This window comes from Canis lupus, chromosome 14, assembly GCF_003254725.2.
Source record: "Canis lupus dingo isolate Sandy chromosome 14, ASM325472v2, whole genome shotgun sequence".
NCBI lineage: Eukaryota > Metazoa > Chordata > Mammalia > Carnivora > Canidae > Canis > Canis lupus.
In genome coordinates this window covers 35,828,129-36,404,844 of record NC_064256.1, presented here as the reverse complement: position 1 = coordinate 36,404,844, position 576,716 = coordinate 35,828,129, and the positions used below count along the sequence as shown (strand labels likewise).

The following is a 576,716-nucleotide window of genomic DNA, read 5'->3' as shown; positions in this document are numbered from 1 at the left end:
ACCTCATTAATACATTTTTTTAAAAGATTTATTTATTTATTTATGATAGACATAGAGAGAGAGAGAGAGAGAGAGAGAGAGAGAGAGAGAGAGGCAGAGACAAAGGAGGAGGGAGAAGCAGGCTCCATGCCAGGACCCTGACGTGTGACCTGATCCCGGGACTCCAGGATCGCGCCCTGGGCCAAAGGCAGGTGCCAAACCGCTGAGCCACCCAGGGATCCCCTCATTAATACATTGATACTATCCAATTTAATTTTTCTCACACACAACCTGTTAGGTAGTGTTGTAGTCCACTCAGGCTGCCATAACAACACCACAGACTGGGTGGTTTAAACAACAAAAATTTATTTTCTCACAGTTCTGGAGGCTCAACATCCCAGATCAAGGTATCATCAGCAGGCAGGGCTTCTCTTCCTGACTTACCAAAAGCCTCCTTCTCCCTGTGTCCTCACAGGGCCTTTCCTTGATGCTTGCATGTGGAGAGAGAGCTCTTGGATCTTTTCTCTTAGAAGGACATCAGCCCTATCAGACAAGGACCCCATACTTACGACCTCATTTAACTTTAATTACCTCCTTAGAGGCCTTATCTCCAAACCCCTTCACTAGGGTTGAGGCTTCAACATCTGAATTTTGGAGGGATATGGTTCAGTCCATAGTGGTAGTTACTCTTACCATTTTACCAATGTGGAAATGGATAGTCAAAGGAATGGTCCAGTTTTTCCAGGGAGCCTGGCTGTGCTGTCAGATATTTTTTGACGACCCGTATTTCCATATGTTTCTCCTTCCTTGGAACCAAAAAAAAAGCTCAACCATCTAATACTTTCTAGAGGTTTTTTTTGTTTGTTTTGCCCCAAAGAAAAGAGTCAGCAGCATCTTTTCTTTGGATAGTGCTGGTGAAAACCTGACAGTTTCCCCCTCTTATTTTCTGACCTTTATGCCTTCACCTCTCTTCTGTTATTTTATAATTAGCTGAGGCCACAAGGGTTATAATGTGATTGATTCGTTCCACTTTCCTCTACATCACAGAACAGGAACCATGACATAGCCAGGCTTTGAAACAAAGCTGGGAATAGAAGGTTGTTGAGCATACGACAAACTCTAGGTGGCATTATCTTTTTCCCTCTCCCCAGAAATCATGTTATTCTTACTCTGAGGGCTGTGATATCATTATAATCCAATATTCTTTACAGTTTCTGCCTACCCATGCCTTCCACTCCCCATGTCATCTATTCTCTCTGTTTTACCAGCTTCAGTCAAATTGTTATTTCTTTCTGTCTTGAGTTCAAATCTTACTTAGAGGATCTGATCTGGTTCAGCTAGTCAGCACCCCTTTAGGTTATTCATCATCCCTTTAGGTTTTGGTCTAATCATATGTGTTCCTCCAGTACAATGGAAAGACTTCTTTCATCTGTCACAGCTTGAGGAAAATATTCTTTGCAAATATGCAGTGGCTTTTCTTCTAGTATTGTGTTTATGCCTCTTCTATAAAGCAATCTAGTGTTGTGGCTAACATTCGACCTCCAGATTAAGAGCATCTGGGTTTAGACTCTACTTCTGCTTACTGGCTATCTGAAATTGGGGAAAGTTTTAAAAGATTTTATTTATTTAACAGAGAGAGACAGTGAGCACAAACAGGGGGACCAGCAGGGAGAGGGAGAAGCAGGCTCCCCACTGATCAAGGAGCCCTAGGTGGGTCTCAATCCCAGGACTCTGGGGCCATGACCTCAGCTGAAGGCAGATGCTTAACCAACCAAGCCACCCAGGCACTCCTAAACTTGGGAAGATTTACTTCCCTCTGCCTCAATTTCCTCGTTTATAAAATGAGAATGAAAATACAGACCCTGCTTCACAAAGCTGTGAGGATTCAATGAGTTAAAGCATGTGTGCATTTAGCGCAGTGTATGCATATAGTAAGTTCCTAGTAAGTATTAATTATCTTTTTTTTTTTTTAATGCAGGCACACACCCAGCATGGAGCCCAACGTGGGGCTTGAACTCATGACCCTGAGATTGAAACCTGAGCTGAGATCAAGATTCAGATGCTTAACCAACTGAGCCACCCAGGTGCCCAATTTATCATTTCTAATTGATTGTCTAAGTATTCATGCTCACTAGGAAGGAGAATGCCAGTTCTTTTGCTAAAGATATCCTTAATTGTAAATTTACAAATAAGCATTTAGGTACACGCTCTGTGGTTTGGTTTTTATTATTTATTTATTTATTTATTTATTTATTTATTTATTTATTCGAGAGAGAGAGAGAGAGAGAGAGGCAGAGACACAGGCAGAGGGAGAAGCAGGCTGCATACAGGAAGCCTGATGTGGGACTCAATCCTGGGACTCTGGGATCACACCCTGAGCCAAAGGTAGACACTCAAACGCTGAGCCACCCAGGCATCCCAAGCTCTGTGGTTGATTAAGCAGCATGATTAAGGCTGTTAGTTCCTGATGAAATTCATACACCAATTCTACGAGTGTTTATAAATACAGTCATTGGGGATATAAGATTAACGAGATAGAGTTTCTGCCTGTAATCTACTTGGGGAGATAGGCATTTAAATAATAAATCAACTCAAAAGTGGCAGCACAGAGAAAACAGAGTGCTCAACTTGCCCTAGACAGGAGCAGGAGCAAGTCAAAGGAGATTACATCTTGGAGGAGATACTTAACTGGCTCTTACAAAAGAAGAGGGTGTGGGAAAACATGTCTGGCAGGGGTAACAGCGGAGATGAGAAATAATATGAGGCTTTCAAAGACTATGTAGGTTGTGCAATGGATCTTTAATCTTTTATCCTAAAGGCAATCGGGGGGTCCTTGGAGGGTTTTATTTTGTTTTAAAATCCACCTCTATCGTTTTTTCTTTTGATAAGAGTTGTATGCACACATTATGAAAAACAACACATACAGAGATATATACATGGAAACTGAAGATTTCCAATAATTCCTTCCCCTGTCCCCTGAAACAATAATTACTACTACAAAGAGTTTGAAGTATATTTCTCTATTTTTCTCTCTATGCACATAGTAACAAATATATGACGATTATTATCATAGGAGAGAAATCTCTTGTGTGTGTTTTTAAATACACCTTTTAATGATTTAGTACTGAAATAGGATATTGAATTTGGAGGGAAAACTAGAGAGGCCAAAGCTGCAGATAAGGAGTCAGTCTTTACTTCAATAGATAAAATTGAATTTCTGGACCTGTAAACTCATCAAGGTCAGCTAGGTTCCATCCTCTCTATGAAGTTTTTTCTGATCCTCTCAGTTCACAATGCTAGCTCTCCCTTCCTAAAATTCATCTGCCTTCCCATCATATGTTGTGTATCATTTTATTATAAAACTTAGCACATTCACTTTGCATTGCAATCATCTATTTACTCCGGTCTTTTCCACCCAAACATTAAATTCTTAAGGGCAATGCCTGCCTTTCTTTTTCTTTCTTTTTCTTTCTTTCTTTCTTTCTTTTTCTTTCTTTCTTTCTTTCTTTCTTTCTTTCTTTCTTTCTTTCTTCTTTCTTTCTTCTTTTCTTTCTTTCTTTCTTTCTTTCTTTCTTTCTTTCTTTCTTTCTTTCTTTCTTTCTTTCTTCTTTCTTTCTTTTTTTCTTTTAAGGGCAATGCCTTTAAACAAAAATCTTCTATCTCTAGTTCCTAGCATACAGTAAGGCTCAATGAATGTTTGATGAAGGCAAATGACTTTGGTTTTGTTTAGCCTAACTGAAAGAAATGTATCCTTACTATGTATCAGGCATTTGGATAAAAAGATGACAGTTTCCTTATCTGTAAGATGGGGACTAATATATATATATAATATATATATATATATATATATTACATATATTTCTCTTTACAGTAATTAGTGAAGCAAGTTTAATGCAATGCAATCTTAAATTCTTTCAAGGATTAAAATGAACTGTTGTGTTTGAAACACTTAACACAGTGACAGGCGTAGAATTCACAGGTTATTATCATGAAGATGAGCCAAGTACAGGAATAGCCATAAAGCCACGTGAAATTTTCAGTGCCACTGGGCACTGAAATGTCATAATGGATCTTGGGGATAATCCAGGAAAGCCTTCAGGGACAAGGCCTTAGAAATCTCCTACACCCTTAGAGATCAAGAAGTCCTAGGATAGGGTCAAAAGCTCAAATAACAACAGTGGTCAGGCAGTTACTGAATCACAAGCTGAGAACTCTGGCTACACATGAGAATCACTTGGGAAACTTCAACGGCAACCCAATGGCCAGGTCCTATCCCTCAGTAACAGACTTCCTAGGGGTACATCCTCATCAGGCCCCCCGCACAGAGCCTGCCCCTCTCTGTGTGTGTCTCTCATGAATAAATAAATGAAATCTTTAAAAAAGTTTGGCAAGTAATATATGATGTTAAATAAGAAAAACAACCAAACACTGGAGGAGTCCAAGAAAACATGGATCATAACCTCCCTTGCAGCTCAGCCTTCACTTGAAGAAACCGATACTGAGAGAGGTTAAGTAGCTTGTCCAAGATTACACAGCAAGTCAGACTAAGAGCCGGAAACAAAACAAAACAAAACAAAACAAACCAACAAAACCCACACTCCTTTTGAATTTAATGTTCCTCCTGCATCAAGCGAGGAACACCTGGAGGTGCACCTTAAAAAAAATAGGTAATACTGTGGGAAGAGAAAGGGCATTCCAGGCTGAAGGAGGCTCAAGAGCACTGCCTCCAGTATCCCACAATCAGCCAAAACAGGCGATTCCTAAAACGTAAGGAAAGTAAAATTCAGACTTTCAGCAGACGCGGGACGGAGGGTGGGTTGGGATGAGCCACGCATGCGCCGTCCGCAGGTGGCGCCTGAGGCGGGTCAGGTCGGGCAGTGAATTACGACCTTTGCCGGCGACGCTCACGACTCCTGCCGTAAATGCCGTGTTTGGCGCGTGCGCATCTCTTTCCTTGTTCGGCGTTCCCTACGCTGCCGCTGGGGTAGAGAGTTGTCGCTGCGCCGCCCTTGCCGTCGCCATGGTGAAGCTGAGCAAAGAGGCCAAGCAAAGGCTGCAGCAGCTCTTTAAGGGCGGCCAGTTTGCCATCCGCTGGGGCTTTATTCCTCTCGTGATTTACCTGGGTCAGTAGGAGAACCTGGGAGAAGCCGGGAGGAAAGGGCGTGTGGAGGCCTCGCCTTCATGTTTTGGCTTCCAGGGCGGGAGAGGGAGGCCGGACCACGCGGCGCACGGCCTTGGATGCTTGTCTAGTCAGGGGGGTCGCTCTAACCGGAGTTCGAGCCCCTGTTCTGTTCTTTACTGTTTCTTAACGGTCTTTGACAAGTCACGTAATCCTTCCCATTCCGTTTTTCCACGTGTAAAACGGAGGTGATCTCTACCTGTGAGGATAGGTGGGAGACGTAGACGACCTCGATGTGTTTGAAAGCGGCTCATTCCCTCGGTTACTGGGGGTGGGGGGTGGGCGTCGGGCCGTTTGTCCTCCCCTCTTCAGGTGGTCGGTCCTAAGTGGAAAGAGGCCTGTAGACCTCGGGGGTGTGCTGCTGCCTTGGAGCCTGAGTGCGACGGTCTGTGTTGGATTTCTCTCTGCCAGCTGAGAAGCTGTACGGCGAACAGTTTGGATGATTTTTGTCATAGATCCCATTTTATAGGTGAGAAAATCGAGTCAGAGAAATTTCGTTGCTTGCTGAAGGCCACAGAGCTGTTCACCGGGGAGCTATGAACTCAAGTAACGGGGCACCAGGGCCCATACCCTTTTTTTTTTTTTTTCTTTAAGATTTTATTTATTTATTCATGAGAGACACAAAGAGAGAGGCAGAGACACAGGCAGAGGGAGAAGCAGACTGCGGGGAGCCCGACGTGGGACTCGATCCCGATCCCGGGTCTCCAGGGTCACGCCCTGGGTCGAAGGTGGCGCCAAAGCCAGGGACGAGCCACCCAGGGCACCCCGACCATACTCTTAACCACTATGCTGTACCGCAAAGATTTGTTAAGTGCCAGGCAAATATTTTCTTTTTTTTTAAAATTTTTTTGAAAAGTTTTTTATTTTATTTTTTTATTTTTTAGTTGTTTATTAAGAGAAACTATTCCATAACCCAGTGTTCGTGTTTCTTAGCTCAGGGACCCCGGACAGTCAGTGACAAGCTTCAATGAAACGCAATCCAAAGACATTCTTTATATTCCAAATTCACTTTGCACTCTGAAAGATATCGGCCTTCTTCATCTCCTCAGAATCTTTCATGGAATCATAATTTCTGTAGAAATCTGCATATGCCTTCTTTCTTGGTTCGGCCACAGCAAACTTCTAGAAAGCTGCAACCCCCAGGGATACAGCGAAGGCTCCAACGATATGAAATCGCAGACGCTTGGCCAAAAGGCCTCGCATCTGAGGTTAAGGCACTTGAAGTCATGGTAGTTACTCTCCTTAACACCTACCTCAAACCTAACGGTCTTCCTAACAGAAATGGACGGCCCAGGCAAATATTTTCACCTATAGGGCTGCACATTGGGATTTTATCCTATTTCTAGCCATGGGCAATTTTTAATTTCTTGAACCATCAAAGTGTAGGAGACACAATGTTATGTTAGTTTCAGGTGTACAACAGTAGTGGTAAGGAAAAAGCCCCAGCTGTCAGTTGGCACAAAGTTTGAAATTTTGTTAAGACTCAATTTCACACTCTTTAAAAGAGTCCTTCCTATTTGTCTTAGGTGTCCTGCGTTGTTCCAGGTAAAGCACAGTCGCTCTTAATCTTGATGGAGCCTTTGATTATGCCGGATGTTTTCCAGGTGGCTGTGGCTCAGTTTCCCCATGAAATTCGCAAACCATCGGATTATCTGGGGACTTCTATGAGGACTTAAAAAAGATCCTTTTTTTCCCATCCATTTCAACCCCTCTCCCCCTTTTAAAGCATTAACCTCCAAGATCTTAGCGACTTTGTATAAGTGTCCAGGATTGGACCAGGTAATTATGATAGCCTGCTCTTCTTGCAGGCTGTGTTCCCCCATCTCCTCCCCCACCCCTCAAGTGTTTACTTGATGGTAGAAGGGCCAGCTTCATTGTCAAGCACTAGGACCAGCTCTCCTTTTAGCTAAGAAAGATATGGGCACTCTGATTCTTCCCTTTCTTTGTTCCTCCTCCTCTTCCTTTGTTTGTGTGTGTGGCTCCTTTTATAGCCTGCTCTTGCCTTCTTGGTTCCCCTGGTTTCTTTGCTGCTCTATAAGTCTTGACCTATACCTTTCCATCTTTCTCCCTTTTTTTGTGATTGCTTTTCTACGCCAGAAAACTAGCTGATTGCTACATTCTGTGTATCAAGGGTTTTGGTCTGAAGAGAATGTTTGTTTGTTTGTTTGTTTGGTTTTCCTACCCTAGAGTTTATTTTTCTTTTTGTGCACACTGGCTGTATTCTCGTTCTTAGGACTGCCATTACCGTGATTTTCAACCTAGCTTCCACTCCAGTTGACCGTAATGTTAGAACTGTCTTTTCAGTACTTTTTCCTTGTTAATCATTGTCTTTTTCTTCTCACATCCTAGAAATTTAATTTAATTTCTAACCTAGTTCCCAGGTAGTTTCTTTTTCTTCTCCATCTACACTCTCACAAAAACTTAAAAACTGCAGATTGAATTTCTTGTGTGATTTATATATAACTTTTAGGGCTTCAGGGAGTACACGCGCATAAAGTGCTGTAAAGTAGAACAGACAGTGACATGATAAAGAATCTGTTGGAAACTGACCAACACAAAGATTTTAGTGAATCACCTGCTGGAAGATAATTTTTCATGGTGTCTTGAATTTCTACAAATCTTGTAGAAAAGAGGCAGAGGTTCTTACCACCCTTTGTTCCATATTCTTAAGGATGTTTGTGGAGTGAACAGCCTTGGAAAATAGTATCTCAAAAAAAAAAAAAAAGGAAAATAGTATCTCCTTTAGAGCAATGGGGAGACAGTGGTCACTGCCCATTACAACAGACTGGTTCCTTAAACTCAAGTTTTATCGAAAAATGATGACATTTTAACTATAGTTACTGCTGGGAGTAATAAACTCTCCCTTGTTTCTGACTCAGGATTTTGTGTCTTCTACCAGCATCTGTGAAACTGGCAGGCTAATTTGTTGTCTTGAAAATGGGGTAAAAATTCATACCCCCACAGTTCTTGATGCACTCTAATTTTGATCAGTCAGCAAATTAGCATATGTTATCCAGTTAATTAGTAAATATATTTTAAATGGCAAAAGGTTTATATGATCATACTTGTAATAAATGTGTTGGCTTAATTAGGTTTTTAAACAATAATTTGGTTTTTTTTCCCACTCTTTTTTTCTTCCAACGTTTGTTGCTTTATAAAAAGGGGTTTGTGGGGTATAAAATAAGGTATCCTCAATTGTTTATTAAAAGTGTAGTTTTAAAAAAGTCTTTTTTGCTCTTTGTAGTTTTTATATCCAGTATAGTTTGGTAGCTGTGTCATCTTTTTTCTGGGTAATGACTAAGAATGAAAGTGTATGCTCTGGGCTATGGTGCTAATATATACACAATTATATAAGAATAAGGTTATTCGTCCTCCCTACTGATTAGTCCTGGACATAATCTCATACTCTAGTTAAAATTCAAGACTAGGGATGTCTGGGTGGCTCAGCGGCTGAGTATCTGCCTTCGGCCCAGGGTGTGATCCTGGGGTCCTGGGATCGAGTCCCACGTCGGGCTCCCTGCAGAGCCTGCTTCTCCCTCTGCCTGTGTCTATGGCTTTCTCTGTGTGCTGCTCATGAATAAATAAATAAAATCTTAAAAAAAAAACAAAACAAGACTGTTCTGTAGCACACAGGTAAATTTAGATTTAGTAGATCATTCTAGCTACTGTAGGTTGAAGAGAAACGATTATAAATGTTATGTCTGCTAGGGTTTTTAAGTTATAATTTATTCTGTTTCTCTCTCCTTCCCCCTCTACCCCAGGATTCAAGAGAGGTGCAGACCCTGGAATGCCCGAACCGACTGTTTTGAGGTACTGCTCTTACAAAGAAATATTTCAGGGCAAATATTCATTTATTAGTACTTAGTAAATTAGTTCAATTATTAGATCACTGGGAAGCAAGAATCATAGTTGTAGGCATTGTAATGGGGCTGTACTAGTCAGTATAGTTTTGGGCTGTTGGGAAACTGCAGCAGTTTGCAGAACAGTTTAGCTTTTGTTATTAGGTTAATTGCTTTCTATCTCCTTCCTACTTTGTACTTACTCTACCACATTGTAACTGTAATGAAACATATTTACAAGAAAAAACTAATCATCCTACCATTTTGAGAGGTGAATGAACTCTTTAATTATCCATAGTTCTGTTTTCTCATTCAGGTAAGTACAGTCTTTTAGATCATTCTAACAAGAATATGTAGGATTTTGTTTTCTTCACCTAAAACTACAGTTGGTATCCCATGTTTTTAACTTTTGTTGATCACTTAGGTTTTTCAGTTTTTCAGTTTACATAACAGTACAATGGATATTTAGATAGATTTTATAGGTTTTGATTTATTTCCTTATAAATTCTCATGGGTATAGTAAGTCAAAGTATATAAACATTTATGACTCTGAAAATGCATTGTCAGATTTCTTTCTCAGAAACAGTCTTGACAGTGTTGGATAAGCACTTGTGAAAATTTTACACACACACCATACATATTCATGTACTCACAAGTGTATGTATATATGTATACTTGTGAAAGCTGTATGTGTATGTGTCTATATGTACATACATATATATAATCAGAAACAGGCAGGTTTGCTTTGTAGGAAAGACTGATATTTATGTCACGTTGGTGACCAGGACCTGTACAGGTGCTATGTGATTTCATCTTGACCCTCTGTCTTACAGATCTTTCTTTTGGATTGCCCTAATAGACTTTGCATTGGCTCTTCTAGGTTTTCTGTTTCTTCAGATTCCTACTCTAAGCCACTTTTTTTTTCTAGAATGGGCAGAAAGTAATAGTAATACTTATAACAGGTACTTTTCATAGTTAACTGTTTTAGGTGCTTTATATACAGTATCTCTAGTTGTCACTTCAGTACTTCAGAGCAGGTCACCTAATTGATAGGTGGTGAAGTATATCTGTCTCCAAAGTCTACACTCTTTCCACTGGGTCCTGTGGGCTTTCCCAGATAATCTTACCTCTTTTCTTATCGTGGTGGCATCTGATAGGAATTTTCCTTCACCCGCTCTGTCTAACTGACCTCTCCTTTATCAGAGGAAGGGGTTTTTCTTATAAGTTTCTAGTGTATGTGCCCTCGACTTGTCCATTTCTAAGATTTTGTTTTTAAGTAATATCTACACCCAATGTGGGGCTTGAACTTAAAACCCTGAGATTAAGAATCACATGCTGTAATGACTGAGCCAGCCAGGAGCCCCTCAATTTGTTCATTTCTGTAGTTACTCTCTTTTTCCCTGATAACATTCTTTAGTAATTTGCTGCTGCTTTTCTTCACTTTCCTCTCCCTTTAACCATTTGTGGTGTGGCTTCTTAAAACTGCTTTCAGAGATCTCCACTATGTTTCTTTTTCTTAGCCTCTCCCTTTTGAACTGTAAAATGGGGACTTGAGGTAATGTATCTGCTATTTACTAGCCAGATGACCTGAGAGCAGTTCTTTTCATAGGGATTTCTTACCTTAGGAAACATCAGAGAAGGGACTACCTGGTCAAGTAATGTGAACATTTTCCAGGTACTGGAAATTATCATCTAATACCTTTTCCCAAGAGGCCATTAGCCTTTCTGGAGTGAAGTTTCCTTTTTTGTAAGTTGGGTATAATATTCACTTCATAAAGTATTCATGAGGATTGAATAAAAATATTGTATATAAAGTGTTATGAGTATTTGGCAAGTGAACAATTAACTGCTAATTTTTAATCTTTTCTGTGTCATCTTCTTTACCTCACTTCTTTCTTCTGTGAGAACTTGTTCCAGCTACCATATACTGCATGCTGCCGCAGAATAAACCACGTATTTTCATGCCTTTATCCCAATGCTTGTGCTCCCTTAACCTGGAATGCTCTTTCTCTTGTTTCCATAGGTTGGTGAAAACCTATGTCTAGAAAAGCCCAATCTCAAATGTCATCACTTCCTTAAATCTTTTCCCCCTTCTAGCTGAAAACTCTCTGAATACTTGTTTGTGTGCATCATTCTCTGCCTTACTTATGCTTGTTGTTGATTTACATTACATTTTGTCCTGTAAGCACCTAAAGTAGCTGCCAACAAGAAAGAGTTGGATTAACTTAATTAATTGCCTCTGACCTCTTGGTGTTTTTTTGGACAGGAATTAATATCACATTGCATCTTTTGGTAGGACTTTTAGATAGGATCTGCAAGATGGGAAATAGCATTTTTGTGCCCCAGGTGGCTGAGGATCCAGAGGTAGGACTAGAATGTGACTTTTTATTGTACCTTTTTTTGGCTTCAGTTATCCCACGAAGAGTTGACCCTTCAAAGTTGCATTCTGGATGGAGAAGCCACCCCCTGCGTTTTCATTTCTTCACCATACACCTTATTAGTAGTGCTCTGTCCTCTCTGGTGTGCTTTTTCATTCTTTTCCGTCATTAGGGGCATCTTCTAGTTTTCTTCCAGTGGTATTTGAGATTTAGGGGAGAATTGATAGAGTGCCTGGAAAGGGTTGTTCAGTTTTAGAATTTCATATACCATGCTGCTTGTGTTGTGGAAACTGACTAGAGAGGCCTTCCTGGCTTACCTGTACTGGACCCTGAAAGGGACAAAACTGCTAGGACATATCTGCTAGGATTACTATTAATATAAATGTTTTATTAATATAGAATTTATTATTCATTAATGTCAAGTTTGTTGTTTGTGCATAAATTTATTTGTATAATACTTATCTAAATATTAGCTCATGATTTACTTGTCTGCTTCCCTTGCTAAATTGTTGGGTTCCTAGGAGTTAGAACCACATTGGTCTTAGTGTCTGTCCTCTTTCACCCAGATGGCACCTTCTATGTGGTCAGCAAATGTTGGTTGAAATGACTCCATACACAAAATGCAATACTTTAACAAACATGGAGGAGTAATTAGTAAAACATTATTTAGACAAAATACATGAACACTGAGGTTAACTAAGAGAATCATTGTTCCCATTGTCTATGTAAGGCCAAGGAAGATCTGTTTTCTTTATTTTGAATGCTCATTACCACTGAGAAGGAGACTTTCATAGATGAAAAGTTCATTTTTATATCAACCATATGCACAAATATTTGAGGTTTAATGGAAGATTTTAATATACTTTTGAGAATTAGAAATAGATGAGTGTTTGGCTTTTTCCTAGGCAAAGGGAAATACTTAAAAAAAAAACTTCATAGAATATTCAAGTTATTTTGTAATGCAGTTTTATTTTACATGTCATATTACTAGCAACCACATTTTTAATCAGCAAGACTTAGAAATAAAACACCTCTAGTCTTCCTCCAGAGTCGTGTTAGTTAGGATATGGTTTAGGAATTTGGCCAGAATGTTTGAAGTAAGATTTATTTGAGGCTGAAATTAAGGCTAGTAATTGCTCCTGGGATGTTTGTTGTAATGGTTAAGAGCACCTGGGTCAGGGGTGCCTGGGTGCCTCAGTCGGTTAAGCATCCCACTCTTGATCTAATCTCAGGACCCTGATCTCAGGGTCATGAGTTCAAGCCCCTTATTGGGCTCCATGCTGGGTGTGGACCCTACTTAAAAAAAAAAAAAGCACCTGGGTTACATCCCACTCTGCCACTTAAGATAGGTAACCATCTCAAAGCCATGGTTTCCCTGTAGTTAAAATAAAGGTTAGAAGAGTTGGGAACTTCCTATACAGTACTGACCCATAGAAGCATTCAGTAAATGTTATTTTCAGCTTTACTGATGTGGTATTTAATAATGATGGAGTTTTATATTGTGGATTCATCAGTCCTTCATGTTAATGAAAATCATTAATCATTTATCTTTTGACAGACCTCAACTTACATTTTCCTTTGTGTTTATAATAGGTAATCACACTCAAAAGTAACAAACCTGTATTTAAGTATATATCTTTATTTGCTCAATGAGATCAATCCTTGCCTAGTATCTCTGAATTTGATAGATGAGTAAACACAAATGTAAATGTATATAATCTTCTAATTCTTAAACCGTTTAAGCTTTTACTTTGGGGTTTAATTTATTTCTCCTCTTCACAAACATTTTAGCTTACTTTGGGGATAAAGGTCACCTGGATTTGGAAGCAATCAATGGACAGGAACAACATGGAAGGTGTGCGCTCTGGCTGGGATAAGAGATGGGACACCGTTCAGACATTCACCGGTTGAATGGCACAGGGCTCTTCTCAGATGAATCTGTGGCAAGAGTGGAACTTCTACTGACTTATTTATCATAGACTGTATCAAAATAAATGTTTTTAACAATGTTATGTCTTGAGTCCTTTTTGAATGAAACATAATGGACTATTAGGTAAAAATTTAGCCTTTTGTCTTTTTCAAAACAGTGAATTTATATATATGCCTAGATGCTACCCTAAAAAATAGAACTTTCAAGTTAATTCCTGGCCATTCACTTAACATGTAGATTCCATTTTCCTTTTGCATTGAATTAATAACCTCTGGGATTTTCTAAGGTAGTAAGAATATAGACGGTTCTCAGTTTGGTGAGCTGGCCCTTACTTCCTGCATGTCCCTGGAGTAAAGTTGTTAACTGAAAGAAATGGATTCTCTGGCTCTGTTGGTAGAGATGGGAATGGCTTTGGGGAGTTGTGGGTCTGATTTATTTGTCAGTTAAATACGTCTAAGATTTCCCTCACTGCTGTTTGGAAATTAGACCTGTCTGGGCAAGAGCCATGGATAGTTACATAGAATAGTAGCACTTTCTACTAAAGCAGTTAATGGGAATTAGTTTTCAGTACTGGTTTCCTGGACCATTAACTGTATTTGAAGCCTATTTTTATTTAGCTTTTTCCGTAAATCTAACAAAATAGCTCTATTTATTTAGTTTTGAGAATTGTAATTCATGTAGGAAAGTAGGCCTGAAACCAGATATGATAGGATTTGGGAGGAGCCTGTTGACTTGAATGTTTTAAACAGGCGGTATTTAATTAGAGAATGATCATGAATGTAATCTCAGGTGACAGGGCTATCATTCCCAAAAATTCTTCCTTATTTCTGATGTAAAACCCTTCAGCTATTTAAGCCTATTTCCTCAAGTTTTGTTAACTTTACCATGGAGACGTAGGAGACTATTGAGGCTTATTGCATAAGGAGATTTTAAAGTGGAATTCCAGAGAGCTAACTGCAGGAAAGTCATTTTTGGCAAGCACTTGATGTAATTGCTTCAACATCTCTATGAATCTAGGCACTTAATGATTTTCCTAAAAACTCTTAGCAGTTTTTAAATTCCATAAACTAGCTTAAGAATGTGCCCCCTCACCCTACCCCCCACCCCCCATGGCTAAATTTTAGTGTTGTTTGTGAACTTCTTAGAATTGTGGTGCACATTAACTTCTCTTTTTTGCTCAGGATTTTCAGAAATTGAGATTGAGAAATAAAAACTGTCAGATACCCATTTTGATAAAATACTACCATGGATAGCAAACAACTGGTTTTGTGTTCATTGAGAGTTCATTTGGAGCTGTCTAAAAACCCAGGAGATTTTACAGTGAGAAATCCAGAGTTGGGTAGGAAGAGACCAGTTCCTTGATCTCCCATCTGAGGAAGCTAAGGGACAAGAGTTTAAGCACTTGTTCAAAGCGTAGGTAAGAGCTAAGACTAGTACACACTTGCATGTGTGTATCTTAAAGTTTGTGAGATGTTTACAATTAAGCTATGTTTTATTGAATTTTCGTTTTTAAAGCAGTGCAGTCCTACTCAAGAAGCATTGTTTTCTTCTGTGCTAGACACTGGAGAGTCCTTATAATTAAGATTATTCCTGATCTTGATTTGCTCAGGCAAAAGTACTGACCTGATAGGATCTGGTTTAAGGTCTGGTTCTGCCACTCAGTTTCTAGCCTTTGGTGAATTCACTTAATCTTGAGGCTTCAGTTTCTTCTACAAAATAGGAATAAGACTTGCCCCAAGGTGTTCTTTTCTAAATTGCTTCTCATAGCTGTTGCCAGACTAGCATCACCTAGAAACTTGTTGTATGTTTTCATGTCTGGAAACGGGTGAGGCCTAGTGGTTTCTATGATTTAATTACTTCAACTGTTACTTTGAATTAACTTAGTATTTCCAGATGGTCCTGGAGTTGCATGCAGTGTAAGAAATGTTACAGAAAGATCTGTGTACCTTTACCTAGTTTCCCTCAATGATGACTTGTAAAATTATCAGTGCAGTATCAGGGTATTGATTATTGGTGAGTCAATTTTTCCATCACTCTGTGGATGCCTCATGTTGCCCTTTGGTAGCCAACCCTCCTCACCCACACCCCACCCCCATCCCTAGCCCCTGGCAACTAGTACTCTGTTGTCCATTTCTTTAACTTTGTCATTGCAAGAAAGTTATATGCATGGAATTAATAAATAACCTTTTGAGATTGGCTTTTTTCACTTCGCCTATTTATTTGTAGAGTCACTTAGGTTGTGTGTGTCACCTTATTCCTTTTTATTGCTGAGTAGTATTCCATGGATGTACATGGAGGACATCTGTGTTCGCAGTTTTTAGCTTTTAGGAATAAAGCTGCTACAGTTGTGTACGCCTTTTTGTGTGTTCAGTATGTTTTAGCAAGTCTTCTGGAAGACTGACACAATTCAGGTTTGAGAGCTGATGCCCTAGACTCAAAGAAGCCTTCCTCCTTCTCCTATACATTTAAAGTCTTTTCTACATAATATCCACAGTGACCTTCTCATTTTAATTAAACACTTTATTTTTTTATACTTTATGTAAGCTCCACGCCCAGCATGGAGCCCAACACAGGGCTTGAACTCACAACCCTGAGATCAAGACCCAAGCTGATATCAAGAGTCGGACACTTTAATGACTGAGCTACCCAGATGCCCTAGCGTGATCCTTTTAAAATCACACCCCATCAGAACTTTCCAGTGGCTTCCTATCACTGGGAATAAATTCTGAATTTTTACTTCCTGTGACCTATAAGACTGTAATCTGGTCTCACACATCTTTGATCTCTTCATTGCCTAGGATTCTTCCCTCCATGTTCACTTCCACTCTTGCTGTTTTGATCTCTTCTCGTTCCTCAGTAAGGCCAGACGTGTACTTAACTTTAGTGTCTGAGTTGCTCTTCTCTCTGCTGGAACTCTTCTCCCAGATGTCCGCATGCCTGGCTTCCTCTCTTTAATCTCTGCCCAGATGTAACTTTGACAGAGAGGGCTTCTTTCAGAAGAGAGTTTGTAAAATAGCAAACTCTACACTTGTCTGTTTCCCCATCACTTCCTTATTTTCATCTCACTTTTTTTGGAGAACTTTTAACCCATCTGTGTGCATGTAAATAATCTTGGCTCTCACTCCTAGAATGTAAACTTCATAAATGCAGAACTGTATTTGTAGCTTTAGAGGCTAGCACAGGTCCTAGTAATGGTATATACTCAAAAGAATAATGAAAGAATTGTAGGATTGTATGTATTAAGTTAAAATGCTTTGAGAACTGGAAACTTACATAATATGGATCGTTGTAAAGGACTAGTCAGTATTTTTCTGTTACCCAGAATTAGTAACATAGTGCTGGCCAAGGACTTGACATCAAAAGATGTTGGAAGGAGGTTAACATGGGAAAGGGAGTGTTGGCTATGACTTGGCACTTATTCAGTCGCCACAATAATCCTGTCAAGTAGGGCATTCTTTCTGTTTTGCAGATGAAACAGGCTTGGGTCATTTCCCCTAAATCACATTAGAACCTAGAGTTGCTAACTAAAAACTTATGATCCTAGTACTGATAACATGGCACATTTAAAAATAATTTTTGCAACTGATGAGATGATACAATAGACAATTACAACATCTACAAAATGTTAACATTTCAAGTTCCACAGAGGGCCCATACACTTTACCCAATATCCCGCGGGTACACAACAGCACATGGAGTAGTCACATTCACATTCTAAATTTAACTTATTTGAAATTACTATGTATACTACAATAAACCTTAAACATTGTATTATCTTTCCTTGAATGACTCCATTTCTATTGAGGTATGTTTTACATACAATTAAAAAGATCTTAAATGTATATTTTTGATAAGTGGTGTCAATTATATACCCTGTAACTACCACACCAAGATGGGGACCAGGATCTCCTTGGACCTGGGATCCTTAGTATATCACATGTGGTAGGTGCTCAACAAAGGTTTTTGAGTAAAATGTATTAAGGTTTTTTGAGATTGACAGATGAATTGTAATAGAGAAGTTTGAATTGATGTTTTCTTCTTCCTGTAAGAAGCAAATATATTAAAAGGTAAAATCAGAGTTTTACTCAAAACTAGAATGATAAAAAAGAAAGGTATTGTAGCATTTTCTTTCCTATTGTGTCAAGGATAGTCCAGAAGAGGGAAGTAAGGAAAAGATTATGGAAACAGGAAAAGACATTTTTCTCCTGAAGAAAACTGAGACTTGTGCTACTAACAGGATATAAGCCATGAAATGTCAGCAGCTCCCCCGGGTTCCCTAAGGCATATTGAGGGTGAGACCAGAGACTAGAAGGAAGCTCCCAGGAAGCAATACTAGAGGCTCCAGAAGGAGTGTCCTAGAAAGCAGAATTGAAGGCCCCCAGAAACTTCCAGGAAAAGAAGTTTCTATTTCTGCCTCATGGAATTTCATATTGCTGCAGACCAGTGACCACAGCAGATTTTCCTTTCTCCCTTTTTCTGAATCATAATTTTAATTTGGTTATGTTTCTCCTATGCCATCTTTTTGTATATTAGTAAATTGGAGCAAGTTAACTTGACTTAAAGTTTTCTTAGATTGCTGGACCATGAGGCAGCCCAGGTGGCTCAGTGGTTTAGCGCTGCCTTCAGCCCAGGGCCTGATCCTGGAGACCTGGGATCGAGTCCCATGTCGGGCTTCCTGCATGGAGCCTGCTTCTCCCTCTGCCAGTGTCTCTGCCTCTCTTTCTCTGTGTCTCTAATGAATAAATAAATAAAATCTTAAAAAAAAAAAAAAAAAAACCAGATTGCTGCACCATGGAGAGCCATTTGGAGCAGATGGGAAGTACACGTTTCCTAGACTTTCTGAACTTTGACCTGGATGCAATGTCTAGATGAGACTTGGGAATTATTTCCTTGGGAGAGGATTTACTGTGAGTTATATATGAGCATTAGTACATATAAATATTTGGTCAGCAAAGAAATAGACACTTCAGAGAATGTTAATTTATCAAAAATTTATTTTCTGTTTCAAATTGTCAGATTTAGCTGCTCATTGCAAACAAGATAAAAGTGTCTCAAACTTCTTTGCAGTTAGTTGTGACTCCTTAACTAATAGTTTGATCAGTGAGATGTAAGCAGAAGTGTTGTGTGGTACTTCTGAGAAGTCTCCTTAGGGAAGTATGTTTCCTGGAATGGATATGAAATGACAGGCTTACAGTTAGTTACTCTGGGCCATGAAGATAAAGGCCAGGCCCTAAGGAATGGCAGTGTGTACCATTAGGAGTCTAGGTCTCTGAAGACTTTAATGAAAAACCCCTGTTTTTCCACACTTTCACTGACTCATGTGTCATCAGATTTCCTGGTCTTTCTAAGCAGATGAAATATGATGTTTTGTAGTTTTAAATATCATTTTTCTTATGAATGGGATAGAACATATTTTCATATATTTAAGGACCATTTGTGTTTCCTTTAGTCCATTTTCCTGATGGAGTATTGATCTTTTCCATATTGATTTATAGGCACTTTATATTTTAGGGAATTTATTTGTATCTGTGATATGAGTTGTAGATATTCCCCAGTTTGTCATTTGAATTTGCTTGTGATCATTCTTGTCAAACAGAAGCTTTTGAATTTTACAAATCAGATTATTGACTTTTTAAAATGCCTTAAAAATTTTATACCATACTTATAATAGTCTTTTTCTATCTTGAGATTAGAAAAAAACGTTTTCCCAAACTTTGCTATATTTGGTTTACATTTCTATATTTTTTCCATTTTTAATTAATAACTAAGACGGTTTCTCATTTTACTTCACCATAATGAAGTTATGATCTTTACTACCTTGAATTCTGGTTCCAGGGAGGAGATAAGATCAAATAGATTATCTAACATAGATAGGATCAACTAGACAAAGTACGGGCACAGTGAAGTAAGAAGTTTTAGTATAAATTTCAAAAGAATCTGATTAGTTTCTTGTGGGCATCATACTGTCTTTTTCCTTTGGGCCTCAACAAATGCCCATTCATTAATTCTTTCACTATTTCTTATCTCTATCCCAACCCTACCCATTTGCTTAGATTTCTCACTGTAAGGGCCAGGACCTAGTCAATTTCTTTACTGCTATATATATCCCTAACACCTAACATTATGCATGGCATAACCTAACATTAATGAGGTCTTAATCTTTGGTAGGCAAAGAAGTAGATGTGGTATGGAATAAAGCCTACTGAAATCCATTTTTGTGTAGTCTCTGAAATCTTTGCTTAGCTCAGTTCTCTGGTGTTCCAGCAACTGTTCTGTGTTGGGTCTCTGGGAGTCTGACTCTGTGCTCATACAGCTTGGGACCAAGGATTGGAGAAGAGTTTCTGTAAAGATTCATCACTGAATACATTTTTTCGGTGGAGTATATCCAAGACCCACGTGCAGTGCTAATGTGAGGAGAAGTATATGTAGGGGTCTGTAGTTAGAGACATGTGGGTGAGTTAGATGGAAGCAGAAAATGGGGAATGGCAGAAGAAAGAGTCTGGATGTTTTCTGATAGGTGATGGAGAGCTATTATCTGTTACAAACTTAAAAAGACAAGTGTTTTGTTAGAAATAGAGTAAAACTGTTCATGAAATGCATAGTATTTGTCTTTCTCTGACTGACTTATTTTGCTTAGCATTATACTCAGTGGCTCTATTCATGTTGTTGCAAATGGCAAGATTTCATTCTTTTTTATGGCTGAATAATAGTCCATTTACATGTACCATATCTTCTTTATCCATTCTGCTATCCATGGGTATTTGGTCTGCTTGCATAGTTTGGGTATTGTAAATAATGCTGCAATAAATATAGGGGTACATATATCCCTTTGCATTTATGTTTTTGTATTTTTTTAATAACTACCCAATATTGGAACTACTAGATTGTAGGGTAGTTCTGTTTTTAATTTTTTAAGGAACCTCCATACTGTTTTCCATGGTGGCTGTACCAGTTTGCCTTCCCACCAGCAGTGTAAAAAGGTTCCCTTCTTATGGAAGGGAAGGATATGGAAGGTTCTCCATATCCTTGCTAATGTTTGTCTTTTGTATTTTTTATTTTAGTCATTCTGACTGGTGTTATCTCATTGTAGTTTTCATTCGCATTTCCCTGATGATGGATGATGTTGAGCCTCTTTTCATGTGTCTGTTTTCCATCTCTATGTCTTCTTTGGATAAATATCTGTTCATGTCTTTGCCCATTTTTTAATTGGATTATTTGTTCTTTGGGTGTTGAGTTGTATCAGTTCTTTATAGATTTTGGCTACTAACCTTTTATCAGATATGTCATTTGCAAATATCTTCTCCCATTCCATAGGTTGCCTTGTCGTTTTGTTGATAGTTTCCTTTGCTGTGCAGAACCAAGGCTAATTTTTTTAAAACAATTTTATTTATTTTATTTGAGAGGGAGAGAGCAGATTGAGAGAGAACATGAATGTGAGGAGGGTTGGGGCAGAGGGAGAAGGAGAAGTAAACTCCCCACTGAGCAGGGAGCCTGACACAGGGCTCAATTCTAGGACCCCAAGTTCATGACCTGAAGGCAGATGCTTAACCAACTAGCCACTCAAGTCCCCCCCAAGACTAATTCTTAATTATTATGTTAGATATTTCTTAGTAGGTGAGTATTATTTTAAATCCCATTCCTAACCCTACTTTTTGTTTTAATAGTAGAGTAACTGATTTGGGAGAAGGGATAAGAAAAAGAAAGGTAAATAAAAGAGTATTTCCCAATAATGGATTTAAGATGACTTTTTTTTTCTATTACTCTTTTCTCTGTTTCAGTGTGGTATGTTTTATTGACCTGTTTTCAAATCCATTAATTGTGTTTTCTGTTGTGCTGCTAACCCATCTGATAAATTCTTAACTTCTGATACTTTATTTTGCAATTACTGGATGTCTACTTGGTTTCTTTAAAAAATATTCTAGGGATGCCAGGGTGGCTCAGTCAGTTCAGCATCCGATTCTTGTTTTGGCTCAGGTAGTGATCTCAGAATCTTGAGATTGAGCCCTGGGTAGGGTCTGTGTTGGGTGTGGAGCCTGCTTAAGATTCTCTCTCTCCCTCTCCTTCTGTTTCTCCTCCCCTAAGCCCCTACTAATGGGTACACTCTTTCTAATTCTCTGTTGATGTACTCCGTCTTGTCATCCTCATTGTCAGTCTTTACTTCAATTTGAACATATTCATTATAGTTATTTTGAAGTCTTCTCTGCTAACAACAATGTCCGGATCATCTCTGTACCTTTTTCTAGCTCTTTGCTATTAGTAAGTTCACCTTGACAATTCTCACCTGGTAAATTTTTTTTCATGGTAGTTATTATGGATGTTACTTTGTAGAAGTTCAGATTATGTTCACTTCCTCTAAAAAGTGTTGAATTTTGTTCTAGTGGCCAGTAAAATTAGTGGCAGTTCACTTAAATTTTGATGAAGATTGGATTTAGACTGTTAAGGGGGGTTATTTCAGTTTTGGCCTTATTCCTAGGGTATAGCCATTCCTCCTAGAGCATGATCTATATTTCTAGGGCATGACCTTTCTTTGTAACTTATCTGAAAGTCTAGAAACCAATATCACTCTACTCTGGTTGGATTTGAACTCTGTCATCTTCCCAGAACCGTGCAGGCTCTGAAATTTCTGCTCAGTTCTTCCGGCTCTCAGCAGTTATTCTGTGCTAGGCCTCTGGAGTCTCACCCTGTGGTCGCACAGCTTGGGACCAAGGACATGAGATTTCTGTAATATTTTAGGAATTCCTCCTCTGGAATTTTCTCCTGTGTATTTCACTCATCTCCATCACCTGACCTCCAAATCCCAGCCACTGTGGCAGTCTCAAACTCCAGTCTCTGTTTCCTTGCCTGATGAGAATGTAACTTTATTCTTGTATTCAACTTCCCAGGCAGGATGAATGTAAAGTTCACATCATTTCATTCTTTCATCCTCTGTTTTGGTTGCTGTCCAATCCTGAAGATAGTTATTTTATATATTGTGTCTATTTTATGTCAGGAAGGGTAAGTCTAATACCAGCCATTCTGTCAAGTCTGGAACCAAAAGTCTAAGACAAATTAATTTTTCAATTGATATAGTTGTTAGTGAGAGGTGGAATTGGTGCATATGCTTGGCTTAATCTTATTTTTCTTTTGATTTTTTTTTTTTTGTTATACTTCCTTTCTAAAAAGAGGCTCTAATTAACAGTGTTGATGTGGGTGGGTAGCTGGATTATTAGAATTTTAAAATGCATTGAAGAGAACTCCCACAAGTTATTTTCCTTGAAAAGGTTTCCATAGAACTGTTAATTTCTTTTTCTTACAGAGCAAGACTCCTCTCTGAAAGACTAGCTGTAGGAAATCAGCATATATCAGTCCTTTTTAAAAATCTCAGCTGGAAGAAAGCATATTACTGTGGTTTTGCTTTCTGATTAGGTGAGAGAATGCCTAGGGTATGCATATCTAAGAATGATGGCAAATGAAATAGGTCTGATCTCAAAACGACTTTTTGAACTATAACAAATCAGGACACATGGCGGGGGGGAAGCTAAATGTCTTTTTAATATTCTGTTCTCTGAGACTGAAGTTCTGAATGTTTAAGAATGTTAATTCTAGCAATTGACATCTCTACAAATGACTTGTGTAAATCACAGAGCTTACAGTTTCCAGAGTACAGGTTAAGATTGTTTTATTGGCTGTCAGGCTACTATTGCATATTGGAGAATGTCAAATGTGTTGTTTTCTACAGAAGTGGAGGATTCTCCTAAAAGATTATTGCATAAAAGAGCTTTGACTATACACTAGTTCAGTATCATCTGTGGCAGCTTCTGAAATGGCTTCCAATGATCCCGGCCTCATGGTATTCATACCTATATTAGTTTGCTTAAGGCTGCCATAACAAAATACCAGACTGGGTGACTCAAACACAAAAATGTATTTTCTCACAGTTCTGGAAGCTAACAGTCCAAGATCAAGGTCTTGACAGGCTTTGTTTCTCCTATGGTCTTTCTTGCCTTGTAGATGGCTGTCTTCTCAGTGTTTTCATAATCACTATCCTCAGCTCACATGTCCCCAGTGTTTTTTCCTCTTCTTATAAGAATACTAGTCCTATTGGATTAGGGCCCTGCCCATATCTCTTAACCTTAATACCTCTCTAAAGGTTCGGTCTCTTAATACAGTCACATTCTAATGAGAATTAGGACCAAATTTTAGGATGACTCAGTTCAGTTCCTGACAATACCCTTGTATAATTCCTTCTCCTTGAGTGTGGGATGGACCTTGTGACTTGCTTTTAATAAATCAAATATGGCAAAAGTGATGATATGTCATTTTTCCTATTAGGCTTCAAAAGACTATTGCTTCTGTCTTGCTCAATCTCTCTGGCTTTGCTTGCTTGCTTGTTCTGATGGAAGCAAGCTATCAAATTGAGATTTGCCTTGTGGAGAGGCCCAGTTGGCAAGGAACAGAAGATATCTGCTGGATGGCTAGCATCCAGCAAGGAATTGTGGCCCCCTTTCCAATAATCCAGTAGGAACTGTATTCTGCCAATAGCCACATGAGTGAACTTGGAAGCAGATTCTTTCCCATTTGAGCCTTGAGAGGACTAGTTTTGGGTAACACCTTGACTGCAATTTGGTGAGAGACTGAGCCAGAGGACCCAGCTAAACTGCACTGGATTTCTGACTCATAGTAACTGTGAGCTGATAAATGTTGTTTTAAGCCACTAGTTTTGTTATAATCATAATATAAAATAATGTATAATATATTTTGCTATACTCTATAAACTCTATACAATGAGAGCACCTAATATACTCTTATGTTGAGAATAAGTTCCACTTATGGACTATCCATGTGTACTACAATGCTGTTTCTTTCCATTATTATCTTCTTTAATTCTCATTACAACCTGTTTCATCCTCAGTTTACAGAACAGAAAATGGGTTAGATAAATGCCTTGGGTCATATTCCTAAAAGGTGATAAATGGGGATCTGAACCCATAGGCCTACTCTAGACCTGGCACCAACACAGGCTTCATAATTTGTGTAGCCCTGTGAAAAGCAAAAATGTGGGGCTCCTGTTTAAAAATTGTTAGGAATTTTAAGATGTTAGCTGTAGAGCATGAAACCAAGTTCAGGGCTTTTTTGAGTATAGGGTTCTGGGTGGCTACCCAGGATGTTTGCCATTAAGCCTGCCCTGGCTTACACTCTTAACCTAGTATGACAATATTGCTTCCCACCACTAAGTAGGAAAATATTCTAGATAAGCACTCTGAAGCCAGTGAGACAAAATGACATAGAATCAGATATCCACATTCTCAGACTGTAGTTCCCTTCTCTATATCACATTGTCTTCTTAGAGCAGTAATCTTGTGTTCTACTCAACACCTTGCCTGGGCTTTGAAGCTTCTGTGAAGTTTTCTTCCCACTGATGGACTCTTCATCAAGGATGAGAGGAACACTGATGCTGTTCCTGCTTGACTGACCATATTCTAGTATATATTCTACTGGGGGCATATTGCCTGAATGGGAAGGGAGCACACAGAACCAAGGAGTTCTGTGCCCAATTCCAATACTATATGGTGAGTTTCTTCCTATTTAGGCAATTGTTTCCTCTGTGGCTTCTTGTGTAGTAAAGGGTTAACTCATCAGTCCTGGGTTGTCCAAACCTCATACATGCCAAAGGTCTTTAGGACTGATCCTTGACTATCACAGGAGAGTTAATCTCTAAGCCCTTGGGATATCCTACCTGATAAGAGTGTATTTGTATACTTGGGGTCTTGGGCCAGGCCAGAAAATTTATACTAACAATGTGATTTAGGCTCTGTTTTTTTTTTTTTTAATTTATTTAATTAATTAATTTATTTTTTACCTGGGACCCTGGTCTACGCTGTATCAGCTTGACCTCTGGAGGGAACTGAAAACTGAGTAGCTAAGGTCAGTCATGTGAGTGCTTCATAAAAATTCTAGATACTAACCCTTGGGTGAGCTTCCCTGGTAGGCAATACTTCACACATGTCACACATCATTTCTGAGAGAATCAAGAAGTGTCCCACTCCACTGGGAGTAAACATCTGGAAGTTTGTATTGGTTTCTCTTGGACTCTGTCCTGTGTGACTTTTTCCTTTGCTGATTTTAATCCCTATACTTTCACTGTAATAAACCATAACCATTAATATAACAACTTTTCTGGGTCATGTAAATCCCTCTGTTGAGTTTGGGTGTCCCCATTATATTTTATTATTATATTATTTGCTTATATGATATTCTTTTCCTCTGACTTCTTTCAAGATTTTCTCTTTGTCTTTGATTTTCTGCAGTCTGAATATGATATGCTTACCTGTAGGGTTTTTGCATTTACCCTGTGGTTCTCTGAGCTTCCTGGATCTGGAGTTTGGTGCCTGTCTTTCAGTTTGAAAAATCTCTCAGCCATTATTAATTCAGATATTTCTTCCACACTCTTTCTTCTCCTGGTATTCCCATTATATGTATGTTATGCCTTTTTTAATAGTCCCACAGTTCTTAGGTAATCTGTTCCTTCCTTTCTTTTTTTCTCATTGATTTTCAGTATGAGGGGTTTCTATTGACACATCTTCAAGCTCAATAATTCCTTCTTCATTCTTCATTTCACTGATGCGGCCATCAAAGGCACTCTTCATTTCTGTTACAGTGTTTTTGATTTACAGCTTCTGTCCTAGAGTTTCCATCTCTTTACTAACATTACCCATTTGTTCTTGCGCTTTGTCTATTTTTTCCATTAATGCCCTTAGCATATTAATCATAGTTACTTAAAATTTCCTATTTGATAATTCTAAAGTTATCTATAATCTCTGTCATATCTGAGTCTGATCCTGATGTTTGTTTTGTCTTTTAAGACTGTGTGTTTTACCCTTTAGTATGTCTTATAATTATTTGTTGATAATTGGGCATGACATATCAGATAAAAAGAACTGAAGTTATTAGGATATTAGTTTGTTTTATCTAGCTAGGAGTTAGGCTGTATTTGCCTTTTTTTTTAAGAGTGGGAAAGTTGGGGGGGGTACTTAGGGGCAGTGGGAGAGAGAGAAACTTAAGCAGGCTTCAAGCCCAGTAGGGCTCCATCTCACAATCCTGAGATCATGACCTGAGCCAAAATCAATTGGACACTTAACTGACTGAGCCACCCAGATGTCCTTGTGTTTACTATTTTTAACCTTAGCTTATGGTTATGTTTTTAAGCAATATTGATTCTGAGTGGACTCTTACAATTTTCAAGAATGGGAAAATATTTGTTATAATGATAAGCAAAATAAAATAGCAGGATTATGTGTATATCTATCTATCCATACACACACACACACACACACACACACACACAATCTAATCTTAATGTGCTGCTTTAAAAAGCACAGGAAACCATATGGTGTGGATATTATCAGCCATATTTTGGAGATGAGGAAACTGAAAGCCCAGGGAAACTCCGAATAACTTTCTTAATATCAGATAATTAGAAAGTAACAGAATAGACATTTAGATGCCAGTCTGTCTAACAAGTGGTTCATGCCTTTTTTCACTGTGGGATACTCCCTTTCCGTAATATGGCATTGAAGTTAATGAAATATGATTGGCCAGTATGGCTTTAAAAAAGAATTCTTTTACAATTTGAGGCATAAATGGTGTCAGATCAGCCTGGGACTTTGGATAAGTTGCAGCAGGACCTGGGTGTCCAGCAGGGGGAGTGGGAGAGCAACATCTGCCTGGCGAAAAGGTCTGCGCTATAGACACTATAAGGTCACGGTGTTGTTGCTTTGGTGGTTTTAGTGTTCTACTTGGCTCCTAGCTTGGAATTCATGATCAGTGCTTTGCCTTTGTTTCCTTTTTGTTGAGAGAATTGTCTCTGTCACTATTGTTGCCTTGTCTAAGAAGGGAGTGAGAATCGATATCAGAAAAACTGTGTCTTTGGACCCCATGATATGCTTGGTGGGGCATATATAGAAGCTTAATGAAAAGCCAAATGGATTAAGAATCCATCTGACAAAACTTGATAGGACTAGAGTATATGTTATCTTAAGTCATTTCTAGAACAAGGCCAATAATAAATAAATAAAAACAGAAAATAGGAGATAATATAAAATAGTCATGTCCTGGAATGTTATATGTAGGAAGACTGGGCCCCTCTTAGGCAGAGGCAGAGTGTAGGAAGTAAATGGTAGAAATAGGCCAGAGGATCCACACTGAAGGGTTAAGAGACAGGTTGATGAAGCCAAGAGGATCCAAGAGGGTAACAATGGGCTGCATGACCAAGCAGCTGGACTGCATGTCGTGGGAGCTGGACTGCATGTCGTGGGAGCTGGACTGCATGTCGTGGGAGCAAAATATAGATCAGGTTTGGTCTACAGAGATGATGTTGGAACAGAGATAGCAGTGATGCAGTTGCAGTTGAAAGCAAAGAGTAGCTGGATAAGGATGCAGAGGTGAACCAAGCTCAGAAATGTGGTTATAGTTGGCTATGAGATAGGAAATGTGAAGTCTGGAGAGATGAACTGAGGTCTGGTCTTAAACTTGCCAGGGTAAGGATGGAATATTTATGGAATATTATGGGATATTTATGGAATTCCCAGTGCCTGGATACAGGGAGCAGTCATATACATTATCTCAATAGGAACTATTTGGGGATAGGAGCCATTCTTTTTTTTTTTTTTTTTTTTTAAGATTTTATTTATCCATTCATGAGAGACACAGAGAGGCAGAGACATAGGCAGAAGGAGAAGCAGGCTCCTCACAGGGAGCCTGATGTGGGACTAGATCCCAGGACCCTGGGATCATGCCCTGAGCCCAAGGCAGATTCTCAACCACTAAGCCACCCAGGCATCTTAGGAAGCCAATCTTTATACAATGCACATTGCTAAATATCCTTAGAAGGCTGTCATATGAAACAAAGGCATCCAAAACAGCTGGTGACCACCATGAATTGTTTCTCAGGAAGATTTTGTTTGTTTGTTTTGTTTTGTTTTGTTCTCCAGTCTTTGGCACACATACATTCTTCTTTTGATTTGTGTCAGGCTGAGGAGAAATGATTAGATTTCTGTTATATTCTTAGTTGGGATTCAGGCATAGATTAGAGCCTTTCTGATGACCTGGGGAATGGTTCCAGCTAATTAGTGGAAAGGAAGCAACCATTTCAACTTATGAGTTCTACGGGATTTAAGGTGGAGGGAGGGTGAGGCATAATGCCAAGAATTCGTCTCCAAATGGCTAGTGAAACCATTAAGTACTTTCAGCGTGGGACGTTAAATTCAGAACTTACATAAGCCAAGATTCATCATTATTGGCTCATCAAAATTATAGTTTAAAAATTCAAAGTATTGAAAACATTTTTTTATTAAAGCAAAGCTGAAAAAATACATCTAAATGTTTTTGTGTTACAAAATTCATGGTATGTTTTTTAAAATATTATGTTTCTAATTTTTAAAAGTGGTAGATGCTTATTGAAGGAAAAAAACTCCTGGGAAACATAAAAGTGAGAAAAAAAAAGATAAAGAAAATATCACCTGTAATCTACTTAGAGATGATCACTTTTTAAATAATTAATTAATTAATTTTTAACTAACATATAATGTATTACTAGTTTCAGAGGTAGAGGTCAGTAATTCATCAGTTGCATAGAATACTTGGTGCTCATTATATCACGTTCCCTACTTAACGTCCATCACCTTGTTACCCCATCTTCCCACCCTACTCCCCTCTAACAACCCTCAGTTTGTTTCCTGTGATTAAGAATCTCTCATGGTTTGTCTCCCTATCTGATTTTGTCTTATTTTATTTTTCCCTCTCTTCTCCTATGATCCTCTGTTTGGTTTCTTAAATTCCACGTATGAGTGAAATCATATAATACTTGTCTTTCTCTGATTGACTTACTTTACTTAGCATAATACCCTCTAGTTCCAACCATGTTGTTGCAAATGGCAAGGCTTCATTCTTTTCGAGGGTTGAGTAGTATTCCAGTGTGAGTGTGTGTGTGTGTGTGTGTGTGTGTGTGTGTGTGTATGGGGTGTATACCACAACTTCTTTATCCATTCATCTGTTGATGGACATCTGAGCTCTTTCTAGCCATAGTTTGTCTATTGTGGACATTGCTGCTATAGACATTGGAGTGCAGGTGTCCCTTTGGATCATTGCATTTGTATCTTTGGGGTAAATACTTACTGCAATTGTTAGGTCATAGGGTAGCTCTATTTCAACTTTTTGAGGAACCTCCATACTGTTTTCCAGAGTGGCTACACCAGTTTGTATTCCCATGGCAGTCTAAGATGATTCCTTTTTCTCCCCTCCTCACCGACATGTCATTTCCTCAGTTGTTAATTTTAGCCATTCTGACAGGTGTGAGGTGGTATCTCGTTATGGTTTTGATTTGTGTTTCCCTGATGCTGAATGATGTCAAGCATTTTTTTCACTGTGTCTTTTGGCCATTTGTATGTCTTCTTTGGAGAAATGTCTGTTCGTGTCTTCTGCCCATTTTTTAAAAAAGATTTTATTTATTAGAGAGAGAGAGAGAGAGAGAATGAGAGAGGGGACACGCCAGGGGAGTGGGAGAGGGAGAAGCAGGCTCCCCACTAAGCAGGGAGCACAATGCAGGGCTCGATCCCAGAACCCTGGAATCATGACCTAAGCTGAAGGCAGATGCTTAACTGACTGAGCCACCTAGGTGCCCCCTTCTGCTCATTTCTTGATTGGATTATTTGTTCATTGGGTGTTAAATTTGATAAGTTCTTTATAGATTTTGGATACTAGTCCTTTATCTGATATGTTACTTGCAAATATCTTCTCCCATTCTGTTGGTTGTCTTTTGGTTTTGTAGACTGTTTTCTTTCCTTTGCAGAAGTTTTTTTATCTTGATGAAATCCCTGTAGTTCATTTTTGCCTTTGTTTCCCTTGCCTTCAGAGACATGTCTAGCAAGAAATTACTACCACTGTGGTCCAAGAGGTTGCCGCCTGTGTTCTCCTCTAGGATTTTGATGGATTCCTGTCTCACATTTAGGTTTTTCATCCATTTTGAGTTTATTTTTATGTATGGTATAAAGAAATAGTCTGGTTTCATTCTTCTCCATGTGGCTGTCCAATTTTCCCAACACCATTTGTTGAAGAGATTGTCTTTTTTCCATTGGATATTCTTTCCTGCTTTGTTGAAGATTAGTTGGCCATAGAGTTGAGGGTCCATTTCTGGGTTCTCTATTCTGTTTTATTGATCCATGTGTCTGTTTTTGTGTCAGTACCATACTGTCTTGATTACAGCTTTGTAACAGAGCTTGAAGTCTAGGATTGTGATGTCTCCAGCTTTGATTTTCTTTTTCAACATTCCTCTATTTGGGTTATTTTCTGCTTCCATACACATTTTAGAATTATTTGTTTCAGCTCTGTGAAAAAAGTTGATGGTATTTTGTTAGGGATTGCATTGAATGTGTAGATTGTTCCAGATGTGGAACAATATTCTTTCTCTTTTTAACAATATTTGTTCTCCTAATCCATGAGCATGGAATGTTTTTCCATTTGTTTATTCCTCAATTTCTTTCATGAGTGTTCTACAGTTTTTTGAGTACAGATCCTTTGCCTCTTTGGTTAGGTTTATTCCTAGATATCTTATGATTTTTGGTGCAATTGTAAATGGGATCAACTCCTTAATTTCTCTTTCTTCTGTCTCATTGTGAGTGCATAGAAATACAACTGATTTCTGTGCATTGATTTTATATCCTGCCACTTTGATGAATTCCTGTATGAGGTCTAGCAATTTTGCGTTGGAGTCTTTTGGGGTTTCCACATAAAATATCATGAGAGATGACCACTTTTAACATTTTAGTGGACTCTTTTTGGGCTTTAATATAATGCATGTACTGTATAACTTACATATTTGAATTTGTACTTCATAATCATAATTCACATTCTGGTCTTTGTTTTTGTTTTTTTCTCTCCCACAATGCTGTATGATGAGGATTTTCAAATATCATTAAGATTTATAAACATTTTTATTGTTGCATAATCACTGTATGAATATAACATTATTTAATTGTTTATTTATAAATTTTTCATCTTGAAGTAATTTGTCTTACCAAAAGTTGCAAAAATTGTACAGAGGTTTTCATTATACTTTTCACCTGGCTTTTGCAAGTGTTAACATCTTACATAATCGTATACAATGGTCCAAATTAGACAATTAACATGATACAATATTATTAACTAATCTTCAGACCTTATTCAGTTTCACCAAGTATTCTTTTTTTTTTTTTAATTGGAGTTCAATTTGCCAACATATAGCAAAACACCCAGTGCTCATCCTGCCAAGTGCCCCCCTCAGTGCCTGTCACCCAGTCAACCCAACCCCCTGCCCACCTCCCTTTCCACTACCCCTTGTTCGTTTCCCAGAGTTAGGTGTCTCTCATGTTTGTCACCCTCACTGATATTTTCACTCATTTTCTCTCCTTTCTCCTTTATTCCCTTTCACTATTTTTTATATTCCCCAAATGAAGGAGACCATATAATGTTTGTCCTTCTCTGACTGACTTATTTCACTTAGCATAATACCCTCCAGTTCCACTCACATTGAAGCAAATGGTGGGTATTTGTTGTTTCTAATGCCTGAGTAATATTCCATTGTATACATAGACCACATCTTCTTTATCCATTCATCCTTCGATGGACACCGAGACTCCTTCCACAGTTTGGCTATTGTGGACATTGCTGCTATAAACATTGGGGTGCAGGTGTCCTGCCATTTCACTTCATCTCTATCTTTGGGGTAAATCCCCAGCAGTGTGATTGCTGGGTTGTAGGGCAGTTCTATTTTTAACTCTTTGGGGAACCTCCACACAGTTTTCCAGAGTGGCTGCACCAGTTCACATTCCCACCAACAGTGCAAGAGGGCTCCCCTTTCTCCACATCCTCTCCAACATTTGTTGTTTCCTGTCTTGCTACTTTTCACCATTCTCACTGGTGTGAGGTGGTATCTCATTGTGGTTTTGATTTGTATTTCCCTGATGGCCAGTGATGCGGAGCATTTTCTCATGTGCTTGTTGACCATGTCTATGTCTTCCTCTGTGAAATTTCTGTTCATGTCTTTTGCCCATTTCATGATTGGATTGTTTGTTTCTTTGCTGTTGAGTTTAATAGCTTCTTTCTAGATCTTGGATACTAGCCCTTTATCTGATAGGTCATTTACAAATATATTCTCTCATTCTGTAGGCTTTTAGTTTTGTTGACTGTTTCTTTTGCTGTACAGAAGCTTTTTATCTTGATGAAGTCCCAATAATTCATTTTTGCTTTTGTTTCCCTTGCCTTTATGGATGTATCCTGCAAGAAGTTGCTGTGGCCAAGTTCAAAAGGGTGTTGTCTGTGTTCTTCTCTAGGATTCTGATGGATTCTTGTCTCACATTTAGATCTTTCATCCACTTTGAGTTTATCTTTGTGTATGGTGTAAGAGAATGGTCTAGTTTCATTCTTCTGCATGTGACTGTCCAATTTTCCCAGCACCATTTATTGAAGGGACTGTCTTTTTTCCAGTGGATAGTTTTTCCTGCTTTGTTGAATATTAGTTGACCATAGAGTTGAGAGTCCACTTCTGGATTCTCTATTCTGTTCCATTGATCGATGTGTCTGTTTTTGTGCCAGTACCACACTGTCTGATAACCACAGCTTTGTAGTACAACCTGAAATCTGGCATTATGATGCCCCCAGCTCTGGTTTTCTTTTTTAATATTCCCCTGGCTATTCGTTTTTTTTTCTGATTCCACACAAATCTTAAGATGATTTGTTCCAACTCTCTGAGGAAAGTCCATAGTATTTTGATAGGGATTGCATTAAATGTGTAAATTGCCCTGGGTAACATTGACATTTTCACAATATTAATTCTTTCAATCCATGAGCATGGAATATTTTTCCATCTCTTTGTGTCTTCCTCAATTTCTTTCAGAAGTGTTCTGTAGTTTTTAGGGTACGGATCCATTACCTCTTTGGTTAGGTTTATTCCTAGGTATCTTATGATTTTGGGTGCAATTGTAAATGGGATTGACTCCTTAATTTCTCTTTCTTCAGTCTCGTTGTTAGTGTATAGAAATGCCACTGATTTCTGGGCATTGATTTTGTATCCTGCCACACTGCCAAATTGCTGGATGAGTTCTAGCAATCTTGGGATGGAGTCTTTTGGGTTTTCTTTTTTTTTTTTTTTTTAATTTTTTATTTATTTATGATAGTCACAGAGAGAGAGAGAGAGAGAGAGAGAGAGAGAGGCAGAGACACAGGCAGAGGGAGAAGCAGGCTCCATGCACCGGGAGCCCGACGTGGGATTCGATCCCGGGTCTCCAGGATCGCGCCCTGGGCCAAAGGCAGGCGCCAAACCGCTGCGCCACCCAGGGATCCCTCTTTTGGGTTTTCTAAGTACAGTATCATGTCATCTGTGAAGAGGGTTTGACTTCTTTTTTTGCCAGTTTGAATGCCTTTTATTTCTTTCTGTTGTCTGATTGCTGAGGCTAGGACTTCTAGTACTATGTCGAATAACAGTGGTGAGAATGGACATCCCTGTCGTGTTCCTGATCTTAGGGGAAAGGCTCCCAGTGTTTCCCCATTGAGAATGATATTTGCTGTGGGCTTTTCGTAGATGGCTTTTAAGATGCTGAGGAATGTTCCCTCTATCCCTACACTCTGAAGAGTTTTGATGAGGAATGGATGCTGTATTTTGTCAAATGCTTTCTCTGCATCTATTGAGAGGATCATATGGTTCTTGTTTTTTCTCTTGTTGATATGATCTATCACATTGATTGCTTTACGAGTGTTGGACCAGCCTTGCATCCCGGGGATAAATCCCACTTGGCATGAATAATCTTCTTAATGTATTGTTGGATCCTATTGGCTAGTATCTTTTGAGAATTTTTGCATCTGTTCATCAGGGATATTGGTCTATAATTCTCCTTTTGGGGGGGTCTTTAATTGGTCTTTCTGGAATTAAGGTGATGCTGGCCTCACAGGACAAGTTTAGAATATTCCATCTCTTTCTATCTTTCCAAACAGCTTTAGTAGAATAAGTATTGTTTCTTCTTTAAATGTTTGATAGAATTCCCCTGGGAAGCCATCTGGCCCTGGACTTTTGTGTCTTGGGAGGTATTTGATGACTGCTTCTATTTCCTCCTTGGTTATTGGCCTGTTTAGGTATTCTATTTCTGCCTGTTCCAGTTTTGGTAGTTTGTGGTTTTTCAGAAATGTGTCCATTTCTTCTAGATTGCCTAGTTTATTGGCATATAGCTGCTCATAAGTTTTTAAAATCGCTTGTATTTCCTTGGCATTGGTGGTGATCTCTTCTTTTTCATTTGTGATTTTATTAATTAGAGTCTTTTCTCTTTTGTTTTTATTAAGGCTGGCTAATGGTTTATCTATCTTATTAATTCTTTCAAAGAACCAACTCCTGGTTTTGTTGATCTGTTCCACAGTTCTTCTGGTCTCTGTTTCATTGAGTTCTGTCTGCTCGAATTTTTATTAACTCCCTTCTTCTGCTGGGTGTAGGATCTATTTGCTGTTCTTTCTCCAGATCCTTTAGGTGTCAGGTTAGCTTTTGTATTTGAGTTCTTTCCAGTTTTTGGATGGATGCTAGTATTGTGATGTATTTCCCCCTCAGGACTACTTTTGTTGTATCCCAGAGATTTTGAACAGTTGTATCTTCATTCTCATTAGTTTCCATGAGTCTCTTTAATTCTTCTCTAATTTCCTGGTTGACCCTTTCATCCTTTAGCAGGATGGTCTTTGACCTCCATGTGTTTGAATTCCTTCCAAACTTCTTCTTGTGGTTTAGTTCTAGTTTCAAAGCATTATGGTCTGAAAATATGCAGGGGACAGTCCCAGTCTTTTGGTATCAGTTAAGACCTGATTTGTGACCCAGTATGTGGTCTATTCTGGAGAAAGTTCCATGTGCACTTGAGAAGAATGTGTATTCAATTGCGTTTGGATGTAAAGTTCTGTAAATATCTGTGAAATCCATCTGGTCCAGTGTATCATTTAAAGCTCTTGTTTCTTTGGAGATGTTGTGCTTAGAATATCTATCAATTGCAGAAAGCACCGTGTTCAAGTCTCCCAGTGTAAGTGTATTATCTAAGTATGTCTTAACTTTGGTTATTAATTGATATACTTGGCATCTCCCACATTAGAGGCATAAATATTCATGATTGTTAGGTCCTCTTATTGGATAGATCCTTTAAGTATGATATAGTGTCCCTCTTCATCTCTTACTACAGTCTTTGGAATAAACTTTAATTGTTCTGATAGGAGGATGGCTACCCCTGCTTTCTTTTGAGGACCATTTGAATGGTAAATGGTTCTCCAACCTTTTATTTTCAGGCTATAGGTATCCTTAGGTCTAAAATGAGTCTCTTGTAGACAGCAAATAGATGGGTCTTGTTTTTTATCCAGTCTGAAACCCTGCGCCTTTTGATGGGGTCATTAAGCCCATTCACGTTCAGAGTTACTATTGAAAGATATGAATTTAGTGTCATCATAATACCTTTTCAGTCCCTGTTTTTGTGGATTGTTTCCTTGGACTTCCTCTTTCTTTTACAGAGTCCCCCTTAATATTTCTTGCAGAGCTGATTTGGTGGTCACATATCCTTTCAATTTTTGCCTATCTTGGAAGCTCTTTATCTCTCCTTCTATTCTGAATGAGAGCCTTGCTGGATAAAGTATTCTTGGCTGCATGTTCTTCTCATTTAGGACCCTGAATATATCCTGCCAGCCCTTTCTGGCCTGCCAGGTCTCTGTGGAGAGGTCTGCTGTTAACCTAATACTTCTCCCCATAAAGCTTAGGGATTTCTTGTCTCTTGCTGCTTTAAGGATCTTTTCTTTATCTTTGGAATTTGCAAGTTTCACTATTAAATGTTAGGGTATTGAATGGTTTTTATTGATTTTAGATGGGTATCTCTCTATTTCCTGGATCTGAATGTCTGTTTCCCTCCCCAAATTAGGGAAGTTCTCTATGATTTGTTCAAATACACATTCTGGTCCTCTGTCCCTTTCGGCGCCCTCTGGAACCTCAATTAAACCTAGATTTTTCCGTCTGAGGCTGTCATTTATTTCCCTTAACCTTTCCTCATGATCTCTTAATTGTTTTTCTCTTTTTTCCTCAGCTTCCTTCCTTCCTATCAACTTGTCTTCTATGTCACTCACCGTTCTTCTACCTCATTGTTAGGACCTCCAGTTTGGATTGCATCTCATTTAACTGATTTTTAATTTCAGCCTGATTAGATCTAAATTCTGCAGTCATAAAGTCTCTTGATTCCTTTATGCTTTATTCCAGAACCACCAGTAGCTTTATAATTGTGCTTCTGAATTGGCTTTCTGACATCGAATTGTAATCCAAATTCTGTAGCTCTGTGGCCGAGAGTACTGTTTCTGATTCATTCTTTTGTGGTGAGTTCTTCCTTCTAGTTATTTTGCTCAGTGCAGAGTGGCTAAAAACAAGTTGTACTGGATAAAGGAAGGAAAAAGAAAAAAAAAAAAGGTGGGGGGGACAAACAAAAAACAAGGAGGGGTATCCTCTGATTCTATGTACTGTAAGTCCCTCGACTTCCCCTGGAACTTAACAGCGCTGCTTGGTCAAGAACTTGCTCTCTTCACTTGTCCTTCCAGCTGGTCTTCTGGTGGGGGAGGGGCCTGCTGTGCTGATTCTCAGGTGTGTGCACCTGGTGGAGGAGCTGCTCCGCCCCCTGCCAGGTGCACGGCTCAGTGGGAACTGTTTATCCTGTGAAGCCCCTGCTCCCTGGGGGCCCCGCTCAGTCCCAGGCACAAGGTGACACCAGGGGGACAACATCAGTGGCGGCGGCCAGCTCTCCAGCCCTGGGGTCAGCTCCAGCAGCAACTAGTCTCCCAGTCCACAGGGGCCTGGATGCTCTGGGGGTGGGGTCGCTGATCTGCACAGCTCGGCGGGGGGCCCCCAGAGGCAGGAGTGTCCTTGCTGTCCTGTGTCCTCCCGGCCTCCGCCTGTCCCGGAGGGAGCGCCGGATCCTGGGCTGTGTCCCCCGGTGCCCTGAGCTGCTGGGGCCTGAGCTGCTGGAATCACGCTCCTGGGACGGTGCAGCCCCCTCTGTGTGGAGCCGCCGCCTGAGATGCTCCTGGGGTCCCGCGAGGTGCGTGCTGCAGCCCTTTAGGGAGCTGGGCCCGCGGGGTGTGTCACGCTCTCCCCCGGGGGGCACTTCCTCTGTAGTGACGCGGGAACCTGGGGTCTCCCCTGCCCCTCCTGGAGTCCTGTTCCCACTCCCTGCGAGCGCCTTTCGTCTGGGAAGATTGGTGAAGTTCCCGCTTCAGATTATGCAATTGGGCAAAAATACTGTAGAGTGATACTGTGTTCATTAAGGTGAGATACCACGTGTTCATTAAGGTGAGATACCATAAGTTACGACGTTACTCATCTATAGTTGAACACTTAGGTAGTTTCTGATTTTTTTTTTTTTAAAGAGCGATCTATCTATCTATCTATCTATCTATCTATCTATCTATCTATCATCTATCTATCTAAGAGAGAACAGGAGCACAAGCCAGGGGTGGGGAAGACAGAGGGAAAAGCAGACTCCTCCCTAGCAGAGAGCCCTGGACTAGGGGCTCGATCCCAAGACCCTGGGATCATGACCTAGGCAGAAGTCAGACGCTTAGCGACTAAGCCACCCAGGCACTCTGAGGTAGTTTCTGATTTTTAAATATAATTCTGCATCTCTCTGTATCTAATATTTTATAAGGAGCAATTCTTAAACATTGGATGATGAGTCAAAAAGTATCAACATTTTTAAGAATTTTGACCCCATAATTATGAATTGTTTTCCAGAAAGTTTTTATCCATTTATTCTCATGTTAGTAACAACAGAATCCTTTCCTCTGTCCTTACCATGGCTGAATGCTATTAACTACAAAATGAAACAAAAAACTCTGTTAATTTGATTACTATTGAAGCTGGTCAACTTTACATATATATCCTATTTTTCATTCTAATTTCATTACATATCCATCTAATTGGTTTCAAGCCCTTTTGCACAGTGCTAAATGCTTTACATATTTCATATTATCCTCTTAGTCACTTCCTGAGGATGATATTATTATTATTCACATTTTACATATTAAGAAACTAGGGCTCAGAATATTTAAATAATGTGTCCAAGTTCTGGCAGCTATTAACTGGCAGAGACATAATTAGAACTCTGACTCTATGACTTAAAAAGTACGTGCAGATAACTCTAATGCTACTCTCTCTCTCCTTTTTTTTTTTTTTTTTTGGATTGCAAAGTACTTTCATAAGTGATGACAGCTTTTATATTTAATACTTCCCACATCTTGCAAAATACTAACAGAAAAATCTGTGGTGAGTGGTTTATTTTTTAATATGTGTAAAAAACTTTAAAACCGACAACACAGGAGAGCTTATTCTTTTCATTTAAAATCTATAATTTGTGGACTTCTAAAAATTGATAGTCCTTTTAAATGATGGCAATAAAATTGCTGCTTTAAAAAATTGTTGCTTTTTTTTTTTTAAGATTCTTTTAAAAATAAAAAACTCTTCTTGCCTCCTTCAGTTTTAAGAATGATATTCTTATGGAAACAAAATAAATGGCTTGTTTTTGTTATTCAAAAGCATAAAAGACAATAGAAACTCTAGACATTGGTTTGCCTCTTCCAGTTTTAAAATACTCATTGGTGAATTACCTACCCTTTGAGTGAGATTGGATTTCTATCTCCATGAGGAACTGGAAGCTGAGAAAGATTGGGTTATATTGTTAGTTAAACAGCTAGTTTGCAACATATTTGGTGCTAAAATACAGGATATGCAAATTCCAGTTTTTTCCACTAGATAAAACTAGTTTAAAGGTGAGCTGTGAAATACTACAATTCTGAACATTCCTCAAATTTGAATATTTTGATATTGTACAAGTATATCGTTAAAAGAACATGCCAAAAATGAAACTTATTTTTCTTCCTAAATCCTATTTCTTCAAAATGTCCATAAATGTCTCTACCACTTTTCCATTTGCTTAAGCCAGAAACACAGATCATTTTAGCTCTTTTCCTCTTTCACCTATTCCTCATACTCTGTGGTTTTACCTTCTAAGAACTTTCTACTCTATTACCTACCTTAGTTTATACCACTATATTATAGTCTCTTTCCTGAATTTTAGAAGTTACCCAATGCGATCTCCCTCTCCAATCTGGTTTCCAATCTAGTCCCATTTTTCCTCATGCAGCATCCAGAAAGACTTGGTGCTAGGCCAGTAGCATGTGCCACTATATTGGGGTTTGGGTAGAGTACATCTCAGTTGGCCACCCAAGGTGATGTTAATAAGGGTGATTGTCTTCTCTCCATAAGATTCGATTCTGTTTTTTAAAAAATATTTTATTTATTTATTCATGAGAGACAGAGAGAGAGAAAGAGTCAGAGACCTAGGCAGAGGGAGAAGCAGGCTCTCTGCAAGGAGCCCAATTTGGGACTTGATCCCAGGACCCTGGGATCATGACCTGAGCCGAAGGCAGACGCTCAACCACTGAGCCACCAGGCATCCCAAGATTCAGTTTTCTTTCTTTTCTTTTCTTTTCTTCTTTTCTTTCTTTTCTTTTTTTCTTTTCTTTTCTTTCTTTTCTTTCTTTTCTTTTCTTTTCTTTTCTTTTCTTTTCTTTCTTTCTTTCTTTCTTTCTTTCTTTCTTTTCTTTTCTTTTCTTTTTTCTTTTCTTTTCTTTTCTTCCTTTCTTCCTTCCTTTCTTTTCTTTCTTCTCCCTCTCCCCTCTCCCCCCTCCCTCCCTCCTTCTTTTTTTTGAGACAGAAAGAGGGAGACAGAGCTATTGGGCAAGGAGGGACAGAGGGAGAGAGAGAACCTAAGCAGGTTTCATGCCCAGTGAGGACCCCCAAGTGGGGACTGATTTCCCTACCCTGAGGTCATGACCTGAGCCAAAATGAAGAGTCCAATGTTCAACCCAACTGAATTACCCAGGCCCCCAGATTATTTTCAATTATAACAAACTTCATCATGTCTTTTCATATCAAGGACACAGTAAGGGAGTTATAAATGGATGAATGGATGTGCAAGAAGGCTACAGTCTGACCATCTTAAGCAGACTTAACCAGGACCTAATGAGACAATTATTTAGAATTTTTGCCAGTTTAAAGTTCTGGTCTTCCTGGAAGCTGAATCTAACAGAAGGGAAACTGCTAATTGTGATTAATGCTCTACTTAGGGTTTTGTATGAGAGAATGTGTTGGTGTATGCATGTGTGTGTTGTCTTAAATAACACATGGTCTGGTATCTAAATCCTGTTGATTTTATGCTTTGTTGTCATGTAGAAATTCTTTAATCTGTATGGGATAAAGTTAAACAAATAGTTGAATTCTTTGAAGATTTGAGGATTTATTTCTTTTTAGCTCAAAAACTGTGTATTAGACATTTTGAATCTAAAATGTGTTAATTACCCTGTCCCTGCCCTAATCAATATAACCAGTATAATTTATTGGTGTCTTGGTTACTCAGCATTTTATTTATATTTTTATTATTTTTAAAAGATTTTATTTATTAATTTGAGAGAGAAAGAGAGCACATGCAAAGTGGGGTGAGGGGCAGCAGGGGAGAGGGAAAGAAGCAGACTCCTTGCTCAAGACTCTGAGATCATGATTTGAGCTGAAATCAAGAAGAGTCAGATGCTTAACTGACTGAGCCACCCAGGCACCCTTCCTTTGCCCATTTTTAAATTGGATTATGCATTTTTTGTTGTCATTGAGTTGTAGGAGTTTGTTTTACTGTATCCTATTTTAAAATAACTCTATTTCATGTAAAAAGAAAAGAATGAGAACTTTAGGGTTATGATAGCAGCCTTAATACATTTATCACATTGATTTATTTTTTTCTCCCCCTAAAACCTCATTAGATCTAACATAAAGGTATTTAAACATAGTCATAAACCCACAAGGGCAAGAAGAACAGGGAGAGGGAAAGCAACAATCATATTTCAGAAACTAGAAAGCAGGTAGATGAGTGGGTAACTGAATGAATAACTCATGACAGTGGAACTTTGAGCTGGTAGTGGGGAAAATTGATAAGATCCCGGTCAGCCCAGGTGGCTTCATGGTTTAGCGCCACCTTCGGCCCAGGGCATGATCCTGGAGACCTGGGATGGAGTCCCACCTTGGGCTTCCTGCATGGAGCCTGCTTCTCCCTCTGCCTGTGTCTCTACCTCTCTCTTTCTCTCTCTCCTCTCTCTCTCTCTCTCTCTCTGTTTCTCATGTGTAAATAAATAAAATCTTAAAAAAAAAATCCCTGAGGTACACAGGTGTTAACTGGCAGCACCGAGAAGCCTCTCGCTCTAGGAGTTGTGGAGGAGTGGGTAAGAGCTATTTGAAAAGCTGCATTCTCTCTTCCACTCCATGCTGCTTGGCATCGGCCCACCCCACCCTAGCAGGAGCTTAGAGGTTAAGGGATCTGCAGAAAGATCATTTTAAATAACGAATTCACATCAATGACAATGTGTGGCTGAGCCTGACTAATGAGCCAATGTGGTGTGTTTCTTAAGAGTGATTCCATCAAAGTCTGGTGCTTCCTGTTTACCTTAGCAAGACCTTTCTAGTCTTTACAAACTGACATACAGAAAAAAGACAAATATGCCTCAGGTAAGGGGAATCCTTTTGTCAACCCACACATGCTCCTGTATATGTGGAATATCTCTGGGAGACTGTATAAGAAGTTGGCATTCGGTGGATGCCTCTGGGTGGGGGGAATTCATGACTTCGGGCCTAATGTGAGTGAGACTTTTCACTTTTCACCCTTTTGTGTCTTGAATTTTGTACCATGTGCTTGTGTTACTTTTCAAAAAAAAAAAGAATAAAATAAAATACTTGCCTCTAGCCCTAAAATAATGCATACAAAAGAAATCAGATAATTTAAAATTGTCATTTGTTATGTGGCCCAAGGTAAACTTTCAATAAATATTTGTCGAGTAAGTGAATACAACAGAGAAAATATATTCCTCACTCCCATTCCTCAGAGGTAACCATGGTAATGAGTTGTTGTACGGCCTTTTAAACTCTTTTTTTCTCTACATATCCGAGCATACACATTTTAAACAAAAATGGCATCATGCAATACATATTATTCTGGAATTTCATTTTTTCTCTTACTCTTATTTGATACATTTGGCCAGGTGAGAATACATAGAGCTATCCTACTCTATATGATGATACAAGATTTCATTGAATAGCTGCCCTGTAGTCTATTTAGTATTCCCCTAATTGGTAGATATTTGTGCTATGGTAAAGAATGTTGTAGTGAGTGACTTTCTCTAAATATATCTCTTTGAAAACGTATGCAAATATTACTGGAGAATTTTATGGCAATAGATTCATCAATAACTAATATCCCGGTGTTAAATGTAGATAGCTGTTGCTAAATTGCTCTTTTAAAAGGTTATATAATTTTTTTTTTTTTTTGCTAAAAAAGGTATGTGAACTTTTTCATTTATAATTTCTTTCTTTTTTGGGGGGTGGGTGAGGAGAGTGGTGGGGGGTGGAGGGGCAGTGGGAGAGGAGAGAGAGACTCTTAAGCAGGCTCTGTGCTGGGCATGGGGCTCAGTCTCAGGACCCTGAGATCATGACATGAGCTAAAATCAAGAGTTGGACACTTAACTGACTGAATCACCCAGGTGTACCCCCCCTCCTTTTTTGGTTTATAATTTCTTAAGAGTTTCTTTCTTTCTTTTTCTTTTTTTTAGGAATGAATGTTAAATTTTATCAAAAGTCCTTCTTGGAATCTATGATATTTCTTTAACCTATTAATGCAAAGTGTTTAATTGATAGGCTTAATATTTCATCTTTCCATTCCTGGAATAAGTGCTACTTATTTATAATGCATTATTACATTTGATAATCAGCTAAATATATTTTGTTAAGGTTTAATCTTTATTCTTAAGTGAAAATGCATTTTTCTCTTTTATTCTTTGTCAAGCTTTGTTATTAAGATTATACTAGCCTCCATATTTTTGTTTTTTGAAACAAGTTAAATAACTTAGGAACTATGTTCTTTCAGTTTAAATAAAAGAACTTTCCTTTAAGACTATCTAGACTTGATGTTTTTCAAGACACATGTCTTTAACATTACCTCTTAAAACTATTAAGTGGTTATTGAGCTGTTCTCCTTCTTTTTTCAAGTTATTTTGGTCATGTGTGATTTCCTGAAATAGAATCCATTTAATCAATAAAAACATCATTGGCCTGAAGTTGTAGATGCCATGTTTTCTTACAAGTTTTTTTTTTTTCATATTTTTTTATTTATTTGAGAGTGAGAGAGCATGAGTAGGGGTGGGGGAGAGGGAGAAGCAGACTCCTCAATGAGCAGGGAGCCCTCACTCAGGGCTCATTCCCAGGGCCCTGAAATCATGACCAGAGCTGAAGGCCTTTTCTTAACTGACTGAGCCACCTGAGCGCCGCTGCACTCCCCCCCCCCTTTTTTTTTTACAATTTTTAAATCCTTGAAACTAGGTTGATGTTTACATTCTCAGCACTGTGTACATGCATGTGTATGTGTGTGTGCCTGTTTTCTCTTTCTTATTCTATCTTGCCAGAGATTTATTTACTCATTTATGTCTTTACAGAACTCTCTTCTAGTACTATTAATGCTAGAATTGTAGGGTTTTCTTTACCTTTTTGATTAATTTATGATTTCAGAAAAAAAGTTCCTATATAAAAAAATTTATTTTTTCTAACTTCTTAGTTGAATGTTTTTTAATATTTCTTTGAAATAAAGATTTTCAGGTTAAGAATGTTTTTATTAGAATGCTCCTAAACGAAATACAAATCAAAACCACAATGAGATACCACCTTATACCAGTGAGAATGGTGAAAATTAACAAAACAGGAAACAACAAATGTTGGAGAGAATGTGGAGAAAGTAGAACTTTCTTGCACTGTTGGTGAGAATGTGAACTGGTGTAGCCACTCTGGAAAACTGTGTGGAGGTTCCTCAAAGAGTTAAAAATAGAACTGCCCTACAACCCAGCAATTGCACTGCTGGGGATTTACCCCAAAGATACAGATGCAGTGAAATGGCAGGATACCTGCACCCCAATGTTTATAGCAGCAATGTCCACAATAGCCAAACTGTGGAAGGAGACTCGGTGTCCATCGAAGGATGAATGGATAAAGAAGATGTGGTCTATGTATACAATGGAATATTACTCAGGTACTAGAAACGACAAATACCCATCATTTGCTTCGACGTGGCTGGACCTGGAGGGTATTATGCTGAGTGAAGTAAGTCAACTGGAGAAGGACAAACGTTATATGGTCTCATTCATTTGGGGAATATAAAAATAGTGAAAGGGAATGAAGGGGAAAGGAGAGAAAATGACTGGGAAATATCAGAGAGGGAGACAGAACTTGAGAGACTCCTAATCTGGGAAATGAACAAGGGGTGGTGGAAAGGGAGGTGGGTGGGGAGTGGGGGTGACTGGGTGACGGGCACTGAGGGTGGCACTTGACGGGATGAGCACTGGGTGATATGCTATATGTTGGCAAATTGAACTCCAATAAAAAAAATTAAAACAACAAAAAAGAATGCTCCTAAACCTCTCCATTGCTAAGTACAGTATCATTTCTCAGACAGGTTCCTGCTAGACCTCCAAGCAGCTCCTGGCTCAGCTGATCAGTCCTTCCCTTTAGAAACATGTTCTTCTCTTGGCTTCTATGCATCACTGTGTTTTCATCCTGCAACACTGGCTGCTCCATCTCAGTCTCTGCTGGTTCCTTCTTTTCTCCTTAGTGATACTTAGTGTTGGAGAGCCCTGAAGTCCAGCTCTTTGTTTTCTTTCTCTATTGGTGATCTGTTCCATCCTCATGGCTTTGCTCACCATCTGTAGGACTTAAAACGCTCATATGTATGTATTCTGGTTTTCTTTCTTTTTTTTTTAAGATTATTTATTTATTTATTCATAGACACACACACACACACACACACACACACAGAGAGAGAGAGAGAGAGGCAGAGACACAGGCAGAGGGAGAAGCAGGCATCATACAGAGAGCCTGACTTGGGACTCAATCCAGTGTCTCCAGGATCATGCCCTGGGCTGCAGGCGGCGCTAAAACGCTGTGCCACAGGGGCTGCCCGTATTCTGGTTTTCTATATTGAAATACAGAGTACATACCACTTAGCTCTATGGTATCCCCAGAGGGGTATCTAATGGGCATTTCAGATTTATCATGTTCAACACCAGACTCCTGATCTTTCCCTGAAAATTATTTCTCCTGTAGGTTTCCCATCTCATTCAGTGGCAACCTCATCCTTCCAACTGCACATATATATTTAATTTCTGTGTTTGTAACTTTCTGAGCCAGTTATAATATAGTTTTGGAGCATGAATGGTACTAGGAATGTAGGTTATCTTAGACTACTGACTTGTGCTCCAGTTCCTAGCTGGGGCAGCAGGAATAAAGCAAGGCTTCCAGATATCATGTTTCAAGTGCCCTTGCTGAGGTTGGGGCACTGCACTTAATACGTCTGTCTCTCTCTTTGTATATATAAAATATCATATTTATATTTCTGTAAAATAACATGAAAACTGTAGGGAATTTTATTTTTGAGATGGATCTGTGAAGTGAAAGCTGTGTCTCTCCCTGAAATAAATACCATGTTAAGTCTTCACACCTGGCTAGTTCAGTGTGATCTCTGGATGTGCTGGATGACAGAGCCCTCCACCAGCCCCTAGAGGGTAATTCTGAGTGTGCCAATCCTGTTTAACTGCTTAACGGCCACATGGGCCATGGGGAGTTGGAAAAGTTGACAAAAGCCTCCATGGGTGTAAATTTTTGTATCTTTTATAACAATGTAGGCTTTTGAGAACAATAACATTATTCTAATTTCTAACATCAAGAATGAAGATTTTTAACTTTAAAAAAAACAAGAAAAGGATTTAGATGGGGTTTTCAGGTGATAGAGTGGCATTTTCTCTGAAGGCAGCTATAATTCTTCCTCAGTCATGGGAGTAGTTAATCCTCTGGCAGGAAAAGAGGTGACCTTGGAACAAGGAGAAAGTCAGAGAATTCTAGCGCTGAGGCTTACTAGCCGTGGGGCCTAGGCTTGAGGTCCAGCTTCACCATTGATAAGCTGTGTGGCCTTGGGCAAGTTACTGACCTTGAAGTTTCAGTTTCTCTCACCATGAGTGGTAATATTTACCTCATAGAGTGCTGAAAAGACTAAAGTAAGCATGAGAAATGCTTAGCATGGTGCTGGATTTTAGAATGAGCCCTCAGGAAGCATATCTGTTATCATTAATCATTAATGGAGTGTATATTGTCTTCAGCTTCCTCTTCTGGGTTCCCATTTTGAGAGGTGTAACAGGAGAGTGAGCTGCAACTGTGGTTTATGTGTGTGAAATACTTTTTTTCCATTTATGTTTGATCTGTAACCTGATCTACATTTGAAGTGCCCTCAAATTCCAGTAGGGAGAAAGGTGTTTGCGTGCGTGGGGTGTATGGTATGTGTTGCGGGGGTGATGGGGTGAGGTTTAATACACATTAACCCCTGAATCCGTGTAGACTGGGGGCTTCAGGGTTTGGAGAGAATGTTTCTTAGAGTAAGGCATCCAAAGTGCTGAAATTTTGAATTACTAAGGACTACTCTATCAAGTATTGAATTGCTGCTTCTTATTTAGATATTTGTGAGTTATATGAATATATATGAATATATGAATATATGAATATATATGAATATATCAATAGACTATAACATCCAAAAAACAGATTATTCAACTAGCTAATTATGAACACTACTGTATCTTACTTAACCCATTAATAAAACCCCATAGTAACTTAATAATTTAACCCATTACTTAACCCCATAATAAAAAAAATATTAACAATGAAGATAAAATTGACAAAACAAGCAAATTGGATTGAATTGTTCACCAACTTTCAGGGAATATTTTCATGTTATAAATAATGATACTGTTTGGATGCCATTTCCAGGGTGCCTCTGAGTGATTCAGGTGGTCAGACTCTAGTGAGGTCGTCCAAGCTGAGTTATCAGTCCATTACCCAGGAGGCCTACTGTGCAGGCTGACTTGCTTTCTCTTTAGGGGAAAATGAGTTCATTACAAAGAGAACAGTATGTATCATACAGCTTCCAGGAATCTCAAGTGTTTGGTTTACAATATTTAAAAAAAAATAAATGAACACAAGTATTCAGAAGCCACACATTGGGGGTCTTCTCCTGAAAATAGTTACAAGGCTACATAAGTTAAGATTCTTTGGGTTGCAAAAAATGGAAAATAGACTCTGGCTAGCTTAAGCAAGAAGGAAATACACTGGATAGACACAAAATTCTCTTACTCATCTAAGGAGTCACTGACTGGGCAAACCTTGGGGAGAACAGGGACTGAGGGTTCAGTAGCAGGAGTTTGTAGAATCTTGCTATCTATGTGTTCTGCTTCAGTAAACCACAGTCTGAGTTTATTTCTGGAGAATTGCATAGACCTGGATTGAGCCATTGTTTGAGTTTATCCTTGGACCAAGCAACTATGACCAGTGGTGGCATCTTCAAATCCAGACAATGTAGCTGAGCACCCAATTTACACAACCCTGGCAGCCCCTGGAGAAGTGAGGCAGGCAGACCCCACAGGGTACCTCCACAGGGTATTTCACCTTTGAACTACTTTCTTTTTCCTCCTACCTTTAAAGACATTGGTGATTTTTTTGTTCCACTCTTTGCTTGGGAAAGTTACATGAGTCCATGCCCCTATTCCTGGACACTTGGCCAATGATTTTCAAGAAGTTCTATCAGAGTCAGCAATTCTACTTACTCAATTGAGTAAGAGCAGTGTTTGGATAGTTCCTTTTGTGACATTTGTTCTTCATGAATTTTTTGCTTACACTTCTTTTTTCCTATATTGATGTTTGCAGTTTTTATGTATATAGTTCTATGTTGATCAATATCTGACTTTTACACATCTTTGAATGGGCTGGCCACCAGATGAAGAGAGTGGATGGGGTAGTGAACTATGGTAGTCTGTACCCCAACTTGGGTTTATTGTCTCAAATATCCTCTCATCAAATTTGTTACTGTCTTCATCTTAAAGGAACATGTTCCCTCAGTTGTCATTTCTCCCCCTAGCCTTTTTATTGAGCCAGACTGTTCAATAGGAAGGTACTATTTCCTCTTTCTAAAAAGTTATGGACTATATAATTCATACAGAAGAATAAATAAGATATATGATTATTAGTCTGTAAAGGCTAACAAGAAAAGGAACATTTACATATAAATAGAACATTCCAATGTCTTAGAAATCTTCTGTGTGCCCTGCCCTGATCACACTATTCTTCCCCTGATGGTAACCATTTGCTGACTTTTGTGTTCATTACTTCCTCACTTGAAAACATTTTTAAAATCACCTATGTATGTATGTATGTATGTATGCCTAAGAATATGTAAAAACATGATTTGTCAATACAAACCTAGCTGAATAGGAAAAGAATTATAATGCTATCATTTGAAAAAGTCTCCTGGGAGAAAATATACTGAACAGAGTTTTTTGGACATAGTTTATAAAAGACTCTTCTGAGGAAGTCTTTGGGCAAAGGCTCAAGGGAACCCTAGGAAAGTCAAAACATCTGGCAGGCCAGGAGTATGGGCCAGGGGTGTCCAGAGGCAAAATGGGTAGAGAAAGTGGGATTCTTTTGTTTGTTGTTTCCCAGATCACCGTGATCAACCCTAAGGTTGATAAAAAGGTAGGTGAAAGCATATGGTATGCTTTCTCAAAGTATGGTTCCTTGGCCAGCAGCATCAGTATTGCCTGAGAACCTGTTAGAAATTCCTAGATCCTAGCACAGACCTACAGAATAGACATCTCTGGGGTTGGAGCCCAACAGTCCGTGTTTTAACAATCCCACCAGTGATTTGATACATGCTAAAGACTGAGATGCACTAGGTAAAAGCATATACTCTGCAAATATCCTCAGTTGATCCAGGGTGTAGGGTATGGAAAGGAAAGAAGGAACTCAGTTAATTAGCATATGGTCAAGATAGGCTGGGTATAGAAAACAATATAAGCCAGGATCACTAGGTATTCTATCCTGGATTAAAAAGATAATACATGGCAGCTGGTATTTGTGGGGATGACAGCCCTCAACTTGGCTTCTTTTGGTGACACTGTTTCAATCTGGACTGCTATCGTCTTCTCTGCTTCACTGATGATATTGAGTTTTTTTTCCCCATAATTTTTTCATTTTTGTTGTTTTCAGGAAAATTTGTGAAAGGGCAGTGGAGTAGTGATACTTGAGAGCATTTTACCCACAGTAGAACTTCTTTCAAAATTAGAGTCAGTCCTTGCAAAACCTGCTACTGTGTTACCAACTAAGTTTATGGGATATTCTAAATCCTGTGTTGTCTTGTCAGCAATCTTCACAGCATCTTCTCTAGGTATAGATTCCATGTCAAGAAACCACTTTATCGGACAGCCCTGGTGGCTCAGCAGTTTAGCACCGCCTTCAGTCCAGGGTGTGATTCTGGAGACCTGGGATCGAGTCTCACGTGTGCTCCCTGCATGGAGCCTGCTTCTCCCTCTGCCTGTCTCTGCCTCTATCTCTCTCTCTGTGTCTCTCGTGAATAAATAAATAAAGTATTGGAAAAAAAAAGAAAGAAACCACTTTCTCTGCTCATCCATAAAAAGCAACTCCACAGCCATTTAAAGATTTTATTTATTTACTTTAGAAAGAGGGAGAGAGAAAGAGCATGGGGTAGAGGAGCAGAGGGAGAGAGGGAGAGAGACAATCTCAAGCAGACCCCCTGCTGAGCACAGAGCCCTACTGGGGCCAGATTTCGTGACTGTGACATCATGACCTGAGTCCAAATCAAGAGTCAGATGTTCAACTGACTGAGCCACCAGGGTGGCCCATGAGCAGTCATATTTTGAAAGGAGTGTTTTTCTCTAAGCAGTAGGTCTCAACAGTGGCTTAAAATATTCAGTAAGCTGTGTTGTAGATAGATGTGCTGTCAGCCAGGCTTTGTTATACCATTCTTAGAGCTCAGGGAGAGTATTTAGCATAATTCTTAAGGGCCCTGTGATTTTTAGAATAGCATTTGCTTCACCTTAAAAGTCACCAGCTGCATTGGCCCCCTAATAAGAGGGTCAGCCTGTCCTTTGAAGCTTTGAGGCCAGGCATTGATTTCTCCTTTCCAGCTACAAAAGTCCTAAATGGCATCTTCTCCCAATATAAGGCTATTTCATCTATGTTGAAAATCTTTTGGGGGACCTGGGTGGCTTAGTTTGGTAAGCTAAGCCTTTGGTTCAGGTCATGATCTTGGAGTCCTGGCATCCAGCCCTGCATTGGACTCCCTGCTCAGCGGGGAGTCTGCTTCTCCCTCTCCCTCTGCCTCTCTCCCTGCTTGTAAGCTTTCTCTTTCTCTGTCAAATAAATAAATAAAATCTTAAAAGAAAAGAAAAGAAAATCTGTTGTTTAGGGTAACCACCTTCACTGATTAACTTAGCTAGATCTCTGGATAACTTGCAGCTTCCACATTAGCACTGGCTGCTTCACCTTTCACTTTTATATTATGGTGATGACCTGTGTCGTTAAACCTCATGAACCAACCTCCACTAGCTTCAAACTTTTCTTCTGCAGCTTCCTCACCTCACTCAGCCTTCACAGAATTGAAGAGAGTTAAAGTTTTGCTCTGGATTAGGCTTTGGTTTAGAGAATGTTGTGCCTGGTATGATCTGCCATGTAGACCATTAAAACTTCCTCCATACTAGCAACAAGGCTGTTTCACTTTCTTATCATTTGTATGTTCACTGGAGTAGCACTTTTAATTTCCTTCAAGAACTTTTCCTTGCATTTACAACTTAGCTAACAGTTTGACACAAGAAGCTTAGGTTTAGCTTATCTTGGCTTTTGACCTGTCTTCCTCACTAAGCATAATCATTTCTAGCTTTTGATTTAACTGGAGAGACATGGAGCATTTCCTTTCACTTGAACACTTAAGAGGCCATTATAGGGTTATTAATTGGCCTAATTTCAATATTGTATCTCTGGGAATAGGAGGCTAGAGAAGAGAGAGAGACAGAGGAATGGCTGGTTGGTGGAGCTGTTAGAACATACAACATTTGTTGATAGGATGCAGAGACACAAAGTGAGCAAATGCTGTTGAAAAAATAGTGCCCATAGACTTGCTCAGTGCAAGGTTGTTATGAATCTTCAAGTAGTAAACAATTCAGTGTCTGGGAAGTACAATAAAATGAGGTATGTCTGTAGTTCCTTTTCTTGGTCTGTAGCATTTTACAGAGAAATGTAAAAATTCCTGTAACCACTTTATCTGCAGTAGTTCAACCACTACCTAATTAAATTTAATCTATGCCTTTAAGCATAGAACGAATCATGTATTGGGCCTTTGACAGTTATTACTGCTTTTTTGACTCTTACTATAAAACCCTTGATTTTCACTTTTCTTTGGGGTTCTTTTTCAAAGGATGGAGATTTCTAAAACCTGAATTGTTGCCATGCCAGAACTACCTCTTATTCTTTATGGCAATTTGTAGTTAATTATTATTGCAATGGAATAAAGCTTCATTAACAATTGAAATGTTAAAAAAAAAACAATTGAAATGTTTGTGGATATTCTAAACAAGTTTCATTAATTTATTTATTCAAATGTACTTAGTCTACCAACCCTACTAGAAAACTAAACTCTCTTATTTGAATATTTCTGGTAATTTTGCCAACATTTCTCTATTATTTTATTATTCCATAATAGGCATGAATCTTAGGCTCTCAACATAGATAGGTAAGCCCTGTCTTTTTTTTTTTTTAATTGAACTTAAGTTCTATGTCAAACCCTCATTTTATAGAAGTTTACTTCACCCTAATCAAGGTTTCTTTAGTCAATTCAGGCTCTTGCTTCCCCTACTGCTCATATACCTTCGGGATTGAAAGTCAGTCACAGGAGTGCCAAGACTTCCTAGTGGGTAAGATGGGGGTGGGGATAAGCCATCTGCCTTCCAAGTGGTTGTCCCCTGTACCCAAGGCCTTGAATATAAATTGGTCTTCATTGATCAGACAACTTTACCCTTGTTTCTGCTCTGTCCTATCCCAAGACCTCTCCAAGCTATTGTTACTTGTGACCTTCAGACACATACAAAACATTTGGATGCCCTTCTCAGAGGTATTTATTAACAAGTAACTCTCTTGTTTTTCCACCTTATGACTCCCTATCTTCCACAGCTAAGATACAGAGAGTCTGTATCTACTCTAGGATAGGAAAAACTGGATTTTATATCATGCATTTTCTCCAATCCATTTGGTAATGCATACTTTTTGCCACATACTCAAAAGATCAGGCTATTACAGCTGAAAAAAAAAAAAAACCCTACTTTTACATACATCTTCTCTTCTCTTTGGAAGTAGTAGAGGCCTTAATCTCCAGTTTGAGTGGGAGAAATGTCATGGGACAAAAGGGAATTACTAGAAATGAAAAGAATACAGTTTAATATGTGAAATATTATCCACAATAATTATATTGGAACTTATAATATATGATCAATACCTATTGTGCACTATAGATTTTTAATTTTAGTTTGGTATTGTTTTTACTTTATTGATATTATTTCTATGTGTTCCTGTGAAGAAAGGGAAGGCTTTCTTCATCAGTGAGAGATGGCTTACTGGCATGGATGCTGCATGATGAAGATGTGGCCTTGGAAATTTGATTCTGGGTTAAGAACTGGGAGTACCTGATATAAGTACATATGTTCTGCTTCCAGGAAGATGGAAAAGACATACTTCCCCTGTTCCTTCCACTAAGTATAACTAAAACCCTGGATATTATGTATAAAATATAAGAAGAGTCTGTAGAGAGAAGTGGCAGATCTGCGAGGGACCTTAGGACCTGAGAAATGATATGATGGTGAATTCCTTGGGTTTTCTTTCTGTCTCATATTTTTCAGACTCAATACTAAAGTAAACAGCAACTTAGAAAATGCCAATGGATGCAAATTAAAAAAAAAATGTCTTGAGAAAAGTTTAATCTTTCTAGCCAAAGGACTAGGGAAGGGGCAGTCTCATAATGCAGAAAACTTTTTGATAATGGCCACGGGACTCTACTCAAATACCACAGAAATATCTATGGTCCCACTATACCTTCTCTAGCTGAGAGCAAGTGAGGAGCATGAGACTGTAATGAGGCACTACAACACCCCCACAGGGATGGTATCGTCCTGTATAGAAGGCTATATAGGGATTTGGGACTAACATCCCTGCTGGCAGTAATGAATCCCTCATCTTCCTCCCCTTTCAGCCCTTGTGGTGTCAGTGGACCACATGCAGAGCCTGGACTTCTTCTCCCACCAGATGGTAAGGAAGTGGCTCTTCTCCGCCCCACTAGCATGATATAAGAAGGGGCTAATGGAGAGTCAGAACTTTTGTCAACCCTCCGTTGGTAATGAGGCCACCTCCTCCTCTCACCATGTTAGTGGTATCAAAATGAGCAGCAGTAATAAGGCACTCCTTTTCAGCCAGCATGGCATCAGTGAAGGCATAGAGGGAAGGCTGAACTCCCATCCCTGCCAGTAGTAACAAAGGGCACTTTCCACCCTTGGTGTCAGTCAAGGATAAATAAAGGACTTAGGCTTTTTTTCCCACCTGAAAACTAGAGACAAAGAAAGACTCATGAAAGCAGCCAGAAAGAAATGACACATTACCATTGCCTATAGGGGGGGAAAACCCTCAATTTAAATGACAAGCAGATTTTTCATCAGAAACATAAAACACTGGAAGGGAGTGGCAGACATTTTTCAAGTGCTGAAAGAAAAGAACTGTCAACCCAGAATTCTATATTCAGTGAAAATATCCTTCAGGAATGAAGAGGAAATGAAGATATTCTCAGATGATAGCTAAGAAAATTTGTTGCCAGTATACGTAAAGCCTAAAAGAATGGCTAACCAAAAAACAAAACAGAATGGTGAAAGAATCTTAGAACATCAAAAGAAAAGAAAGAAATAGTTGAATACAATAGATTTTCCTTCTAGAGTTTTAAAAATTATGTTGGATTATTGAAGCAAAAATGATAACTGTCTAATGTAGTTCTCAATGTATGGAGAGAAAATAATGAAGGCAATTATAAAATGAGGGATCATATAAAGAGAAATAAAGTTTCTGTCTTTGACTCAAATTGGTAAAATGTTAACCAGTGGTTTCTGATCAGTTACTTAAAAATAATGTAATGAATGCCTAGAGGAAATGCTAAAAGAGCTCAACAAAGATATACACTCAAAAACACTACAGGTAAATCAAATGGAATTCTAAAAATGTTCAAGTAACTACTGGAAGACAAGAAAAAGAAAATAGAGAGCAAACACAAACTAAAAAAATAAAATGGCAGATTTGAGGCTTAATGTATCAACAATTACATTAAATATAAATGATTTAAACATACCACTTAAAGACAGAGATTCACGCTGTGTTTTTTAAAATTTGACCCAAACAAGAAACTCATTTCAAGTAGTTCAAATGATGTATGTAGGTTAAAAGTAAAAGGATGGAAAAATATATACCATGCATATCTTAAACAAAAGAGAGCAGAAGTAGGTGTATTAATATCAGATAAAGTAGACTTAGAGCAAAGAAAATTACCAAAGCAGAATTATTACATAATAATAAAAGGCCAAGCTACCAGGAAAACCTAGTAATCCCAACTGTGTGTTCACTGTATCACAGAACTGCAAAATATATGAAGCAAAAACTAAGAAAACTAAAAGGAAAAATAGACAAATTCACAATTCTAGTTGGCAACATCAGTACTCCTTTCAACAGTCAATAGAACAACTAGAGAGAAAGTCAAAGATAGAAGAATTCAACTAACAGGTGCTAACTGACATATAAAACACTTCACCTAGCAGCAACAGAATATATATTCTTTTCAAGAAGCCATGGAACATACCAAGATAGACCATATCCTGGACCATAAAACAAACCTCAACAGATTTTAAAGAATAGAAATAATATAAAGTATGTTCTCTGAGCACAATGTAATCAAATTAGAAATGGGTATCAGAAAGATGATTTAAAAATTATCTGAATAATCCATGAGTCAAAGAAGTCTCAAGAGAAATAAAAAAAATACACTGAACTGAGTGAAAATGGAAATACAGTATATGAAACTTTGTGAAACAAACTATAGCAGCACTGACAAGGAAATGTATAGCACCAAATGCTTAAATTAGAAGGAACTACATGGATTGTTTGTGTAAAATCTTCCTGAATGATAATACAAAAGGGCAATGAAAGAGCAAGAATTGAGCTTTTGGGATTTAGACTCTGCCCATACGGACAATGTTACCAACTGGCATGTTCCCTGATTAAAGACCTGGGTACTAAGGGAAGCTGTGCTACTTAGATATTCTGAATCTGCTCCTGTCCTACAGTTACTTTGCTTCATGCATGTTTTTCATCTGTGGTTAAGAATAAATCATGAGCTATGTTAGAGTACAGGGTAAGCTGCACTAACAAGGATATCCTCAAATATAGTTGCTTAAATAAGATAGAAGTATGTTTCCTTATCATCTAACAGTCCAGTAATTGGTGGTCTAGGGTGGTGAGCTTATTCAACTCCATGAGGTCATTTAGTGATCATGGTTCCATTCATCTCTTTGCTGCACTAATTTCTAAGGCAGGGTTGTCCAGTAGAAATGTCTGCAATGATGGAAATGTATTTGCATTGCCCAATATGATAACCACTAGCATGTGTGAAATTGGAGGACTTAATTTTAAATTTTACATAATTTTAGTGAATTGAAAATTAAAATTAAATGCACACTGGTGGTTACTGTCTATCTACCACATTGGACAATGAATGTATGAGTATTACTCTGTTCGGCGTGATTGAAGCTGATTCACAACATTTGTTTCTAATCCTCAGAAAGGTGAAACATTAGAAATGAAGGGCAAGTAATATCTTTTTTGGCAAGTGAGAGTAAAATTACAACATCAATTCTACTCACGTTTCATTGATGAAAACTTAGCCACTCTGTTGGGGGTTCCCAGCACCACCCTCAGCTTCAGTGATTTACTAGGGAGGGCTCACAGGACTCAGTGTAAATGAGTCACTGGACTCATACACATGGCTATGATTTATTACAGCAAAAGGATGAGGTGCAAACTCAGCAAAAGGAAGAGACACATGGGTTGAATTCTGGAGGAAATCAGGCACAAACTTACAAGAATCTTCTTCCAGGAGAGTCACACAGGATGCACTTAATTCCTCCAGCAACAAGTTGTGATAACACCTGTCTACCAGGGAAATTCACTAGCAACTCCATGCCCATAGTTTTTAGTGGAACATCCTCTGCTTTGCACATATTAAAATTTCATATTCTGAGAAGGAAAGCAGATGATTAATATGAATGGTTTGTACAGTTTAGGCACTCTTACCATTGGGGAAAGTTTTAGATTGATGTAGGTAAGTATTTGCCAGTCAAGTTGCCAGATGCCAGCTAAGGGCTAAGCTTACAAGCAGACTTTTCGAATGAGCTATGTGCTTTTTCCAGCATAGTCATACCTACCTGCAAAGGAGAATGGGAAATGAGCCTCTAGATGGGGATCCACAGGTCCAATTCAAACTCTATTACTCTGAAGAAGTAGAGAACAGATTTGAAAGGATAACAGGAAGTGTGCTATGGAATTTACACACTTTGTGATTTTACACAAGTTGCTTAGACTTCCTGCTCCTTTGGTTAATAAATGTGTCTGAAGTAATACGTACATTGAACCAAGTGTGGCAAATGGTAAGTACTCAATGATGCTTATATTGCTATTATCATTAATAATATAGTCTATTCTTAGAGCATGTGAGTTGGTTTATTCTTTTTGTTTTAAGATTTTATTTATTTATTTGAGAGAGGGAGAGTAAGTGAGAAAGAGAGAGAGAGCACAAGTCAGGAAAGAGGCAGAGGGAGATGGATAAGCAGACTCCCTGCTGAGCAGGGAGCCAGATGCAGGCTCCGTCCCAGGACCCTGGGATTATGACCTGAGCTGAAGGCAGACACTTAACCGTCTGAGCCACCCAGGCATTCCTGGTTTGTCCTGCTTGCCTGGCCCCTCTCAGCTCTTGCCTCTGTGAACCTTTCCTTGCTCAGCAGATTCTTCTCATGGAGGAAGAAGTATATGGTAGCCAGAGTGAGGAAAGCTTTATTAGAAGACAGAATCTTCATACTGCTGGGGCTGAAAAGGGGGAATCTTTACTAAATTCCCAGCACAACCTTGAGATGGGATAGAGGGCCTCTGGTGCAATTACTCAGATTTCCTCTCTTACCATGAAGAATACTGCTGGTGGGAAAGGAAATGGTTGTAGATATATACATACTGACTATTCATTGCCTGTTCTAGAAGTTCTTAGACTATTTCTTCCAAATTCTTGCATTTTTTTCTTGAAGGTGAAGGTATATAAGGACACCGTACTTATAATTTCTCCACTCATTGACCAACAGTTCATGTCCCCCCAAATTGAGATGTCTTAGAGTTTGATCACCTGTGTATGGTTTCTTCATTTAACAAATGGTTATTGGGGCCTCCTATGTTCAAGTTCTGAGCCATGGGCTCAGGATGCAAAGATAAATACAATAGTCTGCCTTCTTGAAGAAAGAAGCCTGGCTGGAAAGAAAAACCCATCGGTTTTAAGACGTTTTTAAATCTAGCAGAGAAAATGTCATGTCCTGATGTTTGATGGTACATGACTTATACTGGCAAGACCTTTATAGCCTCCTCTAACAAGACCTAGACTACACAATGTGGTAGGTGCTTTGATAGGCAGAGAGGTGTAATGTTTAAGGAACCCAGAGGGGGGAGATAGAACTTTTAGTTAATGTTTGGAAGTGCACATTGCTAGGTCTTACATAAGTGGTTGTCATTTCAAAGGCTTTTGATTGCATCTTTACATGCATTCCCTATGTTAACATGTCTTGGGATTTTCTACATCTTTGAAAATGTTCCCTGGGAAGCCGTGGGACCCTAAAGGTTAAGAGTAGGACGCCCGGAGGCAATTAGACCTGGATTTAAAATCTGGGCCTGTGCCTTACCTTCTAGCTGGGTGACTTTGGGAAGTCCCTTCTCCTATGTCCATAAAAGTGTGTACAGGGGCTGGGATTGAGCATCATAGATGTAGCATATACAGCACGTGCCCGCCATGCAGGAGGTGCTCCTTTCTACCTTTCTCCAGGTGACTGTAGCTCTTTCTGGCTGGTAGTGGTGCCCGTGACAGAAATTTGTTCACATTAAGCTTCACAGGACACATAGAGGCTTAGCTGCTGATTTTTTTTTAAAAAGGTGTTTATTGGTATAAAAACAATTTAAACATTATATAAACACAGTATAAATATTTCTTTTAAAAATATGCATAAGTTAGCCATGTATTTGAGGTAAACCTACACATTCCAAGAAATGACCTGGCTCCGAAACATCGAGGATATTCAAGCCGCATAGCATTTTACGTTAACTTTTTCAAAATGAATACATAAAATATTTCAAGTGGCACTTCATAAAAAATATAAATATCTATTACTTATATAAATTAACTCCATATCACATATTTAAATATCAATAAATTAAAAATAATTAAAATAGTGTCCTAACGCTCATACTTTTAGTTCCTCACAGAGAACAACATAAGTTTTGTGCCCACTGCACAGGTTTCTGACTGGAGAAAGGAATGCCCATGAACTACAGCAATCTTAGATGCCCAGGCTACATTATCCGAACAGCCCTCAGACTGAACTGCAGGAAATCCTCCAGACTCCGCAGGATGAGGTGAATTGTTGTGTGCTTCAGCCACTCATCCTGCGACTGCAAGATAGCCTGCAGGCTGGCGTCTGTGGTTGGGTCAGGAGTGGTCACTTCATCCTGATTCTTTACCTGAAAAGAAAAGGAAGCAAAAAGAACTATTTAAATATTGAGCAAATTCTTTGCAGTGGAGGGGTGCTCAGGGCTGAGGGAAGACATTCAAATTTGGGATGAAGGAGACTACTTGGGCTGTCTGCCCTGATTCACCCAGGTAGGGTGAGGTACCTCTCCTCAGAGCCCACCCTATGTGCAGCCTTTTCATGGCAACTGAATTCTAATCACCCCTTCACTGCTCTATCTCTGTTAGACCATGAGCATCTTGAGGGCAGCCACGGTATCTTGTCTTCCCTTATGCTAAATAGTGTGGCACATAGCCCATCCAGTTGGATCTGAGGATCTAATGGTGTAAGAAGGACCAGGAAATACCGTTCCACAGACCCACTGACATGAGTCTAGATAGTTGCGGGAGGCCTTGCACCTCCAAAGTGTGCTTCTCATGCACTGCAGCATTGGCATTACCTGGAGCTTGTGAGAGATGCAAATCTCAGGTCTCATTCCAGACCTGCTAGATCAGACTCTAACACTGTGACAAGATCCCCAGGGGTTTGGTATGCATTTTAAAGTGGGAGAAGCAGTGTTTTAAGGGAAACAGCTAGAAAAGGTAGTGAGTGGAAGTATCAATATCCAAGTGCCTGCTTCTCCATCTAGGGCCCTTCTCGTTGTGTTATGTTTGACACATCCACCCACTGTACCCTCAAGCCTCCATTCTGTGGCATTTGAATGGCTAGCTGGCAGTGCTCAAAGCTTTTGGTACCTGCTGTTCTAGCTTTTCACCATTTCTCAGTATTGACTCTTCTGGCAAAAAGTAAGGGGAAAGAGTCGAAGCTACCACAATGACAAGAATATCAGTTGCTAATAATTAAAATAAGTTTTCTTCCCTCTGTTCTTTGTTATGGATCACTGAGCAGGATCGGATGTGCTTCCTTCTGCCTCTATAGATTTTTTTCCTATTTCTTAAGCTGCTCTAGTAGAGGTTGTTGTTAAAATCATTTAATATAGTTTTAAGCATGATTATTGATGTTCTTTTGCAGAAGAGAGCCAAAAGGAAAAAAAAAAAGATTTTATCAGGAAATATTTCTTAGATCCTTTCCTCCTTTCCTCTACGTGTGGCCATCTCTTTTGAATTGGCTTTGCATCTCCAAGTTGTCTAGGCTCTGGTCTTTGAGCCTGTCTTCCTCACATCAAGGGAGGGCACAAGGAAATGCTTACCTTGCTCTTTAGCATCTGGACCAGGATCTTGGTACTCATGTGCACAGACTTGACATTTTCCTTATCACCCTCATAGTTGTTCTGGAGGATATTCAGGTGTAGCTGAAACTCCACAAGACCGGTAGTGATTCTTGTCAAGCAGGTCTCCTAAGAGGAAAGATAGGGAAATCGATTATTGCTAGGAAGACAGAATCCATTTTAAAAGTTAAAATTGCTATAATTCAGCAACTTCTCCCTCTGCCCCTCCAGAGAAGTTCAAATACTTCTGAGCATCATATTTGAGATGTCAGACAGCATCAGCTGCCCCATTTTAACTATCTGGACAGAGATATCATTTAATCAGTTTTACCCAAAGCCTGATAGATGCTGGAAGGGGAAGTCCTTCTCTGATTCTCTCCTTAATACTCTTCCTTCTGGCTATACTCTTGCCCTTGTCAATATTGGGCTGAAACCTCCTTTTGTGGACTAATCTGAAGTCAGTTCAGGATATCTCACTGTCTGAAGGGAGAAGGGTGAAGAGAATGACCTCTCCAGGGAGGGCAGACCTGGATCCCGCTAAGGGCAGCCTTAGGAAGAGAATTCATTGTTCAGGATGAATTAGTTGAACCTGCTAGGGTTTCTAACGTTTGACAGGTGTGAAAATCCCAACACAGAGGGGCTATCCTCTAACCATGCCATTCCAAAATCAGTTGCCTTTAGAGAGATTTAAGTTGGCCTCCTCATGAAATGTACATTTATCCCCTTCTTTGTTGTCTGCCTTGGTCTATATGCATACAGATACTGCAGGTAAAAGGGAGAACTTTTGACTAAGGAATAGCTAAAAGTAAGTGTTATGTGTTCATACCTGATTGAACCCAGATTGGAAGCATCCATCTTTTCCCTCCAGTTTGGGAAGATGTAGGTTATTTTCTGCCAGTGCCTCTTTGCTGTCTTCACACTTGTTAAACTTGTCACACATCTGGGAAGGAATACCAGCAGTTATCACATAAGTGCCCCTAAAACAAACACCACTAGGGGGCCAAGTCATGTTTTACCAGGACTCAAGGTTCTCTAAGAAAATGAAGTCACGGCACATTAACACCTAGCCAAGCATGGTCTAGTGAAGATGGGCACACTTGGGTTCAATTCTGGGCTCATCAAGACTTCACACTTGTTACTTCTCCTCAGTCTTGGTGTCCCTACCTCTTCAAATATCTCTTCAATGAAACTCCTTCCTTGTAAGTTTTTTTGTGAAGATGAGACATAATATTTACATAAAGTATGTGGCACATAGTAGGTACTTGATAAATGACAGCATTTTGGATGATAACTAGGTGAATATAATTTGAACTATATCATGTTCCAGCTAGAAGGACCTATGAGATCATCTAGCCCAATTCCACAGTTTTACAGAGGGGAGCCCAGAGATGGTAGGGAACTTGCCAAAGATCACAAAGCTGGTTCAGGGTTCTCAGAACTCTCTCCTATGTTCTCTCCTTTCCACCAAACAGAGCCAAACTACCTTAAAACTACCTTTAAAACTTTGGAGCTGCTTTAACCTACCCATGACTTTGCCACTTCGGTAGGCTATCATATACGCATCTGGGATGACTCTGGGGAGTCCCTAACCACTGAACCTCCATAACCTAAAAGTCCTGTGAATGTCCTGAGAAGCTCACCATTTATTTCAGGTGGCACTTTGCTAACCCTTCCAAAGTCCAAAAGACACAAAGAAGATTGATAGACCTTATTTTTTGGCTAGGGAAAAGGAAGTCCCGAGAGTCAGTGCCGCCCAGCTCATGCCAAGTATGGAGCTGGGAATGGGCCAGGGGGCATGGATTTCAGCCCCACTGTGTATTTTCCAGGAGGGAAAGGAGCTCCCTGAGACCAGCAGCAGAAAAGAAGTACAATAGACAGTCTGGCCCTGTCTGTTCAGATTTCTGTGGCCTGAAATCTGAACTGCCCCGGAATCTAGCAAAGACCTCCCAGTGCAGAAGCCCTGGTCCACATCCAGGGGCCAGGAGATGAATGCCCACACAGGCCCTTTATCACCCTCATTTGAGCCTACCCACCTCCTTTCTCAGTGCAGAGATTTTGCCGAGGATGTACTTAATCAGTTCTTCCACTTTGTTTGCAGAGGTGAGTGGTAGACTATTTGAAGTGGCATCATCCTTGGAATCTCCTGCCAGGGGTCCCGGGGTAGGGAAAGCAGTAGCCATCACCAGGAGCAGCCCCAGGGAGAAGGCGCCTGTGCCGGAGGCAAGGGAGAGCAGCCAGTGAGCCGACTGAACAGCTGGGGGAGCTGTGCTCCTGGCTGCTGGCCGCCGGCCAGCCCTCCCAGCGGACACACACCCCTCCCTCAGCCAGGCCCGGCTGCCAAGCATGCTAGGGCTAGGGATTTCCTTCACTTACTTGTGGAGAGGGAGTTCATAGCTGGGGTCCTGGAGGGCAGATGGAGCTCTCTTTCGTTCCTGGTGGGCTCGAGGGCAGAATGAGCCTCAGACATCTCCAGTCTCATATTTATTGGGGGTTGAGACTCTAATATTGAGACTCTCGGGAAAAACCCACTTTGATAAATCTTTGTTGGGGGTGGGGCCAGGGCGGGTGGGGCTGATTGGAAACCTTATTAAGATTGTGCAATGTGACGTCCTTTAGCATCACAGGAATCACAACCGGGGGGGAAGAAGTGCCGCTTAGGTCATTACGAAGGCTAGTGCTAAGAAGCAGGATCACTCTCTTCCTTTACTTTCTTTTCTGCTTTTTAATTTTTTTCATTTATTTATTAGTGACTCAGCATTTTGGCACGTCTTAAGAAGGAAAGGAAAGCTGAAGTCATGCACGAAGTTTGGTGGCGGGGGTTGGGGCAGGGTGAGAAGCTAAGGCTATGATTAAAAAAATACTTTAATTACCAGATTAGCGGGCTAGGATTTAGCATTCCAGTTAATTCATATTTGTGAAAACCTAAGACGTTTAGACCTGAGCTTCCTCAGACCACAACACAGCCCACTAGCCTGGGGTTACAAGTAAGATGCCACTAGGAGCCATCTGCGGGACTTCCCTTCCCTGGCTGTCTCTGCTACCAGCTGTTGTTGCAGGACTACCTGACTGCCCCCAGATCTCGTGCAGTTGTCTCCAGGCATTTCCAGGCACAGTGTGCAGTGCATGTATGTACATGACCCCTTTGTGCCACCATGAGGCATCTGCCACTCTCTTGCTCACCTCTTCCAGCCCAATCCATCCAGGTCAGCGTCAGCCCTGCTCTCTGCGCAGGGGCCCTGGTGAAGACTTGGATCTCTGTGTCATGTGCTGCTGATGCTGTCCCACTGCTGGCAAGAGGGTGATCTTGCTTCTGAGGGGGGAACCTTGAGAAGCCCAGGTGAGTATTGTCTCTGCTGGAGCCCTCAAGTTAGCGATACCCATTTGGTTCGGGGCAGAAATGGAGAGAATATTACTCACCTCTTTGATGGGATGTCAAAGGAGGACCTTGTGACATTTTCCAGAGCTTGTGTTCATAGCTCCCTCCTGCTGTACGGCTTGTTTTGAGTCCAGAGGTGCCTGAGAAGGAATCTCCAAACACAGACAAGGCTCTGAGGCTCTGAATCACGCTTGCCCTAGGTTTTCTTATTCGGTTGAGCCTGTACTACCTTCTAATGACGTCTCTTGCTGGAGAGTCCTTGGTCTCATGCAAATGGGCTCTAGAACCAAGCTGACCTACCAGTCTCTCAGACATCCAGGAAGCTCAGAAGATTGGCTCCAGACTGAAACTAGGGCCTCTGTACAGCATTAAAAAAAAAAAAAAAAAGAACAAAACAAAAAGAAAGAAATACAAAACACAGTGTTATCACAATCAGGTTCTTTGCTTTGCAAGGAAGATCTCATCAGGATTGCTAATACAAGGACCTCTGCTAGGGTATTTAAAATATGAATTGATTTATTCCAGTTTTGTTTTGTGAACAACACTAGGACCCACCTGCTGGGGAAAGTGAGGTCATCCATTCTTTTACTGACTTTCTTTCTAAACAGAGGCAGGTCCTGTGGCCATAGTGGGGTTTTTTCTTTGAAAATGAAAATGGGAGAGAATGATTGAATGTTTTCGCTTTTACTATTCTCTGGTCTTGAGCAACTCAGACACTGCCAGCCGAGTCCTCTCTCCTGCGCTGAATGAAGCCACCTCTCCCAGCTCCACTGTGATGCTTGCAAAAAGCCTCTGTAGTGTGGGATTGCTTTTTCTCATATATATCTATGTTTTAGAAAATATGACTTGGGGGCAGCCCTGGTGGCTTAGTGGTTTAGCTCTGGGTGTGATCCTGGAGACCTAGGATCAAGTCCTGCGTCAGGCTCCCTCCACGGAACCAGCTTCTCCCTCTGCCTGTGTCGGTGCCTCAACAACAACATACAGATTTTTCTTTTCAATTAAAAGTTTTTCAAGTAGGAAGTATACGTACATGATAAGATGTTCAAACAGGACATGAGGGCATAAAGAAAAAGTAAATCTTCCTTTCCAGCTCCTCTCCTTAAGGTAGCCCCTGACCCACAGTATTTTCAACGAAATTCTGTTACCCTGATCTGGGTGAGGTTTTCTTGGCTACCTAGGTACCTCTGCATACATGACTGGTTTATATACTGTACACACATGTATACAAATTTGTACACAAATATACACATGCTATAATTCCCCATTGTGTGGATGCCACGTAGGCAGTTCTCTACATTGTAGAGCACAGACTTTTGAGTCGTACAACATGGGTTTAACACCCAGCACTGCTGCCCCTTGCTGTATGACCTTGGCTAAGTTACCAAAGGATACGTGCCCTTATTTGCTCATCTAACAAAACTGGGATAATAAGCAATTCTTCTCAGATCGCTGTTGTGAAGACTGAATGAGATGAAGTATGAAAACTCCCTGGCATGTGGTCATGCCTCAGGAAACACTTGCTCTTTGCAGCATCCTGCGGCTGGGGGTCTGTGTCGGAGAGCTCCTTGAGCTCAGCTCCGCTGGTCCACGTGCGGGCCTGCCCGCTGGGAATGAGTGCAGCCACCGTGCCAGAGATCAGCTGGTCTCCCAGTTATTTTTCCTCTGAAGAAATGAAATTCTGTGTTTTGTTGAAAATGCCTTACAGCAAAAGTGGAAAATGAAGGGAAAATGGATTCTCCTCTTCTTTGAGAACATAAAGATCCTCAGATCTGGGCTCTAAATTTGGATATTGAGCCCAGTTTGTTTTTCCCCTACACCATTTCCAAGGCTTTCTGCCAAGTGTTTTTATGACACAAGCACTCAGCCTTCCCTGTCCGTGGTCATCATCATTATTCAAAGTCTCAAAAGTGGCCCACCAGGGTGAGGGGGTCTGACTTTATCAGATCCTATGCTTCTGGCAGCCAGGAAAGAGCAAGTTATGTGGAGATGAGAATGCAGAGTTTGGGGAGGTTAGAAGATATCTTGCATATCACTAGCCCTCTAGGATCTATATTAGCATCAATGCTTTGAGCTGGCATTTACTTATGGGAGAAATGGGCTCTTTTGCTCCCAAGCGTTAATGCAACATCTGCAACTCCACCATGATAGCTTCCTTTCTTTGGATCTCAATGAATAATCCAGCTGGAGAACTCATGCATCATATTTTAATACATACAAATGACCAGGAAAGGCCATGTTGTCAGCATTTATTAATTAATAACCTCAATTGCTGGATTGCACCATAGCTGTTTTGAAGTGACTGGCAGCTGAGACCAAGAGAGGCAGGACAAATGTGAACATATGGGCAGGAAGAAGAGAAACCAAGTAGCTTTGGTTTATTCAGGCTGGCTGGTCCTAGCTGTGCCCCTCAGAATACTGCCCATGATTGCTCTCCCACATGTGGTGGGGTCCCATTTAGAGAGTTCATCAGTGCATTCAAGGTGAAGGAGAAAAAGTAACTTCCATTTGGCCTTAGGCTCTCAGGAAAAGACGTGTTCTCCACATCTCACAGGTTCAAATGTGGTGTTGTACTGTCTTTATTCCAGGGATTGGGAGTAGGTGGGTCTGTGATCTAGTGAGAAGGAGGATTCCAAGAACAAAAGAGAAGTCACTGGGTACTAGGGAACTTGCACTGCTGTCAGAATGTAGTTTCACTTGACACTAAGTCATAAGAAGTTTACGGACTGAAACAGTGGATTATTTAACAGCTTCTTCCGGGATGGAGTCCTGCTGAGCTGACAGCCGGCCTGTAAGGCTCTGGGAAATGTCTGCTTTGGGAAAAGCAGTGGTATTACGTGGAGAGAGACTATGAGGGCCATGTGGTGTGTCTACTTGGAAAGAGCTGACTGATCTTGGAGGACAGCCAGGCCTAGAGACCAGAGCTCTGGACAGTTCCTAGCCTGGCCCTATCCCAGTCCTGGCCAGCACAGTCTCAACTCTGATGCCCGATTATCATTCCTGGTGACTTCTTCTTCTGGCCTGAGCTTTCCTGAGGGCAAAGGTGTGCTGGGGTTGTGCCAAGCTCTCCCCATCCCTCGACAGGGGCACATCAGCCTGTTCAGTGCCGGATCCCACCTGTACGTGGAGGTCAATGAGGAGGCCCTTGCAGCTTTGCTGTCGGTGCTTTGCCTTGTTACTTTCCCCGACTGATGTGGAAAATCCCAGGCATTTTAGGAGGGAAGTGACCTCTCTTGGGGCAACAATGTAGACTCCCCTTGCCCTGGGGACCGCCCCCCTTCTAATGTCCCCTTTCCTCTGGTCTCCAAGCCTCGAAGAGAGTCCTTGGATCTCCAGATGTTAATAAGCCTTCTGCTCTGAAGCCAATTTGATGATGAGAACTTGCTTTGCTGGTCCTGAAGGAGGCGCTGCCCCCCAGGGCTGGGGAGGTCAGTCAGGCTCAGTTTCAGTGCTTCATCTCTTCTCCATCTGCGGGGTAGGCCTTCTGTGTCAGTGGCTGCTGGTTCTGCTTTACAATTAGGAAACTTCAACTCGTCAGCAAGGAGCGCCGAGTTAAATTATTCTCCCGAGTCATTTGAACCATCTTTGGTTTCTTCAAAGGTCTCAGTTCTCTTGAGTTCAGTGTCATGGGCAGAAACTAAGCATGCAAAAGCATTGGCTAGTTCCTTCCACTCTTTCCCTCAAAATTAGGTACTAAGAACCCATCTGAAAGCATCACATGTAATGGTAAGACCAGGGGATTCTCCTGGGCTGGCTATGATGCACTTCATCCCCTTTCCCTGCCCTTTTGTCTATTTATTTGCTAAAGAGAGAGCGTCTTTGTCTTTTCAAACTAAGGCTCATGTATGTTCTACTTAACAAGCTGAATCTATGAAGGTAGGGAAGGTCTCTCTAGTCTTCATGGTGGAATAATGTCCTTGATACACCTTGGACATGTGGAACACTCTGTAATTTTGAGTTATTGGGGTTCATTATTCCTGAAGAAGGGCCCACCTGGATTAATTAAAAATATTACAGAAGAATTCAGATCCAGGTAAGCAGGTAAAAGAATCAGAAGTGATTTCTATTGAGCTGTTGAGTTCTACATAACTATGTATGGGTGTAGTTGTATGCAGGGCAGAGCAGAATCCTTGACCTGAAGACCATAGCTATGGTTCTAGGGGGTGCTGCCCTCACTGTGTAGGGGTGGCCTTAGAGCCCAGGGTTCCCAGGAAGCCAGGCTGGTGGTCCACTGTCACTTTGCTCTGCTGGACCTGTAGCTCCTCCTGTACCTCAGGGTTTCCACAGTGGTCTGGGTCTGAGCAGCAGTAGTGTGTCCCCCTAGGGCTCTGTGGGATGATGGCCCTATATCCCCCATCCTGGAGGCCATGTTGCTTTTGCTGTAGGTGAAAGGTAGTGGCAGGAGGGAAGGCACAACCTGCTGTACTAGTCAGCTTGGCAAGTGAACAGGTTGCACAGAAATGGTTTCCTCCACTCTCAGATTTGACATTGTTTTCTGGTCAGAATTTTCTTGGGAGCTGATGAGCTTGTGAAAGGAAAGACTGCGTTCTGATAGGGGCCTCAGTACCTACGAAATTGCTGCTAACTGCCTCAGATTTTCTTGGTCTTCAGGACAATCAGCAAAGAGGCTGTAATATATGTTCCTTTCCCTGGGGTAAGTTTGTTGACTGAGGCCTCAGTAAAGCTATTGAAGATAGCAGGTGTGTAATACAGTCTGGGGCAAGTCAGGTATGAGAAGAAATTTGGGTTCTGGGCTTTTTCTATCTGATATTGTATGGCCACTCTGTTGACCAGGTTTATGAAAGTCTCTTTGGCCTTCCTGACTTGTCTTAGACTGCAGGATTCAGAAGAAGGTTCAGGCTTTTTGCTGCCAGCAAAAAACTTTTGGTTGAAGGTAAGATTTCCATGAATGAGGCTTGTCATTTCATTGCATTGCTGAATCTTTGGTTTCTTACATTTCTTCAGCGTTAATGCTGGCAGATATGAGCATTGAGATGGGAGGATTTGGGGCAAAGCACTCTCCGATCTCAGGGATCCATTAGAGAGATGCTCTTTACATTTCCTCTTAGCTCCAGTATTCAATAATTCTATGGGTCTTCATTAGCCATGCCTAATAATCCAGAGCCTACTTTTCATGAACTATAAGAGCAGGAGACTCTACATTGGGAAAATAGTTCTTGAAAATCCAAAAGTCTAATGCTGTCTTCCAGTTTGAACCCAAGTGTGACTGGTTGCAGTGCTGCCTATTTTGACATGCCCAGGTTCATGGTGGTCATGGGCAGAATAAAATGTTTTGGAAGATGCAGAGACATTTCAATGCAAGGAGGTAGCAGATTTATTAGTCATCATACAAGCAGGAACAGATCAATATTCAAACTTGTTTTTAACTTCAAAAAGAATTACACAAGTAGTACATATTCAATGTAGAAAATGAAGAAAATGGAGAAAGGCAAAAAGGAAAAAATTGCAAAATAATTTTTTAAATTTTTAAAAAAGATTTTACTTGTTTACTCATGAGAGACACACAGAGAGGGAGAAAGAAAGAGAAGCAGGCTCCATGCAAGCAGCCCGATGCAGGACTCAATCCCGGGACTCCAGGATCATACCCTGGGCAGAAGACAGATGCTCAACGACTGAGCTACCCAGGCATCCCTGCAAATTAATCTTATCACTGAGTGGTTATCCTTGTTATTGTTAAGTTGTAATCATCCTTGTTATATTTCTTTGTATGCAATCATACATGAATGTATGGGAAATAGAAAAATACCACATGTAGTGTGTTTTCTGCTTTTTCTTTCAATACTGCTTTCTATGTATAAACATTCTGGGTAATTCTCTGAGTAGAAGTGATGTAAATAATAGCTGCTGAGCAACCATCTCAGCATAAGACCAGGATGGAGCCCAGGCAGAGATGTGATGGGGTTGACTCTGTTAATTTCTTCCTAACTCTGCATTCAGTGATTCCCATTGGTGGCTTCATATTTGACAAGGTAGCAGTGTTTACACTGTGAAATTGGCAAATGCTACAAACCAGCTTCCCCAGAAAGCAAGTTCCATCATACCAGTGGGCCCAAGGGAATAAAGGGATATTTTGGAGGCAAAAATCAATGCACTTAGGGATTGGTAATTATTATAGGGTACTATTTAGGGAATGTAGGAAAAGCATGTGTCAAAGGCATTATTTGATCTTACACTTCAAAGGCAGTTGGCCATGAAGTTTTTCTCTTTTTTAAGGAAAGAAAGTGTTATGGTCAAAGCATGCTACCAGCTGAGTTTGGGGTGTGAAGGGGTGGCGCAGATTGGGATGTGCACAGGTCAGCATTTCTGTTCTACAGAATTAGATGCCCTTAAGTTTCCCCAGATATGGGCTCATGCCATAGTAGATCAAGGAAGAGGCTAGGCTCAGCTCTTGAACCATGGCCAAGTGAAGGATGGGAGACTCGTCTCAGTGAGAGAATCAGACACAGCAAGGCAGCATCCCATGGACTTATAATTTCTGCTTTGTCACTGTCCCATTCTAACCAGACTGATGAGTCAGGAGTCCAGCTTTGGGGTCTTTAGTGGACAGGATGAGGAGAGCCCTGAAATATTCTTAAGGTCCCCAAAGGATTGCTTTGGGTCTTAAGTTTAGCTCTTAACTGTACCCAAATCACAAGGAATCACTTATCCTGCTGTTTTTCTTGGCACTGTGTCTTAGTGTACTGCGTCCTCCTTTTGATTCATCTCCGTTACAGTTCTGTTGCATATTTCTAGGACATTGCATTAGGAAAACAAACAGTGCCATTAAATCCAACCTCTGCCTCCTTTTGAGGGCATCCACATGATGACAGGAACCTGGTCGATCACCGTCTGCGTCAGAACCAAACTTCAGAATATTGAGTAAAATGTAAAACTCCCTGTTAGAAACTTGGTTCCATTTGCATGGCACAGCTCCCAGGCAGACCACATGAGACTCTATGCTATTTTTTTTTTTCCTCTCCAAAGGATGTAAGTTTTCTCATAACAGTTTCAACCAGGATAGAATGACATCTTACAGATGCCATGACATCTCTCAGTTCTGAACTTCCATCAAGCCTCAGACTGTGCCTCCATCTTCCCAGAAGCCTTCGCTGACCCATTTCCAGGAATAGTGAAGGTTCTCCTCTGGGCTCTCCTGCTGCGTCATGTACTGTACTGATCAGTTTCCAGGCAGTGTCATGATGGCACAGGCTCTGGAGCCGGACTGCCTGGGTTCAAATCCCTGTTCTGTAATATCAAGCTGTGGTCAGCTGTGAAGTTACTGAATGTTCCAGCTTCATTTTTCTCCAGTGTAAAATAAGGGGTAGCAATTATACCTTACATCATACAGTTGTTAGAACCTCTGTAAAAATGCCTAGCACCCTGCCTGCCACATAGGAGGAGCCTAATAAACATTAATATTGCTCTCTCTGCAATTGACTGAAAGCCTGAGGGCTCCATCTTCTAATCTCAATGAGTAACAAACACAGTTTTGAGCACTTGCTAAATGCTTGGGGCTGATGAATGAATGAAAGGTGGAATATCCTTTCAATTGATCTGTCAAAAATAATCATCAAGAATTTAGAAATAGAAAATAGTCTAATACAAATAATTTTCTTTGCATGGGCATTTTTTATAGGTCATATAAAATGTTAAGCTTGCTTGATTTTCAAATTACAAAGATTGCAATGCTTTATTTAATAATTTAAAAATTATGTACATATGCATATTTATTCCATATTGCAGGCAGTACAGTTTACTAAAAGAAGCATGGATTTCAGAGGCAGATTTGATTTAAATGCCAGCCACATCATTTACTGCTCGTATGGCTTTAGGCAAGGTTTCAATCCCCTGTGCCTGAGTTTCCTCATTTGCAAACTGTGGCAAAGAAAACTTTCCTTCTGGGGGTGGTTGTGAAAATTGAATGAAATCACGCCCATAAAGCACAGTTATTGGCTTAGACAAAATTGTCAGCAGATGCTAATTTTTTTAAAGTTGCTTTATTACAGGTGGGGCCAGGGACTGAGGGGAAGAGAAGGGAAATAGAAGAGGGTCAGGATAGACAAAGCATGAAGGAGAAAGCTAAAAAAATAAAAACTAAAAACAGCCCCCCAAAATAAGGACAAATAAAATGGCCTGTAAGTTCATTTTGTTTAAAATACCGTACTTTTTAGTTTTTGCATAGATGACACATACCCACGGCACAAAATTCACAAGGTGCTAAATTTTTCACTCAGTGAAAAATTAATCACTTCTACCCCTTCCTGAGCCAACCAGTTGATCTCTTTAGGAGAAAGTACTTCTACTGGTTTTTCCCTTGTGATTCCTTCCAGAAATACTCCATACATTTATAAGCAAGATATCCCTATTTCCTATGATTTAGCTCTATGCTTCTCCATAAGTGGTGGTGCACCAATGACACAGTTCTGCAGCTTGCTTCCTCCACTGAATGTGCTTTAGTGATCATTTCTTTTTGGGAGATGCAGCACTGCCTCCTTCCTTTCAGCCCTTGTATTCCATTTATTAACCAATCCCCCACTGATGGAATTTTAGGTTGTTTCCAATCTTTTGTTATTACAGATAAAACTACAATGAATAATTTTGTCTGTGATTTCACACATGTGAGTGTATCAGTGGGATAGTTTCCTAGAAATGGAGCTGCTTACTCAAAGTATACTGGCAACTTTGATAGACAGGTTGAGGTTGTACCAAGTTAACACTCCTGGTGAGGAGTGAGAACACTTGTTCTCATACCCTTGTCAGCACATAATAGTTTCAGTCTTGATCTTTGCCAGACCAACAAGAGAAAACCGTATTTCTGTGTCATTTTAATTTGCATCTCTCTTAATACTAGTAAGATAGAGTATCTGGCCAGATATTTGAGAACAATTTTTATTTCACTTTCCATAAACTGTGTCATATCCTTTGAGTTTTTGTAGGTTATTGATTTTTTAAAAATATTTTATTTATTTATTTATTTGAAAGAGAGAGAGAATACAAGCAGGCCGGGGAGAAGCAGAGAGAGAAGGTGAAACTGAGCAGGGAGCTGGACATGGGGCTCCATCCCAGGAACCCATGATCATGACCAAAGCAGATGGCACTTAACTGAACCACCCAGGCATCCCATATTGATCCTTTTCATATTGACTTAAAAGAGCCCTTGATATGCTCCAAAGGGTAAACTTTTGTTTTTCATGTGTATTTTTAGTTTATCATTCATGTTTCTATTAGTTTATAGTGGCTGTTTTTTTTTTTTTTTTTCCATAGAGAAAGTTTAGATTTTGATGAAGTAGACTTTGTATCCTTTCTTTTATGGCTTCTGGATTTTGTGACACACTTGAAAAGTCTTAGTCTACTCTGAAATAACAATATTCTCCTAAGTTTTCCTTGAGTATCTTTAAATAATAGAATTTCAAAGTATTGAGCAAATAAGACTATGCTTGTCATACAAGATGAACTAGTCCTGTCCACATCCTGATATAAATGTGCATACACAGGAAAAATGCAGGTTTGTTGGAAGGCAGAATAATCTTTTTGTACTGTTTTGCAGGTTTTCTTCATTGGTCCTGTGTTACTTTGATCCTCAGAAAGGTATTGATTAAATTAAAATATACTTCTACCTCCTTTAAACTTTTTAAAAGATATCCCTTGTTTCCTGGATCTTTTGGAATGCTAGTAATGCTGCCTATTTTGCTTTGGAAGCAGTCTGTTTGGCTTCCACCCTGAACAGCTTTGGCCTGGTCTTAGTGACTTCTTTGTTGCTAAAATAGGGAGCATTTTAGTGCTAACCTTACTTTTCCACTCTCAGAGCCGGAAGCTCCTGACCACGCCTTCCTACTTGGCCTCCCTGCTGGTCCTTTCTCTTTCTTTCTTGCTTCTCAGTCGGCTGTCCTAGCTGATCTCTCAGATCTGTAACATTTGGAAGGCTCCCTATGCACCAGGTGCTCTGAATACTTTGCATAGATCATCTCACTTAGTCCTCACCACAGTTTTCTAAGGGAGCTGTGATTATCAGCTGTAGTTTTCAGATGAGAAAATGGAGAATTAGAAAAGTTGAGTAACAAGCCCAAGAGTGCCCAACTAGGGTAGAGCCAAGGGACTCAGTGTTCTTAACCACCTCTCTAAACTGCCTATCTTATGAGCATGCTAAACAGTTCCAAGGACTACTTCTGTGCTTTCCTTGGCCAGCTCAGCCTTCTATGGCTTTACTTACCCTTTCTCTTCTATACATATAACTCCCAAGTGTATGTACTTGGCTCAGATCCACCTTGCATTCTAGACTAACAGTCTAGATATTTTCCGTGTTTGGTGGACGTTTCCACTTGGATCTACCATAGACACTTTAGATTGAGCATGCCAGTATCTCCTAAGATTGTGTGTCTAGATAGGGGTTATTATTTTCACAGCTCCCAGTGGAAAAGGCTGGTGAATTAAAACCTGGGAGATCTAAACGTAATTATCCTATATCTGAGGTTAACATTCTGCACCTGCTAGGACTGCGGCCCCAGCCCTCAAAGAACTTTCAATGATTCAGCGTGATTGGCATGTCCTTGGTCTTTTAATGCCAATAAACCCAGTTGGAAGATTGGTTCCTTTTCCCCCACAGCCCAAAGTAATTTGCTTATCCTGATGGGAAGGCCCATTCATTTCCTAAAAATGAGCAGGGCTTCCTCTCATGGAATAATTAGCATTGAAGGCCCGGATCTGTTCAAATCCTCTGAGAGTCTAGGTCCAATTCATTGGAATTAGTAATCATAGTGAACTTGGAGATAGGACATTTAAGTTAAAAACATTCCAGTGGGAGGAAGAAACTTCAACCAGAAAAAGGATCTTCTACAGTTGATGATATCACCATAGGAAGGGTATTACTAATTCCAGTTCTCCAGGATGTTTTCTTTTTTCTTTTTAAAAAGAATTTATTCATTTATTTGAGAGTGAGAGTGAGAGAGAGAGAGAGAGAGAAAGAGCAGAAGAGGGGGGAAAGGCAGAAGGAGAGGGAAAGCAGACTACTCGTTAAGCTGAGAGCCCCATGTGGGGCTCCATCTCAGGACTCGGGGATCACGACGTGAGCAGAAGGCAGATGCTTAACCGACTGAGCCATCCAGGTGCCCTGGATGTTTTCTTTTTCATTTCTCTATTAATTTAAACAAATTATAAAAGTAACATATACTCGGGTGCCTGGGTGGCTCAGTCGGTTGAGCATCTGCCTTCAGCCCAGGTCATGACCCCAGGGTCCTGGGATCGAGATACACAGATCAGGCTCTCTGTTCCACGGGGATGCTGCTTCTCCCTCTGCCTCTCTGTCTCTCATGATAAATAAATAAAATCTTTTTTAAAAAAGTAGCACATAGTAATTGTAACTATAGCAAGACTGCCAGCCCCTTGAGATGGCCACCATTAACAGCTGTATCACCTTACAAACCCTGCCACAGGGTCACATGAATGGATACAAACAGGCACCATAATTACACCTACAGGGTTGTGTTATTTATTTTTCAGGTAATGAAATCATATAATGCATATTACTCTGCAACTTGTTTTTCTCACTTAACTCTAAAATCATGAATACCTATCCAGGTCAGTTAACATAGCTTTTTATGATTTTTAATAATACATAATATAGCATGTTCCATGATTCATTTGGCCAATTTCCTTTCGATGAACACCCAGGTTATTTTCAGTTTACCATCTCTACAGCCAAGGTTACAGGAGAGAGAATCCTTGTATATAAATTCTTACATAATGAAGCATTTATCACTAAAGAGCTCTCAAAGTAAGATTTCCAAGCTACAGAGTTGGCTAGTTTCTAGAACAGCATTAATATACGCGCAGGGAAGGGAAAAGGGAAGTGATGTACTTCTGTCTGCCAGGTACTACAGAAGGTACTTTCCATAAGTTGTTTAATCTCATCTTGGTCTCCTGCCTCTGGTTGTGCCCCAGCCTCTCCTGTACATGACCCAGATGGGCATGTCACCCCTGTGCTTGGAAACCCTGTGTGGGTCCCACCTCTTGTAGGGGAAAGGCCAAGCTACTAAGATGGCCTTCGAAGCTCTCCACAGTTGGATCTCATTTGCCTCCTCCTCCTGTCTCTCTAATGCTCCCTCACTCACTCCACATTCTTAGCACACCCCAACTACTTGCTGTCCCACCTTACCGGGTCACTGCAACCCTCTCTGCCTTTGCTCTGCCTTCCTCTCTGTTCTGATGGTCCTTTCTCCCCTCATCTCCTGGCTCCTCTCTCCCTCACCAATTAGCACTCAGTCCCTGGCTCCTTCAGAATGGCTTTTGCAGGCTGGTTTTTTGAGTTAATAAGGCTGGACCCTGTGGTAGTGAATTATCACCCCCAGAACTCAGTGGCTTAACACACACGTATTGTTTGGCCAGTCAAAGTCTGTTTCAGGTGTGGATCATCATTCTCTCCAGCAGATCCCCTCAGTGACCTGCATGAAGGAGCTGATGGAGGCTTCGCCATCCTGTGACACTTGGCACTCCTGGTCCAGTTGGCAGGTGTAGAAAATACAGACAGTGGCATGCTGGCACTTAAATGTACTGTTACCTCCCATTCTTCTCCCACTGACCAGCCCTATTACACTGCCCTGCTTAACTACAAGGGGGGCAGGAGTGTAGTCCTCTCATGAGGCTGGAAGGAAAGGATAATAGGACACACATTAGCGATAGAAGCTTCTACTACAGGTGAAATGCTGCCACTCTTTATGTGTCTGTCTATTAAAGTTATTATGTGGCATTAGAATGATAATTTATGTAATGCCTTCTCTACTAGAGTAGGCACTTCTGGAGAGTAGAGAACTCTACCTTGTTCATCTTTATATCTCTGGCATCTGGCTGGCACTAGTCCAGCACATAGGAAATGCCTGAGAAACATGTGTTGACCAAATCAGTTCATACAAGTCAATAATCTACATATTATATAGATGAGACACTAAAGTTTAGAGAGGTCAGTTAACTCACCCATGGTTGCACAGCTGAGAGCTAGCAAAGCTGGATTTAAACCCAAGTCTGTCCGATTGCAAAACTCATCTTTCTAAGAAGTTAAGATTCCTAGGTCTGGTTTGGGGCAATGAACAGTTCACTCACTGGGGGTGAATTCAGTTTTAGAGACCCAAAAACCCTAACAGTCTCTTGAGTGTACCAAGTCTAAGATGCATCTACCAAGGGAATTCCTCTTTGTTGTTCTGGGAACCAAAAAGCAGCCCTTTATGACCCAAGATCTCCCAGGTATGTACTTAAAACAAGGTAAGAGAAACCATCCTCCAGCCAAACTGAAGGACATGTAAGCTCTGATATCCCTCTGTCCCCACTTAATATATTTGAATTTAAATAAAACCCCATTTCATTTAATGTGTGTGGGTGCTGAGTGTTGTAGAATTGGGGTTTGAAATTGAGTTTGAGCCCCAGCTCTGCCAAATCCTCACCCCACTGTTGGACCTCTGACCTCTGACCTCCCTTTCCTTATTTCACAAAGTAACACTGACTATAAGAATACTCACCTCATGTTTTCCTCCATTGACTCAAAGTTCCAATAGAACCTCAGGTAAGTATCCTACTGTATCATGGCTCTCTGGAGAAACAGAAACAACAGGAGATTATATATATGTATATATACACAATAGGAATATATATTTTATATATGTACAGTAGGAATATATATATAGGCTCACATGACTGTGGATGCTGAGAAGTCCCAAGATGTGTAGTTGGCAAGCTAGAGACCCAGGAGAGCCAGTGATACAGTTCCGGAATCTGAAGGCCTGTGAACCAGATTGACATAAATCTTGATCTGAGGGTAGGAGAAGACCTGTGTTCCAGCTTAAGCATTAAGGCAGAGAGAGGGCGAATGCTAGTTTGCTCAGCCTTTTTGTTACATTCAGGCCCTCAATGGATTGGATGAGGCTTATCCACACTGGAGAGGATGACCTGCTTTATTCAGTCTACTTATTCAAAGACTAATTTAGGGGGGATCCCTGGGTGGCACAGCGGTTTAGCGCCTGCCTTTGGCCCAGGGCGTGGTCCTGGAGACCCGGGATCGAATCCCACGTCGGGCTCCCAGTTCATGGAGCCTGCTTCTCCCTCTCCCTGTGTCTCTGCCTCTCTCTCTCTCTCTGTGTGACTATCATAAATAAATAAAAATTAAAAAAAAAAGACTAATTTAATCCAGAGACACCATCACAGACACATCCAGAACAACATTTAACCAAATATCTGGGCACCCCATGGCCCAGGCAAGTCAACACAAAATTAACCACCACACCTAACCTTCCTTATGTCCCATAATTTGCATTATTTGTTAATCTATAGGACTCATGCTTGCATTATTTCTCTATTGCTATTTTGTGTTTTAAAAACATTTAAAGACAGTACTGGAAGTAGAGCAATTTTACCTTCTAAAAATATTTTTAAGTGAAAATTTTTTACTAAGAGTCTTAGGAGAATTCAGTTCAAATTAAACCCCACGAATTTCCAGTTTTCCCTTACCTTGATTAATTTGCCTTTTTCTAAAAAAAATTACAACAAAGTATATTTCAGTGTTTAGAACAGTTTTTGGTTCATAGTAAAATTGAGTGGAAGGGACAAAGATTTCCCATTTAACCCCTACTCATAACCTTCGCTTTTAGCAATATCCTACCAGAGTGGTACATTTGTTACAACCAGTGGACCCACACTGATACATTAGTATCCCAAATCAATAGTTTACATTAGGGTTCACTCTTGTACTTTACATCATTTTGGACAAATGTATGATGACATGTACTCACCATTAGACTATATAGAGAAGTTTTACTGCCCCAAAAGTCCTCTGCACTCTGCCGATTTATCCTTTCCTTTCCCTATTCCCTGGCAACTGCTGATCCTTTTACAGTTTCTACAGTTTTGTCTTTTCCAGATATCATTATTATTAGATAGTATTAACCTTTATAAATTGGCTTCTTTCATAGTAATATGCTATAATGTTTCCTCTATATCTTTGAATGGATTGATGGCTCAGTCCTCATTTATTTTTACTGTAGCACATAACACTAGTTGAGATATATTACTTATCTATTTGAATGCGTGTTCATTGTTCATCTCTCCCACCAGTATGGACGTTTCTGGAAAGCATGGGCATTGTTTAATTTATCACTGTATCCTAGTCCTTATGAAAGTATATAGTATATAATAAGCTCTCAAAAATAGTTATTGAATGAATGAATGACCACGTGAATCTTTTGTGACTGTAAGCTCCTCATTTGGGGGAATTATTTTGGATATAGATGATATAAGAGTTAATCTGATACTGCTATTTCAATCAGATTTAAATGTGATGTAGTCTTACAGTCCCTTTTGGTTTAGATATGACACTAGAGAGCTCATCAGTGACCAATAAAATAGGAGAAATAATTTGTTTCCAGCAAAGTACTAATTCTTTTTAATGCAGAAATAGAGTATAAATGAAAGTGGATTATTTAATTTTCTATCATGAGAAGTGCTTCTGGTGATAACTATTTTAAAAGTTTTTAAATTTTCTATTATAAAAGTAGTAAATTTTCCCTCTCTGCATACTCATTGACCCCTATCCCACTCCCCAGAGAACTCCCCAAGAGTTCTGGAAGTTTTGTGCAATATATAAAATTTTTGTGTGAGTAGTCACAGATAAACTTAGTCCCTGCACTTGGATTTACAAAAGGCAGCACCTCTGTGTTGCTCTGACAGGTTACCTTTTTCCTTCATAAGTCCTTCCTCAATGGGCAGAAGGGAAGCCTAATTCTGTCAAGTAATGGGAGCTCAGTTTCTTCTGCTTTCAACAGTCTCCTGTTGTTTTGATATGGCTGCTTTCAAGGAAACACTTGGCCCTTTGGCACTCCACTCCCCGCCTTCTGTCCAAGATGACACCTTGGGGAATTTATCTGGGAACTTACTGGTCCTGTGGTGGGAGTGTGGGTCATATTTTGTCCACATGGTCAGGCTGCTAGTATCTGCTCCTGAAGCCACACTTAGCTGCTGGGAGGCTCCCTCAGCTGATCCCCCTGCTGGCAGCCTGTCTAGGATTTCATTGGGACTGGCCTGAGGGGTCTTAGCATGGCAGTCCCGCACTTTCACCCTTCCCAACTTACCACTTCCATGAAGACCTCCTTTATAAGCTGACCAGCCAACACTACCAGGTACCTTCTATGCCCCTTTCCAGAGTACAGCGGAACTCTCACAACACGTGGAGCTAAAAGAGCCCTGGGCCACTAGATTCAGGCCCTTTTTCTGCCTAAACATCTCTTGAAGGATTTTTATCTCTGATACAATGTATGGAGAACTGTATAAGGCAGTATCTTCCCACCTATCAAGTAGAAAAGGAACAAGAGACCCTTTCAACTTTTCCTTCAACCTAACACTTATTGTCTGGGATTTTGGCTTAGGAGGGAGGATTTTCATAACATACATCTGACCCTCTGCCTCTCCTCTCTTTCCTTTCCAGAGCCCACTAAGCTGAAGGTTGGGCTTTTATTTTCTGTCTCCTTCCTGTTGCTAGGGACTTCTCCTCTGGCATATTCTTCTGCATGTCAACTCTAGTGCTATGCCTTAGACTAAACACTAGGTGAGAATTCAGGGAGATAAATAAGCTTGCTGATAAGGGAACATACATACATTGGGAAATTCTTTAAAAAATGGTACCCATAACATGTGCATATCTTAGTTTAACTAGTCAAAGCAAGGTGATACTACATATAATCCTCTGTTTCTTCTTTTTCAATTTAGTATTTCTTGGAGATATTTCCATATTCACACACAAACACATATCTATCTTATTCTTTTTAAAGAGCTGCCTAACAGGGGCGCCTAGGTGGCTCAGTTAACTAAGTGTCTGCCTTCGGCTCAGGTCATGATCCTGGGGTCCTGGGATGGAGCCCACATCAGGCTCCCTGCTTAGTGGGAAGTCTGCTTCTCCTTCTTTCCCCTCTTTCCCCTGCTTGTGCTCTCTCTTGCTATCTCTGTGTCTCTCTCTCAAATAAATAAAATCTTTTAAAAAAAAAAAAAAGAGCTACATAATAGTCTTCAAAAACTAACATAGTTTACTTAGCCAGTATCCTCCTGAAAGATGTTTAGGTTGTTTCCAGTAATTTTCTATACAGATAGTGCTGTAATGATCATTACTATACATAGTTTTGGTTTTCTTGCATATTTGTGTAAATATATCTTTTGGCTCTATCTCTAGCAGTGGAATTGCAGAACCGACTGGTCTGTGAATTTAGGATTATCTAAAAAAGTTCTAGCACTTTCAGTCTCATCTACTGATAAGAAGGTCATAGTTTTTCCTTAAGATAATGGCTCTTCTAACTATGTTATAAAATGGTTATAAGTGATTAAGAGAGCATGAGAATACATTTGGAAGGAAGAGAGGAAGAAACAGGAAGGAAAGAGATGAGTCATTTGGCAAGTGCCAGTGTATTTGGAACCAAGTGTAAGGTTCATGGATGGAATCATACAGACTTGGGTGAGAATTCCAGCTCTGCCATTTATTAACTCTGTGACCTCAGTTTCCCCATTTATATGGGTTGTTGTGAAGATCAAATCAGATAATAGATAATACATGTGCAGTATTTAGTATTTGATAAATGCTTACTCTCCGAACCACTATTATGTGCCTGGTACTATGTTAGATGTTTAAAATGTGCCAGACAATGAAGGGAATGCAAAAGGAAACAGTAGACTTTATTCCAGATTAGTTGGAAAAATGCACCAAGCCTGTCAGAAACCATTGGGAAAAAATGAAGACCTTCAAAAGCTCTAAGTGCTCTAAAAATTCAGATCTACTTTGGAGATTATTTATATGGATAATTAAAAAAAAAAAAAAACCTGTCCCAGTGAAATAATTTCTTCTTGGGAGTTTGATGCTTTTAAAGAGCCCCCTTTAATTTCACATGACTTTCTTGAAAGCATCTCATAAATCATATGACGGGCTGATATGTCAACCTCATTTTTTAAAAGTTCAGTTACACATTTGTCATGGTTTCTATAGAGTCAACATCCTGAAGTTTTTTTAAAAAATATTACTGGTATCTGGGTTGAAAAGTAGCTTCAGACTAGAGTTGAGGTAGATTTGGTTCTTCCAGTTGGTTGCAAAGGGAAATTTTAGGCTTCTTTTAAGGATTATTTTGTAAAATGTCAGAGCCTTGTGTGTGTCTCTGGTTAAGGGTGCGGTGGTGCCTGCTTGGGGTCAATAGAGGAAATGATGAAATAATGAAACTTAACTGTGGCTCTGCTTAACTAGAGGCTGGAAGGACAGTTACAGCCAAATCTGGCCATATTACATCATGACATTCACTGGCGATACTGCAGATATGGTGTTTGGGACCTTCTTTGATCTCTCCTCGATTACTCATCTCACAGTTTTAGGGTGAGTCAGACCTGGAGTTGGGCCCTTCTTCTGGCTCTTACTACCTGTATGACCTGAGGGAACTCTTTTCAGTTTATGTTTTTTCATAGTCCAATGGAGACAAATGTCCATAAATGTGCATTTCAATAAGAGTTCAGGAGATTCTGATATAGGAGGAGGTGGTAAGGACCTTTCAGAGAACTAAAGTCTGGAGGTGTGGGGTGACTTACTACCTAAGACCATGAAACTAATCAGTGGCAAAGTCCAAAACTGATCTAGAATTTCCTGCTTCTGGATTCAAGCATTTTGCCTATAAAGGCAACAGCCTACAAGGGTTTGAAGGGATAAGAATCCTCTAGCATGATCTCCAAACATAAAGCAGTTCCAGACAGAAAGACCCTAGACAAACCCACCCATTCAGTTCCAAGGTGTACCACCTTATTTGCCTCTCCTTCCTCCCACATTTCCCAGTACTACTCTCCTCTTCTTCAAGCTCCAGGGAAAAACCTAGAAGTCATTGCAAGTACCTTCCACTCTCTCATCCCATATGGAATCTTCTGGAAGTCCTATCAATTTTCCCTTATAAATCATGTTCAAATTTATCTACCTCTGTCTGTCTTCAAGGCTACCACCCTAGTCCAACTTTCCAACATCTCTCACCTGGACTGTAACTTTCTGTCTGGTCTCAGATTGAACTTTCCACAATGTGATTCTGCTCTCTCTCTCTCTCTCTCATCTAGTTTAAAAACCTTTAATGATACCCTATGGCTATTAGGTTGGAGATACAACATGATGTACCCTCCAGTGCTCTGCATGGTCTGGCTCTTTAGTCTTATCTCGTACCATTCTTCTCCTCTTTGTGCTCCTTCTTCCAGTTCTCTGAATGTGTCAGCTCCTCCTCACCATAGGGCCTTTGCACAAGTTGCTCTTTGGCCTGAAACACTCCTTTTCTCCCTTCTTCCTTTACCTAGTCAACTCCTACTCATCCTTTAGATCTTAGTTGAAGGCTTCATGTTCCTATGAAAACCTTTCCTGACTGATTCCAGTTTGTCAAGTTCCTATTACAGGCAGCCCCTAGAACCATTTTCCCCCCTCTATGTATGTTTATCACAGTCTGTAATTCTTACACTCATTTATATAAATAATTCATTAATTTCAGTCTTTCCCTCCCTATCGTATGTTCCATGAGAATAGATAAAAAGACTAATTTTGCTTGCTGTTGTTCCCCTAGGAACAACAGCTAGGTGCCTGGCACATAAACCATTAAACACATATATCCTTAATAAATATTTGTTTAACGAATGAATGAAACTTAGGTTCAATTCTTCCTTAAATCTCCCCTTGATCTACCTCATCTAGCTCCAATCACCCAAGGCTATCTTTTATATACTTACATTTAGCTGGGCACGTGTATATATGTGTTTGTCTTTTATATTCTCTTTATTGTAGGTAACTTCTATATGCCATTTCAGCTATCTTTATCGATACTTTCTAAGCAGAGTGTCTCAGATAGGAAATAGCATGGGCCTCGTGACTATAGGGAAGGGAAGTATTTAGTAAATTACCCTTCCTCTCTCTCTTTTACTGAACTGCTGGGGAAATCCCTTTGACCATTAAAGCAAGAGACAGAGACAGGCTGGAGGCCACAGACTATCATGGTTTTCATCAAGGCCTGAACAGTAGATAACTCAAGAAAAGAAGATGGAAATCTATAGCTATTGCTCGTCCATTGAATTCCTTTACCTGTGGGAATAATAGTAAAAGGTTGTCCTCTGAGACTTTTTGGTCTCAGGGATTTCATACTATTATAAATCATTATTGCTAATTGCTTTCAACTATAACTTATACCTGGACAGGACTTAAATTGGTAGATGTTGGGGTTCCATGGTATAGGGCACCTCACCAAGTGTGTGTTCAACAGGCCAAACAAACTACTGGCCTGAGGCAGAGATGGGGTGGGGAGGCTCTGAGATCTTCCCTGGGGCATCTGGGAGTGTCCCCGAGAACCAGAAAGTTGGCATTGTGAAACTAGGGACTATCCGAGACCAGGCATGCAGTGCCTTTACACTTAGCAATGCCAGCAAGTCTATTATTGCTGTAGTGAACAAATAGGCACATTTTTGCTTTAGTGGGGGGAGGAAATAACATGCACAGCTCTCCTTTTCTCCAAGGCATACGTACATTGGAATTTGTCTGCTTGTTTATTGAGACACTCCAATGATTAAAAAACAAGATCTTTCTTTTAAAAGGTAATCCTAAGTAGAAGAATATATAACATGCTTCAAGTATTGGCTAAGAGGAAGCTTTTCGGAGTGTCTTTTGTTGTGTAACCACTGAATTCTTGCCTTAATTATGAGAAGTAGTTGAGAGACTGGTCCCCGTTGTAACTTATACTACATTTTTACTCTTCCTTTGTAAGTCTTAGCACCATGTGTTATTATTTGTGTCTTTTTTCTTTTTTTAACAAAATTGTGCCATTCTTACTAGATCTTGGGAGCAGGAATCTCTATTTTAATGACTTCTGTGTATATCTCTTTCTGGTACAGGATAGGTATGTAATAGCCATTCACAAGGATCAATTCACTTCATCCCCCCAGGAGCCTCGAAGGCAGCTATTTATATCATCTTCATTTCGTCAGAGAGGAAGAAGCTATGGCTCAAAGAGGTGAAGTAATTTGCTAGTTGAGAGTGGAAACTATAATAGAACCAAATCAGTATGGATGAGTTAATCATTATGATTTTCTACCACCAATAAATGTTTTTTGTTGTTTTTGTTTTGTTTTCTTAAAGAATGAAGGCTCCATGGGAACAGACTTAGAGCAGCTTTGCATGTGTGATATATGAATCAAACAGATGTGTTAAGGATACAGTTAGCTGGGAACTACTGTTTGTGCTCAAGCTAGGGGAAGGAGTGAGGAGGGAAGGGGAACAGATGGGGAACATGTTAAGTGGAGTAGGCAAGTCTAGCCAGAAGTACTCCAGGACCTAAGGTTGTCTGGCCTGGTCTGTCTCCTAACACTATTCTCTTTCTGGATCAGAAGTCAAGATCTGGGTTGTTTCTCTACTTGGAAGCAGAATGACCTAAGTGAGGGATGTATTTTCTAAGATTCCTGAGGCCAAACCTAGAGCTTGGTGCTTTCTAGCTTCAGGATTGATTCTAACCCTTTCTGATACCATTGACAAGCTAGAGCAGGTAATGGGTTCAAGGAGGCTCATGGTGGCCTATGACATACTCTCTTTGGTTAAGATAATTTATTTCATAGAGCTAGGTCTTTAAAATATAATTTATATAAGTTCTTTACAAATTATACTCATGTTTTTAAAAAGGAAATTGACCAGTGTAGAGGGGCACAAAGTGAAAAGTGAGAGTACCCTTATCCAGAAGTCTTTTTTTTTAATATGGATTTTATTATTATTATTTTTTATTTATGATAGTCACACACAGAGAGAGAGAGAGAGGCAGAGACACAGGCAGAGAGAGAAGCAGGCTCCATGCACCGGGAGCCCGACGTGGGATTCGATCCCGGGTCTCCAGGATCGCGCCCTGGGCCAAAGGCAGGCACCAAACCGCTGTGCCACCCAGGGATCCCCCCAGAAGTCTTTTATACATCTATCAGTCTACATATAGTCTGATCTTTTTATCTCTCTCATATAAGTGGGAATATATATATATATATATATATATATATATATATATATATATTGCTTCAAATTTCTTCTTTTTAAAAATAGATTTATTTTGGCAATTTCTGGGTATTAACCTAATATGGTAGATTGACAACATATTTTCTCTGCCTTCCAAAACCACTAAAACTACAGAAAGAGATTTCTTTTAAGGTGAAAACTTATAAACATGGTACAAATAAAAGGAGTCAGAAGTCATTAACATTTTGGAAGCAAAAAGGCAGTTGGAAGAGTGGCAACTGATAAAGACCCAGGAAGGCTGAACCCTATACTGACGATGGAGAAAACTGAGAGCCACCTGTTCTATCTCAGGATGCCCAAAGGCTCAGCAGCTTACAGCTGGAACATGAGTTTTGGGGTTGTAAGGAGAGTGTAGTTAGGGATGTGGGGATCAGGTTGTCTGGGGCTTGGAATGCAAGGCATGGGTGAAGGCATAGACTATACTGGAAAAGGAAGGATTATATACAGATATAATGCACATACTGAAGATTTTTTTCCCATTTGCCTCCCTGAGGTCAGCAGTCAGGACTTTATCTCCTAGGTAGGGGCTGGAAGAGTATACCATAGGGAACTTGACTTGTGGAAGCAGAAAGACACAAAGATATGGACACCGTATCAGCTAGATCACTCTACAGTGAAGCTAGAAGTCAATAAGCCCCATCCTCAAGCTTAAAGCTTCCCTTCAGCCATTTTTTCACCTTCATTTGAACATGAGTAGACAATCAGCTGTGTAAGGACAGCATCTAACATGAGAAAGTCCAAAATAAACAGAAAAGCAACAGAAGAAACAAATTGTATAGTTGGAAGAAAATCTGACATTAATGTCCTCAGGGAAAATATTTCATTGAAGAAGAATGAGGTGCTATAAAAAGTAATGTTTGGAAACAGAAATAATCCTCCGATGTTAGAAACATATCAGAAGTGAAAAAGCCAAAAGGAGGGTTAAATGAAAAGTTGAGGAAATCCCTAGAAAGTAGAGCAAAAAGGAGAAAGAGTTGAAATGGGACAAAGAAAAGAAAATTAGAGGATGAGTCCAGGAAACCCAACAACCCAACAGTACAAGTTTCAGAAGGAACAGAAGGAAAAAGAACACAGAGAACATGGAAGGGAGAACATTTTTCAGAACTGCAAAGACATGAATTTTGAGATTTAAGAGGCCCAATGATTGCCTTTTTATAATGAATGAAAGATGCGTCCACCATATTCATGAAATTTCATTACCTTAAGGATAAGGAAGTTTTTACAAGATCCCACAGATAAAAACAGGTCACATACAAGTGATCAGCAATTAAAACAGCTCTGAACTTCTCAACAGCAGCACTGGAAGCTAGAAGACTGGGCAATACAAAAATATGAAGGGTGTTTATTTATTTCCAACCGAGATGTCTATAGCAAGCCAAGCCTTGAGTCAAGTGAGAAGGTGAAAAAAAAAAAAAAAAAAAAGATACTTTCGGACAGGCAAATCTAAAAATCTTACAAAAAGTCCCCCTTTCCAGGAAGTTCCTAGAGGATACACCCCATATAGATGAGTGAAGAAGCCAAGAAAGAGGAAGGCATGGAATACACTGCAGAGAAGGGAAGGGAATCTCCTAGAGAGTGGTGGAGGGAGATCCCAGGACAACAATTGCACATCAAATGTAGAGGGCAAGCAGTACTTATTGGAACAGTATGATTCAGGAAGAGGATTGAAAGCTGTCATCACTAAGTCTTATGCTATTGTATCAGTCTTTTTTTTTTTTTTAAAGAAAATTATTATTATTATGATAAAAACACGTAACATAAAGTTGACCGTCTTGACCATTTTAAGTGTACCATTTAGTAGTGTTAGTATTTCATGCTGTCGTGAAATAGATCTCTAGAACTTTTCCATCTTACAAAACTGAGAGTGAAATTCTATAGCCATTAAATAACAACTACCCTTTCCCTCATTCCTCCACTATTCTACTTTCTGTTCCTATGAATTCAACTACTTTAGACACCTCACATAATTGGAATCATACAGTATTTGTTTTGTGATTGGCTTAGGTCATTTAGCATAATGTCCTCAAAGTTCATCCATGTTGAAGCATGTAACAGGATTTCCTTCCTTTTTAAGGCCAATAATATTCCATTTAATGTATGTACCACATCTGGTTTATTTATTTACCTGTTGATGGATGTTTGGGTTGCTTCCACTTCTTGGCTGTTATGAATAGTGTTGCTATAAGGACAAGTATACAAATAATCTCTTTGAGACTCTGCTTTCAATTCTTTTTGATATATACTCAGAAGTGGGCGTCCTGGATCATAAGGTATTTTTAATTTTTTGAGGAACCATTATACTATTTTCATAGCAGTTGCACCACTTAACAATCACATCAACAGTGCACAAGAGTTCTAATTTCTCCACATCTTTGCTAACACTTGTTATTTTCTGTGTGTGTGTGGTTTTCTATAGTACCCATCCTAATGAATGGGAGATAATATTTTATTGTAGTTTTGATTTGCATTATCTCTGACAATTAGTGACATCAAACTTCTTTTCATATGCTTGTTGGCCATTTGTAGATCATCTTTGGAAAGTGTCTATTTGTGTCCTTTGCCCATGTGTACAGTGTATGTTTATAGGGGTTCAACCACTATTTTGCACGTGGATATGAAGTTTTCCCAGCACCATTTGTGGAAGAAGCTGTCCCTTCTTCATTGAGTGGTCTTGACACTCTTGTTGAAGAATGTTTGACTATAATGAGAATTTACTTCTGGGCTGTCCATTATATTCCATTGATCTGTATGTCTGTCTTTATGCCAACATCATATTTTTTTGGTTACAGTAGCTTTATGATATATTTTGAACCCAGGAAGTGTGAGTCCTCCAAATTTTTATTCAGAATTGTTTTGACTCTTTGGGGTCTTCTGAGATTCCATATGATTTTACAATGAATTTTTTTATTTCTGCAAAAAATACTGTTGGGATTTGATAGGGATTGCATTGAATCTGTAGATTTCTTTGGGTAGTTTGAACATAGTATTAATCTTTTTAACTGTATAAAGCTACTAGAATGTGAATTTGATCAAAATGAGTATATAAAGAAGGAAAGAGGATGGGAGACTGGTGGGAATAGACACAGTCCATGATGAGATTGACCAGTGGAACACTTTACTGAAAGGCCATTGGACAGTGTGGAAGAGTTAGTATAATATATATAAGGATATTCAAGCTAATAAAAATAAGGTGATTATTGGGATCCCTGGGTGGCGCAGCGGTTTGGCGCCTGCCTTTGGCCCAGGGCGCGATCCTGGAGACCCGGGATCGAATCCCACGTCGGGCTCCCGGTGCATGGAGCCTGCTTCTCCCTCTGCCTGTGTCTCTGCCTCTCTCTCTCTTACTGTGTGCCTATCATAAATAAAATAAAATAAAATAAAATAAAATAAAATAAAATAAAATAAAATAAAATAAAATAAAATAAAATAAAATAAAATAAAATAAAAAAGGTGATTATTAAATTAAAGGAAAACAGAAGAACAAGAAAGGAAACACTATCATAGCACCTTATAGTGCTTGGCTGTCATTAACATTTGCCTGGGTATATAATGTAAATATTGAAGAGTTAGCCAAAAAGTATAATGTATACAAAGTTGTGAGAGAGAAAGCTGTGTTAGTAGAGCAAGACCATTGTTTGCCCATAATAGAAAGTCAGTAATGAATCAAAAGACAGCAGTATTCTATTTTTTAATTAATTTTTTTTATTGAGGCATAGTTGACATACAATTCTATATTAGTTTCAGGTGTACAACAGTTCTATACATTACACTATGTTCACCATGCATGGTAAGTGTAGTTACTGTCATCATACAATGTTATTACAATATTATTTGACTGTATTTCCCATGCTGTGCTTTGCATCCCTATGAGTTACTTATTTTATAACTAGAAGTTTGTACTTCTTAATTCCCTTCACCTATTTCACCCACCCTTCACTCCCCTCAGACAACCACCAGTTTGTTTTCTGTATTTATGATTGTCCTGCTGTTTTTTGTTTGTTCATTTGTTTTTGTTTGTTTTTTTTTAGATTCTACATATAAGTGAATCTTATGGTATTTGTCTGTCTCTGTCTGACTTATTTCACCTATCATAATACCTTCTAGGTCCATCCATGTTGTTACAAAGGGCAAGATTTCATTTCTTTTATGGCTGAGCAATATTCCATTATATATATATATTATATATATATATATGGAATATATATATATCATATATATATATATCACATCTCCTTTATCCATTCATTCATCTATTGATGGACACTTAGGTTGTTTCTGTATATTGGTTATTATAAATGATGCTGCAATAAACATAGGAGTGCATATATCTTTTTGAATTAGTGTTTTAATTTTCTTTTGGTAAATACCCAGTAGTGGGATTATTGGATTGTATGGTATTTTTATTTTATGTTTTTTTTTTTTGAGGAAACTCCATAGTGTTTCCCACAGTGGTTGCACAGTACTTACATTTCCCCCAACAGTGCATGAGGATTCCCTTTTCTCCACATCCTTGTCAACACTTATTTCTTGTCTTTTTGATATCAACCAATCTGATAGGTGTAAGGTGATATTTCATTGTGTTGATTTGCATTTCCCTGGTGTTAAGTGATGTTGAGCATCTTTTCATGTGCCCACTGGCCATCTGTATGTCTTTGGAAAAATGTCTATTCAGGTCCTCTGCTCATTTTTAATCAGATTATTGTTATTATTTGGGCATTGAGTTGTATAAGTTCTCTATATATTTTGGATATTAACCTCTTATCAGATATATCATTTGTAAATATCTTCTCCCACTCAGTAGGGTACAAAAGCCTTTTATTTTGGTGTAATCTAATAGTTTATTTTTGCTTTTGTTTTCTTTGCTTGAGGAGACATATCTTGAAAAATGTTGCTAAGGTTTCAGACCTCATATTTAGGTCTTCAGTCCATTTTGAGTTTATTTTTGTACAGGTATAAGAGAGTGGTCCAGTTTCACTCTTTTGCATATATCAAGATAGCAGTAGTCTTTCTTTAGTGCCATGCTACCCAACATGATAGTCACTAGCTATTTAGCACTGAAAATGTAACTGGTCCAAAATGTGATATGCTGTTAGTGTGAGCTATATACTGAATTTGGAGACTTAAAGAGAATGTAAAATATCTCATTAAGAATTTTATATGACTTATAAGAATGATTACTTTCTTGGTGGATTCTGGGAACTGTTGTAAATGGGAAGGATGTGTGTCCTCCTAAAAGAGGACCAATCCAGAGGTGTCTAATGAGGGAACAGGTGAGAATGTTTGGGTTGGTGACATTTTATAATTGGCAAAAACTATCATTTAAATACATAGAACCTCATCTGTCCTGGAAATACAAACAACCAAATCAACCCTGTTAAAATAGCAGCTAATTAATAGGGTAATAAAAGATTGTCTTAGGGGGAAAGTAATTCTGTGGCAAGAAAAATAGTGATTTTTAGTTTTTCAGATCTGTGTCACCTCCTTCCTGACCATTTTAACTTCATTCTAAGTTTTCATAATTTTTCTTTAGCCCTAACCTTATAAAAGTACTGTCTCATCCAGTCTGAATATTTACACACCTACACACTCTTGGTTTTATATTAAAAAAACAAAAACAACTATGAAATGGCTTACCTCCTCCACATTATTCTTTCCCTTGACTCCCTAGCAGCCAGCCTTCCAGAGCAGCAACAGCTACTGTGAAGAAAGGGTTTGAACACTTGACAATATATATGGTCTATTGAGTTAAAGTAAAGGACAGATGTAGGTTGTTAGTAGTCTCATTATTCTGTCAGAGGAAAGAGTTGTTTCTGATATAGCAGCAGCTGGAGATAACTTATCTAGATAACTTCTCTTTCTCTTAATTTAATAGTAAATATATGCATGAAAATAAACAAGAAAAATGTGTCAGAGGGGGGCAGAAGTATGTGATGGAGGTGCATAAGATGCAGGTCAACATAGAGAAGTAATAGCTTAGAATCTACAAATAAGCATCTCTTCATTGTTTATAGAAACACAGGACCAGAAAGTCCCATATAATGTCCGAGAGTATATGTCTTTATCCCTAGAGAGATTTCTTGTCAGCCACCCCTGACAGTGGGTTTGCATCTTTCTGCTCTTTAAACACCTCTGGAGGAGGGAGGACTCCATGACTATCCTCAGAAAACTATGCAGCAAATCCTTCTGTAAGTCAGAAGGGTCTTGCTTAACTTAGTTGAACTCATTTTCTCTTCTATCCTTTATGGAAAGAGACTGGACCACTATTTATAACCTGATAATCTTCCATGATCTTCTCGTAACATTTCTACTCTGGTTTCTTCAAATTAAAAGAATTCTTCTCAGTTATACATTTCTCCCCCTCTACATCCTGAATAATTTCAAAGCTATTCTCTGACTTGTCTTTTCATAATGACACTGAAATAATTCTCCCTTAGAGTTGAAACTTGCAACTGAGCATTTAACTATTTTAATGTAACTGGTGGTAGAAATTGAAAGTGTCTGGTTTTGTCATTACTGAAAGACCTAGCCATTTTTCTTTCATGCTTCCAACCTCCAACCTCCAACTGCAGCTCCAGCTACCAGTAACAATAGTTTCCAGGGCTTACAATATAAATACAACAAAACATAAAGGTGCTGGCGGTACCAGAAGCTTTTTTCTTATGGAACACTCCATAGAATAATCCATTGTTACAATAGCATTCTGTGAAGGTCTGCCAATGTAGGCACCAAAGTTTTGATGTGAAATCTGGGAGGGCTCATCCGGACACAAGGAGGAACCTCCCTCTCTAACTTCTGAAGACAAATAAGAAAAGTCACTTGAGAATGAAGAAGGATATACTGTGGAATTTGAGCTTGATGTAAATTCACTATGCAATTAACTCCAGCATAATTATGTTCAATATATTATCATTGATTTGTAGTGAGGTACTGATACTAACTTCTAGTTCCTCCTGCCTAAGATGTTGGTGAATCATGTCTTTATTCAAGAATGGTTATGAGAATTGCCTTCCTTCCACTCTGGCTTAGATCCCTCACTGTGTTTCTGTGATAATCTAGTCAGAGTGGGGGCGGTTACATTCTTGAATGAAAACTCTTATTCTCATCCTTTGTTTTTGTGCTCTTTCAAAGTTTTTTTCTAGAGTTTTTGCCAATTGCATGGCTAGGGAGGCTTAGCCTCCCATCCAAGAGTATGTGGTAAGCCTGTTCCTTGTCACGTATTACTAAGAAATAGCATGTCTTTCTTTATATAGAATCTTGTTCTGCTCTATTCTCTTTTCCTCTGGTATTCAGACACTGTTTTGTCCATTCTCCTTGGCTGGAAAAATTACTTCCTGCTTTTTCCCCTTAAGAAAAAGTGTTTTCACCCCCATTTTCAGAACGTGCTCAATAGAGAAAATTTGGAAAACACCAAAAAGCACGAGGGAAAAATTATTCCCAATTCTACTACCCAGAAGTCATCACAATCAATATTTGAATCTGCATATATACATATATATACATATATATGTATACACACACGCATTTTGATTCATGTTACAAAAGAACTGTCATACTATGCTTCCTGTGTTATAACATTTTGAAATTTTGCAATATGTTATATTCATTTTCCCATAGTATTTGTACCAAAAATGTATTTTATATCATTTTAAATAGATTTTATTAGTTCAGTTTTATGAAGATAGATGAATAATTTTCATTTTTCTATTTATACAGGGAACATGGTTACAGAGACATCTTTGCATTCATTTGACATTTTCTTCAGAAAAAAATCCTAGAAGTAAAATTCTAGAGTCAAAAAAAAAAAAATTCTAGAGTCAAAGGGCATATACATTTTAAGTATTTTGATAAATGGTGCCTGTTGCCCTTCATAAATGTGATATCAGTTTGCTCATACCAGCAGTATATGGAAATAGCCATTTCTCAAGACTGTGGTTAACAGTGGGCACTTATCTTTTTAATCTTTTTCATTTTGATAGGTATAACATGGTATCTTAGTGTTGTATATGGCATTTCTTTGATTATGAGTCTAAATATATTTACATGTGTTTCATAATCACATACTTTTTTGCGTGTGATTTGTTTCTTTAGGTCATTGGTCCTTTGTTTTGGTCATCTTTTTCTTATTTCTTTATGTTCATACATAAGGTCCACTAACTCATTGACAGAATAGTGGAGTGGTTATTAGTATGGAGCCCAACTGCCTGGGCCCAAATTCTACTCTATCTCTCACTGGCTGAGTAATCCTGGATAAATTACTTAGCCTCTCTGTGCCTCAGTTTTTTCATCTATAGGATAAAAAGTCATGCCTACCTCAGAGTATTGTTACGAGAAATAAATAAGTTAGTTAGTGCAAAGCATTTAAGCAATGTTGGGCACATAGTAATTGCTAAATAAGTATAAGTTATTATAAATACTTAAGATACTCTCTACATAGTAAAGATATGGATCCTTTATTATATAAATTGCAAATACTTTCCCCTACTTTCTCAATTTTGTATATTGCTTTTTACCTACAAACAAATTTATTATTTTTTATAGCTTATACCATGGTGTAATGCATTTAATTTTTTTTCTTATTCCAGGGTTATATAAATCTGGAAGTCACCATATTTTCATCTATGTTTTTGTTTGCTTTCTCATCTGTTCATTTCACTTAAAATTTTTATTTTTTTATTTTTTTATTTTTTATTTATTTATTTATTTATTTATTTATTTATTTATTTATTTATTTTTAATGATAGTCACAGAGAGAGAGAGAGAGAGAGAGAGGCAGAGACAGGCAGAGGGAGAAGCAGGCTCCATGCACCGGGAGCCCGACATGGGATTTGATACCAGGTCTCCAGGATCGCACCCTGGGTCAAAGCCAGGCACCAAACCGCTGCGCCACCCAGGGATCCCGTCACTTAAAATTTTTAATTACTTAGCCTATATGGAATTAAGTTTAGTAAACAGAATGAGGTAAGATGCTAATATTATTGCTTTTTAAAATCTCAGTACTGTTTATTGACTAATCTCCCATCTTTATTGTATGGTGAATAATTATATATACTTCTCAGTTTCTGGACTTCCTATTCCATTTCGTGGAGCTCACTGTCTCTACTATCACCAGTGCCACATTACTCAGACTATTATAGCTTTAAAATATATCTTACTTTCTGGCAGTGAAGGGGTACCTCCTTTGCTATCGCTCCTTTTATTTTCTTAGCTATCACATTTCATTAACTTTGGAATATTTTTTTTATTTCAAAAAACTTTTTTAATTAAAATTTAAATTAAATATATAAGTATTGTGGAATGATTTGACATCTTTACAATGCTGGCTTTTCTCATTTAGTAAGCTAGTTTATGTCTCTTCTTCAAATATTTTACATTTCAATAAAATTCTGTTTTGTTTTTTCCACCAAGGCTGATTTTCTCAAAAAATTCATGGTAAAAATACATTAAATTTTTTTTTTAATGTATAGGTCCTATGTATTTCATTTATATTACTTCCTATGTATTTTGATTTTTGTTCTGCTTTGGGAGTAGAAAATGTTTCCATCATATTTGCTATTCCAAATTCCAAAATTTGCTATTATTGGGGTGCCTAGGTGGCTCAGTGGGTTAGGTAGCTGCCTTTGGCTCAGGTCATGATCTCAGGGTCCTGGGATTTCACCTCACATTGGGCTCCTTGCTCAGTGGGGAGTCTGCTTCTCCCTCTGCTCCTCCCCCTAGCTTGTGCTCTCTCTCTCAAATAAATAAAATATTTTTTAAAAATTGCTCTTATTAAAGTTTACATCATACATGGGAGAATGTTTTCTCTTTTTGTATATTTTGTAACCAATTGTCTTACCAAACTGGCCTATTTATACTAGTAGATGTTACCTGATATGATTTTTACTAGTAATCATGTTATTCAAATAGTATTGTAGCATCTTTTGTGAGATTTATACTTATTTTTTCCTTGTCTCATTACTACTCAAATTCCTAAAATGTTAAAAACTTACAGTGGTTCTGCATATTCTTTGTCTGCCTTTAGTTTTTAGTAGGAATATTGGCTGCTTGTTGGAGGTAGCTATAAGATGTCTGGTGTCATAACTAAGAACAGATTTTTCACTGAGCAAAGTCATGAAGGCCTTGTCACATCCATGATAAAATCATTTCATGTCCCTTGTGGTTGCAATTGCACAAGGGTGGAACCATTTACCATCTCGTGTTCAGCATGACTTAATCTGCATGTATTATATGATTTGATTTTCCTAACAATTGTATGAAGTAGATATTGTTATCCCTATTTTTAGTTGAGGAAGCTAAAATTCAGGAGAATATATGAATTGCCTAATCCTCAATCACAGAGCCACCATATAACAACAGACATTTGAGCTGATCCTACTTGTTTTTTTCCTGGCATTTTATAAAGTAATGGGAATAGTGGGAGTTACAAATTTCACTACTCTGGGAAATCCAAAAGGAACGTAAAGAAATATATACAGTCTTAACTCAGTAGTTCTCAATTTTGGATGTGCGTACAAATCATCTGAGGAGCGTTTACAGTACAGATTCTGGGTCCTATTTTCAGAAATTTCAATGAGAGCAGCTGGGCTGGGCTGGGGACCAGAGATCTGTAGTTTTGAAAGAGAAAGTCCACAACCTTCCTCCCCCTCTTTAAGAAACATTTTAACTGTATACCTGGGGCTATTATGTCAATCAATCACATTGTATAACTATTTGGGATACAGAAATTCTGCCCAGAGCTAATATAACAAGGCACTCCCTGCTAGCTATTCTAAGGTTGTATTCTTACACAGAACAGTTCTCTTAGATCAATCATCAAGCCTATTGTTTGTTTAAGTCAAGGAAGAAGAAACTCGTGTTCTGAGTTGTGTGAGAAGTAAATATTTTATAGAATAAAAATTTTCTGATAGCATCTATCACGTTGAGAATGATATTGATTGATTGATTTTAGAGGGAGCTCAAGCAGGGAGTGGTAGAGGGAGAGGAAGAAAGAGAATCCCAAGCAGACTCTACGCTCAGCAGAGCCGGAGCTGGAGCCCACCTCAGGACCCTGAGATCATGACCTGAGCCAAAATCAGGAGTCCCTTGCTTAACTGACTGAGCCACCCAGGTGCCCCTTGTTGAGAACGATTTTTTAAAAGTCTTTTGTGAGGACCCTCATTTTACCCAAAAGTAATTAGGGAGTTTCTCCAATTTATTTGTTCTTTGTCTATTGCTACTTCAACCAAGTTCACATATGGAATTCCCTCTTTTACACATGGTTTAAGCCTATAAATTTGGGAGCCTTTAAAAGAAATTAAGTCATTTTATTTTATTTTTTAAATTAAGTCATTTTAATTATGGGATTATATTATCAAGATTGGTCACTATGTGTTCAGTTTAATTGGGAAGAAATGCTTTGCATTAATATCTAGGACACATTTTCTCTAGTAGTATGAAAAAACACAGACATGTGAAAGATACTAACAATTTGATCTTAATTACTTAATCTTGTGCATTTTGGAAAATAGATCTTACATAAATGTTACGTCAAGCTTATCTTCCCTGTACATGTCCCATATTTTCAAACATTAAATTAAAGCTCTCACCATTTCTAAGGTTGTAAGTGAGAACGATTTTATTTTAGTTTTTAGAAAGCAGCCCAAGGAGATGCCACAGCAAAAGTTTTTCACCTGGTGGGGCTTCATGAAAGAGTATTTTCATGGACTTCAAAGGATATCTAATTAAAAAAATAAATCCCCAAATACAATGTACCTTATGTACAGGAGTTGGAAAGCAGAATGTACCTGCTAGAAAAGGAGGGCGTGAAAAAAAAAAAAACAGCACAGTTCTCAGCTGTCCAGGACTAGACCGACTGTGACTGAGCTCTTTGCAAGACCTCAGATACTAATGAATGGATCCAGATACCTTAACACGCTAGGTGCCTAGATGGGGCAATTCCAGGTTCCCAACTAACTCTGGGGTCTTGGAGCCTTGAAGTCTAAAATTAACCCTTGGAGATGACTTCCTGCTTAGATAGTCCTCTTTTCACAATGGCCTGGTGAGATGATTTAATCAGTCTCTAATTCTTTGATTTATCAGAATGATTTCTGTCCTGATGAGACCACCAGAAAGAAAGGCAGGGAAAGATGAAGAGCCAAAGTGGAGACAGAGCCTGGGAAAAGTTTAAGACCATGCTGGAGCCTGGCTAAGTTTCTGCCAGCCAGCGTCTTGGGAACTGCTGCCACCTTTGCTTGCTTTCCTTGAGAGGTGATCTGAAGTCCTAGAAGAAATCCTTACAAGTCAATTTTTTAAAAATGTTTTATTTTCTATTTTTTTAAGATTTTATTTATTTATTCATAAGAGACAGAGAGAGGCAGAAACACAGGCAGGGGGAGAAGCAGGCTCCCTGCAGGAAGCCCTGTGCAGGACTCCATCCCAGGACCCTGGGATCACAACCTGAGCCAAAGGCAGATGCTCAACCACAGCTTCCTTCTTGGATATGGACAGACTCTGATTCCCATCTGGGCTTACTTGAAAACCTTAAGTAATTTCTTTGCAGAGGAGTGAGTGCAATGATCATTGCTGCTGCTGCATTTTGGATCACAGTCTGATGTAGTAACTCAGGGACACTCCAGCTCGGGTAACAGCACAGGTATATAAAGGGATTACCAATCAGCTCCCTCCCTCCTTTCAACCCTGCCTATTGGGGAATGGCCCATTTTAGTACTTCCCTTTTAGGAAAGGTCTAGCAAGTGGTTTCCTCCTGATATTTGACTCTTGGTCTATTCATTAATTAGCTAGTTGCCTACACATCAAATAAATGCAAGTGTTTTTAAGTTTTAAGACATTTTAAAATTTTAAAATATTGGTTTCCAATAACCTTTCAGTGTCATAACTGCAGTTTACAGCCTTTAAAAATTTGAACCCTGCTTATCCCATTGTAGTAGTTTATTGCACTTTAAAAAATTACAACTAGAGGTTTTCTTTAGAATTTAGATCCTTCCTTTGTTCCCTCCTTTCTTTCCTTTCTCCTTTTCTCTCATTGAACACTCACTGCCCCCCAGGCATTGTGATGAGTTGGGGTGCTTTGCTAGGGTTACACAGCACAGAGACCTGTTGAAGCAAAGAGAAGGTGACTTAACATCAGTTCCTCTCTCCCTTCAGGAATATAATACTAACCTTTAACTTCATTTTTACTTAAAAACCTCATTTTTCAAAGAGTTTCTTACCCTAAACCTTTACTTTTTTTTTTTTTTCCATTTTACTGTCATAATAAAAAACCATTCATGAATCACCTGAGTGATTTGCTGTTATCTCAAGCTGTCATCTACTCATCTCCTTGGCTACTTCCCCAAATGCCTTGAGATCTTTGCCCCTGGAATTTCCACTCCAGCCATCTTCTTCGGTAAGCGTTAGTGACCACGTAGCTGATCCTTGTAAAGTGCCTTCTCCTAGAGATCTCCTCAGTTCCTATGATCTTCACCTCTTTTCCATCATAGTTTTTCCCAACACAGCCCCATGTTAGATTTTGCCATGCAGGGGGGCCGCTTCACCCATGAAGTCTCAGAGGCCAGCAGCCCAACTTGATCATGGCTCCTGACCTCCTACTTTGTCATTCTCTTTTTATTACACAGCTCTTGGATCTCACCAGCTCCTTCAGTTCCTTCCACTTCAAGTGGATCAGCCTTCTTTTAAATTCACTTTCTTTCCTGGGTAACATAGACCTTATCGTGCATCCATTTGTTGTGTATGTGTGTGTGTGTGTAGGAATGTATGTTATATCTATTTCGTTTTGGATTGTCTATTTTTACTGATATGGAATTTGCATGCAGTAAAATGCAAAAATCTTAGATGCACACCCCAAGGAATTTTTATATACGTATTACCTATGTAACCACTACTCAGATCAAGATATAGAACATTTCCATTACCCCATAGAATTCTGTCCAACTCCCTTCCAGTTAATAACCACCCTGTACATGTAACCACTATCATGACTTCTAATCAGCAAAGATCAGTTTTTCCTATTCTTGAGCTTTCTGTAGACAGAAAAGACTCTGCTTCATAGAAATCAAGATTTAAATAGTTACTGGCCATCACATGGTAGGAGTTGGAATTTTAAATGTGTTCCACAAACTTCATACACACACACACACACATACACACACATACGTACAGAGCTCTTACGGTTAAAAAAAAGAGTTTTTTTTTATGGAGAAAATAATTTTTCTCATGTTTTTGAAATTTTTGTTCATTCCTCGAGTTGCCTGTCCCTGGAGACCCTACTCTATCACTCTGGATACCTTGTGTCATTTAGCTCATTATCTTAATGCTCAGGGCTCATCCCCATATACAACTCCAGGAAAGGGAAAGAGTCCTTCTGTGTCTTTCTTCCTCTAACTCCACATTTATTCACAGAGGAATGCAGCTGGACCCAAGTAAAGATATCTTTGGTTGGGAACAAAAGATGCTTTTTGGGAGCCATGCTCCTATGCAAACAGGGCCACCTAGCTATAGGGCAAGCATGTTGTACCTTGATTTGAGCAGGAGAGAAAACAATTTGTTGTAATTTTGACTATGCATATCCCTTTAAGCCTTCTAATATAATATTTTACAAGTTATTATTGTTTCAATTTGTTCAGGACCTGTGTTGTAGGAAAAAGAAGATATAGTGTCAAGATCCAAAGGAGTCAACCACAATTATCATTTGTCTCAATTTCTGTGTGATTTCCAGAAGACTTTTCGTGTGTTACCAGAAATCCACCTTGGATCCTCTTTTCTCCTCCTTCCACATCTTCTCCTTGGGGAATTTGATCATTATCTGCTATGGCCTCAGTTACCATCTCTATGGGTGTGAATGTCACAAATGTTCATCTCAACCCAATCTTGGACCAAACCATTGACCCTCATCTATCCTTTCTGGATATCTCTATGTGCATGTCCCACAGGCATCTCCAAGCCAATAGGTCCTGAACTAGACTCAGATCCTCTTCTTTTCCAAATCTGCTCACCTTCCTGCAGTCTATGTATTGATGAGATGAGTTTCCCCATACTCTCTCATGAGTTATACTTAATCAAATTCTCCTTCATCTGTCCTTTTCTCTCTACTTGCAGCATCACTATCGTACTTCAAGGCCCACCATCTCCTGCTGGATCTTTCCTTAAAGCCTCCCTGTTCTTTTCCCTTCACCTGTTCTTCTCCTACTGCCGGGGGATCTTTCTGACACAATACCTGACCATATCACTCTCTGATTCAAAATGCTTCAGTGACTTCCCATTTCAACCTCTTAATTTGGCATGCATGCACACCTTTTGTAATCTGGCTCTTGCCTACTTGTTCAGACTTATCATCTTGCCACTCTCCTTCAAACTTTGACTATTCTCTGAATATACTATATGCTATACCTTTGTGCTGCTCTTGGTTCACAACCCTCTCAAGAGCTTCCATAGTGTAGTTTGAAACTGACCCTTGTACTCATACTCACAGCTTAGAGAGAGATTGAACAGGCAGGTGACTCCAGGTTACTTGCATAAGAGATTTGTCTTGGGTGACAGCAAGATGAATGGATCCCCACACTCACCTGCCAAATCTTTAAAGTTTAGAAAGAGGCCTTAACGGGGTTTAGTCATATATGCTGTGCAGGTGTTCTTAACATCCATTACTATCTCAGTAGCAGGTCCTTAGAGCAGCCTCTGGGAACCAGGAAAGGCAAGCAGAACCCACATTCTCAGGACAGGGGAAAAGATGAGGAGCTTCTGAATGCCACAAGTCCAACTCACCTGTCATTTGGTGGTCATGAGTCTTCTTGATGATGTTCCTTAACATTTGCTGTTCACTTTCCCTAAAATGCCCTCTTTCTACTGTCCATCTGGGAAGAGTAGGGCAACCTCAATTCTCCTTTTTGTGAAGTCTTCCCTAATTCCCTATTTCTTAAGCATAGGTCTTTAGTCCTACAGACACAAGGAAATGAATTCTACAAACAATTTGAGTGGGCTTTGAAAGCAGCTGCAAGGGGCAAGTATCTTTCTGTATTTATTGTCTACATTCTCTATCTCCTTCTCACCTATAGGTTCCTAGAGAGTAGAGAGTCTTTTTTTTTTTAAATAATTTTATTTACTTATTCATGAGCAACAGAGAGAGAGAGAGAGAGAGAGAGAGAGACAGGCAGAGGGAGAAGCAGGCTCCATGTAGGGAGCCCAATGTGGGACTCAATCCCGGGACCATGGGATCATGCCCTGAGGCAAAGGCAGATGCTCAACTGCTGAGTCAGCTAGGTGTCCTGAGAGTAGAGAGTCTTATTCAGATTTGCACAGAGATGATACTGTCACTTGTTGAATGAGTGAGTGAGTGAGTGAATGAATGAATGAGGAATATAGCATGGTGTTAGATACTGCAAATAAGTTGGACACCATTTCTACCCTATTCAGACTTATCTGTAGAAAGAATGAGGAAGACTGGAGAGGTAAAAGAACCAATAAACAGCTATTCTTTGGAAAATACTTATCTTGGGTTTTTGAACAAGTGAAGGGCCTCTTAGGTAAGTGCATAATGGGAGAGACTCCAGGAAATTACCTTCTCTTTCCGATTAATCGGTGGAGCCTTGACAACTGGGAAGGCTGGGGCTTCAGGACATGGGGCTGGGGTGGTAGTGAAGGAGCCTGTCAGAGGGTGGGGATGGATTTTCCAAGCACTGGGTGTGTTTTTGGAAAAGGCCCCTATGTATGAGTAGAATGTTGCTAGGAAGGCACTGAGAGCAGTTTTGCCTGAGTAGTGGCAGGGGCAATGGCACAAGAGTGAGATGAACAATGAGATGGTGAGATAATTCAGGCTACACTGACCAAGATGCTGGGTCCTAATTGCTTAGGTCTCTTTCCTTTCAAGTGTGCTCACATAGCCTACCCCTGGAGATCACATCTAATTTGAGTAGTGTCACAACTAACTGAGTAGTGTCCATTCCTTAGTGTTACTGAGGACAGAAATGAAGTCAGGAAAAGCTTACTCAGCCTATTTACCACCCACATATGTACACATAGACACAAGAATGAGTACTCTTTCACATTGAAACTCACAGCATTTCAACTGAGAAAGAATGTGAGATCATAATATTTGAGACAATTTTAGGAGAGGCCATTTGATGTCATCTCTAAGATTTTCATTATTCTCTTCTGGAGTAGAGGCAGGTTAATGTGTAATGTGCCACATGTTTGTACCTATGTGTGTTCAGTTTGTGTAAGCACAAAGTTTGCAAACTTTCTGATGGCATTATTAGCTTTCTATGATAGAAGTAATTGAGCATCAGAAAAGTTAAGTGACTTGCCTTTGGTCACAGAGTAACTGTGGACAAGTTATAAACTTTCTGAGCCTGAGTTTTCTCAATTGTATAATGGGGGTGATAATACTATACTGGATATTGTAGTTATTGCTCCAAATTCTATTCTGTCCTCCTCCATTGTGTAGCAAGCAGCTACCTTTTTAAAAAGAGGGAGTAGTGGTGCCTGGGTGGCTCAGTCGAATAAGCAAGCATCAGACTCTTGATCTCAGTTCAGGTCTTGATCTCCGTGTCATGAATTCAAGCTCTGTGTTGGGTTCCAAGCTGGGTGTGAAGCCTACTTAAAAAAAAAAAAAAAAAAAGAAAGAAAGAAAGAAAGAAAGAAAGAAAGAAAGAAAGAAAGAAAGAAAGAAAAGAAAAGAAAGAAAAGAAAAAAGAAAAGAAAGAAAAGAAAAGAAAAAGAAAAAGGAAGAGAGAGCAGTAGTTGTTAACTTTGGGTAGTTATTCCCGAGATGTATCTGAAAATATGTGGGGGGTATTCTTGATTATCACGTGGTTAGAAGGGGACACTACTGACATTTAGTGGGATAGATCTACTCCTGGCCCTAGACAAGATTCTGATGGGTTTGAGTTAATCACGATAAAGCTTCTCCTTTGCCACAGTGAGGGATGGATATACCCTTAGAGATTGCCTCCCAAGATAAAAAACTGTGAAGGAGCAGTAGGAACAGATTTAAAGAAACATTAATAAGTGGTATCATTGGTGATGGAAGTTTGGCCCCTAATCATACCCACCTTGTACTGTTTCCTACTCTTTCTTGTAGGTTCATCTAATTCACTCCAAAGTCACCTCTTTCAATACTCTTTTATTTCCCATAGTATCAAAGCAAGTGCTTTATATATAAAGTATTCTCAGTAAATTATTGCTGAGTTCAATTACATAGATTTGGGGATTAAGATCTAGCCAAGAAATATGGATTTAGGAGTAAGTTTCTAGTTTTTACAAGCACTGCTAGACTGAGATCAGGGACAGTTGGACTGGATCAGTAATTTCTTAGGTGTTGAGGGTTAAAAGAGTCCTTAAATATCATGAGATTCCCGACATTCTCACCTATGCAGCAGTTCTGGGTAGCCTTATCCACCCTCCCCCAAACATTAATGGTTTATTTAAAAAGTCTCTGTATATGTATGAGTGTATATATTTGTATGTTTCAAAATTTTTAAACAAAAGATATCATATTGTCCCTTGCTCGGCAACTTGCTTTTTCACTTTACCATATTTTTTAATATATTTCTATATCATCAAACGTAATAATAATGAAAAAATAATTGCTAATATTTATTCAATGCTAAAAATAAATCAGAAATTGCCTAATTGCTTTATATATTATAACTCATTTAATACTCACGACAGTTTTTTGAGATAGATACTGCTACTACCCTCTATAGCAGACTGACCTCAGAGTGCCCCCTATCCCCATGATCTCTGCCTCTTGGTGTTCACATCCCTTGTATAATTGCTTCCCCTTGAGTGTGAATGAGACCTGTGATTTGCTTCTAATAGAATATGGCAAAGATGATGACTGTCACTCTCATGATTATATAGCATTTTATAAGGCTCCATTTTGGTAGCAGACTAGCTTTGGACACTCTGCTGGCTTATTGGAGTAAGTGACTATGTTGTATGGAACTGAAGCCACCTTCTAGAAGCTAAGCAAAACTTCTAGGATCTAAGGGTGGCCCTTCAGCTAACAGCCAGTAAGAATCAGGGGTTCTCAGTCTTACAGACATAAGGAAATGAATTCTGCAAACAACCTGAGTGAACTTGAAAGCAGTTAAGCTTGCAGATGATAATACAGCCCAGCTCAATTGCAATTGTATGAACCCAGCCAATACCTGGAATGCAATTATATGGGATCCCACTTAAGTCATGCCTTAACTGCATGGAAGTTGTGAAATAATAAATGCTTTTTAAAATTTCTAAGTTTGCTGTAATTTGTTTGTAGAGCCTAGAAAACCTGTCCAACCCTATTTTACAGATGAGGTAACAGAGGCACAGAGGAGCTAAATAACTTGCCTAAGGTCATGCAGTGGCAAAGCTGGTATATGAATCCTGGCTTCAGAGCTCACGCTCTTAGTTACTCTACTTGTCTGCTTCCACAGCATAATTGAGAGCAGTGGCAGAGATATGATCTCAAAACACCCTAGGCTCTAAGAATTCTACTAGCCAGGATCCAACTTCCAAACAGAATAGAAAAGTATACTCTGGCACATCTTATTAATCCAAGAAGAAATACCTGATGTTTCTGATGTTGAAGGCTCCCAACCAAACAATCTAGCTAGGTTCCACTGTAATGAAACCAAAATTGGCCAAACTCCATTCAAAGGCCAGAGCTTCCAGCCAGTTTTTAAAAGTCCCTATTTAATATAAGCAGATAACCAAGGAATACCAGACCCCTAAGAATAACCTCAAATGAAAGAGACTTAATGAAATAAACACCTGGAAAAGCCAACTCAGAGAGGGAAAAAAAGGAGATTAATGCAAAGAGAAGAAAACTTCAACGAAAAAAAACTATTATTATCTTTAGAGTTATAAAAAAATATTTTAACTATAAGATAAAAATAGAATGCTAGAAAAAGCAATTAATAGAACAAAAATGCTCTCAGAAATAACAAAATGACATCAAAAGTGGATATTTCAACTAAAGGGTTGGAAGATGATGCTGAGGAAATATACCAGAAATTAGAAAGAAACAAGATAGAAACAAGGGCAATAAATTAAAGATAAAATAATAAGAGGATTAGTTCAGGAAGTGCAGTTTCTGAATAGAAGTGTCCAAAAGAGGGAACAGAACAAACCAAGGGGAGGAAGTCATCAACCAAGTAATTCAAGTACATTTCCCAGAACTGGAAGACATGAGCTTCCTGTCTGAAATTGCCTATTGAGTGTCCAGCACAATGCAAGAAAATAGACCTACACCCAAAGCACAGTATTGTGAAATTTCAGGACACTCAAGGCAACAATCTTAAAAACCTCATGTGAGACAAAACTGGCCACATACAAAGAACAGCTATTGGAATGACTCTAAACTTTTCGATAGCAATACTAGAAGCTGGAATGCAATTTAGAATCAAGTATGAGGTAGAATAAAGGTACATTTAGTCTTGAAAGCATTAGAATTGTTTTACCTCCCACATAACCTTTCTTAAGAAGCTACTGTGGGATGAGCACCACTAAAACAATGGAGAAAACCAAATAAAAGTGAGACAAGTGATACAGGAAACAGGAGAAAGGCGAGGGGACTTTCCAGATAATGGTAAAGGAAGTTCTCAGATGTCATTGAGAGTAGCCAGTCCACATTAGAATCAGCCAGGAGGCTCTGAGACAGGCTTCTTTAAAGAGGTAATATGGCTAGAAAACTGACGTGTATGGATGTTTCAAGAAAAAATTCAGACATTGAGCAGAAAATGGAGGATGTGAATTGCCAAGTACATAAAAAAATAAATAAATAAATAAGCAAAGGCAAAAAGAGAGACTTTTTTATTCATTCCAGAGGAATCGCAAAGATGTTTAGGAAAGGAAAAAAAAGTCATGGTTTGCATCATGATTCAATTCTGAATAGTGTTTAGTTATAATAATGTAAACACTAAATATTGATCTATCAAAAATAATTACATAAAATATGTTTGAACAGTAAAGAGATGGAAAGGGTATATTGTGGGTGAGGAGTGAAAAAGAACAAAATTATAACATTGTGGGAAGTTAATGGGGAATGCCTAATCCTGAAAAATCAAGAGGTAGCAATATAAGGAGATTATTTAGAGATACAGTGGTAAAATTTTCTAAAAGAATTACCTATGGAAGAAAATTAAAAGTAGATGCCTCTAGAGATGAACTTTAAATTTTCATAACAAATCTTGTAGAATCAACTCCTTAAATTATGTGCATGTGTAACTTTTATTTTTTTTTAAGAGTGTGCTTCCCCTGCTGTGTTCTTTATCTCTGAAATGTTTGAGGAGGGTAATGTAAAGGTGATTCAAACATCCTGAAGTTGATTAGATGAAATGTCTTTAGATTTTCTACTAAGGCCGGAGTTTGATGAGCTAATAATTTTCAGTAATGGAACCATCTAGTTTCCAAAGCAGTTGACTTCCCTTTGAACAGTGAATAAGTTCTTCCTGAAACCGAAATATAACTTTAGATAATCTCTACCATTGTTTCTAGTTTTACTTCTTGGGACACAAAGAACAAGTCCATTGCCTCTTCTTTATCAGCCCCCTTGAAACACAATTAGACATTAGACACGATTATCATCATTGACAAACTATTCCCACACCTACTTACATGGCTTTTGGTCTCCTCACATTCTGTTCAACCTCCTGTGATTACATTCCACTATAAAGAGAGTGTGTGTTTGTGTTTGTGTGTGTGTGTTCAAAACAGAACACACTGTGTTCTGTTCAACTGTGGCCTGACCATAGGATACGCCTCCTTGGCTGTGAAGCTTAGTGAAGAGTGGACTCCAGAGCCAGCCAGACCGGGTGTAGATCCAGCTTTGACACTTCCTGGCTGTGTAACTTAGAATGAACTGTATGACCTCCTCTGTCCTTCAGTTTCCTTGTCTCTAAAATGAGAATAATGTCAACATCTTTCTCATGAGATTGTGAAAAATTTTTAATGTGATATATGCCCAAGACTTAGAACAAAGACTGACACATAGTGGGTGTTCAATGAGTGTTATCTATTAACTTTTCCCCTATCATTCCATTGATGTAGCCTAAAATACTTATCCATAGAACAATCAATCAAACAAGTATTTATTTATTGAGTTCCTACTCTGTGCTAGATGTTGGGAATGAGAACAGTAAGACCCGCCCCTGATCTGGAGGAGTCAATAGGCCATCACCATGTTGATTCATTGAATTAAAAACTAAAGTCCTTTATACTTGTTTTATTTTTTCATTTTGAAAAAAAAGAACACATTTTTACTTTTAAAAAATTAACTACTTTATCAAAAGTAAACATGTACATCATTTAGAAATTAAATAGTATTAAAAAGTTTTAAACAGGGGCACCTGGGTGGCTCAGTGGTTGAGCGACTGCCTTTGGCTCAGGTCGTAATCTTGCAGTCCTGGGATCGAGTCCCCTGGGGAGTCGGCTTCTTCCTCTGTAGAGACAGAGGCAGAGGGAGAAGCAGGCTCCATTCAGGGAGCCCGATGTGGGACTCGATCCTGGAACTTGATCCTGGGACTGCGGGATCACACCCTGAGCCGAAGGCAAACCACTCAGCCACCCAGGTGTCCCAAGTCAATAAAATCTTTTTTTTTTAAGTGTATAACAAAACACAGTAGTTTCTAGCATTGTTCCTTATATTCTTTCAGTGCCCCTTCCCAGGAGCAATCACTTTTGATTCTTTTGGCCATTTCTTCTGGAGTACATTATCTTGGCACTTCCAAATAATATGCCTAGATTATACTGCTTTGAATTGTGACTTTTACACATTTTCTACCACCTATTATGATAGATAAGCATCCAACTCTTTTACACCAACTTCCCCTCTGTTTCTGTGTTGCATACTCCTAGGATAATACACTTTTTGATTAAATCAACTTCTATACTTACATAACTTGTCTATGCAAATACAATTCACAGTTGAGCATTGTGGACTGTGGTTGTTTCTTTTTGCTTTTCCTGAAATTAATGGTTGCCTCCCCCACTCAGCCATTTCTTAATTTTCTTTTTATCAGCCTTCTAGTAGACACAAGATCAATCAACATTAGGTAATCTACCAGTCTCCCTCTTTCTCTTAAATAGAGAGACTCCCCAGGCAGCCCCGGTGGCCCAGCAGTTTAGTGTCGCCTTCAGCCCGGGGTGTGATTCTGGAGACCTGGGATTGAGTCCCGTATCAGGCTCCCTGCATGGAGCCTGCTTCTCCCTCTGCCTCTCTCTTTCCCTGTCTGTCATGAATAAATAAATAAAATCTTAAAAAAAAAAAAAAAAAAGAACCTCCCCACCCCGACCCCAACCCTATTCTGTCTGGATTGAGTGTTCTTCATGCTGTTGCCATGCTGTCATTTTAGGACATTCATTTTACTATCAACCTTGGAATTCCTTGTTTTTCTTTGGAGTTGGGTTCCTTATCTCTTCCGCTTTCTTGGTTTACTCTCTTGTTTTGCTGGAAAACGTTCTCTAGTAGTCAAGACAAAAAGGATCTTCCCTTTGTCTCCAGTGTTCTGAAACACAATAAATGTTCCTGGGCATGGGCCTGTTTTCACCTATTATGCGGAGCCTTCAGTGGCCCTTTTAGGAAATCCGGAAACTCCCGTCTTTCACTTCTGAGAAATTTGCTTGAATTATTTTATTGATGATTTCCTCCCCTTGGTTTTCTGTTCCCTCTTTCTGAAACTCTTTTTAATTAGGTATTGGAAATCCTGCAGTTGATCCTCTAATGTCTTTATTTTTTCTTTTTGTTGTTCCCTCTGTGTTTTACTCTCCTTTATAGGAGAATACCTCCACTTTATTTTCTGACCCTTCTTTTCAATTTCTCATTATTACCATAATATTTATTAATTTCTAATACTTCTCTTTTTTGTAACCTGGATGTTCCTTTTCATAGTTTCCCATTATTGTTTGAAGGGTATGACATTGTGTCTTATTTTACTGAGAGACCTTTAATGACATCTTTTTTTTTAATTTGAAAGAGACAGAACACGCTTGTGGCAGAGGGGGCAAGGCAGAGGGAGAGAGAGTGGAGGAGTGAGAGAGAGAATCTCAAGCAGACTCCCCACCGACCAAAGAGCCCAATGTGGGCTTGATCACATAACTGGGAGATCATGACCTGAGCTGAAACCAAGAGTGGGACACCCAACTGACTGAACCACCCAGGTGTCCCTTAATGACATATTTTAATTTGTTTTAATCCCTATATATTTTATTTCCTCCAAGGTATTTTTATCTATTTGTCCTATTATCTAGTTTTAATGTTTTCAGCCTTCCTTAGATATCTGGTAATCCTTGGATATCTTCTCAGGATTAGAGTGGTTATTACTCTACATTGACAGACTATTCCTATTCCCACACCTACTTGCATGGCTTTTGGTCTCCTCACATCCTGTTCAACCTGTGATTATATTCCACTATAAAGAGAATGTAATTCCGCTAATTGGAATCTCTGAACTTGTAGATGGGGCTTTGTTGACTTTGAGTTTCACTGTAGCATGATCTGGAAGCTGATTATTGTAGGAAACCTGATTTAGGTTTTTTTCTGGTCATTTTTTGGGACTGATCACATTTTCCAGAAAGGAATTTATTTTTATCTACTGTCAAGTTCACAAGGTTTTGCTGTTGGTGTTTTGGCAGCCAGTTGGGGAAATAGAGCTGGGAGTCTCAGCATTTTATGGTCACAATTTGCCCTAGTTGGTGGTTCTGTTCCCAAAACCAAAGACTGAGCCAGTTGACTTCCAATCCAGAAATAATTTCTTCAAAGAATAAACCTACTATTCTCTAATGGTGTGGGGAAGAGCAGAGTGTAGACTCAGCGGTACTGCAGGAAGACAATAGAAGGCTCTAACTATTTCTCAAACAGCCTTTGTTCAGCTTTTTTTTGGTTTGCTTTGCCTTAATCCTCAGGTTCTGAAGTCCCTGAGTCTTTTGAGGACTGTACTATAAATTTTGATGGTTTTCCACTTTTGCTATTGTTGGCTTAATGTTCTATGGTGTGTTAAGTCACTTCAATCCTGACTACAAATGAACTGCATTATTTGTGAGGGTTACATTTCTTTCTTCCTTCCTCTTTCTGTTTTCCCTCCTTCCCTCCCTCTCTTTCTCTGTTTTCACTATTCTCTTTTTCTGAATATTGCCCTTTCTGGATTAATCTTATATTAAAACAAAAACAAAAACAACCAAACAAAACCATTTTTCTCTTCTCCATTTCTTTCTCTTTCTCCTATTCTCCAGAAGACTTGCTCAGCTTTATTACTCAGCTTGTTATTTATTATTATTATTAGGAGCAGCTTTATTATTTAATCCATTGAGCTTTTCATCTTTACTGTCATATTTAGAATTCCCAAGAGCTCTCTTTAAAAAAAAAAAATGGTGTCTTGTTGCATGAATGAATGTATCTTCTTTTAGCTCTCTGAGGAGCTAAAAATTTTCTGAGGAAAATTACTATTGGCTTAAATTTTTTTCTTCGAAGTCTTTTTTTTTTTTTTTAATTTCTCCCAATTCTTTGTGTTTGGTCTATTTTTTTCAAGGGTTTGGCTTTTTTCAAATGCCTTGGTTACTTATTTGTAAGGGAGAGATACAGATTGGAAGTTTAATGTACTTGGGGCTTATTAGCTGGTGGGCTTTTCTGAAGAGAGATCTGGGAGGGCTCTGATAGAAGATCTTATACATCAGTATATGCAGCAGGTGGGGGCAGGTTTCTCCTGGAATATTCAGTTTCCGCAGAGAGGAATTGTCCAATCTCTTGACTGGAGGACATAAACCTGCCTTGCAAGTATTCTGATAGCTCAGTCTCACAAAGGTCAGCAAAAGGGGCGATGTCAGTGGGTGTGTGCATGTGCACCTGTATGTGTCTCATTATCCATTGTGAGCCTTTTAGTTAATCTCTCTGTTTTCTGTTGGTATTTCACTCTGCCCACACCTGTGGCTGAAGTCCTATGCAGATTCCCTTGGCTGCTTAGGTTTTTTTCTCCTTAACAACTTTTTTGTAATGCCATTTTAATGGATTTGGGGTGAATAAACATAAATCTTTAATTCTTTAAATGGACTAGAAGTTCTGCTGGTACATTTATTCTTATCTCCTCTGGCCAAGTCCTATCTTCTCCCTGAGCTTATATTATTGTTTACATGGAATCTTACTCTCCTAAATCTTGTATAATCTGAAAGAGCATATGGAGATTTTGACTCTGTCCTTTAATACAAGTGGGAATACTTAGGTATGGAGCTTCCATAGGATTCGGGAATATGGGTCAATATACCAGCTTCTACAGGATAGTTATTGTGAGAAGAAGGAGATGGACCTATTGAATAAACGTGTATGCTGTGTGTGTGCAGGCACCATGGATTAGGTGGGACCTGAACTAGTGTGCATGCTGAACTCACACAGCACATGTTCACCTTCAGACTGGGGTCCCTGGTACTGCTCGTGCACCTCTGGGAAGCTGCACTGATGCCTTTGTTTCATGCTTCACGCTGCTTTTGCTCTTGCAGATTACTAGTTGCCCCTTTGTCCTAGAGCAGGAATTCTTAAGAAAGTCTGGTGATGCAGTTTCCTTCTTAAAAGCTTATTGATGTTCTAATAAGAGGTCACAACCTAATTAAGACAGAGTGGACAAAGTATTTATGATAAGTTAAACTGACAAAAGCCATTGCTATTATGTTGGAATGGGAATAGAATTTTGTTTAAAAAAAAAAAAGCGTAAAAACAGACAAACAAAAAGCTAAAAAAACAAATGGTTTCCAAGCTCTATTTGAACATTTTAAAATTTAAGAAATGACTACATTGAAAGTCTTTCATACCAAGTTATCAAGCAAGAGATACCCATAAAACAGTCCTTTGTTTAGCCTACCTTAGATTTACACCATGATTTTTAAAGTAAAAGTAATAAAACTACTTTTAAAAATTGTCCTATAAATCACATGAAAGCATAAAGGAGGTTTTTCACTAATTTAGAAGACTGGCTATCATCCTGTTAGTTCAAAATGGTCCATACCATCCAGCAGATTCTAAGGTTTTCTTTTGAGTACCAGTGGACTCTTTAATGGAGCATGAGGAATTTGTTTTCTGCTCTCATCCAGAGCCCAGGAAGCTTGGTTGAGGTCAGGGCAAGGCTGGGGTATTGTGGGGTGGGGCAAGAATAGCACTCTGGTCAGAGTTGTCATGGAGTCCTCAGCTCTCTGCACCACCTCCTTCATGTGGTGCCTCTCAGGACAGGAGGGAATGCCAATTCGTCCTGGCCTTGGATGTATTAAAAACATCTGGTGAGAGAACAGTTTTCACTAGGAGTAGAACACTTGTGACCTGAAGTTGTGTAGGTGGGATGTGGAGTTTTTATAACAGTTCCTAGGAAGCCAGTGTAGTTTCACCCCCATGATTATCTGCAAGCATTCTATGCATTGTTATTAATTTTGTAAATGTTCAATGGATTTTTTTTTGTGTGTGGCAAGGACAGTTACAGAATTCATTTTCAGTGTTTTACTTATCTATGTTGTGGTGTAGACTTAAGGCAGTTGTAAAATCTTCAATTGTTGTATTGTAAAATTCAACTACCGTGACATCATCATTCGCTAAGATGTTTTTTAGATAGAGGAATAAAATTTACTGCCAATAATAGTATTGCAATTTTACATGTCCTGGGAACCTTTACCTTTTAAGTAAGAGATAAGAATAACATCAGAATGCCTGTTAATATGTAATTTCCCTCTTAGAAGAAATGAACCTTTAATTTTAGGCCTGGTGAGACAGAGTTCCTTTATGGAAGCATTGATGGGATGTAAAATGCAAAAAAATTAAGCCCTACATCTACACCACTGAACAAAATGAGCTAGGATTTAGGGCCAAGAATACTTGTAAGGCAGGAAGCTCTGCTTTCAGTTTCTCACTTGTGGATGTCTTTGGTTGGACTGAAGAGCAGAAAGTAAAAGCATCAAAAGTCCTAAGCATATGAAATGCTGTTATTATTTATTTTTCTTTCCACTTATCATGGAAAATCTCAAATATACACAAAAGTAGAGAGACTGGTGTAATGAACCATCACTGCAAAAATTTATTTTCCACATAATGCCATCAATCTGATATGGGAAGACACAAAGGTGGCAGACCTGAGAAGTACATATACACACAGTGGAACTTAAAAAATGGCAAGATCGTAGTTACCTGTCTGCCCAACTTATGCCTCCAGTGAAAACCAGTAGAATGTAAATGTTTTTAACAACAAAACACTTTCTGAACTTCTAACAAGTGCCATTTTTTGTTTTTTGTAGAACTCACACTCATTGATAGAGCTCAGGACAGGCTCCTGGGAAGACACATATCTGGACATGTGACCTCACCATCCACTGTCCTAAGCCAGGTGTAAATGGAGACAATAGTAGTAGACCCAGCAGGGGGGGCAAGATGCTGAAAGAGCACCATCACAAGTTCACAGTGGCCCTGGAAAAGCTGTCAGATGAGGGTCATGCTTGATTCATGGGTCTTAAAAATGCCAGTGACCTGCAGTACCCCAGAGCAGGTAGGGGTGCAACTGGAAACTGCACCCCGCCTCCAAAATTCCCACTCACCTTTCAGTCTCCTAATTATGGCTGCTGCAGGTGAGTGCTCCAGGGAGCAAAGCAAAGGCTGCACATTCCTTTTTCAGAGGAATGCCACTGTTTAATTTACCGCATGGAAAGCCCTAAAACCCCCCAGGGCCTTCCAAAAATAGATGGGATTAGTCAGTAGTGACATTTAGAGGGTTTTTTTTTCCACCCCTCCCTCCCCCCTTCTCAGGAATGACAAAAGTTTTTTTTTTTTTTTTCTTTCTGCTTAGTAAACTTATCTCCCTTGAGGATTTTCACCTTAAGAAAGAAAGACACGGTTAAATTCTATACTGGATTTACTGGATTTTATTGCAAAACTTAAAAAAAATCGAAATTGCTATAGCCAATTTGAGGAGGTGTTTCAATTATGTTAATAATGGAAAGGGCTGAAATGTAAACTATCTTTTGGAAAAACTTGGGGTGGATTAGTTGAAGAGGTGAGAGGAGCAAATCCTCTGATGTAGCAAGTCTGAAATTTCCAAATATTCCATTTGGATACTGAGTGCTTTCCACACAATAGGAACTGAGGAAATGTTTAGATAGATATTGCAAAAATTTTTTTTTAAGATTTTTATTTATTTATTCATGAGAGACAGAGAGAGCAGAGACACAGGCAGAGAGAGAAGCAGGCTCCCCACAGGGAGCCCCAATACGGGACTCGGATCCTGGATCCCGGGATCACACCCTGAGCCAAAGACAGACACTCAACCGCTGAGCCACCCAGGCGTCCCAATATTGCAAAATTCTTATCTAACCATAGTGGTAGGTGTTGGGACTCACACCTGCTTTACAGACTAATGAAATGTAACCATGTGTCTGGCAACAAAGAGGTGCTAACTGAAAAATAAACCCAAAAAGAGGTAGAGTGCCAGTAACCAAGGGTAAGGCCGACTGCCCATTCATTGGTCACTTATTCATTCACCCATTCCTTCGTTCATCCATTCATTTCTTTCTTCTTTCCAGCTTTAGGGTCTTTTGTCTTATGAATGCTCCTGGTAGAGTAACCTCCTTTTCCTTCAGGTCTTAGCCAGATTTCACTTCCTCAGGGAGCCTGCCTTGTCCCCTCACCTCCACCTAATAGGTGGATCATGTTCTTAACTGAACTACTCTCTCTGGTATATAATAGATATTCAGTAAACATTTGTTGAATAAATGAACAAGTTAATCCACTCATCCATGCATTCTTTCCTTTGTCTCTTTACTAAGCAAGAATTTTGTGAGTAACAGCTTTGTGAGAACCCTGGCCAGGTGGACCAGGATGGGAGAGCAACATTTCACACCTGAGAACAAAAACAAGCCATGATCCACTTTCTTTAAAACCAGAGAGCTGAGAGTGAGATGGATTTCAGCCCGGTCTAGGGGTGGAGGTTCATGGAATTAACCAGAAGTGTCAGAGAGATAGGAAACAGTGGTAATGAAGATTACACTTGTGCCATACTCATTTTGACTCTTAGAATCTGAAATATCCTTTTCCTAGTAAGGAAGCTATGGCCTAGAGAGATTAACCAATTTACCTTGAAGTCACGGAACTGGCGAACTAGGTTCTCTGAGATCTCTTGAACTGATTAAGTCATTATGGATTGAACTATAGGAATCTGCAGTATGTTTTGGTGCCTTGGATTTGAAGGGAGACAAATATTTCCAGAGAAGTGAAAGGATCCAGTGTGGATATAATAATAATAAGCATATTCCTCTGGGATCCAGAGGAAATATCTAGATGAGAAAAGGAAATGTTTGGAGTTTCAGGACTTTTCTACCCTGAGGTGGTGTTGGCAGAGGGGGGCACCAGCAACCCCACCAGGAGAGCATTCTGGGAGGGGCTAACCCTTCAGCCATTGATTCAATCATCAGAGTTTTACCAAAAAATAAACTTTTCTCATGGCCTGCTGAAGCTTTTGGGTGGTTCCAATTCCTGCACACTTGTTCTGTTGAACTCAGCTATTCCATTTAATAGGTCATCCACTGTGTATTTTTGAAATAACTGCACCTCATTTGCAGAGTTTTGGAGGGTACAAAGCCTCTTCACATACAGTAGCTTGCATGGCCCTCTGTGAAGAAATTAAGACTAGAGACCTCATGGTTTGCCCAAAAGTCACAATGTGGAGGAATAAAGGCTTGAACCCAGGTCGTTGACTGAGGTCCTATACTCTGGAGTATGGGAGGCTATTGGAGGTAGAGGATGATAGATATGATGCACATGATAGGAAGTATTTCTCCCACTAGCTGGAAACAGCAAAGTATGACAAGGGCTTAGAAAGCACTCAGATCTTTTTTTTTTTTTTTTTTAAGATTTATTTATTTATTTGAGAGAGAGAAAGAGTGAATGGAGGGAGGGGCAGAGGAAAGGGAGAGAAGCAGACTCTCTGCTGAGCAGGGAGCCCAACATGGGGCTTGATCTCAGGACTCTGTGATTACAACCTGAGCAGAAATCAAGAGACACCCAACCAACTGAGCCACCCAGGTGCCCTGAAGATTTAATTTTTAATACTTCTCAAAGGTGTGCTTTACTCACCTGGAGCTTTTCTTCTTAGCACCATGTGCTATAGCAGGTGACAGAGGTAAGCAGCAACTTTTAAGGATAATGATTGTTAGCAACAGATTATACAGCATTCACTGTAGCAAACACCAAGTTATTCATATACATTAGTTCATTTAATCTCAAAATAAATCTGTGAAATAGATGTTATAATTGTCCCCATTTTCCAGATGTGGAAACTGAGGCATACAGAGAGAAATTTAATTAAAGCCTCACAGCAAGTATATGGTCTGAGATCTGTCTTCCTAATCACATTTTTTTTTTAACCTATTGACTTTTTACCTACAAGATTAGTGAGCTGTTTGCATACATAGGAAAGGCCTCAATATTGCATTCTCAAAATATTCTTAAAACTCTGGATTTAAAAAAAATTAGTTTTCTTTCTAAAGTAATTTTCTAGAAAATTACACTTCTTGAATAGGTGATTCATATGCACAGTACAACCACGCAAGGGTATGTAAAAAATGTTAGTCTCCGGGCAGCCCGGGTGGCTCAGCGGTTTAGTGCCGCCTTCAGCCCAGGGCGTGATCCTGGAGTCCCGGGATTGAGTCCCATGTCAGGCTCCCTGCATGGAGCCTGCTTCTTCCTCTGCCTGTGTCTCTGCCTCTCTGTGTCTCTCATGAATAAATAAATAAAATCTTGAAAAAAAATGTTAGTTTCCTTCCACCCTGCCTCCCAGCCCCTCTGATCCTCTCTCCAGAGGCATCTGCTGTTAACAGTTTCTGGTACTGAAAATCATATTTAGAGATTTACTTTCTCATTTGTACTTGAAGGAGAAAGAAATGTTGTAGAAGAGACCCCAGCTCTGGCCTCAGCTGGATCCTCTGTCAGGATTTGAGGCACGGGATCCCTGGGTGGCGCAGCGGTTTGTGCCTGCCTTTGACCCGGGGCATGATCCTGGAAACCCAGGATCGAATCCCACGTCAGGCTCCCGGTGCATGGAGCCTGGAAACGCAGGATCGAATCCCACATCGGGCTCCCGGTGCATGGAGCCTGCTTCTCCCTCTGCCTATGTCTCTGCCTCTCTCTCTCTCTCTCTGTGTGTGACTATCATAAATAAATAAAAAAAAAAAAGAAAAAGAAAGGATTTGAGGCACATGTGGGCTGTCTGGCAAGCTGGTAGGGCAGCCAGCCAGAAGTCAGAGGGCGGGTGGAGTAAAAACTATGCGGGAGAGATGAGTGCCTAAGGGAGAGGGAGCTTGGCCCCACATCAAAGCTTCTAGGCTTTGTGAGGGGAAAGGGAGATTCTGAAGAAGAAGTGGTAATTTCCTCTAATCCCATGGCAGACCCCCATGGAGTCATTTCTGAGTCTTTTGATTTGGAGAGAACCCAGTCAGCTGAGATAAAGCCTTCAAGGGCTGTCTCTTTTAATGTTCTGGAAGACATTGAGCCCTGCTTGAAGACCCCTTCATCACAGCAGGCCACGATAAAGGGAGAGCTTCCTTCCTCAGCTCACCCCAGGTCACTGGACGGTGTTGGCACCTCTGAGGTTCCTGGGAGTGGTGATGAAGGGCCACTGAGGCAGTAGAGCCTTAAGAGAGGTAGCCACACGGTGGGAGTTAGAGGTAGTGCTTCACAGACCAACCTCTCCAAGGGACTCCAGAACAAGAGAGAAGCAAAATGGCAGGCTTGACTCACGCCTGACAAAATGGTAGCTGCATGTAAAAAACACATGGGGGATAAAAAGTGTTTGCTGATTCTCTGCACAGCACATTCTCTTGTTGTCTTGATTCTTTGTTCTGGTTGCTCTCTTTGCCTGGATTGGCCTTTTTTCTTCCCTTTGCCTGTCCAGTTCCTGCTTATCCTTTAAGACATAGTCAAGCAGCTTCTTCCCCTCACATCCCGCGCCCCCCTGCCCCCCAACACGCACTGCCCCAGCACTTGGCCCTGTATATTTGTCACCACCTGACTTGCATTACAATTATCTGCTAATGGGTCAATCTAAGACCATGCACTCTGTTTAGGGGTAGCTTTCAACAGTTTGGTAGTTTCAGTGCATGGCTTTCAAGAAATATATAGAGGAAGTATAGAGTTCCTGCAGGATGTTCTGTACTATAACTAAGGCACCGTGCATCTTTGCAAAAGATCCCTCAGTAATAGTTCAGGCCATCTAATGATCTACTTTTCGTTAGCTTGACAGACTAGAAAATCTGCCTTTTGGTAGACAGTGGAGCTAAAACTCTAGGTGATTTTTCCAGACTACACTGGAAAATGAGCTTCATTAACACGTCAGCATAACCATTTAATTATCTTAGATATCCATCAAAGTACTGGCTGTATGGATCATTGAAGAAAAAAAAAAGAGAAATCTCATCTTGTTTCTGTGAGGGAAATATTCTATGGGAGCGTGTCAAGGTAGCCTGAAGAAAGACTCCATATTATTGTTATGTTTTTCCCCCTCACTCTCTTTTTCTTTTTCTCTGATGTCTTTCTCCGTTCCAGACATGGTGCTTTAAATAAATGGACTTGGGAGCAAGATTGGTATATAAAACACAAGTCAATGTTGGGGAGAGGGGTGAGATAAGTAAATGCGTAATTGTTTCTAACTGACAAAGGGAAAATAGACCACAACTGGTACACTTTTGGCATATAACCTTTTCTGTCTCTTCAGAAGATTGTCAAGGAAATAGAAAAAAAATGTCTGAAATCTCTGAATAGATTCCGCTTTGATGGTTTCAACCAAATGAACTAAATTTGTGCTTGGAGATTGCAAGACCACGTGTAAGCTGAAGGTTTTACACTGTGTAAAGATGGTAATTTCCCCTTTGGAAGTCAAGGAGACAGGAATGGGAGGGGTGGGTGGGGGGAATCAACGTGTAGGTCAAAAATTTGAATTTTAAGCACAATCTTCTTAGTCATCACTTTCATTTCTATCTTCTAGGGAAATCTGACACAGCTAGAAAGCAATGGAAAGCACTAGGGTTGCATCAGATATTGAAGAGGAACCGATCATTCTATGGAGATAACAATTATATCTTTGTAAAGAGGATTTTAAAAATCTGGTTATTTAAAGGTAGCAATCTTTTTGGGGAAGCTAACGAGGGTTCCAGAGGCCAATTTACCCTTGTTAGCAATGTTGGCCCCATGTTAGAATGAGGAACGGATGTGTCTTGATGCTGTTTCCTCTTCCATTCAGTGTAGATTTTCAAGAGTGGGCTGCAAATAAATTTTCATCCCTTTTCAGGATGTTTCCCTGTAGAGAGCATCCTAAATTCATTCTGTGGAAAATGTCTATAATAGATTTAATATGATTATGATTTTGCCTTAATTCTGTTAATTAAGTGGTTTCCTTTTATTCTTTCTTAACTCTGCATCTAATATTAGCTTACAGTGTTACTGGCACTGTATGTGACCCAGGGGAGAGGAAGTAAAAGATGTGACCTCAGAGGGCCCATGGGAGAGAAACAATACAATAAAGATCATTAACACTTGTACAACACTTGAAAATGTAAAATCACTTCCCATTACTTTACCTCATTAATTCTCTCCATAAACACATTCTCCTATGTGTAAAACACATAGGTTTTACAGTCTCCATTTTACAAATGGGGACAGTGAGTCTTGAAGTACGAGGGACTTCCCTAGGATCACATTCCAGTAAAAAAGTCTTAGAAATAGTATTCTGACTCTAAAACTCTATCAGATTCCATTGAAAATTGGCAGTTATAGTCCAATATCTGTATAAGTGCATGTTGATAAGACTTTGTGGATGATTGTGGCAGCATGGGGTTCTCCAGGGATGCTATCTTGGGAAAGGGTACAATGAACATGGATGATTGAAGGAATCAAAGGAGGCCCAGATGTGAGGAGAAAGATGGAAAATGACATGGGAGTAGAACAAGCACAGGGATGAGCTGAACATATGGATCAGGGGAAGGAGCCAGACCTTCCCAGGCAGAAGAACTGGGGTTGCAAATAATGAGACCAGTCTAGGAGATACCAGAGATGTTAATATAAGGGCTGGGGGGGGGGGGGGGGTGGGAAACATAACACCTGGAATTTCTTTGTGTTGCCCCAAGGAATCCACAACAGAAGTTGCTGTAAGCACTCCTAAGAACATGTTCTGCACTGGTGCCTCAATGGGTAGAAAAGGGGGTTGCCAAGTGAGTTATATATAGAAGTTGTGCAAGGGAAGTTCTTATGCAAAATGACTAAACATGCTTCATTGCCCTACCTGGTTACTTATAAATGTTGTGTACGTGCAGAAGTTGATGAGAGTCTGGACATTGTCTAAGAGATTTCTCAGAGAGCAAAATGAGAATGAAGTTGTTCTAAAGGCAGAGGGCTTCTACGTTGCCTACAGCTGTTGACAATCTGTTTCTCTGCCACAGCAGAAGCAGTTTTAGCCACATTCCCATGAAGCATTTCCTATATCTAGCATTGACACTTTACAACCTGGGAGAGCCTGGGGGACAGAGCCTTACTCAAAGGAGGAACTGACAGCTTGGGGGTGAGGAGGAAAGAGAGACCTGATGCAGATTTGAATGATCTCTAAAGTTACATAACTTTTCTAGCCACAGATCACTTACTAAACCACTGAATTCATAAGACAAAGACTATTGTGCATTAGAGTCACCCCCATTACCTTGAGATTTGGGACTCATGGGGCTGGGGGTGGCATTTGGTCAGGTAGGGAAGATAGCATCCCAAGCATAAGAGAGAGCTCCAGACTCTTGGGAGTCAGTGCCTGACTGGCTACACCCAGATCTTTTTCCAGGGAGATATTTGCCTAATGATAGCATAAGGTTTAGACTTTGCTTATCCATTTTGATTAAGAGTATAGGCTCGAGAACTGGGGAATGTATAAGTTTACACTCAAGATCTTAGGGTTTGAGTTTCCTCAGAAAGAATGATAAGAGTAAAACCTGTCAAGCTGTGTTGCAATTTGTGTTCCTTGTGACACAGAATGTCAGAGTTGGTGAGCAGAAAGGGGATTGGGGAGTCCTCTTGGGATCAATACTTTGGGGAAGTGAACATGGCGTTTCTGATGAACTGTGTGTGATGCAGTTGTAAGAAAAACTTCACTAATACCAAGTGGCTATGCAGCTGCAGTAGTCCTTCAGAGTTATCCTAAACCAAGACAAAGGGGGTCAGTCTGACATTCTCACAGTGTCCAGTCACTAGATGTGATCTCGGACAAAGAACCTCTTTAGCAGAGGGCAATGCCTCAAGAGGGATTCAGCTGATAGCTGTTAACTGTTGACACTCTAGTAGATTGAGTGCTAAGCCCTGAAGGAGGCCATAAATCTGAGCTCAAATTTTCAATATCAACCTGTGTCCTTTATCCTACAGTGCTGAAATTGTTTAGGAATTCCCCTTTTCCAAGTGTGCAACTTCCTGAATAAATGGCCATAGATTCCTTTAGGGAGGGATTGAAGTGATCATTACTATAAATACCATGCTGTGATAGGGTCCTCCTTCCTGGGGACTTTGCCTCTCTTTCAGTCAATAGGTTCCAAGTCAAACACTGGCTCAGATCCAGAAATTGAGCTAGGAACATGTCTTTTCATTGGATTGCCCCTAGTCTCTTGTTCACCATCCTTGATTTCTTTTGTTTGTATAGATTGAACATTACCCTATTAGTTTGCCCGAAATTCTGTATCCTATTAACCATCTACATGAATTATGGCAATTGTGACCAACGTGCTTCTGGTAGTTAAGGGTGGCTACCTGGCTTCTTTTCTGGCTGACATTATCATTGCTACCAATAAGTCTGATTATGTAATAGCATCTACTACCATCAGCCTGGCCCTGCAGAAAATGTTCACTATAGAGACTTCTCAGTGATGTTGGTGCCCCTCTAATAGAGCATCCCCTGTCACTGTCACTTTGGTAAACAAGAGTATCTTCTAGGGCTCCCATGAAACAAAGTTTTCTGGTGCATTTTCTCACCTTATTTAGTGTATCCATTTTAGCATGTCTACTTCTCTGAGTCCTTCCATCCTTTCTTCTACTATTTACCATGGCAGTTCTGGCATTTCTACTTCACACTTTTGCCAAATATCCAAGATCCATCTTAGATATGTCTTAGCACTGTTTCCTGAGGTATTAAATCTTCTGTCACAAAAATAGTATCATAGTTCCTGCTGGCACGCACTGGCTAGATCCTATAGTTTATTTGGGAGATATATGTGAATATATATATATATTTTTCTTAAAAGACTCAGAACTTCCTCAATTGAGTTATGTTGTCATTTAACCCTTGTTATTGGTCTGATGACCAAGAGGGGAGGTGGGAACAGATCCTGAGGTTGTATATTAGTTACCTATGCTGTATAACATATTACCTCAAAATCTAGCAGTTGAAAACAATAAAATTTATTATCTCACAATTTCTGTGGATCAAGAATTTGAGTGTGGCTTAGCTCTGTGTTTCTGGCTCAATGTCTCTCATGAGATTTCAGTTAAGATATTCCCCGGGGCTATAATCATTTCAAGGCTTGTCTGGGACATCTGCTTACAAGGCGGCTCGTAATATGGCTGCTGGCAGATCTTAGCAGCTTGCTGGTATTGGTTTCAATTCCTTGCCTTGTGGATCTTTCCATAATGCTGCTTGAGTATCCTTACAACATAGCACCTGGCTTCCCCTAGAGTGGATGACCACCCCACCCCTGCCGCCCCCCCACCATAAAAACAAGAAGGAAGCCACATGTCTTTTATGAGCTAGCCTTAGTAGTTATAGTTGGGTGCTTCTTCAATATCCTGTTGGTTAAAAAAGCCAGTTCCATTCAGAGCAAATGGAGCCTATAGAAGAGTGGCTATAGCAGGAAACAGGGACCACTAGGGCCATCTTTGGAGGTGTCTACCACAGAGTGGTGTTTGGTGTTTCTCAAGAAGATCCTCTCTCTGCATTGTCTTCAGGCAAAGGTTGAGTGCTAGCCTTTGGCAGAAGGAATGAACCAACTCTGCAGACCCAAAGTATCTAGGGAAATCTGGGGATTTGAGATTTTTGAGTCCATCAACTGAGATGTTCCCATCCCAAGTTTCAGGGGCTCACCCTTTCCTAATCAAGGATCAGATTCTGATGTGGAATACTTTCTAAGTTGACAATTCAATCTCCTCTGGGGTTCTGCTATTCTTGTAATTAAGTCCTGAGCCTGATACTCAGCTTTTTCTGCCCTATAGACATGAGAATTTCTATGGACTATAGGACATGAGAATTTCTTTCTGTTTCCAAGGAAGCCTTCTGATATTAACATTTAGCTTTAATTAGTAATTAATCACACCCAGTCTTTCATTGTTTTTCTCCAGTGCATCTCTTCTGTCAGCAATAGCCATCCAATTCCATAGTCCTTAAATTATTATCTACCCCATCTCCCAAATGGTTGACACGTTACACTTGCCAGTGCATTCCCTTCCACTGTTTCCCACTCTACTTCACCCTAGAGAAAGTTTTTAAAATTTCACTACTAATGTATATCAGGCTCTAAAGGTGCTTCATCTTATCACTTTGGACAAAATCCTCATTGTAGCCTATTTTAATGTCTGCTTTTCCAGACATCTCCTGCACCAGCTGTTGCCATAGAAGTTCACTAAGAAACAGGTTCTCAGATAAAGACTTGCATGCAAAAAGGTAATTAGGAAGTGCTAGGAAATAAGATGAGACAAGGAAAAGCTGAACTGCAATGCAGTTACAAAGCAGGCCTTAGTTGATCCCATGGACTGTTCTGGATGTGGGAGGACCCTTGCAGAGTTTACCTGAGTTGATGCAAAAGCGCTAGGGCTTCATACCTCTGCATTTAACAGGTGTTGAGTAGGGGCTGCTCCAAGGAAGGGGTGAGAATTCAGACAAAGCAGCTGTCTTCAGCTGAGGGTAATTCCCTTGGAAAGACATCAGTTTAGAACTCTGAGCCACCCATAATCCCAACAACTGGGAAAATGGGTGCCTTCATTTCAAACAGAGTGGTAGGTCTGGGTGGCACAACACTGTATCAGTCTTGAAGTTAGGGTGAGGCACTTAAGGACCCTAGGGCAAAAATTTAAGGAGGCACTCACTCTCAAATGACAACCTGCATGTGCCCCACCCTGAGAGCGCATGTCTCCTTAAATTCTCTGCCTTGCTTGCCTTACCCTAGTTGTGTCCCAGCACAACATTCCCAGTTGTGTGTGATACACTTAACCCAGAGCCTGGCATATAGTGAGTGCTCAGAAATTGTTATTAAGTTGTCATTATTGCTCTTATTATTATCTCACAGTTCAGCTCAACTGCGTTGTCCATGTAGCTTGAACAGTACAGGTGACCGAGTGAAAGCAACTTTCTAATCCTGGTTCTACTTTGTTTGATAAGACAGGCATATTTTCTTTTCTTATTTTATTTTATTTTTCATGAGAGACACAGAGAGAAGCAGAGACATAAGCAGAGGGAGAAGCAGGCTCTCTGCAGGGACCCTGATTCAGGACTCGATCCCAGGACCCCGAGATCACACTGTGAGCCAAAGGCAGACATTCAACCACTGAGTCACCCAGGCATCCCAAGACAGGCATATTTTTAAACTGGAAATGCTTTCCTAAAAATTGGAACTATAGTAGACACTATTGGTTGTATACCCATAGCTCTTGCTGATAGAACTCCAAAATTTTGGGTATCAGGTAATCAGATGTGTCAGGGGAAACTAAAGCCCCTTCTCAGTCCTGGGAGTGAATTTTAATTGGCCTAAGCCAATCATGGTGGTCCTATTCCTCTTGTCTGTGATAGACTTAAGCTTGGGTGAATGATACAATTCTGGCCAATGAGATAAGGGGAGGTCTGCTGTAGGCTCCTTGGAAATATTTTCCTCTTTGATAAAAAGAAACTCTCCTGAGGAACCATCCTGGAGATGTTGCCAATACTTGACTCCTAGGGTGCAACTCTCTTACGCTCATGAGGGAAGCAGTCATCTTGGAATCATGAGGGTAGACAGCTAACAGGTTGTATTAGTTAGGGTTTTCTAGAGAAACTGATGAATAGGATATACATATAGGAAGAGATTTGTTAAAAGGAATTGGCTCATGCAATTATGGAGGCTGAGAAGTCACATAATCTGCTCTCTGTAAACTGGAGACCCAGGGAAGCCAGTAGTATAATTGAGTGTAAATGCAAAGACCATAGAACCAGGGTAACCAATGATATAGATTCCAGTTCAAGTTTCAAGGTCTGAAAACAAGGAATGCTAAGAGCTAGAAAATGCCCCTGCTCACACAATCAGGAATAAATGGTCAAATTCTTCCTCTGCCTCTTTGTTTTATTCTGGCTCTCATTGTATTGGTTGACACCCATCCACAGTAGTGAGGGCAAACTGCCTTCTGGAGTCTACTGAATCAAATGCTAATTTTATCTGAAATACCTTAACAGACATACCCAGAAATGATGGTTAGCCAAATATCTGGGCACCCTGTGAGCCAATCAAGTTGGCACATAAATTAACCAACACAAGTCCTCCCACTTTATCAAGTTGGCACCCACATGCATCTCCTTAAATCATACTTAATATCCAAATAAAGACAATAACAAGGTCATAATTCTATGTAACATGATATAACTACTGTGCATACAACTGAAAACGCACTAACCTCTTCCTCAGAAGTGGAGGTAAAGTCCTTGAATGGTATTTACTCTTTTTGATATCCTGCAACTTAACTATTATGATGTAAAATTAGCAATATTTAAATACTGTTATAAAGCCAATATATCTTAATTTACATAAGAGAGTAAGAAAGGAATGAAAACAAAAATACATACACACACAAAAATGTATTCACGGCATAATGGAGGAAATACTCATGACAGTTACAGTCCTTGTTTTTGTAACTACTCATATAGTCATAGCTGGTATTTATAAATACCTTCTTCCTCTACCCATTCTGCATTCCCTTCACCTTCAGTAAGCACCTCGGCGGATCATGGTTCTTTACCTAGTGAGGTGACCCAAACCTTTATTCCTGGACCATTGGTAGTTGTGGCTGGATTGGGTAGTTGTAGTTTTTCATTGACCTTAATCACAGGACAAGGTAATACTAAGAGATACCCTAAGGGGTTTGCTGCATTCCAGATATACTCTTCCTTATTTCCATAGTGGAGTAGCAGTCCAGTTTCTCCAGCCAATACAGTACTCCCTTATCTGCTTATTGATTTCAAGGCATGGGGAGTCCAAATGGGCTGGATGGCACCTCCAGTTCAATGAAATCATTGCTATATCTCTTACTGGAAATATCCCACTCTGTGAAACTAAAATATCTAGGCTGGTATAGGGATGTGGGAACAGAAAGCACAAATTTTGGTAGTGGGTCACGAGGGGTAATAGTAAGCAGTGCTCTTCTCATTTCCACAACTTGATTCCTGGGCCCATGAACCTTGGCTATGTGAGAAATAGCACCATATATTGACTGAGAGCATCTATAGCCTTCTGGGGAACTTTGCCTCAGCCCTGCAAGGTATTGCCACCAAGCTGGCACTGTAACTGAGTCTTCAAAAGGCAATTCTAATGTTCTATGAAGCCAACTGCTTTAGGGTGATGAGGAACATGGCAAGATCAGTGAATTCCATGAGCATGGACCCATTGCCAAATTCCTTTTATTGTGAAATGTTTTCCTTGATTAGAAACAATGCTATGTAGAATACCATGATGATTGATAAAGCATTCTGGATATCTGTGGATGGTAGTTTGGGGGAGAAGCATTGCATGCAGGGAAGGCAAATCTGTATCCAGCGTGTCTGTTCCACTAAGAACAAAACATTGTCCCTTCCATGATATAACCTACCTGTCACAGAACAGCTGGCTGACTCAGAAATGCTGAGTCCACGTTGCTGAGCCCATGAATAACCTCCATCCCTGCCACTATGACACATTGTGCAATGACAGTGGTGCCTGGGGAAAGAGATTTACTGGTATTCACAGAGTAGTTCATTCTGTCCATTCGATTATTAAAATCTTCCTCTGCTAAGGTTACCCTTTGGTAAGTATTTACATGGGGCACAAATATCTTCCTCTACTCCTTCAGAAAAGTCTATCCACATACTTCTCTTCCACGTTTCTTTATTATCAATGATCCAGTCTTGTTCCTTCTAAGTCCCTGGCCATCCAGCCAAACCATGGGCTATGAACCATGAATCACTATATACTTACATATCTGGTTATTTTTCCTTCCAAGCAAAGTGAACCAGGTGCACTATCCAAAGTTCTGCCCCCTGGGAAGATTTCCCTTCACCACTGACCTTCAGGGATATCCCAGAAAGAAGCTGTAATGCTGCAATTGTCTACTTCCTAGTGGTGCCAATATATCATATAGAACCGTCTCTGTGCCAGGCCTGAATTTCATATCCTCTGTCAGCTGATCATAGGGAATTTCCCATGAGGCCATGCAGATTGGGAGAGAAGGTAAGGTGGCAGGAATGGGGACAGTGGGCATTTGGGCCACTTCTTCATGTAACTTACTTGTACCTTCAGGGCCTGCTCAGGTCTGATCACATATACACGACTTCTATTTGATAATGGCACACCCAACTTTGTGACTTGCTCAGTCAGATAGCACCCAGTTCATGATGGGAAGTTCAAGTTGCATAGTAACTTGGTAACTTAAGCATTCAATGTCTGTTTAGGCCCAGTAGCTGGTCAAGAGCTGTTTCTAAGAAGGAAAGAAGTTGTCTGTGGAGGGCTGTGGGATTTTGCTCCAAAGTCCTAAGAATCAGCACTGCAATTTATGGAGGCCTGCCAGCAGCTCAAAACAGCATGCTGACCTGCCATGGACATTCCAAGCACCATTGGAACTGCCCAATCATATGGCCCAAGTGGCAGAGCAGCCTGCATAGCAGCCTGGACCTGTTGCAGGGCCTTTTCTTGTTTTGGGACCCACTCAAAACTAGAAGCTTTTTAGACCACTCAGTAAGTTGATCATAGTAACACATCCACATGAGGAAAGTGTTGCCTCCAAAACCCAAAGAAGCCCACTAGGCATTATGCCTCTTTCTTAGTTGTAGGAGGAGCCAGATGTAACAACTTACCCTGCACATTAGAAGAGATATTTCAACATGTCCCATACCACTGGATCCTTGCAAATTTCACTGAGGTAGAAGGCCTCTGAATATTAGATTTATTTCCTACCTTCTGGTATGCAAATATGTTATCAGTAGGTATAGAGTAGTTGCTAGTTCCTGCTCACTAGGTCCAGTCAGCACAATGTCATCAATATAAGGGAGCAGTGTGATATCTTATAGAAGAGAAAGGTGATCAGGACCCCTGTGAACTAAATTATGACATAGGGCTAGATATACCTCTGAGGTAGGACAGTGAAGTTATAATCCTGGCTTTTCCAGCTGAGAACAAACTGATTCTGGTGAGCATTATAGACAGGGATAGAGAAAAAGGCATTTGCCAGATCAATAGCTAGCTGCAGGCCAAATATTAAGTTTGTTCAAGCAATGAAACCACAACTGGTACAACAACTATAATTCAACTCACCACCTGGTTAAGTTTACATTAATCCACTGTCATTCTCACTGTCTCCTGTACAGGCCAAATAGGAGAGTTGAATTGAGATGTGGTGGGAAAACCCTTGTTTTCTCTCACTCCACAGGTCAGGAAACCAATGTGGGGATTTTGCCAGCTGCTGAGTGTATCTATTTCAATTATGGAATCTGGAACTGGAGAAAAAAAATCACAGAGCAGGTTCAGGGACCCACTGGACCCACTGTGAGAGGACCTGTGCTAAAACTCCATTGATCACCTGACCTCAATAAGCCCCTACTCTGACTGGTGGCCACAGTGACATTTGGGTCTCCTGGAATTAGTGTCGATTTGGAGAACGTTCCTGAAAGGTCTGATGATTTTCTTTTTCTCCAATGCATATATACCTGGAAAAAGATTGTAGGTCCCTCTGGGAAAGGCTAGGAGGAAAATTAGCAGTGTCAACTTTTGGTAGTATGCCATGGTCCTTCCTCAAGGGAAATGAAGCCTTTCCTTCACTTGAGGGGTTCTAGGCCTATAAACCAATCTGGGAATTGACTGAGAGACTATGATGTTCTGTTTTCATGATTCAGGTTGGACTTTCATTCACTTGACTTAGAATTTTTCTGCTTATACCTATCAAGAATTTAGTAAACTTCTTATCTATTTTACTTTTAGGAACACCAAGATCAAGTAGTCAATGCCATAGATTCATGTGAGTCACACTATTCCAATTTCTGATTTGAATCTGCTGTCCATTATGGTTATCATGTGCATCTTGCCTTTGGCTGTTGAGTGCTGCTACTTAGATCCTGCCACTTCAGCATTCAGTTACTCCCACTGAATTTCAGTTTCCCAATCGAGTGGCTGCAGTTTCCACCATAAGGTCTGGCCTACAGAGAAGAGTAATCATGGAGCCTGCTGAGACTCCCCTCACAAACTTATTTCCCACAGTCTTGTTAAAAGGTATATCTCGGGACCCTCCCAATGTGAGTAAGTAGGTCCTAAATGACAAATCCATTATAATGTTGCAATTCCTCTGCCTTTAAATCTCTTCTTCTATGTTAAATGAAGCAGGTCAGGCAATTCTAATTCCCTCACCATGAACCACTTTTTAAAAAATATTTTATTTATGTATTTGACAGAAAGAGATAGAGCGAGCACAAGCAGGGGAGTGGCAAGTGGAGGGAAAGGGAGAAGCAGCCTCCCCGCTGAGCAGAGTCTGACATAAGGCTCAATCCCAGGACCCTAGGATCATGATCTGAGCCAAAGACAGACACTTAACTGACTGAGCCATCCAGGCGCCCTGAGCCACTTTTTCATCTATGTTCCAGCCAACCAAACTTTTTTTTTTTTTTTTTTTTAAGATTTTATTTCTGTTCATGAGAGGCACAGAGAGAGAGACAGGCAGACACATAGGCAGAGGGAGAAGCAGGCTCCCCGCAGGAACCCAATATGGAACTCAATCCCAGGACCCTGGGATCACACCCTGAGCCGAAGGCAGATGCTCAAACACTGAACCCCTCTGGGTACCCCCCAAGCAAACTTTTAAAGCCCTTTCTAATTCCCCAAGTTGCACCATTAAATGTAGAATCTCTGCTTAGTGAGCTCATATCCATAAATTTGGTCCAATCTAACTTTATGGTCCTTCTACCATTATTCCATGTCCTTAGTGCTCATTCCTACTAAATGTTCCCCTCATTTCTATCTGTATAAATTGGAAAACTCAACTCTTGTAAAACAGTATACTTCCTTACTTTCCCATAAGGAAGAAGCAAAGAAGAGTGGTGGAGAGGGTTACTGAGGAGAATCAGCATTGCCTGGCATGGCAACTGCCTCAGGGGGTCCATTACAGGTTCCTTGGGCAATGCAGAGTTAAACCCTCCTAAGTGGAAAGGTCTATAGCACAAAGGGTGGGGAGGTCTTTTCCACTGACAAAAAGTGACCAGGGCAACCCCCGTGGCTCAGCAGTTTAGCGCTGCCTTCAGCCCAGGGCGTGATTGTGGAGTCCTGGGATTGAGTACCACGTCAGGCTCCCTGCATGGAGTCCACTTCTCCCTCTGCCTGTGTCTCTGTCTCTCTCCCTCTATCTCTGTGTCTCTCATAAGAAAGAGAAAAAAAGAGAAAAAAGAAAGAAAGAAAGAAAGAAAGAAAGAAAGAAAGAAAGAAAGAAAGAAAGAAAGAAAGAAAAGAGCAATCAGAATTAGGGTCCCAATATCCCTGGCTTCATCAGGATCTTCTTGCATGTTCCCATCCCCATTTACAGGATCCCATTCTTTGCCAGGCAATGCCCTCACTTCAGTTGTAGACTCCCTGAGAGTCTGAGGGTTGAACTTGTGTTATAATTTTATTTTATTTTACACAATCTCAGCCCTGCCGCTACAGGAAATGGTTCCCTTCGTGGCACACACAGAAGCTCTTAGATCATTTATGTGGTGCTTGAGCTGGGAATTCAAATCTCTGAGCTCATATTTAAGGATTAATTTATTACCTATAATCAGCATATAATTTACATCAATTAGCAGGTTTATTGTATCGTGTCTTTATCAAAATATCAAAACTGGTTCAGAGTATGACCCAGATTCACTTCAGGCCTTATCTGCCTGGAACCACAAGGAAACTTGCATTTTAACATTCAGTCTTTGAATAATCTCATTTTATTCATCCTTTAGAAAGTAAACCACAGAAAGGAACTGGAATGAGGAAATAGAAAGCTGACCAGAGGCTAGACAGCTTCTTGTTCCTGACACTGGTCTGGATGTACCTGCACCAGAGGACAGGTACCTATACTACAAGTACTGTAGCTCCCGGGCGGGGGGTGGGGGGGTGGGGGGGGGTGGGTAGTGTCAGAGTAAGTTTCAGAAAAAGGCACCGAAGTGATAGGAAATGACCAGATACAGATTAGTGAGCTGACTTGAGAGATGAAGGAAAAAGTTTGCAAGAACTCCAACAGTTTAGCCTTGAGTCACTCTTCACCCTGAATATCTATTAAATGTTGCCGCTCGGCCTATGGATGGCTCTGGATAGTGAGGTTCCATCCAGCTCAGGCAGCCATTCCTGGACTTGGTGCTGCTGTTGGCTGACACTTGTATTTGTCACCATGTCTCTCTGTCTCACAGGTGAACATCTTCTGAGGTATCTGTTCAGCTCACAAGCCAGTATAAATTCTCTGTCATAGGAATGGATCCCTCTCCCCATGTGGTCTGCAGGCAGTCAGGGATTACTGACAGATCCTGGGGGTGGCTGACTGTGTAGGGGTGGGCTTAAGATCCAAATCAGAGCAGTCATTTCCTCTGCTGGGAATTTGTAGTCATGACCATGAGACCATGAGAGATGGGCATTCCCTGTAATTCTATCTTTGATGTATAAACTTGGAAGCTATGAGGTGGCCATCTTCTACCTCCCATGAACACGGATAAGCACAAATGGCCAGTGTGTAGAGAGAAAAAGACAATTTTCTCCTCGCTTCCAGTTTGGGCTTTTCCCTTGAACATCTGTTACACATTTTATCTTTGTCCCTCACTTGGCTACTGTCACATCCGGGCTTGCATTGACATTAGTCTTCTGTACATGTATTGCTTTTCTTCCCAAGTGTATTTATTCTGAAGGCTTTCATTTCCACGAGTTAGCACTTGATTTTATTTACAATCAGCAATTAGAATCACCTAGATTGGTACAAATGCCATTATTTGAGCACACAAAAGTAGTGCTAGAACAGAGAACAGAGGAGCTGTGATGCCTGGAATTTGATAGATACTCTCATTTTACCAAAGGGGCCCATGGTTCCCACATTCACAGGTTTTGCTCTTCATTGTGTATGCATTTATCCTCTCCACCTTTGTTCTGTTAGTCTTTGTGTATGCCCTTGCTCTTGCACTTCCTCTGGAAGCTCTGTTGCCAAGAAACAAGGAAAGGCCAAAACTCTTGATGTGAAACTCAGTGTTAATAAAAAAAGAGAGAAGGAAAGTTAGCAGACATCAGCTGTGCTTTGGGCCTGCTTCCTTCTGTACTAGAAATGATTTTTTTAACAGCAACAAGAAGATCAAGTAAATTGGGAAGGTGCGATGATGATGAGGGTAGTAAGGTTATTCTGTGCCAGGAGTTTTACAATCGCCAGAATGGAACTGATGCTCAGTCCTTGACCTCAACACAGAGTCAGTCCTATGTCCTAGTGGTTTTAAGTCAAGCAAAGGCATTGAATAGCAATGAAGAGTGATTTGGGAACATTGGAATTTGACACATGCACTTAATACCAGGATGGTGAGTGTTTAGATTTTCATTTTTTAAGTTATTTATATAATATTTAAATCTAGAATTATCTGATATGGAAAAGAGGCTATCAGATCCATCTGGATCATTGGTATCCAACTAAATACCTCAATTTGCCATTATTTCTAAAATTCTTAAGATAATTTTAAAAAATATTTTTATTTATTTATAGAGAGAGAGAGAGAGAGTGAGGCGCAGGCAGAGAGAGAAGCAGGCTCCATGCAGGGAGCCCGATGCGGGACTTGATCCCACGTCTCCAGGATCACACCTCCGGCTGCAGGCGGCGCTGAACCGCTGCGCCACTGGGGCTGCCCTCTTAAGATAATTAAAACAAATTCTATTTGTGTTTTTTTTTTTTCTAGTAATATTACCTTCTCACTGTCTATTACCCTGCTTTATACAGTGTGTGTTAAATAAGTACTTACAACTCTGTGCGAATGAATATCTAAATGCTAATTTAGAAAGGTACCTTCTTCAATTTAAATGTGCCTTAGAATCACCTAGTGATCAGGCTAAAAATGCAAATTCTGATTCCTTTAGTAGGTCTGGGTGGGGCCTACACTACTGGCCCACGGACTACATTTTGAATAGCAAGGATTTATAAGACTGGAAAGCAGGAACTTCATCTAGATCAACACCTTTTGATGTTTTTCCTCTTGTGCCCAAATCAGTGGTAAGGCCAGTTAAGCAGTGAATGCAGGTGGAGGTCCGGACACGAGTCCTACTGTTGATCCTATCACTAATTATGACTTTGGGCAGATCACTCACCCTCTTGGACTTCAATATTCAGTCTTAAAAAATAAGGGAATAGGGCTGAATTATGCTTCAAACTGTCCTGAGGAATTTTATAGCTCTACAGAAATGCCTCAGGGATTCCCCAAAAAAGTGTGAGGCTAGAGTGAAGGAGAAGAGGAGCAGCAAAAGACAATGGAGAGAGTGCCATTATTTAGAAAGATAGGAGAACAGCTGGGAATGTGTCCTGTCACTAAGAAGGTGGCTTTAAGAAAGATGCAGTGGTGGATGATGTCAAATGTTTTTGTCTAATTATCATTCAACACAGTATTGAATGCTGACATGGTTCCCACTTCTGGAATTTTAAGGCATTCATTGTTGTAAAGAAGCCTAAAAATTAATTCTGGACTTGACATCTTACTGGCGGTATCTTAAGATTATCCCTCGTGGCAAAGGGAAAGCGGGGAGGGGAGGGAAATACCAACTGAACAAGTCAGCAGCTGCCAAAGCTATCCTGCTGTCCCTGGGAACTGATCTATTCTCCCTCCTTACCTCTGGTTTCCCACTGGATCTTTTTTTCCAATGGCTCCTTGGGAACAGGGAGATGACTGATTCATTCAACCGCCATTCTTGGGCAGAGATCCAAGGGATGTTGATCACCCAGGTCAGACCTGGGTGAGGCATACATGCTGAGATTGCTTTTATGTCTTCTATTTCCAGGAAAGAGAGAATGGGAGAGAGAAAGGAAAATTTTCCAGTGACACATTTTTATAGCTCAAAGCCATTTTTCCCCTCATCCATGACTGATTAGAATCACCTATAGTGTTTTAACAACATACCTACCTACGTCTGATTTAATTGGTTTGAGGAGGGACTCAGGCAGCATGTCTGTTTTTAAAGTTCCCCTGATGATTCTAATATACAACCAGGGATGAGAACTGGTTTAGCCCCAGGCTCAGCATTTCTCCTCTTTCAGTGTGTCTGGGCAACTTGCCCTGTATCTAGAACTTCCAGGTAAGCCTATGATTGATGTGGATTCTTTAAAGGCCATCTTGATCTGAACAGAACAGATAATTTTTTGTTCGAAAATAACATGATCCCAGGCTCTTGCAAGGTTTCAGCCTCTGTAGGCTCAGGTGAGCAAATGGCTCTTTTGGGGGGACTTCCAAGATAGAGCAATGGTTTTTTAGGGAGTAGGGGCTTCAAGTTGGTGTTCCAGCTGTGCCTCCCCTAACTTCAGTATACATGGGATGTTTTAGCTAAGCAAAAGCTCCCTGGGTGTCAGGGATTGCATCTGTCCCAATATGCCACACAGTGGGCAAATGTGTTGGAATATTCCTGCAATAAATTTTTGCTTAGGAGTGGAATTCAGAGCCAGATCTCACAGATCCTGAGATTAGGTTCCACAATGGAGGCTCAAGTATTGTATATGATGTATGACCTCATTCAACTGCAGTGTTCTTTTTTTCTACTACTTTATCTCTCCTCATGGTTTTAAAGTGAATTAGAATATACCACCCTAAAATATGCCAATCTGGCGTGAAAATTATTTTGGGCTAAAGACATTTGAGATTCAACAGGTGTAGAAAGAAACCTTTTTGGAGCTTCTTTTATCTGATTAAAAGCAGAAACTCCTGAGAAATAAGGACTGCCATCAATTCCCTCTCCTGGGGAAGTTTTATAGTTTTATAGATGAAAAGTCAGCACCAAGATGGACCTGCACAAAAAAACCTTCCTGGGATAACCTTTATCTTCCATTCTTCTTCTTTTTATATTTACTTTTCCATAGTTTGCAATCCCCAGAAGCCCTCAAAACCTTTTCCTTTGTCTTGTTACATTTCTACGATTCATCATTCTTTGTTTTAATTGATGTATAAGCTCTCAGGCCTATCCTCTTCTTTGGTTCGTAATATCTTTTCTAAAAAGGCCCTCTTAATACATAAAAATTAACATCAGATGAAATTCACATGTCTTTTCTCCTGTTAATCTGTCTTTTGTCAGTCTAATTCTCAGGACTCCAGTCAATGAACCTAAGATGGTAGAGGAAAAAGATTTTTTCTTCCTTTACAGTTTCAACTGTGACTGCCAATAGCTCTCCAATCTATAGGTCTCTCCCAGTTTTTGACTCATGACCTGTTAGAAAGCTACACCTGGATATTTCATGGACTTCCTTAAAACTTAACATTTATAAGACCAAACTCATTGCCTATTTCTCAAAGCATTCTTCTTTTCTCATCATTCCTATCTCAGCTGTCAATAGCAGTTCTATGAACCCCATCAATAGGGCTTAACTTATCAGAGTCACCTACTATGTGCCATCTGTTGTTCCAGCCACCGTACATACAGTGAATAAGCCAGAGTAGAGCCTGCTTTTATGGAGCTTGCAGTTTTGTGGGGAGAGAGTGAAGAGATAGTGAAGAGGTAATTCTACTTTCAGCAACAAGTAGACTATGAAGAAAGTAAAGGAATGGGAGAGAGCTTGATGGGGAGGCCACTTTAGGAAGTATGGTCCCAGAGAGCCTCTCAAAGGGACTACTTGAATGATAAGAGCCATGGAAAGCAGAGGGGAGGTAATCATTTACGATACGGGGAACTGTGAGATGCCTGTGTCTGCCTTTGGCTCAGGGTGTGGTCCCAGGGTCCTGGGATTGAGTCCCCATGGGGCTCCCCTCAGGGAAACTGCTTCTCCCTCTGCCCAAGCCTCTGCCTCTCTCTGTGTCCCTCATGAATAAATAAATAAAATCTTTGAAAAAAAAAAAAAAGTAAAGGGAACTGCAACTGTCTGGCCCCTGAGACTGTTTGAAAAAGTCTGAGAGACCACTGTCTGGAGTCAAGGAAAGATGAAGGGAGTCGTATCATGGTGGACTTGTAGGACATGGTGGACATGCTGGATTGTGTTTTATTTAGTCCAACTCTTTTATCCACACCTTCCTTTTCATTCTCCTCCCCACACTCTTTGTCAAGATCATGTTACACTTCATGTGGACTATTTACCTTCCCAGGTTTTCTAACTCTTCCTCCTCCTCAGGCTCCTTAGCTACTCTTTTCTTTCTCGTCTTCACCCTTTAACTCTCAGCAGACTCCAGGCTTCTCAAATATCTTTTTCCGGGGCACCACCTTAGGCCAGCATACCCCAGATTTTGTTTTGGCCCTGAGAAGAAGTGTGTCTGGTTAATCATGTTCCTCAGATCTTGGCATATTATTGTATTAAGAACTGGCAAGTCCCTTATTTGGTTTGTTTTTTTTTTTAAATAAATTTATTTTTTATTGGTGTTCAATTTGCCAACATATAGAATAACACCCAGTGCTCATCCCCTCAAGTGCCCCTCTCAGTGCCCATCACCCAGTCACCCTCACCCCACCCCACCCCCCTTCCACCACCCCTAGTTCGTTTCCCAGAGTTAGGAGTCTCTCATGTTCTGTCTCCCTTTGTGATATTTCCCACTCATATTTTCTCCTTTCCCCTTTATTCCCTTGCACTATTTTTTATATTCCCCAAATGAATGAGACCATATAATGTTTGTCCTTCTCTGATTGGCAAGTCCCTTATTTGATAAAAAGATTGATTTCCTTTGTACCCTGCTCTCCTTCCTGTCCCCCACCCCCATTTTAATTGTATTTTTAAAAATATGGAGGTATTCTTGTGAAATGGGCATTTTTGTGTGCATTTCACTTAAAATTTATAAATGATATTATGTTCTAAGTCTCATTCTTTTTCTTGATTTTGCATTAAGCATTTTGTTTTTAAGATCAAGCTGTAGAGCTATGTATTTCTAATCTGTTGCTCCTAAGAAATGACAGTATTTCATGGTACACACATTATTCAAAGTGGGCTGGGCTATGCTGAAGTGACAACCCCCAAATCACAGTGACTTAACACATAAAAGTGAATTTCTTGCCTCATGTTGGGCTCCCTGCTCAGTGGGGAGTCTGCTGCTCCCTCTGCTGTTTGCCTTTTCTCGTGTTTTCTTTCTCTTAAATAAATAAAGGTTTTTTTGTTTTTTTTTGTTTTTTTTTTTAAGTATATTTCTCAGTATCCTGTAGGTTTGGCAGCTCTTCCACGTTGTGATTTGGGGATCTTCACCACTTGTATTTCATAGCTATGGCACTAAGAGCATCCCTTCCAGGGTTGCCGAGGCAGGGAAGGAGAGAGCATGGAAAATGCATACTTGCCTCAGATTAGAAGAAATACATGTCACTGCCACTCACAACACATTAACCAAAACTGTTATATGACTGTTACCAACTGTGTTGGGGCTGGGAAATGTAGGGCGCACATGGGTAGTCAGCTGTAAATGTCTCTGATGCAATGAGCATGACCATTTTATCTCCATATTGTCCTAGGGCTGGGCATCCATCTCCCAACCAGCACAAACAATGCTGCAGTGTATATCTTTGGTTTATACTTACATAACCTAGGGGAGAATGTCTCTGGGATATTGTAGTCAGTTGAAAGATGGCCCCCCAAGAGACACATCTGCATCTTAGCCCTCAGGACCTGTGAATATGAACTTATTTGGAAAAATGGTCTTTGCAGATATAATTATTAAAGAGCTCAAGATGAGATCATTCTGGATTATACAGGTGAGCATGCCCCAAATCCAATGAAAAGTGTCCTTTTAAGAGATAGAAGAGAAGAAGACCCAGACAAAGAGGAGAAGGCCACGTAAAGACTGAAGCAGTTCTTGGAGTGATGCAGCCACAGCCAAATACCTGGAGCCATCAAAGCCTGGAAGAGACAAGGAAGGATTCTCACCTTAGGCCCTTCAGAGGAGGAACACAACCTTGATTTCAAACCTCTGGCCTTAAGAACTATGAGAGAATAAGTTTCATTGCACTAAGTCACTAATTTTGTGTTACTTGTTAAGACAGCCCTGGGAGACTAATACAGATTTTGCTACCCGGAAGTAGGATGATGCTCTACCAAATACCTAAAACAGAGGGAATGGCTGTGGAACTGGGTAATGGTTAGAGGCTAAATGAACTGTGAAGTTCATTATAACCAAAGTGTAGATTCTGGTGAGAAACTCACCAGGACATGAGTGGCACGGTGCAGAAAGCATCTGTGGTCTTCGTGGATACATATATTGCCATGTATAGAAAACTGTTAGGAAAATGGACATTAAAGGTGCTTCTGGCAAGACCTCAAAAGGAAATGAGGGACATTTATCAGAAAAGGGAGCAAAGGTTATCCTTGCTATCTAGTGGTAGAAAACTTGGTCAAATTGTGTTTTCTTTGTTGTGTGGAAAGCAGAATTTGTGAACTATGAGTTTGGATATTTAACTGAGGAGGTTTCTAAGCAAAGAGCTGAAGATGCAGCCTGGCTTCTCCTTGCTACTTATGGTAAAATGTGAGAGGAAAGATCAACTGAGGATGGAACCATTGAATGAAAAGAAACCGGCACTTTGACTGGGGAGACTCTCAGTTTACCAGGACTACAAAGGACGCTAAACTTAGAAAATTTACTTTGGCAAGTGTGCTCTAGAGAGAAGGGTGAGATGTGGCTGGACAACCTTTTGCTGTAGAAATTAGCCATGTGACTCATGGATCCACTTGACTATCACCACAGAAGCTGGGGATAAAGATAGTGTTGTGCTGGAAAGATCTATCTTTCTTGACAGACAAGAATCCTCTTGTCTGATAGTAAGGACCCATATGACACGTAGAGGAGACTCACAAGGGTTCTTATGAGTTTATATCAGAAAAACACTACCAGCTTGAACTGAAAGAATAGAGATGGGATGAAATGAAGGAAGGCTATCAGACTTCCAAAATTCGACAGGACAGACAGAGAATTGGCTGATAGAATTACCTTACTACAAATACTTGCAACCTTTTAAAGAAAAAGGAAGAATGACTGTGGTGCCACTGTAGGCCCAGAGGACAGGGCCACCAGGGGCTTAGAGGGTGGGATCACTGCAAGCCCAGAGACAGAGCTCCCATGGGCCAAGAGGATGTATTGAATCATGGAGGATTATTCTCAGGCTTGAAAGGGAAAATGAAATTTGCCCTGTTAGATTTTTACTTTTTGGGGACCAAGTGTCCCTTTATTCCTTTTATTTTTTTTTCCTTTTGAAGTGGGAATGTCTATCCTATAACTGTTCAACATTGTATGTTAGAAGCAAATAACCTGTTTTCTAGTTTCACAGATCCACAGATGGAAAAGAATTTTGCCCCCAAATGGGCCATACTTCCAGTTTTACCCATACCTGATTTAGAAGATGAGATTTAGAACTTTTTCAGTTGATGATACTTAGATGAGATTTTTGAACTTAGAGTTGATGCTGGCATGGGTTAAAATTTGGGGAGATGTTGGGGTTGGGAGGTTGAATATATTTTGCATATGGGAAGGACAAACACTTGGGGGAACCACAGACTAAACTGTACTGGGTTTAATAATCCCCCCAAAATCATATCTATCTAGAACCTGAAATGTGATGTATTTGGAAATAGACTCCTTGCATATGTAATCAAATTAAGACAAGGTCATACTGGAGTAGGGTGAGCGTTAAGTCCAATGACTGGTATCCTTTTTTTTTTTTTTAAGATTTTATTTATTTATTCATGAGAAACACAGAAGAAGGGAGAGAGAGAGAGAGAGAGAGAGAGAGAGGCAGAGACACAGGCAGAGGGAGAAGCAGGCTCCATGCAGGGATCCTGACATGGGACTTGATCCCCGGGACTCCATCCCTGGGACTCCATCCCAGGTCTCTAGGATCATGCCCTGGGCTGAAGGCAGCGCTAAACTGCTGAGCCACCCGGGCTGCCCCAATGACTGGTATCCTTAGAAGAGATAGAAGAAGAAAAGACATAAAAAAAGAAGAGAAACCCATAGGAAGATAGAAGCAGAGATTAGAATTGTGCAGCCAAGGAACACTTGGAGCTACCAGACTCTGAAACAGACAAGGAAAGGTTCTCCCCTGCAGACTCTAAAAGGAGTGAGGCCCTACTGATATCTTGATTTCAAACTCCTGAACTCTACAACTGTAAGAGAATAAATTTTTGTTGTTTTAAGGCACCGAGTTTAGGGTACTTTGCTAAGGCAGCTAATACAGATGTTGACCCAGAAGTATGAATGTACTTTGATCATCTGCCAGATTGTTCTCGATACTACTTGTACCTGTTTACACTCCCACCAACAGTAAATAGAAGTTCCTACAACTCTGCCAACATTTGGCATCATCTAGCTTTTTTATTTTAACTAGCCATATAGGTGCAAAGCAGTATCTCATCATTCCTTCATTTTCCATTTCCCTGATTATCCCTTATTTTGAGTATCTCATGGTATGCTTATTAGCTTTTGGGGTTTGGTCTTTTGGAAATTGCCTGTTTATAGCTTTTGTTGATTTTGCTATTGGGATTGCTTACTGACCTCCAGAAATTTCATATGTATTCTACTTAACAATCCCTCATGGATTTTAGACATCGCAAATATCTTTATCTACTTTTTTAGCTGTCCTTTAACTTTATCCATAGAATCCCTCCTTGAACAGAAGTTTTAAATTTGTTGCATTCTCTCTTTGTTTGCCTTTATCCATGCCAAACAAAACTGACTCCTTTTACTGGTTTTGTAAACTAAATGACATGATAACATCTTTTTGATGACTTGTTCTCTGTTCACTTGCTCTTCAGCTGTTGTATATTATTTTTTTCTAAATCCAGTCAACTGTGCAATCATGTGTTTAGCAAAAATCAGGGCCGGAAATGGCAGGCTTTATTTTATAAGAGAAAAACTGCAACTAATCAGGAACATTTGGGACATCAGCACATTTCCTTATAGTCAAGCTATTCACATGTGGATGTGATGAATGGTTGGGCCAGAAGTTACACATCCCTCTCACCTCATGGCTCTCTTAGGGGACCTGCTGAGATGTATGAGGGCAAGTGACAAACAGCTCTTTAGCCAGTAGGATGAGAGCAGGTGGGTCTAATCTCATGGGGGTATTTTGAGGGGTGCGTGTTTACTGAATCATACAATGTGAGAGCTGGAAAGGACTTCTGCGATCATCCAGTTCTATACCCTCACTTCACAGGTGCAGGAACTAAGACCTAGGGAAATAAAGGGGCTTGTCCAAGTCATTGGGTTGTCAGTGAATTGCTGAGACTAGAACACAGATCTCTTGATTTCCATTTTGTATATTTCACTTTTTTTTTTAAACCTTACTTTCTGTTTAATTCGTTTTGCCAAACAAACACAGTGAAAACTTTAGTCTGACTAATTGTACAGAAAATAGAATTTTTAACCAGTAGCAAACATAACAGGATAAACCTAAGTCTCTGGCAAGCTGGATCTTAATCAGCAGGTCACCTAGATCCCCTTGTAGATGGCCTCCTGGGGAAGGAGGTCCTCGTAGGCAGAAGCACAGATCTGCCAGTCCCCATCAGAATCACAGGCTGCACCTGGGAAGGAAAAGCATGAAAAGGAGGAGAACTGATGTTACTTGTATCTCTTATCACTACACACAGAAGAGTTGTCTCAATGCTTGGGCTTTCCCCAAGAGGATGTCAGAAATCTTTTTTTTTTTTCCTGAGTGCTCTGGATCAGAGCTTGGACTTAATCCAGGAAATCAGATCCCCAGATACCTCCAGAATTTGGACCATTCAATCTGTAAGCCCACCTCTTGCCATCCTAGGGTAGTCTCTGTCTCATTCCTCCAATGTTCCATGCTCTACTCAGCTTTGACCCTTTGCTCATGCTGCAGTCATGCACAGGCATACCTAGCATTCCTTTCCCTATTCTTCCCGCCCATCTCACTTTTCAAGTCTCTTCATCTAGGCTCAGTCCTACTTCCTCCCTACCACTACTAACCAACATTAATATCTCACTTCTTTAGGTTGATATATCATATGTGATCTGCACAAGTACAATGACATGCTGCTTTTTTTTTCAGCAATGTTCCTGTGTACAACTCCCTGAGCAAGTCATTCAATGTCTCTGTACCTTATTTAGTTTACTTACACACGCAAAAAGAAGAGTTGATCAAGATCATTTCTGAAGACACTTCTATATCTAACATTCTATGTCGCCTTACAATTTTAAACTACCAAAGCCAAAGGACTCTGCCTTATATTTCTCTTCTGATTTCCTTAGTCTAGTGCTTCTCAACTGGGGACAGTTTTTCCCCAGGAGACATTTAACATTTGAGGCTAATATTTGGAGCAGAAGGTCCTGCTAGCATCTCATGTATAGAGGCCAGGGATGCTGCTAAACATTCTACAATGCACAGGACAGTATCTTCCTACCCACAAATGGATTACCCAGCTCAACATTTCATGAAAGGTTGAAAAACGTTACCTTATTAGTCTCAAACCCAACATCATAGACACACTTTTACCTTTCAGTCAAAGACAAATGCCCTCATAAAAGGGATCCTATTGGATATGGAGCTGTCATGGAGATAAGGGTGTGGGAAGAAAAAGAAGTGAACACCTATGCAAAACTAATGCTAAGTCAGAGGAGAGAATCTAATTTCCCTTAGTCAAGAGGAATAGGAGAGAGTACAGTGAAGAAGGAAATGCTAGATGGATGAAAACTGCAAGCTGAGAAATTATTTATTTGTAGGAGGTGTTGATTTAAATAGCTCATTTTCTAGGTATCTCTGGGGGACTAGTGGTGAATAGTAATGATAATATTGGAACACATAAAGGAAACTTCTGGGAACTATAATTTATGTTGTCAAGAAGATATGTGTTTATAGCATCCTCATTCTTACCTTCCCTTGAAATAAAGTCTGGATGATTAAAGGAGCTTTAATTTATAGAGGAGGCAAGAAGTTGGTCTCAGGGACTCTGAACTGTGATGTCCAAACAAATCACAGCCTCTCTTTCCAGACCCTTACTCAGGGTTTTCTGGGATTAGGGATGATGGATGTCTATTGCTTTTGGTGAGTCCTCCCAGCCTTTGCCTTGGCTGTGTTCCCCAAATTCTCCCTCATTATGCCATGTTTGGCTTTCCTTTTAGGTTGCAACGTACAAGAAAGCCAAATAGTTATTTCTTTATCACCCATGCCCACCCCCAACCCCACTCTCCATTATTAAATAAATATAATAAGAAACATCCTAGATATATAAAATAGAAAGCTCTCCAGGAAGTTGGGATGGGAGGGGAGGGAGGAATCCTTGACCCAAAAACTCTCTTGAGAGGGACACCATTATTTTTAATCTCGTATCTCAAACACTTGGCAGGAGATTGCGTTATTAGTTCTCCTGGCTACCAGAGGTATCTGGCAAGGTTTCTGTTTAGATTTCGCCTGGAGAAGAAATGCCTAAGTTAAACATTAAAATTCATGAGAATATTTCAGTTCCTTATAAACTCTTCTGATCACAGTCACTTTAAGTGAGGTGTCATTTGTGGCTCCTCACTGAGGAAAAGCTCTCCTGAGGGGACTTCCAGCAGTTCATTTCGGGAGATTGCTGAGTCTATGCTCAACAACCTTGCATTGTAAAACAGGCTGAAAGATGTATGTTAGCAACACTTATGAAATATTTTTTTGTGGTTTAGGTTCCTCCTTGTGGCATAGGATTATAAATTGGATCCATGGAAAAATGGGTGCTTCTCACCTAGTCATGCCTGAGTTTTGTCCCCTCCCCCCCCCCCCCCCCCCGCCCAGGTTTTCCAATAAAAGAAAAATCAAATAAGGGAATTGAAGCATCTCTTTCTCTTTTTAAAACTTTCCTGTAAAGGTCTTTGGGGAAATATGCTGGGGCAAAGGCTGTCATGGTAACCAGTGCTAAGCTCTATATATAATAGAGGTTTGATAAATGTGTATTACTGCTGTGTTGATAAGTTTTTTTAAGTTTTGTTTTGTTTTGGCAGATGAATGTATGACTTCTCCTTATAAAATGATCTGGGAAACACACAGTTATGAAAAGATAAAGGCTATAAGTGTGACTGCACATTTTTGTGGCTCAATCATCATTTCTATCAGTCTGGAATTTTGGATTTTGCATCCATTCTTCAAAGTTGCCTCTTTCACTTTTCCTCTTGCTTTTCCTGTACACCAAATAGCAACCGAGAGTAAAAAACTTGAATTACCCCCATAAGTCCCTCTGAGATCAACACCTGCATTGGTGGGTCCCCGTTTGGGATCTTTTCCCTCTTTCCCCTTTTGTGATTATTTTTTAAATGTAATGCCAAAGAGTCTGTGCAGCTCTTTGTTTGGTTTCTGGTTTTGCTTTCATAGATCTTTCATGCTTACTTGGTTTCAGACTGGTTTTACAAGAAGCTACCAATAAAGCTCAGAATGGGAAGAGATGAGTAAATTCTTACTCTGAAGGCAGGGTTTGTGGAAAGAAACAAAGGGAGATCCCCTTTACACTTTATGAGAATGCATAATTTAGCAAGGCTCTACTTAAAAGTGCTCCTGGTCTGTATAGAAAGGCATGGCTCAGCTACTAGCTACCTTCTTGTAATAATTAGGAAATTGTTTTTGCTCATCAGTTGATTTTTGAGCATCTCACTGTGATTCTGTTCTTTCTGTAAATATGGAGGATAACACCTTTTGCCAATAACCTGAAGAAACATGTGGTAGGGAGTTTCTAACATGGGCCCCAAGACTCTGCACCTCTCCCTTCCATGCAGATGTCCTGTGTAATAAATATGTAGAACTATGGGGAGCCTGGGTGGCTCAGTTGTTTTAAGCATCTGACTCTTGATTTCAGCTGGGGTTGTGATCTCAGGGTCATGAGATTGAGCCCTGTGTCAGGCTCTATACTCAGTGGGGATTCTGCTGGGATTCTCTCTCTCCCTCTCCCTCTGCTCTCCCCCCTCTCAAATAAGTAAATAAATCTTTAAAATAAATAAGTTAATATGTAGGACTATGACTGAAGGATTTTACTCCTGTGTTAGGGTATGTTATAGGTCACAGCCGACTTTAAGGGAAATAATTTGGTCGGCCTAACCTAAATACATGAACTTTTTCTTCTTTTAAGATTTTATCTATTTATTGGGAAGAGAGAGAGAGAGAGGGAGAGAGAGAGCATGAGCAGGGGGAGGGACAGTGGGAGAGGGAAAAGCAGACTCCCCACAGAACCTGATGTGGGGCTCTGTCTCAGGACAGTAGGATCATGAACTGAGCCAAAGGCAGACACTTAACCAACTCAGCCACCCAGGCACTTACATGAACATTTTAATAGCAGAGAGACTTTTTGTTTGTTTGCTTGTTTCTCCCCAATCAGTTGCAGAAGACAGAGGAGAGATTTGAAGCAGGAGACAGATTTGATGCATTTTGACCAACCCGAGAATGGAGGGGGCCACAGTGTAAAGTATGTAGGTGACCTCTAAGAGCTGAATATGGTTCCCAGCTGACAGACCTCAGCCTACAACCAGGAAATGAATTCTGCCAAAGAGCAGAGAGTTTAGAAAAGGCCACAAAGCTCTGGAGGAGAGTGCATTGTCACCTGACACCTTGGTTTCAGTCAGGTGAGACCTGGAATAGAGAATCTAGCCACACTGTGTCCAGACTGCTGACCTGTGGAAATTGTAAGATAATAAATTTGCGTTGTTTCATGCCACTAGGTCTAGAGCTTAAGCCTTCCATTTGACACAGCAATGAAAAACTAATATGAAGGAGGAGAAAGCCTTTGAGACACGAAAGCAAAGTAAAACCAACATTCATATCTTTGGTTTTAGAACAGTTATTGTGATGGTTAAGGATATGTTTCAAATTGACTAGACTTCATGTTACCATGAAGCTATGTTGTGGATGGAATTAACATTTATGATGAGTTGACTTTAGGTAAGGGAGATTACCCTCCAAAATATGAGTGGCCTCACCCAATCATTTGAAGGCCTTAAGAGCAAAAACTGAGGTTTCCCCGAGAAGGAGGAATTCTGCAAGTGTACAACATTGAAATCCTGCCGAAGTTATGGATTTCATTCAGACTTCCAGCCCCTACAATTCCACAAGCCAGTTCCTGAAAACAAATCTCTTTATATGTATCCATTGGTTCTGTTTCTCTGGAGAACCTTAACTGATGCAGTCATTAAACTAAGTCATTAGGTGCATGCAGATGGATGAGATGTGCTGGGTGTTAACATGAAGACAGTGGGGTGCCAAAAATTGTAACTGGCCAACAGCACTGACCTAGTACTGTCAGATCTTTTGATGTTTTTCAAAAGAAGCCAGAAATCCAGAATTTTACTCAAAGTTGCCTGAATTCTGAATGTAGGTTACTAGTTCAAAAACATATTTTTAAAACACATGAGTATACTGCAAGGAAATCATCAAACATATCCTTAATATGGGTTGTCCTATAAGACACATTATCCTGGTTCCTTCAATAAGTCAAAGTCATTTTAAAAAGAAAAGAAAAGAGAAGAGAAGAAAAGACCAGCCTGGGGGACTGTTGTAGATGAGAAAGATTAGAAGACACTTGGCAAACGTGTTGACCAAATGCAATAAGTGTCTTTGGAGCCTGTCTTGAAGAAAATCACCCATAATAAGCATCTTGGGGACAGTTGTGGAAATTTGAGTATGGACTGATGACATTAAGAGTTTCTAGTTAACTTATTTGGGTGTGATAATGGTATTGTGAATATATAGGGAAGTTCTAAATTTTTTTAGAGATACATACTGAGATATTTACACAGGAATATCTGTAATTTACTTAAAATTCCCTTCTCTCTATCTGCACACACACACACACACACACACACTGATTTTAATCTAGTTCCTGGATACATGTGTGCTTAAAGCTACTGAGTAGAATAGATCACACGTAATATGTGGATGCCACTGGGGTCCCAATTTGCAGTTGTGGCCTATACAGTTGGATCAAAGAACTGCAAGTCATTTGCAGATTAACTAGTCTTCTTTAACAGTGCTTCTATGATGGTGGTATGGCCAGCCTATCATTGTATATTTATATATGCCTCTCCCTCTAGACATGAGTTCTTCTTCGGCTGCAAGGGGACTTATTGACCTATGTGTTCCTGATGTCCATGCATAAGTGAGAATTTCTGCTGAATGGATAAGGTCCAGGATATATACAACATTAATTATAGGAAGAAGATAATGATAATAGCCAACATTAATTGAGCCCTTAAAATGTTCTAGGCTAAGAACCTCACAACAAGCACATGAATTAGATTGAATTAGATTCTAATAGTAGTAGCAGTTGGTCCTCTTTTACTAGTGAAGAAGGTGACACCCTCTGATGATTGGAAATTTGCTCCAGGCCGCACAGCAAGAAGTTGAGGCTAAGCAGCCTGGCCCCAGGGCTCTCCTTGAAAACAATTCCCTTTCATTCTTCTGAAGTCTCCACAGCTGTCTAACATATAAAAGTTCACTAAAATCAATCTTGGAGCATTCTGTGTGACAAACAAGGGAATTTCAGAAAGAACCAGCCATGGGAGATAGGAGGCTGCACTGTGAAACCTCATGCACCTGAGCAGAGAAGCAGCTTCTGCAGATTCCACAGAGCCAGCACTGGGATGCCAGGAGCAGCCGGAGCTAAGAGGGCCCTTGATGCCTGTGCTCTAGGATAGCCTGACCAGGACACAGGTGAGTGAGCCACCTCCCTTCCCAGGGCCCCAGGCAGTGGCCATCCTGCTTTCTTCTAATAGCCCAATGGCCTGCCTGGGCCCAGGGGTAGGGGGTGGGGAGGGTGGGGGAATGCAATGTAGGGGTAAGGGGGTGGGGATGGGGGTATTGGCCCCACTGAGTGTTAACTTCCGGAAAGAATAGTTCTGCTGTCTGCCAGGCCACCTGGGATCCCAGGGAACCTTAGCAGGTCATCTCACGAGGAAATGGGAGCAAGATTAATTGTGATGGTTTCATGACCACCCCCAAAAAAATCACCCCCAGGCTCATTTTAAAATTATGCCGTACATATTTCTAGAGACATTGTAAATAGAGCAGATTTGTTTAAATTTTTTGCTGTTGACTGGTCAGGAAAGAGAAAAAAAAATGTAAAACCAGGGGATCCCTGGGTGGCTCAGCGATTTAATGCCTGCCTCTGGCCCAGGGCATGATCCGGGAGTCCTGGGATGGAGTCCCACATCGGGCTCCCTGCATGGAACCTGCTTCTCTCTCTGCTTTTCTCCCTCTGCTTCTCCCTCTGCTTCTGTCTCTCTCATGAATAAATAAAATCTTAAAAAAAAAAAAAAAAAAGTAAAACCAAGTGTCAAGGATTGGAGTTTCCACCAAACTGTCTGCTGGATATGGTGTCCTTCACATTGAAACCTTCATTGCTGGAGGAGCTGACGCTGGGTCTCTGATGCTAAAAATATGGTCCCTTGTGCCTGCTAGTTCTTCTCCCATCTCCTCAAGCCTGGTGCATTCACCTGTCCAGAATACTGTTAGCAAAGCTCCTTACACAGAGACAGGAGATATGTATGATGATCTCGTTTATAAATGAATGAAAATTTTTGCATTTTACATGTGGTTTGGGCTAGACTAATAGTGTCCTACTGCTGCTGTTATAAATGATCCCAAATTTAGCAACTAAAAACAGCATACATTCATTATCTTATAGTTCTGGAAGTCAGAAGTCCAAAATTGGCTTTGCTAAGCTAAAATCAAGGTTTGGCAGGGCTTATTTCCTTTGGAGGTTCAAGGATTGGGGAGAATCCATTTCCTGACCTTTTCCAGTTTCTGCCTGCATTCCTTGGCTCTGCAGCCCTTTCCTCCATCTTCAAAGGCATTAGAGTAGTATCTTCAAATCTCTGGCTCTAACTCTCTGCTTCCCTCTTCATATTTTCTGCTCTCAGAACAGAGAGTCCTGCCTGTCTCTTATGAGGACCTTGCAATTATGTTGGGCCCACCCAGTTAATCCAGAATCATCTCAACATCTCAAAATCCTCAACTGAATCACACTTGTGAGGTTCCTTTTGCCATGGAAACTAACATTCACAAGTTCTAGGGAGTAGGACATGGACATCTTTAGGGGGCAATTATTCTGTCTAACATAATTATTATTTGGAATAGACAATAAGGTATTGTCTACCCTTCAGAGAAAAAGGTGTTTATTCTTTTGCTTGGAATCTAGGTCAAGTCCAGTTGACTTTTCGTTACAGCCTAAACAGTTCTTTTTATTCAGCACCACATGCTCCCTAGTTGTGGTTAACTAGTTGCCTGTTAACTATAAACATTTTTTTGTTTTTGCTTGTCTTACCAGAACTGCTCTTTCCAATTTCTAAGCCCTAACTTATTCCTCCCCCACTCCCATTATAAGCTGTCTTCCGGTATTTTTCTTTTCTTTTCTTTCTTTCTTTCTTTCTTTCTTTCTTTCTTTCTTTCTTTCTTTCTTTCTTTCTTTCCTTCCTTCCTTCCTTCCTTCTTCTTTCTTTCTTTCTTTCTTTCTTTCTTTCTTTCTTTCTTTCTTTCTTTCTTTCTTTCTTTCTTTCTTTCCTTCTTTCTTTCTTTCTTTCTTTCTTTCTTTTTTTTTTTTTTGCAAATTTTGGGGACAAAACTCATTAAGAATTTAACTACTTAGATGAAATAGGAGTGGCCATTTTAAAAGTATATAATCATGACTAAAAGAACCATGCCTAATAAAACCTGTCTGTGCATATTCACCATTATTTTTGAAAGTAGCCATTTTTTTTTCTTCTGTGTTTAAAGGAGCACAAGGGCTTTAATTTTTCAACGCAAGGAAAAACAAAATAATCTCCCTATGAAGGTAAAAGCTGCCTTGATGTTTTGACATTTTCAAACAGATTAGAATTTTGGAACTGTCAGTCTAAGGTCAAAGATCATCTGGAGACCAATTCCAAACAAGTTCAGTGATACATACATTTTTTAAACCTCATAAATACTTAGGATTTGTATGGTAAATATAAAATATGAATACCTGTTTTCATAAGTAAAAGGGACTATTTTGTATGAGATAGATTTCCTTTTACAGAATGTCTTATCTATTTTAAGATGCGAAATGTAAGGTCTTCCATTTACAGTAAGCAGTGGAGTCCATATGAACATACAAGCTGGCTATTTGTATATTGGGGGAGAGAAGGGAAATTCCTATGAGAGTTGCTTTTTCCAAATTGAGTATTGACATAAAATTATCTTCAGTTTGTAAATTACCATTGACTATGTTTTTAGTTCAAATATTTCTTTTTTCTTGTCACAAATAGCTTTAGTGTTTTCCTTGGAATTTGAATTAGTCCAAGCTGTTCGCAAACATTTTGGTATGTGTAAATCCAAGAGAGTTATAGTAAGATAGAGTATTTTGGGACATGTGGACAAAATATTTCTGTGATTTTTCAGCTAATTTAGAAGAGCACCTGAAATCTGCAGGAATGGAAATGTATCCATTTTTAAAAACCGATGTAATTCTTTTTTTTTTTTTTTTAAACCGATGTAATTCTTATCTGTGCCTTCCTTTGTATTTTCTCCATCCACCCACACTCCATAAACCCTCAACCAAACACAGGCAGGAATAGAATGCTACTCTCTTTCTTCCAGAGCAGATTGCCAAAGATCACATCATTGATTTGGAATTCAGAATGCGAAGAGCTACTCCTTAATAAAATTAGGATAAGACCTTAGTTAGCACATACTTGAAAAAGTATTGTAGGTCTCTGAAGAGAGGCTATATTTCCCATTAGGTTGTTTTGCTAACTAATTATTATTTGGATTCAAGGAAGATATGACAAAAATAGGAGGGAGTGTAGCCTCTCAGTCCCTTCAGTGCCCTGGATCCAGAGCAATGGTAAAAAATAAAAGACAATTTGACAAATTCCCAATACTATTTTTCACTTATTCACCCAGTCATTTAGATTGAAGAAGGGATAGTTAAGAGAGCTTTTCAAATATTTGGAAAGAAAAAAGATTGATCCCTACATTCACCCTAGATGAATGAATAATTTACAAAAAGTCAACAACAACAACTCCCAAGGATGAGTATTGGTGAAATAGGAAAGGCCTTTCTAAACATAACATAAAACCAGCAAGTTCTACAAGAAAAGAGCTACAGATTTGACTACATGAAAATTTAAAATATCTACATGGCTAAACAGGTCCTTGAAACGTTAAAGGACAAATTTCAAAATGTGCAACATATATAGCAGATGAAAGAGTTTATATTTCTAATATATAAAAAACAAGGGAATAAACAAATAGAAAAGAAATACTAATAAGCAATAAACTGCTAATATAATGTAAATTAAAACACAAATCTTATCTGCACAGATATAGGTATACAAACACACATACTTGATTTTGAAAATAAGATTTTTTTAAAATAAATAGCCAGCTTTTTAAAAAATATTTTATTTATTCATGAGAGACACAGAGGGAGAAGCAGGCTCCATGCAGGGAGCCTGATGTGGGACTCGATCCTGGACCTCCAGGATCACGCCCAGGGCCAAAGACAGGCGCTCAACTGTTGAGCCACCCAGGCATCCCAGCAAATCAGATTTGACAAAATTATAAACAATCCAATAATGTCAAATGTCTGATGTTTGTGAAAGTGGGAGAAAGTGAGAATGGTGATTCTCATAACCTTTTTGGAAGAAATTTGATAATGTCTCTTGAAGATAATAATATGCTTTCACTTCAGTGTTACCTGGTGGTCTCAGTCAGTGGAGCCTGTGACTCTTGATCTTGGGGTTTCAAGCCTCCCATTGGGTGTAGAGATTGCTTTAAAAAATTTTTTTTGAATCTAAAAAAAAAAATAAAAGAAGAATATTGTGCTTTCCTTCTATGGAGCAGTTCTTCTCTTAATAGATGAGAGCTTGACAGGGATGTTACAGAGGAATTCTGGCACCAGGCAGGGAGCTCAACCCCTTCATGTTTTTTGTCCCTGCAGTGCTGAGAACCTGTTTAGGACAGAAAGTAACTCGTACTTTTCTAGATGCAGAGCAGATCCCTCCTCTTTTCTAGTTGATTTGAGTCTCCATAACTGGAATGGGTTTTTAATGATGAGACCATCAGGACTGACTCTGCTCAGAGACCATCTTGTTCTGTCCTCACTTGTGAGGATCCCATGTCGACATGGGGTAGGATGAAAGTTGGCATAGGAAGACATGTCCCTGGTATGCTAAAGATGAGACAGCAAGAAAGTAATATTTTCATATCTGAGTAGTTTAATTAATGTTGAGATGCCACTGGGTAACTTTGTAAGTAATAGAACATAGGGAACACTAAATGCAGGACAACTTGGGGGAGAATGTACCTATTTTCTGGGTACTTTTACTCTTAAATAAATAAGACTATTTACCTTAGTGTTTTATTTTGCTCTCTTATGGATCAGAAATTCTAAAATTCTATGTTTGTCATAGAGATAGTAGCTAACCCTACAGTGGTAATCATATTGCAATATATAAATGTATCACATATCACATCAACACACTGTATGCCTTTAACATACACAATGCTAAGGATGCCTGGGTGGCTCAGCAGTTGAGCATCTGCCTTTGTTTGGCTCAGGGTGTGATCCCGGAGTCCCTGGATTGAGTCCCTTGATTGAGTCCCACATCGGTCTCCCAGAGAGGAGCCTGCTTCTCCCTCTGCTTATGTCTCTGCCTCTCTCTCTCTTTCTCTCTCTCTGTCGCTCATGAATAAATAAAATCTCTTAACAACCCCCCCCCCCAAAAAAAACCATACACAATGTTTATAGGCCAATTACATCTCAATTTTTAAAATCTACAATGAAAATTTTTTTAAAAATCTATGTTTACTTGGGATAATTTGTTTCATGTTATATCCAAGAGAAGACAACACTGTAGCTAAGAATTTTCAGAAGACTAAATGCTGTAACTCTCCCTTCTCTTTTCTTTCCTCTTTTCTTTCTTTCTCCCTTCTTCCCACTTTCTCTTTTACCAGACCAAGAACACTTAGAAAACACCTAACTGTGGTGGTTTACCATTATTACATCAGAAGTCCCCTTCCTAAGATTTATATTCCTTTATATTCCTGAGTATTAACCTAAGGGAGATGCAAGCAACTACTATCCGCCACTCATGTACACACAGATACAAGGCATTACTGAACCACCAGGAGTCCTGAGTCAGGTCTTTGGGCTGATCCCAGCAGGTCAAACTTTACATGAAAGGAGAGGGAGGGTGGTACATTCACATCGCATTACTAAACACCTACGTAGGGTCTGGAATCCTGTGAGAGCAAAGGAGCTTGGAAGCATTTCTATAGCATATTTGAATGTTTAAAAAATAGAATAAGGCAAAACAGGATTTCAAAATGAGAGAAAATAGCTTTAGATGGCTTATCTCCTCCATTTGAATTAAATTGACTATAACTAATTAACTTTTTACCTCAGTTCAAATACTACTCATTCCTTCTTGTTTGACCTTGTTTTTGCTCACCCTTTCCCCTCCTCCTCCCCAGTCAGTGTTGCTTCTGGATTTTCTCTATGAGGTCACATCATCACATTGAATTAAAATAAAAATCACACTACTGTTGTAGCACTCTATCTTCTACCCCCAGAGTCATTATAATTCTGTTTGTACTAGTGATTACTCCTGTGCTTTTGTAGCTTCTTTCAAAAGCCTCTACTAACCCCTGAGGCACCTTTCTGTGGATTAAATAAAACAAGTGCCCCTGAAGGATAATGCAGCCCAGAGCTGGTGGCCATGGTGGGTTCTGTTTCACTCACCTTTTGCCCCCTCAGTCAGGTGCCCATGTGCAGTGAGCAGCCTTGACACAGCTCACCTCCCTACTTCTCCTGCTCTAAAGTAGGAGAAAAAGGAATAGTTAGGGAGAAACATGTATGTGGTGCTGGAAGAAATAATTTTGAAATATTACAGAAATGTCACAACAGCTGCCCTCTTTATGCACTCACTCTTCTTTTTATGTGTTTCCTATAGACTATTAAAATGGGACTCTTGCTCTTAGAGTTTTTGCAGAGGCCCCAAGTCTGGGAACCAAATATTCTAGCATCCCAAAGAAAGGTATTAGACCACCTATGAAAGGATATGCTTAGAGATTGTGACTTCTGTTCTATTGGCTTTAGTCCACCAATTACCTCTAAGTGAGAATAAAAATGATAGATTTTAGGATTCAGGGTATCTTTGGAGAGAGTTGTCAGTGGGAGGTGGGGGTGAGGAAGGGAGCATTTCTGCCATTTCAAAGCACCTAAGGGGATCTATAAGAAAGAATCACAGAGAAGTTGTCATGTCTCTTATTTATTGCTCTACAGCCATGGAGTAGAGAGTTTTGTTGCTTATGAGCTGTACTTCTAGAGTTTGGCAAGACAAGGGTGTTTCCCCTTGGTCAGATGAGAACCCCATGGAAGGGATCAAAATGGGTCATTCTGTAATGGAATTGGCATTTAAATTCTGTACCCTGAAAAGGGCATTGATACCAAATTACAACTCACTGACCAGTTAAGGCCTTTGTTCCTCTTTTTTTTTTTTTAAGATTTTATTTATTTATTCATGAGAGACACACAGAGAGAGGTACAGACACAGGCAGAGGGAGAAACAGGCCCCGTGCAAGGAGCTCGATGCGAGACTCCATCCCAGACCCCGGGATCACACCCTGAGCTGAAGGCAGATGCTTAACCACTGAGCCACCCAGTTGTTCCTCTTAACTTTTTTCTTATCAGGCTCCAAACCTGCAAGAGCCAAAACTTGGCAGGTCAGACTGGCAGATGAGGAGAGCAAGCAAGAAGGAAGAAGCATTTTCTTCTCTATCACTTTAATTTCCTGGTGTTGGATAGGCCGGAGCTGGGGAATGGGAGAAACTTTATGTTATGTCAATTTGGGAGTATTGATTATATACTGGGTGCTAAACACATGGATGGATTTTTGAGAGTAACTGGTAAAGCTGTGAGATGTTCCAGAAGTTTTATCCAGGAGCAGGAAGTACAAGTTGAGAGATCTACCTAGTGTCATGGGATGGTGGTGGGAGAGAATAATGTTGCTTTGTGTTTCCACCTTTTCAAATTTCAGTTTATTTACTGAGCCAGTCCTGTATTAATACAAAGGGTTTTACTTGCAAAGAAGAATATATGTGTTCTCACCTTCTCAAGGATGTCAGCTCCACATTTGTCTCCTCCTTTTGTGCATTATTGACTTTTCCCTCTCTACTGAATCTTTCATATCAGCACATAAAAATAACTTTAAAAAATAACCCATCTTTTTTTAAAAAATGATCCCATAAACCCTTTAGTGACTATTCTATTCCCTATTTCCTGTCACTGAAAACTTCTTATTAAGAGTTAGATGACTTTGTGGTCTTTGCTTCTTCATCTCTTATTCTCTCCCTAGCCTATTCCAACAGGCTTCAACCTCCACCATACTCCCTTCCCCTATGGTCTCTTATCAGCATCAACAGGCCTATATCTGCATCTTATTTGGTTTCTCAACTGCACTTGATGTGGTTGACCAGTTCCTCCTTTCTGAGACATGTTCTTCTCCAGGCTTCTGGGTCATACATTTATCTGCACTTTTCCTACTCTACTGGCCATTCATCTTATCAGGCAGCTCTTCCCCCTCCACCAGTCCTTAACCTTGGCCTCTTTTCTCTGCCCCAATTCTCTTCTTAAACCATTATATCCAGTCCTGGAGGCTTTATTGGATAGTGCAAAAATAATACATTTCCATTCTTGCAGAAAGCTTTACTGGCCAGTGCTGGTCTAAAATAAGAAAAAAAAAAGTTCTCATTATTAAGTAAAGCTGACTTTAATTTGAAAGAAGAAGAAGAAGAAGAAGAAGAAGAAGAAGAAGAAGAAGAAGAAGAAGAAGAAGAAGAAGAAGAAGAGGAGGAGGAGGAGGAAGGAGAAATAATAAGAGCATGCCAGCATGTGCTGGAAAACATTTTTTTGGTTCTAAGTGAAAGAAAACCCAACCCAAATCATCGTAAGAGGAAAGTATTAAGAGTTCCTCATAAGAGGAATCAATAAAGGAAAGTATTGGGTGATACATACTGAAGACTTGAAAGGTCGGGGGAGCTTCAGGTGTAGCCTAATTGAGGGCTTAGCCAACATCTTTTGGATCCCTCTGTCTGCTTCCATCCTCTGAGTTGGCTCCATGTTTAGCTCTGCCTAACATTAAGCACACATTGTCATAAAACCCAGTCTGGTAAATTTGTTTCCTTCATAGCCCACTCCTCACCCTTCCCTACCCTCAATCCTGAAATTGAGTCAGTCTCTCTCTTTCTGCCCCTCATCCCTATATCTTTCAGTAGGTATAGGAAGGACTACAGGCATACCTTGTCTTATCGAGCTTCACTTTGTTGTGCTTTGCAGACATTGCAAGTTTGTGGGAACTGCATCAGGCAAGTCTGTAAGCTGCCATTTTTCCAACTCATTTCCAATTTCTTTCTTTCTTTCTTTCTTTCTTTCTTTCTTTCTTTTTTTTTTTTTTTTAGATTTTATTTATCTATTCATGAGAGACAGAGAGAGAGGCAGAGACACAGGCCGAGGGAGAAGTAGGCTCCATGCAGGAAACCTGATGTGGGACTCAATCCCTGGACTCCAGGATCACACCCTGGGCCAAAGGCAGGTACTAAGCCGCTGAGGCACCCAGGGATCCCCATTTGCTCATTTCATGTCTGTGTCACCTTGTCATAATTCTCACAATGTTTTAAATTTTTTCATCAGTGTATTTGTTATGGTGGTCTGTGATCAGTGATTATGATTAGGTCAAAGCTAAGATGATGGCTAACTTTTTTTGTAAGAAATATTTTTTAAATAAACTATATAGACTATTTTTCTAGGCATAATGCTGTTGCACATTTAATAGACTACAATATAGTATAAACAAAACTTTTATAAGATTGGGAAACCAAAAAAAAACAAAAAAACAAACAAAAAAGAAAAAAAAAAAGATTGGGAAACCAAAAAATTCACTTGACTCACTTTATTGTAGTGATCTGTAATTGAACCCTCAATATCTCCAGGGCATGCCTGTATTCAATCTCTTAGATACAGAATAATTCAGTATATAGAAGGTTTTCATTTATACTTTTAATTTCTTCTAGTGTCCCTTTAGTTAATTAAAAAAAGATTTTGGGGTTCCTGGGTGGCATAGTCGGTTAAGCATCTGACTCTTGGTTTCAGCTCAGGTCTGATCTCAGGGTTATAAGATCAAGCCCTGAATTGGGCTCTGCAGTCAGCACAGAGTCTGCTTGAGTTGCTCTCTCCCTCCGCCCCTTCCCTCACCTTGACCTCTCTCTCTCAAAAAAAAAAAATTTTTTTTAATAAAAAGATTTTATCTATTTCATATAAATTTTTAAAATAAAGTAACATAAGGTTGTTCATTATATTGTTATCTATTAAATGTCTATAATGATGACCCTTTTGTTTCTGATCTTGGTCATTTATGTTTTCCCAATCCTTTTTTCTTGATCAGTTTTGCCAAGGGTTTATCAATTGTATTAATATTTTCGAAGAACTTTTAGCTTTGTTTATTTTCTCTATTCTATATTTCTTATCTATCTCATTGATTTTTGCTCACTAATATTTCCTGTTTTCTATTTTTTTTGGATTTCATTTGTCTGAAAAGGGAATTAGATTCATTGTTTTTCAATATTTCTTGACCACCATTCCCCCTCCACCTGCAATATGCACAATGCATTTGGAACTGTAGTTTTCCTTTTGGCATCACTGTTTAATATGTCACTTTTATTATAATTTTGTTCATAATATTGCCTAATTTTACTTTTTTTGATCCTTAAATTATTTAGAAGTGTATTACATACTTTTCAGATATTTGGGGATTTTTCAAATTACCCACTGTTATCTATATATATCTTAATTTCATTGTAGTCAGAGAACATATTCTATATGATTTGAGTTCTTTGAAAAAAATGCGAGACATTCCTTAAGGCCAGCATGGAGTGTGTTTTGTTAATGTCTACTGTTAACATACTGATATTGACTCTCTTCTTGTTAGTGTCTATACCATATATCTTTTACCATCCTTTTACTCTTACCCTTCCTGTATTTCTGTATTTAAAGTGATTCTATTGTCAACAGCATATAATTGGGATTTGTGTTTTTATTTATTCAATCTAAGAATCTTCTTTAAAATTTGGATGTTTGGCTCATTGATATTAAATGGAATAACTGATATAGTTAGGTTTAAGACCACCATCTTATTTATTTTTTATTTGTTCATATGTTCTTTATTCATTTATTCCTCCCTTTGGATTAATCAGGTATATTTTTTTAATCAGGCATATTTTTCAGTTTAATTTTTCTACTCCATTATTAGATGGTTATAAATTATTGTATTCTTATTTTAGGATTTCTCTAGAGATTTAATACAGTCCATCCTAACCTCTGTGCTATTATTATATATTTTGCTTGTATATATGTATTATAAATTCCACTAGACATTATTACTATTATATGAAATAATAGTATTTTATGTGTACCCACATATTTATAATTTCTGCTGCTCTTCATTCCTTCTTTCAGTTCCATGCCTTTTTTTTTTAAGATTTTATTTATTTATTCATGATAGACACACAGAGAAAGAGAGAGGCAGAGACACAGGCAGAGGGAGAAGCAGGCTCCATTCAGGGAGCCCAACATGGGAATCGATCCTGGATCTCCAGGATCACACCACGGGCCAAAGATAGGTGCTAAATAGCTGAGCCACCCAGGCTGCCCAGTTCCATGCTTTCATATGATTATTTCTTGCCATTATTTTGGTAGTGTAAGTGTGCTGGTGAAAATTTCTCTCATATTTATTTTTCTGAAAATTTCTTTATTTTGCCTTCACTTTTGAATAATTATTTATTTTTAAAAAGATTTTATTTATTTATTCATGAGAGACACAAAGAGAGGGGCAGAGACATAGGCAGAGGGAGAAGCAGGCTCTATGCTCTATGCAGAGAGCCTGATTTGGGACTTAATCCTGGACCCCGGGATCACACCCTGAGTCAAAGGCAGACACTCAACCACTGAGCCACCCTGGCATCCCCTTGAATGACATTTTAAATAAGTATAGAGTTCTAGATTGACAGTATTTTATTTTAGTACTTTGAACATGTTATTCCATTATCTCCTGACTTCTATAACAAATGTTGAAAAATCAATCTTTAGTTTTATTGTTGCTTCTTTGAAGTTAATGGTTTTTCTCTGGCTGCTTTTAAATTTTTCTCTCAATACTTGATTATTAGAAGTTCGACAAAAATATGTCTAAGTATGTCTTTCTTCTTATTTATCCTGTTTTAAATTTGCTGAACTTCTTGAATCTGTGGGATAAAATCAACTTTTGAAAAATTTTGGCCATTATTTCTTCAAATGTTGTTTCTGCCCTAATTAATTTCTCCTCTTTGCTAGTCCAATGAAATATAGAGGACCTTTTAACTTTGTTCCATATGTCCTCAATCAGTTTTTTTTTAAAGATTTTATTTATTTATTCATGAGAGACACAGATAGAAAGAGAGGCAGAGACACAGATAGAGGAGAAGCAGGCTCCATGCAGGAAGCCTGACACAGGACTTGATCCCAGGTCTCCAGGATCACACCCTGGGCTGAAGGCAGGCGCCAAACTGCTGAGCCACCCAGGGATCCCCCTCAGTTTTGTTTTTATAGATTCTATCTGTGCTTGAATTTGTAGATTTTTTTATTGTCTTAAGAATCTGGTAATCTTGTCTTCTTCTCTGCTGTTCAGTCTGCTGTCAAACGCGGCCAGTGTGTTATATTTTTTAGTTGAAGAATGCCCATTTGATCCTTTTACATAGATTTCAATTCTTTGTTGATATTTCTTAACTTTTCATTCATTTTCCCATATTTTCCTTCTGTTTCCTGTAACACATTAATCAGTTAAAGTCCTTGTCTGCTAGCTTCAATATGTAGGTCTACTTCTATTATTTATCTTTTCTCTTGATTATTATTTCTTGCTTCTCTGAATGCCTAGTAATTTGTTATTGTTTGTTAAGAATTATTGTTTGTTATTTAAGAACACTGCAGAGGTTCTGTATGATGTTTTACTCTAAAGAGGGTTTCCACTTTCCCCATTAGGTGGATAAATGGGGGGTTTATCTTTAGATGGATAGAGTTTAAGTTGCAGTTTTAGTGAGACTTAGTCCACTTATGTTTTTTCCCTATTCCTCAAACCTAGCTCTTCTGGGCTTGTTTTGTTTTTAAAATTTTTATTTATCTATTCATGAGAGATGCAGAGAAAGAGAGGCAGAGACATAGGCAAAAGGAGAAGCAGGCTCCCTGTTAAGGAGCCTGATGTGGGATTGGATCCTGGACCCCGGGACCATGCCCTGAGCTGAAGGCAGATGCTCTACCACTGAACCACCCAGGTGTCCCTCTTCTGGGCTTTTGATTAAAGCCTGCAGGATGTCTGTCTTCTCAGTCCTGAAAGACTGGGCAATTTAGTACTATACTTTGAAAGTTTTGAATTTAGCTCTTTATCCTCCCATTCCTTGCCCCTTCACAACTTCAAAATCTGAAAGATGCCCTAAGAGGTGACTGGCTATACACTTAAATGACAAGACCTCTTTATCTAGTTACATTTTTTCTCCTTAGCACCATAAAACTAGAGGACATTGTGTCATGCCTTTTGGAAGCCTTCAGCCAAACTTCCCAGCTTCCTTTGCATAGTTCTTGAACTCAGAAGATGTCCCATGGGGAAAACCAGCTGTGTGTTTAATAGTTCTCAAGTTTAGTTTCTCTCACCAAACCCCATGTGACTACCAAAAACCTCTCTGGTTTCTCTTTCTTCAAGAAATTCTTCTTTACAAGCCAAATCTAATTCTCAGTCCATGCCCACAATTGTCAAATATCCCCAAAGAAGAAAACAACTGGTAATTTATGTAGCCCTCATTGCTTCCTCATTTTCTGAGACCCTTAAAAACATAACTTATGTAGTCTGTCTGACTTTTTCTAGTTGTTGCAATGGGAATTCTAATCTGCTGTGACCTACCACATTTTACTCAGGAACAGGAGTCCCCCAATCCTTATGCTTTGTGGTAAAGACTCACCAATATGGTTATGACTTCAAGAATTCAAAAGGGCCATAGCCTTCCTCTAGTATTTGGATTCCAGGATATAAAAGGTTATATTGGTGGTCCAGATTTGGGTTTTCAATTGCAGAGGCCTTGAGCAATTAAGTAGCGTGGCCTTGAGAGATATTGCTAAATTTGATGTAGGGAGGAAAGTTGTCAGAATGAATGGTGGCTTTTGAATGGACTATGTAAGCTTGTAACAATAACCATAGATAGCTATCAATAATCAAAACTGATGCTGTTGGATTCTGAATATAAAATGGTATGAATAGGGGTGCCTGGGTGGGTCAGTCAGTTAAGTGTCTGCCTCCAGCTCAAGTCATGATGCCAGGGTTCTGGGATCCAGCCCTATGTCGGCTCCCTGCTCAGTGGGGAGCTTGCTTCTCCATCTCCCTTTGTTGCTTCCTCTGCTTGTGCTCCCTTGCTCTCTCTCTCTCTCTGCCAAATAAATAAACAAATAATCTTTTTTAAAAAAAGAAATGATATGAATACCTTTATAATTTTTTGCTTATATTATCTTTTTCATATACATATTCACAAATACACACATACATATGTATATATGTAAGTGTATATTATATTTTTTTACTCTAGTCTCATTTTTTAGTCATTATTAATATATGGGGATTTATTATTTTTTATTAAATTATGCTTTGAAATGATATTATTCCTTTTCAAGAGCAACATTGACATTTTAAACTAGGTCCACATCTTTTATAACATGACTTAACTAGTTTTTAGTTCCTTTTTGGCTTCATAATTTAGTAGTTGCAGGATGCCTTTAAGTTATTTCTTCTAGAAGATACATCGGTATTTTGTAAGTGCTTTTGTGCTTCTGTCTCTTATTGTCTTCATGAATGAAAAAATAACCTTGAAATCTTCAAGCTCCAAATTTTTGCTCTCAGACCTCTAGAGCAGTCATTTTCAACGTTGGCTGCATATTCTCATCTCCCAAGAGCTTTGAAAAATGCTGATGGCTGGGTCCAATCACCAGAAATTCTGATGAAATTGGTCTTAGATGTGGCCTGGATATCATGATTAAAAACAAAACAAAACAACAATAAAAAATATGTTCGGGCCCCACTGTAGGTCAATTAAATCTGAATTTCTGAGATGAAACTTGGGAGTCAGCACACTTTTTCTCCTTTGTGTGAGAAATTCTCGTTTGCCAACAACACTGTTTCCAACAATGTTGGTTTAGTTTTTTATTGCCATCAGTGTGAATTAGAATTTTCCTTTATATTCTTAGAGTTTTTGCAATCCTTTCTTACTTGTCATCACCCTTTCAGTCTGATTCTGGTCTCTTTATGCCAACTGACTTCTTACAGCTCTCCCCTCTTTTGCTATGGAAGTGACTCATTTTACATCTTACAAAATAGTTTTCTGAAATTTTCTTTTATATTTTGCAGGAGATCATTTGTGAAAGCTTGTTTTTCTTTTATATGTCCAGAATGATATTCCCTTTCCCTTTTTCCCATAGTATTGTTTTGGTCAGAACTCTATTTTTATTGTTGTTGTGATTTTGGTTGTGCATGCTTTCTTTCTTTTTTTTTTTTTTTTTTTCCTTATCTCAAATAAGGAAAAACTAATCTTTCTGGCCTTACTCTCAGGCAATGTGGGTGATAGGTTTTTCATAAATCCCTTTTTGTAGTAGTTATAAGCATTCTCACATCCAAGTCTAATTCCAGAGTCTAAGAGCCTTTCTCTTTACATTGTTTTGTTGTATGAGGAAACATCTTTTGCCTCTATTTACCTGGTTCTCTCATACTCCAATTGGGCACATTGTACTTTTAAAAAAAATTTTATTCCAGTATAGTTAACATACAGTTATATTAGTTTCAGGTGTACAATATAGTGATTCAGTACTTCCATACAACACTCAGTGCTTATTGTGACCAAGTGCGCTCCTTAATCCCCATTGCCTGTTTCTCCCATCCCCCCACCTACTTCTTATCTGGTGACCATAGTTTGTTCTCTATAGTTGAGAGTCTTTCTTGGTTTGTCTTTCTCTCTCTTTTTTCTTTTGTTCATTTGTTTTGTTTCTTAAATTCCACATGAGTGAGATCATATGGTATTTGTCTTTCTCTGACTGACTGTATGCAAAAATAAACTCAAAATGGATTAAAGACCTAAATGTGACACCTGAAACCATAAAAATACTAGGAAAGAGCACAGGCAATAATGTCTGTGACATTGGCTATGGCAATATTTTTCTAGGTTATGTCTCCTGAGGCAAGGGAAATAAAGGCAAAACTAAACTACTAGGACTCCAAAATAAAAAAAAAACTTCTACACAGTAAAGGAGACAATCAACAAAACTAAAAGGAAACCTACAAAATGGGAAAAGATTTTGAAATGACATATTTGATAAAGAGTTAGTACCCAAAATATATAATGAATTTATACTCCTCAATACCCAAAACACAAATAATTCAATTAAAAAATAAGCATAAGACATGAGCACAATATACTTTTAAAAACTGTCCAGCATCACTCTTATACACTTTTTCTCCACCTTGCACCCATAGTGCTTTTCTTGTGGGGACCTCTTTTCTCAGGACACTATGCACTAACACCAGATACCTCCTGCTTAACTTTGGTTCAGTTGTCTTCTGGGGTTTTTTATGTCTGCCAAATGATGACATGGGCTGGAAACAATAGTCACCCCCAATAGCAAAACTAGTGGGCCAGGCAATGGCTGATGTGCTTCCTGTGGGTGCATGGCTGGCTCTCCATGTACCCACAAGGAGTGTCAGGGACCTATCAGAAGGAATAGATTTGTGCAGTGCCTCCCTGTCCTAATTCAGAGAGCTAAGTTGGGGTAGAAACTGGGTAGGCCATTCTCAATCTATCTGTGTCTGGATTATAACTAATGTATCCACTAAACTCCATGGGTGATTCTAGTGTATATAAGGTAGACAACCTTTATTTTCATCAGCAGTTGGAAGAAGCTGAAGGGACTAGTAGGGTACCATTTGAAACTTGGAAATCAGGCTGAACTTGAGCAGAGCAACCTGTGGAGGTGAGATTCGATGGGGACCAAGACAATAGGTGAATAGGATTTGTAGTTGTACGTGTAATGGTGGCACTGAGAGGGGAAAGAGGGGCAGATCAGAGAAACATACCAGAAGCAACATGGGTAGCTCTTGGATCCCAAGTAGATGTAGCAGGAAGAAGGGGAAAGAGTTGGTGACAGTGCTAAAGACTCCACCTTCCTGAATGTGTTTGTCAGCCAAAATAAAGAAATATCCATGTGGTCTTCTTAGAAATAGCATATTGAGGTTCAAAGACAACAGTGATTATTAATTAGCTTTATCCATTTGCTAACAAATATTTACTAAAAACCTACTACATGCCAGGCTGTGCTAGATCCTGAGGATTCAATATTAGTGAAAAAGAGCCCAGCCCTTGCCTTCACAGAGCCTTTCATCTAGATGCTTTAGGGACAGACAGCATCAACCAGGTAAATCATACCAGTGAATGTATATTATAACCTGAGGGCAATGCTCTGAGGAAAGGAAGCCTTTGCTCTGACAACTTGGTAATAAGGGAAGCTGAGGAAGGAAGAGATGGAGATCCAAAGCATAGTATTCCAGGCAGGAGTGCTCAAGAAGCCTCAAGAAGAGCCCAGGCAGGTGAGCAGCACCCTGTAGGAAAGAGGTCGCCGTCTGTCATTCTGTCTGCACTGCCTGACTCTGCATTGCTGACTTCTGTCCATGTATCAGCATGCTAAGAGGCTGCTCATCTCTTTGGCCCAAGTAAGCAAGCAGTTGTTTTAGGCACTTCCCATGAAATTCTATAGTATATGATGATTAATAAAACGATAAAACCCCTTTCTTTGCATAAAGCTGCTGTGAATATGTTGCAATCAGGATTGGAAGCTTCAAAGTTTTCCAATAAATCTACATTATAAATGTGGCCAAAATTACCTCTTTCTATAAATCCTAGTTTTTTTTAGTGAAGAAATTGCTGGAGCAGAGATCATCTCTGTCAAAAAATGAGCAAACAAAAAAAAAAAAAAATGAGCAAACAAGGGATTCCTGGGTGGCGCAGCGGTTTAGTGCCTGCCTTCAGCCCAGGGCGCAATCCTGGAGACCCGGGATCGAATCCCACGTCGGGCTCCCGGGGCATGGAGCCTGCTTCTCCCTCTGCCTGTGTCTCTGCCTCTCTCTCTCTCTCTCTCTCTGTGTGACTATCATAAATAAATAAAAATAAGAAAAAATGTCAATCATTAAAAAAAAAAAAGAGCAAACCAGCACTCAGGTGCCTGCATGGTACTTCCTAGGATTTATGAAGCCCTCTCTGTTATTTCACCTTTAAATAAATGTACTTGGGTCTGTGCTCTGAAAGGTGATTCCTCCTCACTTGTGTCTTTCTTTTTTTTCTTTCTTTATTTTCCTATTTCCTTACAAGTTGTATGATAAACTAGGTTAAGCCAAAGTGGGGAAAAATTATAAAAACCCACCAGAAAAAGATAAATCCCAACCCCTCAGGAAATACTTCTGATATCTCCCAGTTGGGAGACAAGTATGGCTAATGGCTATCAGAATAACTGTGGGCTGAATTTTCCTTCCATTTTTAAATTGATTTTTTTCCTACTGTTTGATTAATTGACCAATTTAGCCTGACTTATATCTTAAGTTTGGGCCTTTATGTGACTTTAGCCCTAGCAGAACTTCACTTTTCAATCTACGTCCTTGCTAGATAGCCCCAAATGCCAGTACTCCTCTCTTATTCTAATCTTATCTCCTGCCCTCATCCCACTCATGTCTCTTTCTCTACTCTCTCTCTCTCTCTGTTCTCTCTCTTTCTGTCTCTCTTGTCTCTCGCTCTCGCTCTTCATACTTTCCACATTCTGGCTTTTACTCTTATGTTGCTCTTGTGCTCACTCTCTTTCTTACTCACATTTTCTCTCTATTTCTCTTTCATGCTCACTGTCTCTTTCCTCTCTTTCTCCCCCTTATATTCTCTCCTGCAATTTGTAAAAAATGACCTTCCCATATTTGTAGTTTCACCTACCACTTACACCAGAGGTACCTTCTCTATATTTGTAGTTATGGGGCTCTTTGAGTTGCTAATAACAAAAATCAGCTTTTACTGGATGCAAAAAAGAAGGGGAAATTTCTTGGAAGGTTAGAGACACTCATAGAATCAGGAGTTGAACAGTCATGAACAGAAAAGACTCTAGAGTCCACTGCTAATATGTGAACTTAAAACCAATCTCCTTGCTATTCTATTCCTCATTTCAAATTCCTAGAAGAGAGAATATGACCAACTCAGATCGAACAGCGGATCAGTAAAATCTGGACAGAGGTACGCAGGCAAGACTTTACTTTGGATCTGCCTATGTCTATTGGGTTGTTCCCAGTGTTCACAAACTAGACAGCAACCCATGTTGTTATACACTGAAATCTAAATCCAGTTCTAGTTTTCTGCCTTTTGGGTGATAGACTCACCTGGATGAACCATAGTAGTGACTGAAATTCTCATTTTATCTCTAATACCCACTGTTATTCAATGGGATTCACTCTCACCAAGACAAGTCTTTTGCCTGGTCCTCCAGCTTGGGTATTATCACCAATCCCTGGTGATTTTCCCTTCACACAGCACATCCAGTAACAATAATACATTCTATCTGTGTGAAAGGAAAAAGAGAACCCAACTAGTAAAAAAATCTCAGGACAGAATTACAAATAATTCACAAATATTTTTCAACTGGAATTGGGCTTTGATCACAGTAAAGAGAACAGTCTATTAAAAAAAGAATTGTCTATTATTCATTTATTTATCCATTTAAAATGCTTTCTGAATACTGATTCTATGCTGATCTATGCTGATTTTTCCTAGGGACCATGAGCACAGTGGTAAGCAACATTAGCCAAACCCCTAATCTTAGCTCCTCTGGTCTAGTAAGGATGGTCAGAAGCTAAAGAGCCTTGCAGAGCTGTCTAATTTACAACCATTTAAGTGCTCCAAAGGAGAGGAATGAGGGTCTATGAGCACAGTAACTGGGAGGCCTGGGGAGTCTTTTCCTGAGGAACTGATGCTTGCACTGAGATCAGGAGGCTGGGAGTGGGGGTGTCAGGAATGAGAAATCGAGAACAGCCTTTGGGGCAGAGAGAGCAGGGAGTACGTGGGCTCTAGCGCATTTGAGGAACTGGGAATCTGGTGTGTCATGGGAGAGCAGAGATGAATGGAAGAGCAGAGTATGAGGTAGATAGGACAGCAGGCAGGGCCAGCCCTTGTGAGCAGGTTACAACCTTCGGCTGAGGGACCATCAAGAGATTTTCAAGTAGTAATGCAACAGAATCAAATTCAAGTTTCAAAAGGATTATCCTAGCTGCTGTGTGGAGAATGAGTTAGAAGGGACTGAGAGAGGATATGGGCAATGTGAGAGGCACATTGAGTAAAACCTGGAACCAACTCTTATGAAACATTCGCATATCCATAGAATTGGCAGAAAGCCAAAATCCTCTGATAATTTTCTGCCTATTTTCATTTTGAGCCTACCAGTCATCATAGTTCAGAGGTTATATGAATAAAGTAGTAATAACGTCAAGACAGAAATGTTAAATGACTAGGTTTTGCCCCAGATGATGAAATAATAATCGAATCAAGGATAAGTCCTAGGTTTCTGTCTTGAAAAATTAGGTAAATGTTTGGTGTCACTGCCTACACTATCTCTTTTTGAAAGAAGGTTAGCCAGTGAGAATCGGCCATCTTGGTTATGCTTTTCCTTCAGTTGATCAAGATCCTAACTAGCATACATATTTAATCAATTGTTTTTTGCCCCCCACCCTTGGAGATAATATATCTTTTTTTTATGCTTGTAATTTTTCTAAATGCCTGAAAATGTATTTGGAGGATTAAAGGAAATATTATATTTAGGTACTGAAGTCATTATGAAAGATATCCTTCCAAACCCTCTGATAGTTTATGACACATTCTAACTCAAGTTTATTAAAAACATATTGAGGCATTTTAAAAATAGCATTTTAAACATTGGCTGTTGTTTATGATGATAGAAGAGATGGCAGAAATCTGAGTATCCATTGCTGAAGACAGGGAAGGCAAAATGTGGTGGACGCAGAGAATCAGAAGAAAGAAATTGGATGACCACACAGCAAGAGCTGTTTCAGTGCACAACTATTTTAATGGGGAGCATGGGGTTGAGCTACAGAATTTCACCCTCATAGAAAAATTTAATTTCCCTACAAGATTTTAATAATTTCTTCCTTTTTTCCCCCTCTTTCCTTCCATTCACTCAGTCAGTGCTTTTTGAGGCTCAGCACTGTCTAGGTACTGAGGTAATTGTGAAGATAGCATGGACATTTCTTTCCTAGTGTAGTGGGGAGACAGACTTGAACAAAGAATCATATAAATAAATACATGAGTACAAGTTGGAATGTATTACTTGGAGAAAAAAAACAAGTTACTACATTTCAAAGAGGTAGACCTCTAGATGGATAGAGGATTTCTATCTGGAGGATAGGTGTCTTGGACAAAGTGACCTTTGAGTTGAGATGTAAAGAATGGCATTTCCTCCAAGAGAGGCTGGGAGGAGAGCATTTCGGTCCTCAGGAATAGTCTAGACAACACACCCAAAGAGAAAAAGGGCCTGGTATCCATGAGAAAATGAAAAGAGGGCCATCCCTGGGTGGCTCAGCAATTTAGCGCCTGCCTTGGGCCCAGGGCGTTATCCTGGAGTCCCTGGATCGAATCCCACATTGGGCTCCCTGCGTGGAGCCTGCTTCTCTCTCTCTCTCATTAATAAATAAACAAAATCTTAAAAAAAATAAAATAAATAAATAAACAAAATCTTAAAAAAAAGAGAGAAAGAAAATGAAAAGAGGTTGATATGAGTGCATACTGGGGGGAAGAGGACTGGGGTACAAGATGGGGCTGGAGAAACATGAGGAGGCCAGGCCGTTACAGGGCCTCTAAATCTTGTTACTAATCTTAGAGGTTTACCCACAGACAAGCAGCATCTGTTGAAGCATTTTGAGCTGAGGTGTAAAATGATTTGGCTGACATTGTATAACTTGTCTTTGCTATAAGGAGAAAGGATTGGAATAGAACAAGAATGAATGCGGTAGTTTAGGTGAGAGGTGGCTTGCACAAGGGAGTGGTAGTGGAGATGGAGAGATGTGGGATTTGAGGGATATCCTAACAGGATAATTAGAACTCAGTGTTACATTAGATATAATGATGTCAGAAGGTAAAGTCAAGGCTTTTTTTTTTTTTTTTTTAAGCAGGAAAAACTATTTCACAGTAGTTTGAAGACAGGGCATCAAACAGTATTCTTTTGGGACCTTTCCAATAGAGTGGATTCCAACTCCTCATTAAGGAGAAGTGATATGTTCTTTCTATAACATCGCAGAACACTATACCACTTTGGCATGGTAAGGGCTACAGCACCCTAGCTGTGGCATGAGCAGCAGTGCCCAGGAGATGCCTGGGGGAAGATGGCAGAGCAATGGGAAAGGCCAAAAGAAGTGTCCTTGTTCACTGAGTCTGCATGAGGCACTCTGGGAATTTCTGGAAACACTGGTAGACTAGAACTTGAAAGGGAGGCTGAGATCCATATAAGCACGTGGGACAGAATCAGCAGCACCTGGTTTATTATTGTTAGGGTGACCTCATTATATGAGTAAATTGTATAGGGGCTCAGAAGATTAGCTAGGGATATCGGGGAAGGCTATATAGACCAGGTCAGACTTGAGCTGACTTTGTGGTTTGGGATGTGTAAAAATGGAGGAACTGGGCAGGGCATCAAGGGGTGGATCTTCAGCCAGAAGAAACAGCTGGAGGCAAGGCCCCAGGCCATGACATTTTGACAGAAGCTGTGTATGCCTGAAAGAAGACAGGAAGAGGTAGGGTGTGGAAGATGGGCAGTTACTGAGAGAACTCCCAGTTGCTTGGAGACCTATCCAACCACCTCTGCTAAAAGGAAAGACACCCAACTCTTAATCAGGTCAGCTAATGTTCAGAAAAGATGTTTAATTCAACCCAAGGCAGATTTTGCCCCATTTTAGATTGTTCTGAAAGAGACAGTTGGTTCTCTAGCTCTCTCCCTAACCCCCGAGGGCAGCAACACCCACCTTTGGTTGTTGCAAGCCATCCCAGCTGGGTCTCAGCTGTGCTGCCTGGGCACCACAGGACGTGTCACATGCAGCTGTGGAAGCAGCTGGTCCATTTGTGTGATGCTCCCGGCCTCATAGGTACATCAGACAGGCCTTCTCTAGCACTCCTAAGCAAACAGATTCCAAGTCCAGCTTTAGAGAAATGGCCAGAAATGATAGCAAAAATCATCTGCAGGGAAAAAAAAATTCAGTGCTTCCTTCATATTGTTGAGCCAAGAAAAAGGAGAAAAAGTCCCTTACAGTAAAATGAATGGGGGAGAAAAGAATTTTCCGCTTGTGCTTCGTTTTGTCTACGGATCATACTTTGACCATTTCATAATTGTTCTTTGGTATGTTTTGTGGGAGACATTGAGGCATTTGGAAAACTCACTTAAAACCCTGACATTTGTTTGATACGAAACTTACCCTTTTGTTTCCCCTGGAATAAATCTAACAACTCTGGACTGTTGACAAACATTCCCTTCTGGTGTCCCCACTCCCCTTGAAGCCAAAATGAGGTAACGGAAATTTTCTACTCAAATATGTAATCACCCCCAATTTGCATATTGTTTGTATAATTAGGGATATAGGGATTTTTCTCCTCCTTCTGTGGGAGAAACCCAACCACAGGACCTTCTTGGATATCATCTTGTATCTGATTTCCTGCCTTAGACATACAGTGCTAAGAGAATTTTCCCAGACCTATAATAACCTGACCCCTATCTTCCAGCATTTCTGTACTAACCAAACAAAATTACTCAAGTCTTCATCCTGCATAAAAGCAGGAAATCCATTCTCTTCCAGATTATCTACTCTCTGGGACTCCGGAGAATGATTTCTTATCACCTAGTAACAGTTTCTGAAGCCTTTTGCTTCTCTCTCCTGGCTTTGCTCCAAATGTTCAGTTCCTCCTTTGCTAACACAATCTAAATTGCAGTGGTCAATTGGTTTCCTAAAGATGAAGATGGCAAATGGATTACGAAACACAAAGGAAAGCAGAAAGCTCTCAGGCCACATGGTCCTCTTCGCTGATTCTATTTCACAGGGAGCCCTATTCCTCCTTTCCTCCCCGGGTTCTGGCTGGTTGCTAGAATCCAAATCCCCAGCTCCCAGACTCTGCAGGGGAAAACGAAAATCTAATTAAGGCAAACTTTTGAAAACAAACACTTCTCTTCCCCTAGAAACCTCACTCACAACTCTGTTAAGGAAGACTCCCTTTTTCTTTATAAAGATGAAGTTCACCTCCTTTTCTAACCACTTTCCCCACTTCAAATTAGTCTTGGCCTTATCTTAGACAACCAAAAATTCCTTCAAAGCCTTCCTGAAAAAAGAGGTATTTCCCTTTAAAGATGAACCAACCACTCCCACTTTGCAACAGCCAGTCTGTAGGCAGATTTTTGTTCCTGAAACAAAACCAATTCTAAAACATTTATTTCTCTGCTGCTTCCAACATCCTTATTTATATTCCCTGGAACAGGAAAAGGACAAGAATTGCTATCTCTGGAACTTAGAGAATCTGTAAAGGAGAAAAGAGCTTAAGAAATTTATTATAAATAGTATTCAGACCTGCATTCAAACCCAAGTCTGATAACTATTTCCTCTGTGTCCTTTGGCAAGTTACTAATTTTTGTAAAACAAGAATAAACATACTTACAACACAGGTTGTTATGAAAATTGGGAAAACTTATGTAAAGGACTTGTTATCTAGCCGAGAGCTCAATACATATTTCTTCTCAAACCATTTGTCAGACTAGTAAACTCTTGAGTGTTAGCAATATAAACCAGGGCCTTAAATACTTTGGAATTAACCAACTGAATAAGAAAATGATCCAGTAGGCAGTTTAGAAGCCAACCCCATGGATTTTCTCACCTTTTCTCTATCTTTTTGTTCCTTTTTGCATCTGTCCTAACCTGCCTTGGTTCTTTCTACTAACACCTTCCCTACCTTTCTCCTCAATATCATTTACACTTGCTGTATAGTGGGAAAATGTCCACTGGACAGAGCCAAAATACAGTTAGTCCTGATTATAACTATTGAATAACATTTTATGTTCCCTCTTTTTTCTTAATCCAAGTAAAAATTTTAAAGTTGTCTTTCAAAGAAACAAAGAGAATAAATAAACTGGCTTTAAGTATACTGATCTCAGTTGATGTGGGGAGGTGGGGCTGGAGGGCTATTGGTTCTCTCTAGCAAAGAGTTTCTTTACTCTTAAACCACTTTGCTTCCTATTTTGTTTTATTATTATTATTATTCAATAGTCGCACATCTACAGACTTTGTGAAACAAACAAACCGGAAGATAACAATCACTCTAATTATCCCTCCAGGTGCTGCAAACCTGGGAGTCATCCCCGATGTCTCTCCTTCCTTCTTACCCCACAGCACGCTGTCAGTAAGTCCTTTAGGCTCTACTTCTAAAATAGATTCTGTATCCGTCTACTTTCCTCTGCCTCTTGGATTTTTCAAAAAGCCTCTTAAGGATTGCTCTGCTCCTACCTCTCAACCTCCCACAAAGTCTCCACGACAGCTAGAATAGGGTTGCTAGAACTAGCAAATAAAAACACAGGACTGGAGCACCTGGGTGGCTCAGTGGGTTAGGCAACTGCCTTAGCTCAGGTCATAATCTCAGAGTCTTGGGATCGAGGCTCACATCAGGCTCTCTGCTCAGGGGGCTTCTCCTCCCTCTGCCTGCCACTCTGCCTACTTGTGCACGTGCACTCTCTCTCTGTCAAATAAATTTTTAAAATATTTTTTAAGAATAAATAAAAAATACTGGACACCCAGTTAAGTTTGAATTCCAGATCAACAATGAGTAATTTTTCAGTTATATAAAATATTAAAAATTACTTTTCATACTAAAAAATTATTCACTGTTTACCTGAAATTCAAATAGAACTGGGTATTCTGTATTTTTTCTGGCAACCCTAAACTAGAATCAGCTCTTTAAAAAAAAATGTAGATCAAATCATACCAATCTACCAATGACTTTCCGTTGCTTTCTAAATAAAGGCCAAGCTCCCTGCCATGGCCTGCCAAGACTTTCACCATCTGACATTGGTTATCTCTTCAGCCTTGGCCATATCATTCTGACTCTGCTTGTCTTCATAGCCTCTTTCTGTTTCTAGACCCAGTCAGGTTCATTGGATGTGCCATTCCCTTGGCCTGGAATTCTCTTTCTCAGATCTTTACCTGGCTGGCTCCCTCCTGCCCATCAGACCTCAATTCATTTGTCTCCTCCTTAATGGGTAGCCTCTCTTTACCCAATCTAAAGCAGCTCCCTCACTGATCTCTGTTTTATCACTTGGTTTTATTTTCTTCATAACATGTATCTCACTGTGGGAACCTCTTGCCTACATTATCTATTTCCTTCACTGAACTGTATGAAATCAGGGAACTTTCCTAACCTTTTTTCCTGTTATATTCCCAGCATTTAGCATGGTACACAGTAGGTCCTCAATAAATACCTAATGAATGAATGGCTCTTTCTCTTTGTAACACTACTCTGTCAATCCATGTCACTGGTTCACTTGGCTTCTCTATCAGAACAGGCACCCACAGAGGTCCAGAGACGATGAGATAAATTGAGTTACTGTTTATTTAATTGTATTTTTTACTTTGTTGATCTAACTGTCTGCACTGACAGGCTGAGAATAAAATTTCCATGACCCATTGTTAAGTAAAAAAAGCAAGTTACAAAATGGTATATGTAGTGTGACCGTTGTAGTAGTCATAACACATATTTGTTGAACGAGTCACATTTTTCTAAAAACATGCCTATATAAAAATGTCTGAAAAATAGCCTGAGAAAAATATACAAATGGGGATGAGATTATGAGTAATACTTTTTTTTTTCTTTGTACTTTCATTAAATTTTTATACCAGGAGAGTATCATCATAATCATAAAACTTTTTATAATCAGAAAGCCCGATAAAACCATTTCCACTTTTAAAAGAAGAGACAGGACTTACAAGAAAAATTGATATTTGAAACTTTCTTTGATACAAAGATACAAATAAAAGATACAAACTGATGACTGACAGAGAAGCAAATGGTTATGAAGATATGTCCATTTTTAGAGAAATACAAATTAAAATTATTCTGAGATAGTGCTTTCATCCATCTGTTTGACAAAAATTTCAAAAACTCATTAATACACTCTGTTGACAAGGCTACCAGGAAATAGCAACTTACGCATTCATAGTGGAAGTATGAAGTGATAACCTACATGAAGGTCAGTTTGGTAATGCTTATCGAAATTTTTACTCCATAAACAGGAGGTTGGAAAGCTGGGCTGCTGTCTGTTTTTGGATAGCCCACAAGATAAAAATGATTTTTACATTTTTAAATGATGAAACAAAAATCAATATAAGAATAATATTTCATAACACATAAACGTGATGTGAAATTCAAATTTCAGTGTCCCTAAATAAAGTTTTATTGGAACACAGCTATTCTCCTTTATTTATATACTGTTTGTGGCTGCTTTCACACTACAAATGCAGAATTGAGATTGAGTTAGAGACCATATGGCCTGCAAGACCTAAAATATTTACTATCTGTTCTTTCTAGAAAACATTTGCCAATGTATTGCCAGCAGAAAGCCTATGACCAGTAATGACACTTTGAGCAATTCATTTTATGTACTTGGACATGTGCAAAATGAAATAATCAGCACTGTTTATAAAGCATGTCATTGGAAATGACCAAAATGACCCTTGTAGGATATTTAAGAACTTATAGTATATCCACACCAAGGCATGGCAGTGGCTATAAAAAAAAAGTAAAATATTTTTTTAAAAAAATTTAGAAAAAGGATACAGATTTTAGATGCTGATGTGGAAATATATACAAGACATACTGTTAAGTAAAATAACTACATATTGTGGGACCCTTCCATGTTGAACAACTCTGGAGCACACTGAATTCTATGTCAGCAGCACCTCCTAGAGTTGTGCAAGAGTAGGTGCCCCGATAATACACCATGAATGTGTTCATAGAAGGGGAAATGTGTACTCGTGTATGCTTACATATGTATACACAACTTTATTCTGCGAATGCTGCATTAGAAAATAGTAATAATGGTTAGCTGCTGGAGAGTTTGGGCTGGAGGGAGGTTTTTGATTGTATCCCTTTTAATACTCTTCTTGGGTATTAAACCATTGAATGTGCAGCCTATTCAAAAATTAAATAATTTTTTAAGAGATGAAAAACTATCTAGAAAAAAAACATCCTGGTAGATGCCTCAGTCTTTCTTGAGTTCATTGACCTCCTGGCCTATAGCAGGCAGTTGGAGTCAGCCCAGTGCTGTGCTGTGCTTGCTCCTTCCTCTCCCCAGCTGGCATTCGGAATCTCTGCTCTCACCTCACTGACTCCTATTGTTCTCCTCAAAACTGCACGCATGCCTCCTCAACCACCTTGTCCTTCCCACCACCTCCCATGTGCTTTATGCTCTGTGAAACTCCTGCTTTGCAGAGACAAGCGCACCTGAATTCTAACCAACAGCTCGTCCCTTCCCACCTTTTCACCCTCTTTCAGTCCACAGGTTACCCTGGCTCTCAGTGTCCTGGATCACCCCCGCTGTCCTTTCCTGGGCAGTTCTTACCTCCTCCCAGACCCGTTCTTGGAGGGCAGGACTTCCTCACTCCCCAGGGCCATTTCTAGGCCATCAAATCACAGCTGTCTTCCTTGTTATTTCATCTCTTAAACTCCAAATCATCTGTCCACACTGCACTCTTCCAATCAATGATATTGTGGCCTCCTGTCTGCTTGCAGGCACCGCCACACGTCCTCAGTGTTCTTCTTTCTCTTCGTGCAGGCCACCCCATCATCATCCATCACTACATCCATCATGTCCTTTTCCTCCATGAGGCCACAGGCCTCCACCTTCACTTCACCTAACAGAGAAGCAGCACCCTCACATCCTGGGCCTCCTCCTTCTAAATCCCCTCGAAGGATCTCTCATTTCTGAAAAGCTCACACCTCAGACTTGTCTCTCTCTGCTCACAGCTCTCAACTGTCTGCTCTTCCCCTCACTCAAGTCCACACTTCCCACACTGATCACCACAGAGAACTTGCTCAATGCCTCAGTCCCCTCTGATTAGCCTCTCATTGAGGCTGCCACACCCGGGCTGTTGTTGCCTTCTATGGTGGAAGCTACAGACCAGGCCTATTCTGGAATACTGCTGTCTGATTTCAACCTGCCATATGCTGTGTAGCTTACCAATCTTCTTTCTTTTCTTTTAAGCCCCAAAGCATCACCCAAATGGTGATGTCATCCCTCTGATCTCTTGTAATCCTTGTGTAGTGGTTCCCAAACCTTGCATTTAGTCCTAATACTCAGGTTGCACCCCATACCAACTAAATTAGAATTTGGGGCTTGGGAATCAGACACTGGTACTTTTTTGAAGATCTCAGGTGATTTCAATGTTCAGCAAAGTTTGAAACTACTGCCATAGCATTTCTGGTTTATGCTCATGCTTCAGGAGACCCTCGATGTTAAGCATGAAGATCACCTACATCAACAAAGCTTAAATGCCAGCGCTGAGACTAAGACCATCTCTGTCAACATGATCATTAATCTCTCCAAGGATTTCTTGTCTAGGAAGTAAAAGCTGTAAAACAATAAATAACCCTGTTGCTTTTATCTGGGCAAAGAGTTTGCTCATCTGGGTGAACAGCTCTCTTCTCAGGAAAATAGATTATTTACTTTGGCCAACAGTTCACTTGTCAAACAACTGTTTGCTTATCCAAGACTTGACCTTCACCTTGCTGGGTTCACCAGTATTAACTATCATGTCATGGATTTCTCTCTCTCCCAGTCAGATCTCCCTTTAAAAGACCTATGTTGAATCACTTGAACCCAGACCCGCAAACCCTTCCTTGCTTGATTAACAGGTTTTTCTGTCGTCTTTTGGAGGAGTTGGCTCTTGATAATGTAACTTCACTGGCCCTTTATCTGCACCCTCATTTTACAGCTGTAGGCTAGAAGAAAGAGGTTTCTGACTTCCATCATATGAAGCCCATTCTTTCCTGTAAGTACTGATTCTTCCAGTCATTTTCTCCTTTGGAAACTTCCCTCTGTCTAGGGAAGCCACTTCTATATATTCCTTTACCCACACACTCACAGTATTTTACTTCCAACATCAGATGTGTGGGTTTTCCACACATCAAGCAATTCTCTGCCACACCAGCTGGGTACCCTACATTTCAATTCTGACACCATCTACCCAGAGTTAGCCTCAGATCCCACAAATTAAGGGCTCAATCCTACAAGACTGTTCTCATTTCCGATGCCAGTCACAGGTCTGAAGTTGTCACCTGTACCTCTGTAAATGGGATTCCCACAATCCCCTACGTGGGCTCACTAATTTGCTAGATGGATAACAGAATTCAAAGAGACACTTATATTTACTGGTTTATTGTAAAGGATATAGATGAAAATCCAGATGAAGAGACATAAAGAACAAGATATGTGGGAAAGCTTCCATGCCCTCTGCAAGCTCCTCACTCTCCCAGCACCTACATGTGTTCACCATGCTAGAAGCTAGAAGTTTCCAAATCCAGTACTTTTGGGATATTTATGGAGGATTCATGACATAGTATGATTGATCATTAACTCAGTCTCCAGTCCCTCTCCCTATCTTGAAGGATGGGAAATGAGGTGGAAAGTTGGAAGCTTCTAACATGACTTTGTCATTCTGGTGACCAGCACTTATCCTGAAGCTATTCAGAGGCCCATCCAGAGCTGCCTCATTATAACAAAAGATATTCCAAGGGATTGGGGAAATTCCAAGGAATTTAGGAGCTCTGTGTCAGAAACCAGGTAAAGATCAAATGTTAGAACAAAAGATGCTTCTCATGTTCTTATCACTTAGGAAATGACAAGTATTTTAGGAGCTTTGTGCCAGGAATTAGAGGTAGTTATGTATATCTGTTGTTTCCCACCCTTCCTTCTGACTCTTTCCCTCCCAATACCAGGCAAGCTGAGATTTGCCTAAATTGACAAGATCTTCATTTGACCCTGATACCTCTTCTCACTACAGGTTAACAATTTTCTCTTGTCCAAATCCTCGAATGTGTGAACTGTCACCTTAATGTCATTTTCCTGGGCAGCTACATCTTCCCTCTCTTGCTCCTTTTGACTCACCACACAGTTGAACATTTCCTCCTACATTTTACTAATGACCTCCTTATTGCCACATCTATTTGTCTTTCATCAGAGTTCTTTTTGATGACTCCACTAGATATGACACTATTACCTCACCTCTCTCTCTCTATTCTATGACATGTCACTTTCCCAGTGTCACTCCCTCATTCTCCTCTTACATTCACTCTCTCCCTCTTTTCTAGTTCCTCTTTCTTGCCCCACTTATCAACTATGAATATCCTCCAACTCCCCAGTCTATTCACACACCCTCCCTGAAAGCTTTCACTCTCATGGCTTCAACTCCCACCTCTGAGAACAACTCCTACTTCAGTATTTCAAGCATAGGATAGAGGAGGTGCTTCATGGGCAAACAGCCGTGAATTAATCAAATAGCTGATGAGGATGAGCACATTATTTCCAGAGAGTTTCACAGAAGCAGTGGGAATTGTTAGTAGACTCTCTATCTGGATGTGTGCAGGGATATGCTCAACAGTGGATCTGTAACCCGTGGTGAAGAATCCCAGTGTCTCTGTTGCATCTTGAAGACCCCAGGGCTCCATTCCCATGACTATAAATCCATCCCAGCAGCACTACCTACAGGACATCAGCCTAAGGTCTTTGGCTAACCCTGAGCATGACTGGAATAAAAGTTTACAAAAGGAAAATTAGAAATGCCCTCTTGAGAGTAAGATCGGAGTGGCAAGCCTTTGCTCTCACTCTGCCTAAGGTACAGTGAGAAACACAGGTGATCTTTCTGCTGTAGTGGGGACACCATGACTACCTTGCCTTGATGTAGTCATATAATAGGAGCTGAGAAATTCCTCAGAGGGTATGTTCATGAGCTATAGTTGAAATAGCCCTGGAGACATTTAGAACTGCCCTTGGGCAAGCTGTATTTATGTTTTAGCCACCCAACCAGCAATTATTATTTAAAAAATATATATTTAAAACAACATTCACCCCGTACTCAGTGCTGGTGATACAAACATTAGTAAAACTTGTCTCCTGCCTCCAAAGAGCTTATATTTGGTCCCCACACAACCACATTTTCAATCAAGTGTAATAGGATTTGACAGGTTTTAAAAGAGATAGTAACAAAGAGCTCTCATATTTGTAGTAATGCTTCACAAACTGTTTTCACATCCTTACTTCATTTAATACTTATAGCAGCACAATAACATAGCGTTGGTTTCATTTTACAGAAGAGAATGTCAAGGCATAAAGAGGCCATATGCGAAATAATGTATGTACCATATGGCTGAGAGCTGGGGCAGGAACCAGGTGGCCTAGTCAAATTCCCTGCCTTCCTACCTCAGTTTCCTCATTGAAAAGGGAAAGTGGTAGGCTGCAGTCTTTCTTCCACAGGCTCTTCAATTATGAGATTCTCTGACTCTAGAACAAGGTCCTTCCCTCAAGGAGCTCCCAGTCCAGGAAGGACAATTAGGCCAAAACACGAACAATATTGTTCCCCTGCCTACTTCATAGGGCTGCTGTGAAGGTCACAATACATTATGCACTAACCAATCCAGTGAAAGCACTTTGTGATTCAAAAATCGAGGTGCAAATATTTTAGCACTTCATATGTGCCACTTTGGAGCAAGTCTTCTTCCGGGCTCTCAAATGTTTTCCAAGCATTTGCCTCCCTGAGGAGATTGCAGGGGCAGGGAGTGGGTTTCGCCCACCATCACTGAGAACAGTGAGCTCAAGACTGTGGAAGAAACAACGAATCAGATGAAGCGGCCTGGTCTGAGGGAGAGAAGTGGCTGGATCCACACACCAAATGCTTTTCCCCTCCACACAGATTCTTGCGTGTCTCAAAGTACCTCGTTTAGTGTGCTGCTGGAAGGTCACAGTGGAAGTTCAATGCTGACAAAATGGGGCGGTGGGGGCAGATTTTGGGTGAGGGAGAGAAGGACGAGAAGTCAGAAGGAGGAAGAAGAAAGGAAAAGAGAAGGAGGAGAGTAGAGCATTACAGTTTGTAAAATGCTCCTGTCTCCATAGATGTCAGTGCCAGGACTTCATTTATCTTGGCATCCTCACATGTTTTCAGTGTTTTAAATGAGTGAGCTAGTAACTCCTGGTCTGCCGGACGAGAAGACGCATGGGAGAGCTCGTGACGACATTGTGTTCCAGGAAATCATGCTGCCAGACAGTCGCAGCAGCAGCAACAGCTTCCCGCCGAAATTCCTGGGCAAGGCCGGCGTTGTCCTTTGTGTTGTTTTAGGCTCTCTGGCCCAGAAAACCCTGGATGGAAACGCTCTGGCCCGCCCCCCACCCCCCAGCCAGCTCCCAGTGCTGTGCTGTGGTCAGTGAAGCACATGCAGTTCATGCCTCTTAAGAAATGTGGGACAGGAGGCTGCGTGGAGTGCCGCCAACGTGACAGTGGAGGTGCGTCAGCGGGCTCCGTGACAGGTGGCAGAGGCCAGGGGACTGGGGAATCACTTACAGTCATGGAGGTTTCTTAGCCTTTGTCCACTGATGGGAATGAGGTAGCAGGCAGCCAAGTCACATAATGGGAGCTGGAGAAAAGATGTTCAGGCAATTTGCACAAGCATTTCCTTCTTTAACTCACCACACAGTGAGTTAAAGTCAATATCCCTGAGGGCATTTATCAGCTGCCTTATTAGGGGTTTTTTGTTTTGTTTTGTTTTCGTATTGCTTTTTAAACTCAGATCTCTTAAAGATACCTCTCTTGGTTTTATACGCACTTGCTCAGGCTTGTCTTAGTCTTGTAACACTCAAGCTCTGCCTTTCAACTGTTAGGACGGAGCCAGCTTTGAACCTGGGAACAAGAGCAGCAGCACACGGTCAATGAATGAGACAGTGAGCTTGCTTGGTGCACGAGGGTCAGCCACAAGGAGTGCCATCGTGGGAGAGAAGTTTGAGGGGTAGGATGCACAGACTTCTAGCTGCCAGCCCCAGGGCAAACAGCTAATGGTAGCGTTTAGAACCCCAACTATTGGGAAAACTGCAAATTCGGGTTGCCCTATCTTACATGAAATATGGTGTCTACGTTGATTGTAAATTCTCCCCACATGGAGCGAGGCAATGGGGTGCTAGTAAACAGGCTCTTGGGAACTAAAAGATAAGGGGGAGGGCTGATCTGTAATGTTAATTTTCTTGGTGTAAATATTCCAACTCTGGCAATACTCCAACTACTCTGGTAGTTTTCAGCTACCAGTGGTTGACCTGCTTGCAGAATTCCTGAATATTTAACGCTCAGATCCCTGGAGTTGCTACCAGAAGCTCCAGCCCACCATTGGCTAAGAAACAAATCTCTATTTTCCACTTCCAGACCAGCGCTGAATCCATGTACCACATTCCACTCCCACCCCCGCCCCCCCGCCCCCCCCCCGCCACTCCCAGATAAGACTGTCTTCAGCTTTGCCATTTATTAGATGCATGCTCCTTGGCAAGTATTTTACTTTCCCCAAACCACAGTTGTCTCTTTTGACAGTAAGAGTTCAGATGATGTAGTAGATGCCCTTTACAGTTTCTGCCAAGCCACTTCTCTGAGAACCACACCTTTCTCACCTTATTAGATTAAGAGACTCTGCACCTGTGACCTGGGCTGATTTAATCAGGGCTGGCCTCTAATCCTATCCTAGGGGAGTCAATTCATCAGTTGGCCAGTGGCCCATCAGATCTCTCCCTCAACTATTTGAACAGAGCAACTTTGAGCTTAGACTGGAGAACGTAGAGACAGAGACAGAGGAGATCTCGTCCCTCCTGCTGTGCTCCTCAATCCACCTGCTCTGCCACCTGATTGTTCCATTTATGAGTCTATCCCAGCTGCTCCAATATACTCTCTTCTGTACTCAGGCCAGTTCAAGTAGGATTTTGTAAATTAACAACCACTAGAGCTTTAAATAAGCCATAAACGACACGGCTTTTCTGGGCTACACCAAGCAGTTCTCAGGGTGTGAACCCCCAACCAGCAGCATCAACTTCACCTGGCGACTTGTCAGGAATGCGCCGCCTCAGGCCCCACAAGCTCTATGAGTGGGGCCCAGCAATCTGCATTTTTATAGGCCTTCCAGGTGATTTTGGTGGGTGCTCAAGTTTGAGAACTGCTGCATTACTATTCTAACAGGGGTATGCTTTATTTAAGAAAAGCATTTTCAGGGGCACCTGGGTGACTCGGTTGAGCATCCAACTCTTGGTTTTGGCTCAAGTCATGGTCTGAGGGTCTTGGGATCGAGCCCTGCATCAGGCTCCCATTCTGGCCAGGCTGGGCATGGAGTTTGCTTATGACTCTCTCTCCCTCTCTCCCCTCACCCCCCTCCCTGCTTTTGCTCACTGAAAAAAAAAAAAAAATTAAAATTAAAGGCATTTTCAGAAGTACTGATGAGGTTTTCTTTTCTGATTAATTTACTAGATTTAAGGCCAAAGATCATTTTTATTGGGAAAAATGATTTTGTTTATTTTATAAATAACATTTATTACTTTTACAACTCAAAAGAAATGACAACAAATTTTCTTTTTTAAAAAAGCTTTCATGTCAGTGGACTAAGAGCGGCATTTCAAAGATGAGCCTAAAAGAACACAGGAAGGTAAGTGTGGAGAATGAAAATGCAGCCCATAAAGAACAGAAGTAGAAAATAAGCACCAGGTAATTTCAAAATGGTGAAGGCTGGAAGCAAACACAGAGCAGATAACCCAGATGCTGTGTGGTTTTGCATTGGAGAGGGTTTCACAAAATGTACCAGTAAACACTGAAATGACTAATAACCCTGGCATAGGAAACAGTGTACTATTGGTCGATTTACATATGTATAGTAAGAAATGGAACAGGAAACTTGGACGTAATGTCATCCTGACATGTCTACAGTTTGGTTAGGTTTGGAGAGAGAGGGTCAGATGGTAATTTTCAGTACAACATAATCTTAAAGAGGCAGTTTGAACGGAGGGGGCTTGTTTGCAGGTTGGTTGTTTGAAACTAACTCGCTTTCCGGTGGAAAATCATATTGGTGGAGAGAAGATTGCAGGCTGGACAATGGAATCCTTCAGGTAAGGAAACAACAGGGCAGGCAATGGTGTAGGTCACTCCTATCCTAGAAATGACCTGCATTTTAACAGTTCTCTCACCGGCCTCTAGAGGGCAACCCCAAGGCTGAGGTTACAGGGGAGGGGGGACGACCTAGAGGGAGGGGAATCAGGCAAGGGTGGGAATCAGTTCTCTGGTGGAAGGAATGGGAGCACCCTTTGCAGCAGTGTCAACAGTAGCGGGAGGCTCTGCAGTTGGGTGTCCAAATGCGGGCATTATTAGCAAGCAGGATAACAGATGTCGAGAACTGCCCCTGTTTGTTCTTGAGTCCTATACCCGTTGTGGTGTCAGACTCTAAAGCAGGGCTGAAGGGCCCAGTGGCTGTGCTGGCGGGCTCTGCAGAAGATGGGTCCTGGTTCGAATCCATGTTCTACCAGTTAGCTACCTGCTATGCAATCTTGGGCTAGTCAAAACATGCTGTACCTTGATGTCCTCATCTGGAGAATCCTGGTGATGATACTAAAAGTGCTCCCCCCACAAAGTGGTTGTGTGAATTCGATGAAATAATGCCTGTGAAGCACTTGGCACATTGGATGTTTCTGTTAGATGCTGTCATCTGCAGTTAGTTCCTGAGATACCTTAGTTAAATTACTCATATTCTTTTTGTTTTGTTTTGTTTTAAAGATTTTCATTTATTTATTCATGAGAGACACACAGAGAGAGGCAGAGACAGGCAGAGGGAGAAGCAGGCTCCATGCAGGGGGCCCGATGTGGGACTCGATCCCGGGTCTCCAGGATCACGCCCTGAGCCAAAGGCAGACGCTCAACCACTGAGCCACCCAGGCATCCCCATTCATATTCTTTTTGAAAGAGAAAAATGACCTACTAGAGTTTAGAGAGGTTGTTTAGCTAAAACATGTAAGAAGTATAAAGGGGACTTGAATGATTGTGGGAAATGGCATCTACTTTGTTATGTGAGCTGGTGACCCACATCTCTGAAACTTCACAAAAGATCCCGCCAATTGAAAATCCTATTAGCAGTGTATTCCACAGGAATTTAGGAATTCTCGAGAAAATAAATATGGGAAAAGTTTCCATAATAATTCATGATGCATTAAGGATGTTTATTATTATAGTGGTCTTTTTTTTTTTTCTTCAATATGACTGTTCTTTGAAGGTGCTGGGATTTAAAAACAAAAACAAAACAAAGGAAAAAAAAAAAAAAAGCCCTGCCTAACAGTGCAGGGAAACTGCCTGGATATATTTAGCCATGCTTCTTGCTCTTCTGACAGTCCCAACTGCTGAAAATATTCACAACTGTGGTTTTTGCTTTTGCTGTTTTGCTGGGTAAATACAGATAATACACTGCCCTTCTGGGCTTTAGAAATGCTTTGAAAGTCCTGGAGAGTTACGGCTATTTGGCTCTGCCACAGGGTTTACCAGGGCCCTTGTTGTGGGCAAAGCAATCTTGCTTATGTGGCACTCGGTGAGTGTGCCAGCTACAGCCAATGTCATCTAGAGGACACTACTGAGACAGGACTTCCCAAGGCATGCATGTGGCCTTGGAACCACACAAGGATTTGGAACACATCTTTGAGTGGTGCTTCTGAGTTTGAGCCAGGAAATAGAGCCAAGGTTCTATTGGTGGTTCTCCTGTTTGCTGCAAAGGATTCTATCCCAATAATACACCCTTAAAGTCCAGGTATTTACATAGTAAAGAAACAAACTGCAAAAAAAAAAAAAAAAAAAAAAAAAAAAAAACCATGAATCTTTGCACTAGATGGAGTTTGAAATCTCTCTTGCTATTATTTCTCTGGGTCTGTCCTGGTTAGCTGTATGGCAGCAGGCACTGCATGGGTCCTCCCATGAGTGTAGGATGATTCAGAATAGAGTGAGCCCAAGGCAGAGTCAGGGAGCCAGGAGTTCTGGGTCTGGTTGGCTCACTTGCTAATGTAGTCATGTGGCCACTGCCAGTCAAGGACTATCTCCAGTTAGATCCCAATCTAAGTGATTTTCTGAAGGAGTCTGTGCCTTGAACTCTCCCCGTGGATGCCTTACTTAGAAAACAATAATCCTTTTTCTGCCAACTCTCAAGCAGACCCTGAGAAGATGGTACCTGAAAACTTGCTTGGGTTATAAACCCTTTTAAGAGTACTCATATTTTAATAAGAAATTAGAGACCTAAACATATCATTAGTCAAAGAAATAAATCTTTTATACTAAAATGTTGGGTTCAGTGGCAACCGATGTGGGAAATACTTTTGAATACACAAACCTGCCTGGTAGTCTTAAATGACTTCCATTATGACTGAATTTTTTCTTTTGTAAAATAAGATAGCAACACTTGACTTTACTGACTCAGAAGGCCATGTAATGACAAAAGGAGATAACAGGCATGAACTTTTAAAGGGATTAACACCGGGCATTTTATCTTAATTTTTAATAGGCAGCAATGTATTATTAAGGAAAAAGCGTAAGTTTAAGGTCAAGCAGATATGAGTTCTGTGTGCTCTATATTAGTTGTATGCCAAATTACTGAACCTCTGTGAGCTTCTGATTTTTTAATTGTTAAATAAGGGTAATAACCTCAACTCCCAAGTTTATTGTGAGAAAAAGACAGTTGTGTCCTCTCCATGGTGCTAGGCACCAGATTTGCACCAACAAATGCTGGTTGTTATCATTCCCCCAGATTACCATACAAATGTGAGGTTTTAGTATCTCCAAAGGGCAGTTACACCAGGAAATCTGGTCCAGTCTCAAGTTGATGGAAGGCTGAAGGAACTCTGAGGATCCAGGAGACCTCTGGGATATTAACTGGGAGAGCTGGGAGCTCCATTGCACACTCAGCGGCTGGAGTTATGGGCAGTTTCCTTGACATCTTTTGCCATTACTCCCCAGCTGCCTTATCTCTCAGCCATCCTTCAAAATGCCAGCTCTGGGTAGATGGAGCCCAATTTGTCTTCTTCCCTGCTGTAGCACCAGTACTTTTTACAGAGCCTGGGACAGAGTAGGGGATCTACTGACCTTAATTAAATAGATGAATGACTAGGGTCAGCCATCTAAATTTTTAATGGGCTCCTGAATAAAGTCTAGTCTGAGCCTGAGCTCCAAGAAGTTAAGATTGGGAGAAGGATTTGTGGTCACATACTGTAATACCCAGACAGTACTGAGGCCAAAAATTAATAAAGTAGAATATATGGGGATGACGTGTCCTCTCCACCCCATTTCAGCCTGGAAAAGTCATGTGTCTTGACGTTCAGAGCTGAAAGACATATGGAAAACATTAGCTTAAATGTCAGGAAGGCAGATGTGTGTCAGTACTTATTGACAATCTGGGAAACAGGTCTAGGGACCATTCATTCATCTACCAAATCATTTGTTAAGGGCCTACTATGTGCCTAGCATTATTCTAGGCATTGGTGATATATCAGTAAATAAAACAAACAATATCCTTGTCCTCATGGAGTTCCACTGAAGTGGAGCAATATAGACAGGAAACAAAGAGATCCATAGCAAAAGGTGGTGATAGAAATATGATAAAGAAGACTAAAGCAGCGTATGGGGATGTAGAAGCCAAAGTTGCTATTTTAGCTTCCTGGAGCAGAAGCAATATGCACAGAGAAGTGAATCAAAGGATCATAGTAATATCTCAAGAAAGAGCATTCTAGGGTAAGGGAAGAGTGTGTGTAAAGGACTTGAACTATAGATGTGATTGGCATATTCAAGAAAGAGCAAGAGGGCGTGTCTATCTGAAGAATGTGCAAAGGGGAGGGCAGGAAGAAATGAGGTCGGCAAGGAAATGGAAGCCAGATGCTAGAGTACTTTCTAGGTCAAGCCCAGGACTTTGGGTTTATTCTACATGTGATGAGAGGATTTTGGCAGAGAAGTGATTGCCATTTTTAAAGGAAGGCTCTGACTGCCTATCATGTGGAGAAGAAACACTGGTGGCAAAGGTAGAAGCAGGGAGTCCAGCTGAGCAGCTACTGCAGGAGCCTTGGTAAGAGGTCATGGTAGCTTTGGATAAAAATAGGAAGGAAAGAAGAAATAAGAAGTGAAGAAACTTGGGATACAATTTAGAGACTGAACCAACAGGATTTGCCAATGGATAGGAGGTAGTATTTGAGAAAAAGAAGCTCAAGGATGACTTCGAGATTTTTTTTAATCTAATTAAATGGAAGTTGTTCCTATGATAGACCCACAAGAGCAGAGTGGTTTTGTGAAGGGCAATGAAAGATCTGGTTTGAGATACTACTGTATTGACCTATTGCTGCATAACAAACCACCCTAAGACTTAGTGACTTAAAACTAATGTTTCCATAGGTTGCCTGGGCTAAGCTGGGAAACTCTTGGTTGTTTTTCTCTGGAAATTGTAGGGAGACATCTAGGGCTCACACCTATGGCTGGAAGTTGATACTGACCATTGGCTGGCAGCTCAGCTGGCACTGTCAATGGCAGTGCCAACACATGTGGCTTAGTCTTCTTATAGTAGCCTTCTCACAGCTGGGTTCCAAGAGGGCATATCTAAAACAGCTGCAGTCCAAAGAGCAAGGTAGAAGTTCCAAGTTCCATTCATATGACCTAGCTTTATAAGCACCCAAATGTTACTTCTGCTGTATTTTACTGGTTAACCAAACCACTAAGGCCAGTGTGTATTCAAGGAAAGGGGAATAGAACTTCACTTCTTGATTTGAAGAGCAGCTTGCATGTACAGAGCGGGGACGGGGCTGTTGGCAGAACTTGGACATCTTTGGACATCATCTATCACTGACACTCCATTTGAGATGAGTGTTGGTATTCAAGTCTCAGGAAGAGATTTTGAGTCACCAGAAATTGGGCAGGAAATTTCCCTTCAGAGATTTTATTTGGATTGTTAGTTAGACTTGACATTGTTAAATTAGAAAGAAATTGCCCTCCTGCTTTTTCTTTTAAAAAGTGACCTAGTTGGAACTATGTTATTCTATTATATATGCCTGTGGTAGCTAATAAATGAACTGCATTCTTTTTTTAATCATTATTAATAATTACTAAACACAATGCCTAATACTCTAGACACTTGTGTTAATCACCATTATTATTAGCTAATACATTTTTCAAACTTCCTTAGTCACATTCTTTCTAAACTGCATAGATGTCCCATGCTGTGTCTCAGTGGAAAGCATTAATCTAACTATACTCACATATTGTTCCTGAGATTATAAAACATCTCAGACCCATTCTTCCTTCTGACCCCATTATTAATGTATGTACCATTTCTCAGCCTGGATCTTTCTGACATATTTTCTGAGCCTGCAAAATCTATAGGATGAAACTTTTGGGGGTTTTCATATTTGTGATAATCTTAAAGTAATCTGAGCACATTTTAGAACTCCCAGACTACCTCCTTTTATTGAAGTACTCCATGCAATTTCATAGGAACATTTACATTGAACATATGGTCATATTAGTATGATGGAAAGCCAAATTCCAACAGAACATACATGCTAAGATTTTTGCAGTCATTCCATAGAGAAAGGTAGTGGGAGAAGGGAATGATTAATATCATTGCCATATGAAACTATAAAGACCCCAAAGCTGGTCTTAGTACATATTCACAAAATCATTGGCTATATTGTGAAAACTTTTCTTTGTATATACAAATTAACAATGGCTAGGTTGTAAATGCAGTAGTGAAAAACAAAGATTTTTTTTGTTGTTAAACAGTATATTTTAATTTCTTTTTTTTTTAAAGATTTTATTTATTTATTCACGAGAGACACAGAGAGAGAGAGGCAGAGACATAGGCAGAGAGAGAAGCAGGCTTCATGCAGGGAGCTTGATGTAGGATTGGATCCCTGGACTCCAGGATCACACCCTGGGCCAAAGACAGACGCTCAACCACTGAGCCACCCAGGTGTCCCATATTTTAATTTCAATATTATATTTTGAAATGTGCTAATTGGCCTTTATCATAATGAATCCTTTGGATGAATAATGGATCCGTTCAAATATGGAAGCTTATTTTTAAAAATGATGATCAAAGAAGATGATAACAATAATGACCCAGCTTTGCAACAAGTGAAATGAAACACATCAGTGCATAGTCCGCTGGTAAACCAAACATGGGCAATTTAGTGGCAGCAAATAACTAAATTAATATCAATAATTTACATTTTGTTGGTTTGGTAAGTTAGTTTGCCTTTAATTTATAAACTTGACTTAGTTTTAGATTTACATAAGATTTATGAACACAAGGCATTTATACTTCATTCATCTTAAAGGAACATAATTAAAATGATTTAAGTCAATGCTGATGATTTATATTTTTTTTCCTTTAAAAGAAAATCATTACTCATGCTTGAGAAATACTGATTTCATAATAAGCTTCTATAAGTCCAAGAAGAGTCTCATCATCTGTAGGAAAAAGGGAAGGAAACAAAACACTATAGGACTCTTTTTTTTTCCCCCCTCAGAGATATTTTTAGGCTTATAAAGTTCTGGTTCCATGTGGGGCTTTTTGTTTTTGTTTTTGCTGTTTGTTTTTAAACTATTTTCTGTTTATTTTACCTGCATGGAACAGAGGAGACATTTTGACATAGATCTCTAGGCCTGTTCTATGGTTTTCTAGAGAAATTTGCTCCTGTGCTTTGATTATATTGATGGACTTTCAGTTTCAAAAACATGCCAGGCTCTTTGTAACCTTAGCACCTTTGTACTTGCTGTGCCTTCTGTTGTGCCTAGAGCACTTTCCCTTGGCTTTCTGCATGACTTGTCCTTTTAAATCTGTAGGTCTTTGCTTAAATATTCCTTCCTCAGGATGCTCTTCCATGATCACCTCTGTTTAAAGGGGGCTCCTCTTATTTTCTCTCATTACCTTCTTCATTTCCCTCATAGGACTTAGAAGATCTCTCATGATTTCAAATGTTTGTTTTACTTGTCCATTGCCTGCCTCCCCCATTGGACTGTGAGAGGGAATACTACAAGTCTGTCTTTTTGACTACTGTAGCATCTAGTGCACTGTATGGCGTACATAGGGACTGAATAAGCATTGACCAAATTTGGAAGTATGGTAATCACTGCTTTAATGACTTAGGGTGTTCCTAGAAATCCTCTCATCTAGGAATCCATTGTGAAAGTACTGAGGATGTATATAAATGGTGAAAAACATTCAGTGAGTGAATTAAAGAATCCAGTAGAAGGTCTAGCTAGGTGTATTGGTTGAACTGAGTGGTGCAAAGCAACTAAAAGTGGGGATCAGTTTCCCAGTAGAGGCAGCTTTGCTAATTGAGCTACAAGTACCTAGCTGTTCTCCTGATTCTCATGATTTGCCTGCCCGTGTGGTTTGATGAGGAGGTGAGAGGGAAATAATGATCTTTTAAGTCCCTGTTCTATCAGATCATGCAGAGTGAGTGCCTTAGTCAGGGTAAGGACTATGCAAGTTGATACTCAATTGATGGAGTCAGTGATCAAAATATTGACTAGCTAAACCTTGGGTTTTATCCATTTGTCTTAGAACTCTGCTAAGTTAGATAATTACCATTTTTCATTATCTTGAATATGTCCATCTCCCCCACCTATTAATATCTATGGAATCAAGATGCATCTTAACAGTTTCTGCCATGTCCTGGTTTACTTGGTGGCCTTTTTATTTTTTAAACAATATATAGAACAATGTACACCTTACAATTAATGGCACTTTGGAGTCAATAAAATAAGTAACACTCTCTATTTTTTTTGAGGTAATTGGCTAATATTAATTGGCTAAATGAAGGAACTTACAAGCATTTTGCCAGGAATAAGTCTCTGTAGAAGCATTTCAGCAAAAAGTGGCTATTAACAATTTCTGTGCCACTGAGATACTTTCTGGCCAAGGAATGGGGTCTCTTTTTCCTCTACCTGAATCTAGGTTGACCCTGTGATTTACTGTGATCAACAGAATATGAGGGGAGTGATACTGTGTGACTTACGGGTTAAAGGACTTCTAGTTCCTTTGCAGAGCCAACTGTCTTGGTGTACATAACATTAGTAATGTCCTAACCATGTGAGTAAAGCCATCTTGGATCATCTAGTGGCACAAGATATGCCTCAGACAATACCATGAACCATCCACACCGAGCCTGGTCTGAATTCCTAATTCACAGAATCATGAACAAGAAAATGGTTTTTGTTTGAGTCCTCTAAACTTAAGGGTGCTTTGTTACATGGTAATAGATAACTGGGACAACAACAGAGTTAGGATTTAAGTCCTATAAACTATTTTTTCAATTTCCCCCAATTTGGAATAAATTCTTCTCCTCGAATGAAGAAATGTCCTTAATGGTATGAGCCTTAGAAAAATTGTCCAATTTTTTTCCCAGATCAGATTTCTCAGCACTAATAAAACAATCCATGAAGTACTATGAGAAGCCACAGTTCAGAAACAAATTGTACTGGAATCACCATGTCCTCAAATCACCTTTCTATTCACAATTGTTCCTATTCAATGTGATGTGCTTCACTGAGTATCTGGGGTTCCTAAAAGATGTCTTCCTGCATAGCCTAATGTAAAACTCCATAATCACCAGGGAATCACCTCTAAAAATGTCTAATGCTTCTAAACAAAAAAAAAAAAAAAAAAAAAAAAAAGATTGCTTAGCCATGGTAAATTCCATAAGAGAACAAACTTTGAATGACAACTGCTATTTAAGACCGTCATTAGTCAGAAGGAATGATCTGGATCTGATAAACCTCAGAGCTCCTGGGGTACAAGGCATGTCTTCCAAAGCAATAGTCAGGGGGAATAATAGGGACACATCTCCTGAGGATTGCCACTCAGAACAACCAACCCTGCTGACCAAGCAGGATATCCTCAGTGTGTGCGGCAGTTTCTCAATAGGAAGTGTGAACATTAGGAACATTGCAAAAGGGAGGGCAAAGATTCTGAAAGATTAATATCCGGTGAGGTGTGAAAGGAAAACTAAAGCTACTCACTTTTGCAGTAACAGCCTCAGAATGGAAAGCTATTTTGGTAGCCAAGTGTGGAAAGTTAACATTAACCAAATAAAACCATGGGATCATAAAGCCAGGAATGCGCATGAATTCGTGAGTCTGGTTTTCCTAAGCTTATTTGCTCTTTCAGAAGAAATTTTCCTCTATTACTCCATGAAATATGAGTGTGTGTATGTGTTTATACTTTAAAATAAACCACATTATCTCTTAAGGTCCTATTATTCCTATTCCATAACTTAATCCATGTATGTAATCCAATAATTATAACTGTTTTAACATTTCTTTAAAAGTAAAAATAGTAGGGCACCTGGGTGGTTTAGTCGATTAAGTGTCTGCCTTTGGCTCAGGTCATGGTCCCAGGGTTCTGGGATCAAGCCCCACATTGGGTCCCTGCTCCATGGAGAGCCTGCTGCTCCCTCTGCCGCTCCCCCTGCTTGTGCTCTTTCTCTCACTCAAATAAATAAATAAATCTTTTTTTGTTTGTTTGTTTAAAGTAAACACTGCCTAACCTTCTTCATGGGACACTAACTTTGAGAATGAGTATCTCCTGCAGCCTCTGACTGGCACATAAGGCCTTCACCGGTGTCTAGTTGGGGTTAGAAAAATTTTCATGAGTTCCAAATCGATCTGTCATCCCAGAAAACCCAGACAGCAGTTCTACTCCATATGGAATCTCTCTGGACATCGATCTACTGATGGATGCAGTCAAGACAAGGATCAATACCACCCCTATTATGATTTAGTGGAGACTCACACTCAGTCTTGGGTTGCTACATAACATCCAGGAGAGATGTTCACTGAGAGAGAAAATTATGGGATGGAAGCATTACGAGGAAAAAGCAAAACACAAAGGAAAGGAGAGTGTGGTCTTGGAAAGGTTCAGCCCGGACGATGCTACCACAAACTCAATGATTTGCGATGAGACAGAAAGAAAGGAATCCTCTTCCTAGCAAGTGCAAAAGCATACTGTCAGTTTGTGGTTGTTGGAAAAACACACTGATTGACCCTCAGCTGGCAACACCCCAGCAAAGCCTCCAGCTTTTTCTCTGGACCCCACTAGCAGACCTGAGGTAACAATGTCACATATTCTAGGCCATGCGTTAAAATTATCCTCATACGAAGCTGGAAGACCACTATTGGTTTTTCTGCAACTAAATCTAGAAAAAATATCACCTTATGCTTTTTTCTAACAAAAGGAGTGGGGGAAATCCTACAAAATCCGAGACCCAAAGTTGAGTTCCCTGGGGCATGCTTCTTTCTTGACAAGAATCAGTTAAAGTGGCTTTTGGGGGTAGGCGTGTGAGATGTCCTTATAAACTCTCCCCAGTCCTCAACATTTCCCCTCACAGAACCTCAGTGTTTTGATTTCTCTTTGTGACAGTCTATTGCAGGATCACCAGTTAAGCCTACTTCTAAAGCTGCACATGGCCTTGGCAAAGAGGTAGGTCAGGAAGAACACTGATTTCACCCCAGGGCTAAGCACAGAGAACACGGACAAGGCCAGGCTTTGAAGTGTGTATATGGATTTGAACTCGAAGCTCGAAGGTTGAATGTACACAATACAGATTGCATTGAAACTCCCAGGTGAGGCACCAGAGTTTAGCTGTTGAGGCTAAGGAGAAGGGCAGCCGTAGTGGGGGAATGACTATTGGGGAAATTATGGACCCGAAAGATGAATGGATAAAGAAGATGTGGCGTGTATATGTATACAATGGAATATGACTCAGCCATCAGAAACAACAAATACTCACCATTTGCTTCCACATGGATGGAACTGGAGGGTATTATGCTGAGTGAAGTAAGTCAATCGGAGAAGGACAATCATCATGTGGTTTCACTCATACGGGGAATATAAAAAATAGTGAAAGGGATTATAGAGGAAAGGAGAGAGAATGAGTGGGAAAAATCAGAGAGGGTGACAAAACATGAGAGACTCCTAACTCTGGGAAATGAACAAGGGGTAGCGGAAGGGGAAGTGGGTGAGGGGATGGGGTGACTGGATGATGGGCACTGAGGGGGGCACTTGACGAGATGAGCACTGGGTAGGGTTTTTTGTATATTTTTTTTTATTGGAGTTCAATTTGCCAACGTATAGTATAACACCCAGTGCTCATCCCATCAAGTGCCCCCTTCAGTTCTTTTGATATAGGTTCTAATGCCTGTAGGTGAGAGGGTAGTGGAAAGCTGCTCTCCAGGAACCCTGTTGCTCACAGTTAACTACATAGCCCCTCAGGGCACCTCCACTCCTCTGAGTTAGCTTCTACCTCCCTTTGTGAGTCTAGCTGAAAGCCGGAATGCTTGTGTCTCAGAGTTCAGTACAGTGCATTTCCATGGCACCTCCTCACCCACAGTGGAGCTCGCCTCTACCTCCCGTAGGTGAGAGGCTAGTTGCCTGCTGTGTTCAAGGAATGCTTTTTTCTGGAGGTCTAATTGAGATGTAATAAGATAATATAACTACTAACCTAGTCTAGTGTGGTTTTCAAAGTGTGACCAGAAGTCCTCTGGGGAGTCCTGAGTTCTTTTCAGAAAACCCACAAAATCCTGCCTTTCCCAACTACATATCTGTATCAGGCTGGGTTTCATCCTATACTTCAGCTGAAACAGCACAACTAACAGATTGAATGCAGAAATAGATATGAGATTCTAGCTTTCTTCTCTGAGGCCAGATATTCAAAAATTTCAAAAAATATAACACAATGACAATCTTCTCACTACATTTTTTGAGGAAAGAAAATATAATTAATTTTCATGAAAAATAAGTTCTTTATGTTAATATGAAATGGGTAGTTATTATATTAAATGAATGAACATACATTACAAAGAATTTTTTTTAACTTCTAGCATAGCCAATATTAGTAGATATAAGTTTTATAAGCAGAAGCTCTTTAAGGTCCTCAGCGATTTTTAAAAATTATTTATTTATTTATGTTTGGTCCACCATAATTTTTAAGAGTGGAAAAGAGTCCTGATACTAAGACAGTTGAGAATTGCTGCACAAATCCTGGCTCATTTTCCTCAAGCTAATTCTCAGCTGGTTGCCACCTTCACTCCCTTCTCACTTTCCCTCCAAGAGCCATATGCTCATATGCAAGGGTAATATAAAAATACTTAGCAACTGGTATGACATGGAAACCCACCAATCAAAATGTTTGCACAACCAGTAAGCAAAGATTCTGTTTTAGAGCAATAGGATTAGTCCCACTGTCTTTGAGCTCCTCTGCCCTTCCACTCATAAATCCCATCTGCCTGTGGGAAGGGGAGGATTTCCTCTCCCACCAGAAGACTGTCCTGCTCATAGGTAAATCCTCAGGCTTCGCGGCACAGCACCTGGTACATTGTCAGCGTTCTCCAAAAACTCTACCTAAGCCCACACTTACCTGTCTTGAGTGCAAACTCTTCTGCTTCACCCAGCAGTGTCCCTCCAATTAGTCTGGAAGAACACGACATAGGGTTTCCCTGCAAGACACGAAGGGAAAAGGTCACCAAGTACTTTTATCACCATCCTGATTTGTCACTGGGAGATGGAACATCAGGTGGTCTAATATTGTGCAATGTATTGAACACCTGGAAAAGATTTGTTTAGGCTTAAGGAATGGGTGAAATGCCTCAGAGACCTTAGTCTACCCAAACCATTTAAGCCACTCTAGTTCAAACCTCATTAACACATTGCATAGAGGGCAGCAGAGTGAGCTTCTCACCAGAAATGCATGGAATGTATTTAGATGTCTTTTTTTTGGTGGGATGAGATTACGAGAATTGGGAAAACCAAATGCAGGGGATTTCCAAAGGTCTGAGGCCAAACTGATGACTGCCAACTCTGCACACTTAGATGGGGTTCTCCTAGAACATGTACTTCCTCATGCACTTGTCCTTTCCCTCTGGCTTGCTGTTGTGGATTGAACTGGGTCCCCTCAAATTCATATGTTGAAGTCTTAATCCCCAGGACCTCAGAATGGGACCCAGTTTGGAGATAGGGTCTGTACAGAGGTAATCAAGTTCAAGTGAGGTCATTACAGTGGGTGCTAACCCCATATGACTGGTATCCTTATAAAAAGGGGAAGTTTAGGGGACAGCCTGGGTGGCTCAGTGGTTGTGCGTCTGCCTTTGGCTCAGGGCATGATCTTGGGGTTCTGGGATCAAGTGCCGCATCAAGCTCCTCAAGGGAGTCAGCTTCTCCCTCTTCCTATGTCTCTGCATCTCTCTCTGCATCTCTCATGAATAAATAAATAGGAATCTTTAAAAAAATAAAATAAATAAAAAGGGGAAGTTTGGACACAGATATATACAGAGGGAAGACAATGTGAAGACACAGGAAGAACCACCTGTGAATGTAAAGACAGACATCTCTAAGGCAAGGAGAGGGGCCTAGAACACATCCCTCCCTCAGAGCCCTCAGAAGCAACCAATCTCGATCCTGGACTTCTCACATCCAGAATTGTGAGATGAAAAATTTCTGCTGCTCACATCTGTAGCTTACAGCAGCCATAGCAAACTTGTCTTTGGGTTTCTAAATCACAGCCCCATTCTTTCTGAGGAGAGAGAACTTTCTCTCAGGGGAAGAATTCCAAGGAGGTCTTTATTTGAATAAAGTGAGATATAGAAAAATAATGAGCAGTTTCCTCATTCGACAACTCCCTCAGCCCTGCATAGCTTATGAGATTGACCTCTTCCTCTACCTCCAGGGTTTCAATAATTAGTAAGTGGAAGTATTTGGCCCCCTGAGTGGGGGGAACCAGAGTGTGGCCTAGCATACATGGAAGTTAGGCCCTTACAGCCTCAACACAGTTCTCATTTGGGGCTGTCCTTCTCAGGAACTTCTCCTTCTGCTCATCAGCCCTGCTTGAATCTGACCCCAAAATATCCTGGTCCCATGCATCTTGTACATCAATGCCATATCTAATCGGCAACCACGTAAAGCTCAGGGCTTTGGTGTTGCTACTGACCTTGGTGTGCCCCAGTCCAAACTCATCCTCTTCAGCTGTTCTCATACCCTCTTCTGCTCCCCACTTCCCCAGTGTCTTCATTCTTCTTAATCACATACTGACTAGAGAGTCATCTTTGCCCACTCTCTGTGTCCCTTCTGCTACATCTACTCAGTTGCCAAATCTTGTGCATTGCTCCTTCCAATTTCCTCTCACTCTGCCTTTCCTAATATATCCATTACCAGCACACTTGGTCAGGCCACTTGTACCACATGGGTGGAACTGGAATACTGTTTGACATTGTCCACTGTCTGGACACCAAGGATATTTTGACTTGGGAGCACTTGGTAATGGATAGGGTAAAGGATATGGGGAAGTCTACAGAGAGATGAAGTGAGAGTCGAGTATGGGTTGTGGATTAGGGACCAAATAGGACTAATCTGGGGGAGAAGAGGTGAAGGATGGGGTGAGGGCATCAAGTGCACAGATCTCATGATAATAAAAAAGAAGATGAAAGTTTAATGTTTTGTTCTTAAGGGATTAAAAATTGGTATGAGTGTTAAAATGTCAACAACTACCACAGAATGTCAACATCAGAATGTCATGGATTATTGCAGATGCCTCCATCTGGTTGCTTGAATTTCTTTCCTCTAATGTTGTACATACTACTGCCATATTTAATGTGTAATTTTGGTTCAATATATCATTTCCTGTTTTCATATAGTCCACAAACATTTACTGAGTATACTTCTCAGTGTTGAGATTTGTTAGGAACAAGACAGACTGAGTCCTTGTTATTTTCCTACCACCCTCTCCAACAACTCCTGCTCAAAATAATATTTTTAAGCGGATTCTTGAAGAGTTAGTCACCAACTATATGTGTATACATGCACACATACAAACATACACATGAACATATGTATGGCAAATATATCACTGAAGCTCCAGATACAGGCTCTTAATTCATTTATTATAATCAAAATGAAGATACTAAAGTGTAAAGATACTCAGTGAGGAACACTAAGCAATTCATAGTATTTTCCTTTGAAGACTTTTCCGTTCATAGGATGAAATGGGGAAAATATGGGGAATTTTTTAAGTTGTAGAAATTATCTCCTCTGTCATTCTGTGCTTTTGTTTTCATCATTTTCCTCCTTCCAATTTTAAACTTGAGAACTTTTAATCCTGCTTTTCAAAGTTCAGGTGAGGAGAACAAACTTTAGTGCTCAGTTTGGTATTCTTCTGACTCCCTGAAGTTGTAATATAAATAAATTTCAGTTTTTGAAAGACAAAGAAGCAAGCTGTTGCCTCCATCCTTCTCCCAGTTCCCCTGTTCAGATAGTCAAAGCACCAACGGTGCAGGCACTTCCCCCTCTCCTCTCATCTAAGTGCAAGAAAACATTCTTTCAAATGATAACCATCATAAGTTTTTGGAGAAGTCAATCAGTTCAAAATATATGACATTAAAAAGAAAGAGTGATCACACAGACCTCACAATGTGCTCAGAGTTGATAAGTTATAATAAACTGTGGATACTTTCTGGATTTTTTTTTTTTTTTTTTTTTTTTTTACTTTCTGGATTTAAATCAACTAAAGCCAAAGTTCAGTCTGTACTGGGCAAGCATGATGATGAGTGCCATCTGTGATTAAGAGCTTGAATCATCGTCTGCCAAGCCTCCTTTCACCCATCCGCTTGCTTGCGCAGATTTTGCGAAGGTCCAGGGGAGGAAGTGAGAACAGGAAACTAGTAGGAAATGTCCAGTTTTTGTTCTCAAGTCTCTTGAAAGGATGAGACTTGCCTGGACTTGTTTGAAGAATTTTGGAGAAATACCTTGCACATGACAGATGAAGTTCTGGTTATAGATGTGGGAACTTATCCAGGTTGTTCCTGGGGTCATGGGCAGAAGGAGACAAGAAAGAGATGTCTTTGGTGAAGATGTCTATTTGCACAACATGAAAAGACATGGGGATAGAAAGATGGGTCCCTGGAGACTCAGCTCTTGTCCTGTAAAGCCAGATGCCTGCCTCCCCTTAGTACCCAGGGGTGCACACAGCAGCCATTCTGGCCACGTGGTTTTAAAGTCAACCTTTGTCAAATGAGGCAATCCAGGTGCCGTGCCCTAAACTGTGCATTTTGCAGGCGTTGTCTGGCATGGTCCTCTTAGCATCCAGTGACTCTTCAGCCCTAGTTGGTAGAGGAGAGCAATCTGAGACCCACAAAAGTTTTAAAAATTTGCCCAGTCACATACCTTGTCTCTTCATCTTCCAGACCTTAAGCACCACCCCAACTTCCTCCATGCTCTCACTAGTTCTGTTTATTTTATGCCTTTCCAAAACTGTCTGTGCTATGCAAAATATGTGCAGAAAGCTTCCTATACGTCATTCATTCAAAATTCAACAAGCCTTTCCTGAGTATTATTAGGTGCCAGGTTTATGTTAAATGGAGATGAAAATATATTGCCTCTGCACTGAAATAGCTTATCACATTCATTTGCTAATTCATTCATTCATTCACTCATATCCAGTAGACTTTTGCTAAGCACTTCTCAGGCACTGTACTAGTGGCTGGAAATAAAAAACTAAAAAGATACTGTGTTTGATGTTCATGGTGGTAATAATAAGACTGATACTAATGGTTGATGTTTACTGAGCACTTACTGTGTGCCCCGCACTGTTCTGAGCTCTTTGCCTCTGTTTACACAAACAATCCTCACCGCAAATCTATGAGGTGGGTACTAGTATTATCATCATCTTCATTTCACAGGTGAGAAAATTGAAACACAGATGAAGAAACTTAATCTCACTGGAGCCAAGATTTGGACACAGTTTAAATACTGTACATACTTGTGGGAAGAAAATACAACAAAAAATGTCAGTAATACAGTGAAATTCCTGGGAATTAGGGTCAGCCTCTGGTCAGTGAGGCCAAGGGGGAATCAGGGACCAAATGTACCTGTCCCTGGGTTCAGGATAGGTGCCTGGTCCTCAAAGCGGACATGTGGCTCCTGGCAAAGCTAGGAGATTTATCAGATTGTGGTGAGCTGGGGTATTTAAGAGGCAGAAATAAAATTATTACACTATCTTTCAGTTTCATTTCAGATATCTGGGGCTGTTTCTGCAATGAATAAAATTGGGGTTACATGGAAGAATGACTTTGGCTGTGTTTGGAGGGTCAGCTCATCCTAGTAAAAATCCGAGATGGTAATTTCCCTTAGTAAGATTCAAATGTAAGGTTTGTGTGTGTGTAGTGTTCATTCAATCTATAGATATTTATTAAGCACCTACCGTGTGCCTAGAAACTGTTCTAGGCCTTCGTTTAATGAACAAAACAGAAAAAAATACCCCCACTCTCCTGGAGCTTACATCCTGGTGGGTGTGATAGGCAACAAATAGTCTAAGATAACTATGAGAAAGTATTGCCAGTAAGGGATTGAGAGGAGGCATGGAGACCTGGAGCTTGGATTTTTTTTTTTTAAGATTTTATTTATTTATTCATGAGAGACACAGAGAGAGAGAGAGAGAGAGGCAGAGACACAGGCAGAGGGAGAAGCAGGCTCCCTGTGGGGAGCCCAATGTGGGACTTGATCCCAGGACCACAGGATCACGCCCTGAGCGGAAGGCAGACCCTCAACCGTTGAGCCACCCAGGCACCCCTGGAGCTTGGATTTTAGTAGAATGGCCAAGTGGACCTCACTGAGCATATGATCCTTAAACAAAGTCCTAAAGGAGGTAGAAATAGCCAGAGCCAACATCCTGAGTTAGGATATGCTCCCTGTGTTTTGATGCTGGCCGGGAGGCCAGTGAGGCTGGAGAGGAGTAGGTGAGGTCAGAGAGGAAAAGCCTGACAGAGCCTTACTGACAATTGTGATGACTTTGGCTTTTCCTTTGAACAAAATGGGTAGGTATGTGTGGGGCAGGGAATGAGGGGGTGTAATAAAGGAACTAAGAAAGAATTTGATTTTGGCTATGTTTTGAAGCCAACAGATAGATGGCAGGTTGGGTATCAGAGAAGGAGAGGTGTCCAAGACCATGGTCCTTGACTGGAGCACCTGGAAGGATAGAGATGCTACTCCTATGATGGGAAGGCTTCCTGTGGAATTGTTTGGGGGAGAGACCAGGCACTCTTTCTAGACCTACTAAGTGAAGGGAGGCCATTAGACAACAAGGTGGGGAAGGTTGGCTGTTGCTCAGAAGAGAGGTCTGGACGAGGGCTACATGTTAGGCATTTGGGGACTATGGAAGCCTCGAGACCAGAGGAAGACACCAAGGGAGTAAGAAAGAAGAGGAGCACTGAGAACTGAGCTCTGGCCTTCAGTGTGAAGAGGTGGGGGAGAGGCTGCCAAGGAGATGGAGGGAGCAGCCCCTGTGGTGGGAGGCAGTGTAGGGGCCTGGAGGCGAGCAGAGCATGTGTGTCCAGGACGCGTGGTGTGTCTGCTTGTCCACAGGGATAAGCACACCCCAGGTGAAAGTCACGTCTGTGTGCCTTACCCAGGGTCTAGGAGTCAGGAGTTAGTCAGAGAGAGCAGTTCGAAGGGAGAAAAACAGCTTCTCTCATTCTACTAGGAGGAGAAAAAAGACAGTTTTAGTAATTTGCATAATAGGCCCTGTGAGAAGGACCAGTCCGTGGGCTCAGTGATGAATGAAGGTGATGTTAGCAACATCAATTAGTCATTAAGCCACTTCTTCATTTGATGTGTACATGTGGTTTCTAACTAGGCTGGAATTTGCTTAACAAAATAATCATGGTCTCCATTTTCCCCAAATTTTTGAATTGAAAGATCATTTTTGAAATGTTAGGTCATGTTATAATCTACTCCTAGAGGTGTCTTATGTTCATTTTCTTAATTTTATAGGAATATATATATATATATATATATATATATATCTCCTCGATAACAAATTTGAAATTAAAAACCAAAGTCCTCCTTGTATTCACCAATATCTTCACCTTCTTCTGCATCCAAAATGCATTTTCCAGCCATCTGCGGTCCTCAGTGCCTCCAAGCTGTTCCCACAGTATTCATGACTTAAAATGGTTCATTCTTTAAACTGTTTAAACAGTCTTTCATACATCCTGTCCACACTCTCTGGTTTGGACTGCATCCTGGAGGAGCTGGTTTTGGCTGCATGCACAACATGCACTGAAGGCAAAGGGAGACCAAAGTCTGAGTTCTGGGGAAACTTTGGCAGGGGACACGAAACCACCTGAAGCCTTAATTCCTCAGCATCCTACATGGTCAGAGAATGGTGCAGAGCCTGGTGTCACACCCAAGGTCATGTCCTAGGGTAGAGGTGGGATTTGGAGGCTGTGCCTGTGGGTGGGAAAGGGGCTGATACCAGCTCAGCACATTCACTCACTTCACATTTATTTACTGACTGACTCCCATGTCTCATGCACTTTATTTCTTGATGAATTAACAATATATTTATTTTACTATGTTAGAGAAACCAGACATAATCTAAGAATGAGAGGTCTGGAGAGAACAGGTGGTTTAAGATTACAGGGTGGTGCAATAGCACCAGCTGTTGAGTCAGGCCAGCTTGGGTTCAAATTCTGACCCTGGCCAGTGTTACGTTGAGGCATTTCTTGCTCTCCTTGGGTCTCGGCAGTCTCCTCCAAAGGAGCCATTAGGATATGTTTCTTGAGCTGCCCTGAAGATCACTGATATGGTCTCATTCATTTGGGGAATATAAAAAATAGTGAAAGGGAATAAAGGGGAAAGGAGAAAAAATGAGTGGGAAATATCAGAAAGGGAGACAGAACATGAGAGACTCCTAACTGTAGGAAACGAACTAGGGGTGGTAGAAAGGGAGGTGGGCGGGGGTGGGGTGACTGGGTGACGGGCATTGAGGCCCGGGGCACTTGATGGGATGAGCACTGGGTGTTATTCTATATGTCGGCAAATTGAACACCAATAAAAATAAATTTATTAAAAGAAAAAAAGTCACTGATAATATGCGGACAAGACACGATGCAGTGATTCTCACCTAGCAGATACCCAATCTATTGTAATGTTTATCTTTCTCATTTGCTGTAGCAAGGGTGGGGGAAGTAAGTAGTCTAAATGAGTCTTCCAGTGCTGAAGTTAAGAAACTGAAGAGTTATTGCTCTAGAAGAGAGGTGGCCAAAAGTGTACGTTGAGGCTATCGTCCATCACGTTTTGCCTTGGGCAGATATTCATAAGCAATCACTGCCTCCTTCCACTCAACCCAGGGGATAGACTCAGAGTTATGGTTCTGGGTAGACACCAATTAACCGGTGTTTGTGTGTGAGATAATAACCTCTTTACTACAGCATCGAGAGTGGAAAGCCAAGGGAGGCATTTCTGAGAGCTCGCGTGTTGACACCTTCTTGAATGAGGTAGAGGGATCTCAGAGACAGCCTCCCACAGCAAAACTCAGGAAGAGTCTCTCAACCTCACAGGCAACTTATAGCCTTAGAAGAGTGCGCTCACCTGGGAACACATTGGGATGGAAGGTCAAATGTCTCTTGATTCTCTCCTCTGTGATTATAAATAGTCCTTCTCTGCTCTCCATGCCTCAGGAAGGGGTCAATGCTGCAGCTGGGGGCTGCCCAGCTTGCTGAAACTGTCTGGTTTTGAAGGCATGTTCAGTTTTTCTTGTGGTCTAGGACTTCCTGGGATGGTTCATATGGAGGAGGCAGGTGCCACCTTCCTGCCCTCCATCACCTGGAGTCCACAGGCTGGGGAGACAGGAAGGGAGCTGGGTCCTGGGCTTCCTCCTCCAACCGCAGCCCCATGGTCCATTAGCACCAGCAGTGAGGAAATGGGAAGTGCATTTTCTCCCCCTTCTGAAGGTGAAGCCAACAGTTTTAATGCTCACTTGAGATCCCCCTAGGCTAAAAAAGTCTTAGCGTCAGTGATACCCACCCCGACACACAGAGGACTTAAAGTAGATCATTGATGATAAATAGGACCTGACAGGGGAACCAGAGAGAGGTGAGAGTTAGGGGATTCTTGGTTTCAGATTCCTAATCTGGTCTGATCTGGGCTATTTCTGCTGCCTGGTCCACAAACCCAGGATGCAGCCCAAACTGGTAGTGCCCACTGGGGACAGCTGCTGTGGTGCATATTTGCCGATGACTCGGCCCATCTTAGGTTCTTTGAAAATGATATTTCCTGATACTTGCAATGCTTCCCTGCAATGCTTCTCCTTTTAAGACCCAGGAAAGAAAACCAGTGAGAGAAGCCTGCTGCTTCTGACCCTGGGCAGACCTTTCCACAGTCCAATGTCACTGTTAGTCAGCAAGCATCCTCAATATTAAAGCATTATGCATTTTATGAGACAGACTTAGGAAAGCAGCAAACCCAGGAATGAGGTCCTAGCACGTAAGTACCAACAAACCAGTTTCTCTTAATCAAAACCAGCCTCTGAAGCCATATGGCGAGAAGGCAAAGAAAGTAGAACCCTCAAAAACCATGTGGGGCGCTCCCTGCCATCCAACCTGATTCAATAAAACCAAGGAGATAAAACATTAATGAGTCAATTAAGCAAGAAAGAGATTAGATAAAATTGTCGTGGATTCGTTGGCTAATCACGGAAAATAAGTAATTTCCATGAGAAGAGCAAGCATGTTACAGACACAGATAAGATAATAATGATGGGATGATACCACAGAAGCTCTCCGGTTGTTTTTTCCTAGCATTCTGGATGTCTTACTTACACGTACCTAAAAATAATCCCCTGCTCTGTACCAAGAACCATGTGCAGCTTTTTCCATACAGTGGCTCATTTACTCCCAATAAGAATCATACACACGATGTATTATTTCCCCTCATCTTTTAACTGGCAGCACAGGGTCAGAAAAGTTTAGTAACTGTGGCAGGACGCACAGTAGGGAACGGAGCTCAACTGTGAAACCAGATTGTCCTGAATCCAAACTCTAGGCCCTTAACTGGCTCACCGCACAGCTTTCCAATGTCAGCAGATGCAGTAGGGAGCAATTTGCATCTACGGCTTGTGGTGCCCTTGGGCTTCCCTTTCCAGGCCTCCTCTTTCTCTAGATGGGCGCTTCCCTGGCGGAGGGGGTGCGTCCTCACAATCACCTGGACCGCTCCTCAAAGCCCAGATTGCTGGGTCCCAGCTGCAGAGTTCCATACTCCTAAGGTCTGGGGTGAAAACTTGAGAATTTGCTCTTCTAACAAGTTCTCAGATGAGATGATGAGGTCAGATGCCTCTGACCTTGACCAAGGAGACAGCTTAGGATAAACCTGCCTTCCCTTCTTGGAGCACAGAACTAGTACTGCAGAGAGGCTCTCTGAACAGATCTTTCTTTTTCTACTAAGTAAAGAATAAACAAACAAACACGGTTTTGTTTGCTGATCAGCAGTCAAGTTTTTGTCGGGGCTAAGGACAGTTGTTCAGCTCTTGGAAAGGTTAAGTCGGGTCCCAATGGGTTGGCGCACACACCAGCAACCACTGGTAGTAACCACGCTGTCTTCCTGCGTTAAACTCCCCTCCAAGTTCTGGCAGGTGGACAACACCCGGTCTGTTTCCGACTCAACCTATTTGGAGGGTGACTGTTGCCTGTGTTTTCACAGGCAGCTGGGGCTTAAGTTGGAAACCCATTCACGGATGAGCTGCTGTAGCGCTGCCTGCAGGCGGAGGGGTGTTTCCAGGCCAGACTGCCAGGGCGGGAGGCCCACGTCCAGAAATGCGGTTCCAGGGCCAGGTGGTCAAAACTCCTTCCCCTGAGCCCGCCAGGCTCTGCTTCTCTGCTTCCACTCCCACTCCCTCATTCTTTTCAGTTATTTACATCCTCCAACTAGCCCATCCAGGAGAAACAGATTGTGATCCACCTATGTAATTTAATTTTTCTAGTAGTCACATTAAACATATTTTATTTCCTTTTTTTTTTCCCCAAGTCTTTGAAATCTGATGTTCTTTAACACTGACAGCACATCTCGATTCAGATGGACCATATTTCGCATGGCTCCACAGCCACATGTGGTTGGTGGCTTCGGTATGGACCAGTGTGGCTCTTCTGCGTTTGGAGCGGTTGTCATGTCTGAACCCAGAAAGAACCATTTTGCAAAAGGCGGAAAAAATCCAAATATTCACACCTAAGCATTGGTTTATGTTTACTAAATGTAAAGATGCAAATGGCCAAAACTTGGCTGTGCCTCGGAATCCACTGGGATGCCGCTGAAAAATATGACAGCCGGTGCCTCCCCCCAGATCTGCTTAATTAGAATGGGGGAGGGGTGTGTGTGGAGGAAGAGGGATCTGTATTCTTCACGAACTCCTTGGGTAATTTTGCAGCATCTAGCCCAGGACTTTCCACGGAGGGACATTTCCAAATCATCAGACAGAGAACTATGAAACCCCATCCAGGGGCATCAGGCCAGAGGCCACATAGCATCCCACCGCTTGTTCTCTCAAACGGTGTATTTTACTCGTACCTGAAGCCTGATTTGCATGGATTCTTAACAGATAGCTATTAACAGATATTCTTAACAGATAGCTATTTCGATCATTTGTCAGGATTAGGTTATCGTCCAATTGGTAGACAAAGGCTGTTCTTGTAGCTTTCTTACCTTGCTTTTGGGATGCCTTTTTTTTTTCATATACGGGCACGTGGGGATTTGTAGGCGTGTGCTGCCACCTAGTGACGAAAGGTGCTATTGCGGCGAGTTGGAATAAATGCGGGCCTGCCCTCTGCTGGTGAGACCTCGTCGCTGACGCACAGGGTTCTGCGGGGGCGGGGGCTCGCGAGCCGGGCCACCGCGGGCCCTTGCAGTGGTTCTCAGATGTCATTCCTAGATCAACAGCGACAGCGTTCCCTAGGTACTTGTTACAAATGCAAATTTGGGGGCCCTAGTCCAGATCTGCTGAACTAGACACTCTGAGGGTGGGGACAGTAATCTGCTGGTTAACAAGCCCCCCAGCTGATTCTAATGCATGCCCAAGTGTGAGGCCCAGGGTTGCATCTAAAATGATTGTTCTTGATCTTCTACAGCAGGAACAGTTGCCCCAGGGAAAAAGACACAAGTGCACATGCGTGCGGACTTTTGCGACCACTTTAGGAGAGTTCACAGGCCCCATGAAGGGAGGTAATGGCTTAGAGATCCATCCTTCTCAGATAGGTACCAAGCAAGACATACTCTGGCTTTGTGATTGGGAAAAGGAGCTTTTGCTCAAGTCAAATCATGTTTTGTTTTGTTGTGACATTTTTAATTTTTCAAAAATAAAAATTATTTCAATATTATAATAAGCATAAAGTTTATATCAGTTCTGTATAAATCATACAAATTAAATTACAGATAATTCAGTAACAGAAAGCCTGAAATTCTCACGAGAACAATTAGGCATTCAATAGCGCTAAGATGTTAATACTTTGTGTTAAAATAGTTATTTGCCTTGCTTTCACAGAAATAGTATCTTCTGGCAGTTTCAGTGTTTACTTGCTCCAACGTCTCATTTTCTCTAGAGATAATTGCTGTGTTTGACAATCTTCCTCTAATATTATGATCCTCAGACATAACATAAACTTAGGTTGCTCTTTTAAAATAAAAATTGAATTTTGAGGGGTGCCTGGGTGGCTCAGTTGGTTAAGCGTCTCTTGATTTTGGCTCAGGTCATGATCTCAGGGTTGTGGGATTGAGCCTACATCAGGTACAGTGCTGGGCATAGAGCCTGCTTGAGATTCTCTCTCTCTCCCTCTTCCTCTGCCCCTTCCCAACCTGAACCTCTGGGGAAAAAAATGAATTTTGAGAAGCTAGATCCCTACTGACTATATTCTTCACTGGCCAAGTTAACTATATCCTGAAAGTTACAGAAGTATTTGGAAATTCCTGGTGAATTATTGCTGTAAATATACTCTAATGCCAGAAGAGACATATACTAGAATTTTTTTTAAAGAAAGATTTTATTCATTTATTCATGGGAGACACAGAGACAGAGGCAGAGACATAGGTACAGGAAGAAGCAGGCTCCCCGCAGGAGGCAGACACTCAACCACTGAGCCACCCAGGTGCCCCCACATACTAGAATTTAAGGCAATTTAAAGTTTTTAGCTCCTCATACATGGGGTGACCCATCAGTATCGCATCTCTTACTGTTTATAAGTTAATTTCATTAGCAAGTTTGACATTCCAAAGCAATGGTAACATAATTAAGATGGCTTATCTCTATCTTAATCTTTCCAATTATGTATCATCCAGAAAACTGTGATATTCTTTCAGCATTATAGATCTTTCTTTCTTTCTTTTTTAAAAGATGTATTTATTTATTTTAGAGGAGGGGAGGGGCAAAGGGAGAGAGAGAGAGTCTTAAGTAGACTCCACGCTGGGCAGGGAACCTAACATGAAGCTTGATCTCATGACCTTGAGATCACTACCTGAGCTGAAACCAAGGCACTTAACAGACTGTGCCACCCAGGAGCCCCTTCAAACATTTCTTTTAATAATAAAATTACTGTATCTAATGTAGAAAAAAGAAATTGACTTTAAAATCTAGTGGGGGTCATGGAAGGCCTGATCATGAGACTTTCAAAGAGCTTCCTCCTATTTATTTGTCTATTTATTTATTAATGGTGGAGAAGTTGGTGTGAAATAAATAGATCCTGCAATTTATTTAGCATCAGTAACAGTTGATTGACAGTTGGTTGTCTTCAAAGAGTTTTTTCATTTCTTAGGTGCTGTCAAGATCATTATGCACTTGCATTTGGCTCCTTCGTCATTTTGCTTGTGTCATTAATTTTACGTCATCTGTCATCTAAAATGATTACCAAGTAATAAAATTTAAAGTTGATATTTTTCAGAAGTGTACCTTTCGCTTGCTTTCTCAGGTTTTTATCAATAAAATCATCAATAATTTTTAAGTGAGTATTGCATACTTCTCTTTTAACTCGATTTTTCCATTTTGCCTTTGAAACTGGCCTCAAATTTAAGTTGTTTAAATATGTTTTTTTTTTTTTAGTGCAACTCTTTCTTTCATGTAGCTGTAGAGATCTCAGGCAATATTTTAAAGACTCATGTGTCAAAAGAGATTTTTGCTGTATTATTCACTAGTGAACACAGAGTTGGAAATACAGAATGTTCTAGGAGTATTTTAGAGGGTTTTCTGTTGCAATGTATTATATTTGCAGCATTATACATTCCTAGATTTTCAACATTTGAAAGGTTAATATGCAAATAGGGAAATAGTTGCATTTAAGAAATGAGGAGCCTAATGACAATTAACTATTCTACAAAGTTTGTATCGGGACTTGTATCAATTATAACTGAATATCTTTAAAATATTTCTTCTCTTATTCAAAATGATTTAATTCATCACATCTGTTATTTTTTTTCCTTCTTCAGTTCTGTTTTGTCCCCTAAATAAACTAAAGTATTATTTGGAGTTGATGTTTATATTCTGCACAAATGTGCGACCATAATATTATCAATATTTGCATTGTTTCTGCCAAATGAAGACAATGCACATCATCATAGTCATAGGTATTGTGGATGATTCCCTGATTGTTAGATATTGCTTCACATGGAATTATGCCTATTATGTGCTCTCCAGAGGCTCACTGATATATTTTCTTATTTTTATGTGTTATCGTTCTACAGCATTGACAGTTATGTATTTTCCTCTTTTTTTTTTTAAGATTTTATTTATTTGACAGAGAGTGAGAGAGCACAAGCAAGGGGAGCAGCAGAGGGAGAGGGAGAAGCTCCCAAGCAGGGAGCCTGATGCAGAACTTGATCCCAGGACCCTGGGATCATAACCTGAGCCAAAGGCAAGACACTTAACCACTTGAGTGACCCAGGCACCCCGACAGTTATGTATTTTCAAGTAAGTTTTCTTTTTTTTAATTTTTTAAAATATTTTATTTATTTATTCATTGAGACACAGCTAGAGAGAGAGGCAGAGACACAGGCAGAGGGAGAAACAGGCTCCATGCAGGGAAGCCCCACATGGGACTCGATCCCAGGTCTCCAGGATCACACCCTGGGTTGAAGGCAGTGCTAAACCACTGAGCCATCGGGGCTGCCCTCAAGTAGGTTTTCACCTTTAATATGTTGTCCCACCACCAGTGTGCATCTGCTTCTCATTGTGCTGCCTTCTGACAGGCTCTTGTGCAGCCGCCAGCTTCAGCTTTCCCATTCACCCACAAAGAGTTTATAATAAGGACAAAGCAGACTCTTTCAAAATAGAATAAAGTGACAAGAGTCTAGCAGTTTTTTTCATCTGGAAAAATTTCAGGGTAAAAATTTTCTCAAAACTTCCTATCTCTATTGTCCTTGGAAAGTGGAAATTACTTTTCAGAGGTGACTAATTTTCAACAATAGTGTCCTTTGGCATAATACTCAAATTACATGGTCATGTACCTGGATTAAAGAAAGTATATTCAGGAAAATGGTTTCACAGGGGTGATGGGTCTTCCTGCCTTTCTTATTTTTCTTCAGTGTGATTGACACAGAGGTAGAGGGTGCCCAACTGTGACTTATGCCTGCCACACTCCACGAAATCAAGAGCCTCTGGAGTTCCTTTTCTTGCCCGCTGGCATTTCTTGTATTTTCTTCAAAAATATATTCAAGCATCCGAATAATTTTCCTTCTCTTTCTTTCTTATTTCCATTTCCTGTTTTCAAATCCTAATTCTGCAAACTTAAAAAGTAAAAACACCTAGGGAACAATAACGTACAGGGTCACTTAGTGTCTTATCTTGGCATTAATATATCTATATACTAATACAAGTTAATATTTGTATTGATGAAATTTCTGTAACAAAAATTGCTGTGGCATAACTAGTGGATCATTACATAATAATCTCTAGAAAATATCTTTGGAACACAGTGAATTATTCATGGAGGACTATTATTATCCTGTGATTTATCCCACAATGAAAGTGCCATACATTTTAGCTGAAAGCTCATTAATACCACTTAAGAGGAGTAACAAATGTCAGGTGACATAAGTGGTAAGATGGAGAGTAAATTCAGCAGGGCTCTACTATTAAAGAGCTTTCAAAAAAAATTAGCACTCCACAAGCATTATTATCCATTAGTTCCTTGTTTGGAAGCACAAGTAAAATAAAGCACAATCAAAAATAATATGATGTTAAAGCTACAAAGTCCTTCAGTGCTGAAACTAGTCATGTGTACATTGAAGCAGAACAATACGAAGCAATTGTGACAGAACAAGACACAGGTTAGGCCCCAGCTCCAGAGCAAACCATCTTGAGCATTGCCTGGGTTCTCAGGAGTGCCTTGGCTTTCATGGTCAGGGTGTTCGAGGGGACCTTCCGGCATGGTTCACAAAGCTTGCCAGAATTGTTCACTTGCCTCCCCAGCCTTGAGGTCTATGGCTTCTGGGGTAGAGGAGGAGCCCGAGATGTAGATGGGACAGGATACTGATTTCACTGTTTCCTGACTTTTGTCAAAATTTGGAGCTGTCCAAGGCTCCTTTGCTGGGGACTGATGGACACAGACTCCCAGAGGGCGGGGCTGACAAAGCCCTTGACTTACACCTGAATGAGGAAACCAGACCCTGATTAGAGGGAAGTATGTTCTGAGGACTTCTTGGAGCTTCTCAGAACTAATTTGAGGTTCTGATTAACATTGTTAGGGAACTTTTTTTTTTTTTTTTAATCAAAAGGAGGGATCCCTGGGTGGCTCAGCGGTTTAGCGCCACCTTCAGCCCAGGGCGTGGTTCTGGGGTCCCTGGATCGAGTCCCACATTGGTCTCCCTGCATGGAGCCTGCTTCTCCCTCTGCCTGTGTCTCTGCCTCTCATGAATAAATAAACAAAATCTTTTTTTTTATGTTAAATGTGTGATTTTTTTTATTTATTTTTTATTGGTGTTCAATTTACTAACATACAGAATAACCCCCAGTGCCCGTCACCCATTCACTCCCACCCCCCGCCCTCCTCCCCTTCCAACACCCCTAGTTCGTTTCCCAGAGTTAGCAGTCTTTACGTTCTGTCTCCCTTTCTGATATTTCCCACACATTTCTTCTCCCTTCCCTTATATTCCCTTTCACTATTATTTATATTCCCCAAATGAATGAGAACATATAATGTTTGTCCTTCTCCGACTGACTTACTTCACTCAGCATAATACCCTCCAGAACAAAATCTTTAAAATAAAAAATAAATCAATAAAAAGGAAAAGAATGCTTCTGAAAATATTTTTTATTTTTCTCTTCCTGAGCAAACAAAGTCCACATCCAGCTTCTCCTGACCTCCTGGAATCCAGTTCACCACATTCTGCTGTTCGGTCTCTGGTTTCCTAGAGGTCATGACACAGTGCAAACAGTACCACTGTCCAGAGACTGGAAGCTTCTTTCCTTTGCCCCCACCTGCCTTCAGGTGAAACTCATCCCCCATTCAGATCTTTGGCCCTTTGCCTTGGCCATAGGGCGACTGTCTAATATTCTGTTCATAGAAAATAACCAAGAGCAGGGAGTTTCCCTACTAAGTCTGATTGAGTGCGCCTACCTGAAATCTTGAAATAACTGGATAATGCAAATTTATATTTATATTTATTACTGTGACCAAAGAACTTGATCGCTCTTCCTTTTGTATTGCCTGTAGCCCTCAGTGTGAGAGAAGGGGGATGGAGGGGTGGAAGTGGACACACATTCATGTATGGATGTGTCTGCATCTTGAGCAAGGAAACCGTGTGAGGGTTGTGGAAACTATCATCTAAAATGTGGGATGGGGGATCCCTGGGTGGCGCAGCGGTTTGGCGCCTGCCTTTGGCCCAGGGCGCGATCCTGGAGACCCAGGATCGAATCCCACATCGGGCTCCCGGTGCATGGAGCCTGCTTCTCCCTCTGCCTGTGTCTCTGCCTCTCTCTCTCTCTCTCTCTGTGTGACTATCATAAATAATAAATAAAAAATTAAAAAATAAAATAAAATAAAATGTGGGATGGGAGGTTGTTTATGGATCAATTTGCCATGAGCGCTTCTTGTATAGAATCAAGGTCTTACAGGTATAATTTCCTACCTTCCCTCATCCCAGAAAGCTCAGAATCACTGCTGTTGTAGCTGCAAAACAGAATGGTGTAGGAGACAAGGGTGGCGGCGGGGAAGAGGGGCCTGCCCTCCCAACATCCTCTTGTGCAACTGTGATTTTCCCACCATCAAATGAGGTCTTAGCAACATGTTCAAGTTGCTCTTCTGCAGACATTGGAAGAATGGGAGGATCACTTAAATATATGTTAGGCTAAGCTATGCTGTAGTAACCAAAAAAATCCTCAGATCTCAGCTACTTAACATGGAAAAGATATATTTCTTATTAACCTAAAAATCAAATGGATTCAGACAGCCCCTCTTCTATGTCGTAAGTTCATTTTCTGGGGCACCAGAATGTCCTATCAAGTCACCATGACGGGGTATTTAAAGAGATAGAGGATCCCCTGGACTATCTCTAAGGGTCTGGTCTGGAACTTCTCTGCGTTATCTTCTGTAATGTAATCACCTGGCCCAATCTAACTGCAGGAGAGACTGGGAGACACAGAGGAGCAGGTCACAGAAGCTCTACTTATACAATATTATGCATTTGGGATGATATAAGTCATTTCTGAGATTTACCAATTCCAAGTAAGACACTTCCATATAGGTCTCTGCAAGGCCAAGGCCACCGTCAGCTGACAACCTTCCTTTGACCCTAAAAGTATGCAGTACGTTCAGAAGCTTTTGGAGGTATTGCTGGTGTTCATCCCCCAGTTCCCTGCACGAAGACACCCCATCTAATCTGTGTATTGGAACTTTGTTTTACAACAGCTGCTGAGGCTCAGAAGCCTTGAGAGGCCTGAAACAAAGGTTACAAGCCACAGAATCTTGCCTTCTTGGGCTTGCAGACTCCTCAGCAGCCTTTCATGCTCCCTAAACCATGTGGTAGGAGCATCTTGCAATTGTTGTGTCCCTGGGTACCCAGGACCTAATGGGGTAAAGTAAAACCTGATGGCCAGACAGAACCCCAAGAATGGCTAGTTTAAAAGACCGACAATGCCAAGTGTTAACAAGGATGTGGAGAAACTAGAACCCACGTTCATTACTGGTGGGGACCTAAAACGGTGCAGTCTCTTTTAGAAAAACAGCCTGGCAGGGGCGCCTGGGTGGTTCACCCTATTGAGCAACCCACTCTTGATTCTGGCTCAGGTCATGATCTCAGGGTGGTGGGACTGGGTCTCTCTCTCTCTCTTTAGCCTCTACCCCTGCTTTCCTCTGCATGCACACAAGCTCTCTCTCTCTCAATCAATAAATAAAATCTTTAAAAACAGTCTGGCAGTACTCATAAAGCTAACCAGGCCTTTACCATTTGTCCCAGCAATTCCAGTACTGAGGTACTTACCAAAGAGAAATGCAAACCTATGTTTGTAAAAAAGTGTACAATATTGTTCATAGCAGTTTTATTGATGTAACCTCAAAACTGGAAACAGCCCCCCACACATCCACCAAGTGGTGGGGGGATCAACAAACGCTGGGGTCCCCACACCACGGACAACTACCCAGTCACAGAAAGGAGCAAGGTATGAAAACACAACGACTTGGCCTAATTTTGAAACTTAAAGAGTCTGGTTCCATGGTTGCATTTATAGGGCATTCTGGAAAAGGGAAGATTAGTAACCACCGCTGAAGGGGGGGCGCGGGGGGCTGGGTACTGGTGGTGGGCAGGGGTAGGGGGTGAAGGGCAGAGCCACACCAGGGAAGTCTTAGTACATTGCAACTGTTCTATGTCCTGCCTGGAAGGCAACTTTAACGACTCTGTGTAATTGCCAAATACATCGCCCTGCACACTTAAAACTGATGAATTTTATTCCCTGCAATTAACACCGTGAAACAACAGCAAAAAAACAAAAAAAACAAAAAACGGGGGGGTGGGGTGGAGGATAGGGTGACAGCCGGCAAAAATACCGACCAAAATCAAACTAACTAAACCAAGAGTCCTGACAGCCCAGGTGGCTCAGCAGCTTAGTGCCTGCCTCCCTTTGGCCTAGGGCATAATCCTGGGGACCTGGGATCAAGTCCCATGTCAGGCTCCCTGCATGGAGCCTACTTCTTCCTCCATCTGTGTGTCCCTCATAAATAAAATCTTTTTTAAAATGTAGAATATATCTCTAGGATATACTGTGTGGAAAAAGCAAGATGCCAAATATTAGGTATGTCCTGCTACTTTTTGTGTAAGAAAAGGGGAAATAAGAAAATGTAGTCACATTTGCTTGTATTTGCATAAAGAAACACCGGAAAGGGGATCCCTGGGTGGCGCAGCGGTTTAGCGCGCCTGCCTTTGGCCCAGGGCGCGATCCTGGAGACCCGGGATCGAATCCCACGTCGGGCTCCCGGTACATGGAGCCTGCTTCTCCCTCTGCCTGTGTCTCTGCCTCTCTCTCTCTCTCTCTCTCTGTGACTATCATAAAATAAAAAAAATTCAAAAAAAAATGTTAAAAAAAAAAAAAAGAAAAAAAGAAACACCGGAAAGATACGTTAGAAGCTAATAAAATGGGATGCGGGGAACGCCTGGGTGGCTCAGCAGTTGAGCATCTGCCTTCACGCTCAGGGCCTGACCCTGGAGACCCGGGATCGAGTCCCACGTCGGGCTCCCCGCATGGAGCCTGCTTCTCCCTCTGCCCGTGTCTCTGCCTCTCTGTGTCTCTCATGAAGTAATAATAATAATAATAATAATAATAATAATAATAATAATAATAATAAACCAGGAGTCCCCCGGGGCGTGACGTCCTCCCGCCGAGGGCCGGACCGGTCCGGCGGCGGCCTCTGCGCAGCGCCCCGGGCCCGCCTTCGCGGAAGCGGCGGAGCAGCGGCGCCCCCTTCTGGCCGAAGCCGCTGCTTGCATTTGCGCAGAGCGCTCGGCGGTGTCCTGGCACCGCCGCGGGGGGCCCCGCCGCACCCAGCTGCGCAAGTCAAGCCGAGGCGGGGGTGGAGACTGGGCGCTCCTGCCGGATTATTTTCGGGGCGGCGGTGTTTTGGGGGGAGTTGAGGCCTCCCACTTAGGTGCCTTGCTGGGTGCTGCACCTACGCTCATGCCAGGTGCCGCCGCCCGTGGAGCAGGTGCAGGCGCATCTCCGCCGCGCTCATCCTCGTGCCCGCCCGCCCGGAGGGTCAGGCCAGGGACCTCCCGGCCCGCGGTCGCGGCACATCCTTCCTTCCCCGCGCCGACCGGGGCGGTTTCTTTCACGTCGCTTGCTCGGGAAAGGGACCGCAGGTGTTCGCTCCCGCTCCCTCCCAGGCAGGCGCAGATTCCCGGGCCACGAGGCGGGCGACTCGGCTCCGTGGTCCCCGCCCCCTTTGGCCTGCTCCAGGGTATGTGGTCGGCATTTTTGCCGGCTGTCACCCTATCCTCCACCCCCACCCCCACCCCCCCTTTTTTTTTTTTTGCTGTTGTTTCACGGTGTTACTTGCAGGGAATAAAATTCATCAGTTTTAAGTGTGCAGGGCGATGTATTTGGCAATTACAGAGTCGCTAAAGCAGCCTCCCAGGCGGGACGTAGAGCAGTTGCGATGTACCAAGACTTCCCTGGTGCGGCTCTGCCCCTCACCCCCACCCCCTTCACCCCCTCCCCTGCCCTCCCTCCAGGATGAGCAGTGAGCCCGCTTCTGGCCCTGCCTGTTTTCCTGCGCCTTCGCCCCATGTCCCACCGGGGCCCCATCTGGGGAAACCTGGCCCGTGGAGCTGGTTTGCGCTCGGGATGCCCCGCTTGGCCCCAGTCGCACAAGGGGATGCATTGCATAGAGACTTGCAGCCGTCTCTTGCTGATTTTGGTTTCTAAGGGTACGTTGGCATGCCTGGTGGCCCAGCTGGTTAAAGGAGGGCTCTTGGTGTCCGCTCACGGGTCCTGAGATGGAGCCTCACAACCTGTCTTAGCGGTCCCTGCTCAGCGGGGAGCCTGCTGGAAGCTTCTCTCCCTCTGCCCCCACCCTATTCAAGACCAACGGAATCAGAAACACCTGGCTCCGGCTTGTTGGCAGGTATTTGAACAAGCCCTCTTTTCTCGGCCTTGAGAACCACATCGGGGAGGGGGTGGTGTGGAGCACTTGCTCTGTTCCCTATTTATTGTTTGGCCTGCCATTATTTAGCTAATTGAAAAAGATTACATATTTTGAGTTGTGTTTTAAATAATAGATCTGATATTAACACCGCTTAAAGATTATTTTACTTCCATAAACCAGGGAAAGGAGAAAGCCAAAATAAAGATACATTCTTAACTCCAAAAGAAACTTCACAGTTTTCATACGGGTTTGTTTATTATCACAAGACCCATGAGGTCATAGCTAGTGGTTCAGTGTCCCAGGTTGATAAGCAGTTAAATCTGTTATGCAAACACGGTTTTTGAGAAAACAAACACAATCCTCTAAAATAAGCATTCGTGGTCAGTTTCCAATAACAAATACACGGTATTAAAGTTACAGGTCAGCAGTCCTGATAGGTAACTGTGAAAACAAACTCTATTGGGGAAGATTGTCGCTCTTTTTCATAAGCGGACAGAAACTCCTCTTCAAATGCAGGAGATACAGGATGAGTATAGACTTATTTGAATGTTATAGTTATTAGTGTTACAGTTATTAGTTGGTAAATATTCTCTAACTTTTCCTTCTTACATTTTTTTTAAAGATTTTATTTATTCATTCATGAGAGACACAGAGAGAGAGAGAGAGGCAGAGACACAGGCAGAGGGAGAAGCAGGCCCCATGCAGGGAGCCCGACATGGGACTCGATCCCGGGACTCCAGGATCGAGCCCTGGGCCAAAGGCAGGTGCTAAACTGCTGAGCCACCCGGGCTGCCAGTCCTTCTTACATTTTTAAGTGACAGATCACAGCTAACCAGGTGCCTCACTTATCGAAAGCACTGTATCAACCATATCGTCATTTAAAGTTTTCATCATGCCGTTGAAACTTGTGGGCCATAGTTTGAAACTATAATTTTAACCAAGATTGAGTCAAAGTATTTGGACTTCCAATTTTCTGCTTCACTCGAACTAATGGGCACTTGAATGGCTTCCAGTTGTTAGCCTAACCAGTCCTTGCTCCAGTGACAGCTCCCTACATGTGCGCAATTATCGGAAAGGACAGATTTTTCGATGTGGAACTGTGGAAAGATTATGTGTGTTTTACATTTGATAGAGTACTGTCAATTTGTAATTTAAAGAGACTTGCAATTTCCATGATATATTAAAATGTCCATTTTCTACATCCTTGCTACCATCTTGTATTTAAAAAACGTTTTTAAACTTTAAAATATTCTGCCAGTGTGCAAGGCAAGGAAGAGTGGTTTCTCATTGTCTTAATTCTATTCATATAATTATGACCCATTTGGATTTCTTCTTCCATTTAAGCTTCTTTCCTAATTTTCTATTGGATTGTAGGTTTTCCTTACTAATCAGCAAGTGTTCTTTTTGTATTATGCAAAAGAAGCCTTTGTTATGTGTGTTGCAAGTATCTTTTTTTAAAAAAAATCACCGTTTCACTTAATTCTTTCATACAGAAAGTTTTAACCTTTATATAATGAAATTGATTGGTTTTTGTCTTTATGGATTCTGGGTTTTAGGTCTTCTTTGGAAAATTTTTCTTTCCGGAGATCCGGAATGAAAAAATGCATATTAAAAGTTACCTAATTGGTGAAAACAGTGATTTTCCATGAGCCCTCTGGAATTTGCACCCACCAAGCAGGATGAGGACGCAGTAGAAATCACCACACCTGCATCTGTCAGGCCATTGATCTCAGTGCTAATCTTGGCAGTTCCCTGGGACACAGAGGGGTCAGTTCCAGGGGACTCCATTTGGCCCTTCCAGCTACCATGGCCTTTACTCCACAGGTCAGGGAGCTCATGTGAATGTTCTCCGAGTTGCCAAGGTTATGTATTCCTTGTTTGCACCCTGGGATGGAGGAGCCAACTTCAGAGGGTGTCCATGTTGGACATACTGTGAGAGGGACTTGCTCCAGGACAGTCCGTCATGTGACCTCCATGAGCTTCTGAGTGGTCCATGGTGATATTTCAGGGATTCATGTGTGTTCAGAGCCAGTATCTCATAACTCCTGAGAGGTCTGTATATTTTCTTCTCCAGTCCCAGTTACCAAGATAAATGACCACAATTTGCTCTGGGAAGGCTTTGGAAGAAAATTCTAACTACGCTGCATTATACTGAATGCTTGGACATTCATTCTGGGGCTCTGGGTCTGAACAGAGAAAGAGGTCCTGTATTCCCCTAGGATCACTTGACTTAGTAAATCCACATTTGTCCTGATATACGTCAAGCAGCATCTTAGTAGGCTGTCTATTGATTTAATTCCTAAGGACACCATGATCAATTAGTCATTGCCACAAATCCCTGCTGGGCTGTTCTTGTGTCAGTTAGGCCCACCTTGTCTAGTGGCTCAGCGTTCCCATCTGGGCTCCTGCCTGCAAATAACAGCCACCACAGAGCTACTCGAAGACTTGTGCAGCTGTCCCATCCCCAAAACACTTGTCAGTGTGCGTGGAGAGTGCTCCAGGGCCTGTCAGTGGGATAGGACTGGGGCGAATGGGTGCCAAGCAGGGTGAACATAGAGGAGTCATTCTGATCTATCTTTCTGAGCCTTTGCAGGAAAGTTCTGGTGATTCGTCTGACTAGGCTACTATAGAAGGCAGAGTAGTTGCCTTAAGTGCTAATCAGCTGACCTTAAGGAGAAGAGCCTGGGTCATCCAGGTGGTCCCCATACAATCACCAGAGTTGTTAAATGGAGGAAAGGGAAGCAGAAAAGCCAGTGTGAGCAGGCTGGTGGCAGGAGGAGGGTTCGTTGGCTGTTGCTGGCTTTGAACACAGAGGAAAGAGTCTCGAGCCAAGAACTGTCAGACATCTGGAAGCGGTGAGAAAATAGATTCTCCCCTAGAGCCCCCAGAAAGGAACTCAGTGCTGTCAACACCTTGATTTTTAGTCTAGTGAGGCCTGTTTTGGACTTCTGACCTCCCAAACTTCGAGGTAATTCCTTACATTTATTTATGTTGTTTGAAGCCACTAAGTGTATGATAACCTGTCATAGCAGCAACAGGAATTGACAAGAGCTACCACTGAATCCAAGCTTCAACTTGACATCACTCCTGGGTTCTAGAGCCTACGTGAACCCAAATCAGAGATGACTAAACTCATGAAAATAAGTTTTGGCGGGCAGCCTGGGTGGCTCAGCGGTTTAGCGCCGTCTTCAGCCCAAGGTATAATCCTGGAGGCCTGGGATCGAGTCCTGCATCAGGCTCCCTGCATGGAATCTGCTCCTGCCTCTGGCTGTGTCTCTGCCTCTCTGTGCATCTCTCTGTGTCTCTCATGGATAAATAAATAAAATCTTTAAAAAAAAATAAATTTTGGCTTATCAAGCTTAGAGTCAGTGGTGTGCTGGTAAAGGTTTACTGCTCAGCAATCTGGGCCAGAGGGAAAGCCTGGCTTCTCTTGTTGGCTCATCTCTGAGTTGTAAATATTCTCACCATTGCTCTCTTCAAGCTGTAAACATCTCTGTACTGAAGGCAGATCTGGGGGGAGATGCAGGGTGGGCCACCATGATGTAGTATTCCCCCTATGGAGAGGTGGTAAAGGCAAATAACCTCAAAGCATCAATAACAGTAAAACGTAGGGGAGAGAAATAGGAGCCATGGATTTTGAGAATTAGCTTTATTTTTTAATACACCTCATTGTAAGTTTGCACAATTTCACTTTTAATAAGGTCTATGTTTAACAAGTACCTCAAGCCCTAAAAAATCTCCATTTGGCTCCCACCAGCCCAGTCTAGTGAACTCTCCCCCACACCCACACCGCCAGCGACTCCTCTGCGGCCTGTCAGCCCTAGGACACACTCTTGTGTAAGCAGCCCGGACTCCTGCCACGCCAATTGCTCAGGTCAGAGTAGGCCTCGTGTTTACTTGGGCTATGCCGGGACCTAATTCTTCGTATGGGCCTGGAGGCATCTCCTGGGAGTCCCTGAAAGGCTTTAGACAGGTGTAGGTAGTTTCCAGGTTGGGTGAGGGACAGCCTCTGAGGACAAAGCAGATTTAAGGGGAACTGGGAGGCTTCAGAATTCTTTGCTTCATGTGTGTCTGCCCAGATATCCCCATCTCAGAGCCCCAATCCTTTTCCACCAGAGACTTCTTTTCAGGCAGTGGTTTCTCAGACCGTAGCCTGCCTCCAAATAAATCACTGGGAGGACTTGATAAAACACGGGTGCTAGGCCCCATCTCGAGTGTCTGATTCACTAGGCCTTTGGTGAAGCCTCAGAACTGGCATTTCTGAGGAGTATCCAGCTGACACTGTCGCTGCTGGTATGAGAACTACATTTTGAAACCATCTTAGTTTGAAAGACCTGTGGGTTTGAATATTTGTGGTTGCAGTTTTGCAAACCTGACAACCGTGTGTTGAGCTTGGATTCCAGCCACATCTGCCTGGGATTACAGGCAATGCAGGATTCCTTCAAAGCTGCCTGAGAGGCTGCTGACTTCCCTGTTGTATTCTCAGTTGGATATTCATGGCCTTCAATTTCTCTTATCCCTCTGCACTCACTCTAGTTCCATCAGAAAGTCAGTGGGCCCTACAATCTCTATAATTACTATTTCAGTTAACAAACCACCCCAAGTGAGAAGGACTTAAGGAAACCATAATTTTATTTGCTCACAATTCTGTGAGGCAGCTGGTACGTACCTCTTCTCTGGTCTGAGCAGTGCGACTGGTGGCAGATTGTCTAGAATGGAGTGTCTGATGCCTCAGCTAGGATGCTGGAGATGGCTGGGGCCTCTCTTCACATTGTCTCACCCTCAGGAAACCAGCCCAGGTGCCTTTGCATGGTGGTCCAAAGGCTGCCAAGGAGCGCAGACAAGGGCAAGCCACTAATGCACGATCACTTCCACTTCTGCTCGTGTCACATTTGTTAATATCCCAACAGCCAGAGGAAAAGATGGCTAAGGTCAGAATCGGGGTGGAGAAATAAACCCTACCTTTTCATAGGAACTACAGATGTGTCTATTTTTTTTTTTCAGTTTTATTGACACGTACCTGACATATCCGTTTAAGGTGTACAAGGTGATGACTGGATATTGTAAAATTTACTTTCTAAGTGTATAATTACTGAATCAGAGTCTTGGCATGCCAGGATGGCACACTCAAACAGGATCCTTTGAGGAGCCTTTGCTAAAGGGATTATTTGCCAAGGTATGTGCGGAGTGAAAGCAAGTTGGTCATGGTTAGTACAATGTCCCGGAGTTATCCCCGATGGAACTCTGTTGCTTCCTAAGCCTGAAAAGATAAGGAGAGCACAGAATTTCTAGAATCCTGAGAGAGTGACTGTACAGGGATGCTTTTCTGATGGTAGCTGAAACCTTCTATAGAGGATTGGGTCAACTCCTGATAACCCAAGCAGGAAGGCACCTGGAGATGAAAGCCTTGATGTCTTTGTTTTCATGCCCTCCTATCATCTCCTGGTGTCTCCCCTTGGCCAATCTTGACTGATAGCAAATTTCCCTACAGGTCAAGCTCCCTTAGGGAGGTTAGAACAAGGCAGTTGTAGGGCCCCATAAAGAGCCGCCTCCTGCTCAGGGTTGGCCAGTCTGTTCATTTCTGGATCACATGAAGGAACAGTAAAACTCTCATGACAACTATAGTTGTCACCTTTTCCAATTTATAGGCCATGTTCACATGCACGAACTTATCAAAGGTGCATATGAGCTCTGAGGTGGTTAGTGACAACAGGGTTCCATTTTTCAGACAAGGCAATGGGGTGAGTACCTGGGCCTCTTTGAGCTTTAGAGTCCTACAGCTGGTAAGTGGGATTAGAGCCCACTTGAGTTCTTTTATTGTATCACAAATGCTTCTATCTAGTTGAGGCTACCATGTAAGCAAACTCTCAAATTCTAGTGCCTATATCTGTTTCCTAGGGCCGTCACAAAAAGTCCTCCAAACTGGGGAATTTCAGAGTTCTGCTGTTGAGAATCCTAAGATCAAGGATGGCAGCAGGGTTGGTTGGTTCTCAGAGGAATCTGTTCCCTGCCTCCCTCTTGGTTTGTGTGATGGTTTGTTGGCCATTTGGCATTTCTTGGCTTGTAAATGTGTCCCTCTGATCTGTCTTCATCTCCACGTGATGGTCTTTCTGCGTGCATCTTCCTGTGCAAATTTCCCCTTCTTACAAGGACACCAGTCCTATTGGATTAGGGCCCATACAATGACCTCAGAAACCTGACCATCTCCAAAGACCTAGTAAGGTCCCCCTCACAGGTGCTGAAGGGTAAGGTTCTGGTTTCTCTTTACCTGGTTTGAATCTGTTCTGAAAGGCAGGTGTCGCTGTTGCCCGCTCTGTGACTGTTCTCAACAAAAGCCGTGGGTAGAAGAAAACCCAGCAATATAGTCACTGAATGAGAAACTGTATCCGAGGTAACAGGGATCCCAGTCTTTGCAACTGCTAGACATTTTCTCATTCCCTTAACTCCACAATCCATTTGGGGGTTTGTCTGTGGCAAAATGTGAAAACATCCTGGCTTTTCTCTTGGACTGTGCTGCTCGGCTTCGGCCTTTGCTCATGCTAGCTGGGGGGGTGGGGTGGGGGAAGGGGGGGGAGGGGGGGACAACAGGCTTAAGACTATGTGTTTGGGAAATTAGAGCCAAGGCCAAGGCAATTCGGATCTTCCTGGGTCTCTGTCACTGTATCTGCCCCGGTGGGCAGCAGCCAGCAGTGGTTTCCTCTCAGGGGCTGTTGGGATTATCATCATCATCTGTCGTGATGCTCCTATGAAGCATGGTGGGGCCTACCATGAACCCTACTTCCCATCTTCTCCTTTTGTTACATCTAAGGGGTTTATTTAAAATGCTCCACTGGGGCCCAGTCAGTTAAGCATCTGACTCTTGATTTCGGCTCAGGTCATGATCTCAGGGCTGTGAAATCAAGTCCCGCATTGGCCTCTGTGCTGGGCGTGGAGCCTGCTTGAGATTCTCTCTACCTCTGCCCCTCTACCCCCATGCCCCTCTTTAAAAAAATTCTCCACTGGGTTTCCATTTCAAGATTAAATTTAATATTTCGCAAGAAGGGTTTAGTGCCATCTGTAGGGGTGAGGAGAGGAGTGGGGTGGGATCCTCTTGTTCAAACACTCGGATTCCCACTGTCTGTGGCACGGAGTCCACTCAGTGACCAGCCGGGTCATTTGGGGCCCCTCTCCTTTGCTCCCACTCTTAAGGATAACAGATGGCAGGGAGGTGCATTTATAAAGGTCGAGGCTCAAATAATAAAGCTCTTCCTTTATTTTCTCCCCCCTCAAACACAAACACAGAAAATGCATGGCTCCACAGGAAGCTTGGGAAGGAATCCTGCTCTGTGGGAAGGCTAGGTGGGGCAGGAGAAGAAGAGGAAACACATCTGCTTGGGTGAGCTGCGGGGGCTGGAGGTCACCTGGGGGGAGGCGGGCAGGAGCTCCTGGGAGGGGGGAGTCGAGGAAGGAGGCCAGGAGAGAGAGGAAGCGGAGGTCGGGGCGGTGTGCGGCCACCTGTTTCAGATGTGGCCAGAGGGTTATGCAGCAGGCTGTCTCTGTGGCGGCCTGTGGGAGTGGAGGAGGCTCTTTTCCTGGATTTCCAATCTCAAGGATGGGTTGGGTTGACTGTAGGCGTAGATAACCCTTCCTGGGGGTGGCGGGTGGGTCTAATCCCAATTACTTGCATAGATCCAGGTATGGCTATAATCTACTCAGTTGTATGTTTCTTTGCCTGCCTTCCCTTTCCTGCTTGGTTAGGCAATATGGTGAGTGTGTAACAAAATGTGTTTTAAGTTTTATCCCTTTTGTAAGGGTTTCCTGACACACAGTGCCGTGACAGAAAGAAATCTCTTATCAAACTCTTAGTCCTGATTTGTAGTTAGGGCTAGACCTGCAACCACAGGGACATTTTAGGAGGCTCTCTGATCAATCAGATGAAAATTCCTCAGAGCAGGAGCTGTTTTCTCATTTTTGTATCTGCATGACTGGAAAAAAAAATGAGCACCTGATAAATGGTGCTTTCTTGTTACCAGTGAAGATCCCCTCCCTTCCTGCTGTCTAGTTGGAGAGACCAACCAGTAATAATGATGACTCTTAACAGTTGTAGTAACAGCCTTTATCATAACTCAGCCCTTAGGAAGGGGAGCACGGCGTCAGGGACATCTTCCTGGGTTGGCGCCAAGTTAGCAGGAGTCCGAGGCTGTGAGAGTGTCTTAGTCCTGAGCAGCCCAGAGAGGAAGGACCAGAAAGACAAATAGTGTGGCTAGGCATCCAGGGTGGGACTGCCAGGAAGGGACTGCATGGCAGAGGGTGAGAGCAGGTGGGCACATGTATTAGCAGGATCACTCCTTGCCAGAGGGGCGGGTGGACCTGCATGGAGATGAGGATTACTTGAGGCAGGGGGACCAGTGTAGGAGAAGTAGTAGATGATAGAGGGGGACTGGTCAGGACCTGAACCATGGTAGTGCTTTGGGATGAGAGAGGTCAACTGGTGAGGAGGTAGGGAAGGCCAGGTACTGCAGATGACTCTAAGCTACCATTGGCTGTAGTGCATCCAAACCATGGCTACATACTGGCAACACCTGGGAGTTTCAAAAAGTGATGGTGTCTGGGACCCTTCCACCCCCAGGGATTTTTTTTTTTTAAGATTTTATTTATTCATGAGAGAGAGAGGCAGAGGGAGAAGCAGGCTCCATGCAGGGAGCCCGATGTGGGACTCAATCCCAGGACTCCAGGATCACATCCTGAGCTGAAGGCACCCAGGCATCCTCACCCCCAAGGATTCTGATCTAATCGGTCTAGGATGTGGACTGAGCACTGGGATTATCACACCTCCCTAGGAGATTCTAATGTGTAGCCCAGTTCAAGAACCATTGAGCATGGCAGCTTATATATGGCAGACAGTAAATGAATAGCTATGTACATGCATTATCTCATTCAGGTCTTTCAACTAGTAGTTCTCAAAGTAGGGTCCCTGAACCAGCAGCATCAACGTCCTTTGAGAACTGGTTAGACCTGTAATTCTCTGGTTCTTATTGAATCAAACTCTGGGAGTGGGGCCTAGCAATCTATTTTAACAAGGGGACTGCGGGGGGGTGGGAGTGTGTGTGTGTGTGGGGGGGGAATCATCCCTAGTTGAGAACCAATGACTTAACTCGAATGAATCTCTACTGATGAAATTCCAGCTATCCATTAAATTACTTTAAGAAATATATTGGGGGCCGGGAGACCTTCTCATTGCTTCCCAAATAATACCCACAGGCCACTTTTTCATGTTTCCTATTCTTTTAATTGGGGGAAAAGTGAGCATTTTCTCAAATGCCCCTTATCTTTCCATAGAATAAAAATCTGTCAAACACAGCAAAACAGCACACTGGTCATTACTTGCTTCTAAGATGACTTGTCTCCCAAGTGTCAGAATGAGCCGGATTCATTTTGTCCTTCTACCCGAGTGTGAGGCATGGACTTTTTTCTCTTTCTCAACAGCCTTTTCTTTACAGAAGGCACAAGAGCAAGTACTCCAATTCCTGAGCCTGCGGGCCCCTCTGACAGACTTTCCGTTTTACTACGAGCTCCCCCATGTGGTGACTTCTGAGAAAACCTGGACTCGGCTCTCCTGAATCCTTTCTGGGTGTGGAAGGTAGTGAGGAATGGTGCGCGGGATCTACTGGAGAACAGGCCCAACCATATCAAAGTCCTACTGTTCCTGATTCCAGTTAGCCCTTTAACTGCCTTTAATTTCTTATCCAGAAAAAACTAGTAATGGGGGAATGACTGGAACCTGATGCAGGCTCTCTGGTGTAAATACTGAATACACACCCTCCCCTGCCCTGCCCCACTCCTCCCCGCAGGTAGCTGTCTTTTGCGCCCCTGTCCTCTTCCCCTTGAACTGTGGGCATTGCTCAGGTTGGTACTTATTCTACAGAACTCCTCGTGTTGGGCACTGGCAAACAGTTGGGGTTCTGTATTACAGGACTTCTCAGGGCCTTTACAGTACAAATGGACATTGTGAAGTTTCAAAGAAATAGCTACCACGTGCAGAATAGCCTAACTCTTACACATACAACCTCACTTACAAGGGAGGTGTTCTGTGGATCACATTCTAGGAAGACTGATCTAGTTGCAGCTGGCAAAGAGCTGGCGGTAGTTAGCAGTTATCAGTGAAGAATGCTCGGAATCTGAAGTTTAGGAATATAGTTCGTATGGTCTCCTTGCTGACTAAATGGGCAAAATCTTCCCCTTCTTCCTACTAGGCTGAATTTGGAAGTCTTTGGTCCTGAATACTTCTTTTTCATCTCTGGTTTTCTGCTGGGCTTTAAATGGACAAATGCATATAAAACAGGGATCTGGGCAGCCCCAGTGGCCCAGCAGTTAGTTTAGCGCCTTCCTTCAGCCCAGGGTGTGATCCTGGAGTCCTGGGATCGAGTCTGACGTCGGGCTCCCTGCGTGGAGCCTGCTTCTCCCTCTGCCTCTCTATCTCTCTGTGCCTCTCATGAGTAAATAAATAAAATCTTAAAAAAAAAAAAACACACAAACAGGGATCTGTTTAGCTGCTATGTACGTACAACTCATGCCCTATCCATAAGCCATCATGTCATTTTGTATTCTGAAAGTGACAGCGGCCCAGCCAGCTTCCAGCAGAGACTGCCAAGTCCTTATTGCCTGGAAGGCGGGAACCCGGGGAGGAAGCTTTTCTCTCACCCCATTTCCCATTCTAGTGAAACAATAACTCCGTTCTAGAAGCACCAGAGAAAGAAAATGCTCAGCCCAGCTCTTGGAAATGTCCGGAGTTAGCCTGATAATATGCTGATGGTGCAGATCTGGAGTTGGTGAATAAAGCACGCTCCTGTTCTATTTTTTGAAAGCCCTACATATGGATCTATCCCCAATGAAATGAGGATAAAAGATCCAGGGACGCTCCCCCAGCGTAAAACCATTAATAAGATGGTGACTTCTCAAGGGCTTGAGGATTGCCAAGGAATGTACATGTTAGGGGGAGGGTATGTGGGTACTATTTACCCCACCTTGATTGAGTGCTGGCTGTCGGCAATTCCCAGCCACTCTCGGTCTCTAGAAAATTAACCCTTGGCTGAAAGGGATCCACCTCCCACCTTGGCCATGAACACCTCCCCATCCACATGCCCAGGGGCAGCCCAAGCCATTGACTCAGTAGCAGAAGCGTACAGAATGCTAGCCCCGTTATCCCAAGGTAGGACTCCTAGTGTGTACACTGTGGGTTCCTCATGGGCTCAGGCAAAAGCCAGGACCCAGCCCAGGCTACCTGCTGGTTACTTAGCTCCTTTCCCTGCCTGTCCTGTGTCCATTGCATTCAGCGTCGCCAGATCTAGTAATGAACAACACCCAGTTCAATTTAAACTTCAGATCATAACTTTTTAGTGTAAGCAGGTCCCACAAAAATCTTTGAGTCATACTTGCATTAAAGTTATTTGTTGGTCATCTGGAATTAAGATTGAACTAGGCATCCTATTTGTGCCCCTTCTCTTGAGAGCATGCCCAGTAAGTCATTGGAATAAGAGTTCCTGTCTCAAGCTCTGTTTTGAGGGAGCCTCCTAAGAATGTGGGGAGGGGGTGGAAGACAGGAATAGACCCAGTCAGAGCCACTCAGGATCCTTTATTCAAAATTACCTGCTTAGTGGCCTGTAAGCAGCTTCCCTTTCAAGCATAATTCTAGGAATCTGAGGACCAGACCCGGACACAGTTCTGCGTGGCCCCTTGAGGAGCAGTCAGTTGGCAGAAAGTACACTGGTGGCCTCCCAGGTCTCCCCAGAACAGGATTTGGCTTTCCTAGGCCAGACCTAGTGAGGCATGAAATCTTGGTGGGAACAGATATGGACAACAGACCTTATTCTGCTTATATGATGCTTCCCTTGCAGCCCTCACAGATTACCGGGTCTGCGTGGCTATCGTTAACCTCATTGACTTGAGTCCTAACAGCAATGACCGAGCTTCAGGACCTCCTCTTTGAACAGAGCAAACAAACCTCTGCTTTCTCAGGGCCGTGGTCACCTGAAGAGCTCGTAGCTCTGAGTGCACATGCGCAGTCAAGCTACACCTGTGGGCTGGGTCTGGCCTTGTAGCCCGCTCGTGCTGGAGTCTCGTGGATCCGACTGAATAATTCATTGCAGCGCACTATATCTAGCGCAGCGTCGTGCTTCCAAGCCCTGATGTGTAAATACATCTGGGGATCATGTTGAAATGCAGGTTCTGACTGTGTCTGTGGTCGAGCCTGAAGTTGTGCCTTTCTCCTAGCTCCCAGGTGATGCCAGCCACCAATATCTTTCTCCTTTTATAGATGAACAGCCAAGCAGCCCAGATAAGCACACAGGTGCTAACTACAGAGCTGGGATTGGAACCCAGTGATCTGGCTCCAGAGCCCATGTGCTTTACCCTGAAAGTCAGGCAAATGGGGAAGCTGATTAAAAGTCCAGTGGGCTGGATGGGTATACGGATGAAGTGACAGGGTGCTGGGCCAGGAGACTCCCAGACACTTGTACAAGTGCCCAGATCCCCTTGGTTCACATTCTGCTACTTCCTCTCACTGCATGAGCTAGGGTGGCCCTGAACTCATTTAAGGCACTGGGAGAGGGGGCTGGTGGTGACCCCTGACAGCGCTATTGGAGGGGTCCCTGGCATAACGCATGTTCAGGGCTTAGCACTGAGCCTGGCCTGAGTAAACATCTGATACCTGGTAACTGTTATTATTAATGTAACATCAGACCATTGTCCTTGTGCCAGCAAGGTCATGTGCCGTGAAGGACTTGCTGTGGTCACACGGGCCGAGCTGGAATCCAGCCAGGCAGTGGCCTGGAATGCCGTCCTTCTCTTTCAGGGTCTGCCCTTACTTGTCTTGCAGCAGCTTCTGTTTCGTTAGCATGGAACTTAAATGATTATGTTCGGGTCCTGCTGCTTCTAGAAGCTGTAGGTGTCCTACAGCGGCACCTATTAAAATCCCATAAAGGCTTCTAATGGGAGCGACTTTATTCTCGGACACTCAAAGGTAGCGGCATCACTCTCTGTGCCACCTGAAGACATGCCGTCCCCAGGTAGATGAAGGGGAACATCAAACCACTGTGGGAATAGTCGGGTGTAGACAGCGTACCCAGACAGTTCAGCCCTGGGGCCTTTCTTGCCTCTGTAGAGTTGATAGCTTAATGCCTCTCTTACCTGCATCATCGTGGCAACCCCTCCCAACGACTGTCACTGGGCTTTTATAGTGGAGTCTCCCTGGGGCGAGCTGTAAATTGCCATAACTGCAACCCATCCTGGCAGCAGGGTATTACCTGTATTCACTCTGAGCACAGGTCCCCGTGTTCTTGTCACCTTTGCGGAATAACTGGGTCTCGGTACACAGAAGACACTGCCACTCACAGACACTGACCAGACTATTAGAGTATCGCTGGTCCCTGGGAAGCAAATGCAACTCCCCAAAGCAAGAAAAGTGCTGTGTGTTTGGGAAGCCTTAGCTTTCTATTTTTAGCTGTGAATGTTGTATAAAACTATGACTTTAGAATATGACTCCTCAGGATTTGGAACAGGGTAAGGTTTATTTTCATTTTTTTTAAGTATAAAATAAGTTACTACTCCTAACAACCAAGCAAGTGGTTGTTTAAAACACTTTTCTAGATACGCAATCAGTAGTCCTCTGTGGAATAGCATCATATGGTAGAACTTGCTGCTGTGATGGAAATGTTGTGTATCTGCTCTGTGCAACAGCGTGGACAGTAGTCCAGTGTGGCTCCTGAGCACTTGAAATATGGCTTGTATGACTGGGGATAGAATTTTGTTGTATTTTAAAGATTTTATGTGCTAAGAATAAGCAGGGAGAGGGACAGAAGGAGGAGGGGAGGGAGGGACACCTGGGTGGCTCCGTGGTTGAGTGTCTGCCTTCGGCTCAGGGCGTGATCCCAGGGTCCTGGGATCCAATTTCACATGAGGCTCCCTGCAGGGAGCCTGCTTCTCCCTCTGCCTGTGTCTCTGCCTCTCTCCATCTCTGTCTCCCATGAATAAATAAATAAAAATCTTAAAAAGAAAGAGAGAAGGAGAAGCAGGCTTTCCACTGAGCAGGGAGTCAAACCTGGGGCACAATCCTGGGATCCTGGGATTGTGACCTGAGCCAAAGGCAGGTGCTTACCCAGCTGAGTTAACTCAGGTGCCCCTCAAAATAAATTTCAATAGCCACACATGGCTAGTGGCTACTGTCCTATATAGCAGAACTCTAGAGAGAAAAAGAACTTTATGCATCAATCCACGAGAAGAACTTTATGCATCAATCCACGAGAAGCTTACTATTATCATATGGGATATCAGGAGAGTTTGAGGACAGCTGTTAAATAAAAAATATTGGCCAGCTACTACGTGGCCTCGCCTACTTGCCCCTCCCTCCATGGGAGGTTACTCTCCCAGGATGATAATGAATATGAACAAAATGATAATTTAATGAACAAAATGTCTTTTCCTTGCCCTGCAGAATTAGTTGTTATAGTCCGGAGGCTCTAAATGAACAAGGCTGCAAATTGTAAAATCTCGTGCACTGTAATGTGACTCTGTTAAGGGAAGGCAGGGAGAGTTCTCGGTGTGGGTGACTGAACCACCTCCAACCAGCATAGGTGTCCTGTTTGGCCCTCTTTTTGTTTCCTCCATCTACCTTCTCCCCATTCCCCACCCCAGTCTATGATTTAGTTGGACCCAAGGAAACTCTGGGAATTGCTCATTTTCTGGTAGCAATGATGATAATACTGTAGTATGGATGACTCTTAGTCCCCTTGGGTGTGATCTTTAAACAAAATTGCCAAGCTGGACAGGAGTTGAATCCCCAGTATTTTGGCACAAAGACTGAGAGGCAGCCTCATGGGAGCCACACTCGGTCCTCTGAGTTCTGCTGTTCCTGGGCAGTAGCCAGGGAGCTGGGCAGGAATCTGGTAGCTGCACAGTGGTCTCCACTCCACCATGGTTTCCTCTTTTCTACCCAGGGTGGCCCAACAGTGCAGGTTTACTGGACCCGCAGAGTGAAAGTAAAGTGGCCTTTGTACCCCCAAGGCAAAGGAACATAATGGCCTGACCTCCCTCTTATAATGTAGGAGAGAAAGAAATTCATAGAGCAAAACCCCAACTAGCCACATTTTAAGGGCTCAATGGCCCTCCCTGGCTAGTGCTAGTGTATCAGACAGCAAAGCTATGGAGCATCTCCATCCTCAAGTGAGCTCTACCAAGACCAAGCTCTGTGGTCCGATTTTACACACACCCACTCAAGTTTTCAGCCTACCAATGAGTTAGGTAGTAGTGGTATTCTCATTTCAGACAGGAGGAACAAAGACCCAGAGAGGCTAGGTTGAACTAGATACCCGATGGCCCAGTCGAAGTTTCCAATCCAGGTGTCTCAGACTTTTGATCACGTTACCTCAGAGCTTAAGAGGCAACTTGCCTCTGCAACAGTGTGTGGCCATCTGAAGACCATGTTACAGAGAAACGCTGAGAATACCCTGTGAGAACTTTGCGATTACAACAGAGAGAGTATTTAGTGACTGGGGGGTGGGGGATGGAGAGGTAGGCCACATGCAAGAGCAGGCTGTTTTGCCTTGTGAGCCATGAGTCTCAGCACCAGGAGATATGAGAAATCTCTGTCCTCATTGCCTCAAAGAACCAAAGATAAAGCCTGGACTTCTCAGACAATGGTGTGATTGTCCAGCTGTCTGCTTTTAAGACCAGCTTCTGTTATCCAGCAAATGGATGCCTACTTGTGACCAGATTCAGGTCTCACCAGTCTGGTAGGCTCACAGGGGCCCCATCTGGGCCTGAGCCTCAGTGTCCTTCCTCCGGTGCCCATTCCAGGGCTTCCCAGCAGCCTCGGCTCTATGGGTTCGCTCACTGAAATGAAAGTTCTGGGCAGCGCAAGGCCCAAGTAGAGGGGGAAGGACACCTCTGTACATCTTCCCCATATTTTTAGATATTAAGAGGGTCTGGAGAGTCAGTCTGCTTCTCCCGGTATCTGTGGCTCCTTCATGGAAATCACAGGCCTAAATAGGAAGAAGTCCGCTACAAGAAAGCAGAAAAGAACAAAGACTAAGAAGGGGAGGCTAAAGATTTTTTCTTTGATTAGTTTTCCCGCACTTAGGCTTTGAAGGCCACATGTTGGATTATACTGGAAGCATTTAAAAACATTTAATTCTTGTTAATACGCCACAAAGCTATATAAACAAAAGCTTGTCCTAGATGTAGGGTTTTCAAAGGGCAAATGCAAGTGAGGATCTATTTTGTTAAAAAGCCAAAAATTCATGACTTTAATGAATGAAATTCTTAATAAATATTTGCAGTAGTACTCTTCAATTTACAAAGTCCTGTTCTATGCATTGTTTCATTATTGGTCCTGGTAGATGGGTGGGATGATTATTCTTACCACACAGGCTAAGCAGACTTATGAGGTCATGGGATTTGGAATCAAACAGATCCAGGTGTGGGTTCCATCTGTTCTATAATCTATGTGACCTTGGACAAGACCATTTAACCTAAGTTTCCTCAGGAGTTAGATGACATCTATTTGTCAAGGACGATTGCCACCAGTATATCCAACTACAATCCAAGAGCACCTAGAGAGAGAAAGTGGGGGGGAACTAGTGGAAGCAACCAGGGATCAGTCACAAAAATTGAGGTCAAGTTCAGGACTGGAAAGATGGATCAAAGAGGAAATCTAATCCTGCAGTCTGTGTCAAATACAAAAGCAAGTGGCTGAATATGGCACCCTGAGGTGACCCCCAATGAGTCATACCCTTGTATTCCCCCCTCCTCTTGAGTGCAGGTGGAACTGCAGTCACTATAGCAGTCAACTGCTATAGTGACTGGGTAACTCGGCAAATGGGAGAAGGAAACTCTAGCTGTGAAGAAGCATATCATCATGTTGTAAGATGACCACACGGCAGGGAATTGTGGGTGAGCTCTAGACCCGAGAGCGGCCCCTAGCAAAATGCCGGAGCCCGAGTCTTATCACCTAGGAGGAGGTGCTGACAACTTGAATAAGCTCAGAAGCAGATTGTTTTCTAGTCAAGTCTCCAGATGAAAACCCAGCCTGATTGACTGCTTGGTTACAGCCCCAGAGACTCCGAGCAGAAGACCCAGCCAGGCTGTGCCCAGACTCCTGATCACGGAAAACTGTGATGATAGATGGGTGTTGCTTAAGCCACTAAGTTGGTGATAATTTATTAGGTAGCAACAGAGAACTAATACACTGAGACCTGGGAAAGATTCCCATCAGCTGGGAAAGGGAGAACAAAAAGATTCAGCAACACAAGACCCTGTGTGGAAAGTGGCCCAGAGCCTGACCTGACCACGCACAAATGCACACAGTGGGGCACAGGCTGCCTTTGCAAGAGAGTGACTAGAGCCTCCATCCTTCGCTCCAGGCAGACATGACTCTTTACACAATGCTGTTTAAAAGGCAGTTGCTGCTGGCCACACAGTCCTGACCAACACCTCCCTACTGGGTGACAGCGATGGCTGGTGGCCCATTAGGAACAACAGCATGAAGGCCAGGAGAGGGAGCCACTTCTTACGACAGTGGGGGGAATGAAATGAGTTAATGTGTATACATCCCTGCTTTCAAGCCTGGAGGGGCTCAGGTCTACATTCCTCTTCCCCAATGAGAGATGAGGATACTAAGAGGCTTGCTGGGTAATCAAGATACGAGGAAGGACCCCTGGGTGGTTCAGTTGTGGAGCATCTGCCTTCAGGTCAGGGTTTGATCCTGGGGTTCTGGGATCGAGTCCCGCATCAGGCCCCCCACAAGGAGCCTTCTTCTCCCTCTGCCTATGTTTCTCTCTCTCTCTCTCTCTCTCTCTCTCTCTCATGAATAAATAAATAAAATCTTAAAAAGATACCAGGAGTTGATCTTACTTCCAAATATGACAGTTAATGTGACTAGTTGTTTAGCAATCAGGAGAGATTTCTAACTTTATTCAGATCCCATAAGATCTCTTATCTCCTAGGGCTGAAGTCCATACAACCACCTGTCTGGGACTTGGGCTCTCCACAGAGGCTGCAAGTGACCAAAGCTCTACTGTCTAACTCCATCATCTTGTTTGAGCTCGTGGCTACATAACTTTGAACCTGCTCCAGCATCTCACCCAGCCAGGCCCATGAGCAGCTGTAGCCTGTACGTGAGAGAGTGCCAGCTTATCTTTGATAAGTATCAGAGCAGTGTAATATCAGTCGCATGACCATCTTCTTTCAAGAGCTGTCAGTGGAGCATGCTTATTCTCCATGGTGGCCCTCGCTGGCCACGCAGGAAGCTGGCTCTTAACTGCTTTCCCATAGAAATTTACATGGTTAGAATTGGAGCCTTTAGACTCGAAATGAAGCTGTGATCCTCAGCCTTAGGCACACATTAGAATGCCAGGGCCATGCCTCAGAACCTCTGGGGATGGGAACCAGGCAGCCAAGGGTACAGTCAAGGGTGAGAGCCACTGAATTGAAGGGTCTTTTTAAAAATGTTGAGCATGCAGGCCTGTAATTGGCCGATCCTTGGACATAATATATATTTAAATATAGAAATATATCTGGGTATGCATATGCAGGTATACCCACATACTCTTTGAGGGGAGAGAGACAAGTAGATAGATGTAGAGCTCCCCTTAAAGTAACAGGCAATGAATTTACCATCCCGTAATTGTTCATATTACCCTTTTGAGCTTTAATAATAAAACATTCATTGGTGTTTTTAATAGGTTACGTACTTACCTCCTGCCTTTGGTGTTGACTCTTGACATACAGCCATAGGTCTGGGTACTTCCTAGTAGATCCTAGGCAGGTCTTTAGCAGTGGAGTAGAACACTACTTTCTCATTGGTCTTGATGAGCCACCACCGCCACCGCAGCTTCAGACTTGCACTCATGGCCAGGCCTAGGCCTCTGGAACACCTAGCTGGCACCCAGGACTAGGCTGCCCCAGAGTCTGCAGGGCATCTATCCTGGGGATGTGCAGGTTAATGCTGAGGGTCCCAGCCCTCATTTGGCACCACAACCATCTGTAGAGTAAAACCGTCATCTTAAACCTGAAGAATCCAGTCCCTCCTTCACCTCAAACCTACTGAGTCATTATCCCTTGGGATTTGGAGACCAGTAAGTTGAATGAACACCAGACTTTGGAAAAACTCAGAAACCTATCTTCTATACATACATTGTAGAATTACATTGCTATAGTGCTATCCCTGGGCTCAAGACACAGATTCCTAAATTAATAAATTAATTAATTAATTAAAATAAAAAAGACACAGATTCCATGCTGTCTCATTCTCCTTTGCTGGTTTCTTATAAGAAGGTTGAACGGTGGAAATGGCATTGGAAATTATGATATTTAACAAAACTCCTGTGTACTTTTTCACAGTGTCTTGACTGTTTCTTTTTGGTTGGCATCTCATTCATCTTAAACTGCCTTCTACACCTAGACTGAGACGAAATGCAACAATATGAAGCATATACTGAGAGACCAACAAGGAGCTGAAAGATAAAACAGTTGATGAACTGGAAATAGGAAATAAAGAAAGCTCCTACCCTTGCCCCTCCAAGGATTATTCTCAGCTATAGTTTCTCCTTGCAGACTTTCTAGAAAACTCCCAATGTGCCCAGTGAATATGCCAGCTTAATAACTTGCTCTGATCAAGTTGTGGCAATCGCAACTACCATGAACGTATGTGTATCCTCCTGAGGCCTTAAGAAGCTGGCCTAATGCCTAGAGAAAGGAACAATCGTGCTAGTTCTCCTATTCTGGAAGCTCTGAGAATCTCTGAGCCTTGTAAATAGGTCCAGTGTGTCTTGAACCTATTAAAGGTATTCCCACCCAAATGCTGTCTCCCTGACACACAGCCATATGTATGGGTGGCTTTTAGTGGTAGTTTTTAATTTTTGCTTTTTGGTAGGTAGCCCATTTTTCCATTAGGCAGAAACATCTCCTTTTAAAGTAATTATTATGGGCCACCTGGGTGCCTCAGTTGGTTAAGTGTCTGCCTTCTGCTCGGGTCATCACCTCAGGGTTCTGGGATGGGGCCCCATGTCAGGCTCCCAGCTCAGTGGGGAGTCTGCTTCTCCCTCTCCCACTGCCTGCCCCTCCTCCAGCTTGTGTCAAATAAATAAAATCTTGAAAGTAATTATTGCTAATGATTCATATAACCAATAGGTAAACATTTTATGTTAATAAAAATAGGCCTTTACCTTGTGAGCTAATTGAAAATCAGAGACAAGTCTGTTTCTCATACAGTATCGAAGACTCTAAGGGTGTCTGGGTGGTGCAGTCACTTGTGCATCCAATAATTAGTTTCGGCTCAGGTTGTGATCTCAGAGTTGTCAGATGGAGCCCCACGTCAGGCTCTGCACTTAGCACAGAGTCTGATATTCTCTCTCTCCCTCTGCCCCTCTTGCTCATGCTCATTCTCTCTAAAATAAATAAATAAAAATCTTTTACAAAATATATGAACACTTTAATGAGGTAAAAATATCTGCTTTTAGGTTAAAAAAAAATGTAACTCTGCCTGTGGAAAGATGGAAGATGTAGACAGCCCTATGAAATGTCACAGTTTGGCAGCATCTTCAGATGGCAGCAGATGGTTTTTACTTTGTTTCCCACTAATAGTTTATTTATACATTCAGAGACAGGAGTGCTTTTCCTCAAAAAATGAGGCAATGGGATACTTAAGACTAGACCTTGCAACTCTTGCTTTGGGTGAGATTCTTCTGTATTGCTTTTCTAGAAGAGTCTGCAGATATTGGAACAGAATGTAGCACTCGCAGGAACCCATTTTCCCAGAACCACACTTAGAAAGCTTAAGTACAGCAGAGGCTGGGAAGGGTCACAGGCCCCCAGTCGGGCCTTGTCACTCAGCAGTCCTTGCGCTGTGTGGGAGCAGGAGAGCGCCAGCTGCATTCAGTAGGAAATCCTGATTTAGAAGTTTGAAAAAGGAAAGAGGGGAGAAAAATAGACTCTTTAGGATTCCTGACCCGATTTAAAGATGAAAAGAGGACCAGGAAAATAATTTAGTAGTCCAAAATCTGGTAGCCTGGCCCTATTCTTGAAGCCCAAACTGGCTTTTTAATTTTTTACATTTTTAAATTTATTTTTGTTTTTATTTTTTCTTTTTGCTATGTAAAGGGATAATGTGAAATAAACTAGAGTTTTACCTTTGGGGGTGTAATATTTTCATTTTTTAAGATAATTTTAGACTTAGAAGAGTTGTAAAAATAGTTGAGAGTTGTTCTGTGTACTTTATTCATTCCTCCCTGCGTTAACATCTTACATAACCATAGAATATTTGTGTAAACTAGGAACTCAACCTTGGTACAATAGATGAAGCTACAGACTAATTGTATTTCACTACTTCTTCCATTACTATTTTTTTTTGTTTTCTGTTCCAGGATCCCACATTTCTTTTAGTTGCTAACACCTCAGTCTTCCCCCATCTGTGATAGTTCCTCAGTCTTGTCTTTAATGATCTTGATGCTTTGGAAGAGCGCTGGTCAGTTATCTTAGAGAATGTTCCTCCATTTGGGTTTATCTGATGTTTCTTCATGATGAGATTAAGATGATGTAGGTTGGGAAAGGATGCAACAGAAGGTTCCCCTTCTCTGTACATCGGATCAAGATTAGATAATTTTCCTACGTGTCAGTGGTGATGTTAACCTTGGTCGCTTGGCTGAGGTGGTATTTCTCCCTAAACTCATGATTTTCCTCTTGTGATTATTTAACATCGGAAGAGAGAGACTTTGAATCTATGCAAGTATCTGCTGTTGGAACTCTTGCGCTATGACATTAGATCCTTTCTTACATCTCGCTTTCGGTAATGATTACTATGATGGTCTAATGGTGACTTCCTACTTCCCTCATTCCTTCTATGTGTATTAATTGGGATTCTGTGAAGAAGACATGTCAATTTATTTATTTATTTATTTATTTATTATTATTTATTTATTTATTTATTTATTTATTTATTTCGGTGTGGATTCATAGATACTTATTCTTTGGGTTCTCATCTAATCCCTTCATTTATTTTGTTGCTCAAATGGTTCCAACTTTGGCCTCTAGAAGCTTCTTCTGGTGGCTCCTGTACTCCTTTGATATGCTCCAATCTTTTTGTTTTTAACTCTTCCTTTCTTTCTGGCACCACAAGAGACTCCAGGTTCATCTCATATTATTTTCTGCCCCAATCTTAGAATCAACCAGTCCTCCAAGGATTTTCATTTCATTTTCATTTGAAGAATGGTGTTAGAAACCAAGATCTGGGCAGTAGACGCATTCATTTGTTCCTAGGGTACTGCTGTTTCTAGCCTGTCTGGGTAGATAGAAGTAGGTAATACACATATGTATACTACCTCATGCATATACACGCCCCTGCTGTATTTCTGTGTTTATTTATCTGTGTGTGTTATCTTTCAAAGGTCCAATCAATATTGATAACTCTGACTCCAATCCAGTACCTGAGGGTTTATTCTAGCCTTCTTTCTTTCCTTATTTGTAACTCCTTTTTCCAATAGTGAGAGATTGGCTATAATTACTTGTAATATATTTGCTTGTTTGTTCCTCTCTAGTATACAAATAGTTTCAGAATTTCTAATCCTTGCCCCTGTGACAGATTTACCAACTAGAGTACAGTGTGTATGTGTACAGTTATTTTTTACTTTAGCTTCGCAGGATCCAATCAAAGCTTTTCCAAAGGCCTTTGGTGGGTGATGTTGTACGTAGAGTCATATGATAGTGTGTGTTAACTTTTAAGAAGCTGCCAAATGAGTTTCCAAAGTATCTGTACCTTTTGCATTTCCACCTGTAGTATGACAGTTCCAAGCATTCTGTATCTTTACCAGCACTTGATATTGTAGATTTTTTAGGCAAACTACTAAGCCCATTTTTCTGTTTCCTCATTTGTAAAATGGAGGTAATAATAGTACGTCTCCCATTCTGTTGTATGAGAGTTAAATGAATCAATTATGTATAAAGCACTCAGGGTTGTCAGGTAAAATACAGGACTTCCAGTTAAAGTTGAATTTCAGATGAATATTTTTATTTAAGGTTATGTGAGATAGAGAATGAAAGAGAAAGCCTGAGCGGGGGAGGGGCAGAGGAAGAGGGAGAAACAGGCTCCTTGTTCAGGAGGGAGCCCCACAAAGGGCTGGATCCCAGGACCCTGGGATCATGACCTAAGCTGAAGGCAGACACTTAACAGACTGAGCCACCCAGGTGCCCCTGAATATTTTTTTTTAGTATAAATCATTCCACGTAATATTTGAGGTATGCTAAAAACCGGTTTATCCAAAATTTGGATCTAGCAAGTAAATACAAAATGCCCAGTTAAATTTGAATTTCAGGTAAATAAGTATTTTTTTAGTATAAATATGTCCCCATAATTACATGGGACATATTTATACTAAAAAACCCCTGATGTTCTAGGGACTCCATTTAGAAGCTACCTAATTGTCAGGCCTCAGTTGTAGGTTCAAAAGGTTCAGAGCTCTTCACCAAAGAAATTTTCAGATATCCTTGAGGAGGATGTAGAAGACACTCAGATGGTTCTTGGGTGAGCTTGGACTACATATATTTCCAGGTAGGGTATTTGTTTCAAGTAAAATTTATATTTGAAGTTAAATACATACAAAAATGTGAACAAAGCACAAGTGCATGGTTGGATCCATTTCTACCCAGTAAGCACACCCAAGGACTCAGCATTAGATCAAGAAACAGCACATTACTAATTCATTATCCTGACTTGTAATACAGTAGACTAGACTGGGGCTGGCTGGCTTTTAAGCAGATTTAAGATACTGATATTTCCCCCCAACAGATTACTAGGGAATTTCCTGAGAAATTTCCTCTCAAAGTGACTTCCTAGGGGCTTTCTACTTAAAAGTAGGTCATTATCCTTTTGAATTAAATTGGCAAAGGGAGACGAGTCTGAGCCAAAGAAAGGGATCTTATAAACAAGGGGTCTTCTGGAATGCTGGCAGGTGCTTAATTGATTGGAAGAACCTATAATTATATTTGCTCTTAAGTCTTTTTCAAAGACTGAGTAATAACAGCAAATACTCCCATGGCATTAGCCATATGTCAGATGTTTGAAGCCCTTTACATTCATTAACTCACAAAATCCTTACAACAGCAGAGTGAGACAGGTACAGTTATCATCCCCATTTTTCAGATGAGGAAATCAAGGCACAGAGATGTAAAGTAACCCTCTCAAGATCTCACAGCCAGCAAAGGAGCAGGCCTGGGGTCTGAACCCAAGCAGTTTGGCTACAGATGCCATGCTTTTAACAACCACACCATACAGCCACACAGATTTGGTGGGATTCCCAGGCACAGCTCTATTCTCCGAGTTGGAAATGTAGTTCTCAGTATTTTCATTTCCTGTGATCCATTTTATATTATTTTTAATAATTAGTTGAATGAATGAGTTTTGCCTTTTCTTGTATCGTTGGCCTCACTTTGGCATCTTGACAGATGTAAGTGTCTGAGGTGCCAAGTGAGTCAGTATAACAGACTCTAAGTAAATCCAAGAACAGCAGTCCACACAGCATCAGGGGACAAAGAGAGAGAGAGGTATTGGGTAATGATCTGAGCCCGAGGTCTCCAAACTTACTGGAGAGGGGATTGTAGCTAATGGAGCACTGATTTCTCATTGCAGGTGATAAATCTTCCTAATGGCATTTCAAATACATTGTTCGAAATTTAAATATTTTAATATTAATTTATTCTAATGCCACCTCAAGTGGATAATGAACAACACTATCAGCTAAATTAAAAAGAGAAAAGAAAAATCAAAGACAAAACCTTGAGAATTCTCCACTCTGGAAGAATCCAAAGGGGAGTAAAGAACATTTCATCAAAACTCATTTCTTAAAAAAAAAAGCACCTCATTTCTTTTCCAGTTGGGTAATAATGACACTCCAAATCATAGTAAGTATAAATGATTGTTAAATTTTTAGCATTTTGGGAAAGGCAAAGCATAACTCCTATTTCTCTAGGAGTTTGAGTTTTAGCCATCAGCAAAGCAAGTAATGATAACTATTGCCAGGCATTTGCTGTGCTACTGGTACTTTCTATGTGCTTCATGCAGATTATCTCATTTAATGCTTCTAACAATCACATGAGCAGGTGCGCTTCATCCTCATTTCATAGATGAGAAAAACGAAGGTTTCAAGACTTCATGCACAACTTAACAAAAACCAAGACCAAGGCATGCCTGATTCTGGAAGTAGGAGCTCTTAACCATGGTCTCTCATGACAGGAGTTTGTTTGCGTCATCAGGAAAATTTAAGCAACTCTAGATTTTTCCCTTCAAAGAGAGACCAGGAAATGTGGAACATATGGTGTAACCCTGTGGTCTGGAATTGTGGGAAATGCAAGTGTCCCACAACAGTGACCTGGGAATGAGTTGGGGAAGGTCCATCACACGCTGGAGCAGAACTCCAGAAAGAGTGAGTACACTTAGTGGCTGAAGGAATAAATGACAGAGCACATTTAAATCATAGCAGAAACTGAGTTGGTTCTCTTTAGAACTGCAACTTAGCCAAATTCCCCAAGTTGATACCCGGAATGAGTGGTAAACAATTTCTCAGGGCCTACGGATGACATAAGAAATTCAGCAAAGCTACCGACTCAGCATTGTGAGCTAAATAGCCAAAAGAATGACCAAATTTTTCAGTTCCCCCTAGAATGTGTAACCTCCTATGTCAGCTCTCAGCTCCAAATACACCCTTCACGATCCTCTGTGATAAACAATGGGATTCCGTTAAGTATTTCTTCTTTAAAGTGCATAATAAAATAAATAAAATTTTATTTGCATTATATACGTGTATATAAATATTCTCACACACATATATACAATTAAAAAAATTTTAAGTGAACTTAGAATATTAAGCTTTTTCAGTAGAGGGCACTGGAGGGACCTCTCCCCCCCCCCCCCCCCCCCCAGGGAGCCATAGAGAGTCTCCTCATGTCTTAGCCTTTTTTCATAGTTGATACTTCTTTATATCAAACCCCCTCATTCAACCCACTGTCCAAAATCTATCTTCTGGTAGGATTAAAGCTGCCACATCTTCCACAGACCACCTTTCTGAAGCCAATTATGCTGTCGTGGCAGGAAATCTGAGTGCCAAAAATAATTTTTTTTTCAAAAACTGTATTTTTAAAAATTATTTTTAATTGAATTGATAGACAACATTACATTCATTTCAGGTATACAATACAGTGACTGAACAACTCCACGTATTAAGCTCACCACAGGTGCAGCTACCATCTGTCACCATATAATGCTTAAAAATTTGTTTTTTAAATTTACTTTGCTTTTTTATTTTTTTTGCTTTGAGGGTGGCTTTAGAAGCCAAGTTTCTCCTATCTAATCACTTCAGGTTGTATAAGATAATTCTCATCAAGAACATAAATAGGAGATTTCTAACATACTAGAATATAACATCCTAGCTTAAAACTTCTTTGCCTACCCATCCCCTACTGGAGAAAGTGGGAACTCCTTAGGATGACTTACAATGTCCTCCATAATCTAGCCCTGGCCTTCCTCTCTGCTTTATCTCCTGCTATTACAGCTGTGCACTTCACAGTCTAGAAAAATGAAAGTCCTGTAGTCCCCGCCCCCATGCCTTTTCTGACTTCTAAACCTTCACCTATGGTGTGTACTTGGCCTGTAATACCATTCTCTCCCTCATGACTACGTCCCCCCAAGGAGTGTGCTGGGAAATGTTTAACAACCATCTTTCCAAGAGGAAAAAAGCTTGGTTTACAGGGTTTGCTGATTTCTGAGGTGGGAATACTCATGCCACTGCTGATTCCATGTTACCAATCTGGTCACTAAATGCAGAATTGGGGAGAAATGTAGGCAACTGGCTTTGCAAGCCAAAGTGAGTGGCTTGAGGCCACTCGTGACTCCACCTATCTGCTCAGATAGCATCTCTTCCAGGATGTCTTCCCTGATCACAACCTCCTACCTGCTTTCATGAAATCCTGTGCATTTCTCTTATCATTCCAGTTTAGTAAACTGACTTAGACTTTTCTGTTTCTACATCGATTTCTTCCTCAGACTCAATGCCATGAAGACTGGAATCAGATATTTTTCCTCTGGATTTTTGGTACCCCTAGCACAATGCCTGGCACATAGTTATCATCTGATACATGTTTATTGAGCAAGTAGGTATAGCTCCCCCTTTCCAAAACAATGCAATTTTTCTCCCCCTGCGACGAGACTATACTGTCTAGTATTCTTAGTAATCAGCCTTATTCAAACAACCTATTGGAACAGCTTATCTGGACTTGTTAGACATAAGCCACGAAGGTTAGGCCGTGTGAGAGTTGGTCAGGGTGGCAAATGGCTGGAGAGCTGGTTTCTCCAGCTGGCTCTTTGTGGCAAAGAAACCCTCAGATTTCCGTATGGGGTAACACCAATAATTACAATGCTTTCTAAGCTCATGCACTTTCTTTTTCTAATACCATGTCATTATGTAGGCAAGCAGGGACCTTGCAGTTGACTTTGTACTTTCTTTCTAAACCACAGATTTACAAGGGTTTATAACTTTCCCATCGGTTTGCTAGTTCTCTCTACTTGACCTGAGCCCTGCCAGCTACTGCCGGTTGTACTCACGTGGAAAACATGAGTTACCAATGCAAGTTGGCGTTAGCAGGATAGATGTGAGGAAAACTCAAGTCCAAAACTAGCTAGTAGTTCCTTTGCATCTTGCCAATAATACATATGATAGAGCTGTAGGCTTCCAGGGTTGAGACTGACTCACCAGTGAGGCCACCTACCCCAGGAGTGAGTTCCCTGGTCTGCAGTTATGTCTGCTCTCCTTACTTTGCTGTCCAAGACTCCCCATGCTCTGGTCTCAACCTTTAATCACAAAAATAACCTTACCCCAGTGTGGGTACCCTCAGGGTACGAAAAGAATACAATTGGCTCATTGTAGCAATTGGAGAGAAGTGGGATACAATCAGCTAATTGGCTTTTCAGTTCCGTGGTCACCTTTTCTGCTTCCTAATTCACCTCCTGTGAATTTCTACCCCAAGTTCAAAGTCAGAACTCCCTTTCATTGCTCTTCTCTCCGCAGTGAAAGAAAGTGAAGTCCTCATTACAGAAGGCCTAAGTCTACCCCTCAGATCTAAGTTAAAACTGCTTACCTGGCTTACCCAGATCTCTAATTGCTGGATCCTTTGGATCTTCTAAGGGGTATATATGAATCAGCCTTTTCTTAACACAGAACTCAGGGTCAAAGTTGGAGAAAAGCCCTCCAGCCTAACCTTCACCAAGCATCAGTATCACCTGGGATGCTTTAAAAAAAAAAAAAAAAAAACCCTCTTGACTGGTTCCCCTCATTAAGAGTCACCCGGACTGCTGGGAAGCTGGGTGCTCGCAGTGGCGCTGCTTAGGTCTCCCAAGCAGTGGGTGGGTATTGATTGGCAAGCCCTGCTAAGGGGTTCCCGATTGGCCCCTTCCCTTCACTCTGTTGTCTCTTCCAGCCATGCCTCCCTCTGGCATTATATCGTCAACATCCCTTCTGATCCCTTCTTGGTCTAAACTAGACCATAGCCCCTCTCTTATCAGTCTCCATCTCAGAAGGATTGTTCCTTAGCTTCCAAATTCCCATTTTTTATGCCTCAGGGACTCAGACCTTTCTTCCAGGCTCCTGTCTTTCTCTTATTAGCCACCATCAGCCCCAATATCAGTTTGCATCTCATCCCACATCTGGAATAGATTCTTGCTCTGATTCAGTCAAAATACACAAGGAACAATCCTTGAGTGCATAGGGCACACCAGTTCCTGGGCTAGCCCTCGGCTCATACAGATGAATGTTTGGTTCCTGTTTTCAAGGAACTTAACATCGAGAAGGAAAACAGAGAGCCAGGCACATAATCATAAGGTACTGTGACAGGGAAGGGTGGGTGCCACCGGAGGGCATAGAAGTGGCACTGTTGTTTTTTTTAAGATGTCTTCCTTGTAAATTGGGGAAGATCATCTGATTTGATCTCATAGAAGCTTTCCATAACAAATTCAAACCCTGAACCATTCCGTCAGCTTCAGAAATTTGTGACTTCAGTTTGAACTGGCAGAAGGCAAGGAGAATAGTCACTGTAAATGGATGAGGATGATTTTAAGATATTTTTCTTCCTAGGCAAGTGCAGAGACCAACTCCAGAAGATTCATTTACTTCATTCCAACTATATAATCATGTCACCATGGCTCACTCTATAGCCATTGGTATTTATCCTAAAAGAGACAGCATGTAGGAAGATACAGTATTCTGATTAATTTTTCTATGGATATTTTTTAAAAAGTAATGTAACCAACCCACAGACTAGGAGAAGATACTTAAAATATACATCTCTGATAAAGAACCCATATCTAGCATATAAAAAATGCCCCTGCAATTCAGTAGGAAAAAGACAATAAAAAATGAGCAACTGACTTGAATGGGCTTTTCAAAACAGGGATTTTTTTTTTTTAAGATTTATTTATTTATTTGAGAGAGAGTGAGTACACATGTGTGTGAATGGAGGGGGGGCAAATGGAAAGAGAGAATGTCAAGCAGACTTCCCACTGAGCGTGGAGCCTGACACAGGGCTTGATCTCATCACTCTGAGACTGTGACCCAATCCAAAATCAAAAGTTGAACACTCAACCAACGGAGCCACCCAGGTGCCCCCAGAGCCCAATTTTTGATAGCTTCCTCAACATGAGACATTCTTTCCTTTTTTGACATTTGCACTTGCCCTGCTCTCACTTCTGAAATGCTGTCAGAAGCCTGCCCACATTCCTCCAGCACTCACTGTGTCATGCATACCAATCCGGTTTCCAGCTACCGGCCCCTACTTCTCTCTGCCCATAGAAGACTGGGTGTGCAGAGAATGAAGGCATTCCCATCCCCTGGAGCCTGCCCTCAGCTGCTGACTAACAGCTGGTGTATAAATATCCCAGCTCCCTTGCACCTTAGGTAGAATGGCTCTGAAGGGTGTATTTTACATTGTCTTCTAGAGCCCAGCAGGGTTGGACTCTTGCCTCCCATAGTGGTAACATGGTAACTGGCTTCCTTCTCATCTGTGTCTTACTTCCCCACTGATAAAACAGGGATTTCTAAATGTCCAGTAAGCACATGAAAAGGACTCATGAAGAATATGCTGAGTAAAATCATAATGAAATACTACTTCATACTCACCATAATGTCTAAAATTAGACAGACAGTACAGTGCTGGCAAGTATATGAAGCAGCTGAAAGTCTTATACCTTGCTGGTGAGATGATAAACTGGTGCAGCCCTTCGGAAAATTGTTGAATAAAATCCACTTCAGCTAGATCTGCAGCAGCCCTGTGAGCCAGCGGTTCCCCTCCTTGGTATATAACTTGTGCCAGGGATGGTTGTATTGTCTCTCAGCAACAAGTTGACCCTTTTTGACTGCTCTGTGAAAATAGACCTGGGCCCTTTACCTATTTTTTCCTTTGCCAGCTGGTACTGAAGCCCACTGGAACCAAGAAGCAAAACTGTCATTTGTCACCAACAGCCTTCACTAACCAAGCTTCAGTCTGAATGTCTGTTATACCTCAATTTTTAAAAGCTAATAAAACTAAAAAGGGAAGATAAATATAAGGTCATTTAAAAAGGGCTCTGGGCATAGAGCTGGGTGGACGAGATCTCCCCAAGTTAATTGGCTTGGCCCCATCCATCTCAACGACGCTCAGCGACATGAGCATGGTATTTTCCAATCATCCCCTGAGGCTGCTGACTAGTGTCCAGAACTCTGCAGTGTTCAGAGAGTGAGGCTGGGGGCGGGGGTGGGATGAGAAACCAAGTGATTCTGTTATATACATGCCAGTTAGCAGTGAAAAATGGGAACACCTGCGCCTCCTGGTCCCAACCAGAGCACTCTCTGCCCATCATGTGGCCTTTCGGGGGTTTCTTTCTAAAGGTGCTTGAGATGAGTAATGTGCCTTACAGAATATGGCAGAGTAAAGCCAATAGAATAATTTTGAAATAAAATTCTGTCACAGTTGGTTGGCATGGACACGAAAAAATTTTCTTGCAATGTCTCCTTGACTGCAGTGATAAAGACTGTAGGGGAGTTGGTGAAAGGGAGAACTTGGTGCCAATTTGGTGGCTGTACGAAATCATCTCACTTCAAAACACGGAGCAGAAATGGAGAAATCAAAATAGATGATCCCCACCTCCCCTCCTTTCCATTCTACTTGGGCAAGAATCACAGGAGGAAAAGCTGGGTGGTAAAAGTGGTCTCCAAGGACTGGTGTCAGTGTGAGCAACAGCCACAGACAGATACATACTTCACCCCAGACAGTACAGTATACATTCTTCACCCCGTGAGAATCCTGGCTGTGCTTCCTGAACGTGCGAGAAAACCAGCTTGCTTTGCATGCACACAGGGGCAAAGCCAAGATTTTGTGAGCTTAGAGTGAGATTCTCCACCCTGGACGTCACCACTGGGGAGGTACTGTGCATGCAGTTACTCTCCATTAAAAGCTGCAGAAGTGACTGAGACCCAAAGAGTTAGCTCAGGATCCGGTGTAGGTCTACTCATCTTCTGATGTGGGGAGAGGGGAGATTAGAAGTCATTTCTCCTGGGATCCCTGGGTGGCTCAGCAGTTTAGCACCTGCCTTTGGCCCAGGGCGTGATGCTGGAGTCCCAGGATCGAGTCCCACATCAGGCTCCCTGCATGGCGCCTGCTTCTCTCTCTCTCTCTCTCTCTCTCTGTGTCTATCATGAATAAATAAATAAAATCTTTTTTTAAAGTCATTTCTCCTTTCCCTGGATTCATGCAATCATTTAACTGCAATTTTCCCTCCATGCTTGCTCCAGATGCTGATGTATTGCCTTTCAGCTCTAAACCCACCTTCTTTTTTTTGTCCTGCCTTGTCCTCCTGGAGCTGGACTCTGTGCCCTGCATTTATCTTTGGCCGGCTCCATAGTACACTCTACCAACACAGGGCGCTGTGAGGTGGGAGCCGAGAACACTTGTTCCCTGCTCCGTTTCTGGAGGAGTTGCTAGCAAATCAGGGTGCAGAAGGTCCCAGCAATTCTTACTACAGCAGTGGCAGTTCTCAGGGTCCTGGGTGGAGCGCCTCCAACACCGCTTCTTTGCTGCTGCAGCAAGCACTACCCCTCACCCCCCACCCCAGGGTCTGCATCTCCACCTTGCAGGATCTTCTTCTGAATTTCTAAGTTCTCTTTTGCTTTGCCCTCAGCCTGAGGGATAGTAGCTTCATCTATTCTAAGTGTCTACATCTATTACACCTTCCAGTCCTCTTTTGCCCCTTTTGGTGGTTAATCATCTTTTGCCGAGTTCTCAGTTCTATAGGCTAGACGTCCCCCGTTCAGATTACTGATGAGGGCTGTCTCTGGACTGTCCCTGACAGATCCACCACTTGACCCACCTGACTTGTGCCGTGGTTGTCTGTACGTGTCCCTCCTGGGGCCTCTGTGTCTTTGGCTCCTGGGAAGCAGCCTTCCAGCTGAGGTATGTTAGGTTGGATATAGAGCAGGGTATTAATTTCCAGATCCTAGACTTCCATATGTACTCTTTCCCAATAAGATTGGCCTGAGAACCTGCCTCCAGGGGAGATCCCACGGAAAAGGTGCTTCTTTCCCAGCTCACCATTTATGTTCAAAAAGAAAACTATACCTTCCACTTCTGATTTTACAGTGAATTGTCTAAAGCTGTAATATATTCGTTGTTTTAATTTTGTTCTCATAATTTTAGCAATAATTCAATCCAAGAGAAAATTTTAACATGTTAAGGGCCTAAGATTACAGGAAATGAAAAGATCATGTTGATTTATATTATTGTTACATAGGATATGTTAGGGTGATTAGTAAGAGATTTTCAAGCATGAAATACATTATAATCAGGTAAAATTGGGGAAATGGAACGGACTATGAATTCAAAGATGAGAAAGAACACTAAATATTCTTACTTTCAAAAGATCAAGTATTTTAAAATTTTGGATGATCACAAATATAAAATTGCTGAGGTATCTGTAGTCCTTTGGATACCTAAAATAGGCAATAACACTTGTTTTAAGAACAAATGTTTCCTTGCTTAGGTTCAGTTTCTCAGCTTCTTCTCCTGGGGAAATGTATATACAGAAAATGACAACAACACATCATGCTCTTGATACTGGGGCCCTGATCAGAAGCCAAGTCAGTCCGAGTCTTCTTTCTGTCTTTATTTGAGAATAATCTATAGCTAAATGAATGGCTTATAATAATGTATTTTCTCAAGCTTTATGTCTTGTCTTTCTTTTGTCATCTGTAAAATGGATTTAGAAATTCTGAGTCAGTGACAGCTGGAATATTCATTTTGGCTCTTTAGGGGGAAACAACCATGGAGTCATAGAACAACACTACCCTGGAGACAGGAGACCGGGTTGATGGATTCATTTGGCTGGTAACTGGTTGCATGATGTTTATCAAATGCTTTTGTATCTCTGCAACTTCAATTTCCTGGTCTGTAAAGAGCAGATGGTGGTAACGGTGAGCCTTAACTGAGATTGTGTGTGTAAATGTACTTTGCACTTGGCAGCCCCTCAGTAAATGTTCGTTGAAGCTAGAACTGAAGTACTAGATGGCAGCGAACTTTGGCTACACCCACTTTTCACTGCCCTAAAGGCCTCCTGGTACCCTACCATAAACTAAGCTAGTTGGCCATGTAGGGCTGCACACTGTCCCAGGTCTTGGTCACATAAGGGACATCCTAATGTAAGTGTGAGGAACATTTGATTGTTGTATGGGGACGTGCTCCTACTTCACTCCCACAAATGCAGTCAGCATAAACTTCATGCTCCAAACAACAACAACAACACGCTTTCTTGGAAGAGACATTGCAGCCACTTCATCTTTAGAAGAATTGACTGAAGAAGTCATTGTCAAGTATTTATTTAGGGCCAGTCAAACCATTATGTATTACAGAAAATACACAACACAGGCAGCATAGCTTCCTGCCAGAGTGGTTACGAATCTGCTCTCCTGTGAGTGTTCAACACTAGCTGATGTTCAAACCAACAGAATTACACAACAGAACACACACACACACACACACACACACACACAAAGTGATTTCTTTATACCAGTCAATTGCAGATCTCTGTAGCTATCCTGGTGATAGTTCATGTGGCATCTTCCAAGCAGTGGAGATCAACCTGAGAAGATGAAGTGCTTGTGCAAAGAATGTAATAATAAAATTGGAAGGTTTTGCCCATTACTTATCTATCTCTGAATAAAGGAAAGAGACTGGCTGCAGTTGAATCTGGTTAAGCAGTAGTAGAGCTGCCTCTATGCTCACACCAGCCGTCTTTAAAATCAGGATTCCTCACTGAGCTCTTCATATGTTTCTGCTAGTAAGAGGGATGATTTTACAATGAGGTTTTTGATGCTCTCTGGGAAATATACCCTCAAGCCGTGTTTCTATAAAGATTAAGCATCTCATTCCAGACCCCAATTCAATGAAGGGAAATAACAATTGCAGAGAGGCACAGAGGAAAATCAGGTGCCTACAACGTGCTAGATGCTGGCGAAACGGTTTCCCAGCTGGTGTCTCCTCACTCTTCACAATGCCAGTGTGGGGAAGGTTGAGTCCCTTCTATGCCACAGGTAAAAACACCCACAGCCAGGGAGGTTAAATTTGAGACCAAGACTTGAGTCCTTGTCTGAAACAAAGTCCACATTCTTCCCCCTTCACATGATTGATTCTAACCCTGACTCAAGGAAGTAGATGCTCAGAAAATGAGGGCTGTGAAAGTGATATAAACGTTTATACCCCATAGACCCAGAGCATGGTTCTCAGTCCGGGCTGCGTGGAATCCCCACTGTGCCAGGGTTCACACTCTCCTACCTTGTAAGAAATCTGTTAGTGTGGGATTTCTCCACCTTCACATCACCTGGGGATCTGTTCAAACCCATGACTGGGCCTTGTGCCCGGAGTCTCTGATTTCTTAAGTCTGGAATTGGCCTGAAAACATGCATTTCTAGCAAATTATCCTGGTGCTGCTGTTGCTTATGTTTGGGATGTGACTCTGTGAACTACCGTCTTTGGGCATTGTTTCTCAAAATCAGAATGACTTATGGACTCTAATGAAGATTTTGGGGCCCAGATATAGAGGATTTAGTTTCACGTGATCAGCGCCAGGGTCTGTCTTTTGAACAAGGATTCCAGGTGATTCTTCAGCTCACTGAAGCGTGAGAACTGTCATCCAGTGAGTTTCTGAACACTTTCTCATCTCTCATACAGCCTCTTTTAAATTGTCTCATTTTGAATGACGATTGCACAGAATTCCATTTACAACTGACCATTACCTGTTGTGGTGACTTGCTTCACAACCTAAGATTTATTTATTTGAGGAGAGGGTAGAGAATGAGTATGCCTGTGTGAGGGAGGGGGGCCGGTAGGAGCAGAGGGAGAGGGAGAGAGAATCTCAAGCAGACTCTGCGGAGCAAGGAGCCTGACTCAGAGCTCCATCTCACAACCCTGAGATCATGACCTGAGCCGAAATCAAGAGTCAGATGCTCAACCAACTGAGCCACCCAGGGGCCTCGCTTCTGGCTATTTAAAATGCCCATAAATAAAACCAAAACATGGGAATATTCACTGTTTTTTAAATTTGTGAAGTTTCTATTTCATGGGCAGGGGGACAAGAGGCCTGACTGATTTGCAGTGGTTTTGAGCTTCCTCACACAAGTGAAATCAGGAGCAGAAAAGCATTCTGTGAAGAGACGCCTTCCCTTTCTTCCTGTCCCCTCCCTCCTCACTTTACCCTCAGCTATTCAGTTCCATCAACCCTGGTGGAAATGAAGCTCAGATCCTCCAGTTTAAAGGGGGTTGGCTGCTTGGAGCCTGGTGTTCAGCAGGGAAGCTGGGTTACCACCCGGCTTCCTCACAACTGGAAAATGCACTCGGAAAGTGCCACTGGGAGGCTGAGGGCAGCGAGGAAGCCCGGCCCAGTGGCGGATGTGCCCTGAGGAGATGCAGGTGCTTCCCCCAGGCCCTGCCCCTCAGCTGCAGGCTCCGGAGGGAAGCCAGCCGCCAAGAAGAATATTTATAGCCACCTTTGCTGGCTGGTTCCTGCCAGGCTCTCGCACGACCACCTGAGGATCCCAGTGCCGCTGGCTGAGGTGACCAGGGAAGGCTTGGAAGCCTGAGGTGGGGATGGCCCATCTGTCCTCCCTTAAGAGTTGCAGACATTAGCCCCCCTTTCTCTGAAGTTACAAATACAATGGAATTTAAAGTGAGGGCGAAATGAAGGTCATGGGAAAAGATTTCCCATTGTTCTTCCCCAGCTCCACAGTAAGCTGTTCCCCCAAGGGAACCGCACCATAGGGAGGTCTGTGAGGGCCTCTGCACAACTGGTGTGCAATCGCTCTTGCTTGTGACAAGAGCAGGAGGGTCCAGGAAGCTCGCTCAGCCCCCACACCTGACGCCAACCCTGCTCAGAGGCCCTCGAACTAAAAACCAGATTTACTTTCCAGATTCTGAAGGCAAACCTGTCAGCAGAAACAATGGCCTCTTCTTCTTCTTCTTCTTTTTTTTTTTTTTAACGTTCTCTCAGTTAGGCCTTTGAGTTACCAAAGACTGGTAAAATATAGGCCCCAGGGCAGCTACCTCACCCTGAGTGGACAGCCCAGAATTCACTCAGGTAATAGAAAATGCACACTTTGTGGGGGGGAGTGTCCAGGTGTCAGTTTAGGGGGAAGATCCATGGTGTCCCCAACTCACGCTGAACAGTATCAGGGTGCCCATGAAATACCACGTTTTACAGGAGTACACGCTGTGCAGTGCACAGCTTGTCAGCGAAGTTTCTAGGTGAAATCGGTTAGATCTCCAGGGGAAAACCAACAAAACAGCAACTGTTCAGAGAGGGTTTCACTTCCTAACTGGCAGTGAGCCTGAGATCAAAACCTGTTCGTCAGAGCGGCAGGTGGACTCCTTGTCAGAGGCACAATCCGTCCTCTTGTTCTAGGGGGGACCCCTGATTCTCCCAGGGCTGCTGCTGGTGGCCAAAGCAGAGACCCCTTGGTGGCTGACTCTGGGCCTGACAGGCCATCCTCCCCACGAGCTTGACCAGCGTGTCTACAATGGGAGTGGCCCCTGTGATCTTTGTGGTGGGTGTTCATTTCAGAGAACCCTTCCTCAAAGTGGAAGGGACTTTATAGTTTAGTTTTTCTTTTTTATGAGGAAATAGATGAGAGTGGAATGACACACAGTCAGAGGCCATTGAGGTCAGTGTGGAGGCAGGAGCCGGGCCTATGAGAATACTAATAACTAGTGGTGGCCGTGCACTTTCAAGTGGCCTTGCAGAGTGCTAAGGCTTTCTAGACATGATCTCATGTAAGCCTCATAATAACCTAATGAGGAGATGGAGCTACTCTCTCTCCTTTGTAACAGAGGAAACTGAGTCCTGGAGAAGCGAAAGGACTTGATCCTTGTCATAGGTCAAGGACGGCAAAGTAGGGATTCGAACCACTACTTCCCCTAGAGCCCCCGCCCTACCCCTAGGAAAAATTCTGTTCCATAAGGCAGAAGCCACTGGCTCTGTGGCTGTTCTCCAAGAGCTCCTCAGGCTGCAGAGCCCTCTGGCTTCCCTGCATCACACAGGTGTGGGGAGACTGGGCAAGTAGGACCCAGGTAGCATCCCCCTGAGAATCAGCTTACAGAGATAGCTTCGTGGGCTGGCCCAGGGCCCTGTGAGACCTCCTTCATCCCTGCAGGCTTCCACATGACCCTCCAACTTCCACCCGATGCCAGCTCCTGGTCAGCAGCTTCTCTGGCCTGGAGCTTGTTCAGCTGGGGTGAATTTGGGGGTACTTTCTATAAATCAAATTCATGGTGGCTCTAGTCAAATGCGAGTGTTTTGTCGGACTCTTGGTTGGTTGGAGGGTGAGGTGGGTGAGGGACACAGAGCCAAAAGCAAAAAAGGCAGCTGGCAATGCCAACCCCTAAGACCACCATGGGAGGTGGCAATGCTATGCCACTGTGTTGCCACGGGTGTGCTGTTGCCCTCCTCCAGTGGTTGCTGGTATTGGTAACATGACGTGTACAGCATTGGGCACAGTGGCAGCAGAAGTCATGTTGCGTGGAACTGAAGATCTTTGCAGTCTAGAGGGATGATCCTTTTGTATGGCTTTTTGTCAGGTGGAAGATACTGCTTTAGGCTCAGCCACACCCAGAGAGAGCTTTCCCTCCGTGCACCCCTCATGGCGTTCCATTTTCCAAGTTTGCCTAAACAAGATGGTCCCTTAGGTCTTCCTTGTTTGTGCAGTTTCCCTGGATCTAGCACAGTTCCTGACATATGGTGGGCACTTAACTAAAACGTGTCAGAGCAGTTGATCAAGTGAATAATGAATCGAACAAGTGAATACATGGACTGTTAATGTTGGGTACTCGGTTCCTGAAGAAAACCAGAGAACCCAACAATAGAATTTTCTCCGGGTCTTAGAAAAGGAGTGTCACTGGCAGAGATCTGGGGAGTGTGTTCGGGTCCCGCAAGAGGCAGACACTGGAATAGAACTGAGTTTATTGGGTTTATTGGGTTATTTTGGTTTATTGGGGAAACACCTGGGGAAAATGGAAGAGGTAGGATAGGGTGAGGAAGGCCCCTCTACAGATCTCCCATTGCTAAAAGAATGGGAGGCAGAAGCAGGATTCCTGAGTGCACTGGCTTCCGCTGGGGAGCCCCGAAGTTGTAGGCAGCCTGTCAGCTAACCTCAAACTTGTTCCTTTTTTGTTTTGTTTTGTTTTGTTTTGTTTTAAAGATTTTATTTATTTATTCATGAGAGACACAGAAAGAGAGGCAGGAGAGAAGCAGGCTCCATGCAGGGAGCTTGATACGGGACTCGATCCCAGGATGCCGGGAGCATGACTTGGGCCAAAGACAGACATTCAACCACTGAGCCACCCAGGTGCCTTTAATTCTTGAAGCAAAATCTAAGTGCTGCCTCCCCATGGCTAAGAGGGACTTGGAGTGTCAGGATTATCTGGGTGTTGACAGTGGTTCTTACTTTTCCTTCTCCAAGCAATGTCTCCCCATTCTGTGTTTCTTCCACCCGAGGGTAGCAGTGTCTCCATCACCTCTACACCTTCTTTCTTTCCAACAAGACCTCTAAGAGGCAAGGTGACCTGGGGCACCCTGGTCCTTTCTCAGCCTTCCACATTCTCTCTCTCTCCAACCAACTCCCCAATGTCTCAAACTCAACCAGCCCAAACTGCATCAGCATATATTCCTTTCTGTGAAAGTTTTCTTTCCTGAGGTTCCCACCCTCTCAAAGGCACATCCATCTAGCTTTCCTCTCGCCCTCATTTTTGTTCCTGTCCTGATGTCTCAGACAGTCTACCATCCACCATTTCCGATCCCAGACACTTGAAAATGAGCTCTTCAAGACTCCACTCCTGCCATGCAGGCTCCAGCTGCAGGCCAGGCCGCCTCCGGTGGGGCTGGTTCCAAAATCCAGGGCCTGACAGGACAGGGTGCACAACATCCTTGTTATAGCCCCAGGGAATGTCTGTTTATCAGAGTCTGAGCAAACAACCCAGACCAAGAGGGCTCGTTATCAGCAGGAGGGAAAGCATGTTTGTTTTTTTGACTCCTTGCATCCTGGCAGTTGGTGTGCTGAGTAAACAATCCTGTTTACTGACAGTAATTCCTTTTTCCTTGAAAACTGCTGGTTATAACTCCAAGCTTTTCAGTCGTGTTGTGAATATGGAGTTGTGTGTTAGACACTTCCTCCCCTGGTGATGTTTTTGACCATCAAGGTTACAATGATTGCCATTGCTTTGTTCCTGTTCATTTGTTCATTCCATTCATTCATTCATTCATTCATTCATTCATTCATTCATTCGGTTTTTATTTATTTCATAGACATTTGCTGAGAGAAAGACACATGAGGTTATCATTAGTGACATGGGCTCTGCAGCCAGACTCCCTGGGCTCAGATCCCAGCTCAGTCACGGTCTAAGAGGTGGGACCAAAGAAGAATTACTTAACATCTCTCCACCTCAGCTTTCTGTAAATAGAGATAATTAGGATGCCCATCTCAGGGGCTAATGAGGATTAAATTAGTTCAACAGTGCCTGGCACATGGTAAAGTAACTGAAGGGTAACCAAGTCAGTGATATCAAATCCTTGCTGTTCACATCAAATCAAGGCAGTTCCAGTGGATGGGAAGGAATGACATGTAGCCATGAAGGCTGGAGCTATGGCTGGGGCAGACTTAGGACTCAGCCAACCTGGTGCACCTACATCATGGGGGGAATTAGAACAATGGAAGTCACATAGCTGTTGAAATTATTTATTGACCAACAAATTAGTTTTAGCCTAGCAGTAGAACTATAAAGAATTTTCTTTAAAAATGAATATAAAAATGAAATTCTTTTTAAAAAATAAAAAATAAAACTATTCATATACAGAAATTTTATTTATTTATTTATTTATTTATATTATAGATTTTATTTATTTGTTTGTTTATTTTGTATAATTTTTTATTGGAGTTCAATTTGCCAACATATAACACCCAGTGCTTATCCCGTCAAGTGCCCCCCTCAGTGCCTGTCACCGTCACAAAAGCAAGATTTTAATAAACTATACTGATTAAGAAAATATAAGCAAAATGCAATAATACTGTACATACATAAATATGCATTTATGTACATATTTATGTACAGTAGTACATAAATACATATTCACATAGTTTAATCAATTCTTCAGTTGTATCTGTCTCTTACAGTGAGTTTCTGGCATTTTTGAAGAATGTATTCATGCCAATGTCTTTTTCATTTTCATTTTTAAAATCAAGTTGCCATGTCATTTACAGTTGCATTTTATGATTAATAATTTGAAATTGACCCTTCTCTGTGGACCAAAATATTTTTAATTGAGCGAATACTCTCTAAAGGTGCTGAATTATTCAGTAAGCTCAGAGCAAGTGTAGATAAATAGAAGATAGTCTTCATTCTAATGTTTCAAATCAGAATGTGTTAATATTTCAGCCCGAATAACTTTACAATGTAAGTCTTTTGCTGCCATTCAGAGCATCTTTATTCAACACATATTTTTAAAAGGCATCAATTGCCAAATAATTTCTATTTATGGTTCTTTCGAATGTTTCATTAAAGTTATATGTAAAATTGCAGGCCTTTTCAATTCTATTTTAGTACAGAATATAAATTGATCCTAATTAAAAATGGGAGTTTCATCAAAAGATTTTTCTCACAAATCAAGATAGTTTATGCCTCTGAGCTCCTAAGGTTTAATTTCTTCATTTCCTCCCATTCTTGGGTAGAGACAATTTCAATCTGTCCCTTATAAGCTTGTTTTAGATAATTACAATTCATAAGAAGTTTTACAACCTGAATTTTTTTGTGCTCCATCTATTGAATAATTTATTAAAGTATTCCAATTGATTTTCATCACAATGCAACCAACATTTAAAGAGTTATTTCAAAAGAATTTGATAGTATTCCAGGGTGATTTACAAAATAATTATTATTCAAAGACTCAAACATTTCTAAACCCAGGTTGCTGATGAGCAACAGAGAAAGGAAGAAAATGTGTTTATTGCCAAGCTGAAGTTTTGTCGTTGTTGATGCATGGGGTTGGTTTGAGAGGGGTGATCCGAAACTTAATACAAGCTCTATCACAAGAACTTTGTACTTTAGTTGCTTTGTTCCTATATAGAAACATTAGTAATTTTTGGACAATGACAGTTTGTTTCCTTTGGTGGAATATCAGCTTGTTTGGATACGATCATGAATTATGTGTTCCACAACAATTTCCAAGTACACCCTGCTCTGTAGCTTTCTTAATTTGGTGAGAACGTTATTTTTCCATGGACCTAAGCTCCCAACAAAATTTGTATTCCTATTATTGCTGTAGAAACACATATTATCTTCAACATTGAACTTTTGAGATGAATTTTTAGCAGTATCCCCAATGACGTCAGATGTTTTACCTGAGAACGAACTTCTAACATTTTACCTTGATTTCACAAATTGTGTGGGGAAGAAAAATCACACCATCATTAGAATTAATCGATTATCTGAGGACTCTAATATAAAAAAGTCTTCATGCAAATGTTTGGCAGCTCTGCTTTTGCTCATATTACCAACACACGTATAGCTATTAGTTTACTTTTTGTAATGTTAGAGACTTGGAATAAACATGGGCAAAATTAATTGAGAAGAATAGTCATTTGATCTGAATGAAAAGCCATGCTTCACAGAGTAGTATATCAATACCCCTCTGACAGCAGCATATGTGAAATGGTCATGCAGGCTCCATGCAGGGAGCCCGACGTGGGACTCGATCCCGGTCTCCAGAATCAGGCCTGGGGCTGAAGGTGGCACTAAACCACTGAGCCACCCGGGCTGCCCAGGGCACAGCCTTTTTAAAAAAAATTCTAACTTTTGAAACAGAGGCTAGAACTTTTTCCACTAGATGTGTGTCTGGTTTTAATGTGGTCAGTGATGACACTAGAACCCAACAGTGGATAGTAAATGTTATCGAAGATGTTATGCACATTACATATCCATCAACTTTCTTAATACATTGAAATTCAGTCATTTTTCATTTACCATGAACATTCTTTGTTCAGTAGCTGCTGAAAACATTTCTTGCCAAACCAAAAAAAATATTAATAAAAGAGTAAAACAAATGTAATTATATGCCATATTATTAATGAAAAACCTCTACAGCAAAAGCATTCAGATTACTCATTATATACTTTATTGCAAGAGTTCTGAGTCTCTAATTCCTGCATATTTTACACCGGCACCTCGTGTATAATTTCCCTCATTTTCCAGACTATGCTGACTGGAGCTTGGTGGCTTAGTGTATCTTTCAGGCCCCTACACTGGCCAACACACACCTGGCTGGCACACCAAATGGTGGGCACATACAGTGGTGCTGAATATATCTCACCCACCTTCCAAGACCAGGGGTTACATAAATATATTTCATTTTATCAGCAGCAAGTGCACTGCATATTGTTCTTGAAAGGGAGATGTTAGTTTTTACCTGTTCTGGTTTTCATCTAGAAAAGCTCTGGAAAAGAGACAGGTTATTGCTTGTTGTCTTCAGATCTAAGCACCCTTTAAAGTCAGGGCTCTGTTTACTGCTCTGTTTTACATATTTGCAGATAAGACCATGGTACAAAGTGGACCTCTACCAAACTCACCCCAACATATGTTGGTTTTTTTTTTTTTTTAAGATTTTATTTATTTATTTGAGAGAAAGAGAGAAGGAGCAGAGGGAGAGGGAGAGAGAGAAGCAGACTTCCCCCGAGCAGGGAGCCCTACATGACACTTGATCCTGGGAGTCGGGGATCATGACCTGAGCCAAAGGCAGACACTTAACTAACTGAGCCACCTAGGCACCCCCACCCCCAACATATATTAATGCAATCATCACTGACAGTATTTTACAGAAAATAAACTTGTGGGACAAGTGCTAGAAACTGCATGAGATGCCAAGCATAAACTGGGATTGTTCTGGGTGAAGCAGGATGGATGTATTATCTCACTGGCTGAGTAAGGTAAGCAGGGAAAGGCACCCCACAGTGAGGGGAGGTCAGGGGATCTTTCTTGGGGTAGGGAGTATCAATCTTAAAGGGTAAAGTAAAAAAAATAGCTCTGGGGGTACCTGGGGGGCTCAGTAGGTTAAGCATTAGACTCTTGATTTTGGCTCAGGTCATGATCTCAGGGTGGTGGGCTCAAGCCCCAACCCAGGGCTCTGCACTCAGCAGGGAGTCAACATGTCCCTCTCCCTCTGCTCTTCCCCCTGCTCTCTTTCTCTCTCTCTCTCTCTCTCTCTCTCGAATAAAATATTTTTAAAAATTAGTTCTGTATAAATAAGTCTTATTTAATCATTACAAAAACCCTATGAATGGATAATGTTCTCTGATTTCACATATGAAGAAAGCAAAGCTTAGAAAAGTTAAGGAATTTGCTGGAAGTCCCCCACCTAGGACTTGACAAGGCTGGGATGTAAGCTGAGGTCTATGACTCCAGCCCTGGTTCCGCCTGAACCATCCTCAGCACAAGAGATGACATGTTTGCTGCAAAACTGCTGGTCACGTTGGCAAAAACCAAGCTGGAGTGTGGGTCTGATGAAGGCTGCTGCTGGAGGCGGGTGGAGGCCAGGCTAACTTGAACTAGTCCTGAGCCTTGCCGAGAGCTGGGGTTAAAACTCTACTCACTGAAGACCTCCTGGTGGCCTCAGCCTTCACTTGTCCCACCTCCCTTCTCCTCCAGCCCTGGTGCTTTAGCTAGGCTAAGTTAAAGACAATTCAGGGCTTTACCGAATACTGTCTTGTATAGTTTTCTCATTCTTCTGCGTGTGTCCATCTGGTGGTCTCAAGCAAAAAACCTCAGCTTCTTGAAGACAGAGATTGATGTTACTGTAGATTTCTTAATAACCACCCCCAAGTGCCGAGCACATGGGAAGCATTGAGAAAAACATTTGTTAAAAAAAAAAAAAAAAAAAAAAAAAAAAACATTTGTTGATGGAAGGAGGGTTGCCAATAGAAGGGTTTTGTATTATATTTAATCCATTTCCTTAATATCTCAAATTTTAAAAAATTTTACTTGACTTTGACTCATCTTTAACTTTGATTTTTGACATTCACCAGTTTTGTGTTGTCCCCGCAAACTCGTTCTGGTTTGTTCATGCCTGCCACTTCCATTTTAGCCACTTCCATTTTAGCCACTTAGCACTGCACTATGGTTTCACTTCCTACCCTTTTTCCTGCCCTACAGCTGAGTAACAGGCTCATTTTCTTCCAGACTTCCAAGGCTGAGTGAGTCCAGGTGGGCAGGCAGTTGACTCATTAATGCTTCATTGGCCATTCTCACTGGTGTGGTACTTGATTTTAATCTCAATCGATTAACCTTCACGGGTTCTGGTAAATCTGACCAGATCCACGGAAGCTGTGTTATGTAACGTTGTGACCACAGCCCCAGGTGGCTGTTTAAATTTAAATTAATTAAATTTCAAAATGTAGTTCCTCAGTCATATTTCAAGTACCCAGTAGCCATGTGTGGCTAGTGGCTGCGCCACTGGACAGCACAGGTTTAGAACGTTTCTATCATTGCAGAAGGTTCTATTGGAACAAGGCAGTTGGTTTGGGGTGAGACTATTGAATACACTAACAGATTCTGGGACCAAACTAAGCAATATAAAACCAAGTTTTGATAAATGAGTCTCCTGGCTTACTTATTATTTACTATAATATTAGTTGAATTTCTAGGGATAAAATTACTTTGTAGCACTTCTATAACCATTTAAGTATCTGTGACTTCTAACAAATCTGTGAGCTCTTTCAGAATAGGGAAAGTGTTTTATCTTCCTGTCTTCCAGGCTTGAATTTGTGTCTGCCAAAGAAAGGGCTCAAAAAATGATGTGAAGATGAATCAATAAATGCTTGGAAGCATCACTTAATTTTCTCTATTGCTAACAATAGCTATGAGGCTCACAAATGATATTCTGAAATGTACCATTTTTAACCTCGTCTTACTATTTTTGATGCTGTATATTCTGATAATATGAAAGAAGAAATTCAAGGCTGACAAAATTCATTTGAATAAAAAAAAAAAACAAGAAATGTATATGGTTGGGGACACAGAAGGAAAAACTCACCAGGGGACCCTCATGGGTTCAGTGGAGTCCTTACACTGGGGGTGATGTGACCATCATTTGTCGTTCTTGTGGAGTTGGCGGGAGCTGGCATGAGGCATCATGACTTTTGATGGCCACAGGTGCCCTGTCTCTCAATCAAGGAAGGCAGTGCAGACTGTGGAAAGTCAGCTTCCTGTCCCTTTTCTTTCCCTGGAGGGGCCCTCTGCCAGAGCCCTGTGATGCTTATCTGGGCTCTGCAGATCTTTGGAATGAGGTCATCCAGGAAGTTGAATCCCTTTGATACAATTATCTCTGCATCCTTGGCCCTTTGTTCTCATGGAGAATGGCCGGTTACCCCCATGCTTCTTACGTGGTTGGAACAGCTGTGGGGAGGCGGGGTGCCAGGTGCACACCCCTGTGTGGATGCACATGTCCTTCCCGGCTGTCAGGACGGGGTCCAATGGAGGTAGGTGGGCTCCCCCAATAAAGCACAATCATGAGATTACAAAGGAGTGAGAGGGTAAAAGAGAACCTTATCTGTGATGGAGAACTTCACACATACCTACACGCGCGCACACACACGTATACACACACATATATTCATCATGACAAAGCCCAACAGTTTTCCTCCTCAATTCATCTCAGTTGACAACCAGTTAGACCAGTTTCAAGAGCTCATTCTTTGCTGAAGGGGTAGGGGTGGGGAACTTTCTAGAATAGGATTTCTCTGCAGTCCTGAGCCCATCTCTTCACATCATTTAGTATACTCTGCCCTATTGTATGTGCCACTACACGTCGCAAAATATTGCAATATTTTCTACCCAGTGGGGATAGCAGGCCTCAACCCCATAACTCATATCCCCTTTCCGATACAAAGCCGTCCTCCCCAAAACTGATTTAACCTGACCCCCTCAGTGCTGCTGTGAGCACAAGACCCCTCTGCAGGGTCATGGAGAGCCCACATGTGGAGGTGGCAGAGGGCTGGCAATAATGAGGGGACACTCGCCACAATGGCTGAGATCTGGTCAAATAACCAGGAGGCTTGTGATGTGTGCATTTCTTGTGGGATAACTCACTCATGTCACCCTGTTCCATTCTGAGAGTCCTTGTTCTCTCTCTCTCTCTCTCTCTCTCTCTCTCTCCTGTTTTCCTGTCTTCTGTTTTCCAGTTGATGATTGAAATGTGCTGTGAGCATCAGGCACCATTTTTGGCAGAAAGACCAGGTCTGAACATCTTACCATTGTTCTGCCTGAGGTTGAGCTCATGAAGCAACTGGAAATCCTTTGCTCACAGGGAATGACAAGGGCATTTCTCTAAAAAGAGACAGGACTCCAATTGTGTGTGTATCTGTTTTAAAATATTCTTGGTATTTTATGTAATCCATAGCAGAGTAACAAGTTAGAATAGTAAACAATCTGTTAGATACCAATGAAGGGAAGTTTTCTAGTTTTCCATTACTAGGAGGTGGGGGAGGTGGGAGGAGGGCAGGAGTAGGGGGTAACAGAGAGCATTTGCTGTTGCCCATTCTCCCTTCCTCTTGGTAATGTTTTCTCAGTCTTCACTTAGATATTGTACTAGTCAAGGTCTGGGAAGGAAACAGAAGGCACAACCCCAAGGTCTAATGCAAGGGCTAGTTACAGAGATGTAAGTGGGATGGGGTCCAGCAGAGGACAGGGGAATGGCAACAGCAGAGAGCCAGAGAGCCATTCCACCCCACGGCCTGATGGAATGAAGGAGGGAATAGGGGACGGGAGCCTGGCTAGCACTGCAGCTGGAAGAGTTGGGGGCCACCCAAAAGGAGTTGTCCCTGTAGAGAAACATCTCTGCTGGAGAGGCAGCAAGGCAAGGAGCATCTGGAAAATAGTTACCCGACCCTGTTCTCTTCCCACCTGCCGATCTTCTGTTGGTGTTTCCAGGATCAAATGCAACTAGAAACTAGAGAGCAAGACAGCTGGTGGGATGCATTCTGACAAGTGCGCCCCTGAGGGTGCAGAGAAGAGCAGAGAATGGATCTGGGGGCGAGGATGAAAAGGCAGAGAAATCGTGCCTCTTCTGCCCACCCTCGTGCTCTGGGAGACGAGACCATTCCAAAAACATAGCCTTAGACCCTCATTAGCTAATCCCCAGCCAGTAAATTCCATCTCCCTAGCCTAAGTGCTTAATTCGGGACACACAACCCAATTCAGGCATATGAGCCAAAAGAAAGATTTTTCTAGAGACTTTTGGAAAAGAAGAGTTCTCAGATAGCTGACGGGAGAGAGATTTCCCCCCCCTTCCTGCTAGACATAAATGAAACATGTAGCCCTTGAAGCTGCTTGCAGCCATTTTGCAATGCAGGGAGTCAGCTTTGGGATGAAGCTGCTACCATAGAAGAGAAGAGAAAAAGAAACCGTATCTTTGGTGCCACCATTGGGCCATTGACATCCATCCTGTTGCTGTGGTGGGTAATTATTGAGCCAATCCCATCTTTACTATTTATGTCAGTTTAAGTTGGAGTTTCTGTTACTTGCGACCAAAAACGTCTTACAAAAGCGAGCAGGATTGTGCCTAGAACCAGAAAACACTTTCCTATTCAGTGCCTCCCAGAAGATGGAGCCCCACAGGGCAAGGCAAGCTTTGTCTGATGGGGAGAACTGTACTGTAAGTGAGAGGGAAACGAAGAACAGGGCCAGGTCCAAAATGCCTCAGAAGAGCCAGAAGCTGAATCATGGAGTCAAGGGGCCTATGTCCAGTATAGACAAGATTGGGGGAAAATGCAGGTGAAGAGCAAACAGGGAAGACCGAGTCATGGTGGTGAGCGTGTCTGTCTGACAGGCTTCAAAGGCCTGGGGCGGGTTGGATGGACAGTTTTGAATGAGTAATGAAGTATTACCAGGAAGGATGAGCCAAATGTCTCAAACTGCAACTGCATTCATTAATTTGTCAATGTTTCCAAATACACATATATTTTTTTTAAAAAAAAGCAAGAATGAAAGAAACCAAAACGTTTCCTACAATCACATTCTTTAAGCAGGAGGACACAGCTCTCTCGAAGCTCCTTGAGAATATGTGGCTGTTGAGGAAAACCATGGTGCTGTGCTCTCAGCGGTCTCCTGTCATAACTCTTAGGACAGTAAGCCTTTGGGCTTCGCCTGTGGTTTCACTCAAAACCAAGCGAGCCATGGGGTGGAGGGAGAAGGACAAAGTTGCCCCCTGGCTGGCACTCACTTTGCTGTAAGCAACAATACAAAATATTCTCTGACAACGTCTCCCTTGGTTAGAGATTTTAATAATTCCCGTCCTTGATCATAATTAAACATGTGCTCTCCAGGCAGTGCTGGTGGCAAATAAGAAGATAATGGTAATGGTACTAGTTACATTTATTGAGCATTTAATATATGCCTGGCTCTAAGCCAAGAACTTGATGCGCGCTAATTAATTTCATCTTCACCACCTTCTATGAGAAAATTACTATTATTTTTCCCAATGGGCATATGAGGGAAATAAGTCACGTGGGTTGAATTTTAAGTGATAGAAAAGGTTTTAGTCATTTGGCTCACTCTTTAACAAACTTCAAAATAGCACATATACACAGAAGAATGTAAATATACATATATACATATTATAAAGAATAATGTAACAAACACCCATATGTCCACAACCACGTAGAGACGTCCTGCTGTGGAAGGCGCTGTGTATCTGTTCTGTAAGCGAGCCCCTCACATCCTCTGTCCTTGAGATAAACCCTTGGCTGAATTTTGTGTTTAGTGCTCTTTCGGTTTTCTGTAGGTTTTACTACCTATAGATCTGCCCAACCTACATCAGGCCTTCTAAGCCCATCAGACATACTTATTATGATCTTGAACAATTTGTGGTTTAGATTTATGAGTTTTGGGACTTTGTAGAAATTGTATTATTCTGTATGTATTCTTCAAAAATATGCAGCATGTTGCGAGATGTAGCCATGCTGATACAGGTAGCTCTATTGATTCATTTTTCACTGAAATGTGGTATTTCTTTTTATGAATACACCACATTTACTTTTGTTCTTGTGACTGTTGGACATTTTGGGTAGAGGGTTCTTACTGCTCAGATGTTGTCATTAGGAACACTCCCATACTTGTCTCTTGGTGCCCACAGACAAGAGTTTCTCCAGGGTCTGAACCCCTAAAAGTGGAGCATCTACTTTGTAGGGTCTATGCAGCCCTGAGTGCCCTGGGTATTGACTAGTTATTTACCAAAGTGACTGTGTCAGTTAACACTCCCACAAGCAGTGTGTGAAGGTTTCGTGGACAGCACAGTCTTGCTTGTCTCTGGTACTCCACCTCTAATTAAGTTCTTCACAGTTTTTGTTGTTGAAGAAACCAGGTCATTTATTCCATGTACTTTCCTACAGTCTAGATTTTGCAATTACATTCCAATATGTCAATCAACATATTCCACTGAACCCTCTGTTTTCTGTAAATTGGTGGTAAGATCTAGAGAATTGATTGCATTTAGCTTTAATTTCCTGACAAGAATACTTCAGTTAATGTGGTGTAATTCCATCCATCAGGAGGCATATAATATCTAGTTAACTGTTTTTTATGATGTTAGCCACTGTCATTAATGATATTGTCTAGATTTATTATTTAATTATGGCATTAAAATATTAAAACTCTATCACCCCTACTTCATTTATTAGCTGGGATACTTCTATAAGGAAATCCTTTGGGGCACCTGAATGGCTCAGTTGGTTAAGCTGCTTGCCTTTGGCTCAGGTCGTGATCTCAGGGTCCTGGGATCAAACCCCATATTAGGCTCCCAGCTCAGCGGGGTGGGGGGGTGGTGTCTGCTTCTCCCTCTGCTTCTCTTCCTTGATCATGTTCTCTCTCTCTCCCTCTCTCTCTCTGTTGCTTCCTCTCAAATGAATAAATAAAATCTTTAAGAAACAAAAAAAGAAATTCCTCTTGGAGTACCTGGGTGGCTCAGTTGGTTAAGCATCTGACTCTTGATTTCAGCTCAGGTCATGATCTCATGGGTCCTGGAATTGAGCCCTGTGTCAGGCTCTGGGCTCAGAGTGGAGTCTGCTTAAAAATGCTCTCCTTTTGCACCTCCACTCCTCTCAAAGGTAAATAAATAAGTCTTTAAAAAAGAAAGGAAAAAAAAGAGGGGCACCTGAGTGGTTCAGTTGCTTACAAGTCCAATTCTTTATTTCAGCTCAAGTCATGATCTCATGGTTATAAGGTTAAGCCCAGAGTCGGGCTCTGCACTCAATATGGAGTCTGCTAAGAATCTCTGTCCCCCTGCCTCTGCCTCTGCGTGTGTACTCTTTCTCAAAATAAATAAGTAAAATCTAAAAAGCAATCTTAATCCTTTTCCTCATCAACCATTTAGTATCCTAAGATACAGTTTGTAAATAGATTCAGCTGACCTCATGCTTTCCCCTTATTTACTAGTTTTCAAAATAACAAATTGGTTTCCAACATCTAGATATGACCAGTGAATTTTAAAAATTATTATCTACCACATTTGAAATATATTTAGTATTTCAGTCCATTGCAGTTATGAAACTTATTGACATTCAACTGTCCCATCTCTGGCCAGCGGAAGCCTCTCTTTATTGGTCTGTGTGTCTTTTTGACTCCTCTATAACACTCTTCAGCAGCCTCCTAATTTTCTGGTATGACAGGAAGTGTCAGACTCAATTCATACATTTTATGTCACGGACCTGGAATCAGCCATCTCTCTGGAATCCTGCAAAAAGGTATTAAAAGTGACAATCTAGGTGCTGGGAGTTTGCTACGGGTTGTTACTTATTGTTAAAGATTATTTCTTTTTGGGGGGTTGATTATTGCTTACCCTTGGTATCATCAGATTAAAAGAATTTTTTTGTCAGATTGGGATGTTTAAAGTGATATTTCTAAAAAATAAAATAAAATAAAGTGATATTTCTCCAATTTACTAATGAGTTTGAACGTCTCCCACATGTTTATGGGCTCACCATCCCACTCTCCATTTGTAATTCCTTTGTGGTGAAAGGTCTACTCATAATCTTTAATTTGAGGTCAAAGTAAAAGGTTTTCTAGTATGAAACTAACCTTGATCGCGGGTATTTTACTTTTCACACACTGGCAGATTTGGTTTGCTGATATGTGATTTGGAATTATTGCATTTATGCACAGATGAGATTGTTGTGTAATTTTTCTTGTACGACTCTCAATTTGATACATTAGCTTCATGACATTAATTGGGATGTTCCTTCTTGCCTCCTCCCTCATCTTCCTCCCCCTCATCTTTTTCTCCTTCTTCCTGTCCATTTCCCTTTCTTCTCTTAAGAAGTTGTAAGACAATAATGGAAATGTCTGGTGCTTGAATGTTGGTTAGAATTTACTAATGTTTTCTTTGTGGGAAGACAAAACCCACAACCACTGATTAAATTTCTGTCAAGCTTATAAGAACAGCCAGGTTTCCTGTTCTTAAATCAGAGTTGGAAGGTTAGGCTTTTTTTGGGAAACTTGTCTATTTTGTCAAAACTTACTGGTGTAACAACTGTATCTACAGTAATAGGTCTCATATGATGGCAAGCAGAGTATGTCCACACCTGGCCTGGTGATCCCTACCAGTCCTCTGCCCTTCTCCATCTCAAGAAAGCCAACCCTCCTCTTCCAGTGAATCAGGCCATGAGCCTTAGAGTCATGTTTGATCCTCTCTCTCTTGCAAGCCACTTCCAGTCAATCAGGACATTCTGGTGGCCATTTTTGCCATCTCCATTACACCAAGTATCTTAGTCTGCTCATATGGCCATAGCAAACTTCCATAGACCAGATGGCTTATAAAGAATGGAAATTTCTCAACAGTTCTGGAGACCGGAAGTCCAAAATCAAGGCCCCAGCATGGTTACTTTCTGTGAACCAGCCCTCCTCCTGGTTCATGGCTAGTATCTTCTGGCTGTGTGTTCATATAGGAAAAGGGGCTAGGGAACTCTGTGGGGTTTCTTTTATTAGAATACTGATTCCATTCATGAGGGCTATGCCCTCATGACCTAAGTACCTCCCAAATGCCCCACCTTCTAATACCACCATCTTTAGGGGTTAGGATTTTAACGTGCATTTGGGGCGATACAAACATTCAGTCCATAGCACCAAGTTGTTTAGGCCATCATCACTTCTTGAGTGGCCTATTATATTAAGTGGTTCTCTGGCTGCCCTATGGTCTGTTCCCCACACAACACTCCAAGTCAGCCTTCTGAATGTTTACTCAACCTTCAATGTCTTTTTAGCTCTTTAGAACCAATTCCAAGTCACCATATGGCCCACAAGATGCTCTGTGGTCTGGCCCCCCTGCTGTCTCTTGGACTTTCTCTTCTGTAGTCTTCTTTTCCTTAGATAGACCTGGTTTAGGGGCTCTTACATTTTTGGTTCCCTCTTCTTGGAAAGCACTTCCCTTTAATCACTGCATGGATCATTCCCTCACTTCTTTCAAGTCTTGCTTAGACATTACATCATCAGAGTCCTTCCTTCACCAAACTATAGAAAATTCTACTCCTATCCAGTTACTTATTATTATCCTCACCCTTGTTTATTTTTATTCTTAGCATTCATCATCACCTGATTTATATATTTTTTTACTGTCTGTCTTCCCTGGTTAGAATATAGTCTCCTTCAAGGCAAGGCTGACCTGTTTTGTCCATTGTTGTATTTTCGATGTCTAGTTCATAGCCCAGCACATAGTAGGCGTTCAATAAATCTTTGATGGATGAAAGGATGTGTAAAGCTACAAATTGGCCTGAAGTTAAAAATTCTCAGGGGAAACGATTTTCCCCTTCACCTGGAGCCACAGCTCTGCCTTCTTGTGACAGTTTTGTTCTGGCTTTCACTGTCATTCCCCATTTTCCTGAAGGTGGAGGGTAGCCCTTCTGCTAGGGTAGCCACTTAATTCATGGAGTTAGGATGGCAGAAGAGAGCATCTGCCTTTTTACCTGATACCTTTTAAGGGCTCCCAGGCCTCGTTTCTGTCTTGCTGAGCAGTGAATATCAGCTAATATCCCCTGGCAACTTTGATTTTACCACTTTTTAAAAATTCCGATTTCTTGCTCTCACTTTATTTTTTTGGTCTTCTGAGGATTCCCCTTACTTTCTTGGGCACTTAGCTATGCATTTCAACTAAATATTTCTTTATTTTATTTTGCATTGTAGGGAAGGATTTCAGAGGATCTGGTTTACCATATTCTTGAATATGACACTTTCTAAGCTTTCCATTCTTCACGCAGTACACACAGCTGCCCAGCAGAGTGGCTTACCCAAGGTCTTGCTATAAATGAAAACCCTGAGACCAGACCTGGGGCTCCTTACCTCCCAGGCGGTACTTTCCTCCCACGTGGGACTGGTGCTGTGCCTTCTTTTCTTTGCAGGGCTTAACAGAACAGATATTTCTAGCCTGAGTATCCTTACATAGGGAGGACAAACAAGACGGAGGACAATAATAACACAACAGTCTCCAAGGAACCTGTCGTAGCCACTGGGGACTGTAAAAGTCATTTGTAAATATGAAATGGGAAGTAGCTCTGGGAGTTATGGCTGATTTCAGCCAGTAGCTCTTGTTAGAAGTTGCTCCTTTTGCTTTTTCTTTAGAAGTCAGGTATGAAGGACTTGCTTCACTCAGGATTTTTGCTCTGGCATAAGGCTGGAGGCCATTTCCCTTTCAGCTGCTGTAGCTCATGAAGGCTGTGCCTCGGGAAGGTGCCAATCAAAATGGGAACAGTGGTACCCTGATGAATTGGATAGCAGAGTTTTAAAAAATGATTATTGGCTCTGGTGAGATAGTGTGGCTGGAAATAGCTGCAAGTTGGACTGCTCAGAATACTGCACAAATCAGTTAAAAAGTGAGAAGTTCAGTCAATCCATCAGTTTTCCTTCATGCAATGCCAAGTGCATTAAAAAAAAAACCAAAACACCTTATTCGTCTCATTGAATTCACTGACTTTGGGCCCAAACGGACTTAATTGCATGGTTCCTTTTGACATATTGTAGACAGTGATTGCTCTGTTGGGCCATCACCAAATGCAACCAATAATGTCATGAGTGTTAGTGGACAGCCCCAGCTGGTAGATGGCTTGCTAACTTTTTCCTTGCGAAACCACCTCATGCTGCCAACCTAGTAGTTAGTGGGTTTAAAAAGCATGTGAATAATAGGCAGTACAGCACTCTGTCCAGTGAATTAAATCTTAATGGATGACACTAAATCATTGGGTCAGTTAATCCAGTAGGTTTTGATAGACAAGGTTATGATGACCTTTAAACCACAGGCAATGAATTATTCTAAGTTACCTGCTTTTGGTCTTTTGCTTTGAGGATTTCCTTTTAATAAACACCATTAAATTATGTTTTCTAAAACTAGAAAAGTATTGGTGTGATACATACCTGAAAAATCCCACTTACCCAGAGGTGGTAACAGTTAGCACTTTAGTGTATTTCCTTCCAGCCTTTTTTCCATACATTTTTTTACCAATTGAGATGATACTGTATCCTGATACGATTTTTTCCCATTAACAATTTGTATACTGATGGCTTTTTTTTTCCCATGGAACATGATGACTCAAATACGTTCCCATGTTATCAATTCTTCAAAAACATTTTTAATGGTAACATAGTATTTCATATAAACGTAGAATAGTTTACTTAAATATTCTCCTATTTTAGGTTGGGTTTTGTTATATTATAAATAGTACTTAATTGGACATCTTTGTACGTGAATTTTTTTCTGTATCTTACCTTAGTTTCTTAAGCTAGACCCTAAAAATTATAGTAGAATTATTTAGTCAAAAGTTATAGATTTTTTTTCAGGCTTCTGAGACAAGCAACCAAATTGTTTTCCTGAAAATATATCCTTATTTATATTTACTCCAACAGAGCACACAAGAATTTATTGTACCCTACCTAGGCCAGTATGGAATATTTTATCTAAAACAATTTGCTACTTTAATTGGTGAAAATTATAGCTTTTTAAAATTTACATTCTTCTGATTATTCTTAGGGTTGAATTAGTTTATTAGTCATTTTTCAAGAGGGGTGAATTAGTCTGTTGGTACCCTTTACCCACTTATAATTGGGATCTCATTACTTTTTTCTCATAGATTTGTATGTAATCTTTCTATACTAATCACATCAAGTTTTGGTCATATATGGTAAATATTATCAGTTTTTTCTTTGTATTTTATTTCTCTTTTGTGTTTTGATGTGTAAAATCTCTGTATATTTTTGTAATCATATCTATCATTCCTCTATTATTTCTACATTAAATTTAAGCTTGGGAACCAAAAATAGATAGAAGACAAAGTCGTTTAATTACAGTTTTATTTTTAACAGTGTTATTGTGGTGTGATTGACAACCCATAAATTCATTTAAACGGTACACAATTCAATGACTTTTTAGTAAATGTACAGAGTGATGCAAACCTCACTACAGTCTAGATTTAGAACATTTTCTTTTTTAAAAATATTTTATTAATTCATTCATGAGACACAGAGAGAGAGAGAGAGAGAGACAGGCAGGCAGAGGGAGAAGCAGGCTCCATGCAGGGAGCCCAATGCGGGACTATCCCGGGACTCCAGGACCTTGCCTCGGGGCCGGGGCCGAAGGCAGGCACTAAACCCCTGAGCCACCCAAGGATCCCTAGATTTAGGGGTCATCAGCATTTTTCATCAGCATAAAAGACATTTCCTGTTCCCATGCAATCATTCCTCATTCCTACTCCTACTCCTAGGCAAACACTAATGTACTTTCCGCCACTATGAATATCCCTATTTCAGATGTTTGATATAAATGAAATCATAAAACATATGATCTTTTGTAACTGGTTCTTTTACTTAGTGTCACGTTTTCAAAGTTTAGCATACCATAGCATATATCAGTACTTTATTCTTTTTATGGCCAAATAAAAGCCCATTGATGGATACACCACATTTTGCTTAACCATTCATCCACTGATCTTTTGCTTTGAGGGCATCAGGATTGTTCTATCTTTTGACTATTATGAATAAAGCTACTATGAACATTCACATACAGGTTTTTGTGTAGATATATATTTTTATTTCTCTTGAGTAGATACCGAGGGGTGGAGTGGCTTGAGTGTATGGTAAATTTATGCTTAACTTTTTTTAAAGACTTATTTATTTGAGAGAGATTGAGAGTGAGAATGGGGGAGGAGCAAAGGGAAGGAGAGAGACAGAGAGAGAGAGAGAGAGAGAGAGAGAGAGAGAAAATATCTCAAGCAGACTCCCTGCTGAGAGCAGAGCCTGACAGGGGGCTCAATCCTACAACCCTGAGATCATGACCTGAGCCTAAATCAAGACATTTAACTGACTGAGCCACCCAGGTGCCCCAAATTTATACTTAACTCCTCCACTTGTCTCTATTTTATTCTGCTCTATAATGTAAGGATTTAAAATAATTTTGCCTTATCCCAGTTGTTTGTCATATCTTACTACATTAAATCCATATTTAAATAAAGAATTTTTATGATCTTTTTCTCTCAAGATCTCCTTTTCACATCCTTCAACATCTTTTTCCTTCTCATTCAAACAAATAAGTACTTCCCTGAAACTTGGCCCTATGAAATCTTAGGAGAAACGGATGTGATTAATTTAAGTGGTCAATTTAAATGGCTTTAAATCTTTTTGAAAGTAGTAAGACTAAAAACCCTTTAAAAAAAAATCCTACCACTGAGTATGTTTAACCTCAAATGAGAATATTTATCCTCAAAGTATTTAGCTTGAATATTTTAATGAAGTTATCCCTCAAGTCGTTTTGGGGACTGTTCTTTTGAAATTCCCCTACAGAGCCTGGGGCATGTTTTTTGGCTCTCCCTTAGTGGTTACAACATCTGTGGCAGGTGAAGTTTATTTTTAGAGAATAAAGTCCAGGACCTGGGTGGCTTGGTTGGTTAAGCATCTGCCTTCAGCTCAAGTCATGATCCCAGGTCCCAGGATTGAGCCCCACATTGGGCTCCTCACTCAGCAAGGAGTCTGCTTTTGCCTTTGCCCCCTTCCCCTGCTCGTGCTCTCTCTCTTTCACCCTCTATCTCATAGATAGATGATAGATAGATAGATAGATAGATAGATAGATAGAACCAGAAATGTGGACTGCATAGTAACACACACACACACGTGCGCGCGTGCACGTACCTGTAAGGTTACATTTTCTGTGTATTTCCTAGATTAAATCAGAAAACAATTCTAAAAATAGGGCTATCAATATTTTAAGTGATTATTAGTTAACAAGAAAATAACCTTTTCTAGTGACATCTTTAAAGATAAAAATATTCCAATAGATGTTTAAGTTCTAGTGTATTTGTTTAAACATTTATCCTACTACTTGATAGTGACATTTCATTTCAAAGTTAACTTTGATAATTCCAAGTTCAAAGTTTTGTTCATCCTAAAAATGTTCCCATAGGAGGTTCTAATTACAAAATCAGGTGTATAGGGAAGAAGGGATCCATATTTTGGTTTTCGGCTCCCTATGGAGCACATAATGAGCTTCTGGTCTCAGTGGCACTGTATGTTGAGCTTCATGAATATCATGCTCATATATGCTTGTTACGGGCTTCTTCAAAACGTCAAGGATTCATGATTCCTACAAAATGCTTGGAAAAATGTTTTTTCTTTTGGTTTACTGGACTTCCCCTTACTATATCTATATTTAAGATGTTGGACAGACAACATCAAAAGTTTTCCTGAAGGTCAAAAAGGAAATTTTCAGAATCGAGTTGGAACATAGATGGAACTGCCTGGCTGTGTGAAGGTGATGGAGGGAAACCCCAAAGAGTCTAAGTTTGCTGCCTTGTAGACAATATATAGGAGCAGCCTGGATTCTGAGCTCTTTGACAAGCTGTGTGTCTTTTGACATCTCCCTGGCCTTCAGTTTCCTCACCTGTAAAATGGGCACAAAATGAAAATTATTTGTCTCACAAGGTGTGGCAAAATTAAAACGTAATGATACTCAGAATGTATATGTTGCACACATCAAGCATTCAGGTAATATAACTTTTATTGCTGTCATCGTATCAGTCATTGTCATCTTTGTACCCACATCAGCACCCGCCATTGGGCCTGTTTTATAAGAGTACAGTGAATGGTACCTCCTATTACCATCATCCTTGTATCTTGTCATCACCTAGCACAGAGCCTAGCAGACAGCCAGTGTCCAATGAATGAATATTAAATGAAAGAAAATCCACTTTATCTTGCCAGGCAAAATTCATATTGTAAATTCAGAAAATGGTGTTTAATGTCATTTTTTTATGAATCAAAATCTTTCTATTCTTCTATTATGCGCTCTGAGACAGAGACAGTAGAGTGTGATTGTTATAAGTACAGATGCTTGAGCTGGACCACCTGGGTTCAAATCCCGGTTGTGTGACCTGGGAAAGTTATCCACCCTCTCTGTGCCTCCATTGTTCATCTGTAAAATAATAGTGCCTTCCTCACGGGGTTTAGAGACTTTATACATGTAAGTGATTAGAACGATGGTTGGCAAATAGTACAGGCCATATGAGTATGTGCTGGACAAGGGAAGGATTTTAGAAAGGGATGAGGTAGAGTGTGTCCTCAGAGAAGCTCTCCAGTCTTCAAGGATCCGGGGCAGCCCGAGTGGCTTAGCAGTTTAGTGCTGCCTTCGGCCTGGGGTGTGATTCTGGAGACCCAGGATCAAGTCCCACGTCAGGCTCCCTGCATGGAGCCTGCCTCTCCCTCTGCCTGTGTCTCTGCTTCTCTCTCTCTCTCTCTGTCTGTCTGTCTCTCATGAAAAAATAAATAAAATCTTAAAAAAAAAAAAAAAAAAAAAAAGGATCCCTGCATGCCCATGTAGTGTGCAAGAGCATGAAGGAAAAGCCAATTGTATGTGAAGGATTGAGCACAGAAACATGCACACAGTAAACAGCCAGTTCTCCAGGAGAAAAAAAGGCCCTAATTTTCCAGTTTCTGTGGTGTAAATATTCCTACCATGGCCAGTTTCATGCCACCATTGTGATCTTTCTAAATGTGGCACTTGGAAAAGATGCACATAGTTGGTTCTTGAAGGCTGATATGAGCAGGCTCTAGGACGCTACTGGGGAGAAATACTTTAAGACTTCAGAGGAGAACACCACGTATTGGCAATATGGCCTAAGTGCTTTACATTCCAATGGTTGGAGAGCTCTAACCTAGTTCTGGGGACAAGGTGGTAGGCCAGAGGGAAGGCCACTTTCTTTACACAGCCTACTGATTAAAAAAAAAAAAGCAATCCCCTTATTACCTGATCCCTAAATTCTTCCAGTAATTCAGTTTCTTTGACCATTCAGTCCTTGACTTGGAGATTGCCAGTGGGCAGGACAATTACAAAGACGATTCAGGTTTGTTGAGTTTCAGTGAGATGGGAAAGAAACCAGACCCACATTGTCTCCTAATGTAGTCTTCTTCAGGCATCTCGGGGAGAAGGAACCACACCAGAATCCTAGGCCCACACTCTCTGGGTGATTTTCAAAAAGCACTGAAACTCACTATTTCTCCTATTTTCCATATTACAATGGGTAAAATAATATGGTGGTAGTCACCATTTCTATTCAACAGTTTCTTGTTGCCTGCCTTCTAGGTGCCTGATAGGATTGACCAGGTGAATAGATCCTGTAAGTAAATTGTGAGAGGAGATGAGAGTGTCACTTTCAAGTACAATATTGAATTGCTAGAGTAGAACACCCCTGAATGCTCTCTTCCTCTGCCACAATGAGCAGCCATGTTCCTTGATGGCCACTCTGTCAGTGTAGATCCTACAGAGACAACAGCTGACTCATGAGAGAGCAAGCAAGAAAAACATATTTGTAGTGTTAATCTACTGAGATTATGAAAGTTCATTATGGAGCCCGGCCTATCCTATCCTGACACAAGGATCGGAGGTGAGAATCAGATGCAATTATAAACATTGGATGGAAATGTTCTGATAACATTAAAGCACTTTATCCATGAAAGGAATTAGCATCTCTAAATTAGCAAGTGGGTAGAACAATTTGACAAAACTCATTCTCGGAAAATTACCGCCAATTATTTCTTTGAAATCATACTTGAACTCTGAAGAACTATATCAGGTCTTTATAATAGGTCAAATTTGCTGTTAGCTTTCCTAGCCGTAGGCTGGAGAAGAGTCAGCTTTAAGCCTTTGGGGTTAGAGTTTCCAGAAGTGTTAATGAGGAGAGAAAAGATGTTTTATAGTTGTTTAGGAACAGAAAGAGTGGGGCACCTGGTAGCTCAGTCAATCTCAGGTCATGATTCTGGGGTCCTGGGATTGAGCCCCATGTCAGGCTCCCTGCTCAGTGGGGAGTCTGCTTCTCCCTCTCCCTTTGCTCTTCCACCCTGTTCATGTTCTCTCTCTCTCTCTCTCAAGTAAATGAATAAAATATTTTTTTTTTTTAAAGATTAGGAACAGTGACTGTAGAACGATAGCACCTCCTTCAGTAAAGAGTAATAATAGGAATGGCCATTTCTTGAGGGCTTGTATGCCAAAACAATATATAATAATGTCCAAGTCCTGTACCAGCTTGCCCCCTTTCCAGAGAGTAAAAGCTTTTTAAAGATCATATAGAAAGAAAGCATTGGAGCTGGAATTCAAAGAAGGTCTAGCTTAGAGTCTGCTTTAGTTAGATTTTTCCAGGACGAGACTCTGAGACAAAAATTTAAGTGCAAATAGTGTATTGGGCCATGGAAAATAATCCAGGGGAAGAAAGGCAGCCCCAAAAGGATGCATTACTATATCAGCTAGTACAATGGCAATTATGGTTCAATCTCCAAAAGAAAAAGCACAAAACCCATGACCCCAAAGTTAGCCCACTCAAGAGGTGAGGGAGCTGGGGTATTTACACACCAACACCCAAGAGTCATTGGTTGAGTGCCTGGGCTGGGGAACAGACAACCTCAGGTGCAGAGATGCAGACCCTGACAATTGGAAGTCATCTGGACTGCATGATTGTCCAAGGGTTGTGGGTTGAGAAAGGACAGCATTTGCTCTAGGCTATAAAGCCTGAGATCTTCCCACCACTCTACACTGCTCAGCTACCTTGGTCCCTGAGTCACAGTTAGGCTCCCGGGTATGTCTCCCCCACCTCCAGCCCCCAGGCTTCTCTAAGGTCAGGGACACCCTTCTGTGGTTCCAATGGGCTGCATCTAGCAGCCGTCTCATGCCCAGCACATAGAGGAGGGAGCTCTTGGATGAAACTACTTTAACGGCGCTAATGGAATCCACTTCCCAGGGTACGTGTGAGAATTGAGTACATGCAGCATTCTTGGAACAGTATCTGACGCACAACACATACACAATAAATGTTGGCTACTGATAGTTTGGAGGACGACGGGCTAGGCAGGAAAGGATGAAGAGAAGGAACAACCAGAAGATGAGGGAGGGAGGGATGGAGGAAAGGATGAAAAGAAGGACAGATGGAACGGCTCTTGTCACAATGGAATCATTCACACTGGCTGTCTGCATCAGCAGTCCTCTTTCCTTTTCTTAAGGTTTGAGGATGATATACCCCTTGGTCAACCCAAATGGTCTGAAATGGCTTCCTGCAACATCTCCAGTTCTTATTCCTGCTCAAAGTTCCGCTTCTGCTGGTGTCACTGCTGAAAAGACAAGACTACCCACCCAGGGCTGAAATTCTGTGCTTCAGAGCAGCTGAGGATGCGGTGGGCTTTCCAGATGGCTTCTTGCCCTGAGCCAAAGGCCTGGAATGTAATGTTAACAGTGTCTGTGTAATGTCAGTTTAGACTGTCCTGAAAGAGTGTAAGTGTGTGTGTGTGGGGGGGGGGGCGCCAGGGGGACACCCATGTGTTTAACTTGCAGAATGCGTATAATTGTAGACATCCTGGAAAATAATTGCTCTAGATAAGGACAAATGCAGTCACCATTTCCTATTTTCCCTGCAGCTGAGGGGGAGAAGCTACAGCTTAAGGCACAGAGCAAGGGTTTCAGATTAGATATAAAGGGACATTTCTTTTTCAGATGAATTTGATAAACCCTGGAATGGATTGTCAAGGGGAATTTTGAAGCCTCTTTCTCTGGGAGCTTTGGAAAATAGGATAGACACTCATCTGTCTGAGCTAGTTGGAGCCTGATCCTATCTGGAGATGGCAGGTGGATTGGCTGCGGGCTGGGAGCAGAGAAGGGAATCTCCTTTCTACCGAGGTCTACCGACCGAGCGTTTCACTTCACTTTTCAGAGCATTTCTGCATTACTGATTTTCTCTGACTGAAAAAAAAGCACAAATGTTCATTGTTTAAAATTCAGAGGAGACATAAAAATATGAAAAACTGATAAACAAAATCCCATAATCCAAAGGTAATCCAAAATAGTTTCTTTCTGATATATATGAGAATATATTTATATATATATATTTCCAGACCTTTTACACATGACACAGTCTCAGAAAAAAATGATATCACAGACTACATGCTTCTGTAATCTCCATTTCGTACTTAGTATATTGTGGATTCCTTTTCATGTCGATAAATACTGCTTTCCATAATTTTTGGTAGATAAAGACTGGTCCATAGTGTGCATGTAGCATGACTTATTTAACTAGTTCCTGACTATGGAGGTTTAGGTTGTTGTCCCTGGAAATATATATATATATATATATATATATATATATATATATATATATATACACACACACACACACATCCTTGTAGAATTGTCCAGTTATTTCTTCAAAATAAATACTTAGAAGCAAACTAGCTTCCAAGCTAAGTAGTTCAGGGTTTGCCTGTTTAAAATTTTCCTACCTGTTGCTAGATTTCCCTCCAGAAAGGTCAAACCACTTTAAATTTCCATCAGTAATGGTTGACGAGAGAGTGTATCTCCCCCTTTTCTAAATAACTCTGGCTACTTTCAATATTTTAATATACATTTCTTTTGAGTCTTAAGTTGAAGTTTTCAATGTTTTTAAGCGTTTATATTTCTTTTGTTACTTGCCTTTTGTGTCCTTTATCCATTTTTTTTTTATGGGGGAACTTGATAGATAGATACATACATGTATGCGTACACACGTATGTACAGACTACATCTGTATCAGTATATCTATAGATCATTTCCCAAGTGGTCTTTTAACTGTACTTATTATGGATGTGCTGTACAGAAGTCTACGGTCTAGATTATTCTTTGAGCTGCATTAGTTGTAACTAGAATGCAATGGATTTCTGGAATCCTGGCCATCACTGTGTCACCTGCTTCTGGACCAGATGTCTAAAGTCACCAAGGAGGCTGAGGCAGAGAGTGTGGCTAGGTAGGTAAGGCTGTGTATACATGGCCAATGTATATTTTACAGGGTCAAATCAAGAGTTCCCTGACATCACTGAATGAAGTCAGAGCCCCCTGGGCTTGACAGCAGAATGTCAAGTAAGCCTTCAGCACATGGAGCATATGGTGGTGGGCAGAGTGGAGATGAGGGACAGAGGGAAGCAAGGGACAATGGTCCCTCAGGGCCACTCCACTCCCTCTGTTCCCCTCCATCTCAAAGTAGCAGCATCTTCCCCTTCTCACTAGCCCCTCGTCCCCTCAAAGTACAGATACTAAGAGGCTTAACTAACCAGGGCTATTGTTGATGCTCTCCTTTCTCTTCCTCTGGGCCAAGAGGCAGGACACAAACACTTTTCATACTTAGTGACGTGGAGCAAGGAAGGCCTAACTGCACATGGACAAGTAGACAGAGAGGCGAAGGAACAGGGCAGTCTCCCTAGGGTGGTGCTGCCAATGGAGAGAAGGATCCAGCGGCAGGTGTAGTGGAAATAGGACTTGTCATCATGCTTTACTGCAGAGATGGAGCTAGAACAAGGACCACATCCTAGTTTTTCTGACTTCAGCTCATCTTTGCACATTCCTTGTTATTTTAGTTCCCTCAGGTTTCAGGTTGTATGAGTTTTTGACAAGAGTGTCTTGTCCATTTCACTCAGGGTAATATCCAGATTCCTAAACTTTTACATATTACCTCTGCCACCTCTTACCCCTCCTTCCTTCAGGTCTCTGCTCTAGTGTCACCTTATTTTAGTGGCATGTGGAGGTCTTTGGCAGCAGCTCTATCTGGGAAGTCTGTCTCAGGGAGCAGGGCCCAGACATCGGGGAGGGTGTCTGTGGTGGTCTCTAGGCTGGGGCAGTGCTGACTAAGAGGATGGAGGTGAAGCCACCTTTAGCGGGGTCCAGGCCTAAGCTGCTCTCTGGGGCAGGGAGGCGGCACAAGGGACCTATGGGAAGATTCAGTAACTGGGACTGGATTCCCTTTAGTCCTCCAAGAACCTGTCCACTGCTGAGCTGGTCTCACTCACAAGCAACATCTCTTGGTTCCCAGGCTCTTTCTGGGCTCATGCTCAGAGCCCCATGACCCCCACATCCCAACCTGCTCCTATGCCCCTCATTCCCGGTGCCCACCCCCCCCCCCCCACTCTGCCTCCTTCCTTACTGAGACTCATATCCTTCCTCTTTCCATTCTGGAAAATCTCCTTTCTTCTCCAGGTATGCTGTGGGTCCAGAGCACACATTAGGGGGTCATTGTCAGTTGCTGCTGTTTTAGGAGGTCCACTGGCTTGATTTTTCCAGAATATCATTCGTCAAGCCTTGGTCATGCCAATGTGAGCCTGTGTCTTCCACTTGGGAGCTCACTAGTCGACCAAGGAAGGATTTTTCAGAGAGCTGCAAATCTCTAAGTACTAAAGCTCTCCAGATGTGACAAGTCCGTTTAGGAGATTAGGGAGGGAAGGAAGGGAGAGAGAGGCTTAGGCATTATCCATCTGCCGGGCTGACAGGCGTCTCCTCAACTAGAAGAGGAAGAGAGTGATATCAGAGAAAGATCGAGGCAAGGCTCACGTACACACATTGCACTTTGGTTACCTTGGCTAAAAAAAAAAAAAAAAAAAAAAAACCTCATCCATTATCTAAACAGCTGATAGAACTAACGCCTAGGCCCCATACCAAACATTTCTATTCATTTGTCTAGAGTAGGGCCTGGTTTGTTGGTTTGTTGGTTTTTTCAAAGATTCCTGGGTAACTACTGGTCTCACTTTGCTTGTTACTTGATTGTCATCTGTGTGCCAGGCATTGCGGTGGCATGGGGGGTACAAGCTGCGGACCTTACGGGCTCTGATGGAATGGACCAGTCAATGTAATCAAGATGCCGAAGCTAATAGGATGTGATAGCCCTTTCAATAGGATATCGAGATAATTGCTTGAAAAGGGGGAAATTTAATCAACAGGATGTTATGGCTACACAATATTAGATCATCAGATTGATTTGCTTTTCCTGAATTGATGCAATTAAATTCATATTGTTGTTTTTGTACCGTATACAGACAGCCAAGCACATTGTCTGTTCAAGTGGAATCCAGGTACTACCTGTTTGGGGAAGACTATAAATTCCTGAACCCCCACCCAGACCTCCTAGATCAGAGTCTCTGGTTCCAGATTTTTCTTAGGCAGAGGTTTCCACCCTGCCTGCACATTAGAATTAGCTGGCAGACTTTTAAACAGCCCAGGCTGTACCCCACACCAATTATATTAGAAGCTCCAGGTGGAAGTGGCAGGGAGAGAACCCAAGCATCCATGTTTTAAAGCTTGCCAGGAGGTTCCACTGTGCAGCCAAGGTTAAGAAGTGGAGTTAAGTGGCGTGGGAGGAGGCAGGCATCAGGATCTTTAGAAGCTTGCTGTGGGATTCTAATATGGAATTCCTAACAGAGACTCCACAGCATGCCCTCTGAGCAGATGTCTTCCACCTGAAGAGCCCCTGAGCGTTCTTCCTGAGATCCTGGAGCTGTTGGGGCAGTATGGCTCACGGTGAATGCTGCCCCAGGGAACACTTGCTACCACTTCTGTGTCTGTTTCTAACACCACAGTTAGAAAGTCCCCACCACTCAAATCCTCAGGCCTTGACATTTTTCTTGGTCTTCTTGTGGTCACACTGGGCTTGATCTTAGCCCTCCAACACCCGGAGTTTGCCTCCTACATCTTCCCCTCCCATCTTCTTTCCTGGGGCTAGTACCCATGGGAGTCTGTGGCCTGCAACCCAAACTGGCCCCCTAGAACCAGAGGCAACCACAGCTCTGGGTGTTGTGGGTAACAAAGTTCTGAACCCTATTCCTTTCAGGCTCCTCCTCCCCTGTAGAGGTATTAAATGCTGCAGATGAGCTGCTTTGTATTCAGGGGATAATACACACTGCCAGCCACGCAGTCAAGTCGACGTAACACAGGCTTGGCTTTTTTCTTTGTGGTTTGAATGCCACCCTCCTGGAGCTGAGAAAGGATATTGGCTCGCAGGAAATCCCACATCTTCTTGATACTCACCAAGTTTGAGAAAACTTTTAGTTTTTGCTCTTTGTTGCCAAAGGGTTTCTGAACCCTGGCTGCACACGTTAGACACACCTGAGGAGTTAGGAGAACTCTCAGTCCTGGGTCCCCACTCAGGCTGATTAAATGGGAAGATCTGTGAGTACAGCCCAGGCTTGGGACTTTCCCACATCTTCTTAAGTCAGTGTGCAACCCGGGTTGAAGATCACTGATCCAGGAGAGGGAGAAGATGGTGGGTCCAGAAAACTAATATTTTCTGAGTATCTCCTATGTGTGAGGCAATTGACCTAAGAGTAGGTGATATCTATTGAGTGCTTATTATGTGTAAAGTGCTATTTTAAGAGTTTTATATCTTTCGACTGGTATTTATAACAATCTTCTGAGGAATTACCTCAGTGTTTCCATGCAAAAACTGAGGCTCAGAGCAATCACAGAGTTCACGGATGATAAAGCTAAGCTTCAAATCTAGGCAGCGTGGTTCCAGAACTCATGCTCTTTACTGCTACATTTTGCTACCTCACAGTAACCCTGGCCATGAGGAATGGAGGAAGTAGCTCAGAAATCCCTTAATACAACACAGATGATTTCTTATCCAAGCTGTCTACTCAGTGAGGGGGGCATGAGGAGAGGGAGTCAGGGAAGAGGGAAATGAGTGCTTGGCTCTGCAGATCACTCAGGGCCCCAGCTGAAAGAGTTTCCACCACCCTGTAAAGTGCACCATCTGGAAAAAAAAAAAAATGTGGCCCTCTTAATCCCTTGAACCAGGGAAGAGAGAGATGGGATGATCACACATGGGGGTTTCACTTCAGCCAGAAGTAATACATGTCATTTCCATTCCTACTTCATTGGCCAAGACTGGTCACATGGCCTGCCTCGCTGCAAGCTGGTTGGAAATACAGGGGAGCAAAGGGAATACTTGGTAGCATTAATTTCTGTGCCACATTCTGTGAGTGGCTGTTGTTCCTGGTTCAAGAAGCAGACTTGGAGAAATTAAGAAATGTGCCTACAGAGACACAAAATTTGGAGTTGGGCCTCACACTCAGGTGGTCTCACTCGAATTCTTATGCTGCTTTTTTTTTTAAGCTTTTATTTATTTATTTATTTATTCATGAGAGACACACACACAGAGAGAGAGAGAGAGGCAGAGACACAAGCAGAGGGAGAAGCAGGCTCCATGCAGGGAGCCCGACGTGGGACTTGATCCCGGGTCTCCAGGATCACGCCCTGGGCTGAAGGTAGCACCAAACCGCCGAGCCACCCGGGCTGCCCTCTTGTGCTGCTTTTTACCCCATCGGTGACTAACCGTATGCCACTGGAGGGATACCTCTACACCAAGTTAGCATTTATTTATCCTTGCAGGCATCTAGTCAGTGCTGAACACCACCACCAAACGTAAGGTAACACTAGAAATTTCTTAGAGATAAGTGTGTTATTTTTATGAGGGAAGCTCATTAAATCATCAGGTGAAGTACCTAATGCCATTCTGGGAATAGAAAGGATCGTGCCTTTGGTGCCTAAAAATAAAGGACTGTTCCCCTGGGGGTTGCTAATATATGGAGCTTCAAAAAAAGGCAGCCACCAAGTGGCACAGCTCCTGTATGTGGGGGAGACAGCACTGACGCTCTTAATGGCAGCTTCTAGCAGTCTCTGGAACTCTTCCATCCCAAATTGCTCCAGGTGGAGAGGTGATGAGTTAGAGAACAGTGTTCTTTTTTTTCCTCTTGCTCTCTCTCTGATCAGCCAGGGTGACGGTTGTTTATTAACCCACAGTGCGAGCAGGAGTCAGGAATCCCCTAAAGTGAAAACTCCACCATTGGAACATGAAACTTGGCAAGTGATGGAATCTCTCACCTCATCCAATTGCTTGGGGTCTATTGTTGTGATAATTATACCTTAAAATGTTGGACGTTTTCCAAGTGGCCAGCCACACGTCAAGCAAGAAGTAGCCCTACTTGGGTTGGCCTTGACACAGAGCAGCTTTGTCTCCCATTGCCCCCCCCCCCCCACTGCTGGCACCCCAGGGCCCCAGGTGCCCTGTGCCTCTGGGGGAAGACAAAGCCAGAATGCCTGTGGCAGCTTGCTGCACCGGGTGCGTGTGCATGCTGTTCAGGGTCTTCACTAGTAAAGAAAAGACAAAGGAAACAAGTCTTTGAAGGGAAAAGGCATCATCGCCGAGAGCTAACCGATCCATCCCTTCCCCACGTTTCTCTTGTTGAGGTCTATAAGGCCCAGCCTGAGCCTGGGGTCACCTCTCCAGCAAGATCAGGCCAGAACTCTGGCTGTGGTTCCCTGGAGACCTGGGCCCCAAGCTGAACTGGCCGTTGCAGACGCCTGGGCAACTTGAAAATGTGTTACCCAAGGCCTGCTCCGGAGCCACTGAAGCAGTCTGGGCCCCCCACCCCCCACCCCCTGGGAATTACACTAAGCATCCTTGGGTGCTTCTAATGGCCAGGTAGATTTCAAGTCCATGCCATCTCCACATTGGGGACATTTTGAACAGAATCCAAGTGTTCCCAAGCTGAAGGATAGGCCAGAGCAGGCCTGGGCTGAAGGAGGGAGGCTCACAACAAAAATGACCTGTTGTGTGCAGGGGAAATACATTAAAAACAAGCCTCGATGGGGCACCCAGGTGGCTCAGTGGTTGAGCATCTGACTTTGGCTCAGGTCGTGATCCCAGGATCCTGGGATGGAGTCCCCCATCGATCTCCCCACAGGGAGCCTGCTTTTCCCTCTGCCTATGTCTCTGCCTCTAACTTTGTGTCTCTCATGAATAAATAAAGAAAATCTTTAAAAAAAAAGAAAAACAAGCCTCAAAGCTGGCTGTGAAGGGGGAAAGACGTGGTCATGGTTCAGAGTTGGAAATGTGTAGCTGGGAAGCATCTGGTCCTAGCCTGCCCTGTTATCCCTAAGGGATGGACCACGATCTTTGAACAACACCCTTTATTGTTGTTGTTTTTCTTTTTCCACTATGCACATCATTGTAAAAATGTATGTTGGTAAAAAGAAAATAAGAAGCACCAGCATTCCTACCACCCAGAGTTATACCACTAACACTTGTGTGTACAGAACCACTTCCTGCCACATAGACAGGTTTCCTGTCTGTTTGAGACAGGCTGGTGGCACCACCATTTTGCCATCTGCCCACCTTACCAACTGGCACACCAGCAGATGCCTCGTTCCTTCAGTAATGTGGGGTTGGGGCTTGGGGCCCCTCTGAAAAGCTGAGCTGAGGGCAGCAGGTTGATGGGATTAAAGAAAGTCTGTGCAGCATGGATTTGCTTGGGTGGAGCTGCACCACAGCTGCCAGCAGGCACCGGCTCAGAATCACAGTGTCCATTCCGGTGGAGGCTACCTGGTGGCTATTTTAAATATCAGGAAACTGAAGTTCAGGAAGGAACTTCGGTGGAATGTTAACCATGGAGCCTAGCTACCCACCTTCCCTGGCTATGAGTTCTCCTATCTCTGAAAGGTCACTGGTTCTCCCAAAGGAATCAGATGACTCCTATGGGACCTGACTAATGAATGGGCTACCAAAACAGTTGGCCAAAGCCCACTGGAGCTTAATTTGGTGTAAATCCTTTATGACCACTGGCTCTCCTATATGGACAACCTAACTAAGACTTAGTGAGGGGATCTTCAGCCAACAGACCCAACAAGGGCTGCATTCGTACATTTTTGTGTGTGCAACAATACCCCCGGACACCCCTTCCTCCCTTTCTTAATATCTCCCCCTGCAGTGTGATTGGTTAGGTTTGGTTGAGCCAGCATTTGTAATTTTGGAGTGTCTTAATAATGGCCACTTAAATAGATTTACTTGTAAAAAAAAAAAAAAAAAAAAAGATGTATGGTGCATTTAGAGGTTGGAAAACTTTTTATGGTCATATACTGAACATTTTAGATTTTATGAACTCTATGATCTCTCAACTACTCAACTTCATAGTTGTCACACAAAAGCAGCCATAGACAATATGTTAATGAATGCATATGACTGAGTTCCAATAAAACTTTATTTGCAAAAATAGGAGACCAGCATGCCAAACCCTTATTCTCCTGAATAATTACAGCCTATCTAAAAAGTCTTAATTATTTGATGAGATGCCAGAAGAGAAATCACTGAATCTTCAGAGTGTGTGGCCAGATCTATTCATCAAAAAAAGTTCACTTTGTTCTGAAAACTCTGCTTTCCCTGCTTTGTAATGACTGCCAGAGCAATGTTCTTGCCAAACATATGTGTCAGTGACTCCCTGTGAATATATCCATAGTGTAGAATTATTTAAGCTCAGACTAGACACAGTCCACGATTCTGTGCATGGCATTAAAGCAGATGAAAGATGGGATGTTGACCACCAGCGCTGAAATTTCAGTTGTTATCTAAGCAGAAAATGCAGTCACCATAGCTGATTTTTTGTTATGATTGTTTTCTGTGTCAGTTAGTTGTGAAAACAAACCACCCCAAAGCTTAATGCCTTAAAACAATAATTTATTTAGCTTACGAGTCTAATCATCTGGGTGGTCCCTGTGGTCAAGGCTAGGCTCAAATGAGAAAGACCAGGTTTGCTCATGGCCCTGGTAGGTTGGTTTGGAGCTGGCTGATGCAGCATGGCCTTCCTCACAGTCAGCTGCCAGCTAAGGCAATGGTGGGTGGGGCAGGGTACTGGATCCCAAGTCTCTCATCCTCCAGCAGGCTGGCCTGGGATCATTGACAATGCAGCCCTAGGGAGGGGCCGATGTTATGAATGGAAGCAGGAAAGGCCTCGTGAGACCCAGGCTCAGAAGCGGCACACTGTCACTTGCACTGCATTCTGTTGGCTTAAGCAGTCACAAAAGCAATTCATACTCAAGAGGTGGGAAAATAGGCTCTGCCTCTTAATGAAAGGAGTGCAGAGCGATAGTGCAGAAGGCACAGATCCAGGCAAGTGTAGACAATTTGACTATGATTGCAATTAATCTAGCAGGGTTTCTAAGAGAATAGACAGATTAATTGTTTTTTAAAGATAGGACAGGAGGGGCACCTGGGTGGCTCAGTTGGCTAAGCAGCTGACTCTTGATTTTGGCTCAGGCCATAATCTCACGGTCGCGAGATCCAGCCCTGTGTCAGGTTCTGCATTGGGCATGGAGCCTGCTTAAGATTCTCTGGCTCTCTCCCTCTCCCCCTTCCCCTCTTCCCCTCCACCTCTTCTGTTGCACAACCCCCAATCTCTGTCTCTCAAAAAAAGAAAAGAAAAAAGCAGTAGTAAGGACTGGAAACCCTATTGACAGTATCATTCATATGGTTGAGATGGAAACAAAACCAGCAGGATTGACATGTATTTTCACAGTGTTTGAAGCTTGTTCTTTTTGTTGAATGAATCCAAACCATGTCTCGGGTTTGATTTCTGTCCACCTCACAAGCCTATCCAAATTCCAGCATTTTCCCTAATGTGCATAATTGTGCTCTACCTAAAGAAAGCCCTGGGTATGAACATTCAAGCTGTCAAAAGAGAAATTAGAATGTTATTCTTTGATTGACAAGAATTCTTTTAATTTGTAACCAAAGGTTTTATTATAGAGTTTCTTGAAATACTGAGTTCTCAATTTACCATATAATTTACTTCTCACAAATTTGGCATGGAAATTTTCTGGGCACTCTTACCACATGAAATGTGACCTATCTGTATTTCTCTCAGGACTCCTTATATGTTGAGGTGATATTCTTAGTTATGTTTTTCACCATGCTTGAATATATGAAAAGGCCAAATCTGTGACAACGGTACTTCTATTTATTTTAGGGGTCAATTCACACCGGAGCTGGGGGGAAAAAGCATTGAATAAAGGTTTTTAGCAGGTGTGAGGTATAGCCTCCATTCAGCGAGATGGAACAGGTAGCAGGCTTGGAGACAGGAGATCTCATCTACAAATGTATTCTTCTTTATAACACATAATTTCAGTCCTCTTGCCTTCATTTCATTAGTATGGGAACCTCCAGGATCTATCATCGTCTGATTCTATTTGTTAACTGTGTGACTTCTCTGGGCCTCAGCTCCCATATCTGTAACATGGGGCTAGTGGTACTTACCTTAGCGATTTCACTGGAGGGTGAGGATCAATGAAGAAATGAGAAGTGAGTCTACCATCAAGCTCCTGAGGACTGAACTTTAGAGCACCTCATTTGCCTGGCTCTCTTCTAGCTAAATATGCTTTTATGCCTAATTTTGGACTTATAGTTTTGACTAAATCAGAGTTTCCTAAGAAAAAGCAAAGAATAAGGAGTGTCATAAATATTAAAGAAAATAATATATAGTAAATGTAAACCTGTGTCTGTATTAATGTACAAATAAATATAAGTAATAAAAGAATAAGGCAGGCTTTTCAGGACATCAAAACCTGAACAGGTCTCTGGAAATAACACTAAAGAAATGTTTTCTCGGGGCTCTATAGCTTAGATAGATTGGGGATGTAGTTCTTTCACTTAAAGCTTTCACTTCTAATTAAATGCAAATACTGCTGAAATGGGTTGCACGCAGTGTCTTATCTGCCATTTATACTTCAGAGTGTGTGAGTTTTAGCTTTTCCTGAGAGCAGATTTAACAGGTAAAGAAGAGAAAGCAAATAACGTGAGAACCTAAAATGAGTGGGGGAGAATCGAAAGAGAAAGTAGGATGAGATCTAAGGTAAGACATATGCGATGACCAAACAGAAGGGATGCCAACCACAGTCCCAGAGTAGGGCTCTGCATACCTTCAGTATGGGATCCTAAGTGAGGCTCAGAGATACTGGGGGAAAGGTTGAAAGTCCTACACCAATATGTTGACAAAGCATTTATCTTTGGTAGCATGGATATTTTTCTTTTGTGTGTGTGTGTGTGCACATTTTTATTTTCCCTCAATTATAAAAGGGAGATGAATTCGCTATATCAATTTTTTTAACATTTGAGAAAGAGTCTACATTTTGAAACAAAGAGTACAGAGAAGATATCTGGACCAAAAATAGACTGAATTACTTAGGGCTTAGACAATGTTTCTGATGAAGACTCTTTCTACTGGGTGGTTTTATGTTTCCAGACAAACATACCTATTTGAAAGAAGCCTTTTCCTCCTTGAAGCTGATTTGGACTAAAAGAGATTTTTTTTTAAAGCTATGTAAACATCAGTCTAGTTTTCTTATGAATGCTACTCAAACATCATTAGGAGCAAAAACTTTACTAGGGCTCATTTAATTCAATTCAATTTTATGATCATTACTTATTGAGTGCCAATATGTGGAGCATTCAAGGTGAGTAAGGCTTGATCCCTATTCTCAAGATGCTCAGAGCCAAGTGAATGAGTTGGGTTCAAAAGCCAAAGCCATCATGCTGTCTGTGATCAGTACTCTAGCCCTCTTAACTCTTGCCACCTCAATCTCTTGGTCTTGATTCCTTCCAGAGACACAGAGCATTTTGGACAGCACTTCCTATGCAAGGCAGCTTCTCTCTACAGCTGTTCAGTAAGCATCCCCACCAACACAGGTGCACATTTCAGCTCTTGTTCCATATGGTGGATTTTAAAACCTTGCCTTCTTCTCTGGCTCTCCTGCGGAGACCTCATCTCCAAATCTGCTAGAGTATTCTTTTTTTTTTTTTAAGATTTTTTTAAAAATTTATTTATTCATGAGAGACACACAGAGAGAGGCAGAGACACAGGCAGAAGGAGAAGCAGGCTCCATACAGGGAGCCTGGCATGGGACTCAATCCCAGGACTCCAGGATCACACCCTGGGCTGAAGGTAGCATTAAACCGCTGAGCCACCTGGGCTGCTCCCAAATCTGCTAGAGTATTCTAGAACATTTGTCCCCTTCAAATCCACCAGCCTTGCCTCCTTCTCTTCCATTAGATTTCATTTACATTAGTATATAGCACCCCCCACACCAAAGTGGGAAGTGAAATTCAAAATGCCTGTGTATGATTTGCTCTAGTTTCTCCTAATTACCCCCAAACACCTACTGTACTACCTCCTATACTCATACTGACAATAAGGTCCATGAAATAGAGCCATAGAATGTGGAGGGAGTGGAGCAGAAAACAAATTCCAATTGGGAAGGGATATCTGAGAAGGCTTCCTGGAGGAGATGCCATTTAATTGAAGCCTGGAAAGGTGGGTGAGATCTCCATAAGGAAAGGGCCAGATTTGGGCAAATGAAAAGTGGATTTGGGGTGGCATATGTGGAGTCCGCTCTGGGATAGTTTCACTGCTTATGGACATGTGTGGCTCAGGGGAGGGAGGGCTTTTTTAAAGATCTTATTTATTTATTCATGAGAGACACACAGAGAGAGGCAGAGATACAGGCAGAGGGAGGAGCAGGCTCCATTCAGGGACCCCGATGTGGGACTCGATCCTGGGACTCCAGGATTACACCCTGGGCCAGAGGCAGGTGCTAAACCGCTGAGCCACCCGGGCTGCCCAGGGGAGGGAGTTAAAGATGGAAAAATTATTTGCAGTGATTTTGCAAAGGATCTTGGATGCCAGTCTAAGGAGTTTTACATTTATTCTTTGTGCAAAGGAGATTACCCTAAAATAGGTGGAGTGGGGGAGCATCTGTCGAGTCATGTGTGCTGAAAGTGAGCACAGAATCCCTCTCTGAAAACCTCTCCACACAGCCTTTGTCCTTCGTTTCTCTCCATAAACCAGCTTGCCTAGCATGAGGTGACACTCCTATAACAGAACTTCATAATCAGTCCCCAGAGGCCTGCAAAAGTAGTTGCTCTCTGAGCAGAGAGTTATTTCTTCCTCTTCTGCTCTACAAAGAAATATTTATTGAGTCAAGGCCAGAACCACAGGAGTGCCCTGGTAAGCCTCAAGGCATCGAAACTTCATGAAAAATCCTTCCTCATACAATTCAAACGCCCAATTCCAGGAACCTGCCTCAAGTAAAGGGAACATGTTGTGAGAAGTAGATTTCCTATTACTTTGTTGTGAAAAAGACCAAGTACTCTCACCAACCTCTGTCATGGGCAAAGGAAGTACCTTCAGCTCATAAGGAGGCAAACGGGTCTCAGGGAAGAAACACATTAGAGAAATAATCCCTCTCCAATCGTTCTGAAAATTGCCCCTGTGGATCCACAGTGGGAAAAACAAAGTGCAATGGATGAATATAGCTGAATAAAATCCTGGAAAATTATCTGAGTTAAAAAAAATTCAAAGCAGAGCTTAAAAGCATTAGCTGGCTTTTGCGAGTTGGGAAATAGCACACACGCACACACACGTACAAATAGCAATTCATGCCTTAATAGTGTAGCTTTTTGTCAGATGGTGCCTAGGACTTCAAGTAATGCTCTTTATTGTTTGTTTCATATAGCGGAGGGAAGTGGAGGGCCAGTGAGAGGTGTGAATTTTAAAACTCCAAGAGTAAACAAAATTATGTGGTCTTTTTCACTGAGGGTACCCGAGTCTCTGAAGTTAGTTATTGCTGGAAAAGTTGAAGCATTGGGTCTTGTAGATAGGACTTCATCTTGAAATTTTATGACCACATCTAATACCTAGAACAAAGACATCTGAAATACATCTGTGGGCACATGTCCAGGAAAGCAAGCAGAATTCTTACTATTTTAACCTTTAGCTGCTATGTATTCTTTATTCTTAGAACAGGCCATGGGAGGCCAGAACATAGAATTACCTGCTCCCTCCCTCTAGTCCTCTGAACTTCCTTTTCTAACACCTGGCCAGGTTGTGATACTGATCTTGTGCCCTGTGGCCCAGGGCTTCATGGAATCCAGGGATGATGGAGACTCTGGGCACCTGTCCCACAGATGCCCGCTGTCCGCACAGAGCCAGTCCCGGTGATGGCTGCTGCAGCAGAGCAAGCAGACGGAGCTCTGGGACACAGGTAAGGCTGAGAGCACCTGAGGAGGCATGGAGGATGTGTCTGATAAGGGGAGAGCCAGAATAATCCATTGTTACACTAGATTATTATAAAGACCTATACTTCTCAACAGATGCTAGAACAATTGTAAGCATTTTAGAAAACCGTTCATAATGTCTCTTAGGTGATTGGGTTTGGGGAATGTCATCCCACTTGTGCACTTAGGCAAATACACTAATCCAAGGGTATGAAGGTAGGAAGTTGTTTGAAGGCCTCGTTCAATGTCCTCTCTTGTAACTGTGCACTATTGATTGTTCTATATTCAGAGTTCCACCAGGGGCTCATTCAGCCCAGGAAAGGGGCCCTCACCAGAGCAAGCCTGAGATGCTGTTCCAGAATGTGCCTCATCACTAGTTTTAACTGAATATTTACTAAGTACCGGGCCCTATAAGAGCAGGACATACAAAGAGAAGGACACACAGAGCCCACTTCCGAGGTCCTCACTTTGCAGATGGGGGCATTTTGCAGATGCCCTTGCTGGCTTCTTTGGCTCAGGTTGAGGAAGACCCAGGGTTTGCTCTTGGGACCCTCAACATCTATTTGAGTGGACCTCACTCCCTTCAAGTCCTTGCTCAGATGTCACCTCAAAGAGACATACCCTGAGCAGCCTATTTTTAGTTGTCATACCTGTGATCCTCTGGCACTACTTACTTTTTTCTTTCCATGCATACATCTTCTAACATATATAATTTAATTCGTTATGACTATTATTTATGAAGAGTTTCTTCTTACCCGAGAAGGTAAACCACCCCCCAAGGCAAAGATTTTTGTCTGTTGGGTTCACTATTTTGTTCACTGACATATCCTAGGCCCCTACTTGTACCTGACTGCTAGTGTAACCATCAGCACAGCTCTGGAGGCCCTGGGTCCCCTGATGATGCTTGATGCAGTTGGGCTGTGCCTCCACCTGAGCAGGCTTCTGGGCTGTGCCTGAGCCAGGCTCTTGGTTCCATAGCTCAGGCCACTGCTTGCTTCTCATTTAGAACAGAACATGGATCACTACAGGGACCTGGGGTAGCATCTTACACAGCTCTGTGCCCACACAAGGAACAGAGATGGCTTCTCTATCATTTCTGTCTTCTCTCTGACCACAGTGCCTGGGATCTCATAGGAGTTCAATTAATGTTTATGGAAATGAAACCCAGTTGGCAATGACATCTGGTCCCTCCTTTCCCAAACATAGAAACAGCCCGATTGCACTCTGTTTCTATCACCCAGGAGCGGGCTCTAGCTAACTGCCTGTTTCCTGACACAGCCATGTTGGAATGAAAGGCTGGTTGGGTGTGGGGATGAGGAGGTGGTTCTTATGTCTCCACACTGGTCCTCCCACAGCTCTTCCCTGTTCCTCCAATTCCTCCCCAGGGAGTTGCTCCAGTCCTTGCAGATGCCTGCTGTCCTTCCTGCCATCCCTGAGTCAGCCTGGAGTTAATCACACCCCTTCTTGCCAATTGGGCCCCAGATCTCCACTATCAGAAATATTATTTACATCTCTCAGCTCCTTTCTGGGTTATCTAAGATAAGCAAGAGGAGGAACTAAAAATATAGGGCATGAGGGCCAAGAGATGCCTGAAAGAACGCTAAGGATCATCAGATCTTTCTGGGCCAAGAGTCTTTTCTTTGACTGGTGCTTGATGGCAAGTTCATTTCTCAGAGTCAGCAGCCTACCAGGGTCATGAGGAGTTGCAGCAGAATTCCTTCATAGTCCCTTCAGTTCTAGAAGGGTGACTGCAAATGTTTCCAGCCAGTTTTTTCCTCTTGCCAGAGGCTTGGAGAAAGTGTGCAGAGAGTCCCCTGTGGCTGTCAGGGAAGAGCTTGTGTGTGTAGAAGAAGCCCTTCTCACCAAGCTAGATCCATTCTCTATAGCTTAGACAGGACCTTAGGGAGGACAGCTAGTGTTAGACAGTCCTCAGTCCATTGTTACAACCAAGAGTGGAAAGCCAAAAATCTTGAAAAGGAACACCATTCCTTCATGCTGCTACTTCTCTGGGAAAGTATCTTTATAGCTAGAGCCAGATCAAATGGAGTTGAGCCAGAATCTGAGGGCAGGGGAGGGAATCTAGATCTTTTCAATTGGAGTTCAATCCTCTAATAACATGATTTCCTTGATTCAAGACTTTGACTGCTGTGGCCATCAATACCCATTGGCCATTTAGAGAGTTGACAGCTGTGGGGACCCAGCTCCCTATATAGGCTACTAACAAGATAATTGATGTCCTTTAAGAGAATAAGAAGAAAGTTTTGGGGGTAAGGAAACAGGGTACTAGGCCAAATGGTGGGTCCTCTTGTCTTTTTCTCAAGGTCGCTACCTTACCTGGATGTTTCCCATACCTCTGCCATACAGCACATCCTCCACCCTGGCCCTACCCAGTCCTCCCACACATACTTTCTCTAACCTCAACAAAACAGGATAGGAAGTGGTCATAAACTCTAGTTGGGGTTTCAGGAGGAACATGTAAGGTTGTCATCACCTTCAAGTTTTGAGTCATCAAAAGATGAGGGAAGTCCACTCCTCACCATTCTATCTGAGCTGTCCCAAATATAGATGTGGCAAGAATAACCCACTGGTAGTCTGAGCCTGGAATTCCTTGGAGAATCCCACCACCATAGGAAAACTCTACATAGTCACCATTTTCCTCAGTTAAGACCCAAATCACCTGGATGAGGAGTAGAGGATGTGTAGGTGGGTATGGCCAGTTTAATAGTTGCCAGAGCCTCAGTTCAGTTTGGCATGCCCATTGTGAGAACAAAGGACAGGTTAAAAATGAGAAGAAAAACCATATAAGGAAATAAGTCCTGGATGTTTCTATTGGTGTTTGGCTTTTCATTATATCTGGAGCTGGGATATTCAACCCTGTGTTATGCAGGATGTTGTCCTGTGATTTGGTCCACTCCATTTGGGTTGAAATTAATTTCAAAAATGTATAATAGCACTGAGGCTCCCACCTGTGGACATAATTGTAAGCAAGTGCCTGCTGTAGCTGGGAAGCCAATAAAAGCAGCGCTATCTAGGCTTTGCTGTCCAGTAATATTATTGCCTATCTATGTATCATGATCATTTATAAATATTTGTTGTGGCCCTTGTGAACCTTGTAAAGGGCCCACAATGGGTAGAAATCACGGTTATAAAAATACCTCTCTTTCGTATTGTTGACCTGAACCGATTTCAGTTCTTGGCCTGAGGAGCCAATTCTTTCAGGAAGAGAAATTCTCTCAGTGAGTAGTATTTGGTGATAACATTTCTTTGGAAATGTATGCTCACCAACTTCAGGTACAAAGTATTTCTCCAGAGAAAATAAAAATACATAAAGACCAATTGAAAATTCAGGAACCAACTAATCAGTATTTATAGCACCTTTTCTGAAATGGCCAGCTGTATACCAGGGAGTTCCCTGAATAGCCTAAGAAGGATTATGGAGAATAAGTCCTAGTTCATTTTTTTGCTTCTCTTTAATGGATGCCCCATGACACTATGATCCTTTAGACTGATGTCCAGGAGAAGAAACACTGAGGAATGAATGAAATGCCAGTTAATTCCAACATGGCATTTACTGACATCCTGGTGAGGCTCAATCTGTCCCTAGGGGACTCTTTCCAGGGGAGTGTATCTGATGAGAAGTGTAGATTTGGTCCTAATTAGCCAAAAAGGCAATCACAAGTCCTTGGCTTGGCCATGAAGTATGTCACTCTGAGAGCCAACATAACTGTATAGTTTTTATTCTTCCTCCATGTGCCATGCTCTGTGAGTTTGGGAGCATTTGTAAAGACTGGGTTAATGTTCTGTAATTGGAGCATGAGCTACATACGGAGAATTACAGATGGATGAAAGATCTGAGTTAGACCCTGGTTTCTCTAGTTATCAATCTGTAGCTCTTTTAGCTCATACAATGGTGATAACCATAGTCACTTGATGAAAACGTTTGGAAAACTTTGAGGCAACATTCGAACGTAAGTCATCATTGTAAGCCACTATTACAGCATGTGCCATTATGCCCCTTTCTTCCTTTTACTTTATCTTCCCTTACTTTCTTATTGTAAATAGTGGAGCAGTGTCTTCAAGAAGAGTTAGAGATTCTTGAGTTATATCTTCGTGCTTCCCCTTCACATTGCCCATCAGAGGTAGATCTTGTGACAAGCCCTGGGAAATCACCTACCTCAGCCCTCTCTTTCAGAGAGAAACAGCCGAGGTGGCAACTGATCTTTTTGAGGAGAGTGGGGAATTTTTCAATTATAAGAATCTAGGGGTTGAAAAAAAAAAGAATCTAGGGGTTGTTCTATTTGGTTTACCTGCCTAATAACCCCTTCAAGGTGAAAACCCTACTGGGGTAAATTAGGGTAAAATCAGCAATAACATACTTCATTGAACTTCCAGTACTCCATGGAATTTTGTGTACTTTATAAACATCTTAACCAAGGTTTGCATTCAGTAATTAATAATGTAAATTAAAATAGTGTGCTCCTTTTTTATTGCTTACTCTGGGAAACTAACCATTCCTTTCCAGCCCGAATGTTGGCACACTTAGGAAATCAAAACTTCCTCAATTCATCATATTGGATTGGATAAGTGATAAGGAGTTTCACTGGTCTCTGCCCTAAAATGCAGAGGTGTTACAGTAGGAGGCAGCTGATGTGAGTCAGCAGCCTTGACATGTGAGTCTTGGACAACCAGAAGGAAGCACAGGTTGAGTATTGCAGAAAGATCACCTGTATCTTGGTTATCACAAATATTTAAGTGATAAATATTATCTCAAGGACTTGCAGTTCAAGTCATAGTAAACCTAGAACACAGTCATGGATTTAGAACTGGAAGGCACTTTAGAGATCATTTAAACTTCTCCTACTCAAGGGGGTAGTCCAGAGGACCAGCAGCATCAATATCACCCAGAAGCCGGTTAGAAATGTGGAACCTCAGGATTCACCCCAGACCACTGAATCAGAGTCTGCATGTAACAAATGCCAGGGCCAGAAGGCACATTAAAGTTTTAGGTGCATTAGTCTAACCCATTCTTCTTGTTTTATAGAAAAACTAATTCATGGCAAGTCTAAATGACCTTAAGAGCTTACAGCAGGTCACTTGCAGAGCAGGAACCATCCATTTCATAATCTGGTTCTTAGATCTGTGAATTTGAGTAGAAATGAGTCATGGGCCTGGTCCTCAAAATCAAAGGTTTGGTTCTCCCAGTGAAAAGCAATATTGATCTGTCAGTTCTCATGCTTCATTAAGCTAAAATTTCTACACCATCTGTAAAAATGGGTTAGTCTCACTAAAGTACGACACCTCTCCTGGTGGCAAGTTATTCTGATTATAGGCTGAGTATTTAGATGCCTTGGACATCAAAACTGTTAACATGACAGCAAAGAGGAATGTGGCTTATAGTGATACGGCATGATGTTGTGATGGCGCACACTTCAAGGCCTTTGCTTTTGCTGCTCCTTCCACCTGCAATGCTCTTCCTCTGGCCCTTCCACCTAGCAGACTCCATCTTCTCATCCATGTTTCACTCTTGGAGAAGTTTTTCATCTTCACTCTAGTGTCAACCTCCCTCCTCATCCCTGTCTCCTTAGTCACTTTCTATCCCATGGTCTTATTTTACTTTACCCATGCAACTATTAATTTATTCTGTTTAATCCACTATTGTCTGACTTCACACCACAGCATTTTTTATGTTTCAGAAGAGCAGGGACCTGGCCCTGCTTATATACCGGGGTATCTCTGTTAACCAACAACAGTGCTACTCACATAGAGGGTGCTCAATAATTGTTTGCTAACTGAATGAATAAGTAATTTAGAACAAAGTTTGCCATGTTTATGTAAAGGATAATCATCAGTAAGAGCTACCATTTGCTGATTTTTGCAATGTGTTAGGCATTGGACTGTGGGCTTTATGTACACTGTCTCATTTCATTTAATATTTTATTAAGGTTTCAAAAAGTGGGCACTAGCATTGATTGCTTGAAGATTGTGGCATTAAATGACTCTTCTTAAAACTGGGCAAACTGACTGAAATCCAACTGGACTTCAGGGTGTTTCCCTAAAGGAAGGAAGGTTTCCCTAAAGGAAGGAAGAAGGTGGCCTTCTACCTAAAGTGATTGACACTGACTGAGGCTCTCAAGGATCCAGACTAAACTTGGACCAGGGAAATCATTACACCCAAAATCATGTCTTGATACCATTGTCAGTTTTCCTTTGAGCACATGAATAGGGACAACCAGACATAGAGGAACAGCTGGGGATGAAATGTCATGATAAGCTTTCTAAGTGATAATAGAAAAATTAACTCTTACCCATTCCCCCTTACATGACCTACAAAACTATTGGTAAGAAAAAATAAGTTGTGCATGGAGGAACATGAGGCCAACCAGAGGACAATCCTTGATCTTCTGTTTTCACCAAAGAGGCAAAGCACATAGGCCGATTTGGCCTCAACCATCAAGTACATTTCATAGTGCCAACAAGAAGCTAAAGTGCAATCAATTCGCCCTCTTGATGGCAACTCAGTACTCCTGCCCAATTTTTCTTTTTCTTTTTTCCAATTTAAAATTTCCCAGAGTGCTCAGTCCCCATCCCACTCCCCATCTTGGCTTCCACCAACTCCGCACATCATTACCAACATCAGCAACTGGCTGACTCAGTAGGACGGGCCCACCAACTGATCGGGAAGTCAGCCGGAAAGGCACATCTATAATGAGAAGCAGGAGGATGGAGGGAAAAACAACTTGAGTAAATGCATTTCGTTCCAGAGAAGAGCTTTTTAAAAAACTGCTTAACATTTAAAGTTCTATTATTATTTTTGGCAGCATGTTGAGTCCATGTCTCTTTTTGGCTACTTTTCTAGTACTTTATGTATCTGGAAGCAAAATTTGCAACTGATTTCAGTAACACTGGGAAAGAAATTTTTTTCCACTGTAATTATAGGAGGTTTTTAAATGCTATCTAAATGTTATTTTGTGTACTCACCAAATAGGAGGCACAACTTAAAATCACCATATAAAATTACCTATAATATAATTTATGTTTATGTATCATTGGCTTAGAAAATGCCTTAAGCATTAGTCATTACAGAATTAATTGTATAACTAAAAAAAATCCAGTAACAATTACCCATAAATTCCAAATTAGTTATCCAATGCAAAAAACAGATGGGTTTATAAGGCTGTGGGTTGTCCCTTCCTTCACGTGGTCAAGAAAGAGGCTTTATTTTATTTTTATAAATAATTTAGGGAAATTTAAAATACACATGAAAGTACAGAGGCTACGTACCCATCATCCAGCTTTAACAATTATGCGTTTATTGACCCTGTGCATTGATGGTGGAGGTAGGGAGAATAATGATATGGCCCTTATGATAGTTGCAAAAGCAAAATGATTACCATGGCAGGGATGTGTCCATAACTTGTTGTCCATGTTAAATGTTGGGAGCTGTAGGTAAACTGGGTAGTTCACCAGCTTGATCCTGACTTCTGCTTTAAGCCACCTGGGTGGCTCAGTGATTGAGCATCTGCCTTTGGCTCAGGTTGGGATCCCAGGGTCCTGGGATTGAGTCCTGCATCGGGCTCCCCACAGGGAGCCTGCTTCTCCCTCTGCCTACGTCTCTGCCTTTCTCTGTGTATCTCCTATGCATAAATAAATAAAATCTTAAAAAAAAAGAAAGAAAGAAATTGGAAGCTAGTTTCCATTTGCCTTTCTATATGCGGTCTCCCCATTAGCCCACTTGGCTCTGCATCTCAGGAGAGGGACTGATCTGTACTATACCTAAAGTCCCCCTGGCTTCTGGCTTCTGGTAGTTGATGGGTTTAAGCTATTTTACAGATGATAAAGTTACGATATAGAGAGAGCCTGACTTTTCAAAGATCATAGTTTATTTGTGGCTGAAAGGGGGCTATATGCCAGAACTCTCATCGTTAGGCTGCTAATTGTCATGACAACACAGAGTTAGCTCTAGAATGGTTCTTAGATATGTTCAGGTGGTGGAATGTAGGTGTTACAATGATCTAGGCCAAGCACCATGAAGCAATAAACCAAGCCATTGAATGCTAGTTTTTTTTATATACACAACTTATAGTTGATCAGATCAGTTTTTAACAAAAAGTTGGACATGCAGTATTCACTAACTTATTTTCTGCAAGTTGGGAAAAGCCCACTGTTAATTGAATTTTAGAATTAGAGAAGTTCAGACATGCAGATTACAATATTTCTGCTTTTGCTTCTATAACCTCTCTTTTGCCAGCCAGCATTTCTGTGAGTGAGTTACATTTAAAAGGAACATCTAACCTTTTTGGAAAGTAAACCCTATCTAGCCCTGTTATCTCTACTAATATCTAAGGAACCAATGGCATCTCTTCTTACAGTCAGTTCTAACTGCTTCATTATCCCCCCTTTCGAAATACAGGCTCCTAAAACACCCAGATGACTTCATTCAATCATGAATCATTCATTCATTCAATCAACGAATATTTATTGAGAATTTACCATGGGCAAACACAATTCTGATTTCTCAGAACAGGTTACTGACTAAACAGTTAGGAATCCCTGCCCTCTAGAAGCTTACATTCTAGCAACTTTGAAGGTAATTTATGATTCAGGTATTAATGACATTAAAAATGTTGCTTACTGAGGGGGGCACTTGGTGGGATGAGCACCAGGTGTTACACTATACGTTGGCAAATCGAACTCCAATAAAAAAAATACAAAAAAAAAAAAAAAGATAGTACCCTTTCCTTTACATCCTTGCCAATATTGTGAAAAAAAATGTTGCTTTCTAAAGAAAGTAGAATCCATTACATTATTCTGATATAAAGCTTGTTTCTAACCACAGTTTTGTATTGCCATATCTGCAGGCAAATAATCCGAGTAAAGAATATCAAAAGGAAATATGCTTATAAATTCAATATGGGTTCTGAATTCTCCTGCCATTTGGGCCCTACCTCAGCTGGGAGTCTGATAGAAGTTACCAGCTAATACCCCTTAAGAGTTAAGGCTAAATCAGAGTCAAGAAGTATTTCCTTCAAAGCAGTCAATGCTAAAGAAACTTTTCCTCCAAACCCTCTCCAAGCATTATTCCAACGATCCTCTGTCCAGGAATTTCAGACATATATCTTATTTTTCTGCATAGAGTTCAATAATGACAGGAAAACATAAGACCAGGGTATAAGTGAAGTAGAATATGGAGGGATAGAGAAGGACAACAGGACAGCCTAGTGGCTTGTATCCTTAGCAGTGTCAATGAGCACAAAGAGAAATGTTTTATTCCCTCTCATGTTGCCATCCAGTCGAGCCCAAGTTTTTGAAATATAATACAGCCTTTAAAAGTTTTAGAGACTCTTTGCAACTTAAAGTTTAAAAGTGTCAGGTAATGGGGAAGTAGTGTGGCTTATTATTTCCTTTATAAAATGTGTTAATGTGTAGATATCATGAATTCAGTAAATACATTTTAAAAAGCAAATGTGAAAAATGTTGAGCTTCTATATTTATATCTTTAACTCCATGAAAGTTCTGACTCATAAGTTAGGGCTTTTCAAATTAAAGCTGTTATTTTGAGATAATTATAGATTCTGTGTATTTTTTTAATTAAAAAATTTAGCATAGTCTATGTGTAGTTTGTTCGTAAATGCTGCTTGATACTTCCCTTGTGCCTATCACTTAAGTCTTAAAAAATTTATTGTTCATTAGGCCCAGTTGACAGGAGAAGTTATAATTTTCTTGATTTTTCTTTAAAAAAAAGTGACAGTTGACATTTCGTGTCTTTTGAACGTGGGTGGGAAGATGACAAATAGTGGAACAAAGATCGTTAGGCACTGCCACAGAAGTTTAAACTCACTAACGTGTGTTGGGGATGGAAGCAGAAAAAAGGAGGATTTTTAGCAGAACAACAGCTGAGCAGAAATACCCATAACTGAACACTGAAGTGTTGAAAAAGTACTTGTATGCTACATGGGATCGAAGCAACCTCTTGCTCAAGGTTAAAAAAGAAGAAGAAGAAGAAGAAAAAGGATACCTAATAAATATTAATAAGATAGTCATTTCCTGTGTGAAAATCTTTATTGTTGTAACTATTTATCCTAAAAATGTACTTTTAATAAATAACTTTATTAAAATTCTTTAAAAATACTTTAAAAATAATTTTATTTTGCACACTTTCCTCATTGATGCATTCTAGACTTTTCCTTTCATGGAATTTCTTCCTGATGGGCTCTTCAATTTAATTAGTGTATAATTTCTTCAGCTATAAGCTAGAAGTATAGCTCTTCCCAGATTAAACCTCAGAGAGTTTTTTTTTTTAACCTTTGCTAATTGCAGATGGGAAAAATTACTTATCTGTCTGCAATGCTGAGATGTATATGGATAGAAGACAGATTCATAAAGAAGTAGAAAGGCAGAGATTGGTCCAAGTGATTTTATTCTGACAAGCCTAACTTGTATGTGTGTGTGGGGGAGAGGGGGGCATTGCTCAGATTTTAGGAAATTGAGTTGAAGGGGGTATAGATTGGTACAAAAGCAGTGAGTTATGGTCCATCAAGAACCCTTCTTTAATTATCAGAATTGCCATTGACATTGATCTGAACCCCACTGGGACAAATTAGGAGACGGTTATGTCTGTGCTGAAGCACTGTGCTGCATCCCTTGCCACCATCCCCCACAGAGCCTCACCTCTCTGGGCCAGTGAAACAGATCACTCCATCACATCCTGAAGTAGATCAGTTCCTGTTTTAATTCACCACTGCTTCTTCTCAAGATACTACCTTAAATGCAAAGTAGAAATGCCCTAAAATTGAGAAGTAGGCAAATAGTAGTAATTTGAATGGTCCATTAGGTACTCCACAAATGCTTTCTGGAACTCTATTAGGAGCATTAACATCATTATAATTCAAACATTACTATAAATGTACATGCAAATTCCTAGTTTTAATCTACCATTTATTGCCTACTCTCATATTGGAAAAGTATGAAAGGTCAAATGTCTTTTTTTTTTAACCATATAAAAAGCAATGTGACAGTGTGAATGCACATGATAGCTAAGATTAAAACCTTTGGCCAGGAAACTATTTACAGTATTTTGCGGGAATAATGATTGGTCAAAGTTGAATGCTCTTCCCTTGAGTTTAATGCAAAGCATGCATTGAACAGCATTTACCTGGCAAATTCTCTGTTCCTTGATCCTCTACCTGCTGAGGGGTTGGGAAGCCTAAGAGTTGGGAAGGCTTGTGAACCAAACATTACTCTCATGACAGTGCATGAGGCAGGAATAGAAGTGGGAACTAAGGTCCTGATAGGTTTTTCTAACAGTTGTGTAGTGGAGTTGATCCAGCAACTATCAGGGGACTAATACATTGTAGCTCTTTCTTCCTCTTTAGAGATAGACCTACCTCAATTTCTATCTTCTGAGAACCCCCAAACCTTGGTTGCCTTCATTCAGAACCCAATACAGACAATGTATAGTAGGAAATAAGTGGCCACAAATTAGCTTGTAGGGATACTGGGAGGTAGAGATGGCATGGCATAGTTAGTAGAGAATATGCTGAATGCTTATCGGAAATACTACCTTAAAACTACATTTGACACCAATGTTTTTAAAGAATTCAGGGATCCTATAGATTAATATAAGTCCAATTGTGTTTTATGTGTGGCAATCTCTATAAAAATTATATCTTCTGGGGATCCCTGGGTGGCTCAGCGGTTTAGTGCCTGCCTTCAGCCTAGGGCGTAATCCTGGGGTCCTGGGATCGAGTGCCACATCGGGCTCCCTGCATGGAGCCTGCTTCCCCCTCTGCCTGTGTCTCTGCCTCTCTCTCTCTCTCTGTCTCTCTCTCTGTCTCTCATGAATAAATAAATAAAATCTTTAAAAAAACTATATCTTCTCTGGGGAGCTACTACTATGTCACAACTTTTATGAAGAATTCATACACCATAGGTTCCCTACCTTTTTTTTTTTTTAATTTTCTTTTGGTTCCCTACCTTTTGAGAAAAGAATCTATTGTCCTTTTCCCAGAAAAACTTTGAGATATAATTAGAAACATTGAGCTAGATGTATATAAGAACCATAGGTGTGTCTTATATATGTGGTATTGAATGAAAATGGTTTTCAGTGAAAAAGAATGAAATAAAATGAGATTTACAGAAGACTATCATTTATGTACATTAAAAACACAAACACGCAACCAACGACACTACAATTTTATAACGGTATATGTGTATCAAATACTTCAGAGTGACATACCTATGGGAAGAAAGAGTGGGGGGTGCTGAAGAGGAAGGGGTTAAATGAAATAAAGTAAAATAAACAAGAAAGGACCTGGCATAGACCATGGATGTTGTGCTATAGACTAAAGAAGAGAATTCATTCACCTCTGTGAACCTGAGGGTCAAAGATAACAGAAGAATAAAACCTCATGATTCCAGTGGTAGGACTGAGGACAAATGTAAAAAGGGAGGTCCCTAAGCACAGGGAGGGGAAAGGGGACCCACTTGGGTCATGCTTCCTCCTCTATTTTGCCCCCTAACAAGCATGCCAGTGAAGTCTGGAAAGGGGGGCTTGCCACAGGGCAGGGGTCAGCAAACTTTTTTTTTTTTTATGATTTTATTTGACAGTACAGGCAGGGGGAGAGGGAGAAGCAGGCTCCCCACTGAGCAGGGATCCCAATGCAGGGTCTGATCCCAGGACCCTGGAATCATGACCTGAGCTAAAGGCAGACATTCAACAGACTGAGCCACTCAGGAGCCCCAGCAAACTTTTTCTATGTAGAACCATACAGAAAATACTGTAGGCTGTGCAAGCCATGCGATCTTTGTTACAACTATTCAACTTCATTGTTATAGTGTGAAAAGAGCTATAAATGATCCATAGTGAATGGCATGGCTGAGTTCTAGTAAAACTTTATTTAAAAAACAAAGTGGCAGGCTGGTTGTGGTCCATGGGCTGTGGTTTGCTGACCCTTGGTTTAGGGAGCTGGACCTCATCAACTAGCATGACCTCCCCTCTTACAGAGGGCCCAGAGCAGAGCGCCTCCAAGATGATTCTGTCATTCAAATATATGATCTATGAGGACAAATGCAAAGGCATCAGGCTTATTTAAATTCAGAGAAAAAGAGCCTGAGGTCTACTGGGGCTTCCATGATAATAGAATCTCAGACTCTCTGAGCCTTCGCTACTGGGATAAATAACCCCTGGGCAAGGTTCACATCGTTTTTCATTTGATCAAGTCAAGACCATGTTTCATAAGCAAGTGCAAATGCTCAAGAGCTTTCCAAGTTTGTAGCAAGTGGCATGAATTTACAGTCTATGTCTCCCAGGAGACCTGTAAAAAGGGCTTCCCTCCACCTTTCTCAGACATCCTGGCTTAAATCCTGGGGCTATTCCTTCCATGAACCCCCATGCTGGGCAGGGGGCAGTCTAGGCAATAGCTAAGCCCATGCCTGCACTTCATGCTAAGGGAACGGAGGACAAAAGTTATAAAGCCCTCAAAATGATCATTTCTAGATGAATAGGCCAATTAAGCACTGTTGATTCAAGCATGATAATCATCAGTGCTATTTCAGATATCAGCAGGAAAAAGCAAACAAAATCAAGCGCCTGGCCTGCTCTTCACCTCCACCCTGATCCACTGGCATCTAGCTGCTAATGACTGTCTCAGGAGGCACCCACCCCATCTTGTCCAGAGAGCATCTTAGGTTCTCTTTCATTACTGTGTCCCCAGCTGTTTCCCAGGCCCCGGAGGACAGCCTGTACACCGTAGTGGCTGACATCTTAATTCAGTCCAGTGACAGTGCACTTATCCACGACAATCCATTTGTTCCAGGTTAGATTTCCCCAGGCACCCCTCCCCTCCATTTTGCTGGAGTCTTTACTTTCTTGCTACAGCTTCTATGCCGTAAGGCAGCAAAGACCCCTTTTTAAGCCTGTATAAATTAGTGTCAGTCATAAAATTCACCCACAGATTTGCCCTGGAGTCCATGGTTCAAGAGAGGGGTGAGGAGAATCATTAGCTAGGAATGCTTGTCTGCTGGGGACCCATCAGGATTTCACACCAGGGCCTGTGGATCCTGCGTGTGACAGGGAGGGAGCTCTCTAAGCACTTGCAGGGGCAGGGGGATTAATAGTCAAAGTCTCCATGGGCCTATTATTCCCGTGCCTGGTATAAATCAGGAATATTGATATATTGGAAGTTGTTTATGAAGGAAGAACATCGCGTTAATTTTTCTTGTAGTCCTGGGAAATTGCCCTCAGCATGATTACCCGTACCTGATTGGAAAGTGCACTGTTGGATGAGTGTGGAAATGCTAATCTGACTGCATACTTCCCTATAAATAAGTCTTAACTCAATCGTTCAAAACAATGCAAAAAATGTGCATCTTAGCTCACTCCCATGGAACCTTGGGTCCCCAGTAACAACTACTTTTGCATTTTCCGTGTTGTATTGGGATGGAGAGAGAGATGAACACAGTCGTTGAGTATCCTGTCTTCTCCTTCGTTCTGGCCAGATCAGCCATTGTTGTCTCTTTCTTCAACTCGGCCACTCTGTCCTCATTTTTATTGTTTTTCCTGCATCTGGACCCACCAAGCCCACAACCTATGTATACTCCTCACTTATACAAATCTGCACTTCTCTAGAGGAGGAAAAACCAGTGTGTCTTCTCCTTTCTAGGCACAAAGGTGACAGTGAACTCAACAGAAACAGAGACATGAATGCCTTTCACTTTTGGTGAACATGAACATTCTGGACATTTTGTTTAAAGGGGCGATAGACCTTTAATTAACAGTACAGTGTCTAACGTTATTGAGCACTTGCATGTGTCATAAGCATATATCCTTTGTATATATTTATGCTCATGACAACCCCATGTTAGAGGCGTTAACTGAATACTTTTCTTAGATGGGAATCTGAGATTCAATAAATTAATTGACTTGCTCTTGAGTAGAGTTTGAAACCAGGGAGTTTGGCCCCTGTGTTCAGCCTCTATACCACATTAGGGAAAGGAATAGAAGTATCATCCTGGGTCTGGCCACTGTGTGGTTATGCGACTTCTCAGGGGAGACCAATCTCCATGGTCTCATGCAGGATTTACTCAGTGCAAACTGGAAAGGCCTTGTGGGTTAATTTGGCAGCTTGCACCTTATCACCATCTTCCCCTTATCACGCAATCAATCTCTGTCTATTCAAGGAATATAAACTTGGGTTATTAATAGCATCAGAATAATTATGAGTATATATATATAATTCATGTATGTAAATTGTAACAGTGTTAATACCCTTTTCCTGTCCTTAATCTTGTCTAAAGTGTTATCATGAAGGGTATTTTGATTTCTATAACTTAATCTCTTAGAATAGAGCTTTGTTTGTTTGAATACAGGTATGGCATTAAACCCTTAGTACAATAGTGATTGTTTTTTTTTTTTTTTTTAAGAAAAATGTTTGTACCTGACCTACTAAAAAGATGTCACTGATCCCTGGGTCAATGGAGCATTTTTCTAGACTATTTTCCTGGTGCCTTTTTTGAACACTAACACATGTTCAAAAAATGGCCAGGCTGAGTGGAGGTTGCAGAACTGCTTTTGGAACAATGCAAAAATAATCGTCTTGCATATGCCCAGACATTAGCATTTTTCTCTATGGAGGTAATTATCCAAAGACAAACTTACACACTGACAAAACCCTGCAACCACAGTAACAATAATAAGAGCTGACCTCGATTTTGAGCTTTCTATGGGTCGGGTGCTGTGTGAGGCAAACTATGCACAGGAAGTGGTTGTTGTCGATTTGAGGACTGTTATTCCAGTGTAGGAGAAAAAGAAGCTGATGTATGGAGAGGCAAATCACACACTAGTAACATAGTAGAACCAAGATTCAAACACAGATCCCATTGACTTTTTGGTCCTCTGAATCGCTGTGCTGCTCAGCCAAGTGGTAGTCCCAGCTGCTACAGGGGGCCTGGCAGGCAACTTAAAAGAATGAGGTCAGCTGCTGCAGGACAGCAGGGAGTGCCAGGGCCGTGGACAAATGTACAGCCTGGGGAAAGAGAGGCTGCTGCTCTTGGGCAGGCATGCAGGCCAGGGTGCCCAGGTCTTTTGATTTGTCCAGAGCAGCCAAAAGCTGGAGTTCAACAAAAATCTCCCATTTTTAAACAGTTGGCATTTAATTTTATAAAGGCACTTTGTGACCCAACAGTGGACACCTGTAGCTCCATGCTAAGCCCACATGCCGCCATCTGCCACCTCAGCCACAACTGGCTCCCACAACTCAGTGTGTCCATGGAACATGCTTGCTCTCCAGTGTTGACCTTACGTGTGGACGGGCTCCTGAATCCTGAGCTCTAGTTCACTGGTCAACTCTCTGAGCTCCTGCTACAGAAGAGGGGAGAAAGAGTAGGTGGACCTGCCCATTTCAGTGCTCCATGCTGCAATTTTTTCAGCTCGATTTCCACTGTATCCTTAAGCTTTCCTGTGTCCTCGGTCTGAGTTCTGCCGAGGTTGCGTGCTGCACTAGGCTGTGTGCTGGCTCCCTCAACCTAGTACATTTCTCCCACCATTCTATTGCACAGCCTCTTGGGACAAGCGCACAGGCTTACTGATTACCCCACCCTTTCCCACCTTCTCCCAAGCCTGAGCTCAGTGATTAAAAGTATCCCTTTCAAATATCTATTGAAGTAAATATAAAAATTGCAGCAGTGAAGCTTGTCTTTGTATTGTATTAGCTAGGAGATAGGTTCAGTTGCTTTAATAAAGAACAAAAAATACAGTGGCTTTGCCTCTTTAAGCTTGTTTTCTCATTTGTTAAATGGTAATCATTACCTACCCCACAGGAATCATGTAAGATGTAGATGGCTTAGCACAGCACCTGCTGCACAGAGGCACTCCATAGAGGTCGGTTCATATTGTTATCTGAAGTTTCACAAATCGCTTGTCAGATTTAACATAATAAAGCCAGGATTTATTAAACATCAGAGGGTAGCATTGCAAGTGGTCTTCACATTGTGGGTGGAGATCTAGAGAAACTTGTAAAAGGTCTCTTCCAACTTAAGTCCCACATATACTTTTGTTAACTGGAACCTAGTTAACACTATTTTCTTTTTTAACAGAAATACCTGAAGAATGTGTTAATTAATCTCTGTGATGGGCTGAATTTCTCCCCTCTAAAATTCACCAGCTGAAGCCTTAGCCTCCAGGACTTTAGAATGTGACTGTGTCTAGAGATAGGGCCTTTGAAGAGATAATTAAGGTTAAATGAGATCATATGGATGGGCCCTGATCCAATTTGCCTGGTGTCCTTGTAAGAAGAGGACATTTGGGCATATAAAGGGACACTGGGGATGTACTTCCACAGGGAAAGGATTATCTGAAGACACAGGGAGCAAATGGCCATCTACAAGCCAAGAAGAGAGGCCTCAGGAGAAGCCAAGCCAGCTGACACCTTGATCTTGGACTTCTAGGCTCCAGATCTGTGAGAAAAGAAATTTCTATTTTGTTAGCCACCCAGTCTGTGATCCTTTGTTATGGCAAACTTAGCAAACTAATACATGCTTCCTTCTTTGGACCTTTGGCTCTTTCCAGCCATGTAGCTTCAGAATATAGGAGATGGGTGTCTGCTTGAAATAAATAACAAAAAACATTCTTTGGGAAAAAGACTATGTTTGCCTAAAAACTCTGTCTCCTGGTCTAATATATAGGGGGTTTTCCAAGGAAGACCTCCGAGGCAGATCCAATCCATCCCCTACCTATGTTCCCTCAGGCTTTGTCCATGTAGCACACACCAGTCAGACCTTAAGGTGCCTGCATTGCATCTCTGTGTGCAGAGGACTTATGCTGGTGCCTGAAACCTGTTCTGTCAGTGTTCAGGGGACTAGCACCGCCAGAGAATTGATGCCCAATAACTGGCAGGAATTGGAGTATAAATACCCCAGTTCCCTCACCCTTAAATGCGCTAACTCCAATAACTTTACATTGGCTGCCAGAGTTCTCCAGCAGGATTAAGCTGCCTTAATCTTTTGAGATAATGCATCTTTCATAAGCTCCCTTCCTATCCCTGTTAAAGTTCTCCTTTCTTTTACTCTGTTCTTCACTTGAAAGCATCTCCCAGATAGACTATGAGTCTATAGACCAGATAGAATTCTTATTTTAGGGTGTGATTCTGGGGGAGCCAAAACAAAGGCAGCCTGCTTTCTGGATACCTGTGTGTGCATTTGAAACTTCTAGGCAGCCTGGGTGGCTCAGCGGTTTAGCACCTCCTTCAGCCCAGGGTGTGATCCTGGAGGCCCAGGATCCTGTCCCGTGTCAGGATCCCTGCATGAAGCCTGCTTCTCCCTCTGCCTCTTTCTCTCTCTCTCTCTCTCTCTCTCTCTCTCAATCTCTCTCTGTTTCTCATGAATAAATAAATAAAATCTTAAATAAAAAAAAAGAAACTTCCATATTTGAAGATGCTGCTGCAGCACCTAATTTAATGAGCTGACACACTGCATTGGGTTCTTTACAGCATAAGTAGCCCATCCACTGGTGAACTCTCTCGGAGCCTCTCCTTGTGGGGAAGAGAGCTCTACAGTCCTGCCTCGTGTAAATGCATGTGCCTCAAATCAACCACTCTGCATTTTTTCCTCCATAAACACAAAAGCCCAATCCTTTCAATGCTTATTGGCTTTTATTAGCTTGTGCTCTTGCATCATATCTGTATGTTTGTTAGGCATATTTGCATCAGCGTTGTGTGATTTTAATAGGTTGTCTTGTAGCTGAGGCACGTATTTCCTTATGGGCGGCTGTGGTAAGGCCTGTGAAGTTTGGTTTGCGTATGTGGGTGGGGAGGTTGCTCCGGAACAAGAGTCCAGGAGATTGCAATGGGAGCAAACTTCTTAGCAACAATGCAAGCTGCCCTGGGTGTGCAGGAAAACTTCCAATAAGGACCACCAACCCCAAGGTTTTTCTCTTTTACTTAGTTTGTACGCTGATGTCAGAAGGTTTCAGTCTTCTCAGCAGCTACTCTGGACAGTGCTAGGAAACTCACGTGTGGCATTCTGGGCTTCCTTAGTCTTCAGCAAACTGTTTGTACCCAAACCCTATAGTTTTGAATTAAGGATGGCTCCAAGGTAAGGCTGTTGATAAGTGCATTAGCAAAGCCTCATCTGAACTATGCACTTAACCTTCTCAGGTGTTTGATGGTGAGATCACTCATCTTTGCCCCTTTGGGAAAAGTTTTGTCACAGAAGCTGTTTTTATGATGCATCTTTTGTGAACTTTTTTGTTAGTGCATAAATCCTAAGAAGCATTTCTCACTTAAGGGACTTATATGAGACATTCAAGGGTCCATCATCTCAGTGTGGAGGCAGCAATGAGGCTACCTGTCTCGGGCACAGGACTCCAGGCCAGAACCACAGTTTTAAAGGGCTATTACTGACTCACTCCATGCATCTCAGCCAACTTATTTACCTTCTTCTCTTTTACCAGTAAAAAGGAAATAGTAAAAGTGTGTGGGACTCTATTATTTTCCATCTAATTATCTGGAAAAGCCTCCCCTATGAGTTGATGAAAGTTTTAAATAAAGAGAAGATTTCAAATAGGCTCTGGGTAAACCTACTAACTTGTCTAAATCCACCCATTACATTTAAATGGACTTCCTTTGAAGTAGGTCATTCTGTAAAATGACGAGAGCCTTAATCCTGTCTTTAGTTTAAACATGTTCTGTAAGATAATTTCTCCTAGCAACCTGTTGGGGTATTAGGTTGGCCCTGATGCAAAGAGCGTTAGCAATGAACTACGATGCACAAAATCCCTTGTTTGGTTTCCCAGAATGTGCTTCCGAGAAGATAAAAATATTTTGTTTTTGTTTCTTGTTTTGTTTTCATAATTGGGAAGTCAGTTTATTCGATTGAAGAGCTGATATTATCTTATTTTAGGGAAGGGCACTCGGCACCAAAACAGCATTTGGCAGCTCAACAGAAGCAGGTGTCCTCTTTGCCCGAATCTTCTCTCTCACCTCCCATCCCCCATATCATCATCTTGTTTGGTTTTGTTTCAATATGTCCAACTCCTCCTTTCCTCTCCCTTCCTGCTTAGACTGCTGGTCATCACCTCACCCAGTGTCACTATGATACCTCCAAGCTGGCTTCCCTGATCCTAATTCTCCATATTCCAGGAAACTCTGCCTCCTGTTTCTTGGCTCATCATCTCAAAACATGCTTCCACCACATCCCTCCCCAACTCGGAAAGCTGCCATGCACCCTATGACTTGCCATGCACCGTCCAATGTTCTCTGCCTGACTCCCGCTACCCTCTGTAATCCAGACTGTCCCACACATTCTAGCATACTCTCCTGTTTCACTACTCAACACGTTTTGCTTTTTCCATTTACCATGAACAAGCCATTACCCAGGGCCAATGGGTATGATTTTACAGGTCTGACACTTTCAAGCCCAAGGGCATTATTCATATTGATTATTACCTAAGTGACAGCCCTTGGCATTATGCATCCTACAGTATTCATCATTTCTATTTTCCCGAATTTTTCCTTTCCATTGCTTGTCTGTCTAAATCCTTCTCATCCCTCACAGTGTACCTTAGCTGTGACGTCTTAACTATGCCAACTCTCATTTGTGTCTTCCTCCTTTGAAGTTCTGGAAGTCACATAAGCTCTTACCCCCAAAACAGTTCCTACTAAGAGTTCCCCTGCTATAGAAGGCATGAACCCTTTTTTATTCATCCTTCCATCTCTACAGCAGAACACAGTGAGGCTTAGTGACTATTGAATAGTTTTCTCTTTTTTTCAAATGGGATTGTTTGAATTCTCCTAGTTAGTTTCTGAGCCCCTAAGGGCATGGATGTTGCCATCCACATTTGTAGCCAGCATGGGGCTGAACCCAGGATTGGTATTCTATAAATACTAATTATCTGATTCTTGGACATGGAAAATACATTAAGTGTTGATATGTTTCTTTTTTTAAAAAAAATATTTTATTTATTTATTCATGAGAGACAGAGAGAGAGAGGCAGAGACAGAGGCAGAGGGAGAAGCAGGCTCCTCTCAGGTAGCCCGATGTGGGACTCTATCCCAGAACGCCAGGATCACACCCTGAGCCAAAGGCAGATGCTCTACCACTGATCCACTCAGGCATCCTCATGTTGATATGTTTCTTAAGGCAAAACCAGCATCATCTCTGGAAATACCTAATGTGAACCAAAGATGTGATCTTGAAGGAGCAAGACCCTTTCCAGGAAGTTGTTGAAATCTTCCAGAGAGAAGAAAGGATTCATCATTTTTTAACCAACAATAATAAAGTAGATCTCAAGCAAGGCAGATTCAATTATTTAGAATACCAAGTAGCTATTCAAGGTTATTAATATGCAAAATGAAAGGCAGAAAAGCTAGGAAAGCAACATCTCTGCCCTCTTGTTAGAGATTGAAATTTTATGAGGATTACCTGTTGTCATGGCAGAAAATTATTCTAAATACATATCTAACAGTAACCATGAGGAGTCGTAAATTCTCCAGTAAATGCTCCAGAATACACAGCCACAAAATCCTGTCATCCCATCTGTCTTTTTCTTCTCACGGAGGATCTGTGCTGCCTTAGGAAGACAAATGTAAAATCAGAACAGAAAATAAAGGCAAATGCCTTCTCTTGGCATTTTCTCCTCTAGCATTTACCTCTCGTATTTGATGCTGTGATGATTGTTACTTGTTCGGGGTATTTTTAGTATTCGAGCATCAACAGATGTGGTGGATTTCCATTTGTTTTGCCCCTTCCCAAACTGCCTTCAATCCATCCAAAAATCTCTGAGCCAGCAGCTATTGGTCTACTTCACATACCCATGTGGCATGTTAACCTTTGTTCATTTTCGGGTTTGTATGTTTTGGGTGTGTTGGGGGGCATCAGTTTGTACAAGTTAGGTGTTCATGGAGAGAAGGAGCACTCCTTTTGATTATAGGTGAATTCATAGTTAACGCCTCTTAGTGTAAATGGGCGGCTTACTTCTATCTTTGTTTTTGGCCTGTCTATACATGCTCACATTTAAGAAGTTAGACTCTAATCCAAATGCCATAGGTTTTAGAGATGCCGTTATCAGATTACCTACTTTGAAAATCTGATGAAGCCTATGTCTCTTTCATCAGAAAAGTACACAGACATTTTTCATATAATTTCAGGAGGTTTCTAGCCATTCTAAAGCCTACGGACCCCTGATGGAAAAGAATAATAAGGATAATCTCTAATACATCTGTCCTCCTGACTGCCCCAGCTCCAGTCTAAGTACTTGACACAAAATAACTCGCTTATTCCCCACATGAATCTAATGAGGCAGGTCCTGTGAGTATATGCTCATTTAACAACTGAGGAAACTGAGGCCAAAGATGTGGCCTGTAGAACTTTATGGGACTGGTCAAGGCAGTGGGAGAATTTGAATTCAGCTAGCCTTGCCCCCCAGAAGCCCCCATATTACAGTGGTGCTCATCTAGGATTTTTGAATTAGAAACTGTAAGAAAAGCTAAGAAGAAGTGAATTGTGTGTGTGTTTTTTTAAAGATTTTATTTATTCATGAGATAGAGAGAGAGGCAGAGACATAGGCAGAGGGAGAAGCAGGCCCCCCGTGGGGAGCCTGATGTGGGACTTGATCCCAGGATCCTGGGATCAGGACCTGAGTTAAAGGCAGAAACTCAACCATTGAGCCATCCAGGCATCCCAAGAAGTTAGAACACCCAATGCTTCTAAATCTTTCCTATGATGTCATAGACACTTGACTTCATTTCATCATCTCTTCTAATGTCTACATCATAGAGATCTAAAAATCATTTTTTCTATTAGATTTTATTGATTGATTTGAGAGTGAGAGCAAGAGGGAGAGAGAGAGTATAAGCAGGGGGAGTCGCAGAAGGAGAGGGAGAAGCAGGCTCCCCAAGGGAGCCCCATGTGGGGATCCCCATGTAGGGCTCAACCCCAGGACCCTGGGATCATGACCAGAGCCAAAAGCAGACGCATAACCCACTGAGCCACCCAAGTGCCCCTAAAAATCACCTTGTTCATAAAGCCTGGGGAAAAAAATATGAAAACTCTCCAAACATGAAGGTTTATTGATCCTTTGAGTGTCCTGTGTAAATAAACATGAAATTTTGTTTTTACCATTATGAATGCTATCTAAGAGAATGTTTCAAATCTACCTATTGGAAAATGAAACATGATCAATTCTAATCTGGAATTATAAAAATACAGTTCCACATAATGCTCACTGTGCAGAGAATAATACAATAAGTAATAGTGAATTTACATGATATTCACAAGGAGTGACCTCAGTCCTTAGGAACTGTACAGCCAAAGAGGAGTCAAGGGTAACAAATATGTGGATACCCCAGTGGACTGAGACCAAAAAAGCTGGTCTTGAATTGACTGGAAAACAGTCGGGTTCTCTCAGCCTTGAAAATGTAAGTTTTAACATTTTATGAGGAGTAAACAGAAACTTTATGACTAACAGCTTTTCCTATTTCTAAATCAATAGACATAAAAGAGCACAGGTTAAGGGACACCTGGGTGGTTCAGTGGTTAAGCATCTGCCTTTGGCTCAGGTCAAAGGGACCAGGTCATAAGGAAAGAGATGAGTGTCACATTTTTAACTTTTTTTTTTTTTAAGATTTATTTATTTATTCATGAGAGACACAGACTGAGAGAGGCAGAGACACAGCCAGAGGGAGAAACAGGCTCCTTGCAGGGAGCCTGATGCAGGACTCGATCCTGGATCCTGGGATCATGACCTGAGCCGAAGGCAGGCACTCAACCGCTGAGCCACCCAGGTGTCCCCATTTTTAACTTTTTAAAGAAAGTTCTTTGTTGCTGCTCTTATCAATATTACCTCTGTTAAATAGGTTTATTTAGAAATAAAGATTGATACGCCTTAGAGTTTCTCCTTATCTGGGTTTGACATAAACTTTAGAATAGAAAAAGAAATTTGAGTGTTGCCCAGAACACATTCACAGCATTGGTGTGCTTATAAAAATCAGTGCGAATTTCAGGTTATTATCCAATAAATGTGTACTTGTGTGCATGTGTGTTTCTTTGTGTGTGTGTTTGTGTGGAGATAATTTTGACTAAATAGTCATTGTGGAATTTTTTAGGCTAGACTAATATTTTCCCCCCCAGATGTTTTTTTTAATTTTTTTCTTTAAATTCAGTTAATCAGCATGTAATGTATTATTGGTTTCAGAGGTAGAGGTCAATGATTCATCAATCTTATATAACATGCAGCGCTCATTACATCATGTGCCCTCCTCAATGTCCATCACCCAGTGACCTCCTCCCTTCACCCCCCTCTTGTCCAGCAACCCTCCTATGATTAAGAGTCTCTTACGGTTTGTCTCCTTCTCTGATTTTGTCTTGTTTTATTTTCCCCTATAATCCTCTGTTTGGTTTCTTAAATTCCACCTATGAGCGAAATCATATGATAATTGTCTTTTTCTGATTGACGAATTTCACTTAGCATAATACCCTCTAGTTCCATCCACATTGTTGCAAATGGCAAGATTTCATTCTTTTTTTGTGGCTGAGTAATATCCCATTATATATATATATATATATATATATATATATATATATATATATATAATCTCCCATCTTCTTTATCTGCTATAAACATTGGGGTGTGGGTGCCCCTTTGGATCACTACATTAGACCAATATTTTGAACATAGAGTAGATGGGATTTATTAATGGCAACAGACAAACACATTGTTACAATTTTTGAAGTGTTTTCATAAGCATTGCTTACTTTAGCCTTTATAACCATCCCACAGATTGGTTATAATTATTATATCACATTAGAATTGGTTTTATTATCCCTTTTTTATAGATAAGGAAATATACTCAAAGAGACGAAGTGCTTGGCTAGGTTCACAGAGCTAATCAATGGGTCAATCAGTCAGTGTGGGACATGACCTGGGTGTTTTAAGTCCATATTCAATGTTTGTTCTACTATCCCACACCTGTATTCAGAGCATAAAGGATGAGGAAGTTATATTTTGATGGTTGGTAGTAAAGAAAGTACTTCAGGAATAGCCTATCTCAAGCCATGGAGTTTGCCTAGCCAGGAACTATGTGGGGGGAAATTGGAAGAAATCCTATCTAGGCCTTTGTTTGTTCATTCACTGGGGACTGAGTAATCACAGCTACAGTCACATAGAGAGCTATAATGTAAGAGGCACTGCATTGGATTAGATGCTGCATATGTATCTTGTCTCATCTTCTCAACAACCTGGTATTATAAGTATTACACAGCACAGATCATAGACACTCAGAGAAGCCAAGAAAAATATGGGTTTGAGTTCGGGCCCAGCTGATTCCAAAGCATGGGTCTTCTCATTTCAGCACCTGGGTCCCTACAGTACCCACCTTTAAGGAAATCACTTCTTGTTCCTGCAGGAAGTCCTAGCTCTTCCTGGTTTTTAGCCCCACTTCTGTATCTTCTCTCTGAGATCTTCAAAAGCCAATTGGACCTCATACGATGTTGCCAGACCCCCTAAGGTAGATTTTCTCCTCGCTTATTCGGTAGCTGGCTTGGATCAATGCTACACATGCTTAATATTCATAAACAGGAAGCAACATATTCTTAATGGCCTTTGTCTTGTGGTTGGGCTTGATCTTCCACACACTGTTTCTTTTCCCACTTCTTTTGTCATCCCAGTCCAGGCTCTGCTTCCTCCAAGGCATCATTTCATTTTTCCCCCCTCCTCTACCCCCACGGAAAGGCAATATTTTTTGCACAGTGCTTTAAAGTGTGCAAACAGCTTTACAAACGTCAGCTCATTTAATTAGCACAGACACTGTACACAGAACACACCCATGCAAATAGTATAAGGAAAACACAGAAGTTTCCATCAACCCAATATTATGGATTATCATTTTAATCTTCATGCCTGGGATCCCATAACCTGCTTTGCTGGCTGCCCAGTTTCCCACATCTCACTATTCTGAAGCACTTCATATACTGATGCTAAAATCATCTTCCTTCTCTGCTGATCTGAACATGCCACCATCTGGAGTCCATTTATAGCCTCCCCTCACCCTTGGGATAATGTATTTTCCTGCGACCTCCGAGACTCTGAATCTGCTAAGACCTCTGTTTTGCTTTCTTCTTCTTATGACAGTAATGTTTAGCGAATCATGATTTTGTTTATTCATTTTTGTTTATTCATGCGTCCAGGATTCAGTCATGCATGCATTTGTTAACTTATCACCTACTAGGTGCTAGACACTGCCATAGACACTGCAGGGGAATGCAAAGATGAATAATTTCTGCCCTCAAGGACTTTATAACTTCACACAGGTCTTCTATGTAAACATTCAATTCAAATATATAATAGAGGGATGCCTGGGTGGTTCAGCAGTTGGGTGGCTGCCTTCGGCTCAGGTCATGATCCCGGAATCCCAGGATCGGGTCCCGCATCGGGGTACTGTGAGGAGCCTGCTTCACCCTTTGCCTGTGTCTCTGCCTCTCTCTCTCTTTCTCTGTCTCTCATGAATAAATAAATAAGTCTTTAAAATATATATTCAGAAAAAAAATAAAATAAAATATATATTCAGACAGAGAGGTGGTAAAAGTAGATTCATAGTTGGAGGTAAACCTTTACATTTAGCTCAGGAAGAATTAATTCCAAATGGGAAGAGCAGAAAAGGCTTCTAGGAGAAGGTTTTGTTTGATCTGTATAAGGTTGAGTAGATTTGCATGAGCAGAGTGGGGACACTGGGACAAGATTGGCTTGCCTGTCTAGCTGTCTGCTAGAAAGTTCTTCTATTGCCCTCTTCCTCTGTCTTCTTGAGCATCTGACCACAAAGTCTTTTTTTTTTTTTTTTTTTTTGCAAGAGTGTTCTAAATACCCAAAAGCCTGGTAAACTTGCATGCTTGACTTACAGAAAGAAATTTCCAAGATGATAAGAGTAAACAGCATATAAAAAAGCATAAATAGGTTTTGTTTCAAGATTATGAGTACAATGAATAGAAGACAAACTTACAACGGCCCCCACCTTTATCAGCCAGCCATTCTCTGGCTGGAGCCACCAATGCAAATAGTATATGTAAAATGTCTCATCCACAAGGGGAATACTTGTGTGTGATGCATTACAAAAATAATAGCACAGCATCACACAGGTTTGTCATGAACAGTCTGACGCCATATAGTTCTATTTATGATTCTTGAAAACTAAAATAAAGTGAGTAAGCCTTAATATTTTTAGTTTTGAAACAGGTTTCATCATCTTGCTACAGTCTCACAATTGCATATTCATTCCCTAAGAAAACATAAAAATAGCATTAATGTCAAGTACACCAACAGTTATATCTGGACTTCTCAGTAGAGGCAGTATGGGCAGTACCAGGTTACCTGTGCAAAGCCTGCCTTCTGAACTCCCACTGCTCAACCTTGGCCTTTGGGAAAGTCAGATTCGATCCATTCTAATCAATACATACTAAAGCATTGGCAGGCTTCAACAGGGAGACAAAACTGTATTTAGGTTTTTTATTTTTGAGAGCTGGTAAGCAATGCAGAATATTTTATGGAAGAAAAATTAAGCACAGGAGATCCTGGGAAGGGATGAACTCCAAAGAAGACTCATCCAAGTTCTAATAGCGATGGTGTTAGGAGACTTATTGCCATCACACGTCTTTTGTACATTAATCAGGAGACAGGCAGGTGAACAAAGTGTGGAAGAACACAAGGGAAAGCTCAGCCAATAGATACTGTCCTTGGTATTTGTGGTAATCATACGAGACTGCAAGAATTAAAAGAGGAAAGGTCCCAAGAGTCATTGCTCCCAGTTTCATAAAACTGGAAATGCACAGTTATCTGCTGCATGCTCTCCAAGGGCCTAGCTTAGGGAGGGGAAAATTGTCTTGGCTCCTCCTCTGTCCTCTGAACAACTTGGTTCAGTTCCTTTTGTTGCTCTACCCTTTACTGTCAGATTTGTTAGCACACTGGCACTGGCATATCTGTCTCTCCCATCCTGTCTCCTGAACACCCTCTGTCCGCTGGCCAGATTTTCACTTGGGTGCCTTCTAGTTTAGTCAAGTTAAACTCTGAAAAATGAAATCCTCAAAACCAGCTCTTCCCACCTCCCTGACTTTGCTAAATCCAGAGCCATTTAAAAAATTAATTGTTTTTATTTTTTTTAATTTATTTTTATTTTTTATTTTTTATTTTTTTAAAAATTAATTGTTTTTAAAAGGTAATACAGTTACATGTTTTTAAAAAACAAAAAATACAAAAAGTTACACATGAAAGATCTCCCTTCTTTCCTTTCCCCACATAGCCAGTTCTGACCATTTGCAAGTAATTTCAAGTTTCTTCACATATACAATAATGGATATAAATTTCCCTCCTTTTTGTTCACAAGGGAGTATGTTCTTCATACTTTTCTGAACTACATGTCTGGTCACCTATTGTTGTACAACAAATGCCTCTAAACTTAGTGGCTTAAAACAATTTATTATTATCTCTCATGGTTTGGTGGGTTGATTGGGCTCAGCTGGGTAGTTCTTGCTTTGGTTTTTTTATATACATGTAATTGTAGTCAGATGTTGGCTTGTGCAAAAGTGATGTGAAGACTCAGCGGGACTCTGTGTCCAAAATGGCTTACAAATGGTCAGCAGTTGATGGTGTTTGATGGATGAGAGCTCAGCTGCCAAGGCACCTCCACATGGTTTCTCCAGGTGGCTTGGGCTTCCCATAGAAAGGAAGCTGGACTCTGAGTGGGAGCATCCCAAGAGTGAGCATTCCAGGTCAATTAAGCCTACTTATACAATTGGCACTATTACGTCTGTTGTATTCTATTGGCCAGAGTAGTCAGTCCCAGGGCTAGACTAGGATAAAGGGAATGGAGTAATAAACCCTGTCTTGTCATGGGGGAGTAGAAGGAAATATATATATATATATATATTTTTTTAATATATTTTTTTATTGGAGTTCAATTTGCCAACATACAGCATAACACCCAGTGCTCATCCCATCAAGTGCCCCCCTCAGTGCCCGTCACCCAGTCACCCCCCCAACCCCTGCCCACCTCCCTTTCCACCACCCCTTGTTCGTTTCCCAGAGTTAGGAGTCTCTCATGTTCTGTCTCCCTCTCTGAAATTTCCCACTCATTTTCTCTTCTTTCCCCTTTATTCCCTTTCACTATATTTTATATTCCCCAAATGAATGAGACCATATAATGTTTGTCCTTCTCTGATTGACTTATTTCACTCAGCATGATACCCTCCAGTTCCATCCACATCAAAGCAAATGGTGGGTATTTGTCGTTTCTAATGGCTGAGTAATATTCCATTGTATATAGAAGGAATATATTGCAGGAAAAATCTTGGGGGATAAGAGGCCCTGGGTAGCACCACCTGAAGTACTTTTCTACTCCTCCTAACAGATGTTAGGCCTGAGGATCTTTCTTTGCAATGTCTGACCTCTCACCTTCCCCAGTTTCCACTGACCCCACTAATTCAGACCCTCATCTCTTGGTAGGTGGTTAAATGTCGGCATTATCTTGCTAGTCTACAATTTCCCCTCACTGCAAATAGGCAGCAAAACTTGAGTTTTCTTACCATTGCTATTTCCATAAACTTTAGCCTTGATAGGATTGTCATTCTCTTAAGTAAAAATAGGCTCCGGTACCTGAGTGGCTCTGTTTGACTTGGGTGATGTTGGCATGTATAGGATTTACATGCTTTAAAAAAAAAAAAATCTTCCAATATTGCAAAATTGGATTAAATCCAGATTAAGCTCCTTTTTGAAAAACCGAGTTCTCATATGTGGAAAAATTCTCCAACTGGTATGTTCTTGGTACTGGACAAAAGGAACAAAAATCAGATCCTGGTAAAATTTACATTCTTGTGGAAAAGCAGATAATAGATGAAATGAATAAGTAAAATATATGGAATCTTGGATGGCAATATGTTCTGTGGAAGGTTAGAAGGAGATAGAGGAGTGGATGGGAAGGGCTGCAATTTTAAATCACATGGTCAATGGAAGGCCTTGTTGAAATAGAGACATTTTAGTTAAAAAAAAAAAAATATATATATATAAATAAATAAAGGAATATAGGAAGGGAAACAAGGATTTCTATAACCTTGCTTTCCAATAGAATAGCCCAGAGCCATATGTGGCTGTTTATATTAATTAAAATTAAATTAAATTAAAAATTTGATTTTTCAAGGACACCAGCCACATTTCAAGGGCTCAAAAGCCACAAATGGCTACTGGCTAGACAGAGAGAGAACATTACCACCATTGCAGCAAGTTCCGCAGGATAGCATTGCAGAGGAAGGGTATTCCAGATGGAGGGTACAGCAAGTACAAAGTTACTGAGTTGTGACATTGCTTGATTTGAACTAGATAGAGGCATAGCTCTACTGTTTACACATTTTTACATTCCCTATTGTCTGCCTTCTACTATGGCTGTGTGGCAATTGACCTTTATCACCTTAACCCAAGCCAGTGTTCCAAAGGCCCTTAGGGATATTGAGTTTTACACTACTGCTCAGTGCCATAGAATCCATGAGATAAAGTCTAAACTCCTCAGTCTTACACTGAGAAGCTATGTAAAAGAATGTGAAGACCAAGAAACTGGGAAAAAGAACCCATGAGTTCTATTTGGGAGCAGAGTAGGTTCATGGTGTGATTCAAAAGGTATTAACACCAGGGGTGGTCTGGCGTAAGCCATAACAGAGCTGTGTTGACCAAAGGTGTCCTGGACGACCTCTAGTGGACCTTTAGTTGCTGTTTCAGGAGGAAGTTTGGAGTATGGAGTGTCATTCTAGGGCTCAAGAAAGTGACTGATCACCACCTGGAGCTGAAATATTTAAGCGTTTTATAAATTGGCACAGTCTCATATAATAATACAAAGGGGATTTCAAACTGGAATAAATATATGTGATGGGTATTTGGAAACTGAAAGGGACTCTAGAGTTCATTGCAGAGATCTTTACAGTAAACACACCCAACTGAAGGTGATAGGATTTAAGGCCTTCTGCAGCAGATGACCAGCATCCATTCTGATCTTTTTTCCCTGTTTCTCCACTATGCTATCCCTCTCTGTCAGCAATATGTCATATTCATGCCCAATAGGTTCAAGCGTTTTTCTCATGTTTTTCCTCCTTACCTAAAGGATCCTCACTCTCCTTTCTGCATGATTGAATCTTGCACTCAGCCTTACGGCACAGCTCAAACTCCCTCCACTGACATATTTTTGCCCATCCTAGGCCAGAAACATTTCTCGCTTCTCTGGCCTGGAATGCTCATTATCCACACTCACTTGGCAATTACTAAGAGTACAAGGTAGTATCTTTGTTTTTCTGTATGTTTTTCTACTCCTGGGCAAAACCTTAAGCTCCTTGAGGGCAGAGATCATGGGTCGTTCTTCCTTTTTCCTAACGTGGCTGTATTTTCACATTTGATTGCCAAGCGTCTACCACATGAGGGGCTGAGGGTACAATAGTAAACCAGCTGAGAGCTCTGACCTGCAATCCTTACTTGTGAATTCTTTTTTTTTGACATGAATAAACTTCCTCAATGCTTACAAGTCTTGGGCAAAGAAGGGACCCCAGTGGCCTAGTGATAAGGAATAAAAAGCCCTAGAGAGCACCGGTTGTAGACAGACCGCATGGGGATGTGAAGATTCACGGCCATCTGGATTTAAGGCCCTGCTGGAATAGTTTCACTCCAGATGCTCCACTATTCCTAGCTCCTGGAATGGTGTAAACAATGATTCACACCATGGTAGGCCTATGCAGTTTACCAAGCACATTCATCACATGTATCAGGCTTTCAGGGAAGATCAGGTTCCAACATGTTAACTGAGATTCACCTTCAGGTCACCAGACTTGCATCTATTTTGCTAAACACGTATCACAGCCAACAGAAGTTTTCTCCCCTCATTCTCTAGTGCGAAGAGGGGACGGTGTGGAAGTAATTGTCTCAATGGTGTTGGACCTGTAGGCAGAACATAGAGCCCATTTTGAAGTTCGTTGGCAAAAACCAGCGTCGAGGAATAGCGATTACGGTTTAGGTGTAGATTGTGCAAAAAAAGCAAGGAGGGGCTGGAAGAGGGAGGAGTGCCCCAGACTTCCCAGTTCACATGGTCGAAGTCCAAATCAACCCGGGCTGTTAGGTAAAAGGCAGTGAAGGGAGACTTTCAGCCTAGAGGGAATTGGGGGCGGGGCGGGATGGGCATAGAGTGGGTGTGGTGGAGGATTCTGGGCGCCCCGCACCTGTGGGTGAGTGGGGGCGCAAGCTGCCCACGCTCCTCCTCCCAGGCTCCGGGAGGGGCAGACCGGGGCCCGGCGGCGGGCGGAGGGGGCCGCCCGGGGGGCGGGGCGGGGCGGGGCGGGGCGGGGCGGGGCGGGGCCCGGCGCACCTGGGCGGGGAGGGGGAGGCGCGCGGGGCCGAGCCTGTCGGGGGCCGCGGCGCGCGCCAATGGGCAGCGGCTGGCAGCGCGCCCCGCGCCCGAGCCGCAGTCGCGCCCTCCCGCTGCCTGGCGAAGGCGCGGACGGCGCGCGGAGGCGAGCGCGGGGGAGCGGAGCTGCGGGCGCCGCAGCCGCCGTCAGGGCATGAGGATGGCCGTGGGCTCCGTCAAGATGCAGCCGCCGTGCGAGAGCCCGGCCCTGGCCGCGGCGGCGGCGGCGGCGGCGGCGGCGGACGGCGCCCTGCGCCGCAGCCCCGGCGCCCGCGAGCAGGAGCGCGAACCGCCGCCGGCGCCCCCGCGGCCGCGGCTCCGGGACCTGCCCGCGCTGCTGCGGAGCGGGCTCACGCTGCGGAGGAAGCGGAGCGCCGCCGGGGCCCGGGTGAGTGGCCCGCGCGCACGTGGAGCCCGCGCCCGCCCTCCCGGGCCGCAGAGGGGCAGCTGGAAGTTGGGGAGGGGCGGGGGGCGCCCTCGTGCGGGGTCCCGGGACGGCGGCATCGCGGGGTGCCCCTCGGCGAGCGACGGCTTCCCCTTCCCGCAGACGCACCTGACGTAGCCCGGGGGCGCCTGGATGCAGGGCGGCGGGCCGCGGGCATCGCCCGGGAAGGGCCGTCGCCTCTCTCTCCGCAGAGGGCGAAGCTGCAGGTGTCCCGTCCCGCGCCGTCGGCCAGCCCCGTCCCGGCAGCGAGCCTCCGGCCCTGCAAACGGGAGCTCCGTTTGCAGGAGGCTCGGGACGCGTGAGCTGGTTTGGGACGCCCCGTGGCCAGCTTGGGGCATCGGGTCGGGCTCTGGCCGCGGCAGCTGGAAGTTCCCGGGCGAGCCTCTCGAGCTGCAGGGTTCCGGAGGCTCCGGCGCTTAGTACTCGGTGACGCCCCCTGGAGCAGGAAGGTGCACGCCCCTCCCCCCAATTTTAAATATTGACTTCCTGATGGTGTGTTCAGATATGATTTCCTGCTGAAGGAGTGTCCCCGCTTGGGCATCTAAGTGCATTTAATGGGCCCCGAGCAGGTCCGACGTGTTTGGTTTGGTAAGAGAAGCGGACGGCCTGCTGCTTTTCCCCCTGGGACCTTTCGCGAGCTGCTCTGGAGGCCCTCCTGGGGCCTCAGGCCCACTTACTCAGGTTTCCCTGCCCACCAGGGCTTTGGGGCAACTTTTTAGGTTCTACTCCGTCCTTTAGAATTTGTCACCATTTAAGCAGGCTTTACTGAGGAGCTGCAACACTGTTGTAGATGTTGGGGCGGGGGGTTGCTGTTAGAAGTTGAAGTCTTGGTTGTCTGTTTTAAAAGAAGGTCTTGCTGGAGGACTTCTAGCTCTTACAAAGATAGGTTTGTGGAAGGGTCAGAGTTGGGGAGAAACGTTCGTTTTTTGGTGTGGCTTCCTTTGGGTGAGCTTGAAGGGTATGAATTGGTGTAGGTCTTCAGCCTCTCCAGGTTGTGTTTCTCCTTTCAAGCCCATTTTCCTTCCAGTGTAGGGATGACTGTAGGTGATCTACCTTAGGAGGACATTCCGGGGATTAGCTGGATGTTAAGACATGGATGTTAGAGTTCATGACCACTGGAGTTTAGGAATTGCCCACAAGTGACACTTAACATGGGGCATGCCACCAGATTGTCTGCAAAGGAAGCAAGGAAATGTGTCCTAAAGACGTGATACCTAAGTAAACACAAGAACCAGAGTTACAGACTTTGCAAGAATCTGGGGAAAACTAGGTCAAATTGTGTTCCTATTATCCTTGACAGTTACTATTTCATGGCACAGAATACTGAAGACATGAGGGCAGCCAGGCAATCTGTGACGGGAATTGCTGAAGGTTTCTGTATAAATAGATCTGTGTGTTCATCTGCATAAAGGCTTGTGTTTCTTGCTGCTTGGGATGATGTTGTGTGCCTTGCCAATATACATATTTACTCTTCTTAATTATTCTGAATGTGGTTACTTCAAATAAAACATACTTTGATCCTAATACTGTATTACTTAGGGACATTCCAAACACATTTCATAAATGCATGGCTGTTTTTTTTTTTTTTAATTGGGGAAAGATTGTTAAATTTTCCAGTGTTGGAAACCCATGCTTTTCAACTATTTCCCCCTTCCTTTGGTGTTGGAACCACCTTTGTCGTTTTAGAACTTTCCCTAACAGATAGGAAGGAGTAAGAAAAGAAAAGAAAGAGAAAAGAAAAAAGAAGGAAGGAAAAACAGGTGAAATATGTACCTGTATTAGTCTGTTTGGGCTGCTGTAACAAAATACCATAGACTGGGGGCTTAAACAATAGAAATTTATTTTCTCACAGTTCTGGAGGCTTGAGAGTCCAAGATCAAGGTGCCAGCTGCTTAGTTTCTGGTGAGTGCTCTCTTCCTGGCTTGCCTTCTCTTTGCACCCTCACATGGTCATTCCTCAGTGCTCATGGAGGGAAAGAGAGATCTCTTTTCCTTTTCTTATAAGCCCACTAATACCATCATGGAATTGATGACCACTCCACTCTCATGACCCAGTCTCCCTCCAAATATCTCCCAAAGGCTCCGTCTCCAAATAGTACCACAGTAGGGGGTAGGGCTTCAACATACCAAGTTTTGAAGAAACCACAGGTATTCAGTCCATAGCAGAAGGGGTGTGTAGGAAAGAGAAAAACAGGTGAAATACGTATCAAACCAGCTGGTGACTTGTGAACATCCGGGGTCATCTGGTTAGTCCTTTAAATAGAGCAGTGATGCTCATGCAAACAAATCATGGCTTAGATCCTTTTGTGGCCTTATAGTTTTGTATTTTATGGGCTGCAGCTCCAGATTATAGCTGAGTGATTGTAGGGACAAATAAAAACACATTTATTACCATCAGTTCAAAAAAAAAATAAAAACACATTTATTACCATCGGTTCAAAAAAAAAAAAAAAAGGCAGCTCTAGGTATTACACAAGTTGGTAAGAAGGTTTGCAATTTCTGTATTGACCAAGATTTGATTTAGGAATACTTGTGGCACTTGTCCATGCTGCCTTGGGCTCTCACAAATTGGACAATCTGACATCAACTGTAATCAAGTAAGTTCTTTGTAGGTTCTGTTGCCCAACCCAGGGGCATTGTAGGCTGTCTCTTACTGGGAAAAATTAAGCTGACATTTGGTTAATACTGCAGAACCCCTGTGTTCCTTGGTTCACTCACTTCTAATCGTATTGAACTCAAAATGCAAAATGCAAAATGATTAAGACTTTGGACCAAGTGGGGAATGACTACATTTTGCTTTGTGAGAGGACCCTAGCTGTCTCCTAACATAGTGGTAAGATAAGGCACAACTTGAATGCCCACCAAAACCCTTTAGTCCTTTTTTAAAAACTGTGTTACAGAGATTATGAGAAATAGTATGATAAACACCCATCCTTCAGCAGTTACCCACATTTTGCTAGTCTTGTTTCATTATTTCTCTTCCCTACTTTTTTGTGGGGGCTGGTATTTTAAAGCAAAATCCTAAACATCCTGTCATCCTTCTTATAAATATCTCAGTTTATATCCCTGATACGGACTTTTTTCTTTAAAAGCAAAAACTGAAAGACTTCTATGTGTTTTTCACGCCTAAAAATATTAACAGTGATTTCTTTTTTTTTTTTAAAGATTATATTTATTTATTCATGAGAGACACACAGAGAGAGAGAGAGAGAGAGAGAGAGAGGCAGAGACACAGGCAGAGGGAGAAGCAGGCTCCATGCAGGGAGCCCGACATGGGACTTGATCCCAGGTCTCCAGGATCAGGCCCTGGGCTGAAGGCGGCGCTAAACCGCTGAGCCACCTGGGCTGCCCTTAACAGTGATTTCTTAATATGATTTCCATATTCACATATTCTCAAAGATCTCTTTTTACTTATGATTTGTCGGAATCAGAAACTAGGCAAGGTCCACACATTGTATTTGGCTGTTAGGTTTTAAAATCTATTTTATTTTATAATGGTCTGCCTTCCATTCTTTTTTCATGCCATTGATTTGATGAAGAAAGAGAATACAGGTCATTTGTCTGGTGGAATGATTTATTTTCTGGGCCAGTTTCTCACTTGTGTCGTTTAGCTTGTTTCTCTATTCCCCATGTCTCTTATAATATCCAACTAGATGTAGAGGCCTGATTAGATTTAGGTTCAAAGGCAAGCATCCTTTGTAGGTGGTACTGTTAAAATCTGTTATATCACAACCACAAGATACATGATGTCTGCGTGTGTCTCTTTTTGAGATGTTAAGATTGATTAGTGCGTTCAGGTACGAGTCAACAACTTACCTTGCCACCTTTCACCTAATGAGTGTAACATCCATACATAAATGGTTGTACCCTAGATCCATTTCATTAGGGATTGCAAAATGGTGATGCTCAAAATCTATCATTTCTCTTACATTTATTATTTGGCATTCTATCTGTAAAGAACTTACCCGCTTGAGCTATTTGGGTCTCCTGAAATCAGACTGTATACGAAAGACAAGGAAAGGCTTAATTTTTTTCCTTTTATCAATTTTCTGAGTAGTGATTTGGTACCCTAGCAATCTTCCATTATAATGAGTTTTTCTTCTTACGTATCATAAGAACTTGTGGATCTCAATTTGTTTCAATCCATTGCAGTCAATATTCTTTTTGACCCACAGTCTGTCCTTATCTGCTATATACTTCTTACAAGACCCCAGTAGCTTTTTGGATACCTTTCTTGCTTTCTGGCACAAGATACTCTAAGCTTATCTTGTTCATTTCTTGCTCTAGACCTGAAATCAGCCATTTTTCCCAAAAGCACTAATTCTTTTTTTTACTGAAAACTGTCCATTTCTCCCCAGCTTTGCCTCTCCGTGGTTGCATTATTTTTTACCTTGGTCATATGCCTTCCACCTGAAGTTTTTTGTTTCATCTTAAATTTTTCTCATCAGGCTGCTTCTAAGACTGTCATTTTCTCCCTCTAATAAAATAGCTGGTAACTTACCATTCTGTCTTTCTATATATACTGTCAGATTGCTGGGCCTGACTTATTTTGGGCTTTGGCGGCTGTGATCTTTTCTGCAGTGTTCTACCACTTTCTTCATCTCTTCAAAATCTGTTTCATTTACAGCAGACAGAATGATTCACCAATTGTGCCAAATTGACTGTTCACCAAACAGTGACAGTCCGCCTTTGGATTGGTCTTCTCTTCCCTGATTTCTTCTCATTCAGGCAGGGTCCCTGTCCCTGTGGCATGGCAGGTGCTCTTCAAACTTGAGAAATTGGAAGAACAGCTAATACCTCTCTGCATGAGGTTCCCTCTTTTTCATTTGTAGTCTCTACCCAGATGATTCCCTCTCAGAAAAGAACAAGTAGCCCATTTCCTTTGTCTAAGCCCGAGTGTTTTATTTTTATTATTATTGTTGTTTTTTTTTAGCCTGAGTGTTTTAGGTGTGACTTAACACCTTCTGCTGGAATAAGACCTTATTGATTGAGAAACACATACTGCTTCAAGTTGTACCAGTATGCCCGATTTGTAGTCATTGTATACACATATCGTACAGGCAAAGCTATAATTTTAATTTGCTCTTTGTATTTAAATTAAAATCAGTGGCTAACACTTTATAGCACTTAATTATATGCCATGCATGTTCAGATACAAACTTCATTTAGCCCTCACAACAAGCCTGTGAATTAGATGCTATTATTTGCATTCTACAGATGAGGAAACTGGAACGCCGATGTAACTTGCCCAAGATCACAGAGGCAGAGGGAGGTTTGAATCTAGCCAGTCTGGTTCCATAATCCATGCGCTTAATTGACTCTCTGGTTTTTCTCTAACGCACTGAGGACAAAGGGTCTATTTTAGTCTAAACTAATTAGCCTTATAGTACCTGAGAGTCCTATATTACCTTACCACTCTGAGAATGGCCAGTAAATGCTATTGATAATGCCAGACACTAATCTTTCTTTCATTTGAGCACTCTGAAGCTTGTGATAGACCTACTGGGTATGGGAGCAGGGAGAGAGGGGAAATATTGTGGTTAAAGGTGAATGATAACTAATATTGACTAAAAGTAAAAGTAGCATTCAGTTTGTCATAAGCAAAAATCACCCAGGCCCACCTTGATCAAGGCCAACACAAAAAGTTTGTGAATTCACTTGCTTACATTTTCTTATCTGCTTTTGGTAGCCTGTTAAGGGAGCCATGCGTCTTCAAGGGATGGTGAGTCAGGTCAAATATGAGTGATGTGATGATCTTATTTGAGAAACATTGACTTTGTACGAGCTCAAACCTTGATATTATAAACTTATGTTGACCATGGCTACAAATAAAGTAAAACTCCACAAATGCTACTTCTAAAAATATTTATTTGAGAAGAAAGAAAAGAAACTATAGATTCATTTATTCTACTTTAATTTCATGTAAATTCTAGTAAAGGACCTCAGGCAAGTTAATGCTATATTTTCTTTCTTTCTCTTTCCTCTGATCCCTGGCATAGGCTTTGGTTGCATAATTAGATCCAAAGAAAAGAGCATGTTCTATGGCTTCAGGAACTGGGTTCCGATTGCAGTACTGTGATTCTGTATCCTTGCATGAGTTATTCTTGGAGCTCTCCAAGCCTCCATTCTTCCTCTAAAATGACATACATCATGGGTCAGGTTTTTCCGAGAATAGAGACAATGTATGGAAAGTTTGGGGTACGTTTGGAGCTTAATATTTCCTTCCCCAGCCAGATGCTTGCTCATTCTGGGCGAATTGAATTTATTTACACATTTATAGGAATCTAGTAATAAAAAAATTTTGCTTTCATATGCAAAGTCAGATTCCATGTTTTAAAAAACCTGATATGCTAACATATAGTGAATATCTTAGATGTTATCTAAATACTGGTACCATAACAAAATATTCTCAGTTTCACATTTGCACTGTGTCTTAAATTGACTTGGCAGTAATTGGTAACTTGTAGAGCTGAAAATAGATGGAAAGGTGGGAGATAAGTCACTGGTGATGACTTTGAATACTTGTGATTTTTTTGCCTCAATGTTGCATAACAATGTTTGTTCGGAATACTGATAATCCCAGTAATGCTATGTGATCTGGAAGTAGTTCATAAAGATAGAAAATTTCACACGAAGGCAAAATAGTTAAAATCAATGACTTAATTTTTTTGTCAGTTATTTATTATGACAAATAATTCATAAATGAATGTGGAAAAGGGATGGTCTATAGACACCACAGCGGATACTGGCACAGATTAGAATGTCATTAAGCCCTAAGGGCAGGAGGTATTTTCGCCTATGAGGAAATAGTCGAGAGAGATTAAATGACTTTCCCATGGTCACCCAGCTAGAAAGCAGCAGAGGCAGAATGGAGCCCAGGACTGTCTGATTCCAAAATCTGTGGCCTTTGCTCAGTACCATAGTGTCTAAGACTCTGACATAATTATAGCCTGTGGTATATTGAAACAGTAGATGCACAAGACATTTCAAGTCTGTGTAAAACTTAGCTCATCCTCTTTCCGATGTCTCCAGTAATGGCTTCCAGGATTGGTCTTTAATTACTCACAGGGTTGACAATGGCTTGAGCAGCAACTGTCCCTCATCTTCCAGCAATACCAGCCATTGTACCAGAAAGAAGGTTTGGCCTGAGTCATCAGGAAGCCATTGTTTCCCCAGGAGGTTTGGAAGCTGACTAGCTCCTTAGTACAAATGCTCTTGGAAATTTATAAAGCAAGCAGGTTCCTTTACTGGCCAGTCTAGAAGATGAAGAAAGAAAGGAGGAGTTTCTTGTAATCCAAGCTTTGGGTTCCTGATGGCAACTTGTTTGCTGTTTAAGAAACTGCAGGAAGCGAGAAGTATGCATACCTATCAAAGTAACTTGAATCCATTTACAATTGAATGAAATAATTGAGAATATACAAGTATATTAATAAAATTAAACTTTGATATATTTACCTTTTAATGTGGTAATGTACTACCTGAGGCAAATGGCTGTTAACTTTTTTTTTTTTTTTTTAATCCTGGGCTTTTTAAGAATCAAAGGATAGCACCCCAGAAAAATGCATGTGTAGATATTTTTGCATCTCATTTCAGAGGGCTTTTGGATATCCTGAGGCCTAGTCACCACAGACCCTCTAATTTAAAAGTCCTTCCCTACTCTGTCTTCTAGAGAGTACCACCATGGTTCTATAATTATTTTACTTTTTATCTTTACTTCTAAACATTTAGCATAGTATTAAACAATCATTCAGTTGTCAGTAAATATTTCATTGAATTTATGTATTGTATCAGTATGTTGAATTAGAAATTATTTGCCTCTGAATGTAGTAAATGTTTCAGTGGACCCTGGTAGTAGTGCTGATAACTATTATTGTTTAACAAATCCTTACATTACACTTGTGGTATTGGGGCTGTTTGGAGCACTCGTAACGACGATGTGTGGCAGTTATCCTCATTGTCTTCTTTTTTCTCAGAGAGGGGTCTAGAGAGATACAGAGGTACAGATTTTGGTACCTCCTGAAATGAGGTACAGAGAGGGTAAGGAAGATGTCTGAGGTCACCCAGTAAGTAGAGGAGCCAAGAATCCCATCTGGGAAAACAGGCTTCATATTATGAGGTTTACCTATTCTGCTGTATCCTCTCTCTAAATAAAATAAATCATGTATTTCTTTAATTACAGTCTCTTTCATTTAATGCTTTTGAAATAAGGATGTGTATTAAAATTCATGTGGGGCAGCCCCGGTGGCTTAGCAGTTTAGCAGGGCCCGAAGCCCAGGATGTGATCGATCCTGGAGACCCGGGATCGAGTCTCGCGTCGGGCTCCCAGAGTGGAGCCTGCTTCTCCCTCTGCCTGTGTCTCTGCCCCTCCCTCTCTATCTCTATGTCCATCATGAATAAATAAGTACAAATCTTTAAAAAAAATTCATGTGAACATTTAATGGGATATATTTTCCCCCCTGTAAAGCTATTATTAAATTGGTAGTATGTCTTAAAATTTTGATATCTTAGAATAAAGGAACTATAGTAAGTCATGTTTTAGTTTTTAAATGTAGCTGCATAGTTTATTTGTAGAAATATCAAAGTAAATCATAGCTTTAAAGCGGTGCATATAAACACAACCATGTCTATTTGTGAAGTGTGAAAAATGTGGGTTAAGATTATATTAACAATTTATATGAACACTGATAATACTTAGGTAATAATTGAAATGTCAGAGGAAGGGCATCTGGGTGGCTCAGTTGGTTAAGCATCTGCCTTCAGCTCAGGTCATGATCTCAGGGTCCTGGGATCTAGCCTCATACTGGGTTCCCTGCTCCATGGGGAGTCTGCTTCTGCTTCTCCCTCTACCCCTCCCCCTGCTCCTTAGCACTCTCTCTCTCTCTCTCAAAATAAATAAATAAAATCTTTTAAAAAACGTCAGAAGAGAATAGATTTAAAATTTTCCTGCAAAAAGCATGAATAGCCTCAGAGTAATGTTGAAGATTGAAGAAACTGAAAAGGTATATATATATTTTATAGTTCTATGTTTTATTTATAATATAAACATAAATTTGTATTATATGCGATTGTATATAATTTATTTTTAAAACTTAATTTACATTTTAAATTATGTTTCTATTTAAGTTTAATTTATATTCATTGTATATAATGTTTATATTATATAAGTATAATTTATTATTATATAATTTGTTATATAATATTGGTTCCTTCACTTTTTTTAAAGTAAAATTTAAAAGTTAAACTTCTTATATAAATTTATTTTTTTTAAACTAAGAACTATGAATATACTGAAATGATAATAGATTTAGACTTGCTTTGAGTCACCACTTTGTGTGGTGAGTTGGCAGATCTTACCTTCTGTGACTCAGTGAAACTTAAAATTTTGTCTGGTTTGTTCATGAGGCATTGGCTTCTCCCTTATAAAATGTTTTTCATTTTGTACTTTTTGTGTTTTTCCTAGAAAAAACTTCTACTGAAGTTGAAGAGTTTTGAAAATCAGGGCTTCTCCAGTCCAGGAGACAACCCCAGTCCAGGGGTTGTCTTCCCAAATTTTTTTCCTAACTGGTCTAGCAACTTAAACTCCAGCCCCATTGGTGGTTTTGTTGTTCAGTTGAATTTGACCTTGTCAAATCATTTACCTGCAGCTGTTCTGAAGTATATATGCAAATACTCATGATTACCCAACACTTACACCTTTGGTGCTGACTGTAAATTTGTTTTACTCTCTCCTGTTACTATTGCGGGAAGTGAACAGCTTATCACTTCTGTTTGGTCTAACACTCTAAATGTTGACTATAATGAACAAACACTACAAATGGTTCGCTCTGTCATTTTGTGCCGTGAATTTATATATAGGTATGAAATCTTCTTTTGTTGAAAAAGAAAGTAGGGAAGATGTATGATAATACCTTTCAGAAACTAGGGCAAGTACTATGCCTATTTCCATCTATTAAAATAGAATATGAGGGATCCCTGGGTGGCGCAGTGGTTTGGCGCCTGCCTTTGGCCCAGGGCGCGGTCCTGGAGACCCGGGATCGAATCCCACATCAGGCTCCCGGTGCATGGAGCCTGCTTCTCCCTCTGCCTATGTCTCTGCCTCTCTCTCTCTCTCTGTGACTATCATAAATAAAAAAAAAAATAAAAAAAAAAAAAATAAAAAAAAATAAAATAAAATAAAATAGAATATGATTGTGACATAGTAAACATTTTTCTATATGTTTGTCACTTAATAACTGTGTGACCTAGAATAAGTTCAATAACCTTTCTGAGTTTCTGCCCCTACAGTGGAATACCATTGCTGGAATACAGTGGAATACCATGAGAATCCATGGTATATGGTTAGGGGACCAGTTTTCATTTCTTGCTCCTTGCCTGACCAAGGTCAGAAAAGTGGTCTTTCTCCGGTGAGATGCCAACTGAACCGCAGAACACTTTGGGACATATCTTAGGCAAGAGGAAAGATGGATCATTAATATTCACCATATCTCTTGAGTCGGGGAGGGGGAAGATAATACATTAGTAGAAAGAGCATTTTGAAGGTGCAGGAAAAATCTGATTAAATCAAGAATCTGTCATATGAAACGAGTAAAAAGAACATATCTATAAATCTATTTCTGGAAGATTAAATTATTTGGCCATAAACAGAATTCTCTGAGAGGTGTCATAAGAGAACTTATGACAGCCACCCCTTTGTGTCCAGGGAGATCTTACCAGGTAGTTTTATCTTCTTTCAGATAAGAGGTTTGTTGCTATTTCTTGTCATCACTGAAAGATGTTTCTTCCCCTCAAATTAGCATCAATATTTGTTTTCCTCTACTATTTTAAATTTATCACAAATCTTCAAACAGCACCCATCGAAGCATTCAAATTTCCTATTCTTCTTGGCACATAACTCCTTGAAAAAAAAAGCAGTCTGGTCATATTTTAATCTACCTTGAATACCTCATGAATTTTTATCTTAAACAGCAAATTCAGTTCATTAGTAGTTGGCTGTTCACTTTGCTGTCTTTTATATAATGATTTACATTTACAAAGTGCTTTCATATACCTTATTTTACTGTTTTCATAACTCCAGAATAAAGTTTTCCTTTCTTATAAGGATTCAAAAGCAAGTCACTGAGTTTTACATGCCACAACCTCAGCATCTGTCTAGCAAAGATGGAGTGGCGAGACTAAGTAAATTAATTTGTGAAGGCTGTTAAGACAGAGATAGTTAGGCAGAGAAAACCTAGTGTGAGCTGCCACTGTTGTCATTGCCATTGTCATCACCATCGTTGTCTGAAATGACATCTGAGGGAGTCCAAGGTCAGTCCCTTTGAAAAACTGAAAAAAAGTCTTACTGGTTGTATTGATAGCAATTAAGTGAGAAAACTGAGGCTCAAACATTATTGTCTTACTGAAGATGGTAGTGAGGAAGTTAAAAGAGTGAGGTTCTCTATAACCTAGACTCCTGATTACTCAAGGTTATCTGTGGACTCCCTAAAGTCCCTATCTTTAGCTCCCTAAAGCTAAAAGAAGACCTCTCAAAGTTTAGCATACTTGAGGATTCCTGGAGGGCTTTTGAAAACACAGATCCTAGGGGCCCCACACCTAGAGACTTTGAATCAATGTCTCTAGCATGGATAGGGGCCAGGAATCTGCATTTCCATTAAGTCCCAGGTGATGCTGCTGGTCCATGGGCCACTTAGTAGCACTGGTCTAAAGGGCAGCACAAGTTTAGTGGTCATCATAATCAGAAAATTGCTGAGGTCAGGAATCTATCTGGTTTTCTATTTGCTACTTCCATGATGGAAAGCCAAATCAAGATGGAGGCCCATGACTATGAGAATTTTATTCAATTAATAATATTGGAAACTACCTCTTATTGGTTTCTGTGGAGAGATTGGTAGTTAAAAAGAAGTGATAAACATTTGAAACAGAAAGAGTTTATGGCACCTGTGCTGATCATTCTGTTTGTTCATCCCATGTACTTTCTACCGTTTTGTTCTGGTCTGTACCTTGGAGGCTGCCTCTGGGTGTTCATCACTGGGGACTGTGGTTGGGTTCAGTCAATGGAAAGCCAGGAGAGAGAAATCCACAGTATCTGCCCCTTATGCTACCTCTCCTCTTCAGTGGAGATGGCAGTGACCATCTCTAACTGGCTACCACTGGGCAGTCACTCCTCAATAGTTTGAGTGCTCTCCAGCTTCCAGTGAAGCTGTGTCTTTTCCTAGTCCTCTCCCACTTGTGGCTTTCAAAGGCTTGTCATTACTACCTCCTGTGTGCTGCAACATCTCCTATTGGGTCTCCGAACCTTGCCTGTACACCTTTTTTTTTTTTTTTTTTTTTTAAGATTTATTTATTTATTTGAATGAGAGAGCAAGCAGGGAGAGGGAGAAGGAAAGAAACAAACTCCTCAATGAGCAGGGAGCCAGATGTGGGGCCCGATCTCATGATCTGGAGATCATGACCTAAGCTGAAATCAAGAGTTGGCTGCTTAATCAACTGAGCCAGCCAGGTGCCCCCTGCCTGCACATCTTTGATGGGCTCTTTTCTGAGAGGAGCCTTGACTGATGTAGGAACCCAATAGTGTTGGGAAGAGTAACAGTAGAAACAGCATTGGTGAGAAGAATTTAATGAGTGGAGTGGAATTGGCAGTGATTGAGGCAAGGAATCGAGCCTAGCCCCTGAGGTTTAGGTAGAAGAAGGGGGTGAGGAATGCAGGGAAGGGGTTTGGCCTCTGGGGTGATGTTGGGCTTAACAGAAAGTCCTGAGAGGTCCCTGGTAAGAAGCTAGAACTTGTGCTAGAATGTGACTGAGTGCCATTCTTGCCTCATTCCAGTGCATGAACTTGGATGGCTAGGGGGCTAGGGTTCACAATCAGAGAAGCTTTTTCTTTTTTTTTCTTTTTTTTTAAGATTTTTGTATTTGAGAGAAAGGAAGAGAGAATGTGTAGTGGGGGAAAGAGGGGGTTGCAAAGGGAGAAGAAGAAGCAGAATCTCAGCTGAGCAGGGAGCCCAGGATCTTGACCTGAGCCAAGGGCAGATGCTTAATTGACGAACCCACCCAGGCGCCCCTCAGAGAAGCTTTTATATGAGGAATTTGCATCCTTTTTCTATGATTGCCTTAGTTTTGTTTTTTGGTTGTTGTCCTCCCCGCCCCCCCTCCCGCCACCTTTTTCCCAGACACCCTTAGTACTGCTAGTCTATACATAGGAGTTAGAAGACCTTTATGTGGTACTTTGATCTAGGTTAATTTTGTTGCAGTATATTGAACATGTTCTGAAATGCCTGGGAACACTGCATTCACAAAGTAACAAACAGTTGAATAGAATAATTACGCCTTCAGTTCCTTTGCCCATGGGTTCCAGTGGTGGGCGTGTCAATAAGATAAAAACCATTTTTCATAGTTTTGGTGCTCAGCCAACTCATCTTCTACAGTAACCTCACCATGAAGCAGGGCTACAACACAAAGTCATACCAATTCTGTGTGTTTATCAATTCTTTTATATTGAAACGTTATGCTCAGGTGAAACTATTTCACACCCCTTATAGATAGTTTTGGGGTAGTACAGGTTGAATGCTATTAACATGTAAACACTCTGTGTCAATCAATGAAACAAAGACAAAACAGACTGGATTTCAAATTTCCAATTTTTAAAATTTTTTTAGGAAGAAAAAAATTTCTCTATAAGGGAAAATTAATTTCTAGAATTTTCCCCCTCTTTCTGGGTTTTCATATAGTTTTACGTTGGAAAACACGAGTGTGTGACAGAGTCAAGGCTATGACCTCATATAATTGAGGCAAATCATGATGAATCACTTCATGTTACCCACTGTAGCGCAGATTTCACGCATAGGAGCCCCTTGTGTTTCCTCCGTTTTCCCTCCTTTCTGGTCATTCATCCACTGAGGCTAGGTGCTGGGCATAGAGGAGAGGAGCCCTAGATGAGGGCTGCCCAGAAGTGGTGGTGCGTGAGCATTACCTGTTCACCTGGTAGTGGAAACTGATCAGAGGGAGGAGGAGAGGTTGTGGTGCAGATGACTCTGGTGAGGGAGTCCAGATCCTGTTCAGCAAGCAGAGAGGAGCTCGGAATGGAGGAGTGGGCTGGCTGCGTCCCTGTCCAGCAGGCTTTCTAGTCCCCAGCGCTTGTTCCCCCTCTAGTCTAGAGCATAAGTCCTCCCAATCTCTCTCACTGGGGAAGGAACTTTTCTTTTTCTCAGTATCTCCATGTCTGGGTTGGCCCCAAGAAATCTCTGGTTAGCCTTTCTCCTGGTTTTTTGAAGACTCATCTCCTTACTCACTTCCTTTAGAATGAGCTATCCGTCTTCCTTCGGGTCTGATTTCCTTTGGCCATGTCATCCCTGTTTTCTTCTCCTCCTCTCCTCCCAACCTTTATTCCTTTAAGGCTTTGCAGGTGGGCCGTCTGCCCAGAACGTCTTCTGTGAACCAGCTCATCCTATTGTTTGCTTTCCTTGCTTCACTGAACAGCCCTCCTATTTCTTCATCCTTTTCTGGTTACCTGGCCCCCGCTGAGGGCTGTTTCATATGGAAAAGGATTCCAGATGCTCTCCGTAGGAATTGGGGTGACTCAGCCCATTTTTGTATGTTAGAGAGAATTATAGTAAGACCCTCAGGAGAAGTCCTCATCCAACCTCCCTTGAAATTTTTTTAATGATAGCTAGCAGTTATATCATTCTCTTCTCCTCCCACCCCCCTCCTCCCAACCCTCCCACCCCAAAAGAAGAGGAACTTTTGCAAGGGTAACCACTATCTGACTGGTGTGCATTATGGGATGGGGAATTTATAATTGTATTGATTGCTGATTAGCATTACATTTTCTAAACTACATCCTTTAAATAGGGACTTCTGTTTTGGTCAAAGGATATATATGAAAAGGTATTGCTCTTATAAGTAAGATTGTGAAATTCAAAATCAGTTTCATTTCTTAATCAGGTCATAAATGTAGACGCTTCTATGTAAGCAGTTAGCTTTGGGAGTACAAGGCTAAACAGAAGACAGAATATAGTGGATTAATGATTTTGTTCATTGTTCTCTCACAGCAGGCAGCCTCTTGTAACGTAGCACCTGCCCTTCCCATTCCAGACTGCCACCCAGCGCAGTCATCCCCACTTTGGCATTTCTTGGTATCTTTCCTCTAAAAATCTGTATTATACAGAACTCTCTGATTTGTCAGTCAGGATAGTCTAGATTTTGCTGCAGTAACAAAAACCCACCAAAATCTGTGTGGCTTACCACAACCAAGTTTATTTTTTGCTTACAAAAAGACCCTTTTGTGTCTGGGTGCTCTCTAGGGTCACTGTCCTGTGTGTGGTGGGCCCGCTTCCATCTTATGGCCTTTCTATATCATCACCCTCCACAGTGACTACAACAAGTGAAGAATGGGGAATTTCACATAGGCATTTCAGTGCTTCTGCCTAAAGTGACTTTTGCTCCTATCTCATTGGCCAGAGCAAGTCCAATTACCTCACTAATTTCAAAGCACTGGAGAAGGATCCTTTTCCTAGGAGCTTTGAGGAAGAAGAGAAGAACCAATATTAGTAACATCCACTTTAAGCGTCAGAAGCTCAGAATACAGAAATGAATGAAGCCATGATCCCAGTCTTAAGCCCAGCAAGGAAGATAAACATGTTACCAGTGTTATAATCTAGTTTTACAAAACTATACAAATCACAATATACATGGCATGATAACTGCTATGATAGAACCAGAAGTATTCTGGGGGCACAAAGGGAGAGGGTCCACCTCCCTGAGTCTGGGGTTGAGACGAAAGCTTCAGAGTAGAGGCAATAGGCTAGAGTTTGTCGTTTGCCAGCTTTAGCTCTACATTACCTGGGTACAGGTGGTATTTGATTTTATTTTATGTGCTCTATAACATCTACACTAATAATTTGGGATACAGCTCTAGGAAAGAAACTTTCTCTAAGACCTCAAAAAAGAAATGAAAGCTGCCAGCAGTAGAACAGATCTGTTCATAGGAAATGCAACACAAAGGTATCTTTTTAATGAAGACTTACAAAAACTACTTTTAGTGAGCAATTATGCTACTGACAGTTCTTTGATCTCAAAAATTAAATTCGCTGTTACAGTATGAAAGGAATAAAGGCAAGTGTAAAATAACAATTGAGGTTAGTTATTAGGCAACAAAGGTTGCATATACAGTACTTTGATTTGCCCAGAGATTCTGTCATATTTTATATTAGGTATAAATGTGGCTGGTGTGGTAACAGTGAAGAGAATTTGCTTTACAGACAAAAGAAGAGTCTTGTCCTCAGATCTAATTAAGCCATATTCTTATCCTCCTTCGCTGCTTTGGTCCCGCTGGCCTTCTTGCCAGTCCTTCATCACGCTGGGCGTGCCCCCATCTAAAGGCCTTCGCAGGTCTGAACCTGTTTTTCTTCAGATAACCATTCACTTGCTTCAAGTCTTTGCTCAAAGACCATTCTCTTGATGCAGCCCCTTGGCCACCCTATTTAGGATTCTAACAACTACCTCCTTCCCGTATCCTATTCCTATTACACCTTCTAACATAAATAATTGATAATTTGCTTATTTGTTTTATCTATGATTAGTCTTTCTCTACTAAGCTACCCAAGGGCAAAGATTCTTGTCTGTTTCATACAGACAGTAATACAGATTGTATTTTCAATCAGTTAGACCACTGCCTAGAGCATAATAGTTTCTCAGTAATACTTGAACACATGGTGGGAGAAGGGGAATTCCATTAGTGTTCCTCTAAACTGTACACAAAGCTGTTTACATGTGTTTCCTCCTATAAACCATGACTGCTTTTTAATTCAGTATTATAATGTGCCAGCTACCATTCCCTAGGGGAGCAAGAGTAAAGATCATTTAAGGAGCTCATAGTCTGATGGAGAAACTTGTTTGATTCTGCCTGTGATATTTAATTAAATGTAGCAAGTATTCGAGTGCCTAATGTATGTAGACATTGAATAGGATTCCTGAATTCTAGAAGCTTACTGTTTTAAAGTATGACATGCCAGGACTTAAGATTTGTCTCTTTGACTTGTTAGCTTTCATAAGATACCTCTTCTGTGATGTTTCTTGGTTCAGCCCAGCTCTCAGATTTTTACTCTGTCATGAGACATATGAAGTGTGGTGGTGGTACTCACATGCTTGACTATTCCAGGGATGTGTTGAATTCTTGGTCAACAACTGGTGGATTATTTTTCTCATAAGAATTCCACCAAGCTATATGTGAAGTTGTTCTTCACCTCTGGTTCGCCCACTTGGGAAAGTATACTGGGAAATGATGTTTTAGAAAAGCAATCCGTTTTGATTAAAAAATTATTCATAAACCTCAGTACTTCTCTTACTAATAATAAAGTTCTTTGGCATATAGCAGTTAAGGAAACGGTGTCATGATGGCTCATTTAGGAATAATTGGTTTAGATAATAGATACTATGAAGAGAAAGAAGATTGAGCCTGATTAGTAAGATTTGAGGAAACTACTGGGTAGAGGTAGGATTTGAGGACTAACTAGTTGGTAAGAATAATAGGTCGGGAAGACAGCAGAACAGGTCAGGGCAGAAGGGAGCATGGCATGTGATAGGGACACTGAGAGATGGGCCTGGCTAGAGCCAAGTTCAAGGTTAAAGGGTTAGATTTGTAAATTGAGGGAAGGTGATAGGTGATCTTGAGTTTGTCTTTGTATTAGCCTTATCAGCAATGGAAAATGTCCATGGAAAAACTGTATACTATAGAGGTTACCAGACTTTGTATTTAATGCCCTAGTAATTTTTTTTAAATGAGAAGAACTATGAACATAGCATAAAGAATAGAGAAATTGAAAAATCACTGTGTTGCATACTTGAGACTAATGTACCATGATGTGTCAACTATACTCAAAATTAAAAATAAATAAGTTAAAAGTCACAAGGATTTACCTCTAAAAAAAATAAAATAAAAAGTGAGGACTAACTTGTGACTTCACACTTTCATTTTGCCAAGTGACTTCACACTTTCATTTTGCCAAGTGCAAAAAAATTCAATAGGTCTTACATTTCATAAGAGAAAGACATTTTAACACAAAAGCAAAAAATTACACAACCCCCTACTAAGGACTGCTCTTCATAATTAAATAAATACAGCTTTGTAGAAAACTAACTATACATTATCCTTATTCTTTTTGTGCCTCACGTAGACATTTGGAACTACTTCATGAGATACACGTGTGGGTTTTGGGAACAGAATAAAGTTGAAACTATGGAGACATGATCTAACAGATGTAGGGTGGCAGTCACCATCAGTTGACAAAAGCATTTCTTTAGAAAGATCATTGTAGGTGGGTGGTGTGCAGAATGGAGGAAGGAGAGGTTGAAGGCAGGGAAATCACTTAGGGGGTTATAGTCCATGCCAGGGTCTGACATGGAGGGCTTGGGACTGAGAAGTCTGAGAGTTTGGGGAGGACAGGTTGCTGCGATTTGGTGATCTCCATTCTGTTTCCTTGGGCAGCTAAAAATCAGCAAGAATGCAAAATAAATTTGTTTTGAAGGGAATATAACTCTTTCCAAAATATGACCAAAATTTATCTGTATTCTATACAGAAGGTCTTGAAGATTCCCACAACTGTTAGTTAAGGAATTAGGGGAGAGCAAGTGAGCATTCTGGTGTGTTTGTATGAAAAATTGTCTCCATGCATGTAAGTCCTTCCTTATGTGAAGGAAAAAGAAAAGGGATGCTTTTTAAACAACTAAGGGTGGTATTTGTGTTTAGGACATTTTTTTGAAGTTTCAGCTTTTGGGTCCAGGGAAGGAGAACTAAATTTTGGCAGTCTGCTCGCATTCTGATGGTCCTGTCAGAGTTGGTGCTGCCTTATGGCCTCCCCTCCGGGGAGATGGAAAGGATGCCTTCCCACCCCGTCCCTCCCTCCCAGCTCCCTGTCCTTAGGCTGCATCTGCTCAGTGCCAGGACTCCACCTTCAAAGCCAGATTCACTTTGTGCCAGCTGCCCTCACACCCAACCTTGGGTTAGGGAGGGGAAGATAAGGTAGAAAATGATAGCATACGTGGGAAGAGAGGCAGCTGACTGCATATATAGGGGAGTGTTTATTTCATTTAATCTCTCCTGACTTTTTTCAGTTCTTAAGTTTCTGTGCATGAATTCCAGGGTATTGTGGTCTGAGGATACTCGTAGCTGCTTTTCACAGTAGGCTCAGGTAGAAAACTGTGAAGTTCTGTAGCTGTTCACATGCAATCCACCTCCTTCTGCTTGAAATTGATGATAACAAGCACCACTGTTGCTTCCTTTCATAAATTTCACCATGGCTGTTGTTTCCCACCCTGTAAGATGAGAATTTGGCTCATTTACATGATAAATATGCACCCCTTCCATGTTCCTCAGGTAATTGACTTGTTATTTGGGCCAGAGTACAGTGGAGGCTTTTGTGTTCACATAAGCTTGTCTCTATAATTGGATTTGGGACTGAGTCAGTCAAGGGTCTTGATTGCAAACAAGAGAAACCAACTCTGAAATTACTAGAAGGATGTTGGAGTGCAGGTCAGCCTGCAGAATTATTGGAAAACTGGATAGGTGGGGTTCAAAAGGGGCAGGAACCCAGGACACTTACAGTGAAGAAGCCATGGAATGTAGGGATGAAAAGCCTGGAAACCCACCAGCCTGGGTTTCTCTGCTACTCACCAACTGAAGGACCACGGGCAAGTTACATAATCATTCTGTGCCCCCAAGGACAGTTATGAGTAATAAATGTGTTAATGTTTGTAAAAAGTGCTTAAAACAGTGACTGATAAATAAGTATATATTAATGTCTGATAAGTATTTCTAATTGAATTTGTGGGTGTATATATATATAGGCATTTAACTGTTAAACATAATGCTAGATTGCTCTCTAGGCTACAGACTTTCTTTCCATGCCCACAACCTATTTTTTGCTCAAAGTAGCTTTTCCCTTATCACAAATTGCCAGCCTTTGTGCAAGGGCTTTGCTTCATTCAGTTCTTTGTGGTTCCCACAGAAACCTCAATTCTGGAACTTTATTCACAACAGAAGACATAAAGATCGTAGTCTGTACATTTGGGACTTCAGTTTTACTTTACTACTCTTAAGGATAGTGTAGTAAATTTTTTTTGCCACTTTGTCTTTTCTTTTTTGATGCTGTGTTTTCCTGATCATTATTAATATCTGCTTTAGTCTTTCCTCTTGTTGTTCTGTTAAATGAAAAACAGCTGAAATGGAAACTCTTGTAGAAAATAAACCATCTTACCTCTATGAAGGTTTTTATAGCCTTCCCTTTTAAAAATGTAGCATTAATATTTAAACATATTAGTATTTAATAATTAACATTGCTATTAATATTTAATTATTAATAATACTAATATTTTAAAAAATAACAAGAGTTCTGCAATACATATTATTTTCCCTTTTCAATTTGGTTCAAAGAAAATTACATTATACATTCTTTTGTTGAATTAGCCTTTCCCTTAAGTAAGAAGTTAAGAGTGTTGGTTATTCTGGCAAACCAGGCTATGGTCTATTTATAGAGAAGCTTTACTTAAAAAAAAAAAAATCAATGACTGAATATGTCTTGTGTGTTGAATATGCTGTTCTGGGTCCCAAGGTTAGTTGGTTAGTCTCTTTTTCTCTTTTCACATAAACACACATATAGTATCTAGGTGTATAGTCTGCAGTTCAGCCTGATTTTGAATATGTAAATATGTAAGTACTTAAATATTTGAATAGTTTGAAGATTCAAGTAGCTAAAATAAAGTGGAAGTTTTTCATTGGCAATTTAACATGAGAGTTGTAGAATCATAATGAAATGTTAACATTTCATATGAATGTATATAAAATAACAGGCTCAGAGTTTATCTTATTTGTTGGGGAGTAGAAGGGAGGGAATAAAGTATTTTGTTTCAGACCTGGGTCACCACATAAAATGTACTCCTTACTGTGGGTGGCAGTCAAAAAAGTTTGAAAGGCAGTGGTTTAAAAAAAACACAGCCTCTTGCAGTTGTGTCTCTAACTCACCTTTTTGTGAGTTGGTTGCTCCCTCAGGCCTGGAAGGGTGTGAGAAAGCCAGAGAGGAGGTGGTTCAAAATTTAATGCATCACCTGATGGTTAATAGGACTGTGATTGTGTTGAAGTGTTTGTTGTCCAGCTTGAGATGGATTCAGTGAGAATTATGTGAAAGGAATTGCCTGCTATGAATCATAGCATTAATTTGTAATTGAAAAGCTTTCAAAATAAGTTTCCCCATGTGTGTCAAATATAGTCAGCAATAAGAAATGGGGATCACCTCTTGAAAACCTTTTGTTAGCTTTGAAATGTGGGTGAGAGTAGAGGGAGAAAGTGCTTTGCCAGGAAAGAGCAAAGTTCTATACTCTGCAGGTGGAACAGTTCTCATTTTTACCTTCATATTTAAGGCTTTGTTTAAACAATGACCTTTGTGCTGTATTTAAATATATTCATAAGAAGAAAACATGGGCACACAATTGTGTTAATTAACTCCTGGAGCTTCATTTGCTTCTGATTACATTTCCAACATTGCCATTTAAAACATCACTGAAAAAAATAAAAATAAAAATAAAAAAATAAATAAATAAATAAATAAAACATCACTGAAATTAAGGCCTAGGTTTGACAAGGGCCAAATCTCCACATGGCGTGGAGATGCAGGCAAGGTTAGAGTGGCCTAAGAAAGAGTCTTCAAGGGGCGCCTGGGTGGCTCAGTTGGTTAAGTGTCTGCCTTCAGCTCAGGTCATGATCCTCTAGTCCTGGGATTGGGCCCTGTGGCTGGCTGGCTCCCTGCTCAGCGGGGATCCTCCTTTTCCCTCTCCCTCTGCTGCTGCCCCTGCTTGTGCTCTCCCTCTCTCCCTCCTCTATCAAATAAATAAATAAATAAAATCTTAAAAAAAAAAAAAGAAAGAAAGAGCCTTCAGTCTAGATGGTATGGCTTTTCTTATGTGGTTATGTACCCTCATTTTGCAGATTATTAGTTTTAGGTAAATTTGGAATTTCAGAATCTATCAAATATGGCTTAAAATTTTTAAATATTTAATTGTGGCAAAATACACATAATAAAATTTATCATCATAACTTTTTCAAGTATTAGGTAGTATTAATTAAGCATCTTCACATTGTTATGCAGCCAATCTCCAGAATCATATATGGGTTTAATGCCAGAAGGGAGAAAGTATGCTTTTTAAAAAAATTATAAATATGCTTTTACCCTACGATTTTAACAATATTTCAGTATTCTAAACAAGTGTCTTTTAATTCATGACTTTTGAGATATGTAATAAAAGGAAGGCCTTGGTTCTTTGTTCACTGCTGAATATACTCCTTTCTTGAAAGTTCTTGGTCAATTCAGTAGCTCTTATCACTATTTTTAAACAAGTCTTGGTCTTTTATTCTAAGGGAACAAATAATATCAAAGTCAAAATGGCATAGAAATACCAAGATTCTTCAAGACTCATACCCTGAAGAGGGACATAGCTCTTAGAAAAAATGAAAAGGTTTCAATCTTGTGTTCTTTTGAAAAGATATTGGTTTAGTTCAGTTTTATATTTCATCAATGAGGGTTGTTTTCTTTTAAAAAAAGATTTATTTTAGAGAGAGAAAGAGCATGGGGGGAAGGGCAGAGGCAGAGGGAGAGAAAGTCTTAAACAGAGTCTGTGCAGAGCCAGAAGTGTGGCTCAATCCCACAACCCATGAGATCATGACCTGAGCCATGATTCACCTCCTGAGCCTCCCAAGCACCCTAATAAGGAGTTTTAAAATAGTTTTCAACATAGCTTAGGAACTGCTTTAAAAATGACTATTTTAGTGATTTAATCTTACCTTCAGTGAAAGATCTATGTGGGAAAAGTACCTAAAAAGGCTCTTTAAAACCCATTTTCTTACCCCTGGTCAAGAACTTCATCTCTGCATGCTGGCATCTGAGTACTGACACTAGCTTGTATGTAACTGGAGAGGTGTCGCTCAGGACTCAGAAAAGAGTGTGATGGACAAAGGAAGGCCACGAGGCTGGTACTAAAATTTAAATTCTTGGGCAGCCCTGGTGGCGCAGCAGTTTGGTGCCGCCTGCAGCCTGGGGTGTGATCCTAGAGACCCGGGATCGAGTCCCACATCGGGCTCCCTGCATGGAGCCTGCTTCTCCCTCTGTCTGTGTCTCTGCCTCTCTTTCTCTGTGTCTATGAATAAATAAATAAAATCTTAAAAAAAAAAATTTAAATTCTTGCTTACAGCACTGAACAACTCGTGTCCTATACATGGAGGATCATAATGAAATAAAAATTAATACGCAGTTTCATATCTGAGAGTAGTGAATACAGTACCTGTTCTCTGGGACAGAAGAGAGAGTTTAGCTTTTACTAGAAACCACATTGGAAAAAAAAAAAAAAAAGAAACTACATTGGCCATGTGCCTTCATATATCACGTATTAAATGTAGTTATCATATCATAATCCATTGTGCATCTCACATTCTTCCCTTGGAAGCTGGTATCCAACCAGGCTGTGTGCAGACAAATTCAAATGCTGGGAACTCAGATATTATTGATATATGACTTTGGGGTATTTACTTCCTGACTTATTTTTCTTTAGATGTTGTTCTGAGTATTCAGAGGTTAATAGCAAGAGAAAGTGACTCTAAAAACTTGAGCAAATTGGCCACAAAACATCACTGTTTTGTGTCTGCCTTCAGCCTTTCTTCTTTCTTTCCTATTCTTCTTGTCAATCACTGCTGAGTGTTGTTTATCCTCACTAGTGCATGTAGAGCCATCTTTGGTCATTCAAGTCAAGTCTCTGATATGTGTCCACATTTGGTCTTTAATTTGTGTCCTTCTGTAGAACGTAGTAAATTGTATTGGAATTAAAGACTGAAGTTATTATAGTAGGACTGTTGTTATTATAGTAGGGACTTTGGGCAGAAGAAGTTTATACCCTTTACCCACCGGGCACACTTAGAAACGGAAGGGCTGCCCCATCTCATCTTGCTGTGCTGATGGAGATGATCCCGCTGTGGCCTCTCACTGTCCCCTGTCACGGAGGGCTCCATCTGCTGAGCCTCCACGTGCCTTCCCCATGCTCATGTCTTTTTATGGCAGGCAGTGATGGTGGACTCTTTAAGCAGAAGGGGGAAATGACTAAAAACATCCTTCCTCGCAGAATCAACCCCATCCTGTCTTCTTGGCTCTTCACCTAGAGGTTTCTCACTCCCCTCGAACCCAGGAGTTTATTCTTATTAGAGCTAACTTAAGTTTGGATTTCTTTCTGACTGTAGTTATGTTCTTAATCATTTATAGTCACCATCTTCATCTGTGTAACCTGGTCTTTCCTTTATAGGGTTGAAGGTGGAAGATAACGGTGTAAGTGGATATTTTATCTTTTACAGGCACCTTTTTTCCTGGTTATAAAAGTAATACATTTAATATAGAGAAATGGGAAGTTTGGAAAGTTAGAAACAAAATTCTACCGTGACTGTTACTAATAGTAATCTATAACATTACTATTGGATATACATTGGCATGTTCCTTTCTTTTTTTTTCTTTTCTTTTCTTTTTTTTTTTTTTAAGATTTTAAGTAATCTCTATACTTGACGTGGGGCTCAAACTCACAACCCTAAGATCAAAAGTCGCATGCTCCACCAGCCGAGCTAGCCAGGCACCCCTCTATTTGGTTTTTAAGTTTATTTGACCTTTATTGTTTATTCAGTTTTTCTTTTTTTTTTTTTAGTCTTCACTGAAATGTTTGTAATAGTTGCATACTATTTCATCATGTACCTGGAGTATGAAGAAAGGGAAAGCATGAGGGCAGAGGAGGAACACGGGCAATAGAGAGGGGCATGGTGTTCTTAGAGAAGCAGGGATTGTAAAACCCTTCTGACAAAGGTCTCTATCATTCATACACGTAGCGTTGGTTAATTCCTCAGTCACCTACTTTTGGAATGTAGGACACATGACTAGCTTCCGATCTTTCATCTCGAACAGATTATCAGTGTAAGCGTACTTCGAAAGGGCCCTCTTAAAAAATTAGGGTTGTGATTGAGTCTAGCTGAGTTAAATAAAATTAGCGAAGATAATAACCTTGTTACCCAATTTCATACAGATGGAAACCAGAAAGAGTACTGTTGTAAGTCTACGAAGAAGTTTGATTAAAAATTAAGGAAATCCTAAAAATGGAACCCCTCATGTAGTATCTCTTCCAGTAATTACATTGAAAGAGGAGGGGAGAACACAAAAAAACATGAAGTTGCTTTTGGATCCTTTAGAGGAGAAGACAGGTAACTTGGAATCTGATGTGACTTTTTGCCCTTAAATGGTGAAATCAGTAAAGAGAAGAAGCAACGTATATCCAGAAATTTTGGGGGGAATCACAGGCTGGTTTAAGTGGGGGATTTGGTAGCTCTGGTGTTTGGCCTCTTTGCCTTCTTGTTCATCTAGGCTGAATAATGCCCTGCATTTAAGGCTAAGACTGGCCTCTGCTTGACCTCCCCAACCTTGTAGGTAGGTGGCAACATCTATTTAACTTGATTAATATATGTACTTAGAAGTCATTGGTATACAAGGCAGAGGAGTAAGTGCTGTGCTTTGTAATTGTCAAATGGAGGTGTTTATTCTCTGGGGCAGGCTCTTTGATTAACCACATTCTATTTACACCAATAATGTGCTTTGAGATGGTAACATGTTTATAAAAATAAATTTTTTAAATTCCTTGGTCAGATATGTTTGAGAATGCTTAGGTGCATTTTTATCTTTAAGGAGGGGGAATAGAATGAGCAACATCTTCAAAACTCATTTTGCCCATAGAATCCTTTTTTAGGAGGACCTCTGTTGATACCTTGAAGGGCTTTTTATGATTTAGAAACGTGTAGCAGAAGCAGGATTTTGTATCAAGGGAGGTGAATGCTATTCGATCTTTACTGTGATACGATTCACCCGGGGATCTTGGTAAGCCTCATCTGGCTGTGTCTGTGTGGGGTGGAACCTGATGATCTCTAGTCTCCAGATGTGCTCAGGTATGCCAGTGTCACTGCTGCCCCCCAGACCACCCTTGGTGGAAGAAGGAGGATAACTGTTCATTAGTAGCATCTGAGATTAGCTGAGATGAGACCCGAGGAAGATAATACCTGTCAGGTGGTTGTAATAGCATTCCAGAAGTCTCTTTTGGGAGGCCCGTAATGAGTAGGGAGAACTGATTGACAGTTGCCGATGTCTGCTATGGTGGAAGGGGAATTTCCAGGGGGAGACTGGAGAACTCGAGATCACCTTGAATTTCAGAACACCTGACCACTGCTGTGGTGACCTGCGGGGTAGGGGCTGTCTTTCTTGTTCTGGCTGAAAGATCACTGGTTAAGTTTGCCAGGACTGTAGTGGGCCTTGGCACCAGAGTAGAAAGTTGGCGGAGGAAGTTTGAAGGACTCTCTTTGATGATTTACTAGAAAAGGAAAGGATGTGTAGACAGGTTAGAAGAAATAATTTGGTGGGGAGACTAGAAGAAGGTGATTCAGTGGAAGTAGCAGGACATCTAAATCAGGGTCCAAGGATTGGAAGGTGTGTACATACAGTCAGGACAAGAAACACAGCAGCAGCAGTGCAGCACAGTACTGACTGGGCTCTGCTTTAGACAGGCCTGGGAAGACAGGCCCCTGTCATGAACACTGCACTTCGTGGAATTGGATTTTAACAAATTAAGAGAAGTGATAGTTAGGGTGTCATAGCTGGAAACACTAAAAGGAAATACGCTCAACATGTGAATGGAGTCCTGATTCTGTAGTATTATTGTTAGAAGGTGTTAGAAAAGAAGAAGGAAGTGAAAGAAGCTGGTGTGGCTATAAAGTGAGCTTTCAGTGGATCTCAGGTTTTAAAAAAAAGTCAAGGACATGAGAGGAAGGAGGACATGTGACCCAGGATGAATAAAGTTTCACAAGCTTGTAAGACCTAGTGCTGGCTGAGTGCTTGTGAAGTAAGTGGAGGCCAAATAGGCTAACATTTGATTGTGCAATCAGAGTCTGAGAGAAGGAGGGCACAGGCCTGCTCCTTGTGGCAAATGGGAAGATGTTGACCGATGAGATGACACTATTCTATGACCGTCAAGAGAATGATTCTTCAAACTGGAATTGCACACATAGGCAGTAATAGTTCCCAACTGCTTTAAATGACTTTAGAGAGCTAGAATAATGACCTTCCCTGATACCAAAAGTCTGCACAGGGGGTCACAACACTGCTATTAGGATTATTTGCAAAATTGCAGAGGATCTGTGTCCTAACCCTAGCATTGCAAGTGTCCTGAAATTTTATAAGCTACATGGGTGAAATTGTAGACTGCTAAGGTAAGTACTAATTCTTTCAAATTTTAAAATCATTTGTCAACTAAAAGATTTGGGAATGCTAAAGAAAGTAAGTAGTTAATAACCAGAAGGGTATACATTTCGAATGAATGACAGGGTTTCTACTTCACAGTGTCCAGATGAAACTCTTGTTTGTTTAAGAATTGACTATACCTACAGGGGTTTTGTTTTTGTTTTTGTTTTAGAGAGAGAGAGAGAGAGAGAGAGAATAGGGTGGTGGTGGGGAGAGGGACAGGAGAGGGAGAGAGAAAATCTTAAGCAACTCCACACACAGGGCTGGGTGCCATCTCATGACCCTGAGATCATGACGTGAGCTGAAATGAAGAGTAGGGTGCTTAACTGACTGAGCCACCCAGGTGGCTGATTGTACCTAGAGTCTTAAGCAGTGGTAGTGACAGGTTGTTATTGACAGAAGCCCATAGAAACTCTGCACCCAGGGCACGTAGGTGACTCAGTCGGTTAAGTGTCTGCCTTTGGTTTAGGTCATGATCCGAGGGTCCGGAGGTTGAGTTCCCTGCTCAGTGGGGAGTGAATGACCCTCGCTTGTGTGCTTTTGATATATCTCTAATAAATAAATAAATAAAATCTTAAGAAAAAACAGAAAGAAAGGAAGAAACCCTACACCCATTTGAGAACAGACCTGGTCCCAAGAGCTGTGTGAAAGCTCACTGATTCTGAGTTTCTTCTTGCCGACTCTAAGTACAGGATATGGGAACTAACCCTCATGGGTCATGCTTGATGTGAAACCCCTGGAAATGTTGCCAGTGGAGAATTTTCTTTCGCACAAATCCTTTTTTCTTTTTTAACCAGGAGGAACCTTGGGTGAGAGGCAGGGAATTTTGTCAGTGCTCCACTGGTGTTGCTTTATCATAGGCACCCTGTCCTGACTTAGGGATGAGGATGAAAAACATACAGTCCTGTCCCTTGAGAAGCTCACAAGACCTAAATTCACGGACACGGTAAAAGTAAAGTTTGCTGAGTGCTGCTCAACAACACTAGTTAACACTCATTACACAGCAGGCACTGTCCTAAACTCTTTACATATTTTATGTCAGTGGTTCTCCCAAGTGTAGTCTATCAGTATTAACCTCCTCTAGTTTATTAGAAATGCAGATTTTTGGCATCCCTCAGACTTGCTGAACCCGAAACTCCTGGGGATGGGGCTGGGGACTGAGCAATGTGGTTTTATAAGCCCTCCAGATGCATAAGGTTTGGGAACCACTGTTATAAGTCATTTAATCCTTCCAACAGCCTTATGAGTAGATTTTATTTCTCCCATTTAAAGATATGGAATGAGAGGCAGAAAGAAGTTAAATAACTTGTTCAAGGACACATTAATACAGATGGGCTTTGAATCTAAGCCATAAAAATTCAGAGTTCTGCTTGTAACCACCACACAAGGCTTGCCTCCCAGGAGAAGGTGTAGATCATGGAGGAAGGAGCTCCCAGAAGGGGATAGGGTTTGAGAAAGGTATTAAAAGAGCTAGATTTGTTTTTCTTTGACAAGCATTCAGTGAGAATTAACTGTGAGCAAGAAGCATATTAGATGTACTGTGGATATTTATATATACGAACAGAATATAGATCTTACCTTCAAGATTCTTTTTTTTTTTTTTAAACATTTATTTATTTATTTACGATAGTCACAGAGAGAGAGAGAGAGAGAGAGAGAGAGAGGCAGAGACAGAAGCAGGCTCCATGCAGGGAGCCCAACGTGGGATTCAATCCCGGGTCTCCAGGATCGCGCCCTGGGGCAAAGGCAGGCGCCAAGCCTCTGCGCCACCCAGGGATCCCTACCTTCAAGATTCTTATAGTGAATTAGGGGGAATCCAAATGTTAATAAGTATCTGGAATCTAAAGTACTTTAAAAGTACATAAGTTTTAACAGGAGTTTTGAGCATATGAATACATTTTAACATAAACTCAATGAAAGTTTAAATGTATGAGGAGGAAGTCATTCCAAGCAGAGAGACAGCTGTGTGCAAAATTCAGATATTTGAAACACAATATTCTTACATTTACTAGTACTTTGGATATTTGACCTTGGCACTAGTTTTGTGTAGTTCAGACTTGTCTACATTATGGTATTGGTTGGAATTGGAATAAAAGGAAGAGCTCGTGAAACTAATGCTCCTTTTTTGTTTGTTTTACTCTTAACTGAAAACAATTTTTGGCTCCCATTTCTTGCTTTTATGTGACATGTAAACGAAGATGGAAATGTGCCTTAAACATTTTTGGAGCAAATAATCTTCAGTGGCAGCGGGAGATAATATGGTTCAAGAGGAAAAAAATTCTTATCAATAACCAATTGAGCACAGGAATGTACTACTAGAGATTTTATAGAGTACCTCCTGTTCTGTAAAATTTGATAATATAGACCAGGGTTGGTAAACTTTTTTTGTGAAGTGCTGGATAGTAAAGATTTTTGGCAGGAAAATAGCCAGAGACCATATGTAAACACATGGGCGCAGCTGTGTTCCAATAAAACTTTATGAAAAGCAGGTGGCAGCTGGGTTTGTCCTGTGGGCTGTAATTTAGGGACTCCTGATCCAGATTCCCACATGACTCAGTGTAGATGAAGGCTGTGGAGTAGGCCAGGTGACCTCAGGATGTCTTCTCTGGTGCTGTATTTCTGAGGTGGTTTGCATGTTTTATGTGAGTAATTGAGAAAGAAAAACTAGATCAAGTTTTCCAAATCTTCCTTCTGCCAGAAGACAACACTATCACCTTTATCACTTTGTAGCTTTCAAAAATTTATATACTAATTAACAAGAAGCATTTAAAAGACTAATTCCCAGAGCAAAGGAAGGCAAGAAAGATAGCTGCTCCAAGGTGTATTTCTTTTGCACATTTCTGAGTTGCCAGTAACCCACTAGAAGAAAAGTGAACATTTTTCCTCTTGAAGACACCAAATAAAGTGACTTAATGGAAGTGTTTTTGACTTCAAAGAAATAATTGGTATTCAAGTATGTCTTTAAGTTTTAAAATGAGCACAGAAGTAATTCAGTGTATAGAAATGCACTCTGTAAGGATGCCTGGGTGGCTCAGTGGTTGAGCGTCTGCCTTTGGCCTAGGGTGTGATCCTGGGGTCCTGGATGGAGTCCTGCATCGGGCTCCCCGTGGGGAGCCTGCTTTTCCCTCTATGTCTTTGCCTCTCTGTGTGTCTCATGAATAAATAAATAAAATCTTTAAAAAAATACATTTTGTATATACTTTTGCTGCATTCTTGACCACTTAAAACAGAATTGAGAAATAAGAGAAAGGAAGGGGAGTGGTGGTGATAGTAGTGGTAGTAGTATGGCAGAGGTGGTAATACGACATTTACCACTTGGCCCAAGAGTCTGGAACATCAGGTACTGTGACAAGGGGAAAAGTCCCCACCGGATGGTCAGACCCTGCCACGCACTATGGAAGGGGCTTGATTTAGAGATGGGATAAATAGATACTGGGGGGTTACGAGGCTGGTTGAGGAGAGAGGCATGCAAATGAAGGCAGAAGGCATTCTATCCTAGTGGCAGATAAAGACAAATGTTAGAGTGTGTGGGACAGAGATTAGTCCTGGGAGGCTCAGGACTTGGGGAGACTTCATGCAGCATTTGCATGGATCTAAGGAAGAGCAGGGTATGGAAATGTAGGGAAATGCAGGGAGCAGAGGTCATGGCAAGGGCTTGGGCACAGAGGTGAGATTGTGCATCATTTGCATGGTAAAAGACCACCTGCCCGGCTAGAGCAGTGGGTTTGTAGGACGGAAGTGTGGCAGGGTATCTTGAAGGTATTGACTGCTTGGCACATTGTGAGCACTCGGTGAGAGGAAACTGTGTTTTTTAAATAGCTATTTCATTTTTTAAAAAGGTGAAAAAAAATAAAAATAAAAAACAAGGTGATATGTAAGATGTTTTATTTTTTTTGAGCATTTATATTTGAGTTTGTTCTTCATTTAACTTTTAAAACACTACTATAGTTGAATATTAAAACAAAAAAAATAGGAAGTAGTGAGCTATGATTATAGTCCTTCACTCATCCACTACTGCGTATAAAATGCCAGCAGCAGTGTTATTCACTGGCCCCATTAAGAGGTCTGACACTGATCACCACCCCTAGGATGATGTTCATCATCCTCATATGCTTCCCCATTGTAATGGCGCCGTCTTTCCTGATTGGGATCAAAGTCCACCAGTTCTACCTGGTCCATTTCATCAGTCTCTTCTACTTCCTTCCTCTCAGGTAGGAGTTTTTCCAGCAAAGAAAGTTTATCAGGAGAGAGAAAGCCCCAGAAAGCCATTCCGGGAAGTTTACCTTAAATTTGATGATTAGGCGACCCTTCTCATATGGTCTACGATAAATTGGCATGCCTTCATTTAGCACACACTTGATATCCCCATGCTTGACAGTCTGACCTGGATGAGAGGTGATGACAATGGTTCGGTTGTCAAGAGTAGATATTGGCTTTTGAAAGCCACACAGGGCTTCAACCAGCTGTATATCCATACGCATGAAAAGATCTTCTCCTCGTCGAGTAAAAACAGCACGGTCCTTCTGATCTAAAACAATGATAATATCTCCTGGTTCCAGTCCTGGTTCTTGGTCTCCCTCACCATGGAATGTTATCTTCTGGCCATCTTTCATGCCTTTGTCAATATGCACTTCTAGAATCTTCTTCTCTTAAACTATCTTCCTTCTGTTGCAGCTTTTACATCTATCTTTAGGACTGATCCGTTCCCCATGGCCCTGGCACTCCATGCACACAGACTGAATTTGCTGAACCATTCCAGGTTCTACCTGATGAATTCTTATTTGCATTCCAGTACCTTGGCAATTGGGACAACATTCGACTGCTCCTTTCTTACCACCTCGGCCTTCACATTTATCACAAATCACATTCTTTTGCAGAGCTAGTTTTCTTGTGCCATTATAAACCTTCTAAGGTTACTGAGAGCTGATGTACAACATTTTTACCTTTCCGTTCTCTCTGCATCCTGCCTCCTCCTCCAAAAAACATATCAAAGATGTCCATTGGGGAGCCAAGACCACCACCAGCTCCACCTTCTTTAATTGCCTGTTCTCCTCCTTTGTCATATAATTTCCTTTTCTTTGCATCAGAGAGCGCTTCATAAGCTTGAGAAATCTGTTTAAACTTCTCTCCTTCGTTTGGATTCTTTTTTTTTTTTTGGATTCTTATCAGGGTGGTACTTCAAGGCCAGTTTCCTGTAAGCCTTTTTCAATTCCTCCTGGGTGGCATTGGGTTTGACCCCCAAAACATCATAGTAAGTGGTTTCTTTCACCATTTTCTACAGCCTGTGAGAGGGCCAAAGCTGGAGTGGGGGAGCGGGAAGGAGCGCATTGCTGGGCGCAGCTCGGACAGCCTCCACTCCTCTGCGTCTCACCGAGCGTTCTGGAAAGTTCCAAGAAGATGTTTTAGAGAGAGAAATCTGATTTGTGGTAGAGGTCCAAGTGTACAGGGCGGCAAGCATCATTCTGTTTTGCAGCCTGAGATAATAACGGTATGGTAAGGGTCACACAGCATTTAGCAAAGAAATAGATACTTTATTTTGAAATAATGTTTAAGTGTGTGTGTGTGTGTGTTTTAAGATTTTATTTATTCATGAGAGACAGAGAGAGAGAGAGAGAGAGAGAGAGGCAGAGACACAGGTAGAGGGAGAAGCAGGCCCCATGCAGGGAGCCCGAAGTGGGACTCGATCCCAGGTCTCCAGGATCATGCCCTGGGCTGAAGGTGGTGCTAAACTGCTGAGCCACCCGGGCTGCCCATGAATGTGTTTTTGAAACTTTATTTGTGGGGAGGAAAGAGGCCATTACTTTTTTCCCCCCAACTTTTCCTTTTGCAAAAATTTCAGACTCAGAAGTAACACAAATGGTAGAGAGTTCTAACCTTCATTCAGCTTCCCCAAATGTTAACATTTTATGTAACCACAGTGCACTTGACAAAAGCAGTGTTCGTAGTCAGTTAACTCAAATGTAGACCTCATTCAGAGTTTGCCCATTGTGCCACCCAAGTTTGCCCATTGTGCCATCCTTATTCCTAGTCTAGAATCACACATGGCCTTTCGTTGCAATTCCTTTCATCTTCTCCAACCTGGGAGAACCTTTGGACAATTTTTGGAGAGTTACAGGCTATTGAGGAAAGCCCCTCGATTTGGAGTTGTCCAGTTTTTTATTGAATTCAGGTGCACAGTTTTACAAAAATGCCATTGCAGTGCCTTCCTCATCCTATCTTTCAGTGGGCAAATGATGTCAGCATGTCTCATGATTAGTGATAACTTATCAATTAGCGTGAGGTCTGCTATTCTATGCTGTTACTCTTTTTTCCCTCCATACTCAATATCTTGTGAGAAGCACTTTGACACTGCACAGATAGCCTGTATATCACACTGTGTCCACTAATTCTGGCACCCACTGATTTCTTTCTCTTTTGTCTGCAACATTTAGTACCATAGTATTTGCCTAATGGTGAATTTGTTTTCCTCCTCTTCTTGAATTTAGTAATTGGGATTCTGTAAGGTAGAGCTGTCCCCATTCCCTCCAGCCCACTTGGCCCAACATTGTTTATTCAATTGTTTCTATCAATATGGGCTCCTGGATATTTTTCCTGTGGGTCATAATGCAATTCTTTCATTATTTTGCGGCTCACCTTGTCTCGCTGGGAGCATCTTCATGTTGGTTACTGTGGAAAGGGTTCATCTTAGAGTCCAGGTATGACTGGGTAGGTTGATGTTAATATAAACAGAGAATTCAGGGACAAATGAAGATAAGTAAGCTTGCTAATTTAACTGTTCTAAAATCTTCAGCGACTGGATTCCTAAATATTCAAAGCTTTTCTGTGATTGTGTTAATTAGAAAAGCCCACTGTGTTAGGCAGAACTATTCTCTTGCTTGTAAATGCAGCAAAAAGAAAGGTTTTCCTAAGAACTGAATACAAATCAAGTTGATAACATGTTGGGGTTTGTTTTTATTGTACCTATTGTGTATATTTTCCCAGAAGCTGCTGGTTCTTGCTGATTTATTTTCCTAGGCAGGCAAGATTTTGAAATATTTATAAGTATCCCTAGAACCCACTTTAATTTTCTACTTTGACTTTTAAGTGGGGCAAACATGTTTATACTAGAAGAGAGTCCTTTACTAATGGGAAGTAAAAATTAATTTGAACGCCGTGGGTGCCATTAAAAGGGTATGTTCTTTGCACACATGAAGGTACCTTGGCTTAGGGCTATGTCTGGGATGGGGTAGATATAAAACATCACACAAACAGGTACAAGGTGGGATGTCCAGAAACACTAGCCCTTTGTTTTGCACAAGCCAGACTTAAAAGCTCAGCCACAGATCCCAGCGCTGTCAAAGGACTTATAATTCTGTGTTCTGAACTCAGCTGGGCCTGCGAAGGAGGCAATGTTTGAAGAGCGCTCCAAGTCTCCTAGCTGAAGTGGATGATGAGAGGTTCAAATTGCCAGTTCCAACCACCGATTTGTACAGTGGTTACACATTCGAACCACCTGGGGAGCTTGGCAGAAACCACCCAGGCCTCACTCCCAGAGCTTCTAATTCTGTGGTCTGGAGGTGGGACGTGAGCTCCTGCTTGGTTTTTCTCTTCAGTTTCTCAGATGGCTCTAATTTACACCCAGGGCTGAGAATCACTGGATCTAGTGCTATTTGTGACTTCTTAATGCAGCGAGGAGCACTCATTTGTCATGTGACTCTTAAATCATCACAGTCTGTTGTTATAAGTGACACTTGTGAAGTGGTAACTACAGATGGGCTTGGGCTGCAAATGGGTAGATTTCTTAACCTCTTCAAGTCTAGTTCTGTCTTCTGCCAAATAGAATTAACAAATAGTACCTACCTCAAAGTTTTCCACAGATTAAATGGTATGTTGCATATAAAATACTTAGCACAATCTCTAGCACGGGGTAGAAACCCAATTATTAATTAATAGCATGCAGTCTATTACAGCAGAGTGGTGGCTTTGCAACCGGTCACTATTGTTTCAGTCCTGGCTCTATAACTTTCCAGTTCAGGGACTTTAAATTGCTTGCTTGCTTGCTTCTCTCTCTCTCTCTCTCTCTCTCTCTTTCTTTCTCTCTTTCAAGAGGGAGTGAGAAGGGGGAAAGGAGGGCAGAGGAAGAGAGAGAATGAATCTTAAGTAGGCCCCACGATGCGGGGCTTCATCTCACCACAGTGAAATCAAAACCCGAGCGGAAATCAGGAGTCAGATGCTTAACTGACTACACCACCCAGGGGCCCCATTTAAGGAGATTTCTTAATTTCGCTGTCCCTCAGGCCTGTTGTCTGTAAAAATGTGACTAGATGGATGCAGTTACTGTTATGGGAAAGTGCTAAAGACAAAGGAGGTTCTCAGTAAGCATTTCTGCCATTTCCGTTTCATTCCATTTTCTTAACACCTCACTGGACAGTAGAAAAATACAATTTTGAGAACATTATTGACGTTGTTGTGGCAAGACTATGCGGACAAGGTGCTACCGCAAATGGCCTTTGTGGTTGTGACCTACCAGTGGGAGCACATCCCTTGGAGCCCCAAGAATGTGGTGGTTGGCTTGAACCATGACTGGAGCTTGTGGGAGGGTGACGGCACCCACCCCATGCTTCCCTTACAGCAGTTGGCTCCAGCTTGTATGCTGCCTAATGCGTGATGCTGCGTTCTCAAGCCCACATCCTGGCTGGGGTGTGGTCCCTTTTACCTTGACCAAGCTCTGATTGGGTTGGAAGCATTTCTTGGGGCTTAAAAAGGACCCATAATCTTAGAACTCTACTGGAAAGCCTGCCTTGTTATAGACCTTGTTGTTTGAGTCAGTGGTAATCTCTTCCCATAGACGCTTTCCAGGAACTTCAGAAACTTTCTGGTTTCCTAGGATTGTAAGAAAAGGCAGGCACTTATTCCATTTAGATGTCTTCATCTTCTACTTGATGGCCCAGAATAAGGAAAGGGTAATGGCTGCAGGTGACAGAAAGTTATATCAGGAACTGAATTCTCAAGGTATCAATAAATTTGGTAGTTCTGTTGGTTCCTCTTTGAAATGGAGCAGGTGTGCCAGGATCAAAATGATTTGGTCTTTTTCCTTTCATTCTCTCTTCCCTTGGCTACTTGTATACTTTAATTCAATTTGAGTATTAAGGCATGTCCTTTAAGGGCCGATTTAAAAAAAAAAAAGTGCTGTAAGTCTATCATATAGTATAGTGGGATCTTTTTACTAATTCTGGAGTGAATTCTGTGCTTGGTTCAGACCAGCATCTTGGATCATTATAGCTTAACTTTAGTGGACATTGAACGTTAAAAAAATGAAGGTAATACATGATTGCTAACCAATTACCCTTTCTTTCGAGTTATGCTGTAATTTTTTTTGGAAGTTCATTTGTGGATATTAAAGGGTTGCAATTTTCTAATACATGTTTAAAATATGAAAAATATTTGCCTGGAATCACTTGGGAATTATTTTCCATGGTTCACTAAAATGGAAAGGAAAAGAAATAAATTTAAATTAAAATCTAATTTCATTTGTATTGTTACTAATCTTCTCTCTATATATGTGTGTGTGTGTGTGTGTCTTTCATGAAAGTATCATCGCATCTAGCTGAAGAAATTCTAGGAAATTGGAAATAAAGGGGAAAAAATCATTTCACCTGGGCATTATGTTATGAGGTATTATGGCAAGAGCCATTTAAAAGAGGGTACTCTGTATCACTGGAACTAGCCATCCAAAATTATAGAGTAAATTGATAAGAAATCAGGATTAAAAAAGAATTCGTGGGTTTAAAGTGTTCCTTAGATCCTATGTGATCTGGTAAATGGATTTCCAGATTAGGAATGGTATCACACTCTTGAGTATGGTTCTGGAAGCTCCCACAGTACTTGTCAAACTCAGTAGGTGCTTTGTAAATGAGAAATGAATGGAAGTTAGTTGCCACAAGAGGGATTAGATGAAGCCCTCGAATGCTCAGAGGAGAAGAAAAACCAAGGGATTCAAAGATGGGATGAAAACAGCTGATAACATTTTAGGAAAAAATATGGAAACAGAGAGGGGTGCATTTTTAAGGCTGTTCTTGTGATAGATACTCTTTCAGGTAAATGCTGGGGAGCAACCCATGGGGTGATTTAGAGCAGTGATTCTTGGATTCTTGTAAGTTGGTCCACTGTATTCCTCTAATAAAAACATAATTTCTCAGCACCTCTTACAAATGAGGTCATGGATAGACTATTCTAAGTTCTTTTTGACACTTGGTGTTTTGCATCAATACCGACAAACTAACAAAAAGCGGTCTCTAAAGCACATAGTTAGGGTAGTGATTTCAAGTTTAATACATCATAACTTACCAGAGTTCTGCAGGGAGCCCTGGGGCTTCCTAGAGCCCAGCTGAGTTTGAGAGCTGCCATGCTAGAGCCTTGATGGAACAGAGCCCTCCTGGGACCAGTTAAGAGAGCGCTTCGCAGGAGTTTCTGACAACAAATGTAGGTATTGTGTTCTGGAAAAGGCCAGTCTTGTTGTGTTGCTCTCATTGATTCCCTGTGAGCTAGTAGCTTATCTGTCATTGTTATCTAGTCAGCCTAGAAGACTCTCATGGCTTTATTTACTCACTTTACCAATCTTTTGAAACCAGCCATCCATGGGGAAGTTTCTGTGAAGTAGAATTGTGTGAGTGTAATACTAGTGTGGAGACAGCCAGATTTAGGTTGGCAGCTGAAAGAAAGGAAATGGTTTGCTTTCTTTTGTGAATGTGCCCTTACCTAGTTCTTGAGAACTTGTTTCTACCTAAAAGCTTTCCTCCTCCTCCTCCTCCTCCTCCTCCTCCTCCTCCTCCTCCTCCTCCTCCTCCTCTTCTTCTTCTTCTTTTTCTTCTTCTTCTTCAACTAAATCATGTGAAGTAGTTGCTTTTCTGAGCTAATTCAGGCAGTTAGATGAGTAACAAACACTATCAGTTCTGGCCTGCCATATTGACTCTGAAAATTCTATTTAGGGGAAGAAAAATCACTTATGATGATTCATCCTCAAATGATAAAGCTAGTACATATGCAAATTTTAAATTGTTTGGTATTTCAATAAGTGAATATATTACATAGGCTCAGACGACAGAAGGCCTGAGGAGGGCTGATTGGGAATGTGTATAGTCGACACCAGAAGGGGTGGGTGGATGTTTTATTTTAATACAGGGGAATTAAAAATGGCCTGTCTACCTTTATAAATTTCATTTTCTTTGAAGCCTTTGCAAATCTTAAGCAGAGTAAACCAGTTGGCATTTTTGGATAGAGTGTGTATGTTTATTTCAGTTTAATTAAGATAAGTAATAGGGGAGCCATGTGGAGTGGGGAAGATGCAGAATGGGAATTGTGTCTTAGATTAAGGTTTGGTAGAGGGTTCAGATGCTGGAAAGCCATGACTGGCAGGGTGTTTTGTAACTTAGCCAATGAATTTGAGAAGTGGAGGCAGCAGACTAAAAATCATGGGAATCTCAAAAGACAGCAAGCCTTGGGATAGAGGTGTAAAGAGATTTTAAACATGGGTTGGGAGCTCAGTAAATGTTAGTTTCTCTGTTCTTTTCTGCATACCACAATGGGAAATGATAATAGTTTTCTATTGTACTTAAGCATATGTGGGTGATGATGCTGCCTACTGGATCTTTAAGTACGAAAAATTAGCTCCTACCATTCAAATCATTCAGCAAATACTTACTAAATTGATAGAGATGTAAATATCTATAAATAAATGAGTAGAAAAATAAACATTTCTGTACTAGGTTGTGAACTAGATGCTGTGAAAGCAAAACAGTATAAACTGCCAGCACTCCCTCAAGGATCTTCTGGATTAATTGGGGCAAATGCACACATAGAACAACAGCCAACAATGCAGAACATTCAGGAGCTGCCCCATGAATAATACAGAAACACAGAGCTGCTAAGGGGGACAAACCCCAGTGGACTGGGACAGGTGGGAGGAGCTTCACCCAGGAGGTGACTATGCTAAACCTGTACTTGGAAGTTTGATGGGATTCAGGGAAGCATCAGGGAAGATGGAGGACTCTACAACATAGAAAGTGGTATGAGCAGAGGTGGGTGTGAGTGATGGGCTCTTCTGCTGAGTAGGTCTTGTCCTGTAAGAAGATGCGAGGAGGACACTGGAAACCTGTTGAAGGCAGACATGGTGGCTCAGATTGACTCACATAAGCAGCAGGAGACCCACTGTAGGTCAAGGAGGCATTTGTTCAGTTGAGATTTGCAATATAACCTGCAGGGGCATGACCAGAGATCAAGGAATGGAGGTAGACCATGGTGGCTCAGATTGATTCACATCAGTAGTAGGAGACCCACTGTAAGTCAGAGGGACATTGGTTCAGTTGAGGTCTGCAGGATGACCTACAGGGATGTGACCAGAGGGCAGGGAAATCCACCCAGAAGCTGAAGCAGCCATGCAGATGAATACTGATGTGAGTCTTAGTTGGTAAAAGAGAAAATGAAAAGGAAAGGAGAAACATTCAAAATCATGTGGAGAGTAAAATCCCAAGTATGAAAAGATCCTAGTCTTTTCATGGCACTCCTTAAAGTTGTACCATTTAGGTTGAGAGCTGTTCAAATGGAATCACTTGTCTTACTGGAATGAATGTTGACCAGATGCTTGCACTGAACGAGAATAAGGACATTAATTCTTTATGGCCCATGACTTGAGATGTAAGATGTAAGCATGTAAGATGTAAGCAGTTGACTTGGACAACTGCTAGACCTGCCACAGGGCAGATTGTTCCTGCCGGTACAAAGATTTGTGTGGTTCTAATGTTTCCCCTCTTCTTTCTTTCAAAATAGACTCTATCAAGAAGAATTTCCAATCCATACCTTGAACACACTCCTTCCCAGGTACGATTCTTTTCTCTTACTGCATTTTCTGAAACAATGATTTATGAATCCTGGTGTAGAATTCTCTAGTTACAGTTCTTTCCTTTGCTCTTGGGCACCCTGTCTCCTTCACTTGGGGATGACACAGCTGAAGTTTCTTGAAATGCTCTGATAACTGTGTCATGGTACAAGATGTTCACCATATAGGAAAAAAATAATTTCCCATTTTCCAAGACCTTATATTAATGTATTATCAATATGGCAGAGTTATTATATATTTTTTCAATTTGCTGTGTTAATAAAAATGCTGAATCTTTAAAAATATTTATTTATTTATTCAAGAGAGACTCAGAGACAGAGACATAGGCAGAAGGAGAAGCAGGCTTCCCACAGGAAGCATGATGCGGGGCTTGATACCAGGACCCGGATCACATTGAGCCAAAGGCAGATGCTCAACCACTGATGCCCCTAGAAATACTATATTTTTAAAATTGTGAATATTTTACACGAAAAACTTGGTGTAAGAGGGAATTGTTTATATTTGTAGTTATCAGTAAAATATTTCTATGTTCATTGAAAAAAGATGGAGAAGTCTTCATTGTGTTTAAAAATCATTTCACAAAGAGTTGTGGGGTTTTTTGTTTTTTGTTTTTTTCCTTTTTTCCTTTTTTTTTTTTTTTTTTTTTTTTTAAGGAGACTGTGAGCATTGCGAAGTCTGCAAGTTTTTGGCTTTGTTCACTATTGTATCCCCAGCATCTAGAATGGGGTCTGAGAGCTGCTTATTAAGTGACTTTTGAAAGACCAAGTGAATGAATATTGGTACCTTGTTAGGACCCATCAAGGAACAGCTGACTTGTACCTCTTTTAGGGTATTCCTTTTTTTTCTTCCAAATTTTTATTTAAGTTCTAGTTAGTTAATATACAATGTAATATTTGTTCCAGGGGTAGAATTTAATGATTCATCACTTAAATGTAACACCCAGTGCTCATCATGACAAGTGACTCCTTGATACCCATCACCCATTTAGCCCATCCCTCACTCTAGTACTTTCTGTCATCTGACTTGTTGTATTTCTGTGGGTCTTTTTGTTTTGTTTTTGTATACAGTTGCAACATGTTAAGAATAAATCATTCCCTGCCCTTCCCACTTTTTTATTAGGTTGTGTTTAGGAGGTGATAATATGAATATTAGGGAAGTGTAAGGATAGGGTTGAAATGTTCCCTGTCAAGTCATAGTCAATATATTATTAATTGGTTTGCTTCAAGAGAAGATATAAAATATTTTATAGGTGCAAAATAGTGTAAGTGCAGAAAGAGTTCACCAAGAAACAAGTAAACAGACGCAAGCATGCATTCCCAATATATATTAATTTTCATGAGCATGAAGACAGTTTATTTTTATTTAGTTTCTTTGTGAAACAGCATTTTATTGTGGAGGAAGCTGCCAATTATAGAGAAAAGAGGCGGTTATAAAGTAGGATATGGACCTCTCTAGATCTACAGAATACCCTCCTTCATCCTCTAAGAATCAGAGATGCGTATGGGTGAATTAGAAGATTTTTTTTTTAATTTTTTTTTTATTTATTTATGATAGTCACAGAGAGAGAGAGAGAGAGGCAGAGACACAGGCAGAGGGAGAAGCAGGCTCCATGCACTGGGAGCCTGATGTGGGATTCGATCCCGGGTCTCCAGGATCACGCCCTGGGCCAAAGGCAGGCGCCAAACCGCTGCGCCACCCAGGGATCCCGAATTAGAAGATTTAAAAGGAAGTTAAATAAAAATTTTATGTGCTAGGTGGAATCATGAAGATGAAACCAGGATAGCTTGGAATTAACTCTGAGCTCTGCAACTGACTGAAGCTCAAACTTGAAGCAGGCATCAGCAGCCTATCACATGGTGTCACAGTGCAAGATGGTCATTAAATAGGAAAAAGTTTCCCATCTTCCAAGATTTATCAGTGCATCAATATGGCAGAGTAATGTGTAGTAAAATATTCTTCAATTTTTTGTATTGATAGAAACACTATTTAAAAAAACAGATACTTTATTCTGGAAACTTTGTATAAAAGATTGTAGTTAAAACAGTTTATTTGGAGAATAGTTATTGTAGCATAATAACACAAGTGGACCAATAGCAAAAATAATATAGATAGCAACATGTTGATCTATAGAAACATAGGCTAAAATTTTTTTAAACTTAGGACATGGTCATGATTTTTTTATATATAGTGTGCTATTGGCAGCTCACAAATTGTCATATTATTCTAAATTTATGGAGAATGTTTGTCTTTTTCCATTTAGATTTATGGGGAGAATTCTTCTTGTGCAGGAAGAGCATTGAGGAATATTATTATCGTTCAGGCAGCTGACCTGATAAAGGACAGAGTGAACCTCAAGGGATTTTACAGGTAACACAATTTTCTAACACCTTGTCAAAAATTGTCCTTTAAGCAAAAACTCCTAAAATGTACTGAAATCATAACCTTGATCACAAAGAGATGGACTACATCAGTACTGGGAGGATTTGTTTGAAGTGTCTATTTGGGGTATTGGTGGTGACTTTTCTCTTAGCCTCAGTGGAATGTTTGTTGACAGTAGACTCCTGGTTCTGAAGTTAGGGTATGGAATCTCCAGTTGCGGGTGGGTGGGTTCCTGAGAGAGTCTCTGCTCTGCTTCCTCTTAAATGTGATGTTTTATAATATTTGTACTGGGTATGTGCAGCATTGGGACTTCAATAAACATAGATCCCTTCTTCAGGGACCTTATCAAGGCTCTTTGAGGACTCCTGGGAGATCTATGGGAGAGGGAATTCTGCTCTTTCGGTGAGGTTGAGCCCCTCCTTGGGTCCTTCGAGGTGACAAATGGTTGGAATTTCTCCACCTTTGCCTTGTGAATAAGGGCAGAAGTATGAGAGTAAATGGATGGGCTAATGATCAGTTTTAAAGTACAATTGGACTAAGAGTGGTCACTTAGAAAGTTTAGAACACGTGTTTTCTTTCTTTTTTCTTTTTTAAGATTTTATTTATTTATTCATGAGAGACACAGAGAGAGAGGCAGAGACATAGGCAGAGAGAGAGGCAGATTCCCCACTGGAAGCCTGATGCAGGACTCGGTCCCAGGACCCCGGGATCACACCCTGAGCCAACGGCAGTCACTTAACCACTGAGCCATCCATGCATCCCAGAACACATGTTTTCATTTCATGGAGTCATTTAAAGAAAAAACACAAGGAAATTACCAGCTTTTTATTTTGTCAAGTAAAGGTGTTAATATATCAAACAATATCAAAACAAAATTGTAAAAATAAAACAAAAAGAGAAAAATAGCATTTTATTATCATTATTTTTTCTTACAGAAATGAGATTGTGATATACCATAAAGAATAGGAAGAGTACTCAGAATAAATGACACCAAAAAAGTAGGAAAGGGGTGCCTCAGTGTCACAATTAAGCGTCTGACTCTTGCTTTCCGCTCAGGCTGTGATTGCAGGGTCATGAGATCAAGCCCTGCATCAGGCTCTACCCTCAGCATGGAGTCTGCTCGAGACTCCCTTTCCCTCTGCTCCTCCCCCTCCCAATAAATAAATAAATCTTTAAAAAACATAGTAGGAAAGATCCTCAGAATAAAGGACATTTCATTAAGTTAACTAAATTTAGCTTTATCTCAAACTCATTGTAATATTCCTGTTTTTTTCCATTTATCATAGTTGGGGAAAATTTCATTGTGACCTGGATTAGGGGAATAGTTATTCTCACCCTATTTGAGTAAGAAGACCTCCTTTCTATTGAGATATGACTTAAAATGCAGAATTATTCAGGGTATAGCTTGCTGAATTTTTAATTATTATATACACCTATGTAACTCTTATCCATACCCTAGATAGTGCCTTCATGTTCTTTTCTGGTATCCCATGCTACCAACTGCTTTCTAATTGGACACTTGGCACAATCTGTTTTCTGAGGCACCATTGAGCAAAGGTGGGAGGGAAGGTTGGGAGAACTACAATTACTATTTTAAAATCCCATATTTAACTAACCACATTAGTGTGTGTGTGTGTGTGTGTGTGTGTGTATTTTTTTTTTGAAAAATATGATCTAGGTTAAGCATGATCTATCCTGTAGACAAAGCATGTTTTTTATATATGGACTCATGAACGTCTTGAAAAAAGCATACCACACCCTGCTCTCCCTTCCCCCACAAGCAATTTATAGCCCATTGTCTGAGAACCTTCGGTTTAGAGAATAGGCCAAGTAGACATGACAGGTGGGAAGAGTGGTTGCAGTCATGGGGGGACCACTTCACATAGAGCCTTTAAAAAAAATTTTTTTAATAGATGATGGTATCAACTTTAAACCTATCTATTTTTTTTTTTATTTTTTAAAAATAAAAACACATTGGATAAGTCTTTGGGTCTAGTTGTGAGTGGTCTCCTACGATTCTTTTTTAGCTACTACATACAGCTGTGTATAAGATCTGTCATTGTTCTCAGTTTCTTAATGTGGTCTCCACGGATATAGATTGAAAAAAGCAATGGGAGATGTACATTAATGAGGTTCATGGAAAAGAACCATCCATCCAAGTTAGAACATATTTAGGGTTCAGTGGGAGTAGAATGGGGAGAGAGCGTGTGCTGTGCTATTTCAGATTCCCAGTGGTTGGGCCAAAGCTTCCTATTTTCATAATCTAAGGATTGATTAGTGCCTTGGGCCTAAAGATAAAGTGCTAATATGATTGCCTAGGATGAGTCATTTTCATTTGTCTGGTAATAAATTGAGGGGAAGTGTTCCCCATGTACTACGTGAGAATTACTTTCAGAACTTTGAGGTGTTTTCTATTCCTTTTGCACTATAGGAAAAATCAGACTGGTTTCTGAGCCTTCAAATAAGTCTCCGAATACCATCACCCCATTTACATTTGAGATGAGAGTTCTGTCTGCACTTCTATGAATTAATTGCTAAAAATGCAACTAGAGACAGAAGTAGATGACGAGAAATCGAATTTTCAGTTCCAGAAATTGGAGGGGAGATAAGATAATGTTCAGTGTTTTGTTGTGGCAGTCACATTGACCTTGTAGCTAATCACATCCATATCACAATGTTCCTGCCTAGTATGGCAACTCTAGTTAGACCTACATACTTGGACGGCTTCCGGATCCAGTACAAGAGTTTAAATACACTGGGAGTAAGAACTGCTTTTGGGGGGAGGGGGATGCTCAGCTCTCTCCCTTCTATCCCTTTTCTCCCTTGGTGCTCTCCCCTAAGTTCTATAGGTTTGTTGGTTTCTGCTCAGGTTGTGATTGTTGCTGAATTGTTGCTGCCCTGGTCAGCAAGTCAGGGGAGTAGGAGTTCAGTGCAGGGGCACCTCCTCTCATGCTTTGGGTGATATTAATGATATTCCTAGTGGGGTTTCCCTGGTGCAGATGGATTATTGAAGGAGATGAGAAACATAACTTGATAATGTTGGGGGTGGAGGAGAGGAGCATCATGAGCAATGGAAGCAGTAGCTTGCTGGATGGGGTGGGGGTGAAGGGGCTCTTATTAACTATTATTGTCATGACAGTAACCCTGGTAATGTAGTTTAGGGTGTAGACTCAGCCCTGCTTCCCCAAGATCAAGGGAGCCCTTCCCAGTGAGAAGGTATTGCTGAGGGATTTGGGCTTTGTGGTCACCAACATCACCTGGGCCCCATTCAGCCACACTCCATCAGAATCCACACATTAACCAAATCTCCTAGGTGCTCCTAAACACAATTTTCAGAAGCCCTAATCTAAGAAACTTCTTCCCCATGACTTATGAGCAAGCAAACATACTCATCCATCTTAGCCACCTTTTGCAACTTGGCAGTTTGGTTTGCTTAGTAAATGTTTGGTTGCATCCTCTTCCAGGTGGTGTCAGACACTGAGAGCAGGTTGAGGACTGGATTGTTCTGAGAATAAGGATTATGATGATACAGTGTTTTAATCCATGGGATAAAAGTACTTTACAAGCCCAAAGATGCTGGCTAATTGACAGAGGTGTTGAGGAATTAATTAACACTTTGAGCCTTTAACATGAAAGGTGTCTTATAGAATTAGAAGTTAATATTGACTGTTTTGTCTAATTGCCTAGTTTATTGCGATCTGTTTTTTCCTTTTTTCAAAAAACATCCATTTATTTGACAGTTAATCTTTTTAGTGTCTTAATGCTAACCTGCAACTGAATGTGTCTGGTATTGCCCTGATTGCCTTAGACTATCTTTCAAACAAACAAACAAAAAGGTGATGCTTTTTCAAAGCCTGGAATATTTGCTCAAATATCTCAGCAGAGGGACACCTGGCTGGATCAGTCAGTAGCGCATGCAACTCTTGATCTTGGTGTCATGAGTTCAAGCCCCACATTGGGTGTAAAAAAACAAAACAAAAAACCCCCCAGAACCACAACACAAATACCTTGGCAGAATAGTTTATTTTTCCTTTTACCCCTGAAGATGTAGCACCTCATGGCATTTCTTCACATTGTTGGTTATTGTGTGATTTCTAGGTACTGATGACTATGACTAATCACAAAAAATAAGCAATGTTTTTCTGTTTTAGGAATAAAATTTTGACATGTTTTGGTCCTAAAATACCAAATATAGAATAAAGATAACCATTTACATGATACATCTTTAAAAAAACAGTTTGGTGACATTTTCATAAGGGAGAATGATTTTCAGTGAAATTTCTGCAAATGAAAACTATATTTCAGTAAGTTGTCTTCTTTTGGCTTTTCATTTGAGGCTGATAAAGATGAAAAAGTAGGCATGAAAAAAACTACTTATAATGCCCAGATAGGGGCATGCTTCAAATATAGTTGTGTATTTTAAGACAGATTACAGGGGATATTTTTGTGTAAGTGGTTAGCGGAATCTATCACACACATCTGGGTTTATGGGTTTATGAGTTTATGATCTAGACTGCTTAGCTAGATTGCTTAGATGATATTAAAGAGATTAATGGTCATATTTATTATTCTTTGAGACAAATTTTAGGATTTAATATGTTTGGAGAGTAGCAAACAAAACTCTTAACTACTCATTGTGGTCCTAACTTTGTATAATCTTCTGGAATTTGTTCTCAAAAAGACTAGATAAAAGTCTGTAAAGGGCTGAACAAATGTTTATCACCATCACCTTGAGGTACTTCTCTCACCGAGGCAGAAGTATTTTCTTTATATAAGGGATTGCTTAATTTATTCCTTCCTTTGTTCAAACACATGTTTTGAGAACTTCCTATGTGCCTGGAATGATCTGATTGTTGGGGTTTAATAGTGAGTTATATACATGGTTCCCTGATATCCTGAAAATTATTCTGAAGTGAGGAAAGCAGATATGATTCACTCAGATGTACAATTACTAAATGTAGGTGTTTTGAAGCAAAAGTATGAGAGAATATGATTCTAAGTTTTCCTAAGGAGGTGATACTGAGCTGAAATCATCAGAAAAATGAATAACAGGTGCCTCAATAATAATTGAGTCCCTTGTTTTAAAAAAGCACATGAAAGGGATGATATTAAGTATCAATTCTTTGACAAATAAGTGGCGTACAAATGTCTTACTATGAATGGCTTTCCTTTTGTTCAGGAGGAGCTGTGTTGGGTCAGAGCTGGTAGACTGGCTTCTAGAACACTGTCCTTTTGTCCAGTGCAGATCTATGGCCATAGGGGTCTGGCAACTCCTCCTGGATATGGGAATTATGTTATCAGGTTAGTATTACATGTTTTGAAAACACAGAAGCATTTATTCAGCTACCAAAATGAAATTGACTTTCTAGAGGATGTTACAATCTGGATGGAAATTGTTTTTGCAGGTAAATATTTGCATTCTCTCACATTTTATAAATAAAAGTGACCAGTCATCTTTTGATTGTTATTTCTCACTAGGTACTTGGTGACTCATAAACTACTGTGTCTAAGAGTCTTTCCCTTACCTCTCCTCTATTCAAAAGGGTGCTCACAACTTTTTTTTAAATCAGTGATATCTTTAGGTGCTCTAAATGTGTGATTTATCTAGCTGCACTTAGAATAATTGTCAGAAACTGATTTTATGAGTGGAATGTTATATCATTTTAATTGACTAATCATGAACAATTAGAGATATGACCTATGGAAATTAGCTGTTTAAGCAGAACACAAAATAGATGTTAACTAGCAACTAAAATAGATGGCAGATATCTCTTTTCTTAGTTGAGCCCAGGGAATTGAAGAATTAGAAGTCAAGCAATCTGGATTCTTTATTTACCTTTATCATGCAGGTGCTTGGTCACTAGGAAGCCCCTTTTATTACCCATAGGTAATAAATATTGAGGGTCAGAGAGCTTAGTAAGTTTCAGAGTCATACCTGAAGTCCCAGTATAGTACATATAGACATGTGGGTATAATTTTAATAAGCTGGTAATACCCAGCACACTTATTTAGAAAAACAATAACTATCTTTGAATGTTATCAGCTTGCTTGTGAGGTTCATATTTCTGGTTAGCAAAAAAATTTGTGTCAGTGTTTTTTTGGATAAGTCCCTAATTCTTGATTTCTTTTAAAACAACCTGGGTAGCATTGATATTTTGTGCCAGATCATTCTTAGTTGCAGGGGCCTGTCTTGTACATTATAAGATGTTTAGCAGTATCACTTTCTCTACCCAGCAGATGCCAGTAGCCCCCCTAGTAGTGAAAATCAAGAATGTCTCCAGACATCACCAAATGTCCCTTGGGTGGCACAGTTGTCCCCAGTTGAAAACCATGGGTTTAAAACTTGGCATAGTTTTATATTTGTGTATCACTAAAGTAATTATGTATTAGTTTGCTTTGAGACACACAAAAGTTGTTCTCCCCACTTTTTGAATTGCTATTGATTTCATCTGTCTGTGAAGCAGAAAAATCATAAAACGTGTGTGACTATGCTGGCTAAAGCCTCAAGTAATAAAAATAGGCTGGTCAGTAAGTCCCTTTTAATTCAATGGGATTGTGAACATGAATGGACTTAGAATATATAATTATAGTCCTACTCCTGGGTCCTCCCTGATAATTAGTAGGGCTTTCAATTTATTATTTGGTTTATGACTCTCTAAATAATATACTTTAAAAAATGAATCCTCCCCTTTTTTGTCTCCCAACAGTGGACCAAAACTTATACTTTCAAGATACCTATGTTTTCTACCAGTTTTCTTCTGATGAATGTAGCTACTTGTACTGTGAATTTGAAAGAGAAGAAGAATGGCAGAATGGTGTCAAACTTTTACTGCAACTCGTGCCTCTCATTCCTGCTAGAGCTGGCATCTGTGAACTGTAAGTAGATGCTCTTTTGCTCTGTTTTAAAATTAATCTCGCTTAAAGAATATTTACTGTTTCTAGGGACTGTGCTCTGCTTTTTACTGGCACCATCTCCTCTAAGAGATAGCTGACCCATTCCCCTTTCCCAGATGCAAGTTTATAAAGTTAAAAGAAATGGCCAGAAATTAAATCCAGCTAAAAAAATGGCTGAACTGATATTATTCAAATTGCAGAAGTTCATGCCTCGCCAGCTGCACCATGCTGCATCTAATTTAATCATCACTATATGAGTAGCGATCTAAATTAGGAATAAAGATGATTTGGCTTAGATTGAAATAAAATAATAACTGACATATTATCCACTTTCCAAATCGTGACTTTCCTAAGAAAGAGCTCAACAGACCTCTCTGAAAATTAGCGAGAAGCAACATTTGGCAAATTAAAACACGTGAATCACTATCACGTGAAGATAGTGAATCACTATATGATTAAAATGAATTAAAATTCATTAAAGAAGGCTTGGGAGCAGGGCTTGAGTCCTGATATGGTGCAGTTGACATGTCTTTGTCTCTCCACAGCATTCATGATGTGCTTATTTTGGAATAATGAATTTCAGGTGAAGATTTTCCATCAATAATTTTATATACTCAGTTTTCAGAATATATTCCCATCCTGTTGACTCTCTCAGGTCTGTGAGATGAGCAGGGCAAGTGGTATCATTTTTATCTAATGGGTAGGAAAGTAGGTTCCAGAAGAAACACCTACAATCATTGCAATGTTGAGTTACTCTTGTTAAAAAAAGAAAAAAGAAAAGAAGACTGGACAGTTAATCCAGGCTTTTAGGAAAGATGTTAAGTATTAGAATAATAATGAGACATGGTGCTAATAGGTTGATTGTAGAAACACATTTTATGTCAGAAACTCTGATTACTGCTTTATATTATTTCATCTTCAAGTGAATTGTAGAAGACGGTTATTCCTACTGTCATTATTTTGTAAGTGAGGAAAATGCACAGAGGTCAGGTGACCTATCCAAGGTCAAATGAGTGGTGGGTGGAATGTTAGGGTTTGAATCCATGTCCATGTGACTCTAACACCAATGCTTTTTAAACTTGCCTAGAATGTGTTCCCAAGAGTTCTGGGGGTCATTCCAGCTGCCCTTTGTAAGACACTATAAACAGAAACTATAAAAATGTAGACTGACTCTGAAATGGTTATGACTTTACCTCCATCACTGCTCATAGAGGACCTTGGAATGGTAAAGCAAAATTCAAATGTAATTCTTCACTCAATCGTATAAGTACAGAAAATGTTCGTTTGTATAATATGCTTTTAATAGAGGTCAGAATTGCCTGAGAAAAGTCAAAGAGCATTTTAATAAACTTTAACAAGCTTTCCAAGAAGGAGCGTGTGCTTCGGAAGCTAGAGATGACTGTGACACTGTGGGACTGGCATTCTCTAGCAGCTCTTCCTAACCATTTCCTTTGCTACACGCAAGATCGAAGTGTGTACAGTCTCACGGATGTACACAGGTTAACAGGGGCTAAAGGACAGCTGAAATTAACTTGCAGGCAGTCCTCATGATTTCGCTCCAGGGTTTTCTCCTTGACTTAGAAAACAGATTGGAATGCCACTGTGTGAGATGATCTTGTTATAGGGAAACTCTGAGTCCACTGTGGGTTCTAAAAATTATTTTCAAAATTTGTTTCCTAACATTAATTCCAGATTACTTGCAGTTATTAATCACACTGATCACTGAACACAAATGTCATGCCTCTGGAGTTGATAATCATTGCAGTATGCCTTGTTTATCATCAAATTTTATTGGTGGTAGTGGTGGTGTGAATATGTACATTGGGAGTGGTAATTCCTCTGAGGTAATTGTCTTTGGGGAGTTATGGATCCATCTGTCCCATATTACAAGTACTACCTATAAAAAGATCAAATTAATAAGCTACTGCAAGTCTCTAATGGCAGAAGATATATATATATATATATATACACACACACACACACACACATACATACACACACACAAAAAAAATACATAATTTTTTTTTCTATGCTATAGTTACAAGCAAACTTCTAAGCTAGGGTAAAATTTTTGGTTAAATTTTGGAAAGCCAAGGTTTAGGTTATCCAGACTTAGAAGAGATGACGGTTAGAAAAAAGATGCCCAGAGACACTGTTATCTTCCAGTTGTGATGGCACAGCCTCCTGTGGCTCAATGCATGTAATCCCATTATAACATCTTTCATCTGGTGATCCCCATTCATTCTAGCCCCCATCTCACACCTGTTTATTCCTTCCTGCCTGTGTGGTGCTCTGCTCCTTCCTCTGCCTTTTTCCTTGTCTAGTCAAATTCTACCCACCCCTCAAGGGGGAGCCCAAGTCCTACCTTGACCACAAAACTTCCACAATGTCTCCAGTTCCTGTCTGTCTGATTTTTAGTAAGTAATGACTCTTGCTGTTTGCATCTCCAAATTTTTTCATTCTTCTATGCCATTCTTAGTCCTGTGTTATCCATTCTGCTCTCTCAGTCCATTTTTATCCATTCTAACTGAAATGGCCTCTAAAGTCCTCTTGATTCACTAACTTGCACTGGCTATTCACAAGCTGAAAATCCTGTGGTCCTTTTACTAGCCTTTTTGATATTTGAAGGCTTTTAAGGTCTGTGTATGTGGTTCTACATTGGGTCCCTCTAATTGACCATCTTCTAAATCTCTGCAAAATTATGTGAGGAAACCACTTATAGTCTCTATATAAACACATTGTGAACAAATGTATTTTTTTAAGTGGATTTTTTTTTGTCCATTTAGAAAAGAATGTTTAAAGCAGGATGGCAAATGGAGCTTTTACAGGTTTCTGGCTAATGTGAGGGGAAAAAAATTCCTTTTCTCTACAAAATAACTTTTACATCCAAAATGAGTAGATAATTTGAAAGAAGTGAGTGAATCAGTTCTCAAGGGTACTATCTCTGGGAGAAAAAATAACAGTCATGGTATTTTATTCAAACTGAAAGCCAAATCAATTCGTTCACAATGGACTTTTTTCTAATTTTTTAAAAAATTCTGTATGGTGGGGAGTAGTTAGAAATGCTGAAGTAACAGTAGGGAATGGCAGCCTAAGAGTTCTTTCAGGACTAGTGAAAAATTTGAAGATTTACACTATGAGGAAGCTTGGCTGTTTCTGTTCAACCACCTTTACAGGGGTTGCCAGCTAACTAGGGGTAGGAGCAGTAGTGCTCTGAGTGGACTGCAGTCTGTGAACCTCAAATACATGAAACTATATTCTCCAATTACAGGGCAGTTAGAATTTAAGCTGTTATTAAGAGTTCTAGAGGATTGCTAAGATTTAACTCACGTGACACTCAGACATGTAAAGAAAAATGTAACATCTTCATTTTTTCCTCTGGGTAATCTATTATTGTCCTTGTGACCCTCCATCTTTCTAGATAGCCAGAAAGAAGGGAAAGAAACCCATAACTTGAGTCTAATCCAGTTAAATTATTCTAATAAGGTAATTTAAAAGGCTGTTTAGCATATTTTGGTAAAAAGGTTCAGTCTTTGCCCACTCCTTGTTCCTCAGCAAGACAACCTCTGGTGTGTGGTGAGTAACAGGGGTCTCTTAAGCCTGGTAGAGAAGGCTCTCCTATCAGGGTGGACCCTTTCCTATCTCCACTGATTTTTGCCTATTGGCTGGGCCGCCACTTCTCTGATATCTCTGAAGTATAACTGTGGTGTTTTGTTGGCATCTGCTGTGGAACCTGGGGCTGGTACAAGTTGAGTTTGTCCATCTTGGCAGGATGAGTGCCTGTTGGTCCTGCCTGGCTGATGGGCCTTCCTATGTACCTACTGGCATTGCTGATGCTCTTGAGGGGTCTGGCTGTGGCTTCCACAGATAGCCCATTCAGTCAGCTACATGACCTCTGTTGAAACAGCTCCCTCTCATAGCATCCTAGCCTGATTTACCTGGATTCTAACTAAGAAACAAAACAAAAACATTCATTGTTGTTACCGTCATATAACAGTGTGCTTAATCGAATGGTATCTTAACTTTCAGATTCCTAACTAACCAACACTAGAGAAAGCTCAGTCCAGTGGGTTAAGATGAATTTATTAGGGTGCCTGGGTGGCTCATTTGGTTGAATGTCTGACTCTTGGTTTTGACTCAGGTCATGAGACTGAGCCTGCACTGGGCTGTGTGCTGGATTTGGAGCTCACTTAAGATTCTCTCTCCCTGCCCCTCCCCTTTGTCCCTCACCTCCCCCCCCCTCTTAAAAAAAGGTTGAATTTATTAGCATTCATTATTCCATGTTCTAGACAGAAGCAAAAGGGTACTTGAGGTAGATGGAACAGTGTGCAGAGCATGAAGTTGAGAATAGAGGTGGCATGTTAAGGCAGTGCAAGGCAGCTTGATGTGGCTGGAGCAGTGAGTCACAGAGAGAGGCACTCAGACTTTGAGAAGGGTGGGGAGCAAGTCTCAGATTGAATGCAGGGGTGTGTAAACCCATAGGGAAGACAGGTATTATCTTTATATTGAATAAAAAGAATGATATAACTGTGTATCTTTGATGCCAAAATAAATAAAATATAGTTTGTTACTTGAATTCACAGCAACATTTTGGTCATGTGTTTGCTTAATCAACATGTACAGAGTTCATGTGTCTGTGAACCATTTCTATATAAAAGGGGTCTCATTACTTACAAAATGGGAAAGGACTGGCTTAGTCACTTGGCCTGAGCTGCCCTGGCAGTGACAACAATGATAAAATCAATAGTAGCAGTAATGATTCACACTTCTTACAACAGATGTTTAAAGTTATAGATGAAGCTGCTGAGGCAAGGTGGGTTACATAACTTGCCAAAGGGGCAGGCCTCTACAGAGGTGACAGTTATGTAAATTGAAGGCAGAAGGTGAATTTGGAAGTGACCTTTGTGTCAATGGTTGTCAGCCATGATCCTTTCAAAAAGAAGGAGGCATAATCTGAGATCTACTGAATCAAGCCAGGGATGAAAAGATGAGACAATCCTATCAGCACTTTATATCAAGTTCCAAAGGTGAGGCTAATGTACACGAAAGTTGAAATCTACAGTTCTATAAAGTTAGCCATACAGAAAGAGCTTGGTTAAGTGATAGGAAATGTGAATGCTAATTAAATCAAAGTTGTAAAATACTATGTAAAGAAGTCCAATTACTACCATTATGATGAAGATTTTATCATGCATGGTACTTGCTGCCACTTGGCTGACACTCCTAAAATTCCATACATTTAACTTCATAAACATTTCTATTTGGAAGGGAGTCTGGAGTCCTTAGGTAATTGAATTTGCTCCTCTTAGTTTTTAGGTAAGGAAAAGGAGCAAGGAGAAGAAGGTCTGGGAGAAGGCAAACACTGGTCACCAGTACTCTTCCTCAATAGGCATTAACTGAGCATCTGGTTTGTATGAGATACGAGTTTGTGCTTTGCCCTGTGGGGATACGACCATACTTACATATGGTCATATGTAAGGCCTTTAATGAGGCCAGCATTATTAGGACAAAGTTCAGAAAGAGAAGATGAATGTGAAAACCAGAATATTTCTGAACAAATATTAGTAAATGGGATTCAGAAATATATAAAAGTGATAATACATCACATAAAACAGGAGTTTATCCCAGGAATAAAAGGATGGTTCAAAGCTTAAAATCAATCAGTGTAATTCACCAGATTTAATCTAATAGGAAAAACTGCTTGATAAACTCCATAGAAAAAGAGAAAGCATTTGAAAAAATTCAGCATCCATTCATGATAAAAATTCTTAGAAAACTAGGAATATAAGGAAACTTCTCCAACCTGATAAAACCTATGGCTTGCATCATACTTAATAGTGAAAGACTAGGGACACCTGGGAAGCTCAGTTGCTTAAGCGTCTGTCTTCAGCTCAGGTCATGAAGCTCAGGGTCCTGGGATCGAGCCCTGCATTGGGCTCTCTGCTCAGTGGGGAGCCTGCTTCTCCCTCTGCCTGCCACTCTGCCTATTTGTGTGCACTTGTGCTCTCTCTGTCAAATAAATAAAATCTTTTTTTTAAGAATATTTAAATATCTTTTTAAAAAAAAGTAGTGAAAGATTTAATCCTTTCCCACTAAGGGAACAAGGCTAATACATCTCCTTTTAATCACTTCTCTTCAACACTAGTCAGTGCAATAGGCAAGATAAAGAAATAAAAGTTATACAGACTAGAAGAAAAAATAAAGCCACCTCTCTTTGTGAATCACCTAATTATAGAAATAGAAAATCCCAAGTGATCTACAAAAAACCTACTAGAAATAACAAGCAGGTTATACACTAATGCCACTACCACCTAATGCCCTGTCACCCCTGCTCTTTTATTCTCCTTATCCTGCCTAATTTTTCCTGTCTACCTGACATGTGTAAGTGAGAAATCCATTGGCATCCTTAATTTCTGAACTGGCACTGGATTAACACCTTCTAAATGAGAGATCAATGTCAAGTTTGCCGTTCCTATGTCCCAAACCTACCTGTTGTATTCCTGACCTTTCCTAATTAGATTCTCATTTTATGCTCTTTGGGAAAAAGGGAATAAATACTGGATGAGTAAACATTTTTGAGGATTTCTCAAAAAAAATTTCATAATGGAACTTGACATAGATTTTGTATTACGATCATAGGTGAAGAAAATTTCCATTTGCTACTTTAAATTGTATGAAAAATGCTGTGAAATCAGCTGGTCTTAATCTTTGTTATTACTCATCACCCCCTCTCCCAAGGAAACACTAAGCCCTCCAAAATTTCCATTGTTTACAGAAAAGGCTTGTTCTAGGTGTGGGAACAGATGGCTTATTTTTATCAGAGTACATAATTATTTAAGAGTAGTGCAGGAATTTTAACAAAAACTGAACTTTTAGATTTGGTTGTGCTTGCATTTGGAATGTATCTGCTTAATTAAATATTAACTATTAATCCTCATCTTCAATATAAAATGCAAAAAAGAGATCCATAGTAACTAATTTTATTCAATTTTTAAAAAAATATTTTATTTATTTATTCATGAAAGACACAGAGAGAGAAAGGCAGAGACGTAGGCAGAGGGAGAAGCAGGCTCCAGGCAGGAAGCCTGATGTGGGACTCAATCCTGAGACCGTGGATCACGCCCTGAGCCAGGGGCAGGTGTTCAACCACTGAGCCACCCAGGCATCCCAATTTTATTCAATTTTAGATGAATGTGTAACTATATATCCTGGACCCTCAGTGAAACCTGTCACATTCACATTTTACTAGGGTTTGGTAAATTGCTCTGTAGGCACAGCTAGTAGCCTGATCCTATAGAAAATTAACTTCTCTTTAGGTCGAATAGGCATTTGTATTCATGATATCAAAGATCTCAAGAAAAATCAAATTCTCATTTTTCTACCATCCCGATTTTCTTTTTTGTCATAAGAATTTGCTTTGTTAAGCAAAATCGGTGTGTCCAAAATAAGATGTTAGACTGAAGGGACAGTGCTTGAGTGTACTATTTTTTTTTTTTTTTTTAACTCTCCTGGGGTCAGTGGGTATTAGATGTGGTGGAGATTGAGTCTGTGCTGCTGGAGGAGCATTCTCTTTGGCAGTGTCTAGGACTTGATATCCATGATATCTAAAGAATAAAAATTTCAGATCTCACCCAGGAAATAGTTCTGAAGGAGAAAGTCCATGAAGTTTCCTTGCCTGACAGCCAACAAGTACAGAACAAACTCTGGGTTGTCCCAGAAGAATGTGAACAGTGGCATCATCAGCTTACTTAACATCATTCCTTCTCCACTTGATGGAGAAAGAGCCCCTCTTTCTGCCCCAGACCCATTCTTCTTGCTGGGCTGTGGGTCTTACCCCTCCTTGGAGACTTTCCTTTCCTGCTCTCTCAGTATCTGTTGGCTCTCTCTTCTCCTTCAGCAAACAAATGATTCCTTCAATCATAATAACAAGAAACCAACCAACATTTGATTTTATATTTTCTTCTATTTATTTCTCCATCCATCTTACTTGTTTTAGAGCCAAAGTTCATAGCTCTCAGCACAAAATCCAAACCCTGTAGCAGTATCAAATGAGGGCCTGACTGGCCTGGCCTTGGCTTTATCTCCTGCCATTTCCTACTTCCTTGTCCTGCTGATCCTGCTGCAATTCCAGGGCCACTCCTTATCCATCAGATTCTCACCCTGGATATCACTTCTCCCAAGAAGTGGCCTCTGACAATCACAGATAAAGCTAAGTGACTCTCACTTGTGTTGGCAGAGTATCTTAAAGATGGATTTTGCTAAATCCACTAAATGTTTTGTTTTATTTTCATATATGCGTGTGTGTGCTACGTATCTTCTATTTGTTGTGACATCATGTTTGAAAGGTTCCTGTATAGGTTGTCTTGGTTCTGGTTTTTTCCATGCCCTAAAATTTCATCAGCCTCTAGCAGAGGTAGTCTCAGGTCCATCCTAAATATTGTATTTCCCTCTATCCCCTCCAAACCAAACACATAGCACAGGACAGCTCAACATCAGCCCAGCTTTGTGGGTGTGGGTGATGGTAGAGAAGTAGTGAACAGGCCTGCCTGACATGCCCCTGGAACAGACTCTTCCCTGTTAGAATTCTGATTTGCGGAGGTTGGCATGATCTCCACCTTCCTTGAGTCCCAATCTAGAATATCTCTGTTTAATGTAAAGGTTGATGTGTAGTGTGTGTGCAGGAAGCACTGAGACTCAAATGCAACCCCTGAGATGGCAATAATAGCATTTTACATGGAAGCTGACTGAGGCCACGTCTCTTGTTGTTAGGTTTCTTTGTAATGTGTAGCTAGTATAGTGTTGGCACAGGTATGTCTAGAAGGTCATGGATAATCCCTCAGCTCTTTGGCATGTGCCAGTTGTGCAAAGTGTCCACACCTTGAACTACTTGACTCCAAATCTTTGCATTCCGACAAACATAAGATAGACATTTAACACATTTTCCTAAAGGAACAATGTTATACATAGTGGTAGCTCTTGGCAGCCCACATATCCTACTCAGTATTGAGATATAGATGGAGAGACAGAACTCGTACATTTTTTTTTTTTTTTATGATAGTCGCACAGAGAGAGAGAGAGAGAGAGAGAGAGAGAGGCAGAGACACAGGCAGAGGGAGAAGCAGGCTCCATGCACCGGGAGCCGGATGTGGGATTTGATCCCGTGTCTCCAGGATCGCGCCCTGGGCCAAAGGCAGGCGCTTAACCACTGCGCCACCCAGGGATCCCCAGAACTCATACATTTTTGAAGTATCAATATCCAAATGTAAAGTGGTATTATTCGGATAATATTTCTATAATAAAATGCCTCTAGTTTTCTACCCTGAAATACCATGAAACTTCTTACAGTTAAAAAAGAAATAGGGTTTTCCAACTCGAAGATGGTGTTGGTTGCTCTGGAATCCTAAGGTACAAATATTTTGGACAAAATCTGGTTGAGGAGTCTGAGTTCTGTCTTTTCTATAGAAGATGTGTGGCAGGCTTTATTTTTAAGAACTTCATTGGAATAATCTCAAACCCAGTAAATTAATTCTCATGAAGGAATTCTCACTAAGAATTCGAGGAAACCCTGCAGGGATACCAGTTAAATCCAAGTTGTTAGGAATTACCAACTATACCTAACTGGTATAAAATAAATTCCATTGCCCGGATAATGGCCCCTGGGTGCTGTTTCCTAAGGCTCGTTATTGGAACTCAACAGTATATGACTATTTAACCATCAGAGCTGAGAGATGTTCTTGGATGGGGACTCACTGTTCTTTTGCTGCAGGATAAATTGTGCAAATCATTGTCAAACAATTGGCTTTCACAGTCACTACGTCAATACTAATTATTTCTTAGAAGAAGATGAGGAGGTGGGAGTGATCCTTGTATTGCTATTACTTTATTTAAGATACTTTCAGAGTTACCACATCTTTGGTATTTGATCTAAGAAAGTCGTTGTTGGATTTGAATGATGAGGAGGTCTCTGAAAGCCAACTGCTGCAGGGTGCTGGGAGAATGATGGAGTAGCTCAGGGAAAGCATTCTTGAGTAAAAGCAGTGTCCTTCCGTTGAATTGCCTACAGATAACAAGCTAATATCTTATGCAGTGGTGGTCCTGGGATCGTGATTCATAGACCATTCCTTGAAGTTCAGGTACTCAGTTAATTTATTCAACAGTTATTTATTGAATGCCTCTTATGTGCTAGGTTGTATTCTAAGTGTGGGGGATGTAATCGTGAACAAAACTGAAATCTCCATTCCTGTGGAGCCTACAGTCTAGCGGGGGAGGACAGACAATTTCCTAAATAAACAGACTTATGTTGAAGATAGAAAACTTCATGAAGATAAAGTAGGAAGTGAGGGATATAGATAAGGGTCAGGAAAGAAGTTGACAGAGATCTCAAGGATGTGAGGCAGAAGCGAGGTGGATATCTGTGGGAAGTGTGCTAGGTCAAGGGGGTAGCCAGTACAGAGGTCTAAGGTAGAAGCATTAAGGACAGAACAAATGTGAGGGGGGGGAGAGTTGTCAGCCACTGTAAAGACTTTGGTTTTATACTGAGGGAGATAGAGAGTCATTTGAGGATTTTGGGAGATGGAGAGTCATTTGAGGATTTTGAACAGAGAAGGGACATGATCTGACTTACATATTAACAAGACCACCCAAGCTCCTGGGTCCAGGTAAGAGATTTGGTGGCTGGGACAACAGTGATGGTGGTGGTAGAGGTAGTGAGAAGTGGCCAGATGAGAGATACACCTTGAAAGTAGAGCCAATAAGATTTTAGGATTGTTACAGTATAGAGTTTAAAAGAGTAGGGATCAAGGATGACTTCCAGCTTGAAGAATGGTGTTGTCATTGATATTAAGGTGAGGAAGACTGTAGAGAGGGCAAGAGTTGGTTTTGTTTTGTTTTTGGTGGGGACTGGGTAGAATGATAATGTGTGCTGTTTGATGGTTAAAGGGGCAAAGGCAGCTTTTGCCATTCTTATGTCCTCACATTGGCACCCTTAGATATTGTAGACCTCTAAAACTATAGAAGCCGCCTGCCTACAGTACCAGGACTCAATATTTTGTCTTGGAGAATTACTGGGCCTGGCTTGAGCTGTTGGTAAGCAGAGACCTTGAGAAACAGCCATGGGAATTTGTAAATTTGTAGTGCGTGCTGGGCCAGAGTTTCCTGCTGGCACACTCTGGGATGGGTCTTCCTTCCGGGGGTCACTGCTTGTCTCTTTCTGTCTCATGTCACTTGTCACTACCATTACCTGCTGATTCTAGCTGAAGTTTCTCTGCTTCCCTTCTCTAACCACTGACAGACCACACAGAGCTTCTCTCTTCCTCTCTTGTTCACTGATCCACTTGAGTAATAATGGGAAAATATGAAAGTATTACAGTCGATTCTTTTCTTTATTCTCCCTTGTCCGGTTTCGTTATCTGTTTTGATCTGATATGTGAGAACTTTGTCTTCACTTGATTGTAGTGACATGTATTCACATACATAAAGACTTTATCTCATATCATAAAAATACATTTTGGGGGGACAGAGTCTGGCGTTTCTGGGCATTTTGGTATAGAGCTAGGGAAGGGCAAATGGTAAGGAAGGAAGGAGAGTGATTAGGTGTTACCCTTCCCTCTCTCTAAGCTCTTCCACTGTTTGCTTATTACCACCAGACCTGCTCCTAAGACATTACTTTTAGGTCAGATGCGGGTGCTTCCTGGTACAGGAGACGACAGATGGGGCATATTATTGGGAAATGAGGAGTATTTCTGAATTCTAGAGCTTTCAGCAGGTTGTAGGATAATCCCTGAGAGTTTGAACTCTGAGAAGAGCAGGACCAGATCTCAGTTTCAGAAAGATAATCCTGGTGTCTAAAGGAGATTGGGCACAGGAGGAGAAGCCAAACACAGAGAAGTTGGTTAGAAGATAGTAAAAATAATTGGTGCAATAGAAGGAGAGGGCTTCAATTGTCAGTGAGGCTTAAGAGAGGAACTGAAGGAAACAGAAGGAATGGCCAGGGGGTGACCACAGAGGCTGAGGCATGAGAGGTGCTTGTAGAACCAGTGGAGGCAGGAGGCAAAAGCAGCACAATATGTTGTGTTGATCTCAAGGAACCTATAAGAAAATAAGGTTTTTGGAATTGCTCCTCAGAGCCCCTTTGAAGGCAGATGGTAAAACAAGGTGAGCTTGGGGGAGATTCAGGGGCTGGAGAATGACTTGAGTGCACTGGGCACCAGTGGTGATGGTTGTGGTGATAAAATTGGGACGAGGGCTGCAGGACAGCTCTTGGTAGGTCATCTCTGTGTCTTTCTTACACATACTGCCTTCAGAAACACTTTTTGCCAAGGCATATTTTGTGCTGGAAAAATGACAAAGGTAATTTTGCTCCTGAACAGGGACTAAATTATTTGTCAATAAACCATCAGGGGCCTCAGCCCTTACTCAAGAAGTAGCCATTATCCATCACAGACACAAGAACTTCTCTTGGAACTCTGAGTTCCTTTCAGCAGTTTGTTGTAAACACATTCATGATGGAATCTGCGCTGGTGCGAAATACCTCATGCCTGTGAACTAATCGTTGAGCAATGAATGTGTCAGGGTCTGAGAAACAGGAGCCGGTGTGACCAGCTGCAGACTGCAGACATGGGCAGGTGCCGAGCCCTTGCCTGGTGCCCTTGTGCCCAGTGCGTTTGTTTGGCTCCTGACTTCTTGTCACATCTTCTTGTCACCTCGACTTAATCCTATAAACCTGGTTTGATGGCTTAGGTTCTAAAGGGTTGCAGATCTCTTTCTTCTCTGTAGAACATCTTGTATATGGAATCCCCAGGAATAGATCATTTTAATCATAAAGTTCAGTGTTGCACAATTCATGATCAGGGTAACTTGCTTTTTTGGGGATACGGGAAGTGACAACGCTCAGTTCCCACTGTTTTTATGGGGCAGATTATTAACTGATATGTCAAACACTTTGCAACACAGGTAATTAAGTCACTTGACGTCAGCACCACTTCATACCCATATCGTGCAGTCCTTGTAAAGGCACTGGTTTTCATCCACAGCTCTGACTTAGTATTTTTTTTTTTCCTATGAAAGGTTTTTAAAAACATAGAAACAAGAAGCCAATGCCAGAATTGATCCGACTGGCCTTTCCCTTCTTAAAGAGCTTCTCCTTAGCCCTCTTGCCCCACAAAGCGAGCCCGTCAGCAGGCCCACTGCAGTTAAGGAGATTGAAATCAATCATTGCGCTGCCGTTCTGATAACACTGCCCTGCAGGGCAATTACCAGCGATCCCTCCACATCCACGAAGGTGTCGAAAGGGATTGCTGTGGGAATAGATCTGGGAGACAATTACATATGTTCAGTTGGCATTAATTTCTTTTTCTTTGACCAAGCCAGGAAAAAAAAATGTTTTATAAAATTTGCTTTAAGTTGATAATTTTGGTATACCTGAAACTAAGGTAATATTGTATGTCAAATATACTTCAGTTCAAAAAAAGGAAGAGATATGTTAATGTATATATTTGTGGTGTGAAAATTTTTATGAGTTACGTTACAAAGGTGGTTCTCCTCAACAGACAACCTGATCTTATAACTATATGTTTATGTCTCTTTAGTTATTTAGCATATGCACAATTTTCTTGGCTTTCAACTGGGTTATAGTATTTTCTCTTATTTCTCTTTCTTTCTTTCTTTTTCTTTCTTTCTTTCTTTTTTTTTTCTGTGAGCGCTTAGAGCCTTCTCAGGTATGGGCTATGTTATTTTAAAAAAGAGGGAAGAGCTTCTGCTGCTATTGTACTCCACGTAATTCCTGTCACAGTATTAAGTCTATAATAGACCGTTTCAAAACAAATCTGTTTTAGGTGAAACTCCAGTGTAGTGGGAAAGTCATGTGTCAGATTTTCAAAATCTGGACTTCATTTAGACTAGGAGGGAGTTTTGGTACTTAACCACCTTCCATTCACATCTGTTTATGCTTTGTGCATGCCCATATTCATAAATCTATGTGTCAGAACTATTTTGTGATATCGTTTGGAGACAAATACTCGATCCTCAGGATTTAATTGGTATATATATTGTAAAGAGGTTCTTGCTAATTGATTTTGAAGGAACAGTTGGGTTGCAAGAGAGCTGTGTCCCCTGGCATTACTGATACCACGTTATTTGCATGGCTACTTTCACTCATGTAGTAAACAATAATGCCATGTGTTCCCCATAATTTGGGAGATAAATTTGAGCAACCAAAACTAAAAGTAAATTGGTCTTTGTTTTTCAAAGGTCTCATCAGAAAATCGAAGACTCGGAAGAAAGCAGTGATGAAATTCTTGCTCGCCTAACATCTGCGGTAAGGACATGCAGTTTTCCCTGCCTACGGGTATAGAAAATAAGGAGGGTCAGGGTCTTCAAAGAGAGGCAATTTGGGTAGTAGTGCAGAGAGATACTTGCTTTGTGGGTGTGCATCAATGTGGGAGGCCCACATCGAGACAAAAAGAGACATGGCATTGACTTGCTAACCTCAGTGCAGCTTCTCCAAGCAAGATCATAGATATTCCTGGTGGAAAGTTCTGGAACCGTAGTGTAGACGTGATATCTGATTTTTAAAATACAGTATGACTTAACCTAGGGAGTGTTGTGACCTGCCACACAAAGGAGAATGCCACACATTGGGGGGAAAAAATTTACCTCAACTAACGAAAGGCCAGGTCGTTGGTTTCTAACATACTAGGTCACGGCATTTTTGGTTGTTTCCTTTCCTTTCCTTTCCTTTCCTTTCCTTTCCTTTCCTTTCCTTTCCTTTCCTTTCCTTTCCCTTTCCTTTCCCTTTCCTTTCCCTTTCCTTTCCCTTTCCTTTCCCTTTCCTTTCCCTTTCCTTTCCCTTTCCTTTCCCTTTCCTTTCCCTTTCCTTTCCCTTTCCTTTCCCTTTCCTTTCCCTCTTTTCTTTCATTTTAATTATTTATTCATAGAGGCAGAGACATAGGCAGAGGGAGAAGCAGGCTCCCTCTGGGGAACCCAATATCAGACTCGATTCCAGGACCCCAGGATCACAACCTGAGCCAAAGACAGACGCTCAACCACTGAGCCACCCAGGTGTCCCTTTTGGTTGTTTTCTAAAGCCACTAATCAGAATTGGTAATTGCCTTGTTAGTTGAGGAAAAGCCCATGACCTCCTTGATAGAAAAAGCTAGGTATGGGTGCTAATCATGGAGCCCTAGTTTTTGACAGGCTCTAACTATCTATCCTATCTGACAAAATATTTATCCATTGTTTTGGCTTTCTGGAAACTTTTCTAACCTCCCAAAGATTGTTCACTTCTGCTTTAACTTCATTATTGAAATGGTAATTGCTGAAAATCACACTGGATTGCATTATGTATGTGAAGGAAACTGATCTTTTACAGTTTTATACACCAGGTCTTAGCATCTACAAACAGCTTGAAAGTTAAAAGTTGCCTTTCCTATTCTTCTGGAATGTATCTTAAAAAAGTAGTTTTTTTATTAAATACAGTGATTGGTGGTGTAAAGCCTCATGTGAAATGGAGTCTTGATAGCATGTTAAGAAAAAATATTTCTGAGACCTTTGCAGTTCTTTATTTAACCTTTTTTAAATTGAGGCATAATTGACATACAACATACATTAGTTTCAGTTGTATAACCTGATGATTTCATATTTGTATATATATTTTGTGAAATGATCACCATAATAAGCCTAGTTAACATCTATCACCTCACATAGTTACAGAATATTTTTTCTTGGGCTGCGGACTTTTAAGATTTGCTCTTAGCAACTTTTAAATATATAGTAGTCACCATGCTGTAAAGTATATCCAATGACTTATTTATTTTATAACTGGATGTTGACTTTTTGGCTCCCTTTACCCATTGTGCTGACCCCTGAACTTCTCACCTCTGGCAACTACCAATCCATATATCTATGAGCTTGTTTTTTATTGTTGCTGTTGTTACCGGGTTTAGATTACACATATATGTGAGGACATATACTATTTTCTTTCTCTCTCTGATTTATTTCACTTAGCAAAATGCCTCGAGTTCCATCCCTGTTGTCACTAATGGCAAAATCTTATTCTTTTTTATGGCAAAAGTAGTATTCCCTTGTATGTGTGTGTGTGTGCGCGCGCGCGTGTCTGTGTATCACATCTATTTTATCTATTCATCCATCGATGGATACAAGTTATTTCCATATCTTGGCTATTGTAAATAATGCTGCAGTGAGCATTGGGATGCATGTATCTTTTAGTGTTTTTGTTTTCTTTGGTTAAATACCCAGAGATGGAATTGTTGGATCATATGGTAGTTCTGTGGTGTAGCCAGAGTGGCTACACCAATTTACATTCCAACAAACAGTGTACAACAGTTCCCTTTTCTTGACATCCTCTCCAGCATTTGTTATTTCTTGTCTTTTTGGTAATAGTCATATGGACAGGTAGGAGGTAATATCGCATTGTGGCTTTGATTTGCATTTCCCTGATGATTAGTGGTGTTGAGCATCTTTTCAAGTACCTATTGGCCATCTGTTTGTCTTTTTTTGGAAAATGTGTATTCAGGTCTTCTGCCCATTTTTCAGTTGGATTGTTTGTTTTTTTGCTATTGAGTTGTATGAGTTCTTTATATATTTTGATAGATATATGACTTGTAAATATTTATCAGATATATGACTTGGAAATACTCGTTCCCATTCAGTAGTTGCCTTTTCATTTTATTGATGGTTTCCCTTTGGTATACAGAAGCTTTTTAATTTGAGTATCCCACTTACTGATTTTTGGTTTTGTTGTTTTTGCTTTTGGTATTGGATCCAAAAAAATCATTGCCAAGACCAATATCAGTGAGGTTACTGCTTATATTTTCTTCTAGAAGTTTTATATTAATTTCAGGTCTTATAGTCATCTTTAATCAATTCTGAATTTATTTTTGTGTATGATGTAAGAAAGTGATTTAGTTTAATTTTTTGTATGCAGCTGTCCAGTTTTTCCAACACTATTGAGGAGATCATACTTTGTTCATTGTATATTATTAGCTCTTTTGTCATACATTAATTGACCATAAATGTATGGGCTTATTTCCGAGCTTTTTATTATCTTCCATTGATGTGGGTGTCTGTTTTATGCCAGTACCAGAGTATTTTGATTACTGTAGCTCTGCGATACAGTTTGAAGTCAGGGAGCATGATGCTTCCAACTTTGTTCTTCTTTCTCAAACTTACTTTTGGCTTTTTGGGATCTTTTGTGGTTCCATATAGATTTTGGAATTGTTTGTTCTATTTCTGAGAAAATGGCACTGGAATTTTGATAGGGATTGCACTAAATCTATAGACTGTACCAAAGAGGTCAAAATTGTAATAGCCATCTGTTTAAAAAGCACTCATTATGGACCAGTTATTATGTTAAATATTCTGTGTATTGTACATACACATACATATACATTCTGTTAAACTTCACAACAACTCTATGGAATAAGTGGTATTATCCCTATTTTGTAGATAGGAAAACTTGTAGAGGTCAGGTAACTTTCCCAAGGTCACACACCTAGAAAAAAAACAAAGCCAGAATTTTAACTCAGACTTTTCTACTTCCTAGTCATGTTTCCTTAACTACTATGCATCTTTTTTTTTGTAATGTAATATATTGTTGGGGTAGTTTCAGAAGCAGTAAAGACATGCACGATATTTCCTATAGTCATACCAGGAAGACAAGTACCTTTAGAGAGTTCAGATACAAAATGATTGGCAATTGAGCACTGAATATAGTGGTGTATATACATAGTAGATTCAAGAATAGTAAGAGCTTCACTGAAGAGATGTAAACTACCATTGAAGGCAGTCAGGATTTGAAGATACGATAATTAGGAGGACATGTACTCTAGCAGTGGGATTTATTGTGTGCAGGTGGGGGAATGAGAAAGTAGAAAGGGAAAGTACTGAGTAGACCTGGTTAGAGAAGAAGATCCTAGTTAAGCAAAATGAAAGACTTTTTGAACAACATATTAACATAATAAAATAGACATGAAAGAAAAAAGAAAGATGAGGAGCACCTGACTCAGTACAGCATGTGACTCTTGATCTAGGGGTCATGAGACCAAGCCCCACATCAGGCATAGAGATTACTTTAAAAAAAGAAAGAAAGAAAGAAAGAAAGAAAGAAAGAAAGAAAGAAAGAAAGAAAGAAAGAAAGAAAGAAAGAAAGAAAGGAAAGAAAAGGAAAAAAATAAGCAGGTAGATGAGTTGGAGGTGGGGAGACTGAGAGGCTGCTGTAAACGTACTTTATTGTGGTTTTTGTGGGAACCACAGGAAAAATTAGTTCAAAAAGGAGCACAAAGAATTTTTTAAAATCAGGACGAGGTAGAAGGTAGAAGAGGTAAGAGTAAAGGTAGAAGAGGAGTCAGAATGGAAAAGTGATGATACTCTTAGGAAGTTGAGTAAAATATCTGGAAGGAAACACAGAGTTTGGACATGCCAAGTTTGAGGACAAAGAAATATAAAATATATAAATATTCAAGAAATACCTGGAGATGTGAATCAGGAGCTTATAGAGGTCAGGGCTAAACTTAAAAGAATCAGTCACAGAGAGGCTATCAGTTGAAGAGCAGAGTAGGAGATGGGGGCTTGGGGAGTACCCACAGTAAGAGGGCAGTAGGGAGATGAGAGAATAGCAAGAGAGAATTAGCTGAATGGTTTATAATATGAAAGTCAAATTTGAGAGAGCCTTTGAAAAGGAGGGATAGACAGCAAAGCAGTTCTATGTATTTGGTTGAGGTAATCTTACTAGGATAATAATCTACAAGCTAAAACACTGAATAAATTGAGTTGAGGTAAGGTATGGGAATAGTGGTATTTAGCAATGAGAATAAAGGGCAGAGGAGGGGCACCTGGGTAGCTCTGTTGGTTAGGCATCTGATTCTTGATTTCAGCTTAGGTCATCATTTCAGGGTTGTGAGATCAAGCTTGACATCAGGCTCTGCCCTGGGTGTGGATCCTGCTTAAGATTCTCTCTTTCCTTCTGCCCCTCTCTCCACCCTTTCTTAAAATGGGGGTTGGGGGGCACAGAAGAGAAAAATGTCATCTCTTCAATTCATGGGTGATTGGCTTAGAGTAATGAAAATACCATTGAACTGAGATTGAGGACCTTGATTCTTAATTTTTCCAACAATGTGCCTTTGACCAACTTGAATGGTTGGGCTAGATAATATCTTAAGTCCTAAAATTCCTTCATGCATTGTATAAGCATTTGTGAAGGAACTGTTGTGCCTCTTGTCTTTTTTTTTTTTTTTGAGACTTTATTTATTTATTCATGAGAGACACAGAGAGAGAGAGAGAGGCAGACACAGGCAGGGAGAGAGAAGCAGGCTCCATGCAGGGAGCCCGATGTGGGACTCGATCCCGGGACTCCAGGATCACACTCTGTGCCGAAGGCAGGTGCTAAACCGCAAAGCCACCCAGGCGTCCCAACCTCCCATCTTTACAATATAGTTATTCTTATTGGCAGTAATATAAAAACTTTGTATGTAGGTGCAAACACCATGCATGAAGGAGAATATTTATGAACGTCCCTTAGTAACCATTCTCATCTACCATGACCCTCAAACACATTAAAGAAAAGCAAAACTGGGGATCCCTGAGTTGTGGCTCAGCGGTTTGGCGCCTGCCTTTGGCCAAGGGCGTGATCCTGGAGCCCCGGGATCGAGTCCCACGTCGGGCTCCCTGCATGGAGCCTGCTTCTCCCTCCCTCTGCCTCTCTCTTTCTCTCTCTCTATCATAAATAAATAAATCTTTAAAAAAAAAAAAAAAAGCAAGACTGACATCTGTAATGTGGAGTTGTTAATGTGCTCCTTGAGGGCTCGTATGTTTGGGGGGCAGTAGAAAGGGGTCAATAGTCCCCAGAGGTGCAATTTACTGTGCTATTTTATATATTCACCTTGGGGGCTTACATATGGGGGCTTATAACTTGGGGGGCTTTGTATATGCAATCTTAAAAGAAATTGCTCCTTTCTTTAATCCCAATAGTTTATTTTTTAAAAATTTTTAAAAGATTTTATTTATTCATGAGACACACAAAGAGAGAGGCAGAGACATAGGCAGAGGGAGAAGCAGGCTCCATGTGGGGAGCCTGTTGCGGGACTCAATTCCAGGACCCTGGAATCATGACCTGAGCCAAATGCAGATAGATGCTTAACCACTGAGCCACCCAGGTGTCCCTACCCCGATAGTTTATTATCCCAGCTTAGGTTCATCAAGGGAAAGGTCCTGTTCTCTAAAAAAAAATAATAATACCTGGAATTCTACCCTGGAAGAAAACACAAGTGAGTTGTTTTCTTTTGTTTTTAAATATTTATTTACTCATTTTTAGTGAGAGAGAGAGAATGTGTATGCATATGCTTGAGCAGATAGAGGGGCAGAGACAGAGGGAGAGAAAGTATCTCAAGCAGACTCCCTGCCGCTAAGTGCCAAGCCCAATGCAGGGCTCGTTCTCATGACCCTGAAATCATGACCTGAGTTGAAATCAAGAGTTGGATGCTCAACCGACTGAGCTACCCAGGTGCCCCACTGAGTTTTTATATTAAAGGAACATGAAAAGAGAGTACATAAGTAGAAATAAAAATGTCACGATCACTTAGTGAGATTTACAGTTGTTAAATTCACATGAACATGCATGATAAAAAATGTTCCAGCCATGTTTCTGGTGATTTTCAGGAAAGAGGTACTCTCTTAAGTACCTAACATCCAAAAACTTTAACAATAAGACTCTGTAAAAGGTTTTCAGCTTGGGCTAAAAGAACATGGCTATAGTACACTCCTTCCATTATAGAAAGTCTACAGAAACATTCTGGGCTTTAATATCTGGAAATAGTTTCCCTATTATTACAATCCAGGGTATACTAAATTTAGGGAAGAGTTTATGATGAATTAAGCATTTCTATGAAAGCCATATTTCTTAGGATGTAGATTTCTGAAGTAAGCTAAATTTTGAGGAGAACCAAAAGTACTTGGGAAACATTCAAAGACAGGAAATGGAAACATGAGCATCCTTGAGTAGCAGATAAAGCTGATTCTAAGCTTCTGTCTCTTGCTTACTTAAGACCAAAGTCCAAAACAAACTCTATTAGGCTATTTCTCTTTCTTTAGGCTAAATTTTCATGATGGAAATTGTAGAGATAAGAAAATACAAATATCTTATCTGGGCTTAAGTGAAATTTATTATTTGTGTTCACACAATGTAATTGTCAAGCCTCTGAGGTGTAATGTAAGTTAGGCTAAGCTATGAATTATGTGTAGTAGATGCCTGTTTGGTGAGATGGTTATGTTAGTGGCACTTATAAAAGGACAAGGGGGCTTGTGGTGTGGTGTACTATGCTGCTTGGTCCAGTGAAGTCAGCCATAACTTAGATGGTGAAAAAGAATAGTGTTGAATATCTACAATGAGACACTAACTTGGTAGTGGTAGAGATGGGCATATCTTGAGAAATGTGGACATATTGTGAGAGATGAATTAAAATTATAAATCAAAGAGAGCCTGGCTGGCTCAGTCAGTAGAGCACATGACTCTTGATCTTGGGGTTGTGAGCTAGAATGCCCCTGTTGGGTGTTTTTAAAAAATTACAAATCAAGTGTTCTGAATTTAGGAAGAGAAGGAGGGCAAAATCTAAAACTTGGGGACCATTAACTAGATACTCTTACTCCCTTGTATTCCTTCTAAAAGCTGATTTAGTTTATCATTCTCATCAGTTTCAATTTCTTTGTATGTTTCTACTCTATCCCCTTGCTCATTTTCTTCAGTTCATACAATTTTATCATAGAAGCTCTGCATGTGATGCTTTTAATGGAATTTCTAAATTCCTGCTCATAGGGTACAGTATCACTCCTCTAAGAAATACCACTGAGCTGAAAAAATTTTTTAAATAAACTAAATTATAAATGGAGTGTCAACGACAAGTTCTAGAAGAAGCCATCCTCCCTCCCCCACACCAAAGCAAAAATGTATGCTAGGATATATAATATTTGGTGAAAGTGTTAGAAAGAAACCTGCTATGAAATTTCTTTATATACCTCTCTAGGGATAAAAGACATAGTTAAAACTGGCTGCTGCCCATTGGCAGTGTCACAAAAACATTTTTCCCTGCTCAGTGTCCACAACTTGTGATGTCACTCCTTCAGTTTTCATGTCGCCTATGAACTTGTTCTCTTAGGATTTCTAGCTTTCTTTATAGTTAAAGTCTTGTTCCTACTTTTTCTCCATTTGGGATCCTACTTTCCAGGTAGAACGCATCTAGTTTACTCACATTCACTAAGACCTGCACTTAGGCCTTTGTCTGATTCTTCTCCTAATTTGTCTTTTCCTTAGAGTTCACTTGAGAAATACTTGTTATGGAGCCACAGAGAAGTGGGTCTTAATGGACAAGCAGTTGTCCTGTAGCATCCAGGGCCTGATGGAACTCAAGGATGCCAACTTTTCAAGATGCTCTCTCTTGCTGGCTCTCTCCTTTCTCTGCTGTTGCTTGTTCTTAAGTTCTGCTATTACACATTTAGATCTCCTCTCTGCCGTCTCCTCTGAAGCTCAGTCATTTTCTCTAAGGATGTGCCTTTCACAGGACTCCGTTCATAACCTTTCTGTCTGGGAAGCATGTAATGTGGCTAGGATTCCCTCAGTTTGTCCTTCTTGATGAATCTACATGTGGGGTTTGCTACATTGGAGGAATCCCTTTTTGAACAGTAGTATCTGAAGAAAACAGTGACAGCTTTTTCAGTTGGAAACTTTCAAGATGGTACCAGTTCAGGAAGCAGAAATAGCATGGGATTTGGGTTTTGATGAATCTTTAGAATTTTCTTAAGAGATGATACTCCAAGTTAGCAAGGTTTGGAAACAATCCTAGGTTAGTGAGAAGGGGGAAGATTTAGTCAAATTTAGTACATGATGAGCACAATTCGATGATGATTTTTACCATACTTACAGATAGATTTTTAATTTTTTAATTTTTTAATTTTTATTTTTATTTTTTATTTTTTGAGATAGATTTTTTAAAACACTGAAATGCCAGTTTCCACTCACTCTTTTTCCTGGCTATGTGCCTCTCCCTTTCTGGGGAATGGAGAAATGGAGTATAGTTAATCTCCCTTTTCTTAGTCTATCGCAGACCTGAGTGGGCATGTTTGCTCAGAGAATAGAAGTAAGTTAATCCCCTGGGGACTGACTAACCTTCTTTCTGACTGCTGCAGGGTGATGACCATCTTGTTACCTTATATTTCTTATCTGTAGGAACATAAAATTCTTACTTGGAATACTTACCTTGGCTCCAATTTTCCTGGTGGCTTAAGAGCTACTGTGTGATTTTGGGGGAAAGGCCAATAGATTGAATTTTGAGACAGTGTCAAGGGAGGCTAGAGAAGACAGACCTGGTTTTGAAGATCATCAGAAAGGCATCAGAGGAATTATAGCACATTTCAGGCACAGTATTCATTGTTCTTGTTATTTACAAGGAGCCATGGGACTTGTCAGTACCTTTCCTCATTATTCTTTAGATCTACCTTCATCAGTTAGAGTATCCAAAGGGCTATGGATTGTAGGTCTCTGCGACCACATGGACAGCTGGTTAAAGCTCCTGCAGTTTTCCTCAGGTAGGATCTCACAGTGGCACTTCACCAACTCGTCATTATCAATACTTGAACAGACAGCTGAATGGGTAGATTTCTGTCCTTTGTCAACAAAAAGTTGTTTTATACCTATTACACATCAAAATTTTCTTCATCCTGGGAATAGATCCCTAAATGCCACATGTACACACACACAACTTTTTTTAAAGGTTTATTTATTTACTTATTTATTTGAGAGAGAGAAAAAAAAAAAAGAATGAGCAGGGGAGGGGCAGAGGGAAAAGCAGACTCCCCACTAAACAAAGAGCCAGACGTGACTCAATCCCAGGACCCCGGGATCATGACCTGAGCCAAAGGCAGACATTTAACCAACTGAGCCAACCAGGCATTATACACACAATTTTTTAACATTAATTACTAAGTTACCTCTATTTCCAAAGAAACCACCTTCACATACTTAGATTATATGGTAATCTCATTTAACTCTAGCCCTGAGAATTTGGTTTCAGTGAGCAACATAATACATGCTGTTTTGCCTATTAAAATGATGCCAGAGAGGGAACATTTATTTAAAAGCATTTCTTCAGAAAGGTGTGAGTGTATAGAACCCATTCAAGAATAAAACAGGTCTCAACAAATCCCTTTTGAATAGGAGTAGAAGTGTGTGTTTGTATGTGTGTACATGTATGTATTTATATGTATTATGGAATTTGGTTATTTCTTTCCAAAGTGAGGATAATCATTTTGATATGCAATATGCATAGAAAACATAGACATTTTTAATTGACAAGAAATAGAAATATACCATTCAGCTATCAATTTATATATTGACAGTCATGTGTTTGTAAAATGCTACCATGAAATCTTATCTGAGGGCAGTTGAAAGAATTTGAAAAAATTGATCCATGACATTTCATATTGGGCTGCTGCTTTGTGCATTTTTAAAAATAGAACTTCTTATAGCTGCTTAGATGAAATGTAATTTCACATCCTTAGGATAATGTTACAGCTTTATACAATATGTCCATATGTGCAGAAGGACCAGGAGGCATGTAAAAGACTGAAGATTACTTGAGTTTTTGGTGATGATGGAATAAGGTAGATTTTAACTTAGTTCCTATTATTTTATATTGTTGTAGTACTTAACTATATAATGGAATCTTATGTGAGTATTGGGTAGAAATAATGTGCATTCCACTGCTATATTTGTAAATGTCAAAATGATGGTAATGATGGTAGTGAGTTGTCATTACTGTGGGTTATGTTTGCAGTTCTCTTTTATTTATCTGACACTTGGATTGTTTGGTTTGAACATAAAGACTTTGCAATTTAAAAAAATTCCAGAATAGAAAAAAATTTCCATAATGGAACCATTCATTAGTAACTTATTATTAACTTAAGTGTTTATTGCTTCCTAGGTTATTTTTCTTGTATGTATACTTTTTTACAAAAAAAAAAAAAGAAAAGGACCCTTTTATTTTGTGGTCTGTACTTTCAGCAAGTATGTTTTCAGTGCTGAAAAACTCCTCCTGTGGCATTTTTGTGGCTCTAAAGTACCATGTTCCATGGATTTTTCATTATCTCCTGCTCTGGGCATTGTAATAGCAATCTTTTGCGATTACAAACAACACAAGGATGAAATTCTTTGTGGGGAAATTATTGAAGAAACTTGCTTGCAGATGCCATTTATTAGCCTGTTTATTTAAGAAGACCAAGTGAAAAATAGGTAAAAGGCTAAGACTGGCTAATACTTATTGAATACTGACGTTGTGCAAGCATTCTGCTAATGCTTTTTGTGGACTGTCATATTTCATTTTCCCAGAGCAAGATGTATTACTCACATTAGAGAGATGGAGCATTTAAGACAGGAGGTATTGAGGTATCTGTGTGGCTCAGTCAGTTGAGCATTAGACTCTTGATTTCTGGCTCAGGTCATGATCTCAAGGTTGTGAGATGGAGCCCTGAGTAAGTAGGGCTCCACACTTAGCTAGGAGTCTGCTTGAGGTTCTCTCTCCTCCTCTTCCTCTGCCCAATCCCACTTTCTGTCTAAAATAAATACATAAATCTTTAAAAAAAAAAAGTATTAAGAGTCCACAGTAATTTTTTTAAAGATTTATTTATTTATTCATGAGAGACACACACACAGAGAGAGAGAGAGAGAGAGGGACAGACATAGGCAGAGGGAGAAGCAGGCTCCTCACAGGGAGACCGATGTGGGACTCGATCCCAGATCCCAGGATCATAACCTAAGCTGAAGGCAGGTGCCCAACCGCTGAGCCACCCAGGCATCCCAAGAGTCCACAGTAATTTAAAATAACAGTTTAGGGTTCAAAAAGCAATTTTCTACATTATCTTCACTTAAAATACTTCATAGTTACTAAATAGGTCTCAACGAGTTTGGTATGGGATTTGATTATAGAATTCTGTTCTTATTTAAACACTTTAATGAAATGGGACCTATGAAGTTACGTTAAGTAGTATTTTAATTTGTAACGTGTTAAGAATCATTAAATACTGGTAAACATGGCTGCATAGTTGAGCAATTGAGAAATTCATTTAGACTGATTTCTAAGGTCTTCTGTCTGGTTCCATTGTGTGAACTCAGATGTATGCTCTGATTTTATAACAGGGGAATCATGTTCCAGAACCAGGCTCTACTGGCAAGTTATGACAAGGCCCTAAAAAGTGTTCAGGGATAAGTTTTTGGAAGGCTCTGAGGATCTATGTTACTGTTCTTTGGTAGAGAGAATGGTTCTCCAAAGATAAATACACTACTTGGGACCTGCAAATATTACATTACATAGCAAAAGATATTTTGCTGTTATAATTAAGGCTGTAGACCTGGACTGTCTATGAGGACCCTGTCTAATCACATAAGCCCTTAAAAACAAAGAAGTCGGTCTGGGAGGAGTCAAAGAGAAATGGCAGAAGAGAAGGTAAGAAGGAATTTCAAGCAGGAAAAGGATTCAGTGTGGCATTGCTGGATGTGAGAAGTAGGATCCCATGTATAAAGACCAGATAAAGGTCTCAGGAGCTCAGAGCAGGCTGCCAGGTTCCAGCAAGGAGACAGGCACCTCAGTTTTACAGATGCAAGAACTAGATTTGGCCAACAACCTGAATGAACCTGGAAGCATATTCTTTCCCAGAGCCTCCAGTATGGAATACAACTGTGCCCATCCCTCGATTTTTGGCTTTGTGAGTTTCTAACCAGAGAATCCCGTTAACCCACACTATACCCAGACTCTTGACCAATGGAAATGTGAGATGATAAAGGGATGTCATTTTAAGCCAATAAGTAGATGGTAGTTTGCATTGGCAGAAATAAAAATAAATACACATTCCTTGTTGAATACATACCCACAGTCCCTTGATTTATCAAGGGATAATAGAGTGATTGACTGTCACTCTATCTTGATGATAGAGTGTCAGGCGGTGTTCCAGATGCTCTAGGTGCTAACTAGTTTAATTCTATAAACAGTCCTCTGAGGTAGAGGGCTGTGATTCCACCCCACAAACTGGAATCCTAGAACTTCTTCCACAGTTGACATTAAAATAAATGGAGATTTCCTTTTCCTGGTTTAGGTTTTGGATCTTAAGCTCTGAATCTGTTTTCCAGGGAATACTCTCATATTAGCAATTTTTATACACTTTCTGATTGGAAAGGGTTTTAGTTGATCTGAATTTATCTGAATACAGATGTTTCTAATGTAACATCCATGCAGACAGGAGCCCCTTAGAATTTCTGGGGCCTGACTAGTGTTACAGTTACACTGTTGCTGCAGTTGAGAACCTTACCTCCAAAAAGCGCAATGATTGAGAAAAGGCATTTTACTATGTAAAGATGGACATGTAATAAGGAATAAGAAAAATGAGTTTGTAAATTATGTTATGTCCTTAAAGGTAACTTTGTTAAACTATAAGTCTATTGAAGAATTATTTAAATGTGGTATAGGTTGAAAATACTCTGGGCTTACCAGAAAGTGGAAAAAATAATGAGACATAAAAACTAAAAATTTAAATGAAGTAACATGTTTTATTTAATTATTATAACTAAAATCAGAATGTCCAGCATTTGTTTACTTAAAATACATTTCATATATATGATATTTTTGTCAAGAAATTCACACTGACCAGCAGTTAGGGCTTTGGGGAAATCACTGATCAGAAGCAGTAAGAGCAGTTTTGAAGACTGAAGAAGCAGTTATACCTGCTCTTTGGAAAACATGTTAGTGTTGTTACCTTGTTCTTTTCAGATTTCTTTCAACCAGTACCTCTGTAGCTTCTCCTGTGCTTTGTGTCATGAAATTTATAACATTTCTAAGAAAAGGCCCCCAACAGTTAGTTTTCATCTGTTTGTTAAGATTTGTACCACCTTTATCTCTGTTGGGAGGGTTAGACAGCTGTGACATCACAAACTTTTCAAATGTAAGCTGACAGATAGATAGCACTACCTACAGGGGGCTCATGTTTGTTCTCTTTTGGTAGTGGATTATTTGGAAAGGAAGCATCATAAAACAAATCTTTAGAACAGTCCTTTAGTCTGAGTGCTTCTGATCTTCCCCTATAAAGTATCCTCTTCTGAACCTCACAGGTAGACCATTTCCACATTGGATAGCTCTGATTATTTGAAAGCTCTTGGAGCTAAAACATTCCTTTTTTGTAACTTCAGTCCATTGATCTGAATTTTACCTTCAACCTTTCAAATATCTGAAGCTCACAATCATGTTCCCCTAAGTCTTCTCTTCTCTGCAGCAGCTACAGATACTTCACTTCTGTGCTTGATCACAAACGTACATACTGTGAATGGTACCAAGAACCAGGGTCAGAATGATGAGTAAAGGGAGTTATTTTAGGGAACTTATAATAAACTATTGGGGACCCCCAACTAAAGGGGAGATTTCACTAGCCTATGATAGCCTTATAATTGAGGTAAATGTTACTGGGGTTTATATGCAGGGAGGATGTGACCCCATTAGGAGAGGTGGGTAGCACTAAGGAGAGGACAGTAACTAAGGTGGGACCTAAGGGACAAGTAAGTGACAGTCACACAAACTGGGGATTTGGAGAGGCATTCCAGACAGAGAGAAGAACGTGTAGAAAGGCTCAATTAAGGAATGAACATGGCCCTTCCAGAGAATTACAAGAGTTCTGTTTTACTAAGACTGGAGCATTGATGTTTTGTTTTGTTTTTTGAACGTAGATTTTGAGAGGAGGAATGGAACTAAAGTAATACTAAATACCAGATCAGAAGAATACTACATATGCAATGTTAGACTTTGGACTCGGTCATGGTCTCATGGGGAAGTATTTGAAGAGTATTTTTTAGCAAAAGATGTAATATAAAATTTGTACTGTAAGAGTATTAGTCTTTTCTGTAAAGAATAATGTGGTTTGAAAAGAGAGAGAGATAGTAGTCTGAATGGGAAAAGATGGTGGACTGAGCTAAGTCAGGGACACCTCACTTTTTGGCTTGAAGCCCTGAGTGCATGGTTCACTGACTTGGTATGTGGGACATGGAACAATTATATGGGGTACAGAAAAGTGGTAGGAAAGTGACTTCACATTTGGAAATGTTGAGTTTGAGCTACTCATGGGACATTTAGGTCCAGGAGGTAAACAGATATGGGCTTCTAGGGCCCTAGAGATACATATTAAATTGAAGCACCGTGAGTAAATGAAATTACCTATGGAGAATAAACAGAAAGAGAAGAAGGCCTTGGGGAAAGAAAAATGCAGCCAGAGAGGAAAGAGAAAAGCCTGGAGTATGTGGTGTCAGGAAATCCTAGTGATTGAGAATAGATAACAGTGTTAAATCTTACAGAGAGGACCAGGTAAATAAAGAGTGCTGCATCCAGCACATTTAGCTACAGGGAGGTGGCTGTCCCCTAGCTTCCTCCTGTGAATATTTTCTACTCCTCATGAACCTAAATAGATCTGAATACAATTCAGATGTTGATCTTTCTCAATTCTGTTTGTTTTGTTTTTTTGTTTTGTTTTGCTTTGTTTTTGTTTTTGGTGGCTTGAATGCTATCTTCTAGTAATACTCCTTTTTTTGTTTTGTTTTGTTTAAAGATTTTTAATTAATTTATTTGAGAGCACACACAAGCAGAGGGAGAAGCAGAGGCAGAGGGAGAAGCAGGCTTCCCACTGAGCAGGGAGCCCAATAGGGGGCTTGATCCCAGGACCCTGATAACATGACCTGGGCGGAAGGCAGACACTTAACTGACTGGGCCACCCAGGTGCCCCATTTTTAGTAATATCCCTAAAAACATTGTTGCTTATTCTAAGTAATCTCATTTCCATTGTTAATTCACACCATGCTTGTGATCACCTAAAAATTACCAGATTTTTTTTAATGTGAACCTCTGTCAAAGTAGAAGTATGTCCATGTAGCAGACTTAAATAACAGACTCAACAACCTAAGCAGAGGACTTCATTCCAATGCATCTTATTACTTTCAGGCCACTTCTACATATATATTGGTCTTTGAATGGTCAGCTGTTGTCTAAGTTATAATAAAATTAATAGGGCAGCCCCAGTGGCCCAGCGGTTTAGTGCCGCCTTCAGCCCGGGGTGTGATCCTAGAGACCCGGGATCCGGTCCCACATCAGGCTTCCTGCACAGAGACTGCTTTTCCCTCTGCCTGTCTCTCTCTCTCTCTCATGAATAAATAAATAAAATCTTAAAATAAAATGGAAGAATTACTTTTAAAAAAATTAATAGACATATCTGTATATTCAACAGAATATTCTACATAAAAGATTTTTAAAATATCCCTAATAGCCTTGAAATAGATGAGTAAGCATATTTTATCATCCCAGTGTGCTTAACAAATACATCTTCGATGTAGTGACAGCAATTACTGAGAAAACAACTATTTGTTAAATAAACTGTTAGGTGGAAAGCAGTAGTGTCTAGACAGATGTATAAATAACTTTCCTAATTTTCTAATTATTGGTTTCTAATTATTGTTTTCTAGTAACAGGTAATCGCAAGATTATCTGTATGTCAGGTTTGTGGCAATATTAGTTCTTTGGAACAAAATAGTGAATTTGGAAATAGGAAAACAGGCCTCTGAGGAAGGAAGAAAGAAAATTGTAGCTTAGTTCATGGGTGTTCCTTTATAGGACAAAGGTCTAGCCACCATCACTGCTCAGTTTGTGTCTTATCTAAAAACATGTTGATTACTTTAAGAAGCATATTTATTTTTTTCTTTTTGGAATTCTTAAAATCCTTACTAGCTTAAGATCTTATAGTGGTTTAAAAGTGAGTATATTTGGGAATAGAACAGGGGAGAGAGTTGGATTGTTTCTTCATACATTTAATTTAGGAAATTGAGAAAATAGGTTCTATGTTTTTAAAACATTTGTATCCTAGTATCAAAATTTAAGTGTTTCTGAAATTAACAGATTTACTAAAAATCTTTAGGAAATCATTGAATTGGTGATGTAGTCCAAGTTAGTTTGTTAAGGACAACACTTTGGTTAGCTAAGACCTTTGCCACAATTAATCTGTCTTCCCAAAATGACCTTTATTCTATCCAGCTTTTTCAAGGATCTCTTCCTCCATATCTTCTAAGTTAACCTCTCCCTGAGATGCTCCCTGGCACTCAGAGTTTGCATTTGACACTTTCTGTTGCCTTTTGAATCTTGGCATTGATGCAAGACAATTTTGTGAGCATTTGGATTGGGGGCTGAAGACATTATTAAAGTGCCAAAGAGAAGAGAAGACAAATGCTAGAAGTAAGACTAGCTCTTAATCTTGTTAAATTTCAGGGCTATTTTGTGAATGGCCCTGATGATTATTGAAAGAGTTTAAACTATTGCTATATGTTTCTGATGGATAACAGGGGGAGAGGAGAAGCTTTGACACATGTCTTCTTTGTCCCTTAATTACCCTATCTATGGAGATACTCACTAGGGCAAATATACCCTAAGCAGGAAGATGTGTTTTTAATTATTTAGTGCTCTTGCATATTGAGTAAACTATGTTTTCAATTAAAGTTTCGGCTTCTTAAAAAGTGTCCTTGCAGTTTTCCCTGTACTTGAATAGTTTGTGAAACTGCTGATGAAGTAACTGAATCTTGTCATTCTATTGGATTATAGCATAACTCTATACCTAAAATACAGGGAAGGCCATGTTCCCTTACAAATGAATTAAATTAGAGGAGAACAACATAAAAAGTAAAAGATGGATTGCCAGTTGAAGTGATGATCAGATTAAAAGGTTGAGTCTTGGGAAAACTAAGATACTTTATTGAATAGATTGTCAACCCTCAGTCTAGAGCCACTTAGGGACCTTTGGAATGACAGCAGCAGCAAGTACTATTGCCTGGACTCTCCCCCAGAGAGTCTGACTTAGTTGGGGCTCCGTGTCAGGAGTTTTTTAAAGCTGCCCAAGTGATTCTAATGTGCAGTCAGGTTTGGGAACTGCCGAGATAGATTGATGAAAATCCAAGCTAGTTAAAGAGAGCATTTCTCAGTAAAGCAAGGACTCCATAGCTATTTGACAAGAGAAGACATGAGGGGAAAAAACAAGGGAGAGAAGCTTTTAGTGTACAATTTGTAGAGGTTTACCATCTATTATTCACTTCTGAAATACAAAAGCTCTGAAAAACAAGTTTCTCATTACTTACTCGGTGAGGAAATCTAACCTACACTGAACATATATAGTGGAAAATCCTGAGGGATCCCTGGGTGGCTCAGTGGTTAAGTGTCTGCCTTTGGCTCAGGTCGTGATCCCAGAAACCCAGGATTGAGTCCCACATCAGGCTCCCTGCATGGAGCCTGCTTCTCTCTCTGCCTATGTCTGTGCCTCTCTCTCACTCTGTGTCTCTCATGAATAAAAGAATGAAATCTTTAAAAAATAATAATAAAAGAAAAAAAGAAAATCCTGAGGCTTTTTCTAGTGTTCTGTTGTCTCCTTTAGTATGAATAATTACACATTCCACTGCAAAAAATATATTCATGTGTCTGATTTCTGATAACAAGTTGCCACCCCAGACCTCCCCGAGAGTGTGACACAGATAGGACACCTTTCTGAAATGTATAAAAGTTTGAATTCTGGACTACATCTAACCCCTAGGGTTTCAGATCATAGTGGGGAATGGTTGTTTTGGAAGGCCAAGGTAAGAATGTATACTTACCTAGGCAGTACCTTGGCACCCACATGAAATAAAAACAATGGCCAGTATCAGAAATGTGGCTCTTGGCTCTGCATGTGTACATATCTTGAGCCTGATCAAAGAAGAGGATTCATTTCAGTCACAGTGAGAGAAACTAAGATGAACCAAAAACACAAGTAAAGTAGAAAAATAATCATTTTCTTATAAAAGACTCCTTGGTATAACAAACCATCTTAAAATCTGGTGGTTTAAAACTACACATTTATTATCTCTTTTTTAAAAACATTTATTTATTTATTCATGAGAGACCAGGCTGAGAAAGAGAGGCAGAGACATAGGCAGAGGGAGAAGCAGGCTCCTCGACAGGAGACCGATGCAGGACTCGATCCTGGAACTCCGGGATCACAACCTGACCCAAAGGCAGGCACCCAACCGCTGACCCACCCAGGCATCCCTATACATTTATTATCTCAAACAGTTCCTGAATTTCAGGAATTCAGGAGCATCTTAGACTGGATGGCTTTTGCTTGGAGTGTCTCAGGAAGTTGTTGGAATGTGAGCCAGGATCCCAGCCATCTGAAGACTTGACTGGTGCTGGAACATGAGACCTTTAGTTTTTATTCGTGCTTAAAAAATATTCTAGTTTCTGTTTCTGCAGTTGCTCAAAGTTTTACTTGTCAACATAAAAATGAATAATTATTTGCAAAGGAGGCCTTGAATCCTTCTAATACTCTGTTCTGAAGATTCCTGCTGGGAGTAGCTTATTAGTAGGGAATGCCTTCTCTCTGCATTTTTCTCTCCCCTAGGTCCTTTCCATGTTTTTCCTAAGGTTGCTTATGCATTCACCTCCTGTGGGTCAATGAATGATTGTTGATTATTGCTCTGGATAATACCATAAAAAGATGAACAAGTCTTTGCCTCAGTGAAGCTTCTGTCCAGAAGATAGGAATTAGTCATTCATTTGAAAATGATTAAATACTTGCCAGGGTGCTTACCAAAAAAAAAAAAAAAAGTTTCTGTGGAGATGCTATAGGAACATGTAATAGGATCATAGCTATTTCGTGTTTTTGCTTGATTGGCACTTTGGGCTTTATAGGAAGAATACCAACCTTTGGGGGTTTTTTTTTTTTTGTCAAAAGCCTCCATCCTGGGGCAAAAACATGGAAGCTGTTCCATACCCCACTCTGCTTAAAACACTCTTAAATCTTCCCTGACTGCAGACATTCAGGGGATTTCATGTAGTTCTGTAGAGCAATCTCATTTATTTTAAAACTTTTGTTTTTTTAAAGCTTAGTTTCCTTCTACCTTCACCTGTGAAGTTCTTTTTTTTTTTTTTTTTTACCTGTGAAGTTCTTGTCTCTCTCACTACCCTCTCTCCCCTCTGTCCAGTTGCTCCCAAATCTGTGTCCTTTCCTCATGCAACCCATTCCTCCCTTTCTCCCCCCACCAAATCTTTGAAAAGATGAGGTATTAGACAAAGTTGGGAATCTAATACCTTCTTTTTCTGAGCTTTGTTATTTGGAGACTCATTTCTAATTAGAGAAAGAAAAACTGAGGAGCTGCTAAAGAGAATTCAGGTATGGAAAACTGAGAGGAGGGTTGGGAAGACTGTTTTTGATCCTCTCTAAGCAAAGTAAGAGATCTGTCTCTGGCATCTTTTCCCATCTGTGTGTCCGTCGTGTCCCTGAGCCACGGTGGGGTCTTTCCTAGGAGGTCATAAAATCAGGAAGCCATTGACAAGATCTCAGTGGATGTTTATAGTTGGCATGTTTGCCCTCAGCCCCCAGTATTTGTGACACTGTGAGGGAAGAAAATCCTGAATAGAAAAGGTGGTAGTGTAGTAAACCTTACAAACAATTACAGATACATAAAGTATGCAATAGATGATGTTTTAATGTGTAGTTGTTCTTATTTGACTACCCATACAAGTATTTGTGAAAGTTTTCCTGTAGTCATGTATCACTTCTCTTTCCTATGGCCCTCTTCTTCACGCTAAGTTCTTCAACAGCAAATTTTCCTACCATGACTATTTTCAGAGCTGAGACTCCCAGAGTTGGAGAGAGTCTGATGGCCTTCTCATTATTGTATAATTTTCCAGAGAGTCTGAAGGTATCAAAGAATGGGCTAAATGAAGAGTATACCCATTGTCATGGCACGCATACTAGCCAGGTGGGGAAAACATGGCAGTAAACTGCCGGTGGAGGTGCTGCTGTCCTCGGGGTGATGCTGCCTGGCCATTGTGGAAGAAGTCCATAATGGAGTCCCAGAGTCTAGCATATATATCTATTTTTGCCTTCAAGTAAATGAATATAAATTAGATTAACTTCAGTAGCAACTCTTATGTAACCTTGAACTTGCAGGTTCCCCCTTTAAGATATCATTAGTGTAATAAGCTGCAGAATCGTTCCAGCTCACCAGCACTTCCAAACACCTGAACACACCCACACTTCCAAGTTTAAAAAACTGTGTCCCTAGAGCGGAATGAGCTTGTTCGTTATGGAATTTTTATTGTTGCTAAACATAGATTTCCCAAAGATTATCTTCATGGTATCTTTTTTTTTTTTTCATCTTATCTTTGAAAGTGACTGGTTATTTTTTTTGTCTCTGTTTTATGTTCCTCTTTGAGAATGCTTTTAGGAAAGGATTTAAGCACTCAAAGATGTGGGGGCAGGTGAAAAGAGAATGAGCAAGCAAAAATGTGTACAAATAAGTGGAGTTGGAGGCACTTAGGATTTTAAAGGTCATCTTGTCTATTCTCATTTCACCTACCCTGTGAGTCAATGACACTTGCTTTTATGTGGCTTATTTTCCAAAATGGTTTCCATAAGCCTCTCAGACTTCAAGTGAGCATTGATTGTGTTTGAGTAGAGATCCAATTACACCACGATCACCTATTTAATTTTTCTAGAATTTCTATATAAGCTAGAATCTTTGAGGGGATAAATAGTATTTAATATCTTTGCCAAAGTACCATGAATGTTTTAATAGTTGATTATTTGAATTTTTTAAATGTTTTATAATTACATTTTTAAGGCTCTTTCCATCATCATAGTAAAAATACCAGTGATTTACAGTGTATATATTCTGGCAACTGTCCAATTTCTTTTGAAAGTAGATCAATATGAATCTTCCAGATTTTGGCCTAAAATTCGTATGCAGAGGTTTTTCCCCTGATAGTAAAAACTAACAAGACCCCAAAAAGTGACAGCAAACTTAACTTTCATTCCAGTAACTCTTAATTTCAGTGCATACCTGAACACAAAGTACTGCTTTTGATAGCTACATTTTTCTTATTCTAATTTTATTTCCCCCCTCCCTCTAATATCTTACTAGGTGCAGAGAGAACTAGCAGCTGTTATTGCTTTGAAAGCAAGGAAGTCTGGTGAGTAGTCTTTCCTGGGGCTAGGTGTATTTCAGGAAGTTTTGATGCAGAATGCAGAGAAGTATCACTGTTTGTTTTTAAAATGATCTCGTCTGCCATTGAAATAGCACAGGCTATTATATACATTTCTTTAAAATTTCACTGCTTTGCTTTAATTTATTTTATATTTCCAGGAAAAAATGAAATTAAAAATTAAAAATATGTTTGAAAAAAGTGTAAGTACACAACCCAAGGAAGCAAACCACATCTCATTTACCAATCATAATGACAGAGGAAAATAACATAAAGGTGGTCTTTGTTTAAAGGTATTTTTCATCTCAAAGTAGTGTCTTCTAAAAATAATTGTGTAATGACATTTAAAAGCAAGCATTTTCTATAGGTTTAATTGCATGGATCTGATCCCTGATACCTGTAGAACACAATCTGAAAGCGATATGTGGTAAGGAAAAGGGAGCTTTCAAATACATTTTGAAGAAGAGAAAGCCATACTCTGGTGAAATTCAAGATGAAATAGAGACTCAGTGAGGTAGAAAAACACTTAGGAGGAGTCTGAGAAGGAGGCATCGTTTGCTCTTCAGAGAGAGGAGGTCAATGCTAAATAGAATGACAAGCAAAAAGGAGATGCTACTTGAATCAGGGTAAACTGGAATAAGACTTTTCAGGCAGAAAGACTATGATAAAATCACAGAGATGACAAAAATCGAAGAAACTAATGGAACAGAAATGTTTTGACAATGCAGCGTTTTACAACTTTTTTCCAGTTAGAAACTTTAAGAATTTGCTTTTGCCTCAGTTACTTTTTGAATCCAACATGCCTTAGTGTGAATTAGCTTATCATATGTAATCTCTTTTCTTTGTTGATTTAGCTGATGTAGAGGATAGAGAGACTGCATGCCATGAAGGTGGAGAGGAGGATGCAAAGAACAGCGATTGTGACCCCCAGGGTAGCGAACAGAGTAGCATGAATGGGGCTCCTCAGTGCCAGGATTAGTTGACTGTTTGCTTGATGGAGGCCAGGATGGAAAAAGGACATCAACACAAGGTTTTGGGGCAGAGGGCCTAGAAATAAATTGTGCTAGAGCCCCTCTTCATACCTGTAATCAAAAGGAGACAAAATTTACAGTCAGTGTGAGTTGGAATGGCAGTGCCATAGATGATAGGATTTTTTTTTTTTAAGTTTCAGAAAAGGAAATAATAAGCTTGCAGTGTGTCATTGCTGGAGAAAAACAGAGCAGATAAATTGGGAGGCTGGAGAAGAGGGTTACTAATTCTCAGAGAGTTGAGATGAGAAGGCCTCTGATAGGGGACATTTGAACAAAGACCTGAAGACAGTGAAGGGCTGAGGCCTATGGCTGTCCAAACAGGAGCATTTGGGCACAGGTATGTACAAATGTGTGTGAGGAACAGCAAAGAGGTGTGAGTGGCTGGAAGCAAGTAGACAAGGCAAAAAGAGGTGGATTTTGGATGTAAGGCTAAGAAGCTTGAACTTTCTACTGATGAGGAGAAATAAGCAAGACCTACATATGTTAGAGTATCCAAAATGAGAGATTTGGTGTGAAGTTAATTTTATTGAACCTTGATGTGGCTGTAAGAAGTTACATCTGTCTTCCATATTCATTTGACCTACGGAGCTTAGAGTATGAACATGACTCTGGCAGCGACTCAGGACAGAGGGAAATGGTCTCTCACATGTACGCTAATGGTGGGAACATAAAATCCTAGTTTTACAGAGAAGCAGTGTTTCAGTGTGTTCCAGAAGCCCTGATTCTGTGACCCAGTAACTCCATGACTAGAGGTGCAGCTTGTAGCACATAATCACAGATGCATGTGAAGATTCAGGTAGAAGGAATCTGTTGTGTTTTTTTTTTTTTAACAATAAGAAATTAGAAATAATCACTAAGTCCTTGTAGTAGAGAAGTAATAAAATTGATGAGTGATATGGAATGTTTAAACAGCTTATGAAATGATATCTTAAAGAATCAATAGAGTAAAATGTTCAGTGGAAAAAAGTTTGTACAGTTAGCGTATATTCATTTCATGATAAAAATCATTTTAATTGTTCTTCTTACTATTGTAGTGTGTGCAATGAAAAAACTGTGGTCATACGTGAATGTATGAAGAAAGTGAAAAATCACCCATCATCTCAGCAACAGAGATAAACCACTGTTACCTTTCTTGTATTTGTTGCCAGATGTTACCCTTTTAATATGTAAATACTACATTATTATATATCAATATGCAGATTTGATAAAAGTGAGAACATTTTATCTGCACTCTTTTATTTTGAGGTGATTATATATTCATATGCGGTTGTAAGAAATAATACAGAGAGCTCAGGTTTTCTTTTTTGCCTATTTTGCCTAACAGTAACATTTTGCAAAACTATAGAACAATTTTACAAGCAGAGTATTGACACTGATACAGAAAATTTCCATCAGTACAAGGATCCCTCTTGTTGCTTTTTAATAGCTACACTGGCTTTATTCCTGCCCCTATGCCTTCCTGACAGTATATAATCTTTTGAGAGTAGCTCTTTTCACTTGCCATAATTCTGTGGAGATTCATTCAGGTTGTTGTACATCAACAGTTCATTACATTTTATTGCTGAATAGTATTCTATCATATGAATATATGACAGTATGTTTACCACTCACCCCGTGAAGGACATCTGGGCTGTTTTCAGTTTTGAACTATTATGACTTAAACTACATCTGCAAACATTCATATACAGGATTTTGTGTGAACCGAAGTCTTCATTCCTCTGGGATAAATGCCCCCAAGTACAATTGCTGGGTTGATAGGTAGTTGCATGCTTAGGGTTCTTTGTGTGTGTGCGTGCATGCATGTGTGTATGTTAAGGTTTTATTTATTTGAAATAGAAAGGGAGAAGCAGGCTCCCTGCTGCACAGGGAGCCAGATAGGGGGCTCTATCACAGGACCCTGGGATCATGACCGGAGCTGAAGGCAGATGCTTAACTGACTGAGCCACCCAGGTACCCCACATGTTTAGTTTTTTTTAGAAACTACTGAAAATTTTGCAGACTGGCTATACCATTTTACATTCTTGCTAGTAATATGTAAGTGATTCAGCTTCTCTCCATCTTTGTCAGCATTTGGTATCATCACTTTTTTATTTTAGCCATTCTAATAGGCATAAAGTGAAATCTCACTTTTTTGCATTTCTGTAATGGCTAATGATATTGAACATCTTTGCTTGCTTATTTGCCACCTGAATGTCATCTTTGGTGAAATTTCTCTTCATGTCTTTTGCCCTTTTTGTAATCAAATTGTTGGTTTACTATTGAGTGGTTTTTTTTTTTAAGTGTTCTTTACATATTGTAGATGCCAGTCCTTTGTTGGATATGTGGTTGGCAAATATTTTTTCCAAACTGTAGTTTGTCCTTTTATTTTCTTATCAAAGTCTTTCACAGAGCAAAAGTTTTTAATTTGGGGAAAATCCCTTTATTAATTTTTTAATGGATCATGTCTTTGGGATATGTTTAAGAACTCTTTGTCTAGTACTAGATCCCAAGTTTTCTCTTGTCTTTTTTTTTCCTTGGCAGTTTTAAAATTTTGTGTTTTAAATTTGAATCTATGATTTATCTTGTGTAAGGTGTAAGACATAGGTCAAAGGGTCTTTTTTGTTGTTATTTCTGTTATTGTTGTTTGGGTTTTTTTGGCTTATGAATGTCCAGTTGCCCCAGCACCTCTGTTGAAGAGACCATCTTTCTTTCATTGAAGTGCTTTTGTACCTTTGTCGAAAATAAATTGGGCATATTTGTGTGGGTATCTTTCTAGGTTCTCTTTTACTCTCCATTAGACAGATTCTGTTAGTATACACCAGTATCGATTACTGTAGCTATATATAATCCATTTTTTATAGATTTTATTTTTATGTCAGTAATATAGATCTGGATCATCAGTTTTATTAGCTATATATACTATATAGTTTGTTTAATTCTGGGTTGTATATTTAGGTTTTTAATTTTTTTCCTATTATAAATAACAGAAGAACCTAAAGATAAATTCTTATGCTTGTATTCTTTTGCCTTTTTACAATTATTTTCTCATAATAAATTACTAAAAATGGAAGAGCTAGGTTGGTAGATAGGTGTAAACAGTGTTAAAGTTTTGTTTTTCACATTTAGGACTTTAAGTCATCTGGAATTTGTTTTTGTATATGGTGTCAGGTAGAAATCAAATTTTATGTTTTCCTTATGCTAAGCCAGTTATTACCCCCAGGAACATTCACTGCTAACTCCCCCAGGAACATGATGCTAACTCCACCATACATGAAATTCATGTATATTGTTTCAATTACCAAAGCTTTATAACACGGCTTTTTCTAGGGTAGGAATAAGGCAAATCTCTTCTTACCTATCTTGTCCTCCTCGGAGTTTAATTTTGTCAGATTCTGTGAAATCTCCTATAGGAATCTTTTAAAGTGTATTGCATATAGATTATTAGATAAATTTGACACTTTGGAAATAAGTGTTTTCATCCATGAACCTAGGATATCCTTTTATTTTTTCAAATTTTCAGTACTGCTGTGAAAATTTCTCCATAAGGGCCTTATACATTTTGTTTGTATTTCTAGTCGCCTTGTGATGACAGTTACTATTGTAAATGAACTATTTTTCTATTCTCTCTCTCTTTTAGTTATCTTCTGTGATGGTTTCTCAAGTCTTTATCTTTCATGACCCCTTTTGTTTTAATAGGTTTACTTTTTAGAGAAGTTTTGGATTCACAGAAAAATTGAGCAGAGAGTACACAGAGTTCCCATATACCCTTTGCCCTGACCTGTGCATGGCCTCTCCTACTATCAACATCTCAGAGTGGCACATTTATTACAATCAGTGAACTTATACAGACACACCACTATTGCTCAAAGTCTATAGTTTATATTAGGATTCACTCTGTATTTTATGTTTTATGGGTATTGTGATACATTAGAATATCATACAAAATAGTTTCACTACCCTAAGAATCCTTTGTGCTTCATCTATTTATTTTTTTCTTCCAACCTCGGCAACACTCATCTTTTTTTACTGCTTTTGTAGTCTTGCCTTTGCCAGAAAGTCATTTAGTTTTATTCATACAGTAGGTAGCCTCTTTAGATTGGCATCTTTTGCTTAATAATATGCAGTTAAGGTTCCTTCATGACTTTTCATGGCTTGAAAGCTCATTCTTTTTAGCAGTCTGTAATATTCCATTTTCTAAGTGTTCCACAACTTATTTACCCATTCATCTACTGATGGACATCTTGGTTGCTTCCCAGTTTGGGCAATTATGGAATAAAGCTGCCATAAACATCACTGTGCAGCTTTTGTATAGATGTAAATTTTCACCTCTTATGTGTAAATATCAAGGAGCACACTTACTGGATAGTATGGCAAGAGTATGGTTCATTTTATAGAAAACCACCAAACTGCCTGCCAAAGTGGCTATACCATTCTGCATTCCCACCAGGAATGCATGAGAATTGCTGTTGCCTCATATCTTTGTCAACATTGGTTGTTGTAAGTGTTCTGGATTTTAGCCACGCTAATGGTTGTGTAGTGGTAGCTCATTGTTGTTTTAATTTGCTTTCCCCCCCACCCCCATGACCTAAGATGTGGAGCATCCATCTTTCCATATGCTTATTTGCCATCTGTATATCTTTGGTGAAGTGTCTATTAAGGTCTTTGGATTGATTGTTTTCTTATTTTTGAGTTTTAAGAGTTCTTCATATATTTTGGGGAACAGTTCTTTTTCAGATATTTTTTTGCAAATATTTTCTCCCTGTCTGTGGCTTCTCTACACATTGTCTTTTGAAGAGCAGGTGCTTTTAATTTCAGTGAAGTCAAGCTTATTTTTCTTTCATGGAATCATGTCATTGGTGTTGTATCTAAAAAGTCATGCCAAACTCAAGCTCATTGAAGTTTTCTCCTATGTCATATTTTAGGAATTGTATATTTTTGCATTTTATATTTAGACCTCTGATCCATTTTGAGTTAATTTTTGTTAAAGGTCAGGACTATGTCTAGGTTTATTTATTTATCTATTTTTGTATGTAGCTGTCTGGTTGTTCCTGCATCATTCATTGAAAAGATTATTTTTTTATCTATTATATGTCCTTTGCTCCCTTGTCAAAAATCAGTGACTGTATTTGTGTGGGTCTATTCTGGGCTCTCCTGTTCTAGTCCATTGATCTATTTGTCTATTATTTCGATAATGCCCCACTGTCTTGATTACTCGAGTTTATGGTAAGTGTTGTCATCATATAGCATCAGTCCTTCCAACTTTGTCCTTCTGCTTTAATATGGTGTTGACTATTCTGGGTCTTTTCCCTCTCTGTAAACTTTAGAATCAGTTTGTTGATATCTGCATCTATTGTCTTTTATAATTAATAATCTTTGCTATGTGAGAACCCTTGCTCTTGTGTCTAGCAAAAGTGTTGAACCCAAATGAGTTCTACTACCTTGTTTTAAAATGATCTTGGATTTCCTGTATGGGCAAGTATAACATTTATCAATAATGACTAGTTTGTCTCTGTCTCACCAATCCAAATAACTCCTTTTTATCTCATACTATTTCATTAGCCAGTGTCTTCTAATATAGCATTGACAAATGTCACTGATAGTTGGCATTCTTATTTTGTCCTTGACTTTAACTAAATATGGTATTTTTTGGTTAGAAAAGTAACATGAATCGACAAGGCTGTAATAGAGAAAAACAAAGATATTTCTCTCCTGTACCCCCCAAAAATTTGGTAAGCAGTCTAGGGACGGAAATGAGCAAAAAGTTGTATATTAAACTATTCAAAAAATCCAAATATGAAAAGTACTAGAGATACTTACCTGTTTCCCTCCATACTCTCACTGCTTGACTTGACATTGAGAGTAGATGAAAAATGACTGGCAAGGTACGAGAGGTATCATAGATATTATGTTCCTTCTTGCCTTTTTTGGATTCTAATTTAGCACCTGCTGTATGCCAGGTACAGTGTAAAGTGTGAAGATATAATAGCAAAGATAAATAGGGCCCCTGCTGTTTTTAAATTACAACATGTTTCATAAATGGAAAACATTAATGAGTCACTAGCTGTTTGAAAAGAAAAACTTATTACTGATTACTGTGTAGTTAGGAGGTGATAAAATGCAAAGACATTAAGCATAGCTTTAATTAAATAGAGTTCCAGCTGCAGAATGGTACTTTCTGTGTATGCTTGATGTGGTTTTGTAAAACTATTTTGAAGGGTTTTTTTAAGGAAGAAAAAAAAGAAGTTGGTATATATCTAATAAAAAGTATGAAAATGATAGTACATCTGGGGCTTGACAGAAGGAATTGATTACCTTAATATCTTATGTCTTGCAGTAAAACTGTTAATTAGGGCTCAGGTGGTCATGCCAGATTTATGTCTCATTGCTAAGGGTTATTAAAACAAGAATTAGTATAAAGCAAAAGTTTTTTATTTCAGCTCACCGTGCAAACAGAAATAAAAGTAACTGCCAATCGATAGATGATATAAATGATTCAAGGCTGTAGCTTAGTAAAAAATCCATTTTGTTGTAATTTTCTAAAAGGCCATTAGGATGTGCCTTTAAACAGTTTTCTCCTCCAGATGCTAACCTTAGTGAACGTGAATAGCATTTTAAGGCTTCTTTAAGAGATTTACAAAAATTAGCACAGATATCCTTACACTTTCTTTTTGTTCGATTGCTTATTCTGCTGCTAATGTTAGCTAATTAGAGTCTTGGGAGATATGTTTTTTCCCTTTTCCAGGAATCCACAGCCAAAGCACTTTTAGCTCTCATTATCTTTAGATTATATGAAATTTGTGCCGTGGTGGGCTTCTATTTCTGGAAAGCCAGAAATACCATATTGGTAAATCTCTTTGGCAGTTGTTCTATTTTACTCTGTCTGCTTGGTCCATAGCTAGTTAAGTGCTTTAAAACTAAATATCTAAAAAATTAAAGTTTGGGAAAGAAAGGGGTTCTAGGCTCTGTTTATGCCATTGTCACTGTGACCTTAGGAAAGTGATTTCAGTTTGTCTCATGAGGGGATTGGTATGGAATCTGAAAACCTTAGAGATGCCTTTCAGCTCTAATATTTAATCATAGCAATAAATATTTGTATTAATTACCTTTATTATCTTTGATGGAATCACAACCTTGGGAATATTTTATTCAGGCCTCTTTTAGGTGCAAGTGCTAAAAAAAAAAAAAAGAAAAGAAAAGAAAAGAAAAAAAGCACAAAGGGAATTTATTGGCTCAAAGAATCTATGAAGTTAATCTCATCAGAAAGGAAAAACCTCTGTTTTGGAAGTCCCAACAGTGGTCTTGGTGGGGACCTTATTGGAAGAATGACATGCCCGCCTCTGGAGCAGTAGGAGCATGACAGGGGTAGTTCCAAAGTCAGGTCAACCCCACACAAGACACATGGGCTAATGCCAGGATAGATGTGGCCCCTCAAAGGAAACCAGCAAGAGAGGGAACCTTGGTAAGCAGGCACAACATACACTCACCACAGAAGGAATTGTTTGTGTCGTGTCTCCATCTCAAGATTTAAAGAAAAATGTTATGCCTGAGATCACTTAGGCTAGAAAGCCTGCAGCCAGATTGCAAACCCATGTTTTTCAATGCCCAGTCTCCAATTTTTACTACACTGTGCTCCCTCCCTTGTTAATAATTTTCTGGATTATAAGAATAAAGATGTGGTTTGTGAAAAGAAAATCCCATCTTCCACTTTTGTTCTTGGAATGGAAAAGACCAGAGTTAAAGCTCATACATTTTTCAAGTAGCAGCATTTTTTTTTTCTCTTCCCAGGAATTGAGGTTAAAGTGTTATTTGTGTACCAAGATACTTTATTATTTCTTGGGGATATTAAATATATATAATATAAATATATATATATAATATAAAAGAGTATAATATAGCTTCACTCTGTTGTGATTAATTTTACCTTCTTAGAAACATTATTTTTAATGTTTTACTCTTACTTAATAGAAGGGATGAGAAGGAAGCCACTGTTTTACATTGAAATTAAATGGTCTTTCCTAGCCTTCTGGATCCTCATGTTTGTTTTCTCATCTTTGGATCCTATATTCAAGGTTAATTAGGCATTTGAATGGGGGTATGATTTCAGCAACCTGGTAACTACTGTTTGCCATGCAATGAACTCTGTGTAGGTAACATATTCAAGCAGGCAACCCCTGGATCCAGTAGTCATGGTGGACCCATCAGACAGGTTGAGAGTCTTGTGTCACCCCAGTAGTCTGGTTCAATTGCCAGCTTTGAAGATCTACTGTTAGTAACAATCATTGGTCATCAGCAATACTTATTAGGAAATTTAAGCAGTTTTAAGCCCCCTTCTTAAGAATATGCATGTAAGATTGGGGGAAATGAAATGTTGACAGGAAGCTCTGATGTGAGATTTGAGATCTGACACAATTGAGAAAACATTCTCCTTCAGGGCAGAAGGAGACAAGATATTCATGTTGCTTTGTCGTGAGAAGTGAAGTAGATTGATTATTTTTAGCAATAGAGAAGGCTTTTCCTTTTACATGTTTAGAAGAAAAAAATAACCATTAAACCTATGGAATTGTTCTGACTTATATGGTCCTCTAAATTTTTACTTTTTATTTCTAGTTGACAGCTTTCTCCTTTTAGTGGAGAACCGTGTTTGACTTGACCCTTTCCCTTTGGTAAACACATAACTCATATATAGGAGAATGCACAATAAAATGGAATTTTAGAGTTGATGTTAATAATACAGTTAAGGGCCAGCTAAGACAACCTCACAGGCTAATATAGTTACCGCTTTGGCAAGTTCTTCAACCTTTCCAGCTTTCTGTGATATTTTATATTGAAAATTTAAAACTATGATGATCTTCTCCTAGATGTTCTTTTTTCCACCTAGTCTCTGAGCACTCTAATAATGAGTGTTTGAGCTAGGAAGATTATAGTGGCAGAAGGCTGTTGGCTAGATTTTAAGTAATTAAGATACTATGCTTAATTTATCGTGATACTTTCAACCACTTAAGTGCCATCTAAGGATGTACCTTGTTCTCTCAGAATTGATATTTCCACATGGTTTGTTTTTTGTCCTTTTCTTCTTTGCCACTTCTTGGATGCTGTGCCAGCCAGCGGCCATCGCTCCCATTCGTGGTCCACACAGTCCTACACTGACTTTCTTGTAGCCCCACTGATTGTCAACCAAGAGGAAAGAAGTACAATGTGTCTTTTTAAAAAAAATGGCATAAAACCACAGTAAGAGTCTTAATATAGTAATTATCGATCCAATGTCAAGGTCAAGGATCTTTGAAAATGTGAAATTCTTGCAATCAAGAAAATAATAAGCGTTGGTAAAACCCAGAACCAATTGAAAATGCATGCAGCAGATGCTTTGTAAATTTTTCTAACTCTCCCACTGGGATACAAAGAAAATTGCCTTTAAAAAAAAAAATCCCGTGACACCGTCTTTTGTAATTAGAGCTATTAAGTCGAAATGATAAATAACCATTAATGGCATACTATAAAAGAAAATAGCCCTTTGCCCTGATTTCTCCTTGAACAGCAAGAGATCTGAGAGTACAGAAGTTGGGTTCCTTTAACCCTAAGAATTGTTTAGAATTGAGAAAAGCAAGCAAGCTGATTTTCTTTTTTTATCCTTCCACACGATCGTGTCCATTAAGATAGTAAATGAAACTGATTTGCCTAGGAGGTGAATAATTATAACTACCCCGAGTGTGCTCCAGAATGCAGGGGTTTTGTTTTCAAAACAGAGTGCTGCGGGGCACTTCAGTGGCGGTATGTAATGCTTGTAAGGCCCAGTAGACAATGGTAATTATCACTTTAAATGGGCGCTTGTCCCTGTCTTAGGGAACCAAACACAGGGAAGGAGAACTGAGTACTGATGGTCCCTGACCCTAGGAATATGAGGGCTCACAGACCAGGCTCTTGTCCTGTGTGGTCCAGGACAACGATTTTATGTCATTCAGATTTTTACCTGTTAGTGCCTAGGTTTTACAAATGTTGCCAAGCTTCCCTGAGATTTGGAGCAGAGAGGTGAGTGGAAGGCAGGAGAGAGGCTTTAAAGGAAGAAAATCAAGTTTTCTATTTGAGTGCTGAAAAGCAGCTTCTAGCATTGTAGCTCCTGGGAGCATTATTTTCTGTGAGGGAGCTAGATGAGTATAATGAGTGTATCCTGTGCATAAATTCAATATTAGTTCTACACCCAAGGTCAAATGAAAGTTAATGACCATTTGCACACCAGAGATCTGAAACCCACATTTTACTTCTTTCTCATAATGACAAAAAAGGAGAGCAATTTATATTTAAATTGATTTAAATTTCAAAGCATAAACACAGAGGTCTCCCTGGTACTCTTTCTTTGTCAGTGAAACTTCCTGGCAGGTCTCGACTTTCATAAAAAAAAAAAAAAAAAAAAAAATCAAGCCCCATCCCCTTCCAGTTCCCTAGTGTGGACAGTTATTTTTGTTTTCTGTGGAACTACCCTGTTCCACCCTGCTGGGTTGGTGACACCAAATCAGAAGCCAGCAATGCAGTCAGGGCCACTTTCTTTAATGATTTAGGTTTTGCATTTGTTGAGCTAATTAGCTGATTGAGGCAACTAATGGGTGTCTTTAATCCACTGTTGACTGAGCAGCCTCTCCCTGAAGCCTGCCAGCTCCTTTGTTCTTGGTCTTCTGGGGAGTGGGAGCTGCTTCCCAGATGAACATATGATATATGCCACCCAGTGTCCAGAGGCCAGCCTGAGAGCCTGGTATACTAATTACCCACTGTCCTCAAAGGCTGGGCATCCACTGAAAAGTCCTGTGGCTGACAATTTTTTTATGTATGAATAAAGGTTTGCATTTGGGGAGTGCCTGGATGAAGACAGAGAAGAGGATTGATCTATAATCTCCTTTCAGAATTGGTAATTCTATGATTGCTCCTTTATACACCCCTTAGGTACAAAATGAAAGCGATGTAGATATTTTAAATATTAGAATATTTGAGGAAATATTTTTAAAAGATTAGATAATTAAATGGAAAGCTATATTAAAATCATATCTCTTATGAACTGAAATATTCCTTAAAAAGGATTCTTGCAGGGATTCCCTGGGTGGTTCGGCGGTTTGCTCCTGCCTTCGGCCCAGGGCGTGATCCTGGGGTCCTGGGATTGAGTCCCGCGTTGGGCACCCTACATGGAGTCTGCTTCTCCCTCTGCCTGTGTCTCTGCCTCTCTCTCTCTCTCTCATGAATAAATAATCTTAAAAAAAAAAAGAATTCTTGCCATATGCTATTGTTATAAAGTTACCAAGTTGTACACCCTGGTAATCACACCCTCCTACCAAATTCCAGCAATCCTGGGCATGTCCTTAGGAAATTTGACTCCCATGCTGCCCTGAGTTCAGTCACTCTGGTAAGTCAACTGGCTGCCCTCAACCTCAGTTTCCATTTCTCATAAAAGGAAGTGATCAGGCAAGGTTGATGACTACCGTGCCATACTAAGCCTGTGGATCAAGGCCTAAGTACCCAGTTCTAGGCAGCTTTACATCTCTTTAATTACACATTGATGCCTGTGCAGTAAGAATATGGGCATGGTAACTTTTGATAAATTAATTTCCTTTATAAACTTCTGTGACTCATTGTCTTTTTCCTCAGTGAAGATCTGTGGAAGGCCCTTTCCTGCCCCCGGCCTCGTCTTCAGAGAACATTTTCTAACTCTCATTTGTATTGACAAGTAAGAGCTATCAAGGGAAATCTTTGTCTTGGCCACATGACCCAGCTATTGTCCAGAATTCGTCACATTAAAAGTCTGATTGTGTAAACAGCCATAAAAACGGAGCTGTTCTCAGTAAAACTGCAATGACATGAACACAGTGTGTGTGAGTATAAGTAAATAATGTTCTGTAGTGCAGAACACAAAGCAAGCGATTTGATTTAGCTGAATTCTTCCAGAATGAGTGATGCTGTTGCAATAAAAGTGAAATTTGCTTCGTGTACTATTCTTTCCATTTATGTAACACACACATAAATACTGAACATTTGATAATTTCTAAATCAGACTTTTTCTTTATAAGCGGTCAAACTGTAGTTCTAGCTATTTGCTTTTTTTCAGATAGGTTATAAAAATACTGCATTTTAATGTTGCATACAGTGATTGAGATCTGTTTTTAGATTGAGGTGGGCAATAGAAATTTTGGCTCCAGAGTCAATAAGGTCGTGTGTTATACAACTTCATACATTTTCACAAAGTGTTTTTGTTTGGAGATGAGGAAACAAGGATGGATAGATACTTTAAAAAGTAATCCTAGGTTTCTTACTGAATGGTTACATCAAAATTCCCCTGTGACTAGAGAATTTTATTTTTCTAAAGCAGTGGTTCTCAAGATTCATTTGCATAGTAGTAATTTGCAGTGCTCCTGCCTCCCTCCCCCCGCCCCGCCCCCACTCCAGTTAAGCTTGGATGGAGGCCTTGATATCTGAATTTTTAACCAGCCTTCACCCCTAAGTGATTTAGGTGCCACGCTTTGACAGACACATTCCAAGGTCTGTGTGATATGCAGTCTCAGGGAGTGAGCTGATGTGTCATGAAGGCTGTTGGTCTAATGAACCAAGTATGGTAGGGACAATCAAAATGTTGTTTATACTTTGGCTACTAACTCATTTATTGGACAACTGCCTAACTCCTAGCTTTTCCGTGTTCCTTTACCCGACTAGAGATTTTGTCATGGGAATGATAACAGAATTATAACATTCTCATGGTATTGGCAGTAAAAGCTTTATAAATGAAGTGAATTATTATCAAGGTTTTATTTGTTGGGCAAGACTCAGGAGTAAGAGAACATTCTCTCTCTCTCTTTTTTTTAAGGTTTTATTTATTCATGAGAGACACAGAGAGAGAGGCAGAGACACAGGCAGAGGGAGAAGCAGGCTCCATGCAGGGAGAACTCAATCCTGGGACTCCAGGATCGCACCCTGGGGCCCAAGGCAGATACTCAACTGCTAAGCCACCTAGGTGTTCCCCCCTCACCCCCAGAACATTCTCACTGAGGTTTTCCACACTAAACTTACCAGGAAACCATTTGAAGGGGGAGTGGTTGGCACTATTTAAAGGGGAAGTGAATTTAACCCTGGCTCCCAACAAGTGCCCCTGACCCAAAGCTGCATCCTCGGAAAAGGATGGGAAAGCCAATCCTTATGAACTGTGGTCTGATCCCAAGTCAATAGAATGAACAGGCTTGTCTGGTTCACCCCTTTGCTAAAAAGTGGCTAGCTTTTCTCTATTGAAAATATAAACATTTAATAAAAACAAAGCATAAAAAAGCACAAAGCGTTCACCTACTAAAATCAATGAAGAAGTTTACATGTTATCATGTCATTGTTTTCTGGTAGAAAAATAACTGTGAGAAATGTGAGGTTACTTTGGATCCATCCTGAGGAACAGATGGTAGAGAGCCAAGCATGACAGATACAATCTCCATCTCAGGTTTATATGTTCTTATTCATTTTGATTTTTCATTTTGTTTTTACATGTTTAAAAGGCCCATTTCTGTCATAGTTCCAAAGGTGGAGCTAAGTGCGGGTGATTTTCCTCTGTCTGAAGCGGAGAGTATACAGTAAACACAAATTTGTCACGTATTAGCAATAAAACCAACTTCCCTACCCTTCAGATGTGGGTCTTTAAAGGAGTTTGGAGATTGTCGATAGGCCCTGGCCGAGAGCCTCTCTTGCTGCCCGAGAAGGCGTAGGGGGCATTGTCTTGGCCGCCTGTGGTGTGCCTACCTTGTCTGGTCAGGGAAGGGGCTTATTCCATCACGGGGCTTCACGGTGTTAGAGCTGCACACCTGGGCTGCAGGCTCTGACAGCAGGTGCCTTGGACCCTCGGCCACTTAGACGCACCCCCAAAACTAACTACGGCCCCAGAATTCACACCTCACATTTGTACCTAAGTCCAAGTAACTGAAGTTGTTTTCTTTTGCTGGTAACATTAGGCCTACACGAATTAACTAATTTCAGGGTTAGTCTTCTCACCAAATGGACGGTTTCATCAAAAGATCACATTTATATATATGGGTGGCTCAGGCCCCTCCAAGGAAATTTTCATGGGACCTGTTGTAGTGCAGTTTTTTTATTAGCTTGCTATTCCAAGAAGAAAGATAAATAAAACAACTGACAATTTTATCAATTTTATATGAAAATTCAAAATACATATACTTGTTTGAGAGGAAATATGAGTCAGTGCCTTTGGCATGGATGTGAAAAATAGTTTGGGTTGACAAGCAATGCTGTATCAAAACCTTTTTTTCCCTGCATGTGTTTTGGCTTGGTTTTGTTACCTTATCTGGTAATAATCATACAAGGTTATTTTGTTTTATGAGCCATTAAAGCACTTACATCGACACTTAAAAGTGGTAACGAACAGATTCTCAGAATTACTCTCTACACTGAAATGTAGGTGGGAAGTGCTATGTTCTTGTGACGACTACACTGGGTCCTCTGCAAGCTGCTACCTACTGCCAGAGAGCCACATTTTAGCTGTTTTAGATTTGAACTCTTTTTTATGATAAACTGTCCATTCAGGCTATTGCTCCTGCCTGGGCTGAGTATAAAATACCCCCTTTGGGATTCCTCAGTCCCTGGTGTGGAAGAGTCACTGGAACCTCACCATGCTCTTGGGCATCTCTAGTCTCTGCAGAGGTCCCCATGTCGGTCATTGATGCCCCTGTGATATTTGCAGTGATAGTCAGGGGCACATCCCTGCTGGGTTAGGGTCTCTGGGCCTTTTGGGCTGTCTTGCCCTGTATTGCCTCCTGCTGAAGCTATAAACCCCACTGCTTCCCTGTCATGTGCTCCATCCAGCCAATGGCCCTGAATAAGGTAGGCTGCACTGCAGGCCTCTGTCCCTAGGACATATAGAAGCTTGTGAGTCCTTGCAGATTTCCCATCCTGGGAAAGAGGAACAACTCAAGAATACTAAGCTCTGGACCTCATCTGCCCCTTGCCCGCCTTAGCTTTACTGTGCTCACTGAAAAAGCCTTTCTTTCACTGTGAGTGAAAGCTCACAGCTTTCACTGTGAGCATGCTGACCCCCACCTGGGGCTGGGAGTTAGACTGTGACACAGTCTCTTCTGTGTGCTGTCTCAATCTGTGTGTTAAACTGCATTCCTGTCTTTGGTGTTGCCTCAACCATGTACCTGACCTCATCTTCTCAGAGCCCAAGCCCACTCAGGAAAGGTGAGGCCCATAGGTCTTACGTTTTCTCTCTGATGCCTCTTTAAGAGCCTGCCCCCCAAACTTGACAGTCCACTTGCAGTATCTTGGAGACAGCCTTGAGCTTTTCTAGCCCATTACATCCTGACTGGTTCTTGAGGGGGACAAACCTGTGGCTTTGCTAGTCCAGGAAAAAGGGATTTGAGGTTTGAAACTTACAGAGTTGGTTCTTGATGTGCAAAGGAAGGTGACATCTCTCTATAAATTTTGCCGTTTCAAGGTAAAATTCTAACTTGATGTCAGAATACAAATTGTAAAGACTTTCTTTCTATGTTCCTTATCCACTCTACCCCAGTAGTGGCTGGGCCTAATTAGGAGAAAGGCCCCATCCATGGCTAAAAATGGAAAAGGGAAAAAGCATGTTAACCATGTTCAGAGTAAAAGGTAGCTACCCTCAATCAAGCATTTCATGTCTACTCTTTCTTCCACATACTCATCCTGTGGGTAGTGTTGGTTATCATCCCTCTTTTTTCAAGAAATGCAGTTGAGGTTTGGTAAAGTGGTAAAACTTGACAAAGGTCATATGCTAGAAGGACTGTAGGGATGATGCCATAATTTTTTCCCAAATGTGTAATAAATGATAAAAGGAAGTTTCTTTAAATTCTAGCAGGGTAGATTAGATGAGGGTTAAGGAAAATTCACATCTTTTCCTGGCCACCTCTTGAGCTGCCCACCCTCCATTGATTGCACTGTTTGGTATCTTTGCTTGTATTTGCAAACACAAGGACTCTTACAGAATTGGTGGTGGTTCTTCTGTATGTTTTAGAATTTCCTTGTTACGTCATTGGGAAGATTTAGCAGTAGCATTACTGACAATTCAGGAGCAAGAAAAGCTTATGGACATCATATGTGTGGCAGAAAGCTATAATGATATTTTTAAAAAGCAGATAACTGGTCTACTATAAAACCTTAGTTAAGCATCAATGTAGGTATAACCTGTTGTGCTTTCTTTTTTACAGTCCTAGAGGTGGATTTGTGTAGCTGTGAAAAGCAAATCAAGGGACTCCAGATCACTTCTAGCTCAGCTACTTGCTATAACTTAGTGGCTTCCAGAGGCTTATTTTCTTATTCTGCAAAATGGAGCTAATGGCACATGCCTCAGGGGCTTGTTTAGGTCAGAGGTGGGGAGGAGAGTTAAATGAGATGCTGTAAAGCATGTAGCTCTACGTTGGCACATAGTTAGACTCAGAAATTACTTTTATTTCTTAAGATAATTTTTTTTTATTTTCTAATTTTTATTTAAATTCTAGTTAGTTAACATACAGTGCAGTATTGGTTTCAGGAGTAGAATTCAGTGATTCCTCACATACATATGACACCCAGTGCTTATTATAACAAGAGCCCTCCTTAATACCCATCACCCTTCTCTCCCATCCCCCACCCACCTCCTTCATCAACCTCAGTTTGTTCTCTATCCTTAAGATTCTATTATGGTTTCTCTCTCTCTCTCTCTTTTTTTCCCCTTTCCCATATGAAAAGATACTGAATATCACTCATCATTAGGGAAATACAAATCAAAACCACGATGAGATACCACCTCATACCTGTCAAGAATGGCTAAAATAACACAAGGAACAACAGGTATTGATGAGGATGCAGAGAAAGGGAAATCCTCTTGCATTTTTGGTGGGAATGCAAACTCATTCAGTCATCAGAAAAACAGTATGAAGATTCCTCAAAAAGTTAAAAATGAACTACCCTGAGATTCACCAGTTGCACTACTAGGTAAAATAATACAGATCCAGAGGATACAAAAATACAGATCTGAAGGGGCACATGCACCCCAATATTTATAGCAGCATTATAAACAATAGCCAGACTATGGAAAGAGCCCAGATGTTCATCAACAGATGAATGGATAAAGAAGATGTGTGTATATATACAATGAAATATTACTCAGCCATCAAGAAGAATGAAGTCTTGCCATTTGCAATGATGTGGATAGAACTAGAGTGTATTATACTAAATGAAATAAATCAGAGAAAGAAATACCATATTATTTCACTCAGATGTGGAATTTAAGAAAACAGATGAGATAAATCTTAAAATTTTAATTCCTGAGAGAGCTATAGAGTAGAGAAATGCACTAGGGACTTTTTATTTTATTATTTTTTTGGGTGGAGGGAGAGGGAGAGAGAGAATTTTTAAGCTGGCTGTATGCCGGCATGGAGCCAGAGTTGAGGCTCTATCTCAAAGCCCTAAGATCATGACCTGAAATGAAATCAAGAGTCAGATGCTTAACTGACTGAACCACCCAGGCACCCCTGTACTAGGGTCTTTTTAAATGAATGAACATCTGGGAGTGTCTAAGAGCCATTGCCGCTCATATCTTTATCATGTGATTATAGCAGATTGGCCCAAACTGTCCTGCCACCAGAAATATCCTCAAGGCATTTCAAAACCGAAAGCTTTTCTCTCTCTCAACATAAATGCTGAAGAAAAATCATAGCTAAGGTTAACTTGATTATTTTTTAAATTAAAGTTTTATTTTAGTTTGATCCTGTACAAGCCATCTTTGTGTTAAGAGGAAACTTGTATTTTTCTGGTATGTTTCCTCGAAGAGCAACTGAAAGGTTCTTAGGCTCAAGTGCTGATGACTCTGGCCAATGGAGCAAATATTTATGATCTAATGAAAGGATTTGATACTTTGTTCTTTTAACATTATCAATTTTCTCTGTTGAATAACTTTTCCATTGACTGGACATCTATTAAATGTTACTCAAAAGAAAATTCTGTGAAAACCTATTACAAAGTAGAGGAAAGGAAATTTGAAGGGTCTTGGCTCTAAGACAAAAGCTTTAAGAATTGAAGGGGAATCCTCTCTGCCTGAGGGCAGGATAAATCATGCAGTCAGCAAGGAGCAGGGAAACAGTCCAGAGCTTGAGCTGCCATCAGCCAAGTGTGCAGAGTGTGGAGCATCTGATGGGGGGGGGGGGGGGGGGGGGAGATGGCAGCTTTTCAGCTACCTCTGATTTTAGCCTCCTCGCTATAGATTTATTATTTTGTCTAAGTGCTGTGAATTTCTAGGACATCAGTGCACATATATTCAGATATTAGTAAAACCAGTGCCTTTCTTTCTTCCTTTTTTAAAAAGATTTTATTTATTTATTTGACAGAGCACAAGCTGGGGGAGCAGCAGAGGGAGAGGGAGCCCAATGCAGGGCTCGATCCCAGAACCCTGAGATCATAACCCAAGCTGAAGGCAGATGCTCAAACAACTGAGCCACCCTGGTGCCCCAAAGCAGTACCTTTCTTTTGTGCAGCAAACATTTATTATTTTCTCTATATAGAATGCAGAGTTTAGGAAGCATGGTAAGAGTTGAAGAGGTATGTAGGAACACTCAACAATGAGTAAGTCGTTGACCCTGATTTTTACAGGCTGAACTCCTCGTAGGAAATTCAAATCAGTTCTTGCTGAGACTGTATACAGTAAACTTCTTGTTTCCTTTGTTTTCATTCTCCTGTTCAATTCGTTTTGGACAATTTAAGTCTTCATGGTGCATTGAAGCAGGTAAAGAGTCAGACCTGGGTACTTAAGCATCTCCCCCACTGACTTCCTGTGTGATCCTTGGCTAGTTAGCATCTCTTTGCCTCAGTTATCTCATCTGTGACATGAGAATAATCATAAAAGTGCTTGGAATCTGATCAAGGAGACCAACCATACATCTGCCCTAACACATCCTTGGGATCACCTAAATAGGATCTGATTTAACTCTGATTTCTATATGAAATGAATCAATTAACTGTTAAGTGGTAAATGGATCCTGCTTTGGTCAAGGAGGCTGGTTGTATCTACTGGAAATGTATTAATGTTCCTTGCTGGGTTTGAATATGGTTAATAAGTGTACTTTGTCAGTGCACATACACACATTGCTGAAGTCCCACCAAGGCAGCCCCATCAGCCTGTGGAATTACTAGCTTTTGGTTGGCAATGAGTGGTCATTCTGAAACCAAGTCATGCATGGGCTGTTGCTGGATTTGGGCAACACGGTTTTATCCATGTCCACAAGTGACCTCTTTCCTCAGCAAGAGTGCTGGAAAAATTACATGTGTGGAAAATTAAAAATTAAGCATGTCAGTTAAATTGCCAAATGACATGATTCAAAAGAAGCCAAATCCTAAATTCCAAGAAGAAGAATTTATTAATAAACGATTAAAAATGTTTTGTTACATAAAAAATTAAATAAACATTCTTTAAAGTTCTTTTATTCATAGAAACTAAATTTCTCACTAGCCCTACTAAAAATGTACTGAATAAGTATTTAACAAATGTTGGCATAAAGAGGTATTAAATTATTAGCCTACCCACACTGACCACATACCTCAGGCCAGCCTTGCCAGTACCTCCATCAGAGGGATATGGAAAGATTCTCTGGGACAGCCCACATGGAGAACCTGTGTCTGAAACATCGTAACTCGAGAGTTGTATATATTTAGCATAATGGTGGTGGTAGTGTCTTTGCTCACATCACCTTACTTGCTACTAAAAGCCCTCCAGCTCCTCAGCCTAACATAGAAATCCAAGTAACTTTTGTGGCCCTGTTTTCTAGTATTTCTAGTATTCCCCAACACTCACTGGGATGACTCACTGGTCCCATGTTAAATCCCTTGCTTTTCTCCACCTTACCTCTGTTTATACACTCTCTGCCTTGACTTCCCATCTTATCCTTCATCCACCAATCAGAATCTACCTTTTCCTTGAGGCTCCTTCATAATCTTACCTGCTCCCCCAAACTGGATGTGACATTGAGTGTTTGTATTTACCTTACAATTTTTACTTTCTTCAGTTCAATAGACAATTACTTAGCAGCACTATGTGGTAGAAATAATAGGAAAACATACTCTCTCCCCTCGAGGAACTCAGGGTGTAGATGAGTAAAGAAGGAGGTTTATGTTGCTAGCTATAAAACGCCAAGATACAAAATGTAAATGTACAGAAAAAGAGCTTTGTTAGGCCAAGAGGAAGGACTTTTCATTTAATCTAGGGCCTTGGGTGGCAGGTAGTGATCATACTTGCCTTTTGGAAGTGGAACTGTATGGAAGAGAGAATGAATGGGAGGAGAAGCTGGCTGGGAGGCTGTGGCAGGGCCCAGAGGAGAGGTGGTGTGGTCGTGAACTCTGGCTGTGGCAGATAGGAAGGAGGATGAAGACATTTCACAGGTGGAAGTGACAGGGTATAGTGAGAGGCTGACATGAGGGTAGAGGGGAAGGAAGAACATGAAGACACCTGGAGATGACAAGCTAAAATTCTGCAGGAGGAGGAAGAGGCTTGTGAAATCTGGTGGACATGATGCTGGTGATTTCAGACCTTTGTGTCCTCACACCCTGGGGACAGAGGCCATGCCACTGCACTGTGATAGCAACTTGTCCGTAGCAGGTACATGATAGTCTGTGAAATGAAAATGTTCAGTGTGTAACTGGAGACATGGTCTGGGACTCAGAGAAGAGGGCAGAGATGGAGACACAGATTTGGGAATAACCTGCATAAGCATGAAAATTAAAACCATAGGAACAGATAAGATCCCTGAGGAAAGAGACAGAGAGAAAAGAGAGCCTGCAGGAAACTTGCATTTTTAGAGGGTTTGAGGATGATAAGGACCCAGAACACAGAGTTCTAAAACAACAATCTCAAGTTCAGCTCAGAGGCTAAACCAATTGGGACTGAGTAAAGGCAGCTGGGACAGAGATGTAGTAGGCATTGGTCAGCTTTCAAAGAGAAGTTCAAATGGCACTCTGGATGGGCCAGATTATAATATGGCATATCTTGATGGCATATCTTGAATACTGAGCAACAGTTTTCAAATTTTAACACTAAAAAAAATACAGTGCTGAAGTGAAGGCTGTAAATGCTTTTTCCCTTACTTTTTAAAGAATAGAAAAGATTTGAGCATTTTGAAGCATTTGTGATTATATATTGGTAACCAAAAATAAATAGACTCGATCAGCATTTCTCAGTGCAAGCTTGTTTGCGTGCCACCTCAGAGAGAATGTACTGCTTGCTGAATGTGGATGGAGCCTTGTTGAGGGGCCTCCTAAAATAAATATTATGGCTTTTCTCCAGGAATGGTACAAAAAAATAGATGGTTATTTAGATAATGAGGAATGGCGCTCTGCCTCCTGTGGCCTGGAAACACCTCAGTGTTTTCCTAACATGTTAAAGTCCACAGCCCACTGAACACAAAAAACAGTCTGACCTAGTACATATCTCATCCACATGGGTGAAAAATACTCAATGTTACTAGTGGGGATGCATTCTGATGTTTAAATTTTATGCTCTTTCTTTTATATTATGTTCTGTTTCATTAGAAAAGACATACTGGGGGCACCTGGGTGGCTCAGTTGGTTAAGCATCTGCCTTTGGCTGGAGTCATGATCCCAGGGTCCTGGGATTGAGTCCCAGGTCGGGCTCCCTGCTCGCGGGGAGCCTGCTTCTCCCTCTCCCTCTGCCTGCCCCTCTCTCCTACTCATACTTTCTCTCTCTCTCTATCAAATAAATAAATAAAACCTTGAAAAGAAAAGAAATACTGGTCAAGACCCACATGAATGGACTTGTTGGTGTGTATTTTGACCCATACTGTACCGTTCCATCCTTGATAGACTTGAACCACCACAGGTACAGGGGAGGGCTAGTGCAGGTCACTTAACCTCTATTCTTTAACCTATAAAGTGGGTATGACTTTATCTGTCCATATCTTCAGGTTGCGTGAACATCAGAAGAGACACTTGATGGAAATTTTCTCCCTATAAAAATGCTAGAGGCTAGGTTATATTCATTTTAATTTTTTGCCAAGTATTCAGTGAACTCTTTTTCTTGACTGTATTTGCTGGTTTCTCACATGGAGACTTGAAATGCTTAATTTTTATCTGTAGTAAAATTTTTAGTTGGTTTGTAAATTAAAAAAAGAGTTTGGTTTGTAAAGAACACTTTAAAGTATCGTTACCTAGTGTGTTATGATCATTCTGTTTAATATTCTGTGAGTGCGGCTCTTTCTTACCTTTGCAAAATTGACCAGAAATTAAATAAGCATTGTTTTGAAAGGATGTCAGGCTTCTTTATGTTTAAGTAATAATATTAGTAGAGTTATTAAAACAATTTTCTTAGCAATCATCCTAGTCAGTCATGAGAGAAAATCTGTTCTGAAGATAACAAGAAGTGATGTTAAGGCAAGCCCTAAAATCTCGGAGGCTGTCTATGGTAGTTCATCTTGAATGGCTCTTGGCTAACTTACAAATAGATTCATTTAAACTAAGTACTCTTAGGTGAATTCATGCTAATTAGTCCACAGATACACTTAGTTCTCATGTGGACTCTCATGTTTGTTGCTCAAAATATATGCTTTAGATCTTGTGCTTGTGACTTTTGTTGTGTAAGTTATTTTCAAAAGCCTTTCTTGGTTTTAAACTCTGTGTTGGGAGATAAGGAGATGGTTTGTGTTGGCAGAGAGGGAGGCTCTGAGCCTCCCTTGGTCCCAAAAGCTGTCATTCCTGTGTACGTGATCCACTGGAGGGAAATGTCCCAGAATCAATATTTGTGTAGGAAATTTTCCCCCCAACCTACGCTTACTCTGATCAGATAAAAGAAAATTCAGCTAAAATAATCTAAATAACTGCTTCCTCCTCCTTCTATCACATGAGCTACACCACTAGGAGGCATGAAGAGGGAAATTGTCTTTTTATGTATTCCTTGACATTAATCTTCATAATCAGGGGGTCACCAGAACACTCCTTTTTAGGTGACTGTGTATTTCATACATGAGGCTTCCCAGGGTGATTGTAAATCCTCAGAAGTCCCACATAAGGACGTTTTTGTTCCCAAGAACTATATGTGAACTACTGGCTAAAATGTATTCTTGGAATCATACTTTTTCAGTGTTTCCAAGAAAATAATGTTATTTATGTATTGGAGGAGACCACACTCTTTTTCTTGCCGTCAGGGTGCTGCAGTTAAGAGTCTCCCAGAACCTTGAGAGTCTCCATTGTGCAGACTGAGATGGATTGCTAAGTTACCTTTGCCACATCCCTGAACTTGCTTTTGTTTGTAGTTCTTGCTCTGTGAATCAAACTTTAATGCTAGGCAACTAATGTCGAGGTCTTCAAAGATGTCATGAGAAATGTAGTATTGTTGGTTGGAGGTAAGCTAGAAATACAGAACTGAATGTTTATCCCAAGTACGCTTTTATGCGAATCCCGACCTCCTTTGTTTCTATTTATGTGAACTAAGAATTATGCCTAAATCTTAAAAAATAGTGTTAGCTCTCAATTCTGAAATCGTTATTCATTCTTGCATATCTTATGTTGTAGTATAATGTGAAATAATAAGTACCTACATGCCAGAATGTTGTTTTAAAAACAAAAACATGGACAGGATGGTTTCTGTTCAAACAGTCCTGCCTTTGCATCCTCACTCCTTCACAATTTCTAGGACTTAACCGTTGGGGTTGTCTTCTGGCCTCAGAGTATCCCTTATCAGAGCCTTGGGCCTCTGGGCCTTTTCACTCAGGACTTGGACTGTCATCACACCCTCCTGCACAATGGGTGTTGGTTTGCCTGGCTGATTGACATGGGAGAGTCTTTGTAACCATGGTTTTGAGCAAATATAAAGGCATCACAAATGGCCGGCTCAACTATTCTGGTTCCTATAAACTTTCCTCTTTGGGATAGCGTCTCTCTCCATCTTGATTGCTTATAGACCAAAATGCCAAAAGCACACTTAAAGAAGATATCCAAAAGCTTTCTCTGCACTTTTGACATTTTCAGGGACAAGAGAGATGCTGAGTTTACTTGATCTTTCTACTTTCCAGAAATGTAAGACCCTCTAGTTGTTCATTATTCTTTCAGATGTTCTGGTTGAGCTTAACTAGATAATTGGGAAAGGATTTAAGCTTCCCAATTCTACAGACTAACCTATGTGGCAGAGGGATTCCAGCTACCTTCTTGAGGTGCTTGGCAGTGTTGGTGCTCTATCGTCTGGTTTAAGCTGTACTAAAACTGCTTATTGGTATAACTTTGCTCCCACCTTCTGACTAAAACACCTTACCCCTATCACCCCATCTTAGCTCTCCTTTCCCCAAATTTTTTCCACTTTTCTGAACCAAGGCAAAGGGACATTTCTACGACACATCAATTCCGCACATGCTAGGCACCTGGGAGGCAGGATCTTAACCTCTCAAATGTGCATTTCTCCCACCACCAAGAAAGGTAAGGAAGATAAACAAGTGCCAGGAATGGGCGAGGCCGAGCAGTAACATAGAGGCACAGAGGACAGGTTGAGGCCCAGGAGGAGAGGACTGGGAAATGCCTTCCCTGATGGTGCCAGCCAGAAGCCATCCTTCCCTCCACGCGGCCCTGAGGACACAGCACCCTGTGGCGTGCAGGGGTCTGATGGCCACTTCTAGATTGTCCCTTCTCGTCAGAATCACATCTTAGATAGCTTGATTTTCTTTTTCAGCACTTGACCCATTGCCTTGCCCACAGTGTTCTATCAATGTTTTCTGATCAAAACTCTGATTGAACTTTCCACTTGTTCAGGATCATTCCCGTTATAGGAAAACTGCAGAACCCTCTCAGTGTATATTCTCTTCTGAGAGAGAAGCACAGGACCACCCCTGGCTGGTGGTGCTGCCTTCTGTGGTCCCCCAGTAGGAAACCTGTGTCTTTTTTGCACTTGCCTATTTTAAGTCACTTTGTCTCCAGACTCTGTAACAATCTCAGTCCAGCTCCGCTCCGGCTTACTCAAACAGATATTCCTGAGCTACAGATTCTAAATGGAAGCTAGTTACTACCTCCCCCACTCACCTGATTAGACCTTATTACTACTGACTGGTCAGGGAAGGAGGGTCACTGACTCTGTCCCCTGACTTTGGCAGAATGACTGTCACCTAGGGGCCATTGGGGTTCCTTTCCTGGAGGAACACCTGCCTGTTCTCTAGGGACTAGACCTTATTTTCCTTCTGTGCTGCAGTAGAGCATGTTCTCGGTTTTAAGCAAACATCTATGAGAGACAGCCCCCTCCCCCCAAAAAGAGGCCCCAAGTAAAATACAACCCGGAAAGGTTATGGACAATGAATTCTTTCTGCTGGAGATCACTTTCTACAACTAAATCTGAGTTTTTCTGTTTTTTTTTTTTTTGTGTTATTTATTTATTTATTTATTTATTTATTTATTTATTTATTTATTTGTGATGAAAGGGTTGCCCTTTGGTAAGGAAAGAGATATTTAGTCATAGAGTTAGACATCATGGAAATCCAAACCAGATTTTTTAAAAGCATGGTCCTCTCAAAAGAGAAATAGTAATGACAGTAACATTAATGATGACATCAACAATATGGCAGATTATTAAAGGAAATTAATTAACTTGAATAAATGCTGTGAATGTCTTCCCTTCAAAAATAAAAACAAAAACATGAATTTAGTTGGGAGAATATTCCAAAATGTAATTTTCATCATTTTCATCTAAACTAAAACTGTAAAGAGCAAAATTCAAATTAAAGCATCAAGTGCTAAGACAGGGTTCACACACGTGTGGGTGCACTTGTCCCACATGAGTGGCCCTCCAGAATTGCTCCCTATTATAGATTAAGGAAAGATTTATTTCAGTTAGTGAAGTAGAGTTCACTTCACCAGCAATGCATTTTTTCAAAAAAGTTTCCATGCCTAGCATGGAGCATAATTCAGGGCTTACGCTCACAACTCTGAGCTCAAGAGTCGGATGCTTACCTGACTGAGCCACCCAGGCACCCCCAGCCAATACATCTCTAAGTGGAATTTACAGTTATGCTGTATTTTTCTCTTAGCATTCTTGACTCTAGTTTTTCAGAGAGCATATGAGTGTTTTTTTCTCTTCTTAAGTTTCCTCATAATCGGGCAACCATAGCAACAGGGGACCCCCTTTAAACAAACATAAATGGAACTTTTTGCTGAAAATAGAAGAAAGGCTTCTATCCACTTCCGCTGTTCCTGTCTTGCCTTTAGATGCTCAATGATAGGAGTTAGCCAAGTTATTGGTGGAGTTTAATAGAAGAATTTCCCTCCCCTCTTTTTTCATAAAGAGTTATGAAAGAAGTAGTTTCTGTAAATAGATGTAGTCAAGTTGTGCCATTTGGGGCACTCGGGGAGCAACTAACTGTTCATCTAGGTGGTTTCTACAGAGCTTATGCTGTGTGCACAGCATTTTATATGCACTCTCTGCCTGGTAAGCCCTGCACAGTAGGCATGGGAGGCATACAAAAGCCAAAGGTACATGAAATGATACTTTGAAAAAGTACATAGCAGAGAGCACAGTATTTGAAAGTCCACAAAACAATGTGAACTTGAACCCAGGGCATGAGCTCATGGTCAGCAAGATAGGTAATGTTTTTGCCTTGCTTTGGATAGAGAGGGCAAAAGAAAAAATGGCATGGCAGATACAAGGAATAGCTTATTCTACATTGGAGCCATCCTTGATTGCTTCTTATTCTCATCTTCTCCAACTACCCAACCGTATTCAGTGCACTGGCAAGTGGTGTCCTATTTATTTATTTATTTATTTATTTATTTATTTATTTATTCATTCATTCATTCATTCATTCATTCGAGAGAAGGAGAGAGGCAGAAGCAGGCTCCATGCAGGGAGCCTGATGTGGGACTTGATCCCGGGACCGTGAGATCACGCCTTGAGCCAAACGCAGATGCTCAACCACTAAGCTACCCAGGTGTCCCACCATTTTAGCTAAAAATTTAGCTCAAGCCCTCCACGTTTCTTCAGCTCATCGCCACCTCAGTAGCCTAAGTCATTGTTAATTCTATTCGAGATGCCAGTAACAGTCACCTAACTGGTCTCCTTGTTTCCTTTCTTACTTCTCTTGAGTCTATTCTCCCCAAAGAAGCCAAAAAGAACTCTTGAAAATATACATCAAATCATGTGATTCCCAATTTAAAATTCCTTAGTGGTTTCCCACATTCTTAGACTAAAATCTGAATTCCCTGAGTAGTCTGTGTTCTCTCTAGGTTTGTCTCCTGTCCCTCTCACCTGTCATGGGTGGCTCCATCTCCACCTTGTGGGCCCAGCCCAATTATGATTTCTCTAGGGACACCCCCAGTTTATTTTCTGTCATCTCCCCATTTATTATGACCTTTAATGCCATCTTATTTTTTAATTATTATAATTATTATGATTGTTATTGTTAGTTGTAGTAGCAGGAGTTGCTGTTCATCGGCTCTCTTCCCAGCAAGGGTGTATACTTCATGAAATCAGGGCTCGCTTGCCTTGTTCTAGGAGTAGCCTCAGTGCCAGGCCCATAGCCAGCACTCAATAAATATTTTTAAAGTGAAAGAGCAAACTGTACACAGAGGAAAATAATCAAATCACTCTGCTTGGGTCAGGGTTGTATTGAATGTCAGCATGGAGTTGGAGATTAGGAGGAAGCTAGAGAATTCAAGGAAGACCTTCAATGATGAACAGAGAATTCATACTTGATAAGATAAGCGTTACATGGGCCAACGTGTGGCATTTGTTTTGTTTTTTGAGACTGATTATTTCAGCAGTTGTGCCCCAGCTGGATTGTATTAGGGAGAGGGTAGAATTAAGAGCTCTGTGTTAGAGATGATTGCACCAGCACAGAAAGGGTGACAAGGACTTGGATAGGGAGATGCTGGGGAAAATATGGGATAAGAGATAGATACATGATTCCACAGTCCAGAATTTTATGGTAACAATACACTGAGCAGTCTAAATAGACAATATTATGCTTTCTGTTTTAGGCCACCATAAACTACCAGCCAAAAACCCCCACGTTGTTTAAAAAAAAAAAATGTTCTCAGATAAACTTGATAGAAGCTTTCAGCTACACCCCAGCTGCCTCTGGCTAAAGCGTACTGACATGCTGATATCAGGATGGATTTAGGTGGAGAGAAGAAATGAAAGCAAACTTTTCCACTGCCATTGATTTAATAAACAAGTTAATGCACATGAAAAGTGCCCAGTGTAAACTTTCATCCAAATAATAAAAAATTGTGCTGATATTTATATTTTGTGAATCTCCCTAACATTGCTTTTTCCTGCCAAATTACTACCTGAAAGAAAATGATCTAAAACTGTTTTCTTATGATGCTCCATTTTTTAAGATTCTTTTTCTTTTCTTTGTTTAAAGCAATTGAACAAGATGAAGAAAACAGTGACAAACGCGTAATTGTGTCAGAAGCTGGAGGAGTTCCAGATTCTCAGGTATGATCAGTTCTGTGCCCGTCTCTCACTACACTTACTTGTCTTCTGTATTGAGAGTGGTGACATAATGCAGGTGTTGGCAGATGATACAGGTTTGGCTTTCCGTGTTCTGTAAAGAGTGGAATTACTGGGAATAAAGTACTTATTTTTGATAAAGAGGCATTTGACAAGAAGAGCCCTAAATTTTAATTATAGTTTGATTCATGAGAAAGGGACAGATAGGCAGACATTCTCCACTTCCCAGAGAGAGTAAGGAAAGTAAGTGCAGAACCAAGAGAGACCACCTTAGAGGAGACCACCCCCCTGGAGACCGCAGAGGAATCAGCTGGCTGACAGCGTGGCAGCTGGGGTTCAGCCAGACAGATGAGTGTGATGCCTCACCTGCCCAAGATTCTGTGCCAACACCTAGTATCTAACTAACAGCATGGATATGCTTCTAGCAGCATCTTACCTCCAAATATTGTGGCCTAACAACTTCAGATACCCTAGTGCTATCAAATGCTAACTCGATATAAATCACAGCATGTAAAGATTCTTGGCTTGTCTGACCCATTGCACTTCCTTTCAAGTTCTAAATCTGTTGATTCTGGTCATAATTACATTAGCTTTTTCAGTCAAGATGGCACAGGCTGTATCATTTCAATAAATTGATAGAAGGAATTATTGGGAGTTGTTTTACTGTGGTAATACTGAAAATGCTGCAATTATCATTTGTTTGTACTGAAATTGCATATCAAGTTTTCAAACAAACGTGGGCAAGAATCCCTAACATGGTATGTTCTACACTCTCTCTAAGATTTCTTAAATCATTGAATTATTAGACAGATACTTCTAAAGATAAATTATTTTTTTTTGTTTTGAATTTATCCTCTGGGCCAACGTCTGTTTTAATGCAATTCTATTTCTGTATCTTAGGATATACAGACCTGGCTTTTCAAGATTTTGTTTTGTTTTTTTTTTCCAACTGTGCCATAGTATACATCTATAGGAGCTACAGAGGGTCAAAATCATGAAACCAAACGAAACTAGTGAATCGATAATTAGATCAGGAACAGATTCTTTTTAGGTTTGAAAGGCAAGAGTTAAGTTTGCTGGAGACATAATTGTGGGTTATAGGCCAAGGCCATGGAGGAAGGAAAGTAGCTGTTACCTCATCTGTCACCTCATCTGACACATCTAAGAAAGCCTGACCTGCTGCCACAGTACAAGCACCAGTTTTATCCATTCGATTCTGCAGGTCCATCTTTCCAAATGTTCTGGGTAGCATTCTCAGTAGATCAAGTCCTGTAGGGTGAGCTCAAAGAAAACTTTGAGAATTTTACTATCAGAATTAGAAACATATGTGTGTACACATGGGTGTATACATTGACACTAAAATTTATTTTTTTTTTATTTTTTTTTAAATTTTTTTTTTAATATTTTTTATTTATTTATGACAGTCACACAGAGAGAGAGAGAGAGAGGCAGAGACACAGGCAGAGGGAGAAGCAGGCTCCATGCACCAGGAGCCCGACGTGGGATTCGATCCCGGGTCTCCAGGATCGCGCCCTGGGCCAAAGGCAGGCGCTAAACCGCTGCGCCACCCAGGGATCCCGACACTAAAATTTATTAAGTTGACGTTTGGTGTATATACATATAATTGATTGAGCACAACCCCCCATGATCACTGGTATTTTACATTATTGCAATCTTCAGAGCATATTTTAAGCAAGTAGAAATTGGTTTCTCATGCCTCCCTCATCCATGATGAAATCTATCACTATGGGGAAATGCCCTTAGGCTATTGAAAACTGGGTATGTGAAGGCTTAAGGTGGAGAGACTGGGTCTCATACACACATTTCTCACCTGCCCCACAACTAATTCTCTCCTCATATGTTAGCTTCTTTCTTCCTTTTCTCACTAAAAATATCTTTTCTGCTTGAGAAACTCCCTGTTTCAATGCAGTGCCATGTGGGTGGAGTGAAGCAAACAGTCCTTCATGCCTTTACACAAGCTCCTTAAGCGTCTAAACCTGTGAGTTCCTGCAGGGTAGCATCACTGTCTTTGTCACCATAGTGTCCTTGCATGTAAAGTCTGTGCAAGTGACCAGCATGTTTGGTTTTCATCTCTGTAGAATAGAGATCTTACAAAGTTGTCTTGAAGTTGGAATGAAGCAATGCAGAAAATGCCTGCATTTTCATTATGATTCAATAAATGTTAGTTCACATGTGGTATCGAGGGCCAGGCAGCTGGGGCTCTCCTCCTGGCTCTGGGGCAACTTATTCTTCCCTGGCCTCCTAGCCCTTTTCCTTAATAGTACTGAGAGTTCACTTGGGCAGCACTTTGGATGCAGTAGGCACTCGCCTAAGCTCTTAACTCCACAAAAAACCCTGTATTTACCACCATTTTACAGACAAACTGGTAAGTCTGGCTCTGACATCCTGGCTTTTTTTTTTTAATATTATATTTATTCATGAAAGACAGAGAGAGAGAGGCAGAGACACAGGCAGAGGGAGAAGCAGGCCCCACGCTGGGAGCCCAACATGGAACTAGATCCCAGATCTCCAGGATCAGGCCCGGGGCTAAAGGCAGCGCTAAACCTCTGAGCCACCCAGGCTGCCCTGACATCCTGGCTTTTAATGCCTATACTAAACTGATTTTCTAACATCTGTAAAATGGGGAGAATATATATGAAAGAAAACAGCACCCAGCACATAGTAAGTACTCAAAGAAGTTAGCCTCTATGAACTATTATCATGATCATGATCTTCTATCGCATTCCTTTTTTGGTTTGAATATTTAAGGCATCTAACATGGCTCAGTTGTAATATTACTCTCTGTCTACCATTATGGTATTTTTACATACATAAACATTCTAGACTCTCTTCATCATTCTATATAGGACTGAAGGATTAAAGAATTTTTATCAAAATATATGGAATTTGGGGGCACCTGGGTGGCTCAGTCAGTTGAGGGTCCAGTTCTTGATTTCAGCTCAGATGATTATCTTAGGATCATGGGATCAAGCCCTGTATCAGGCTCTGCACTCAGCATGGAGTCTGCTTAGGATTCTTTCTCCCTCTCCCTCTATGCTTCTCAGCTCTCTCTCTTTCAAATAAATTTTGTTAAGGCTATGATAGTGATCATAGAAAATATGATCATTTTAAATCCTTTACATTGGAATTGATTAGAATTTGCTTTTTTTCCCTTCTTTATTATTTGTCAACTTTGCTGCCCAACTTAGCAGTGTGATCAGTAATGTTTACAGACCTGAGCTATAATTTCAGGTCCAAACAAGACAATATATTGATGTCCTCCCTACTGTAGTCTGAAAGTTCAAGGAATCAAGTATATGAATAAGTGAATCTTTTACTTCATTTGCTATTTAAGTATATGGCAATGTATTTTTTAGTTTTATCAGAAGAGAGAATTATGTAAGTATAATAGATTAAGAAAATTTTGAGGAAAACAACAGTTAGAAATTCCATAGAACTATGGCTTCTGCCTCCTTCCCTCTCCCACCATCCTCGCTACTGTACTCTTGGCTGGATGTAATTTTATGCAATATTTGTGTAGGATGGGTCTGTCCAACCAAAATGATGCCTTAACTCATGTAATTCCAGAAAGGAGGAGGATCAGAGAAGTGAATCTCCTTAAACTTGCTGCCTCAAATGTACACTGAGGGGCCAGGAGTCACAGGATGGATCTCTGAGGCTCTGTGATGCCCCAGCATGGTGTCTGAGGCATGTACTAGTCGATGCCTTGGGGATTAGTAAATGCCTCACGCTCCCCATTATGTGTACTTTTCACCTTGGGTGCTGTGTGGCCCATTCTCCCAAGGAAAATGTATATTTTTCTAGCCCAACTAGGAAAAAATTTTTCATAGTTTTTTTTTCTTTCCCTGAAGAAATTTGAGAAATGAATAATTGCTGCCCTACAAAATAAAATAGTGCCATTATTATTTATCCATTTATAATTTATTATTATATTTAATATATTCTATTATAAATATTATGATTATATAATTCACATATGATATAGTCCATTATATATTACATTAATATATCCTATATTTTAATGTATTGCATATTATGTATTATTAATATCATACACTATTATTATTATTATTTAGTGTGAATTATCTTCTGAATTTTCCTGGAAGAGATTCTTAATATTTGTTGTTTAGAAAATAGGTGCATACCGTTAAGTTATGTAATGTGTCTTCCCAACCCATTAGTCATTTGAGCTTTCTGTTTAAAGTAGCAAAAAAAATTACTTTATGAATTTCTGTGTGAAATTGTTAAAGAAATGACTCTCTTAGGTCGTAATGAATAAGGATTTATCCAAATACCCTGAATTTGTATTAAGTAGCATTCTGTTCTTGAAAAAGTGCTTACTTGAAAAGTGGGCTCTTTCATCCTGGTTTTCCTTCTCTTTTGCATGATGTTTTATCTAAGTGTTTTAGAGAAAGTGATTTTTAAAGTGAAGATAACACAGACAGTGTTTTTATACATAAACTGTGCTCTTTCACCTTTTGTCATGAAAGTTATCATATATCATCCTTGTTGCCTTTCCTAAGGGAATCCTGGTCAAGCACCATTTTACCGCTAAAAGGATGGACCCAACATTTTTATGACTCTGCTTAGAAAGGAAACAGAATTAATTTACATTCATAACATTTCTCTTCTCAAATACTGAAAATCAGTATTTTCAGTATTTGAGTATAATACTTATATTTATAATAAAGTATAAGTATAATTAATTATACTTTACAGAGATTTTTTTTTTCAAAGCATACCTTGAAATAAGGCTCTTAAATAACTCTTCTGATGGTTCCAGATTAATCTTTTATTTTTTTCTTCTGGCTTAGCAGTGTTAGGTAAACTGTTTATAATTAATTTCATGTAGACAAACTAAGTAGTTCAAGAATGCGAAAGTCTAGATCAAGGGCTGTTACTTGCTTCTCCTGCCCTAACAAATCTCTCAAAATATATTAATAAATTCATGGGTTTCTTGAATTAAATCACTAAATTACAGAGCTGTGAAAGGGACCCCCAGAGAACATCTGGCTTAGTGTGATGCTTCCATAGAGGACTGTCTTATAAACTATCTAGGATGTATGGGTATCTTCCTGGGCTTCAACTTCTCCAGGGAATGAAGAAGCATTCATTACCCTCCTCGAAAGCCTTTTTTGATAGTTGTTAAGTAAGGAGTGCTGTAGAATTGATTATCTTATAAAAATGCATCTAGAAATTATGCAGAAACCAGAAAATCAGGACAGTAATACTCCTTTTGTAATTAGAAGATGTTTAAATTATAAATATGGAATAATTAAGTTACTCCAAAACCCATTTTTAAAAGTAATAGCATTTTGTGTTTAAAATACCTAGTTTGGGGCAGACCCTGGTGGCTTAGTGGTTTAGCACTGCTTTCAGCCCAGGGCGTGATCCTGGAGACCCAAGATCGAGTCCCACGTCAGGCTCCCTGCATGGAGCCTGCTTCTCCCTCTGCCCGTGTCTCTGCCTCTCTCTCTCTCTCTCTCTCTCTTTCTCTCTCTCTCTGTCTCATGAATAAATAAATAAAATCTTTAAAATAAATAAATAAAATAAAATACATAATTTGTGCACTCAAGTACGTTTCTAATAAAAATGTATTTCCTTATTAAAGAAGAGTCTATATTTAGAATCCTAAGCATATGATAATAATGAATGTTTAGAATTGCTTAAAAATTCATATTCCCACAGAAACCAAAAAAATAGTTAAGACATCTTAAGTTTTCACTACTCAGTCCCATTCTTTTATTGCTGATGATATTACCAGTTGTTTTAGAAGAATGAATGTGATGGGGTGCCTGAGTGGCTCGGTGGGGTTGAGCATCAGATTCTTGATTTTGGCACGGATCGTGATCTCAGGTGGTGAGATTGAGCCCTGTGTCAAGTGTGGAGTCTGCTTGAGATTCTCTCTCTTTCTCTCCTTCAGCCCCTCTCCCCACTCATGTACACACACTCTCTCTGTTTCTCAAAAATAAATAAATAAATTTTTAAAAGAATATATATAAAGGAAGGTATATGGATCTGTCTCCCATATATACAAAGGAAAGACCGTCTCCAAATGAGAACACATGCGAGCTTAGCCCAGTTAACTCTGGAACCTCTGCTGGTGCGAAGTAACAGGCTCAGTCTGATGTGCCTGTTTATTTCCAAGACGCTTTCTTCTGTGTGTCCTCTGTCCTTGGCCCCAATCCCACACACACCCTCTATCATACAGGGTGCACGGGGGAGCAGAGAGAGTTTAGGACTAATCCATCACACTGCGGAATAAACAACGCCAGGGCAGGTCCTAAGGTTGCAGGGTCATGAGCCTCCTCTCTCTGCTAGCAGGACAACATGTTACACACTGTCAGGATGACATGGATGGAAAGAGAAGAAATTCTAGCTGGCCGACTTCATTGAATTTTTTAGATAACAGAAATTTGTTAAGTGTCAAAGCTTTTAAAGGATGTTAATCATTTGTATATAGGAATTCCCCCACAAAGTTTCCTTGTCTTCTTAGTTTAAAGGAGGACATTTAACACCACTGATCTTCTTGTACCCTCTTTGTATTGATTAAAAGTGCCTCTTCAAGATCAGAGCATGTAATTAGTGTTATATAAGGTTATGGGCTCCATTAAAATCCTGACAAACAGAAATATGCTCCAAGGAGGATGGCTAGTATGGTGAAAAAATCTAAAAATAAAATCAAGTGGACCCTTAGTAATGCTTGACAATCTTATTCTACTTCCCTTGTCCTCTTTCCTCCTGAGTCAGGAGGGGGCAAACCTTAGCCTACTCCCTGTTTTTGTAAGTAAAGTGTTATTGGATCACAGCTGTGCTCTTTCACTTACCTATTGAATCTTCTCCTTTTGCACTAAAACTGCAGAGTTGGGTAGTTGGACGAGAGACCACGTTACCCACTAAGCCTGGAATATTGACACTCTGGCCTTTAAAAAAAATTGGCCACCCCTTACAACTGAAATGACCACCATATGCCTTCTTTTCTTATACCTCCACAACATCTTCTCACATTTCCTACTCTCAGCTAATAATTTGATTTATTTGGAAAATAGAAAGCATTCAGAAAAGAATTTCCAGGAGCACCTGGGTGGCTCAGTCAGTTAAGCATCCAACTCTTGATTTCAGCTCAGGTCATGACCTCAGGGTCTTGGGATAGAGCCCTGTGTCTGGCTCCCTGTTATGCTGGGAGTCTGCTTGAGATTCTCTCCCTCTGCCCCTCCCCTACCTTGCTCTTGTGTGTGTATACTTTCTGTCAGATAAATTTTTTTAAAAGATTTTATTTATTTATTCATGACAGACACACAGAGAGAGAGGCAGAGACACAGGCAGAGAGAGAAGCAGGCTCCATGCAGGGAGCCTGATGTGGGACTTGATCCCAGGTCCCCAGAATCACACCCCAGGCTGAAGGCGGCGCTCAACCGCTGGGCCATCAGGGCTGCCCAGATAAATCTTTTTAAAAAAAGAATTTCCACATTTTCCCACCACCAGATGTGCCAGCCTACCTATGTATATACCCCTGTATTTCACCTACCTTCCTATTACAGTGAGTGAAATATTCAGTCCTTTTTCTGAGAGTAGATCTTTATGCTCTCTTTGCACTTGAAGGACATTACTCCTAAAAATGCCCCCTCTCCTTCCTGCATCATCAGGTTTCCCTCTGTGCTGGGCGATTTCTAATAAATATAAGTCTACTGGAATATCCCTTACCATAAACAAGTAAACAAAACTTTTTTCAACATCATTCTTTAACTAATGTCTTATTGCTTGTAACAAAACTCCTCAGAAGAGTCGTTGCTCATTCTCTGTTGAACCCCAGGCTAATATGGTTTTCCCCTTACCACTTTTTTGCTATTAAAAAAAAAAAAAAAGATCATCAAAGTCACCAATTACTTCTGTCAAATTCAACATCCATCATTTCAAACCCATCTTACTCGAAAATTCAGCAACATTTAATATAGTTTTTCTCTCCCTCCTCCTTGAAACTCCTTCTTCAGTACTCACCAGGTTCTCCTCCCAGAGTCACTCCTTCTAAGCCCCCTTTTCTGACTACTTGTTGTCTTTCCAATATCCAAACAGGGGACTCAGTTACTGGATTTCTTCTCTTTGTTTACATCACTCCATTGGTAACCTCTTTTATTTCTCTGGTTTTAAATACCATCCTCACTGATGTGTCCCAGGTTCCTATCACCACCTAGACTTCTCCTCTGAGCCTTCAAATGGCCAACCCAGGAACACCATTTAGATTCCTAATAGGCATATTCCTTCCCAGACCTTCTTCCCTAGTCTTCCTAATCTCAGTAAGTGACAACCCTACCCTTTCAATTGTTCACGCTAAATACTTTGAAGACAAAAATCAGTTGCTCTACCATTCGAAAATATTCAGATTCTTTTTTTTTTTTTCAAAGTATTCAAATTCTAACCACTTCTCCCCATCTCCCCCACGACCACAAGTTCTAAGACTTTTCTTCTCTGAAGACTAGTCTCCTTATGGATCTTCTGGTTTCAGGTGCTTCTCCCCACCCAATGTTTTCTCAACCCAGAAGACAGAACGATCTTCTTAAAATGTAAGCCACGTGATACCAGTCCTACATTTAAAATCTCCTAAAAGATTTCCATCTTGTTCAGAAAAAGAATCCAAACACCTCATGCAGCCTGTGAGGACATGACGTGATCTGGTCCCACATCACATCTCTGGTAGTCTACTAGTCTCCTCCTTACCAACTCTGCTTCAGCCATGAAGGTCTCTTTATTCTTCCTTGGATATGCCGGTCACACCCAAGCCTCAGTGCCCTTGCACTTCTGTTTCTCTGCCTGACACACTCTTCATCACTTCCTTTAAATCTTCATTCAAATCTCATTTTCCTGAAGAGTCCTTCCCTGACATGCCTATCTTGATAACACCTCCAAACATTTCTCCCCCTTGCCCTGCTTTATTTTCCTTCCTATCATATATTATCACCTGATATACCTATGTTATATAATCCACATTCCCTAGTGAATGTAAGTTTTATGACATGTCAGTTGTTTTTGTTGTTGTTCAGTACTCTAACCCTAGAACCTATAGCTCCTAGCTTATGTTTGTTGCTCAAATAACATCTGTTGAATAAGTGAGTAAATGAATGAATGAATAAAATAGGGAGCTGGGAGGGCATATATGGGCAATATTAAAAGGAGAATATAATAAATATTGGTATTTAAATGTTTGAAAGATTATCATATTGGGAAGAAATAGACAAAGTTTCAGTTGCTTTAAAAGGCAAAACTAAGGCACTTTAAAAAGGTGCCTGGGTGGCTCAGTTGGTTAAGCATCCAACTATTGATTTTGGCTCAGGTTGTAATCTCAGAGTCTTGGTATCAAGCCCTGCATCAGGCTCTGTGTTTAACAGGGCATCTGCTTGTGGATTCTCTCTTCCTCTCCCTTTCTTTCTAAAATAAATAAATAAATAAATAAATAAATAAATAAATAACTAACTAACTAACTAACTAACTAACTAACAGGGCATCTGCTTGTGGTTTCTCTCTTCCTCTCCCTTTCTTTCTAAAATAAATAAATAAATAAATAAATAAATAAATAAATAAATAAATAAATAAATAAGTAAGTAAGTAAGTAAGTAAGTAAGTAAGTTTGTTTTTAAAATAAAAGGCAAGACTAGTACTCATTGGGTTGAAGTTGAAAGATTTCAGAGTTTTATTTAGTATGGTAAAGGACTTCCTAGTAACTGTGGCTCTCCAACAGTGCACAGGCTGTCTTAAGATAAACTGAGATCCCTGTGCAAGAAACCCTGGAGATGAACTGGAGGATCACTTGTGAGGGATGTTTTAAAAATAAATATCTGACTTTGGTGGAGGAATTCCACTTGCTATCTCCTGGGAATCTATGATTTGGGCCACTTGAAGAATTTTTTGTTTTTTTCCTAATTGTTGCAAAAGCTGCTAGATAAGGAGCTATTCTTGCCCATGGGAATGAGAGATAGTCCTTGTTTTGCACAGATGATCCCATTTTGTTGATGCCCACTCAACAAAATGGATATCTTTGGCACACACCATTAAGATCATGAAGCTGAGCATCATTTGCTGGTCCCTCCTTTTGCTAAGTCCATTCAAATCCTGTAAGTTGCATGGCATAAAACAAAGATTCCATGATTTGACTGCTACTGTCAAGGAATCTCATTAGATCATGTCCTGATATGTCAGTATGAACCATTTTTAAAAGAATTTGAGCAGAAACAGTTCATAATTTGTGTTATAATGAACAGCTTCTTTTCTAATCGAAGTCCTAGATTCTGTTGCTTCATATTATTGTTGCTTAGGTACTTTGGCATAATAAAAAATGTGATGCTTTATGGATCATTTCAAATCCCTGATGACATTTTAAGCTTTCTTTTTTACAGTTTATTTTTAATAAACTTTTTTACAGTATTTCATGCAACATTGGAGACATTTTGCTAATAATGCCCTGTAGTAACTTTCCAGTTGTAAAAAAAAAAAAAAAAGATCTTGTGATCTTCTTGTTAACTATGTATTTGTACATGGAATAATCTGGTGGAGTAAAAGAATTAGGAACTATGTACTGTTATTTTTAGTACTCTCTATCATTTCACCCTTTTTGTCAAAGTGGTTCCTGGCTAACTTTCCCATGAGTTTTTAACCTCTTGTGAGGCTTTGCTTATGTAACAGGAAACAGGCTGTCAGGAACAAATAGTGGCATATCAGGAGCACACTTCAGTAGCAGATGATTTAGTTTGCTCTGCCCTTCGCTCTCTTAAAGTAGACTGATACATGATCTCAACTTTAAGACCTTTGGCGTGGCATTCCTAGGTTAAAATAATACAACTTGAGTTTTGGAAAGGCAAAATATTTTACCAAAATGCTTTAATCCAGGCAACAGAGAAGATGAGCTTATCGTAAGGGGAATTTTTCAGTGGTGTCATGTCCTGGGACTGTGGATTTAAGTATATCTTCGCTTTTTCTCCAACTTTGAAGGCGGGAGTGATGTGCAAACTGCAGGAGAGAGATGACATTGGACGAATCGAACTGGTCCAGAAGCTGGCAAGAGAAAACTGTCAGTTTCTACAGGCAGACAAAAAAGAACAGGAGAAATCTGAACACGTAAGCCCTTTTTCTCTTGGGGATGCAGGTTTGAAGGGGTGGGAAATGTTCTTGCCTGGTTGTGTGGTTGAAGGAAAAAATATTTTAAATTCTTGTTTTGTGTTTTTCCCCCCAAAAGTATCCTCCTTAGTAAAAATGACAGCTGCTCATAACTCTAAGCCAGCCATTTATAACACTGGATTTATACAAGAATTCTTCTCAATAAATCCTGTAGAAATAGAAGAATACATGTAAGCAACTATGAATGCATCTCTGTGATTTTGATTTGATGGCTTTCAAGTTCAACTTTGGGAATTTCACCCTATCAGATAGTTTGTGGAATAGGAATTTTGAAAGAACATTCTGATGTACTTTTATGTTGAGTATGGCGTGGCTCTAGTTACCGAATGAATGTATCCTGACTCAGTAGAAATAGGTAAGAGCAGAATAACAGATAATAGATGCTTTCACCAAGTGGGAGAGTCAGAAGGGAGTTTTCCCAGTATCTTATGAATGTTTGTGTTCCAACAAAAGTTATATTGTCTGCATGTAGTTAAACTGGAGGAAAGGGCTGCTCTGCTCGGTTCTCCTGAAAGCAGTTATTCACATTGAGCCTTGGAACTGAGAATGCTGCCCTCACGCTGGGACGACAATGCACCACTTTCTTCTGCTACACATTGTTGTCCATTGACTTTGTTGTTGTTTGTAAGACTGCGCTCTCCGTACTCAGCTATCCACGGTTGCTCAAAGGGGAAAACTCTTCAGTGCTTATAAACATGTCTTCCTCTGAGTTTAATTTTTCCTTGGGATTCTATGTCCAACCGTTTCCAAAGGGAAAAAATTGCTTCATGCTTTCTCTGCTCTAAGGCTCAATACAAATTGCCAGGGTTTTACTGAGCAGAAAGGGAGGGGAGATGTTCTCAAGGGTGGTGGGCTGATTAGTTTAACATAACACGTCTCTAACAGTGCAACATCAGATGATAACAGTTGGTGTCCCAAGAGGGAGAATTATCAAGCAGTTTCAAAGCCCTGTAACTGAGCTATTTCAGGGGTGATCATTGACTTTAAGCGAGAGCGGACATCTTACGGGCCCTCACTTCACTAGGTACTATTGAAAAGTCCAGGGACTTGTTTAAAGTGTTAAAAGCACCCCAAAGGTTGACTGTATCAAAGACTGACTCTTAATCTCTGTCATGTCCTTAGAATATTTAAGTTTCCTAGTATGTGACTTAAGTTTCTCAAAACGGTGCTCCTTTTGATTCATTTTAAGAAGAAGAACAACAGTTTTCATATACCACATTTTATTGATTTCAAAATTCACATTTCCCCCCACATTTTAGTATCTCTGAAATCAAGGTAAGGCTTAATGATTGATGATATGATTTGATATGAAAACACATCATAATTTAACCATGGGCATTTTTCTTTCCTTTTGGTCCTTAAAATGAATGATATATTTTGCAATGAATTGCATATTCAATTCAGTGAACCGGTGACAGCCTAAGGGTAGGGCAAGATCTTTTAGAGCCAAACAGATAATAGGGTAGCTTCACCAAGACTAGAAATCATTAGCCTTATGCCACAAACAACTTGAGGCTCATTTAAAAAGATACCAGTGTTGCCTTTGCCTTGTATTTAGTTCAGTCCAGAATATTATAGTTAGAGCTAATGAGACTATCACGCCCTCCAAATATATGCTAGAAATCAGAACTCAGTGCTGGTCACTGTAAAGACTTCTAACATGAGACAGAAATTTAATAGTAGAGGATTAACAACTTTGCTGATGGTTGTCTACTATTGCTACCTATTCTCTGTGTTTATCTAAAAGGAAGGTTTAACCCTTCATTTTAAGATTGTAAAATAGAACAAGGTTTGTTACTTCTTGCATGAATATCATAATATAAATGCATTACCAGCTCTGATAGTACTTATGCTCCTGAGAAGAAAGATGATATATAAATGTTGGAATTATGGCCTTTGCTGCATAGTTTTCCTTTGAAAGCTTAGAGTAAGGAGAGGTGAATATTCAAGATCTTTCTTCCTTAGTAATATTCTTCATTAGAATATAATCTCAGCCATCCTGCCATGTTCCTCCTGCAGGATGACAGCAGTTCAACTAATGAGCTCTCCAGGCTGATACTGATACAGTGCTCCACTCTATGGGTTGTTTGATGCTAGATGCTTACATTTTTTGCAATAACATGTGAGGAACACAAACCGTCTGGTAGATTATCTGACCCATTTATGTCTTGGGCATTTGATGTAGCTCCACCTTTGCTTATATACGGAGTTCACCATATTCATGAGGTGGTACAGTGTTGGCATTTTTCCTTCCCTTGCTCTCTTTTCAATGGCAGTTGTCTGCTCTGGCTCATGAGAACTCAGTTATAACACGCAGGATGTAGAGAGGAAGCTACAGTTTACCTAATGTAAACCCAGGCCTGCAGTTTCTTCTTGTAATAACAGTAACAATAATGACCAAACCCTGGAGTTACATACAGATTTCCTTTCTTTTACAATTTTAAGATGCTTCATCTACCTCATCTGCCATTCCTGGGCCAAAGTTATTTAAGGAGACAATAGTAAAATTTGAGTTAGAATCCAAGTTACCCATAGAGTTGTTTGTTTATTTGTTTACTAAACTACATTGCTTCTCCAGTTCTAGAATATCACATCCCTTTAAATACATATGTGCCAAAATGAGAAAGCTACTTTAAAGTATTACTGAATAGAAAAAGAAAAAAGCTTTTGTTGCTGGTACACCTTGTTACAAATAGAAGGAGCTTAGAGCATTGTGAGTAGGCATTTCTAATATTTTCTCAAACTGACCAATGCCATGATTATAAATGCAGCAATTAGAGAAGCACTTCATTCTGTGCTTTTGCCAAGGTATTCTGAAAGAAAAACATTCAAATGTATAATTACCACAGGTTTCTCAGGAAGCCCTTGGTTTTCTTATTTTATATTAACAAGCTGTAGGCAAAATTAGCCAACACTCGTTACTAAGTGTCAAAAATTATGTGAGAACTTTAAGAAGGGGATGGAAATGGGTTATTTTTGTCTAAACATTGTGATAGTGGATTAAAATTTGGTCATTGAGTCTTTGAAGAAATGACTTCTCTTGTAGGCATATTTCCTAGTCTTAATCTAATTATATTACTAGAAGAAGGGGCATGTGTTACCAAATGGGGACTTTCAAGCTTGACCTGGAAGGTTGACACATGGCCACAGCAGAATGGGACAGGGAAGAGCCTGGAAGGCAGAGGGACAAACAAGAAGACACATGACTTGAGCACTGGGTGATTCATGGGGAATAAAGAGGAGTGGGTTGTAAGGGAGGTTACAATTCAGCTGTATAAGACCTGGTAAGTCACTATAAGGAGTTTAGACTTGCCTTTCTGGCAAAGGAAAGCCATCAAAGAAGGGAAGTGGCACAATCAGACATAGTCTTTGTAAGATCTCTTTGGCATTGGCTTAGGGGAAAAAAATGAGTGGAAAAGAGGAGTGTTGGAGAGAACCCTTAGAAAACTATTGTCGTGAGTCAGGTGAAAGATCAAAGGCTGAACCAGAGTGGTAAATGGGAAATGAGAAGGCTGTAGATATAAATCATTTAGATGGTAAAATTGGCAAAATTTGACAACTGTCGTTGGGGAGGTGGGAATGTGTGTTATTTTATATTAAGTGGTAGGCATATGTTATGTTTAGTAATAGAATGATTGGTCATCTTTGCCAAAAAGCTACAAAAGAAAAAAAAAAGCTACAAGACATTTACCTTGCTTTTGTTTTCCTGCTGTATGTTTCAGGTGTCTGAGATACATGCTAAAGCACACAGTGTTTCTCTCATTGGAAAATTGTTAGGCGGGGGTTCTGGCTAACAGCAGGAGAACTATATAAACGATCTTCTCAGACCAGATCTTTTGAAAATACCTTGGGTGGACAGAATCTCTGGTAGCCCCAAAATGAACTGGAGTACTTAGCCAAAGCTTTGGCATTTGCTGCAATGATGGTGTCTCTTCAGAATTAACTGTGATTTTAGGGATGGATGCTCCCTTGACTCATATAGTCTAAATTGGTATTACTAAGCTATCATTTTAGAATACTCTTGGCCATTTATTCATTTAGTATACCTTTTTGTTAAAGCCAGTGCCATAGAGGATTAACCCAGAATAACTGGGGTGGCTGCTACCCTGAAGAAGTATGGTCACGTGGAAAGAAGACATTGACACAGATAACTGAGATACAAGGAGACAGTGTTGGTAATCCCCAGAGAGATACATAGAAGTTAGAAAGAGAATTTCCACCTAGGGAAACAGGATTCTCTCATGGTGGAGGTAAAGTTTGATGTGGAACTTGAAGTAAGTTTGGGTTCGACTAAATAATTCAAATTGAAGAAAAGCATTGCTAGCAGGGAGAACATTAGAAAATGCACAGAGATGGCAAAGTACAAGGTATTTTTGGACATCGGAAGCCATTCTTTGTCACCAGAATACCACAAGTGGGGATGAGGGGTGAAGTTTTTGTGAAAGATAAGATTAGGACCAGACCACGGGGGATTTGGAGGGCTGTAAGGTTTTATGTCATTCTAAAAGAAATTGAGAATAATGAGAAGTCATTGACAACTTGGTTTTACTAGTTTTCCTAGAAAAGAAGAATGGGGGGGCTCTTATGAGGTAAATATTACTATTCCATTTGACACATTAGAAAGCTGAGGCTAAGTGACTAAGCAGAGCTGGGCTAAGAGTGGATTCAAGTCTGATGGCTTCTTGGGTGCATCTCTCTATCATCATTACTGGAAGGAGGGTGGATCAGAGGACAGGAAACTGGAATAATGAGCATCACGACAATCCTGAGAAAGAGGAATGGCCAAGACCACCCTAGAAGAAAGACATAGACAATAATGTATTGAAGTGATGGTAGTGGCAGTTACGGGAAGGACAAAAGACAAGAGAACACTAACGTGTTTGCTTAGTTTGAGTCCTTATTTAAATGTGAAAAGCATGTAAACTGTTCATATTTTCATATCTGTGAAATAACTGTTTTAAATATATATCTAGGGAATCCCTGGGTGGCTCAGCAATTTAGTGCCTGCCTTCGGCCCAGGGCATGATCCTGGAGACCCGGGATCGAGTCCCACGTCAGGCTCCCTGTATGGAGCCTGCTTCTCCCTCTGCCTGTGTCTCTGTCTCTCTCTCTGTCTCTCTCTGTGTCTTTCATGAATAAATAAGTAAAATCTTTAAAAAATAAATAAATACATATACCTAGAGGTGGATCCTTTTTTCTTCTGAAATACAACTGCACTCTTGACCAGAAAGCCAAAACTGTTTTTTCTCCTAACATATTTGTATTGTATTGTAGAGTAGAAATGCCAGTAGTAGCCGCTAAACCGAGTTCCTAATTTCCAAACTGCAGGAATGTGCATCTGTGAAATGTATGTGAGAGCTGGGCTAAGCAGTCCTTTCCCTAGGGACTCGGTCCATAGCCTGCACTCTCCCCACCCGTTTTCTTCAGTTCCTTTGTTAAGTCTGAGGACCCACCCTACTTCCTTCCCCTTTTCTCATTCACTTCTGAAATATGGGTGGGAAGGGGATTTTGCACATTTTGAAACCGAATCTTGGCATAGTCCGCTGCCAGGGTAGGGTCCCTATCACTCAGCCTCGACCGGGGCTTCCTTTTCCCTGTTTCCTGCAGCCTCATCCTGGAATTCTGCCTACGTCAAAGGGTCCCTTGTTCACAGATGACTAGGGGAGAAGTGGTTTGGGGTATCCTGGCTGCTGGCCCTCTGATTTTAACTATTAAAAGTTAATCTCTGCCTTTTTCCAATTTTTGTTTGGTCACTTTGAAAAATAAGGCTAAGTATAAGATGAAAACTGTGTTTTTACTCTATATGAAATACTAAAAGCAAAGGTGGTTTGACCATTCTGTATTCAAACTTGCATTATATATCTAGTCAAGTAAAGTTAAGAGCAACCATGGCATTATTTAAAATTTGTCAGTAATTTGGATTAACCAAGAAACTACTTAAATACACACAGAACTTTATAACATTATTGCTTAATAACAAAGCCAGAATTCAGATGTGATAGGCTATCCATTATATATTAAGCTGCCCACCTATAAAACTGAGAAATCACTATATAGAAATGATGTTATTTTTCTTAATAATATAATCTTCTCTTCTTGTTGGTTTGGTACTAAAGTATCTTTTCATAGGAAAGAGACTTCTTGAATGAACAGTTTTAGTTCATTTTCAATCAGGATTAATATGACCACAGAATAACACAAAAATGGCGGAAGATAGTTCGTGCCTCTAAGAAGTTTACAGTTGAGGTGGGGGGAAATTCACACATGGAAAACAAGTAATCATCCAAGACAGTATTTAATCAAGTGTTTAAATACTTTCCAAGGCATTGAGAGAGAAGAAGGAATTACCTGTGATAAACATATTTCACGAATGCAGCAATCCATGCTCTTCTTCATTGGATAGCATGCTTTACAAGTTTGGTTCACTTCACATGCTCTTAAAGTCTGGTTTGTTGGGAGTATTTATTTATTTATTTACCAGAAAAATGGCAACCAAACTGCCAGGGAAAGTGATGTGCTCGTGCTGTCTGATGGAGCCATCTGCTCATTAGCTCTGTTTTTATGTTCTCACAAGAAGCCCACTGCAAGTCTCGACATTTATTTTTAAAAAATGAATTTCAGCATTTTCAAGGAGAGGAATTTGTCATTACAGTATTTGTTTATTTTTCTGAAAATACTTAAGTTTATTTTAAAAGGCCCAATTAAGAAAAGTGATGGTGGCTCAGTTAGATTTATCAAAATCACATTCTCGAAGATCTTATATTCCCCATGGGGCAGATGCTGTTCCTAGGTTTATTAGGTTCTTATTCTTATAAAATTAAAATAGCCATCTCATCTCCAGACTGAGAAACCATTAAGGTGAAATATCAAGAAATAGGTTATTTTTCTTTGGTTTATGGCCTTCTTGGTGGTATATCTCACTCCAGAACCTGGGCAACCTTATATGTTCTTTCCTTTTTTACTCCCATCAAGGCCTGATCTGCATTAATATTAATAATACAACAGTATTATTACCTTCTAGATTGTTGTCTGATTAAAAAACACTAGAAATCTTGGATAGTTTAGTTCCATTTGAGTTTATAATGGATGCTTTACAACAGAAAAGTAGGGAAAAGATGCACACACAGACTGGTGAAGGATGGTCCTTCAGAGACAGATGGACAGTACTTCATGACAACTGTGTACCACTGAGGCTTGGAGAAATAAAAACGTGAAGAGATCTTGGGGAAAAGGGAAACATAGGGAGCAGCTGATAATGTGCTTCCATTCTCATGGAACACCCTGATGCATTACTGCCTTCAGAGAGCTGACATTGCAGGAAATTCAGAGGCTGAATTCATAGTTACCTGTGAGGTGTTATGCAAAGTGCTGTGGAAGCCTGTCACCAGGAACTCAACTGGTCCAGGGAGATGTGCACACGTTCCTGAGAAGGAGAAACTCTGTAGGCCTGGAAGCATTACTAGGAGAAATGAGGAAGGACAGGAGTTTCAGGCAGAGGAAAGAACATGCATGATGATGATGACGTGAAGGGCTCATGCACAGAGAGGATGCTCCAGCCAGCTCCAAGTGACCAGAGCATGGTACCAGGGTGAGAGGCCTGGGGGCCAGAGCAGGCATGACCTTACAGGCTAAGCCCAACACTGTATGTTACTCGCAAAATACCTTTGAGCTCTGCTGAAGAATTAAAGCAAGAGAGACAAAGGTTATTACATCTGAATTTTTGAGATTGCTCTGCTGCAGCACAGGAATGGATTTGAAAAAGAATGGGTCACACTCTACCTTTTCTCACTGTCCTTTCTGTTGGTTTTATAAGCAGCAGTCACCAGCATAAACTAGGATTTCACATGAGGAGTTCAAGTCCACGGACTTGAGTTATGTCCCTGGGAAGACAGAATGTCCAAGTATAGCTCAATTCCAGTTCATTAGCTTTACCCTAAAATACGCCACTACATCATCATTTTCTTTAAAAAGTTGACTGTGATTGGGTCCTGTTTTTATAGAAATAAATTTTGAGTTTGCATGTCGTATGAATACTTTCTGTTAATGAATACTACACAGGCTTATATGTTCACTCTAAATATACACTCTGCTGTATGATATTTACCTCATACTGATTCAGCCAAAGTTTGGTGATTTCTGAGTGATTCAAATACTTCAGTTGATAGAGACGAGGAAAAGAAATGTATAAAAGATTTCCATGTAAGATGCAAAGAACTTTTTTTTCCCTTCTGCAATGGGAAATGGATAGAAAGGAAGAATTCCATCTGGCATACAGCAGCCCTAAATGTTGTTTTAAGATAGCAAAAATAGAAGATTGCTTAAAATATCATAACAGAACATAACAGACTGTGGGCAAGTGTGCAGTACATATTTCTCTGATAAATCATGTTAAATGCCCGTATTTTACTTAAAACATGACCATCTTCTTAATTTTCATCACATAAAAATTTGTCTTTAATTTAAAAACAATAGTCTGCTCCATTACTGAAGCAGAAAAGACATGTTTTATTCTATAGAAATTGATGTACAGGACGTAGATGTACCTGGAATAGGTTTCTTAATTTTTTTTATTGTTGTTGTTTTCCAGTATTTCCCCCCTGTGATGAAAAAAAAAAATGAAGAAATGAGATATGGCATGCAGATTCATTTAAAGTACATTTGTCCATAATTAAGTGAACAAGGCTCAACAATTTTAATAAACCCTGTAAATGTCCTCTTTGTTCAGGTTCCAGGAAAGGCTGAGCATGGTCGAGGCAAGCTGAGTCAGAATAAAGGATTAGGGGTTCCTGGAGATCCAAGAAACACATAGAGGGAGAGAATAATGGTGATAATAAGACAATTAAGATGACAGGAAGTGGCTTGGGGGTAGGGATCTGTAAGGAGGCTCATGAAAATTTAATGAGTCATAAGAGCATATCTTGGTGATTGCAAAGGTGGGGGTAGAGTACAATATATCAAGGTAAAACTTTGGCCCTGTGCAGTCAGTGAGAGGAGAGAATGGTACTTTAGGCAGATGAATCTGTAAGCCGTTCATGATTTTGCCTTGGCTAGGATTTATAGAGGTAAAACAAACTTCATATTGATACTCATATGAATCGAGAAGTCTAATGATCCCCAAATGGTGCAATGCATAATAAAATCCCAAACTGAATTTTATGCTTGATGGATGCTATTACTTTTTCCCTGCTCAGTGAACTTACAGTTATTACAAGTTGGGGGATTGTGATGATGCGTTATTTTTTGCAATCAGTTTGAGTATCTTGGAGTTTTCCTCTGAGAGCCATAGCCACCGGAAAGAACTTTAGATATCCTGTGTCTTGGTTGTTTGGATGAGAAAAAACTTTCATTTAAAAACGGGAACCTGCTAAATAGAATTATAAAGAGTATCCTCTAGAATGGGTAATAAATACTATACGATCCATTAATTCTGTTAGAAGTTTGTTGATCACAAGGAAAGGTTAGAAATATTTCCGTTGATAATCTTCTGGTAAAATAGATACCTTTTAACCTCTGTTACCAAAAGTGAAAAAAATCAATAATAAAAATAATAACTAGAGATCCTTTAGGTGTGTTAGAGAAAGTTATGATTCAATCTTTGTGTGTAATTATATGGGTTCCTAAAGATATATTTTGTGGGGGACCTAAAGTGAGGCAAGCCTGATTGAAATGACCCTTGCCCCCATAAAACATAATGAACTACTTCTCCCCTACTTATTAGCAGTTACCCTTTCAGAAGATTAACATAGCAACTCCTGAAAGCAGGCACAAAAAATTTTGCCAGCAAAAAATAAATGAGATCATCCAGTGCTTCTCATTAAATACTCATAGGGAGTCAGAGATCTAAAAATTAACTCAGTATTAGAACAATACTGATATAACTCTAAAAACAAGGGAACCAAGAAGGGAATTGAAGCCATGGAGATAATACTGTCTCCTTTAGTAACTTGCATGACTGGAATTTTAAAAGATGTAAGACTACAGAACATAAAATGGCAGAGATAGTGGCACATATGGCCCAGGTTGATGCTGGTTTATACCTACAGGTTTGAGGTTACAGGATAAGCCATCAAGGTGGTAAAGGGAAGATTTTGAGTTTGGATGAGGAGGAATACCGACTCAAAATCAAAGAAAAGAAACCCTGGAACAAAATAGAGAGCCAATTTTATCCTGATTGTCTTCTGAGGAATACACTTGAATGCCAGATGCTTATGGACAGAAACCTTTCATGACTTGTTGAACTATTAAATGCCATTTCCATTATAATTTGGCAATCAAGTCTGACTTTATCTTGATTTTAAGTAGATTCCATTTCCGTCCCAGCTCAATAAATCTCAAATTCCCGTCCTTCAGTATTACTCATAATCTTGGCATAGGGAAGAGATACGCATAGACCTGAGAAACATTCACCACACCCTGGAAAGATCCTTGTTACTGGAGATCAGAGGGCCCTAGGTGTATTCAACAGCTGCAGCTGCTTATTCCCCTGTGCCCCACCCTCTGTGGCTTGCCACTTTTGCATCTTTGCCCTAGCCTCTACTCTTCTACTCTTATGCACCACATCTGGCAACCTCAAAACCTGTGGAAAGAATGTAGTGAAAGGGAGTTTTGTTGGTCCATTTTGGCCTAACCCTAGGTTGTGAGACTATTTCAATCCAGAATAGAAAAGCCAGGAATGGTGTCTCTTCCTTCTGAGTGACCTAGGATGGCCAGCTGCAGGCATATCAGCCTAGGGGTCCCTAAAAAAAAAAGTTAGGTGGCGCAAGCTTATGGAAGACCCAGAGTGAATTGAATATGTATTCCTTGGTTGAATGCAATGACCCACCAACACTGGGGAATTTGGTTACTTACCTCACTGCACTGAGATCTTCAGACAGCAGCTAACAGCCCTTATCAGACATTTAGTTTGTGTGATAGTTGTGATACCATTAGCAGTGTATCTCGGATTCCCGTGCTTGAGCTGATAGAGATGATTAGAAAGAATACTACTAGATGAGGGTGGGTGGCAGCCAAAAAGCTCTTTAGCATCCTACCACCAGGAGTGATCATTCAGCCATTACATACAAAATTAACTTTGTTAAGGACCAATTTTTTAAGCTCAGTAGAACTTTCTCTTTTTCATATGTAGAGCAAACTTTTAATATATATGGCTAAGACTAATTTAGTCTTGCCTTCATTCATTGCGAAAAGCATTTGTTGAGCACCTAAAACCAGGCATCACACAAAGTAGAGCAGAGACAGGAGTAAGCAAGATCTGATTTGAGTGAGCCCTAAAGGCACCCTCCAGTTAGTGAGGGAGAAAACTAAGACAGGAGAGTGAACAGCACTCGGCACACAGAAGAAAGGGGCATACATTGAATAAGGTATTTGTTTGCAGAGAATTGTTGCCTTATATTTCTGTGAGGCATTTGTTAAATTAAGCGTCATCTTTTTTACTTTTGGGGCTATGACTGGGAAAGGATATAAATCATAAAAAGCAAAAGATAATAAATCCCAAGTCCAAAGAAAGTCACATACTGTTGGAGTTTACCATTTTCCCCTTTACCTTTATCCTTGCTAGCTACAAAAAACAATTTTTTTAGGATTTATTTATTTATTCAAGAGATGGAGAAAGAGAGCAAACAGGGGGAGGGGCAGAGGGAGAGGGAGACAAGCAGACCCTGATGAGTGGGGAGCCCAACATAGGACTCCATCCCAGAACCCTGAGATCATGAGCTGATCAAGAATTGGATGCTTAACTGGCTGAGCCACCCAGGTGCCCCAACTACAAAATATGTATTTCTTAACAGTATATTGTATATAGCTCTGGACCTATTTTACTGATTGTATTTGTTTCTGTAAACAAACTTCTCGAAGAGGTTTATAGGTATTTAACAATAGAAATCATACAACTTGCTGGAATTTATAGCACATTTTTGTAAAAGATTTTTTTGTTTAAAATCGTCCTACTAATTGTAGAAGTAATACATGCCTTTTGCAGAATATTTATTAATAATAGAAAGCTACAAGAAAGAAATATTTAGTGAAAACTAACCATGATTCCACCTTCCTTGCCCAGTATGTCAGTATACATACACATCCTAAGTCTTTCCTTATGTTTTCATGGCATACTTTACTTAATCACCCTTCCATTTGGGCACAAATATGTTTATGAAATTTTTCTTCAGTTAATTTACCATTTTGTTACCAGCATTTTTAAATCCATTTTATTCCAGAGGAATTGAAATTCTATTAACAAACTTCCTCCAAATTAAATACACTGAGTACAAATTTAGTGAATCACATTACCTCTCTTGAGTTTCACATTTCTCATCTATAAGGTTAGGAGATTAGAGATCTAAGATTTCTTCTAGCTCTGAAATTCTTTTTTTTTTTTTTTAAAGATTTTATTTATTCATTCATGATAGACATAGAAAGAGAGAGAGGCAGAGACACAGGCAGAGGGAGAAGCGGGCTCCATGCACCGGAGCCCGACGTGGGACTCGATCCCGGGGCTCCAGGATCATGCCCTGGGCCAAAGGCAGGCGTTAAACTGCTGAGCCACCCAGGGATCCCCCTAGCTCTGAAATTCTTAAGGTGAAGACCACCACCACCACCACCACCCACTGCCGCCAAATTCAAAACATTCGTACTTTTGAGTGTTGAACACTCAAACAACTTTGGGAAGTTGTTACCATTTTATAGTGGATAATAATCGATTACCCAGGAGGCGTTCAGTAGCCATTTTTCACTCTGATTGAACATGCCTATCAATGCCAAGAATCATTCTGTTCTTTTATGTTCTAAAAATACTCATGTGGATAGAACTTGTAAAAATTTACTCTTTTTAAAATAGCATTGATATGGGACAGATGGCCAATCTAGCATATCCAGCTAGGAGTATCTCTGCTCTCAGGATATCATAGTTATATTTCATGTCAAGCCATTAAATATTTGGAATTGTTTTTTGAGTTCAGAATGTCCTGAGGACGATTGAGAAATGCAACTCCCAAATAATGACAAACTAAAAAAAATGTTAGATCTTACTGCCTTGAACTCTTAGAAATAACAAGAAAGTGGCCTAGTTATTTATACTGGCTAAGTTCATTAACTAACCACTCCTTTTAAAAAATGCAGATTTATATCTCTCCTTTAAGGAATTTATTCTTTGAGGGCAATCCCCATTTTTGTTTAGACTTTTATCTCCAGTGTCCAGCACTAGGCTTTCAATCAATATTTGTGGACCTGGAGGCACCTGGTTGACTCAGTGGTTAAGCATCTGCCTTTGGCTCAGGGCATGATCCCAAGGTTCTGGGATTCAGCCCCACTTGGGGAAATCCCTGCTCAGCAGGGGGTCTGCTTCTCCCTCTCTCTCTCCCCCTCCCCCTGCTTGTATGCATGCATGCACTCTCTTTCTGTCTGTTAAGTAAATAAGTAATTTTTTTTTTTAATTGTGGACCTGGGGACACCTGGGTGGCTCAGTGGTTGAGCATCTGCCTTCGGCTTAGGTCATGATCCTGGGGTCCTGGGATCGAGCACTGCATCGGGCTCCCCTGATGGGAGTGGGGAGCCTGCTTCCCCCCTGCCTATGTCTCTGCCTCTCTCTGTGTCTCTCATGAATAACTAAATAAAAGCTTTAAATATATATATATATATAAATATATGTAATACATTATATATATGTAATACATTATATATACATAATACATTATATATATATAACCTGAATCCAATATTTGAAGGCAATTGTGGGTGATTTGAAATGTTTCCCAAGTTCATGTACCCAACCAAATCTGTACAAATCCAAAGTTGTACCAACTCCAGGCTTCTAGTTCTTTGGAGATTTGCAACATTAAGTGCAAGGGCTTGTACCACAGGGAGTTCACTTGGAAATGACAAGCAGAAGACACAGGGAGATTCATCACCAACAGTTTGTGAGTGTAGACAAATCTTTGGGAGAATTCATACTTGGTAAAGAGTAGACACGAGCTTTTAATCTTCAGTGAGTCACAATTGATGGAGCAAGGATCTTACGTAAGCAGGTTTATCTACAATGATTCCTATCCTCTTTGGTACCCCAAGTGCAAACTAGTACTCAGAAAAATAGGAAATGTTTTTGTGTTCTCACTGAAGTCCATTTTCAGTCCATTTTCTCTTCCAACACACCCAGCCCCATTGCAGAAAAAAAGGGAGAAAGACCAATCCTAGGCAACCAAATTTATTTTTGTCTTATATTAACCAAGTCTCTCTTTTTTTACCTTCTCATTTTGTTTGCCTCTCAAATAGTTTTAGCAATAATATTTCTTTGCATTTTAAATTCTCTTGACGTATTTTAATACCAACTTTCTACAGTTTTGCAACAAGCCAGGAGTGATACAACCTTGCCTTTCTCCCTGTCTGCTTTCACACTGTGAAATGAGGTTTCTGAAATGGTTCCTGCAGAGACCAAAAGTATGCCTCTCTAAAAATGCCAAGGAGGGGATCCCTGGATAGCTCAGCAGTTTAGCACCTGCCTTTGGGTCAGGGCGTGATCCTGAAGTCCCAGGATCAAGTCCCACATCAGGCTTCCTGCATGGAGCCTGCTTCTCCCTTCTCTCTCTCTCTCTCTCTCTCCACCCCCCGCCCCGTGTCTCTCATGAATAAATAAATAAAATCATTAAAAAAATAAAAAATAAAAATAAAAATGCCAAGGAATGTACAAAACATGAAAAAACAAGAGTATTTACCTCCATTGCTTGTATCTCCTTGCCCCCATGTTATATGACCTAACAATTGCTATGCTAACTAGGATTTTTTCATTCCCTAACTTAGGTAAGTATTCAGTCTGCCTCTTTTTTTTTTTAAGATTTTATTTATTTATTCATGAGGGACGCAGAGAGAGAGGCAGAGAAACAGGCAGAGGGAGAAGCAGGCCCTCCGCAGGGAGCCTGACATGGGATTCAATCCGGAGTCTCCAGGTTCACGCCCCAGGCCAAAGGCAGCACCAAACCACTGAGCCACCTGGGCTGCCCCAGTCTGCCTCTTTTATTACTGCTTTGCCCTCTCTGAAGTTACAAATCCATGCATGTGTATGCACACATCTGTAAACATTTGCTACACACAAAAGAGATTTGGAAAGAGTTACAGAGTTCCTGGACTTGAAACCTTTCCATTTTCCAAACATATTTTTTAATACTTTCTTTAGTGTTTATTAAAATATGTTTTACAGCTTTACCGGAGTATAATTGACAAATAAAAACCATATGTATTTAAAGCGTACAATGGGATGTTTTGATATATGTATACATTGTAAAGTGATAATCACAATAAAGCTAATTAACATATCCATACTTCACATAGTTACATGGTTTGTGTGTATATGTGTGGTGAAAACACTTTAAAAAATCTACTCTTAGCAAATTTCAAGTATTCACTACTTTTTAAATTTGAAGAATACTTCTGCCGCGTCTATTCAGAGTTAAGAGCTAGCTTTTTCAAGTAACTTCAGTTTAATCAAGAAGTATTTTCAAACAACTGAATTTCCTACAAGAGGAATTTGGAAGAAGTCAAAGCCATAGGAAACAGTCAGGGCTAGCAATGAAGTGCTGCTCTAAAAATCCATAATATCCTCTTGTTACTCAGATTTTAAAGACTTCTATAAAACTGCTTCTGTGAATTATTCAAACCCCAAGTGACAAGTATATCTGCAGCTAGAATGTGGAAACCTAGTTTGAGTCATAATTTAGCATAGGTTTTTATCCCATCTCTGGGCTGTTTGGGTAGAGTGTCGAGATATTTTCTCCTTAGAATAACTTTGCATGTATATCACACACATGCATACACACAGACACACACACACTTGGAATAATTTGAGAATATTTGGAAACTAGAAAGTATCTATGTAACATTTATATTTGTTATTTTTGCAAAATCTCCTAGGAAGAAAGATTTCAGGTAATTTCCTAAATTTCAGGTAACCTACATATTGTATTTGATAGCCATCAAGATAAGCCAGTAATGAGAGGTACAAATAAGAGCTGTTCTCTGCACTATAAAGTCATCACAGATTTTTGCAGGTGTGTTGCAAAAGAATGGGTCTGCATGGATTGATGGAATTCACATTTTCAAAATATTGACAGTTTTTCCCCAGTGACCCTAATCATTGAATATTTTCCCCCTTTATTCTTCCACATGTTAAGAAATGCCTACAGATCTAATTTAGAATTTGAAGCATCCTCCTATCTTCTGAATTACCTTCAAATAGCCCTCTATCAGATCATGCATGCACAAGGCAGTTCCTTCAATTGCCTTTTGACCTAGACTTCTTAATTCCAGAAGCCAAGAGGTGGGTCATAGAGATTCCCAGCTGACCCTTTGTCTATTTCCTTGGGCCCACTAACCAGGGAGAATGTATGTAACTCATGAGTCTTAGCAGAATGAAATGACCATCATATCTGGGACAGAAGATCAACAGAAACATTGGCGTTTAAGGCCCTCACCGCAGTGACCATGGCTGACATCACACCTTGCTTATTGCTGCTGGTGTTTTATCCTGTTTATACTTTAGATTTGCTGATGCTAAAGGATGCTGACTACTTCCTCACATTACCTAACTCTTGAAATTTTATTTTAAAAATATAAGAGTCAGAGACAACTGAAATTCATTGTCTCCTTTCTTTTGGATTTTAGCTTCTAGAAAGGTATGGTTTCTTGGCAAGTGAGACTTAGGATTTAGGGGGTGAGGTAGGTGCCAGGGTGAAACAATCCTGCCTTCCCACGAGAATGATCGATTTTCTCAATCCTGATCCCTGATCTCTAGCAGAAGGGCTTCCAGCCTTCTTTCCTCCAGGTACAGTGAGCTCTGTCATTAACTTGCTGTGATGGCCTCTGGCTCTCTGTGATGCTTACAGCACCATAGGGAGTGGTTTTCAATGCAACTGAAAAAGTTTGATGGCATTATTCGTACTTCCTTCAATATGGATGATACTTAAACATACATACATGTGAACGAAATTGTAGCAAGGCCCCAATACAAATTCAATTTGTAATATTTTGGTGTTAATACACCAAAATGGCATGGCATACAGATCGATGCATACAGTTACATTACAGTTTGTATGTTACTCTGCATACATTTATTGAGAGCTTTCTCTATGTCTGGCGTTCATGTTTGGGTCAATAATTATCCCATTTCACAAGCAGGAAATCTGATGGTGAAAGAGAACAATCCTGTTAAAACTTCCTCATTAGTAAGTGGCAAGTCTAGGATTTGAACCCAGGCAAGTGTGTCTTCACTCTGGTAACTATCCGTGAATTGGATTCAGGTCATAGGTTCTTTGAAGGGCTGTCACCATCTGAGTTTAATTTTTGTGCTAAGAATTTATTATTACCAATGAAATAGAAATGGATCATACTTCTGGCATGGGGTCTGGTGGAAGGGAGTTTAGTAAGGTGTGTTGATTATTAAATTATTTTTAGTCATTTATGATGAAAGGGTAGTTGGATGTGACTATGCTAGGCCTCTTGCATACACAGTCTTTTTTATTCCCTAGAAATTTCTGAGAGGTATAATATCCTCATATTTCAAATAACAGTTTGGGATTTGGGAAGTACATTTTATTCTTCTGGAACATGGCTATTAAATGGTTGTAGGATTTTACTCTAGATGAGGCAAAGCCTGTAACTTCTGTCCACTCAGAATAGTTTGAGGCCACCTCTGCAGCTGTGAACCCAAGTTCTGTGTGAGGACAGGGCTCTTCCTGGCTCAGAAAATCTCCAAATCAGAATCAAGTGTTGTTTCTGTGATGGGTGAACTGAGTTCATTAACCAGACTCTTAGCCTACATCTGACTTTGGAGCGCTAGTTCCTAACTACAGGTGGTCTAGATCTTGTCTTTTTGTTCTGTAGACTTGTAGCTTGAATTTCTCCTTTCCACCCTAAGCTACTATCTGGACTGAGTCCCTCTGTGGCTGAACCTCTGCCTCCTTACCTCTCTCCATCTCTCTGTCCTTGACCTGGGCCATTCTGATGTATAGTATCTATATACTCATCCATAATGACAGGCCATTCATTCATTGAATAGTCACTGTTGTTCTGGTTGGTGACAACAGCACAGAGAACAAAACAGACCAAACCCCTGTTCTCATGCAGCTAGAACATGTCCTGCCATTTGTCCTCTGTTCTCCCTTTCATCCTCACCCCCAAATCTGGTCCTCAACTGATAACTTTTATACTGGAACTAGAGGAGGACCTTCCGAGAAACATTTCTCAAAATCTAAGCTTTTATGGTAAAAAATGACATCTGCATGATTTAATAACTCTCAAGGGTCACCTGGGCAGTGTCGGGTATGAAGCACATTTTGGGACCCAAATTACAATGACCTGATATAGGAAGATTGTTAAGACATGGAAGCATGCAGGAATTAGATTAGGTCAGTAAAGAAATAACTGACATACCCTACTGAAAAGCTGCTAGATTTTGGAATTGCCTTCCTGAAGCAAGATGCTGGACTACATGACTTATGTGGGGCTTATTAATGGTGAGTCGACCCAAGCTTCCCTGGGAACAGAAAGGTCAGGTGTGCTGCATCATCTGTATTCACATCCTCTCCTCCGTGTCCACTTCTGCTCTGTGCCGCTGGCCCTGACTCCTGTTGACTGCATCACCTGGGCTCTCTTGCCTGCTACCTACAAAAGGGACCTGACCAGTGGGAGCCACTGCGGGAGATCAAAGTGTAGAGGGAGAGGGAGGTTAAGGTGTTTGTTGTTCTCACTTCTGTCCTACTTCCTCCTGCAGTTCTGACCATGACCACACCTCTCCATGACTGTAGCTCCTCCCCAGGAGCCTCTCATGTATGTCTCCAGCTTTCAGTGGGATCCAGCCCTCACCCTTTTCCTCTTGCCCTTCAAGCCCAAGGGTGGATAAGATCTCCCTCTGGGCTGGTTACTTTTGGTTAATTTCCTCTAAACTACCAACACTTCTGTACATAGTCACTTCATTAAACACTTTTCAGAGGGCACTTGGGTGGCTCATGGTTGAGCATCTGCCTTTGGCTCAGGTTGTGATCCCAGGAGATTGAGTCCCGCCCTCTGCCTATGTCTCTGCCTCTCTCTCTCTCTCTCTCTCTCTCTCTCTCTCTCTCTCTCTGTCTCTCATGAATAAATAAATAAATAAAACACTTTTCAGGGGATCCCTGGGTGGCTCAGCAGTTTAGCACCTGCCTTCGGCCCAGGGCATGATCCTAGAGTCCCGGGATTGAGTCCCTCACCGGGCTCCCTGCATGGAGCCTGCTTCTCCCTCTACCTGTGTCTGCCTCTGTGTGTGTGTGTGTCTCTCTCATGAATAAATAAATAAAATCTTTAAAAAAAAAAAAAAAACACTTTTCAGAACTCTAGCTAAGTGTGCCTCTCTTCTTCCTTTTTTTAAAATTTTTTTTTAATTTTTTTTTATTTATGATAGTCACACAGAGAGAGAGAGAGAGGGGCAGAGACACAGGCAGAGGGAGAAGCAGGCTTCATGCAGGGAGCCCGACGCGGGACTCGATCCCGGGTCTCCAGGATTGCGCCCTGGGCCAAAGGCAGGCGCCAAACCGCTGTGCCACCCAGGGATCCCCTCTTCTTCCTTTTTTTGCCAGAGTAATCCATCAAGCGAATACAGCATATTGCAATATACTTGAGATAAAAAGATATGGACTTTATATTTCAAGATATTTCAGTCTATCCCCATTTCTTCTGCTCTTGTTGTTCAGTAGTTTTACTCACTGAAGTTGGCCTTGGGATCAAATTCCTAGGCTTGCCCTAAGATTAGGATTCTTAGACAGCTTGTTTTATATCATAATAATTACTAGAGGCAATGAAATTTAATAAATATGGTTCTCCTCTAGCAGCCAGAACTTTCCATCCAGATGTGTTTACCAGTTTCCTGTGGGAGTGTGGTCACATTCACTCACAGCTTTGTGTTGCTTTCATACCCATGGAAGTCAGACTATACCTAGATTTTATGAGTTGGGAGATGATGAATCCTATTAGTTCCATTTAGGCTTTAGGTTATCAATCTTAATACCTGTGAGGTTGAGCAAAAGGAGCCAGTGATCATTATTTAAATAGTCTCTTTCTGCCAGAATAGCCTCTGCAAAGATGGAATTGTCAGGTCAGCACTTTGTGGTCCTGTAAGTCCAAGCCACCACTCACCTTGACACACATCTGCTTACTTAATCTTTCTCTTACTGTATTCTCTTAATCAGGTCTGTCTTGCCAGCAATATTCTTTTGACCTTTTTTTTTTTTTTTAATCTGTTTACTTTTTTTTCCATGAGAAAAAAGAATCATGAGATACCTTGTCAGCAAATTCTATGAAGGTTGTTTTCAGACAAAATTGTTTTTGGCTGGGGAGATTTTTTTTCAGATAAGTATTTTAATTCTGCTGTACCCACATTTACGGTACAAGAATAGATGTGGGCATTAGTGGTCTGGTTTTCTAAGCTGTGTGTGAATTTCCGTAGTACAAGATGAGACGAGATACTGCTAAATCATGTGCATCTCTCCTATTTAGGGGAGCCAATATTTCAGGCTTTTGTGAGAAAAGTAAAGTCAAAACAGCTGAATTTTTGTAGAATCTTAATGCTGGAAAAGATACCAAGGTCATCTTGTCTGGCCCCCTCTCTCACTGAAGAACCATCTTCCCTTGTTCCGTAATACTATTGACAGGCTCTGCTCCAGCTTGAGGGTGAGCTCATTCCACCTCTGTTGTTGATACTTCCTTAAATTGAAAAACAATCAGCCTCTTTTATCTAGCCACCCATTAATAGGAGGTCACCTTTCTAGAACATCATGAGTAATCCTGTGGCTTTTTCTTCAACAGGAAGGGTAGCTCAGAGAATGGAAATTACCTACCAGGGTTTCACTCTCCCAAGCTTTTCTTTCTTAGACATTCCAGCTACATGAACTGTACCTCACAGGACATGTTTCTTAGAACCCCTTGTAGCTTCTTGGTGGAGGGCCCCGTGTATCCTAGTCAACAAACTTCTGTGCCCACAGGCTCATCACAGCCCAGATTTGGATTGGTTTGGGTGTCTCTTTTTATTCCTTTTTTTTTTTAAAGATGAAAGTCCCATTTTAGAGTGTATAATTCAGTATCTGCACAGTACTTGAAGCTATCCGGCCCAAGGCAGCTAATGCACTGGAAGTCCCACAGCCTTAACCTACGTGTCTCTGTGACCCAAGTGGTGTGGGCACAGGAGCCCAGAGTCTCAGATTCCTCAGATACTGACCATGTGTAACTCTGTTCCTGCCAGCAGTTCATTTTCCCTTTGGTAGTTCTTGAGCTCTGCCCTTCCCTTAGCTGGTTTAGTTGTGGTCCTGATACTATGCTCCATCCTTTTCAGCCCTCTTCTCTTTTCAGTCCCTTGATGGCTTTTCCAAATCGCATGGGCCATCTAGAACTGAAAACTGGCTATCCTAGTAGTTTTTGAGCTTTGCCATGACTCAGACACACCTGTTCTCTGACTCCCAAGCAGATTGGCCTGTTTTTGCTAGCAGCACCAGAGTAAACCAAGTCCCCTCAGATAGTTGCAGTCTATAATGTGCATTATTGACCATCTTCAGGGGAACATCTGTGGTCTGGTTAAGAACTCTGTTGTTGAGCCTATCCAGGTTGAGTCTCAGCTTTACCACACCCTTGCTCTGTGATCTTTCTTGGCCAAGATTTATCAAAGATTTATCAAAATGCGGTTTTAGTAGTATTTACCTCATAGAATTGTTGTTCATGATAGGATAACGGATGTGTTACTCTCAGCATTGCCTGTCGTATGGTAGACCCTCAATAAATGCTTGTTGTTGTAGATTTATCTGCCTGGGTCTTGGCTTGATCTTTTCTTTGTTGCCCTTCCTAGTAAATTGGCTTGTTGCATATGGCAGTGCTATTTCCTTCTTTCTTAATAACGTGTAATTGAATTAGCATTGTGTGGTCCAGTAACTAATAATCATGTGATTTTTATATTTCACAAAATATTGATCATGTATTCTCTTAGATAGTGGCTAAGTCCTGGAGCTACCTTAAAGTGATTTTCACATGAACCACCCTCAGGCCAAGACCCTGAACTAGAGCAGGCCATTTTGATCTGATCTGTAACCCCTTGCCTCTATTTATCATTGTCCAGTTTGATGAGCATGCCAGCTATTCTTCTCAAGTTCACCCAGTCTGAGTGCCTCACCTTAAGTTGATGGTCAAGATGCAGAACAGCACAAGCCAGTATCATCTACCACCAGGGTAATTTGATGACCCTCCTTTAGGACAAGCACCTCTTAGCAAAATGTCCCCTGCTTATCAGCACCATCAGACTTCACTGCTATAAATAGATGCTTTGAGCTTTAAGGTGCTGTTTTCTAAGCCTCAACCCTGAAACACACACAGATGCTTTGAGCTTTAAGGTGCTGTTTTCTAAGCCTCAACCCTGAAACACACACAGATGCTTTGAGCTTTAAGGTGCTGTTTTCTAAGCCTCAACCCTAAAACACACACTTACCTGTTCATCTTTTTGTTCACTTATTCATGCAGTGTTCTTTGAGTATCTGTGAAGTATTAAGACCTGGCTGTTCTTTGGGAATTCAGAGTTGAAGCTTTGGTACCTCCCCATAAGTCAGCTGTCGCTTTGTGCTCCTCAAAATGCAGAATCAGAAGGAGTCACATGGTACCATAGGGTCACAGAGGAGGCCCCCAAATCAGACTGGAGGTGAAGGGAAAGGCATTCCTGGAGGCGGCGATTCTCAAAGTGAATTTTGTCGGATGAATAAAGGTTAGACCAAGAAGGTCATGCAATGAAAGGAATCCTAACAAGCTATTGGTTCTATGTCTTAGTCCATTCGGGCTGCTATCACAGAACACCACAGACCGTGTGACTTCTAAAAAATGATGATTTATTTGTCACAGTTCTGGAGGTTAGAAGTCCAAGATCAAGGCACTGGCAAATTCAGTGTCTGATGAAAGATTGCTTTCTGGTTCATAGATAGCCATCATTTCACTGTGTCTTCACAAGGTAGGAGAGGTAAGAGAACTTTCAGGGGGCTCTTTTATCAGTTACCAGTCCCTTTCATGAGTCCACCCTCATGACCTAATCACCTTCTAAAGGCCCCACCTTCAGACACTATCACACTAGGGGTCAGGTTTCAACAAAGGAATTTTTTGGAGGGGAGGTACATTCAGTTTATAGCAAATGCCTTCCTATAAATAAGTTAGCATTTTCAGGTACTGTTTCCATAAACTTGAGGGAAAACAGCATTGCAACTTGTACTACCATATGACCTCCTAAATGCTATGGCATCAAGCCAGGTGATTCTTTGTGTTCTCCCTCTGAAAAGCTTTGTGTTGCTGCCTACCTCAGATGGGTTTGATGATGGAGCACTAGCCACATGAGGTTGCTAAAGATCGCACTTGGGGCTGAGCAAGATGGGGAGATTAGCAGGTACAAAATACACATTTTGGGTGCTGGGTGGCTCAGTCGGTTAAGTGTCTGCCTTTGGGCTGATCATGATCCCAGGGTTCTGGGATTGAGTCCCACACTGGGCCACCTGCTCAGCGAGGAGGTGCTTTGCCTCTCCCTCCCCTGTCCCCCGCTAGTGCTTTCTTTCTTTCATGTTGTGTCTCTCAAATAAATAAATAAAATCTTTAAAAAAAAAAAACAACTTCAAAATACACACCTTGCCTAGTTCACAATTTATCTCAGAGTTTGACCTGTTCATGTCCACCCCCTTTTTATATGCCCTAGACCAAGGGACAGTACCATTTAGTGAATGCCTTCCTTTTTTTTTTTTCCCCAATATTTATTTATTTATTTATTTATTTATTTATTTATTTATTTATTTATTTAATTTATTTTTTATTGGTGTTCAATTTTCCAATATATAGAATAACACCCAGTGCTCATCCCATCAAGTGCCCACCTCAGTGCCCGTCACCCAGTCACCCCCACCCCCCGCCCACCTCCCCTTCCACTACCCCTAGTTCGTTTCCCAGAGTTAGTAGTCTTTCATGTTCTGTCTCCCTTTCTGATATTTCCCACTCATCTTTTTCTCCTTTCCCCTTTATTCCCTTTCACTATTTTTTATGTTTCCAAAATGAATGAGACCATATAATGTTTGTCCTTCTCTGATTGACTTATTTCACTCAGGATAATACCCTCCAGTTCCATCCATGTCGAAGCAAATGGTGGGTATTTGTCGTTTCTAATGGCTAAGTAATATTCCATTGTATACATAAACCACATCTTCTTTATCCATTCATCTTTCGATGGACTCCGAGGCTCCTTCCACAGTTTGGCTATCGTGGCCATTGCTGCTATAAACATCGGGGTGCAGGTGTCCTGGCGTTTCATTGCATCTGTATCTTTGGGGTAAATCCCCAGCAGTGCAGTTGCTGGGAGTGAATGCCTTCCTAATGCTGTGTAAGTTACATGGCCTCTTACTATATGTTAGTTGCATGGGAGCTTGGTTTAGTAGGTGGAATAAGTAATTCTAACACTCATGTTCAAAGCACAATTAGCTACTATGATGAGCATTATAATAGAAAAGTGACTAAGTGGAGGGTGAGGGAAGCCTTTCAGGAAGAATAACCTTTGAGCCTTACAACATAGAATTCTGCTTTTTAGAGGCAATTCAGTCCTTCTCGTTTGTTCATTAATTTGTATATACAGGGGATCCCTGGGTGGCGCAGCGGTTTAGCACCTGCCTTTGGCCCAGGGCATGATCCTGGAGACCCGGGATCGAATCCCACGTCGGGCTCCTAGTGCATGGAGCCTGCTTCTCCCTCTGCCTGTGTCTCTGCCTCTCTCTCTCCCTCTCTCTGTGACTATCATAAATAAATAAAAATTAAAAAAATATTTTTAAAAATTTGTATATACAGTAAACCTTTATCAAATGAATATCATGTACCCTGAGTTGTGTGTTAGAAAGAGAGATAGAAGTCACAGTCCCTGCCCTCAAGATGTCATCATTTACTAGAGAACACAGAGAGAACAAATGAATAGAGGTCAGTGTGATAGACATCATGACCAGGTTCTTTGGGCATCTCACCTGGATGGAGGGTGTTAGTGGCAGGACTCACAAAGAATACTTCTTAGGTGAGGTGATAAATGAAAGTTCCATCATATGGAATGGTTTGCACTCTTTGGTGTTCATAGATTTGAGTGAGACTGAAGACTCTTGACTCTGCCTTGAAAAATGTGCCTACACATAAAAACTTTAGGTACTTTCTGAGGGTTCTCTGAGTCCCTAAAGCCCATCAATGAATCCCCCAGTTAAGTGCTTTTATAGGAGTTTACATTCATAGAGCAACAGGGACACAATTGCCATAGAGAATACCAGTGGCTGCTTAATGTGAGAGTTTGGGAGAGGAATATTTTCCATTATTTGTGATAATGGAAAAATCAAGCAAGTAGTTGTGATAATTCCAGGAAGCCTGAAAAATCCCTTAGTAATCACTTTATCTTGCTAGTGCTGGTGATAAGTGAAAATATAAATACAGTCAGAAATTTGGTTCAGGATAATACAAGTTAAGACCTGCTAAACTATGAGTATCAATTCTTCATTTTATTTTTTAAAAGATTAATATTTTTATTATTTACTAGGTATTTTCATCCTAAAAATAAATCTTTCATGTGAATAAATTAAAGGAAAAAAGTTTGATTTAGAAGTACAAAAGCTTACCATAAGCATACAAGTTAGTCTAAAGTAAGTAAAAAATACTGGTTCTATAATTCATTCAGAATTCACAGGCACGATAGTAGTGTAGCCAGAAAAAGGAAATAGAGCTACTGGCCCAAAGAATGGAACAAAGATGAGGAGTAGGGACAACTTGGGAGGCTTTCTTTGTTTTCATTATCCTAATGGGCTCTTTTCAGTGCTCCTGTAGTTCTGTGATCTATCAGCCTTCCCTGTTAGCATTTATCCCCCCTACATACACCATTTTAGCTGAGGACACCTGTTTGGTTTTGCATTTCCTCTCCTTCCACACCTACCCATTCATCCCAAATCGCATCCCACAGACAAAGCTGTGAAGACTACTCCATCTGGCCCAGTTGTTGGAATTTCTTCTTCTTCCCAGCATCCCTTCTGGAGAGTAGGGAAAGAACTGATTTCTGCACACCCGGAGGCTCATATGTGTTTTGGGAAGAGATGGGAATTTTCACTGAGCATATACAAAGCAGGGCTGAACACTATGGGCAAAGGCATGAAGAAATGTGGTGCCTTCTAGGAATCCACCCTGTGCCCCTTCCATATCATTGTCGTACCTGCAGAAGCCCCTTCTCTCCTAAGGCCTGTGCAACTTGCTCAGGTCATCTTTCCTTCACTCCAGATGCTCTTCTACTTTCCCCAGTAGCTTTATTATCTATCTTCTACCTTACCATCCTTTGAGCCCTGTTTCCTGCAGTCACTTTCAGGAACATTCCTATCTATGACTGTCTCATCACCCTGACAAAGCAATGCTTTTTTTTTTTTTTTTTTTTTAATCTCAGTCAGGATCATGACCTGAGCCAAAGGCAAGTGCCCAACCAACTGAGCCACCTAGGAGCTCCCAGAATGCTTTTTGTTAATCCTTGATTCCAGTGACCATCATGTCCATACCGCTCCATACCAGTGGCAAGGCAGCATCCGATAACTCTCATCAATGTCCTCTAGTCAGAGGCCACCAGGAGCACAGCCATAGTTGGACAGGCTGGTTTTGTTGCCCATTGCTGACCTGGAGACCTCACACGGTGGGGAGCTGTGGGGCAACTCAGTATAAGACAATGCTGGGGGAAAGGACTCATAGGACTTGGGTTTGTGTCCAGTGATTTGGGGGAGGGTTTAAAGAAGTAGGGCTTTGCCATCAGAAAATGGGGTAACTCTGTGACTAGATATCTTAAGTCTTATCTCCAGGCAAGGCAGACTAGAAAAACCAAAGTGCTCATTGTGAAAGAAGCAGCAGTTGCTCATTATCTGGATTTTTTTGGTGTTTTCTGGCTTGGCCAGCATTCATGCTTTGTCTGTGTTCAGGTGTGATTACCATGGAGCCTTGTGTTTGTCTTGCTCCATCCTAGTCAGAGCCTGGCTCTTTCTGATGTCAGTTTTCTGCAGTCACTGGCATTCACAGGAGAGGCCCCGGCCTAGCTCCTGAGTATCAGGGACTCCTCTGGTCTTCTTCAGTCTTCACCGCTCTGAACTGCCCCACTTGAGATATTTGCCTCCTTGATCAAAGCTTCCACCTGCTTCTTCGTCCACCCCCTGCATGTCCCTTAGCTCCTATGGAGTCTTATCCTCAGCCGCTCCATGTTTTCTCAATTTATCAACTCCTTTCTTGGCTCACTGCTTTCCCTAGCCAGACAGACACTATATGGGGATGAGCTGCATTCATGGTATGCTGACTCCCCACCCCCCAGAAGCCCTTCCCTTGTTGTTTCCTTTGCCAACCCCTTCTTCTGGCTGTGCCCCATCATTGACTATTCCCCTAAGGTTTGTGAGCACTTCAGCAGAAAGGCAGATAACCATCAATGTGTGTTTCTACCCTCAGCGGTCCACAAAGCTGCTTAGAAATGCTCTTTTTCATAACTTGTTTATCCCCTGGAAGCCATGTGTCCACCAACTTCACCCTGAACCCCCTCCTTCCAGAAGGTATTTCCAATCCCCACTCTACTAAGAGGATAGAAGCCATCTCATATGCTCTACTTGGTTTCTTGATGTTCCCTACTTTATTTTTTTCTAAGTCTCCACCTATCCTCCTTCCCTTGAAACTCTCTGAGGGAAAGAATTTTTAACCTTTTATAACCTACCTCTTGTACTGTGTTCCTGATTTTGTCCCCTCTTCTCCATATCCCTCTCCCCTTGCTGCCTTCGACAGCCACACAGACTTTGCAGTCTGACCCCTTCCCTTCATAATGCACTTCCAGGAAGGGGTCTTGCCCATCTCTGCACTTCCCCCCCCCCCAATTCAATCACATCTTAACCCTTCTTTTCTCAATCCCGGACCAAGGTGATCTTGTCATTTCTTTTTCAAAAACTTATCTTTGTAAACTTGACAGCATCAGACCAGCTTTTTCCTTAAATCTCTTGACACCATGCCCTCCAGGTTCTCCTGGCTCATCTTGGTTTGACTTCTTTTTTTTTTTTTTTTGGTTTGACTTCTTCATAATCTCAAGACTCTGATTCTCCAGCTATTCCCCAACTTTCTGTGGGGTTTTTTTTCTTCCCCTATTTCCATTTTTATAGTTCTTTTTCTCTCTTGATCCCCCTTAACAATCTCATCCACTCCCAAAACTTGAATAATTCACAAATTTGTCTCTGCCCCTGATCTCTGTTGGAAGCCTAGTTCATTATTTCTAACTGCTAAGTATCTATAGCATGATATGTTATCGATACTAAAACATCACTTGTCTGAAACTAGATGCATCAGTCTCACCAGAACCGATGTCTCTATATGTTTTTGTCCCACTTCATGGCATTGCCATTCTCTGTCACTTGCGGTCGTCTTGACTATCAAATCCCACGGGTTCAACCTTGGCACTGTCTCTTGCATTTGGCCTCATCGTCAGATGCTTGCCAAGCCACAGTTATGTTGACAGGGAGCCTATTAACTTGTTAGTTAAGGGCAAGGGACTTGTCTTGCTCATCTTTGCTTGTTACTCCATATCCAGCACAGTGCCTTACCCATAAGACACCATCGCCATTTGTTGAGTGGTTGACTATAAATTAAGCATTTTAATGCCTTACTTGCACTTCACAATTTGTCACTAAACAATTTTCCATCATTAGACCTCTAAATACTTTTATTCTTCACCAAGCAAGCACCAGAACAAAGTTTCATACTCAGAACCTCTACCATGGTACTCCGCTCTTTTTCAGGAAGAACAATTAGATGAGGGTGCATGGGTCATGAGGCGTTCATATTACCTTCCTTTCTGAAAGCCAGATATAATGCATAGGATTATTATGTTTTCACGGCAATTTTAGATAACTTACATCTCCCTTTATACATTGATTTTTCGGCTTTTTCTTCTCTTTATTTTTTAACAGGTTTTCAAAATGGAAACTATCAGTATGACATAAGATGCTATTGATAGTACATCAATATGATTCAGCTATTTCCCTGCCCAGCAGAGTGTGGCTGCTCTCTGCACAGCCCTGTAATACATATTAGTTACACAGACATTAGAGAAGCCCTTCCCATCCATATGTATGTGCGTGGCCCATGGAAGTTAATAATGCCATATATCACGTGCATGTAGAATGTAAAATGTACTTCAGAATGACAGCAGGCTCATATAAAATGAATATTGGCTTACGATGAGAGGAAAACCAGGGAAAGATTTTTGTCCTTTCAAATCTACTGTTGAGTGAATTATTTTTTTCTGTGTGTCTCAGGATCCCAGACCCACATTCTGCCTTTTTTTTTTTTTTTTTTGGTCAAGATATGCTCCTCTCTCCAGCCACCTTATTTCACTTCAACTACATGGATAACAAAAGAACCCCTTTGGAGAAATGAAAGATAGCAATTACACATTGGTATTCATGTTACAGGAGTCACACTGCCGTCCTCAGGGAGTTTAACAATGAATATCCAACATTAATTGCCACAGTAACTGAGCGTCTGACCTTGCTGAAATGTAATACACCAGTTTTACATAGTAAAATTATTTGCCACTAAAAGATATTTTAAATTATCATAAAATTATATTGTTGTTTAGAGTGACCGATAATTTGTATTTTTGTCTCTACATTTTCTTGGGAATCAGGACATCAGCATTTGAAGTCATAATTGTATCACTGATTTGGTTGACAATTATGGCAAGATTAGTGCCTCAATTCTTATGCAAGGTGAATAAAATATTTTGACAGCCCTGATAGATCTGTGGAACTGATTAATAAGGTACAGTTAGGACTTAATACGTTTTACCTGTTGGGGGAAACAAATACTCTTTCTTTTTTTTTTCTTTTTTTAAGTATTTGCACCTAATAATAGGTTGGATTTTCTGCCGGTGGCAGAAACATGCTAAGAACTCTAGGGCATGTTTCCCTTTTGAAAGAAGTGATATTTTTAAGGTGAAGCCTACTTTCTATCAACTTTTCTTGCTTTAATCTTTTGCTCAAATCTCCGGGATACAGAAGCTAGCTTTTCTTGCATGCATCTTACGGTTCTTTCTTCCTGGGCTTCTTTCCACTTCCCGGTGCCTCACGCTGGGAGAATTTCACACAATATACTCTGGAAGTGTTCATCACTCAGGGTCGGGCTCCACACTGCTGGGTCAGCAGTGAGCCGAACTCTGACAGAGCCACGTCAGCGGACCACGCTGGCTCTGGGCTGTGGAAGCTGTGTGTGCAGAAATGAATGATTGTTCAGCCTTCTCTCCTTTTTAAAAGGGACCGAGGTGAAGAAAGTCAGTGCACTCACCCATGACATGCGAATTTCAGCCTAGATGAGATTCTAACTAGAGATCCATTTTTGCTTGTATTCTGGCAAAACTCGTACATGATAAATTTGAAGGCCATCTTACGTCTGGGGGGATTAATGAACCAAGTGATAGAATGGGTAGTTTTTTTGCCCACCTTTTAAAGTAGGGTGTGAAGTAAATGAATATGTGTCTCCTATAACTACTTAATATGGCTTGCTCATTGTTTTAGTGTTTAAATGATTTATGACTTTCCAGTTTTAATACAGTGAATATTTAATAAGCATTATGAGATAAAAGAGAATATATATGCAATTAGTATGTCGTGTTTTTTGAAACTCTGAACTTTGGATTTCTTAATTCAGGTCATTCAGGTAGTTTTCAAAGTGAGCTTTCTGAATCCTAGTCCCACTTTTGGTTATTTTTTTTCCCATTTCCTTTTACAGTATTTTATGCCTCCCTGATAGTCTACATGTCTGTAGAATTTGAGCCTGGACACTCCACCATTAGAGGGAGATTCTTGCCCGGACTTCTCATTTTTTTCCTAACCTTTAAAGAAATCCTGGTGGAAAGCAACTGGAGAAAACGCAGCTTCAGTTTAGCCCCTGTTTTGGTTTGGGGGTTCTTTTTGTTCTTGTTTTTGTTGGCCTAATTATCTCTCCCCTTCTCATCCCACCGGTCGCTCCGGTCCCCAATGAATGCAGGATGATGAAGTGGCGACCGTTCAGGTTACGGAGCAGGAGCGGAACGTCCTGGTGCTGAAGAAAGTGCAGGGCTGTGGCCCGGCCCCCCCGGCCGGCAGCGCCGAGAGTGATTGGAGGTGAGTTCGCCCCAGCGCAGCGCGTTTCCCGGCCCTGCCTGGCTCCCCTTCTCTCCCCTTCTCTCGCTCCATCTCACTCGCTCCCGCTGCCTCCCATCCCTCCCTCCCTCCCTCTTTTCTCTCCGCCTCTCGAGCGTTCTAGCTGACTGCAGAGCTCTTGGCAGCCAGATGGACTCAGTTCCCTGCGAAAGGACGGAGATGGCAAGATCTTTGAGCTCTTAGGGGATGCCTTTGTTAGTAGCCGATCACAATGGGCAGCTCCCGGCTGAGGGTCTTTGACCCTCATCTAGAGAGGAAGGAATCCGCGCTCTCGGACCCAGAGCTGCCCTTGCCCACCTTCGATGTGCCTTATTTCAAATACATTGACGAGGAGGACGAGGACGATGAATGGAGCAGCCGCTCGCAGTCTTCTACCGAGGATGACTCGGTGGACTCTCTGCTCTCTGACAGATACGTGGTCGTGTCCGGGACCCCGGAGAAGATTTTGGAGCACCTTTTGAATGACTTGCACCTGGAAGAAGTCCAGGACAAAGAAACAGGTAAGGCGGGGGTTGGGGGGGGGTGTCTCCAGCTTCCAGACCTGCAGCTGCAGCTGCCCCTTGTTGGGACCCTCAGGGGCAAGGTTCCCACTGCAGGGGAACCCAGCATGGGCAGAAGCGGCATATGCTTTGTGCGCCTCCCCCCTGGCCTCGTGCTGTTTTGTTTCAATCCAGTAAATGGACACATGTAGATCTGAGCAGCCACCTGGGAAGTCGCTGTACAAAGAAAACATTAGGAAGGCAGATGTTCTCAGTGTCTTGGGCAATTTTGACCAAATCTCACCTAAAGACAATTGGCAAGAGGCTAGCATTTCTATAGCCAGTGTTTGTTGGGAAGAAATACCAGGGACTGAGCATTCACCTGGCCTCTGGGAAGCACTGAGCTGAGGGGAGTAGCCTCTGCAGAAACGTCAACAATTAATGTAACTACTCAGCAACTAGAAGCTTAGCAGCAACTTCTGCCCTTTTCCAGGTGATTTACAAACTGCTCAGAGCAAGCCCTGCTGTGCAGAATATTCATACTTACAGCTTCGCAATCCAGAAACTATAATTCAGTGAAGTCTTATTGATCAGACTTCTTGTCCAAATTTCTGTTTAATCTGGGAGCAAAATACCCACTTAGCTTTGTCACCCTTGCACTTTGGGAAACAGTACCACTGCATCTACAAAACAACCTAACCATGCTTCCTTTATCACCAAAGGGCAAGTACATACTTCTCTTCACCAGAATTTGTCATTTGTTCCAGCGTGGAACAATTATTCCAGTGAATAGGCCTCTGGCTGTTGCCTCAATTCTGTAACTTGATCTCCTGACTGAAATGCACTTTTTGCTGTTACCAGAGCACCTGTGATGCCCACACTTGGCATGACATTGACTGCATCAATAAAAGGTGTTTGTAGGTTGAATTCCTGCAGAGTAACACCTTAGGTTTTTCCCTTGTAGGAAGGATTGTGAAATGACTGTGTAGGTGGGAGCAAGTTTCCTTAGGTCTCACTAGTTTTTTTGTCTGAACCTAACTGATGTCTGATTCTAAATTGCATTATAAAGGACATGAAGAGAAACAAAGTTGGATGAAATATGTAAGTGGGTTAAAAAAAGAAAAGGAAAGTAACTCAATCCCTTATCCTACAGTAATGTTATATTCTGATCTCAAAATTCAAATAGATACTTTACTTTGCATATGTTTAAGGTGGGAGAAATGAGTAAATGCCATTTATACACAGGCTAAAAGAAAAACATTCTCATGGCATTTGCTGAGTTGTTTTTCTATGTCTATTGATTAATATTTTCTGCATTTGAGCACTATTCCCGTGTTCCGCTTCATCAGATATAATCATCATGGAACGGGCATAATTTTCCATGTACTGATTACCAGACTGCTTTACACAGGTGGTTTGAACTAGATTACAGGCAAATAATCTGCCCCAAAGAGGACACCTTTTAATGTGGATAGATGTTTCAGGGGATTGTATGCTTGCCTCTTCTTAATAGCACCACAGTTCTGGTCTGTAATGTGAGACTTTGTGTCTAGGTCATATGAGTAAGTTTAAAAATTATTAAAGCCAGTATTAGGCTTCACTTGATTTCTTTTTTTCTTTCTTTCTGATTGTCAGTGGTGTTTTGTTTTGTTTTGTTTTGAGAAAGATGGCCTAGGTGCCCATAGCAAGTCCCACTATTTAACACTGGGAATGAGAAATCACTCGGATTACTTTGCTAATGCCAGGAGTTGCCTGCTGCTGGAAACAGTGTTGTGCATGGTGTCTAGTGACTGTTGCACCAGGCCCTGTATCAGATATGTCACTTTTAGTGCTCAGCAAAGCAAAGAGGACCAGAGCTCAGTGGCTTGCCCTCAGCAGAGCTTGAAGAGGCCTCTTGGGGTCAGCCTCTCCTGATTCCTACTCATTTCCTTAGAGTTTTCAGAGGACACATGAAACTTCAAATTTTTGTAGTGACACTTGAAAGAAAGCATGGTAGCAACTTTTCCTGTGATTAACGGAGAACTTTATAAAAATGAAAAGTCAAACTCAGAGAAAGATTGATGTGCATGTAATAGGGAGGCCTAAGTGAAGTCATATGTGGTTCTTCAAAACTTCACCTACAGCACTTGGAGAAAATAGAACAGAAAAGCCGTTATGTGGTTTTTGTTGCTAAAATGGAAAGAAATATCATATATGTAAAAATAAAATGAATTTCATGGGCAACTTGAAGAAAGGAGGTTATTCATTTGTCCTAGTTTGAATACTAAATGAATCACATATTTAAAGTAATTGAGGCCCCTTGTTACCGACAGAGGTGAATTCTCGTTCTTTATTTTGGTCAGGCTGGCAACCCTCATTATAAAAGGCCTACGTGTGCAAGAGCCTAATAGCATCGTATAAACATATGGAAGACAGATGGAGGAAAATGAGAAGGGGCTGCAATAAAAGTATACAACAGCGTTTTTATGTTCTCGAGCACCCCTTTTAGGGAGAGGGAACCATATGGGGCTGGCTGGAGCCATATGGTGCTCGTCCACATGGCCCCAATGGCAGTGAGGAGGAAGAGGGTACATGGGAGGACATAAACTCTCCTGGAGACTAGATGAGCCTGTTCTGGATTCTTACATTCCTGTACCCACCAGAGGCTGGAGAAAATATCGGAGCAAGAGATGTGAGTAATTTCCCATCTCTTTCCCACAAAAGTCACTTAGTTGTGAAAATGTAAGTGCAAGGCCCAATAGAACAGACCTTCTGCACTCACAGAGGAGCAGTTGAAGTGATTACTAATTGATGTGAATGTGTAAGTGGAAAAACGTTGACTTAATTGAACGGAATAGGAAGGAGAATGCCAGAGCTATTGATATAATGTAATCCTCTCGCCACCTGAATCAAGAAGCGACTATAGAAAACAACAATTCATGTTATTCTATCAACAACTCAAACTGAGTTTTCAAAGCAAAAATATTAGAGATGCTTAAAAGCGACTTACTCATGGTTTTCCCAAGTGAATAGATCTACACATGAATGTTTTCATAATCTCCTCTATGCGTACCTTTCCTCCCTTGTAGGACCAGGCCCAAGGAGTCTTCCCAGGAATAGCTGTAGAATAAATGGATGAATTAATAAATGATTCTTCATTGTTCCAAATGGAAAAACTATTTGAGTCTGGCTATTGGACACCTATTTATGAACCTGGAAAGTGATTAAAGCAGCTTTCAAATATTACCTTTTCTGTCAAGTTCAGGTTCTGGCTTAAATATTTGGAATGGTAGAGAAAAATCAAGCAGCTCCATCTTTCATCCTCCCAGATATGGGGTAGAAATCACAGGGTAGACATCCCAGAGCATTTCCAGCCCAGGAGAATTACAAAGCAGGCAAGGAGAAAGAAAAACAAGGAGTTGTGAATAGAGGAGCTGGAGAGTTGGAAGAGTGAGTTTCCCCCCAGCAAGCCCTAGTCTGTGGGGTCTGCAGCGGTTCCTGCTCCTCTGTTTAACTCTTTCCCCTCCCTGGAAAAGATAGACTGTTTTGTTTAAAGCTGCTGCTGTTGGGAATAACGACTTCTGGTTCAAAGCCGGGGAAACATTATGTATTGGATGGATTGCATAGGGAAAAATCTTCCTTTTTTTTTTTTTTTTTTTTTTCTGGGAAAAATCTTCCTATTGATTTTTCTCTCTGAATCTGCATTATGACAGGTCCACCTTAGGGAGGACAGAAGAGCAAATAACATGATTTGCTGCCCTCTTTTTTCTTCCATTTCCTTATTCTTTATTCGTCCTTTTGAAGTAAATGCACTTAAGATCACAGGTTTTGAAGAAAAACAAGGGAACAGAGAATAGGATAGTAGGAACAGGTAAAGCCAACCAGCTCATTCTTATTGGGCTTGACCTGCTTTCTTCAAGGTGTGGCTGGTATTGTTACTCATGAGGATGTCATTCAGCATATTCCGTGGATGGGTACTTGGTGTGGAAATGCCTGCTTTGATTGTGGGCACCTCAGCATTAGTGATCTGCTTTCAGCAGCACCTCATAGGTTGAGCATATCATTGAGAACCAGAGTCCCTTACCTTTGTAACAAGATAACAACCTCTGTGAAAGTACCTGGCTTATGTTATAGGGGTGTCTCACTCAATCAATAAAGTCCAAAGGTTAATCTTCATTGCCAGTTTACTGGCTTTTTTAGAGCAATGCACTGACAGAAACTTAAGGATAGCTAGGACAGGCACCTAATTTTTTATGAACTTTACTGTCTTCTTCTTGGCTGGCACCATGCCTGTCCTAAGTGCTCTGTGTGTATTTCTTATGAAGGAATGCTTTTTTCCTGATCATAGAAAGATCACTGGAAGATCATTGGAAAGATAGAAGACAATTTAGGTGAACATCTTCCTTGATTTCCTTGCCTTTTAGGATTTCTGGAAAGATGTTTGGCATTTCTGTCCCAGGCTTCCTCTTCCAGGTGGCAAAGACCTCAGTGACTGTGTAGCAGCATAGTTTATGTAGAGCTAAATGTTGTTGAGGCTAGACAGAAAATTTTCAGATAATGGTAAATCTCTTCATGATTTTGTGCAATTAATATACACATTAAATTATCTTGTATTTATCTTTTGTTTTTATTTCTGTAATGGCATGTAACAAATAGACATGCCATAGTGGGTCTTATGTGTGGCTGATCATTAAGAGTGCATGGGGCATTTTTTAAAATACCAATACCTTGGGCAACCCGGGTGGCTCAACGGTTTAGCACTGCCTTCAGCCCAGGGCATGATCCTGGAGACCCAGGATCAAGTACCACGTCAGGCTCCCTGCGTGGAGCCTGCTTCTCCCTCTGCCTCTCTCTCTGTCTCTCTCTGTCTCTCTCTCTCTGTCTCTCATGAATAAATCAATAAAATCTTAAAAAAAAATACCAATACTTGGGTCCCACCCCAGAGGTTCTGATTCAGTTGACCTGAGATGAAGCCTAAATTTTATGGACTTTAAAACTTCCCCACTGATGCTAATATGGAGCCAGATGTGAGAGCCAGGGAGATAGAACCGTGACTCTATCTCATTCCCCTCCCCCAACTTTTTAAGATTTATTCCAAGTTTCTAATAGTTACAAATATATATTTGCCTCAGAGAGTTAGGGGCATTATGATATCATTTCCCCTTTCTTCCACTTCCCCTCCATTCCCCACCTCCTCTCCAGAGCTTAATGTCCACTGGTCAGCCTCATGTCCTCTGGTCCCTGCCTCTGCAGCCTAAGAAGTTCAAAATTCACAAACCTGCACTGCTGGTCCACCCACAAATAATTTTGAAAAAAAAGGGAAACAATCAGAGGAGATAGAGGTACTGGACACACAGCTGTTGAATTTCTCAACCCTTGAAATGAGGAGGTGATGATAGATAATGAATAAAACTCATTTGGATTTTTGCCAGGGCTCTGTTGTGCTGTAACAATCCCTGGGTGGCCCTAGAGTCTCACAGCCAAGATGCTTACTTCTGCAAAGAAGCATGTATTAAGAAAGGAGAACATGAACATAGCCGAGTAGAAAGGGTACTAAAATGAGATTCTGAGATCTTGAGTCCCAGATCTGGGCTCCATTAATAAACTAGCCTGAAACCTTAAGCAAGTCATACAAAAGATGATCTTTGAGAGATCTTTCATCACTAAAACACCTTGATTGAAAGGAATCTATATCAACCTCTTTCCAAATGTCACAGAACCATGGAATTTAAAATGTCACAGAACCATAAATTCTAGATCTGGAGGAAAGACCTTAGAATTCATGTAGAAAATTTCCAGAACCTTTTATGCTGAAATCACCACATCACTTAGCCATTACACAAGTAATACCCTCGTATTACATACATTACTGCACCATTTCTTTGGATTCGTAGGGCAGTTAGAATGTTGATGGAGGAGGAAGCTTGGAACCCAATGCTCAGTGGCCATACCTGGTGATGATTTATATGTTTGTGTATAACCTTGTTCAATGGGAAACTTCTTAAGCTCTTTGAAAAATTATGCTATAACATTTTCAAAGAATGGCTTTGATTTATCACCTGCTAGTGAAATCCATTTACAAAATTGTATTACCAAGCCATCTTGGGATATTCAGAAAGAGTCTGTTGCCGTGGAAAAGTGGCAGTGTATATTTCACCCCAGCGGTGAAATATACTACTTCCTGTCTCTTACACTAGCCATCCCCCTGTAATTTCTTTACTTTTAACTTTATACACTGCTGCTATGATAAAATACAACTGTGCATTTTTAATTACTCAATTCGTGTATGCCCATGAATGAATACCTTAGAAAAAATTAATTCCTTCACTCTACAAATACCTTTAACACTCCTCTGTCCTAGATGTGGGGATACAGAGATTCAGACAAAAAAGCAAATAGAGAAATGGTGAATATTAAATACTAATCACAAAAAAATAAAAATGCTAATCATTACAGGCAGTATTTTATAATAACTATATCTACGAGACTTTAAAAATAAGCTTGAAGATATTTTAATGTATTTAAAGTATTTTCAAGGGACACCTGGGTGGCTCAGTTGGGTAAGCACCTGACTCTTGATCTCAGGGTTGTGGGCTCCATTTTGTTTTTGTTAAAAAACAAAAAAGGGTATTTTCAAGAATTAACATGAAACTATTGGTTATATTCAATGAAGTTCAGAACCAAAGGAAATAGACTTAATTGAAGAAAAAAAAAAGAAATTTGAAGTATGTATACATATCCTTGGATGGTGCTAGCTATGACTATAAGCCATAGAATCTGCATCCATGAAAATGTTTGATATCAGGCTTCTACCATCTTGACCTGTGAAAATAATTTTTTCATAAACAAGTAACTAGACTAGGTTGCCTTCTGAGGTCTTCTTCAGCTTTATGAAACTGCCACTTTTAAATATCAGGTTAATTTTGTTTGTAGACATGCTTTAGTAAAAAAGTCAACAGCAGACTAAATTCATTAGCACCAACTCCAGCTGCCCTGGGTATGCCTCAGATGCATTGCACTGCTGTTCAATGAAGGCTTACTTTTCCAGATAAAGCAAAAGCTTGAAATAGCTATCCATGGTGACAGTGAAAATCTCCCGAGTGCTGACAAGAGAGACCAAGAAGTAAAAGTGTTCGTGTTAGAATATAGTTACTGCTCTGCTGTATAATGTTTGTACTGTGGGTTGGGTTTGGTTTGCTTTGGTTTGCTTTGGTTTGCTTTGGTTTGCTTTGGTTTGGTTTTTTGGCAGTTCCCTTAGCTTCCCTTCCTATTGCAAATATGGAGAATGTGATGTATTCTCCGGCCATAATTGAGCATTGGGAGACTTTAAAAATTAATATTGACAAATGATGAGGTATTAGAATTGTGTGGAAGTTTTCTTCACAGTTGTCTCATTTATGAAAGCAGAGGACTTAGGCCACATTTTGTTTGAGGACCCTTCCAGATTGGAGAGCCAGGATTTGAAAGTTACTCCAGATAACCCTCCATTTATCCAAAGTCCTCTCCATTCCATGGATCTTAGTACAAGGATAATTGTCTCTAACTAAATGGATATAGAAGCTAAAGTAGAAAGAAGTTACCTAAACTGCTTCACAAATAGAATGATCATTTGAATCTGGAAATGAACTCAGGTGTATCTCTGGCTTTATCTCAGAGATCATTTTTTTTTTCCTAGTGACTAGAGTCATGGATAAAAGGCATAATTGAAGTAAAAATCTACCATTCAACCCCAGCTATAAACCCCAAATCAAGAGCTTTAGTAGCTACTTTAAGAGCACTCTTAATATTCAGCACAAAGGCCTGCTTCTTGGTTTCCCTGCTGTGACCTGGATGGCCACTGGTGAGCTGACTGCTTCACTGAGGTTACCAAAGAAGGGGTGTGGAGGAAGAAGTCCTAATACCAATTGATGCTTTGTCAGACTGCTCACATGGGAAGTGGTTAAAAATCAGATTTTGACTGTGGACTTTATTTGAGGTGTTCATCATCTGGACTAATCTATTTGTACCACCTTTAAACATGTGATATTATGTATGATAACAAGGGAATTGATGCTTTTATGCTGCCAGTAGATTGTGGGTTAATTAATACTCTTGTTGGTAATGAAGCAAGGTGAAATGAAGTGAGACAGAGCTGAAGCATAAGGTCATTAACATGCACTGATTAATAATGGAAATGTGGAAGTTTTCATTACCGCATAACCAGTGGGCAAAGGAAGGTGTGTAATGGATGAAGATATAAGTAGGAGTACAGCATACTTTCCAGGCACACAATCTCTGGTTTGAATGAGAACAGATCATTGGAATGCATTTCTTTTAATTACGTCATTTTCATGTTTAATTCACATGACCTCTTCCAATACTTTGTGTTCGACTAGAAGTCTAGAGCACAGCAGAAACAAACTAAAATGTTGTAGGGCTACAGAAAATTAATTTCAAGAGGATCTGAAGATAAAAAAATGTAAAATGAGATACATGAGGAGCAAGAATTACTTGAGTAATTAAATCTTAAGCCTCTTAACTATACAAATAGTGAAAAATTTGAACATCTCAACAAGTTTCTAGACTTTGTTCTATGAGTACTTTTTTTTTTTTTAAGATTTTACTTATTTGAGAGAGAGTGAGAGAGAATGAGCAGGAGAGAGGCAGAGGGAGAGGGAGAAGCAGGCTCCCCACTGAGCAGGGAGCCACATGCAAGACTCGATCCCAGGACCCTGGGATCATGACCTGAACTGAAGGCAGACACTCAACTGGAGCCACCAGGCACCTCTATACTAGGCACCCTCTGAATACTGTTAAGAAAAATATCAAAAAGAAAAAAAGAAAAATATCGACTACTTTCTGATCGTTTGAGTGAAGATATTGTCCTAGAGCCTGGAGTTGAGATAGAGGGTCTTTCAGTTTCCTTCACACTATAGTCTAAATGAAATTCACCTGTGACTCTTGTCTCTATAAAGTCAGTCCTGCTGCTGATGTCCTCAATCCATGAACCATGAGGGAATTTCTATGTAAACTGCAATCAGTATGGAAGATATAGAAATAGATGGACTTTCTCCCTCATTCACCTCTGCACATTTTATTTGCTTTATTTTCTTTATTTACATTTTATTTGCTTTTCCTTCTCCTCATATGCCCAATTTGACACACTGTTAGAAACCTTAGGTATTTCTTTGTAGTTCAGTAAATTTCTAAATTCCTAGAATGGCTAGAGAATTTATAACAAATAATAAAATACTCTGGTACATGGAAAGTTGCCACAAGTGTACATGAATTGTCAATTTTCGAAGAATCTGAATATATAAAATTAAAATATTTTCAAGTATAAACTGTAAAGGCCCTGTCTGATATGATACAAAGTTCACATAGAATCATAAGGCCCTAAGAGTCTTCAGCTTTATTATTGAGGGAATAAAATATTGGCTTAAATTTATCTAGTCTCAGGGTGCCTGGGTGGCTCAGTTGGTTAAGTATCTACCTTCAGATCAGATCATGATTCTGGGGTCCTGGGATTGAGCCCCGCATCAGGCTCTATGCTCAGCAGAACCTGATTCTCCCTCTCCGTGCTGTGTGCATACGTGCTCGCTCTCTCTGTTTCTCTAGATCTTTCAAATAAATAAAATATTTTTATAATCTGTCTTCCCAATGTATACCTGTTAAGAATCTCTGTAGTACTGGGGTGCTTGGGTGGGATAGTCGGTTAAGCAGCTGACACTTGGTTTCAACTCAGGTCATGATGTTGTGATCATGAGATTGAGCCCCACATTGGGCTCTGCGCTCAGCATGGAGTCTGCTTCAAATTCTCTCTCCCTTTCCCTCTAACACATGCTCTTGCACTTTCTCAAATAAAATCTTAAAAAAAATAATCTCTATAGTATAGCTTCTCAGTTTGATATTGATTTTTCTGTTCTTGTAAATTGTTTCTTTTTTGTTGTTCTTTTCAAAGAAAGAGGGATTTTGTTCCTTTAAAAAGCTGTTCTCAAATCTCAGGGTTTCTAAAATTACCATATTTTCCTAGTGAGTTTTGGGTTTGGGGGCATATTTAATGTTATACTTTAGTGCAAACACAATTTTGTCAGTGTCCAGCTATTATTTCTAGAAACTTGTTTAAATGTGTGATATAAGCCAGGTTTTTTTAGAGTAGCAAGTTGGAAGGAGCAACATATTCCAAAATTCATGGAAGACAAGATACTATGTCAGTAGAGATGACAATCTAGTAATTTTAGGAAGACCTTAGTTTTACTGTAACATCAGCAACTAAAGTTACTGGAGACTATTTAAGACAATATTATAAGATAAAAAAAACCTCTTTTCTCTTTCTCTGTCTCAGAGATCCTGTGTGTCATCATCTCCTTAGACCTACGAAAAATTTAAAGTGAGATAATCAGATGTCCTTGTCTGCATTTTAAAATGCTGTGCTCACCTTCCTCAAACAAAACCAGCATCCTATCAGAAAAAAAAAAAAAAAAAAGTGATTTTTCTGTAAGAGTGTGTACTTCAGGTAGTCTCCTAAGTGTGAGGAAGAAATGTTCGTGAATGGCAATTTGTTGATTATAATCACTGCATGTTAATCTCTCACAGCATGTTTCAATCAAATTATTGCTTCATTGAAAGGATGCAGTGCCACAGAATTGCTGTAATTGACAAGCACATGTCTGAAAGGAATATTCTTTGAGCAGGAGAATTTTTGCCTTTAACATACCTATAATTGGGCTTTTTCTCATTTCTTTTTGCAGTCTTTCTCATTATAACCTTCCCCTCCCATTTCCCATTATCCTCATTTTCTGCCCTTGGGGCTTTCTTGCTCTACAATTGAAACCATTTTTTTCATTCTGTTTGCAGCTTTTTGCCTTATACATAAGACTGCTACTTGGCTGGCAAGCCTTCCCCCAAATCTTTCAATAAATATGAAATTAGATGGAATTGTTAAATATGAGTGAACAGAAAATGTGGAAAACTAAAATGTCTTGTAATCCCCAAAATATCTATCTTATTGTAATCTGAATAGTGCTAGGAAATTATTTTTAGAGCAATTCTGTATCCTTTGCGGCTTCAGATTTACTGTTCTTGTCTGTTCTCTGCATACCAGAAACTTTGTGAATCTTTTAAATCCTTTAATCCTGTAAATGAGCTTCACTTAGTGTGAAGATGAAAAGTGCAAGTTAAAAATGCCTTTTGCATACCTGGCTGGGTATTTCTACTTAAATTCTCAGCCTTAAGTAAGCATAGTTTTTGATGAATGAGTTGTATATATCAGGACTCAGGATAAATAGGAGTTCTAATATTAAAACATCTGGTATACTACTTCAATAATTATATCCCTTTCAATGTGCCTTAAATATACTTGTTATGAAGAGAGATTTGCATAGCACTTAAAGCAAATTAAGTGTTTTCCCCTAAATTTTCTTCCTGTCTTACTTGATATCACAAATTTGGTTTTTCTGTAGTAGGTTTAAATATACCATAAATAGTGTCATGTGTTTGTTTAAAAAAAAGAGAGAACCCAGAGAAGATATTTTCATTCTAATTTTGGATCTTATTCTCCAGAGTTAGACATATAAAATGTGACCTCTTGTGTCTTGTTTCAGTCTGGTCTGAATTTAAAGGCATTGCAGGCCATTTTATTTACCACCGTGCTGACTTTTGTAAAAATATTTTAGTTAGCTCAAGTTATGCCAGTGCTGATTGGCATAATGCAGGCGCTTGTCTTAGATTTATTATGACAATTTACTCTATTTTACAGTCTCCTAGGGAGGGTGTTTGTTCTTTGGGAAAAAAAAACATGCAAGGCAAATGTGTCTTCATCAGCATATTCTAGAAATCCACAGTAGTGAGATCAGGATAAATGCACAATACTCACCACTCGGTAAATATACTTTGCCTGCTCTTGATAATAGAGAAACTTGAGAAGCACACCAATTCTTTATATATATATTAATTGTTATTAGGCATGGCTGCACATAACGGAAAACCGGATGGTAACTTAAACAAGGTATTACTATACTTCTCTCTCGTGTGAAAATAAAAATAAGAGAAATGCAATGTAGTGCTGTTAAGAGTGTTAAGGCCACTCTGCAATCAACCAGGGCTGAGATTCCTTCCAGCTGTTTGCCTCAGTATCCCTAGAGTCTCACCTTCATCTCATAAACCAAGATGGATGCTAGCTAGCACACAGTCCAGGTGGAACAAGTCAAGAACACGTCTACCTCACACATGGCTTCTGCTTTTATCCCATGGACCAAAACTTAGTCATAGCCACATCTAGCTGCAGGTGAAGCTTGGAAACATATTGTTTGTTTTTAATATGTGTGGAGAGCAATATGGCCAAGAAAAAGTAAAGTTTGATTCCTAAGAAATGAAAAATGAAATGTAATTTTATAAATGGAAGCTTATGTTAGTTTATTTTGATACTTTAGATCCCAGGCCATAACTATATTTCTTTCTTTTCAAAGAAATTGAAATATATTGTGATTTAAAGCATTGTATAATGGGGCACCTGGGTGGCTAAGCATCTGACTCTCAATCTCAGGTCTTGATATCAGTATTATGAGTTCAAGCCCCTCATTGGGTTCCACACTAGACACAGAGCCTACTTGAAAACAAACAAAATAAATAAATAAATAAAAATAAAGCATTGTATAATCATTTTTTAAAGCCTATAAAGTGATTTGGATTAGCTCTTATACCCTTCTCAATAACTGAATATGACAATAATCTCTATTATTAGCATGAAAAAAGTACTTAACTGTAAGTACCTTTCTCATGTCTGATTTGAGCCACTGAATTCATGTTTGAGAATTCTACATCTTTCACTCCAAAATTCTCCCTATAAGTTGTTAGAAATATTTTTCAGAAAACATATACAATGTATAGTAAATATTTCATATATGATAGCTTCAATGAAGTTTAACAATAGCATACATTAAATTTGTTCTCATAAAAATAGCTTATAGTATATAATTATATTCTTGGTGATATTTCAGAACTCTTAAAGTGCCTGGTAGGATGTGAGGGCGATCTGGCTGCGACATCTGTCACCCCATTGATCGCCAGGGTTGATTCGGCTGATCTGGCTGGCTAGGCGGGTGTCCCCTTCCTCCCTCACCGCTCCATGTGCGTCCTTCCCGAAGCTGCGCGCTCGGTCGAAGAGGACGACCATCCCCAATAGAGGAGGACCGTTCTTCGGTCAAGGGTATACGAGTAGCTGCGCTCCCCTGCTAGAACCTCCAAACAAGCTCTCAAGGTCCATTTGTAGGAGAACGTAGGGTAGTCAAGCTTCCAAGACTCCAGACACATCCAAATGAGGCGCTGCACGTGGCAGTCTGCCTTTAAAAAAAATAAAAATAAAAAATAAAGTGCCTGGTATATACCTGTTTTATGAGGCAAATAACCATGAATCATGTGATTTCTTTCTTTTTTTTTTTTTAAGATTTATTTATTTATGATAGACATAGAAAGAGGGGCAGAGACAGGAGGAGGGAGAAGCAGGCTCCATGCCGGGAGCCTGACGTGGGACTCTATCCCAGGACTCCAGGATCACGCCCTGGGCCAAAGGCAGGCGCTAAACCGCTGAGCCACCCAGGGATCCCCGAATCATGTCATTTCAATGCTACGTGAAAGGCCTAAAGAATGTTCTTAGGTGTGTACTATATTTATTTTGAAACAAAATAAAACTGACTTATTAGAACCATTTGAGACAAAGGAGTTACCTTTAGACAAAAGACAAAAATATCTTAACCAATGACAGTTAATACATGTTTAATAGCTTCATTACCCAGATGTTGGAGTAATAGGCATAGGTGATCACTGAGGTGAGGAACAGCCAAGACTTTGATGTAAAAGTGAGATTTTTTTCATTTAGAAAAGAGAGGACAAAATAAAATGTGACCAATGATTCTCAGTATTTGTAATGAAGGAAAGGAATAGTTTTAAGATTTGACCATTTAAAAAAATTATTTCAGTTTCTGCCTTTACATTTCAACTTTAAAATATGTAAACATGTATAAATGGCCATTAAAAGATCTTAAAAGTAGGGTGCCTGGGTTAAGTGCCTGACTCTTGATTTCAGCTCATGTCATGATCTCAGGGTTGTGGGAAGGAGCCCACATCGAGCTCTACATGAACGCAGGTGCTTTTTCTTTCTCTCTCTCTCTAAAAAACAAAAACAAAATACAAAAAACTTAAATGCATTAGGAGTTTGTGTATGGACTATCTTATCTTAATTCTTCCTTGTGATAGTTCTACCTTTAGAAAAGGAAATTGGGGCAGCCCTGGTGGCGCAGTGGTTTGGCGCCGCCTGCAGCCCAGGGCGTGATCCTGGAGACCCAGGATCGAGTCCGTCAGGCTCCCTGCATGGAGCCTGCTTCTCCCTCTGCCTGTGTCTCTGCTTCTTTCTGTGTATCTCTCATGAATAAATGAATAAAATCTTTAAAAAAAAAAAAAAAAGGAAAGGAAAGGAAATTGGCTGATCCCTTATAGCTATTTGCTATTTCCCAAGTATTCGCTAGAAAATAAAAATAAAATTTGTGGGGTTCCTGGGTGGCTCAGTTAGTTAAGTGTTTCCCTTTGGCTCAGGTCATGATTTCAGGGTTCTGGGATTGAGCCTCGCATTGGGCTTCCTACTCAGTGGTGAGTCTGCTTCTCCCTCTTCCTTTCCCTCTGTGATCTCTAATAAATAAAAAAATTAAATTTGAGTAGGAATGAAGGAAACTCCAGCATGCTAATGTATAGATGAAAAATGACTTTATAACAGGGGCATTTTTGGCAATTCAAGGCCAATACAAAGACAAAATTCCTGTAACTGTGGCATTTCTCCCTGTCCCAAACCAGGAGTCTGGTGACTTTCCTGCACATCCATTACCTCCATGTCTGGTATGGACCATTTGGATTCACAACCTCAGAAGAGCAGAGTACAGTGAAATTCAGAGCTGGAGATCAGCCCACCTGGGACCTAGGCCCCTTCTGATACTAACTTGCAAGAACTCAGTAGTTATTTACCTTACTTAGCTCAGGCTTGGTGTCATCATCCCACAAAGAGAGAGTAGAGTGTAAGACTTGCTTCCTAGAAAGAACATGAGGAGCACCGACCTTGTGGGTTAAGCTCATGGTACAACACACAGGATGTGGCCAGTAGAGGGTGACTGTTTCTGTTACATTCAAAGAGAGTAGCCACTATCTTCCCTTCCCTCCTTTTCCTCATTGCCCATCAAAGTTGCCATTGGCTTCCTGGTGCACACTAAGAAACAGGTGTTGTTCAAAGCAAATTTGGGGCTCTCTAGGACTAAAATGTGTGTTGGGTGGGGGTGGGGGATTAGGGTGGGAGGCGGAGGTAGAGATTGCACACATTCCCATGAATGGAATATTCGTCAGCCTGGGGCTTAGAGGCTGCTGTATGTAGTCCTTTTATGATCTTACTGATTAAATTCCAAACCCTGTGAAAGTTGAGACCTTAAAATTTTGCCTTCTCCAAGCAGTGAACACAGGGCTCAACCCCAAGTAATAGGTATTCATTCAGTGGTTGTGACCAAACCTTTCTTCATGACCCTAAAGCACAAGTCTCCCTTTCACCCATATGAGAAAGAAAGCAGCTACATGTTTTCAGTACTGAAAACAACTCCAATGACTCTTCTGGAACCCAGAGCACAAAAATGTTCCTGTTTTCAACCACTGGATGAAGTATTTGTCCTAGAAATATTTTTAAACTTACCCAAAAAGTAAGTTTTCTCATATTGGACATTTTCAGTTTGTACAAGATCTTGTGCCAGATTGTTTAGGAAGAGGCTGAGTTGTCTTTAATTGTGTTTAATTTTTTTTTAAGCTTTCATTTTTTAAGTCTGCTCCACACCGAATGTGGGGCTCGAACTAATAACCCCTAGATCAAGGGTCACACATTTTACCAACTAAGCCAGCCAGGCAGCCTAGTTGTGTTTGATTTAAATCAATAAATTGGTAGGGTATCTTTTTATCTTTAATATATGTAGTTACCATTCTTAGCATTCAACTAAGGCAGTTGACTATTGCTCAACTTTGAGGAAAATAACTTCTCTCTTATAGCTCTAGAATTTCTGTTATGTAGAGACAAAAAATAAAATTTTACTCATCTGAATTCAGTGATAATGATTCACAGTGACCAGGGTGGAAAAATTAACATTCTGAATGGTGATCTATTTCAAGTCTTGGAAGAAAGCTGATAATAGACATTCTTCTTGATCCCTGGGAGATAAAAATACCATACTGTGTCCTAAGTTGATTCCAGTGTTAGAGTTATTGCTTCAAATAACTGTTCTCCAGACTTCTAATTTAAGATTTAATGTTTAATTTTTTCTTGGTTTCATGGAATTTCGGAATGTTGAGTTGACAAACATTTAGGAACACAGTTCATATCTTTAAGAATGCCTTGTGTGATGTTAATCATACCAGATGGAGCAACTCTGAGAGTCAATTATGTGAGACTGAGTGAATCTTGCAACTGGGTATTAATTTTTATTGGTAGATACTGGCAGATTGGTGTTGAAGGCTCCATAGCTGTGACACTTCCCACATTCTAACCTATATTGTTAAATAAAGTGATACTTGGATTGATCATGAAGAAATGTTTCCTCCCGGCTTGTGAGAGCTACTGCTGTTACTAATCAGTGAGCTGTAACACCTACATGAAGAGTCTTTGGGGAAAAACACTGTGTTGGATGGTGTGAGGGCCGATTGTCAGAATATCCTTAGTTCGTTCTAGTCTAACTCAGGTATGCCCATAACATTTTCTAATGGGCATTTCTCCAAAGTCATCAAACGGGGACCATCCACACACCAAATCCAGTGGCCTTTGAATGTGGATGAAAGCTGATCAGCCTCCCTCCAGCAACTCCTGAAACTCATGATCCACTTTGTTTTCCATCATCCTTCCTTGTTGGATTCTATTTCGCTTGTGTCTCCCTAGTCTCCTGTTTCTCTCTCTTCTTTTCCCCCTTCCTGAACTCATCTTTCTCTTAGCATTACTCAAATGTGAATATACATCCCAGCTCAACCTTCAATCCCCTGGTTGCAACTCCCTAGGATTGTATCTGAGAGTTTATGTTGTCTCAGCCACCCTCTTTATATGGTAGTTCCCGTAATCATCCAGACCTCTTTAGCTAGCTCTGGTCTTTGATATTTTTGCCCAGTATCTTCATTTAAAGTAGCTTTAGGGTACTTGAGCTTAGTGTATTTAAAAGTAAACTCATCTGGGATCCCTGGGTGGCTCAGCGGTTAAGCACCTGCCTTCGGCCCAGGACGTGATCCTGGAGATCCAGGATCGAATCCCGCATCGGGCTCCTTGCATGGAGCCTGCTTCTCCCTCTGGTTCTCTCTCTCCCTGTGTCTCTCATGAACAAATAAATAAAATCTTTAAAAAATAAATAAATAAAATACAATAAAAGTAAACTCATCCTCCCTCTCCTCATTCTTCCTTTATCCAGTCTGACAGTCCTGATGTGGCAAGTGTAATCTGTATCTCTTGTTACTTCTCCCCTGAAAAATTTCCATTCACTTCCCTTTTCCTATAAAACAAGCCCCAGGCTTCTTGTTCTAGGGCTTAAAGGCCCTCCAGGAATTGGCTCTAACTTACTTTCTAGCTTTACTTTTTCAGTTAAACCTGTGATCTCTTCTTTTACTATTTCACAACTATACCATAGACCAAGATTTACAAAACTCACCTGTCCATAGACTTCTAATGTGAACTAAGTGAAGCCCATGAGGGCAGAACCGTGATAAACTGAACAGTGTACCCTGCATGGAAAGGGTAACTCAGCACTAAACCATGGTTGCCATATGAGATGTGGACCTGGTGTTGCCAAATCTGCTAATTTGTATGTTTGCTTCATTTTGTTTAAAGATTGATTTATTTATTTTAGAGAGAGCACAAGTGAATGGGGGAGGCAAGCAGAGGGAAGGAATCTGAAGCAGACTCCCCACTGAGCAGAAAACCCGACAGGGAGCTTGGTCTCATGACCCTGAGATCATGACCTAAGCCAAAATCAAGAGTCAGATGCTTAACTGATTGTGCCACTCAGGAGCCCACACATCTTCTGATTTTTAAGTATTGTCACATAAAAAAAAAAAATCTTTAAGGGCTAAACACGGCCCAGAGGCCACAGGTTTGTGACTCAGCCACAGACATACACACAGTCACTCCTTTGCTCACATTTATTTTACCTCCTATCCACTGATTCTTTTTAAAAGTTCAGAGGTCAGGTAAAACCTCCCCTGGCATATTGGAGTTTCCTTCAGTCCTTAGAACATTTAGGATTGGTGCTGCCCAGTTGAAATGTTGCCTTTGTTCATTTCATAGGGATAAAGTCTCAAGTCCCTAAATATGAGCTTGAAGCCATGGATCACTCTTGTGCATTTTTGTCTCTTGCCCCCAAGTTCCTTAACAAATGCCTTCTAAATAATCAGTTCTCAATTCTTGATTTTTCTTGGTTGATGGGTAGCACTTGGAGAATTGGGACAGGATCTATTATTTTACAAAAGTAAAGAAAAAGTGGTACTTACTGAGTGCCTGATGTATACCAAGTTCTCTGTTATAGGCGTTAGATACACTAATCTATTTAATCCTGACTATAATTCTGCTAGGTGTGGATATCATATCTACTTTATAGCTGACTTAACTAAGGCCCAGAGAGGTTCAGGACTATGCCTAAGGCTATCCAGGTAGAAATTCAGCTCTCTGATTCCCTTAGTACTTTTCACACTGTTTTCTAAGCTTCTCAGCAGGTTTAGCAGACACATGCATGAGCCACAAATGGGTAATAATTAGAATTGTGCCTAGGAGCTGAGAGCAGCTGAGGGCTGGGACAGCAGGAGCTCATGGGACCTGTCACCTCTCCCTGCCCCCCGCCCCGACATGCAAACATGACCCTTGGTGTGGAGAACGTAGGCAAGCCTTGTATTTATTAGTCCATGTTCCTTCTAGTGCCATGTTTAAAAGGTAGGATGTGTAATGTGATATAGTTCAGAACATAATTCCTGTTGTATTCAAATCATTCTTTCCTAAAGAATGATAGAATTCAAAAACCAAATTTTTCAAGTTATAGTAAAAACAGAATTTATTATTTGAAGAGTGCCAACCAAACTCCTGTCATTAAGAGGTGACTTTTAAAATTTGATGTAGACACAGCATTAAATGAATAAGCATTTCTTATGTAACCAATACTGAAAAATAAAATTAGATCTCAAGATTGGGTCATTTTAGAATGGCTAAGCAATAGTCTGGTGAAATTGTAAAAATATGCAGAAATTGAGTGAATTTAAAAGCTGTGGTAAACAGCTGCATTTGAGGCCCTGAATATCACTTTCAGAAATGTAAAATAAACCGAGAAAGAAGCATAGCTCTTAATGGCCTAGCACTTTAACCTATGATTCAAACATGAACATTATTTTTTTTAATTTGTGCTTAATCAAATTACATGGCACATTTTGGCATTGCTTCTCAAAAAATAATGACAAGTTGTAATATTCTGGGGCCAGAAACAAGACCTTTCAAACACAAAGTTTTTCTTAGCTTCTCGAAATAAAGTTTAAGTAGAACATATTTTAGAGTGCCTTAAATTCCATTGCATCTGAAGTAGAAATACAGGTGAAACAAAACTGCTAACAGTACTTTAGGGAATAGAGTCACTGTAGAAATGTTGAATACTCATGTTACCATACATAGTTTAAGTAGCAACTATAGGCAGTTACCTGTCAAAATTTTTATTATTTGCTTTCTTGGCAATTCACTTACACCAAAAATAAATAAATAAATAAATAAAAGGCATCAAGCTTAGACCTTTTGAAACATTTAGATCAGTTCTTCTGATTTAATTACATTTACATAACAGAACCCTATAAAAAGGATCTGTACCAAACCCATTACTAGTCCATCTGACACAACTCTAGGATGCTCTAGAAATACTTGTATTTTGCAGAAATAAATGAAAGTTTTTAGTGCTTGGTACAGTAAAAATGAGAATGAGAAAATATTTTAATTTATGCATAAAAGAAAAATACATTTAAGTAAAAGCAAGTAAAAATGGACAATTCTTTTCTTATACCTTAAAATTAAAACAGTAACAGATGAGAGAGAAAAGTCCTGTATTAACATCATTATGGTGAATAGTAGATGTGAATTTTAGAGCCATTTCTATCAAAGCTTTAGATTTTGACTAAAACTTGATATATTTTATTTCAAGTGAACCTAGTGCTTAAAATTGTTATTTGCTTGACTGTTAGTAGCATGTTTCTTTAATACTGCAAGAGTACTTCCTGTATCTAAAAAAGCCACAACATAAATATTCTTTTTATTTGAGGAGAGTAGAGGGGATATTCCCAAAAGGATGGCTGAATATTTTTGTCAGTGATGAGCCAGGAATTTGGGATTAGATTTAGTGATTGATATAATGAATAGAATTTCAAAGGAAAGATTTTTGTATATTAATACCTAGGTATTCAGAGAGTTTAAAAAGCAAAATGAATGTATGTTTTTATTCAGAATGTTAGTGTATATGGCAACTATGAATTTGTTTAAATGAAAGATACTTTTATACACAAAGGTGTTTCTCTGCCTAGAGTCTTAAATTACTGTTAATTAAGCACTATATAGTATAATAGATAATTATAGTGTTTTAATGTGGATGCCAGAGGATGTGCTAGTCTTTCTAAATGGCTATTGTTGGCTAATAGTCTTCAGGGGATCATTTATATAGCCATTGTGGTTCTAAAAATATCTATGAATACCATGGGACAGGCTTTTTTGATACATGGCTATTATAAAATGCATTTTTATTTGAAGTGTGTCATTTTGATTATATCATTCAATTACTTTCACCCACAGCAAAAAAAAAAAAAAAAAAAAAAAAATACCAGTGCTGGAAAAGAGTACGGGAAAGCTCTTTATATAAAGAAAAATTTCATAACAATATGCTAGTTAAATAGGAAAAGATTTGAATGAAGGGTATTGGGAATCTGTTCTTTTCATTAGGATTTTTAGCTGTTCAGTAGGATTTTAACTGGAAATGTTTTTATGTAGCCTCGTTTTTATTTTAATTAATATTTCTATGGCAGGGAGATAATTAGGTAAATGCTGTTGAATATTAAATATGGTAGTAGCTTAGGGGAAAGCATTTCTGGGTCAAAGCCCTTAACAAAATATTGTCATATGTGAGCTCATTAATTGAATTGAATGCCAAATGGCTTTGCCACCACACAAACCAGTCTGAGAGTCACTCAGCTCATTATCCAAGGCTGTTCCAGAATGGAATGACTGGTTATGTCAGAGTTTAATGGCATTCTTTTTCATCTCTGTTGCTAATGGAGTAAATTTTGATTAGAGAGTAGTTCTAACTCCTTAAATAAGCTAAGTGTGAGAACATTGAAAAAGAGTCTGAACCTATGTTACATCAAGCATTCTGAATGTTGACTGTGTGAGGTTCTCAGGGCCCTCACCTAGTGGCTTATGCCTGTCATTGGTTCTGATCTGTAAGGGCCCCACAGAGAACCCTAAAGTAGATTCTAGGCTATTCTGTGGTTCTGGCTGCCTGCATCTAATATTGAATGCAAAAAAGACTCAATTTCTAATGAGACAAGAGAAATTGAGGCTTTTCATCAGCCAAATTTTAGTACAGAGCAGTGTTAGAATTTGTGAACATCCCTTGTTCAGTAGCATCCCAGAGTAATAGTTTTCAAGCTGTATTTCAAAATATCTAGGGGATTCAGACACTATGCCATTGTTTGATTTTTCCTTTTTCTTTTTAAGATATTATTTAATCATGAGAGACAGAGAGAGAGGCAGAGACAAAGGCAGAGGGTGAAGCAGGCCTGAGTGGGACTCGATCCCGGAACCCTGGGATCATGCCCTGAGCCAAAGGCAGACATTCAACCACTGAGCCACCCAGGCATCCCTGTTTGATTTTTCTTGAAGCTATCTTAAAAACTGGGGTGAAGGACAGACAAAGCTTCCTAAATACATATTTTGGGGATCCCTGGGTGGCGCAGCGGTTTAGCACCTGCCTTTGGCCCAGGGCGCAATCCTGGAGACCCGGGATCAAATCCCACGTCGGGCTCCCGGTGTATGGAGCCTGCTTCTCCCTCTGCCTGTGTCTCTGCCTCTCTCTCTCATTCTGTGTGACTATCATAAATAAATTAAAATTTAAAAAAAATTTTTTTAAATAAAAAAAATACATATTTCGAAGTTTTTCAGTGGGATAACCAGGTAATGAACTGATGCTGCCAGATTAATTTGGGGGGCAGACCTTATAATACAGCTTCTCTTGCCTTCTTGTGCATATAAATATTTGAAACTGCATGGAATCTTGCCTGTAAATTTGGAAATTACATTGGTGGTCACAGTTTACCAGTAACTTTTGTAAACAGGGCTGTTAGGAGAGAACTAACTCTTAGGTCTTCTGTGCTTGCTGGCCATGGATGTGCACTCACCCTAAATTGTCCAATGAGGGGCGCCTGGGTGGCTCAGTGGTTGAGCGTCTGCCTTCAGCTCAGGGCATGATCCTGGGGTTCTGGGATGGAGTCCCACATCACGCTCCCCGCAGGGAAGGAGGGAAGCCTTTTCCCTCTGCCTGTGTCTCTGCCTCTGTGTCTCTCATGAATAAATAAATAAAATCTTTAAAAACTTTTTAAAAATAAATTGTCCAACCAGCCACGTTCCCAGTTACTTACCTTCAGTATAGAGCTCAAGAGCTCTATACCAGGCTGTGCTTTCCCTTCACATAGTTCGAGTATAGAGATCTTCGTTTATGCCTAGCAAGGCTCAGACACATCTGTTTGAGAACTTGCTTTGACAAGTAACAGTAACATGGAGCAGCGATTGTTAATGTATTGATTGCAGTGCAATACAACATTAGAAGTGTAGGCTTACTATACATTATAGGTACCATTTGATAAACTTACACTGTTACTTAGTATAAATAAGTAAATGTCTTTGAAAAAAGCTTACTTAATACTCTTCATTAGCATCTCTGGTTCATTTCACTTAAGGGCATTTTGCAATTAGAAAGCAAGGGGTTTCTTAACATTACCATTTGCAACCGCTTATTTGCATAAATTGGGATTATTGATGTTCTAGAATCAAACAAAACAATTAAGTAGGGACAGCTGATAAAGGACTGTAGCTGCTATTCACTACCTCTTTATATCAGAGTTTTATGTTCATAAACATAGCCTTGTTTCATATTGGTCAATATTTATAGCAAATGTTCTTGGTTATTTCTAAAAATTCTGGGATTTTTTTTCCAGTCTTCAACAGAGCTCTATATAGGGCAGTTCTCTCTACTTACACACTTAGTATAGCTCTCGGAAAGCATAAATGCTATTGTGTATACAAGCTCATTATTCTTACGACTGATAAATTACTATTTCAAATGACTAGAAATTTGATGTCCAGGATGTAAAAGACATGAAAATGAAACCATATAGTAAAATGAATTTTAAATTAAGGAGGTTGGATAAAGACTATTATGGCAAGAGGTCTACTTTGCATCCTGCATGTAATTTTTTCTATCAATTTGGAAATTATATTGGGGGGGTCAGAGTTTACCTTGTTAGCTGTTGTGTATTATACGTAAGCTGGACTTTTCCAACAATACTCAAGGTCAAGAGGCAATAAAAATCAAACCTGTTTTTGTCAGTTGAGGAGGTAGGGAGGGGATTGGGAAGGAGTATATTGTGCTACTTTATACCTACTCCCTATTTTTAACAGGGCCTAGCTCTGTCTCTCTCCACAGCAATAACAGCATCACCCACCATTTTCCCAACTTCTTATGAATGCATTTGAGAAAGAAAGGTGAATGGCCTTGGAACCTGACATGTATCCTCTGAGTTTTATTATCCATTATTCTTGCCCTAGACTTAGGTAAATGGCTTTAGAAAGCCTTAATTTATTAGAACATGCAGGCTTCATTCCCTGTAGGACTGGAGATCTACCCCAGAAATACTACAAAATTTATTTTTAAAAGGACATTATTTATGCATTGGCTTTCCATTACATCTTTACCCACAGAAATAAAAGATGTTTTAGAGAGCAAAAAAAGATGATAAAAGTTGTAGATTTAGAGAGCCTTGCATAAAAAGATAATCTCATTGCTTGGGGTATTCTGTGTACAGAGTTGGGAAAAAAATCTTAACTTCAATAAATAATGTATATTGTGGCTAAAATTCTCCCATCCTAACTAACCCCTTCCACACCCACCGCCATTTATCATATTTCTGCCACACACTGTTTGAGAGCCTGGATAAGCAGTTGCCCTTCTGATCACTGGTTTGCTTACCTTGTGTTTGTTTTTCTTTCTTTGCAGAGACCCTCCTTGATGACTTCCTTCTCACGTACACTGTCTTCATGACAACTGATGACTTGTGCCAGGCGCTGTTGAGGCAATATCCTTCATTAACTTCAGGATGCTGTGTCGGCTTCCTCTCAGACAGATGTCTCGCATTAGGAATTAACTGCCTTTCTTAATTTACTCAGCCCCTCTGTAGAGTGTGGATATGTTAAATATTAATGTAATGATGTCCAAGGTAAAAGATGAAATGAGACAGAATAGACAGGGAACTGGAAAGCAGGGCTGCTGTTTTCACCTTCTAGGTTGCAGGTAAATTGTACTGTTTGTATTGTTTTCTTCAAACGTAGGTCTCAAGACTTAAGAAATCTGGCGGTAAGTTTGGCCCATGGGGTTAACCCCACAGTCAAGAGGTTGAGTGTACTGGCAATAAGTGAACCTGTAAGACAATCAAGTGCTTAGTGTCGGGGCACTTGGACAGGAAAATGTACGTACATGATACCATGTTTCTCGGCAAGTGTCCCGGGGCCAGATAAGCCATCCCCTACATGGGAGGTCTAAACTACTCCCTGGAAGCAACTTCCATCTTTTCAGAAGCTTTATGAAGACATGCACTGTTAGAATGACGGATGTGATTAATGACCAGTTAAGGAAGCTTTATGATTTGTTACATTAGCTGGAATGATGCAACAGTTGAAAGGCCAAAAAGCCAAGTTAATTAACTCAGAGTCTCCCTTGACTCCCAATGTTCAAGGAAGATGCTTCAGAAGCATTTAAGAAGCCTGTTTACTGTTAGGTATTTATCAAACCAAACTTGAAGGTTCCACCAGAGCCCCAGTGAACATTTTTAGGAAAATGGAATATTTTTTTCGGCATACCCAAATTTTATTGACCCCTAATGGAAATGGTCTTGGTAATATTCTTTTCCTGTTAAGTAATTGTTACATTTCTCCCCGACTTTATTATAGCCTTTTCCTGCTTGAAAGATTATCTTAAGACTCCATAAAGGGCATAACTGAAATAAAATCTTTCTTAATAAATATATAAAGTAGAAACTGTAGTTACTTGTTAGTGCTTTGCTATGTTCATATGGCCATTCAAAGCTACAGATCTTGTGGAACTTCTTCAAACCAGTTCATAAAATTAATCTTCAAACATTATTATAATTTTTGAATTTGGAGTATTTCAAAACCAGATTTCTTCCACAGCTTCCAATGGGGTGTTACTAAGAAATTCTGCAATAATTACAAGGTTTTCAGGTTCTCCTTCTTTAACAGTGTTGTGGAAAAGTAGCTATGAGCTCATTTCTTCTACATTTTAATGCTAACAACTTTTCTAAAAGTATTTCAGCCTATTAAACCATATAGTTTGTTTCATAGCAAATAGATGCCTTTAACCTATTGTTTTTAATAGGTTCCTAATAGGGGCACCTGGGTGGTTCAGTTGGCTAAACATCCAACTGTGATCTCGGCTCAAGTCATGATCTCAGGGTTGTGAGGTCAAGCCCTGGGTTGGGCTCCATGCTGGGCATGGAACCTGTTTAAGATTCTCTCTCTCCCTCTGCCCCTCCCCCTTCTCTCTCTAAAAAAAGTGAGTAAATAAATAAATAGAATCCTATATTATTTGTGATTATTATTGAGTAATTTAATGCCTCATAGGATTTCCCTAAAGAATCTCTAAAACTTACTTGGCTCTGACCATGTTTTGAGTCTTTGACTAAGACATTCTATATGAAAATTTTAGTTCAAATTCTTAGCAGCCTTTTTACTAATTGTAAAAACCCATGAAATCCAGAACATTTTAAGTCAGGATTCTTCCTACATGATTATTTCAGTATATTTGCAGACTCTGCTTTTTGTGAAATAATATGAACCATAAACAAAAATGCAGCATCCATATTTGATTTTTATGTACGCCTTAGTGAAGCTATATTATGTATCCCACTACCATCACCTTCTGAAGAGTGGTCTGAATTACTTTTTGTTGTTTATCTCCCATTGTTTTCTTTTTTTTTTCTCCCATTGTTTTCAAACATTATTTATAGATTAGAGCCATTTATGCTGTGTGTGGGTATCTTAGATGGGTACTTTTACTGTGATAGAATTTTATACTTATCAGCTCTTATCATCATAAAGAGCATTACGTAAGCTCCCAGCCCTAGGCTAGCTAATGTTCAGTGCACTACATAAAGGTATAACCGTCATCCAATACCTTCCTACTATTCCCCTCCTCTAGCTGCATTTATATGTCAATATAATCTAGCATGGGCAAAATGTGTAAGAGTGAATATACCTTGATATAGAAAACAGAATAATCCAAATATTAAATTTAATCCGTAAATGTTCTTAAAAAACATCTTGTAGGGAGAACAAGATTAAGCAAGTAAATGGTAGTAACTGGAGAAGGGCACTTAAGGTTTCAGTCCCGAAATGACTCAATCCTGCAGATCCATAATTGTCAAACGTAGATGCAGTACTAAAAACCTCCCTTCTTGACTTATGCATGCTGACCTAAAAGAAAGAAGTTGTCAGTATTTCCTGATTTTCCAGTTTTTCTTCTTTATAGGTGAGGTCATAATAGTCACAGGAAAAGAATATAACATTTGTACAAGTGGAAATAATATAGGCTATAAATTTTTATATTTTGCCTGTTAAGAGAAAAACTAGGAAACAATAGGTATTTTCACAGATTCTTTATTTGCCTGAGTTTATTTCACATATACAAATCAAAAAAATCAAATGGCCTTCATGTATTTTTACAGAATGAGGAGACAGAGACTAAAATATGTTTTAAGATATTTACAAAGGCTGACATAGATATTCCTATTTTGCTGTTATATATCAGCAATTAAAGAGTGTAGAAACTGGGGATCTCTGGGTGGCTCAGCGGTTTAGCGCCTGCCTTTGGCCCAGGGCGTGATCCTGGAGTCCCGGGATTGAGTCCCATGTCGGGCTCCTGGCATGGAACCTGCTTTTCCCTCCTGTGTCTTTGCCTCTCTCTCTCTCTCTCTCTCTCTCTAATTAATAAATAAATAAATAAATAAATAAATAAATCTTAAAAAAAAAAAAAAAAAGAGTGTAGAAACCTGTCCAGTAACCCCAAAGCTACCTGTCTTTGGTATCAGCATTTCCTTTTTCTACTTAGCTTTCCATTGTGTCCAAGATAGTCAGAAATGATAGTTTGGGGAGCAAAAACACTAGGTTGGTTTGGAAAATGCCAAGCTTCTGTCTCATTCTTTAAACACATTGCTTTTGAGGTTATTATTTTTATGTAATTTTAACAGCACAGTTAGCCACTATTAACTTTCGGTATATACTATTCCAGGTAATGAAATTTTTCTTATAAATAACCGCAGTTAATAGAAGTAGATGATCCCAACATATTTTCTTACTTGCTTTCCTACTCAACAGTACGCTGTGAATGTTGACTGTCAGTAAATGCACTACTGGATCATCAGTTTTATGGCTGCAGATTGCCTACTAATGGATATGTGATGATTTAGTTAACTATCCACAGTATTTGAAGCATTTAGGTTATTTCTACTGTACTTTTCTTTTGTTCCAATGAAAATGAAAGTTAGCAGTCCTTTTTAATTATGTTTGTACATTTATCTAGTCCTTTTTTCCAAGCAAATTCCGGGGGTGGGCATTTAAATCATATCGCAAATTATACTCCAGAAATCTGTGCACATTTGGGGCTAATTGAGAAGTAACTGGTTTTATAAATTGTGAATTTCTGAAGATCAAAGGATATCTGGCCTAGTTCCGATGTAACTTTTTTGAAAAATGTCTACCTATGTAGTAAGGATCTCTTGTAGCCATCCTTGAAATTCATGGGCCACTTAGAATCTCTTAATGGTGGCATCGACCCATGGTGCCTGTGGAACTGTGTCAGCAGCTGTCAGTGCAAATCATCTAATTAACCTTCACGACCTGCCACCAAGCACATGGAAATCATTTTCCTGGTGCATACCGTTTGCTCTTCTTACACATATTATTTTCTTCCCACTTGCTTAGATACTTGTAGATCCTTTGGAAAATGCTTTAGCATGTTTTATGAAAATAAGAATAAATGGATCTCTTCATATTTTTTTCCAACAATGCAATATTCTTTCTTAACCACTTGCACCTATTCTGCTAAGAAGTATCAAGGCAAAGAAGAAAACTCAGATGTTCCTTGTCGGAAACGTAAGGTCTTACATCTTGTGTCCCAATGGATTGCTCTCTACAAAGACTGGTTACATGAAGATGAACATTCAAAAATGTTCTTAAAGGTAGTGTAAAATTTCAGGATATTCTTTGATACCAAGTGACTGATTTTATTTTCAGCTATGCATTTCAAAAATCTCTGGTAAGTTGCAGTCATGCAACTTTTTTGTAATATTCAAAGAAAATATTAATTTATTTTGATTTTTGAGGCCTGATATTCTGTACATCAAATTTTTTTAATTGTATGAAAAAAATGTTTTACGCTTGCTAATTTAAGGTTATTTATGTAATTCATGGGAAGTTTGATTGCAGATGGAATGATGAAAACTTGACACTATTTAATATGTTGAGATTTATTCTAAGTTTGAACTAACCAGTCCCATATATACAATATTTGTATAAAACATTGTTTATCACTTAAAAACTATTTTGAAAAAAATTAAAAAATAATAATAAAAAATAATAATAATTTTAAAAACCATATTGACAAGACATACATTATGAAAGTTTCTCAGACCATGATGTATTTTGTGAATTTTTAGCAATAATAACTTGCAAAATGGGTACCAACCTAGATTTACGATTGTAATTAGATAAACTGATGTTTCCTTCCTTTCTTTCTTTCTTTCTTTCTTTCTTTCTTTCTTTCTTTCTTTCTTTCTTTCTTCTTTCTTTCTCTTTCTTTCTTTCTTTCTTTCTTTCTTCTTTCTCTTTCTTTCTTTCTTTCTTTCTTTCTTTCTTTCTTTCTTTCTTTCTTTCTTTCTATAGGCTCTATGCCCAATGTGGAGCCCAATATGAGGCTTAAACTCACAACTCTGAAATCAAGACCTGAGCTGAAATCAGTGTCAGACATTTTATCTACTGAGCCACCCAGATAAACTGATAGGTTACTCTCATCACTAATAGACTGCAATACCTTTTGAACACAAATGATTCACATGGAGACAATATGTAGACATTTGGCCTCCTTTGGCCACCAAAACCATATTAGCTATGCAGGTTAACACAGAGAAAGGGTAGAATGGAATTCAGGCAGGCTGCAGGTCTGATGGATTTCAGAATAGACAAGTATTCAAACTGATTATGTCTTTCATGAAGGAAATCACTTTGATTTCAAAAGCCAGGTGTCATTTAGGGTGCCTGTGTGGCTCAGTTAAGCGTCTGCCTTCAGCTTGGGTCTTGAACTCAGGGTCTTGGGATTGAGCCCCACATTGGGCTCCCTACTTAACAGGGAGCCTGCTTGTCCCTCTCCCTCTGATCCTCCTCACCACTTGTGCTCTCTCTCTCTCTCTGTCTTAAATAAATAAAATCTTTTTTTAAAAAAAGTATAATTTTGACATCCAGTTAAAAACTGGTTTAACCAACACTGTGCCTAAACTAATGTTATTTTTTAAATAACTGGGTAATAGGATTCGGTCAATTTTTTTCCTTCCCAAATGACTATGTGGATATTATTTTTTTAATATAGAATAGCCACGGAAATCTTGAGTAGCCTTCCAGGTATACCTAAGTTTCCAGCATTGACTGCTTATGGCCCCTGAAAGCTGTGGGAGAGCCACATAGTTAAGTGAGAAGCTAGGAGGTGGAATCCCACTTGGGATCTCACTGGTACCTGGTTTAAACCCCTGCATTGGCCCACATTCCACTATTCCCTCAGCAAGTTGACCATTATATGAGGCCTAATCCTTACAAAATAGGCATTTCACTACCCATTTTTCTTTCTCCACCGCCCCCCACAGACCATATACAGGAATGTACTGGATGATGTATATGAATATCCAATACTTGAAAAAGAATTGAAAGAATTTCAAAAGATACTTGGAATGCACCGCCGTCAGTGAGTATTTAATTTTCTGTGTTACAGTTAATAAAAGAAAGCAGCAAATGGTATAGAATTTGGATGTATAATCTTATAAGGCTCGGGATCCCTGGGTGGCGCAGCGGTTTGGCGCCTGCCTTTGGCCCAGGGCGCGATCCTGGAGACCCGGGATCGAATCCCACGTCGGGCTCCCGGTGCATGGAGCCTGCTTCTCCCTCTGCCTGTGTCTCTGCCTCTCTCTCTCTCTGTGACTATCATAAATAAATAAAAATTAAAAAAAAAATCTTATAAGGTTCATCTTGAACACTTTGAATCTGGGATCCTTCTTGATTCCTTAGCTTTTCTAGTAGTAAGTTGTATATTTTGTTTTTTGTTTTGTTTTGTTTTTTAAAAGCTATTTATTTATTCATGAGAGACACACAAAGAGAGAGGCAGAGACACAGGCAGAGGGAGAAGCCCGTTCCCTGCAGGGAGCCCGACATGGGACTCCATCCCGGGTCTCCAGGATCACGCCCTGGGCTGAAGGCGGCGCTAAACCGCTGGGCCACCTGGGCTGCCCATATATTTTGTTTTTAATATCAAAATGAATGAACACAAAGTCAAGCTTACTGGCTATTTTTTTAATCGTGTTTGATATGGTAGAAACCAACTGGGCCATAACAACCCAGACACACAAAAACAATTATTTAATAAGTTATTTAATTTTAAAAGTGTAAATATTAACTTATCATTTTGGGGGCTAAAAACTGTCTCTAGTGGAATAGGGGGAAAAAAAGTTTTATAAGTAGGTTTCACCAAGTCATGAGGCATATTTAAATCTCCATTTTATGGATTCCTTGAGGTTTCTTTATCAATTTAGAAGGATTAAAGAAAACCATTTATTCACTGACTTTTGGCATGTGTAAATATCCCAGAGGTATCTGTCATTAGTCTTTCAGATTGCCAATACCTGACTTACCACTAATGCTGCTTGTTAATTTTGGTGATTGAAAACATCATCTGGACATTATTCAGTTTTCAGATAGAGCCACAAAGTTAATCTGAAGGGAAAAACTGCTGTTCTCTGATGTACAGTGTGCTTTCTCCTTAGTAAACATGAAATGCATGTGTTGTCAAGTTGTGAGAAACTTCTATGAAGATTTCAGCAGTCACAGAGGCACTTCTCATAGAAAATGTTAATTCAGGCCTTTCAGATGATTAATTTGAGATTTAAATCCTGACCTAATTTTAGTAAAGAGAGATCCTATTGCAAATTGAAGTCTATATAAATTAATTTAAGGGTGCAAACAAATCATGTGTAAGCTTTAGTCTTCAATCATGAAAATCACACATTTAGAAATTCAGAAATGAAATGCAGTTTAGGACAGTGTTAGAAAAAAGTGTTGTGAATTCGAGTGGTGTTCCCTTGTCACAGTCTACACCATAATAAGTTGTAGTATGAAAACGTGAACAAATAAATGAAACAGGAAAGAAAAAGACAACCTTTATTACTTCAAAATAATCCCCCACATGGAAGTTGGTCTTTGCTGTAAGGTAGGCCTTGTGACCCTTGGGAAACGAATTCATAGCTTAATACCTTTAAATGCATTCGATGCATTCATGGAACTTAATACAGTCCATTTAAAAAACTTACATAAAATGAGAAATAACAGATTGGGAAAATGATAAAGGACTTTTACCTCTTTGGTATAAGATTATGAAATATCTCTAGATTCTGGAAAAAAATTTGAGCTGGGGACCTACAGAATGTCTTCTTTCTACCACACATGGCAACATTCTGGAAATGATGTACCTTGGCTGACTTAACCATCTTACTAACAATAATTTCACCCAAAATCTATCAATTGCTGAGAAAACTTAGAGTTTCTGTGGACTGAATAAATCCAACTCTTCTTCAGCACTCACTCTCTGTGGGTAAAAAGTAAAATATACCTGTTGAGCAGATAGCATCTTTTCTTCCTGCTTCAGTCGAAATCCAGAGCCCGATGTCAAGGGTGTTATACATAGTGACCTAATGAATACCTGGTTTTATCTTTCTGAAAAGCAAAAACCTTTGCCTAATGCCTGAAAATTAGTCCTTTGTGACAATCATTGCATTATTCTGGGTTTGAGACAAAGACTAACCTTGTTGTCCTTCCCTTTCAGCACCGTAGATGAATATTCACCACAAAGGAAGGTGAGGCAGACCTTTCTCTATCTGCAGTGGGGCCATCCAGTTTGGAGACCTTGCTTTGCCTCACTTGGCATTTCTTCATAATTAAAATGAATACTGCCTCAAGCACAACAGGAGCAGGCGGGGAAGCCTGGGGTTGTGGCCTGCATTGCTTTCCCTTCACTTTGCTGGTGCTACTGTAGATCCAGAGCCGATCATAGCCATGTGCCCTTGTCTTGACATTCTGCATATTTTTGGAATCTGAGAGTTTCCCTAGTGTTCCCAGAGTGATATAAATTTGAATTTGAAACACTGATGCAAAAAAAAAAAAAAAGAAGAAAGGGGAAAAAAAGACAAGAATCTTGACTGCAAGGGTGAGGAAGTCTAGTAATAAGCAAAAAGGTTTGTACTTTTCAACCTGACAAAAAGAGAAAGAAGGAGTGTGTTAACCTGTTCACCTTGAAGGGCAAATGCAAAAGAGATGTCAGGCACATGTTTTGTAGAAGCTGAGGTATCAGGTGGAGAATCATATGAATATAATTATTTCCCTTAAGCAAATCATCATGAGGCAGCAGAAGTATGCAACTGTCCCAAAGTTGCTTTATCCAAAAGCATGGTTAATGTTGCGGTGTCTCTCTCTAGAGAAGAATCTGTGGATGTTTGTACTAGCCAGAGGTTCAGAATCATGCTGATACTCTCCAGCATGTTGCAGGGAATAATTATAGGAGCTTTTTGCCTGCTACTGGCTTTGGCCAAGGTCTGTTGTGTTGCTCAGAATCTCCACCTCCGCATACATTAATAGAGGCAACTCCCTATTTATTCCTCTAAGACTGGATGGGTGGGTTTCATTAAAAAAAAAAAAAAAGAAAGAAAGAAAGAAAGAAAGAAAGAAAAATTGGCTGGCTCTTTTGGAACATGTTATAAACAGCTGTGGTTTTCCAAAGGGCAGGCATGCATTCATTCATTGTTCTCTTTCTCGCTCCTCACAGAATAAAGCCCTTTTCCACCAATTCAGTCTCAAGGAGAACTGGCTCCAGCACAGAGGAACTGTGACTGAAACAGAGGAAAGTGAGTATGATTTTAACGAGGGTTTGAGGTAGATGGAGGGTGGTTAATCACCTTCAGTTCTCCCGCATTAACACATCAGCCCGCCTTTGAGCATTTCTAGCTATCACAGCCCCTGTGACGAGCACATTAGCACCCAATACGATGGCCTTTACGTTCTTCCTTTGAGTGTTGCGGTTTTCTGGATCATACACCAGCATCCCAGAGACCAAGAACATTTTTAATTTAGGAAGGGAAAAAGGGAGACTGCAGAGTCTCCCTACTTTCTTGGGTAGAGGTGCAAAATGGCCTGGAAGTACCACCTGTTCTCAATCTGTCAGCCCATTGCCTGGGACTGACTGGAAAGTCCACTACGGCCAACGTGCAGGGCAGGGGTGGGGCCAGTCTCTGAGATGCAGAGATGTGACTCTGGGAAAGAATAGCAGAAGGAAGGAAGCGTGGGTGAGATCCTGCAAGGCCAGGAGGTGGCGGGTGGAACCACGCCCCCCGGGCACCTGCGGTGGGTGACAGAGCTTGGGACCCACTCGGAAGACGGCTGCTCTCTCAATACCAGGGGCAGGGCGGACACCTTCTATCTGCTCCCCCACCAAGGTGCTACCTTCTATGTTACAACCTTGTAGCAGAACAAGAAATGGTTTCCTCCCGTTTGCATAAAGGTTGAGTTGAGTACAGAGCCTGGGAAAACACAGCAATGGAAACATTCAAGCTGGTGTGACTAGGAGGCGCTCAGTATGTGCTGACGTTCTAAGTGTGAATGTCTCATACCTGCTCAGCTTCTCCCATACTTAAACAGCAAAGTGTCCCCACCGATGCTTCTTCTTCTCCAAAGTATTTGTGGAAGCTGGGAGGAAATGATCTTACCTCCTAATTCCTAGTTGCTGATCCTCCAGACTTACTTGTCTTTAAATTTTATGGGATATTTTCCCAAGCTGTGTTACAAGGAATATAAGTATTTCAAGATGCTCTAGCCTCTTTTTGTTCATCGGTTTATTAAGCAAGGTGTAAACTTTCCTCATATTCAGTGGTTTGTGCACTGGACCTTGTCCTGCTAAAAAATTTTCTTTTTCTGTGGAAGCCAAAAAGCTTTTTTGCCTTTCACATATCTGTTGCCAACATATAAATCAACTTTATCAGATGATACTGTTTTAGTGACACACCCAACCAAACCAAGAGCAGAATGCTGTCACTGGTTTCTGGTGGCGTGTTTACTTTGAGGTTTGTGCATGTAAACTCACGGTTTTTCTTCTGCTTCATTTGCCTTTGTGTGGAAACCATCCTAGGTTTATTTTTGTGGGTCTGTGTAAATTGAGTATAAGATTTCTCTAGGAACTGCCCTCCCGCTTTTTTTTATTTTTTGCAATATGGTAGAGAAGAATATCTCCGTGTATTACCTTTTTGAAAGATGCTAGTATTTTATACATTCAGAGTAGCTGCTGCAAGAAGCAAATAATGTATCTCTTACCTCCACTGCTATTAAACACTTTCTGCTCTCAAATCATAAAGAAAATTTCTTCCAGGACCCCGATTCACCCTGGTGGTAGTGGTGTCCTAGTAATAATTATTTGCCCTGCAGACAATAAAAAGGAAATTTAAAGGGCTGGAAACATCACTTCTGTTTAGAAACCAAACTCATCCCCATCTTGATCAGGGACATCATTATTAAGTGACCAAGAAGCCTGAACACAAAAACCATGGCAAGCTGGCAGATTTTTTAGACAAGCTTTTGAGAATTCTAATGGCAAAATGTGGTGTTCTTGAATGAGCCACTGGGACTATTCAGAAATGGAGTATAAAATAAAAATTTATGAGTTAGGTATCTTAATATACTGCTTTGGGAAATCTCAGTAACCCTCAAAAAAGGGACTCAGCTACGGTTCATGTACCACCCATTCCATTGTGGTGTGGTCAGGCTATCTCCACCATGAATGCATGCTTCCGTGACATGGGTCTCTCGTTATGGTTTGGGAAGCCTAGGTCCTCGGCATGCTTATTCACCAGCTTTATGATGTCTGTATCTCTTGTGTGGGCAAGCACACATTTCTATATGTATGCCCACAAGGCACCCATGTACAGACACGAATATGTAAATCTAGTTGGGTAGGTTTTATACTAAAGAGAATAGGAAGGTGGGTGCCTTAATTTGAGAAAATCTGTACCTCTTGGCTACAGTTCTCAGTTCACTAACATTTCTTTTGGTTGTGTGCAGTTTTTTGCCACGTGTATATAACGGAGCACTCCTATGTCAGCGTGAAGGCAAAAGTTTCCAGTACAGCACATGAGATCCTGAAAGTTGTGGCAGAAAAGATCCAGCATGCAGAAGAGGATCTGGCTCTGGTGGCCGTCACATTCTCTGGGGGTAAACTTTTCTGTCCTGGAATATTAATCTTCCACTGGATCGCCCCTGAAAGGAGAGTCGACATTTTTATAGAGTAAACGTGTGGCTTGTCCCTTCTGGGTCCGCAGCTGGATGACCACAGTAACAATAAGAAGCTGCCTCGCAGAGGCGTTTCCATGACAACAGTTGGGTACTGTTGGATCTTGAATTTCCTCCCCAAGAACTGAATAAAGGGCCATGCCAGTGTTTTGAAATATATTATAAAGCTTTTCATATTTTCTACTCTAGATAAGCCTTCTATTTTCATATTTAAATTAACTTGGGAAATTGGTAAAGGATGAAATTACTCTAGGAAGGAAAAAGAAAGACAGCCTTGAACTAGTCATATTGCTGCCTGACAGTTTAATACTTAAAAAGACTCCCTGTTGAAGGAAATAAAAACTCCAATAAGCTGAAAGCTCACAGGCAGTGTTCCTTCAGGTGGACGTGGAGAGTGAGGTCTGGTTATAGCTTTTCCTTCTGCAGGGCCTTATTTATCCTCAGAGAATGGTTTATTGTCTGTTTTGAATAAGATCACACAGATTACAAGCTGAGAGTATTGATCTACATGACCTGAACAGACCCCTTCGTTTTCACTGGGGCCTGTCCGATCTCAGTGTTGCTGGCCTCCTTTTTGGCTTACAGTCTTTATTTAATATCTCATTAACCCTGAAAAAAAAAAAAAAAAAGAAAGTGTCTTAGCATCTGTAGTTGAAAAATGGGAATACCATGTGAACTAAACAGAGATAGGGCGGGAGGGAGCGGGGGAGCAGACACCCGGCATTTCTTGACCCTTTGTTATCCTTATGGTGCTGGGAGAGGAGGACAATATCCGGATTTAACTTGGTGTTAATGCATTTGTGTAACAGAATCTTGTATTGCTTTGTTACCCAGAAGCAGGTAAAATGGTCCGACAAGCTAGTGAATTACATAGGCAAACCATATAGCCCTTCTCTTTGGGTCTCATGAGAATCTCTCCTCCCTCTCAAGGGGCCCTAATTGTGCATCCCATCAAAACGTTATCTAGAGAAAAAGAGCAAAAGTGGGAAAAACACCTGCACTCCCTGGATTTTAACCAGTGTTGAATTTTTAATAAAATATTTCTGGCATGCCAGATAGATAGGATAAATGTATATTATATTTAATTTTAAGTGACCAAAAATATTAGTTGATTCTAAACAATATTAAGCTTCAGCAGAACAACATTTGTCTCTCAAGACAGTACCATTACAAAAAGTAGTCATTGGGTCCCCATTTTAGAGGAGGAAGGACCCCAGGTGAACACGGTAGCAAAACTGAGACCTTTCTCCCTTGGGGCAGACTCAGAGTCAGCCCAGGGCCACATGTGAATCTGGAAAGTAATGAGTAGCTCTTTTACTACCCAGTATCTGTTTGATGGCCATGAAATACCATTTTTACACTCTATTAAATTAGATTCATCAGGGAGGCCAGCGTTGTTCTAATGTGTATAAACTCACTGCTAATCTTCTCTAGAAATACCAGCTTATTTCTTGAATTGTCCCACAGATTTGGAAATGTGCCATCATTTCCCATCAATTAGTACTTTTTGTCTGTTAAGAACCTTTCTGCCTGTAGCTTAATATCCTCCAAACAAAAATGCTTTATAAAGAAAAAGAAGGAAAAAAACAAAGTTTAATGTATTCCTTGCTCTACCTAATTTACAATAAATAATGTTTTCAATACTACTTTAAAATGAAATGACAATGCAATCTACTCTTACTTTCTTTTTGTCAAAAAAAAAAAAGTTTTAAAATGTCTCAGTGTTGTAGGTTTTGTGGATTTTTCTAAAAGAACTGGTGATATTATCCTCATGGCTTTCAGTAGGTTTCTAGCTGTTTTCTGCCCGGAGTAGGTAAAGTATATGTGTGTAGTAACGGAAACCTACCTGCCTAGTTTTTCAGAGCGTAAAATTCTATGAGCTTTTATCTTTTATGGTGTAATGACAAACCTGAAAATAAGAAAAAATAATAATTCTTAGGAAATAGGAAAGTGACTGTCAGAAGGCTGTGGCATTTTATTCTGTTGCAAGGGCAGATGACTCTCATAATTCAGGTGTAAAGTGGACATGGGAACATACAGGGTTGCAAGAAATTGTAGCTAGAGGAAGAGGGAGAAGATGGAAAAACTTCAGAGCTCAGCCGTGTGGGACCATTTACCACGCACGTCAATGGCCTGACATGAAAGTGCTATTGATCTTTATAATGCTGGGCCATAAAGAATATATTGGATTATCGTTTGTGTACTCTGTATTAAGCAGAAATGTTCAAAACAAAATTTGAACTGATTAAGCAGAAATGTTCAAAACAAAATTTGAACTTTGAACTGATTAAGTTATCTAGAAAAAGATACATGTAATATTGCATTCCCCAACCAGGCTGGGTAACTATAAGGCTGACTTATAGAAGCTGATTATGTTACAGTGCAATAAACTTGAGGATTAGCTTAGTCAATTCCCGTCTGTAATTTCCAGTTAGGAGGAGGACATTTTTCTACAAAGAAGGCTATTGTGTTATAAGAGAGCTCCAGTGATGGTAGAAAAATGGCTGAAGGGGAGGAATAATTTATAATAAGGCAAATAGAAGAATACTTTAAAAAGACTCAGCTTTACCAGTAATCAAGAAATTTAAAATAAATGGAGAATCTTTTTTTTGGTTTCAGCTAAATAGCAAACTTACCACAAGGAATGGTCAGTGTTGGTCGGTGTAAGAATTTGAAAGCAATTTGGCAGTTCGTGTCAAAAACATTAAAAAATATTCATTCCCCTTTGATCTAGTAATTTCATTACTGGGAATCTATTTTTAAAAATCACCTATGAACAGCCAAAGATGTATGCATAAGGTTGTTGACTTCAGCAGTATATAGTATGGCTGCTATAATAATAGATCCCATTTATCAAGCTCCTATTATGTGCCAGACCTGCATGCTAGTATTTACATATATCTTGCCATCTAATTTATGTGACAAAAACATTGGAAACTATTAAATTGGTCAACAATAGAGGAAAGATTACATGATGGTATAAGGGACTGTTATGTAACCAATTAAACAGGACATATACATTAATAATTTTGGCAAGTGGATAAGTGCTTATAATAAAATTGGAATATAAAACCATATATGCAAAAACTGCAAATATACATGTGTGTATGCATCCATACTAATTATGAATGGCATATGTGTAAATAATTGCAACTATATGTATGTGTGAATGTTGTTTACACACATTTGCATCAAGATCAGAACAAAAACATACCCAAATGTTTAACCACATCACCATCATATGGTCACCAATCTTATCATCATCATCAGCAATCTTAAAATGATTGGATTATGAGCGAATTTTACTTTCTTCCCTAAACTGTTCTCTATTGTAAAGAACAACTAAATATTATAAGGAGAAATTGCAGGAGGCTTCTACTTTATGCATGTGGAGCAATGAGGTCCATGGTCCTGTTGTTGCCGTTGCACAGAGGATGCAGAACTAAATTAAATCTGCATTCTAGTTACTTTTAAATATCTTTTTTGGCAATTTTCACTCTTTAGATATACTGTGTATGCCTACCACTGCCCTTGTGTTTCTAATTACTCTTTTTCTTTTTTTTTTAATAAAGAAAAGCATGAACTTCAGCCAAATGACTTGGCCATCTCCAAATCGCTTGAAGCATCTGGTCGGATATATGTCTACCGAAAAGACCTAGCCGATACTTTGGTAAGAACTTTTAGCCTTTTACTGGAAACACACATGGGAGACTACAATTGTATTTCTGTATCTTTCAAAATGAATGTTAGAAAAACACATCGAATTACTTCCTCCTCTTCTGCCAACAATACACTTAGCGGATAACACTAGTTTTGCAAATCAAAGATAGGTACAACTTAAGAAATCCTAAACCCTTCCGAAGTCAAACCTGTTTCTCTCTGGGCCCCTGAAACAAGGGATAGGAAAGAAGTGACCCCCCTCTCCATTAATCTTAATTCTATTCCTTCTTTTTTGACGCATATGTGGAGATCAAGCTGAAAAATGTTACCCTGTGCAGATTTAAGGGGAAGGAGACTATATTCTTGATTTTGGTCCATTTGGCCCACTTCAAGTATACCATTCCCAGGAAGAAAGGGTTGATTTTCAGCCTTCTCCATGTAAGATGGGCTTATAACGATGGTACCTGAGATGCCAATGAGGAGTAGGAGTTTGAAGATATGTAGAACCCATGCTGTCAGTTATTTTCATTTCAAATTTAAGAACATTTACAGCTAAGCAGTTAGATGATTTGTCATTACTACATTCCTAAAAATTTCAGCCTTGTGGTTGCTTTCTGCATGGTTGGATCCGCCCTCAGACTCCTCACCCACAAAGAGTATCATCTAGACCCATGGTCCTAGTCTGTTTCAGGGAGCCATCACCACAGTGGTTCTTTCTAGCCGACTCTTGTTGTATTTATGCTTGAGGAATGTACATACCACAAGAGTTAACCGAAACTGCTTATAATAAAAATAGTTTTTGTAAAATTATCTACAAGTATCAACCTGCTAATCATTGTCATTTTTTACACTTCTACCAGACAGTTAGGTGCTGGTAGTTTACATACAGTATCTCATTGAACATTGCCAGTAACCTTGTGACATTCAGAAAGGCCAAGTAACTTACTCTAGCCTCTACCTCCAAGTAAGGGAAAATGCTAGGACTCCGGGCCAATAGTTTTTGTCTCTGAAGCTCTTAGACATTCCTCTCATTTGTATATGATGAAAGAGCAAAGGAGAGGAAAATTTTTGTCTTACTTGAGCCTTTCTGCTTCTGAATGTCCTTAAGTTGGTCACACAGGTCCTCTGTCTGTACATGATGTCATTCCATAAGCAAACCATGACAAATAGGATGCCACACAGCATCCTCAAGTAAATAATGAGACTGGCTTGACTTTAACCCTCCCTAGGGAGGAGAACAATCTACCCCGTAGCTTCTGTGGAGCTGGTCATGATAGTAGAGACTCACACACTCTCTTCCACGCCCTCCTTCCTCCTGCTACGCACAGACTTGGCAGTTCCCTGGTATGTACGCCCAGAGCTCTCTCCTACCACTGACCAAGGCCAACTTCAGAAGACTAGAAAGCAGGCCTAAGCAGTGTCCTAGTAGAATAAGTGGGTGCTCTGAAGTATGTTCCCAGATGAGCCAGTTGACATCCTGCCCTCAAATGTTTCTACCACCAATTCTGCATACTGCCTGAAATTTCCCTGTTGCAATCATAGCTTTCAGTATTTTATCTCAAAAAGATTTCAGTTGATTATAAGGGCAGGATAGATAACCTGTGAAACCACTAGAACTCACTACACTTAAATATAGATGAATTCATCTTCTCAGAAAGTGGGAATTAGAGCCCTGAATGAATGAATGGGATAGAGAAATAGAAAGTGTTTCTCAGAGAGGGCCATAAACAGCCTTGGATATAACCAGAGGGCAGTATCAGAGTAAGGAGTGCATTTAGGAAGAGAGTAGGAGGGGTAAAAAGCCAAGTGAAAATATCCTTACATCTCCAAATTAGTATACAGAGATTTTTTTTAAAGATTTTATTTATATATTAATGAGAGACAGAGAGAGAGAGCAGCAGAGACACAGGCAGAGGGAGAAGCAGGCTTCATGCAGGGAGCCCGATGCAGGACCCAATCCCGGGTCTCCAGGATCAGGCCCTGGGCTGAAGGGGGCGCTAAACCACTGGCTGAGCCCCCCGGGCTGCCCAGTATACAGAGATTTATGTTGCTTCCCAACTCTTGGCTCTCCCTCTGAATGCCTGCAGCATAGCATGGCATCTCTCTGATTCCAGACTAATCAGGCCGTAAGAAACATGGGCTTTCCCCCACTCAATATTTGAACATGCATTCTTTCAGCCCACCCAATGAGCTCTACCCTGTGTCCCACTCTGGACTCCAGGGACAACTTGTACCTTGACCTGCTCTGAAGAGAATCAAGTCTGTGGAAAAGCTCTGTGAAGGTCTTTTGTCATTTTTTTTTTTCAAATTAGCAAACCTTTTAAAGCAATAAAACTTGTAAGATGCAAATAGTTTTGCAGTTTTAAAATAGGAATTAATATTTGGAATCTGAAATATTCCCTTCATCCTGTCATGTCATTTATTTTTGCAAAGTCCCATTCCTTTTTTTTTCCAAGTCATTAGCAGTTTTAACATCATGAACTACTCAAATCCAATCCCTCAAATAGAAGAATCTTGTTTTATTTTTTTAAGTATACTCTAAGCCCAACAAGAGGCTCAAACTCACAACCCCAATATCATGTGCTCTACCAACTAACCTAGCCATGCCCTTGGAGAATTTGTATTTTAATTAGGAAATATCAAATATTTTGAAAAAGCTGTTAAATAATTTTTAATAATTTAACAGTGACAAAATATTTAAAGTTATGGTGGCATTTAGTAATTTCATACCAGATTTTAAGGAAATACGATTACCAGACTCATGTCTATTTGTGTAGGTAAAGCAACGGATACTTAATCATCCACCATGGGATATAAATGAAGTAAAATTTTTTTTTATTTTTTGTTTAAATTTTTATCACTTTCCACAGGCATTTTAATAAAATTTGTAAATGTGTGTCTGGGATGAGGGTTGTTAAACATATTTCCTGTAAAAGCCATGTCTGTCTTTATTGAAGTACACCATGACATTTCTTTTGTTTGTTTTTATACTAACCTGCTGGCACATTAATTCTTACCAGAAGCCAAAGTGATTTCAGGGCTCTCGCTTTCATTATGCTGTCTGCTGGGGCAGTGTTTTATAATCAGATTTGTGGATGCGTGCACGTGTGTGCATGCATGCGTGTGTGTGTGTGTGTGTGTGTGTGTGTGTGTGTGTGTGTGTGTCTGGGGGAGGAGCAGGCTAACTCAATGAAGTATCATTGATCACATTCTATTGTTTCCAAGGCTGTTTTCCAAATTGGTTGTAACTTACCAAAGATGAACAGACCAGGGAAAATATTAAGTGCACTCAGACAAGATTACTTTCCTAATCTGGGCTTCTAGTGGTTTTCTGTGGCCATCCAGTTCAGTGCCAAACATTTGGGAATTACTGAGGATCCTTTTGCTTCTGTCTGTTGGTTTAGAACCCATTTGCAGAAAATGAGGACTCGCAGCAAAGGTCGATGAGGATTTTGGGAATGAACACTTGGGATCTTGCTCTGGAATTAATGAATTTTGATTGGAGTCTCTTCAATTCAATTCACGAGGTAAGTAAGGAGTGAAAAGATAAAATAAATGCTAGTGCTATTTTAACTGTGCATTCTTTTTGAAGAGTATGTATTTGTATGTGATTTGATTTAAGGAAGATCCATCATCAGGTGATATGGTTATGCTTAGGATACCATAGCCCAAAAGATATTTGGGGACTTTAAATACACTGAAAGACTGACCCAAACCTAGGAAGATCAGAATACATGATCATACTTTATTTGTTCCTAGTATAACCGTATGTGTTCTGTAGTATAAAAATGCTATATTTTTATATATATGAATACTTCTATATTTACATATTTATGAAGCTCTAAGGGGGTTGAAGAGCTATTTCACATTTGACAACTTTGATATTGATACTTATATTTTCCATAAAGTTCACTGTAGTTATACAAGAATCGTATTTATGCACATACCAACACACACATACAGCCATTCTTTAACTCAAGAACATTTTATAAATTTAGACTATACTGCAAGACTTAAAGTACTTTCTTGAAGCTTTGGAGATACATTTCAAATTTTTATGTTCATCAGCCCTCCCTTTGGAGACAGCTTAAACATATATAGAATAATAGTATATTAGGGGCAAAATGCTGCTGACAATTAAGGAATAAATGTAGCCAGTGGAAAGGCTCACAGGAACCAGGAGATGAAAAATGAGACAGCTCTGTGCAACCATATGTTGCATTTGCTTTGCCATGTAGTGAAATTTTTCATTACAAAGCAGCCTTTCCTTCTGAAGAAACTCAGGCCCAACTTGGGGACTTGAGCTTCAGTTTCATTTTAGAATGAATGTCCTCATATTTTCTCATTTAAAAATTCCAACATTAGGGATCCCTGGGTGGCGCAGCGGTTTGGCGCCTGCCTTTGGCCCAGGGCGCGATCCTGGAGACCCGGGATCGAATCCCATGTCGGGCTCCCGGTGCATGGAGCCTGCTTCTCCCTCTGCCTGTGTCTCTGCCTCTCTCTCTCTCTCTCTGTGCGACTATCATAAAAAAAAAAAAAAATTCCAACATTAAATCTAAGCAAATAATGAATTCATTTGAGCTAAATAATTTGTGTCTTTGGAAATGTTAGTAGAAAAAAAAATGTTAGTAAAGTAGGTGTCCTTGCTTAGCTGCTTACTCAGTGGGAGAATGGGAGTCACTTCTATAAAGTACACACACTTGCATGCACACAAATCTTTATTTAAAAACAAATCTCCGGCAGCCCGGGTGGCTCAGCGGTTTAGCACTGCCTTCGGCCCAGGGTGTGATCCTGGAGACCCAGGATCAAGTCCCGCATTGGGCCCCCTGCATGGAGCCTGCTTCTCCCTCTGCCTGTGTCTGTGCCTCTCTCTCTCTCTCTCTCTCTCTCTCATAAATGAATAAATAAAATCTTTTTAAAAATAAAAACAAATCTCCTCTGTTGCTCTGCATATAAGCAGTCTCTATAAATAGTTGCTCATCTTGCTCAATTTTGTAAATTTTGGACCTTGCCCTAAATCTCACTCTTATTCTGTTTATGATTTTACTGAATCTTTTATCCGTAATTCTCAGAGAGTAGGTACCCAGAGCAGCATCAGCAGCACCACCTAGGAACTTGTTATAAATGCAGGTTTGGGACCCCACCACAGACCTACTAAATCAGAGAATTGGGTGGTTGGGGCCCAGCGATCTGCTGAAAGACGTCTCTGGGTGATCCTGATTCACATTAAAATTTGAGAACCCTTGTCAGGGGGGTTCATCTACCTATACTAGTGACAATCATTTTCACTTGTTTTTGCCAGTATAACAAGTTCAGGAGGTTTGGATTTGATTAAGCCTGTGATTTAAACTTTAAAACTTCTTAGATTTTCATGTAATACTGTGTCATCTGCACATTCTAAAAATAAAACTTCTGTGAGAATTCTAAGTGAACATTATTTAATAAGACATCTCTAAAGCTACATTTCAAATTGAATATACTGTTGCTATGTTCTCATGACACATTATGATATGAGAATGACTACCTGAGGTAGCTTTTAAAAATGGACTGTCTTTTGGATCAACTTGTCTTTGTGCTAACAATAAATGCTGGTTGTGAATCCATCTTCTTTCAGCAAGAGCTGATCTACTTTACCTTCAGCCGACAAGGCAGTGGAGAGCACACGGTGAACCTCAGCCTTCTGCTGCAGAGATGCAATGAAGTCCAGCTCTGGGTGGCCACGGAGATCCTGCTCTGCAGCCAGCTGGGCAAGCGAGTGCAGCTGGTGAAAAAATTCATCAAAATTGCTGCGCAGTGAGTTTCTGGCAGTGAAAAGTGCAATTCCTCTCGTCTCCTTGAGAGAGTACATTTTTTTTCCTTGTGATGATTAGAAGGGTTAGGAGGTAAAAGTATAATACTGAGTTAAGTGACCGAATGATTGAAAAGGTCTGTCCTTGAATATTTATGTCTTTGCATTTGAAGTACTTATACTTTTAAGTCACTGTTAAAATACCAAACTAAAGCACTCTGCTCTGCAGGCCAGAACAGTTAAGCAGGCAGTGCACACATGCTCCATCCTGCAAGCTAAGCTACAGTGTGGCTGATAAGCTACAGCAGGCTAGGAAAACTGGGAAGATGACGTTAGGAGGGAGAATTATTGCAAATCAGGTGCATTCTAAGATCCTGTTCTTGGCTGCTGGATCCCCATGGTTTGAGCTTTACAAACTCCTTAGCAGGCCCAGCCCTGGCTGGTCCTACCTGACCTCTGAGCTTCACCCACTGGGTACAGCTGAAGCCACTCTGAAATGCTGGCTTTCCCATGCACACCACCCCCAGGCCTGGATATGGTGGTGTTGACTCTGCCAAAATGACCACTTCCACCTTGCAAATTGCTGTCATTCTTTAAGATCTAGGTCAAATGTTGCTTCTTTCCTGAAGTCATCTCTTTCCTGAAGCCAGATGCAGAGTTAACTAACTACTCCCTACCCCTACTCTCCCTCACACACAGGCTTTTTTCCCTTTTAACCTCTTTATTATATTTATTAAACTTCTCTGTTTATATAGAATCCCTTCACTTGGCTGTGTTAGCCTCCAGAGGACAGGGACCATTGCTAATCAAACATTGTACCTGATAAGGCTGATGCAGAACTTGGTAAATAGCAGTGACTCAGTAAAGGTTAGTTGAATGACATTTTAGTAACTTGCTGAGAGCATCTCTTAAAATACCAGATTTGTATCCTGAGACTGCTCTTGGGACAGCCTCCCAACAGAAGTAGACAGCACGAATCAGAATGTTTCCCAGTGCCCTCTCTTTCCCTTTTTATTTCTCTTTTGTCTTGCAAAATAGTTTTTACATCAAACAGTTTTGAAATATACATGTCATTTGTTCAAGAACTGTGTATTACTTGGACGGATCCATGCAGGGAACCAGGGGTTTCCATGAGGAAACCAGACTGACCCTACACCCAATCCATGCCTTTGAGGAGTTTTTGCAGCCTGCTGGAGGGGGGATAATTTGATAGCTCTGATGGCTAATTTGCAAAATAGAATGGAGGGTGTGCCCTATTCTGAGGTCACACTCTTAGTGGGGCTTTGGAGGAGGGGAAACTCCGTATGCCAATGATGTGGAACAAGAATATTCAAAAAATATTTGTGAGGGAAGTAGCATTCAAGGCTATATTTGAATTCTTGGTGGAACTGGACCGATAAGAATCAAAAGTGCGACTCTCTGTGGAGGTTAAACTCACTGGAGGAGGGAAGCAGAGACGTTCATTAGAGGGAGACAGCATATGGTCAGGGAAAGGAATCGCATCCACTTTGACCAGAATGGAGGGTATTTATACAGAAGTTGTAGGAGATTGATCTGCAAAGGAAGATAAAACCAAATTGTGAACGATGTTGAATTTGAGATCGAAGAGTTTGGTCTGAATTAAGACAAGGATTATTGCAATTTATGTCAGGAGACTGATATGATGAAAGCCATCTCTCAGGAAGGTTGCTCTGAGCTAGCATATAGACTGAACTATAGGCAAAGAGACCCCCAGAAGCAGGACATCCAGTTTACCTAGCAAGAGATAATAGAAGTCCTCTAACCTGGTGTTTGATGTGACTGAGATTGGATGGAGAGAGATACAACAGATATTCCTAAATATTGGACAGTTTTTATGATGGATATTCCTTTTTTTGATTTGGCCAGTGCACTCCAAATAGCCTGTGAGATTCATAAAGGTGAGGCTCTTTTTGGATCAAAAGCTTTCTTATAAATGCCAGTTATTTGGAGAAATGGGACATTAATGTCCCAAGGAGCAAAATGACACCACACAGCTTAGTTCCAGTATAAGATTATATCTATCCTCAGGGAAATGAAATATATTCACATCTTCTCCATATGGCCCCATGCTCTTGAATTATTTACTGTACTGGTCTCTCTGTCCCTAGCCCATGGAATAGAATGCCAACAGAAACATAAAGTTACATTCCTCATAATCACACTAGTAGGAATAACCAAGTGAAAATAGTAATTTCCATGATCATGAAGTGTCTCCCCTGCCTAAGGCATCTATTTGCATATTCATGTTTCCTTTCCTTCTCACCATCCCCATCCCCCACCTCTGTGGTTTGAGTGGAGTTTATTTCCTCACACAGACAAAGGAGTGTTTGCTAAACTGGAATGTTTCAGTGTCAGTCTGTTCTTATCATGGAATGAATGAACCTTGGTAACAAAGGATTCCAGACCAGTTTAGTATCCAATATTTATACTCTATCACTTTGTCTTCTAGAGAAATGATTTTTTCTCTTTACAGATTCAGACATTAGGTATGTGCTTTTTTTTTTTTAATTGTAAATATGACTAAAAAAGAGATCTGGGCCAGGAAAATCGTTCATGGGAGCTAAACGATAAAAAGATAAGAATTTGAAGATTCCAGACAAATAAATTATGCCAAATTAAAAAAAAAGAATAATAAATCTGTTTACAATGGGTAATAATAAAACCATTTCCCCAAAATGTCTTGTTTTCAACTCCAGCAAATGCTATCTGAAAGGCTTGCTATATACTAGGCATTTGGGTGATGGGCGGGATACAAAAATGGAATGGACATATACTCTACCTATAAGGAACCTAACGTCTAGTGAGGAATCACAGGACCACGGAGCTTCCATCATGTACTAAATAGGAGGACTTGAGAGTAAGAGACAGCCTCCCATGGAGGTACTTGTGGCCTAAGGGTGAGACAGTTCTCTGGACCACGGGGCCCTCTCCACAGAGGAACCTGCACCTCAAATCAGCATACCAAGCAATGGCGCTGGCTCACATTTCTTCTGGCCAGTGTGAACTTTCCAGGGGTGTGACGACACAGAAAGGGTAGACTGAGGGAAGTAAATAACACAAGGGAAGCAGAGTCAAAGTATTGATGCAAAAAAAAAAACAAAAACAAAAACAAAAAAACAAAAAAGTATTAATGCCTTTAGTCACCAACAATTCATAAGAACACGTGGGTTTCTAAATCATTGGCCAGAAGGCATCTTTATTTATTCATGGAATATACCAAGCAGCGTCCACCCAGCAGAGAGTCGGTGGAAACCAGATGAAGGGGCCAGTTAGACTAAGTTTTGGGTCCTCTTGCCAACTGCAGAGCTGCAGGCCTGGCCAGAAGCCAGGCAAGGAAGACTAGGAGAGGCACAGCCCGTGCCTGTGGAGACTCAGCAGTAAGGGGCCTGCAGCACAGTGCCTGCCCCAGATACATTGGACCCTAGGTATGGAGGCAGCAGTGCCTTTCCAGGTTCCACTGGTAATAGAGGTAGAACTTTCCCCTGGCTCCCTGGTGGGACCTGTTGGGACCTGGAGCCCAGTAGCTAGCCCACGAGGCTGGCACAAGGACAGGCCACTTAGGGAGGACCTGCCAGGGCACAGCCAGCTGTGTATGGTAGTCCTAAAACAGCCTCATCCATTCCCCTGGTTCTCAACTAGATGCTTTCATATATAACTTCCGCCACTGGGGACAGTTTTTAATACATGTTGAGAACCTTTAACATCAAGATCGCTTTTGACCAGTGATGTAATGACTAAATGTCTAACTTAAAGAACCATAAACTCAGTTAAAGAAGTTTTATACATTAAGACACTCATTGTAGCATTCTGTATTGTGTTGAATTGAATTGAGAACTTAAATGTTAACAATAGGGGAACGAGTAAACAAATCATGTATGTTTTTGACGAAGTCATATAACCATTAATGATGATAGTGAAGAATTCATAATACACACTGCAACACAGTCCTGAAAAAGCAGGACTCAGAGTTGCATATACATCAGTTCCATTCGAGACCCTGGTGGAGATGTGGTGGAAAAGGTGGCATCAGGCACAAGCTGCGCTCATCAACACTGGGTACTTTTTATGTACCAACTTACTGTTGAGCACTTGTATATTTCTTCATATTTATCAAGTTAGAGTAATTTCTTAATTTTAAAAACTTGGGTCAGGGATGCCAAAAAAGTGATTTTCTTAATACGGCCCCAGTAAAAGGAGTCTGGAACTCACAGGCTGTCCTGGCTGACCTGGGAGGCCGAGCCTGTTCTGCAGGCTTTGAAAATCATTGGAATTTTGACCAGTTGAGTTGAAGGACATGATTGACATGATACAGAACAGATAAGCTTACAGAGTGTAGGGAGCTCAATGTGATTTTATTTTGCATTTTATTTCCTCCTTTTTTCCTTTAAATGAGAAATGTAGGACAGTATCCCCACAATACAGGCCATATTTTACATAGATACATAATATAATAGCTATATTGTTGATAGCAAAGAAAATGCTGTGTCATGAGAGGAGGAGCTTGGACAAGTGAGGTGAGAGGGGCTTGTCTGTGAAACATAATGACAGCGTCCTGAGTAAAGAGATGGGACAAGAGGGCTGTTGGAAGGAGAGTATGCTATATATAAAGAAACGTGAATTCAAGAGTTTTCTGTTAAAGTTGTAAATGCGTCATCCAAAATAGATTTTTTTAAAAAGGAGGAATCTTTTGAGGTGTCCAGAGGGTGTCAGGAGCACAGATCTTTTCCTAGAAGTAAGAACGGAATATGTTACCTGTGTTAGGAACGGTGAAGGGGATACCACCCGCCACACACGCGCGCACGCACACACACACACGCACACACAGAGAAGCACTCAATGTGTGTGAGCCATGGAGCAGAGTTCAGCACTGCCCTGGACGTTGAACTCTGTGGCCTAGGAGAGTCTTTCCAGCTCAGTCTTTTGCGGTCATTTGGCAAAAGGACGTGGCTCCAAGTACCTTGTGCTTTTTTTATTCTGTAGCTGCAAAGCCCAGAGAAACCTGAATTCCTTCTTCGCTATTGTGATGGGTCTCAACACTGCTTCTGTCAGCCGGCTGTCACAGACCTGGGAGGTAAGTAAGCCTTAGGGGTTCATGTGGATAGGGGAGTGGGGTGTAGGGATAAATAAAACTGAACAGGAAATGTTCCAGTAAAAGTCCTTTAAAATAAATTGATTTAAATGGTTTAAATGAGACAAATACTACTAGAGGAAAAGAAGTTAAAAATGAATGTGTCAAGTTGGACTCTTGATCAAATGGTCTTCAAAATGGTTCTATTATTTATATAAAATATATATAAAACATATTTTTCATATGTATAACATATGGGTATTTGTGTGTGTGTGTGTATGAAAGAGATAAAAATTATAAAATGCTCCAAAGCTAGAATTTGTTTTCTGCTCTGCTGCCATGACACTGTTGTTACAGTCCCATGTTGGTCCTTTCAAAAGTGGTGACATGTGTCCAGAAGCAAATTTGCTGAGATGCTAATGAATGTAAGCTTCCAGGCCTCTATCTTGCAGTGTGCTCACATGGATGATGTATATCTTTGTAAAATTTGCAGAAATAATTTTGTAATCTTTTTTTCCAAAGAGGGCCCTCAAAATGCTAAGTTTCAGGCCTCCCAAGTCCAGGCTCTGCTGCTGTCTGTGTTGCCTGATGAAAGCCACCTGAGTTCTAAGATGGAGAAGCACACTCAAGTTAACCCAAGTTCTGGGGCATAGACTCTAAGGGCATATGTGGGAAGAACTGAAAGCAGGGTGTCCCTGAGTATGGCCTCACCCTCGGCCCTATCACCTTCTTTCTTTGGGCTTCTGTTTGTTTCTCTTTCTCTGTTCTCCACTGAACAGCTACCTCGTTGCGTGAACCATTTCTCTCTCCCATCCTTTCTCTTTCACCTTTGAGGCTTCTCCCATATGATCCTGACCCGCATATGGCTCGTGTGGTCTCCTGAGCTTCTCTCCAGTGCTCTCAGATTCAGCTCCTGTCACTACTCCATTGTCTTCATGGTTCCCGATTCTGACTCCTGCTAGATAGGCCAGCTCTCTTTTTTTCTTACTTGAGATGTCAACACAGGGCTCTGAGCATCTTAGTGACTCACTTTCTTTTCATCAGGGGCCATGCATGGTGGTGACCTGAGGGTCAGGGCCCCTGCTCCCAGAAGGAGTGCAAAAGAAAAGAAACGAAAGACCTGCCTGCCCCGGTTAAGCAAACAAGACCTGCATGCGCAGCCTAAGATGAAAGGGGGCGAACAACAAATGCCACAATTGATCAGGGCCGGAGGGAAACAAATGGCCAGCAAGGGTGGAGGGAGAGTGGAATTTGAATTAAACCAGCAAAGAAGCCTTGATTTGCAGGAATTGAGAGGAGAAATAATTCAGTTAAATTCAAACAGCATGCATTTCATGGACGTGTAGACTGCCTGCTATGTGCAGGGCCCTGCATCTGTGCCACAGCTGATAGGAAATGGGCCAGACCAGTTAGAACAGAGTGTGTGGGGATGAAGGAGGTCTGGAGCCAATTGCAGGTGGACCGCAGGAGGGCAAGGGGAGAGTCCCACCTAACTACCCAGCTAGAAACGGGCAGAATCAGAATTCAAATTCAGACCAACTGACCACTCAGGAGGGCTTGCCATTTCCACCCTCCCTGACTTTCCATGCCGCCTATTGATGTGGGTGATCTTTGCGATTCAGCTATCCTACTGTTGCTGTGCAGGCTTTGTCACTTAGGGTTTTTATGGTCTTTCACCATTAGCCCTCCACTGTGAAACACAGTTATATCATTTAAGCAACAACAACAACAAAGCCAGCCTGTAGCACTATTTCCCACTCAGCAAGTCCATGCGAGAAGACGAGAGCATTCACCAAAAGTGAGACATGCAACTGAAATCCAAGTTTGTATTAAAAAGTCACCATTGTGTGGAATGTCTAACCAGTTAGATTCTGAGTCATTTAGCCTTTACTTATTTTAAACTGTTTTTAGCCACATTCCCAAAGCATGTCATATTAAGGAACGATGAAGGTTGCACAGTGAAAAGCAGGCAGGGTAGAACCAAATGATAGAGGTATTTATGTTCAGAAATGTGACATGTGGAAGCACAGCTTCATAAACATTCCCCTCTTATTGCCTCTGAACGTAACTGACTTCTCTGACCTTTTCCTTTTTTGTGTTTTGTTTGTTTGATTTTAGAAAATCCCTGGGAAGTTTAAGAAACTTTTCTCTGAACTTGAAAGCTTAACAGTAAGTAGTGAGCCAAACGGGACTTACTCTTCAAATTTATGGACAGTGCCACATTTCTTCCTAGTTTGCAGTGGCCAGGACCCACACTCTACCGTGTCTGGTAGCTTAGGCTGGATCACTTGTACATGAAAATGTAGCTTTACTTACTGGAGTGAAGAAGTTGCCAGTTAATGCTTCTTCCTCTCCATGGAGAAAGGTAGTGAGAATGGCCCTTCTGATGTGATTTCCAGAATGCAGATTTCTAAGTGTATAGTCCCTTAGTCCCTTTCAAAGCCTACAGTGTCAATTGGTATACAGTGACTGTGCAGTCCATGTCTCATGCATGATTCTTTTCTCATTCTTCTTTTTCCTGTTTCTTAGGTTTAGATTTTTTTTAATGTATAGTTGCTGTTCAGAACACAACAAAACCGTGTTCTCTTATTTTCTATACATTGTTTATGCCTTATGAGAGAGGTTTTTCTTTGCAGTGTACCTAACAAAAGACTTTGGGGTTACCCTGTGATAGAAATTATGCAGAGGAAACTGTACTTAAAGAACCTATTTGAGGAAAATAATAGGGCAATCAAAAGGTACCTCTCTTTTGCAGTCAGTTCCCATTATTGTAAACCAATAAGTTGACTTTTATTCATTGCCTACATTTCCTGCCCTAATTTAGTGAGTTTATTCTCCTAGGAAACCTTTATCTACTTTGTTCTGAGGAAGAACCTCTCGATATCTAAATCATGTTCAAATTGTATAGCAAAAGTGGATTTAGAATTGTTTCTATAGCACATTGATTTTTCTTTCTCTTTGTAATCTGCTTGGTTTGTCAGGATCCTTCCCTGAATCACAAAGCCTACAGAGATGCATTCAAAAAGATGAAACCACCCAAAATCCCATTCATGCCTCTGTTGCTTAAAGGTAACAATTTTCTATCTTTTATGCTTTCCAATTCCATCTTCAGAAATGTATCACTCTAACTGTACAGAGCCAAAAAAAAAAAAAAAAGGATTCTCAGTATATTTCTGTAGAGTAATTTTGACATTAGGACCTAATGGTCTTTTCTTGTGATTATTCTTCAAATGCTCAATTATTTCTGAAGTAGCTGAATTACTTAATTGTATTTGAGATATACCAAAGCATTCACCTGATTCACAGAACTTGGCCCTGGAAACTTATGTTTTTATTTTGCTCTGCTTCTAAGTGCCATCTTATTTTCTTGGAGTTTACCATCCGCTGAAGTCAACCAGGAATAAGGCTGGGATAAAGAACCCAAACAGTGAACATGCTCTGTGTTTGCAACTTAAATTTCAGAGAGCTAACCTACCAGACTGCTGAGAAATACCTGTGGTCAAGCCCAGCAATATAGTGTAGGAAAATTATTGGTGGAGAATGTACTGTCTTCTTTCCAGGAGTGGCATCCATTTGGGAAAGTATGTGACAACTGCAAGGTAGTCAGTCCAACGGACTTCTCTTCTGCAGAGCACCAAATAATTCATCCAGAAACATGTTAGTTAAGTTTGCTAATGAGATCTCAGTGGTCTCTTTCAAACTAAGAGGGTTAATTAAAAGGAAGTTCTTTTTAATCTGGCCTATGCTGCTAACATTCAGTATATATCCTACGTCTGTGCTTTCTAGGAAAAAGATTTGATCATTTTTCTTGGTCATATTTTGATTCTTTCCAAGGGATTTTATAGGAATAATTTTTTATATAGCCTCCACCATTCAGAGGCTTGTAACTTCTGCTGAGTCTGGCCCCAATAACTGGACTCATAAATGTGATTCTGGAAATGAGCTTCCCAGGAGCCCTATTGCTGGATGGCTCAGCCATTCTCCCCACACACACTGCACTCCATCCCTCCCCCATTGCTACTCCCACTGGCAGTAACTCTGATACTCCCTCCTGGGCTTCTCTCTAGGACAACCAGAGCTTTAGAGAATTACTGAGTTGCTGTGGTCCCTGCAGCTCCTCATCTATCCTGCATCTAGTACAAAGCAAGAATCTTCCTGAAACAATACCATATTAGCACAACTGAGAGGCATGGAGATGCTTCGTTCAAGCTGAAAAGATTCTGCTAAATGTAAATGGATGAAATAGGGAGAGATTATGATGCCAAAATAACAATTTAAAAGTTTATTCAGGCTTAAGATTTTTATTTGCAAAATAAAACATCTTCAACTGGAGAGTGCAGGGTGGCAGGTGGGAAATAACACTTAGAATCTTTCAGACACGTATAGGAAATGAGGACAGATCTGGGAAAGGAATTAATTTTAAGCAGAAAAAATTTTGAAACAAAAAATGTTAAGGTAATGAGAAATTAGTTGACAATGTCCCTTGAGCTTAAGTAGGTATGAGCAGTGCTTTTTACTGTATATTCGTGATTTTCCCCAAAAAAATATTTAATGCAGTCAAGTGTCTCACACTTACATCTTAGCTTGGATGCAATTTTCTGCTCTACTGAGTTTATCTAGACCTCTTTGTTGGCAGCAAAATAAATTTCCCTTTTTACTACTGAAAATACATTCGGTCATATAGTCTAGTAAATATTTTTCTTTTTTTCATTAGGAGCTTTCTTGAGTTTAAATAAGCACTTAGTTTTCCTTTTAAAATATTTTGTCATTATGAAAAAAACATCATTAGTGCTTTATTGTATTTAAAGTTATCATTTTTCTCTGAAATAATTTCCAAAGAAATATGGGGTGAAAATTTACAGTGTGTCTATATCATGCCTGAAACAAAACATTTTGGAATTAATTTGGAGTTTTTTAATTGCAAAAAATTTTTAAAGTTATGGTAAACTGCTTTCGGACAACCAATCTTTTAATGAAAACCCTCCCCTTGCGCCTCTCACTTTGGGTTGAGCTCCTTGGGTGTTAAGAAGGATTAGGCCTCCCACATTTCCATTTTTTGTGAGACAGTCAGTTCCCAGTAAGAATGCCGATTATCAAGTGAGTGCCTAACCTGAGGATCCTTCCGGCGTCAGCTTTCCTGTTTCCCGGTTCAATTCTTGCCTTTTGATTTAGCTTCCCCCCTGCTGTGGTGCGGCATCCATTCAGAAAGAGGATGAATGGGAAACCCTACATAAATGTAGGGGAAATGATCCAGCTGAGCTAAAGTCCGAAGCGGCTGAACAGTGTGTATCACACAGTGTTTTTGGAGATGTAGCCCTTTCCAGTAGAGTGAATATGAGCAGGTGTGGGAAGGTTAAGTGAGGTCCTCTGGTGAGTTGTGTGTCTCTCAGAGCCCAGATGATTATTACAGATTTGCACGGGTAAATAAAAGGAATGTTAGGGTGCTTGTGTATTTCTTCCTCCTCTCTCACTTGCCATCTCCACATGGAAGCATTTCATCCAGTAGTTCTATTATAGGAAGAGTTTGGAAAGTGTCCGGTGCTCATTTCCCTCACTCAGCCTGGTGAGCCTGCTCACAGCCCAGGAATAAATGAGATCCCAGATTTCTCTTTCATCCTTCCTTCCTCCCTCCCTCCCTCCCTTCCTCCTTCCCTTCCGCTTATTGGCCTCTCTCTCAAGCCTTCCTCATCACACACCTGCCATTCATGCATGTCAAACCTCCAGCCACTTGAAGCTCCTTCTGGGTGCCAGCCCCTTCCAGCCCCTTCCAGCCCCTTCCAGCCCCTCTCTCCTTCCCACCTGACCAAGAGCACCTTGCCTGCTTTATTCTTATGCCAGCATCAGCCTGACCTCCAAGCCCTTGAGTGTTGGGGTTAAATGAGACCACCAACCACCAGAGAAGAGAAGAGACCTCAGGCTGGAGGGAAGAGAGGGAGCCACCAAGGGAAGACTTGAGTGTTGCAGACACACTCTACGTGCCAAATTTCTGGCAAGACAACTATATAGTAGGCTGTAAGAAATGCCCAAGTCCATTCAGCTTGAGCTCCCAGAGAGGCACAATGGTGAGAGGAACCCGGGTCCCTGAATTTGAATCCTGGCTGAGAAGAAGAGAGCTCTGATCATGGGCCAGTTGTGCATGTTCTTTGGCTCACATTTTCTTCACATTCTGTCCTGCTAGGGCTTTACCTTACAGTCTTTTGTTAATGCCATGTCTTATGCTATTAATAAAGATATGTGCCATTATTGTCATGACTCTTCATCATTATCCTTGGGAACACAGGGAGAGGATGACAGTAATGTAACACTGGGGGAAACGGACCAGGTGACTCATGGAGTTTGTGACCTAAGGTCTCAGGGAGTTAGGGGAGACTAGGCTTTTAGGTGGTGTGTGATGTAGATAGAGTGCACACAGTGTTCATTTGCCAAACAAAAAGAGTAAAAGTTAACTGTGTCAACTACTCTCTTACAAGATTTTTTTTTTAAAGATTATTTTAGAAAGCGTGTGCGCAAGTAGGGGGAAAGGCAGAGTGAGAGGGAGTCCTGAAGCTGACTCCACAGTGAGCGTGGAGCCCGGTGCTGGCTGGATCCCAGCTCCCTGAGACTATGATCCCAGCCAAAACCAAATTGGCCACTTAACCAACTAGGCCACCCAGGCACCCCAAGATTTTTTTATTTTTTAAGTATCTTTACACACAGTGTGGGATTCCAGCTTAAAACACTGAGGTCAGGAGTTGCATCCTCATGACTGTGCCAGCCAGGGGCCCCAGGACTACTCTTCTAAATTTTATGACACAAAATGCAACCTTGTAGTTCTTCTCTGAAAGCAAAGCCATGAAAGATAATATCCAGAGTTTGTCAGACGACTGTGTAATTGTGACTTGTTTTCCTGTTAGAACATCAGTTTCAGAGAAAGAGAAAGAAAGCTTAGGAAAACTTTGCAGCCAGTGCTGGAAGCTGTATGTAAGGGATGCTTTGAGGATGGTTTGGATCAGGGTATTGTGTCGCCCCCTGATGGGCAGTCAAAGCTCAGCGGCCAAATGCGTTGTAGGCAAGTTTCCAGAGCACCGAGCTCATAATTGCCCCATAGGGACCAGCAGAGTGAAAGTCTTGATTAGATGCAAATGCTTTCCCTTTCTATTTATAGGAATCTTAAGCTGTTCTTTTCCCTCTTTCATGTCAGGTTATTTTAACAAGATAATTTTCATTTGGTTCACCCCTCATGTTTGTGATCTAACATGACTTTTTGCAGGGTCTTTGAACTGTAGTGTATTTCTTACTTTGATTCTTGTCTGGGAGGATTCCCTCCTGCTTAGTCCTTGACCCTCTGATCTGAGTTTTTATGAGTCACCCACTCCCTGAGCTTTCAGCTGCTGTCATTATTATAACTAATTCCCAAATCCCTTTCTCTTGAGGCGGCACTCCTGGTTTTTTTGCAACCAAAACGAGGTTTTTTTTCCTTGAATATCTTCTGTCACTTGAAATGTAGGGAGGCTCGAACCAAATGCTAGTCTTCCTTCCTCTGGAAATGTACTTTTTTTTTTTTTTTGGAAATGTACTTTCATCCTACTCTCCTTGTGTTATCCTACTCTCCTTGTGTTCTTTTCGTCAGTGATGCTTTCTTGCACCTGTGTAAAAGGGCCAGAAGCTTTGCCATTCTCTGATCTGTCCCTTTCCTCACTTCGAATACACAATCAGGCACTGGTTTTGGTATCCAAAAATCTAAACATCTGAATCTAGACCTTTTAATGCTTTAGGTAAAGCAGGCCCTATATATTTTGCCAGGGATTGTTAAAAAGCAAACACATAGATATTAAAATTCTTTTTTTCCTGGCTATTTAGTTCTTTTCTATTCAATGTTCTGGCCTAAAAACCAAATGGACTGGTTAAGTTATACAATAGTGTTAGCTTATATTAACAGGTTGAAGTCAAACGCTTCACTGTAAAGCACAAAATATAGAATTGAATTTATGTTATCTTCCCACACACACACATAAATTATGCCTTTTCACAGTAAATACCATATGGATTCAGTTTCAAGTTGCCTTGTCATATGTGTGGAATAATGGACAATGTTTAAGAAAAATGAATAAGTTGCATTGCCATCTAGCCCTCCTTAGCCCTGACTCATGATCCATTCCTAATGGCACATATATCTTTTTGTCTTTAATTTTCAGATGTAACATTTATTCATGAAGGAAATAAAACATTTTTGGATAATCTTGTCAATTTTGAAAAACTGGTATGTAAATTTCATTATTTCTCTCTTTTCCCCCTGGAGGGAAAGTGTGTGCTTTTCTTTCTTACTCCAAGGAACAAATGGCTTAAGCACTTTTCTCCTTTGAATGCATGGTGGTTTCCAGGAGCTTATTTTATGCATATTACGCATTGTCAACAAAATGTATTCCAGTTAAAAATAAGTGTGCTAGAAAGGTTTTGAGAACCAAATGCAAAAATCTGCTTTTTAAGGTCGGAAATGGAACTTCATTAGACTAACATCAGAGGTCGAGTGTGTGTTACTGAGCCAGAAATAAAACTATAAGTTTCTGTCAAGAGGTTAGGCTTGACTACTTGAGAGAGGCATCGCTCTATGTCAGTGTGCACTGCTTCCAAGGCACAGGAGAGAGCTCTCCTTCTGCAGAGAGGAGTTAATCTCCAGAACTCCCCACTCATATGTGTAGGTGGAATTTGTAGGGGGGGCAGGGGTTCTGGAATACCATCCCTCTCTCAGCCTGTGAACACCTATACCACTGTGGAGATGGCAGCTCTGGCATAGTGCCCCCCTGCTCACAAGTGAAATGTTCCCAGTCGATCCTAACTCACCAATCACCGAAGTGCCTCTTCCTGAATTATTTCTAGGACCTTCGCAGATAGTTCCTCATGTCACAGGCTCCTTCTAGTCTTTCTGACTGGCTGAGGGCAGCAGAGTTGCCTGTAAGAACTGAGCCAAGTGTAAAATAGGAGTGCTCCAAAGAGACCCAGGTGACTACAGGAATGGATCTGACAAATGGACCTTAGGTGTCCTAGATTAGACTCTCCTTCATAGTTAAAGATGATACCAGTGACCCCTGTCCATAGATCCTGACCTGTGAGTGACCTAATCAGTGATCATAATGGATCTGTGTGAACTCTTTGAGGGAACTGACACCCCGGTTCCCTGTGAGACTAGGTCAGGTCTGTGCGAGCAGGTTGAGTGAGGTGGGGGTCGTAGACAATGACCAAAGAATAGTTGAAACTGATGAGTCCAAGCAATATGTGGCATCTGACCTTTGCCTCATTAAGTGCGCTGCTCGTACCATCAGGTTAACTTGCCACACATAGAATAAGGCAGCAGAAGGCCAGTGTGCAACTTGAAAACCCAAGCACCTAGAGTCTGGGAGACATCTTAATATCTTATAGTTCCACTTTAATCACTTGAGGATGATAAGTTTATGCCCATTTTTTTTTAAGATTTTATTTATTTATTCATGAGAGACACAGAGAGAGAGAGAGAAAGAGGCAGAGACACAGGCAGAGGGAGAAGCAGGCTCCATGCAGGGAGCCTGATGTGGGACTCGATCCCGGGCTGAAGGCAGCGCTAAACCGCTGAGCCACCGGGCTGCCCCTTTGTGCCCATTTTTTAAAATTATTTATTTTTTAGAAAGAGCATGCAAGCAGGGGAGGCAGAGAAAAAATCTCAATCGAGCCCTGTGCGGTGCTCAGTCTCACAATCCTGAGATCATGACCTGAGTCAAAACTAAGAGCCGGACACTTAACTGTCTGAGCCACCCATGCGCTCCTGTGCTCAGTTATTTTTAAAGTGGACGTGTCTATAACTTTTCAAGTCCCTCAGCACTAAGTGCTTTGGAATCAGAGCTCAGTTTTTCAGTCTACAGTCAAACCAACATAGCCAGGAATGGTTATTTAAAGTGGGGTTTTTTCTTTAGAGATTTGTTCTACATCACTGTGTCATGTTCTGAAGATCACAGGGCACCTCTTTGTAACCAAAGGCTATAGGTACTAACATTCTAGACCCTAGGTAGATTCATCCCCAGTGCTTGATATTAAGGAAATGATTTGGGGCAGATGAAGTCTTTTAATCAATATCTTCTTCAGATCCTGACCAGCACATCTGGTTAAGAGTGCCTGACAAGTGTTGGAGAGTGTGTGTGAAGATGTAGGGTGAGGTGTGTCACACTGAGTAGAATTCCCTCTAAAGGTCCGGTTAGTTTCCCTCTGAGTTGGGGATATGGGATAACAGGTGTACTCTTTATCAGCTGACTGTTGTCTCTTGTTAAGGGCAGACTGGCAGATGACCTCCTCCCACAAGTGAATCAGTGGTTTGGTTGAGTGCATTGTGTTACTGCCCCTCACATGGTGCCACCAAAGGGATAGAACAATTCAATAAAGGCACAGATGGGAAAGAGCAATGGAAAGATCCCTGCAGCCCTCCCTCCTTCTCATTCTGACCAGCATCTCTGGCTTCCCCTGTTTTCTCCAACATTCAATGCAGCTGATATAGTCTAGGGTCTTGCTTTCTGATGTGTCAAGACTTCAGAAGCAAAGTCTAACAAATAGTACTTCTGTTAGAGTCAATAACTGTACCCCTTAATCCTTTAAGATGGTTTAAGGAAATAACAGGGCATACATAAGTCATCATATTCTCTTTAAAAATTTAAATTCCTGAAGAGAACTTTATTTAAAAAAAAGACAGAGGGGCAGCCCCGGTGGCACAGCGCTTTAGCGCCGCCTGCAGCCCAGGGCGTGATCCTGGAGACCCTGGATCCAGTCCCACGTCAGGCTCTCTGCATGGAGCCTGCTTCTCCCTCTGCCTGTGTCTCTGCCTTTCATTCTCTGTGTCTAAAATCTTTTAAAAAAAATAAAAAATAAATAATAAAATTAAAATTTTTAAAAGACAGAAAATAATGCAATTATACATGCACACCATGGTCCATAGCACCCACACGCATCCATCAGGTGCTTACTAGCACAGCATTTCTAAAGAGAGCAGATTTGGTAATATTGGAGAGTTCCTGGTCTTCAAAGTGGTTGGCACTTAAGATGCAGCCCACCTTGTGCTGACCCTCTCCTTGCACAGAGAAGACTGGGTGAATTTACATTTTTTCAAAGGACAGAAATCTGTTTTACATTATACATAGCCCTGTATTACAGTTGGATGCTGGAGAATGAAACTGAATTTCCTGATAGAGTCAGTATTTTGAAGGGATATTTCTCAGCAAGGGACAGAGTTTCACTTAAGCTAAAACAGGATCATCTTTCACAATAATGAACCAATAGAACCTAACTGAATTAACTGGTGAGAAGCCAATTCCTCATGATGGATATTGGCTGAAGTCAGCCAGCAAATAATTCAGTGGATTCTCTTTATCTGGCTGATACAGGCCAACACATTAAGTTCAATACTACAAAGGCCCAGAAGCGCACGCTGGGTCTAATAAGATGTCCATTGTGCCCTCTGCTGTCTCAGCAGCTCTAAACATTTCAGCCCCCAACTATTAAATAATGAAGAAACACAGGCTTTCTGTCTTTCTCCTCTTGACTCCTCCATGTTGAGAGCATCATCCTTTACCATATCTTCCCCCTTCCCCTTTTGGGAAGCCTGAAGATGAGGGCCAGGGCTCAGGCTTCACTGTGTTGCTCAGTACTCAACCTTGCATCCGCCCAGGGCTCCTGTGAGCCACACGAATGGCACACGATAGAAATCAGTGTGACGCCATTGCTTAGAACAAGAAACCTGCCCTGGGAATAATGGTCAGACTTGGGGAAGGAAACGTAACAATACATTCACAGACATGAGTCACGTCTCATTTCCTTTACAAAGGCAGTTTGATCTACTGCTCTAATCACTGTCCTATTTAATTTTCCATATTGAGTAGAAATACAGTGGAGGACAATTTAATAAGTAGGTCATGTTCAAATAAAGTTTCTATAGTTCTGATGGATAATAAGTAAAAAAAAATTTTTTTTGTACTAATGTTATTCTTTTAGCAAGCATTCATTGAGGGCTTGTTGTATATGGGCAAGTCTTTGCCTGGTGTGTACAGCAGGACCTGAAAGATGATGACACATTTGGGGAATTTTGGAGGACCAGATAATGAATAATGTTGATTCCTGAGTAATAGGATAATGTTTGGGTTTTGAGATGAAGCAAATTAGAAAGACATTGTGGATTTTCCAGAGGACTAGAACATGATAGCAACAGTGTTTGGAAGTTATTCTGGCAACCATAGGGGAGGAACAGTAGTGGAGAATGGTGCTGTCCTAAATGCTGTCTTTCTCCTTCATGCTGGAAAACTAAAAACAAGATAGCAAGAAGACTGTAGGAGGTCTCCAAGTGTGAGCTGATAGGATCTTATCAAAGGAAGCCACGAGGTCAAGAAGACTTTTGCCTGGAGATCAATGAGAACTTCAAAGAAAGAAATTAAAGCAAAATCCTGAAGGCCGTGGGAGGGAATATAAATCACAAACAGAAAACGGTCTCTGTAAGGATATTGGTGTTTTAGAAAATATTTGCCTCTTGTGTCATCTCATCTCCTGTCCGGATTTGAGATACATGAGTGTCTGATGCCACCAACATTCCTCCCTGCACTCAGCCCGTGCAAGTCACTATGTGACCTATGGCAGGCACTGGACATGCAGAGCCATCACATGGCACCTGGCCTAGAGGAGGCGCAAAGATCCAGAGCAGTGATCACCACACAGGCCAATATATACTGGTCCACAGAAGCCTCCCAGATTCAGAAGGGAAAAGCCTAAGCAGATTCAGATAGGTAGACTGGGGAGGGAGGGCTTTTTTTCTTTACCCGGTATAAACAATGGGTTGTTAGAATCCATGGCACGTGGAAACCCAGAGCTCAGTCAATCCGTGCAGCCAGGTTTGGGAGCACTGTTTCTATAGACAAAGACTGACTATCCTTTTCGTAATCCAAGCTTAGTATTCCCAATTAAAGTGAAGTCCAGTTCCAAACCCAGCTCTTCCATTTGTGGCCAAGGGTGTCAAATCCTTCCATCCCATCGGGCACCCCTTGTCTGGCAGCACCTCTTATGACCCTTCCATTGATAACTTTCCTGCTCTACCTTCCAGCACATGATTGCAGACACCGTCCGGACCCTGAGGCACTGCAGGACCAATCAGTTCGGTGAGTACTGGAAGTCGGGCACGGAATGTCAGCCTACCATAGATGGGTACAGATGGTGAGCGTGTCCCGAGTATTTGGTGGGAATGTGCTGAAACATTATAAAGTATAATATGCATATGCTGTAGTCTCTTTTCATTTCATCACTGCATGCCTGGGATGCAGACGAAGACAAGATAAGGCAAATTTTTATCTTCTCTCGGCAACAGGTTTCCACCGCACAGAGTGACTTTAGATGATCAGAGGCTCCCCACCCCAACCCCCTGACCAGAAAGTCTATTTCCTTTCCCTGGGCTCAGAATTACCAGTGGGTTTATCAAGGGTGACCCTGTCCCTAATCTTTTTGCTGGGAGCCTTCCTGGAATAGGAATACAGTTTATAAAAGTACCTAAAGCAGCCCTCCAGAATCTTTACTCCCCTCCAACAAAAACTTCCTGTCTGGAGCTGCCTTTCACTGAAAATGTATTTTTCTGAGCACTTCTCTGGACTCCCCACTGAGATTAATGTATGTAGGAGTATGTGTTCCCTTTAAACCTCAAGCATAATTTACACTATGCTTAAATAGCATTAGAACATTGCAGGAAGGAAAGAATCAACTTTGTTGAGTTCAAGGAGTGTTCACACATGGGCAACGGCATCCTGACACCAGTATTGGGGATGAGTGCGTGCAGAGCATGAACGCTGGGGTACAGAGCAGAAAGCAGGGCCTCAGAGAGTCAACCCATTGGGCCATTAGAGAGACCGAGCCTGCCTGCCTTCCTGACCTGTCCTCTTTTCTTTGCCTTGTGCAGATTCTATAGATCAGAAGGGCAATAAAAAAAAATATAGAAAGTGAAATTCAATAATGGTAAATCAAAGCTGACCACTAAAATAAAACTTACTTTTAGTAAAACATCATCATTATAAAGTAATTTTTCAACAATACAGAAGTACCTATAAAGTAGAAAGCTCAAAGTTCTCCTTCCTAAGGATAGGGGCATATTCTTTTTTTTTTTAATTGAAGTTCGATTTGCCAATATGTATTATAAAACCCAGTGCTCATCCCATCAAGTTCCCACCTTAGTGCCTGTCAGCCAGTCACCCCATCCCCCGCCCACCTCCCCTTCCACAACCCTTTGTTCATTTCTCAGAGTTAAGAGTCTCTCATGGTTTGCCTCCCTCTCTAATTTTTCCCACTCAGTTCCCCTCCTTTTGGATAGGGACGTATTCTTAAGAATTTTTTTTCTGTCCAGGCTGGTCTTGACTAGCATTATTGTCCCCTAAAAAGCAACGGAAATTCCTTATGAATTACCAAGTTTCTGTTTGAAAGGGAGAGTTAGAAATACAATACCTACGTTTTTAAATACTTACATCAGGCACTACCACCTGACATGTGCTTATGTAATCCTCCACAGGGCACACAATAGGTGCACTTACCGTAGAAACAGTGGTAGTAACACTGTTGTGAAGATTCATCCAAATGGACAAGCATAATGTTGCTGAGTGTTGGGTTTATAATCCTTTCAGCCTCCTTTGCTTCCCAAGTATTTATGGTTTTACTCAGCTCATTCTAAGACATCAGCCTCGCTGACCAAGAGACTCGGCACGTGTGGGCGGGAAGGTTATATATACTGGCTTGGTGGCCTCCACCTTGTCTTGAACCACCCATCACCAGGGAGCAGGTCTGCATAGCACAAAGCATAACTCTTTGTGCTGTATATTTACCTATCTTTAAAAATTGGGTTTGGGACTGGATTAGTGGAATCAATTTTGACAGTTTATATAGGCTTAGTAAACCCATGTCAGCCTTAGGGATAAAATAAGATAACGTTAATCAAGCCACTTAAAAATTACGAAGTGCCATGCAGGTGTCACTTGTCATGATTGGAGCCATTCATTCTGCCATCTTAAAGTCAAAAAAAGTAACAACAAAATTATCTTTGTACCATTATGGCTTCCACACCAATATTTAGTAAACCAAAAGTAGTCTCTCAGTGTCTTACAGAGAAGATGTTCTAGAATAATACAACTTTTTGGTCACTCCCAAACAAGTGTGATGATAAAAAATTTAGCTCCCGGTGCTTTGTCTTTGAAACCAGGTATCCTCATTTGCCATTAAACCTAAGAATCACAAGCTACCCATGACATCTAAACCTTAAATTATAAAACACATTTGACACAGAGGAGGAAAAATTGGATTTCACCAAGAGAAAAAATGGCTGCATTAAAATGCTGAGCCTCCTGTGGGCCCCCACCGCTCCCATCTGAAATTCCGTGAAGCCAGAGGATGTGATGTCACCATCTCTCGCTTTGACATTGTCTCTCCATGGTGGTTTAGTCAGGCTCCCAGTGCCTTGAGGTTTGGGGGGATTTTTTTTTGGATTGTGTTTGTTTTCGACTACGGGAAGTGGGCTTGCCCCATTGTCTAGGCTACTTTATCTCAAGCTCCTTATCAGCGCCGTCCCCAGCATGGCACATATGTGTTCACAGGGCACCAAAGCTGCTTGTGGCCCTTCAGGTTTTTAATCACCCTGGGCTTGGGAGTGGAAACCCCCTCGCCTCGTCCCTTGTTGGGTGGACGTTAGCCCATCCACATCCTTTTGGAACTTGCTCTGCCCCTTAGGTATACCTTAGGTTCAGTTCTGTGATACCTGTTCATTCAAACCATTACTTAATTTTTTTAATTTTCTCAAAAAGTAAGGACACCAAGGAATCATACAACATGTAAAAACAAACAATGAATCATGTCTGTGCATTGACCAGATTAGCAGTGAGTTCTGATAATTCCAGACTGAGATAGAAGAGCCAGGGAAGGGATCCCTGGGTGGCTCAGTGGTTGAGCGCCTGCCTTCAGCCCAGGGTGTGATCCTGGAGTCCCGGGATCGAGTCCCATGTTGGGCTCCCTGCAGGGACCCTGTCTCTGCAGGGACCCTGCTTCTCCCTCTGCCTGTGTATCGGCCTCTCTCTGTATTTCTCACGAATAAATAAATAAAATCTTAAAAAAAAAAAAAAAAAGAGCCAGGGAAAGTCATTTAGACAGGCAGTTGCTGGGACATGGGGGCCTCAGACATGAACTCGTTAGCCACACTGCCTGGGTGCCAGTCCTGCACTGCCGCCTACCTGTTGTGTGTCTGTGCCATTTCCCATGCTGTAGAGAGGAGATACTAACACTGTCACTACATTCTGATATAACATTAGTGAGAAATGCTATTATAGAAATGTCAGTAAAACAGGGCAGCCCTGGTGGCCCAGCGGTTTAGTGCTGCCTGCAGCCCAGGGTGTAATCCTAGGGACCTGGTCTCGAGTCCCACGTCAGGATTCCTGCATGGAGCCTGCTTCTCCCTCTGCCTGTGTCTCTGCCTCTCTCTCTCTCTCTCTCTCTCTGAATGAATGAATGAATGAATGAATGAATAAATAAATAAATAAATAAATAAATAAATAAATAAATAAATATCAGTAAAGCAGATACCTCGCCAGCTTAATTACCTGACCCGAGGACCAAATCTGAGCTGGGAAAGCATCTACACTGTCAGGATAAAGATCTCCCTGTGGCATGCTGACTTGGGAGTCTACCTGGTAGAGGTACTCTAAGCCTTAATGTGAGGTTTTACTGACATGTAGAAATAGCATTTCTGCTCCCATGAGATTGACTATCTCTCTTTCCTCCAAAAAACAGGAAGCGACGTGTCTCCAAAGGAGCACCAAGAGTTAAAATCCTATGTTAATCACCTGTATGTCATTGACAGCCAGCAGGCCTTGTTTGAGCTGTCACACAGGATCGAGCCTCGGGTGTGAGCCCCACCACCCCGCCACCTCGCCCCCCCCCCCACCTCCCCCGTAACGGCCACACTTTGAGCTCTGGGAGGGCCAGTGCTGAGCACATTGCTTTCCTGTGAGAAAAGAAGTTGCTGAGTTTTATCAGCATAAGATGCACACAGGAAGGCCAAGCAAAGCGTGCTCAGGAAGTGATGTCAGCCACCAGAGACGGGGAGAGGCCTCTCCAAGCTGCTCTCAGAACAAGAAGGCAGAGGAAGAGTCAGAAGCATTCTTGAAATGGAGAAGTCTGGTGTCTTATGACTGCATTGTTCATCTACCCCAGTTTTGATTTTGTGATGTACCAGCATCAAGAGGAGAGAGTGTCTTGTCCTGCAGGGACCAAATACTTCAGTACAAGTGTGCATGAAACAGGGGTTTTACTTTGCCTGGTGGTAGATTACTGTTTATAGGCTCTCAAAGCAGCAGCTCATGTGAACACCTAAAGACAGTGATGACATCTCTAGATTTCCAGGGAAAAGGAATGGCCACTGTCCATACAAACTGTGACATCACCCAAAGCCCCTTGTGTCTAAGAAGTTAGTGAGGACCCACAGCTGGCATCCATGCTGGCACCCAAAAGGGAAATGTCAAGGCATGCATTTCGTTGCATCCACAATCACTTATCAATGTAGGCTTGTAGGGGAAATGCGTTTCTGCACCACCACCGATTTGCAGCTATAGGCAAGCTAGACTATGTCGCTTTGTCAATAAGGAAAAATAGTCGTAATCTGTAAGAAATGGACTCACTGTTTAGTTTACAGGGGTTTTCTTTACATATGCAAAAAAGATTCACATTTCTCATTGGAAACAATGTGATTTTTGAAAAACCACAGGCATTCAGTAGCAATTTATTGAGGTAACCGAGTGTCAAAGGTCTGCATCCTTATGCCTGATGATGCCTCCCGCAGGCTCCCCTGCCCTCAGTATAGAGTGGTAACAGCCAACACAGGGAGGGTAAGTGGGATTTGATGTGACTAGCACTTAGCACTCCTTAGACAAGAGTAAGGTAGTGACTAGCAATTGCCCATCTTACAGCAAATAAGAACCCCAAAATACACGAATGTCTGATTTTAAAGGTCCTGCAGTCCACCTTCTAACCACCTTCTAACCAAGGCACGGAGTCTTTCTATAACTTGTCTCTTGTTCCCCCCAACATCTCAAGAGTCTTTTACTCTATTTTTTAATTCTCAGTCTTAGAGAGAGGGGCTCCTACAGTAAGTAAAACCTCTTGTTATTTCAAAGAACTGGTTAGAGGGTTTCTCCTCAAGCTTCAGATGAACAGAAACATGCCTGTGGGTCCAACAGCAAAATCTGCCGCTGCCAGCGAGGTGCCAGTGGCTTTGCTAAAATACAGGGGCCCATGCTTCATGTACCCTGTCTGTTTATTGCCCACAAGTGTGACTCCCCTGCACTCCTGCCTGTTCATCTCTCAGGTGTCTGCACAGAATGCTTCCTCCTGTCCCATCAGCACCATAGGACTGAGAAGTGTCTAGTGCTTTCTGACATGCAATTAGCACTGCTGTTTTCCTGGGCTTGGAAACCACACCAAGCTTGAGAGATAGATCCCTGGAAGGAACCACATAGAAGAAATTTTTGGTAGGACTTTCAAAGAGACTCAGTCTGTGCCAGCATGGAAAGCTTCAGTCCTGAAAACTAACAGGGTTTTTATAGAAAGGCACCACCCAGGGCTGGCGCACATAAAGACAAGCTCCAGGCTACTGGGGAACGGACTGAGATCACTGGAGGGGATGGGAGCCATTGGAACCGGGGCAGATGGGCTCCTCTCACGGCTAATCAAGGGAAAAGCTCTCCCCTTGGCAAATACTGGGGAAAGCTTGGGCTTATAGCACAAAAACCTGTGTTCTGGCCTTTTCTCTGTGCTGAGGGTCACGTGGCCAGTCTAATCATGTAAGGCCATTTGGACATTGCCTCCACGTTTTACCATTTAAATGTCTGTTCACATTAGATCTCCATGGCTCCAACCAGAACGTTACCCCTTGAGGACTAATTTTCAGTGGAGAACTATTTCAGCCTGGCACCTGCTACTTAGATCCCAATTCAGACGTGTGCACAGCCAAATGAACCCACGCATATATCACAGTTAAACACATTCTGATGGCGTAGACAGTATTCCACACGGTGTAGGTAGTCGCAGGCCAGGGAGAATGTGGTGCCTGCCCACAGGTCCCTCCAGCCGTGGTCATGTGGCTATCAGGGCAGCAGCAGGAAGGGAAGGGAGGATTTTGTTTCGTTTACATTTGCTTCTTCATCTCTGTCTTCTGAATGTCAAAATTTCCAAGTCTTTCTGAAATTGAACAACTGTCTCCAGAGGTTTCCCAAGCATCAGCAGCTCACCAATTTCAGAAGCCCTGTGAAGACTCAAATCTGGAACTCAAGAATTGAAGGCAAAACCCTGGAAACCAGATTTATGTAGCTCAGCGTGAAGCTTCCCCTTACAAAGCCAGGCTGTCTAACAGTGAGGCCCCCCATTAAGAAGGATGGGCTGTATTCCCATTCCAAATATTTGCCCACACTTCTTTGGAATAGGTTTTGTTCTGGCCAGAAGGATGGACAAAGGTGTCAAAGCTCCTCCCCAGCTCTTCAATTTTTGTGGTTGCACAAAATCTCCATTCACTCTGAAAAACTGTTTTTCCTCCTTCCTCCACGAGTGGCACACGAGCACTTCTCGAAGGCTTCTTTCTTTCTGCTACAGCACAACCTCCAGACAGTCCTGCGGGCATGTGAATTCGTCCGCCTTCCAGCCAACCAGCCCTGCGTAGGAGTTCGCACAGGACAGGTTCCTGTGGGCAAAACTGCACCCTTTCTGAAACTTTTTCCCCTACGTGTTTGCAGATGCTCCAAAGGCTACAACGTCTTAAAATGTACTTTTTGTTATCATCCGTACAATTGCCAAAAGGTTATAGTGCAAAATGCTATGACATACATTCACTTTATTTTAGTATCTTTGATTATGTTGAGATGAATTCATTTTCTTAGGACACCCCCCACCCCCAGTCCACAAGCAAGTTGGGTGGAGTGTACACTGAATACACAAGAATGAGGGCGAAGCAAAAAGCCAGGCCTCCGCGTTGGTGGGCAGACGGTGTTGCGCTGTGTAGACCAGCCTATGAAGAGAGAAACGGTTGCATGAAAGAGGGAGGTGGTGGCTTCTGGTCCCTGGAGCTGGGCTTCACCAGGCCCCGGTCCCAGCCCCGCCGCCTTGCTCCGGCCGTCGCATCCACCACAGGTGGGACCTCGCATTCTGAAATGGCACAGCTGACCCGAGCTGCTCGGAAACTAGGCACAAACATTAAAACGGGGCAGATCGGGTCCACTGCAGTTGTCTAACATGGAGTTTCTTTTAAATGCTTCAGAGACATGTCCTTACAATTTCAGCCTGCTTATTACTTTAATGAGTGGGCCGTTGTGCTTAAAACTAGTAGGGGGAAGGAAAGTTTTTAAAAATTGCCAAAAAGTTAGATGAAATTGTACTACTGTATAAAGCAAAGCTGTATATACTAAACGTTTTTTAGCAGAGTAATATTTATTTGCATAGCCTATTTATTGTATTCGTATTACACGGTTATTAAATACTGGGATGAAACCGATGCCCTGAAGCAAGGACTCTCGCCTTTTAATGTACTATTAATTAGGACCGCTGTGACATTGTCAGCTTGCGTTAACAATTAGAAGATAGAAAACCCGCGATCAGGGTGTCTACCTAACTTCTCAGGGACTACACTTAGTAGTTTTCCACCATTATACGAGCTGGTAAATATGAAACATTTGTGGAATTACCAGAATTGCCATTAACAGTATTTTCTTCCTCCTATGTCGTGCTTTCTGCTTCTGTATATATGACTGTGCTGTGTATTTATCGAAGCTAGTAAGCAATAATTTATATGTAAAAAAAAAAAAATGGCCAAGCAATATAAGGTGAAAACTTATATGAGTCATTGTTACCTTATCCTGTATTTTCAAGTGTTTTTTAAAACCCGCTTTTCCAAATATAAGATTATGTTAAAGATACTATTTGTGCCTCGTAGCTTCTTGCTGCGTCTGTGGGCTCCGCAGCCTGTGTCCTGGCAGCAGATCAGGCCTGCTGTTTGGAACCCAGAAATCATTAGTTCGTTGAGTGACCAGTAGGTGAAGAGGTTCCTAGGCAGCCACTGAGGCCTCAATCACCAGGGCTGCCTGGAGCTGTAGGAGAACCTGAGACCCTTTGTGGGAAATGACCTCAGTATTCTCATGTTCTGTCCCCTGTGTCTCCGCACTCAAGTGGGATCTGGACCTCTCCCTTCCTTGTCAACCCAGACACTGAGGGAAGCTCTAGGCCTCAGGTAGAGGCCCTGACCACACAAGAGCTGTGGGTGGGATGGTGAAGCACAGGGGTAATAAGGTGCTCCGGGGAGGTGGGAAGACTGGACCATATCATTGTTCAGAACCTCCTCCCCTTCTTGTGGGAGGGTCACACATCCTGCTCATTGATGTCAAGCTTGGCCTTTGGCATGTGGTAATTCCTTCCTGCAAGAGGATTATGTATCTTAGCATGTTGAACTCAGGAGTGGCCAAATGTCCTGCTGTATCCAGTGAAAAATGGGGAGCCGTGACCTGTGCAGCCTGTACACTAAAGCTTTACAAGGTAGCCCTGTCCGCCATGTCACTTCTGAGGTGAGACCTACAATGTTCCAGGAAAAGGTGTCTCCATCCACCTGAGTCTCCAGCTTGTGAAGGACTTGTAATTTGAGTCAAAAATAAAACATCATTAGAAGCCGCTGAGGTTTCGGGGTGATTTTTTACCTACACAGAATTTAGCCTAAGTTAATACAGTCCCCTGGGGCACTTCTTTCTTGATAAACTGTCCTTTCCCTCGGTCAGCGTGTGGGCAATAGTACTGGCTTTGCAGAGCACCTAACAGATGAAACTACCTGTTGTCACATTTCATGCAGAGGCCGTGTCTTTAAGTGGGAAAAGGTAAAGAAGACCAGAAGATGATGTTCTTGGACTCTTATCATCCGGAAGTAGTACTTCTGGTACTAAGGGAAAGTGAGAAGTGAGAGCAGAGGGGCATTGCCTCTGAGGGGACTAGGGCCAGAGAGAAGACCACTGGGTCTTAGCACCTTTGTCCTTATCCATAATCACTTCACCAGAGGGGCAGGAGATGAAGGGAGAATGGAGGCCCTAGGCTCCAGCTTCAGAAGGGACTAGAAGAAAGAGAAATTCCCATTGCTCCAGATAGTTGTGATTGCCCATACAGGGAAGATGAACAAGGTTCCTTCCTGTTCAAAGTAGCAAACTTCAAAATGAACTTTCTCATGCTGGCCTGGGGCTCTAGCTACAAAGTCGTATTTCAAGGACAAAGAGCTCCACATCTGGCTTGGTCCTTCTCTGAGGTCTGGAGCCACACTGAGCCGCCTGTGTATTTGCTTTCCATTCGCCACTTGAGACAAGATCCCTAAAGCTTTAGACCTGCTAATACTCTTTAGGAGAGTATTCCTGTTCCAGGAGGCAGTACAATTACGTCTCAGCAGAAGCAGCCAGCATCCTTTCCTTTCTTTCCCAGCACAAGAAAGACACACCCAACAAGCAAGACAGACGTACTGTGTGCAGAGACGTGTGGTCCGGAGCGTGTCCACTGGGTCCCCCTGCAGTGACATGATGTTTGCTGGGAGGAACGTGACCTACTCCTCAGCCCTACTGTGGCTGCTCGTTATGCCCCCACCACCACCCCGAGGCTGGGGGGTCTTCCGGGGATTGGGCTGGGGTTCCCTGTGGCTACCTTTCAGGACATTTCTGCCTGACAGGGTCATTTCACTCCTCCCCACAGCAGTCCCATCCTAAGCGCTGCAATCACCCGTGAGACCTTTGCTTCACCCCAACCTGGACGTAAAGGGACTTCTGGGTCCTCCTCACATGCCTCTTCCACTCCAGGGTGAAATCAGGGCAGGGGAGGGGTGGGAACGCCTCAAAGCCCTTCCTTGCTGGCCAACCACACCACATCACCATTTATTTCCTGCTAAAACTAGGCCACGTTACAGGGACGCCTGGCTGGCTCGGCAGTTGAGCGCCTGCCTTGGGCCCAGGGCATGATCCTGGGGTCCCGGGATCGAGTCCCACGTCGGGTTCCCTGCATAGAGCCTGCTTCTCCCTCTGCCTCTCTCTGTGTGTCTCTCGTGAATAAATAAAATCTTAAAAAAAAAAAAAAAAAAAAAAGCTATACCACATTACAAATCTCCTCGGTGGACCTGGGCATTTTCCCCGAGGAAGACAACAAGTCTACCCATTGTGGACTTGCTCCTAGCACCTGAGCTGCTTCTGACCTCCCCAGGTTTTAGACATGGAAGTGAGGAGGGTGGAAAAGCCAGGACTCCTCCCTGGATGGAGGTGGTCCCAGCCTGGGAGCCCTGCTCGCCTGAGCTGCTACCCTGGCAAGTGGAACTGAGCACTCCTCGCCAACTGCCTCTTTCCTGCTCAGACATTCGGGGTTCCCGTGCTGTGTGTGGTTAGAGGCTGTGATTCCTAGTTAGAGCTTGCAGGAAACTAATCACATTCTGAGAAAATCCCTGCAGTAGACACTTGTTCTTACAGTCCTGACACAAATAAAACCAAAACAGGGATCCCTGGGTGGCTCAGTGGTTGGGCATCTGCCTTCAGCCCAGGGTGTGATCCTGGAGACCCGGGATCAAGTCCCACATCAGGCTCCCTGCATGGAGCCTGCTTCTCCCTCTGCCTGTGTCTCTGCCTCTCTCTCTCTCTCTCTCTCTCTCTCTCTCTCTCTGTCTCTCATGAATAAATAAATAAAATCTTTAAAAAAGAAAGAAAGAAAATTTTGTTTCCTGAAACACAATCGTGCCCATGCTTCCCCCCCAGCTCAAAATCCTCCGATGGCACCTCCAGGCTATAGAACTAAAGCCCAGCTGCATAGAAGTGCTTTCCATCCTGGCCTCCACTTACCTCTCGGGGACCCAGGAGATTTGCGCAGATGCTCCAGGAGGCTAATACTTTAGCACCCCTTTAAACTGATATTTTGTGGGGGGTTGGAGGAGATTGATTCCTACCAAATAATTGCTCAGTCAATAAGTGTCTGTGAGGGTTATTTGCTGGGTTCAAAGTGTTAAATCTCAAAGCCACACAAGGCACAGAGCGCTGGGGCGGAGGACCCCTACCCTAAGGGGGCCCCTCCCCGGGCCACCAGAATTGCCTTAGGATAATGAGCCCCCCCACCCTCAGGGATGTGCCAACAGACCTAAAACCAACCCCTCCTTAGAGGAGGGCAGTGCCAGGAGACCTTTGGGGCCCCTTCCACAACTGGCTGCTAGGAAAGCGGGTATGCTGGTACAGATCTGGGATTGCCAGAGCTAATAGGTTTGGTTTGGCTTTGGTTTTTTTAAGGAAGTGACTTGGCTGCCGTGGGAAATAAGAACTGTTGATGCTCCTTTGTGTTCAGCTGACCCCGGCTCTGGCTGCAGCTGGAAGGGAAAAGGCAGGGGAGGGGGCCGGAAGGGAACAGCGGCCTGCCCAGCCTCCCCTGTCCCACACCCCAGGCTGACCCCACAGCCTGCCCCAGGTGGGCTGAGGGCAGCAAATGGCCAAGCTCCCCCCACTCACAGCAACGGGGCCTGCTTCCAGGAGGCTGGTGCGGAGGAGACCCCGTGAAGGTGAACGGCCCCCTGGGCTGCCCCCGGGCCCCAGGGTGCCCTGTCTCCCAGTCCCCCTGCCTGGACCCGCAGCCAGGTCTGCCCAGTGACCTCTCAGCCTCCTGAACCACTGTGCGCAGGACCCCCTCAGCCCCCCAGGAAGGCTCGTCCACCCCAAAGCCCTGTTGGCTGACCCCTCCCACACGGAACCCCATACCCCTCTCTGAAATCCTGCAGCAGGGCGCACCCGTTGCTCTTTGGGGAGCCACCCCGGGGCCGGCCTGCCTCCCGTGCAGCAGGGGCTGCCTGGAGGGTCAGGAAAAGGCTTAGCCGGGTGGTCTCTGCGGCCAGACTGCCGGGTTGAAATCAGCCCCGGACATTTAAGAGTGGGGAGAACGAGAGAACCTCGATTTTAGCTGCTGTTTCTGTGCATCATCAGTGGGGGTTAATGTGCCCCCATCTCGCAGGCTTGTCCGAGAACTACGATGAGATGCGCGCCAAGTGCTCACGGCAGCGCCTGGGCCAGTGGGCGCTCAGGTGCCGGTGAGCAGGAAGGCGAGGCCTGCGCGCGAGCCGAGCCCGGAGACCTGCACCCACGCTTCTTCTCGACCGTTGGCAAATCCCGGCACTTCCCTTGGGCTTACTGCTCTCGATTGCCAAACAACGCAACGAGCAACATCTTTGCCACAGGGCGGCCGTGACCGTGAAAGGGTCAGTGCGCATGACCGTGGGACATACATAGGAGATTTCCTTTGGACCCCCCCCCCAATGCCCCGCGCGACCCTGTGACACAGCAACGACTCCCTAAACATCTCCTGATTGATCCAAGCAAAGATGTCTGCACATAGCCTGCAAAGTTGGGGTCACAGGCCAACTGCTATATAACCTATAAGACTTGGTTACTCCTCGGGACACCTGGGTGGCTCAGTGGTTGAGCATCTGCCTTTGGCTCAGGTTGTGATCCCAGGGTGCTGGGATCAAGTCCTGTATCGAGCTCTGTCTCTCTCTCTGTCTTTTCACGAATAAATCTTTAAAAAAATCTTAAAAAAAAAAAAAAAAAGAAGGACTTGGTTATTCCTCAGATGCTCTGTGAAGCCCCTCTGACTGTCCCCCTCTTCTACACTTCCCAAGCATCCTGATCAACCTCTATAATAGTTTATAATAGACTGTTATGGGCCTAATTCTGTCCCTCCCCCCCTCCAAATTCATATGTTTTTTTTTTAATTTTTATTTATTTATGATAGTCACAGAGAGAGAGAGAGAGAGAGAGAGAGGCAGAGACACAGGCAGAGGGAGAAGCAGGCTCCCTGCACCGGAAGCCTGATGTGGGATTCGATCCCGGGTCTACCAGGATCGCGCCCTGGGCCAAAGGCAGGCGCCAAACTGCTGCGCCACCCAGGGATCCCCAAATTCATATGTTGAAGTCCACTCCAAAGCCCTGTTGGGTGACCCCTCCCACACGGAACCCCTGTACCGCTCTCGGAAATCTTGCAGCAGGACGCACCCATTGCTCTTTGGGGAGCCACCCTGGGTTGTCCTGCCTCCCATGCAGCAGGGGCTGCCTGGAGGGTCAGGAAAAGGCTTAACAGCGTCACCAACCGATGGACACACGGAGAAAACAGGCAGATGAGCCCCTGGGCCTGTTCACAGCCCATCCAGGGCCACCACCTCTCGCAGGTGCCGGGAGGGCTTCTCCTTGGCCCCACTCACCCGTCCCGGCTGGCCCTCTGCCGGGAGCTCCACCTGACGGGGCTTCGGGCTTCCTGGTGGCCGCACAGAGCATCGGGGTTCTGACCTGAGGCTGGGAAGGACAGATGCTTACTCCTCTTTGGTTGTGTCCTGTGTGGTTGAGGGATTTTCTGTGGTTTCATTTAGAGTCATTTGGTGCAAGCACTAAGGACAGAGCCCAGTCTGAGCCCTGGCTTGAGGTGAAGGGCCCTTGATAAACAGAAAAGCAGAAGAGGCCGAAAGGAGGGCCAGCCCGCACGGGACCTCAGGTTACACCTGCCTAGTGTTTTTCTTCCCTAAGTCAACCAGCAACTCTCTCTCTCTCTCTCTCTCTCTCTCTCTCTGAACGAATATTAATCTGCAACACACTTCATCAACTCTACCTCATACACATTTCTCGAGCGCCTGCTATGTGACAGGTACTTCTAAGTATTAGGAAAACTGCCACGAGCATAACAAAGATCCCCTTCTTCGTGGGGCTTCAATCCAATTGGAGAGATAGACAATAAGCAGGATAAATAAGTAAGATATATAGTAGCACCCCAGACGATAAGAAGCAGGGAAGGGGACTAGGGAGTGCCAGGGAGGTGGGTGGAATGTTCCACAGGGCAGCCAGGGAAGGCCCTTGCTATGTGTTGCACTGATCCCCTCAAAACTCACAGGTTGAAATCCTCACTCCCAGGATTTCAGAATGTGACCCGATTTGGAGAATGAGGTGATCAAGTCAAAATGACATCATTGTGGTGAAGCCATCTAGTGTGACTGCTGTCCTTATCAGAAGGGCAAGTTTGGAGGTCACACACGAAGAACACCCCCATGAACGTGGAGACAGCTGCTTCACAGCCAGGAGAGAGGCCTGGAGCAGAGTCTCCCGCACAGCCCTGGGAGGCTACGGACCTGGCCAACACCTGAATGTCGGATGTCCCGCCTCCAGAACTATCAGACAATAAACTTCAGTCGTTTAAGCCATCTAGTTGGTGGTACTTTACCTTGGTGGCCCTGGGAAACTAATAGAACCTTGCTGAGAAGGCCTGGAGGGAAGGAGGGAGCCAACTGGGCAAATCCTCGAGTGAAAGGCATCCCGGGCAGTGGGAACAGCAAGTGCAAAGATCCTGAAGGTGCATCTGGACTTTAAGGACCAACACGGAGCCTGATGTGGCCAGAGCCAGTGAGCAAGGGGAGAGGCGGCGGAGGCCAGACAACGCGGCCAGAACACACACAGCCTGGATGTTTTCTCTAGCTCAAAGGAGAAACCACTGGAAGGTTTCACACAGAGAATGACACGATGTGATTTGTGTTTCAGCAAGGTCATGCTGGCAGCTGAATTCCCAATAGACTAAAAATGGGGTAAGGGTGGAAGCCGGGGAATCAGTTAGGAAGCTATTGAAATGATCCAAGCAAGATACTCGGGGGATTTCCAGCTGGCGGGGGCAGTGGGGTGGTATAATGTAGAATAATCCTAGATATATGTAGCGGGCAGGCATGCCAGCGTGTGCTGACAGACTGGATGTGGAGAAAGGGAAGAATCAAGGTAAACCCTGAGGATTTTGTCAGGAGAAACCGGAATGATGCCATTCTAATGATCTGGTATGAGAAAGACCTTAGGGCAGCCCCAGTGGCTCAGTGGTTTAGCACCGCCTTGGGCTCAGGGCCTGATCCTGGAGTCCCGGGATGGAGTCCCATGTCAGGTTCCCTGCACGGAGCCTGCTTCTCCCTCTGCCTGTGTCTCTGCCTCTCTCTGTGTGTGTCTCTCATGAATGAATAAATACAATCTTTAAAAAAAAGAGAGAGAAAGACCTTAGACATGGCAGGTTTGAAGGAGACTAGTAGCTTGGGGTGTAGGTTCTCTACATGAAGCCTGGTTTGTATGCTAGATCCGCTGGACATTCATGCCCATCCATTTCTTCTATTTTCACCAGGGGCAAAGGTGAAAGCTGGGCCCTGTGTAGGATGAGCATGTGCTCTTGGATGATTTAAGCTAAATAACGATCCTTCAGACCTCTGGGTCCGGGCTCCAAGCATCCCCAGCGGAGCCATGCAGAATGACTTCGAAGCACCCATCCCTTCCAAGTACCACCCAACATGCACACATGCACACGCACACCTGCTGGGCAGCAGGCTGTCTCATGGGGCCACCAGCTGAGCCTCGTGACACCTCCCCTACCAGCCACACCGTCAACTTCGACTTCACAGAATTGTTAGGATTGTTAGGTGGCTGCCTCCTTCCCTTTCCAGAAGAAATGCAGAAATAGGAGTCACGTTTTTGTCATCACAGATTCTGGAGGCTGCAGTTAGCCAGGTGGAATGCACTATAGTAACAGGCCCTCACAACTAGCTTTTGTTTGTTTGTTTTTTAATTTTATTTATTCATGATAGACACAGAGAGGCAGAGACACAGGCAGAGGGAGAAGCAGGCTCCATGCAGGGAGCCCAACGTGGGACTCGATCCCGAGTCTCTAGGATCACGCCCTGGGCTGCAGGCTGCGCTAAACCGCTGAGCCACCCAGGGCCACCCCCCAACTAGCGTTTTAAAGATGGTCCCAGGGATCCCTGAGTGGCTCAGCGGTTTGGCGCCGCTTTCAGCCCAGGGCATGATCCTGGAGACCTGGATAGAGTCCCACATCAGGCTCCCGGCATGGAGCCTGCTTCTCCCTCCTCCTGTGTCTCTGCCTCCCTCTCTCTCTCTCTCTATCATGAAAAAAAAAATAAATAAATCTTTAAAAAAATAAAGATGGTCCCAGACTCGCAACTCAAACTTTCCATTGTACAGTCAGAGACAAACTTTATCCATTATAAGAAAGGACTTCCTTTTATCCTCAGAACAATCCTGGGAAAAAGGAATTTTTATCTGCAGAGTGCTCCCCCCCCCCCCCACCCCACGGTAGGTGTTTAATGAATCTCGTGGACCCACCGTGGCCTTTGAAAGGGCCGTGACCGAAATGTGAGACCCTAGCGACACCTGGTGGGCACGTGCGGACCCTGCGCAGAATTAAAATTGGTTAAAAGCGCTGCTCTTGAGCGCCCCTTAATCAAAGCGCACAGAGGGGCCCAGGGGCAGGGAGAGAGGCCATGGCTTTGCTGCCGTCCTTGCCGGGCCTCGGTCCAGCGGGTTTTGTTCTTAAAAAAAAAATACAGAAATCAAGGGAATGAGAAAGGAGCTGAACCACAGAATGTTGGCACTCCAGGGGGGCAGGCGGGCACTGTGACCTGTTGTCTCCTAAGGGGATGAGGAGGGCGAGGGCCGGATGGGGGGCCCAGCAAGGCCCCAGGCCTCCCAGCTCCCCGCCCTGGACTTGGGGTGTGGGGAGTGAGAATCCCCAAGGGGCAGAATCAGCGGCTGCATCTGACCTCCACTGCCTCCCCTCCTCCGGCTCTGCTGCCCCCACTTCCAGCCCCCACTCCGCAGCAGAGACACGGGGGTCCACTCCGCTGAGCTGCACCGTTCAGGCACCCCCGCTCCCAGGCCTTGGACCATGCGTTCAAGAATCGGTTGCAGGGACGCCGGGGTGGCTCAGCGGTTAAGCACCTGCCTTTGGCCCGGGGTGTGGTTCTGGGGTCCCAGGATCGAGTCCCACATCGGGCTCCCTGCGTGGGGCCTGCTGCTCCCTCTGCCTTTCTCTGCATGTCTCTCATGAATAAATAAATACGTATCTTTAAAAAACAAAAACAACCCTGGGACTGAACCACACAGACCTGCCCTGGGGCCCAGGCCCCAAGTCTCAGCCCCTCCAGGGAAGCTGCCCCAGCCCCGGTGGCCTGGAGCCTCAGCCCCCCTCCAGGTGCGCCCCCTCCAGGGGATCACAGCCTGTGCCCTGCCCCACCTCCGCTCCCCTCCTGATGGATGGTCCCTCAGGGAGCAGGCTGGCTGTGTCCATAACCGCCCGGGCCAGTGGCAGGTGGCAGGTGGCAGGTGGCAGGTGGCAGGTGGCAGGTAGAGGTGCGGTTGTGGGAAACCCGAAGGTAACTCCCAGGGCCTCCCCAGGAGGCGCCGCAGCAGTGGGCCGGCCCCAGGCTGCCGTCGGGGGTCACGTGGAGGCCGGGAGAGGACGGCCCTAACCCTGAGCCCCCTGGCAGGCCACGATCTCCTGGAGCTGGGTGGGGGTGAGCCTAGGAAGGTCCCCTTGGTCCCTCCCGGTGTTCAGCTGCCCAAGGAGCTGGTAGCAATTCCAGCCCGTCCCCTGCCGCTGCTCAGGGGGAGTCCGAGTTCTGCTTCCCAGGGCGACTCGGGGTGAGCCCCGCCCGAGGTCCCCGCAATCAGGCCCGGAGCCCCGGGACCGCATGGTCACGTCGGGCCTCCAGGCCCTGGGCCCCCGGCGGGAGACCGTAAGGAGGCTGAGCTCGGAAAGGACGCCCTCGCGGGGTAGGGGTGCGGGCAAGCCCCGTCCTCTGCTCAACTTTCTCCTCCACCCTGTCACCCCAGCAATCCTGCCAGGGCTCATTGCCTCGGTGGTGACACCGGAGAGCTTGGATCTTTTTTTTTTTTTTAAGATTTTATTTATTTACTCATGAGAGACACACACACAGAGAGGCAGAGACACAGGCAGAGGGAGAAGCAGGCTCCATGCACCAGGAGCCCCACGTGGGACTCGATCCCGGGTCTCCAGGATCACGCCCTGGGCTGAAGGCGGCGCTAAACCACTGAGCCACCCTGGCTGCCCAGGGAAGAGGTATCTTGGGGACAAAGGAGAGTGAGTAAAGCAATAGAAGCTTATTATGAAGCAAAGACCCAGGGAAAGTTCTCAGAAGCCAGAGGGGTCCCAGCAGGGCTGCCACTGGGGGCTGGTAGGGTCGGGCTTTTACTGAGAGCCAACTAGGGAACCTAAATCCTTTGAACATATCTACTGATACGGCCACCGAGTAAGGACCAGTGATAGTACCTTCAATGCTTTACTTCCTTTGTAGGGTCCCGTAATTCTTTGTTGGTCACAAGTAGCTGTTACAAGACCCCACCTGTGGCACCTGAGAGGGATGGTCTGGCTTATTTATCTCTGGTTTACTTTCATCTCCACATTTTTGGGATTTTTGTGAGCCTGATTCCGTAGCCCCCTCCCTAGCCCTGCCTAGACCCATCTGTCCCTAACCCAGTGGCTCACCATGAAGGCTAAGAATTTCCCCAACTCTTGTAATGGCTGAGCAGCCCTGTTTCCCCAGCCATTTACAAGCATCTGGAACATTCCCAGGTGTAGACTCAATGGGCCACCTGCAACCCACTAGAGTGGAATATATGGGGGCAGGGGGAGGGAGGACACAATACACAAAGACAAAGGATTATTCCTTCCTTCCTCCTGTCTTTGCCGTGAAAGAGCCTTGGGGGCAGATCCAGAAGGAACGTCATCAGCTCTTCATCCCTCAGGCACTTATTATATTGGCCCCAGTGGTTGCCACTGGGGGTCCTCTTGTCCTTTGCCACACGCACAGCGCACAGCGCAGTGAGGCCACACTTCTCTGGAAAGGCCGGAGTCAAGATGCTGGGACCTGCCAACTCCCCAGAGGAACCCAGTTTCCATTGTGCATTGAAATTCCCATTTGCCTGGGGCTGAGCTTCCCCTCCGAATCAAAGAGGTCAGTAACGGCCCAGGACAAAGCACAAACAAAGCCTGGAAGCCAAGAGCTGCTCATAAAAATGGGGATAAAATGGGCATTTCAGAGCTGTGCAGGCAGTGGGCGTGGGGCATGGCCCCTTCTCCGGCTGGCGGTGCCTGGCCATTTGGTCTCCAAACACTCCCTCCACTTTGGAGATGCCAGATTGGTTTGAATCCAAGACTCGACTGTTTCAGGGTGGGTTTGGGGAGGATCAAGGAGAAAAAAGGCTCCCTCTGAATGACAACTGTGGCACTTCTTGCATTTCATGCTTCCCTGATAAGCCCTCCAGACATGGACAACAACACTGTATTTTGTTAGTTTTCATTTCTTTTAAGAGAAGTACCCAATCTTAGGGATTTTTGTTTTATTTTGTTTTTTAATGGTGCAGATCCTGGCCATTCAGAACTACTTAGCATCTTCAGTTAGATGTTTAAAAACAGCTCAGGGGGGATCCCTGGGTGACTCAGCGGTTGCCTGCCTTGGGCCCAGGGCATGGTCCTGAAGTCCCGGGCATCCAGTCTTGCATCCGGCTCCCTGCAGGGAGCCTGCCTCTCTCCCTCTCTCTCTCTCTCTCTCTCTCTCTCTCTCATGAATAAATAAATAAAATCTTTTTTAAAAAATAAAAAATAAATAAAAATAGCTCAGTTTTCTCCCACTATAACCTCTGCCCTTTGGTTTACTTCACTCAGTGCTCTAGTAGAAAGATTCCTGGAACATGTGTCAGGAAACCTGTGTCTGGTTCCTGCTCCACCTTTTTCCCAGAAATGTGACCTTGGGCAAGTCATTTATCCTCTCCGGGCCCAATTTTCTAACATTCTGTGACTACCCAGAATCACTGAGAGGGAGGAGACACAGCTTGGCTAGTTTGCTATGTCACCATGTAATAATTGTTTTGATTCTCTATTGGAGAGTTCATTTGTTCATTCATCCACTCATCCATCAAATATTTAATATCTGCAGACATGAAGATACAAAATCGACTAAGGCATAGTCCCTGCCCATGAACGGGAAGCGCACCATGGTGGGAACAGTACTGATTTTCTGAAGGACACAGCCAGGTCCCAGGACTAATCAGCTTCACAGACTTAATCTAAATTTTTGTAACTTCTCTGACCCTTAGTTTTCTCATCTATATCTTGGGCTTATTATAGATGACCAGTCATCCCCGTTTGCCTGAAACTGAGGAGTTTCCCAGGACACAGGACTTTTAGAGCTAAACCTAGAAAGTTCCAGGCAAAGAGGATAAGTTGGTCATCTAAATGAGAGATGAATGGAAGTGACACATAGAAAGTGTAGCGCAGTGCCCTGCATCTAATGGCTGCATTATAAATGTGCTCCTCTGCGTGCATGCATCCTTGCAGACCCATGTGGACGAGTGTGCACATGCACACAAACACACATCTTGTAATATGATGAAGGAAAAAGAAAAAATGCAAACACACAAATATGGTACAGCTAAGGCAGCACACGGAGAAGCCAGACTTTTGAGAGGAGCGAGGAGAGGCTGCAGAGGGCAGGAGCCTGGGAGCTGGGCATTGAAGGGGGAGGTGGATTTTATTAGGTGGGGGGGGGGGATGACTAAGAAGGCTCATGCATCTTTTGCGTGAAACATTTTGGAAGTGCACGAAAGCTAACAGCTTAGAGCTCTTCTCTGACTGCTAACAGAGGTGCTGGAAGCAGAGAGGCCAGTAGGATCCTATCGTAATAATCCAAGAGGAAGGTACCTGTCATCTGGTTTGGGGTGGCAGGAAGGTTGTACAGGGAGGATGATAGATTGGAGAGATATTTAGGAGGTAAAATCAAGAGGAATTTGAGAATGAATTTATTGAGTTAAATATTTGAATGCATGCATCTTGAAAGATATTCATAAGGAGAGGTGTACCTTGGGACCTTCATTAAATTCAATGACATTTTTAAAAAAGATTTTATTTGTTTATTCATGAGAGATACAGAGAAAGAGACAGAAACATAGGCAGAGGGAAAAGCAGGCTCCCTATAGAGAGCCCGATGTGGAACTGGATTCCAGGACTCGGGGTTGATGACCTGAGCCAAAGACAGACGCTCAACCACTGAGCCACCCAGGCGCCCCTCCAATGACATTTTTGATCCACACAGTAAATGTGATGCAGAGAAATAAACAAGGCCATGTTATGACTTTTGTGGGCTCTAGATGCTTTGCTTTCATGGAACCCTTCATGGATTTAATAATGTAATAAGTATAATAAGTATAAATAATATAATAAGTATAAGTATAATATATATAATATATAATAGGCAAGTATATATGTATATAAGCATGCTGGTATAAAGGTGAATATAATCCAGTATTATATTCCTTTTTGTCTCTTGATTTTTTTTTAAAGATTTTATTTATTTATTCATGAGAGACACAGAGAGGCAGAGATACAGGCAGAGGGAGAAGCAGGCCCCATGCAGGGAGCCTGATGCGAGACTCGATCCCAGGACCCCAGGATCACACCCTGAGCCGAAGGCAGGCGCTAAACTGCTGAGCCACCCAGGGATCCCCGTCTCTTGATTTTAAAAGAAATTTTAAAGCTTTTGGGGTCCCTAAAATTACAGTAGACATTGGACTCTGGGCCTGTGGTCCCTGAAGGGGAAGGAAGCCCTGCCTGTGCAGAGCTTTGAACAGTTCAGCGTGAGCCTGGAACACCATCTAGTGGCTCATGCCTTGCAATGCAGCTGAGCTCTTCCGCCCTGCTGAAAAAAGTGAATCTCCAAAATCTTCAATCGGGAATTCCAGACCAGACCCAAATATCTATCAGTTGGTGAATGGATAAAACACACAAACAAACAAAAAACACAAAAAAATTACAGTTATACATAGATTGGCAAACATTCAGCAATAAAAAGTGACGACGTACTGTTGAGCACAAGGTGAATGAATCTCAAAATATAACACCAAGGTGAAAGAAATTAGACCCAATGATAGGATATATAATTCAATTTGTGTGGATTCTAGAAAAGGCACAATTATAGAGACAGAAATTAGATCGTTGTTTGTCAGGGCCCAAGAGTTGGAGGAATGTATAATGTATTAACTCTATGGATGCCCAAGGAAATGCCCATGGTCTGAATGTGCCCCTCGCCCCATTCATATGTTGCTCCTCACCCCAAAAGTTGATGATATGAGGAGGTAGGGCTTTTGGGAGGTGATTAGATCATGAGGATTGAACCCCCATAAATGGAGTTAGTGCCTGGTCAAAAGAGACTCCAGAGAGATCATTAGCCCTTCCTGCCATGTGACGAGACAATATGGAGAGAAGGTACCAGCTATGAACCAGGAGGCAGACTCTCACTGGAACTTGACCTTGCCGGGACCTTGGTCTTGGAATTTCCAGCCTCCAGAACTGGGAAAAATAAACTTATGTTGTTTGCAAGCCACCCACATCAATCAGGAACATTTTAGGGAGACGGATATACTCTTCATCATGATTATTGTCATGTTTATATTAGTGTATACATTTCTCAAAGCTCAACAAACTGGTAATTTCATTGTTTGTCAATTATTTCTCAATAAAGTGAACCCCAAAAAAAGATGTAATGTCAAACCTCCAGACCAGACAAATAATTAGAATCTCTGGAGACAAGGTCCAGGTGCATTCAGTGGTTCAAAAGTAGTCAAGGTTGAGAATGTCAGCGTTGTGCAGAGGGGATTTGTGAGAAGGCCCCCTTCACTGAGACATCCCCACCGGGAAGGTTCTAAGCATGAATCTTAGAGTAACTCCTCCCACTGGGCTCTGTTCAAGCCTCAGAGAGGCTCCCTCCGCATCTCAGACTGTTCCTTTCCAATGACTGTGTTACAATAACAGCCAGATTCCAGTTACAAAAGTTCCATCCTGCTCATTTTGACTGTTGGACTCTCCTGTCCACTTGCACCCCTCTCGGGGCAGAACTGAGAGGGTGCGGGGATGCTCTACTTCTCCCCAGCCTTTCTTTCGTCTGCATTTACCCAGTGGGGAGACGAAGACACAGGCTGCAATTCCAGAGGTCACCAAGACCACCTAAAAGCTTTAAATATTCTTTTAAAATGAAGAGACAGAAAGGAATATAATACTGGATTATATGCACCTTTATACCAGCATGCTTATATACATATATACTTACCTACTATATATTATGTATATATATAATATTTATACTTCTATTATTTAATCCATGAAGGGTTCCATGAAAGCAAAGCATCTAGAGCCACAAAAGTCATAACATGGCCTTGATTATTTCTCTGCATCACATTTACTGTGTGGATCAAAAATGTCATTGGAGGGGCTCCTGGGTAGCTCAGTGGTTGAGCCTCTGCCTTTGGCTCAGGTCATGAACCCCGAGTCCTGGGCCACATCGGGCTCCCGGTAAGGAACCAGCTTCTCCCTCTGCCTAGGTCTCTGTCTCTGTCTCTGTCTCTCTCTCTCTGTATCTCTCATAAATAAATAAATAAAATCTTTTTTAAAATGTCATTGGAATTTAATGCAGGTCCCAGGGTACACCTCTCCTTACAAATATCTTTCAAGATGCATGCATTCAAGTATTTGTTTAACTCAATAAATTCATTCTTAAAAAAAATTTTTTTATTTATTTATTCATAAGAGACACAGAGAGAGAGGCAGAGACACAGGCAGAGGGAGAAGCAGGCATGAGCTTCCATTCGTCCTCTCCCAGGGGTGACACAGAACCACGTTTACTGCTCTCAGCAACTCTGCCAGCTGATATACATGGACTATTGCTACCAGAGAGACTCACATAAGACTTGGCATGTGAGATTTTCATTGGGAGTCAGTCCTGTAGGCGTGGCTACCTGCCCACGTGGCTGACATTGGGCTCCAACCTTTGGCCTCCAGCCTTGAGAGATCAAGCTGAAATCATGTGGTCCAGGGTCCCCGCCATAAATCACCTTGTTGGCGTAGACTCTCTGGCATGGCCCAAGGCCCCCACGTAACAAATAGACTCTTGTCAGGCAGGATATTCCAAGGGCTCCGAGAGATTACACCCAGGAGCGCCACAGAGCCAAACCTTTCTGGGGGAAGCTTAAGCCTTGGCTGCACACAGGCCTATCTGTGTGCCCGCACAACGGGTTGGTTACCTTTGCGGTCCTAGCTCATTATCTACCTAGATTCCACAAGAAGACCGGTAGTCCTGGTGGACCTGAAGAATATGGGGACTTTGCTGCTCCTCATCATTATCTCCCCACCTGGTTGTAGCCTCTGGAGTCAGAAATGGATCTCAATCAGTATTTCATCCATCATGTTACGGTAGCAACACGTACAATTTAACATTGAATTCAAGACATCCTTGTATCTAAAAAAAAAAAAAAAATCCCTTGGCCATTTGTCTATAACATGGGTTCAGCTCCCCACTCAGATCCTCTACGGCATCCCCCTCAGGAGCAAACCCAAAGTCTCCCAGCTCTCTCTTGTTCCCACCACTGAAGTTTAGCCCCAGGCCAAACCCTGCCTTATCTAAATCCACTTAGGAATTTGGTGGAATGAGAGCATCTTTAGTTTTTCCAGGGTCCACCCTGAGCAAGGCACTTGGGATGATAGACGACAGGTTCCTGTACTCTGTTACAGTTCCTTACTGCCTCGTCAGCCACCCAGAGGATCCCCCTCCACTGGAGATCCTCTGCAGCTTCCTGTGTGTTACATGACCTAGGATTTGGTCCTCCATTCTGATGGCTCAAAGGAATACCGGGTAGGACCAGGGCTTTGGTGAGGTTTTCCGGAATTCCCTTATGTTCTCATCGGTATGAACATCTGTCAGCAATGTTGAGGTAACTCCATTTTTTTTAGGGTTGGGGTAGAGGGGAAGGGAGAGAGAGAGAATCCCAAGCAGGCTCCATGCCCAGTGCGTAAGTCTGACCTGGGACTGGATCTCCCGACCCTGAGATCATGACCAGAGCCGAGATCAAAAGTCACAGGCTTAACTGACTGAGCCACCCAGGGGCCCTAAGTGACTCCTTTTTGCAATGAGATAATGTTGCTTGTATTTTATTGTTTGTCTTGGTGAATAGCTTTGACTCGCTTTGGAAATATCTCATGGGAATGTCACTCAATTGAATTGCTTCTGCAGATGACATGCAGTTTCATATATATTGAGTTTCCTCCTAAAAACAGCTGAGCATGTAAGTGTCGGGTAGACATCCCCGCCTTGGGGATGGAACACAGCAGGGCACACGCAGGAACAGGGGCCCTGTGCTGCTGGCAGGACAACGGCTTTGCCCCCTGGGTGAGGGCATGCGTCCAATGAGAACGCCCCTGGGCTGAGCTCCAGGTGGGCCCAGGAACATGATTATGATTAACAGGATAACAGAGTTGATTGAGTAAGACCAACTTCTCCAAACACGGTCCTTTCCAGAACCAGTTCCCAGCCAGGATCTGAAGCAGAGTTCAGCTATGAGCAACCACCAGGCCACACATGCTAACGTGACTTCAATGTGGCATGCAGGGTGGCTTCACTGTGACCAGTGCAGTCACGCAGAGCCCTACGCTCAGGAGGGCCCGTGCTTGGGCTGTGAGCCTCTGTGGCTTCCATCTTGAAATTCATAACAATTTTAGTTCTGAACTTGGGTTTTGCAAATAGTGTCTGATGGGACAGTGGAATGTGTGCCAGAAGCTTGGAGGCTCTTCAGATTGGGGGGGGTTGTCTTTCAGGGTGCCTTCCAGCTTCTGTTGCAACCTGGACGTGATATACTGGGGATAAGGAATTGAGGGAAATGGGCGTGTGAGCGTTTAGGTGTACCTGGCACCGTGTTTACTGTTGGCTGCAGCCATAGGGGCAAGAAGCTAAGCTTTCTTCTGATTTCCTTGTTTGTCTCCCATGTGGTCTTTGGATCTCCCAGGAGACTTCCCAAATATCTTCTGGGGTGCATAGTGCTCTCCCCTCTCCGGGGTGCCATCCAGGAGCCCTGGTGACACACGAGGTGGAGGGAAGCCTTCTAGAGCCCTGCCATGAGGTCTGGGTCTCCAGTGACCACTGCCCTTGGCCGTGACCTGCAGGACTGCTTCTTTTTTTTTTTTTTTTTTTAATTTTTATTTATTTATGATAGTCACACAGAGAGAGAGAGGCAGAGACATAGGCAGAGGGAGAAGCAGGCTCCATGCACCGGTAGCCCGATGTGGGATTCGATCCCGGGTCTCCAGGATCGCGCCCTGGGCCAAAGGCAGGCGCCAAACCGCTGCGCCACCCAGGGATCCCCAGGACTGCTTCTCAGGTGGGTTTTGTTTCACTTCCCCAGAGGTGAGGCTGGGAGGCCGAGCTGGGGGTTTCCTTCCCCAGGTTCACGGGGCTCGGGGAAGACGGCTGCCCTGCAGGGCGGGCCTTGTACAGAACACGGGTTTTCTGGACCTATTTGAGAAAGGTTATTTCCCCCACCCCCTCTTCAGAAGGCACAGGGGACTTTTCTTGGATCTTCCCTTTGAGAGCCCGGTGGGGCTCCCGGCGGTGGTGGCAAGTCCCATCAAATGTGGGAGCCCCCTGACTCCTGACTCGCAGTCCTGCCTGCGCAGGGGCCTGCAGCGGGTCACCTGCCACCCTGGGTGTCGCCACCGGGCGCTGGTGTCCCTAGGGGCCCTGCTGCTGCACTTCTGCCCGGGGAAGGGTAAGTCACCCTTCTCTGGGCCCCCCTGCGTGTCCCGCCACCTCTGGAGGCGGTGGCTTGTCTTGTGGCCTCAATTCTCTGACAATTTGAGAAGAGTTGCTGGGTTTTAGCATATCCAGCTTTTCCGGTTATGGTACGCCTGGATGATGACGGGGTTGGGCCAGGAGCAGACAGTCAAGAAAGAATTCTTGAGATGTTTTTGGTGCAAAAAGGTGTTTTGTTTTTATTTTTTTTATTTTTTGAAGATTTTATTTATTCATTCACGGGAGACAGAGAGAGAGAGAGAAGCAGAGACACAGGCAGAGGAAGAAGCAGGCTCCATGAAGGAAGCCCGATGCGGGACTCTATCCCAGGACCCCAGGATCACGCCCTGGGCCGAAGGCAGGCGCCAAACGCTGAGCCACCCAGGGATCCCCAAAAAAGTGGTTTTATTAAAGCATGGGGACAGGACCAGTGGGCAGGAAGAGCTGCACTAGGATTTTGAGGAGGATTGATTATATACTTTTAAGCTGGGGGAGGGGTGGATGGAGATCAAGGAAGTTTCTGAAAGGATTTTCATAAGTTAAAGAAGATGTATAAGACCCTGGGGGTCTGGCTGCTGTCAGGCTGAGATTGCTTTTTGCTTCTAGCAAGTATTAACATTAAGAAGGTGGTGAAGCATGTCCTTGAGGACTGTCATGCTCGGCCTGTGCCAGGTATTCATCAATGGGCTGCAAGTTGTAAGGAAATTTATTTATTTGAGAAACCGAGAGAGTGCATGCCCTAGGGGGCAGGAGGGGCAGGGGGAGGGGGAGGAAGAGAGAATCTCAAGCAGGTTCCATTCCCGGCACAGACCCCCACGCAGGG

General features: G+C 41.0%; 3 protein-coding genes, 2 long non-coding RNA genes and 1 pseudogene across 6 annotated transcripts; 2 read left to right on the top strand and 4 right to left on the bottom strand.

Moving 5' to 3' along the window:
• Window positions 1-4,883: 4,883 nt before the first annotated feature.
• Window positions 4,884-13,387, top strand: TOMM7 (translocase of outer mitochondrial membrane 7). Of its 2 annotated transcripts, none has more exons than XM_025464344.3 (3): window positions 4,884-5,102; window positions 8,920-8,968; window positions 13,167-13,387. In XM_025464344.3, exons 1-3 carry the CDS (start codon window positions 5,000-5,002, stop codon window positions 13,180-13,182), a joined length of 168 nt encoding a protein of 55 aa, XP_025320129.1. In that variant the 5' UTR covers window positions 4,884-4,999; the 3' UTR covers window positions 13,183-13,387. The 2 variants fall into 2 exon arrangements, with proteins under 2 accessions (XP_025320129.1, XP_048949658.1); XM_049093701.1 differs by having other exon boundaries at window positions 4,901-5,106.
• A 45,192-nt stretch (window positions 13,388-58,579) lies between these two features.
• IL6 (interleukin 6) lies at window positions 58,580-62,924 on the bottom strand. Its single transcript, XM_025464343.3, has 5 exons — window positions 62,771-62,924; window positions 62,431-62,606; window positions 61,224-61,337; window positions 60,380-60,526; window positions 58,580-59,182 (listed from the first exon to the last, which is right to left on the bottom strand). Exons 1-5 carry the CDS (start codon window positions 62,874-62,876, stop codon window positions 59,015-59,017), a joined length of 711 nt encoding a protein of 236 aa, XP_025320128.1. The 5' UTR covers window positions 62,877-62,924; the 3' UTR covers window positions 58,580-59,014.
• A 79,559-nt stretch (window positions 62,925-142,483) lies between these two features.
• LOC125752442 (uncharacterized) lies at window positions 142,484-152,957 on the bottom strand. The gene is made up of 2 exons (XR_007401952.1): window positions 152,849-152,957; window positions 142,484-142,738 (listed from the first exon to the last, which is right to left on the bottom strand). It is a non-coding gene; the product is annotated as an uncharacterized LOC125752442 (long non-coding RNA).
• Window positions 152,958-327,533: 174,576 nt separating this feature from the next.
• Window positions 327,534-557,342, top strand: RAPGEF5 (Rap guanine nucleotide exchange factor 5). The gene is made up of 26 exons (XM_025464341.3): window positions 327,534-327,910; window positions 368,112-368,162; window positions 370,442-370,548; window positions 375,740-375,861; window positions 377,268-377,436; window positions 391,702-391,768; window positions 413,477-413,525; window positions 442,915-442,988; window positions 454,005-454,130; window positions 485,262-485,377; window positions 485,828-485,916; window positions 510,189-510,267; window positions 514,299-514,443; window positions 516,118-516,215; window positions 518,343-518,373; window positions 519,339-519,417; window positions 521,621-521,770; window positions 525,421-525,518; window positions 528,913-529,035; window positions 531,123-531,301; window positions 536,298-536,388; window positions 538,504-538,554; window positions 539,367-539,454; window positions 544,560-544,624; window positions 549,467-549,521; window positions 553,174-557,342. The coding sequence occupies exons 1-26, from the start codon at window positions 327,677-327,679 to the stop codon at window positions 553,290-553,292; spliced, it is 2,655 nt and encodes an 884-aa protein (XP_025320126.2). The 5' UTR covers window positions 327,534-327,676; the 3' UTR covers window positions 553,293-557,342.
• On the bottom strand, window positions 338,677-342,197 carry LOC125752478 (uncharacterized). Its single transcript, XR_007402046.1, has 2 exons — window positions 341,930-342,197; window positions 338,677-338,860 (listed from the first exon to the last, which is right to left on the bottom strand). It is a non-coding gene; the product is annotated as an uncharacterized LOC125752478 (long non-coding RNA).
• On the bottom strand, window positions 359,296-360,593 carry LOC112670561 (dnaJ homolog subfamily A member 1-like; annotated as a pseudogene).
• Window positions 557,343-576,716: the final 19,374 nt, after the last annotated feature.

Coding starts and splice junctions, on each gene's coding strand:
- TOMM7 (XM_049093701.1), top strand. CDS start 5,000: ATGGTGAAGCTGAGCAAAGAGGCCAAGCAAAGGCTGCAGCAGCTCTTT. Junction 5,107..8,919: donor CTCGTGATTTACCTGGGTCA/GTAGGAGAACCT, acceptor CCTCTACCCCAG/GATTCAAGAGAGGTGCAGAC. Junction 8,969..13,166: donor CCCGAACCGACTGTTTTGAG/GTACTGCTCTTA, acceptor CAAACATTTTAG/CTTACTTTGGGGATAAAGGT.
- IL6 (XM_025464343.3), bottom strand. CDS start 62,876: ATGAGACTGGAGATGTCTGAGGCTCATTCTGCCCTCGAGCCCACCAGG. Junction 62,607..62,770: donor TATGAACTCCCTCTCCACAA/GTAAGTGAAGGA, acceptor CCTCCGGCACAG/GCGCCTTCTCCCTGGGGCTG. Junction 61,338..62,430: donor TCTCTGCACTGAGAAAGGAG/GTGGGTAGGCTC, acceptor ATTCCTTCCCAG/ATGTGTGACAAGTTTAACAA.
- RAPGEF5 (XM_025464341.3), top strand. CDS start 327,677: ATGAGGATGGCCGTGGGCTCCGTCAAGATGCAGCCGCCGTGCGAGAGC. Junction 454,131..485,261: donor AACAGGAGAAATCTGAACAC/GTAAGCCCTTTT, acceptor CAATGAATGCAG/GATGATGAAGTGGCGACCGT. Junction 485,378..485,827: donor AGCGCCGAGAGTGATTGGAG/GTGAGTTCGCCC, acceptor GCTCTCTGACAG/ATACGTGGTCGTGTCCGGGA.